Genomic DNA, 576,716 nt, shown 5'->3' with positions numbered 1-576,716 from the left:
AGAAACTTAACCTATTTCCTCACTGTGCCTCACGTAAGGAACAAACTTGCAGAAATAAATGCAGATTGAGTGGGAAATAAATGTAATCATTAATCAGCCATCCCACCATGATGGAAGAGAAGTTATATATTTGCAAAATATATCTTTCTTTCCTCCTCTTCTTCCTCCTATGTTTCTAAGTCAAACAGATATTATTCCCCACTCACAAATAGTGAGACTGACTCTCCGACTTCTCTTGGGGTGGGAACTGCTTCATGGATCATCATGCTCCTGCTCTATTTCCATCCCAGCCATGCTTAGAGGACTCCATACACAGGCAGGGCAGAAGTGCAAACTCCTCATCCTGCCTCAATAATATTGTACGTTTTCTACTACTACAAGTAAAGAACAAATTAAAAAAAAAAAAAAAAACAAAAAACCAACAACCCAAGCAACTAAACAAAAGACATTCCTGTGGAAGAAGCAATTATTTTTTCAGTGGATTTTAGCTAAGAAGGGACTTCATTGTCAAGATCCTGCCATTTCTATTTCAGTTTCTGTTCCTTTTTGTATTGATTTTTTGTGAACTTTGTGAGTAGTAGCAATTAGTGATATCTGCCTGGCAGCAATGAACACTAAAACAGGTATTTTCTGAAATAGAGTGGGTGGGGAGAAATGGTGATCATCATCCATGAAGAACCCAGAACAGGTTTTAACAGAGTATAGAAAGCCGCCTAAAAATCTGTATAAATGAACTGATTTTGATCATAGAAGTGAATTTATTATCTTCTGCCCCACAATATGAAATGCATGAGCAGCCAAGGGCCGCAAGGGGAGAAGCATTCTCCTCAAGCAGTGCTCTGCCAGGTCATGTCCTCTGAGAGACATCTCCAGGAAAAGCTCTGCCTGCAAATTGGCTGTGTGTTACACTGGGCTGGATATCAAGCTCTGTGATTTTCAAAACAGGGAAAGTAATCCGGATATAGCTGTAGGTACAGCAATATAGCTTTAGGTACAGCAAACCTGATATATACCACAGGGAGAAAATCACATGGAACCCCAGTGACAAGTGAGCTGGATTGAGACCAGGATTTAGATGTCTACACGTGACCAGACACCAGTTCAGACCTCTTAATCCATTTAGCAGATCAGAATCCTGATCCACCTCCCTCAGCTCCTACCTCTTGAGACGGACTAAAATTGAGTAGCCAACTCCGCGGAATATAAGAATAAATTTACTTAATATGCTTTGGAGAGCCACAAATGCATTTACCACTGCACAGGAGATTAAGATGAAGTATCCCTTTAAGGTATTTCTGGGAATGGATATGTTAATACTTGAGCACAATTTAGGCTTGTGTTCACTTAAGTTATATGGAAAAGTTAGTTTATGCAGAAGGAAAAGGCTTGTGAAGAAAATGGAGTATCTAGCTGTGGTGAGAGCTAGAAGAAGGAATCTGCAGCACAGCCAATTGCCACCACGCAGTGCAGTAATCTGCTAGCTGATCAGATGGGCAAGGCAGCCATCAGCTGCCTTTTGCTGCACTGTGCCACTGATTGCAAATGGGACAACGCAAAACCTCAAATTTCTCCAAGCTGCCACTGAGCACTTATTACCTGCTGTTAAGAGGGGGTTGAAGGTGGTACTCTTTCAGCGCACTGAAAGAGGCATAAAAACATTAGGTTGATCTGCATATGGCATTTTTCGTGCTGCATCATAGAACCGGTCATAGAAAATCCTGAGTTGGAAGGGACCCACAAGGACCATTAAAGTCCAATTCCTGGCCCTGCACAGGACAGCCCCAAGAGTCACACCAAGAGCCCCAGGAGTGCCTGAGACTGTCCAAACACTTCTTGAACTCTTTCAGTCTTGGTGCCATGACCACCTCCCTGGGGAGCCTGTTCCAGTGCCCAGCCACCTTCTGGGTGAAAAACCGTTTTTCAATATCCAACCTAAACCTCCCCTACACAGCTCCATGCCATTCCCTTGGTCAGTGGTCACAAGAGACAAGAGATGAGTGTCTGTCCCTTCCACTTCCTCTTATGAGGAAGTTATAGACTGCAATGAGGTCTCCCTTTGGTCTCTCCCTCCTCCAGGCTGAACAGACAAAGTGACCTTAGCTGCTCCTCATAAGGCTTCTCCTTTAGACCCTTCACCACATTCACAGACCTCTTTTGGATGCCCTCTAACAGCTTTATATCTTCTTTGTATTATAGCACCGAAAACTGCTTCAGTGCAGAGCAGAGCAGGACAATTCCCTCCCTTGCCTGGCTGGTGGTGCTGTGCGTGATGCTCCCCAGGACATGGTTGGCCCTCCTGGCTACCAGGGCACTGCTGACTCACATTCAACTTGCCATTAACCAGGACACCCAGATCACTTTCTGCAGCTTTACTCTCCAGCTTCTCATTCCCCAGTCTGCCGGTACATCCAGGGTTGCCCCTCCCAGGTGCAGAATTCCTCACTTGTCTTTGCTGAACTTCATACAGTTCATGGTTACTCAGCACTCTAATTTGTCGAAGTCTCTCTGGCTTTGAGGGAGTCAACAGCTTCTCCCAATTTAGTATTGTCAAACTTGCTTAGTATCCCTTCCAGTCCTGCATCCAAGTCATTTATGAAGATGCTGAAGAGCACTGGAGCAATGGTGGAGCCCTGTGGAACCCCACTAGTGACAGGTTGCCAGTCTGATGTCACCCCATTCACTACAATCCCAACCTGTGAGCCAGTTGCTCACCTGAGATTTACCTGTAACCCGCTTTTTAATTCTGCCCCACCAGGAGTCCTGTGCAGCATTAGGAGACACACATGACCCTTCTGTCTGGGAAACCTCACTTTCCAGTTGAGGAAACTTTTCTTGACATCTTTCCACCTGTCTCACTGGAAGACAGATGTAAGCTCAGGAGGTCGATAGGAGAGGAGAGCACAGAAGAACACAGGAGATGGCATCATCAATGCTTGGAGCTTGCAGAGGGTGTTCCAGGACAGGCTGCAGGCTATCCTGAAAGCTTGGCTGCCTTTCAACAGCTTGAGGAAATTCCTGAATATGCAGAGAAAGATCCACAGGATCCACAGAGTACAGATGAACTGGTTATGCCTTTTCATGGCTTGCTGGCTGAAGTAGTTCCACTAAAAGCATTTGTTGGTATCTTTTATATCCAGTCAGGGGGCTTTGAGAAATGCTCAGAACAAAGTACACCCAATGAAATCTCTTAAGTCCCCCTAGCACTAGAGCTTTTGCACCATTTTGCAAAGTGGACCACTAAGCTCTCATAGGTCAAAGATTTCTTTCCCAAATCTCAGATAATCTCATCTCTCTTCATATCTCACAGCTCTTTCTCTTACAGATTTCAGCTACAGACAGCTGTACTGCTGTACTGCTCCATGGGTTGCCATTTGTCCACAGAGCTGCAAAAACCATCCAAATGCTCACTCCTACCTTTGAGCAGAGCCACAAAAGCTTGAGACTTAAAACATCCTTAGGGCCACATGAGGTATTACTTGAGACTGTGGTATGTGAAGCTCAGCTGACAAAGTCAGCCACCTTGTAATTGTCTGTCCACACCCATCAGCTGGGTTACATGGGTACTGTATTTTGGGTGTAATCTTTCATATTCTTTTAAAAATAGCAAATAAAAATGAGTAACTTTTAGCAGTGTCAAGGAGACAGGCTCAAAAGTTTTACAAGTAAGGTCCAGAAGCACAACAGAAAACCTGTCAGATGTGGGTTTTCAAGGTCAGTCTAGAGATTACTGTTCTGTGTTTGACTTCACCTCTGGAATGAGGGAGACAGCTGTTAAGCAAGGGTGGGATGGCATTCAGCCCCAAAAAGTAAAGAATAATTTCTATTTTCACTGGTGAATTGGCTGGGGAAAAAAGGTTGGGCACCTTGTATGAAGCCAGCCGCACTCTTCCTGCCAGCATCACCACTCACTGCGCACGAGTTATTGTGAGCCAACTGTAAAGCACCTCCACATCAGCCACCTTAATCCCCGAGGGCACAGAAAACACCAACTCAGCACACACATATCTTCCACTGTCAGCCAGGAGAGGGAGTTCAGAGAAAGAGGGGAAAGAAAACCCCAAAACCCCCAATAAACCCAGCTTTCAAAACTGTGTCTACAGCAAGCAATCAAAGGCAGCTCTCCTGAAAGGATTCCCAGCAGGGAGCATGGAAGGGAAGCAGCAGTGAATGCAATAATGCAGCAAAGTCAGCCCCCAGTGCTGTAGCTGTGCTAAATGCCTAAAGATGGCAGCTCTGGAGCACCTGCCTGGTAAAGGCACAATCTCTGGTGCTGCTCTTTAATGTTTGACAAAAATGCTGGGAATAAATAGGAAAAAAATTTAAAAACACAGATGCAGTGTGGCCTTCGAAAACACACATGGTACAAACTGGGCTCATGACACTGACAGGCATTCTTCCCTTTGAGAAAGATAGCTAGCAGACCAACAGAAAAGAAACACGTGTGTGTTTCTGCTCGTGTTTATAAATAAAACACACCATATGTAGATGCATAACCTGTAAATACTAGATAGGAACACTTTTTAAAAATGAGCCAAATCCTTTATTTCTGTCAACAATTTACATTTGCCCAACTCAATAAAATGGAGCATCAACCTTGCTTATATGGACCCCTGCAAAATTTGCAGTGGAACTGCTGCCCCCAGAAAATTGGGTTAAGCCCTTCTGAAATTGGTTTCTTTTCCTTCTGTACTTTCTATCACTTCCTTAGAAGTAATTTTTGAACCTTCAAGGGTCAGTAGACCATAGATTAAAAAACTCTGCCCCAGAAAACCTGATCACAATCTAAGGCCTGCAGTGCCAAGCATTTCCAAACACCAGAGGTCATACTCCACCTCAAAGGCTCTGCAATAAATAAATGAGATGGAGAGAGGAAACAGATGGAGCAGGAAAGACTGAGAAGCAACTCCACTTGCCTGGGGCCATATGGGTCACTAGCAGAGCCTCTGTTTGCTTTGATGGTGTGCAACTCTCCTGTGAGTTAGAAAAGGCCATTTCCATCCTGGTGTGGGGCAGCAGCTGAACTGAAGGAAAGTGGGTGAGATCCACCAGGCAGAGGCAGCACTGTGGGTGTCAGGGGATTTCCATCTCTCTCTGCCCAACCCTTCCAGGTTTCACACACACCCAGGCACTGTCCACAACTGCCACCTCCATTTAAAAGCACTTTTGTGTCTTCTGGGGTCTCCTGTCAATCATTTTCTCTTCAGCAGCCCTCCAGGAACAACATCAGACAATGCAGCTTCCCATGAGCATTATCAGAGCACTGCACTGCTGTAAGACATGCCCATGCTGAGAGGAGACACCCAGAGACAGACAGTGAGTTTTCTGCTGCTGCCAGATCTCTGCTATTAGGTACTGCTAATGGGGAAAGGCATTCCAAATACCTAGGACCAACTGGACATGCTGTCTTTTCTCCAGTGCAACAACTCTACAGGAGACAGCAATGCAATTTAGTAGTAACTGAAGTAGATTATGCCATGTCCTGCCAAGTTCTCTTTGCATCTCTTAATGCCATATTTCTGGCTGTAAAATGCTTTCCTCAGTTGCCTCAGAATTACGTATATATGCAAGCTATGTAAATATTTATGTAAATATTTCCATATGTACATAAAAGGCCAAATTATGTGCAAATCATACAAAGATGTCACCTGTGCAAATTCATTTTGGACTACCCCAATGTGGCAAATTCACACAGAATCATCAGCCATGGAAGAGCTGTGCAGAGGGCAGCTTGCTGGGCATCTCTAGAGCAGGGATCCGGTGGAGTTGTAGGAAGAATTAGCTCAAGCAGCAGGAAACAGTACCTGGAAGCAGGCTGAATTCAGGGATGAGATGATCTTCCTCTGGATCTGAGGGGAGATAGCCATCACTTGAAACAAACTGACCATGAGAAATAAAATTTAGAAAGGTTCCTGAAATAGCAGGCAGAAGACACAATGAAAGACAGAAAAGATTTTCCCACTTCCAGTGAAAGGAAGTCAGTTGCCAGGGCTGGAAAAGCCTAGGTGCCAGACCAAGAGTGATGCCCACACAGCCACCCTGAGTCCAAACAAGGAGAGCCACTGCCTTTACTCCTTCCCCCCTGGACAGGTTAATGCTAACAACAATTCTTTTTTACTTTTATTTGATGTGTTTGTGTTTTGGGTGGTTTTTTTCAATGAGACTATGAAAAATTAGATTGTTTTTTCAAGGTACTTACAGAAAAAAATAAAATATTTTACTTGTATTATAAAACATACAGATGTTTTTGTGCATTTTTGAACCTGTGGCATTCAAGTAATGGAGCAACTTTGTTAAAACCTAATGCCAGAAATAATTTTCAAGCTTATTTTTGGTAATAAAATGCAGATTGTTTTAGGAACCCAGAGATTTCTACTTATTTACTGATGATCATGAAGCGTTTTAGCATATACCTTTTAAGTTAAGCAGACAGCTAAAAATTACCTGTTTATCCTGGTCTTCTGTGTAATTTCAAACATCCTCTTTTCCATTCCATTTTCTGGTCCTTTTCTTTGAATAAAATCTTAGAAAACATGCTTAATTTTATAAACCTAGATTCATTGTTAAAGATGTGGTATTAGAGAGGCTTTTATTTTTCAATAAACACTAAAGAGTACATCTAACTAGAAATAAACTGTGAAATTACATACAAAATATCACAAAAGTACAACTTGAATGTATGTTTGTTGACAAAGAAGCAATTTACCATCCAATACCCAGGAACACAAATGTATTTTACTGTAGGAACCCTACCAGAGAGTCCACAAGAGAGTGGGAGCAGCTGAAAGAATCTTACTGGTTGATATCATGGTTATTTTTACAGTTCCCAGTAATTTTTTTGCATTCTACCAATAACTCAAATACAATAAAAATTGCTTTAAATATAATATTAGCTGATGAAGGGAAAACCTGTAGCAGAAATATGTCAAATATCTTACAAATAAATGTCAAAGTAAATTAGCATTTTGCTCACAAGTTGTTATATTAATAAGCCATGAGCATTTTGGCAGAAGAAAGCAGTAAGAGAGGCTTTGCAGGTAATACTGTAAACCTTTTCAGTTATTTTAGAACACTCCTTGAGAAAAAATTGTTTGTTTTGTGGGCTATAATACTGGATGGGCTCTGATTCTGTATTTTCTGCATTCAGGGAGCAACTGCAGCAGAGCTGAATAACAGCACTCAGCACACCCATGGGAGACATAAAATCCTGGGGAATCAAGAGCACACCCATGGGAGACATCAAATCAAACTGTCTCGAGAACAAGTATGTTGCAGATCTATTCAAGCACAGTCATAAACAAGTTTGTTTTTTTTTCTTCTGTAGAGGAATAGTTAAAACTGAAGATTTTGACCATTGTTCCTAGAATTAGCTATGATAATCAATGTACTTTAACAAAATTAAGAGCAGGTTAATATATTCGTGTTACCAAACTTGTTAAATAACAAGTACCCTGGTAACTAAGCCAAATAAAGTCAACTGCTTGTGGGAATAGATCACTGACATTTTTTTGATCCTGCTATCTATTTTATTCACTCTCACATATTAAGATAAATAAATTGTAAGCCTATATATAGATCTATATATAGAGATCTGTTAAAGCTTATTTTCACATATTATTCAAATTCTTTCCTCAGTTGAATTAGTAATCTGATTTAGTTGAATCTGCTACCCTGGTAACACAGAGAAAAATGGTGAAGTTTCTGTCTTTGCATTCTTAAAATAAAAAAGATGTATTCTCACTTAAGTGGGAGATAAAAATACTATTTATGTAAATGTTCAGTCATTGTTCAGATACAATACTGCAAAAGTTTGTACCCTATACTTTACACAGTTTTAATTTCAAATGTTGCATATTAAATACTTACAGTGAATGGTTATTAATATTTGATAAAAAACTGAACTCCAACAAAAAACATTCAAGAATCTTTTTTTTTTCCTTAAACCTGTATTTAAAGTGAGAATGAAGAATTTTGCATAGTCCTCTTGCACATAGATCTTTGCAGCCATGTTAAAGATTGTGCTCCTGCCTGGATTTTAGAGAATGATTTCATACAGCTATGATCACCGTGTATTAAACAGTCAGAAGATATCTCTTAGAGTTCTACTCATATCTTGTGGATATCTTTTGTCCCTTATCCTGTATTTGGATTATATATATTTTGAGAGAGGTTTTAAGTAGGGTCACCCAACCCCACCCCAGATTCTGTATTTAAAAGTTCATGATAATATATTTTAACCTGCCTTTTTACATTTGTACTCTATTCATCCCAGGCATGTGTGAGGTATGATTATTAGTGCTGCATATTTTCCAATATTTCACAAAAAAAAAAAAAAATTTCCAAGTTTTTCCAAAATCTCTCATACCTTCATGCATCTTCCCTATAAGGGACTGATGGTTTTCAACAGTCGCCATGTGAGCATCTGGTGTGGGGAGGGCAACATCTTGTTCTTTTCTGTAAAGCACAGTGAGGTTCCAGTCTCTAACTGACTCTTCTGGATAATGTCTGTGAATAGTTTTGCCAGAAGACTTAAAATATCACCAGTGTATTTTGTATTTTGACAGATAAACAAAATGTGAATCTGACTTGCAGAACTGTACACACATAAAGAGGCAGCTTTAAAACAAGTGAAAAGTTAACTGCAAAACTTTTGCTCCTGTAAAACTATAAAATATACAGTCACCCCTATGTATTGTAATCTTACACAGCCACTAGGATTGCTTCAAACTGCAAAGATGCTCTGTAGCAAGCAGCCAGCTCACTCTAAGGTAGAGAGTAGATCATAAAGCTGCTGGGATTTACCTCATCCCTCATTTAAAAAATACAGAAATTTTGTAATAGGTAGCAAGGATGGTCTCTTGATGTAAGGAAGAGAAGAATTTCTAGGATTTTCCTAATAAAATGAAAACTGCTAATATAAACCTTATCACAGTTTAACTTTTATTTCAGCAATCTGTGAGCCAGATAAACTTCCAAGACCAATGTCAGTGACTGAGAGAGGCCAAAGACTACCTGAGAACGGGCACTGCCCAACTAACTAACAAGTCTACTTGCAAGAATGTGTCATGATTCAGCAAGAGTAAATTGGATTTCAATCTGCCTGTGCAAGATGAGAAGTGCACCCACTACATGAGGCAAAGCACAAACCCATCTAAGGACACATCCTGCAAGTGTAAATGCATTCAAAGACTGCCAGAGGTTAAGTTTTTTTTTATAGGATGCTTTATGGCTGAGAATGTCTTCAGCAGCCAGAAGGAGGCAGATATAAAATCCTCAAAGTCAACACTGGCTATCACCTATCCTAAGTCCAAAGAAATGCAGACAATTGCCCACAATGGAGTCAAATGTATCCTGCTGCATCCCAGATGCCAGAGCTGGGTCTAATGATCATGGAGCCTTGGTTCCAGAAGAACAGCACTTTGTAGGGTATGGTATGAAGCAAACACAGCACAAACAAAGCAACAGGTCCCAAAATTCACTTCTTCTATGAAAAAACATGGAACTACAGAGAGGCCCCACAATTGCAAGCATGATACTTCTTGCCAGTAAGAAAATTTTCACCCTAGTTTTAAGTAAATATAATTAATTCAAATAATTTCCTAATTTAACTTAAGAAGTAGTTAATAGGAGCGGCTCATTTGTTAGTATTTCTAGAAGTAATTTATTCCTGTGGTAATTTTAGGAAAAATTTTATTAAGTTATTAATAAGTTATTAAAAGAGTATATTCCAGAAGTATTGCATAATCAGAAAATTGTTTAAATGTTGTTTTGTAACACAGTATTTCTGGCATCAGTATTGCAATGAAAGGAAGACTGAGAATTCCTATCTGGTTTGGCTATTATACAGAAAAGTAATTTATTCTCTTTTATAGACAGCAACATTCCTGACTTCAGCCAATAGACAAAGCAATTGAAGTATATTACTGAAGTTTTGCTACAACAGTTGATTTTGCCATTACTGCTCTTCGCCCCTGAAAAAAAAAAAACAAAACAAAAACAACAAAACAAAACAAAAACCCTCCACAAACAAACAAAAACAGAAAAACAAACAAAAGCAAAACAAAAAATCCCCACCCCATATGCTGATAATTCAGAAAGCAAAAAACCAAACAAAACTAAACAAAAAAACCCCACATATAAACAAAACCCTCACAACAATGCAGGTCTGCTCTTCCTTTGAGTTAAAATGAAATTACAAGTTATGAAAGCAATGCTTTATGAAATGCAAGTGACATATGAGCCTGATTATCAGATCTTTCCATTAGGGAAGAGAGCAGCATCTTTCTGGAGGTACAGAAACTATATTCTAAATTGATTTGTGAACATGCCTTATTCTCTTCTACTATTTACTTCAGTAGGTGGGAATATTACCAGGTTTACGTGATTTTCTCAGTAGATTTGCAACTTCAAGTATAATATCAAAATACAGCATATTGTAGATCATATCTAACAATGTTCAGAGCTACAGAAGACAACAAGAAATAAGCAACCATGAATAAAAGTTACACCTCTTATTTTACATCTGAGAACATAAGAAGTTCTGAGTAATTGAAGAATTTATTTCATAACCAATTTATAGAGCATTTCAAGGATGGTTTCTTCATTTCACCTTATATGATGCTCTTTTCCAGCATACAATTCTGTAAACCCATTTCACTTTCAATAATCTCTAAGGGTTCCCTGGGGGACCCCATGAAAGAAGATCCAAACTCTTTGAAGTCCCTGGCTAAAAGAAATCCAGCCACTTTAGAACTGGGAGACGACCTGCTGTTTCATATACTAAGTTAGGTTAGTTCTCCAAAAACTGTTATTTCAAGATACCTTGATAAGTCCTGATAGAATCCAAGTATAAATTTCTGTGTAACAGGAGGGAAAATTCTTAGGCATCAAAGCTCAAAATCAAAGAGATACTTTAGCATGTGCTGTGAACTGTGCAAATACTGCCCTATTCCAGAATGCATGTTAATTTCAACACATTTTTCACTATCAATGACACTCTCCCTTCCCACCTTTCAGTGCCTAGAACACTCAAGTCAAATTCCAACAGTGATCTCTCTCACTTTCCTATGAAACATAAGCAGGTTTAAAATACTCATGGTAAGGACAGAAGGCTCATCAAAACTTGCATTCGATATTTTACCACTATTGCTTCTTCTCCAGCTGGGAGAAAATAGGAAGTTTCAAAAAGACAGCAGAACTCCACCACAAGAGCAATATTCCCTCTCAAGAGGAAGGAAGTTTCCTATCAATAAGCATTAAGGATTGTTCAAAAGTTGCAGCAAAGACAGACAAAGAGAATACTGATGCAAAAGTAAATTATGCATTTCAAGCTCCACTTCTTACCTACCTGTGACCAAAAAACACAGACACTGTTTCAGTAAGTTAATGTACTTAATTGCAGTGGGCAAAGTGCCTTCCATGTCAGTGGGAAAAGAACACCAGACAAACCAGTCTTGATTGCCACCTTCTATGAAAGGGATAAATGAGAACTTGAATTATCACCGATGGGGGAAGGCTACATAAAGTGCATGCAGATTTGAAAAACACCAGCAGCTCTACTCAGCCCTGTGGTTACTCGATAGCGCTCAGCAGAGCATGGAAACTTGCTCAGAAGTCCTTTCCCTTGGCAGTAGAGATCCAGCTGAATACAGGACTGCTTTAACTGCCCATCACTACTTTGATGTTGGCTTCTACATAAGCAACAAGGTGTTTTCCCTGCTCAGAGATTTTTGTTATTTGTGGTTGTCTGATCACTTACCTAGGATTCTGGTCACAGAGAGAACACATGACATAATCCCTTTGAGAAAGAGCTCACAGTCCCAGCAGATTTGGGCATCTGTACTTTGATGTATGGAAACTCCTTGGAAGTATCCTGTGACAAGTTGTCAATATCACCATGGCTGAGATTCTAAGCAAGATATAAGGTGAATTAAAAGTTCTCTAGGAACCATCTGTTGAATGTCTATTTCACTCCTTTCGCTCTTCATAAATTTAAAATATGGACATATTGACTTGTCCAGAGTTCACCTCCTTCTGCAGCAAAAAAAGTCTTTGAGGCAACTCAGTGCATCTGGAGAAACCAAGGAATTGGCAGTTCTGCCATATTTCCTTGTGGGCTGCTTGTCTGAGTCTGAGTTCTGCCGCTGGGATTTCTGCTGTGACTACACACTGTTCTCTGCGGATGATGGAAAAGGAGACTAAAACTGCAGATGAAGATAAATTCCCCAGGGGTCCAAGCTTGTTCAGATCTGTCTAATGCATTTTTCACTTTAGCAGTTTTATATGTAAATAAAACCAGGGTGCTATTTAAACACAAATTACTTTGGATTCCTTAAAGCAGATGCATCAAACCAACATGAAAGCAGGAAATAGAAACTGAATAACCCTACTAAGTAGGATCCAAGGGGGATCCAGCAACAAAGAAACACAGACTTACTTTTTATTTCAACACTGCAAAGGGAACTTTTCAATTCATTGACAGCCAGAAACAGCAGGACTCAGGGCCAGTTAAAAAGAAAGTACAGTACTTTCTGGAAACTCACTTTGGTATTCTTCATATGCTGGAGACAGCATGGGCAAGCCTATCTTGTAAATTACAGCAGGCTGTCCTATTCAGACACTGCCTCACAGGACCAGAACAGCAGCTGGAATTTGATGTTCAGGAAGATTGGCGCAGCACTGAGAGCAAAAGGAACTGGCTGTTCAGATTACTTTTATGAAGACTGGGCACTGAAGTTTTATTTCCTTGTAAACAGGAGACAAAACAATAATAGAAATAAGATACCTGAAGTAAACAGCTTCTGGAAACATGTTTAAAAGGCTGGGCTGTGCGATGGGGAATTTCTGTGTACTGGGAACCATGGAACAGTGCACTGCAAGGGATCAGATTGTCACAGCCACTGCAGTCAGAATCAGCACAAGAGGATAAAAATAATACAGGGAGTAGGAAAGTGAGTAGTCTGCAGCTGGAAGAGGCTGACCAAGACACAGCAAGGGGCAAGGAGCAGCAAACAGCTACCTCTCCAGGCCAGAGATGCAAATACTTAGCTGATAGACTGTTACCAAGGCATAGAGTGAAAAACTAGCAATAAAACCAAAGGATCTGTGGAGATGATCCTTCAGGGCCAACCTACCAAAGGAGCACAGATACTTTGGCAGCTCTTTAGCATCTACATCTCTGCACACCAGGTAGCTCTCAGTGAATAATGATTGCTTACTTCTGAATAAGTGGTTTCTGAGTTTCAGATTCTGCCAGAGGCTCCCAGACCAAAGAGCTTGCAGGTGGTAAGCACAGCTGGGCCTGTCATGTTAATGTGATCAGTTTTGCATCTCTCCCTGGATGGAGCCACTTGATGTCTCCAGTTCTGGATGACTTGAGCAGCAGCTCCCTAACCACAGTGGATATTGGTCAGAGGCATCCATCTTGTGTTTGAACCACAACTCCCTCTGTTGAGTGATAAAATGAAGATGTTCCCTGTGCCAAGAGCAAGAGCTTTGGCAGTAGCATTTATATTTCAGCCCCTCGATAGTCCCCCTTGAGGAGGAGTCACCCTTCCAGCACTGGTGCCTCCAGCTGGGCAACTAAAACACATCCCCAGAGCACAAGGCACGCCACACTGGAGATACTGGTCCAAGTCTTTCCATGGATGTCTACATAACAGGGACATTGAGAGAGTTGCATACTATATCAAGTTAATATTCCTGGTAAATGCCCTTACACCCTAGCTAACAAGTGTCCTCATTGCAAGGCTTAATTCAGTTTCACTCTACCTTTAGAGTTCAGCCTGAAAGCCTCCATTAAATTCTTGCTCTCCTAGTTCAATAGCAAGCCAGCAAAACCTAAATAAATTTTTAAGTAAAACGGCATAGAGAGAGCAAGAGCTGTTCTTCTGTAAATTCACATTATAAATTCTAGTGGAAACACAGCATATTAGTCCTTGTCAGGAAAATGGCTGCTGAAGAAATTCTGTGCTGGTCATTTTAAATTGAAGAAGAATCCAAATTCCTCACCAGCCTGTACTTCTGCTCTATCATGTCAAGCTGTATTTATATCCCACTGTTCCAATTATTCAATGTTTTTAAATTGTGTTCTTTGGTGTAGTATCCTATTCTATGTAAATATCAAAATGTTTAATTTTGATTATTGCATTATATCCAACATTTATGTAAAGCAGCAGGTATTTCATGTAAACACACAAGAGACAAAAAAGCAATTAAATACCCCACAACAGCAGTCACAATTAAAGCATCTAATTTCCAGTGAAATTCAGTTAGCTCACCAGCTCTCAGATAGAAATCTACAGCTTTAAGAAATAGGTCAATTTTCCCTGTGCTAAGTTCTCACAGGATACTGAACATTCAGGGATTGAGGTAGCCAGCCAGCTGAGAGATGACCTTTCATCCTTAGGTGAAACCCTTGATCTGTGGCAGGGTTTGCACTAAGGGAATAAGGACTGAGCACATTAAAAAAATGTATGAGCCTCTGTTTATATACTGCTTTTTTTACAGCATCGTTCAACACTGTCACCATCCACAATAACTTCTCCACTGTTTAGCTCAGTAGAATATTTATTTTATTTTCCACTGCATGAAAGACTGTTTGAAGCCTGAATAGCTAATAAAACTTTAGGCCTTTATTAAGCAACACTAAGTTCTTCCCTCAGGTATGTAAGCCCAGGCAAAAAAACACTCCTGTGTTTCAGTACAGAAAGCAAGCTGTTAAGGTACTTATAGCTACCAGCACCCTCTCTTCACCCAGGTTGTAGCAATTTGTATGTACACAGCTAGCAAAATTAAATAGGGCTCAAACCTACTTCCACCCTTGTTTTTTTATACATCAACAAAATTAAGTAATGGACATTAGCTTTCCAAAGTCAAAAGTAAACACAAAAGGGGGAGTTTAAATTTTGGTCTGTGCTCTTACCAGTAATTTTAGGAAAGACAGCACTCTGTTGTCCCACTCCTATTAACTAGCAGAAGGTTATTCATTTGGCATCATTAGCAAAAAAAAAACCCACATGTTTTTTACCACTGAACTACAGTCTTTTCCTTATAGTTCTGGCATCAAAAAGGAAAAAAAATTAAGTAGATTTTATTCATTTTATTCCACAAATATTTTAACTCTGTCATGAAGTTTTGACTCTGCTGTTGAACATTATCCTTTCATTATGTCATTAAGGAACAAGCACGCAATACTTTGGATATTTTTATCCAGAGGTGGCTAGTTTTCCTCCTAGGAAACACACATTATATGATATATAAACACAGGTATAGACTTTACTCAGGACAAAGACAACCAGAAAGGATACAACTTGCATCCTTGGACATACTGCTGTTTTCATCAGAGGGGGTGATAGCCTTGTGTGAGATACGGTAAAGAACACAAAGAATTAACTGGAGCAGTAACCGAAGTCATTTTGTTTTCTATCTCTGCCGCATACTGAGCGCAACATCACTCCCTCAAATGGCTAACTTCTGCACACTGAGTCTAAAGATTGCCACCCCGTGGTCTGACAGCACTGCTTGCCAGCCATGCAAATAGAGACCAAACACTTCTAGGCTGGGCACTGTACATTCCAGTCCCCACATGCTGTTTCTATTCTACATCCAGTTTTGGTTTTTTCACAGACCTCTGCCAGCAAAATAAATTATTCCCTGATGACCCCACTTCCCTCTTTTTACCTTTTTTTCCCAGGTGCAGCAGTCTGATTTATCCCTCCTGCAGCCCAGCATGAAGACAGACTCATGAAGCAGCAGAAGTCAGCAAATAGTACACATCCATAATAAAACTTTCACTGCAACATCACACAGCAAGTGCAAATTCCCTCTTGAGGGGATGGACAGCAGAGGCAGGGAAAATCCTTCCAAGCCTTACTCCTTCTCATGCCAGCAGTATTTCCACCGGACTTTGTGTGCAAAGCAGTTTCTACAACAAACATTGAGCTACGCTTATTTCTTTGTGATGGAGGAGGAAAGAATTAGGCACAGGCTTAAACCTTTAAACATGAGCTCTGACGGTATAGATGGGCAAGGGCAAAACAAGTGCAAATAACAAGTTCAGGACACCTGACCCTGCAAGGGCATGAAATTCAAAGTTACTCTCTTCCTGTAAGTCTTCTGTCCAGTGCTACAGTAAAACACTGTAAATCCAGTAAAACATGTTTCCTGGAGAGGAGATCTGAGATGAAACTCAAAGTCAGATTTTATGTTCTTAGTTCTGTGAAAAAGTCAGAGAGTCAAAGCCGCTGGTAGAGCCCCACACTGGGAGGGACCACCAGGATTGGCTGGTCTGAACCATGTAACACAAAGTACTCAGTTAATGGCTGCAAGGAGAAAACTTCCAATTTCTCTTCAAGGATGAAATCTACCATTTCACAAACTGCTCCAGTGACTGGCTGCTGCTGCTTTCAGAGTTTTGCCCATTTTGATCTCACTGTGTCTAGCAACACGTCCCTACTGAGGAATGTTTTCTATACCTTAGCTTGCTAGACTGGGGAGTAGTACAAAGCCTCCATTTCCCATATATCTACCTACAGATAGTTTAAGCCCCTCTGTAGCTCTCCCTTTTTGGCTAAATTTCGGTGTCCTCCACAGGCTCCTCCCCTATCTCAAAGCCACAGGAGATGTGTGAGGAAGCCCCAGCTGAGCTGCTCCATCAAACCCCATTTGTGCACAGCAGCAGCTGCCCCGAGGAGTCTGTAACCCAAGTTACAGTCAGAAAGTAGTACTGTGCATCTTTCAGGGTTACTGTTTTGTGCTTCAGAGAGCATGGCATAATCTGCCCATTCTAACATTAGGTCATTTCCCAGCCTCTAGGAGATTTTGGGTTAACCACTGAAGTTAATTATCTTTCTGTACTGCTTGACAGTCTTTTCAAAGTTACGGATGTTATTACTGAAAACTCCAGATAGTGTTGCTCTTTATTCAGAGGTCTGATGCCTTAGCTTTGCTTACCCTTGGCAATAAAAGTGTCCTGTGACAGACTAATGTGCCTGTTGTAAAACAGATGTTTTAGCACAGCAATGATACTGCCATATAACTGTATCTCCTAATGGACCACTATATTTGTGGAGGGACTAGGCTGCACTAACAAAGCAATAGTTGTGTTGCTGAGAAAGTGACATGCTAAAGGCTGCTGAGGAAGTCGAGGGAAGGGCAACAGAGACCCCTAAGAGCACAAGAGAACAGAGCTACAGGACACCCCAAGGGTTGAATGCTGGCCACAAAGGGTCAGCCACTGGTCACTGAGTAAATCCACTTTTGAGAGCAGGGTAGAACCAGTTCTAGGACATAACATGCAAACATGGATATTTGTGCTACAACTTATTGCAGTTGCTCAAAATTGGTAGCCTAGGCAGAGCTGTCTCCAGATTATCTATGAGTGCAATGAAAGCAACTGGCTGCGCAGGATGAATCTTTCAGAATAGAGCAATCTGTTATAATGAATTGAGAGAGATGGATGATTTCTTAATAATTAAAGGGAAAAAACATCCCTAATGCTTTTGTTTGTATTTTACTGCTTGTGTTTGGTCTGGTGCCCACCCCTCCCCCTTGATGCTTCTTTGTAATTTGGATGGAATAAGACACCAAAAGATTGGTTTTAAATTATTTTTTCAACTCCTCTCTCTAAATGGTTGTCCCTTGGTCTCCTGACAATGGAAGGGGAGAAGAGGTGAGCCCAGTTATCTAATTTTCTATCTGTTATCGTGGTCAGCCTTTCTTTCCTTTTCAAAGAAAAATTAATTCACAACCAGATGCAGAGATTTCAGAACACTAAAGGACAATCAAGCTGAACAAAATCAAAAGAACCTTTAAGTTCAACCTCTTTATTCCAAATTCTATATCTTTTTTTGATGACACTTCATTCCTTAAATATCCTGTGGAGGTAGAATGGCCTGTCCTATGGAGGTACCATTCCAGAACAACCTGGATGTCCCACCCCTGATTCCTTTGAGAGCATGGGAATGCATATTTATTGCTGACTGCCTTATAGAATGGGATTTCTAGCATTTTATTCATTGTCCTGTCACTCAGAGTTCTCTATATAGATGTCCAAGTTCCTTCTGGGTTGACAGACATGATTTACAGCCCATTAAACGGTTAATAATTTTCTAATAAGGTGGTGTTTTGCCACCCAGTGTTTATTCCTTCACCTCACAGCAGGGGCAGCAAAGGCTGTAGTGGGAGGGAAGGCAAGAGCTGAACTCTTCCATCTTTCCAGAGAGAGTCAGGAAAGCTAAAGCTCAGCAAATAACACGATTTTGACACAGGATTTCTTGTAGCTACAGTGAGCAGGGGGGCTGAAATCACCTGCTCACCGTGGATGAGAAATAGTGACCCAGGAAGCAACTGTTATTAATAACCTAATAGCTAAAGGAAGGCTTCAGAAAAGTTCCCTTGTATTCTCCTCAAGACTTCTTATGGACAAATGGCTTTTCAAAAATCCTCAAGTGGCTTCTCATAAGCAGAACTCATGCTGAAAAGAAATATGGTCTCTTGCTAATCCCGTGCTAATTAAGCCTGTTTATGTTCTGCTTGAATGGATGACAGCGTGTCTTCCTGGGAATCTAGTAAACCTGGGAAGAAACTGCAGATACCTGAGTTTTGGTTTGGCCTCACTGTGCTGCTCTTGATGCTTGGGGAAAAAGCCTGGTAACATTCCTATAACCTTTGCCTGAAAGATGAACACTCCTGTGCCTCTGCTGAAATTTGGCAGAAGCAAGGTGCATTTTTAAAGGTGGGAATGCACCACCATGGTTTCAGTATGGATGTTCCTTGACAACCCAAACCAGGCCTCAGAGATTCAAAAGTATTTGACAAAATGTTTCTGCCCTTCGGGGAATCTTCCGCTGGAGCCATCAAAATGCAGTGAGGCACCTTGGGCAAATCAATGGGAAAGCTCTTGACAGCCTTCCTTCCTGTGATTCCTAGTCCAAATGTGTTCCCTCAGGAGGCTAGGACTCTGTAAATAGACATCTGACTTACAGCTTCAAAGCAAATCTCTTTATCCATCTTCTTATTTCTTAAGAACAGTACAAAGGGGAAAGAAAGGAAGCCTAATTTTGTGCTACTGCCATATAAATACAAATCTGTCAGCTGGTTTTTTAGAGTTCCAAAAGCTAATCCACTACTTCGATAGCTCTGCAAAGATCAGTGTGAAGGTGGAGATTTTGAAAGGAGGTTTCCAGAATTACTTTTTGCCATGACTTCCAAAATCAGAGATATCTTTCTCTGCTTGAATCTCTCAGCCAGGTCACATGAATAACCATTTTATTAACCCTTAATCACTAATAGGAAACCTATTTAGCTTTCTTCATTTTTTCAAATAAGGGTCCAAATTAAACAGTTAAGATGAAAAGGTCTTTGGGTTAAAAGAGCCTTCCTTCTCTCTTCCCCTAGAGCCCAAAAGCTGCAAAACATGTGGGTTTTCAGGCAAATGGCCAGGCTTTTATCCAGGAGAGAGTAATACGGAACATATGCATGGCAAATTACATTACATAGTCTGGCAAAATCCTGAATTTATATTACAGCCTGGCCTATACTTCAACACCAGTATTAACTTCGGCTTAGCAGGTTTTGGTGCTGATCTCACATCTTTTTCAATAAGACAGTCTGCAATGACATAATAGAGGATGAAACAGAATCTTAAACTTGAAAGTCAAAAAGATTTCCCCATGCTGCAAAACCAGACCCTCTGAACTTCAGCTGCTGGCTCATGGGACAATTTCCCTCAACTGCCCCTAGCCCAAACCTTCCCAAAACCTACAACTTGTGGCCTAACTCCCAAACTAAGGTGCTTCTGGTAAGCAATTTTCAATGAGGAAAGCAAAAGTAGGATACATCGTTGTCCCCAAAGTCCACCTCCTCTCTGCAACATTTATGTCCCAGGGGACACCTTGCACAGTGGCTTTCCAGTCTTGACAAGTTTTTTTCCCCAGCCTTCTCTGCAAACTGACTGAGATATAATGGAATATGAACAAGTTGCAGTGCAGTTGGGTAGGTAAGTCCCTGCACAGTCAAACCACACTTATCACTATGGTATCTCAGCTGCAGTCCTAATACTTTTAAAATTTTTGCTCATAAACCAAGAGCTTAGGATGCACATATTTAAAAACAAAACAAACAACCAAACCCAAAAACAAACAAACAAAGCCCCCCAAGCCCACTGGAAGGGAACAAAAATAAATCCCAAGTCTTCTGGTTTTCAGAACAGCCTGTGATTTCACAGTTTAATAAACCCATTTTAAGGTGATACAAAATCTGCTTCAAAAAATATACCCAAACAATTTCCCAGAGTTTAACTTACAGGTTCAAATTAACAGCTAGTGCAAAATACTTGTTAGCAAAGACAGAAGTTAATTTGTGGACACATGATAAACAAGCTTTCAAAACCATTTTAAAAGCAGAGGTGAGCATGCTCTGAGTGCCAAGACGCATGGCCAGTATGGTGTGGTGTCAGAGATTTCACTGGAGTAGTAGTCCATAGAGTCAATACTATTACTTTAAACTAGTGAGAGTACTTATTGCCACTCGTGTTTTGTGAAAAAGTATCCCAGGATGAAGACGATTGTTAGCATTCATCTTGTGCCCACCCAACAATAATTCCAGCCTCTGTTATTGCAAAACCAGAAACCTGGGAGCTGAAACTGAATAAAGACAAGAGATGAAATGTGCATTAAAGGCCCTTCAAGTCCATTTTATTTCTGTGACTCTCAGATATATGATTGTTGCTTGGTTTCTCTGCCCAGGAGGCAGACACTTTATGTATGACTATTTTGTATATGGAAAATTCAGCATGGTATCTTATACCCCTGGATTTAAATTCAGTAAAAATATTCCTGTAATATACACTAGCCAGTAACAAGCACAAAGCCAGATTCTTTCCATGGGCTCTGAGAAAGAGTCTAATACACATTACATTATTTATTAGGGTGGCATTGTATCACTTTTTGTTCCTCCTGCATAAATATAATACAGGGTTTTACAGAGCTGCCTTGTAACTCTTTTTTGCAAAGGAAAAGCAATTCCTGTCTTGGGAATTAAAAAAACAAACAAAAACATTTTATAGACAAAACCCAGACACTGCAGCATGAAGCCATGTCCTGGATAAATGGAGCCTCCATCAGCAAAAAAGGAAATTCTTACTGCAAAAAAAAAAAAAAAAAGAAAAAAAAAAGAAAACCAACTAAGCAATATTAGCTACAGATGAATGCTGCACCCATTTTGCCAAGCAGCTGAAGGTCACAAGTCCAGCCCAGCAGCAGCACTTAACTCTAATGGATACTATTTGTCTCACACAAGGGTGGTGTCATGCCACTGAAGAATGAAACCCATGCTGGGAAAGGCAGCCCATGCAGTGGACTATGCCTAAACCTGTTCCATTTAAATGCACATTGTACACAGGGATGAGTCTGCTCTGCTAGCTGCCTTTAACTGCAGTATCCATGATGTGCAGAGCTGGCATCCAGGATTGTCCCTAGAAGGCAGCAAAAGCAGTGGGATCATCCTCACAAGGCAGCTAAAACTGTTCTCCAACCCAATAGGAATAAAGTTTCGTTTCAGGTTTATCCTCTCAGTGTGGCTCCTAAGCTACCCATGCCCCATGTAAAATCAAACACTGACACTTCTCTCTCCAGCAGCCTGAAATACACATCTTATACTCCAAACTTTCAACATTTCTCTGCCTCTCCCTTTTTGAACATCAGGAAGCCAACAAGGGGTGGGTTAGCTGTGTCTGAAGTAAAGCATGCTCCTAAGTGTTTGCAGCTATATGTTCATGCCTCCCACTACCACTCTTAAAAAGACCAGCTGTTCAGGCATGCAAAAGAAAAAAATAAAGATTACTTTTCATTATGAACAAAGAGATTGCATGTGGGAACTTACAAACCTAGGAGCTAGACACATAGAAAAATTTTGTTTGTAAGTACATTGAACAGCCATGTCAGGGCAAAGAAAAAGTTCTGTCTGGCTTCCAGCAGTGCATTATGATGAAGCCCTAAAAAAAGGCCTTTTCTTCCAAGTTTTCTTGTAAAAGAATTTTTTTATCTCAAGATCTTTTTTAATCTATTTAATTTTCCCCTCAGTAATTATTTTTGCCGTGCTTTAAGATAATATTCTCACCCATAGAAAAAATATCCAAACACTCATGTCCTAACTTTTCCTTACTGTCTTGTGATTTCACCTCCTGAGCTTGCCCACCACTGTCATTACTTAAAACCCAAACATACTTTTGGCAAATGTTTACTAATATTTTATTCGCAGTTTTTCCGTAAGAAGTTTTCCAACTAATACCATCTTTCATTCACATCCTTGTATACAGCCACAAAGAAAACCGCAACTGAAACAAGTAGCAACATCTTACCTGGGTCAACCAACACAAGAAGGATGTGAATGTGCTGGAGTGAGCCCAGAGGAGGGCAACAAGATAATTTGATGGCTAGAGCACTGCTTCTATGAAGACAAGCTGAGTCAGTGGGGGTTGTTCAACGTGGAGAAGAATAGGGCCCACAAAGACTCTATAAAGAGAATCTACAAGAAAGCTGGAGAGGGCATGTAGTGATAGGGGTGACGCCTTTAGATGGAAAGAAGGTGGGTTTAGATTGCATATTAGGAGGAAATTTTTCCAGGTGAAGCTGGCAAGACACTGCAACAGGTTGCCCAGAGAAGTTGTGGAAGCCCCATCCCTGGAAGTGTTCAAGGCCAGGCTGGATGGGTTTAAGAGCAACCTGATCTAGTGGGAAGTGTCCCTGCCCTTGGCAGGTGGGTTGGTTCTAAATGATCATTAAGGTCCTTTCCAACCCAAACCATTCCATGATTCTATGACATTCCATTGTAAGGGAGGAAGAAACTGAGGTCTCCTCTCCACTCCAGTATATGCAAGCAAGCGTTAACTTAGAAATCCACTAATAAGCACAGGAACATGAGCCACCTGAGCACATCTTTGAGAAGGAATCATGGTCTTAACTGATATTTTATTATCTCTGAAGGAAATAAGATGAAGTTCTGGTCGCATCGTGTCCTAGCAACAGAATTTTGCACAGCCAATGCAGTGCAGTAGATGGAAACACTTCCAAAGGAGGTCTTAGGTCCAACAGTTTCATTACTGCAAGATATAAAATTATTTCAAAATAGCTTAGGTTCAACTGTTCACTAATAAGTTGGAATGGTTATATATTCACACTGCTTTCAGAATTGCAGTATCCAGGCTACTCTTAATTACCTACAGTTCACTGCTTTTCTAATTTATGTTAGCATAGATAGTCTTTCTGCAAATTTTTAATTAGAACTTGCACATTTATTTTCGACTGGAGTGAAAATGTGAAATTTGAGTACACAAATTTGTACATTTCTAAATGTCCTTCATTTTGCTGTATTATTGCAGTTCCTGTATGTCACAGAGAATGTATGTTAATTTATAACAGCTTCTTCAGGGGGAAAAAAAAAACCCCACCAAAACTCCATTTCTGACTGTATTTTGAAAGTCAGAAAAAAAAAAAAAAAGTCAAGCTAGAATCCTCTAAACCAGAGAACCAAGAAACCACAGAAATAAGAAGCTTGTTGCACCGCTGCACACTATTCATCTCTGAAAATTGTACCACAGTGAAGAAAGAAAATTCAGAGTATAAAAAGGATAATGAATAGAAAATCCAGCAAAGTATATCAAAGTACTGTGAATGAATAAAAAATTTAAGGTGAGGAAAGGGGGAAAGACACATCTGTATACTTTGAGACAAAGTTTAAAACGTGCAATCTTCTTGGGTCAGCAGCAAAGAAAGATGCTGATGCCTCAGGCCAGAAGCTGCCTGACCTTCTCACCATTTGCTCCCTACAGGCAGTGTGCAGCCCAGGGAATCCCGCCCAGCACAAAGGACTAACCACCGCTGAGGACAGAGCACAGAACCACACTTGCCTCTCCAGAAAAATACCTCAGATACACATTTTTGCCTGTATTCACTTCATAGAATAAAATACTCCCTGTGGATAAAAACTTTTTCAAGATCAATAGGAGATATAGATACACAGATATATATACATATATATATATATAAAATGCACAGCTATACATACATGCTGGGGTCTGTATGCGTACATGTCGAAAAAGAATTTTCACATTTGTTTATCTTTTTCTTTCAGGTAGATTGTTTGGGGGAGGGCATGGTACAATTTTAGGTATCAGAGTAACAAAACTACTTTTATCACAAGATCATCTCTCGGCAGCAGAAAAGGCAAGTGTGCAGATTTTTTTGGAGTTGTTCCACAGCTGCAAAATGTTCAGTTCCTAAAAAATAGCTAGTAATATCTTATAGTTGCTGAAAATTAATTAACTATTTAATTTAGTTAATTAACTGAATGCATCAATGACTATGTAGAGTCTGTTGTAAGAAGAATTCTGAGAAAAATCTCTTGCTTTGAGATTGAGCCATTTTTGCTTAGCCATGTAGATTTAATGTGGTGCAGACCTGAAAAAATATTACATCTAATTATACTTGCAGTGCCACAGAAGCTGTGGGGAACTTGAGAGTATGACTGATAAGAGGCTAGATTGTAGGCTAATAGATACGCATAGCTCTTCAAAGGTCTAACAAGGGCTACACAGTATAAGTCTGCTACTGTAAGAGGAAAATAATCAGAGACTATTTAAAGTTGCATCGCATCTATAGCATGCCTAATGCTGCCAGCTGCAGGAGCCTGAGTTCATGCTCAGAGGATAAGTTAATTAACCAATTGAATATATCATGATGGAGGCATTAGGGAAGATAATAGCAGAGAGGAGGCTGAGGAGAAAGTGTCTGAGGGCTTGGCACAATGCTTGTAAGGAAGGGCTGCAGTGCTGGCTTTGGGATGCCTGGTGAAGCCCTGGGTGAGTTGGTCCTGGGGACACAGCCTGGCATCTCTGACAACACATGACTTGGGTTAGAAATGCCCTGCTGGGCCCTGAGCCTCAGCTAGGCACAGCAGGGCTGATCTCAGAAATGAGGAAAACAGACTGGAAACAGGCAGGAGTGGTGAGTGGTTATCACTGCAAGAAGGAGATACCTCAGCCAGGTGAGGCCTATGGAATCCTGCAGATACAGGGCAACCAGAAGCATCCTGTGAAACAGTGCATGGACACTGCCAGGCACAGTAAACAACCTGTATATGTAACAGTTGTGCAGAAAATCCTCCAAAACTGCCAACCTCCAGAGCATCTACAGTAATTTTAGCTGGTGGAGAAGCCATCAGCAGCCAAAATATTGCACAAGGGGAAAAAAAAAAGCATAAAAACTACATATGAGGTGACAGAACAGCAGCCATAAACTGTCTTCAGAAATCCATGGTTTCTCAGCCCTAACAACCATCATCTGATCTGGTTCAAACCAGATGAAAACTGTGATGCTGACCTGGCTGTAAGGAAAAATATTAGAAGAGGTAACTGACTTGAAGTCACTTGAAAACAACAGATTGAATGCCGACAGAGAGAAGACAATAAATAATGTGGGGAGTGTTACTTTCAATGCAGAAAATAAAGAAGTAGACAATAAAACATTCACACAGCTAATTTTTGAAGAAAGGAGAGTAAGAGGCTGCCAAAGAGAATGGCAAAGGTTAGAATGTTTTAAGGAGAAAGAAATTAGCACATCTATAAGCATGACCTATTGCAAAAACCAGATATTGCAGATGTCATTTTTTTTTGAACCACAGTCAATCTTAAGCAGCAAGTGTAAAGAAACTGCAGACATAAATATTCACACAGCCACGGCACCTGAATTTCTTTCTTATCAGGGAGTAACCCTGCCTTGAACTGCACACATTTAGCAGAGGCATATAACAACTGAACAGCTCTGCAGATCAGTCATGGATTCAGACATATCTTTCTTCCATGGTTCCACAGCTTTAGAAAAAAATTAGTCCCCTGCAGTTGCTTGATAAGGCTTCCTAAACTGTTAAATCTCTGAGACAGAGTAAGCTGTAGGCTTAAACATGCTCCAGAAAAATAATTAAAAGGTTTCTAAAGATTATTTTGTTTTCTCTTTCCCAGATTTTGCAACAGATTTTCTGAAGATTTCTAGATTTCTGGTAAAACAGAATAAAATCTTTTGCCAGCTGGAAGAAATACATAATCTTAAAATATTCAGTAATATTAAGCTCACTTTGGAAAAGCAGATATTCTTTCCAAAAAGCAGACAGAAATCTCTAATTTCATTCATACAAGAGCTCCAAATGGATTATAAAAGGAAACTGAGTACCTTCTAGAAGAAGCCAGGCATGTTCTCTCCTGGAATAGATTAAGTATGTTTTTATTAAAATCAGTGGAATGTGCAATTTGTTTCTCACTTTTGAGGAAGTTTTAACATCTTGTCAATGGAGTGGAGCAATAGACCAAAAGAGCCATGAAAACAAATGACTACTAGTGATGGTGGAAGAGTTAAAGCAATTTCAAAACCTTGACATGCAAGAGATATTTAATACCCAAAAATTATTTCTTCAATGCTGCAGCTGAAACATGTAAGCAGTACTTACACAGAAGCAGAGAATAAATGCTGCAAGATCGTGGTCATAGTCCATGCCTTCTGTGTAAAACCTACACCACTAAGCAGTTTGAACCCCTTCAGGTGTTGGGTTTTATGATATTGATATTTCCCCTGAAACAGACAAGGCAAAGAAAAAAGGATGTGGGAGCTCTTCCATGCCATTTTTATCCATCTGGAATTCTTACTAAACACCAGAAGATGTGTAAGGAAAGCTAGGTCACTGTGTCATGTCCTCCATCATGAGGAAAAGCCTCTCGAAAATGCAAGCACAAAATGAAGCAAGCTCCTTCCAAATTCTTGGTCTGTCCATTCCTGCAATTTGATTTGAGCAAAGCAAGTCTGTCTAAAGCCAGCAGAGATGCAACAGCTATGATAATGATGAGGTACAAAACTTAGGCTGTGTCCAAACCCAGTAGTACAACTTGGAGAGAGCTGAGATCTCTCCCTGCACTGTTCAGCCCTCCCACGAATGAAAACAAAGGCTCTGTTGCAAGCACAGCAGAAGCTTGGCCCTTCCCCACAAAGGTTCCCTCAGCTTTTATTCTCCCTATCAAAAAGTTGGAACAAACTTGAGGAATATTTATTTAGTTCTTCTATTACATATTACAAAAAAAAAAAAAAAAGGAGTTTCTCTGCACAAGCCTACTCAGTGGCACCTTTCTACCCCTCTATACGGTTTCTCAAACAAAAGCCAGTTATTACAACCCAGCCTGTCTCATCAAAGGCAAAATAACATCACAAGACTATTCTTTTTACATGTGAATATACATCAATACAAAAGTGCTCCAACCACCGGGCTGCAGCTGCTACTCTGATACCCTTATTTAACAGTACATAAAAAGGATGGATGGAAATTAGTTAATAAGATCAGAACTAGCTTAAAATAGAAGCAGAAGAAATTGAAGCAGAAGGAATGCTTTCACCTGCTGTCAAGTGTGGCCTGTATGAATCTATTGCGCGACCACATCACCAGGTAGTGTTTACCCTTCCATACACTCCAGTTTAGCTGAAACAGGATGACTGCATTTTTATATATCTATGAGGCTAAAAAACAAATCAATATAAACCTAGCAATTATATTATCCAGAGGCTTATGAATCAAGAACAAAAGCAAATGTAATCTTAGAGGTTTTAAAACCCACATTCCTTACTGAAACAAAGCTAATTTTTCTTCTTATTTTACTTCTCAGCATGAATGTTATTAAAATCATTGACAACAAATTACAATCCAAAAAAAAACCCACAAAAAATCCCAATAAAAATAAGAAAACCTTGCCATAGTTCAATTATTTCAAACTTTAATTTAAATTAAGAATCAAAGTTGCCTCCAAAATTGAAATCAAATCAAGGTTCTAACCCCAGCAAAGAATCAAGAGTCAATTATAGAAAGTATTAAGCCCACAACATTTCTTCAAGAAATAATCTGTTCGCAAATTCTAGAAAGTGACAATCAATTTACTGAATCTCCAGCTGAAGCCAGAGTAATTTAAAGTGCATTCACACAGCAGTGAAGCAGAGTTATCTTATCTGCAATCTCAGGCCACTTGAGCTTCCTTCTGGGAAAGCTGCTTTTTGGTAAGTGTAGGTTTACACTGTGTGGTTCTAAGGCTCCTAGAAGATCCAACATAGAGCCCAAATGTTAAGGTAAATGAGTCCATGCTTTCAGAATTATTTCCATTTGCAAAACTTAAAGATGTCTTTAAAAAAATTATGCTTTCTATTGATGCTATCTTTAGCAATAATCAATCAATATGTGTCTAGCCCATGAAAAAACACTAAAAGTAAAGATGAAAACTTCTGAAAGCTTAGCAGGACCATTCCCTTTTAGAACACAAGTTTTCATTTCAAATAGAACTACAGGTCAAAAAAAAGCTACAATCTGAAGTTTCTTTTTTGCAGTTCTATTCAAAATACTGCAGACTACACCTCAGTAAGGACATGAGCTCTTTTCTTTAGATTCTTTCCATTTCTGTAAGGAGCATCAGGAGAATATTGCATTTGCTGTTGAATGACACAGGAAAGCACAGCCTGTTGGCAGATGGTTGTCTCAGAACAAAAACAAGTCAGTGATTTTAGGCAAACTGCAGATATGAATTTATGGACATGAGGATAGCAGCAACAATGTATCTTTATGAAAGTGAATTACATGCTCAGGTTTATTGTTCCTCATCTTGTCAGAGTAATTTAAAAGTAAATCAATAATGATAAGTGATCCCCAGCTGCCAATTAACAATGCATCATATATGTCTTTTAGGCACTGTAATAAAGATGATTCAGGGAATGGATTTTGAGAGCAAGTGAGGAGTAGCTCAAATATCATTTATCCATTTGGGAAGGGATTTCTGAAATAATACAACTACACTGGAAACATGGAAAACTGCAGGTCAGGGAAATGTGTATTACCTAAGAGGATGAGAAGTGTTTGTGGAAGGAATTCACAGAAACCTCTTGCTTTCAAATGGAGGAAGTGCTCTCTCTTGTTTAATGGCTCAAGGGGATCATTTTTGTAAATGCAGAACAGAAAGAAATGTATGCAGGTTTTATGATCTCTCGGGCTGTTTTAGGGCCTGATCCTGCTTCTCCTCCCAAATCCCCACTGTTGCCAGGGAAATTGGACGGGGTAGTGAGTCACAGAGGGACAACCACTGGTCTTGGGGCTGAGGAGAAGCAAGAAGCTCGGAGACACAGCAGTGTGGGGCAGGCTGAAGGCACTAACCCAGCTGCCCTCAGGCACAGCAAAGCAAAAGAACTGGACTGTGACTTGGCACCATCACCCATAATTAGTAGTTTTAAAGCACACTGGGGCTTGGCCAGGCCTTTAAGCTCAACCACAATGAGCAGATTAATTACAGCCAATTTTCTTTAGGGCTTTGCATTCCCTTTAGAGCTCAGTTGGTTATTTCTTGACATTTGGTATTCAAGCCATTTATTTCATGTGACAACAGTTCACCTATTTTTTAAATCAAAATTCCATCATTGATCTAGCCTTCTTTTAAGTAACATTTCACCAATTGGAAGATTTTTTATCTTTTTTGATCAAGGATTTTTGATCTAGGTTCAGCTCCACCCCATCTTTCTCTTCAACCTAATCAGGATTCATCCCATTCTCCCAGACTCTCCACAAGCACTCCAGGCACAAAAGCATGGGCCTTGAGAAGACATCCTCCTTCCTCCTGGTTGCCACTGCTTCCCGTTGCAGGAGGGAGAAGGAAGAGAAAAAACCAAATTAAAAAAACCCCACAGCTAACCCCCTGATTTTAACTGCATCAGCAACAGAGGAAGAAAATAAGCCCTGAACTTCTGGTCTTTGGCTCTGGCTTCAGTTCCTTCAGAGTACCATGACCAAACTAATGTTGGGCAGGGTCAGAACTTTGGCATGAAGAAGTCCATAAAATTTAACTGGGCAAATTATTTCAGGGGAGGCTGTCAGGTGTGGATGCAGGGTGGGTTTTAGTTCAGATTGAGCAAATGTTGCAGAATCCTTCAGAAGGTGAAGGATGAAGAAAAAAGAACAAGGTTTATACTCAAATGAAACAAGACATCATTGTTTCATCCATAAAATAAGTAAATCTGGATCTGAGTTGGAGATGAAATAATATTATATGTTTATATTTACCACAATTGAATAAAGCCTTTAATATTACCCATTCCAAGGCTGCAATGAACACTGCTGAGGGCCCTTAAGAAAATCATATTATGCCATGGAGAGCAGCACAATGATCATATCCTCAAGTTAATAGAATAAAACCACTGTCTATACATAATAGCATAAATTAACTTTTATAAATGTGTATCCAATAGGCTTATTCATAACATGAAATTTCCAATCCTGATGATGGTGACTAGTATGTCATTCTCTCCTGCATGTGGTCAGCTAACAGAGTGTTTTTCCTGCATCATTCTAACATTATAGCATTTTAGATTTACAGAAAGGGAGGGACAGGGGTGGAAGCAAAGGGCAGTGACTTCACTCAAAATTAATCTCAGCTAACATTCTCCCAGCTCTACTGAACTGAATTAAATTGGTTTACCTAAAACAAGCAGACATCAGTGACATTTTAGGCCAGGAAATTAGATTTCCAAAGTAACCATGAGAGCATTTATTAAATTCATGAAATGTTAATCTCCTAATAGTAATATATAACCTAATTTCATTTGTATGAATTAGCCATGAATCACAATGGTAATAGAACCACTAAATCAGACAGAGGCTATGTTCTGTAGTGCTGGGTAATTTCCTTATTTTTCTTGCTCTGAAAATATATCTTAAACATGCAAATGAGACAACAGTCAAGTACTTGAAAATCTTCCCCGTGCACTGATGGTGAAGGATAACAAGACTCAAATAAGTCTTGTTTTAGGTTCCTTATCCATGAGAAAGGACTAAACCTCAGACACTAGGAGATTCCCTTTGAAACAGAAATTTCACAAATCTGAAAGGAAAGTAGTCTTAAGTACTTCAAGACTGTTATGAATGTTTAGTCAAGAAATCTCATTAAGCAAACTCATGTTGCAACTTTATCCTTGTGATGCCTTCATAGACAAGGTAACAAGATGTTACAGAAAGTAAACACATAACACACAGGTCTAATAAAAGTCAATGTTGCTAAATGTACCTTAAACAAGACATAGTACAGTAAGATAATAAGATCTTGACTGTTCTGCCAAAATTAATGGGCACTGTGTAGCTAAAGCCCTGTGGATCCCTTTATAAATAGGCCTATTACATTGTTTTACAGCCACCTGCAAGAACAAGACTTAGTCACCAAGCCTTCAAACTAACTGAAACCAGAGTAGAAACTCTGTCTTACACTTAACATAATGAGCTGCCAAAATCAGCAATAACAGGCACGTCAAATTGCCCTCCCAGTACACAATGAAAGGCTCTGTCCCTAGTTTGCACACAACCCAGGCGGAGAGGTTGAACCCGGGAGCAACTCTTGAGTTGAAGGGACCACGCTGCTCCTGTGGCAGGGGAAGAGTACACAGTGGTGGCTCCAACAGGCTGATTGTCAAAAGCTGTTTTGTGAGCATGGTGAGAATGAGGAGTGCGAGAGAGTGAAAGTGGTACCGTTGCCATTTTCCAAGACAGATACAAGCCCACCTTGCAGGCTATTTATCAAATTATATACAAAGTTATACATGTTGCTTTTCTGGGTTAAGACAAGCATCTCATTCACCAAAGTAAAGATCAATAATTACTTTCTGGCAGTATGAATGACATGACATGATTCCCAGTCAACAGTTTTCTCTACACACTATCCACACCCTCTGAAGTTCAGCCTTATAAAAGCAAATCATTACCTTGCAGCATGCACAGTGACATAGCTCTTCATTCAACAGATGAAAAGGGATAAGTTTATGTACAATTCATTAATTCATACTATTCATTAAGATCTTAAGCCAGTCCAAGTCTGACTAGCAAACATGTGTACAGTGTCCAGTGAAGTAAAAAGTGCATGATGACAGGAGCAACCTTTTCCTGTCAGGAACTATACAGAGTCCTAGTCTATCTAATAATTAATTGTTTCCTTTATACTTCTGATGTGCTCCTAAAGGAAATACTATAAATTTAATATTAGCAGCCTTGGTCAATTCTTGAACTTTGTTTTTAAGATGTTGATATTTCTTTACTTTTTCTGTTGCACTGTCTTCCAAATATGTTGATTTACTCTCATATCTATCCATGATATCTACTACAAAGGCCTGATTTTCCTTAGCAAATACCCGATCTGGCTTATATAGTTAATTTTATTCACTTTTTAGTATTGCTTCCTGGTGTACTACCCTTTCTCTTTTGGTTTGTTGGTTGTTTGTTTTTGGGTTTTTTAGGTTCATTCACCTAGATATCACATATTTGGTTACATCTCTTCATCTTAGCATCTTTTACCACAGGGCAGTATGCAGTAATATGTGCACAGGTCTTGTTCTCCACCTGTCAATGTCTGAATGATTTAGTTTGAGTCTGTTGCTTATCCTTAATCAGAAACTCTCTGGCTGAGTAGGCATTATCTCTCAGCTGCTCCTCTGCAATGAGCTTCCTATGGGGAATGCCTCTAATGTTCAATCCAGCTGTTACTGATATTGTTCTCCCCAAAGCTGAAAATTTCACAGCCTTAGAATACAAGCTAGGTCCAAATTATGAATTCTTGTTTTTGCCAGTTACAGGGTCTCAGAAAAATTACCTCTGCAGTGGGTATCTCCCATTCCAAGTCTGGCTCCTCACCACATAATTCCTTTGATATAACCATGACTTGTTTTGGGTTTCAAATGCATGGAATTTGAAAATACTTGAAAGATGAAATCTCTATCATGTCCTGCTGCAATGCACAACATTTCAAACTCTTTCTCTATGCCATCCTGCTCAGCAATTGTTCTTGATGTCTCATTCAAAGACAGCACAAGTCTGTGCAATCTTCAAGCTGGCCATCCTAGAGATCAGTCCTGAGATCAGTCTGGTGATACCTTATTGTGATAATGGCTGCAAGTTCCCCACACCCCTTTCTTAACGACTGTACTTGTCACTTATTGTCCTGCTTTCCCTACTCTACATAGTCCTAACTACGCCCCCAGTTTTCTCTATTGGTTCTAGTACCCTAACCCCACGTGGCCCTGGCCACTTCCTCGGGTTTCCCCTATTGGTTCCTGTACTCCTAACTCCGCCCCTGTACCTCCCCTGTGCCCAGAGGTCACTGGGCTTGTGTGCTGTCCCTGCCCCTCTCTGTTTCCCTATAAAACCCCTTACCCTCCACCATCTTGCTGTCTATGCTCCAAGTGTGTTTATGCTCCACATGTGGCTGTGCATGTGAGGCCTTCGCCCTCGAGGCATCTCTGCCTCTGGGAGGTCGTTGGCCTCTGCTGCACCATGCGAATAAACATCTTCCATGGACACAACGCATAGACTCTCCTCGCCTCCTTTATCACCGCCGGGTGTGGAAGCAGGCGAACCAGAGCTAGCCTTATGGCTCCCTGGCTGGTGAGAGCGCAGTGTCCAGCCCTGGGACAGAGGGTTTAGAGCACTGAGGCGCTGAACCGAGCTGGGTAAAGAAGCTCTAGGGTAAAGTCTGCTGTAACATCCTCTAAACCGCAACAAATGGCGCCCAATGTGGGGCCGAAGCCACCCTAGAAAGCGTCCCCCTGCAGCCGCAACTGCGGCAGGGGAGTAGTCGCATTTGGGAAACCATTTCCCCGACGAAAAGCTTGCATTCAGCGAAAAGACCGAAGGGGCGGCCAGTAACCTCTAGAAAAAAATCGCACTTTTCAAAGAGGTCAGCCGAACAGTGGTAGACCATCCCGAGTGCTTTTTTTTTGATTCTCCGTGCGTAGTAAGCCCTCTGAAAAGCCCCTTGGGAGGGGAGCTGGTAAAAGCCTGGTCAGCTTGGTACGGGAGTCCCTTTTTTCTTTTTAGTTTGTTCTTTTTACCTCGGGGTGGGTGGAGGGTTAGAGGTGGTGTCTTGTCGAGGTGAAGGGAGTCGCGCTCCATGTGAAATCTCGACAAGAAAAAACCCACTTCTAACAAAGAGAAACCTAAGTTTTGTACCCCCATTTTGAGAGAAATTTTTCTTATAAAATTAGACATATTTTATAAGGAATGGGGAATCAGTTGTTGTGTGGGAAGTTTTTGCGCGCGAGAGATAAAGTAAACTAATCTGTGTTTTGTTTTATTTAGTTATCTGGCAGTAAAAAACCCTTGTTCTCTCCCTAATAACCACCTTCCCCTGCATGTATCCCCCAACATGGTGCCGACCATGTGTTAGTAGCACCCCCTCCTCCACCAGCTCGTGCTCCCCCTCTGTCCCTCAAGAGACAGCTGATCGTATGCTTTTCAGCCTCTCCTGTCCCTTTCCCGAGTTAAAACTGATCACTCTAACTCGAGATCCCTGCTAACCTCCTTTCCTGTGCCCCAAACCTCAGCCGAGCTGACTCCACGTGTTTTCCAATATGGCGCCGGCCACATGGTCAAGCACGCCATGTTATCTTCTTCCCCTTAAAATTTTCCCGGGCTTGCCGAAGCTCCACCCCCTGCATACCTCGTGTTCCGTTATAGCCCCTCCCCCCGCATCGGTGAGCGCTCCCTTCGGTTACAGATCCTTCCCCATCTGAGTGTTTCTCTTCGGTGCGGGCCCCTCCTCCCATCCTCTCAAGTATTCCCTCTCAGCCAAAAGCAGCTATGGCCTGGCTGGGAGCGGAGCCGCACCTCCAGTTGCCCGCGGCAGGCTCAGAGGAACCGGTAAAACCAAACCTCTAGCTCCCCGCAGCAGACACTGCCCCCGGAGCCCGGTAGAGCTGCGCCAGAGCAGTCCCTAAAGCTGTGCTACCGTCTGGCCGTGCTAGAGCCTAGTAAAACTGTTCCAAACCCAGCAGAGCCACAGCAGAGAAGAGCTGTGTGTCACCCAGTGGAGCTACACTACGTCCAAAGTTTTCTCCCTCTCCTAAGCTGAGAAAAACTTCGGTGACAACCCCGTTGCTGCTGCAAACCCTACCTTCATCTTAGCAGCCCCAGCAAAAAAAAAACAAACTACAAACATGACTGCAGTCCAAAAATTCAGCCTGTACTAAACTCCAACATCAAAATCAACCAGCTGCATCATCGTTTTCCCCATACTCACAGCAAAACTAAGTTTTGTTATTACTTTACATTATGTTGTTTTACCATTTTCCTATTGTTTAAAAATTTGCTATAAAAATTTTTCAGAAAAACCTTTCCCTCTTTAATTTAGTAAAAAATGAGGAAATATTGTGATAATGGCTGCAAGTTCCCCACACCCCTTTCTTAACGACTGTACTTGTCACTTATTGTCCTGCTTTCCCTACTCCACATAGTCCTAACCACGCCCCCAGTTTTCCCTATTGGTTCCAGTACCCTAACCCCACGTGGCCCTGGCCACTCCCTCGGGTTTCCCCTATTGGTTCCTGTGCTCCTAACTCCGCCCCTGTACCTCCCCTGTGCCCAGAGGTCACTGGGCCTGTGTGCTGTCCCTGCCCCTCTCTGTTTCCCTATAAAACCCCTTACCCTCCACCATCTTGCTGTCTATGCTCCAAGTGTGTTTATGCTCCACATGTGGCTGTGCATGTGAGGCCTTCGCCCTCGAGGCATCTCTGCCTCGGGGAGGTCATTGGCCTCTGCTGCACCATGCGAATAAACATCTTCCATGGACACAACGCATAGACCCTCCTCGCCTCCTTTATCACCGCCGGTTGTGGAAGCAGACGAACCAGAGCTAGCCTTATGGCTCCCTGGCTGGTGAGAGCGCAGTGTCCAGCCCTGGGACAGAGGGTTTAGAGCACTGAGGCGCTGAACCGAGCTGGGTAAAGAAGCTCTAGGGTAAAGTCTGCTGTAACATCCTCCAAACCGCAACAATACCTGAACCCCCACATCTCATGCTGTGCTATGACTTGGCAGGTACTCTCCAACAGATGTAAGCATTCCTTGGCAACAGCTCACATTGCAAGTCCAGGGTTTCCAGGAACATGGTTTATGCTTTACCTGGCAGACCAAGCTGATGTAATCACAGAATAGTATATCCTTTCATCATGTCAGCTTTATAAAACCTCTCAAATGGAGCCTTTCCAATCTGTTGCAACCATCCCTTTATTTTTTCCAGTAGTTCTAAGTTTAATATTCCAGTCTACAGGTCAATAAATAGTCTAGGTACTTCCCAGGGCTACCAGGTTCAATCATATTGAGGGGATGCTGTTAACTGCCCATGTAGGACAGTAATTTATCATATGAGTCTTTAGTGGTCTTGATGTAAAAGCTGTCTTCTTTTACGTCTTGAGGCCAGTTAGCTCACAGAAGTCCTCCACAATTTCAGTATTTTTTCCTGCATTCCTTAACATGATCCACTCAATAGAACCAAGTTGTGTGCAAAGATCACTGTTTTTTGTTTTTCAAGCAACGTTTTAAGCCACATCCTTCCTTATCAAACTTACATAGTTACAGGGGGCACAGACAAGTTAAACAAAATTGGAGACATTTGATGACCCTGTTTTGCACCAATCCAAATCCTAGTAGATTCCAAGGTTTGCTCTTAAGGTCAATGTAAGTACTGATGCTAACACAGAGTCTCATATAATTTTATGATTGTCACACCCTTCTGTTCAAGAGCTGTAATGATGAAGAATGGCTTTCACTGTCAAAGGGTTTTGCTAAGTCAACAAAAACTACCCCCAGGGGCCAATATTCCTTAATGTATCAAACTAACAGTTGTAATTGTTTCAAGTTTTCCACATGTCCTGATGATCTCATAAATCCCCTTGGCCTTGGATAACGGGAGATCCCAAGAACCTACCCAGAGGATTCAGTGATCAGCTTTGCACTTCTAAAACAGGACTTTTTACTTTATTAATACACCAATGCCCAAACTTCCTTCAGGAGTTTAGATACTTGGCATATTATAAAATCAGGTATTACATTTATCCTACATCATTCTTTTTCTGGTCATAGCCAGTAGAGCATTCAGGAATATTTTTAGCTTTAAGCACAGCTGTAAAGTGCAATTGCTAAATCAGGAGTCCTGACTTTACATGAATTTCCACATGAGCCTTCTGCAAATGTTAGTAAGCACAGGCTATTTTTGAAAGGCATATGAAGGAAGTTACAGTTAAGGACAAAGAAGAAAGTTTTTTTTTAATCATTTTTACCTAACATACTTTTTTTTCCCCCTGCACAGAAATGCAGAATGTTCGTATTTTAACAGCTTTTAAGAACCGTCTTCATTCTTGGAGCTATTGACAAAAACGTTGGTTGCTGCATCCATCTAATGTGTCTTTTAGATAATACAGTTCTTAAGGCAGTGTTTCAAAAAAATTGCTTGCTCTGTTGAGTTATCAGATTCAATTAGCCCCTTCAGAAATGCAATCAATACCCCACCTGATTTAAGAAAATTGCTATGCAATACTTTTATATAATGGCAGCAATCCTTTTAGCTTTGGGAATCCAGCACTGTCTCCATTGGTGCCATGCTCCAGCTCTTGAATTATATGTCCCTGAGTAAAGACAAGCAGGAAGGGAGGGAAAGAGGAAGGGAAGGAAGGAGTCCAAGCTGTGCCAGACAGAACTGCTTGTGAATAGCCCTGTAAAAATCCATTTCTGATGGATACAGTGGTTCTTGCCTCACTCACTTCTAAGGGTGCATCTGTAGGCAACAGGCATGCACTCTGCCAGTAATCAGGGACCATAGGCAGGTTCAGTCTGGAACTGTGTGACTGCTTGGCACATAATCTGAGCACCAAACAAATCAGGCTGAACAATCCCCTGATCATGGGCATAAAAAAAGCAGAAGGATGAAAAATTTTGATATATCAAAGATTTTGGCCCCAGTCCTGAAGCAGGATATTAATCATTACTTGTTACCCTGGTGTCCCATACTAAACAGCACACATTTGACTTCAGAACTACCATGGTGATTTGAGAACTAAAAAGAACATACATAAAACCTGCAACAAAATAATGGTACAGTTGCTGATTAAGTGTATGAGCCATGAGTGAGAGAGCATTGATAGACAATTGAGAGGTTTGTCATTCAAAGAAGATGTGCTATTGTAGTAAAACTTCTCTAACTTTAGCAGACAGAATGCCATTGTTCTGCAACATTGCATAAATGCTAATCATCTAAATGGACAGGCAGTAATATTAAAGCAATCTGTGTACTAAAATACAAAGTATTCTCTGAATTACTCTGTATGAACAAAAGGTGACTGCTTTTGAATAGGCTAATGCTGGTTTGATGGGTTTTTGTTTCATAGAAGTTATATAGCAACTGCAGTCTTGAAATTCAAATGCAAAAGAGTGTTAGTATTTTGTACTCTGTGGCGTTGAATTTTGATAAACAGAAGGTGTCCTTTACTGTAATTATGGCAGTCATTTTCATAGAAGAAAAATATAGCAAACAGTTCTGCATAGTGTTACAAGTAAAACTGAACATCAAAAAGAGACTGATACAGTGCAGTTTTTCCAAAATATTTTCAGGATTTTTCTTCATTCAGAAATTCACTTGAGAATCCATACAAGATTAAACCACAGTATTTAGTGGTCTCTGGTTTGAAACCCCAAGTGTGATATTCAGTAAAACATTAGGGGTAATGATGTTAAAATCAACTGATATGTGAGAAAGATGCCTCATCACTAGGCTGTGTTTTACAATACTTGTACAGAGAGTGTGCAACAGACTGGTCAGTTGAGCACAGTCCCTGACTGAAAGGCTCAACCTGTCTGTTTCAGTGCCAGAGCTTGGCAGGGGAAAGTGTCAGACAGAAATCAAGAGGTAGTAACTTCTTAAGCCATGCAAGCTCAGTCACAAGAGCACACAGGATTGTGCTCTGAAGTCTAAAATACTTAAGCATGTGAAGTATTATGTTGATTGATGACCACTGTTTCAAAATCATTATTAAAAAGGAGAGACTGATATAACACTGGCAAAAGTAACCTACAAAGGAGCAAGGTGGAGAGAAGGAAGCACATCTTGCAGAAAAGAACTGTGAGAAAAATCAGAGGAACAGCTGGTTTTGACTGCAGTGGTGTCAGGGCAGAGCATGCCTATAGGGATCTTCAATTAGAAAGGACAGCACGCTGTGAGAAAATTTTGGGAGTAAGGGAACTCTTCAAGGAAACATGCTAGTATTGCTGTCTAGTAGCAAGTAAGTTCCCATTTTTATGCAAAACTCTTAAAAAGAAAGGCAATCCATATACATAACTATTTGCCTGCCGTTTCTAGAGAGAGCTCACCAGAACAGAGTACTGCAGATAAGTTGTGCTTCAGTATTCCAGCTGCCAGTATATGCATTTCAACAACAATAACCTGCCTTCAGCACATACATCTCTACCCACTTTGAGAATGGCCAGCTATGGCCCATGAGTATCCACACACACCACATTGCATCTGTTCTCATATCAGACTCTAGTTAAGCACTACACATTTTTTAAAAAGGCAAATATCTCAGCAATAGGCATAGGTTAATAATAATGCCCATCCTGAACATTGGAGATACTAAAATGTGAGAGGCAAGTGATAACATGAATAGAGTATAAAGGAGAAGGTGACAGACTATATCACTTACTTCAATGTCCTAAGGCATGTCTTGGAGGGGTAGGTAGCATGGCAACCTTGAGTCAAAGTTAAAGCTTTATCTGTTTGGGGCTTTAAATAACAATCATTTGTTTTAGTTTCTTTCTACAGAACAACGTAACTATTTTAAAAGCAGGAACAAATGTAATAAAACAACCACTACTTATTCGTGGCTAAATATATTTGACAACATATCAAGGTTCTCCAGTCTTCTTTCCTTATTCCCAGCTTTAAACACCAGACCTGCCATCAATCTGCTATTGAAAACTATAGGTTGTCTTCTATTAAAATTACATACTGCCCTTCCTTCTGGTTTATCAAAGTTGTTTCTAAAATAACTCCAAATAGCCCTGATGCTTCCAAAAACCCTTTGGAGTTATATTTCTCACAAAGTTTTGTCCTTCAAAAACTCCTCCTGCATAACCATTTATCTTCTAATACCATAATCCACCACCATATCTTCAATAACTAGTCCATCTTTGCACCTGGGGATCACCATGTGTTTAATTCCATTTTTACTGCTTTTTAACAACAGAGTCAGCTCTTCTCGAGTAAAATTTGTTTTTTAAAGCATTAGTCTCTTTTCTGATCAGGAGATCCTTGCCAGTGTGGAGGATATTTAAATTCCTCACGTGTTTTAAATGACCATAGTATTCTTTGTATGGAATTGTCAATCTGTAACCATTGTGTCGCGATGTTAAATGTGCTCGTCCCAAAAACTTCCATGCTGTCAAACCTTCCAGGACACTATACAAATGTATAGTGCTGTAAATGAACCAATATGAAGAAAAAAAAAATCAAAAATATATTTAGAAATAATTTGAATGGTCTTCTCCAGAGCCATAAACTCCCATTGAACTTGATTCCAATAGATTCCTCAATGACTGCATGACAAGTATATATTTCTGTATTGCACAGATGAGTGCTTCCAACTACCAAAAATATTTTTACTTCAAAGTAATCTGTCCTGCCAAATTTTTAGGAGCTCAGTTCAACAACAGGTCTTCATTGGATTTGTCTCTGTACTCAATAATATTATAGGCACAGTAAATCCACAATCCTGATGTTCAAGCTCTAGACTTGCTTCATGTTGTAAGCATTAGATTAGATATAAAGACCACTGGTGGAATCCTGTTTGTGTAAAATCTGGGAGTTGGAATAACATTTTGGTAATCCAAATATCTAATGCATGATTATCAGTTCACATAAAACTGGTATGGAATAGATCACAAAAAAGTAAAATTGTTACATATTGAAAAGATATTTGTCTTTTTATATAAGACAGCCATACTTACTTTTCCAGTTTTTTTCCACTGATAATTACCCAAATCTTCAGGCATGCAAACAACTAACAACACAAATCATCTAGTTAGAAGTATGACTATATGGAGTGATTTTGGGTAGTGAAAATGATCAGGTTTTTCTCCAAAAAGAGTGTGCAATTGTGTACAAACTCTCCCCAGACCTGTGAGAGTGTAAAATGAAGGTCTTGGTCTCTCATCTTTAAATATACAGCACTTTTCAAAAGATTAGTGGTTTTGCTCTTCACTTTCTGGTCCATAGTAGCTATGTTTTCTCTGACTAAATTTACCACCCCATTTTACAAAATGTAAACCTTACTACATCTGGCAGAAGCAGGGACATGTTGTACTGCATCCCAGTGGAGGGAGGAGCACTCAGTTGATCTGGTTTGACTCAGAGCCTCTTCAGTCTCCAAAGGAAGAGTTACGTGCATTATTGCAGGAAAAGAGGAATGCAGAAGTAAGCAAGCAACTTCACCAATCCCTATCAAAACCTTAAGTTCAGATAAAAGATAGGTGCAAAACTAATTTCCTTTGATGCCTTAGTGATGGAATGCACAGCCAGGTTTATACAGCCTCACAATATAAATTTTGCAGCCTTTGCTAGGTATTCCTTTCATTGTAAAAAATTATATCAGCTGAAAAGATCAATTGATTTCAAAACTGCTAGGCCACCAGCAATACAGGTTTTCTAGGGGTGATGTAAAGATAAATGTTTTCACATTTGCAGACAGGTACAACAACACTTTTAAAGAATGATTATGCTCACAAGCAGATTAATTTCCAGTGAGCATTTCTAAAGAAAATATCTGACTTAGGAGACTTAAAATGAGTTCTTATGTATCATTAATAAGACTTCATCCATTGCCTGACAGTTAAAGGTTGTGGAGGCTAATGAATCAATTTTTTTATTTTAGAAAGAATCTTTGCCATCTCATCAAGAAATATTCAAGATAGTAATGATACTTGAATTGAAATGCAGGCATCTTTTTATCATGCAGTTCTTCAGACTTCTTTGCAATTCACGGGACCTCAAATAATGATAGTTCATAATGTTAAAGAACACTTCAAGAAAAAGTCTAAACATCATAAAGTGTGGAAACATCACACAAGATACTTAGATCAAGACCAGTGAAATCTGTAAGCCACAGTTACAGATTTTTGAGGGAGAACATAAAATCACACATGGAAAATTGAAATCAGAAAATGATGAATACAAGAAGAGTTTTATGGGTTAAGAAACCTCTTGTTTCTTCAAACAGTCTGAGATATTCCATATTCATATCTTGGAAGCGAGGAAATACTTTCTTCATTCCTGAATTACAAAACAGAAGTCAAGTAACACTAATAACAGTATGTATCAAATAAACTGAATGTTCTTGCCATGGAGACTGGGAAGACATCCAAAAAAACTTTCTCTTTTTGCTTAGAATGAGAAGTAGAAGACCATATTAAATAATTTTTCAGTATATGCTCTACAGTCAGTCCCAAAGGTAAACCCCTAACCTCCACAAGAGTTTTCTCAGGAGCTTTTCACTGTAACCCTATGCAACAATAATTTCATTTTCAAAACCAACATGCAGTCATGAGCATATGAAGTAGGAATTTTAGCACTGAGTTCAGCTTTCATTTTGAGTAAGAATTCTGCAGAAATGGTGCCATGAACACAATTTTTCCTTTCTATTTGTGCACTGGAAAACTCCCTTTTTACTTTATGAAAGTTTCCTAGCAAACAAACAGTGCTACTTGCAGGCACTGACAAAACATTTGCTCAGTATTTCCTGTTAAAAACCTCCCTTTTCCATTGCTTGTGGCTTCCACCACTCAGGATAAAGTCCTCCACTATCTTCCTCAACATGAGTGTTTTCCAGAAGCTTTGGACCAGGCTTAAAACTTCTTGGAGGAAGATTGGAAAAAAAAAATTAAAGCTCAATGTGAGTCAGATATCTGTAAGATGCTCATCAATATTAGAAAAGACTGCCCATGACAAGGGATATAATTTAACTCCCTTATTACTTCTATCCATTAATACAAGCAATCATTTAAGTGGTTCTAACTTCCTTTAGATAGCCAGAACAATGTCTAAAGCTGACATCACCTTCATGCTGGTGGAACTTGTTTCCAAGCATCATGCTGCCCTTCAAGTATCTGCTTCAGAAATGCCTGAGAGCTCTGGAAAAGCCAGAACATTAGGTCTCTAAAGTAGGCAACTTCTGAAAATAGAGAATTTGCAAATTCTTACAGACAGGGGAGAAGTTCCAATTTTGGCTGCAATTTTATTCTTTTGGAGCACTGAAAATGCTTCACATCTGACTTAATTTTACCCTCACAGGCTGACCAAAGTCCCAATACAGTAAATTCCCCTAAATTAGCAAGAAAACTGGAGGTTGGGAGTTAAGTCCTTCCCTTCACTTCCATGCTTCAGGACTTCTCCATGAGAAGATAAGAAAGTTCAGCATCAGTTGTGTGCTTATAACTTTGTTATCAGTACTAAAACCTTTTACATATTAGAATAATACCTTTTACCCTGTAATGTGTTGGTTATTACAGAAAGTGAGACCCAAAAGGTACCATTACTCAGATTTTCAGGGACATCAATAATCTGGGCTGCATGAGTTAGATCTCTCCCACCAAACTGCAAGCATTTTTTCAGGGCTACTATAAACCAAGGGCAATTTTGAAGATGTCTTCCCTGCCAAGCAGAAACACACTGAAAGGGGGTAGAAAAGTAAGATATGACTCTGCATTATCACCAGATTGTCATGACTAGCCTTTTCTTTGTTTGAGTAAAAAAAAAGTTACTAAAGCACATTATTGAAGCTGCAACATCAGATGCTCAGATTCCAGGGAATTGACAAAACTGAAGTTTGCCTTATAAAATGAGGGTTATACCTCAGTATGTCTCAAGGTGGCTATAAGAATAATGTTTGTGAAACACACAGATAAAATAGTGACAAATGCTATAGAAAAGGTCAGAGGAAACTAATACTTCTTTCTTCAGAGCTGGGCTTGAATAGGATGTTACCCAACATGGCAATAAAGCCCAGCACTGCATACTGAACACTGAGGCAGTATAACAACATTGAGTAGCTGCCCATTAAAGGCAGGATAGATCCCACCTAAATTTAGCAGTATAAAAAGTCCACTCTAATGTAGTCACGTAGACTCTGCTCTTGCTGAAGAGATGCAGACATCTCCAGCAGCAACTCATATGATCCCAAGATAGTCTTCTGAGATGAGCAGGAAGAATAACCATCCAGAGCTCCTTCTATTCTTCCTTTGACTCAAGACAAGAGTTAGACATCAGGTTTAAGCTACATGCCTAATTGGTAAGCAGCAAAACTGAGATGAAATTAATCTGTCCTAAATAAGCATCATATATCCCACATATTAAAGGATTAAAATAACAAAACAAACCAACCCAATCTATAACCTTGTAGCTTCAGGCTGTTTTATGATGTGTGTGCAAAGGGCACTTCTAATGCAGTTTAATTCTGAAAATCTTCCCATTTTTAAAGACCGATTTTGCAGACCCCAGTGCAGGTCTTCTTATACAGTGAGCAATTACATTTGCATGCTAATTAATTTGAAATATAAAAACTACATGAATCCTCTCTTTCACAATGTTTGTGTTTCACCAGTTGTGATTTCCTCACATGTCCGGTCTGACAGAAGAGAATCTCACTACATGCATATTTCATTTTCTTTCCACCATCTTCGATGCTACACTAAGATTTTCACATTCTAGTCACCAAATGCCACCATGGTAAGAATTGCACAAGGAAAACCCAGTACCTGACAGATCCTCACCATAGGCTCTGCTGTGTGGAAGTGGTAGTTATTCTTGTTTTTGCTCCAAGAATGTTCATTTGATTATTCCAAACTAGGGCACCATAAGATGGGATGAGAATATTTCCTCACAATAAAGAGTCAAGTTCATTAAAGGCTCTGCTCTGAGAACAAGAAAAGCAAAATTACTCTTTAGCTTTCCAAATGTCCATGTTTTCCTTAAAAAGGGAAATGTTAGTTTCCTACAATAAAACATATTTCTCAGGCAAATAAGATGACTCATCCACCCTCAGATATTTCAGTTTGCCAAGGAAAACTTTTTAAAAGTCATTCCATAATGTAACAAAATTAAAGCAGATTTTGAGTCAGCAGTTTGGCCAGGAAAAAATGGTACTCCAGGCAGGGTTATGCTGTGCAATGTCTGCGCCTAACTACAAAGAAACGACTGAGGCAAACCTCTGGAAAAGGAGACGTCTCTATCACCCTTCTGAGAAAGTATGATTGCTTTGTAATACAGTGAAATCAATCATCTTCAGGAGTATCTGATTCATCCTGACTTGGCATAAGTGTTATTGCTCCAGGGAGCAGACTCACCCACAGCTGCTGGCATTTCACACACTACTACTGCTTTACGTGGCTGCCTACCCACTCAGTGGCAAACGGGGATACTCAGGAGAAAAAGAGCTTGTCTGAAGCACAGTTCTGACATGTTGCCCAGGAAAGCAGGGAGTGGTTAACCTCCTGCCATCACCCTTCTCCGGGAGCTTGGAATGTGACTGTAAAGTTAGTCACCAACTATCTAAACTAGTTGATGTGTAAAAGGCTCTGGTGCTTCAGTTCCTACATAATCAATTTTTTTTTTTTGTTTGGAGCTCCTCTAACTGGAAACTGCCAGACTCGTGCAAACAGCATCTACCTCAAGTGAAATGAGCATTAAAATGCAGTCAGACCCCCAGTGTCTGAAAACCAGACCCTTAATCTCTAACTCCAGTGATTCACAAGACTTTCCAATTCCTATTAGAAATAAAACCAAGTAGCACAGCATGAAGTTGATAAAGCTGATGTGATCTACAAGTCTGATATTTCACAGTTTTCCAAAAATAGAAACAAATTGACAGAGGCAGTACATTTTCCAATCACTGCTCATGAGTCAAAAATTTTCAATCACTGGTTATTTAAGTTTCACACTGACATGCACTGTATTTCTAGGATATACTCCAGAGATTAACTAACCTTTCCCTGAAAGCCAAACTAATGCACATGCACAGCAAAATTTACCCATCAGATAGCAACCAATGGATTTAATTCTGTGGTAATAAGACCACTGTAATATACTCCAGACCTGTCTGCTGAACTTCCTGATGTGTGCAATAGTGCTGTTCAAGGCTAATAGTTTATCTTTACATCCTGCATGAAGGCAGGAACATGAGGAACAGCCTCTTGTGACACCTTTCAAAATTTAAAGACTTATTTCTGTTCTGTTCAAGTCAAAAGCAAAACTCTGAAAGAATTTTTTAAAGGACCTGCCTGAGTCTGCTTTCAGATTAAGGCTCAAAATGCACAGCAGATTTGTCTGGATTAGGATGAGAATCTTTTATAAACACACTGAAGGTGAGGGTCATAGTCTGAATTTCTGAAGATCCAGTCAAGTTTCTGCACTGTCTGATTCAAAGCAGATTCTTGGAGAAGCAGAAGATTAATTCCAGTTCAGAGCTGGGAGATAAACCACATCATCGAATCTCAGTGCAATGTCACAAATATTACAGCTTCTAGAAAAAAGATTTTTTTTCCCTCCAACATTCACCTCCACCCAAAAAATATATCAAATTTTCTTAGAAATTGATGAAAATATCCAGGTTCTATTAAAAAAAAAAAGCATATTCTTCACCCAGATCCTTAAAAACCTCCAACTAGCTCCGTAAAAATCCTACAAAATATATCAGCACAAAATCAAGTGAGTTAAGATGATCAAGGTAAGTGCACCAGTGGAAAAGCTGAACTGAAATTTTCATTTTCTTTAGAGATGTGCAGGAAAGCTGCTCTTTTCTACTTCACAGAAGCCAAAAGAATGAGGAAAAACAACCAAAGTGACCATAATTCTCATAGCTCAAAATTTTGAAAATTCCAGCAAGGCTGGACATGTAACAGAATCCACAAGCACCCAGTCAGCTTGGAATCATGAAGAATCTTTCATCAAGTATATTTTGTCATGTTTATTTGTGAACCAGAAGGAATATCTCAAAAAAGCACAGAGAGCTGGCTAGTAAGTTGTGAGCAAAGTGTGGTAAGGCATTGCTAGGCAAGAGAAGACAGAGCAGGATGGAAGTCATGCAACAAGGTCAAAGCAGCATCTATTGAGCCAGAGACCCAAAGTTAGCTGCAGATACAATCTGTTTATAAGTTAAGAATCAGAAAAGACAAGCAGACAGATTTTCTGAAGTTCTTTGACCAGTGCTTAACCTCAAAAGAGACCAAAGTAGTAACCCAACATTATGTTCATTTGGCTTGCATAAAACCTAACTAGAAATAAACAAATATTGTTTTATTAGTTTGGGGTAAGATCTAGGGCAGACATTATGTCTTAGTTTTAATCCAAAATAAAATTCTTTTTCTTGAGAATATTGTAAAATACTGACTTGATCAGAAATTGGAATTTCTCTTCCATTAGGAACTCTGATCCATGAACATTTGTTTCCATCTCAGGACAGATGTTTCAGTACTTGCAATTTTTACTGATTGTCCCCTCTGTTCCTTCAAATCTCAAGGTGTCAAAGCATGTTGGAGTCCAAGCCTAAAATGCTTCCATTTTATGCAAAGCGTCCAAGGAGATGGAACTAATGATGGATCCCTCACAGCCTGGACCTTTCAACCAGCCTGCCTCCTGTGACTGCTGCAGTCACAACACTCCTGTGATACACAGAACACCTAAACACAAAGCTCTGCCTTGTGTTGCACAGAGAGGCCAGAACACTTCAAATAGTATGGATGTGCCTTTTCATAATGTACTACAGCATTTCAGGCAGACAGACTTACAAATGGATTCAAAATATTTTCTCAGTGAAAAAAAGAAAAAAAAAATCAATATTTCAGCCTACAAACATTTTCCTATTGATTATTTCAGTTTCATAGAAACAAAATGTCAGGCACTAAAATTTACAATCTTTCCCCAATATTAGTATATACTTGCTGCTTTTAATTAACCCAGTGGTTCCAGTTAGTGCATAACACACCAAGAATAATATCACAAATCACAGTATGGAAATGCTGACACATTTTGGATGCAGTGAGAACTTTACCAGGATTTTATGCACAGTTTGAAAAGTCAAATTAAATCCATTTAAAAAATAAGAAGGGAATAGGCACTATTGGAGATGGGGGTAATGATTCATCTGATTCTGTGTCACTTTTATAATCCTAGCTTTTGAGCTTCTGTGGCCTTATATTGATTTTCTCTGTTCTTTCTCTCCTTTTTTCTTTAAGTTATGGAAAGTGAACACATTTAATATAAAACAGATTTTGCTTTATTTTTTCAGGTAAGCCTGTTAAAAGTAGAAAATACTTCATCTACTGCACACAGAAAAAGCGTAACATTAAGCATTTGACATTAAATCTTGGTAGATAAATATCGTCTATATTTAATTATCTGTTAAAAATTGATAGAAGGGTAGCATCAGCTTTTGAACTCCCCAGCAGCAAAACTCCCACTGATATCAGTGGGTCTGGGATCTCACTCAGAACTTTACCTTTTTTTTTTCTTTTTGAACAAGCAGCATGTCTTTGTGCAATAATTGGCAGCTATTAGTGTCAGTTTGGCAGATACAAAGCTGCATGGGTCTGTGGGAAATTTATGCCTCCCAACATGCCGTGCTAAATTTAAACCTGTTGCATAATATGCAGATTCATTGTCATGCATGTAATGCAGCTAAGAATATCTGAAGCTCAAGGGAAGCTGATGCACATGCAGACTAAAAAGGAGGGTTTAAATGCATTTTGGGCTTTACCATGTGGAATAAAAAGCACTGATGACTCCCTTTAGTAAAGCCATACTTTCTCGCAGTCACTTCAGTGAACATACATTTCATTCACATACCACAGTGGTACAAAGCACCACTGACATTAAAAACAGGAAAACAAGAAAAGACAGACTTACTTTTTGATTCCATTAAGCCATCACTTCAGTCCTAGCTCCAGGGGCACACTGTTCTAAAGCACTTCTGAGGAACTCTGAAGCCTGCTTTTTCCTCCAAAATTAACAACTGGAAGATTTATTCTACAATGCCCTCCTATATTACACATTTTTTCCCCACACTACATGTAAGAAAGAGACCTGTTTTCCTGTTTGATCTTGAAGACTGAAAAACCCTTCTTGTAATTCCATTTTTACTTCTAGTCTGAGCCTGAAAGCAAGAAAATACAGCACAAGTAGGTATATCTGCATCTTTTCAAAAAGTTAAATAGCAGCTTAATCCTATACCAATATTCTAGAAATTCCTTATCAACCATTAGAAAGAACGCAGATAAAATAAGGTTTGGTGAAGTTCCAAATCTTTGGTCTTTATTTCTAGTGCATATTCTAAAGTGAGAACTTCTATAAACATTGACAGATTAGAAAGGAGAATGGCTAAAGAACCATTGCCAATATTTTAGCTTTTTGTTGGTTTGAGGGTAGGGGGTTTTTATCACCTGTTATCACCAAACCTTTTCTGAACTAATTCCCTGAGGATGAGATAGGTCCTAACATGTAGCCCAATTCTCAAGTCATTGTTCATGTTCCTATTTCAGCTTAAACCTAGGCCATCAAAATGCCTTTCATACTGGCAGCCAGGACATGTTTTTTATTCACACAAAAATATTCCAGGCCCCCCATGCAAATATTATGCTTCACACAAACCACCTTCCACAGAATACATGCTTAATAATTTAGCCTCCTGATTTTCTATTTCTGATAAATATGTTTCCTTTTGCTCTGTCAGGGCAGCATAGCCACAAACTTTCTGCACATGATGTTTACTCTCACTTCTTATCAAGTACCCCAGCCATACTGGAAACAGCACACTGGAAGATATCCCTAGGCTGCACTAATACAAAAGATCCCCCAGTGACTATGCCAAATTATTTATTGGTATCAAAAGTGCAACACAGCCAGAGAAGATAGGTGCAGTGTGATGCTGATGCAAGGCTAAAAGCCCTCTGATCTTGAGAGGATAGCAGTTGGGGATTAGTACTCTATTACTGGACTTTTTGATACTACATGAGTCTGCTCAGATTAAACATAACACAGAATCACCAAATAAAATGCTCAAGATTACTCAAGAATACCCACACTAGGAAACCTAGGGAAATGGTGACTTTGTCTCATGTAGGTAAGCCCTGAAAGAGACCTCACAGCTGCAGTCCAGGTGTAGAACATCAACTAAGGCATCAACAGGAAGTGGCTTAAGCTTAACATGACATCTCCAGGAAGGCTGCAAAGGTAATTAATACACTGCCTATGTTTTTCATGAGACTAAGGGTTGCAGAAGCCTCCTGAACAGGAACATAGTCCACTCTTTGTCTTTTGCAGTGTTTTCCAGTTCTTGTTCTCAAGAGCTGGAACAATTCAGCATTCCACTTATCTGCTAATATTGTTCTTCACTGACTCCCTTTGCTTTGCCTGAGATACTTGACTTTTGGTGTTCTTCTACGTGTCTGACTCACCTCTTAAAAGGGTCAGTCAAGAAAACTTCTCTTTCAACAAGTCCCTTGTTAAAACACCCCTTCCAGAGGACAATGAAAACCCTTCTGAATCTCATTAAACAAGTGTTTATAAAAACAAAAGACATGCAGCAAAACAGTGGAAACGTGACAAACACAAGTTTTTCTTTAGTACCTGCTGTTGCATTTTTCTCTCAGTAGCCGCCCAGCCATCATAAAGCACAGAATAATTTTAAGAGAAAAACACAAAGACAAAAACCTATCATAAACAAAAAGCAGTTCAAATTATTTTTTTTTTATATGCTACTATTGGGATGCCTATTTAGTCATTACTTTATTCAGTTCTCTACATCTCGGTCTAAATCTCCTTCACTTTCTTTATTTTCCTGGCCTCTTGAATCAGAACAGGCAAGTTAATGCTGTTTACTTCAAGTAAGTATTCCTGACTTGTATAGCTGGCAAGTAATTTATTTAACTGCTTACTAATAAGCAAAGAGAAGAGAATCTATCACTAAAATAATCTTAGAACCCTCCATCTGTTATAGACAGTGTGTTTCTGTTCAAACAAATGCTGGGAATGAACAATTTATTTTTCTGTTTACTTGCTAACCAAACCCTGCATATTTCATAATGATGGAAAAGCCTACAGATGAGTAACTAACCCCAGAGACTCAGAAGAACATATATTTCCAAGCTGTCTATAACTTTAGAGCCAAAGCACCAGCAAAAAACAAAAGGATCACATATCCTAAGGTGCTCTTGGTGAGGAGCAGCCAGTATTTTAAACTTCATACTAACCTGTCAGGGTAGAATACAGAAAATTTGAGGATCCTGTTGACATTTTGTTTGAGTTGGAGAATCAATCACTTAGAAAAGAGTCAATAGCACATTTAGGGTCAACACTACCTCATCTGAATAGCTCCATTATCACTTCACTTATTTAATTTTTGGGAAAAGGAATATGTGTTCAGCACCTAGCACAGTACTCCTGACCTTCTGGGTCCTTTGGCACTATCCTAAAATAAGTTACATTTAAAAAAAAAAAAATGCAGAAATTGGCACAAGTACTAATACTTTCCTTAGATGTAGTCTACCTGAAGAGACTAACAGGTAAGCTTAGACCAGCTCTTCTCATATTTTATCAGGATATTTTGAAATTGCAAACATCAAACTATTGAATTATTATAAATCAGTCTGATTTACCTGTATGGTGAAGTCAGTCCCCTCTTAGCGAGACTTTGCTCATCTCCCAGATTGGATCTGCCATTTTTTATAGACAGCAAGGGAACCCATCAACCATCTGGTGATCTTCAGCCAAAGACTAGGCAATAAGCTGGGGGTCTACCACCAATGCAGGATGTACACACAGCATATCAGAGGGAGCAGGGGATGGAAATGGAGACACACAGGTAACCCACACCACACACAGTGAGCCCAGGTGCTGGAACTGAGCTTAAATAGGCTTCTGTGCAGTGGGCAGAGAGTATGTGGGTGGGGTGGGGGCTCAGCTGAGGGTCCTCAGGGCAATCACAGCCCACAGTGCCCACAGGGTCCTGGCACACACATAAGCATATACACAGATGTGCAAAAGGCTGGTTAGTGCTGAGAGTCAATAAAACGACATCGTTGTGTCCTGGATATATGGCTTCTTGCATTAGCTTAGAGGAGATTGGCTTGGGTTATATGCTCCATAAATCAGGGAGAAAAACCCCACTTAGCTCTCTCAGCTGATTTAATTTTTTTTTCTCTGAGAAATGCAAGTGACTGTGCAAGCACACCTACAGCAACAGGCAGGTTTCTTAGACCACTGGAGCTCTTGAGCACACTGACAGCCTTATTCCTGCTGAAGGCAAGAGCAGTTTTGCAGTTCAGGACAGGCAGGGCTTGAGCAAGAAGGTCAGGAAAGGATCTGACAGCCTTCTGAAGTTGACCTCCCTAACATTCCTAGAGTTGACTGGTTGTTCAAAAAGCACCATCTTAGATAACTGTGAGTCAGCCTGGGGATATTCATAGAATCATAGAATGATTTAGGTTGGAAAAGACCTCTAAGATCATCCAGTCCAACTGTTAACGCAGCACTGCCAAATCCACAACTAAACCACGTCCCTTATGTGCCACATCCACATATTTTCTAAATATCTCCAGGAATGGTGATTCTACCACTTCCCTGGCAGCCTGTTCCTATGCTTGACAACCCTTTCCATGAAAAAAAATATTTCTACTATGCAATCCAAACCTCTGCTAGGGCAACTTGAGGCCATTTCTTACTTGTTACCTGGGAGAAGAGGCTGAGCTCCACCTTGCTGCAACCACCTGTCACATAGCTGTAAAGAGCAATAAAGTCTCCCCTGAGCCTCCTTTTCTCCAGGCTGAACATTCCCAGTTCCCTCAGATGTTCCTCACAGGACTTGTAATTCAGACCCTTCACCAGCTCTGTTGCCTTTCTCTGGCAACTCTGCCACTCCAGCCCCTCAATGCCTTTCTTGCAGTGAGGGCCCCAAAACTGAACACAGGATTTGAGGTGTGCCCTCACCAGTGCTGAGCACAGGGGGACAATCACTGCCCTGGTCCTGCTGGCCACACTATTCCTGACACAGGCCAGGATGCCATTGGCCTTCTTGGCCACCTGGGCACACCACTGGCTCATGTTCAGCTGCTGTCATCCAGCACCCCCAGGTCTTTTTCCACCAGACAGCTTTCCAGGCACTCTTTCCCAAGCCTACAGCACTGCAGGGTGGTGTTGTGGCCCAAGTGCAGGACCTGGCATTTGGCCTTGCACTATGGCCTCAGCCAAAAGCAGCTCCTACAGGCAGGGGTCAGAGATGGAGCCAAAGGAGGAAAGAAAAAAGAGCAGGAGCAATGTCCAAGACACATTCAATATCTAGTAAAATCGAGGGATTCTTAAGCTGTCTCAATTAACTTGCAATTTGTAGTGGGAAATAAGTAGTCCTAAAACACTTATGAAGAAGGTCCAAAACAAGAAGAGTGAGTCACAGCAAATAATGAGTTATCCCCAACATAATTCTCAAACTGTATGGTTCCTTCAGGGCTAAAGGCAGCAGCAACAGGGACCTCTCCCACCCTCTCTGTATCAGCAGAGATATCCATGCACTAAAGCATATATAAGCAATTTCTTTAATCCCATGTTTCCTTCCTTGCAGCAAGTGTATGGGTTTGCTGCTTAGGAAACACAGAATAATTTCCCCTGTTCACTGCTCTGCCTGAGTGAACTTCTAGTGCCTAACGGTGTAACATCACAGCTTTAAAGAGCTTCTGACCCCTTTAAAGTCTGTGCCTTTCAATAAGTCAGTGCAAACTCGAGTTCAATTCACACAGAGGAACTCAGGTGAACTTTATGAAGGAAAAACAAAGGCTGGATGAGATGCGTTTAGACTTTCTTCCTTTCCCTGCTCTGTTCCTTTGCAAGCAGAGGCCCGGTGGTGCCTTGGAAAGGAAAGCAATGACTCTGAGCAATGTGGTGTGGTGGGAGGTGTCCCTGCTCGCTGCAGGGCGTTGCACGAGATGACCTCTAAAGATCCCTTCCCAGCGCAGCCATTCCCTGGCTCCAAGGCTGCCGCCGTGCCCGCGCTCCGGGATAGCCGGGGCTTTGCTGCCACCGTGCGCTCACCGCGCTCCGCCCGACTGCCGCTCTGCTCGGCTCTGCTCGGCTCTGCCCTGCTCGGCTCTGCCCGGCTCTGCTCTGCTCTGCTCTGCTCTGCCCTGCCCTGCCCTGCCCTGCTCTGCTCTGCTCTGCTCTGCTCGGGCGACCCCAACGCGGAATGCCTGGAAAAGGGTCCCTTTCCTGAGGCGGAGAAAAAAGATCTTCCTGCAAAACTGCTCCTCGCATGGACGTGCCCTCGGCCAAACCCTAAGCTTCACCCTAAGGCTGACCGGCCAAGCCCGACTGAGGCTGATGCACATTTGGAGGGCCGCAGTGGCTGCTCTCAGTAGCGGGAGGTCCCCGGTTTTGCCCAGTTTCCGATGCTCCTCTGTGGTTTCTGATCGTTCTGCACTGGTCCCCCAGTGTCACCCATTACAGATGGACAAACAGCACTCAGGGCAGAAATAGCTGCTTTGCAAAGCAGCAAAGGTCTATTAAATTTCCTCCCATAAGATTGACAGTTGATGGTGGTTTAAAATGTTTAATATTCAAACTGCTCTGATGCAATATTTGGCCTCTGTCACAAACATCAAGAGCCTGCTAAGTCCATTTTGAGCATTTGCTAATGGTGGAAATGCCTCTGGAGCTTGTTACACTGAGTATGGCCAGAGGATCTAGCACGTACTGTTTAAACAGGGCATTTTTAAGGTTTCCTCTGGAGACCTACTGGAGCTGAGGGGGAGATATTAAAATTCTTCCCAGAAATCCAAAAGCACACCTCTTCTCAAAGGGGTCCTATAGCATCCATCATGAGGTGCAGACTGATTTCACCCAGTGCAGGAATCTGTAACATTCCAGGACAGACCAGTGTGCTGGCAAATGAACCTGGCTATCAGCCAGTAAACCCTGGCTCACCGTGTGTGACCACAATATTTCCTTTTTAAGCTGTTTCTAAAGAAGACAGTGCTGTACCAGACCAGGAACAAATAATTCAGTAGAGAAATGAGAATGTCCCAGTGGCCTGGTGATCAGGTATAAGTTCTTTCTAGGAGCCCTGAAAAATCAGTGGATTTAAATAGTAAATACAGCTAAGGTTTTCAGTAAGCATGATTATTTCAGGCAAGGTGACCCTTGGGGGTGAGATCTTTTGTGTCAGTCCATTTCCTGACAGAAAGGCACTCACATTCAAAACACAACCATCACAACCAATCATTGCCAGTCAGAGGAGGAACAAAGACTAATTAATTGAATAAAGGCTAAATTATTCGCTCCCATTATAAGCATGACATTGGCAAGAATCCCAAATGCATCCAGCAGTAACTTCACCTAGTTTGGCGGATATTGCAGTTGCCTCTAGGGGAGCATGTTCTATTATTTTCAAGGGCTTCAGCAATTGTTATTCTGAACACTCTCTTCCACACACATTTGAGCTACCTAACACAGAACAAAGGTGTCCTCTACTCTCTTTTTACCTTATATTGCTGAATTGCAAAGAGAATATCTCTGAAACAGATGAGAATAGAGAAATTACCACTCCTTGACTTCCTTGCTCTGTTAGACTCCCAGTCTTGGGAATCTGCTTTTCTTGGAACTTCTGGCTTTTTTTTTTTTTTAATTCTAAATTCATCTGAATCCTCTCTGTGTTATTGAAGAAATTCAGTGAGAGCTATTTCTATAAATTCCACCCCCACATAGGCTGCTAAGAAGGGCATGTGCTATGAATAATTTGCCTACATTAATGTGAAAAAATGCTCTGACAAAAACTGACTTGCACCCATGACAAAGGTTATTATTCTCTTTCTTTTCCAAACGGGAACAGAGGCAACCCCCTTATGTTCTGATACAAAGAGTAAAAATCAGTAACATCCCCCATTTAACACTTAAATTAAAGGTATGCTTAAGACTAATTTTTTTAAACCAAAGATTGACTTACAGGATGTAGACAGGACTCAGTTTTACCTGCTTTTGCACAGCTCTGGCCTTTACTTTCCATCCAAGAGAGAAGTCATTCTGTCCATCAATGTTTCAACAGACAAAGCTGAGACAAGTCTATCATTGGGGTGAGTTAATTGATGTAAGTATATAAATAATTTTTAATGTGTAAGCAATGGATGGCTAAAGGGCAGTGTTGGGACAAGCCTGGCTCCAGAGACTCATTTTGGTGTGTTGCTGCCAGCAGCATTTCTCTTTATCCAGTCTGGGCTGGTTGCAGACAAGGTTTTTAGATCAGAACCAGCAAAGTACAACCTCAGTTTTACTGCCCTGGCCTCCTGCACACATCAAAGGGCTTTAGGATGTTCACCAAGTGTGGAGAATTTGTCTGGTCCCAATAGAAACAATTATGGAGGTGGTTGAACTTGTTGGTTCTGCTATCCAAATGACACCAAATTTTCTACAGAGCCAAGAGTATTGTCACCATTTACTTAAGACGTTCCCTGCACATTTCTAGGTGATTAAAAAAAATTCACAATAAATATAGATAGATGATACCAAGCTGCATGTAAGTCTCTCTAGGTCAGACACCATTCTTGGAAAAACAGTCCTAAGAAAAAACCCAAGAAATTATAATGCTCCAATAGAAATAATTAAATAGCAGATAGAATTATTGGCTTTTGACATCCTTTCAGAACTTATTGTATACAAATATTTCATATCAAGCCCAATGTCAGCAATCCATCTGCCTCTTTCTGGTTTTTCCTTCCTTCCTTCCTTCCTTCCTTCCTTCCTTCCTTCCTTCCTTCCTTCCTTCCTTCCTTCCTTCCTTCCTTCCTTCCTTCCTTCCTTCCTTCCTTCCTTCCTCCATCAGACTCAAAACGTCATAAGAATTGATTCATAAATAAACTCCTAGAATACATTTTATGTCTTGTTTCAGCCCAGAGAATGCTGGATGGTATTCTGAACTCCAGGAAACAGTCCATTAGGAATGAAACAACTGACTGCTGCTTAGAGAAATAACATTTAACGCCAAAATCCTGACAATGACAAAAGAGGGAAACTACAAAATGATAACTATCACATGGATGTCCAGCTATTTAGCATCTGATCTGCTTTGTAGGACTCTAGGAGAACAACAAGACGCACATTAAAAGACATTCATCTAATTCAATTATAGTTCCTCTTTTGCATTTCTTCAGCTCTTCATGGACATAGGTCTTTTTTCAATCCTTCTTATTGCTATTTTATTTTACTTAATTTCTATCATGTTTTGTCAGAAACCTCGGGTTGCAATAGCCTATATGCTACCAGTTTGATATACTTGTATATTAGCTGTCATATTAAAATTATTGTGCCTCCTACACAGAGGTACTGACTAAGCAGTGGATATTGGCATCTTTCTTTACAGTTCAAGAACTGCAGGTATGAAATTGGCTTTCTACCAAGTTAAAATTAATCATTATTGTTACAAAATTTGGAGTGGTGTCTACTGCCCAGCAGAAACTATTGCAGATTTTGTTTGGTTTATAAAACTGCCTTCATCCTAGTTTTTTCCATTACTGTTGCTAGCTGTAGAAATCAAATGGGAGACAATAAAAAAAACCCTCCAAAAAAACCCAAAAAAACCCAAAAAAAATCCTAAATATATATTCCTAAAACTGCAATAGATATAGAATTATTATTACAAATCTACACTGATTAAACTTAAGAGCCTGTATGTTCTTGATAGAAAAATCCAGAAGGAAGAAATATTTTCACTATGGTCTTAGCTATGATAAATGCTAATTCTAGCCTCAATTTCCTATTTGTGAAAGCTAGCTAGTGAGCATGGGCCAACATTACTGCAGAATCCAAATCTTGAGGATAGTTACTCTCTCCACATCGTAAGAGACAGTGAAGTTTGACTGTATCCAGATGATGAGCAGAAGTCCTGGGAGACTTGCCCAAACTCACAGTGCTACTCAAAGGTTAAATGTCTTTTTGTTCCAGGTTAAATGTGATTTACATATTGAAAATGAAGCAAGATAAGAATATTTATCAATTAAGTTGCACAGAGACTCTGACAGAAAAAGGATGTACTCTAGGTATTTCAAGTATCATGCAAGCACATTCATCTGTTTTTGCTGCTATGGCAGAAGCTGAAGTGGTGTATTTTCACCAGCCATTGCTCAAAGACAACCAGGGAAAATCAGAGAGATTAGAATTTTTACATGCCCTCAAAAGCACTAATGATTTCCATTTTGCTGTACACTCCACTGTATCAGCTGAATTTGAAACACTGTGCTTCTCTTCAAAATATGCACTTCTATAAAGCAAGGTTTATACATTCCAAAGTTTGGGATATTGATTTAAAGTCATACTTACCTTCATGATTCAAATTGAAAAAAATATAGCCAAAGTTTAGTGTATACCTATTCCTGATTTTTATTATGATGTTTGAAAACTATGAATCCTATTTTTATTGAAAATAAAAGCTTTTGCTCAGGGCTTCTTTCAAGCTTTAACTGGCTTTAATTTGAAATCATTTAGGAACTGGAAAGACATTATTTTATAAATTTTTTATTAGTAAAAAATGTGCTGAATACCTAAGAAAAATATTTCTTCACACTGAACTAAAGTGATATGAGTAAACTAACATGAGGAATATTTTCTTTCTGCACTTGCAGAACAAGCTACAGAAGTCAAAAATGAAATGAGGTTTATAATTTTAACGAGGTTTATAATTTTAACAAAATGTTTCTGGAGACAGACAGTAATTAACCCTGAGCAGTGGCTTGACCTTTGTAAGCTTTTAGCAAACATATGCTGTTTGCATTTTTTATAACACATCTTTTTATTAGATTCCTTTAAGTAAAAGAGTTCCTGTAAATTACCATAACTCAAATTTTTGTTTCAAATGCATTTATTTTTAAAAATATCAGCTTATGTTGAAACCTAAACAATACTTGAACCAGCTGGAAAGTAGGTTGGCAGAAAAAGACCCAGTACTGATGGACCAGCTGCCTTTGCAGGAAGGAAGACCAAAAGCGTCATGGGCTGCATCAGGAAGAGCAGCAGCAGCAGCTCATAGGAAATGATCCTTCTCCCCTACCTTGCAGTGACATATCTGCAGAGCTGGGAACAGTTCTGGGCTCCTCACTACATGAGAAACATGTTCATCCTGGAATAAGTCCAGCAAAGAGCCACAAAAATGACAAAGGACATGCAGCATCTGACATGGGAGGAGAGGAAGAGAGAACTGGGACTGTTCAGCCTGGGTAAGACAAGATTCCTGTGAGTTCTTATCAACATTTATAAATACCTGATGGGGAATTGAAGAAGAGACAGACTCTTCTCAGCAGTGTCCACTGAAAGGGTAAGAGGCAATGGGCACAAATTTAAATACAGGAAATTCCATTTAAATGTGAGAAACTTCTTATAGTGAGAATGACCAAGCACTGGCACAGGTTGCCTAGAGAGGCTGTGGAGTCTCCATCCTGGGAGATACTCAAAACCCAGCAGGACATAGCTCTGGGCATGGCAACCTGCTCTAGCTGGCCCTGCTTGGAGCAGTGGGGCTGGACTAGGCAATCTCCAGAGGTGCCTTCCAGCCTCAGCCACTCTCTGATCCTGCCTGGAGCCTTTGGCTCTAAGTGTGTTGCACCACTTCAGTAGCAGGCTTCAAAATAAACACTCTACCAGCATCTGCAAGTTTTGTTTATCAGAGAGTAAGTAATTCCAGACTTATAAGTCTAAATATGAAGCTTTTTTAATCCAGACTCTGGATGCTTACCTCTGTCGATTATTGAAGAGGAAAAGAGCATTTTAAGGGAAAGCATTATTTTAATATGTTGGTCAATTTTCCCACTTAATAGTTTCACAGATCTATTTTCCTTTTATGTTTGCAGCTACCATAATAAAGCACTAATTAGCAGTAAGTAGTCCCTGATCAGCTCAGTGGGGTATGTGATAAAAAGAGATTATTCAAAAAAAGTACATAAAAATGAAAACTATATAAACGAAATTCAAATAGATTGGGGTTAAACTTGGGCTCTATTAATTTTTTTTAAAAACTGGAATTCCTACAGGGTACAGTACTACTGCATCTAGGCATATTAAAACGATCCATAATCAAAACACCTGAAATAACTACTGTCACAAAGCTTTCATGGTTTAAAGGTTACTTGCACCAGATGATTGAATTGCAGTGGGCTGAAGAGAGGAGAAATATCCTTTAATCATTTCAGTTTCTGTTTTATATTTCTCTGTGACAGTATCATCCATCTTTTCATGGCTGGCACACTACAGTCTGCACCCAGCACTCCTGGGGCCATGATCTCTGCTATCAGAGGGAAAAGGAGGCATCTCTGTCACAGCATTAATTACAGGTCTGCGGCTATGTAACAGGACTGGGTGAGTTCGGTTAGACTGTACTTCCAGTCCACAATAATGCAGCACTATCCAGCCTTCCCTTACTCCACCCAGAAGAACAACCATCTGAAAAAATACTGTCTCCAGAAGAACCTCGCTGGATTATTTCCTCCACATTCACCACCCTTCTGCTAGCCCACTCCTGGAGTCTGAATTCCTTAAATCAACTTCTTTTTGCCTATAATTTGCAGAGGATATTGTTGAATTTTATATTCTGCCTTTTATATTGCATGCAATCCAGATCCTCATTCATTGTACTGCCACTGTTAATTATCATAAGGTAAGAGGTTTGTTGGTATTTTTCCTGACAGCAAACTCTCATATTCTCTCTTGCTTGTATGCTTTCACATTTTCCCTTCAGTAATATATCATTTTACTTTCAGGCTTATTATTCATTAATCTGCTCTGGACTGCATTGTTCTGAACGAACTCAGCTTCTGAAATAGTCTTAATCATTCTCCAACTGCATTTTTCACATCAGCCTCTTTAACTTTCTATTCAGTAAAGACAGCAAATGCAAAAATTATGCTGTTCAATATCAGCATTCAGACTATTTGTGTAAATAATGAGGTTTCAGGGTACAGCTCAGCCTCATGATAACCCATTAGTAAGCTCATTCCAGAATGAAATTTACTTACAGGGCAGCTACATTTTATGTCGTTTATTTTAAATCTAGTGATTTACTTTTCCTCCACTTACACAGGTCAAAGGCTAAGATTGACAATTTCAAAAAGAACACTGGTGAAAAGTCTTATAATGAACTAACCCACCACTGGGAATATCAAACTTCACTCATATCTGCACTATCAATCAAGCCACTACTTGGCTAAGATGCTGGCCAGTGCCAGAAGGAACAGATGAAGTCCTTTACTTGCTCTTTGCAAAACTAAACTATCATCAATACGTCAGCTTTAGGTATAGTTTGTGGTTTCTGTTCTCTCAGATTTATTTCTTGAATACAATATCTTTTCCCTAAAAGAGGCCTTGTTTGACAAATTTTGCTAGTTCTACTTTTCCATCTTGGCAGAAAAACCAGATGCTTCCCAAGATACTTACTCCCTTCTCTGTAAATATTTTTCAAATATTTTATGCCATATTTGAGTATCTGCCTTACTATGCTTCTACAAAATTTCACACAAAACAGGTCATGACCTGCTAATCCTATCCCTGTGCCATATGGAATACATACAGGCCATGCTTTATGCATCCTTCACTGTTAGCTCATGGCTACATGGGAAACACAACAAATGAAAATTAATAAAGATTAAAAGAAAATGAACCAGTGTCAGAAATCTTATGAATATCTGTCTATCCTATTGTCACCTGATTATCACCTGTGTGGAAGAACGTACATAAATCTATGATACTTAAGACAACTTACCACAAGGAAAACGTCAGAATTCTATATGGAGTGGGTAACAAAGGGGAGCTCAGTCTCAAACCTTGTATCACTATGGTGTTGGTTTTGTGTGGCCTCATCTTTGGTAGTGGGAGGACCACAGAGGTGGCTTCTGTGAGAAGCTGCTAGAAGCTTCACTAGGTCCAGCACAGCCAAGCCCTGATGACTCTGAAGATGATTGACATGCTGCTGGTCAAGGCTGAACCAATTAGAGATGTTGGTTATGCCTCTGTGATAAACCTATTTAAGAAGAAATAAAAACAAAGCGGACACAGTTTTTTTTTTCTAGCCAGAGAAGAGGAGGATGTGAGAACGTGTGAGGGAAAAAACATGGAGACACCATCATCTGTGGGAAAGGAGGAGAAGGAAGAGGAGGTGCTCCAGGCACCGGAGCCAAATTTCCTCTGCAGGCCATGGTGAGGACCATGGTGAATTAATTTTTTCCTCTCCTCTGCCCAGCTGTGGCAGAGGAGAGCGAGAGAGCAGCTGTCGCGGGTGTCTGACCTTTGGCCAGTGTCAAACCATGACAACCATGCAGTTAATTCATCAAGCGTGGAGTCCCAGTCTGTTAGCCAGCCCCTCTTTTGCATAAATGCTTCCAAACAATTTCTCTGTCACGTGTAGAAAAATCTATTCCATGGCTGCTACTCTAGTCAAGAGCAAAAACTTCTTCACCACACAAAGAATAGACCTTTCATTTATTTTTATTAAAATGAGTAAAAGAAGTTCCCTCTTTCTAAAAGAATTACTGGTATAAATGGTAGGGTGAATTAAGTTCTTATGTATCAAATCAGCAACTCTCAAAGCTGAGAAAAGATTACAGTACACATCAGGGATGGTAATACACAAAATCATTGTTGGTGTCATTTTTTCACAACATTCACAACATAAGTTAAACACTTGCAAAGCACAAAGTCGCATTAGTGCCACCAAAGCCAAATGAATTTGTGAGTGCTATACGCCGTTTTTCAGTTTTCCACTCCTGAGCTGTCAATGGAACATAATTGAGATCAAACTCTGCCTCTGTTTTCTGTAAGTTTAGAGTAGGTGGCAAAATTCCATGGTAGCAGGACAGTGCAGTAAAAGCTGCTTCAATAGCTCCTGCAGCCCCCAAGAGATGTCCCGTTGCTCCTTTTGTTGAGGAAACTGCAATATTACGTGAGTGATCCTTAAAAAGTCTCTTGATTGCTTGATTCTCAGCAGCATCTCCTAAAGGTGTAGAAGTTGCATGTGCATTGACATATGTTACATCTTCAGGTTTGATCCCAGAATCTTTTATTGCTGCAGACATACACCTAAGGGAAAAAAGACAACAGAATGCTGATTTGCCCAGTGTATTTTTGTCAAATGTACAAACCAAAAGAAAAAGTATAGGTTGCTTTAAAATGTTTATCAAATGTGAACATGTGCTTTAGTAGAGGTGTAAGTGACAAGAGGTTAACTCATCTAACCAAGCTCATTAGCATCTACATTAAGTACCGGAGGAAGACAATAAAGTAGAGGTCCATTAGAAAAATCAGACTTGCTGTTAAAAGTTCCACAGCTGGGAAAAATACAAAGAAGAAGAAAAGAAGATATGACAATCAATCTCTATTAGACTACATTAATATATCAAAAACCCTTTTAATTGCAAAATTTTGAAACATTTGAGGGAGGTAACTACTGGCATTATTACAAAAATTTCAGTATCCTCTCCCCAACAAAAATATTGGGAAATTAAAGAAAAAATCTGCAGTCATCTTCCATGAGAGTTTCTTTTGCATGCTTTCCAGAGACTAGAAAATGTCAAGGACATAGCACAAATTCCTATATCTCATTTTATAATGAGACTTACTGAAAGTCACTCTCTTCTACTGACATGGTATGTTTCGTTTGACTCCTAATAGCTTGTGCACTGTGACTGCTTCTATAAAACATGCCTTTTCATGAAAACCATGGAAGAATCACAGTTCCATCCTGTGATTTTCTTGCAAATTTCCAACAGAAAGGAGGAGATGAATCAGATATCTCTCCTTGCATATAACAAAGCACCTCTGAGCAAAAGACCACTGAATCTCTTGAAATTTATGAAAAATAAGGAAATAAAAGAAAGCTCAAAAAAAAGATAGCACAGGCTTTTGGACAAATTTAAATGTCTCTGCTACAGCCTTCTACCCTCAGAAGCATCCAGTTTAGCTTAGGGTGGAGGCCACTGACACTGTCACTAGATAGTGAGCCAATATTCAGGCAAAAGAGATTACTGATAACTATGAGATACATTAATTTAGTTAAACACATTATCTGCAACGAACATATTCACTTAAGAAGATACCAGATTACTTGTGTAGGACACTCTTTATATCCACACTTCTGCATCTGGCTTTGCCTCTCCTTTCCTGCTGGTTTGTTCCAACACACATACTAGCCTCCAACAGAAGTAGTTATTAGAAGATGACAAAAAATATATTCCTCTGAATTTTTTTGATGTGGCAAATAAAATTCCTACAGAAAAGTAAGATAAGCACATACATTCCAGATTTAATCCATATACCACTGCAGTAACAAAACAGTAGCTTGAAGACAGTATTAAAATGTATTATCTCATCTCAAGGGTGGAAAAGCTCAACATTTTTGAGATACCCAGATTAACTTTGAACTCTTCCTACTGTGAATTTAATTTATATGCTACTGCAATCATAAAATACACAAAAATTCTATTACAATATATTGCCATATCATCTCAAGGGTAAACAAGTCTGAAAATATGAGATAAGACACTCCTGATTACTCATCTTACACCTAAGTCAGCAGAACAATTAAATATGAATTAAATGGCATAGATGGAAACATGGTATATTTACACTTCTAGAAAAATCTGTTAACCCAATAAAGATGCAAACACAGCTTTACAATACCATGCAGAAGCCTGATCTATTTGAGCGGTGAAATATTGAATTTTGGTACTAAATATTCACATACATTCAGAATAAAGCAAACTAAATCTCTACTAAAGATTCCAATGCCAGCAATAGTACTCAGCCTACACAATGCTCACCAACTTACACATGTAATTTAGCTGACAATTTAATTAGGTCAATGATAATGATTAGATGAGTATCATCTACTTGTGAACTGGCTTTGATGAGATAAACATTGATGAAGTTTAACCACCTCCCTAAACAGTACTAAAGTGTATTTCTGCTATGCCCCTGCACCAATGATTTTTGCTGCATCCAAATGAAGTAATAAATATTCTAACAAATTAGATCCTCTAAGTGCTCTACCGCTTTCATCACCTGAGACTTCTTGCAACAAATAACATACTTCTGCAGGGGGGTCTCTCTTCTCTATGGACAAAGGATGAAGGGGAACCTGAAAAGGTTCTATTCCACCACAAACATCTTAAAAAAGAGGTTTCCATTGATACTTATTTATGTGACCAGCTGTATGCACCAAAGGCAGAGTGTTTTCACATAGAGAAAGTTTTCATACTCTATGGAAAAAGGTTCATTTACCAAGAACTGGCCTCCACCGTCCTAAAGAGGGTGAAGAACTGAAAGAAAAGAGAATTGGCCACAATGTTACCAGAAGCTCTTTTTCAGATTTTTAAACTTTCGGAATAATAATTCAAGCTTGAACAGCCTTTCTCTATGAAAAATACACAATAACAGAAGCAAATGTATCCACTATAATTAACATAAGAAGTAGCCATTATAATCAACATAGAGCTCTTACCTGAATGCACCATCTCCCTCTGGATTAGGTGCTGTTATGTGGCAAGCATCACCAGACAGTCCATAACCTAAAACTTCTGCATAGATCCTAGCACCTCGTTGTACAGCATGTCCATATTCTTCCAAGACCAGCACAGCAGCACCCTCTCCCATTACAAACCCTTCTCTCTGCGCATCAAACGGCCGACATGCCATTTTAGGGCTTGAGTTAAAACTCGTGCTGAGGGCTCGGGCTCTTGCAAATCCAGCCAAAGACAAAGGACTAATGCAAGCCTCAGTCCCTCCAGCCAGCATGACATCAGCATCACCAGCAGCAATGAATCTGAAGGAGTCTCCAACTGCATGTGCACCTGTGGTACAAGCGGTTGACACAGCGTGATTCGGCCCTTTCAGTTGGTATTTAATGCTGATATGGCCTGCTGCCATATTGACTAAAATCTTTGGGACAAAAAACGGGCTGACCTTATTGTAACCCTTTGTTTTAAATAAGGCAGCTGTGTCAGAAATTTCTTCCAGTGGAACCATTCCCATCCCAACTGCCACACCAGCAGCTAAGCGATCCTGTTCAGACTGGGGAGACCAGCCGGAGTCCTTCATTGCGAGCTCTGCCGCACCGATGGCCATCACAGTGGCAGAACTCATGGATTTGATCTCTGACTTCGACACAAAGCTTTCTTCACTGAACTCACCTTCCTTGTTGCCCCTTGGCACACATGCAGCCACTCTGCATGGGATGCCTGCATATTCTTCCCCATCTAGAGATGTAATCCCACTGCCTCCTTCCAGAAGGTGCTTCCATACAAACTGAGTCCCCACACCAAGAGGGGACACTAAGCCAATGCCTGTAACAACTACTTTCCTTCGACATGCAGGCAGTGACTTACTGAAAGCCCTTCTGTGGTTTTGTAAATGTAGATTTAAATTCAGACTCCGGAGATGCAGATTTGCAATCTTTAACAGATCCTGTGAGCACTGTGAGAACATGGTGGCAATTATCAAGCACATTCCTGTAATTGGAGAGGGTGGAGGGGGTGGGGAAAGACACAAACACAACAGTAAAGCAGCCAGTGTGGAAAACATTCCAAGAACATTAAAGTAACAACCCACTTTTTACATGACAGCCTATTTTCAACCCTGAAGAAAGGGATATAGTTTCTGTGTCTGTAATGAGGAATAGTATGAGTTATGTAAATAATGGCACAGAAACACATTCACTTTGGGAATGCCTCTAGTGAGCTCTTCTAGCTTAAGTTGCTGATGAGTATGACTGCACCACTGTGGACTGTGACGCACTCTCTGGTTTTGGTGCAAAATTTCCCCTGGAGTTCTAACCACCAGCTGGCTGGAGGTAGAAAGAATAAGCATTAACAGCTTCATTCTTCTAAGGGGAAAAGTGGGTGCTCACCTGAAAGTGTATGTCCTACCACTACTGCATTGACAGTGTTGTCATGTAAACCTTCTCGTCAGACAGAATGGTCTAGAAACCTGAAACAGGAGTCAATAAACTCATCCTGGTCCTGCTAGCAATGTAAGTACACATCTTGGACAAGAATCCTTATCTTTCCACCTCCACCTACCCTTTATCAGCCTTGGGTTATTACACTGTCAGGGGACAGTATCTCAAGTGGCTTGAGCAACATGTCCCACAGCACCAGCTCTGTTGAAGGCAACACCACCAGACCCCACACAACCAGAGGCACATCAAGTGATGTCAGGAGGCCTCTGCTGAGTGTAAGTACTTGAGGCAGGACCGGAAGACCACGCACTGATGCTGCTGTACTGTGCCGTAGTCCCTTTCCCTTGCCTTGCCTTGGCCACCACCAGGTCCAGAGCTGCTCCAGTTCCACACATCTGACAGGCTGCAGTACAGCCCTGCCAACACCTACAGCAGAGGCTTCCACAGGTCACCTGCTTTTTGCCTTGCACAAAGGGCAGCTTGGCATCCCCAGCTCTTTGGTCAAATACAGGGAGCTGTATGAAGACCACAAGGGGCCACTGGGCTAATGCACTCCTGCTAAAATACCCAGACCTGTGCCAGCACAAGTGCACAGCAGTGTTATTAAAAATGTCATGGAACCATGCAAAGGCCTGGCTTGGAAAGGACCTTAAAGATCATCTCATTTCATCAACACCTGCCATGGGCAGGGACACCTTTCACTAGACCAGGCTGCAGAGAGCTGCATCCAGCCTGGACAAGAACACTTCCTGGGATGGGGAATAAAAAAAACCCCAAAAACAAAAAAACACATATATTTTATGTAATTATTAAAATTAATTGTAATAAAAATATTTTTAAAGAAGCCTGTTTTAAATCCTGACCCAAATTTGCCATTTCATTTTTTAAGCCATTTAGCCTGAACTTTATAAAGAGGCAGTGTGTGTGTGTATAGATGTATATAATATATATACGTAATATTATGTATTACATAATGTATGCTACACATATAAGTATATAGTATTAGTCTATATAGAACATAGAATATAGAATATAAAACAGACCCCTGCAGTCATATTATATGCATACTTAGACAGTATAATGTATGACCGATTATACACGTTTTATAGATTCACTAGATGATGTATATATTGTATAGCATATGTGTATTATAACGTACTATACATATATTATACATACGTATAATAATGTACAGTATAACATATTTTGTGTGTGTATATGTGTATCAATATACACATATAATATGACTGCAGAGCTCTGTGAAAGGCAGCTCGCCCCGCAGCCCATCTGCTGAGATGCCATCACCCGGTGCCGAGCCGTCCTGCCGAGCCAACACCGCCCGATACCTGCTGTGCGGGAAAACCAGGCGCGCGGTAACTTCCCCCCGGAACAAGAGCTACAGAACGCCCCCGGGTGTTTAAAGGGCAACGGCTACTTTTAATGTTTACACCAGAAGTCAAACCCGGGAGCCACACGACAGCCCAGCGCCGCCACTGCCGACCCACCGCGCTCCGCTCGGGGCAGCATCGCCCGCCGGCCCGTGCTAAAAACCCCCGCCCCAGCCCTCAGCCGTACCTCCGCCGGCCGCGCTCCCCCCGCTCTGCGATGGTTCGCTCTGCCTCCCTCGCCCGTTCCGCTGGCGCGAGGCCGCACCACTCTGCAGGCGCGGGGGGAAGGAAGGAAGGAAGGAGGTGCGGCCCAGCGGCGCTTCCTCCCGCCTGACTCCGCCCCGCAGGCCGGTGTAGGCGGGCGGGGAGCGTGGCCGTGTAAAGAGCTCAGAGACCTGGAAAAGGCGGTGAAATAATTTCCTTCCCGAGCCACGTGTTTCAATCACGCAAAGGAAAAGTACAAAAAAAACCCCTTAAAACATTCAATCAAACACCCCGGTGGGGTAACAGGCAAGACCTCATGGCTCTCCACTAGCCCCGGCCAGGACGGTGTAGTGAGGTGGGGGTCAGTCTCTCCTCCCAAGTGAGGAGTGGCAGGACACGAGGAAACAGCCTCAAGTTGTGCCAGAGGACGTTTAGATTAGGCATTAGGAATCATTTGTGCACTGAAAGCATTGTCAAGCGTTGGAACAGGCTGCCCAGGGAGGTGTTGGAGTCGCTGTCGCTGAAGGTATTTAAATGGTGGTGTAGATGTAGCACTTAGGGACACGGTTCTGTAGCGGGCTTGGCAGTGCTGGACTCCATGATCTTCAAGGTCTTTTCCAACCTCAGTGATTCCATGAAAGCGTGTTCTTCCTCATGGATGCTGACGTGCTGCAGTAGGAGCCAGAGGTAAACAAAGACTCAATGATCCCTGGCTTTATAGGAGTGTCTTATAAATATACAAAATGCCAGCAGCACCGACACACAGAGCTAACTATTTGTTGTTGCTATTTCCAGATGCAGGAACTTCAGTGGATGACCCGAATAAGACGAAGCCGCTATCTATGCCTGAGATGACATGCAGGAACAACTAAGTTAACTTAAGACAGTGCTTTCGTACTTAAAATACGTGAAGACCAAGAGCTACCGTGGCAGAGCGTAAAACGTTTGTCTAAGTCTCATCAACAGAGACATGAATTAATTACATTGTGAGTTTACTTGTTGGGTGATACCTGTATATAATTTTAGAATGCAGCAGGAAGAAAACTGAAATAAATTTACACCCACGCAGCACAATGGTATTTATTAGCTGCAATCACAGCTACTTATAAATACAAACTGTACCACAGTAACGAAGCATGTACTGCAGGAAAAAGGGGGGGAAAGCCAAAAAGGACATAAATGCAATATTTGATAAATAAAAAATAAACATTTTTGATCTTTTAAAATAAAGAGTCTGTATTTAATTTAGAAATAAAGTTCTTTGGGCATTTAATGTGTTAGTAATTTGTTGGAAGTTGGCATTTGGTTTTCTAAAATTTTCACACTGCTTGCCTATGAGCACCTCCAAAGGATTGTTTACAAATGCCATACTGATACACATATATTTACATTACATGCATAGCAATATAGTTAATCTTTAAATTTCCTAAGGCAGCCAACATTGAGAGTCACATGCCTAGATGAAAAACATAGGAAGTTAAAAGCTGAAGCAGCAACCAAGGAACATGGCATCATCTTAAACTAAAATTTTATTACTTTGGTACCAGTTCCATGATCCTGAGGGCTGAAAAAGTAACTTTTTAACTATGCTAATAGAAATAATAAATGTAATCTCAGCAAAAGTGAATTGTCATGTGTTTAATCTCAGCTTTTGTAAGGGATATGTACCACTGTATTAAAACGTGATAGAAACTGAGCAGTGACCTGTCAGAAGCAGACAGCAGAGCGATAATGTAATGTCAGCTATGAAATCAGAAGGCAGCTTGAATTTTAAAGACCTCTCTTGCTTGGAACTCTTTAAATCTGCACTCCTAATAAAGCAAAGCTCCACAGGCCTTTGTGTCCAAGGTTCTTCACCACAGTTTTTTCCACTAGTAGCCCAAACCAGACATCTAAAAGAAGATCAGGGTTTTTTCTCTTCTCTTTGCATAGTGCCAGGCAGGTGTCACGGTGGGGGCCAGTCACTGCAGTGACATTCCTGCTCAGGCAACTCAGGTGAGCCTGAAGGTGTGGCACCCTCAGCACTATCAAACCAGGGCAGCACAAAAGGGGATTTTTATCCTCAACGATATTTCTGCCTGCCAAGGGGCTCCTGATGCTGCAAAATGTGGAATAGCTAAACGTTTTCTTAAGAAATTATGTTCTTTCATCTTTGTATACTTTGAAGCCAAATCAACCAGAAAGGAGATTTAATCAAGCTCTAAGGTTTGTCCAGGTGTTAGAAAGAAAAATTGCATGTTAACAGAATTGCCTTGTTTCAAAGATCTCACACCCCCAGGGAGGTTTACAAAGCTTGGGAAAAAGGATGTATCACTGATAGTGGGCGCAAAGAATGCAGAATTTATCGGACATGAGGACATTTGGCAGAACTCCCAAGATAAGGAATATATTAACAAAGCCAGCTCTGCAGCTGTGATGGAATCAGCTCTGACTGGGTAAAATGGAATTCTGGCAGGGAGAGTTTGCAACCATTGAGAAAAACTGAGCATGTGGACTAATCAGTGTCAGAATAGAATCATTTAACCAATAGAAGATAGGACAGTAATTAATAAGAGAACTGTGCGACTTGTAGCCAATGAACATTAAAACCTTTGTTTCCTAAAATGTAAAAATAGCGATAAATTTTGGTAGTCATTGTGCTGGCCTTGAGCACCCCTTTCTGCACAGATCTGTAAATTAATTAAATACCTTGACTCTGCTTGTGGATTGGCCCCTTGCACAGCGGCAGAAAGAACCGACTTTGTGTCACCGAGAGCCCCGTGTGGCCGGGAGGTCCCGCAGCACGGGGGGAGCGGGGTGAGGATTAAACCCGCTCGGTCCCTTTAAGGCCCCCCCATCCCGGCTGTGCGTGCGGGGCCGCGGGCGGAGGCCTCAGCGCTGCACTGCGCATGCGTTCAGTGCCGGGCGGTGCTGCCCGGCTGAGGGCGGTGAGCTGGGCGCTCCCGCCGCACATGCGCACAGCGCAGCGCCGGGGGGCGGGGAGCGATGGCGGCCGCCCTGGGGCTCTCGTCCTCGCCCGGCTCTGCCGCCGTCAGCGAGCTGTGCCAGAACAGGCGGGAGATCTTCCTGGAGGCCTCGCGGCTGCTCCTCACCTACGCGGACAACATCCTCCGGTGAGCGGGGTGGCCGCGCTCGGTGCCGCTGGGTCCCGCCGGCCGCTGCCCGGCTCCGCGCGGCGCCTTCGGTGCTGTTGTGTAATACCCAAGTTCGGAAGCGTCTCGCGCGTTTTTGGCGTTACTTTAAAGTTAGCGTTGCTTACCTAGAGATGTAGTGTTCTGGATTTTTGTTTCTGTATCTATTACTGGATGGTTTGTCGTGGAAGTTTGGGGGTGTGTGTATTAAGTACAAAATCAGGCGTTTTTCATGAATGTGCAAGTATTCAACCACCTAAAAACAAGTGGCATAGCAAGTCATTTAACTTGATTTTAACTTGGTTTTAATTTGTTTTTAACTTAATTTTAAAACTTCTTTCTTTTTCGCTCTGTTTTTCCCTTGCTCTTTGCTTCTGACTTCTCCAGGTTGGTCCCGAGCGTTAATGACAGCAGGATTTGTGCCAGGTGGCTCTGTAGGGTGCACACACACGCCATACGTGTGCCTCACCTTGATGTCTTCCAGCAGCTCGAGGAGTATGAGCTGCTGCTCCCTGTCTATATCTGCCTTGTCATCCGCTTGTAAAAGCTGCTGTGTGACAGAGAATGGCGAGTCCTGGGCTGACTTGTTTTAGAGAAGGTTTTTAAAGGAGTTGAAAGAGGAACTGAGAGAAGGGACTACAGCCGTTTCACTCATGTACCAGGCAGTTTAGCACTGCTTTCATAGTGGGACTAAAGCCACCCGGCATCAAGCTGAGGGGTTCAATTAGGATGTGCCAGGTATAGGGGGATGTGAAGTTGTCTTTAAGTGTCACTACAGACTAAGCCCTGCTGGGTAGGACTACAGAACACAAATTTGTGGACATAAGTTGCAAGCTGAAGTTGAGCGCCAGTTAGTAACTCTCAGTTAAGTGCAAAAGGACATTTATTAAGTCAAAGTTTAATGTAGGTTTTGCCTATGAGATGTAAATGAAACTAAACTTTAAAAAAATCCACCTCTTATAGTGCAGTTACCCAGCTTTTAAGTGTTTACATAATTTACAAACGTAATTACAACTCTCAATTTTTTCAGGAATCCCTATGAAGAAAAATACAGATTAATTCGGATTGGAAATCCAGCATTTTCCACAAGGCTGTTGCCTGTCAGAGGAGCAGTCGAATGTTTGTTTGAGATGGGGTTTCAAGAGGTGAGTATAATTTAGTAATTTCAGGTGTCTTCATCAGTTTACATAGTAAAATTTAAACTGGTTTTTTTTTCTGCTTCTCTAGTCCAAGGCAGTAGATTTTAGGGCAGTTGGTATTTTCTTTCAGTCTTTGTTTGCGAACATCTGCAGATAACCAGCAGAGAGTTTAGATGTGGCTGCTTCTGGAAAAGGGTGGAGCTAAAGCTAACCTTATTCATGACAAGATTGTTTTTCTACTGCTCAGGCACACTGCTAGTTTACTGAATGGCTGGATACATATCCATGCTGGCACAAAGGAAATGGTGGGAAGCAGGGTGAAGCTTCTCTTTGTAGCAATGCACTATTAGGTGAACATTAGAACTCATTATAAGTGAATGATGAAACTGCCATTTGAAAGAGGAAAAAAAAAATCCGGACTCTTCTTGTTCCTGCCATTAGTAGGACCCCGTAGTGATTTAGATAAGGGACACTGAACTGATTAAAATTTAATCTTCCAAAACAAAACCAGAAATGTTTTTCAGCCAATTCACAGTGCAGCTGCACAAGTATTGGTGTTGTCATGACAGCAGTGAAGGGCAACAGACTGACTGTTCAAGTAGTAGTAGGAGGGTGAGTCCTTCAAAACCCATTTTTAAAAGCTATGAAATTTTATCCTGAAATAGTGTTGAGTGAATATTGACTCTGTTGCAGTCAGAAAGATGTATTTCAAAGATTGCTTTGTGTTCTGAAGTGGTCTCTGTCTTGGTGAAACTTAAGCTGCCAAAGCTTGTTAAACTAGAAACAGTTTTTATAATTGCTGTAAAGCTGGGTTGAAAACCCAGCTGTTGTTTAACTATGCAAAGCTCTTGCTTTGCTTTAATTTGTCTGTTTGATGCTACACTTCTGTGTGGGTATGTACATTATGTTACTTGGGTCCAGCTGTCATGAGACCTCTGCCTTCTCTTTGGGTAAAATTAATTACTGTAAATGTTTTAATTTTAAAAAATGCTAAAAGAAATGGTGACTGCAGAGGGAGAAACTGTCTGTGAATTTATTCCCATGCTGGGGCTCAGGAGACTTTTAATGGTGTATTTTAGCCAGGAGGTAGGCAGTGTAGTTAGAGAAGCACTCGGGCAGGTCACTGAGAGTGTGTTGGCTCAGTCTTATGGTTAGTGTGTCAGTCGAAGCTGGAGCTCACAAACTTCTCTTCAGCTGTATAGCTAATATTGTTCCTTCTTTTGTTTCTGCTTGATAATGGATTGATAGATTCAGTTTAGTTTTGTGGTGATTCTAAGTGTTACCACGGAGTCTGAATCTGCAGTGATATGTGACCTGATGTAACTGTAGGTAAACAAATTAGCTTAATAAATAGAAGTGCTGCAGTGGAAACTGAAACTGCTTCAGTAGAAACTGAAACTGTTAAAGGATGAATGCTTCGGGATAGTCATGTTTTTAGTAACCTATTTCTTTATGTTAAATACACAGATATTTGATTCTGTCATAATTGCTGATCTCTTGTTATGCTACCACTAATCATGTTACAGTCAAAAATAAAATCCAGAAATCAACCCAGATACCAGTCTCAATAAGAATAATATTTCCTATCTGAAAACTTAGACTTAAAAGATAACAGTGTGGAAGAGAATTTCCAGCAAATGCCATTCTTGGGCCTTCTTCCCTCAACACTGGATGTCTTCCTGTGTTGCCTAGGATTTCACTGCTGTGCTGTGTGAACAGAGCATTAACGGTTCATTTCTGTTTTTGCTGCTTTCTGTGCCAAACCGTACCCATATGGTCCATGAATGGCTCTGCAAAATAAGTTACTAACAAAAGCATGTTATGAGCCCTCTTTCTCTAGATTGGCTATAGGTTCTTGATCAGGTAGGCTTCTGAATCTGTGAGAGACTTCAGGCTTCTACTGTAAAGAACCTAATCTAAAAAGCTGAATCCTGCCGAGCCTTGGGATGCTAACTTCCAGTAAACTGTTAGGTAATAGCTACAGATCGTTGACTAGCATAGACCTGCATTAACTGCTGAACTCATTTGTTTAAATTCCAGGGAGAAACTCACCTGGTTTTCCCTAAGGAAGCTTCAATTGAGCAACTACGTAAAATCAGAGACTTAATTGCTGGAGAGAGGAGTAGCAGACTGAATGAGTCAAACCAAATCCACAGATCAGGATCCTCTGAAACTGTCAGCAGCACTCAGGCAGCTGCACCACGGCCTCCAAGACCTGTTGACTCTGCTCTTGCCCCTGCCCGTCAGCGACCAGAAGCATTGCTTGTGCAATCTCTTGAAGTGGTAATTATAACTTGAAAACGTCATAGGCTCATTAGTTTTGAATATAAAGATTGAAGAAGAGTTAACTGTTTGGACAGTTTGCTTAGAGAAACTGAGTAATCTCCAAATGAGCACATTTTTAAGCTCTGTCTGAGTAAAGCCTAGAGCAACTTCATGTAATCTCACAGCTAATCCTGCTTTGAGAAGGTTGGAGTAGACATTTTTTTTCCCCCCCAATGGTTTCTGAAGGTTTTTGAGTCTTTTCTTCAGCTTACATGCAACTTAAGCATGAAACACTCTCTAAATAGAATATTAACAAGACATTTTGCTGAAGATGTCCATAAATGTTCTGTTGATTAGGGTGTCATGAAAAAAAGCTGATTTACATTGAAAGGGAACAGCAAGATGGGGAAGAAGGGGAGGGGTGGGAAGGCTAAGGTCTCAGACTAGGGTTATATTTGGTATTTGAGAGCCGACAAAAATAGCCGTAATAATTGTTAGCATCTTGGTTTGTGCATTGTGACCTCTGTGTAGCCTGTGAGGAGGGCTTTCTTTTTTCACATGTGGCTGTCATTAAAGACAGGAATTTAGCCAGAGAAGTTTATAATTATTTAGGCTGAGTTTCCCTTGTGCAGGAGGTTGAGATGAAGTTCCCTGTCAAGATGGAGGCAGAGTCCATTTGTCTGATGTTACCTGGCTTCATGGGAGAAGAAACAGCACCTCATAAATCTTTGAAAAATTGAGTTATGTCTTTTGATAGAAGCTTTTAAGGATGCATTGGTTTAACTTTCTGAGGAGTTTTTCCTCCTAGAACGAGTGTCACTTTGGTCTCAAAGTTGGTGCAAGATGAATCCTAAAAGCTCACTTCTCATGCATGCTTAAACACAGTTTGCATATTTTAAATTATATTATCAGTATATTATTGGAAATGAACTATGACTTACTGTTGCGTTCCAATGCCTTCTCAAGTCATTGAATGAGAAATGGCAAAGCACTGTTTGAAGTGATGGCTTTTGGGGATAGAGAGCCCTCAGTCACCCATGATCACCCAAAATGTCCTTTGGGAAAGGTACTGTTGTATAGGCACTGAATATTGAGATGTTTAATCTAATTACGTTAGCATGGCAGTAGTTGAATCTAAAATATACTGACTAGATTTATTTTAACTTGTTTAGGGGTTCCTGCATTGGTTTTTTTGGCCTGCTTCTAGACTTCTACTGTTTCAGCCACTTCTGCAGTGGGGGTTGGAAGTGATTATGAAACAAGTAGAGTGACTTGATGCTGCTGTACTGCTTAGTAGTGGAAGCTTTACAAGTTGATCTTGCGATGAGAAAAATGTTGTGGATTTCAAGTTGACACAACATATTCTGAGGTTAATCCTTCAATTTCTCATTATTCTGCCCCAACATACACTAGGCCATCAGAGTTGTGGATCCATTTCCCCTTAAGCTATTAACTTTCCATGCTTCCATGCCTGCAAGGTGGGACCAAACTTACTGCTATTTAGGAACATTGGTAATGCAATGTTGGTGCTTTATGAGAATGCTGTATTTTAGCTGATCTCTATGGGGAACGGATAGGTCTGTATAGTCTGAATTGATTGGAAGGAAGTCTGGCAGTGACTTGGCCATTTTGCTTGCACAGCAGTGTGGGTTTTGTTTTTCAGTGAGTACCCTGCAGAGTTATAGTTGTGTTATTGTTGTGTGCACTGCTGACAGATGTCAGAGAGATTTAGAGTTGTTTCTGAAGTGCAAGCATTTTTTCTTTCCTGTGTGTTTCACCTGTCATTCATGGTAGGCCTAGTAAGTGCAAGGAAAAGTGGCTTACTTGAAACAGCAGAGGAATATTCCTAGATGCACAGTTCTAGGGACCTAGCACATCATTATTTTGCTTCACTGATTTCTTCTTCATTTCTTGTCATAAAATATTCTTGAGACTTGGGGAAAGGAGAGCTCTGGCTAGTTGTTAATTCTGGTGGATGGATTCTGATCCCTTCCTGAATGGCAGTGATTACAGGAGGAAAGGTGTATCCAAACTTGGAACTGCAGTGAGGTTCACCACGCTTGTAATATGTTTGCATAACACTTCATACAGTGACTTTCATGAAACCATTTAAGCAGTACTGCAACACTGATGGTGTTTGCCTGTGAGAAAACCTGAGTTGTCAAAGAATCTGGGAGACTTTCTGCTGTGTTGAGCAATATCCCTGAATACCCTTTCAGGAAGCTGATGGAACATGAAGGTCTCTAAGCCTTTGGCAGTGTCTAACGTCCCTTATTTTTTTCAACTTGCATTAAAGTGAATCTGGACACAATGGAGTTGGTGTTGTTAAACCAGTTACCTAGAGCTGGTGAGCTCCAGGACGAGCAAAACCAGCTCTCTCCTGTTTTAGCAGTTATGAAAATTGACTGATCCTGCAGTACTGCACAGCATCAAAACAATCACTTGTAATTTAAGCGCTCCTTTAAAATAAGTTATCTTTTGAAGAGTTCTCACACCTGTGTGTATTATATTGCGTTTACTGCCAGCCTCTCAGGAAAGTGTTGCATTTTTGATTAAATTAAGATGGTAGTTAACAAGGCTAAAGGCTGAAGCATGATGTGGCAATAGAGAAAAGGTAATTTAGCAGTGTCACAGGCTTCCCCCAAAAATATGCCAAACTCTTACTTTCAAAATCCCATTTCACTTTCTGTGTCATTCCCTTTTAAATGGGAATAAATCATTTGCTCAGCTACCAACTTCATTATTATTAACTTCAGCCATTTATTTTAGTATCTGTCGGTGTACCTTATTGGGTGCAACATGCCACTAAGTGACAAAATGACTGACTGAAGAAACCTAGTTCTTGTATCCAATTGCTACTGAAACAGACTATTCAGTGTATGGTCAGTGGGCTGTCTATTCAAATCGCAATCAGAGTTGATCTGTGAAAGAAGGAAGTAGAAACAGACAAGCAGCATTCATGAATAAGAAATAATAAGCAAAATTCGTCAATGATAGAGTTCTACAAACCAGTGTAGCAGTGTCTGGAAAATGAAAGTAATTACAAGGGTTTTTGTGGATTTTGGGTACAAGGTGTCTGAAAGAAAGGTGGAGAGACGAGGTGGGGGAGAGAAATAAGCCAAAAACTTTCCCATCAGAGGTGTATTTAAAAATAGTTTTCTCCCTGAGTTAGTAGACTTTTCAGTCAGGGCACCATTCAGAATGCTCAGAGGTTACAAGACTCTCTTTACAGTTTGGGTGATGGTGTCTTCAATTTTTGTTGTTATCTTTACAAACATACATTTCACCTGGAAATATATAATGTAAATATGAGCAGAGAATTATGACTGACTATTTTAAATAGGAGAGCTTGGTTATTCTGCCTGAAGGTGAAGGTACATAAATCATCTTGTGACTGAAAATCCTTTTGCAGGCTGCACATATCTTGAAAACACTTAAATCAAAATTTGAGGATCTTGTATTGATGTATGAGAATCCTTCGCTTCAGCAGAAAGCACTAGCTGCAATTCCCCTTCAGGAATTGAAAAGCAAGGCTCAGAAAAAGCTAGCTCAAGCTACAAGACTGGACAAAGGTAATGCTGCCAAGTTAAAGTGTATATGAAAGTGGAAATGTTCTTTTAAATGTATTATGCTTTGGGTATGTGTATTTGATCATACATCTGCAGGTTCCAAATGCTGTTTCTAAGTAGGAATTGCTTTCTTCCTAATCTACTATTCTCTCCTTATTTTTATTTTGCTTTTGTCATCCATCTTTTACTGCTTTTATGTGGAAATTCTGGACTCTCATTTCTGAATTAGTGAAAAACAGTGCTGGGGAAACAAATGTTGCATTCCTTGAATCTCAGGTGAAGTGGCTACAGCAAGAGGAGGGGAGCTTCTTGTTCAAGTTGTCATTGTTTTGAAATTGTCAGAGTGCAATTTTCCTGTACATTCTACAGTTCTAAATTCAGAACAAAATTTTTAAATACTGCTTCTCTTTTTTAAAGTGATTTTGGTGAGATTTTGAATGAGACCTTTGCAAGATGTAACCTGATACAAACAAACTTCCTTGCTAATGCTTAAATGAATAGGATTATTCACATGCCATCCTCTTGGAGGTAGATATGAAATGTTGGCATAAATACTTACTACATCAGTGTCTAAAACTCACATTTTCTCCATAAATGCAAATTTGTTTTGAATAGATGAAGTTTTTGTCAGTTAAAATGGCATATTTCTATTTTCAGATGATGGTTTTAGTTTTTTTCAGTGATATAGTGAAATGGCACTTCTATAGGATAAAAATTAAAAAACCACACAATTCCAAGACCATCCTTAAACAAAAAAAAAAATCCTTTTCAGTGTGAATCTTCGATAGAAGACTGTTTCAAGAAATTCTGCTAACTTTATAGAAGTGCTGTTGGTTTGCAAACCAAAAAGAATCTCTTCACATGTTGTTTTTTTTTTTTTTTAAATAATTTACTTTGTGATGTCTCATACAGCCACACAGTAATATATAATTGTGCCTTTGACATTAAGGAAGTTTTTGACAATGGATTTTCTTAGTAATTTTTCTTTTTTTGTAAACTGTACTGGGGAGTAAGAAATTACATGAACAAGTACAAAGCATTCTCATTCAGCAGCATGGACAATACAATGGGGAAAAGAGACTTAGCAGTAATAAATTACAGCTACTAAATTTCTTTATAAAGAAAAATAAAGAACAAGCTACCTCTTAGACTCTGTTCTAATACTACAGTGCACATTGTTTAAAAAGGGGAAGGAAGGGAGAGGATAGTGTTCCGGCTGCTTCTTCCCAGACCATCAGGCTGATGTAGTCAAAATGGCTTCCAGAGCTTATTTTAGATACAAATAAAGGGGAAGGGATGGAATTCCACTGTTGTGGATTGTGACAGCTTGAAAGCATTTTTCAAGAGTTTTATAGAAACATTTGTTTGAGACTGGACAGGGTATGAGATATGAGTAATTGGCTTTCAGCTTCTTTGGTGTATCTGTCCTGTTGCATTAAGACTGCCACCTGTGGGAATAAATACTTTGTGCTAGGGGACACTTAGGATAAGCCTTGCAACACATAATAAACATTTTTGGCTCATAAATACTGTGCTAGAAAGATTACAGTCATTTGATCAGAAGAATCGATTTAATTTCACTATTTCCCTTTGCCACATGTCATTAGAAAGATGGACTGAACAGTAAAAAAATAGCTGTGTATCACAGCCAGTTGTTTTATGTTCAAATAAAACACATTTGTCATTTTTCCATGTGATGTTTTAGTGAAGTATTTATTTTGCAAATCAAGAGAAGAATGTTTATATCATAGCAGTCATATTTTGTCAGATGGGTTCTAGTTTGAAAGTTGTTATCCAGGAGAAAAGAAGATGGCCTGTGCTTGAAATCTTATCATTCAGCTTTTAGCAAAAGGTTTGAATATACAAGCATATCCATTTTGCAAGCAGTAAGGCCTACTCTGAGTGTTCCAGCACTAGAGTTTTTCACATACATGAGTCAAAAATGGAAATTTTACTATAATTAGAAGTCAGGTGCTCTTGCATTGATTAACAGATAATCTCTTCCCATGCACTTCATGGTCTTGGCAATGTGTATTTAAGTGTTAGTGCTCCTACAGAGTCTTTTTTATCAAAGATGGCTACAGCGTCAGAGGAAGATGTGAATTGAGCTTAAATAAGTAAAACACTCATCTTAGTCTTTTTTCGCCTGCCTAAAAAAGGAGCTGGTGCATAAATTTGGTGCAATTGCCTTCAATTTCCTTTAAGCAGCATTTTTGCAAATTTAATTTGTAAGTTAATATTCATTAGTCAAACCTGTCTGCACTGTGACTAGAATAAAGCTGTAGTGCATAAAAATAACCAGGCAGTAATACTTATGATTGCAGTGGGGCCTAGATGATGAAGTTATTAGGAAGAATTATTTGAATGCTTATGTATATGAGAAGGAAGAGTATCTCTCTGGGCATTGGACATGGTATATACATATGTTCTACAATAATTAAGCTGTGTTTGTTGAAAGTCTGTATACCTGCTTGTTAGACTGCTGCCAGTGTCTGGTTCTTTCAGATTTTGAAATCAAAGTGATTGTTATTCCTGGTTTAATAGCTAAGAATAGGGAAGTAATATTTAGGAGCAGCTCTCTCATCTGAAGCCCTGGAGGAGTAGAAGAGGCATCACCAGGCTTAAATGTGTATCTGACTTGGTTTTTGAGCAATTTCTTATTCTCATTCTAGCTGTAATATTTAGGACTACAGTTCTTTGTTCTTAAGTTTGAATTACTCAGTCTTGACAATTTAGATTTTCTTTTTTTATGTTTTCAAGTAATATATGAAGCTTTTAATACAGTTTTTACATTTTAGAAGTACACAGAAATGTATAAAGGCCCAGAGATGCTGATATGTATAGCCACTGTCAAGTTCAACTGAATTACTTTTCCATTTGAACTAACTGTGTATTGTGTAAATTTTACAGGTGCACATGTGAATGAAGAGGACTTCTTATTGTTGGAGCTTTTGGACTGGTTTAAGACTTCCTTTTTTCATTGGGTAAATAGTGTTCCTTGCAGCAGGTGTGGTGGGCAGACAGAGCCTAAAAGTGACAACCTGTTGCCTACTGATGATGATCTGAGGTGGGATGCCAGTCGAGTGGAGAGCCATTACTGCAACAGGTGTCAGCTCTGTAACAGATTCCCAAGGTGAGCATACAGAGATTTGCTGTCTTTTTTTTTTTTTTTCAAGAAAGGGCTTTGAATCTCTGCATTTTGTGAACAGGTGTGAATCTGTTAGTTCAGAGGGTAGAGAAGCTGTTTGAAGTAACATGATAGAATTATGGATAAACCAGCCATTTCTCTACAAGATTAGAGATTTTTTAAAAAAAAATATACTTTCTTTATGTGGACTTGTTCTGAATACTTGTCTGATTTGATTGGATTTTTTTAATTTTAACTTGGTGAAGCTTCTAAATAAAATATGTAAATATTGGCAGCCATATGTAGATAAGGTTCAGTTATTGCAGGCCAAGCGTCACTTCTGTAGAAAATCACAGTAAAATGCACATCTTTTGCTGAATCTATAGCAGAAGAGCAAATATACAATTTATTTATACTTTTACTAACTATTAAAAGGGCCACCATTCAAAAGTCACATTTTAAGATGTCTAAATCAATTTTGAAAACTTAAACCAGATACATTTCAGTGCTGCTATAAACGTATAATGGGGTCATGTGAGTTAAGGCAGCATTCTGCTCAGATGTATTTTGTGCAGTACAGCTATCATTTCCATTATCATCTGTGGACTGATTGGTACTGAAATCTATTCAGATAATCAAAACATGATGCAAAGATTTCTGAAAGGTGAAGTGTATTTTCAGTTGTTTTGTTTTTCTCCTGTAGGTATAACAACCCTGAAAAACTTCTGGAAACCAGACGTGGACGCTGTGGCGAGTGGGCCAACTGTTTTACGCTGTGCTGCAGAGCTGTAGGGTTTGAAGCAAGATATGTCTGGGATTATACAGGTATCAGTATTCTGGAGTATTGTAACATTAATACAAACCTGTGCAATAGGAGGTTATGTATTTTATGTTTCTCAGATTATATTAGCCATTAGGCAGCACAGGCAGGTATGCAAGTCAGCTAACAAAGACAATATACATTCAATTTCCTGTCTTGCCTCATGAGGTGAAATACAGTTCTGCAAGTAAGATGAGATGACTGACTGCATAATGATACAATCTTTAGCTGAATCTAAGGGACTGTGATAACGTTTCTAAATGTAGATGAACAGAAAACATGTTCTTTCACCTGTTTCTTCATCAAAGAAATTGGAAAAAAGTTACAATATTCTGCAAGATTAGAATAGAGGCTCTGTCTCTATAATTCATTGTTTATTCTTGGCCTTTGTTACATAGATCATGTGTGGACTGAAGTGTATTCGTCATCTCAGAAAAGATGGCTTCACTGTGATCCCTGTGAAAATGTCTGTGATAAGCCTCTTCTCTATGAAACTGGCTGGGGAAAGAAACTCTCCTACATAATTGCATTCTCCAAAGATGAGGTAGGAGTAATGATGATATTAATAAACAAACTTGCCCTGAAGCAAGTGTGCAATGTATTCCACCTTGGTGTAATTTCCAGAATTATTGTAGAGAAGCATACTTTGATTGGCTAGCCTCTTTAAATGAAGCAAGATACATGCATGGCAGTTTTAGGTTGCTTTATTTTCTTCCACTTGTGCTCGAGGTTGTTGATGTCACCTGGAGATACAGCTGTAAACATGAAGAAGTACTCTCGAGAAGGACAGCACTCAGCGAGGCGACGCTGCGAGAGACAATTAATGCACTAAATAGAACGGTATGTAGCTTTTCTTCAATGGGTTTCTGAGAGTGAGACACAAGTAGCTGCAGAATGTGAAGTCCTCAAACAAAGGAATGCATTTGGTAACCTCATAGGAATGTTCATACACTATGGTTATAAAAAATGGTGTTAACTACACATTTTACTCTGAATACATGGCAATCAGTCGCACTGTTGAACTTAGGAGAAATAAATAATGGTATGTGAGTGGATTATCATAGTATCTCTTACATACACAGATGTGTGTGTGTATATTCTATTTCTTAGGAACTTTGAAGTAGACTTGTACTTGCTGGGGGTAAACTGCAGCTCCTTAGTAACTGTGTACTCCTTCAGTACCGCTATAACTTGAAAACGGTAGGATTTACAGTGTTAAGAAATGTGGGTTTAGTTTACTTTCAGTGACTTTTTACAAGCTCTAGGAAGTGAATGATTCACAGGCTGGTTCCAAGACTTTCAAAAGGCGTTGATACCACCAGCAGAGCTTTGACTCAGAGCCACATGTTTATACTGTGCATGCTCAACATCCCCAAAATACATGGAGCCATCTGCATCTGCATGTCATAGTTGCTGAACCTCTCTGCTAAGCTTTTTCCATTCCCTACTTGGGACACCATGAACTTGTTTCAGTATACTAGATTCAAGATACTGTAATACCATAAAACATTGAACCACCTTGAGCTTTCCATTTTGTCCTCCGTTCCTTACAGGGCTAATTCCCATGGCTGACTCCCATTCATGGGAACTTTAGTTCCAGTGGTAGTATACAGCCAACGGCCTAATAAACAGATTATGCCTTTTTTGAGTCCTGCTGGCTTGAGAGTTACAGCCATACACCAGGACTGTGAAGAATTGAGCTGGGCTCATATTTGAGACCAGGGCTTGAAATAATTTTAACAGTAAGGAAAAATTAGAGTTTCAGAGCAGAGCACTGGGAAGGGTAACCAGAGCAGCAAAGCAAAAGGAAAGGAGGTAAAGGATCAGAAATTCAAGTTGAGGAATGCATGCTCTTTTTGCAGGGTTGCAGGAATTTAATGGTGTCCCCTCCAAGCCCTGAACCCTTGCGGATTACAAAGCTAATCTGAGGGGGCCTTTCTTCTGACCTACTTTCAATAGAAACTGGTCACCGCATCCTTCTCCACAATTGTCTGTCTGTACAGAAATAACACTGGAAATGGGGCATTAGTAAGTGGAAAAATTTCCCTGACAGTATTGATGGAATCAGGAAACTATGACATCCTTGTCACCTCAGTGATGTCACTGTAAGATCATGCTCTGTCTCACTTAAAGAAGTTTAGGAGACTAAACCAGTAAAAAATATTGCCATCTCCAACAGGTGGTGCTTCATGTTTGTTTTGTTAGCATCATGTTGGAATGTTTCCTGTTTCTTTCCACCTTTACAGGACTGTGCAGCTCTCAAGCTGACGTAAACGCATTTCAGACGGAAAGAGCAGGCATTCTGGTCATTCTTTATATAAAAACTTAAAAACAGTAGGGGGAAGAAAGCTGTAATTGTGTTTCTAGTGCATTCTCTGTATTTCTCCTATCTTCCTTTCCCTACATGTGGAAAATCCTAGCCTTTTCATCTCTATGCTGCATGCTTTCCCTGCTGCTTTCCAGTATTATTAAAGCTGTCTTGTGATTTTATAGGAACATCTTTGTCAGTCTTTTTAATGGTGTCTTACTCTGAGGGGCAGCTTACTCTCCCTTTCTACAAACTGATGATATTCGCACTCCTCCTCCCACATACACTTCTTTTTGTCCAGTAGCTGTTCAGAATGTTTGATTAATTTAATTTATTAAATTAATAAATTTAATCCCTGTAAGTATCTGCTCTTGCTCCTTTTTTCTTTTGTTTTTTATAGCAGCAATTAGATGCCAGGGCTCAGAGGCCATCCAATTGCTAAAAGAACAGGATATTTTTCCTAGTTAGAAGGCCTTTCTTAAAGTTAATACTTCAGGAAATAGGGGACATTAATTAATGAGGGGACATTAAAAAGTTGGTGTCTGAAATTCTCCATGTTGTGTTCAGTCACAGAGGGCTAAGGTAGCTCATCACTGGAGCTATCAAGGTGTCCTGTAGCAGGTTTTCATTACTCAGTTCAGTCACAAGTCTCCACTTCAGCTAGTATGGTTTCCTTCACTGCATCCTATTCAGACAAAAACTGATGTAGAGACCCCTCTAATTTGCCCTTTTCCCATCATCTCCTACAGACTGGCTCCACACTAGGAGGAATTATAGTTTTTGTACTGTTTGATGCACAGCTCCAGCACTGCACCTTTTAAGTCCAGGTCTTCTAAGATGCAACTAAAGAGAAGCAGTATACATTATCACCTGTACTGCAATGTTAGTGAAAATGGAATCTGAGGGTTCATTATTTCTCTTTCCTGCGTAAAGAGCAAACAATGTTGAGTGGCTTGCTGTTAAATGGATAACAAAGATAATTTAATCTCTTCAGTACTTGCTTTACTTCTCAAAAATACTTCATGTGTTTTATCTGGGCTGGGCATTCCTAAATGGGTGTGTAGCCTCTGGACTACTTACCATCTGATATTATTCTGTGTACCATAGCACACTGTGCCTACAAAGTTTCTTCACGTACTTTGTATGGGCATTGCCTTATTCCAGTCTGTTGTATATTATCCCTGTAGAAAGTGTGGAGGGGACCCTGAACTTTCCACTGTTTTCATTGGAAATAGGATGGTGGAACAGGGAAGCAAATTGTTTTTATAATTTGCTCCAGGCTCCAGTTTTTTGGGTAGTGATTGTAAATGGTTATAGTTATAGTCAGGTCAACTCTTAAAAGGAAAACTAGTCATTTAGGTTGATTAGCAAGCATTTCATGCTGATTGATGTGAGACGAACCAGTGTTCCTTGTCAAAGGTTTAAAATTCCATTTCTGCCCTGAAATTATCTGTTGCAGCACCCAGCAGTGGGTTCGCTTAAACTATGGGTTTTTGGTCTCCTGAAAGCACAGAATCCTTCAGGAAGCATCAACAACACAACTTGTACATGATGCAGAACTGATTTTAAAGGTGCAGTTCACCATCCCTCTTCCTTCATATAACCTTTCTCTGCTAAAGAAAGGTGTGGTCTGAGCATGTACGTAGAGGTTAATACCTTAAAAAAAAAAAACAAAAACAAAAAAAAAGCAAATCAAAACCCAAGTAACTCAACAAAAAAAAAAAAAAAAAAGCAGGAAGTTTGGGCTATGGCAGCTGGAGTTTTTGTAATCTATTTCTGATGACAATGTCATTGGTAGGAAATGTAGTTACAGGTTTTCCCAGCCCAGGCTGTCTTGATGTCTGCACAGTCTGAGTGTTTTGTATGACAGGCCTGCTGTATTTCTATGCAACAATCTGCTGGGTGGCAGGAGATGACAAGAATTAGCATACTGATTTATTGTGCATAATGAGGTCTGTTTTCTGAAGCCTTTTCATACTGAAGCACTGCTCTTTAACGGGTTTTTTCAGCTATAAAAACTACACAGCAAAGGCATCCAGTTCTCAGCATGGCATCAGTGATTACAGTGGTGATGACCACTGACAGTAGGTTTCCCCTGGATGAAAGTGCTTGAAGAAAATTGTGAAACCATATCAAACTTCCTCTGAGCTGGAGCAAGATCAGTAGTGCTGTGTAGGGATGTCCAAAGTGTCAGGGCAATTGTTAGACTCAGGAAGGCCTGATATTTCATGGGGAGCTGCTGGACCCACTGGTTGTCATCCATCAACACAAGTAGAGGTGTGTTTCCCTCCTTGCTGTGCTAGAACTGGTATTTGGCATCTGGAATTTGTTCTGCTCAAGCTGTTTCTCATAATTTCTCTGTATCTACTTTCCTTTATCCAATTCCCTATTGTTGTCTGGAACAAAATAAGTCTTCAAATGTTTCTTTTGTGATCTCTAATAGGAAAACTTGCTGGTGTCAGAATTGCTTTTGAGATAATTGAAATGCTTATCAGCCTCAAGTTTTGGGTCTCGGTGGGCTGAGTGTGCATACCTTGGGTGATCACCAAAGCAGAAAAAATGATGTTTATAATAATTTACATACTCAATGTTTAACTTAATTTTTCACCCCATGTAGGTTTATCCACAGTTAAAAAACCCACAGGCCTCACATACCAGATTTGTATATTTGACATGAAAATCATGCAGACAAGATACCAACATCTCAATAAATTTTTTTAGAGTTGTTTACCAAAAAATGCTCATAGTTTTATTAATGTAGGCAAAAAAGACCTTGTAATTTTTTTTTATTTTCCACTAATTTTCCTGGAACTAAGATTTTCTTAGTTTTCTGATACCTGCAAAAATAGAGATGCCATAGTTTGGTTATGACAGAATCAGTGAAATAACTCTTTCAAAGACCAACAAAATCTTTTGTGTGGGTTTAATCACAGAACCAAGACTGTTGCCAAGCAAGTCACTTCACCTTAGAGAAGAAAAATTTGGCCAAAAATTGTGCTTGCCTTCTCTTTCTTCCAAATAATATTGAGAACAGCTACGGTACAGCATACATATGAATAGCTATAAAAAATGTTACGGAAGTGTTCTATGATCATCCAAGAAAATATATTAAAAACAGCACAAACATTATTTTAAAAGAATTCCACATAATGCATGAAGGTTTCTAGAGGCAGCACTGCTGTTGAATAACTGTGCATTTAACGACTGCTTTATATTTGTGTCTGTGGTATAAAATTGATGTTTCTAACAATCAGTCTAGACTTTAAATGTTAATCTGTTTTTTCAATTCTATTTTTCCCTGTTGGTGTCACTCTAGAGCAGAATTATAAATACTTTCTTTTTAACCTTTTTTTTTTTCATAAATTTTTTTTTCAGAGACAGAAGTCTTTGTCAGAAAATAGAAAAAGAGAGCTCCTGGAAAGGACTATTGTGGAGCTTGTTGAGTTTATTTCTCCTAAAACACCTAAACCCGGAGAATACGGTGGAAGGACGTCAGGCTCAGTGGCTTGGCGAGTAGCCAGAGGTGAAATTGGTCCACAGGTATTTACCTTTTGCCCTGATGACCATCTTAGAGGTAGCTATCTAGGGCTTTGGGATTATGGTCTGTAAAGGAATGACACTTCATTGTAGGTAGCCAGATTCAGCTCAAAAAAATGCATCTTGGGAAAGCATTAAGTGAAAGCTTGGTGTAAATTCAGTAGAGGTCCACAAATAATTTTTGAGGATTGATGGTGGTCCATTGATTCTAATAATGTTTGGGAATAGTTCTTAAAAGTTAAAAATACTGGTTTTCATTTTAATTAGTTAGTTTGACAGGACTAGGAAGTTTAAGTCAGTTGAAAACAATTGGGAAAACTGTCAAAAAAGTGTTACTAGATACTTCCAGGTTTTAAACAATAGTAGGTTTTGACCAACTATTTTTTTAACAAGTCAATGTGAGAGCAATTAGAATTCTGTAAATTAATCTCTTAAATAATAAACTTGATTGATTTTCATATCAATCTTTTTTACTGTTTCCAAAAGCAAGGCTTGGTTTTTATTTATATTATGCTAAGATACAGAACCATAGTCATATTTAGCTTGAGTCAGGATGCAAAGGTATGACCTCAGTTTTGTAGCAGTCCCATTGTGTGGAATGGCTGACTATGCTAAATAGAGACAGTTAAATGAAATCAATGAGTTTCCTAGGATTGCCTAAGTTTGAGAAACTAAGAGTTTATTGCAGTTCTCCATAGTTGAGGAGACTTAATTTCTGCTTTGCTGAAACTCATAAGAACAATGACTTTAAAAAACAAAGCAATACTGTGAGGTTACAAAGTTTGTACTTTAAGTTTTTTGAAGTTGATTTGTAAACTGGCATACACAAGCACCTATATATGATAGTCACGGAATATTTGCTGTTCAAAATAACCATTTACTTATTCATTGTACAAGAAATACACTTAACATAAATTTTCTATTCTGAAACTTCGATTTCTTACTTAAATGATCTGATTTTATGTTAGTTTGTTAAAAAATCACTTCTAAAAGTAATTATATGAAAATTTTAAAAATAAAATTACTGCTTCCCTCTGGAAAAGGTGCAGGTCTACTGTAGGACTCTGGTTTAAAACTTTTCTTCTGCAGAAATGCTTTTGTCTGTGACTTCTCTTAAAAAGGACATCTTTTTTTCGCTTGGCAGCAAAACTGACTTGCGAAACCATAACATACTGTTTAATAGTAACATAGTCTTGGGGGGAATTTAGGCATTGGGGAATGAAAGACCTTGTATTTTTTTGCTTTTTCAGAAAAGAAAAGAAGTAGTTTTTATTCCCTCTGAAAAGGAGAAGACATCTAAACTGTTCCATCTCGTGTACAATGTAATAGACGATAGTTATACACGGATTTCAAATAACAATGAAAAAATAAGTGGCTGGGAAGCAGGAGTTTGGAAGGCAGAGTCTATTTGGAGAAAGGTTGAAACAGATTGGAAAATGGTAAGAATAGCAATTAATAAAAGCCTGTAATATACAGTAAAAGTATGATAACTCTAGTAAAACAGACAACCCTTGCCAATGTTTGGAATCGAAACCTCTCTTGGTGCCCATAGAATTTAGGTGATGTTAGTAAATGTTATTGTTAAGATTCAGTAAGATTGCCAGATGATACAAGAAATTGGAAATTTAATTTGTTTTTCTGAAAGGATGATTGAATCCTCTGGAGGTAGGTAAAATCCTTGCCGGAGCACCAAATTTTAAAAAATGTCTTCCTTCTTACACTTTTGGGAAAATGCTGTTTTATGGAAAAGCAGTATTTCTCTCAAAAAATTATATTTGCGGTTATTGAGAATAGCTTTATAGTGTATCATACCTCTTTGATACTCAGCCAAAGGAAGAAATTGTCATCCTAAATAATACAATTCCATCTGCAAGAAGACAAAACCTGTCAGTTGTCCAGATTATTTTATACTCTGCCCAGAACCCTTCCCAAGCATCAGGACGCTGAGCAGCACAAGAGTCATATGCTCTAAATCTAAGAAGAAAACTGATACCTGTGAAGTGGGAAGGGGTTATGTACTAGCAAACAGCTCTTCCCACAACAGCAACCAACTGTGGAACTAAACATTCTTGTCAGGGACTAGAGCATGTTACTTCTTTTTTCCTCTGCCACGGTACTAGTCTGAAGAGTCTCTGACTAAACATTCTTCTAGCTTCCCACTGATGAAAGGGGAGCTAAGTATGTAACTGCCTTTTGAGATTTTCTCTGCTGGGTGTATACATAACTGACTTGCAAAATGCAGTAGGGGAATAACTTGAAGAGGTTATGCTGCATAAAAGAGAAAGACTAAAGAAAGAAATGGGAGAATGGTATAAAAGATGACACAACAGGGTAGACTAATAGTAAAAGAGAAGTAACAAAAACTCAGAGTAAGGGGCAAATGTTCTCTGCTTCCCTAGGATCTGCTAAAAATCTGATAGTACTTTATGTTTTCAATTCTGCAACGATCAGTTATCCTCACTTTTGCAAGAAACATACTGTCCCTGCACTGAAACTAAACTGCAGTTCTGCCCAGCTCTACTAATCAGATAAAACAGGGTGGGACATATCTATAAGACCAGGCAAAAAGACTTTATCCTTGTATTCAATAGTACCTCAAAAGGATGAGATGATGGCCTTGAGAAATTAGGAGCTATGCCTCCAGGTTTCTCTCAGGCTTGTGGGTAAGGCATGTTAGTTCTGCAGGAATTGCATCCTGCAGAAAGTGTGTAAGAATCTAAGAATTTTAAATTACTTTCCATTGGGGGTTGTTTGTATTATGGGAGATGGCAGCAGAGGGAGAGGTTGTTTGGGATTTGCCTTTTCTTTTTATAACTCCTCTAGTAGCTCTGCAAGATGCAGCTTTGGAGTTTGATTCAGCTTCTGTCCAAGAACTTAAAAGCCAGAAGCACCTTTATAAAATACTTCGTTAACATTTATTGTGCAATGAATAGAAAGGCATTTAAATCCAAAAGCCACGGAAAATATATCTATAAGTATTAGACCAGGAGGAACAGAAAATAACCACTGGGTTTTATGGTTCACAGTGCAAACAGGTACAAACCACAAATTCAGTCAAATTACCCAGAGATGACCTGGTACCAGGCCTCAAATGGACAGACCACAGTAGGTGATAAAAATGGTCCATGGATTTGTAAAAGACTTATTTTCCAGAAGAGTTGCTCCAATGGAAGAGAATTTGAATTTGTTGGTTGGTTAGGTTTTTTCCTCTGAATTCATACACTTTTCAAATAGTACTGGAAACCAAACCACCAAGTTTGGAAGTTAGAGGACAGTCAAAAATACACAAAAAGAAACTTTTTTCCTGATTAAATGCTTGAATATTGTAATGAAAGATGAAATAAACTACTGTTTGAGGCTTTTCTAGCGTTCAAAACTATGTTTAGTGCATTTCAACCAAGTAGTGTTTAATGGGTTGTTTTGGCTTCCTTGCTAAAATACAGCAGTTCAGTGGGATTTGATCAAGGGAAGGCTCTTGCTAGAACCAGCTAAAATACTTTTAAAAATCTGTGGAGGTCAGCACCTTCATGAACATTAAGATTACATTCACATGGAAAAAGCTGAAATCATTTCGTTTTCATAGGTGATCTTCAGTGTAACGCCTCACACCTTTCGGGGGTTTGGGCTTTCTTCAACATGAAAATAGTAACACTAAAAAATTCTGTTTTATAATCTGTCAATGACATTTCTATATTAGGATGGGATCTTTAGTAAAACAAACTACTGTGTTTTAGTATCATTTTATTCTGGGATGTTGTTTCACGATTGAAAAATAAAGAGCTGGCTAAATCCACTCAGTATGACAATCAGAATCCTGGATATGACAGGATTTTTATAAGTTTCCTTAATTTAGGATTCCAGGAAGGATCACAGTAGTTTGGACTCTTTTAATCTGTAGTGTCTGTTTTTTAGGTTTGCTGATAATAGATGTTGGACTTGAAAGAACAGTCGGGCACTTGTTATAAAATTCTTATAAGGGTTCATAGTAACTTTAATGACTGTTAATATGTGAGCATGACAGTTCAGCCAGGTAAAGTTCAGAACAGCATTGGGACTAAATTAAATTAGGCAAAGTTGTAACAGTTCAAATAATGTTAATACAAGATTTATAAATGGCTGGCATGTATGATTTGCTTTAACCAAGACACATCAAGTCTTGGGGGAAGCATTGTGCAGCCACAGCTGAAGATCAGCTGATTGCACAGTTTTTCATCAGCAATACTGAACAACTGAAGTATTCTGTGCATTTAAAAAAAACCCTGAATTCTCCTTCTTTAAAAAATAATATACCTAGGTGTTTTTGTGGCTTGAATTTTACTGTGGATGTTGAAGTAGTTTAGTGTTCCCTAGCTGTGAACAGGTACAATTACTTAACTGTGGAATATACTTAGGGATGAAGAAAGATGGTTTTTTATGCAAAATTGTACATTGTACAGTTTTAAAGGTTCAGGGGCTTGACAAAGAATGAAAGTGTGTTATCTTAGTATTTTTATGTCCTTGTTAAAAGGATTAATTTGATGTGTGTGTTGGTCATCTCAGTTTTTGACATGCTAATTATGTCTTCTTTCCATGTAGGTTTACTTAGCCCGAAAAGAAGGGTCACCCTCTGCTTCCATCAGCTGGAAGTTTGAGTGCAAGTCAGTTGGTCTGAAAATAGATAACATTTCAGTTAGGACAAGCAGTCAAACATTTCAGAGTGGAAGAATACAGTGGAGACTTTGCTCTCCTACAGCAGAAAGTGCTCTGATAGGAGGTAAGTGTGGAATTTAAATAATGAATTACATCATGCGGCGGAGGTGTAACTGGAAATAAATAGTTTATGTGGTGTGGATACTGTGCAAATACTAAAAACAGAATATGAATATTATTTACTTTTCCAACAGCATTTCTTAGCAAGGTTAAGAAAATACTGTGCATTTAATTAAAACTGGTACAAAACGAATTTTTATTAATATACACAGCCCTACCTGCAACAAGCAAGACTACAGAGTGAATACAAGATACTTGTATTTTACTGGGAAGGATTGGTGCTTCTTTGTCTGGTAGCATCAATCCTGACTGGGTCCTGTGAACGTGAACATTAAAAGAATAGTAACTAAAAATTTGCAGCTTTTTTTTTTTTTCTGCCACTAAGAGGACAAATGAATCTGAGTAGTTGCAACTGAGATCCTTAAACATCCATTGCAACTTCGCCTTTTTAGCATGCATTCTAGTGTTATATGCTGTCTGGAGCTGTGGCTTACTGAATTATTTATCTCTTCCTTCAATAGATAAAAATCTTTGCTCCTATTCAGATTTTTCTGGAGCAACGGAAGTTATGTTGGAAGCAGTTCTAAATGGAGGGGATGGTGAAGCTGCATGGCAACACACACAGCTGTTTAGAGAGAGCTTAACAGGATGTGGAGAAAATTGCTTGGAGATAATTATAAAACTCAGTGACCTCTGAGAATCTGAACTGCAGAAATGTACTTTGGATTCCTTGAAGATGTTATACCATGGATACGTCATGAAGATTCGGTTGGCAATTCCTCTTCTTCCTGCTGGCAGCTTATTTCCTGTTTCACTGCTTCCATTAAAACAACTTGAAACTGCACGTGTATTGAATAGGTAAACATCACAATGAAAACCTCTTTGCTATAAAAGCAAACACCAAAATTAAGGGATTGAACCATAAAGTACCCTTTTCTTAAACTTTACAATGAAAAGGAAGCAATTTTTAGGAAGCAAAACGTGATAGAAGCACAAAACAGTTGCAATTAATTTTAATTTGGAGTTTTGGAATTGGCTTGCTGGTTTTTGGAGGGTTTGTATAATCTGCTAGGAAAATCAGTTTGAATTCTGTTTCTTGATTACAACAGATGCTTGTGATGATTTTTAAAATACTTTAAAGAATATTAGAAGATTTAGACATTTAAAAAAATGGATTTTGTGTAATATCCAGAAGTTCTAAAATAAAGTTAATTTCAGGATTGCTTCAAAATTTCCTTGTTAAATGTCTAAGTACTAAAGCTCTGTTTAACACATAGAACTATTTGGAAGCATGATGGTTGCTGGGAAAATAACTTAATTTTGAAAGAAGTGTTCACTATGTACCTAAAATTGTCATGGCCTGTGAGATGAAAGTAAGGCATAAAACTGAGTAAGAACATCATATTTTTTTCTATGAAAAAATAGGTTATTCATTATAAATACTTTTTAATGATGCTCAGATTTGCTTTAAAAAAATCTTTTAAAAGGTAGGCATGTAGGTTGAAATCCTTTTAAGCTATTGTCTTGACTTGCTTTAAATACTGTTTCCAAATTTGATGTAAAAGAAACTCCTGTTCATTAAATTTAAATTTATTTTCAGTCAATATAATAAAAAATACTATCCAGAAGATGTCAGATGTTGCAGTGCTATGAATAAAGCATGGAGTGAATGTTCCGATTAGCTAGTCTTTATCAGAATTTGAGTAAGGCTATGCCTGGATTATACAAGCAATTTTCTATTATAGAACTAAAATGCAAAGTTCAAACTATGGTTTTATTTTAAAATAAGTGAGAATTAAGGATGATGTTCTCAAGATCAGTGTTTTTAAAATTTTTCTTCCTTTTTCTGACCTTTCCATCCTGTGTATTGATTTGAAATGTTTGTCAAAAATAATTTACGTTGAAATAAATGTTTGCTGACCTTTCAACAAATCTAAGCAAATATAAAACTATTAGATTTTATTAGAAAACTGCATATGCACAGTGAACATAGGCATCTTAAAAAATAGTAGATTATGGCAGCTCAGGAGTGACAGAACAACATGCGATGGATTATATACTTCAGACTGTAAATGGACAGTTTATGAGGGGGATTAGATGAGTCTCCCTCCCTTAGAAGAGATCAGCAGTGACAGAGTGCTGTATGGAAGGGTGTTTATCAATGCTTGACTAATGCAAAGTGAATTTGCCAATCTCCATTTAAAACTACTTCTGTATCTGGTTTCAGCTAAATGGTTTTTCTGAGATTTTGAGTGGGAACCCAACAGAAAAGTATTTCAGGCTAACGTATGTACACTACACTGGAAGAAAAAAGGAAAAATAAGACAATCCAGGTGCCACCAATCAATAAAAATGTTTCCACTTAATCTCTTGATAGCTGAAAAAGTTTCTGCTTTAAGACAGAAATTATTTTTCCAATATATTACTTAGAGGACTGTGAGGAATTGCAGAATATCTTAACTGCATCTGATAATTTGGAAGCAGAAGGCAAAATAAGTTTAAGAGTAGTAAGATAAAGTAATTTTCTCATAATTTTGGTCAGAATCTCTGGGGGAAGAGTAATAGCTGTAGATAACTTAAAACACTAAAGTAATTGAAGACCATTATTAAAATGTTTGAATGATATAAAAAGATGGAAAAATGCATTGCCAGTCTCATTAATCAAGAAGTACTTCTGTATTTATAAGATCACATGCAATGAATGGAAGTGCTTATTTTGGGAAAGAATTAATAAGTAAAACACTCAGGCTGAATAGAGCTAGTATTAAAATTTTTAATGGAACTCCTTCAGTTGTCTTTTGGAGTATCCTATAAACAGTGAACTTTGAATCTCTTCATACATAAGCTGTTCTGAAGGCACTAATTTTCTCTATTGATCTCCATTTCAGCCCAACTCTTAATACTTTTTTTTTTTTCCAAACCGGAGGTAATTCCTCATCCACAAGTGGTTAATATTAACTTACAGTATCCTGAATTTGCGATATTATATGGTGGAAAGATCTGTGCTGCAGTCTGCCCTAAAAAATTAAGTTTATTAAGTTATGCTGTCAATGGTACAATACTGGATGAGTGGTATGTGTTGATCAGGGCACATGTAGATAGAAGTCAGTTCTTACTCAACTTTTTAGAAGTTTGAGGAGGTGGAGATCAAATGGGGAAATTTAAAATACTGTTGCCTAGGAATGTATGGCTTGATACAGGTGAAATCAGCAATGTTTTCTAGAATCCAGCTCAGTCTGGTACGTTTTAAAGAACAACTGGCTGTCCAGTGTGCTGAGCATGGGTGCCTTCCAAAGTTGCACTGAGGTGTAACAGTGAAATCTTCTCCATTAAAGTTTACATAAATACTGCACTCCCCAGTATACTTGCAAACTAATTTTGGGGTGCATGGTTTCCAACAGAACTTGTGGTAGCATGCGTATAGAATGCCTCCTTTCAAACAAGTATTTGTTGTACTGTTTGTCTAGAGTTGATCATCCAGCTGTTGACTTCTTCATATCCTGTTTTGACAATTGATGCTTAGTAATTTTCTGCACCCCAGGAAGTTGCTGGAAAGATGTATCCTTAAAATACATTAAGGAAGTCCCTTCCAGGCAGTGTAGAAAGCAAGTGCAGGTACAAAGTACAGGTATTCAGGAATCAAAGAAAATTCGGTGTAAATGGTAATATACTTGCATTGAGAAGTAAGCAATGAAAATTACCTCATCGGATCTTGTATGAAAACGTCTCCTTAACTCATCTGCTATCCTTGGAAGATTTTTCACTTATAGTGGCTTGGATGTAAAATATAATCCCTATTATGTGCAACATCAGGAAATGCAGAACTCTAAAAATAAAGTGTGTTTGGCTCCATAGTGCGGTGGAATGAAAACAGATGGTAGGCAGCGCATATGGCTGCCAGAAGCTGGGAACACCCATTTTCAGAGTTCTTGCAGCTCAAAACAAAACAAGCCAAAACAAAGGAGCTCCAAGAGGGGCAGAGATTGTTCCAGGCAGATAGCAGGATATCTGTCCTCCCTGCCCACACTCTTCATTTCTTCACCTTTGGTTGCTCAAGCTAGAAATAGAAGTATACTGCTGGTTAAGAATTTAATGGACCTCTTTAGTATTTGTCAAAACTTTGCATTTCTTAAGTATAGGCATTATTTAAAATAAATCTCTAATTTCCAGTGTGGGTTCAAACCTCTGGGTTTGGACAAAATTTAAACTTTTGCTAGTGTTGTCCAAGAAATTCAACAACATAAAAAAATATGTCAATATTGAAGGGACTTCTGTATCTCAGCTCCATATCATGTGGAAGATGAAGAAGGAACTTCCAGACAGGTGCCTTCCTTAAGCACAGTTGCTAGGTCCTTTCTGTATTTTGAATATTTTTTGGGAATTTATTGGCAGTAGTTCAGCTTACTTTGTGCTAGTTCTGAAGATTCTTTTGTCGGGTACTGTTGTTGCAAGCATTGCGTTATACCTTGTACCTTATGGCCTCTCTAAAGAGTAACCAGTGGAGTATATAGTGCTGTCAACATGAGCAGAAGGGAAGAGTAATAGCACTAACATCTGGGACAGTTTTGTTTATGCTAATCTTGAATATTTAATCCAAGCAGAAGGACAGTAGAATAAGAAAAAAAAAAAAAAAGGACTCTTTAGTAGGTAGAGACAGTTCCTTCTTACCTAAAGTTATTAATTTCAGAAGCAGAATTTTGAGACCTTCCATCCTATATTATCGCACTTAGGAATGACCAAGTAACAAGCCAAGGTCAGTTATCTGTATTTTAGGTGTACAGATGTTATGAAAGGTGTAAGAGCTTGAATGTGACTGTGGGGAAAAAAAGTGGTTTTTTCCATTGTTAAGACTATGGTTCTTATTCTTGTGCTTGGGGTATTTTTCTATGGTAAGCTTTGTAATTAGGCTATTAGGTTTATTTATTATCTTGCTTTGGTTTCTGCAGCTTTATCTTTTTCTACATATTTTCAACTAACTTAAAATACATTTTAATTTGCAGTGCAGCTGTAGGATAAATACAATATGAACAAAAAATAAGTTGGTTTCTTTATTTGGTAACAGGAGATAAAAGAGGGAGATTAAAAATATCCAAACTCAGCAGAAAAAAAAAAAAAGCAATAGTAATTAAAATTGATGATACCCAGAAACCAACAAAATTAGGACTTAATAAAATTTTATGGGAAGAGATAATGTAATAAACAACATAAACTGGTGCTGGCAAAAGTAGCTTCCAATGACTGACCCTATTTTTGAGACATTTTATGGTGTGTTCATTTATATTTAGGTCCCTAAAAGCTTTCAGTACAAGAAAATTGCTCAGAATAATGAAAAGCTTTTTTTAAAAATCTGTCTAAGATTTAAGGAATGTCTGAGTTTAAATATTTTTTTTATTTTTACTAGTTTAAGCTATAAAAATAATTTTAAAATTAAGAGCAGGATCCTACTGCTTGTTATAGATAATGCCTTTCTTTGCTCCAGTGAATAATCTGGATCTTTGATTTTTGAAAAAGTGTGTTTAGTGCATACTATAACCAAGAGCTTGAGGTCCACATTACCTGTAAGGATGTGAGAGTTCAGTGTGGCATTGAGCACCTGCTTAGACTTGAAGCGCCTGCTAGACTCGGTCTTCTGTTAAAGGTCTCATAAACTGGGGGGAAAAAAGATGATTTCACTATGTATTTTGGTTGTTATGTTTCAGTGTATGTTCTGTTAATTTGATCCTTTTATTACATAATTCTCTGTGTTATTTCATATCCTTGGAACTTCAGTAATATAGTGTATTATCCATGAAGTCCCAGGGGAACATATTTTCCCCACTGAAAATTGTCAGCTAGCAGCCTATCTCTGTCACAAACAAGAGGAAATGCTGGACTTATTTTAGATAAGCAGTTTGAATAACAATATACAGACTCCCTTGTGAAACAGTCATAAGGAAACCAGCTGACGTAAGAGAATGAAAGACATCCAAGAGCACTGTTTAAGCAAACTCATACTAAAGTAGGTGGAACAGCTGGTCACAGCCTCTTAGAGCAAATGGAAACAGCAGCAAAGTACAGAACGGAAGGAGAGAGAGACTAGCTTCTCGCCTCTGCATTATTGCCACTGTGATGAGAAGGATGGAAGGTAATGGAATATATGTGTGTCCATGCTTGCGTTGTGTCAGAAGTCAAAATAACTGTTAAGCTGCAGCAGCTTTTACTTTTAGGCAAAGTGCTAGGGAAATGTATGGTATATTAAAATGCAAAGTTCACCACTGGCAAAAAAAGATGTAAAACTTTATTGGCCAAAAGGGAAGTGCCTGCTCGTGGACTGCATTAACAATTACGGAGCTGTTCTGGTTTGGTTTAGTATGAAGCATGCCCAAAACTGGGTTTGATTTGTGTTTCTTTTGTTGGGTTGTGGAGGTTGGAGTTTCTGCTTGAGTATGCTAACTGATTTCCATGATGTTGGCAATAATGGTTTCAAAGAAAATAGTTCCCCCCTCAAAAATTTCAACAAAAGATTCAAAAGAAAAAAAATAAAACCATCTCCACTAAGGATGTAGGAGCACAGATACGAAGTGTTAGAGGCTGCAGTTCCATTTTAACACTTGAGGATAAAAACTAGTTAAGATCAATGCTGATTAATGAATGTCAAGTTTGCATCATATGGTGCGTGGTTTGGAAAAGCTAATTGTTTCATTATTTTTATAAATCAAATATTTTTTGTAAGGAATTTTTATCTTCATGGACCCTTTCAAAAGGGAACAGCACCTTAGGAAGTTGTTGCTCAAGTGTCAGTACTATGATCTGCCTTTATAGGTTCTCTCAGCCCCTGACAACATTATTAGTTGTATCAGTTCTTCCTCTACACTTCAAAGTCTGTCTTTGATAATAATACTTTTTAAATATAAATCCATTTGATTTTTTTTTTTAGTAAGGGTGAAACCCCAGAGTTCATATTCAGTGCAACAGACATGGCAATTTTTCTTGACTATGCACTGTAACTGTATATTCTGCAACTTCATTTTATAGTTTCATTTCACATTTTAAGGCTTGCTAGTAATTAATATTTGTACACCAGCTTATTGATGAAAAATAATTAATGACAGAAAGATATGAAGAAATGGGCATTCAACCAGACACAACATATGAATAACATTCTGAAGACAAAGGGGGACTGATGTGCATTTCTGGCCCACAGAAACAAAATCTGCAATAGGAAACAGACTAAGAAACTCTTGCCAGAATACATTTACCTTTTCTACTTTGTATTTCATTTATTTCACATACAGGACTGATTACCAATTGTGAGGAAATTCAACCTTTTGTAAATATTCAGTGAAAAACACAAAATCCCTCTGTGAGCAGAGCATGGAGGCAACATGTGTGCTAGTGGGAGAGTGGCTGAAAGATTTTGGATGTGAAAAAAAATGAAATAATATAATTAATTTCTAAAGAGCCTGAAATTTATAGGCATGTGATAACCAATTCAGTGGAAATCAGCTAGAACCTCTTCTACTCCATGGATTGAATGTTAAATCTATAGCTGAAGAATATTTTATTGAAAAAGTTGTATGGAAGGGACGTTCCAGTCATGTAATGTTACTTGTGGATGGAGCTGGAGTAACCATGAGCAGAACTGGTCAGTGGATTTTGTGTTTAACACACATTAGGATGAGAAAACCAGCACTAGTGTTACATGTTAGCATTACCTAGTTGAGTAGTGAGATGGAGGTATTCTACAGGGAAGCATAAGCAGATGCTTTGTCCATATTTTAGAAGATTCCTTTGTTTAATGTGTGATATCAGTTTTCTCCTGGGGTAACCATCACTGTTGTCTTCACTCTTAAAAGCCCTTCCAAATTTATCTTTTTCTAAATTAGTGGTTTCATCCTTTGAAGCAGTGTCTGCAGTGGCAATCAAGGCAACTTTCCAGTGATTCCTAGGTAAGATCTGGAGGCTTCTGTGCCTTCCCTGGATTCTGTCCTTTTCTTGCTTCCCTGGTGTATCACAGGCTGGTACCCCAATCCCATACAACCTCCATGTATTCCCTAGCTTAATGGTAGCTGCTATTCCTTATCTGGTGGGTAGTGGGAGAAGCAGGCTGTGAGATTGACAGTAGCATGGTTGGCTGAGGGAGTTCCTTGAAGGTGGTCTTTGGAATCTACCACAGTCTTCATTGTTGGGAGATTTTGTTCACCTCCTTTTATCATTTTAGTTCCTACCTGCTTTTTGTGTCGTGTGTTCTGTGTCCCCCCACTCCCCAGGGCATATTCATAGGACAACTGAATCCTCAGCCCGTCATTCCAGTAATGTCCCTCACTGGTATTCTCTTATGTTCCCAGTATTGTTCCTGTTCCCAGCAATTCTACTGGCCACCAAGAGTAGCCTGCTGCAGGCCTGGTAACATCGGCCTTTCCTCACATCATTTTGAGACCCACTGTCATCCAGGAGCCTGAGAATTGACGGAGGTGGTGTGGGGCCTGCAAAGCAGAGGAAAGTGAAGCAGCAGCCATTTTAAGGGGCGGATTTTAGGACCAACATTAGAACCTAGTGGTTTTCATGTTTATGCATATAGTTCAAAAGGACAATGAGGCTCCTGACCAAATTAAGTAAGCTAACTTCTTGGGAAAATTTTTCTCCACGCCTCATAGAAACATTACAGAAGAACAACTGAAGAAATTGCCATGGAAATTCAAGGAACTGAGTGAAAGATATACATTAAGTTTGCATGCTACAGGTATCTGTTGTAAGGCTATGAATGCTGTTATATATTCAATTTAACTCCAGAGAATAACCCAAAACTAATGCTGAATTGAGAACAATATTTTTATTTCATGTCTTTTAAAAAGATTAACTATTTCTTCTTATAACTATGCAAAAACCTGTATGAGTAGAAATGCAAAGCACAACATTCACCGCATTAACATGCTAATTCATTTAGAGGGAATTAAAAAAAGGAGTTTCACCTATTGTATTTGCATGTTCCTGCTAGTCTGTTACAGAACCTGTTAAGCCACCATGCCCGTGGCATAGTTAGCAACCCTGGAGGGAGCACCAACCTTACGGATCCTGGGATGTCCCACCATGTACAGCATGGGAGTAGCATAGGTCAAGAGTGGGATGACAGGCACAACAATCCTGCTGTTTGTGAAACATAGATAACATAAATCAGCAGGACAGATTAAGCATTAAACAGGAGCTGGAGGGAGGTGTGGGAGTGCTGTGTTCCACATGTACGCTCTGTTGGGAGTATGTCTGTTGTACTGGGCAGCTTGGGAGTGCTGTGTGCTGTGCCTGGCTAAGGAGATGTTTGGCTTTGTGGCTAAAAGCAGTCATGCTGGTTTGGTGAAGCAACTCAGAGCTGAAGTATGTGCCTTGGGTTATGTTTGAGTGCTGCAGCTTATTCTATGGGTTGGTTAATGTGCCTGCCTATATCTCCTGTAACTGTGCTCTGTCTTTATCATAACCAGAGTTGGTGTGGTTCCTGCTTTGCTGTGCTTTAACAACAACTATCAGAAAAGAAAGCATTGTTTGCTCTGAATTCTCTTCAATTCTGCACAGCAACTCAAAATTAGTACATTTAATTATTTGAAAGAATGAATTGTTTGATTAGAAAGCTGAGGAAGGCTTTGTGATTTGAGAATTAAATGTCATGAAGAACCATATGTATGTAATTGTTCTCTTGAACTTTAGCTATTCTGTGACTTCAAGTAATTTCATTGTGTTTTCAGCCTTTATGCCAGTGTGCTCTTTCATCATCATTACTCGTGTCCCAGAGAACTGAGTCCAACATATTTTGGAAGAAATTTTAGAAAATAATGAGCAATTGAAAAAAAAAACAGGTTAGCAAACCAGCAGAATTCTCATGCATGAGAACTAACAAGTGACTTTTCAACAAACTAACTGTAAGATGTAAAAAAGAAGCTTCCATGCTTCCTGTCGTGAGTCACAAGAGAAATGAACTCAGCAGAAAAATGTCATGTTTCAGTAGCATGTCCAACATGTCTCAAAGGGTACAGGAACATAAAAGAATCTGTAATAATATCTGTCTTGTCCCAAAGAACTAACGTTAGTACCAGTTCCAAAGTAAATAGAATTCTGACATGGTTAGTCTCTAATAGTTTCAACTGCTAGAAAATATATTAATACATAAACTGCATTTTCTAATTTAAGATTCATCAGAGGAAGGAAAATGTTGAATGGGACAGAAACTGATACTGTGTTGCTATTTCTGGATATGTGTTGCCTTTTCATGACAACCTGACAAATTCATTGCACATATTACCTGGAAATAGAAGAATGTGAGCCTTGTAAAAGCCAAGGTAAAAGGAACCACACTACTTTCAGATAAATTTCAAGAACTTCAGAGCTTCCCACTCTTCAAAGGCTTTTAGCTATAAAAGCTTCCAGCAGAAGAGCATATGTGGAATAACAAAGCTCAGTAAAAACCAACTAAATGAAAAGGAAGGTGAGTTGTTATTACAGTTCTATAGCATGATGGTACCAACTTTGGCATGAGCTTACTATGAGGCACAGTACAGGAAATGTATTCTCTCTAGCCGTTATCTAGGAACACAGGATGTCACTAAGTTGTTCCTTGCAAAATTATCTTTAAAAGAACAAGGAATGTTATCACAGTATAACAGTTAACAGATTTGTTGCAAAAATAGATATGCTGCCTTTTTTCACGCTTAGGTCTGTCAGTAAGATAAAACATACAGTACCTTTTCTTTGCTTCATAGTTTGCAAGAAATGAAGCAATATTATAAAAGAACTGCATTGATGAAAAACATTTTTCTTTACTGTTCTGCAAGTTAAATCCACTGTAGATTTCAAAAATAAATGTATAAAATAATGAGGACTACAGCCTCCATATTGTTTAGGTTAAAAAGCCCCCACAGGTATATGTATATCAAAGCAAGTTACTTTTAATGCATCCTGTAGAGTAAAAACCTTTTTTTAGAACATTAAAGTGAATTCACAAATTACTAAAGCACGTATATTCAAAGTCATTCAAAAGACTGTTTTCCTTCCTCACAGGTGACAGCCAGGAATCCTAAATCAAAAAAAGAAATGCTGTGATCAGGATATGATCTCAGCTTTCTGAGGTGCTTAGAAGTGGAAAGACACTTTTGGAAACCATGGTGGACTGAAGACCTAGACTGAGATTCACAGATTCTAATCCAAATGTGCCATAGCAAAGTGCTGGCTGAATGATGCCTAAGCAGTCAAACGTTTTGTCTGGCGAGTACTGAAAGCTGTTGCTGTTGTGACTTCTGCTACCTCTCCCAGCAGTGGCTACAGTCACAGTGAGCAAGAGGCATATAAGAACCCCACTGATTTGGATGATCTTAGTTCAGCTCAAGACTGAGGTAATATGTTCTTACTTTTGTCTAAGAAAAACAGGAGCACACTAAGGAGCATGAAGAATCTACAAAGGCGGTTGGAGCAATGTAAGGTACGTAGTGGAAAGCGAATATAAGCAGTGTTAGCTGAGTTAAAATAGAACAGGAGACCATAACATAAAATCATATTTAATGTGTTGCATTTGGTACCTTATTTACCCATTCTCCTAATAAGTACAGCAAGACTAAAATGCTAAGTAGAAATACCGCTATTGAAACAAATAATGGAGGACAGCTGCGTGATATCTGGGAGAGAAACATTAAAGACTCAGAAATACCTTTGTGTTAAAGGATCTAAAGGGGTAACAAAAGATCTTTGATGGATTTCTTATAATCTTTGCTTAATAATAGTACCTAATGAAAATAGAGAAGTGCATGAAGCAGCTAGCAGTGACCATTTCAAAATTCTGCTTGCCCAATCATCCAAGCTGTTGAATTATGTAAGTCCTACTGAAATAAATAGGAACTGCTGCTGCTGAGCTCTGTTACAAGTGAGGCCACCTGAGAAATTGTTGAATAGCTGATCTACAACAAGTAATTTTTAGAGAGTTATAAATTTATGTAATGCTTATGGTTAAGTGGGTGGCTGAGTCTTGTGTACATTTTACCTTTTTTTTTCTTCAAGTATACTTCTTATTTTTGTAATTACTTTCTCAAAGACTTCTGAAAAATTAATTCTCAAAAGCCTGAGAACAGTCTGCTGACATAGGTAATCTGAAATATGCATTTAAGGAAAGAGAATTATTAGTAAACAGGTTACTGGAAAGAATAACAACTTAAGTCAGCTAGAAAAGAAAATTCGCAAAATATTATTGTATAAACCTCCTTTTCTAAACTGCTTTGTAATTGTCAGAAGAACGTGGTGAACACATTCCCTGTGCTGTGGGCTATAAAACAGTAATTCAAATTTTAGGCCATCTAGTACCAAATTAGAAACATCGTGGTCTAGTAATTCAAAGCACTAAACCAATATGAACTCAAGCTGCGAGTACAAATTTGCTCAAAGGGCTTGTTCGTTAATTTGTTGGATAGGTAACTGCAAACTCTCTGACTGTCCGTGATTCTGCTATCCTGTGCCTGACTGGACCCTTCGTAGTTACCCCAGACTTTTCTTTTTGGTAGCTCCTTCTTTTTGTCTTCCCCATATTTCTGTGCTCAGATGTATTGTTAGCTGATGTCCTTGTGTGCCTACCATATCCCCGTTTCAGATGGATGTTCACAAGTCATTCACCAAACTCTTATTTTGTTCTGCTCTTTGCCCCAGATATTCATTTATCCAAGTATTCCAAAAGTTGTGGCCTCCTTCTCTTTTTGCCTTTGACCTCAGTATAAACTACGTGGGTGCATTGGCCACACTTTACTGACGTGCTCTGCCTCAGTGGAGGTTGAGCCATCTGCCTCTCCTGGATCTTTCCTGAGACTTCTCTTCTTGGGTTACCACAAGAACCACACAACTCCCTTCTGAGAAAGAGAATGCAAGTACACATCCTGACCTAGTCATCATTTTTTTCAGTCAAAACTGGTGGTACAGTGAAGCTGTGCAGAAAACCTTGCCCTTTCCATTTCCTCCTTGTAACTACTAATCATAAATCAAAACATAATGTATCAGAGGTGGTTGAATTTTAGCTCAAGAGAGCAAAGTACCATCCCTTTAGATATTTCTCAAAATTGTGGGCTTTTCTGCTGTCTACATCAGTCATCACTTTTCCCTACAGATTCAACATAACCACACATGCCTTGTATAGAAACAACTCCTTCACCTTCCTGTCATTCCAGGAACAAGTAGACATGATCTTCTACTATTAGGAAGCAGTCTTGATACTCACTTGGAATCTTATAATAGATTTCTGTCTGGAAGACTGCAGAAATATACTGGTAATGGGGACCTTCAATGAGCAAGGACAGCCTTGCTGGATAAAAATGTATTGCCGCTCACATTTTCTTGCCCAAACAGTCTGGGGTGGACTACTAGGAACAAAACTGCATGTTTTAGGCAAAAAGAAATTCTGCTTTGGAAGGACAGAGCTCCTTTTCAGAGGGGCTGGGACAAAGAGACAGTAAGAAAGGGGTATGTGGCTAACATCAGAAAAGCTACTGACAGACTTGCCATGGGTACATCAGGCATGTAAGTCCTGGGCACAGTTCAGCTGAGAGTGTCAGGCAGTGCGTTGACAGCGCACACCCACAGCAAACTGCTAGTGTGACCTCTTGCTAATTCAACAAAGGTGTTTGAAACACAGTTGTGTAAGTATACATGACCTGGCTAAATTCATATTGTTAGGTGATCCAGCCATGGGTAGACTTTTCTTAAATACCTTGGAATCATGGCCTGAAGTTCATTCGCAGTCAATGCAGTACATCTATGCTGGTCACTCTCATAGTGTACTGCCACAATCCTACTCAATGATTTGATCAATTATTTCAAAATTATGTTAATGAATTATAATGAAATTTAGAAATGCAGTAGAATATGGAAATTATTGTGAGTGTTAATATTTAATATTAAAATATGCAATGTTTGTTTTTACCTTATTACAGTTACATACAAAGTGGAATGTATAATGTAATGGGCATGAACGTAGTTTCATAAATATTTTAGAACAAAATTATGCTTTTTCCTGTGTAGTTTGAAGAAAAATGAGATCTGTGATTGGTCATTTAAGTAAGTGGTTGTATATGAGTATGTTTACTGAGTAGATAAATGTACACAGTTTCACAAATAGTCATGTTTTTAGGCCCTTTAAGTCTGAGTCCAGAAAAGCCGCAGAGAAAGAAAAGGTTTTATTAGGTAGCAAGTAAAGTAGAAGCAGCAAATAACTTAGAATAGATAGGAAGTTTGTACATACTTGAGTGTAGAAATACTTAAAGTTCATATATACAGCTGTCTTACTGCTAAAATAATTGAACACAAAGTAGTATTACAATAAATATTTTGCTTACTAAAAGCAGTAGTGAAACTGGTTTAAGTAGATTATTGTTTTGAAGGTATGTGGGGTACTTCTAGTTATGTTATGGTCTACAACTATGAGGACAAGTAAATCTCCAATGAATTGAAATAGGACTTTGTGTGTACTATCTCAGGGGGATTATTAATTCAAAATGCCACACAATAAGTGTGAAGTATTTGACATAAACTGGTAGTACACAACTTGGGCAGGTTGCATTCAGTAAAGTAATTCCACTCCTGTCAAAATGTTATGGTGCTTAAATTTGATTCATGGTCAGATCTACTTCTATGTTGTTTAAACAGGGATCACTTAAAGTCTGGTGAGCAATCTCGTTTTACTTCTTCACCTCTGCAGTCCACAGAAGCAGCTGCTTGTAGTCTCATGAGAACTTCTTCCCACAGTCGTACATGACTAGGAATGCAACCTTTCAGCATATACGTATAAGTATTAGGGATGAAACCAACATCAACACTAAGCCAGTAACATACCATGTTGCTAGTGTAGTATAGGCTGAGAATTGAACAAAAACCATCTTGGACAAAGTAATTCCAAAGACTAAAGAAAACGCTTGGGGGAATGTCAGCATTTCATCGTAAATCTGCTCTAGCATGACACAGACTGAACATGTCTGACCATGCACGTTTAAAGATCAGTAACTGCCAAGAAGAAACTCCCTCTGTCTCTCTCTAAATACATATGGAATTGGCTGCCTTCAAGTTAGATTGCTATCTTCTATTTGGCTCATGTTGCAAAAGGCACTCTTCCCACACTAAGAACAGCCTATTTACTGAACAGCTGGAGCTAATGATAACATAGTACACTAATGTTTGTGCCTTGCTCTGTTTCTGCTGAATACAGTAATGGTCCTCTACCAATGCAGAAAGCTTTGAACAGATGCACTCCTTCTGTTTTCTCTGATCCTCACAATATTCATTTCAGCAGTTCACTGTACATTATTCATTTTAACGGATCCTACATATAAATTTGAGTGTAAAAAAAAAAAAACAAAACATGGTTCTAATCAGCAAGCCCAAAATTCTGAAGCACTAGACAGAAACCTGCAAGTGTTACCTTCTTCTAGCTCTGCGAGAAACAATCTTTATCTTGCCCAAAGTAAAAGAAAACACAGCCTACAGCTCAGAGGTACATGCAGCTGCAATAAAACTGGGCTGGAACAGATAACTTACTGTCCCTTCTAGGCAGATGCCATTATTTTCCATAATCCTTGTGCAGCATTTAGATATTAGTTTAATAGGTTCCTTAGAAACTGGCAGAGTAAAATTATGCTAAATAAGCAATATTTACTAGAAATTCTTCTGATCCTTCCCTGGAGGCATAATTGAACATTACAACCAACTCCTCAAAAGTAGCTGCTCCATTTCCAATCCTTTTACTCCTTAGGAAAAGCATTTTGCAAAAGGAAAAATCTTTAAATTATTGCTCTTCCTTTGAAATGGTTCTCTTCGGGTACCAATTTGTCTACCAGCTCAGATGCAGTGCTCCTAATAATCCCTCCTTTTGAGACTTTACATTTGTAATAATTCAAGGAGTGGAACAGGCTGGACTAGGTAGGTCCTTTGCATTTCACAGAGCAGAATGAAAATCACTAATTGAGAAGCTGCATGTGGTGAAGGATTTTTCTAAGCTTGTCAGAAAATCTGATTATTATATTTACGGACATATATATACACACACATACACACTTCTGTACATATTTGTCACGCTCATACATAAATTGACGTGAATTTTGGGCATTGTACACAGTCTTTAAGCCTAGGAAGTAGATGCTAAATTACACCACAGCAGTTTTTTTCAGAAGGGCAAATATTTTAGAACAGGGTTCTGTACTGTGTGCAGAACAGGGTGCTATGCTGAGTGACCCTGTGTGAGGAGTTCACGCGGTGATGCTCAAGTGTAGGATAAAGATGTGTCAGCTGTCCGAGTTAAAGAGCTCCTCGGGCCGATCCCAGGGCCCAGAAGAGGGCAGTGGATTATAAACCCTCTCCTGCCTGGATTGCCGGGGCTTCCATCCTGCTGGTACCGCGGCAGATCGCAGCCGTGGCGCTGGCAGCATCAGTCACGGAGCTGGCGGGAAGGGGGCAGCTGCCCGCCGTACCCCCGAACACCTGTGCAGCCTACCGCATCACCTTTTCTCCACCCTCACATCGCAGCATCATCCACCTGGAAGACCAGGAAAACGGGACAGCCGCGCTCTGCCGGTCTCAAAACCAGTTTCCCTGTGTGGCGGCGGGAAACGAGGCCTCTCTCTCCCTGCCGTAGCAGAGCGGGAAGGTGAGCTCAGGGAGCCCGTAGGTGTCCCGGCCGGTGGGCGCCCCTCAGCCCCGATCCCTATCCCCATCCCGATCCCGCTCCAGCCGCTCCGCCTCCCCTCACACCGCCCCTCGCGAGCGCGGCAGCGCCCCCGTGCGGGCCGTTCCCGCTTTGTTGCCGCCCTCAGTGACGTCACACGCGACCTCTCCGTCTGGCTCCTTGGAGTGGTCGGCGCCCCGCGCAGCCTTCCCGCCTCCAGCGCGCGATTGGCGGTGCGGCCCGTGATTGGCGGGCACAAGGCGCGGGGGGAGAAGAGGCCCGGGCCGGCTGCGTGGGGAGAAGCGGCCGCGGCGCGGACGCCGAGCGGGACCGGCGCGGTTATTTATTGTCTGCCCGCGGCGTCCCGGCGGCTGCAGCGGTTCGGGGGCTGCGCGGGGAGAAGAGAGGGGGAGGTGACGGCGGGGGAGCGGCACGGGGCACCGGGACGCAGGGTGGAAAGAGGAGGGGAAGAAGGAGGGGGCCGGGCTAGCTCCGGGTGTGCGTGTGTGCGGGGGGCGCGGGGCGGGGGGGATCTGCGCGGGAACGCGCGCGCGCGCGGGGCGGGAAGGGAGGGAGGGAGGGGACGAGGGAGGAGGGAGGGAGGGGGAGATTTTTTTATTATTAATCTGTTTTCCGGGCCTTTGTGGCTCCGGGGGGGACGGCCCGGGGGTGAGGAGGAGGGCGGGAGGCAGCAGCGCTACGGCGGCGATAGCGGTGGCTGTTGTTGCCGCCGCTGCCGCCGCAAGGCGAAGGGACCGGCCCGTCGTCCCTTTAAACTAACGAGAGCCGCAGGCCCGGCCGAGCCCGCCCGCCCGCCCTCTCGCTGCCTCTCGCTGCCTCTCGCCCGGCGGAAGGGGCGCTTTGTGCGGGCCCCTCGGCCGCCCTTGCTCGGTGCCGGGGCGCCGGTGAGGGCGGGAGAGGCGCGAAGGGCGGGCGCGGAGCGGCCCCAGGCGCGGTGTCGGTGCCGGCCCTCACGGCCGCCTCCGAGCGCCCTCGCCTCGGCTGAGGAGAGACGGGCAGAAAATGGCAAAGTCTGGAGGAGGAGGAGGCGGCGGCGGCAGCGGGGGACTGACTTGGGTGGTAAGTTGTGGGGCTGCGTTTTGTTTGTCACTCGTGGGTTGTGCCGCTCGTGTTTTATTATTATCCTTTCTGTTTGCGACCCCATCGTGTGTGGAAAGAGCGCGGGTTGGCTTTGAAAGGAGGGAAGAAGCTGAGGAAGGGGAAGCGCTGTAGAGCCGCCGCTCGGTGGAGCGCTCCGGGGTAGAAGGAGAAAGCCTGAGCTTGGAATTGGTGTTACACGAGGAGAGTTTTCATCCCTGGGGGGCTCCTCGTGGTCGTTGGGAAGAGGTCAGACTGTGAGCAAACAGGTGGGAAGCGAGCGGCTGGGTCATCAGGGCTGTCTTGAAGTCGCTGTCCTCCAAAGCGAGATGTGGTCTGTCTGTCGTCCCACCAGAGCTGCAGGTATTGCCTCCTGTTCCTGGAGCAAAGCCTTTGGGGGCTAGCAAAGGGGTTCTGTGTTGATCCCATCTTCTTTTCCAACTGTGTGAAAGGACAATACCCGAAGTTCCCAAGTTTCAGAGTCAGGGAGTAGGAGCTATGTGCTTGCTATTCCATCTTGGAATTCAACTTCTTCATCTTCCCGAAGTTGTAAGTCTGTAACAGACCCAAGAAGGGGGTGTTTTACTGCCTTTCATGGATTGGTCGGAAGTGTTAAGATTAGAGAGGGTGCTGGTGCTAACTGACTCTAGAACTGGTGAATGCTTTTGGGCTTTCTTACAGACCTTTGAGAGTACAAGCCCTGGCTCCCAGTGCAGAGGTGCTCCCCTCGCCTGTAGTAACAGTGGATGCTCTCAGGTTTTGGTGAGACCTGAGAGGAAGGAGGAGCAAGGATGACCTGAAGGGGTCTGGTTCAGCCAATCACTAACTCCCCTGCCTTTCTCTTGCTCAGCATAGAGGGGTAACTTCTTTAATGTTTAAGCAGAAGACGCTATATCTTGATTGATAGGTGGTGGGGTATCTTTAATCAGATACATGTGCTTCAGAGAGGTAGGAGCTTTTAACAAGTCTTGTTAAAGAGAGCAACAGCAAACTTGTTCTTATGTTCCAGCATCTTGGAACTGTTGGAAAAGAAGTGGTATTGGAGTGAACAAATTCCATGTGTTCTGATGGTGGACTATTTCCATGGCTCTAATTACTGTGTTTTATGTTGCTAATTCTCTTTTTAATTTTAAGAACCTGGCAGCATGGAAAGGTATATTAAAAAGAAATGCAAGTTTCTGGGTGTGCCACTTGAAATTATACAGTTTAGACATGTGAAGAGCCCTAAGTTGAGAAGCTAAAATTATTCTTTCTTTCTGCAATACTTTGCAGTCTTTATCAACTTTGGTATTTGGGTGGCTCTTCAGAATTAAGGTTTTTACCATCTAGGTTCAACCAACTAATTTAAAGTTTTACAGCTGATACAGAAAACTGCAGAATGAAGTGTGAAAATTACTGAATAGGCATTTTTAATGAAACATGTTCTTAAATGTAATGGGGTTGAAATTATGGTGAGTCAACAGTTTCCTACAACTGGAAATGATCAAACTTTTCATTCTGTAAAAGCAGTAAAAGTTAAAAGTGTTTTTGTCAACTGAGTAGTTGTAGGGAAATAATCAAGTTTTAGTTAAAGCTGTGTTCATTTATTTTTTCAGAAAACAGTGGGACATTCTTTCTTTCTCTCATGTGCATTTTAAATGGTGAAGGTAGGATTTCTGAGCCAGCTCCTAAAACCAGACCTGTTCTGTGTCAGCTGGAGAACACTGGCATACGAAAGAACAATATTGTTGTAGCACTGAATTGAATTGGGCCATGGCTAGTGTGCCAGGCTGAAAGAAACGTTGGTTTAGGTGGTGGTTCATTTGTAGATGATCATATAATGTCCTTGAGGGTGAGAGGTGCAGAGGTAGTGAGAGAACAGTTTCAGCTGTTTGGCTTTAATCTGCTTGCCATATATCTGCTGGATATGCAACTGCTTGGTTGTAGGTTGTTTTGAAACCACCTTGATTTCTTTAGAATTCTTGCGAATGTGTTAAAACCACTAGGATGCTCCTCTGTCTGAGTAATGTATTCTCTGTAGTCTGTGGTTTCTTAGTAAGACCACGAGTTAAACAATTGAAGGGTAACAGAAGAAAGTCTGGCCCTAAAGATGAGGAAAGATTCAAAACTTGGTGGGATGTTAATTCATGCTTCAAACTAGCAGATCCTGGGTACATAACCTAGTTTCTCACATTTTAGTAAAGAGCTGTGTGTGTAGCTTCAGCTTTGGGTGTAATTCAAAGAGCTTGCTTGTAGGTAGGAAAGAATTACATGCAGTTGTGGAAAAGGAAAGGTGCTTCCTATGATAGAGAACTTACCCTAGAGTGAATTTCATAATGTGACATCATACAGGCATTAGGTGGTATCTACTTTCACTTTTAGAAGCAAGAGGATTTAAATGTTTATGGAAACAAACAGCAAGTTGACTGTGCTTTTAGCTGTAACAGGACTTGAAGAAATGTAAATAGCTGGTAAGCAGGCACAATTGCTGGTGATGGGCACACATGAGAGTATAAAAACTGAAAATGTGTACTGGGAAAATGAGTTAGCATTATTTAACTGAAGATAAACCAAGATAACATCTGATTTGTAAAATGTACTTGTTTGGTTTTTTAATACCATTTTATTTCTTGACCTCATGGATGATTTTTTGGAATCAACTTGGAGCTCTCCACTCTAGTAGTTGGTAGAAGGCAGAGTTTCAACCAACAGTGATAGAAATTACTTTTGGTGGGTGATCTCCAAATGTCACTCACGAAAGTTCTAAGTTTTATTATTTGGAGTTATTTACAAAAGCATAAGATTTGTAACTAGAAGAGTTTTCATTGGTGAAATATAATGGCATTTTCTAATGCTAGAAAAACTTATTTGAACAAAAGAAATAATTCTTCAGCCTCTGTGTGTGTTTAGGAACTACAGAAAATGAATTGTAATGGTACAGTAATATCACCTAATACTTTTTTATAAATGTGCCTTTTATAGTGAAGGTGAAGTCATTGCAAGTAACACTTGGAAGTGCATTGGTTGTGCTACAGTGGTAATGCCCACAAAACTGTGGATGAGTGTTTCAAACAAGCAACACTTAATCACTTACTTCTGTCAAGACTTTCTCCTCAACCCTAAGAGCTACATGAGCCTGATAAATGGAAGCTGAGACTCCTGATAATAATTTAGGACTTTGAACACCACTTTCATTTTCTTGCCCTTGGTGAAAGGGGTAGGTTTTGCCTCTAGGAAATGCTAGCTTAAAGTGCATGTATGCTGAGTGTTAATGTGACTTTTCTTTAAAAAATATAATTAATAGCTGCTCCTCAGATGGAGCAGAATGGAAATAATGTATGTTATTAGTAGATAGAAATCTTGCATATGTTTGAGTTATACTGTTTGAAAGATACAGTAGCTGTGTATTGGTAAGTGAAAACAAACAACCTTTCATATAATCTAAATTCAGATATAGCATCTTTCAGAAGTTTCAGAGTTTACCTTAAAAATAAATTTTAACTTAATATTGTCATTTTTTAAAATGTGAAGAATGTATGTAATTGAGAATAGACTCAAAATAAAATCTAAAAAAAGCACCCACAAATAAAACCCACCCTAGTCCTGTTAAAGGGACCTTGTATGTCTCTTATAATTTCATTTGAAATCAAATAATCTTAACTGAAATAAAGGAATGACTTTCGGTTTGGTTTGGTTTTTATTAATATGTTCTGAGAGGATTAAAAGAGATCTTCCTCTTAAATAATGTCCGATAACTTGCAGTGATGCACCATAATTCACTGGTTATGGCTTCTGCGCTGGGTGGTCTCTAACTTTATGGGTAAGTTTTTTGCGTCTGAAATCTGTACTGGGTCTCTTCTGCCCCAGGGATCTCCCCACCACTGCTGGACACCAAGCTCTGACCATTCCTCTGATTAGAGAGCAGGGACTTTTGGATGGGAGCAACACAGGAGTTCCCTTCTGCCCGGATACTGTTTGGAGGGAGAGTGTTGAGATGATAGTGTGCTCAAGAGTTGTCCTGCGTTACTGCTTTATTGTGAGTTTATTTCTATGAGCTATCATGGTTCTGCCTGCCTGAAATACAAACAGTGGGGAGATATGGTCAGTAATATGACCAAATCCTAATCAAATCTTCTGTTTTTAGAAATAAGCATACTGTCCTAGAGGTAAACCAAGGGTAAATAGTCCTTTAGCCTTTTTATTGCTGTTTATTACTGTGTTATTAATTTCAAAGAAGGAATAGGTGGTTGAAGTTCTTGCTCCTGAGTCTATAGTTGCCTCTCCAGGCCCATGTTAAAGCGCAGAGTTAGCTTTCTGTTCTCTCCATTTCTTTATCTGGATCAGGCCTTGTTTCTCCGCTGGCTAAAGCTGGGCTCGGGCGCAGTTGTCACATATGTAACACTTGTTACATGTGCTGTTAGTTTGTGTTATCTTTCCTCTGCTACACTGTGGCGTCTGCAGAGCAGGGTGGGTGTGGGGAAAGTCTTGTGTTGTTGCCAAGCCTTGTTCCAGTGCTCTTCTCTTGCTTTATTATGAGTGTCTGTCTTTTGCTATTATGGTGACCAGAGAACTGGGAGGTTTTTTGTCCTGTGTGTCCTTCCCCTTCCACCCTCCTTTTTTCACAGTCCTACAATGAGAGGGAGGTCAGACCTGAAATACTTGCCCCAATATATTAATATTACTATTTACTTTTACTAAACATAGTGTGTTTTGTAGGCTTTCAGCTGTATAGGTATATCCAACAGTTGAGTGGAATATCAGCATTCCCTCTTGCTCTTGTTGTATTTCTGATTCTGGTGCCCTTAAGGAAGCAGTGCTGTAAAGAGATATCATGATTCTCCTGGATATTCTAGCAGCAGAGGGAAATGTTTGTGGCTCAGTTGGGTGAGTCAGACACCATAGTTCTGAAGAGGGATTCCTCAGGTATTTTGGTTTGCCAGCCAAAAAAAAAAAAAAAGGCTACCTCTTATCCTCTCCCCTCCACACCACCATTCTTTAAATACTATTGTTGTCCAGTCTTCTCCTTGTCAGAGTGCTGAATAATGCAGGATCAAAGAAGTGATAAAGGTGATATCAAGTGGAGGCTTGGTGCTGGAACAGGATCGGGGCCACCACTTTGATAGCAGCTGAGCCAGCCCACAGCTCAGTACGTGCATCTGCACCCTCTGTATTCTGAGCTGGGAGCAAACCTTGTTCTGGCATAGGTGAAAAAGAGTGATAATGCATAGCAGGGGGAGCTAGATTGTAATCAAGTCTAGGAAGGAATGTATATCTCAGGGTTTGGGGCGGAATTGATTTTAAAAGTTTTGTGGGTGATTACTTTCAGGGTTTGGTGGGGAAAGGTGTGCATTCAAGGATGTGGCCTCTGTTCGTTTTCTACCTGGGCAGATTTGTGTGTGTGTACATTTAATTTCTAAGATGCCTCTGCTGCGTTAAAGAGTAAGTAAGGAATTACTTTATTTGGACAGATAAAGTAACCTTTCCAAATAAAAGAGCATATAAGTAGTCTAAGATAGACAGTTTAGATCTGAAAAAGTTACTGTTTAAATTTAGTATTTCGTTTTCATTGACTTTCTTTTTCCCAGAAGTATGTTTTTACCTTGCATCTAAACTGTCTTATGTGTCTATGTGCAAAGGCAGTCTGCAAATGCATGCCTTTCAATTAATGAAAAGTATCACATGTGTTTCATAGCTGATGGATGAGAGCAATGCCATCCCTGGGAGTGAGTTTTATATATATTATAGATTATACAGGGAAAACTTAAGAGTGAAAACTGTTTCAAAATACTTCATTTTCCTCATTTGAAACAGTACATTGCTTGCAAGCCACCCACAGTGAAAATATTATTTTGCATTAAACAGGTGCTTTGAAAGTTTTCAAAAGGAGATTGAGCAAAAAAAGTATGTAGTTCTAAATGTGTATATCTGTGTGAAGAAATGTGTTTTGAAAATTGCATGCTTGGGAACATAGTGGTGTCTTCTCAAGTATTTGAATTGGAACCCAGGTATTTTGGAAGAATGTATTTTAAGGCTAGCATTCCAGATTTAAGGTAAATACTAAGTTAAGGCAAATAAATGTTGCTACATAACTTTGGAAAAATACTGAAATCTGAAGTATATTTTATATTCTAGCAACAAAAAAAAGTGTCAAGATCAGACATAACAAATATTTATTTGTCTTGCAAATATAGAAGAAAATTGTTTCTCATTGGTGAAGTGATAAACCAGCTCTTTGTAATTTTTGTTCAAAGTGTTTCCTAGACATTTTCTTTGGGTATTTCAGTAATGAGTACTCAAAAATTTGGTGTGAAAAGCAGGGAAATATTCTTTCCCCTCCTTGATGAGTGAGCATCAGATATGCTATTTTTAAAATTTCAGTGTGATTGCAAAGTCTTTTACACTGATGAACTAAGTCCTTTTAAGCTGTGTTTTAGAAGTATGTTGTTAAGTTATTCTATGATACCATCTCATCTAGTTTCATTTAATAAAGCTGTTTTAATATCCTGTCTGTGTCTCAATGCAATTCCAATTTACATAGAAATACAGTTTGCCACTGAAAGTACTACTTGTATTTTTTTTTTGTTAAAGTGACAAATACGTGTATTTGTTACTCTATCCACATCTAGCAATTTTAGTGGTTTTTTTTTGCAAGTAAGAAAAAAGGGTGTTAGCAAAGTTAGTGTAAAATTTGCTTGAGCTAGAACATGTTTGAAAGGTTCACATCTAAACATCAGATTTGTATTTTCTTTTAGACATAATTGAAAAAGCTACCTTGAAGGGGAAAAAAAAAAGAAATATGTAAAAGAGGATTAAAATGCTTAATCTGCAATGTTTTTTTCCCCCCTGATTTGTGAAGTAGAATTGCAGTTGAGATATTAAACAGTCCTTTCATGGACACCACATGTCTTGAGGAGGTACTGATTTCTTTTGCTCTGTTTTAGTCAATGAGTGGGCCTGGTTAGACTTGGGCTTTATGTTCCATCTTTAAGACATTAGAAAGTTGTAAGAAGAGTGAATGTATGAAAAACTGGGCAAATGTCTACCTTAGTGAGGTGCAAAAACTCACACCAGCTTTCTTAATCTGTGAAGGAATCTAGGAGAGAGCAAGAAATAATATTTTCTTGTCATGGCAAAATACAGGAGCTTTAAGATAACACGGAGAAGTTATTTTCCTATAAAAAAAGAGAAGCTGAGATAGAGGGGAAAAAATATTTAAAAAAAGCTCTTGCAAGCAGATAACTTGATATGTCATGTTTTCCTAAGAGCAGTTAGAATTCTGGGGTCATCCTCTAAGTGGAGCATCTTTACTTCTGAGAAATAGATAGCATGAGCTTCACTGGAGGTATTTCCAGCTGTGTAATCCCTGGTAGCTCTGGGTTATTTGGAGGTTTTAGGAAAGGTAGTGTGGTAGTGTGTGAGCATTTCAGTCCTGTGTTTATTCCCTTGGTAGTTGTGTGCCATGATATAAAGGTACAAGAATGGCAAGGTGTCTGGGGAAGAGTAACATTATCTGTCCAGTTGATACAGAGAGAGTTCTACTGCATGAAGTCACTCAGGCTGTTCCTCCATGCATCAGCACAGAGCTTTTTGTTGGCTGAGGTAGTGTTTTTGTCGTACTCTGTTTAGTGATCCCAACTTAGTGTTTTCCACCACTGTTGTATTAGAGCATTGTCATGAAAACTTTGAGGTATCATGTCACAATCTTGGAGTAAAATGGAGGCAAGTTGCTTGGAGGAAAGCAGTTGCAAGAAGTGAGACAGCTATTCTATTTTGTTGTCAAGTAGACCCAGAAGAGGGTTTTTCTTAAAATCATAAATAGGAGACTATAAAAGAATGTGAGAAATTGGCTGGGGGTGGAGGAAGAAGTTCCATACTGGTTTGCTGGTGGAGAGGGAGGGAGGTGATCCAGGCACTTGAGAGAAAACAAACCTAAAGCTGTATCATGTTAACCTGCCCTTCCTGATATTAGTTAAATCTTTCAGAATGTGTCATGTAAACACTTCTTTGCTGGTTGAATGATAAACATACATGTCAGGTAACAGAAAGATGAGGAAAATATGAAACAATGTAAAAATTAATCTCAAAATACATTCGAAGTTATTTTATGAGTCTTTTATATGGTACCTTTCATGGAGAGGTGTATTCTTCTGCCTGCCAAGACACAACTCTTAAATTGCAAATTAAAGGGTAGAGTTTTGATGATCTTCAAGATTGTCAGCACTTTTAGTGAACAATCCTGAAAGGCTTCTCCTAATGACTTTTGTAGTCATTTTTGTGGGAGGATGAGTGGCTGAGGAAGAGAGGGAAGTTTGGGAATAGTGTTAAGTCTTTATTGACTCATTGATGCCTCTGTTTTCCTCCTTCTGAATTGCTGTAAATGTCTGGAACACCAACCCTCTGTTTGTTTCTCATGGAGTTTACTACAGAATTGAGACTAGAAAATGTAGTATATTTATGAGGCTTGTAAAATATTTCAAGACCTGTAAAGTCTCCAGAGGCATAGTAGATGTTGCATAGTAGGAGCTGAGCAATTAAACTCAAGCTACTTTTTTTTTTAAGGAATACAGGATTCATATTTATTTTAATATGGCAGAAAAAAATAGATTTTGAAACTAGAGAGTACCAGAAAATGTGGCTGTGTTACCACAGTTGCTTATAATTATAAAAAAGTAGATTTTAGGGTGGAGAAAACTGTGATATGAATGTGTAGAGTTTGGGACAGTTTTTTAAAAGGCAAAATGCTCATTAATTTTCATTTACGTGGTGCCTTGTGTTAGGTAAATATATTGCTGTTGCTTTTCTGTTGAAAGTTCCAGGGAGCAGGCTTCTAATAGATTCTGCTGATCATATTGCATTCATTTTTAGGGCACCATGTGTATTGAAAGTATGACATATTCCAATGTCATAGTCAAGATGATTTAGACTTTCAGTGCGAGGTAGACAGTCAAATAACTTAAAGGTATGTTATTATAAATAAATCCTAATATACTGATAGGTGTTACATTCATGAGAGTTCAAGAATTTGCTTCTCATGTTCAGCAGAGGATTGCTTCCCACTGAAGAGTGCAATTGGATAAGTAACCTCTAAATGATATTTGGGGTCTCCTCTATTACTAATGTAATGTGACTGGTAGTCCTGAAGCTGACCAGAAACGTCTGGATTTGGGGTGCTGTGTAGAATAAAATTTTCATGTGCGCCAGTTGAAATGAGCCCAAAAACTACCCTGTTGGGTTTGTTCTCTCCATGTGCTGTCTTGCAGCATGAACATCTTGCCTTAGTCCTGCCTGAAGTTTTTTCTACAGTTATTTTGTAAAGTTTGTTTGTTAATAATGAAAATAGGTAAGCAGAGAAAAAATACCTTGCAATATGATTTGTGTTAAGCTGGCCACAGAACCCAGAGCATCTGGAAAGAAGTACCACAGTGCTGTTCAAGGGATGTGATACTTGACATACAGCCTGTATGGGTTTCCAAGATTTTGTTTGTCAGAAACAGAAATCTATCAGGTTGTGGCAAGTAATCCTTGCAATTGGGAAATGGAAATGTGCTGGGAGTCTGGAATACTTTCAGTGCTCAAATTGGTGACTCAGTAAAGCATTAAAAAAAGGTCAAGGATGTGGGAAACACTGACTTACAAAGAGGTGCAGCCAGATAACTGATAACCTGAAGTTCAGCTGTCAGAACCTCTAACTTTCTGATTTCTTGGTTAGTGGAGGGCTTGTGTGTGAGTTAGCTGGTGAAAAAGTGGACCAAACAGATTTGGACCAAACACTAACTTACCATTCTGTGATCAAACAGCTTCAGCCAGTGTTTCCAAGTATCACTGTTCTATGAGTCTGTAAGAAAACCATCCTAAGATGTCTTAAACCTTAACATTAAGAAATTCCTTTTCTGTCAAAGTATTTTTTTCCTTTGTCTATCTCTGAATTTTAGCTGGAAGTAAGAGTTTCTTAGAAGATTAATCTGTTACCAGATCATCCTTAAATGTAATTTTTGATACTGTGTGAGCAGTATAAAAATTTATTATTGAAATAGAACTTGTCAGTGGATAGACAGCAAAGACATTTCAGACCAACAGAAAGATTTAATAAAATACAATTCAGTTGTCACCATGCAAGGGCAGATGTTAGATGCCTGCTTCCATAGAACATAGTAAAGATCAGGACGTAATTGTATTGACGATTGTATACAAACCTGAGCCAAATAAAGCATAACTGTTACTGTACTAACTTAGTAGAAGTGTAAGTGAATTCCCATTTAAAACAACATACGTAATTTTCTGGTCAGAAGTAATTGCAGTGAGCATACATATTTGTACAAAAATGTTACTCTTCAAAGAGAATGAAGAAAGCAAGCCGCTAATTTTTTGTTTAAATCTGATGTGCCTCTACATTGTGTATTAATAATCCTAAAATAAAAATGATGCTACTTTTTATGTTGTTTAGGTATTTATTAAGAAGATGAAGCTCTGTAATTCCAAGAGTGTAATTTCATTGTGCAGCTAAGCAATCTAGCAATACCTGTTGGAAAATGTGGGTTTTTTTAACCATATCCTCCTAGCTGTATGTTTCTGCTCTTTTCCTTGCAGCACTAACTTGTCTGATTCTCTAGCAAGTTTGTTCAGAAAAGTGAGCCAGTGGACAACTGATTGCTTCTGGTTGACAAAAAATGGGGAAAAGGTGTGCTTGCTCCCTGAACCAGTTTGTTGTGTGGTGGATTTGATTCCACTATAAGGAATGGAGGAGGGAAGAAAGAAGAAATTTTTCCCTTTTGGCAGCAATTAACTGTTTTGGTTTTCTATAGCAGGGAAATCTGACCGTTCTGAAGCTATTCCATAACTGAATCTTCATCACAAAACTCTATGTAATGTGATGCTTTCAGAGTTCTGAGCTAAGGGTCAGAATCAGGAGATTAAAAAAAAAAAAAGAAAAGTAGGATTTTAAATTATCAAATGTGTTAGTCTCACTAGTGAGTTTAATTCTGGGTGAATTTACCAGGAACTCCTTTCCGTGATCAGCTTTGGGAAGGATGTGATAGAGAGATTTAGTTATGTCGCTAATGGTATGCAACAGTGAATGGAAATTTGCTGTGCTAAGAGGGAACTGTTACTTTTGTGTGTTTTCATCTTGGCAGGAGAGCCCAACTATTTGTTAAACACAGCAGGAGAGTGGTTTATTTTGAAACTCCCTCCAGTTTTGTTTTCATGGTGGGAGGTATTCTCAGCCAGAGTTTTCTTTGGGAGAATTGCAAAATGTTTAGGTAAAATTTTATTCATTGTCTATTTTTCTTGAGCAAGAAGAGGCCATTAAGATCCCATATATGACACACTACAGCCAAGTGCATGTTAGCTGTAGAATTACCTAGTAATTATCATATTGCACCTCGAAATTTATTTTTTGAGATATAGTGTATCTCTCTCAGAAGAGGTAGTTTTGTTTTGAACTGTAATCCCTGGATTTCATTACTTAATTAACCTCCCAAGGTTTTACAGCTTAATTACACTAAAAATTTACTGTCTTGTCCCACTAAATGTGCTTATCCTACACTTTATTTAAGGAAATGTAGGACACATGGCATGTACTTTTCTAAATTGTTATGTCCCGGGGCTGCGTTTGCCTATTCAGGAGTATATATCAGGGGTATTCATTATATGGAGTAGTTTCATGAGGTTAAGGCAGAAAAGACAAAGCCAAAGGGAAGGAAACTTCTTGTTCACCTACATATTTTCTTCTAGGTTTGTTTATGCTTGTCTGCCGATCTAGAAAATCATCCCTTTTTCTTGTCACGTAATGGGGTAAGAAAGAATGGACAGGTTAAAGAAAAATGGTTTGTTAGTGTTGTTGTATGGAGATATTTTGCAGTGGGGGAGAAGATGACAGTGGCCAATACAAAATTAAGTTTGTGTAAGTGGGGAGAGACATTAATATTAACATTTTTCAATTTTTTCAACTTGCAATGGTGTGGAATTCAACTACTTAAGTAAAAGTAAAAGTACTTAAGTAAAAGTGAAGCTTTTATTTAAATTAAGGAATGAAACCAAAGATGTTTATTCCAGCTATGGCAAAAGTGAAACTGATGATGACACCTGCCTTCTTTGTTCTAGCTTTACATGTTGTTATGTATTTAGATAGGAATAGCTTTTCTCTGGTGCTACCAAACTCTCCAGATCAAGTGTGAATTAAGATTTAGCTGTATTAAGTACAGCTGTTTGCAGCATAAATAACCAAGCTCAGCATGGTGGCTCAAAACGCAAAGAAAGATGACATGACCCAATTTTCATTACAAAAAGGCAATAAAAATCTCTGACTTAATATGGATGTCACACATGCCTTGTTATACACAGAAATGTCAATGGGTGAGAACAAAACATGGGGAAAAAAAAGGCAAAATGTGAAGAAAGAAGATGCCAAAGCAAAATATGTGAGTTCATGGGTTGAAGGTAGACAGTAAAAGCCTTGTTGCCAAACTGTCATTGATCAGAAGCTGCTTGGGTCATGTCTCTGGAGATCACCAAAGGAATGAATGACTGCAGCTTTCACACAGTACTAGATAAATTCATGGCAAAAAAAACTTCAGAAGGAAAGCTCTGCAGACATTGCAATCATCCTGGGGAAAGCAGCTGCCATGATAAGATCTGGTTTTGATGGCATTCACAGTAGTTGTGGTGTGGTAATCTGTGCAGCAATTGCTGTCAACTGAAATTGGGGTTTTCCTATACAGTTATCACTGTGCTGTGTTTAAGAGCATGTAGGAAGTTGGCATCATCAGAGGTCACTGTATGAAGTATGACTGCATGTGTTTGAAGAAGGATGAGCAGTGCAATAGGTTGTAGCTTTCCAAACTACTTAAGCATGGTTGTCTTGCTGACTTATCCATGTGTGGATATTTGTCGTCAGTTTCTGGAGGGTTAGAAAGTCCACAAGATTGGTAAGACTCTGTAAGGTCTTGAATGTCACAAGAACATTGGGAAAGTCATACACTGTCTGAAAAAAAAAAAAAAGAAAAGAAAAATTTGCAACATTTAAATTGCAAAGCAGACCTTGAACATTGGGTAACCTGTAAACAAACAAGCAAAAAGCAGTCTTACTGTGAAGCAAAAGACTTAAGCCCTTTGTGACACTTGGTTAATTCTCTTTAGGCGTTTTCACATGAAACAACAGCTGGTGCTGTTTTGAGAAGTGTTATTGGAGCTTTAACAATATGAAGATCTTTCATACAGGACAGAATACAAAAGGCATTCTTGAGACAATTCCAAAATATACAGCAGAGATTGTCAGTTAAACAACACTGTGGTTAAGTGCTTGCCCAGTTAAAAAAAAAAAAAAAAGTGGAGGGTGGCTTTCCTGCTGCATTTATTTGTATTTTAAATAGTAGAAATTCAGACGTTGAAAACACTTGTGTCCGTAGATCTCTATTCTATGTTTGGTGATAAAGATTTTCTCTTTAAGTTCTCTTAAAACTCTTTGGAATGAGTTCTAAGCATCACTTGAACTCTAAAAATGTCCATTTGAGATGGAGATACAGAGATGCAGAATTGGTTTTCTGGGTACAGCACAGCCCAAAATGCTTGGTCTGGGAAACTGCAGATCTGTGTACTTCTGATCCTTACATACTTGCATAATAACATTCATTTGTGTCATTGAATACTTTGGGTCTTTTGCTTTTGTGCTTGTGTTTCAATAGTGTGTTAAGTAAGTTCTGAAAGTCCGTAACAGGAGGTTTTTTTTCATACTGAATATGTATGATACTTGGAGTGTTGTATGAATAAAATCATACATCATTAATTAAATCTGTCCTTCACTATGACAATGAAATGGACACTAAAGTTGGACATACTTTGTGATGTCTTAATAAAAACTATAGCATTACAGTTCTTTAGGACTATTTTTTTCCTTTTTTAAAAATTAAGTATTCACTGACCAGGAACAAAATATATTATGCTGATTCTTTGTGTATTTTTCTCCCTTTAAAAATCACACATTATCATGTTCCAGTTAGTGTGTTATAAATAATGGACATAGCTGTCCCAGGGAGTACAGTAACAGAAGATCCTTACTAATGCTGGGCTGCAGCAAACCTTAAGTGTCCCCAAGAAGGAACACTCATTATTTTCCTGGTAGTCACTGGTCCTCTTACAACAACATGCTTACAACAAGTTAGCATAGTAAAACAGTGTTAACAGAGCTGTGGGACCAGTAAGTGAGCTAAAGGTAATTCCTATGAGATATGATGCCAAAGATGACCATAAAATAAAAAATATTTATATACATGTACAGTGAAACTCATTGGAAGCTTGGACATCATTCACAGAACTACTTCCATGAAAAAAAATTATGTTGCAACTATAGGCAATGCTTCTTTAGTAACAATTCTCATTCCTCCTCTTCCATGTATCATTTTAATGTGTCTGTTTGCAAAGCCCTGTTCCTTTTCTGCTTGCCTAGTTGATCCATAGCTAATATTTTTGGGGTGATGGTGACAGGGTTGTCACAGTTTGACCAAATAACTATGGAGGCTAAATCAGCTTGGATAACAAAGCCCTCTAATCACACATGTGATTTTGCAGCCTCCCTCTTTGGCAAGAAAATGAGATGGACTCCAGTAGAATAGTCATGAGAGCTTTTGTAGTTCCTACTCTGCTGTGTGTAATCCTGATGCCAGATTGTGAGGTTCCCTGGGTTCTTTTCCCTCTTCTTCTGGATGCTGTCAGATACAGGAGTAGATTAATAGAGAATTTTAATCTCATTTGGCATGTTCAGGTTTACTCATGGCCAAATAATTGGTTGTTGTCATCACTGGTGCACACGATCTGCTTGCCTCAAAGTTCTGGAAGTGTGTTTCCTAGAACTTCCATAAATAAACTAGAAAAATGTGATCTCTAAATCTGGAAGAGAAAGGTAATTTCCCGTGTTATGAATAGAATTAAATGCTTTATTTTTGTGCCTGCTGGGGCCAGACAGGGGGAAGTGTAGAGGCATCAAAGCTTGAGTACTAGAAGCTGGAGAAGATAAATAGGCTTAATATGAGGATGTGTACTGTAGGTTGATGTTTGGCCTTTTTGGTTCTCCTGAAGATTTTAGTGTGAGTTCAGTATCCTTTGCTCCTTTTTCCTCTGGGTTTATATGTTTTCTTACCCTTTGCTTTCAGTGCTACCTGAGGATGCAGCAAAAGCTAGATTGAGGGAGAGGTGATTATACTTCCTTTTGGCCACAAAATATGCATGATGACTCGTTAATTGAGGGTTGGAGTTTAGCCTGTATTTGCTTGATATAGACACATGCTGGAAACACCTAAATGAGAGGGAAAAAAATTTACCTGAGTGGCAAGTGGGTTTTGTCCTCATTATTTGTCTGCTGATGGTTTTTATTGGTCATGTAACACCTGCTTCAGAGTTTATAAACCCCCTCTGAGAGAAGGAGGCTATTTAGGTACTAGGCAGGTGAGGACAGAATTTCTTACGTCTTCTTGCCAGGCAAATAAATCATGTGAGTTAAAGTTATGTTTATTGGCATTTTTAAGATAATTAATATTATTCAAATTTACAGGTAGGAATACATACTGTAAAATATCATACCTAACCTCTTTGTTTAAATGCTTATACTTTCTCAGAATAGGGCTGTTCCGTATTTGGTTGTTCTGTGATTTTAACCTTTTCTTTTATGTGGTTTTTGTTCAATGGCAAGGAGGTATTTATCAGCAAAAAAATTGCTGAAAGTGCACCAAATCTCTGCATCTGACCTCCCTTCCCACCCCAAAGTGGGTTAGTTTACCATAAAACTGTTCTTCAAGGTATTTTTCATAAAGTCCAGATAGATTAGGCTTGAATTCTGTTTGAATTCCAACGTTAGCCAAAGTGATTCTCTCTTTTTACAGTCCTTGGCTTATTTCATAGAATCACAGAATAGCTTGGGTTGGAAGAGACCTTAAAGATCATTGAGTCTCAACCTCCCTGTCATGGGCAGGGACACAGCTTCCACTACACCAAGTTGCTCAGAGCTCCATCCAGCCTGGCCTTGAGCACTCCCAGGGATCCACAACTTCTCTGGGCAGCCTGTGCCAGTGCCTCACCACCCTCAGAGTAAAAATTGTCTTCCAAATATGTAATCTAAACCTATAGGCTCTTTCAGTTTGAAGCTATTCCCCCTTATCATTTCCCTACATGCTCTTGAAAATAGTGTCTCTCATCATAAAGCATTCTGGGATTGCATCAGGTTTAATCACTTCAATGGAGAATGTAAATTACAGTAATTGAGAAGCCAATAGGAGAGGCATTACAATGTTTTTTTTAGTCCTGCTGAATGAATGGTCCAGACTATAATACAAAAGTGTAGTTTTCCTGTTATCATTTAGAACAGTTTTCAGTGGTTTGGATTAAAATGTTTATGCACAAAATGGATGTTATAAATACTTAACCTGAAGAGGTGGGTGCCTTTTGTACTGTTGTTTCCTTATTTTGGTTTATTGTGCTTAGTAAATTGCTGAAGTTTGGATATGCTACAATTTGTTAAGGATCTGTCATGTTATCTGTTGATTTTTCTCTGTTGCAAGGATAGCTTTATCTTAATACATCTGAAAACTTAACATTTAAATTACATGACAAGTTTTGACTGTAATTTAAATCTCTGTCAGATATTGTTTATATCTCAAGAGTGACAGATTGAATGAGGTTGATTGTTGGTTTGGTTTGTTTTCTTAGACATTATTTGATAATCAGATGAATGCTTCAAAAAAGGAAGACTCAGAAAGCATTAATAAAAATGACACTTCAAAGAAGATGTCTGTTGAGAGAGTTTATCAGAAAAAGACTCAGCTTGAGCACATCCTCCTCCGTCCAGATACCTACATTGGCTCAGTTGAGCCCTTAACTCAGGTTAGTGTCACTAAATTTACAGTCTTAATGGTTTTTGTTGTTTTAATGGGGAAATGTCTATTCTGGTTATTAAATAGATGCATCTCTGTTTTTCTCAGTATTCTGAATTATAATGTTAAAAACTGTGGTCTTATTAATGTATGCATGTGTAGGAATGGGATAAGACTTGCTTTAAGGCATTGAGTGCCTGAATATGATCATCTGAAAATGATCATATTATCAAAAAATATTGAAATCCAGTCAAAATACAAACACACACCTATGTGTATAACAGCTGTGTAAGTCTGTGCTCACAAACATGCCTGTATGCACACACACATGTATGCTTATTTAAAAGTAGCATTTGTTGTAGGTCCAAAAATCCTTTGGTCTGTTTGTTTAGGTAAGAACAGAGAATTTAAGCCTCCTGCTGGCACTTCCTTCAGCTGTTTTTGTGAAGTTGCAAATTGCTTTGAACTTCACTGTCTGTACTGTTGGGAGTTCCCTGCCAAGCAGAAAATAATGGATTTTCATTATGGAATTCTTTGTGGGTACATTGTAATTTTTGCAGACTTCTGCTTCTGCTTTGTCTTGTATGGTAGCAGTAATCATACTGTAAGAGGAAAGTTCCTGCAGGAGATAGATCTTAGACAATTATAGACTGGCTGGACAAGACAGTAAATACTTCTATTTTGTTTACATGTAGTTAATGTGGGTTTATGATGAAGATGTGGGAATGAATTGCAGAGAAGTTACCTTTGTTCCAGGCTTGTACAAGATCTTTGATGAAATTCTTGGTAAGTATTTTTAACAATAATACTATACTGCCTTAGCATTATGTAGTACAAGCTTTTCTGAGTGCTCTCAAAGTACATCAGTTGGTATCTAAGTTTAAATCACAGACTTGAGTCCCACTAAACTATAGGGCATAAAAAAATTAGTGCATTCTAAAACTATAGAACAGTTTAAAAGGGAAGAGTTTTCAGCTGAACTTGTAAGAAAATGTAAATATTTGTTAATGAATGTCCAAACTAGATAATGCTTTATGATCAATATTGTTACAAGATTTTTAATACGTGAAGTGTTATTAGGGCTACAATTTTAAGTGACATTTGAAAGAAGGTTATTCCTCTGAAAGAATGTAACTTCTAAATTGTCTGAGTGTTCACTTAGGTCATCCTTTCATCAATCATTAAAACTTCCTCCTTCTGTACAGTGGGATAGTGGTGGTAGTTTTCATGGATCATTTCTAGACTTCAGACAGTTTTAAAATTAATAAATATCATACTGCCATTAAAAAGCACTGTGACTGAGGCACAAAAGAATACTTTTAGAAAATTTTGTCAAAATTCTCTTAGTTACTGTGACTTACTTGTTTATGATATTCTGTTGGTGACAGGCACACTAATCAGCAGGAAAGATGTGGAATATCTGAATACTGTGCTGTCTGCTGAACTGATATTTTGGCCTAATTGATATGAAATCTTGGGCTTATCAGCTTTTATGAAGTTCAGTTGTCAGGATTGGTAGGATTACCTCATAAATTAAATTATGGTCTACTGAGGTTAATTTTGTTGTGACCTGCATTAAGTTCACAACTTCTCCACATCTCTAAAACTCTGCTTTACAGCATTGCTATCTTTGAGGCAATAAGGACTATATCTTTACCAGATGGAAAAGAATGCTTGGCTAATTTTTTTTATATTATTTTTAACTTATTGCTTAATTTGATAAACATGGGAATGAAAACATTTAATCAATTGTGTTTTGAGTGCTGCCTCATAGGTCTAATATTTTTGGTTTTTCATGTTAGGGACACCACTTCCATATCATCCTATTCAAAAGGATGATATGGGAGTATCCTGTCATTATTGTAGTACTTCATGGCTTATTGCTGCTTTATGTAGCACTGATAAGTGCTCCAGAGAGTGTGATTTGAAAGCCAGGGTCAGTGTAATAACATTATGAAAATGGGACATTTTAGCTATGCATGCTTTTGAATGAAACTGCACTTCATGATTTTAGCAAAAGCACCTTGAAATAGCTGATCTTATACTGAGGTCCTTGTCAGCTGTTAAGGTATTCTACTTTGGTGTTCTGGGGTTTTACCTTCATCTGTTTCACAGGTGGTGAGACAGATGCTGAAAATGACCGTAATGTGTTTTCATGTTTAGTGGCCACAGTCGCATTTCTGCTTTCTGTAGTTCATATACATGGAAGTGCAGTTTAATTAAATTCTGATCAAATGTAAATTTCAATTTATCCTTATTTTGATCCTAAACTGTGTAGACTGTTAGTTATAAGTCTCACAGTCTCTTTAGAGATAACTTTTGCTGCAGTCAAAATACTCCTTCATAGATGTCAGTTTTGTGGTGAGTTTCAGTGGCAAAAAATGTGTAAACTGCTCTGGTGATGCATTTAATTTTCTAGGGTTTTTAACATACATGTTGAATAAATATCCAGACAAGAACAACAAGAGAAGAATGAAGTGCTCAGTATGTTAACAACAGTTATGAGCTCACAAAATACACTTCTATATTTATTTCTGAGATAGTCTATCTGCTAGAAATAGAGTCAGTAATTATAAGAAGGTTGAAAAATATCTTCTTGTAGATACTTGGTTATATTTATAGACTCTAGTGCTAAGATACAGAATATATACAAAGAGCTACCAGATTCAGAAGTACCTGGACTATTGTAACTCGCTGTGGATGTGTATAAAATCAGTTTTACTGACCAAGAAATTAATAATTGCCTATGAAGTGTTAATTTGTGCTACTTTGTTTCATAGTAAATGCTGCTGACAATAAGCAGAGGGACAAGAACATGACTTGTATTAAAATATCCATTGATCCGTAAGTAAAAGCTTGTTTTCATTTGCTTTCCCCGCTAGTGCTATTGCAGTTTAGATTTGTACAAAGGATTTTACTAATGAAATTGGACTTCTTGAAAACAGAATATTTTTGGAATTATTTCCATTAGCTTCATATTTTAAGATGAAGAGGTAAAATAAAAGTGGTTAACAGTAAGTGGTACATGCTGAATTTATAATAATTGGTTTCCTAAACTATTTGTTAATGTTTGATTGAATGAAACTTAAAACCAGAAGATCATAAAATTTATGATAAATTGAAAGCTTGGCAGTGCATAACCATAACCAGCCAGGTTACGTACAAATCTTAAATACCAGCTTTGAGGTTTTGTAACACAATTTTGCATCTCTTGAACTTCTATGTTAGCTCCTTTGGCATTAGGGTAAGACTGTGTTTGAATTGGTCATCTGTATCACTCTGAAACTTCATATTACAAATACATCATTACCACTGTTTTCTGCAACTGAGTACTTGAACAGATAATTTCTAGTGAGAAGTACTGTATTTAAATAGATGCTGATTGGGTTCCTTTAGCAGTACCTTTTCAGTGACATTTAACTGAATAATGAATTATTTAGAAACCTAGTTTTCAGTCCTAACCTTTAGGATAAATATGCTGAGAAGTGATTTTTCTACATTCATTATGGAGTGGGAGGGAAATGGTAGATGTGTAAATCTGCCTGACCTGTCATGATTTTGAACTCTCTAATAATTGAACATGAAAATTCTGTGTAAGAGCTAGAAATATTAATGATGCCAGATATTGATGGATTTTGGCACAGATACATATAAGTTACAATGTTTATCATAACTCAGAAATAACAGTTTTAAACAGATGATAACTTGTCTGGATGGACTTCAATGCAACCCTATAAGCTAAATCTCTAACTTGGCTGTAATTTCATCACCAAGCTGCAGGATCCTGTTGCAGATCGTGTTGGTAGTGAAAGCTCTTCAAACAGATTTTTGGGTGTTATTTTTGTGATATGGAGTGCTGTCATGTATGGACAATTAAGCTCCATCTTCCAAGATGTTTAATAAGCAAAAATGAATGGGGTTTTTTGTAACTAAAATTGTTAGAGCTTTAAGTAAGTGTGGTAAGAATATGGTCTTTTGTTGTATTTTTTGTACTTATTTAAGCAGGTATGCAGAAGTCTGTTTCCAAGATTGCATTCTTTTGCTTAATGTCTTCATTATTTTATAGGGAATCGAACATTATCAGCATATGGAATAATGGAAAGGGGATACCAGTTGTGGAACACAAAGTGGAAAAAGTATATGTACCTGCTTTAATCTTCGGGCAGCTACTAACATCCAGCAACTATGATGATGATGAGAAAAAAGTTACAGGCAAGACTATTTAATGTGCTTTGTTTTGTTCAGTTAAGCCATTGTGTGCTTCTTCAGTATGCTTGCCCTTCTTAATTTCTCTATTTTCTGTTCCATAACAGGTGATTATATAGTCATCATTACTGTAGCTCTTTAGTAGAGTAAAAAGACTTAAAGGAAAGATCTTACTTTTCCTTTTTTAATACCAGTATTTACAGAGAACTTTACATTTGCATCTCTAATGTCAGTACTCATTATTGAGTAACAATGTACTTTATATTTTAATTGCAATGTGTGCAAGTTTTTAAAGATTTCTGCTCTTGAAATGAAGGGAAAAAGAAATTGCTAAATTAGGACATGATTAATTATCCTAAATTTAAACTAGCTCTAGCTTGCTATATGTTGTTTTCTTTCAGGTGGACGCAATGGCTATGGTGCAAAACTTTGTAATATATTTAGTACAAAGTTTACAGTTGAAACTGCTTGCAAGGAATACAAACACAGCTTTAAGCAGGTATAGAAATGTTCAAAACTTCTTTCCTTTTCTTTGCTGTAGTTACAAATTTAAAATGTAACACATATATTTCAGGAATATTTAATGAAATGGATCACTGATGGTTTAAATGGGTGTGTAGAGTTTGCAGGCTAGGTTAGTTCAGTCAGTAAAAATTGGTATTTCTGTGTTAGGCTTTTTAGGTAAAGTAATACTTCCTTTGGAGTGTTAGGTGACTAAAAACCCCAAATTTCTGTTAAAACTAAAGTATATTCATGAACACTTGAAAAGGAATATATTCAGTTGAAACATTTTGTAATTGCTGTTTTATAATTTGTCAAAAAATCTTCTGCTTAGCTATGCAGACATGGAAACAATTATCTGTGTAATTATGTATAGTCTTAAGAAACAGATTTTTCAGTGTTTATGTCATGAATTTAATTAGCCCCACGTGGACTTAAGTGCAAACCCCCCATTTGAGCCTATTGTTCATTGTTAGCATACAGACCAAGGGCTGAATGTAGTCAGGTCTACTGTATATAGCTTTGAGTGGGCCACCTTTCTAAAAGTTTAAAGTCCTTTGGCAGAGTATTAAATACCAAAGTTCCTTGGCTTTACAGTCTTTCCCAGTTGGTGGCTTTCTTCTCTTTCTTTCTGGACAATTAATTAGTTTCAGGTCATGCTGTCATATCACTGCATAAATAATACACTTAATCTGTTATGCCTGTCTCTTAAAAAATGTAACATATTCTGCTGACTGCCAAAGGGCAGATTAATATTGGTTTGAGTGTACTTTTTCAAAATGACTAAATGCTTTATGACTTAAAGTGCTATGTTTTCCACTATTTTCAAAATTTGTGGAAATTTATTAGAAATGAACTTTGATATACACTGTGAGCAGACATTCTGCTTGATCATGCAGATGTGCCCACGTTCTTAAACAGGGAACAATACAAGGCTCCTGGGTCAAGTCTGAGCACCTTGGGTTTTTTTTTGGCACACTGCACAGTCACCAAGATGCTGTCTTGGAGACTACTGAGTCTCTGCACGGGGACTAATAAGCCTCCTCTGCACGGGGACTAATAGAGGCATGTAGTAGATTGGGAGTGTTGAAAGGATGGGTAACAAGGACTGTAATCCCAGCTCACTTGTATCTAATTTAGCAAGTTCTGCGGGAGGCTTCATTTGCATTGGAATCATGTCCATCAATGTGATGATACCTGCATGCTTACAGGAACCACAGAAGTGCTGTCACCTGTGCTTGTGCTTATCTTTATTAATCAATTGACTTTGTGTGGTATTTTACCAGAGGAAACTTCTAAAAGAAGTTTGGGAGTTTTTTGTTGTGTAACGGTTGCAATCCTAGCATAGCTGGAAAAGGGAATAAAGGAGGAGGATATCGTGTCGTAAACTAACATCTAAAATGTTTTGTTTCCCAAGACTTGGATGAACAACATGATGAAGACCTCTGAGCCCAAGATTAAGCATTTCGAAGGTGATGACTACACATGCATTACATTCCAGCCAGATCTGTCTAAATTTAAAATGGAAAAGCTTGATAAGGATATTGTGGCCCTCATGACAAGACGAGCGTATGATTTGGCTGGGTCATGCAAAGGAGTCAAAGTCATGTTGAATGGGAAGAAACTACCTGTAAGAGCATCATGTGATATATCTTGAGTGTACTGAGTATTTGATGCAGAGTAGTGACTGTTACTGGTTATTTGCAGGTAAATGGATTTCGCAGCTACGTAGATCTTTACGTTAAGGACAAGCTGGATGAAACTGGAGTTGCGCTCAAAGTCATCCACGAAGTCGTGAATGAACGATGGGATGTGTGCCTCACTCTGAGTGAGAAAGGCTTCCAGCAGATCAGCTTTGTAAATAGTATAGCTACCACAAAGGTGAGTGCTTACATCAAAGGGTGAAAAATGTGATAAATTGTGTGCTGAGGCTATGCCCAGTCATGTGTTTGATAAAAAAAATGAATCTGGGTTGCTACAAATAAATAGGTGAGCTAATCCTTTGCATGAGAGGAGCTGGCAGAGCAATTGGATGCAACCAAAATACATTCATAGCAGTATTTCTACATAAGCACTAGTTTTGAAAACACTAGTAATCAACATCAGTGATACTGGTGTCTTATGTGAGCATACATAGTGTTGAAGAAAATTAATGGAACTAATCTACTTCTTCCTTTTTAACACATTGTATTAAGATAATTCCAAAAGTAAGGTTAAAAAAATGTACAAACCCCTTTAAAGCTACCAGTAGCAAGTTTTGGAGGGCAAAAATGGCTTTTAGTGTTCTTGTTCCAGTTTTCAGATTTACTTTAATAAAATAAATATAATAGAAAACGAATGCAAATGAAAATGGGAATTAAGTTGCATAGCTAATTAAATGAACACTTCAAATTTTATAGTTAGCTTCTGAATTTTTCTACTGTATAAATCATTTATCTGTCCATAGAATTTAAATATGGCTTGCCTCTGAATCGATGGAGACTGGACATAATGATTAGAATAGAATGTGTATAGGAGGCAGTCAAAGCTTCATTCTTAAGATTTTTGTTAGCATTTCATTAGATACCTTCCCATCCTGAAGTTTGCAAGACTGGGATTCCATCATTACCTTCTGGAAAAAGAAGGTAGCGCAGTTCTAACGCTCTTTTCCTGTAACTCAAAAGCTGTAATAATCTTTGGCAGCTCTCTAGATTCAGAGGGTATTTTTGCTTTTGTGTCTTGTATGGAATTGTTCTGACAGCTGGGGCAGTTCCAGGCTGTTCTGGTGCCATACATTTGCCACCTGCTGGTGAGATGGTCGAGAGTCCCAACAGTGAGCTCTGAATATCCCTCACTCATGGCTGCACACTTAAGAATGGACACAGAAATGGGGAGCTGTTGCAATAACTAGTATCTCCTAAGAGCAAGAATTACTGGTAAATTGCTGGTTTTCTTGATATGTCAGATGATAGTTTTAGCAAAATTGAAAAAAAAAAAATTGCTGAAGTTTTAAGTGTAAAAATATACTGAGATGTTCCCCTAAGCATGAGTTTTCAGTAATGTGATGAGTAAAAGTAATGCATTTCAAGATTACCATTCAAGTGTGGAATGATTTTGAAATGTGTAATTTGTTATTTTCCTGTAATAGATTTTCTTTACAGTTTGGAAATGGATTTATTTTTAAGTGGAAGGATATTGATATATCAGCTTTGAACTGAATTCTCCCTATGCTGAAATTTATGTGGATAAAAACAGTTGTGTTTTTGTTTTGGCAGCTATTGGGGTTTGGATGTGAGGTTTTTGTTTGGTTGGTTTTTTCAGAAGAAATGCCTTGAAAAAAGACTTAGTATGGTGCTTCTGAAGGTTTGTGTTGCTGTTTTAGTATTTTAGTAAGTGACTCTAGGAATTGACAGAAACCATATATGGTTTCTTTGAAGCACAAGTACTGGTTTGGTTATGACTAATAATATTTACCAGCTTAACCATTTTGGTTTTATCTCCTGTTTCTCTTTTTTTTTTTTTTTTTAAATCTCTACTTTCTGCATGAAGTTGAGAACACAGCTGCTATCCCATCAATTCACTTTCTTTACATCTTCAGTCTTTTCAGATGCACATTCTGCCTTAAAATCTAGAATCCTAATTTTTGGGGTTGGATTGCTAATTGTTTTCCTCTTTTTGGCTGCTGTTTTTTCTTGGTTTTGTTTTTTGTTACTTATTTCTTATCTATCCTATTCTTCTTCATACACATCCAAAGCTGTTCTTCCTCCTCAGTTCTGTTTTAAAAACAGCTTTAAAGAAGGAGGGGTTTTCTGTTTGTAACTGCATGATGAACATCTGCATAGATATGTGTTCTTTATTTTGTCTGTCCTAATGCAAATCGGTGTCAACAGGAACCAGTGTTTAGTCCGTATTTTTGTAAGGTGCTAACTGATCTAAAGCAAAGGGGATCTGTGTGAAATATGGAGTGTTGAGTTAGGTATGGTTCCATTTTATGGGTTTTCCCCTATCACTCCACTTTTTGTTGTAAGATTTCAGTCAATCAAGTTCATAATACTTCCTATGACAGCCACTAGAATTTAATGTTCTATTAATATTTTGGCCTTTTTGTCTACAAATTTAAAGGAAGGCATTTGAGTAATCAGTCATTTAACTTCTATCATCCTCACTTGAAAGAAGACAGGAAGAGAAACTTTAAAACAGATTTGTCTATCCTATACAGCAACTCAGTGTACATGGGTTTCTATATTTAAGTATGACTAGAGGAACTTTGTTAGTACAGCTAAAAGCTATTAGGAAATTCAATAGTTATTTTGGTTTTTGTTTGGTTTTTTTCTCTTCCCTCATTCAGGGCGGTAGGCATGTTGATTACGTGGTGGATCAGGTTGTGGGCAAACTGATAGAAGTGGTGAAAAAGAAGAATAAGGCTGGAGTTTCAGTCAAACCATTTCAGGCAAGTAACTTTATACAAAAATATTGAAAAATATAAACATGGGAATTTTGATGGAGTAAATTGGTTTCTATGTTTTCAACAGGTGAAGAACCATATATGGGTTTTTGTTAATTGCTTGATTGAAAACCCATCATTTGATTCCCAGACGAAGGAAAACATGACATTGCAGCCTAAAAGTTTTGGGTCCAAGTGCCAGCTATCTGAGAAATTTTTTAAAGCAGTAAGTAATGCTTTTTTCTTTTTTCTTTTTTTTTTTTTTTTTCTTTTCCTCCTGTGAAGCAGGAATTGATACACTGGACCAAGTTCTGTAGCAGACTAGCTCATTATGGTATTCCAGTGACATTTGCTTACTCTGGAAATGGGATGAAGGAACTTCTGTTCATTCTCTGGTCCTAATAATAGATGCATTGACTTTGTTTTGACTGTTGCCCTGGATTTAAGAGTGAGCTTCACCTGATCAACTTGTTTGTTGGAGATTCTGGTATATATATTGGTGAAGTGAATTTGACTCTTAAAACCTAAACGTAGTCCTTGACCAGTGGTTTTTGTGTTCAGATATTTTTCTGAATTTGATATTATTGTCTACCTTATTTGGTATCAGTCCTGTTCTGTTTCACTGGAGTGAAAAGAGAGGAGGGGATATGTCACATTTGCTTGTTATTCCAGTAATCAAGGAAATGCAAAATAATGCCTGTAGCATTCAAAGTGACCATTATTGTCAGGCAACAAGTTTAAAAGTTTGTCTGTAGATGGGCTAAGAATTGCTGTTCTAAATGAATGTATTAGTAGAGGTTTTTCCTCTACTACATTTTCATACAGTGAAGGAGAACTAGAATTCTGTTAGCCAGAACTCATCATACTAAGTCCTATTTAGTGCCAGTAGCAAAAGTGAAACTTCATTAGTGAGGAGAACAGTGCCATTGCTAATACTCCTGGCATCAAAATTTTACTAATTGTATAGTGTTTTATTCTTCTGATTACATGTATGGGTGACATTCCTATAGAATTTAGAGGGAAAAAAACCAACAGTCTTGTATGACAAAATCGGAAGAATGAATACAAGTTGTATTACCATCATCAGGTTTGATTTATGGTGTTTCTAATATTCCCAGAAGTAAACATTGATTTCCAGATGCATTAAATGTGCAGCACAATCTCAACAATGAATACTGTAAGGGGAGATAATCTGTGGGGGTTTTTTTATGTGAAACAAAACCTAAAGCAGTTTTAGTTTAGAAAACATACTGTATGCTGTTTTTGCTGCAGATGTGTTTCTAAAATTGGTATCAGATTCTCAAGTGGTTGGTAGAAAGCTCATTCTCAAATAGTTTTGATTGTCTTTCAGCCATTTTCAGTTATTTCCAAAGAAACTTTAATGGTCATAAATATCCCATAAGACTGCATTTTAGCTGTAAAAATCCAGGAAACAGATGCTTAGTACCTAAAATGTCTCAGCACATCAACTACACAATGTAAGGCAACCTCTTGCTAGGTCTCAGACCTCCTTTGCTCTTTCCACCAGTTATGTAAGTAGTGGAAAAGGAAGCTCTGTGTATGATGTGTTTGGTTGTATGTGCATAGGTCTGTCCTAATTCCTTGACCTTTCGTATGTTGCAGCTTTTAAAATTTAGAGGACTTTGGAAACTGTGTTAGTGACATAAAATTGAGGTGTAATAATCTGCTATGTGAAGCTTTATTTTTTTCATCCACAATTCTGATTTGTTGCTTGTAGGCCTCAAACTGTGGTATCATAGAGAGTATTTTGAATTGGGTGAAATTTAAGGCACAAACTCAACTGAACAAAAAATGTTCATCAGTGAAACACAGTAAAATCAAGGGCATTCCAAAACTGGATGATGCTAATGATGCTGGTAAGAGCACTTGTTTTTAATTTAATGTTTCATAAATTTTTCACACACATGATAATTTGAAACCTGACTTTTATTTTTCGTCCTTATGTGTTTTTTAATAGAAATCTTTCTTATTTTCTAAACTTTCTGGAGCTAGAATTCAAAGCATGATGGTGAGTTTGTCAGGAACACTGTCCTCTTTAGGGTAGAAAATTAATAACACTGAACAAAAGTGGAAGTCTATGTTTGTATCTTCTAATTGTGTGTATCTTCTAGCTGTGGTTTCCCGCTAAATAGTGTGACCAATATTCCATTTTGGAGGTGACTAGTCTTCTTGACCTTTCTAATACAGAAAGATCAGAATCTTTATAGGGTCAGAGGCTATAGGAAGTAAATCATGGTAGTGTGCAGACCTGAGGGAATGGTTCAAGAGACTTTTTTCATTAGACTTTAAATGCCATTAGGTTCCTGTCTGAGAATATTGAGCAAACTGGCAATCTCTGCTGGCTTGCTTCCTTAGCACAGACAGGGATCAGGATCAGCTGCCAGTCTTTGTGCCAATAGCAATGGGATGGGAGTTGTGCTTGAATGATGTGAGGGGCACACATGGCTGAAGAGCTCAAAATGTTGCCAGTCTGTGTTAATGTTAGTTGGTTTTAATCCATCCTCACGTTAAGCAAAGACAGGGAAATCACAGTGAAGTAGGTGGGTGGGCTGAGTAGGTAAAAGCATGTAAGGCTGATACAGAGGCTTGGTTTTGAGTGGGTTTTTTTGGTTGGTTGGTTTGTTTAGTTGGATTTTTTTTTTGTGCTTCAGTGTTTAAGCCAAAGATGATTTGATGAGATGATGGTTCTATTTAATTTTCCTTCCTTTCTTTTTGATTCCTTGGTTATTAATTTTTTAAGTGAGTTTTCTTCAGTATTTAATTACTTTTTCAGTTATTCAGACATCATATTTTGCCTCAAAAGTTGATAATAGTGCCTACTCTAGTATTTTGCCTGTGGAATTTTCACTCCTTACTCAGATATATGTTCCTGATATTTTTCTTGCCAAGAAGATTGTGTGCTTGGAGAAATTTCATGTTTTCATGGATATCAAGCCTAGTGCTCCTAACTCATTTAATGAATGATTTTGGACACACTTTCTTCATAGTTTTTTTTAGCTCTGCTTTGGAGACCAGGCTTCAAAGTCAATTCTTACTCATTTTTTTGAGTGGGGGTGAGGGGAAGGAAGAACCTTTAATAGGGGAGCTAATTAAATATTCTGTTGCTTTTCATCCTGAAACTTCCTCAACTAAGAAGTTATGGAGGGATTCATTTGGGCTGAACACTGATGCCTAAAGCCTTGCATGGCTTGAATGCCTGTTACGTAGGTATTTCTCTGATGCCTAATTACTGTTTGATGGTGAGGGAACTCTGCATCTCCTGAGGAGGCTTAGCCAGGTATTGGTTAATTGAAGATCTGGAAGATACTGGATTTCTCACTTTGAAGGCATTGCACATTCGGGGTGGACACACAGGAAGTGTATCAGGGAGAGAACAGTCTCTGGCCACAGACCCATCTGACTTTAATTATTCCTGTGGTTTTTAGATTTTATCTTTACTTCAGGAGCGAATTGGTAGCTGGGGTCCAGCATTCACAGGTTTCTTGTGTGCTACTTGGTACTACTGAATGTTTTAATCATTGCCAGCTAATGCTTAAAAATAGGAGACAGATGTATCTGTACAGTGATGCACTTGCTGCAGATTTCCTCCCCCTCCTCTGTAAAGAAAGGGTCCTATACCTGGTCATTCTTGCTTTCTTGTGATCTTGAAGAGCTATACATAGTTCTGTGGCTCGTTGGAGGAGAAGAGGTAGAAATGAAAGGAAAAATAAGGAATATAGGATTGTAAGGAAGCAGCTGGTTTGCTGAATCAGGTGAAGCATAAAAGCATTTTTTGAACGTGTCGGTTAATATAGTTCTGAGTTCTTCAGAGCTGTGCTCAAGAAAGTATCTGGCATGTTGTATTTCTGTTAAATTAATTGCTACCAATTGCATCTGTTGCAGAAGAAAGTGCACCTGTATGACATTCAGATGTGTTTTCTGCAGTTCATTTATGAAAAATATTGGCTCTTATATATTCTAAAATAGCAGACTGGTATTTTTCTAGGTATTTGGAGTCCACCTTGCTGGTAGATAGTCGTTGACAGTGTGAATAACTGCCTGACTTAGATTATATTAGAGCCACACATCTTGATTCAGAAAACCAAAGATGCTAAATTCTTTGGAATTATGGGAAGTATGGAAGTGTGGGAAGTATGGGGTGGTATTTGCCTTCAGGTAAAGGCAAATTACAGCACCCATTTTGAATGCCAGTATATTCAAAACTACCTTATTAACAGTAGGTGAGACTCAACCATCTTGAAGGTTTTTTTGAGTCTTTCCTACCATAGGCCTTGATAAAATAGCAAAACTACTTAATGAGCATTTGCACCATTGCAAAAGGGTGGGTTCCTTTTTTCAGCCTGCCTGTTATTTAGAACATCTATTCCACTGCTGCTGTTGCGGTAGGCAGAGCATAAATGTCGTTCCAGTTTTGAGCACACTGGGCACACAGGCACCAAAATGCTGTGTCTCTTGTAGAATCAAAATTACACTGTTAGTAGAGATTTATTTTTCTGTTTGAGAAATTTGTGAGGTATAATAAATGCAAATGTTCTCATTGTTTGAGCTTTTCTGACAAGTTTTTCCTAGAGTTGTCTGGCTTTAGCTGTTAGACAATAAAAAGGGAGACCCACGAAAATGTGATTTAATAAATTACTTTTTAAAATATCTTGTGAGGAAAGGGAAAATGCAGAATGGGAAATAACTCCTGTATGTAACTCAGACATGCATAATGTATGTGTGTAAGAAATTTTCAGCTAGCAAAATGAAATAACAAAGGTAAAGAAGCAATCTGTCTTTTTTGTGCAGGCATGTGGGAACCATTATGTAAAAAGTGCCACCATTGCATCTCATTTTGTCTACTTTGCTCCTTGTCTATAGGAATCCATAGTGCACTGCTAAGGGCAAGGATACTCATTGTTGTGCAGTTTTAGTGGTATGGAAGGCTGTCCTTAAGAAGAAAAATTCAGCTTATTTAAAATATCTGATGTCGAGTAAGAAGAATTCAATTGTATTTCTTTTGAGTTACACTTTCTGTTTTTTTGCCTTCCCTCTACTTCTTCCTGGCCTGCAGGTGGCAAACATTCCTTGGATTGCACGTTGATATTGACAGAAGGAGACTCAGCCAAATCTTTAGCTGTCTCTGGCCTAGGTGTTATTGGGAGAGACAGATATGGAGTCTTCCCACTCAGGGGCAAAATTCTCAATGTTCGAGAAGCTTCTCACAAGCAGGTGTGTAGTTTTGTCCTTTCCTTTTTTTCTGACAAATGGATGTCCTCCTGTTTATTTTTGATTTGTAGATTTACATCTTCATATTTTAATTTTTAATTTTTTCATGGAAGTTTTGTGACTGGTACTTCATAAAGTATTAGCTACTTTAAAACCTGGGATAAACCTGTGAATATTAACTTTAGTAGTGCAGAATGGGATGATAAAGCTCATTTCTTCACAAGTGAAAGGAAATTTTGCTATCACTCATATTCAGGTTTCACATGAGTACTTAAAAACCCTAAAACTTTGTATTCTCTCCATTGCCATGTGATTTTATGGAGTCACAACATGAGGCAGCAGGCAGCAGCATTACCCCATCATGTTACTCCTGCTGCCATCCATAATTTGTGTACAATAAGAGGTGTACTGCAGGTGCCCACAGAAACATGGGAAAGAGAAGCTTTGAGAGATGAGTTTTTGTTACACATGCAGTTTTCTCCCAGCTTTCCCAACCCAAAGTGCTCTGGCTGTAGAGGAAAAAGAGAGTGGTGCAGTTTTGAGAATTTGCATGTACAGATGAAGTATTTACAACTGTGAGGGCTTCAAGGGATGGGAGTAAAAAGCTTATGAAGTTGAAGTCAGGGTGCATTGAAAAAGTCTCTATAAAGCAAGATTTTTGAATCCCTGCTTTTTACATTGACTGCAAAAATAACTTTTTTTGTACAGATTATGGAAAATGCAGAAATCAACAACATTATCAAAATAGTTGGGCTACAATACAAGAAAAGCTATGAAGATCCAGAATCTCTGAAAAGTTTGAGATATGGAAAAATTATGATCATGACAGATCAGGTAAGTCTGAAATTCAGAGTTTTTAATCTACAGAGCTTATTACACTGTGTTTTGCTGCAATTGCCTAGGTTATGAGGTTTCTTTAAGGGATTAGTTTACCTATATGTTGTTTTGTTTGCTCTAAATGCACAACTGAACTTTGCTGCACAAAATAGCAAAAAACCAAAGTAGTAATAAAAGCATGCTATTGATAATTCAGAAATACATTCAAAGTAAGGACAAAAGTGGGCAGTAGATGAAGTGGTATTGCTAGCAAGTCAGAGAGAAGAATGCAGGCAATTGTTTTTGGATAATCTCATGATTGAACTATCAAGCATCTTCTTGCCACCAATGAGAACTGTGAGCCAGGCTTTGCTTTTTTCCACGAAAACTCAACTCTGTGGTGTCTGGAAGACCTGTCTAGCTCTCAGCAAAAACATGCCACAGGCAAAGAAACTTTGAACAGCAATGATGCATTTGGCTTGGAAGAGCTTATTAATAGCTCAGGGACAGGGACATTCACAGGTGGTTATTTCTTACCCAGGTCCAGTTTGGAATCCAAAACTAACTGTTAACTAACTGCTAACTAACTGTTAAAACTGACTGTTCCTTTCTGTGATTTCTGTCATCAGACATTGTTTTGATGTATTCAGGCCAGTGAGTGGATTTTTTAGTAGTTTTGGGAATCTGATATTTTGTAAGACTGCCTCATGTTTTCATGTTCTCATTCAGGATCAGGATGGATCTCACATAAAGGGCTTGTTGATCAATTTTATTCATCACAATTGGCCATCACTGTTGAAACATGGTTTTCTTGAGGAATTCATCACCCCTATTGTGAAGGTATGGGTTCTGTTATTGAGATTTTATGGATTACTTACAGCACAGCAGAAATGTTGACTTTGTTTGTTTGTTTTTCCAAAGGCAAGCAAAAACAAGCAAGAACTTTCATTCTATAGTATTCCTGAATTTGATGAGTGGAAAAAGCATATGGAAAATCATAAAGCATGGAAGATAAAATACTACAAAGGTTTGTTTAAAAACAAATATGTGAATCCTATAAATAAATAATAATAAATGGGTGCAATGAAGTTTTATTTCTAGCTGTTTTCATTATAGTATCTTATGTAATGATTTTATTATATTCCCAGTAAAATAAAAGGGGTAAAATAATAAAACTTAAATTTTGAATGTTGAATAACTATTACTTTTTATTGTACAGGATTGGGTACCAGCACTGCTAAAGAAGCAAAAGAATATTTTGCTGACATGGAAAGACATCGGATCTTGTTTCGATACGCTGGGCCTGAGGATGATGCTGCCATTACACTGGTAAGAGCTTATAAGAGTGCTTCTATATGGTATGTTTCAGTTTTCATTGTGTGCTGAAAATGGCACATCAGGAAGTCCTAAGAGGGTTTGGTTTGGTTTTGCTTGTTTTACGTGAAAAAAAGCACTTTGGGAGGAGAAAGAATATACTGGAAAATGTTTTAAATTTTGGAATAACCTGTATCCACACCTGAGCTCCACCTTCTTCTTTTAGCTTTGGTAATTTTGTGTGATGTGAATATCAAGAAATGTTACAGTCAGAATTGCTTTTAAAGATAGAACATAAGAAATTTGCCTCTGAGTAAATGCAATAGAGGCCAAACAAATTATGTTTCACATCTACTTAGGGGATCTGTATTTTGTTTCTGAGTAAATAAGATCAAATAAATATTGTTTATTCACTGAAGATATATCAGTGTGTCATGTATGTATTCATGCATGTGCTCTACCTTTTTGAGTTTGAAGTCTTGTAGATAGTTTTGTGCAGGAAAATATGTATGTTTCACAGATAGCTTGTGGGAGGACAAAGAAGAAGTGTCTGGAACAAATCTGTTTTCTCAAGAAATATTTCAACTTTTATCTACTTTTATTCACTATTTTAATTCTAGGTGACATTAGAGAGAAAAAAGTGTTGGAGAGAAAAAAAAAAAAGGAAAATGGAAAAATACCTGTCTTGTACAAAACAACATTTTTCTTATACCATGGATAGAGTAAAATGTGTGGGTTTACTAATAGAATTCTGGTATTATTTCTGCAAAGAGACCCCAATACAGAGCCATATATGGGGCCATGTAACCAATTATGGCTGATCCTCACTGTTATCTAAAATAATGTTCTGTCAGTCTGAGAGGAAGCTGTTCGCCTCTGTTACACCTCAGCAACTACCAGCTAGTGCTGGGGCTGTGCACAGGAGCTTCACTTGCACTTCCACCTGCATTTCCTCTGCTGATCGCTCTAATCCCAACCCCAAGTTTACCTCTGGGTGGTGTGTGATTACAGGCCCTGCCAGGCCTCATGATAGCTATAATCTAGGAAAGCAAAAATTATTTCACACAGCAAATTCTTCAGCATTTTGAAGAACTCTTTTGCTAGCAAGTGAAGTATTAGAGTAGCAGTTTTAAGTGGAGAAACCAAAAAAATCCTCTTCTTATTCCATTCAGGTGTAAATATTTGAGAACAGCTCTTAATTCTATTAATTCTATTTTTATTCTGTTGAAATAATTTTTATGCTGATCCAGGTCTTGGTCATTTGTCGCTTCAGTGGTCTAGAAAAGGTATAGATAATTTGAAGGGAGCCTGAAGAAAATTGTAAGAATTAGTCATGTTTTTTACAAACGCCTAATCTTAAATTTTTAGACGTCTGGCATTGTGAGTTATGAAGCTTTGTTCACAAAGGAAGTCAGTCTGATGCAAGACAGGGTGATGTCACTTAGTCTCTTTCTCAGAAACTAAGTTGCATTTAATATTTATTATGCAACATTGTGTCTCCAAGGAACTGGAACTACTTGTTGAGCTCTTTTGGAGGGCTTCAGGTAGAGTCCTTTGAAAAAGATGGTGATAGTGGTGTTTTATTCAGGAGAGTAGTTGAAATCAGGACATGATGGAGTTTCTGTATATTACTTCATGAGAAAAAAAGGCAGTACTTCAGCATCTCACAGAATTTTCCCAAAGTAGTCAAAATCTTGCTTAACATATTCCGTTTTTATGTGTTTTTCTCTTTTTTTGGGACTCGCTGGAGGGGAACTCTGTTTCTGTAACACCAAAAAGTCAGAACATTCTCATGTCCTTTTGTAGTGGTAAGTGGTTGCTGGAAAGTGCTGCCTTGTCATCATGAAGGCTGAGGCCATCAGTCAGCTGGCCCAAACTCTGGCTTAGGCTTTTTGTGCAGTGTCAATTTTGTCAGGCTGTCAGTTTTCCTAAGAGGACTAGGGATGGCCAGTCAGGAACAGCTCCAAGTTATTGACAGAGCAAATAGGGCATGGAGAAGACAAGAACAGAGGCATACTTTTTTTCTGATACCTTCAGTTGGTTTTCTTGATTAGAGTTGGGTTTAGCTCAGTCTAAATGATGATTTAAAGCTGCGTGGGGAAAGATCTTCAAACCTGTGTGTCAAAGGACAACTCTGATGTGAAGAGGGGAAGTGGAATGATAGCATTTGTCTGAATGTGTGCAGATTTCAGGAAAACAATATAAATTTAAATTGCAATCAGTGAGAGATCTGTCATTTCAAAAAAACATGTGCAAAAATGTCTGAAAAGTCATGTACTGGTACTGCTCCTTAAATGTAAATGTAAGTTATATGGATTAGCTTGTCCAAATAAGCTGTATTGAATACTTGATCAGATGGTGCAATATACTTAAAATTCTGACTAAAGTTACATATTTTTGTGCTTTTATATGCTGACACTTTGGTGTACTTGGAATTTTTCCAGGCCTTCAGTAAGAAGAAGATTGATGACCGAAAAGAATGGTTAACAAATTTCATGGAAGATAGGCGACAGCGTCGACTACACGGCCTTCCTGAGGTGAGTCCTAAATAATTGTAATAAATCTGCCAGGTGAGATTTAAATGTAATGTAGTTTTTGTATTGAATGAGTAATGTATGTGTTTTTTTTCAGCAATTTTTATATGGCACAGCAACAAAACATTTGACTTACAATGATTTCATTAACAAGGAGTTGATCCTTTTCTCAAATTCGGACAACGAGAGATCTATTCCTTCCCTTGTTGATGGTAAGCTAATAATTCATTATGATTTGTTGGAATGTTCCTGTTTATTGGGAGTTTTTAAAGCTGTGATTTGTGTTGGAATCAATGCATTCAAGTAGAAAATGTAAGAACTTCTATATATTTGTTTGTTACTATTTCAAATCAGTGGTGTACTGGGGTGCATTAGGAAGAGCTTTGGCAGGGGTCAAGGGAGGTGATTCTGCCCTGGTGAAGCCTCCTCTGGAGTGCTGTGTCCACTTCTGGGCTCCTCAGTACAAAGAAGACATGGAGCTGCTGGATAGGGTCTGGTGGAGGCTTATGAAGATGATTAAGGGACTGGAGCATCTCTCTTATGAGGAACGACTGAGGGAGCTGGGCCTGTTCAGTTTCAAGAGATGATGGAGAGGGGACCTCATCAATGTGTGTAAGTATCTAAAGGGGAGGTGTCGGGAGAATGGAGCCAGGATCGTCTCAGTGGTGCCAACCAGTAGTACAGGAGGCAGTGGACAGACACTGATGCATAGGAAGTTCCATCTGAACATGAGGAAGAACACCTTCAATATGCAGTGACCACGCACTAGAACAGATTGTCCAGAGAGAGTGTGGATTCTCTCTCACTGGAGATATTTGAGAGAGACTATATCCTGTGCAATGTGCTCTAGGATGATCCTGCTTGGGGAGGTTGGACCAGATGAGCTGCTGTGGTCCCTTCCAACCTGTAAAATTCTGTGATTTATGTGCTAAGGAGTTGTCACGTTTCTTCTTGAGGAAGTTTAAACTGTTGCTGTGTAGGTTTTTTGCTTAACCAGACCTAGTCCCTGGGCCCTACAGGCTCTTTGTTTCTGCTCAAACCATCAGAGAAAGCAAGTCTTCTAAGTGCTTATAATAATTCAAATTCAAGCCAGCAGCTAAATGCAGATGAAGATGCAAATGTTTTCTCCCTTCAGTCTTTCACCACAGGCAGTGCTCTAGTGTTTACTGACTTGTAATCTTGCTAGGCTCCTGTCAGTCAGCTTTACTAACCCTCCCCCTTGCAATAGCATGAACATTAAAAGGAGCAGCTTACAACACTCTAGCTTCATTTGTAAAACTGTCTGTAGACAGTGTGAGCAGGAATTTCCACCCATGTCATTGTGTGCATAAGTTTACTAAGATCAGAAAAAAGGCCTTGAGACTTTGGGGAGAGGGGAAGTTCACTTATCTCCACTTCCCAGTGCACTTTGTACTGGAGCTGGCTAGCCTTCTTGACACTAGAGACCTGTACCAAAATATTCATGCAGCAAGAGCTTTTTGTGTTTTGGATGAGAGAGAGGAGTAGTTCAGGGGGTAGGGGCAGTAGCCGCATGGTAGGATGGTTCCCCAGCTTTGATGCAGAATGAAACTGAGTTAGGTATGCAGACACATACCTAGGGAACCAAAGGATGCCAGTCACTGTTTCAGCTTCTCCAGACTTGCTTCCTGCCATACGTGGGTACTTCCAGAGCTGTATGTTTCAAGAGATCATTGCTCCTTATAACATACTGTACATGATCTGCCTTCTCAGAAACAGCAAAATGATTTTGCTGAAACTTAAAGAATGAACTTGCAGTACACTGTTTCTACAGAAATGTAAGAAAATAAGAAGGGAACATATTCATATATTTGTGTGTGTCTATGTCCATATGTAGGTGTATATATAATATTACAAATGTTATATATAATTCCTGTGAGTGTTTCTGCCAAATTTGGCTGCAATTCTGCATTCTGGGCATAGACATTTGAATTGCTCAGCAGGTGTAGCACTCTAGAAATGGATTTTGTCCTTTAGCATCATCAAGTGATGTAATAGGCCAGTCTGGTAGGAAATCTCAGAAAAAAACAGTTGAGTGATAATATTTTGACTGTCTCTTCTCAGATGCTAGTTACAATTCTTGCTACTTGGTGACTCTCCTGTGTGAAAGAAATCCTTTAAGTCTGTTGTATTCAATAGATTTTGGTAGAAAAACATGCTGCAGACCCATTGTAAAAAAGTTTGGATATTACATATTTAAATGAAATGGAAATAGAAGTCAGTTTCTTTTTTGTCTTCCTTCCAGCTTGTGCTCTTGTGTTTGACCCAGTGTAGTAATGGTAACACTTAACAATATTTTAGTGCATTTCAGAAATGTATGTGAATTAAAACACTGAATAGCTCAATAAGCATGATCTAGAACTGGTTATCAAGTTCTAGTTAACGTGAAGGAAATATGATGCAATCCCTTCCACACAGATGTTGTTCCTAAAGTGTGCTTAAGCAATGAAAATAAACCAGAAGATCAGAGCTTATGGCTTCTTTCATAAAACTTTAAAAGATCTAAAGAGGATAACTTTTTTTGTTGAATTTTAATGTGTATTTGAGAATTTCACACAAAAAGTAAAAATTCAGAGTGCTGGGAAATACCTGTTAAGCTACAGTTACAGTTGTCATTGCTGAATTTGTGCTGATATTCTTAGGAAAAAGTTCTTTGCTGAGTAGAGTGGAAAGAACTCTTGTGGAAATTGTACATTTAGTATCGAGTTGCTGTTTATTAGAATGATGTATTGGATGCTGTATAATTGGCTGAAAAAGTTATGTTTCCACTTTTTTGGTAATTTTTTGAGTTTGGCAAAATATTTTTTATTGCTTTTTTAAAAAATTCATATTTATAATTTTGTTAATATTACAGCGTGAATTTGGTTCTATTTAATGTTTAGACTTATTTTGATAAATTAAAAATGATAATAAGGCAAAACAAGTTTATCACTCTAAAACATTTTCTTGTGTATGTGTTGAAAATGGGATGTTCTTCTTCATAGGTTTGAAACCAGGGCAACGCAAGGTTCTATTCACTTGCTTTAAGAGGAATGATAAACGTGAAGTAAAGGTTGCTCAGCTGGCTGGTTCTGTGGCTGAAATGTCAGCTTATCACCATGGGGAGGTGAGTATGGAGGATGCTGAAGCTGTGAGGACTTTTACCCTACGTTAAATATTGGGTAAATGTTTGTGGTATTAAAATTGCAAACTATTGACTGTAAGTCTGCTAATTACAAATGTACTGTTAAAGAAAATGAACCAAACAGTATGTAGCTTAAATAAGAGTGTATTTCCTTTCTTTCCAAGTGTTTGTGCTCAGTGTTGTCTCAAATGCAGTGTGGGTTATGGCAAAATAGCAGATAATTAACTACCTAGGCAACTTCTACATTCTCAAATCATAGGAATACAGGAACTATGAACTAGGACAATTTATGTCTGAAACAAGAAATACAGTATTTTAAGGAAAGAAGCAGAGACACTGTTAAAAAACTTTTTACAGTGTCGGAACAAAGATTATTTCTAGCTCCTTTTTTGTGTATATGTATCTGAAATATTTGCAAGAGTGTCCATATTAACAGTCCCTCCATCCCCTCTCTTCTCCTTTAGAAGAAATGAGTTGAGGTTTATGCATGCAAGTGTGGTCAGTTTGTGCCCCTTTACTTCCCCCAGAGAAGTACTTTAGAAAAAATTGAGAAGCTCTGGGATTTTCATAAGCATAGAATATGTTTTCCCTATATATTATTATTATTTTATTATTATTTCCCTATATATTATTATTATATATATTACAGCAGCCCCTGTAATAGGTTACAACAGTCCTTTCTCAGCAGGGAGGCTGTTTTTAAAAGTTTTAATTCAGGTTAGTCACGCAATTTTGGGGCATTAAAAATAGATTTTACTGGCTGACTAGGATAGACTGTCTCATACCTATTACTATGAATATGTATTTTCTTGCAGCAAGCATTAATGATGACTATTGTCAACTTGGCTCAGAACTTTGTTGGAAGTAACAATGTGAATCTGCTACAACCTATTGGTCAGTTTGGCACCAGGCTTCATGGTGGGAAGGATGCTGCCAGCCCTCGCTATATTTTTACCATGTTAAGGTGAACACAAATGTAAAGCTAAATGTGTATTTTTAAATAGTCTCGTTATGAAACTCATCCTTTCACTACACTTTTTCTTTTTTTTTCTTATTTTTCTTTTTTTTTTTTTTTTGTGTTGGGGGGAGAGAAATGGAGATAGATTGAAATATTTTGATAGAAGCTCATATTTTGCTTTGGATCTCTAAGTGTGGGTTTGAACACCTGTGGCATTTTCAGAGACTGCTACTCCTGTAGTTAAGCAAGGAAATTCTGCAATTATTTGGATGCTGTGTTGCTTTGTTACTGGGTGCCCCAGTGTCACACTGAGCTGTGTGTTCTGAAAGCTTCAAAGAATGATATTTTGTTCATGCTAAATGTCAGCAGTTGCTGGTGTGTCAGGTACATGTGTTATTGTGAAGGAAACAAACGTCATCTGTTATGAACACGCTCTTCCATTGGGAAGAACTTCGTTATCTCAGGATAGATGATGTGCACATTGGATTTTCAGCTTCGGAATGGCAAAGAGAAAGGGAGATGTGAGAAAAATCTACAAACAGATCATATCTGGGCCCAAGGATTGTTAAAGTGAAATGCTCTTTACTTACTGGACTTGGTTAAATGCTTTTCTTTTTTTTTTTTTCTTTTTAAAAGCCCTTTAGCAAGGCTACTTTTTCCATCAGTGGACGACAACTTGCTTAAATTCCTGTATGATGACAACCAACGTGTAGAGCCTGAATGGTATATTCCCATCATTCCCATGGTCTTAGTAAATGGAGCTGAAGGAATTGGTACTGGATGGGCATGCAAACTTCCAAACTATGATACCAGAGAGATTGTAAACAATGTCAGACGAATGCTGGATGGCCTAGATCCCCACCCAATGGTAAAAATAATAGTATATGTTGATATTTTCTATGTTTGTACTTATGAAATTAATTCCCGTCTCTCTGGAACTTCTTGATTATTGGAACATCTGAGTTGGTTAGTCCCAGTAATTTTAAGCAGAAGCTTTACTTGACTGTTGGGATGACACTGGGGAAGTTCACCTTGAAGCAAAAATATTGCAATTTATATTTTTTACAATTATTTTAGAGGACTTTTTGTTTAGTCTGCTGACTGTTACAAGTCTTACAGGGTAGTTGTTACATGGCAGTATAGTAAGAAGTTATATCACTCTTTTTGAAGGTACTACTTATGTGTGTTCAGTTAACAATTCTTCTCTCTTGTCTGAATTGTTTTCTTTTATACATCTGTTAGCAGAGGAGAAAATATTGCTGCTGTTCAAGAAAATCAGCAGCTTCTGAACTGCATTTAGCTTCTGTTTATTCAAAATTTTGGAAGTCCTCCCAGAAATGGTGTGAAAAAAATTGGGCAGGAAGAATACCTGTGTGAACCCATAATGTCTGAGACCAAGAGATGAAATACAGTTGATGTAACCTTAATTTAACAGCTGATGAATACTGCTGCTTGGCTGTGTTTACCAAGTCATAGAAGCAGAAATATTTTTTCTCCTCTGTTTAGATCACAGTTCACTGAGTGTGCACTATCAATTTTCATGACATAGTGACTTTCCTTTGGCAAATTCTTGGGAACAATGAGATTTTTTTTAAATTAATGCAATCCATTGCCCTTCCTTTAGGACTCCTAGGCCTTCTGTGTAGTCTCACAGTCAATTGAAGCTCACTGTGGTTGAAAGAGGCAGTTCTGCCTCCTTTCTGTATGCTGGTATGTGTTTGTGTCCATGTGGTAAGATGGATAAGGAAATCAATCCTGTTAAAAAAATATTCCTCAGCCTGTTAGTTATGATTTAATCTGGATGGGTTCCACTGTCTTTGCCAAACAGCACAACAATGAAAAAAATGATTAGGGGAGGTAGCACCACTTCTGTAAAGTTATTGTGAGGCTGGGGCATTGATCTGCTTTCTGTCATGCCTTGTGCTTAGAGTTTCCTTTAAAATAGGGGAAAAACAGACAAACAAAAGAATCAAAACAAAACCCCATCACCTCACTGGGTTCAGTTGAGTCTTCTGAATTTTTCTACTCTGTGGACAGTAGGGTACTTAGTCCTGTCACTTGCATGTGTGTGTTCTGTTTCTTTTCTGTAGTATTTTTCCCATGACTTCAGATTTTCATAGGCATGAGAGTTTTGTCGATGGTTAGTGCAATGTACAGTGATAACTGTATGGAGTATGGGAAAAAAATGTTTTTCTGACATCTTATTGTAAAGATTATTACCACTTTGCTGGTTTTTCCAATTTCAGCTCCCAAACTACAAAAACTTCAAAGGAACCATTCAGGAACTTGGTCAAAATCAGTATGTAGTGAGTGGTGAAATATTTGTGGTGGACAGGAACACGGTAGAGATTACAGAGCTTCCTGTAAGGACATGGACCCAGGTAAGGAAAAGTGAAATACATTTTAATATAAACAAACAAACAAAAAAAAAATAGAATTCATCATTAAATTATTTAATCCTGCATCTGCATGAACTTCTTATGCAATTTCTGGTTATACATACATGGAAGGGAACTTTGTTTCATTCTTCTGTGTGCTTTTGTAGAAGATGGTTTTCTATTTGTGCCATTACCTGTCGATATGACAAAGAAAACCTGCTTCTCCTGCTGAATTCATAGTTAATAAACTTTACAGTAGCCTTTTCTGTTCTGGCTAGATGCCTCTTATGTTTGTGCTTGTCTTGGCCTGCATTTTGCAGGTTATACTGGTTCTGCAAATTATAACTGGTATCAGATGTAATGAACAGGGCTTTAAAAGTTTATGCTGTTCAGGTGGTTTGCAGTTCTAAGGCATTTCAAGTTTCTGTTTTCTTCTGCCCTATTTTTAACAGGTGTACAAAGAACAGGTTCTAGAACCTATGTTGAATGGGACTGAAAAAACTCCAGCGTTAATTTCTGACTATAAGGAATACCACACTGATACAACTGTGAAATTTGTTGTGAAGATGACTGAAGAAAAACTTGCACAGGCAGAAGCTGCTGGATTGCACAAAGTCTTTAAGCTTCAAACAAGTCTTACTTGTAATTCTATGGTAACTTTTTCATGTTTGGCTATCAGAATCCCTAACGTTGCTTTTTGTAAGCTCAAATGTTTTTGTAGTATAGTGTGGTTCTTGGTATTGAATAATGCACTGTGTATTTGAAATTGTTTGAGTAGTAGAAAATTGTAAAGATGACCAATATGAGTCAATATGAATGAGCAAATCCATTTAAGACCTGATAAGTCTTTCAAGTGAGACAGGCCTGGGGTGGTTGCTTTCCTGTAATTGAAAATTTCCTGTGAAGCTAACCAAAAGTGGTTAATGTAAAGTAGATCATACAAATAACTTTCTGCCATATTATAATTAGATTTGAGTTTTAAACTTGAGACAAGTTACATTTTTAAAATTGCACTTTCTACAGGACTGTTACTCCTCTAATAGGAGTTAAATGATCCAATGTTTCCACCAGCATAAATCCAATTCTAGGTGGTAAGGTATAGCAAACATTGTACTTAAGCTGCTGAAGACATAATAGTGCTTTAAATTGCTAAGAATATGAATAGATATATATGTCTGTCTATTATGAGAGGAATTTGAATGCATGTTAATTTCTGCCAGAAGATTTCCAAACATCCTGTCTTTACAGATACTGAAAAAAGTTATATTTTTTTATGGCAGATGCTACTTTCAGATATTATCACAAAACAAAAATATCATTACTGTTGCTATTGTTGTGTACATCAAAAGCTGTGGGAAAATAGGTTAAAAACAAGTTAAAGACTGTAGAATTGGAAGAGGAAATAGGGCTTGCTCAACTAATTTTGTAGATTGTATTTGAAAAGCAAATCTACCAAATCAGGGTGATGGTGTTTCTCACATATTTAAACAACTGTAGGAACTACCATGAGTATCTGTTGTCAGTTTTACATTTCAGAGATTACAAAATGTTTTGCAGCTGAATCCTGCATTTTCTGCCTGCTGAAATAAATCATAAGGGCTGCTTTCTGTATCTGTGTAGGAATTAATCTGCCCTAGTGTAAGCACCTTAAAAAGTTATGTGAGCTGGCCATTGTCCCCCAACTCCCAAATAGCTATTTTGGATAGATGAATTACCCCCTAGAGGGGTTTATTTCTTTCAGTTGACCATGGAGGGCACTGAGGGTGACTAGTTCACCTATAAATGTCTAAACTGGAGATGTCAGAAGCCAGGCAGGATTGATTCCACCTATCAAGTAAAAATGATTTCCTACTTTGTGCTTGAACTTGAAGGATGGTAGTTTTCACAGCTGAAAAGTGACAGATTTCACAGCTGAATTAAAAGACTATTAAGGATTTTTAAGCTTTTCAACTGTTATATTAAATAGTTGTGAATCATTAGTTGCTACTGAACTTGTGCTTTAATATGTAGATAAAATTAGTCATTCAAGTGAATTCAGGCATATTTCTCTATAATAGCTGTCTTTTTGTTTGAATGTGCTATTGAAAATCTCATCTTAAATCTACTTGTGGATAAAAATAAAGTCCATCCAGCTCTGTGCTGTGTAGCTCCACAGTGAGATTTGAGTTCACACTCCTCAAAATACCACTTTTTGTAGAGTGCATTTATATGTGCAATAGAAATGAACACTTGCACAAAGGCTAGCCAAGTTTGAGTTCTGCAGCCTCTCTCAAGTATTTAATGTATTTTGTAGGTGCTGTTTGATCACATGGGGTGCTTAAAGAAGTACGAAACTGTGCAGGACATCCTGAAGGAGTTCTTTGATCTGCGATTACATTATTATAGTTTGCGCAAGGAGTGGCTCGTGGGAATGTTGGGTGCAGAGTCCACCAAGCTGAACAACCAAGCTCGGTTCATCCTGGAGAAGATACAAGGAAAAATTACCATTGGTGAGTAAATGGAATTTAGAATTGTTAACAGTGGGGGAAAGTCTGGAAATTATTTAAGTATAGTAGAAAATATTTACATGGAAGGCATTTATTTTCATGACACTAATTTTCCTTTTTTTTTTTTTTTCCCTCCTTTGTGTCTGTGTGTGTCTTGTAGAGAACAGATCAAAAAGAGATTTGATTCAGATGTTGGTCCAGAGAGGTTATGAATCTGATCCAGTAAAAGCCTGGAAAGAAGCACAGGAAAAGGTAATAATCTAGATATAGTTGATGTTGTTACTGTTATAATTATATTGCATGTTTTCTAGTAGTCTAACAATTTATAACACACATAGCACTTTAAAAACATTATTCATTACTTCTTATTGGCTTCCATTAAAAAAAAAACACTAAACTTACACAAAAATATAGTCACGTAATATGCGTACTGTATATGGATAATTCTTAGAAGAAAACTAGACAATACAAGCCTGAAAAATGAGATTGCAGAGGACTGAATTTCTTAATGTACCCAAATAAAAACTGGCAACTAGATTTCTGACTAGCTGATACAGAAAGTGCTCCATCAGTTACCCCACACATACAACTAATTATTAATGTAATTATTTCTATGTAACTTATTAATAATTTTTCTGTAAAGAAACATGGGTATTCTGAAGCTATGACTTTTAAATTTATTTCAGCATATTTGACCTTGACCCATATTTATTTCTGCATTTTTTAAAACCAAGCAGTTTTTACTGTTCCAAAAGAGAGATGCAACCAGTTTAACTTCCAAATTACATCCCCGTTGCTATGGGAAGATGGAACTGTGTTGAAAAGCAGCTTCAGATTTCTGTCAGCCATCCCTTTCCTGTGTCTTTGCCACTGCTTTAGCTATTTGTTTTCATTTCACATTTGTTTTGTATTTTTAATACTGTATTTAACTCTATTCCATGAGTTGTATTTTATAACAAGGCTATTATTATGAGAAATTTTTATCTACTTCCAAACCTCAGCTCATACATTTGGGGCTTTGATACCAGCTCTTATCCAAAGGACTGTGCTCATTTTCTAAAGGAACAGTTATCCCTGAATATCCAAAGGGCAAAGGTCTCAGCCCTGTGAGACAAGTGGGACAGCACCAGTAACTGCAGCCAGCAGCATACAAGGCATGTGGCTCCAGCACCAGGATTAATTTGTTTTCTTACATCAAATGATTAAATAATCGAGCTGTAGAAGGTCACAGGAGCATGGCCTTTTGGAAAGGTCCAGAAAATGTTCAGCTTATTGAATCTGTGAAGGCACATGTTACTACTCTGTGAGGGTGCTCTGGAGCAGAGTTACAGTTCATGCACAGAGCTAAGATCACCAAAACTTTTAACTGAATATTTCACTTCAGGCAGCAGAAGAGGAGGACTCACAGAATGCAAATGATGACGCTTCCTCTGCTTCTGGTGCAACCTCTGGCCCTGACTTCAACTACATCTTAAACATGTCTCTGTGGTCACTCACAAAAGAGAAGGTGGAAGAGTTGATTAAGCAGAGAGATTCCAAGGTTGGTGCACCATGGAAGGCTTGTTCTGAAATGATACAGTAATTGCTGATGTGCCTTATGGGAATATCCAGTTTCCAGTGGCATTTGTTGTAGCTGTAACTTACATTCTCTGTACTACTTTGATGTTCTAGGAGAGAGAACTAAATGACCTTAAAAGAAAATCTCCTTCTGATCTCTGGAAAGAAGATCTAGCAGCCTTTGTTGAAGAGCTTGAAGTATGTTCTACTTTACATATATTTCTAAAACATGAAATTCATATTAACTTAATTAAAAGCACTAACAAAATTATTAAAATTTAGGGAAAAGGAATAAAAATACTACATTTGAATCAAAACCAGATACATTTCCAAATACAGTGGTAACTGGGAAATCAATATTGGATATTTGTGTTCCTGGTAGTGTTTCTCAGGGATTGTCTCTTGCATCTATCCAGTTAAATGTTTTTTCCAAGACAGTGGTGTTAAAAGAAAAATAACCAGGAGGAAGTTAGTTTTCAAATGACAAAAACCTGGGAGTAGTAACTGGTAATGGTAATAATTAGTGTGTAGACCATAAATACTATATGAGGGGCCCTTAGTTTCCCTCTCAGTAATTCTGGAAAAAGATAAAGTCCTATTGATGAATAATCTGCTGGACTCAGTTTTCCATGTTGTCTGAAAAGGGTGGGTGCAATAATTTGAAGTGACACACTTCAAAACTAAATGTGTAAGTTAAATGCTGAAATAATGGAAGTTTACAAGAGTACCAGACCCATATTTGCAAAATTGAAACTTGATAAAAGAAAGATATTTTCAGTCTAACAGTGTACAAGCGTTTGTATTTATTTATCCTTGAATAAAAGTGTAGTTTTTAACTCTGCAGGGTAATAAATTTACCAAGATTAAGTGGTCAGTGTCCCAGAACTGAAAAGTGTGTTCCAGTTCAAGTGAGCATTAAGGGGAGCCTTATGTTCCATGTAAAAAAGGAGTTGAATCTTAAATAATCTTTACATTCCACTTTGTCCTCATTAAAAAATAATGTGTTTTCCCCCTCCTGCCTCCTCTTGTTTGTTAGAAAGTAGAAGCACAGGAAAGAGAAGATGTTCTGGCTGGCATGGTTGGCAAACCAATAAAAGGCAAAGTTGGTAAACCCAAGATGAAGAAACTCCAGCTGGAAGAGACCATGCCATCACCATTTGGCAGAAGAATAGTTCCACAGATTACATCTGCCATGAAAGCTGATGCCAGCAGGAAATTGCTGAAAAAGAAAAAGGTAAGCCAAAATGACTGCTACAATTCAATTATTTATTATTTAGCTGAGGTATTTTTCTACTCCATTAGCATAAATCCAAATCACCAGATCATCATTGGTGCTGTATTTGTACTGTTTTGCTGACCTAATGCATAAGAAATTTGGACTGAATTTCTTCTACATTTGCAAGCCTCTTGTGGTTGCTTATTGTTCAGGTGTTTTTATTGAGATAACTTCTTTGCAAAACTATTGAACAAATGTCAATATACTAGTCTACATTCATTTATTATCGTCTACAAAACTATTCCAGTTCAATCTTGAGATGTAAAGGTGTAATTTATTTTATTTTGTAATTTTAGGGTGAAACTGATTCTCTAGCAATAAAAATGGAATTTGATGAAGAGTTTGGTGGTGTGCCAGCTGAGGGTGGTGGGGATGACTCACTGAATGCATCAGCTGCAGCAGCTAAAACCCCTAAACCTAAGAGAGAGAAGAAGGAGCCTGGTAAGATCCTTGCATAGCCATAGTTAACCTTAGTTGTGTACACTTACTGGGCATGAGATGCATTTTTAACACTGACTGAGAAGGGAAGTGCAGCACAATAATCGCTATTTCATCTGATTTTCTCCTCTAAAAGGGGTGTGGAAGTATTTGACAGCACTCTGCTGAAATTTCTTTGTGTAAGCCACTTTCCTGAGGGTGATGTATTTTCTACATTCTAATTTTTTGGAGGGTCTAAATCTTCGAATTCGTGAATAGAAAAATAGATTGCTTTTAATGAGGCTAATTCTGTGCAAACTGAAATGTCTCTCTTTGCATGGTCTCTGACATTGAAGGAAGGGCACTCAACATCAGCCCCTCAGTCTGAGTAATGGTATAGATTGTAGAACTTGATTAAATAAATGTATTTTTCTACTGACATACTCAGTCATTCTAACTTCTAAAAAGTTATGGGTGCTATGGCTTGGCAGACGACCAATGTTCACTTTCCCATTTCCTCTGCTAGTGGGAATTTATTGTTGCTGTTTGAGAAATACATAGTAACAGGGAGGCAGCAACAAAAAGGGAAAGCTAGAGACAGAAGAGAAGGTTTGAGGGGTTTTATTTTTTTAAAAAAAGGAATAAAATGTGGTAATGCAAATAATTCTTCTGAGATAAGGTCTGGTTTTAATTGTTCAGGGGATTATCCAACCTGAATAGATTAACTGAGTGCAGTTATGACTGACTTGTCTACGTGCAGCTCAAATCTCCCATAGCCAGTGTTGAACCAGCGCAAATTAGCCCAGCTTGACCTGAGTTTGCCCTGCAATTGACTGACCACATTTTTGACCCCCACAATAGGATATCCTCTGCTTCCCATGTTTGTTGTGTTTTTCCAATAACTATTTCTGATCATGTTCCCTGAATAATGGAAAACTGCATGTTCTTTTCCTGGAAAACTCTAGCAACCTTTAAAGAAATGCAAGTTTGATGGCAAAGGAGATAAAACTTCAAATTAGACATTTTATGTTTTTCAGTCATAAAAAAAATTCCTTTGGCAGCCTCCAGTCAGGTTCTTTGTGAAATAATTTCATGTTAAATCTTTCTTCAGGGAGAAGAAGGAAATTTACAATATTTAAAGGAAAAGTTTTCAAAAATAAAATTTATGCCAAATTTGTGCATCATAAACAATTAGAAAAGATGAAAATATTTTTTACCTCAACTGTAGTAAATGCTTTTACTTTTGGCAGGTGCTAGGGTAAGAAGAACACCATCATCTACAAAATCCAGTGCAAAAAAAGTGAAGAAACGAAACCCATGGTCAGATGATGAATCCAAGTCTGAAAGTGATTTAGAAGAGAATGAGCCTGTGATTATTCCAAGAGACTCTCTGCTTAGGAGAGCTGCAGGTACCCAAGATTTTGTGAATTGTGTATTGTGACTGAAAATTTCAGCTACAAAACTGCATTTTCCTTTGATCATAGCCTTCTTTTAGGACTTCATTTCCTACAGATAGCTCACATTACATTTTCTTTACTGTGTAGTTATTGAAAATACTCTTAGTGTCAAGATCAGGAACTTAAGGCTTGATGTGAAAGACTTTTTAACTTAAACCAGAAATTTTTCCCCTATTCTAAACTCTTGAATATAAATTACTCACAAAACTAGTGAATTATACAAGAAACAGACAACATAATATTATTACAAACAAAAAAATTACTCTAATGCAATTATACTGCTAAATAAGGCCTAAAAGGCAAGTAAAAATTAACAGAAAAAATCTGAACACTTCATGAACACCAAGACCGAAAGTTTGGAAAATGTATAAATATTTGATGGTTAAAAAGAACACCACAGGATTTCTGGAAAATTAGGAAGAATGTTCAAATGGTGGATTCAAGAAACTTCAATTCTAAGTGATGAATTCTCATTCCCTAAAAGTACTGGTGCCTAATGTCTCCATAATGCCCTTAGCTGAAGGTGTCTGAGCAAGCCACAAGAGGTGCTGGATGTGTGCTAACATCTAAATTATTCTTTATTCTTTTCAGCCCTTTATTCTTTGTTTATTTGCTTTGTTTCAGGCTGAAACAAATTTGTTATCCACCAGTCCTTTTCTTGTGTACTGACTTCCAATTTGATTTATATATGTATCTGTATTAAATAACATAAACAACTATCCTGAAATGTGTACATGTGTGATTTTCTCAGCTGAGAGGCCCAAGTACACTTTTGACTTCTCAGAAGAAGAAGATGATGCCGATGATGATGATGATGCCAACAATAACAACGATTTGGATGAGCTCAAAGTAAAAGCCTCTCCAGTTACAAATGACAGAGAGGATGAGTTTGTTCCCTCAGACAGTTTAGAAAAAGATGAATATGACTTCTCCCCAGCCAAATCAAAGCCATCTCCAGAGTAAGTACTGTGGCTCAGCAGGGTTCCTTTATTAATAATGTCTTCAATGCAGAATTGTCTGAACAAAACTGAGAAATGTCAGCTTGTTATTACTCTACACGTACTGTGAAAATAAAATGTGGAGGAATTAAAGTGTATGTTATCTCAGTCTTGCAACTGACCTATGCAGCGATGACTCATGAGTAAAAAAAACTAATGTAATAATGTATAAAAATAGTTATTATACTTGTCTGTAATATCATCTGTTAAACTACTTTTTTAAAGATTCTCTGTTTTCTGTTTGGTATAGAGAACTAGTGAAAAAAAAGTAATTCTGTTAATTTTAAATGGCTGAAGTTCTTGACTGGATGTCAGTTTTAGGGGTTTGACTTGCTAGCACACACAAGAATACTGGAAATATTAAAACAGGATTTAAATCTTATGGGTATTATGATGTCCACATACTTCAGTATCTACTTAATGTAATCCATGTAATTCCCTTTTTTTTTTTTTTTTTTTGTTTGTAAGTAGAAAAACATCTCAAGCCAAGAAAAATCAAGATTTTGGGAACATCTTCTCTTTTCCGTCTTACTCTCAGAAGACGGATGATGGTGAGCTTGTTTTCACAGTTCTGCTTATTTTTTTAGCAAATATTAATGGAATATGTTAGGGAGTGGTACACACAAACATCACACAGTAGTTATAGGAGAAGGATGTCCACATTTATAGAGGGGAAAAGTGCAGGAGGTTCTGATCTGTAGAGGAATAAAGCTTGTATTATAGATAAGGAAGTCATAGTACATCCATAGCCGTAGTTTCACAAAAACTTATTTCAGATTAGTTTTTACTGTAATTAATATTGATGTAATTCATATATGCAGTGAATGAATCTTATTCTAAACTTACTCTGTGATTATAGATACAACAAAATTGGACAGTGATGATGAGGATTCTACTCCTGTTTTCTCATCATCTTTTGCCCCAAAACAAACAGAGAAAATTCCAAGTAAAACAGTAGCTGCTAAAAAGGGTACGTATAGAATTGGCCTGGAAGCCAATCCTTTTATTTAAGTCATCTTCTTCACCTTTGCATTGTCTCTTTGGGCTTTGAAGTGGGAGCTGCTTTCCTTTATTTTGAACTCAGTAAAATACGGCAATAGGGTGTGAACTTTCTCCAGCTCCTTAATAATATTAATTTGTTTCTTTCCACTGGCTACTTTGTAGTGTCAAAACTTAATAAGTTCCACGTTTGGAGGTGGTGTTTGGCCTTCTGTTAGTTTAACTAATGGGAGGTTTTTAGCTTCAGGGGGTGAGCAAAGTGGAGCATGACAGCAGGAGGTGTGGAATATCCATCCCTTGGGTCAGTGGGAGGCAGCTGTCCTGACTGTGTGCCCTCACAACTCCTTGTGCACCCCCAGCCCCTTGTTGGGGTGAGAAGCAGAAAAGGCTTTGACTCTGTGTCAGCAGCAACAAAATATCCCTGTTTTGTCAACACTGTCTCCAGCCCAAATACAAAACATACTACCTGCTCTGAAGAAAATGAACTCAGTGCCGGCAAAAGCCATCACAGAAGGCCATACATTTTTTCCTCTTTATACAGAGGATGAGAGACTCTCCTCAAGTGTCAGAGGTATAAATTCTTTCAGTTATTAGTCAGCTTTTGGAACTGGCATCTTGCAGCATTTTCTCCCTGTGATACTGTGGCCTTTGGTTTTTAAAACTTCTTTTGACCAACTTGCAGCTGAACTTAATATATTAACTCTTCTGTAAAAAAGGTGCCTCAAGGAAATTGGCAAGAAAGCAGCCAGTTACAATAGTTAACTTACTCTCATAAAAATGAGGAAAAAACCCATCTTGTGCTCTATATTAGGCGCCAGTGAACTGCAGCATCTTTTCACTCTTTCCCCCATTGCCTCCCTATTTCTAATCTTTCTTGATCCACTGTGTCTAATCTAATTTGTTAACAGTTCAAATCTGTGAATGCCTGAATACTTCTCAAACACTTCCAGTTGTTGCAGTAGATAAAGATTGTTTACAGAAATAGCTGATCTCTAATAGAGTCTTTTGTATTATACTTCTGTACTGCAGTAAATGCAAGAGAGAACTGTGTATGCAGTAGCCAGGCATGGATGCAATTTAATATTCAGTCTTTCTCCCTCTCTGTTTTTTGAGGGTCTGGATGTGATGAGTTGTTACTAGCCTAACTTGAAACCTTAAAATACAGCTCTGATCTGTTTCTGAATTTCTGATTAAACTTTACACTCACAAAATAGATACAAACAGGCTCTCTTTCAAGCAAGAGTTAAATTTTTTCCTTCAGAGTAGCCTCAGAGACAGTCTCCCTCTCAGTGCATGGCAAAATGACAGGTTGCTTTCACCAGTCTTCATCTCTTTTCTTCTTTCCTGCCCAGATCAGATACGAGCAGTTTAATGATCACAGTTCAACAGTGCAGCAATAACCCAGCAGGTTTAGTTCATTGGTCATCTGGTATCCTTTTCATAGTCTCTTTGATCCTAAGTCCATCTTCATGGACTTGGCTGCAGCCTCCTCAGAACCCATTTTCTGGTAATGTAATATTCCATCCACTCACCCTCACACTGGGAGTGCTTATTGTGTGTGGCTGAAATGATTGTTCCAGAGTTGTTAGATTTTCTGTGACTGCAGACTCCCATCAATTTGGGATGAAATCTCTTGACCTCTGGTGTTCACTACAGAGGATCAAGAGACAGCTGAACTTTTCCATGACTGTTTGAGCTGCCTGTGGTTCTAGGGCTTTATAGTAAGCCTAAGGGAAATCTGAAAAGCAGCCTCACTCTTGATGAGAAGCAGCTGCTGAGATTCTAGCAGTGAGAGTACTCTCTGCATCACCTGCAGGACTGATACTAAACCTGGACTTTCTACCAAAAATTTGGGCTTCTTGAGAGCCTGTGTACATTGATTGTGCTGCAGACTGTTTCCTGTCATGAAACCTAGTGGAGAGCTTGGCTAATACAGCTGTTATTTCCCAGCTGAGGTATCTAGTGAGACCTATTGCAAGTTGCTTTCAACTGTAGTTCCTGACTTGTATCCTAAGCATTGTTGCTTCCCTCCCAAAGTCTTACCTGAAATGCTGCCATAACCAACACCATTTTATTCTCCATCCATGAAGCCAAAGAAGGCTTTATTTTTTTTCTAATGGCAAGACCTGATACTTGGACTACCCAGTAGGGATTATCACAAAAAGCTGAAAAGATGTAACTGTGTTCTTCCAGTGGTAGCAGTTCAAGGCATCATAGCCAGAAAGGTTGTGGAGACACTCTCCAGTTCTCCAAAAACATTCCCCTAGTGATCCCGTAAAAGAAATTTGAGTTCTCACAAACATCCACATTGCTGGTATCTGGAGTGTTTGCACATGTGTCTGTTTGAGGTGTTTGTGGCTGATAGAGAGTAGGCCAGGAGTGTATCTGAGGTTTCAGCAAGACTCACTCATCTGTAACCCTATAGAACACATAATGCAATGATCTTAAGGGTCTTTTCCAACCTAAATGATTCTGTGATTCTATGCCTTGACACCCACTGTGTGAGCATTCCAATGACCATCTTCTAAAGACAGCCAGACTAGTTGTGCAGCTCTGACTGAAATTCTCTAGGAAATGCAGAATGTCCCCTTGCTCTTCCTTCTGATTTTTCTGACGTTCCTTTTCACTGAGATTGACGGAAAGCAATGTCACAGAGACACATGCACTGCCTTCCAAACTCCTGCAGTCATCCGGGGGAAAGCTGTCCTGCAGTCATACCACCGTGAAGGCAAAGCAAGTGTATTTGTAACACTGTAATGTATCCAGACATCTTCAAAATATCCAACCTGGAGAAACTGTGTTGCTGCTTTAGCTACTAGTAACCTGTTTTGTACTCTAAAAGATGAAACAGATTCATTCATGGACACTGAAATTTACTGGGTGCACCAAGCCATCTCAGAGCACAACAGAGGAAACCTCTTGTTTATTCCACACAGTTCTAGCATAAAAGTGGAAGTATGTTTTCCTCAAGTGCAGAAATCACTCATCTGGTTTTGATGTTCGCCATTTATGCTGTAATTGGAGTATCTAATACAACCTAATATGTCCAACCAGTATGTGAAATTAACATGTTCAGTATCTCTTAACTTCCAACAGCAAAACTAGATGTGCTGCCTAAGCCTAAAAGAGCTCCCAAGGCCAAGAAGGTGGAAACTGTAAACTCTGATTCAGATTCAGAATTCGGCATTCCAAAGAAGACGGCAGCACCCAAAGGTAGGAGTCACACCTGAGCTCTCTGGAGCATAGGGCTCACAGCTATTAGAACCCTAATTAGAATTATTAGAGTTATTAGCACATTAATCCCGGGTAGATAACTCAGCCATGAGCCTTTCCTGTGACAAATACATTGTACTGAATTTTTGGCAATGTGTGAACTTTTTGACTCTCACTGTTGAGAATGCATTAAATAGTTCCACAACCCCCACACCCTCTTCCATTCTACTGGATACTTGTTGTTTTCTTTGATCTCAGCTTTTCCCAAGCCAGTAAAATTCTGGCAGTAATTGTAGTAAGTAGCAATTTCTGTGTTTTTAACCCATTCTTTAATATCCCAGTTTTCTGAGTCCTCACAACACAGCACAGCGAGCAGTGTGATTGGAGGAGTCTGTAAAGGATGTGCCAGTGTTGATGCTTGAGTTAAATTCACTGAACAGTAAAGGTGAATTAATTCTGTGTAATCAGTGCAGAAGGTGACCAAGCACTTGTAGTTCTTCAGCAGTGTAGAAGTTATCTGATCTCATGAAGTTTGTGCCTGTCTTGAACTGACAGCTTGAGCTGTCAGGGTGAATGGTGACTGTGGAAGAAGTAGAAAAGATTTAAAACTGAGAAAATAAAAAATACTGTATTATACTGCTGTTGTGAAGAAACTTGAGTAGTAAACTGGGTTTGCATTTAACATGTAGACATGCTAAAGTAATTTCACTAGGGTTTTTTTTCAGTTTGATGAAGTCTGGAGTTTATTAAAAAAAACCAAAACAAAACAAAGTTAACTTGTAATCTCTCACCTAGGAAAAGGCAGAGGGGCAAAGAAAAGGAAAGCATCTGGCTCAGAAAATGAAGGAGAATACAACCCTGGGAAGAAAACACCCAAGTCCACACCAAGCAAGGTCAGTGCAAGCTGTGCTCTCTTCTCCTTGTAAAAAGAACCTCATATTACTTTACAAAAAAGTTCTTATTATAAGATGTTAAAATGGTAATAGGGGCTGAGGTGTGATTAGAAATCGGATGCTAGAGAGGTTTTCTTCAATTCTGAATATTGAAATATAAAATGTAGAAAGCATCATGACTGATTTGTCTTTTCTTTTCTAAAGAAATCCAAGAAGGCTGCTTTTGACCAGGATTCTGATGTGGAAATCTTCCAGTCAGGCTTTGCCTCTGAAACTGCCCCAAAGCCACGGACAGGCCGGGCTAGGAAAGAAGTTAAATATTTTGCAGAGTCTGATGAAGATGATGATTTTGATATGTTCAATTAAGTGCCCAAAGAGCACAAAAATGTTTTCCAACAAGTATCTTGTGTTGTCCTTTTGTCCCCTCTGTCGCAAACTTTTGTACATTTGACTTATTTTATGTGATAATGTAATTGATGGTTTTTATTATTGTGTGTAGGCATTTTAACATTTTGTTCTTACACCTACAGTTTTATGCTCTTTTTTACTCATTGAAATGTCATGTATTTGTCTGACTGGCTTGTAGAGATGTTCTAGACAGCTGTGCTAAAGCACATTTTAATTGTCATGGTTGCAAACAGCAAACCTGCTTTTTGAAATGAAGTTTAAACATTAAAAAATGGAAAACTACTCTGTGTGTCTGTGTGTGTGTGGAAAATTTGGGCTAGAGGGACTACTTCTACACAATTTTTAAAATAAATATATTTTATTCTTTGCCAGGAGACTCCATGGAAAAAGGTAAACAGTATATGAACATAGAAAGCATTGTTAAACAATCTCAATGTACAAACAGAGCCAGTGAAAGTACATCACAGACTTGCTAGAATATATAAAAAAAAAATTTGCACTAGTGCTTTAAATGAAACCTAAGAAACTGACACTTTAAATCTGTTAACCATTCTACCACAGTTTTCACTCTGCTTCATGGTGATTTAACAAGGCCAAGAAGGCAGATTCTCTCCTTGTGTTTCTGGAAGTCCTAGCTGTACTTCCCTAGCACCTGGAAGGCTGGAAAACCCAGCTGATTCCTGGCAGTTGATTCTTAAGGAAATACTCTGGACTCAGAGATTCAAAAGCTGTAAGTGAGTCTGCTGGTTATCATCCCATGAAGTTTCCCTAATGGCTTGTGAACAAGTAAACAAAAACATGGTAACACTGAAAAGTGTTTCTGCCTTGGAGGCTATAGCATTGCTGTCGAAATGGAGCAGGTAATTGTGGAGCTAGGTCACCAGCCAGCTAAGAAACCACTTCTTTAAAATTTAAAGTGACATTAACAGTGGAACAAATGACATCTGAATAACTGATCTGGCAGTTAATGCTGATACCGATACCTCTTCTGCTGGGGCAGTGACATTTTGTATACTTTTTACAAGGAAGGAGATGCAAACTGAGGGCATCAAAGACAAGTTTTCGTATTTCAACTAAATCAGACGGTCCTTTCAACTTCCTTCTCTGGGTGTGAACCGTAGTCCATGTCCTATGGTTGGTGTCTTGATCGTTTTAGGTATGAGAGACAAAAGGAAAGCACCAAACATCCAGTATGGAGAGTATAGCCATACATTTGTATGTACAAAGTCATCAGAAATGCAACCAGAATTTGAAGACTGAGATCTGTCTTGTCACCATGCAATATTGAGTGTTCAGAGAAGAAAACAGAAGCTTAACTATTTTTTTTGCATGAAATGGCTGATTTAGAGTTTCAAAAGTTTGCATTTTCTAGTTTTAAGAGTTTAAACAGCAAGGAGTATACATCGATACATATGAAAATTTCTTGGTCCTTGTTGAGTTTATCTATATATATATACATATATAGATATATATTAAGTCCAGAAACTAAGCAGCAGTAAAAATGTTTTTCTTGCTTTTCATCCCTGTACATAAGGTATTAGGAATGTCTGAAGTAGCTGGAAAATGTCTTATTCCACCATAGGGGATTGACTGACACTGCTGTTATCCACTGAACTAGGTGAGATACTGGGACTGTGTTCTGCAGTATTTCCATTTGAGGTGGGTGTCAGTGGTTCATGTCCTTCAGAGTTCTCCAGCATTTCCTGAATAAGAGGTGGCATGGATCCAGGAATTTCCATTTTCAATGTAATGACACGTTCTGCACCTTTAAAAAGAAAACACAAAGTCCTTTCCATGAGCATGATTCATACCATTTCCTTTCTGTTAGCATTACAGTAGTAATTCCAGGGTGTATTTTATTAATGGATTTGGTGTCTCCTGTATTTCTTGCATACAAAGGTGTGTGAGTGAACTGCTTCATGAAGTTCAAGAAAACGGAGTTAGGTGAGTGCTCCTTAACAAATTAATTCAAAACTATGACATAGGAACTCATATTTCAATTCAGGTAAATTGGATGAGCTACTTATTTTCAAAGAAGGAACCAAAACAGCATTAAATTATACCGAAAAATTAAATTAGGCTGTGACCATATAGATGTCTTTATAAACTGGAACAACATTTAGTTTTTAATCTGTACTATATCAGCAAAGAATGACAAGAATTCTAAGTTAAATAGGTGAGGTGAATCCTGCAAGAGAACTGCAGTGATCTAAGTCAAAATGTTTCTTTCCCATAGAGAAAACCGCAAAATAAGATGCAGAATTGAACAAACAATTACTTTATAAAAGAACACTTTCAGGCAAAAGGATACTTTTTGGGGGGGAAGCTGCCTTCTGTATTCTTCAGGCATCTTGCCATGTGCTAATGAGCCACCAAAGTGTGCAGGAGCCCCGAGTGCTGCTCAGCTCTGCCTGGGCTGAGCTGTTTGTGCTGGGCTTGTCAGGAGTAGCAGGCATTTGTATGCAGAGGGGGCTCTGCAGGTGAGTGCAGGCAGGGTTAAACAAAATTACTGCATCAATCCTGACCACTCAGCCTGGGAGCCAGCAACAAACTGGTCTGGGGAGGAAAAACACCCAACACAAAGTCTTGGTGTGTGGGAACTGTGCTGAGGGGCTGAGGGAACTGTGCATCGAGGAAATTTATAGCCATAAACCTTAGCATTCCTGTTGCTCAGAATTCCTGATCACCTTAAAATTGGAGTCCAATGGAATAGGAACTTGTGTTCCAAGAAGAACCAAAAAAATTAAAGAGAAAATAGCTTGGTTATTGAACGATTCCAGACGTGTGACCCTTTGGAAATACTCTTCATATCCACGCTGCTGCAGTGGACATGCTGGAGAGAGCACTGGTCACTCCAGATTGGAAGGGAAGCACTCAAATTTATGCCCTACATGAGGAGAATCAAAAAAATCAACTACAATGGCAATGACTGACTTTCTAAGTGAATGCTGATTTAAAAGTCTCTTAAATAACTGTAATGGGACAGGTGTTAATGCAGAATGATGCTGAGAGCTTCTCTGAAAACTAACTGCAGCCAGAGCTGTGCTGATGAACTGAATTGGCCGTGTTAAACATCTTTCTGCTGTTATGTCTGGTGCAGGGAAGTGTTTGTGCAGTCATTCAGTGCAGAGCCAGAGAAATTTTTCAGGTCTTGCAAACCTCCAATTTAATCGGGGGACAAAAGAACTGAGAGATGAGAAGAACTCAGAACTGTCTTGCTTCAGTCCCACAAACACTTCACCTTTTACTTACAATACTTCTAATGCCAAAGGAGACACTCTGAGTGTTTCAGATTCATGTTTTCTTTGGTGATTGCTGTCAGGGATCAGGTACCATCCAAAGTCATTATTGTCTAACGTATATCTTTTCAAATGAAACTCAAGACATCCCCACCCCTCCAGGACATCACCATCCTTTGGTATGATTTAGTTCTACTATAAAACATTAATGATATAATTAAAGTTAAATACTTATGTCAGAATGAAAAGAAGCCTTTCTTATGAATTGAATATAGAGAGACAAGAGTTGTGTTCTTGAGGAGTGGGAAGGCTCTGGTAAAGAAGCAGGTAATGGAAATGGATTTCCCACAAGCACAAAGAGTGGAACGAAAGGGCTCCCCTAAATGCTTTTGTAGCTCAGTACTGCTCCAAGTTTATTTTGTAGATTCAGTTGGATGGAGCTTGCTTTACTTTAGGGTAAACTGCAAGCTTTAGATAACCTGGTAAGTGGTTCCTTTTTAGGATGCTTTTGCTTCCAGGTTTGGTGTTTCCCCTCCAAGCTACTTATTTTGGTTTTAATCAATCCAATTAAATTGCTCATTTCTTTTTATAAACATGGCTATAACTTAATCTTTTAACTGGGATGTATATTGTTTAAAGTGGAGCAGTTTGGGTTTAAATTTAAAACAAGTGTATTTAATTGAGTGAATTAACTACTGGAGTTTTTTCCCCTGAGTCTTCCCCTAAACCATGTCAAATGAAATCCGTAATCTTCCCAAAAGCCTAAATCCAACCTGCACAAGTTCTAAACACAGGAACCTGTACATACAAGCTTGTGTGCTTGCTTAGCTACCAGGGGTAGCAAATCTGTTGCTGAGTAAGCAGGGTAAGAAGGTGGAACTGCATCAGCCACCATAAGAATAAGAATTGTTGCACTTTAGACTCTGTTTTCAGCCTGGTACATTGGGGAACCATTCAGCTACACCTGTGCTTTACAGAACATACAGGACAGTGCTGAAACTCTGTGTATTGCACAGGATCAATCCAGCACATACAAGACTACATAAAATGTTCAAACTGATCTGTGTTTAGGCGTGGCTAGTTTGGATTGCAGGGACTGAATCTCCAAAATGCTGGATCAAATCAGTTCTAAATCCCCAATACCTCAGACCACAGTTCAGGGGAATTTTGGTTGCACAAGTGTTTTCTGCAGTCTGTAACCAGACTGTTTTTTGAAAGCCATCTGAACCCCCTTGTAACCATTAACAAATGTTTCACTCAGGGTTTTATCCTGTCCTAAAATGACTGACAAAGACTTCATGCTAATAATTTACTAAGCTACTTGCACCTACAGCATCTTTCTCACTGTCAGTTGCATGGAGAATGGAGCACCGTGTATGTTTAAAGCAAAACCAATTTCAAGGTGGAAATTATGTAAAGAAGCTGGGAAGAGAAAGGTCACAAGGGCCTCTCTTAGATTATTAACACCATAACAACCCAGGTCTCTAGGCCAGTTCCTCTGAAATGCAACACTGTCACTCCTGCTGAGTTATTGGGAGACACTGTACCTTTTGCACTGATGCTACGAAGATCCGTGATTTTCATTAAGATCTTTGGGAACATATGAGGCTTGTTGGGTCGTCTCTTTCGGATATAAATTTTCAGTGCTTCAAGCAGGGGTTCCTGAAGCTTATCCACTTTCATTGGTTCTTCAAGGTCCTGGCGATCTGTAGAAAAGTATCACATCACTCATATGATTTTGAATATTTATTTTTTAAAATAAAATTTAGATCACAGAACTCCATGAATTTAATTTTACTTTCCGCTAAACAACCCACACTCTGCAGTGAGCGTTCCATAGGAAGAAGATAAACCATGACTTTCTGAAACTTGGATTAATTTTTTCCCTTGGTGACTAGAAAGGTTTGAGTGGTCAAAAATTACCAGTTTGCTCTTGTACCTCCCTCTCCAAGGGGAAAACACCTTGCTGCAAACGATATTTGGGAAATAACTTTATGTATGTCACCGATAGGCTACCCAGGTACCCATAGAGATTACAGCTATTTTTTGTTACACTGCTGCAGTAAATTGAGTTACCATCAGGAATCAGCAGATGGCAGTGCTGGCTTGAGTGACAACAAGTGCCACCCCTCTGCACCGGGCTGCACCAGTCACATCTCAGGGACATCTAGGAGCCCATCAAAGCTTTCAATGGGTTAGGGTTAGAGACATAAAATGGCAATGATTTTGTACTAAAGGGCCACTGCCAACAAAGACTGATTCGTTTTTCAAACATTCACTAGGATTACCTAGTTTGTGTTTCAACAAAAGGGACCAGCTAAACAAGGTTTGTTTCTATTGCTAATCCAGATTTTGCCAAGAAGAAGAACAACCAAGTGATCAAACCAACAGAAATCTACAGAAGATTTTGGAAATTATCTGAGACTTCACTTTTTATATTTTAAACTCACGATTTTACTTGACAATTGCCCTTTTGAATTGCCATCAGCCCCAGTTTGGAAGTATAACACATTTTTTTGCTAAGCAAAGTATCACCAATGACTTCCATGTGACTGTAAACTGTGCACATGCACACAATTACATTTATGAGTAAAAGCTGTGTAATTGAGCATCTTGCTGTAAGAAAGCTCATTCATGCAGGTACCCAGACACTCCTTAGGAAGAAACACAGCAGGACCAGGTGATCTCCAGAGGTCCCTTCCAACTCCAACCATTCTGTGAGGTACCTCTATGTCATTTGTCAGGCAAACAATAAGACTGTTTGCTTGACAGAATGATTCCATTTTTTTTTCAAATTATCTATAGTAAAACCAGTAACTATCACCAGTGGAAAACCAAACTTTAGCATTAAGTAGTTTATATAACATATCTAATATTGTTACAAATATATATATATATATTTTATATGTGTAAGTAAAGGAAAGGAAAACAAGTAAAAAATAAATGAAGATATTATTATGTCTGCTCTTTTGAAATGCATCAGAGTTTGTGCTGTACGATACCTCCACAGATTAAGCAGATGGCACTAAGGAGACCTGTTTCTGTATCATCCATTTCCAAAGGCAGGAGCTGGTTGGCAAATGTGAACACGAGATCAGTCAGTGGGCCAAATCCGGCATTGTGCATCTGAGTTCGGTTTAGGGTAAGGCCATCTGAAAAGGTCATGGTGTCTTGTTCTGGTGTGTATCTTGTGCAAATTCTAAGGATCTGTGGAAAGAAAAGAAAAACAGAATCTGAAGAATTTAATCCATGAGAGGTTTGTTGAATTTTCTCAGTGCGGCAAATGACTCCATGGAACTTCAGTACTTGGCCATGTCAGAACAATCTGAAAACAAACTCCAGTTTGTTCGGTTCTAGGTACAACATAAATATACTCTATTGACTATGTGTATTTCTTGTAACAGAAACCTAAGAACAGAAATTTCCCCCTAGTTATGAAGTAATCAAAACTTTGGCGCACCTCTCACCACTCAGGTCACCAACATTACAGTGATATCCACAAAACCAGGTCTTTAGTTAATCTGCCACCCACACCTAACTATAAAATGTGATTGATCTGATGAACTGCTGATCTGATCCAACAAGATCAAGCATCTCACCTCTTCGAACATAGGCATATCTCAGTGATTTTGGGGATCAGTTTTGTATGGCAGTGCTTCCCTGGGTTGTGTCTTTGGCAAGGACAGTGTTGCTCTGTGGTACCTTGTGGGAGTGAGTGTGGACAGCTGTGAGCTGCCAAAGAGGCAGAATTTCAGGGTACTTTCCCTTCTTCTGCGAGAGCAGACAGGCAAACACTGCTATGGGGACAAAGCCCTCCATCTCCCCGGCAGCTGCAGGTAGGATCTCCCTGGAGCACTGCTCGCCTTGCCAGCCTGGGAGCGGAATATCAAACTCTGCACCTCCAAACGGCAGCACACACGACTACTGGCAGCCTGGCCAGTGGCCTGAGGAGTTGGCCCAGCTTTCCTTCTTTTATGGTGGTTTTTACTTCTGCGTGCTGTAACTCCAAACCTCCTGACCGGCCTGTTGGCTTGCAGCCTCCCTGCAGGCTCTGGCGCTTCCCCCTGCAGAGCCCCAGCGGTGGCATCCCTGCCTGCCTGCCTGGTGCAAAGCTGCTGACAGTGCCGTTCGTTCCTGCGCACGCCCCGGCGCTGTTGGCTTTGGCAAGTTCGCCTGCATGCCGACAGCCACCCAGTGCTGACCCCAGATGAAAGAGCCTTCCAGGGGAGGATGGGGATTCACACCTCTAACTGGACACGGAGGAATGCAAAATACATGAATAAAACACCGAGGATGCTCTACATTTTGTTAGGAAATGCCTCTGGGGTAACAGCAGCGTCAAGAGCGCTGTCACAGCGGAGGTGGCAGCTCAGCCAGAGAGAGGGACTGTGTGCTTGAACGCTGCTGCCTCTTGGAGCAAACCCAGGATGTGTCCTGTGATAGACTCTCTGTGGCACAGGATCATTTGTACAGCTGCAATCAATGAACACGGCCTTAAGGATCAAATAAAAGAGATGTCCATCATGTTGACATATTTCTGTTATATACATCAATGCTTAATGTTTAAAATAATCAGAGGTGGGAGAGGGCTTATCCCTAAACGAAGCTGAACTAAGACCCTGCCGAAGTCAGGCTGATTAGCTGAGCTAAGACTACAGCTGTGTTTTTTCAGGGCTTGACTGTATTTATTTCCCATCCTACTTGGTTTTAAAGATACAACAAAGAAGATTTACATGAATATAAGTGAGCATTGGGAGAATTTAATTGCTCCTATAGCTGCCGAGGCTCTGAGTCAGAGGCCCCAGCACTTGGCAGCTGACCAGTCTGGGCTTGGTTCTCCCACTTTCATCTTTGCCTGGCAACACTGCTCCAAACAAGCAGGGAGGAGAATGAGGAGAACATGGTCTGTAAGATGTCTACAGGGAAGCTTTTATTTATCTTCTTCAGTTCCTTGGTAAGAGACTTAATAGGTTGTATTTCTGCAGAGGGATCTTCAACTATTTTCTATCTCACATTGTGGGTATACATTGAAGCATTGAAACTTTATGTGGTTTGACAGGCATGTTTCACATTGTTCCCTTACCCCCAAATAAGAGTAAGTTCTTGAAATTACTTAAATCAAGACCAAGGGAGGCACAAATACAAACACACAACACACACATTCTTCGATTACCACAAATTCCCCACTAATATACATCATCTCAAAAGGCTGCTGGTTGCTAGGTTTTATGTAGTAGCCAATGTGTTGTTCAGGACTATTAGCAAAAATCATCATTATAAAGCACAGCACCCTAACAGTAAGAGGCAGCATCTTACCACACTCAGAACTGCCAGTAACCACTGGCCGTGCTCTCCCCTGAAGTTCACTGTGGGCTGCTCTTTTAAACCATTAAAAGATTGTATAGAAAGGAAAAGAAACATGGAGAATATCTGGTGTTCAAGAAAACAAAGGTTCAAAAGCTGCATATTTATTTTGACACCCAAGAGCTGCTTGGTTTACTTCTCCAACGACACCAGAGGAACTGAAGTGCAGCTCTTCCCACCTGAGGCCTGCACAGACAGCACTGCCTTCCAGCAAGGATGCATGGCCAGTGATGATCAGGTACTCAGTTTTAGGAGGAACAAGGCTCTGTACTTTTGACTTGGTACTGCTTTTCCCTTAGCTCAGCTGGGGAGAAAAGCAGCCCCTTTGACTCCAGTGCTATTTTCCCCTTGCTGTAAGCTTTAGCAAGGGGAGCTTCTCCCTCCACGCCCTCAGGACTCCCTTCCCAACAAATTAGCAGAGCAGGACTGGGAGCTTAATTGGGCAATGCCATGGTGTTTTCCCCAGGCTGCCTGCAGCTTTCCCAGCAACTGCCCAAGCAGGGCTGGCAGAAATGAATCCCCCAGTTCCTCCCTCAGAGGGCAGGACTGGACACCAGCTGCTGCCCTAGCCAGAGATCCCTGCCCCGAGGGTGCCCTGGGGTGATCATCCCCAACAGCCCAGAGGCTGAACACGCACCTGCCACCACACACCAGCTGGCTGGCTCCCTCGCAGCACAGCTCCCTGTGCTTTTTCCCTGGTGCCATAAACCCCACTGTGTTTGGGGTGCATGTTAGGAGTGCTCAGCAAAGAGGCTCCCAGAGCTACTGCAGAGGAAGAACTTCCAGGCTGGATCCTCATCAGGAACAAATTTGAGGTGAGGTTGCACTCAGCGTCGAGCCAGCCCCTGTGGGCATGCACAGAGAGGGACCTGCAGGGGCCCTGCAAAATTTATGATTAAAACAAAGTTGTGGGATTTAGCTACTTCCAGGCTTAGGCAGCAAGTAGGACAGGTTTTTGTTAAATGCAGCCTTCAGGCCTCTGTACCCTGAATGCTGCACCAGGCAGCAACTGGAGGAGCCTGCAGCAGCTCCACTGGGCACTGTGCACTGGCACAGCTGAAGATCAAGTATGTGTTTTCAGCAATGCACTTAGCTTGACTGCAGCAATCTGCTCTCAGGTTTCCTCTGCATTCCTTTGACATTATCCCACAACACACTGTTATTGAACTCCAAGACAGATCATTTGAAATGGTGTTTTTCTTTTTTTTTTTTTTTTTAATTTCTGTCCTTCATCAAGATCTGTGAAATGCCATGGATATTGCTGATCACTGCTAAACCGTTCTTGGGCAAACTTCCAGTGTCAAAGTGAAGCTGATTTCAAGCTCATATTCACTGAAGAACATATGGGAAACATCAGCACTTCAAAATAAGAAATCACCGTATCTTTCTCCATTTTAAACTGAACTACTAATGTCCTCAGTGTTGTTTAGATTTTGCAACCAAGCCAAGTATTTCAGTTGTCACTCTGCTCTTAAATGCCACTTGCAGCCATAAATACAGTTTTTCCTCATTATTAAAGGGCCCTTTGTCTTTAGGAATATTTATGTATTAAAGCATTAGGGATTCTTATGAGCCCATCACAAAGTGCAAAGCAAAAACCCTACCAGAGGCACAAAACCAAAGTCAGCCAGAAAGTTGCATTTACAACATTGTTGCTACCATAGAATTGTTACTCATTTTGAACAGATTTGGTAGGGAAGCTGGACCTACTTTTTAAGAAATCCTGTTGTTAGACACTAGCTGCCTCAGCTGGCTGGGACAGGTCCCTGAGAGGAGAAACTCAAACAGGTGACAGTGGAACAATGATGTTCCATGGTGCTGCCAAACTCCCTCAGCACAGGTTGTTCCACACACACAAATGTCTTCCTGGCATTAACGCACAGGGGTTACGACAGAAAGCAAAACTTACATCATTAAGGATTAGCATTCAAGGATGTCGCAGATTTTTATCCATTGGACTTAAGACAGACAGGACTCTGGACTCTTTCCACATTTGCCTTGCCAGAGCTTGGTGAGGCTGGGGATGCTTGGCCGCTGCTGGGCCAGTGTACCAGCAGACAGAAGTACTAACTTTTACAAGCGTTATTGACTGAATTTTAGTAATATTTATCATTAAAACTTTTGGCACCAGACAAGATATAAATTCCATGATCCTCAACTGGCACCTCGAGCTGCCTCAGGAAGCTTGATGTTATTTCCCTTCCAGAGTTTGTGTTTGTTTGTACATAAAGCAGTTTTTTGGCCCATACCCATTGGAGTTTACTGAGCTCCTGGCACCATTTCCTTTGTCAGCCTGTTTAAGAGGGGCTTAAGCATCCACAGCCGCAGGAATCAATTGAGCAGAGACCTTGGCAGGGTCTATAAATGCTTAAGACTCCCCATAGCTGGTGCTGAAGGGCAGATGGGCAGGGAAGCTGGGGTCCTGCTGGCAGGGAAGCCTGGCCACCCTACCTGGGAGTCCCACGCTGCTCCTCCTGCATGCCATGGCTCTGGGAACATGTCCAGGGCACGGCAGAGCAGCAGGATCATGAGAGAACACTGCTGAGGCTCCCAGCCCTGATCAGCAGAGCTCCCACAGCCTGCACTGGGTGCTCAGTGCAGCAGGAGGGGGAGCAGCACTCGCTCTGCATCTCAAAGTACAACAAAATGGAACATTTGAAACACTCAGAACTAGGACAACTGGCTTGTTGGGGGGAAATATGCACTATTAAAACTGCTCCAGCACTGATATTCAGCTTAAATAAAGATAGAGAGCCACACTGCAATTCTGATTATGTGCAGGTGATGCGGGTTTAATGGATACAGCATTTCACAGGTGGCGCACACTACGCATTACTGTGTCGTGGTAATTATCCCATTTTCTTTTTAAGCAGCACATAAAATAGTCACATAAAGTTTGTGTAAATGTCACACAGGAAAGTTAGAACTATTTGTGGCAAACATACTGTATCTGTTCCTGGTTTTGGGAAAGCCTCAGCTCCTCCCTGCTGTGAGCTCCTATGATGCTCACTATGCCCTGCTCGCTTGGATGTGTCACCTTCTCTGGCTTTGTGAAAAATAAAAAAGAGAATGAGCAGGTGATCAGGAATGACAGGCCTCAATAAAGTTTATAACTAGGGCTTGAAGGTTGCCAACGGCCACAAAGTAAAAGTGGTGAATCGTATTAAAGAATCAACCTTTTCTATCCATTAATTAGTTAAAATAAAGTCACCATTTACCACCTGCTTCATACTCTTTCTAACATGGCAACTAGGCTTTTATTTAATCATTTTGATCAAAGTGCCTTTATCGAGGCAATTCAGATAAAACCCCTACCAAATGGGCTCCCCTCAGTTTTTTAGCCAGTGCTAGCAATGACAGTACTGAGCAGAGATGCAGCAGGGACCCTGTGCAGTAGGGGCTTGCAGATTCCAGAATTAGGGTATTTGTAATCCAGCAGCTATGGAGCCAGGCAGGGCGCAAACAAATGGGGTGGCAGCAGCTTAAGTGCTGAAGTTTTAGGGGTAAAGAGTCTGGATGTGCAGATTCTTGCCAAATCTTGGCTCCTCCCTGCTTTTTTTTGGGTAGTTGCTATATTAACTGTTACAGCACAAAGCAATTCCCATCCCCTAATGCTGGCAGAACACACTCGAGGCAACACCACAGTTTTTTGATCACCATCTGCCATTCTGTGTAAGGGGAACGTAATGGAGTCTGATCAGGACAGAGCTGGTGATGACAGGCGTGCAATTGGTAACGAATGGCCCTGTCCCACGGAGGGACACTCTCAGCAACAATGAGATGGCTGAGTCTGAATGAGTGCCTGCATTAAGGGAACAACAAGAGGTGACTCTCAAGCATGGCAGGGTAACCTCAGCCTTCCCTTTTTCTATAGGCCGAAGAATGATACCCCTTCCCCTCTCCTACCCCTCTTCCTCCTTCATCAATGTCCTCTTGATGCGATTCTTCCAAACAGCTTTTGACAAAACAAGAGGAAAAGGTCACAGCAGTTAACGTCCTCCTCAACATGATCCTGTTTGAAGCGATGCACTTTTAGAAATTCCAAGATTAATTACTTCAACTTCAAATTCCCTAGTTTAAACTCCTGTATCATGCCAAAAAATATATCTACAGCAGCCATCCTACAAGGCGCTTCTTGACTGGCCATGCTTGGCTCAATGAAGACCTGCAGGTTTGTGCTCAGAATAAAAAATTTAAAATATGTTTACACTGAACATACTGTTTACTGCAAGTTATTGCTACAACCAGTAATACCAAACATATTTGCCACCAAAAGCCTGAAGACCTCTATGGTCTTGATAAAGAAATGCTGAGATCCCAGAGGGCTCCTCTGAAGGTCAGCATGACAGAAACAACCGGAGACGAAGGAAGGGAAGACAGCTTGCCTTGACATAGTAGCAAGGCAAGGTCTGGAGAAAAGCTCCCTACCCACCTGCATAGTTCCCTCCTGCAGGTTGTACATTTGTCTTTTTAAAATTAAATTACATTTAGCTAAAATCTGTACCAAGTCCATTACATCAGCCACTTCCACAGATACTTGCAGCACTGGAGAAAGCAGGGGGATGTGAGTGCCAGAGGCTTGCACCTGACAGGCTTCAGGCACATCAACTTCCCCTCTAAAACCTGGAAAACCCTCACTCTGAAGACTTGTGTCTTGTTCCTTAAATTCCCCCATGATCACAGGAACAGCACATTCCTAAACCATTATACAATGGACTGTCTTTCTAGGTATTGTTTATGCAGAGGATTATATTTTGGAGAGAGGAGGAAGGATGAAGGAGGAAGGAAGGAGAAACAGGTCTCTCTTCAACGTTCACAGTAAAGAAAATTTTCCAGAGTTACACATGCCCCAATACCAAAAGATGCCCTTTTTACTGAAACCCACAAAGTGTAAGAACTTTTCCTGAAAAGGATGCTCATCCCCCCCCACACCTCTGTAGGTGTGCTGGGTTCGTCTTCTGACCACACCAGACTACCCAGTAAGTTCAATTGTACAACAATAAGGTCAGGGCTGTTTTTATCCGCCTCTTCCTGTCAATTACAGTAAAAAGAAGAACAGAAAAAGCATTAGTAGGAGAACAATGATGTTAAAAATACATACCAGTATATCCAGGCAGGCTGCTTTGAGTAGAGTTATTTGGTCTGCAATGGTCAAACTTGTAAAGCCTGGCAATCGCTTTGCAAATTCCACTATTTTAATAATGCACTTTGTTGCAAGTTCACTGAATTTGTCCCAAAGCCCAAGGTCCAGTCGAACCCGATGATCTGCGCTGGAGTTCTGGAAAGACAGACAGAAGACACCATAAATCAACAACGTCCCTTTCAGTAAAAGGTTTTCAAGGGAAGGAAACAACTACCACGTTTTCCTTCCAGAAGTACTTTCTATTAACATTCCAGGCATTTTCTGCAGCTTGCTGTTGGGATGATGCTGGCTTTAAACTTGGATTAATCGCCTGAAAATTCCTTGGATATTTCTCTGTTACTTATGATTGCAGAGGCCATCTGTACGAGGAATACAAATGAACTTAAACATTTCCAAATGCCACCCTCATTATTCTTCCTTGCCATTATATAATAAGTGCATTGAGAAAGACAATTTACAGTTGTACCCCAGAAAATATAAATGAACAGTGGAACAAGGATATCGGGTCCTCATCTGGAAAAAGCAGCACAATATTTGGAACGTAGTTTCACATACTTAAGGTCTTAGAAAATTAGTTCTGCTTAATTTCTCTGCTTTGTGGCTCAGCCGCAGCTTTCTGAAGCTACAGTCTCCCATGACTTACTGAGCATTTATTTACACAATGATAAGGAAAACCCCATGTGCCTTGATGAATGCTGTGTGCTCATTTGATGGAGTATCCAACATACATCCCACTGTTGGAAGTCTAATAAGGATACTCTGGTGACATCTTTCAGAGACTGTTTCCATATATTCACCTATATCAGTCAAAATGTCCATCATTTTCTAGAGTGCATAGGAAACTTGTGTTATGTTTGTGATCAAACTCACATTTTCATACATTTGGAACAACCACTTAACCCTTGAAAAAGCTGAACGTGTCAGCCAAGAACTGTCTGACTCAAAATCTGCTGTGACCCCTTTGATGCCAGCCCACCAACACTGGGTGTCATAAGGAGACATGGAGAGTCCATTCCAATCCACCCAGGATTCCTGTAGAGTGACAAGAAGCAGGTAATGATGGAGCTCTGAAATCCCCAAAGCTCCTCTCCTCCTGCCCTCACATGCTAACATTTGATCCTATGCTATTTAGGATGCAGCCAGTGTGACGATGTCCCCCAGTCCCCTATTTCATAAGTCACCAAATTTAGTGTGCATTGCAGATGCCTTCAGCCTCTGGGTGATCTCCTCTTCATTGCAGGAGGAATTTTACCTGTGAAAATATGCTCAGACAGTGGCTTTCTCCCCAGCTGCAGAGGAAACCAATGTGATCAGCTGCCTCAGTCTTAGCTGGTTGAAGTTAAAATGTTAAATTAACTTTAAAATTAAAGTTAAATGAGCAGAGTCTCAACCTAAAAGTCTAACAGACATGGCAGATTAAATAGCCATCAAAAAGCATTCAAATTACACAGATCACACTTCCTTGGAGGAAACATTTCCAGTGAGCCTGCCACCACCACTGCTGATGTGAGGACATCTGCTTCCTTGAAAACCAGTGAAGCCATTATCTTGTCAGCTTTCTTTGGTTCATGGGAAGGACACAGGGATGAAAGAAACTGACGAGGGAATGTGGAGTGAGCTCAGCTTGGCTGTGATGCTCTGGTCCCCATCCCGATGCTGCCTTTGCAAGACACCACCATGGACCATCTGTCACAAAGGGGAGAGTCCTGATGGGTCCCCAGGGCACCACCAGCCTGACATTCACCCTCACTTGGAACAGGGTGGAGATTTGAGCCAGGAATATTTACAGTAGGCCCTAATTGCAAAAAAAAAACCCCTCTAACTGTGCTGAGCAATCCAAACGAGCATACGTGCTCTTTCCTGCTACCCCTCTCTTTAAGGGATAATTAATTAATTTCATCATTTCTATTTGAATTTCTATTCTGGGAACTTTCTCTATTTTGTTTGGGTATTTTTTAAATTACAGAAGAAAGATAAAATAAAATGTCTTTATAATGCTAAACCTAAAGAATTGCCTTCAAAATGGTCCAAAACTAATGGGTTAACAGTCATTGTAATGCCCTTTGAAACATTTCTTTTGGCTACTGGAGTATGCATCCTTCAGATTTATTTTATTTCATCCTCAAGGACCTTGGTGAAATACAGTACATTGGAGGAAAAATAAGATCAAGATGTGCAGTCATTCAGGCTGTAATTAAATTTAATAGGCAGTTTATCCAGTTCATAGAAAGATGGCATAGCAGAGAGCTACACAAAGCAGAGCCTAAAGCAGGAAATCATTTTACAATAGGGTATCCATCTGGAAAAAAAGACGTTGCATGAAACCAGCAAGTGTGAACGAAATCTTCATCAGTATCATATGAGGTTACTTTATCATGCTGCAGTGCCAGCCACAGGAAGTTTGACGTGTCTTCTATTAGGAGAAATGCACAGCCGTCGTAACAAATGTAAATCTAACTCTCTATTATGCAAACTGAAGAGAAGGGGCAGTTAATAAAATACAAAATAACCAGGTGTTTTGTTATGCTGGGTGCCAGATCCCTCAGCATTGGAGCTAATGTGGTTTACACATTATCTTTGAGATGCTACAAATGGAAAGAGTTTTAACGTTCTGTTAACGAATGTTGACACAAATGTCACAGGAAAAAGAGCTGGATTTTCAGCAGCATTTCTCAGTATCTCAACCCCAAAACTGACTCAATGTCAATATACATATTGAACAATAAAACACAGGGTTAAAACAATGCATAATAGAAACAGAAACTCTGATTAAATTTGCCTGGAGATCTCCTCTACCCATGCTGTGAAAAAGATGCAGACGCTATGACTTTTCCTGAATATTTTACTGAAGCGGGTTTTTGGGTGTCTTTTCCAGGAGCAGTCTTGCATGTTTTTCAGGCCTATGCACCAGTGCACATATGGTGGAACAATACTGTAATACACCCCAGTGGCATCTTTACCAGTGGAAAAGCCCAACCTTGCTATGAAATCCAATTAAACAGCCATTTTTGCCACATAAATTGATCCCATTTTTTCCATCATTTTTGTTTTTTCATTGCAGGCTGCTCTGTCTCCACATTAACAATACGGGATGAGGTACTCATAGAAACATACACAGCAGCAGAATCCCTACTGTCTTTAAAATCCACTTTACAAAGGAAACAAGGCTCACAGGGGCACTCTGCCCTAATCAGGAGCACTCGTGATGCCTCTTTAGTAAAAGCAGCAATGCACTCCAGCTCCAGTGACTTCACTGAGGACCATGCCACATGTCCCTGCTCAGTCCCAGTATCAGGAGATATATATCTGTATATATCTATATATATCCATATATATCTATATATATAAATCTGTCTATATAGATGTAGAGGTATATCTATATACATATATATATGCATATATCTATATCTACACCTATCTATATCTATATCTATCTATATCTATATCTACCTATACATTCCTCTGCAACGGCACAGAACAATAGCTGTGTAACTTCTAAGCCCAGAACTTAAAAAGAACAAAATGCTGCCAAGATGTGGAACCTCTTCACTTCCAGCCAGCCAAGAGCAACCCAGGAGAATCTGCAGCAAGGATCTGCAGAGCCAAAATTGTTTTCTGTTTTATCCTCCCTTTATCACAAGGCTGGATGTAACACAGCTGTAGACTTACAAATAATACCACTCTCGAGGGACAAGCAGTATAGTTACACTCAATTATACTATAAAGTATGACATCTCCAGAGAAATTACTAAGGCACTCTCTCTCTTACCTGGATGACAGTAATAAAACAGATCTGTTTATGATGGACTTTTGGAATCTGTTACATTTAAACAGCTTGCTGATTCTCATCATTGGTAGAACTTGTCACTGCCCACCAATTGCAACTGTTAAGTCAAATGACCCAGGGAATTTAATGCGAGTGCTACTCTCCCATTATTTTTAGTAGACTTCTATTAACTATGGAAAGTATGGGGCCACTTTTTAAAGAGCAGATGGATATAAAAAAACATAATTGAAAATGTTTTTCCAAAACAATTTTTAACAGGTAAAACCACACAATTGGGGGTGGGGGAAATCACCATGTAACCTTTTGCTCAGGGAAATGCAGGCTGCAGTGCTCAGGAGTGAGAGGAGCCAGATGCACAAGCCAAATGCCTGAACAGATTAATTTTTTTACTATGTCTCTGTAAGGTCCTTTTTACTTTACACTCTTAAAATTCTTTGCTCTTCTTAGCAACAAACAAAATCTTCTTTTAACACAGTCTGAATGATCACTTAACCAAAGGTACACAGGGGCTGCCCTTGCAGAAGTTTCTGCCATCCACCATCCCTGTCAGTACTTGAGTGCAAGGCTCACAAAATTCAAGGGAATCCACACTGGTTAAAACACTCACTTCTCACCTCTCACTCAGAGAATTAAATAAAAAACTCTAAGGTTATAAAAGCAATCTGTGTGCTCCGTAGTGTGAGCACGCCATGCTTCACGACTGACAACAAGTAGAACCAGGCATAAAACCAGGACTGGGGGCAATCTGCTACCTGTACTAGATTGTTCCTATCAAGAAAAGCAGAGTGGCATAGGCTTCTAGCTCCCCTTGGACTCAGCACTTAGAAAAAGAGCTGTGAGCTCCTTTGTTTTCTGAGTTCTGGTCTCCAAGTGTCTCAGATTATTGCCAGAGCCCTGCTGTTTGATCAGCAGCTGGTGCTGGTGTCCAAGCACCAGAGCTGTGCTCCTCTGACTAGCACACACAGTTTCCACATCCCAGATCCTCCAGTATCCTCAGCACTGTAGAAAGGCTTCTTCCCTGCCCCTGGGCTGACGGGCAGCTGGAGGGGAAGGTGACCCTTACTCCAGCCCCAGTGCTACTCTATCCTTCCCACATGAGCTCTTGACACTGAAGTCCTACATAAAATGCTGGAGTGGCTGCCAGACCTGACCTGCATGAGAGATTTAAATACTCTGCATTTCCCACAAAGACTATGAGAATGCAGCAAGAAGCCAGCATTTAGCACCACTGCTATTAAGTTTTGATGCAGCTTTTGAAGGAAGCTGCATCGCTCTCAAAGCTTCAAGGTAAGCTAAAAATAACTTCTTTCAGTATCATTTTGTTATTGCAACTTGTATGGTACCAAGCCATGACAAAGTAGGAGGGAGCTCAGCCCTGTGCAGCAGTCCACTGCTGTGGACTTCCAACAGACCCCTGCTAAAAGCAAGAAATCTACTTCCCTGAGCTGTTCCATCGGGCCTGAAATATGAATGAACAACAGCCAGCCTCAGAGAGAGCGTGGTCAGGTCATGGCTACTCATGCTTCATACACAGGCCAGATTAATCTGTTCATTACTGAGATCCAGGTGCTCTCAATAAGGGCTCTAAAATTCCAACAGGACATAAACTCACCACGGGGCTCAGAAGGAACCTAAGGACGAAGGCATCATCACTGGGTGTGATATGCAACAAGACCCTCTCCAATTTCATCCACTTGTATCATTTCAGGAGCTAAAATATTAATGATACTTAAGCATCCAATACCTAATGCAAGCGCAGAGTTACCCAGGTTTATCTTTCAGCCCTCCAGGATCTTTGGCAACTACCAGGATGCAGTACCCTCCCACCAGCTGCAGTGCACCCTGCTAACCCTGAGGTAAAATGGAAGTACATAGCAATGTGCTCCTGCTGGGAAGGACCAGAGAAGCATGTGGAGGACAGGCTCCTTCCCCAGTTTACATGCAGCTCAGAATTAAATGTGAGAAGTGTTTGTGAAAATACATTCAGCAACATGAAAAACATGCCTTCGTCTAACATCACACCATATGTGCTTGCTTTTCTTGCACTTAAATACCAAGTCTTACACTTAGACCTCAGAGTTTTGAGCCTTGCACTTTGTTTTGTAAATAAATTAATATGCCATAAAACAGCACCCTGCTTGCTAAAACAGTGAATATTGATGGCACACAGCAATTTGCCTACATCACTCTGGGAAATTTAATGTTTGTTTCAATAGCAGAAAATTTACTCAAAACAGAGAGCAGTCTAGTGATAGAAATATTACACCTGGCCTCTGGGGATTGGTCCCAGATCTTCAGCTGGGGCTGGAGGGCAAAGACCACAGAGACAGATGTCTCCTTGCCCCAGCCATGTCACTCCTGAACTCCTGCTCTCGGCAATGAGAGCACATGCTTGACTACCTCAGGATGTTTTGTGTGTCCCTCTGAAACAGCCAGTGCTGCTGCAACCAACAGCAAGCCCAGACCCAGCAAAGACATTCTTCTACTGAGAAGGTTCTAAACATTACCAACAGTTTTTTTCTATCACCTCTTTTATTACTACATTTGAAAACTTGAAATTGAGTTTTCTTTAATCAATTGGTATCACTGAGTTTCCCTGTATTTAGCAATGCATATATGTATGGGAGAAAAATTATTTCCCCGACTCACCCCTGCAGAAGTTCCCATAGTACTGAGCTTCTTGATGGGGGCTGAGTTTTCATTTCTAAAAGCAGCAGAAGTTTTTGCTGCTATGTGATATTTTGGTAGACTAGGAAAGGATGTGTAATTTTTGGGGTTGTCATGTGCAGAGCCAGCAGTTGAACTCAATGATCCTTGTGGGTCCCTTCCAACTCAGGATATTCTATGATTCTAGGAGTAAACTGCAAATGAGCATTTTGGAAACCGTTTTACTTAAACATTTCATATTTTCCTTGACCTTGGTAGCTTTGGGACTATCACCAGTAATCCAGCAGCATTTAAGAACTCCCTACACCTGCAAAGCTGTAATCCGCTGACGCACGAGCAGAGATCACGCCTTTGGAAGCCAACAAATTTCTAATGAATGATGGAATGTAACTGACTCATGGTCTTGGAGCTGGTCGTTTGGCTGGATTAATCCTCCAGGAGTCTCTTGCGATACAGCTAAGTAGCGCTCACATCTAAGTGCAGCTTCTCTCCCCAGCAGGCACTGTTTGCACACACACCTCTGGTTTTTCCTGGCTACAGAGGTGCAAAGAGTGCATCTATTGCTCCATCTATTTAAAATATCCAGAGCCTCCAAAACTCCCATCATCCATGCATATCCAGAATGCTACATGCCTCAAAATCATACTCACCGTAGTGTATTTTCCCAGCTGGCAGAGTGAGGGGAAGGTTTCCTGGTGAGCTTTTCGGATCTTCTCAGTGAGATCATCTAACTCTGCTGTCATTTCATAGTTTTCTGTGGACTCCTGCTTTGAAGGTTCCTTCTTCTTTTTGTTCCTGTCATTTCTGACAGCTGTACAAAAAGCAGAGATATAGATCACATGGGGTTATTCAGATCAACCTATGTTGCTTTTACTGCTCTATTTCAGAACACTTTAAAATGCTGTTATTTTAAACATACATTATTTTAGGTGAATAGAAAAATGTTATATGCACAGAGAGCACTAATTCCAGCTTATTTATTTTAAAATAATTTAATAACTAAATGTAATGAGCAGTGATGAAACCAAACTAACACAGAGGTTTGTTGTGGGTGTGCCATCACACTCCCATAGCATCTGCCTTCCAGGAAGGTCTACTGAACTTCATATGCACAGTGTCTTAGTAACTTTGTGAAGTGGGATTTTTTCACTGTAGCACTATAGCTGTGCATAGTGGATGGTGAAGTCTTCTGCAGCAATGCAGTTGCTATTTTATTGGATGTGAACAGCACTAAAAAAAGGCAGCAACCGTCTTTCTTCTTAAGTACCTCAGCATGGAAGATAGCAAAGTCCCATACTAATACAAACTCCACCAAACAAAAGTTATTTAAAAGGGAAGTTAAATGTGAAAACAGTAAATGAAAGAAGATGAAACACGTTAAACTCAAGTTCTGAAGATCAAAGGAGACTCACAAACACTTGAAAGAGTAAAAATGGCAGTGAAGCTATCTAAAGTTGCTTGCCATCTGCTTCTGCACTCAGATCAGCCTTCTACCTTCCCCCGGCCGTGGGGAATTACTGGAAATATGCATCGTGCGCACTCGTGCTGTAATTGATTTCCCACATATTTGTGTTTTGTAATAAAATATGACAGCTGCTCCATCACCATGCTGCTCTTTGTTCTTTTAATGAAAATAGCTTAATTTTACAAAACGTGCCCAGGAGATAAGTCCATGTCCACAGTATTGCCAGTAATTGTGAATTTTATCAGGAGGCTTGCTGTTAGCTAAAGCTAACGTCTTAAGTGTAACCAGATGCATAAGGCTTTACAACAAAGCCAAGCAAAATCAATCCCTCTCCCCAAAGACTCCATGTCAATATTAAACACCCTGAAGACTAAATGTTACTGGATAAATAAAACCAATCCTACCATTGTTAGTATTCAAAACCTCACGATATTTAAAACAAGGCCCTAAACTCGGAGGGTGCGGCTGGTGGGTTTGGCACGTGTGAGCATGGCCAGGGATTTTGGACAGCCAAAGATCTGCTGATTCTTATTTGTATGTCCTGCCCCAGAATGTGCATCTCTCTGTGCCGTAGGGAAGGAAGAACAGAGCCACCTCCGTGCCAGCTCTTTTTCCCTGTGGGTTCCCCAGACCCATCTCCATGTCTTCTGTGGTTGCTTCCTACATGCCAGTGAAGCACAAATCATCACAAAGAGCAGAAAAAATAGTGGGCTGGGAAAGCATCAGAGTCAGGGCCATCTACAGAAATAACATATTGCATGTAATAGAAAACAAGGAGTAAAGACGTGGTGTATTGTTTCTCCTTCATGAGGCCATTAGGCACATACTCCATGCAATCTATGCCTCTGGTTTTCTCACTAAAGGTCTGACTTTTCAACTGAGAGAACTTTGACACTAATCATTCACATTTTAAGCATGAATTTCACTTAACTGTGTGACAGACCCACACTGAAGTCAGTTGTGCTTGGCTGCATCAGGGCTGGGATGCTGAGTACCTCACTGGATTAAAGCCTAACTGTGAACACCATCAATTTTGGTGTTTGGAGAACACAGACCCAAAGGAGGCCAGCAAGAATGGACCAAAAAAGTTCTTTCTTGCAAAGGAACAATGCTACCAGTGAAGTCAGGTTTAAGTGGATGGACTGGATCCCCCCCGCTTCCTTTTAGAAGTTTTCCCTTCAAGCAAATGCTCTGATTTGTTTGCTGGACCCCGGGGCAGAGCACAAGCACCAAGTTTTGCACTGAAAAAACATCCAGGACCCACAGGTACATCTTGAGTGCAGCAAACTGCCACTGAACTTCAGAAACAAATCCTAATCACTGCTGAACTTGGGAGATAAAAGAGATCTTAGAAACTTCTGTAAACTACACAACCACAAAGAGCAATAAACCTCTGTCACAAAGCCCCACTTACTTATGGCTCTATAAGCCAATTGACAAATTTGCCAAGCAGGCAGCCTCAGCAACTGCTTCCCTCAACAGCTTTGAACTCCTCATGGAAGATGAACACGTTATAGGCCAGGCTTCAAAGCAGATGCCAAGGGCTCTCAGAGACTGGGAGATAACTCTGGCAGGAACCCTGCCATGCTCCTGTGCTACTCACCACTGGTCCTTTTGCAGCTGTACCTGAAGTCCCTTTCCCTCCAAAGGCCACCAGAGGGACAGCTGCTGATCAACCCTCAGTGCCAAATTGGCCCAGCTCTGTCCTCTTTTTTGGTGTAAATCAAAGGGTAGAAAGAGGAAAAGTAACACATCCTGAAAACTAAGGACAGTTTTTGTTCCTCATTAGCTTTCTTATATGATTCTGGTAGCTTTTATAATAATGATAAAACCAGAATAATATATCTCTTCTTGCTTTATTCATTAAGGCTGCATCAGACATGTCAGTGTTTCTATATTCCCTGTAAGATAATGGATTAAAGTGCTGACGTATAACACTCAGGTTCCAAAAATATAAAGCATTTCAGTAACACTGAACATTGGGCAGATTTAACTACAGCTATAATTCAAAGCAAAAAAAAAAAAAAGGGAGAGAGAGAGAGAGAGAGAGAGAAAGATTAACACAACACTATGTTTAAAAGAGTTAAATAAAAACATGTAAACACACACACATTTATGCAGTAAATTTAAAAACCATCACTGCACTGGGAACAGGAACTGTCACACCGCATGTGGGAAGGGGTTTGGATTACAGCTTATGCTTATATTACATAAATCACACCTTTTGGTATCTTGATCTTTACATGCATGTGATCACATCAATCCCTGATGCAATTCCACTGCCTTTTAATGATGATATGCCAGTGATGAATCTGTGTCACAGTTAATGCTGCTGTAGAAAACTCAGGTTATGAATTTCATTACTTGTGCACTAAATTCTGACTTGATGGCTGCATTAATTAGGAGCTCCCAACAGGGGACACTATGGAAGCTCTCTTGCCCTATGAGAACTCCTGGAAGTTAAAAAACCTTAGAGAAAAAAAAATAAGGTGGTGGTGTGGGGAAAGAGAACGAAAAAAGGTGTATCTCCATACGTGAAGAAGCCAGGTCTTGGCGCTCTCAGACGGCTGAGCGACACACGCCCATGCCTGTGCACGTCTGCTCCAATCCATCTTCCTGTGACAGCTTTCCTGTCCTCTTGACACACATGCCAGGACTTGCACTTCCACACCCAGAAACCTCCAGGCAGTCACACCAGGGTTTGCAAGCTGGCAAAGGCACTTTCTGTTGCCTTAATAAGCAGCCCCTGCCTTCAAATGTTCAGCCCCCTCCCTGATGGCAGAGGGGCAGAACATCACCTCTTGTCATGTTCAGTCTCACCCCAGGTTTGCCATTGCTTTTTCCTTAGCCTCAAACACATTTTCCCTCTTCTGCTTGAAGTGGTGGACAGGACACAAAAGTTGCATCAGGGTCAGATGTATTTTTCAAGGAAAGCAGAGTCTGCCGTAGATGAAACCAAGAGTAGGGAAGACACAAACAGCTTCCCTTGGAGAACCCCAGTGCTCTCATTTAGTAACCACACAGCAATTCTCCTCTCTGAGCAGGGTCATTTCAAGCATGTCATAATGCAGGGAATCGTCCAATCTTAAACACGAGCCCCTCAGGTCCACCAAACTTAGCCACAGCTTGGCCTAAGAATAGTCTGGGATCCAGCCCATGAGATTTAGACAGTCTCTAGACAATCAGGTAAAATCATGGAATAGTGAGTATTTGTACATTCCTTTGTCAAAGGTGGCACAAACGTGTCCAAGGGAGAAGAACCTGCCACTCACAATGCAATTTTTCCTATTATTTGAACAACCTGTGCTTCTCCAGATATCCAGAAGATACACAGACAGCTCCTTTCATGTATTATAATGATTAATCAGCTATAAATTCATAATTTGAAATGCTACCACTGCAGTTTTGCCTCTTGGAGATCCCCATGACCTTTGAAGAGCTCTGTGTATTAGTTAGCTGTAGCAACAACTACTAGTGCTTCCAGTCAGTTCGCATTCCTGTAAAACCACACTTCTCTTGTCCCCAAATATTTTGGAAGTTACTAGTTAAGTTAACAAACCTCAAAAGCACTATAAAGCACACAGAGCAAGTCAGTAATTGCACAGCGCTGGGCACAAGGTCGGTTTGCAAGAAGACTCCTTTTGTTTGTAAAACCCAATGAGAAATGAAGTGGGAGGTGAACTGAGGTAGGAACGCTGCAGACCTGCCAGTTCTCCCTTCTGGGCAGAGGCTTGCTGTCCTGCCTGTCCTCCTGCTCCTCGGGAAGCCACCTGCCCCTATCTGAAAACCAGGCAGCCTGGGCAGGCTGATGGTGCCACAAGCGGCTGCAGGGCCAATGCTCAGTGCTGCAACCAGGAAATCTAGGAGCACCAAGCTGTTTGTTAGGGTGGAAACCCACAAATCTTGCACAGCTCCTCCACAGTCTTGCTTCTCCAATTCCAGAGGCAGCTGCTAAAAAATTTCTAATTCTGGCAGAAGTCAGCGGCTGTGGACAATTTCAGTCAAATATGCAAATGCTCACCCACTGCCAGTGCCAAGTTTGCTCCATAATGTTAAACCCACAACACATACCACGCAGTACTCTCGAATAAACTGTGCTAATGGTATGGAATGGCAGTCCACAAGGATGTCTTTCCCAACAGTCACCTTGGAATATCTCAAACCAAGGGAGACTTAGCAACCCTGATACTGCCGCTGCTGCACTAGGTTCTCTGACCCCATCATCAAAGGCAGCACCCAGGTGCAAATCCCAGGCTGCTCCCAAGCCCAGGAACTGGTGGAAGCAAGCACAGAGATGAGAGAACTCAAGGAGGTTGAGTTTCTCATCTCCAACATAAGGAACAAAATAATCGTCTCAAAAGCAACACAATTATGCTCGACAAACTGACAAGCCATCAATTCAGGACGGTGAGACTCCTGTTCACGTTAACAGCAGCACAATTGCAAGCCAAACCTACTAAAACATGCAGAACTCCAGGTAGTTATAAATAGACTGGTTTCCTAGGTCATGATTTCCAGATGAAATAATGTTTTCTTTTAGGCAAAACAGCTCAGTCTTAAAAAAAGCCAGGAAACTATTTTAAAACAAATTTCCATGCCAAAACTTGGCTTTGACATATGGGGAATGATTGGACACAAAGCCCATTTCAAACACAAACCTCTCATTTCTAATGGACAAAGCCAATAACAAGTACACAGTTGTGTAAGGGGCTTACAAAACCAAAACACATTGAAACCTGCATATTTTGTCGCTGATTCTGAGAAATCAACCATGTCAGCTGTTGGATAACAATCGCCAGAAGAAAACATCTCAAATTAAGTGAGATAGTATCTCTCTACAGACACATATCAAAATTAACAGGGAGCACAGAGAAACAATCATGGAAGACATTTCATAAGCACCTGGCATGCTATCATTTTTCCCCAGGCAGAGAGCAAGCACATATATTACAGAATTCAAGCCTGTCCTGGGTTTCCTATTGAGAAATAACATTCAGCTATGGCAAACCTGCCCCAGCCAATGCGCCAGGAACCTCAGTTCAAGCGCAGGAAAACACACCACAGATCCAGAGGACATCGTCCTGTCGCCTGCCTTCACGTACACTGGCCCTTCCAGCCACTCATGGTATTTTTTATAATTTTTTTTTTTTTTTGAGGAAGGTGAATCTGAACTCTGCCTTACAGTTTTGTATTATTCATTACATAATTGCTATGTTTTATTAGAAATATGATCTATTATTACCCTGAATACGGTAACTTAAATGACATTGAAAATTAGATTATTCTGATTATTAGAGAAGTGAGAAAGGTACTAAACATTTGTAAGGCTGATAATCAATCAGTGTATCCATGTGAGTGCAATAAAAATCAATCAGGAGCTAGTGCGTTTAAATCTAATTTTTTAAGCATGACATTTTCTTCTGAGTTTCTTTTTTAAATGTCACCCTCTTCTACAACAGTGATTGATTCTATCCCCAGGGATAGTTAACTCCAACTGTTTTATTCATTGCGCTGAGCTCTTGTATCCACAGTCTTTTCTAAATACCAAATTAATGACAACAATAATATTTTCATCAAAATGTGAAATTCAGAAATAGGCGTTCATGGAATCGAAACAGCAAGAAGCAGGGCAGTACATTTAAATGGCTTCGAATACCAGGGACCTCTTAACTAGCAAGCAGTGTACTTTATTTAACACAGAAAATGGTGGAATTTTGTGTCTGTCTTTTTCCTCCCATAAAAGAGAAGGCCAAGGATTTGCTTGTTTAAAACATAATTCATTTAGAAATGTTTCAGTAGTGAACAATGAATCACTGGCTATAGGGAGTCTGTGAGTAATTACCTGTGCCTTCAAAATAACCTTATTAGGCTATTTTAAGTAGAGGGGAGACCTTTGATACCTATAGCCTAAGGGCCTCTCTTTTGCCATTCATGCACAGGGGATTTATATGGTTATATCCTGACGAAAGCAACACATCTCCCATTTATGTATGAGGATAACTGCGGGGTTAATATATCAAGAACTGAGTTATAAGAAAGGGTTTCATTATATGAATGAATGATACAAATGGATGCTCTACAGCTTTATTTAACTGGCCTGAAACTTCATCTGTGGTTTTAGGGATTCCCATCAGCCCAAACAATTTTATTTTTGATGTGAAATTTGGCACCTTCTATTGTCACATCCCTGAAATATTAGTAAGTGGAATGAGCAAAAAAAGGAGTTTCTAGTCCTTTTGAAAAAAAACAATACCATCTGATATCAGATGTATGACTAAAAGTAAAGCCAATGCACAACAGCAGACTGAGAAAAATACCCCTTGAAAATAGCTGAAAGGTATGCCTTTGGAGTAATTTTATCTATTTATTATATATTATTATTTCTATTATTTCACTGTCTTTAAAAATTAATTTTTTATTATTATTTTTTTATTTTAAGACATCCAGAAGCAAAACCAGCAGCTATCACAATTGGGATATCTAAAACTGCCAATCCAAGATCGAAAACCACTGCTGAAGGAAAAACAAATGGTTCTACAGGCACATTTGTCTTGAATGTTGCAGGACAGAACAGAAAAACAACCCAAAAAACCAAACAAAACACCAAAATTCCATAAGCTGATTCCAAGTGTATGAATATACCACTAATGGCTACATTCATATTTACTACAGTATTTCAGGATTGGTTCAAGTTCTGTAGAACATGCCAAACAGAGTAACAACTGCCCAAAAAATAAAAATCAAGACTCCAGAAAAACAAATGGACTCCTCCAACTCCTCAAAGAAGCCCTAAAAACAAATGAGAAATGAAGAATTTGCAAAACCAGAAAGACAGTAAACAAATGTTAAAAAAACCCCAAAACCAGAAGAAAATGTGTTTTGCAGCATGCGGGCGTGGGCAGGTAGAGGATGAGAGGCTGAGGAGCAGCTGAGTCAGAGGCAGGACATACAGGGTGCAGCATCTATACCAGAGGCTGAACTGAAAGCAGACTCCTTGGTCTGCCTTACCACCTCCCTACATGCTGCAATCAAAGTAGTAGGAGAGATGGGATTATACATCTAATGATAAACTGTTTAAATAGCATTTGCCCTGTGATTTCCATTTTCAAAGTGCTTTAATATCATCAACTAATTGCCAGTGTGAAATAGGATAATCCACACACTCTTAGCAGCTGATGCTTAAAGAGCTATTGAAGGTTGTTAGCATTAACAATTGCAGGCAGAATAAATCACTAATATTTCCCATGAAGACCCACCAACTTATCTGTAATGGAAATAGCCCAGCCATACTCATTGACTCAGACAAAATTTACTCACTGGTATGTTTCCATCTGTATTTCACATAGGCATCACCTCAAGTTACTTAATACAGCCAGAAATTCCCATATGTGAGATGGAGTATCTCCACAAGCTGGTCTTGCATGTCCCTGTGCATTTTGAGCAGCTGTTAAATTAAACTACACGTGTCATTCCCTCCTCACTCCTGTCATGCCCCATCTCTCTCAGTATTCTGCATGAAATCAGTCACTTCCTTACTCTCAACATAAAACCTATAATTTCTATTAAGATCTACTATGCCACTTGCAACTAATTGCAACTTGCACTTGCAAGTAATTGCATCACCCCGTGAATATTGCCAGTTTTTCCTTTCCCTGCTCAGTGCAGGAATGGGAAGGAGCTTTGGGAATCAATCACTCCATCTGGGGAGGTTTCCTAAATTTACAGGGCTTCTGCAGGTAACCCACTGTGAAGTGCCAGCCCGTGGCAGAATCCCCATGAAACTAAAATCCTCAGGGAAGTAAAGTGTTGTGCTTACTATCCACTGTTTTGGCTGCCAAGATCCCAGTGGATTTACTAGTAACTTCTGTGGCAGTCTAGATAAAATGCTGCATGCAGCTAGTTAAACCAAAATACTCAGGGGAAATGGAGGACAGCTTTTCTGGAATTGCAGTGTCTTAACACATTAGCTAAAAATACACAAGACCACAAACACAAAGTGATTATTCTTTCTCTTCCTTACAGCTGAAGTGACCAAATGTATACGCAGCAATTGAAAAACTCTTCTAAATACTCAGCCTGAAAATAAATTTCTATTAGGCTCTAGTGCATTTCTTTTACCATAGGCTGGGTGAAGAAAAAATCCCTAAATTTCAAACTCTGAACTTTCAGTCAGAAATCACTAAGAGGCCATTAAATGTCTCATCTGATTTCAGCTGTTGAGGTGCCCTTTCAAGCTACCTTCTCAAAACAACTGCCCTTTTGAACTACAGTCTTGAAGCCTGGTACACTAACTCTTTATGGATAACCGATTATAAGCAAAAATACCCTGAATCTGACCTTTCTCTCCAGGGTCACCAAAAGGTAAATCAGTCTACTTATCTACAGATATTACATTAATTTCTCTTCAGAGACAGTCATGGTAGTATGATGCCTCACAACTGGGAGATGCTGGGGTTATCCAAAGTCCTCATTTCAATTTGCTGGGCATTATCCAGGACCTCTGATGGCCAGGAAAGGGTATGCCTGTAAGCTATGACAAGACACTGCACCCTATTCCTGCCTACCTGGCCAGACTGTAAGCACTTCACACTTCAACCTGCTGCAGGTTGAACACACACCAAGGAAAAGAACATGACTTGCTTTTTACTTAACTGGCAAGCTACCTACCATGACAAATTGCCACCTCTTTCCTGACAATGCCATTAACAAACTCCTTCCACAAAATAACTTTCCATAATCAGCGCATTCATCCAATGCAATGAATGAGTCCAAGCCACAGGACAAATTCTGATTGTGCACGATAAAACTGACTTTATGGGACAGCAAATGGAAAGGCTACTAAAAAAAGGTGACCTGGAAGACCCCTTCCCTTTGCTTGCACATGGACATTCAGGACCCAGGGCAATGGCTCCCCAGAAGAAAGAGCAGAAGTTCAGGAGCAACACCAAGACAGTGTGCCACTGCATCTCTCCCTTTTATTATGGGTGGTTTCGTGCAGTGAACATGGTCTGGCTTTCCCCAAATAGGGCTCACTTCTACATTATTTACCAGAATTAAAAATAACAGCCCCAACTTATCCCCACTGCTGTTTTTGTCTTGCAGTGGTGCTACTCCACCGATCGCAGCAGAGTCCTATTAGTGTAAAACTACAGTAGCGTAGTGGGAGATCAGGTCTAATATATGTATCTGCAGATGGATAACACCGCATTCATACCTAAGTTTCATTTCTTTGTTTTGCCCCCAAGGCTGAATTTCACATTTGTACCTCCTGGTGGCTTGTGCAATTGTGTAAAGGTGCATCTAGCGAGAGAGCTGCCAACTGACAACACGTCTGAAGAGGCTTTGCGTGCGCGGGAGCTTCATCAGGCACAGGGAACACATCGCCTCCCGCAACCGTAAATTGAGCTCATGAAGGCGCAGAACAGTTGTTCCCGGCATGTTTTAAGAAAGGGAGCTGCAGTCTTGAATCACAGCGCTTGCCTGTGTTACAGCCTCGGCAGCTTGCAGCCCCGGCCTCCCACTAGGCCAGGGATAATAAAAGCAAAGAAATAGCTCAGAATCTATTTACCTATTCCTCTGAAAACACACCATTATGAACTTACACACATTCCTTCCTAAATGCAAAAGCTTGTTCATAGTCCTACAACTAAAACAAAATAAACTAGAATGGTGATTGGGAGGTTATTTCCACTTCTCAAGGTGCCAGGATTGGCCCCCTAAGTGGAGGGCAGGGGGAACAGAGTGTGCACCCCACAACCATGCTCAGCCTCCCTGCTCGGGCTTACCCTCCTGGCTGGCTGAAGCACCAGGAGAAGGTAAGAGCTGTATCACTTAGCTAGGTGGACCTAGAAGCACTGCTAGATCAGCCAGAAAAAATTGCCTGTTTAAGCCTCACACTGATGCACAGTCCAACACAGCTGGTGGGCACACATCTGCACTGGCCAGGGGGCTTGGACTGCAGGTGGGTTTGATTTTTTAAAGAACAGTGCCTGTTGTTAAAGCTGTTTTGCCATAATACTACCAAAACAAGCTTAATCAAACAGGAAAATAACATGCCCAAACAATACTGTTGCATCTCACTGCATTTTAGTGTGTTGTTTACATCCTCTCCCTTCTCTTCCCAAAAGCAGAGCAGTTGGAATAAACAATCTGCAGATTTGTTGTTGGGGTGGGGCATTTTGTTTTGAAGATTACATCGTCCTTTTTTTACAAACTGTAAACTAAGGAGAAAGCAAGGAGTGAGGTCAGGGGACTTTTTTTCTTTCCATCTCAGGATTTCAGGAAAACCACGCCAAGCCAGCCAGCAGGCTCCGGGAAAGCCCTGCTGAAGCTGGTTGCTGCCACAGGTAAACAAGTTTATTCACTTTCAGCTTTAGTGTCTCACTTGCCACCCTGACGTGCTACACCCATAAGCTGAGGCACTTGAAAGGCCTTTGCCTGTCAGACTTCTCCTCGGATCCCCTTCTGCCAATGCATGGCCTAACTCGGCTCCGAGCTCCAGCTGGGCTTAACCTGCAGCAGCTGAAGCCTCAGCTCACTTCTGGGATCTCTGTGCCTGGGACAGCAGCAGACTTTAATGTGACTCTTCAAAGCAAGAGGTGCCTGGGAGACAAAGGCTCTTGGTTTTGCTTTTAATAAATACTGCTCCATCCATAATTCACATGCAGAAATACTGCTTGTCGTCTACTAATGCAGGCTCTCCGGACATCTGTACTCCTGTTTTATGTGGAGGCAAAAGCATCATGGCGTTACGGGGTCGAATTCCCTTAACACACCTGCAGCAACCTCAGCTGTTTCAGCACTCACGTTATGACATGAATCACTCCACAAGCCTGCACCTAATTATCAGACTGTCTATTTTGATATATTTTATCTTTTATGAACAATGCCAAAGAAGTTCTTTAAAATACATTCCAAATATTCTTTCATTAAAAAAAAAAGCTTTCTTGTCTGGGACTGAAGTTCTGAAATAGCAGGAGTAAGTAGACAAGATTGTTTTAAAAAGAAGGCATGCTATTTACTACAGGACTGGTTTAAAGAGCTTAATTCTGTCAGCTAGGGTCAAGCAGAATCAAATCCTGATTTCTTTGTAAGATCTTTTAAATATCCCCAGTAAAGCCAGCACATAACCTTTTTATATTAAGTACTTTCACACTACATCAGACCAGCCTGATGTAGTGATCACACAAGAAGCAAAGCAGACAGACACTTGCTTCCAGGAAATAGATTCTAGGAAAAACAGCCTTTAATTTTTTTTTTATTTGAAATCAAAGTGATTACTGAGGGCTCATCAACTTCCAGGGCAAGACTTAGTGCACACAAGGGAGTTCATTTTGAGAAGGCAAACAGGCAGCAGGTCAACACAGAGTTAACTCAATAAAATAATAATTTCTACTTGGATAAACTGACCTAGTTTTCCCAGACTTCTCCATGAAAACAAAGGATGCAATTTGGACATAAGATGATGTCTGAAAGGGAAGCCAAAGGCTGGGCAAGGAGACTGAATTCAAGACACAGCTGGTCTTTAACTAAATGAGGGTGGTGGTCCCCAGTTGGCACTAGAAGCGACTGCCCAGCAAGGATCATCTGGCATTACTGGTGGCTCCTATCCCCATCTTATCTTATTGATGCCGATGACAAATCTTTCATGTCCATCACCAGTGTGGGATTGGGCCCTGAACTCACTGTACACAGGCTGGGTGCCTGCTTCCAGCCAGGACGGTCTCCAAGACTGTGGCAAGTACCAGATGAAAGATGCACTAACAAGGGTTTCTATGAGGTCCTCAGGACACTGTTCTTAGGACTACAACATCCATGGGAAGCATGGGCGGCTAAAAGCTCAAGACTTCCGAAAGGAGAGGTTTATTCAGTTCCAAAAAGAGCTGCTGAACACCCACCTGCCCAGCCAGCTGCAGGACTGCCCCAGAGCACCAAGCTGCATGGCAGACACAGCACAACCAAGTTCCCCAGGGTCTGGGATGCACAACATGGAGGACAGGAACAGACAAGGCTCCTTCCCAGCCCCCCTTGTAACTCAACCCGAGATTTGGCAAATCTGAACACAACAGACAACTCTTCATTTTGGGATTCAACCCAATGTTATTTTCAGCAAAGCTTTGTTGTGCTGGAACACCTCCAACCAGCTCAAGTTAAACAATTTGCCTAGAGAAAATGTTCAATGAAGGGGAAACATAAAAGTATGCACAGAAAGAGGCCTGAGTACCCCTCTCTTCTAATCCATCACAAAGCATTAGGGATTAAATACTCATTAAAAATATATACAATAAACTGTTAGGACAGGATATCTAGAGATTCCTCTTAATTGCCTCGTTTTTCCCACACCCTAATTTCTAGGGAATATTTTAAAATATTCCTCCTTCATTAGTGCAAGGCCCCTTTACCAGAGGGTTCTCTCCCTGCCTCACTCCCCCAGCCAAGAAAGGAGACCCCAAACCTCATGGGTTTATATTACACACCCTGTGAGAGGCAACTGATATGTCTGTACAGTTTATGTATGTTTGCACCTTACAATGCCTAAATGCTAGTAGGAAAAATGTTCCTAATAAACATGTGAAATAGCTGTAGCTGATTTAGAAAACAACAGGAAAAGTTGCCAAGAAAAGGCTTTGACTCTCTTTTGAGGACAAACCGGATTTAAGCCTTCTTCAGAATTAAAGGAATAAAATATTTATGCTTATTCTCCTCTGGCCCTGTTTACTTTTCCCTGTGTTATTGAGAGAGATTGGAACATAATAGGGCTTCTTTTTCTTTGTAACAACTATCCTCTTGCTTTTATTTGTTTTCTTATTTTTATTATTTTCATTCCTTTTCCATTTAAAATTATTTTCTGATGTTCTGCTTTAATAGCAGTGTTCACCTGAAGAGCCATCCAAAGAAGGGGGGAAAAGAAAAGCATGGATAGAGCTTCTCTACCAAATTACTGAAAGAGACAAATCAAACACTTTCTTGTAAAAAGTGCTGTCAAAAGGCTCTTATGAACTAAGAGTCACTTGTTCCAGGGATCTGGATCTCGTGGGTTTGATGCCAGAGCTACTCAATGGGATAACCAGATGGCGCAGCACAGTACAATGTGAATTATAAGACCAAGCACACACTGAGCTCTGGACTTCTTCACCAATCTTCACAAGACAGCTAATTGGAAACACAAGAGGCCCAGCTTGCTCCCTGCCCAACAGAGGCAGACGGGTACTGTCAGAGAGCAACTCAAGCTCCCCTAAATCTAATGCTTCATCTTCCAGCATCAACAACGTTCCTGTATCAGAAAAAAAGCACTTTGATGAAATTTCAGATGTGATGCTTCTTTGAGTGTCTTTCCCCCGTTTTGTCTGCCCTACAATCAAAAAATACCATATCACAGATCACCTAGAAGAAGTGCTATGGAAAGAAAAACAAGGGAAGGATAGTCCTTGCATTAAGCAGCAGCTCACACAGCTACGGTGCAGTGAAGGATGCTGAACACAGGAGGTGCAGCAGTTCAGCACATAAGGACATCTACTTGCTGCTGATTTGTCCTCCTGGGCTGATGCCTCCTCTACTGGTGTCTCCAGGTTACAAAATGGCTAAAACCTAAGCAGTGCCACTATCAGCCTTTCTCAGATACAGAAAAAACTCTCATGTATTAGCCAACTTCTTATACTTAATTTTTTTAACTATAAAAAACAGAACTCAGTCTTTGCCAGTGGAACATTCTGTAGGTGCACACAGTATATAAAATCACTTTGCTTCATAAGAATATATGTAACTTGTGGATTCTTTGAAGTGTAAAACTCCCCATAAACTCCAGGACTTCCTGGCAATTTCCATTTTTTCTGCTTCTCTTACATTGTATTACTATTTCCATGATACAAACTGTAATCAGCTAGTTGGGATCTAAAAACAAGGAGAGATGGGAAGAAGCAAAGAATTTGCAGCAGCACCCATTGCACCAGTGATGACTGACAGCAGAAAACCTCTTAATGATGGAAACAGGAGGAGACAGAGCAGGTGAAAACAGTGTCCCTGGATCAACCAGCATGTCAAGGAATGATGTGCTCTCCCGCTCCTTCAACCGTGCAGTGATGTCTTCACCAAAACCTCCTGCCGAAGGAATGAAACCCAGTATCTCTGCGATGTTTTAATCCATCCTCACTGCTAAGTTTTCCTATTTAATTTAAAGTGTTTTTTTCTCCAAGCTCTCAAGTTTTATGGTATAGAGTTTCCCAGGGTCAAATACATCAAGTTCTGCCTCCAAGAAAATACTGATGGTGGAGCATCAACCTCCTTAACATGGGAAAAAACAAGCTATAGTGCAAAATGCATAACACTTTCTGCCAGTAATCCCTCTTCCCACAAGTTTAACGACAACAAAGGTTTAAAAATATAATGCGCTGAAAATGATACAAATGTAATACAATTTGTTAGTCTGTAATTTTCAATGGTTTGTAAAGTCCTCCCTCAGAGGATTGGACTTAAATCATTCATTAACTTGAAGCTGATTTCTTTGTCCTGGAAAGGGGGAAGAACATGGATTTCTCAGATGTAACCCAATTTCCTAACAGAAACAAAAACAACCTGATGAAATTCAGTTACCAAAAAAATCTTTCATACCCTAAGCAGAAGTGTAAATAAATTAAATTACAAAATGAGCTCCTTCACCAAAATCTAACTTTACAGATAGTTTTAAAATTAACATTTCAGTTGCTTCAAAGTTTGAAAAAAGAAAGAAAGAAAGAAAAGTAGGTCAGCATGTTTCCCCAGCATGTCTTTCTGACTCCATTAAAACTGTCTGTCAGATGACTAACCATGCCTATAATCCAACTAAAAGCATGTTTGCTTTCTGTTGCACTTTTTGCCAGGGGAAAGGAAGAATTCCACTTAGCTTTAACTCTGAAATTCAGGTAAATGTCTCCAAAGTCAGACAATTTCCTCCCATTTACTTACCAAATCTGTTTATATCAACAACAAGCAACTGGTTATGGATGCACGGCACTGAGAAACGATCCCACAGCTCATTAAATGCCTATCAGCCACAGGCACCGCCTGTAGGGCTTTAAGCTACAACTTGTAGAAGTCAGGTTTCAGAGCTTCTGTCTGACTGACAGACTTTTCATGAGACCTAGATTTAAACATTTAAGAGCTTTCAGAAACAGGCAAGTATGCAAACAAGTACTGGAGTAAAATAAGATGGGGCAAAACTGTTTCTGTTCATTTTGGGCTAGAGGACATTAAAAATTCTAACGCCTTATGATCTTTCTTTTTCCTTTTATAGAATTGACAGCTGAGTGTTTAAGTTTGGATAGAAAGGGTGTTATTTCTACTGCTTATACACCATCTACTTTAAAAAATCTTTTACACTTTCCACATGAGTGCTGAAGAACTGGAGATTAACTGTTCTGATGTATTTTAAAATGAGCATGTGATACAAAGTCAAACTAAAAACAAATCGAGGCTATTTTTAGAGCACAGTCCTAGGGCCAGCATCCCAGCAGGAGGAGCTGCAACGTGTCAGCCGGCTTATCACAGGCACAGCAATGGAAAACTCCCTCTGCTCTAACAATTCATCCAGCGGATGAAAGCAAGCCATGAGAGTCTGACAGCAGCAGAGGGAAATCCATGGCCTCATCTACTTATGGAGAGATCTTCCTAAACCGTCTTTGAGAGCTTACTGGTTTCTGAGCGCCTGCTTTCCATCTTCCACACCATCAGCACAGGAGCTGCTCTCTGCCTTTTGCAGAGGCACCTATCCTGTGCGAAACCATCTCCAGTGAAGTGATCACCAGAAAAACAAAAGTTTGCAGATGTAAACCATCAGGAAGACGAACCCATTTTCACATATGTTTCTTCTAAGAGGAAGCACCAAATAAGCCTCTCCTCTGATAGAGAGTCCTTCAGGAACATTAGGGTTGCTGCAGTTCCGACTTCCCAGAACTCTTGGGAACAATTTACTGCATTTCTCATGAACCTTGGCTACTGTAGATAACATTTTCAGGTTGGCCTGACAACCAAATAAGCCATGTTTAGCTTCAAGGCCCAGGACACTGGCAATTTGCTCGTTCCCAGACTGATATTTATCTCATTGACATTTCTCCATCCTTTGGATTCAACATCCCAAAATAAAAAAAATTAAAATTAAAAAAAAAAGAAAAGAGCAGTCAAAGGGAGAAAAAAATTAGCAGAGAAACCACAAGGTGCCAGTATAGAAAGCACAAGCCACATGGCACAATGGCAATTAGAAAGAGAGATGTAAAGATGCCCTGCATCCCCGAACAAGAAGATGATCCGAATGAGGAATACGAAGCAGTGAACTGAGTGCATAAAGGAAGAATGGAAGCTCTGAAACAAAGCTTTTGAGGTCATGGGATTGAGGTCTCTGCAGTTATGTCCGCATGACAAAGCAAATGTGGCCTCAGCATCTTTCTTAGGAGTGCAGGGACTGGGTAGGGACTGGCTACCTCCAGATTTCCCATCTGCTCTTACAGCAGCATTGCCCAGCACAGGGCAAGGCAGAAAGGATTTTCCTTGCCATGAAAGCAGCTGGGATACTAAACTCAAGAAGAGGCAAAGGTGATCTGCAATCACAACATCAATGCATAGAGCCCGTCTCTTTACATGTACAATTTGGAATAATGCTATAAACCAAAGTGGGGGATGAGAAATAACAGAAAAATACCAGGGAAAGAATGAGATCTATGTCAAGAAGTGATTTTGTAAGAGATATCTGCCAAAAACACCTTTTACTTTGGAACTGACAGAAGAAAGAATCTGATGACCCCTAAGACACCCCAAAGGTGTAAAATGAAAAATATGAAAAGTTAGACCTGTGTCAACGCCAACTGCTCTCGAGGAAGAGCCCAATCTCCAGAGAAGGATCTCCACAGAAGGTGGCACATGGCAGGACTGCCACAGAAACCTGAGCTGCAAGCACCAACAGACACACCATGGGCTCTGACAACATGTGCTACTTTAAAATAAGGATGGGTTCAACAAGGTCTGAGGACTTTGCTAGAGCACTGAACAGTAGCAAGCACTTCTCTGGAGTATGCTGCAGGTCTAAGCAGAAATTAGACTGTGTGTGCATTTCACTTTTCCCTGCCTCTAGTTATCTCAAATTTCACCTGTAATGAAAGAAAAGTTATTTGTACAAGGACTCTGTGCCACTCTCAGCTGAATATCTTCCACAGGACAATATTGAGAGCCATTCAGAAAGTCCTTTCCTAAAGCACATCTCTTTCAGAGCATGGTTGGGTACTGCAGTACAAATGATTAACATAATAACTTTAGAAGTGCCACAAATTTAATAAAACACCTTGTTAAGCAAAAATGTAAGAAAGGAACACATTTACAGTCATCGAGGACTAGGATTGATGGATGCAGACAAAGGCTGCAGAGAGCACACGAGCCCTGGTAACTTCTGCCAGGATCTGTGTTGTCATAGAGACAGCAAAGAGCGTTGAAAAGTTCACCACGGTAGCTATACCTTAGTGAATAAGTCTTAATGTAACTTCCAGCTGAGGACACGTAATCAATCTCTGTATGAGCTTATTGAAGGAATTCCCTTTATGCTTACTCAGTCCTCAAGAGCCCAAAATGAGGGGAAATATTTTAAAATATATATTTTACGACTTTCAAAGACAAGCCAAGCACTTCTTTTGGATTGGGAAAGTAGGGGTGGTAGTGGCAGGAAGATAACTTTCTTTTGAAGAAGAAATTATGTAAAACATTACCAACTTGATAAAGACATTCAATTAAAAAAAACCCCAAAACACTAACACCAACCAAAAGAAAAAGCATGGAAACAGCAAGTCTAGAGCAGTCTGGCAATTTTGGCCACATGCAACAGTGTCTCCCCCTTTCCCCAGACACCTTCCCTTACAAAGGTGGTTGCAGCCCTGGCATTTCACTGCTGCTCTTCTCCTATTGGGTTCAATCACCTCATCCCCTTTCACACTGCAAAACACAGGACCTTCCCTGTTCTCTCTTTCCTCTCCATGCCTTTCTCCTGGCATCTCCCTCCCAGTGGCATTTGACCCCTGCTTTACCTTCCTCAGGGCAGCAGCACCCTGTGACCTTTCTCGGGTCCCTGCTTCTGGCTCTGTCTCACCACTTGGGAGGTATGGGACACTGCAGCCCACAACAAGCAGTGCAGAAACAGTGCCAGGGGTTGTTTATTGGCTGAGGTCTTCAATTCTTAGCTTACACAATTATGGGGTTTCTATGCAAGGAAGGGGGAAAAAAAAAACTTGCAGCACTAGCATGTTGCAGTTTAAAGTTACAGCTATCTGCATAATGCCTGAAAGGCAAGGAATAGAAGAAAAAAGAGAACCTTAGGACACTATTCTTACTTTTCCCTAACATTTCAGGATATAAAGATCAGACTAATTACCAGACAGTCTTGAGTTGAGCAGGGTTCACTAATCACGCTCTGCTTGAGAAATTAGGAGAGAATTTACTTAGCCACATCATGAAAGGTGCCAATAAATTGTTCAGCTGGAGAGTTAACATAATAAAAAAAATCATTTTTTATGTTATTTTCTTTAGCAGTTTATTAATTGCTGCCTGAAATACTTTTCTGAAACACAACGAGCTGCAAATGAATTCATGGGCTATTAATCTGCTGTACATGGCACTGGAGGGAAAGCTCATTAGGTGAGTTGATGCAATTACTGCTATTACATAACCATCTTCACAGAACATAGAGTAAATTATGGATAATAACATTCAATCTAAGTTGCTCCTTTAAACATTAAAGCTGGCAAGTGAAAGCTATGCAAAATCAGGGGTAAAGGCTATAACACAGTAGAGGCAGACCCCAAAAGGAGAAAGGAAAAGCAGATCTGCTTATTTGAAGACAAAAAAAATGATGTGAAAAGCAAGAGATGTTTGTTTAACCATGGGAAACAATGGACAACAAGTAGAACCCAATTCTGCTACAAGAGAATTTTAATTGTATGTAGATCATTTTCAGCCACCCAGCATAACAAAGTGTGCATTATCTCTGGCAGAGCACAGGCTGACACTGGAGCACTGTGGTTCTTGTTGCAGGAAGACCCTTCCCCACTGGCTTTACTCTCATCGTAAAAAAATCTCCCCATCGGTGATATTGAGAGTTTCGCATTAACTTTTAAAAGTCTCAATTTCTCAGCCTGGAAATAATAAATACAAGCTTTCCTATCTCATCACAAACTGAAAAAGATCTCCAAAACAATCTATCCTTTAAAAACAAAATGAAAAAAATGTAATCTCTATGGCTTGAGCATAGCTTTGCCATTATCTATATACTCCAATTCTTAATTTAATTGGTATTTTCACAGTTTACATCTTTCTACTTTCAAAGCACTTACAGCACAAGGTCTCCCAGCCCCTGTGAAAAAAACGCAATTTTCAGCTCTCAAGATAGGAAAGATAGTCTAATCAGCTTGTAGGGTTTAGAGAGAGGAGTTAGTCCCAGAACAGAATTCAGGGGTTTGTGATTTTCACTCTGATATTTAGCTCCTGCCTCTCGAGAAAGCAAGTTAACAGGCAAAGCAACTACTCTGGAATTTTTGAAAAAGCCCCCAGCCACTGTGTGGTATTTAGGCATCCAGTTAAAAATCTAGCCTGTAGCAAAGCAGAAACAATTCCTAAATCCAGTGCTTCCTGCTGGCTAAAAAGAATAAAATAACTCCAGTTCAGTTCTGACTAACATCTAAATAAAGATTTCATGCATTCTAATTAATTCACTTTAAAATTACATCAGTGGAATCTGCATGAACTGCTCAAATGCAACTCTGCAGACCAGCCCTCCACTTAGCCACTCACTGCGGATAGAATCACGCTTCACTAAGGAGTCTGAAAAAAATTAAAGAGAAATAAAAAATACAAACATGACAGTTCTTCAAGTTGATGTTTTCTGCTTGCCAATTCTAAGCAGAATGAAAATAAGTAAATCCATTCATTCTATTGTTCAGTAGCAGAATGTAATCATACGTCCCAAGAAGCATGAACATTTAAATATTATAAGACTCAAGACACATTCTAAGTCTGTGACAAAGAGTAACAGACGTTTCTGTGTGAGTTAAAAAAACCCCAATACAGAGCACAGAAACTGGATTTTCTCCTCTTCATAAAAATTTCCCTGCATTCCCTCCCTTCCTCCTTTCCTCTCTCCAGAGAGGTTAATTGTAAGCAGATTTACAAATCTGAACATTGCTTCAGTGCACTGAAGTAATCTGGAACAATTCCGTGCCTTTATAAACACAATTTTGATCTATTACAGCTCACTGCAGACAAGGTTTATGCCAGTATAAAGAGGGCTTCTCTGCCTCACACCCTGGTACATGGGCTAGGATGTGCCTGAGGGGATCCCAAAGATCATCAAATACAGTGACAGTCCCTGCAGCCTGCACATTTTATGATGAAGGATGGAAGTTGAAGAGCTGCTGGGATAAGCTGGGCAGTTGTGGCAGAAGGAAGCTCCATTCTCTTCCCCATTATACCCTACAAAAAAATCCAGTTTAGGTTTTCTTTAGGGGCAAATTCTTCACCGCAAAGGTTCTATTCACCTTACAAAGCGTTAGTTGCAGCATCCTGCTTGAAAGAGTCCATTCTTGCTAGAGAGCTTCGCCCAGCTTCCTGCGTGCTCCCTTAATTGCAGGAGGCAGTGCCATCCGCATGACCCCTCGCCAGCTCCTGAGCACCGAGGTCCTGCAGCCAGGCAACAGAGAGCTGCTTGCTGACACCTGGGGTCACACCAAGGATGGGCCTTCAACAGCAGCGTAGAGATCATGTAATAGAAGGGCAAAGGTTAGTTTCCTAAGGCTCTCCATCACATAATGAGCCACTGTCAACCTTAGTAGCCTTCTCACTTCAGCAGCAGTAAAATAAGAATCCTGTGTGTTCACCGTTTGTCTCCACATGACAATTAAAAAAACCAAACAGGCTAGGAGGATATGAAGGACAAAAGTGGTTGGGAGTGGAGTTCAGAGCTTCAGCTGCACCTACATTCCCCTAAGCACCCCTACATGAGCCATGGTGGGACAGCCATACAGCAATCCCCAAATCTGATGCGGTGCTGGGGGAGGGACTGGCTCCAGGCCCCAAACTGGGAGTTGCAGCTCAGGTTTCAGGGACAAAGCTCTGGAGTTTCTGAAGGAAGGGCATCTGATTAAAGAGAGCAGGGCTTTATTTCAAGCTGTGTTTTGTCCTGCTGTAGGATGATAAGGCAGTCATCACTAAGTCGTTTCCCTTCACACTCTTTGTCTTGCCTATCTGGAGCACAAACTTTTTGCAACAGGGACTACACAATGAAAGACAGTCCCTACACTAGTGGGATCCAGTTTCAGCAGGTCTTGCAGATATTATCACAAGGCAAATAGCTCCACTCCTGCCCTGGAGGTAGTGTAGTTACTGACCTCTCTTGATCAGATCTGGGGAAGAAAATGGGGTCGAAGACAGCTTTTCTTCCCTATGAGAACAAAACAACCTATAAAGAAATGCAAATTTGGTGCATTCCTTCATCATCTCACTTCATTCTCTGAAACAAGATAAAAGCATACAAGAAATGCTCAGTATCTCTTCTCATTCAAACACTGTACCCCCATTCTTAAACCCCTACTTATCACACTGGCTATGCACTCAGTTCCCATCTCTTCTCTGATGTTTGTGAAGAATGCTCATTAAGCTCAAAGGGAGCTGCATATGCAGGTACTTTTGCATGCCCTTTAAAGGCAGAACAAATAAACACAGGACTGTAGCTTTTAAGCACAGATTACTCTGTATACTGAAAATCAGCATCTACTCCTCCTAAGCTCCTGGGAGCAGACCTTGCGGTTCCTATTTGCAGGTGCCACCATGATTACTTTTCCCATTTGGGAATGGTTTGAGCATTGCAGGCTTGTTTCCCTGTGAGATTTCTCTGATACTTTTTTTCTGTCCTTTGTTCATGGCTTTCACATTACAAGGTAACAGAACTGTAAGAAGACAGAAAAATAAAATGTGAATAATGCACTGGGGGAAAAAGAAAAACCTCTATCTGGTACGAAAAAGCCGACTGACAGATGTGCCTTTGTTTACATAAACTTCTAAAGAAATGGAGTTGAAACCTAGAGATATGTATGAAAGAAGGTCAGATAAGAAAATAGATTTTCAAATCTCTTAAGAGATGAAAAGCTCCTGTTTATGAAGGGATAACACAGAATCATTTCAGACTTAGTTCTTAAACCCAGAAGACTAGACACACTGCATTCAAACTGATGACATTTAAAGTAATTTCTCTGTTCCTTTGCAAATGCCTTCTACAGAAATGCAGCCAGAGGACATCCCTCACTTCTCCCCAGGATTCTCTGTTCCCCCTCCAACCTGTTATCCCCCTTTGGTGCCTGTAGTAGTTTGAGATAAAGGCAACTGCCAAAGGCCAATTCCACTCAGTTCACCCCAGGAAACAGGCAGAGCAAAACCTTAATTCTTGCTGGCAAAGCTCCAGCTACCCTATGGGAGAAAACAATCCACCACCTAAAAGGCAGTAAGTCTTTATAGTTTATACAAAGTTGCTTTGGTTAACACGTTAGAAATACTGCTGATACTTCCAAAACCTACTCCGATGTGACGTTACAGCATTTAATAAGATTACTATTTCACGTCAGCAATAAAGTCCTTAAGAACTCAAGACCAACAAGCCCTCAGGTGAGAAAAGTGCTCTTTCTTCTCTTCCAAACTGCATCATACTGTTTTTATCAAAGAAAAAAAAGCTTCACGTGCACAGGTACATATGCAGTGAAATAGCTATCAATAAAATCTTCCCCATTCAATCCTACATCTTCCTATTTAGCCTACTTTCTCCTTTACTCTCATTGTGGTCTCCACTCCAGCAGATCTATACCTAAGTACAGAAAGTGCACTTCAGGCACACCAGAAAACTAGATAAGCCATCAAGGACAGTGAAATGACGGAAATCCTAAGACCTCCTCCCCCGGTAGCTTGACAGTTTTCAATAACCACAATATCAGATTTCCATGAAAAGGAGCTGGAAACTCAGCACAATGGTCCTAAGGATGTATCTGGTTCTTTCTTCACTTCTCACCACTCTTTCTCTGAAAGAGCTGGTGGGAGAGAGGAGTGGGATGCAACGAGAAGGTACAAATGTGACTTTTGGACCTCTTTAGCTCCTGATCAAGTACAAAGAAGGGAACTACTGGGATGTCCCATACAATTCAGGGACGTAAAATACTGAAGATGAGAACCAGTTTAAATCACAGTTCAGATATAAATGCCTCATTGTTGTCAATTTTTCTTTTCCCCTAGTCTTAAAATCTCTCCAAGAAATTCTTGTGGGTGAATTAAAGTTAAGAACTGGTGCTGGGCAATTTTCTCTTATGCACACGCTGCAAATTTCTGTAGTGGTTATTACTGGAATTGACCTACTGACACCAGGAACATCGCTGATAAAAGTAAAAACAACCCTCAACAATCGAACAGCTCACTACACCAAAGACTTTGTTGCTACTGCAATCAATCCAATCAAAAATGAGAAAGTTTCAGAAGCATTACCCCATGCGGATTTGAGAAAGGCTTTTTTAGCTATATTTTCAGGCTTGATGGGGATATCAATAAACTGGAAAAAGAGAAAATAACATATTTCTACACAAATATTTTAAAATGTTGATTTAAAGGACAAACCAGAGATTTCTAGAAAAGAAGGGAGAAGAAAATTCTATGGGGTTTTGGTGTGCTTGGCAGCACTTTTGCATAGTCAGGTTTACCAGCTTTGCAGGTTTAGAGAAGAGCGTTTGCCAGGTCCTTCCACCTTTCAGAGAGCATCCAGGCAGTCAGAACACACAGCTTATAGGCTGCAGGGTTAAGGACTCAGAATAAAGTACAGGCCTAAAGTTGTGTACCAAATCCATACTCCTCTCCCTCTACAGGTATGCAGATACTGGCTTTAATCATATAATTGCATAATAATTTTTTCCCTTAGGACTGCCACATATATGTAGGATATGACAAACAATAAATTGTTTCTGAGGCAACTTACATTCTTTGGACATTCCCACTTCAAAGCACTTCTGTAGTCTGCAGTACTGGCAGCGATTTCTGGTAACTTTATTGATAACACAGTTTTTATCTCTGTGACATGTGTAAACCATGTTCTTCTGGATACTCCTGCGGAAAAAGCCCTGGAATCAAGAAACAAAGAAATCAAGTAAGCTTCTGAGCTTTCCATAAACCTTAGAGACAGGCACAAATGTTGCTTTAAAATAACAAAGTAAATTCAAAGTTATGGCTGGAGTATGGCATCTTTAAAGACTCAGTCTTACTATAATTTAGTACTGTTTCTTGCAACATAAGACTCATCTCTTAAATAAAAACTAATTATCTAATGCAACCTAAGGCCAAAATAAACAAAGCTAGAACTAGTAAGAGCATTCAGGAAATTAGGTCCTAGAATTTACAAAAAAGCTCAAATAAAAATGGTTTGAGCTTATGAATGTAAGTAATGAGTTGGGTAAACAACAGACCTCCTAACAGATTCACTTGGAAGTCAAACATTTATCCAATAACAAACAGACTCTCTCAGCCTGAAGGTCCCATCTATTTTTGTTACTGCAGAGATTTTCTAGTTTGAAGGCTGTACCTCAAAAGAGAAATAATTTGAAACCCAGGTCTCTTAACTGCTGAGACTCCTACAGCAATTAATGAGGCTTCTGCAGGTGGAAGAGCTCCAGTATCAGGTTATTGAGTTGTGAACTTGTAAAAGTTGCCAATTACAGCACTTTTTTCTTACTTAGATACAGCTGTGAAAATAATCAAGTAATTACAATGATCTTGAACAGAAATTAAAGAAACCTAGAGGTCTGGTTTGTACTTAAGGAACACCATTTGACTGAACTCCTCCTTTGACAAGTAAAAAGGAGAAAAATAGCTGTAAATGGTAAGGTTAGGTGGCACAGAAAAAAGGCAAACCTCAAGTTAATTTCTTTATCTGCACTAAACCCCAAGCTTTAGATAATATCATGTAATAATGAAGAAAAAAAAAGAGGATTACTTTAAGCATTTTAGAGCTCAACCCACAGATATTCAGCGAAAGTATTTCTGCAACAGACATTTGGAAATTTGACAGCACTATTTAACCTTCTCACTCAGATTTTGAAAATCGTTTCAGCAAGCACCAGGGTCAAATTTCAGTCAACATCTCAGCATTATGGAAGAATAGTTAGCAATTTAATATTTGTTGGAGGGCTTGAGAGGTTAAAACTCTTCAACCAGCCACATGTTTACACCCTACAGGGAAGCTGTAAACTTGATGCCGCAGACGATAGCTCTGTGCCCACAATGCATTTGTCTAAAGATGCAATCATGGCAAACTATAAAATTGGCTCTCCCCAAAGCGCTCACTGAGATACGTGAGCAGTTCAAAAGCCAAAACCCCCATCGTTCGGAGCTAACTGGGAGACTTTCTGGCTATATGATCAGGGAGTGGTAGGGCAAGCAGCAAGGGCTGGTCATAAATTCCTTGCACAACCAACGTGCTACAGATGCTAATGTTATGAAAATACCTCAGATTCACTCAGAACTGAAAAATGCCTCCTTAATCACGTAACCCCTGGCAAAAGCTTTCTGCAGCTCTTGCACAGGCAAGCCTCATCCTGAGGTTAGCTCCTCTGATTTAGGAGATATTTAATGCTACCATCAAAGAGGTAAATAAAAACTCTCCACATCTTTTCCTTAAGCTACTGGACACAGAAGAAGAATTTATAGCTATTTGTTTGGATAATTAAAGCCTTTCAAGTTATCAATAAACACTGCAATTTTATATTCTACACTTCTGATCATTAACACTGCTTGAATTGTTGCAATGGCAAGTATGGCAAGCTTGTGTACATTTGTTTACTTGCTGAAAAGAAAATTTATGGTAATATTCACTCCTTTCTTGCTTTGATATTCTCATAACAGTGATGCCTGGCTCTGGGGTAATTGCTGATGTGGCTAACAACAGCAGTGAGGCATCTATGGCATCTATTTTTGTTTAATTCAACAGGCAGAAAGTGTGAGCTGTGCTGGTTCAAGGGTCTCTCTGCAGCTTATTTCTAGATGGAAAGATGCACCCAAGACTGGTAATTTCCATGGCACCCACCCCACCCTAATCCAGTGCTGTAGGTGATTTAACACCCAGAGCCACCGATGGCATTACTCTCCTACCATCAGCCTGACAGGGCAAGAAACAAAACAGCCCAAATGAACAAGCCACCCAATACCAGGAAAAGAAGAAACAGCTTTCTCCAAATGTATCTGTACTTTACCAAAATACAACCAGGAGCTAATGGCACCTACTGATTGATTGGTTGTGCTGATAAACAGCTGCAGGGGGTGCGTCCTTATAAGCCAGGGTTTAATTACAGCCCATCAGGAAGGAAAGCAGAGGAGGCTGCCTCAGTCCTTACCAGGCAAAGTTGACCACACAGCCCAACTGAAAAATGTGATCCATCTGCAGACAGTAAGTATAAAGCATTCATGAACTCATTACTAATAAAAAAGGCTTAAGAAGAACAAATTTTGGAAAAAGCAGATCTCCAGGTTGAAATGAAGACAGTTTCCTCAACAGCCTAACCTCCCTAGCCAGTGTCCTCCACAGAGTGAAAGATCTAGTGGAGGAAACTAATTGTGGAAGCTTCAACTGCTGTTTTGCAAACTCCTTTTTAACACCTGTATTTGATTTTATTCCTAGAGTTACCCATGGAACATAAATAAAAATGAACTTGTTTACATAAAATATTCAGGTGAAAAAAAGGTGTAATGTGGTCCTGGTCAAAACTAAGGACATGGTTCTCAACAGTACATTCCCAAGAATTCTTCCCCAAGGCAGCACTGGGATACCACTCCTTGTAAGATTTATGGCAAACTCATTTTAGATGCTCAGCAATATGTCATCAAAAAGATTTGATTTTCACACTTTCCTCTGGACAAGCACTAAGATTACAACTATCTTTGCACACAAACCCCAATCCAAGCCATCCTAGGGGGAGGGCTAGGCACTGGTTCAGGCACTGGTGGGTGAGGAGCACCACTTGCTGGGTGCTGGCGCTCAGTTTCCCCACCCGCTTCCATAAGCCTGGTGCTGTGCAGCTACAAGTTATAGGTGACACTGCAAGCAGGGTTATGCACAGAAACATTTCCTGAATCTGGGCTGAAAAAATAGAGTGTCCTGTCTTTCCTTCTGGAGGGGTTTGGACCCTGACTGCAACTCTGCAGTGAAAGAAAGCCCTGCAGGACACAGGGATGGCAGAGCAGGTGCTTGCAGCCCAGTTGAACAGAAAAGCACCTTTAAACCCTTTCAAGGCTGGGTTCCAAATAGCACAGGTATAATAACACTGGCCTTTTCACAAAAAAATACTGAAGTTAGAAGCAAGCCTTAGTTTTCTTCCAAGTGCTTTTTGTCAAATGACTCCCATCTGATCTCACAACCTCAACAGTTTCTTTAGAAACCAAGAAAATCCAAATGTGACCTGACCTTAAGAAGTTGTCAGAACCTTCAGACTGCAAACCACTAATGCTTATAAATTAATCAACTTCTAGTGCCTATTGGCTCTTGGAAAACAATTTACTATATACTCTAATACAGTCATCTCAAAATGAATCTGTTTGGCTGAATATTTTCATGAGCCATTTTTTATGCAAATATTTTAGTATCCTCTCCAAATTAACACCCTGTGATGGGAGATGAGACACTCCAGTGCCAAAACCAATTACAAATGATTCTTTCTTTGTAATTTAAAATGCCTTATGAATAAAAAAAAAAAAATCCCATTCTGTGAGACATAAAGCATTACTGTCATACATAATTGTTTTTGATAGCACCTACAAAGTACTTGAATTTAAAGTAAAGGAAGCAACTGAAGGCCTATCAGGAACAGTGATTTACTCCGATATTCCTTTTATCCACAACTTTTTGAAAGAAACATGGATCTTGTGTTTTTATTTTAGAGAAGACAAAGCTTTGTGGAAAACACAGTTTTGAATTAATTCTGTTTTTCTGAGCTGCTTTTATCAGCATCCTTTACATAGAACATTTTGGACAAACATTTCAATTTTTAATCTCATATTTTCTGTGTATCATGCCACGCTCCTCCCAGGCCCACCAATCTTGTTATCTTAATGGATGACAGATAGAGTATCACTCTGACCATGCCACATTAGGCATCCTCATTTACCGAGTGCAAGGAAAAAATGCTGAGTATAAATTATTCAGAAATCTATTGTATCAGCGTGTGTTCCCTGAGCATCCACCAGTGGCACAGCAGACAGATTATTTTTCACTTTTAATTGTGTTGATATCTTATCTGCCACCCTGAAAGCAAAGAGTGATATGTGAAACCGTATGTATCAAGCAGCAAACAAACCTGGCTTCCTAAGTCTATTGCATAGAAGTAAATAATCTATTTAGTCAATCCAATCTCAACACAATGCTGAAGAAACCACCTCATCCCATTCACCACTTACTTGTGTAGCATTTGCCTGTGAATGAGTGACACCTTGAGAGCTCAGTACAGAACAGAGTATCCACAGAGAATATTAACTATTTCAGTAATATTTTGTATGCCATTATGCCACTGACTATCTGAATACAAAGGACATCATTAAGGATGAGCCCTCAAGATAAGGTTAAGTATTCAGACTCATGAAGTCTTATGGATTTGTTAGCAGGAACTGCTACCCTTACATATCTGATAGGCAATCTATACAACTCCCTCTCCTTCACTGTCCAGCTGATTTTGGCAAGGCAGATGATTTAGAGCTCAAGTTATGCACATGCATGAGGAGATGGATCATTTGACCTCTACAATGTCTTAAAAATATTTTGCCAGCACAGGGCATGCCAAGTCTTATTTGCAGGCATAGTGGGCTTACAAGCTGAAAACTTGCACTGCAAGCCAGGGACAGGGTAATCAGCAGAGAAGGGCTATTGCAAGCTCAATCTGTTTGAACAGCCTGCTCAGTTCATCTGGTTCAGCTTTGATTACCCCCAAATACAGGCAGCCAACTATGACTCCTGCAGATTTAGAGGCCATTCTTTGGTAAATTTGCAAAATAAGCTTCTGGGTGAAGCATATTGCTACTTTATTGTAAAAGAAACAAAGGAGTAGAAAGGACTTTTCTGTGGTACAGTTTATCAGTCATTTATAAACTCCGACTGAGCTCTGAGAGCAAAAATAAATACCAGTCACAACTGAAAAGAAAATCCAGCCTACCACATACCTGAAACCTCTGTGCTCAGCTTTATTCTGAAATAGGGGGTGGGCAAATATGTGCACTTTTTATGGAAGAAATGTTTGTGATACATGGCCTCTTTTCACTCTCTATTTTAATCATTTAAGTTACCCGCTATCCTTGCTAACCCTGTAAAATGTACTGAGAGAAGGAAAAGCCCCCATTCCTGCTCAATGGAGCATCAAGAGACATTTAAGATATCTCTCAGTGATGGGATCTGCACAAAACTACTTTGTTCTGTGACCAGGGAATTGCCCAGGTACCTTCTTGAACTAAATGTAGTTTGCAGTATTTTTATTAACAAGTGGCAGCAGTCAGGGAACAAAAAAACCCTTCTTCACCAAATCCTAATAGGATGAGCAGTCAAGCTAGGGCAAAGACACACAATTTTTAGTTGTTAACCAGGAATATTTGCTCTGGAAGGCCTTGGTAACACACAAACCCACAACTGGAGTTGCATAGAAAGGCTTACAAAAGACCTACAACCCAGCATATGCTGTTCAGTGTTACATACAGTCAATTATATACAGACAAAACACACTGTAAAATGGCTGCAGCCAGAACACGAAACCCCACAAGTAATGAAATCTACCAAAGCAGCTATCTAAAAGGAAGCTCAAATGAGTTTATTCCCAGTTGCACAGCACTTTTCTGGGATGTCTGCACTGTCTATCACGCTTTGGAAGTCATAGCTTGCAGAATAAACAAATTAATTATCTGACATTGTGGCTGGAAACCACTGCTGGCACAAAATGGAAGCAGCTACAACAAAAAGTAAAGGAAGGCTCACTGCCAGAAAGCAGGGAAATTGTGCTGATGATGTACATCAGAGCAGGACAGGCAGATCTTTGCAAAAGCAAACGAATGAACACTGTTAAATGCCAATATCTGGTAGAGAGCACCTAGAGATGCCAGCCAGCCAGCAGTGGAGGAGCTCAGCACCAGCCTGCCCTGGGAAGGGCTCTGGGTTTGTCTGTCATTGCTGGTATTTCTAGCTTGCCATCCACACTTCTGCTTGTCTAACCATTTATTCTGTAGATGAAGAGCAGTCATAAGATTCAACGGCCAAAGAAACATAAATTTGCTCTTGAAACCGGTGTGGAAGTGATTTTTGTTCTTTTTAATCGACAGAACTCAGAACACTTCATAAAAATAAGCAGCTGTCATCCCACATCTTGCATATGGAAATACAGACCTGTGGACCTAAGAGCAACCCACTATGGGGAAATAAGGTCTATTATCTTTTCATTGTTGTTAGACAAATGGAAAACTTTGAAATATTTCAGTGTTTTCTCATTTCTTAAAAAGAGAAAAAGGCCCAAAGGATATAGACAGGCAGATGAGGAACATGTTCCCCCTCTCTAAGCCACCACAGTGGGGATAATCATCTGCAACTGCAAAAATTTGCTAGCAAAGACAGAGCAGGCCATGCTTGATAAATGCTAATAGTTTCTAAGGTGAAAAAGACCTCATGGGCTTTGGAAGGCAAGGAAAAAAATTTCTGATGACAGAGCTTGAAAAAAAGTTAGTAGTAGTTAGGGGCTAGTAATGCCAATTAACCATTAGCCACCAGTGAGGCTGGAAAGAACCACCATTTTTTATTGTGCCCCATGCCAAAACGTCTTCTGATTCCACAAATCTTGGTCTTATGTTAAAAACATGCCCCAAACCATCAAAACACTGAGTACTTTCCTTTCCTGGGGAGTCTGAAACACTTCTGCTGGCCAGCTGGCAGAGAGGCAGCTACCAACAAAACGGGGGAGATTTGTTCCATCGGCTGCAAATCTGCAACAACCAGATCTTTCTAGCAAGGGTACCACGGCATCCCTAGGACTACGCACGTATTTTTCCGCAATTTCGATTTTCACTGAACTCCTGACCTTTATAGCAAACATGTCAAAGTCTCCAGACAGAACAGTCATCACCTTGAAACAATATGTGAGGAGAAAGAACGGCTGAGATTTTCTGCTTCTCCACTTCAGTGATTTAAACGGAGAGGAAGGCGCTGGTATGCGCTTCCATCTGCTTTCTTCAAATTAAGAAAAAAAAGGAGATGGAATGTATATAATTAAAAAGTTACAGTTAACTTCCTTTCAGTCATGTCTGTAGGATGATTTTTGGCCTGCTATGAAACTCCAGATGGGAAGAGTAATGAATATAATTTAATACAAATAACAGGAGATCAAAGAAGTGCTTTTCTGAGTTATTTCACACAGTTTAATGGAGAACTCAGGAATGAATTATTACATTTTGCTGTTGTTTTGTATTTTTGTTTATGCAAATCAATTCCCTTTAACCTAATTTGTGAAGGATCAGACCTATAACCCAATAAAACTATAAAATGTCACTAGGATGGTTGTACAACTGGCTAGCACTTATCCAAAAGGCTGCATGTTGCTAACTGCTCATCGTTTTTTCCTCTCTTCCCCTCCAGTGCCTCAGGATTTATACCACCAATTAAGACAATAATGAGTGCCCCAGGTTGACCTCCCAGGAGCAAGAATTAATTAAGCGCAGTATTTCTTCGTAAAGAATGACACTTTTCCAAACCATTTATGTAGCTGCTCTCCTGCATGGAAGCACAGTATCACAGAAGACTTTTCAAACTGCTATCCCTCAATTGTATAACTGATTTTGGTTTATGCTCATAATTCGTGTCTTTGTTTTGATCCACTGGGTTTTCGGATGGTTGGAGCAGGGGGACTATCTTCTGTGGACAATGTCACAATTTCACCAGGACCCACATGGGGTTTTTCTGCACAGAGCTACAATGGAAAGACACTCTAACAAAATAGTGGACCTCCTAGTAAAAATAAACAAAAAATCCTCACCAAGCTATGCCCATGGAGTTACATGCAGATTCCTGCAGCAGGCAGGACAAGGAAAAGACTCATGTTAGCAATGCAATTACCATGCTGCAATTACTTGTAGCAGTCTCTCAAATTAACTTCTCCATTTAGCTGCTTGGCAGAGATGGAAACATGTGAAGAGGAAAGGGCAAGCTTAAACACAAACCTACATGGGAGAAAGAAGGTGTGTTCGTGCTCCAAGGAAATTCCCCGCACAGGCAGGCTTTGTATCCTCCTCCTCCTCCTCTTCCCCTCCCAGCCTTCCCCACAAAGGCTTGCAGAATTCCCGCACATATTTGGCAGCAGAGTTATTTATCAGAAGAGGCACAGGGACTTTATTTAATTGTCAGCCAATAGAAAAATCTCTGCATTTCTGCACCATCTGAAATTTATAGACGCGCTAGTTTCTTTCCCGCTATCAGCAACCGAATGTTTACAGCTCAGCTGAAATAATAATGCAAACTATGCCACAAATATTTATATATGCCTGCAAGCTGGCTGAGGCGCAATTCCCCTCGCGCTAGCAGAGAAATCCACACAGATTGCGTGCACAGCCAGCTGTTCCCTGCTCTCGCCCCAGCTGACCTGGAGCCAATGCAGCAGCCCAGCCTGAGCCTGCCTGGCTGGATGGGTGCCTGTGGGTGCTGGAAAAGAGCTGGCTCTGGCCATGCCACAGTATGGCCCCCACTTGCCTTCAACACCCAGCATGTTTCTATTCTCTTTGTCTGACCTGGGAGGAGTTTTAAAATGTGCCCGATCCACAGAAGCAAAGAAGTTTCTGAGAAGGACTTAAGTGCCATATGAAAACAATGCAGAATGCAACCTAAAAATACTCAGAAGAAATAATATGGACATAAACATGCCAAAATAAACCAGATGTCTTGAGCATTATGCTTCCTGGTACAGTTTTCAGGCATCTATCTGAATGACTCATCAACACACGTTCGTTATCTCCCCATAAATTTTTTTTGCTCTTAGTTTTGACAGTTGACATCTAAACAAATATGTCGTACCAGATCTCTTGAAATCTGGCAAGTAATATCTTGTACTTACTACTTTATGCTGCACTCTCATTCCCATGTGTTCGGCAACAAAGAAACTCTGCTAATATAGAACTATTCACTAAAATCCTCTAAAGCCTAGAGTTTAGTGAAACTTGGATGCCTGGAGACTAGAAAACAGAGTTCAAGTAAACACCCAGAAATATGCAAGTCTGGCTCTCTAGTACTGGCAGTAGTCAAGGAAAATTACCTTTCCACTCTGCAGCTGAAACTCATTACTGAAGGCGACAGCAGAGGGATGAGTTGGAGCTGAACCAGCTTGGAAAACCCACCATTTTTAAGAGTGAGATGGTGGCCATATCCCCCTGCCCAGTAACTGTACACAGTCAAAGCACTCACGGTCAAAATGGTCAGGACAACATGGGAAAGCAGGCTGAGAAAAGTGGATGAAATGCCAGTACAAGAAGGGATTAGCAACTGCAGAAACAGCCAGACGAATCAACTGACTAGTTCCTCCAAGCAATAAAGACTTTCAGGGTAACACTAATTGGAGAGATATATCTTGTTGCAAACACCAACACAAATCACCCTGAGATGCTGAAAAAGCATCACAGCTTTCAGGATGAATGAAGTGCTGCATCCACCTTGCCCAGTGGATCATTCAGCAAAGTCATAGGGAAGCAAGGGAGAGTCTCAGACTGGTCAACTTTGACTACAAGAAAACATGACCTTTCAGAGATGAGTGAATGAACTGGAGCTGATTAATCTAACACAGGAAAATCTTAGCAAGACGTTTTCCTGTTTTCTCCCTCCCCTGCCAGACTTCAATCAATGGCCAGATTCAAGCACGGAGCTCACATAATCACAGGATGATCATTCTTTCGGAAAATCACATGGACTTTGGGTTAGATGAAAGGTCTTTTTAGTTGGTTCACCCATTTGGCTCCTGGAGGCTGTGCTTGCATCTCTCCTGTTCACCTAACACTCCCTTTTCTTTCCTTTAAAAAAATATATTGTTTTCACTTCTTTTTCTGTACACATTTCAGTCACTGTGCATTACAATCAACAAATGTGGACTGGGTAAGGCCATTTGCAGTGGCATCTGAGAAATGCCTTGATCCCCTGATCAAAAAAAAAAAGGTAAAAAATGGTAGTGCTCATTCATTTAAAAAAACGATGGGTTGCAGAGCTCTCTCGCTTACATACTCTGCTTAAATCTTGCTAAATCTGGAGCAGTGCCACTCTTTTGGACCAGCAGAAAGCATGTAAGGATCACAGTGCATACTGAAGCAAGGACCTAATAATTTGCATATATATTTATCACAGGTGCACAGGGCTCCAAGCAAGCCAAGCACTCCAGAGACAGGGAAGACCTCTCCTCTGTTTGGAAGATTCATCTGGAGAGCAGCCAGACAGGACACTCACAGGAGGAGTGAACAGTAGCCCATCGGAGTGGTTACACCACGGCTATAAATCTCTGCTTTCCCTGCTAAGCACCTGGGAGGAGGGAGAGGGAACTGGCCACAGCTGACAGTAATGGGTCCCATTAAATTGTCGCTTTTAAAGAGACTCTAAAACGAGAACACACTTGCTTCATAAGCATTTGATCAGTTTCCCTGACACTAGGCAATGGCAGACCCTGCTCATGTGCACTGGCTGGGGGCTGCTGGCTCTCCCCTCCAGCACTGGGCTCTGAATAGCTGGAGTGAAATCACTGACTGCATTTACAGCCAACCAAATCTACATTTTTTGGCACTACTTGCAACTGTGTCTCACCTTGTAATTTATGTATCCATTATTCTAGACAGAAGATCCAGAAACAATATTCTTTTTCCCTCTAAAATCTAAGTATTATAATCCAGTTTTTATTGCACAGTAAATTTCCCCACTAAAATATATTAAATGAGAAATTTTAAGCATGGCCACATGAAATCATAAGGGACTTTACATACAAAAATGTTTTTCTACTTCTCAGCTGTCTCCTGAATTGAGCTGTGGAAATTGTGGGGACTCCTGCTTATTATCAAAAGGAAGAACAATTTATGAGTAGGGACTCAATATTTGGAAAACCAGCTGAAGCAGCACACCAGTTTGAGAGTTTCTTTGCCAATACACCAAAACTACCAATTATAGAATTGGGTGGATGACTTCTTTAACACTACAAGTTTCCATAACTGGAGTTCTGAGATGCACAGGTGTCACACCTAGAGGAGTCCCCTGTGTAAGGGAAGTTCCTCTAAAATAATCAGAATAATATAAAAAAGAAAGAAGGACAGGACATGTATGTAATTTACATGATTCTCAGAAGACAAGATATCCGTACCTCAAGACTACAGCAAAATACAGATACAAAGAGCGAAAGATAGGCGCACAGCTGTAATCTCAACTTTGGCAATTTCTGCTCTTTTGAAAGGGTACTCAAAAGTGGAAAAAAAAATTTTTAGTAAGGCATTTGTTTTATTTTACAGGGTGAAGAAAAAGAAGAATATATGTAATAAACAAATTGGATAAAGAAGCTCTAAAGCTGATTTCATTGGAAATACTGAAATCTTGGAAAATTACATCCAGTTGTCTTTTCTGCTACAGCACAGACGAAAACCAACTCTGCAAATCTGAACAGCTCTGGGATCCATGCTGCAAATTCAACTGCACTCCATTTCCAGAAGAATCTAGAACAAATACCCCTTTAGAAAATTTTCTCAAAGGAACATTTGACTCAGGATTAGAAAGAACCTGTTTCCATCATCGGGTCGGTCAGTAAGTGCAGATGGCAATGGAAGGCCACTTTCCAAGGCCAAAGTATTTCTGCAAAGTGGGAAGATGACCATTTACAAACTGGGTGATGGTTTACAATAACCAAAAAATATCAGGCGTATATACAAGAAAAAAACAGGTGTACCTTTCAAAATAAATTCCAAAATTGTAGCAAACAATGAGCATCTGAATATTCACTTAGTACATAAGTATGAACAGAAGTAAATAATGGCTAATTCCATTTTCTACCATTATGAAACCCCTTAATTTTGGATTTACTTCTCTTAAGATGTGCCAATCAAAAATCTTTAAGTACTTGCTAAGAAAAAAACTCAAACTACAATTTGAAAAGATGCCTAAGGCAAGCACAGCAGTGACCTCAACTATCTCACCAGCACCAAAATCACACTCAGCCAAAACTAGACTTGGCAAACTTTTCTACTCTTTATTCTTCCAGGAAAAATTGTGCTTTCTTGTGAGGTGCAGCAAGCTATCTTAAATCTAAATCCAACAAATCAATTGTATATCATTCTCTCTCAACTTCTCATTAACCAGATTTTTTTTTTAAAGTTCCAGAGTTAGAAAATGAAAGCTGGTTCATTGTAATTTTACACATTCATAATTGCATAAACATGGCACAGTATAAAAAAAATAGGCTAGTACTGTTATCAAAAAATCTCAGAGTATTTAATTTCTGAGATGTTTGGTCTGATATCCCTATTTCCTTATTTGCTGGATTACCTCTGCAAACAGTAATTTTAAAGACCATATTATAAAATCTCTTGTTAAATATGGTGGAAAGCTACATTTTTTGCAACACTTACACAATTTGCTGGGTGTGCGCAGGACAGCCTGTACTCCACAACTATAATTAAAGGCCACATATGGTCCTTAAACTAACAGAGAGGTATGAAATAGATTGACAAGATGAGAACAAAATTAAAGGTTCTTCCCTCTTTCTAGTGATGAAAATTGAAAAAGTAAAATCCATTAGAACCTAGTGACAGGAAAACACAAACACACTCCACATTCCCTGCATGCAAACCAGAGGACTTCTCAGCAGGCAACTGTGCCAGCTGGAATTGCAGCCCACCTGCTTCTGGCATCTCTGGTCAGTACCTCATGGCGTGATTTGCATAGACAGCACTTTTACACGTGCATATAATTTACTTAATTCTGCTGAAGGTGTTGCAAACCACACGCACATTACTGATCTGGTGTGAGCCTCAGCTCTCTCAGCCATTTGCTAATAGGCCACAACAGCTATAGGCAGGCGAAATTTGGATAGAAATGTGACAAACGCATCTACAAGGACTCTTCATCATCCACCTTGGTGCAAGAAACCATGATCCAACTCCAATAACAACATGTACACACACAAATAAATTTGAAGTTTCTTTTTCTCCAATGTATATTCCCAGGTAGAGAAAGGCATAGACACTGCCAAAAGAGTAAGACTCAACAATTTTAGTTTATGAATAGTAACAACAAAAAACCTGTAATTGTTATGGACTGGTTAGTAGCCAAAGACCCTGTAAAAATATGCAAGGTCAGCAGGCATGAAGGTTATACTTATATTAGGACATGTTCTTGGGAACAGTCACAGGCACTATAGCTTGCTGACATATGATGGAAAAATCCACATCTACCTTAGTTAAACCCTTTGGCCTCTGAAACGGGACAGTTGTACCCAAACTGCATCCAGGAGATGCCTGCCTGCATGAGAACACTGCTTGGTATCAGAAACCTTCCAGGTACACAGCATGGCAAAGCCATGCCCCAAAACATGGCTGGTCACCAACACACCAAAGTTCAATAGTCAGACACTGCTGTTCTTTTTTGAGAAATCCTTCTCTGATGTTATCAGAAATTTTACGAGAGAAGGGAGTACAAGATTTAAGCCAAACAATTATACATCGTTATTCGACAGTTCATGGAAAATAAGAAAGTATTTTCCAGTTCTTTTTTCCACAGGACATTAGCCCTTGTGCTCACAAATAAGTGGAACAGTGGAGTTAGCACACTTAGAAAGTTAATTTGGGATAATCTCTGTCCTTTTATAGCACCAGCATGGTTGCCAGAAAAAAAATACAGTAATTCGTAAAAAACAACTATTCTCACAACTTAAGAAGAACCTCTGGTCTATGACAAGGCAACAGGCAGGATAAGAGGAAGACTGGCTGTGGGTGTATGTGCTGTACCTTCCTAGAAACACTGCTGCTCTTTGTCCATCTCTGCTCTAGAAGCCCAGTGCAGGGAAGCAGATGAGCTATAACCCACAACCTGGGTCCAAAGTACTGGAAAGCATATATAGCACACAAAAATATTTACATTCTTGTTATATGTTAATTTTTTTCTTCATTCATGGCATTCATACAATCCAGAGAGAGATTTTAATAAACCTGGTAAGAAAAAATTTTTGTTCCTGATCCCATCTATTTCATCATGTGTGCTTGCTCTCAGAGTGCTTCCAATTAATACATGCTTCCCCATCTTAAAATTCTTGAAACAAATTCAGGATCTGTCAAAAGTTTTATCTTACAAACAAAACAAACCAAAACAAAAATTGAGAAAATTAAGAGCTTACTGAAATAGATATCACCTTTTTCACAGGGCCTCTGGCCTTCCTGGGTTTGTTATTTGAAAAGCTAAAATTTCGAAGATTGCATTAGAACTATCAAGTCTCCTCTGACAGCAGAAAATGAATAAAATTTCCAGGTTTTCAGTACTACATTTAAAGCAGTTGCAACTCATTTAGTGTCTTTCTGCATATGGCACTGCTTTCTGCAAATGAATGGCTTGAAATGTTGCTATGCTGCAAAGTGCTTACAGTTTAAGATCAGATCATATTAATAGTATGCAGAAACGTATTGCAAAATACGTTTTTCACCTTCCAAAAATATTGTTGATTTAACTGAAACTAGGAGCAATTTTCCGTGATTTGAGGAATTTTTCATAGCTGTGCGTGGATGACAGCATGCATCTCTACTGCTGGCACTGTCACTAATACAGCCTAAATGGAGACAAATACGGCTTGATCGTTCAAGCTGATCTCTATTTTTCTTTGAACCAGCAGAAGCTTTTCCAACTGCATTGCTGCAAACAATGTTACTTCTTTCCGTGATACAAATCATACCATGCACATATTTTCAAGTTTACATTTCTTACTTTCTGTTTCAGTTGTACATGATTAAAACGTGCCAAGAAAACAAAACCAAACAAATACATGGAATGTTAGTTAGCTAGTTTTATGAAGTGTGCTTTTATATTTTATGGCTAAGTAGCTGACAAAATTCTATGTCTGGATTCTTAATTCCCTGTAAAAGCACATAAATATAGGCTCAAATATAATTATAATATAGCTAGAAGCTCACATGTGCAAGAGTGGTGTTATCAAAAAAACTGCTGCTTAAGATCCCTCCACAATCCCAGAACTGCCTAAGAAAATGCAAATCTGCTCTCACATGATGTAGGAGACATTATTAAAAGGAAAAGGAATCTGTCCCAAAGGACACTGTTCCATAAAGGGAACTTTTTTATAACAATCCATGAAATATTTTAGGTCTTTCAGCAACATTTCTCATAGACCAAAGCATAATATCATAGAATCATGATATCATTTAGGCTGGAAATAATATACTTGCCATCAAACTTCAAACAAACAAATAAAATGAAAGCCAGTTCCTCCCTCTCTCTCTCTCTCTCTCTATCATTTTGTAAACCAGTTGTTGACCAGTGCTGATCAGGGATTCATGGCCTTCAACAGGGAAACTCCAACCTTCTCAGCATCCAGAAGGCCATAATCATGGGGAACATAATCTCAGAGAACATTAACATAGTTGTGCTTGGGCACCTAACCCAAATGCTCATGGGGGCAGCCTGTTCTGCAGGGTGACCCAGAGGAGATCTGGTTTAGATGCTTTGAATCAGCAATCAGAGGAGATTCTGTCTCTCAACAGACTGCAGAAAGTCAAAGTTAGGCAACTGATTTGGGGCCTCAAGTTGAGTGGGGGGACTGCCTCACACTGCATCTGTAAGTGATTAAGTTAAAACTGTAACAAAATGACAGCTTTTCTTCTAAGCTTAACATCTCAAGCTTAACAGCAAATGTGGATAAAGCAAAAACTGCTTCATTTTCTCCCTTTTATTTTTTTCTCCTACGTGTATTTTATCTTTTTTGGGGAGTCAGTCCTACAAAATGAGACCTAAATGTCAAAGTTTATATCAATGCCAATTTTTCAATACTGCTTCAAGTCTTTGCCATAATAAAAATATATACTCAACTCAGGAAGATGTCAAACAAATAGACATATTTTCATAGTTGAAGACCTTTGAAAATATATTAAATGTGGCTACCCTTTTAATTTAATGATCCCACATTAGATGTGATTCTATATGAAAACTCTAATGGATGGAAAGCTATCCTTATTTTACAATAAAAGCCAACTTGGGATCACTCAGTATTGAAGCAGATTTATCTACATTTTTGTCTGTTAGCATCAATAACAGGCAGAGAGGCATCTTCATCGTTCAGACAAAACTGCTGGACCGTAAACCTACCCTCTTATATGCTGCGCTGTCTTCTCCCATGAAACTGCTCTAGGCATCTTTGCTGCCCACCGAATTCAAGCCAGTAATCCGGGCAGGACTGTTGGCAGAGGAATGCCGTCTTTTAAATGCCCAGAACAAGAGACAAGGCTTTCAGAGACAGCTGAAGCTGCCAGAACACCAGCTTCTCCTCCTCACCCACACAATGATGGCATTGTGTGGGGAATCCAGCCCACTACTCTCAGTCCCCCTTTCTGCAACCCCAGCTACAACAACGACTCAAGTCAGGACCAAAGAGCTGAGCTTTTGGTGACAGCCAGTCCTATAAGTACTTGCACCAGCTGGATAAATCCAAATTGCTCATTTTCTATGGAATTTGTTTGCGTGCTATCTAGCAACACCCAGAGACTGGGGGGAAAAAAAAGAAAGACCTCAGAAGTCTGGAACTGAGGTCATGAAACAACAAAAGTAGATTCCAAAACCCACCTCTGAAATACCACGCAGTTTACAAAATGGAAAAGTTGTAAATAAGCTGAATATTGTCAGTGTACTGTTTTACACATAAAAAGATGGACTGTCTCTGGAATTTTTCTTACAAAATACAAGTACACTGGGAAGATTGGTTTGATTTTGAAACTATAACACATACACAAAGCCAATGACTGGCTATGAGGCACATACACTTCTGTGTTTTGTGTATCATCCAGAAATAAATACAAAGACACCTTATTTTTTTTTTTTGGGGGGGGGGGATGGGTTGCTTAACCACTTTGAAACTCTCAGTGTGGTTCACAAATGCCTATTATGAAACACTTCATCCTCTAAAAACCTTAAATGATAAGTATATCAACATAAGCCACAGAACAGTCTTCCTACTACAGTACAGTACTGAAGACTCAGGTAATGAATGAGACCACGAGATCTCTAAAGTATTTGGCAAAGGAGGTTAGGAGGTTGTTCCCAGGTACCTGAAAAAATAATAATTAAGGATGACAGTGAGTGGGACAAGAGGAAGGGAGGACAGAAGAAGGCACCAATCTAATCCCATATGAGAAGACCACAGCAATTGTTTGACAAGTAAGGCAATTGAAGCCAGATTCTCAAATTCTCGAGGAAAAATGACAACGGATCAGGTAAATTAAAATGGTGCAGAATAGAAATGATGTCATCATGACATGACATTTGAAAGAACAGAGATTATACTTGGTGATGACAGAAAGAGAAGATGGAAAGTTGTGTCCTCGTGAACTCTGTGTACAGGGTAGCAGTGAGGTGAACAAGATGACACACTGGGTGGGAGGGGAGAGGTCAGAGATAGGAGTACTTCAGAAATCATGCATGGGTTGGTGGCAGAAGGAAGATAAAATTTACAGCACAGTGTTTCCCAAACTGAATATCACAAGGTCATAGTCACTTTCCACAGCTCTCCAAGGGCTTCTGGCTGGAAGGGTCTCAGTTAAGAATACACCTGTTATGAGTAGAGTATTGCCATGACACTCCCTATTGGTCTACCATAAAAGAGATCAGTAATTTACTCTTTTTAAAATAGAAAACCAAAGAACTGAGCCTTGGGGAGCAGCATCAGGGAGTGGATAAAGAATCATTTACAGAGATATTGAAAAATCAGTAAGTAAAACAGGATAAGAATCTGAAGGGTCCTGAAAGTCAGGAAAAAGAAAGCCTGATGAATCAAAGACAGCTATCAGCCCAAAACCTGGAGGACAGAAAACTGTTCCTTGCATTAGATGATGACTGCTAAAGATCACTGTGACAGCAGCTTCACTAGAGCTCAAAGGAGAAAGGCAAAAGAGAAGGAAACAGAGAGAAAACTAGTAGAAAACCAATGGAAAGCCAGCACAGGAAAACAAAAGATCAGGGCCCTAATTAGATAAATATGATGTGAGCAGAGTTTTCCATTTGTGTTTCCCTAGGGAAAAAAGATTGCCAGGAGTTCAAAGTAAAAGGTTAGTCAAAAGGGAAAAAAGCAAAAGACTTGAGAAAATGACCTCAGAATAGAGGAAGGTGCAAATACAGGAGGAAAAATGAGTGAATTGAAGGTTTACCATTACAGAATGGAGATTGCAAATTGAGTGAAGAAAGAAGCAGGGAAAATAGAAGTGAAAGAAGAGAAAATTGCAACATGGTCAGATGAAAAGAAAGAGATTGGCTGATATTTTAGTCAAGATTCTTATGAGGCTTGCCTCTCCCCATCCCAATAGCTTCTGAACATGCTAGTCAGCTTCAGTGACAAATCTTGAAGAAAACAGAGCACTTTGAAATAGCATGGAAATGTGTCTGCAAGGTAAAGGGGGAAAAATTTGAGTTTCGTAGCCACAGAAAAGGCTGTAACACGAATTCTTCCCTATTATTGATTCACCAGAGAATCAACATGAAACTGAAGCTCCATACCAAGAAGACTTCAGTGAAACTCAGGCTCTCTAACAAACTTAGGTTAATCAACTGAAAGGCAGAGATCCACAGGAGAAAAGGCCTCCTCAAGCAGCAGCACTCAATTCTCAGTGCTTATTGAAACTTGCAAAGCAACTGGCTATTTTTTGTATGAAGGGGGCTGGAGATAAAAAGAGGTGCATGAAAAACTGATATTGAGAACAGAGAGTGAAAGTAGTCTTGAGAACAGGCAGGAACCTGTACGGATAGAAATCAGAAGTTCAAGGTGGCAGTTTTATTGGGGTAAAGGACCAACAGCTGATGACAGTGTGAAAGTAAGTGTAGAGTAGAGGTGACAGAAAAAAAAATAAACCAACAGCCAAAATGGGGTCAAGAGAAAAGAGTAACATACTTCAGAGAAAGAGTGGAAACTGGCAATAGGTTTCTGAGGTGGCCTCTGATGTTGCAGTCTGCTGTCTGCTCTCCACTCACATCCAGCTCACCACTTCTGTTGACCTGAAAGCTCAGACAACTTTCACCAGCAAAGGCAGTACCTGACTGTCCACCAAAGGGATCACTGATTGATTTAGCAGCCACATCATGTTCTTGCCATTTTCTGGCATTCATTTAGGAATTTGATTCAATCCATGGAAGAGATTCCATAAAACCCTAGCTAAACCCATTGAATAGCTAGCATTAACAAACCCAAATATTACCAGTCTCAAGCAGCCAAGTTACTGCTTTGGAATCTTGTTATTTCTCATAGACTGACAGGTTTTCTATGTAACTAATCTTTTTTTCTTCTTCTTTTAACAGCAGCTATCTTTAAGTGCTGAATTACCCCATCTTGCAAATGAGCAAAGAAGTGAAGATGATTTTTTGTTATTGTTGAGCAATGGTTAACACATTACAAGATGGATTTCCTCATGTATTTCGACAAGTGTGATCTTTCTTTAATTATTTATGAAAATGCTTTGCAGTAGGTCAGCAAAAGTCCTACAGAGTATTTTTGGTTATTTTTCAAAAATAATGAACTCATAGGGACATGTGACCTTTCTGCCACAGTCTGTAATTATATCTGCGCTTAGAGGTAACATGGGTGAGCAAGTGACATCACCATTTGCATGTTAGAATCTGAGTATGATGAGATTTCCTACTAAGGAAATCAGCTACAGCGTATTCTTTCCATAGTTCTCCCTAACTAACACTTACATTTTGATAGTTTCGTGGCAACTAAAGGAAAAAAATACAGACAGGACATCCAAGAAAAGCCCCAATACCAGAAGGAGGTTCTAAAACTGAGGTGAGATTTAGAAGTTACTTTCAATAATTCAGTATCTACAGTTATAAAATAGGGGGGGAAACAGATTTCAATCCTTTAGTTTTTTGTCTAATGACACAAACCCAGGACTATGATATTTTATGTAAGTACAAAAGGCCACTAGCATGGAAGAAGCTGAAGGTTCAAAGGATAAAGCAAAAATGGCTAGCTACACACTATCTGAAAAATATAACATTTCACAAAAATAGAGCAGCAAAAAGCCTTTTGTTAATTTATTCTAAGAACTTTATTTATATGGATATAGCACCTGTCACATTTTCAGAATGCATTAGTACTGTACTAAACACTACACCTCTATTTAAAGCTGAGGATGAAAATCATAGGTTTTTTACTGTTAAGAAACATCATTGCACTAGGGTATGCTAACAAATTTAATCATGAGAGCATCTGCCCTATGATATCTTTCTTTAGCATTTTTCACTCCACCTTCTTCCTTGCATGCATGGGAAATGCACACTGTTCACTGGGCACACACCTCCAATTATTGCCACACAAACATAGTGTAGCTGATATTGCTTCTCTGCTGGACATCTCCTCTTCAGACACTCTCTTCAGTGGTATATTTTATTACTGCATCCTATGGACAGTCATCAATTCATGCTCTGACAATCACAGCACTGGAAGGCAGCTAGCAGATGTGCCAGCAATGAAGTCTGAAAGATTAAATTTTGCAAATACAAACCTGCTAATCCTCAAATTCCCAATTTGATTTTAGTTACATAGCTAGAGACTACACCAAAAATTTCCAGATGATCAGATCCTGCTCCCAAATTCCACCCTCTGGATACAGAGAGGTAGCAGCACACAGAAAAAGGCCAAGAGCAGCCAAGGGTCTTGTGAGATCTCAGGGAATATCTGACCTACAGATGTACAGTGAAGAGTCTCAAAAAGTTTTCAGTTTATTCTTTGATTATGTCTACATCTATGACCACATTCTCATGCAAGTCAGTACTCAAGGAAGTCCCTGAAAGACATATTTGGCAGAAGTTATGAAGGGAATTAATTCCAAGAATGATGGTAATTTACTTGTCTTTAGTCATGAATCAGAATTAATTCACGCAAGAAAGTTACAGCTGTCTTTGAAGACAATCAAGTCACACCAAACTGCATTGCTTTATCCCTCTCCTAAGATGAAATGCAGTCCTATAAAAGGCAAGGGAGATGATGGCACTCACCTTACATCCCTCACAAGCACTGACACCATAGTGATATCCGGATGACTTGTCTTGACAAACAAAACAGGGCTTGTAAACACGAGGGGGTGGAAGTGGTGAAGGAGGGCTCGGAACAAGTTCCTCAGAACTGGTGCTCTGAGTTTCAACTGCTACAAAAGAAAAAAAAAAAAATTAAATGATTCATAATAATTTTGAATAAATTTCTACATATAACCATATTAAAAGTATCAAACTGACCCATATCTTTCTTTGCATAATAAACATTAATTTGTCTTTCCCAGTAAAATTTAAGGGGAACTAAGTAAGGCAAATGATGGCAGGACTGCATCCAACAGCCTCAAAACTGTATTTTAAAGTACCAAATAACTTAGATGTAACACATTAATCTTACCAGGCTCCAAAAAAGGACAACTTTGAGCTCATGTTCTGGTTTTAGCCTATTGAATTGTATTGCATCTTCGTGTGCAGGTTGGATATCAGCCTTAAAAGGGAACCTGTGGCATGTACCCTTCTAATTGGTACCTAATATTGGGAGAGCTTTTTAATCTCTTGCTTTTTGCTACAAAAGGTAACACCTCCAGTATGCAATTCTGACCTAGCAGCACAGCAGCACGTATCAGGAAACATGTACAGAGTAAGAGCTGACGTAAAAATTACCTAAACAAGTTGCCTTTTTTTTTTTTAATCTGCAAAACTAGCACAACCCAGCAACACTTCATTACCTACCTTAGGACTTGTACCATCAGGAAACCTCGCTGGGGAAAAGCTACTTATACATTATGACCCCATATCCCTTTATTGCCTTAATATTTCTTGATGGTCATTTGTTTTAAACCTGTTGAAAAGCCAGTTACCCTTTTCAGGGAAAGGACGTGAAAGCCCTATGATGCAAGATAAGACATGTGAACTACATCTTTCCAAAACATCTGCATTAGTTTTCTGTGATATGCTGTCATCATTCCTCACATTTATTGTGGATGTGCAATACATTTTCATGTTTCACCTAGCCGTCTGCTGCTTCTCAGATAAATCCCTCTAACTTTTCAACAGATATACAGGAATGACAGGATCTGTGAACTCAGATCTATCCAGAAATATTAGGCACTATCAGCAGAGCTAAATCTCCAGAGTATTAACAGCAGGCCCTAAAGAATATTACTCAGTGGAAAAATCTTAGACAAGATTTACTGTACATGATATTTTTCAGATTACAAAGATGATACATTTGTATTAAATTCATGATTCATTGTCATCTCATATGTTGCAGAATTCACAGAGGGCATCACAGCGCATGAGGCAACCTCTAATTACTGGTGAGAGAAAGGCCCCTCTGCCATTTTTTCTTGGGTTAAGCTAGTATCAACTTCAAGGACAGACACTTCTTGAGAAGAAAATAAATGCCAGAGTAAAATATTAAAGGCTCTGATCTAAGCAAAGAAATATCTTTCCAATGGGACCAATTTATTTATATATCTAACAATAAGGAGGCTGTGAAAAAAGAGAAAAGTAAAATAAGCAAAATAACCCAGCTCCATAAATTGTGACATTAAGACAATGTCCAGAACTATACCCCTCTTTTTCAGTATTAAATAAACTGAACTTGGCAAACATCTATGTATTCCTACTGAACCAAGAAAACTGTAATGAAGCTTTTTCCTAATGAAAACTCATATAAGAATGATCATTTCTTTTCAGCAGTAATTTTTGGTATTTAAGAGAGATAGAGAGTGCTCTGTTATTGATCTTTGCACAGCCACCCTGCTTGAATCAATAATCTATTAGTACTTCTAAATTAAAGTTAGATTCATCAAATGCCCTTGAGAAGCCTCAAACATTCCTTGCCTTATTTCATGTTTGTACATGAATTATGGTGGCTTCCAATGAGTCTATGGAATGATAAAATTTTAGCTTTAAAACTCCAATACCAGCAGACAATGTGTTTTGTATTAGCTCATTCAACTCTCCTGGTCCATCTAAAAGGCAGTTTTTAGGCTCCCCATGGGAAAACAAGGTTGTGTCATTCAATAAAACAACTGCACTCCTGCAATCCTTCTGTGATTTCAGTTTGGGGAAAGCAGCCTTTGAGGAATAATACTGATACTCTTCTGTTTATTCATAATTTCATCCTAAACAAGCACCAGCATCCAATAGTAGTGTTCCAACAACAAACAGTATTGTACACCAGAGAGGTCTGTCAAGCACTGCAGAAACAACAGCAGCCCGTGATACCCAGAAGAGATTATGCAACCAACTCAGTTCATAAATACACAACATAGTCAGCAAGTGAAGTGTTGAATGTACTGCTAGAGAATATTTTTCAGGACAATTTGAAAAGGTACACGATAAGCAAAGAGCCAATGGAAAGCAGAAGGTCATCCCTAAAACACCCATATACATGAGCCACTAAAAGGACTTAATCTACTAAATATAGTATTTGCATCAGGTGAACAACTGGTTTTTTAGTTGTTTTTTTTTTTGTTGATAAATTTGGGGGTGTTTATTCTTTGTTGTTTTTTTTTTTTGGCGGGGGGGGTTAATTGGTATTTTTTTTGTATAAGAATACCTAGTTTGGGCACACTCACTTTTGATCACAGGCAAAGCATGCAGTTTTCAGGAGAAGGCTTGAACCCAGGTTATACATGCCTGGCTCTTACTCCAGTTTCTGGCTTACTATTCTTCCTTGGATTTAGCTTTTTAAACTCTTTATTTGAAAACGTATGCAGTGCCTGTGCAGAATTCCTGTGCAGGCATCTGTAGCAATTCATGCTCAGCAAAGTGTTATTTTTGTAACACGTTGACAGCTAATGGATGCATGACAGCAGAAGCTGCTTTCTTCTATGCATGTCTACACATGTAAAAAGGAAAAAAAGAAAGGAGGGGGGGTGGAGAGTTGACTTTTCCAGAAGAAGCGTTTTTAAAGCAGTCTTACAATTTTAGGAAGAATTCAAGGGGAAAAAAAGAGAATTAAAAAAATGCAACTTCTTTCCACGTCCTGCTTTCTTGTCCTGTGGGATGTGACACATCAGGATTCCTACTCACCTGAGACAACAGAGCCTCGGTGCTGTCACCCAACACCTGAATGCAGCTTAAAGCACACAGGGACTCTCAAACAATCGGTCACTTCACAATTCCTAAGATGTCTGAAATTTTTCTAAAGGTTAGATAAAGTAGCAGATATGATCTTTAAAAGCACAGCGTGCTTTCTGAGAGCTAATTTACTGCCAGCTAAACCGTGTTGACAGATGGAGAAGGTATTTTATTTTGAGACCAACTAGAAGCAGGCAGGCACTGCAAAATGCCTCATGTTCTGCAAGAAACTTAGATTATTAAGCTTGCATGTTAATGCACACTTTGGACAGTTGAGTTTTAAAAGAATAAGAAGTTGTAAAGCAAATGGCATTTCCTGGATAGCCTCAAGGGAATTTTGAATACTGAGCTCAGGGTCCCTGGTGGGAAGCAGCAATTTCAGCTAATTAGGGTGAATAGCAAAGTGTTGCATTTGGTCAAAACATTCTGTTAACCCTCATTTTTGTTGGCACCAACAAGAGTCTGGATTTTTTGCCTTTTCTTTCTTTTTTTTTCTTTTGTGAATTCACTGCAGGAGTGCAAGGCACTCAGCTCACATACATTAGGCAGAAAGTCAAAGGAAACGCCAAAGTTCAACTAAAGTACAAGTAATTAGAACCAGATTCTCTGCTGCTTGTATGTGTGCATTTGATTGTAGAAGTTATTTATAAGCCTCCAAACATTTGAAAAAATAACTATATACTGTAGATCATTTAATTTTTACGTCTCGTCTGGAAAAAAAAGTCTGCTTTTAATCATCTTCCAGGAAAGAGCCAGGAACTGGGAAAGTGGGTCTCAATTGTTTCAATACAAATTTCTCTCTTTCATGTGCCACATAAAACTATACTATAAAATTAAATCCAAAATATCATTGACTTTTCCCCCCCTCCAATTTTTTTTTTTTAAATAAGAAACCTCTTTGAATTTGTCATGCTTAAATAGTTTGCATTGTTATGAGGGTTAGGGTTTTTTTAAACTCTTGTTTGGAAGACAGACAAGGGGAGAAGAAAAAAAAAAAAGAGTGAGAGAGAAAGAAAACATTATCGTGGAGACTTGCCAGCCTTGACTTAGTAACCTGGCCATGACCCTCCAGCGAGTGTGTGTTTGACCCGGTCACACATGACTCTAGCTGCGTACTGTTGCTGGGTTATAAGTCCCAGATATTTTTACCATATATACAACAGGTGGGGATCACAGACAACAGAAAGAGGAAAACAAAGTCTCCCCTTGTGGGAAGACTCCCATTTTCTCCCTTGCAAAGAAAAAAGCACAAAGCAAAGAAGTTGTGCTACTACTTCAGTGCTGGCACTTGCTGTGCTGGATGGTTGTTTTTCCCGGGGGGTGGATGCACCGAGGTGGAGTGGGCTGAGGGCAGGAGGACAGAGGAAAAGGCTCAGGGGAAGCCATGTGCAAATGTTAATCAGCACAGAACGAATTACCACAGTCAAAAATCTTTCCTTATAGAGCTGGGTATGCATTGAAGTGCAGGAAGGAATGCTTTTTATTGCAAATGAACACAACATACGTGGATTAAAACATACGGAAAACTTCAGATTGAGACATTATTACCAGGATTTTCAGAAGTACTTAAGAAAGTTTGTTTTCCATATTTGAGGGCTTCTTTTTCATTTGTGTCTTGGTAGCTGCACACATCTGCCTTAAAGCTATGATGTTAAATATATTTATTCTATTTTAATTCTTGGTCACAATATTTCCAGCATTAATTTTAATCAAGTCATGCATCTCTACAAGACTGACCTTAAGAAAAGGAACATTTTGGATGAAAGTCAAAGAAACTCTCTAAAGTTTATGGTTTGCATTTAATCTGAAAAGGGTTATTCTACTTTCAACAGGGATATCAGAGATGAAACTCCACAACCTTGTTTCTTTTTGAGAGTGCCCAATCAAAAACGATCCTTTTCTGTTATTTTAAAAGCTAAAAGAGTATCTAAGAGGTTTTCACTTTGTGCTGCTCAGGATTCATACAGTATGTTTAAAATAACAACACAACTAGAAAGAGGTAAAGGTTACGGAGCTCAGAAGCTCAATCTGCAAGGACCGGACTAATGGATAAAACTGCATGCAAGGTCACCTAAAAGGAGTCTCAGACCCAGGTCACTCCAAGGGCCATGCAAAGGGCACAAGCTGCTGCTGCCAAAACTATCTCAGACAAGGTGCGAGGCCCGATAGGCGCAGCAGAGTTGGCAGGAGTTCTCTAAAGCTGAAGTACTTTTGCTGCTACAACTCTTGTCAGTTAAAGAGCGATAGGGACAGCTGGCTTCTGTCCCGAAGCATCTGGGAGAAGAGGGGTCCTGCTGAACTCTGCCCTCTGCCTTGGAGTACAAGAAGCAGTGAAGCCCACTCTCTGCTCTGATATCCTCACCCTAATGAAGTTACAAGCACAAATTTGGCCATTGCTCCACTGCAGCCAGACATACCACCAGTATTTTCTTCCCCCACCCTTCTGCATCTCATGCATTTAGACAGTGCACTATTTTGGGCAGGGCCTCAGAATGTGCTGTACAATTACTGGCGCTGCAGGACCTTCAAGTGCTACTCCAATGCAAATAATGGTAATGATCGTGATCCTGCCAAGTCAAAAGATATTTGGAAGAATGAACCCTGAAGGGCTTCCACAGCCTTGAGGGGAGACATTGCTCGCAAAGCAGGTCCTCAGAGCACTTTAATTTTAACTACTGCAGCATTTCAATGTTAAAACACAGACCAAATTCAATGTACGATAAAAATAAAAAAAAAGAAAGTGGCTTCTTCATATTCACCAAATGCCTTTGCTGTATATACACTAAGTTGTATTTGTCGACTGAAATGACAGAAAAAAAGTGTTTGCAGTCATCTGCCGCATCTTCCCCAATTTAGAACTGGGAGAGAGTAAGCTGCATCATATTCCTTCATGCCTTTCATCAACAAAATTGCCAAGTTTCAATTGCAAATCTGTAATGCTAACCGGCAGCGTCATGTAACATAAGTCAGTGGATACTGATCTTGGCCATACAACAGGAGTATAGCCCTTTGAAACCTGTATTCATATCAGGTGATTAGGGCCAAGAAATAGTTTAGTATCCTACTACCAGCATAGCAGAACTATCCAGAATTTTTTTTGCTGCAAGTGAGATGACAACAGCATCTATCTTCTGGTTATTTTTCTGTTCTACTCTCATAATACAATTTCTGCGACTTATCAGATAACTTCATCACAGATTTTATTATTCCCCCAAATAATCTCTATCAGTTGTCCAGTGAAGAGCAGGATTCTTTTGTAACAAACTCCTCTGCTGTGACACAGTCTAGCCTCTTTATTAATCCATTAGTTAAACATGCCACTTCGGTCACCTGACTTTACACTGGCATTTCATAAGGCACTGCAGGAGCCCCATCTGCCAGCGCATCTTCCGGACTGACATTCCTGCACAGATTCCCTGAGTGACTCTCCTCAGGCCCTGCTGTCCCTGGCCACACAGCAACACCAGCACCGCTACCGCTTCTGCCATATTTAGCAGTGTGAAAGATCCTGCTCTCTTCTACCTATCTGATCTACAAGTATGGTCCCTGCCATTCCAGTACGTGAATGAGCATTCATGTTTTTACCTTTGTAACACCCAAGGAGATAAGGGAAAAGCTATTCTTACTTTACAGATGGGAAACAGAAGCACCAACAGAGAAAGCTTTATTTGCTTCCATCTTAAATTCCTAGAAAAATGCAAGCAGTACCCAACTGGGATTTTCAACAGTAACTGAGAACCCAGCTGTCTACAGCACTAAGCACTGTCCTCAAAATACAGCCTTACATGTCTTGCCCTAGGTTTCACATGGGATACATGACAAAGCAAGGAGCTCTGTTAAGTCTGTGCTTGGTCCCTCTATTGCAGGGGATCTGAAGCACCCCCAAGTCTACATGTGCACCCTACTCACCTGCCTGCTGTGAGGCAGGACAGGGCTGGGTACCTCCTGCCTCTAAGAACCGCCACTGCTGCCAGCAGGGAACTTGGGAGAGATTACGAAAGCCTTGCCTTCATTTTGTGATCTCCACAGCCAGCTGAGAATCAACTTTCTGTAAGACTACCATCACATATACAATTACACAGGAATGCCCTGGCAGGCAACTGACTTGCCTGAGAGAAATCCTGAATCCTCTCCTGAAGGCAACTCAGCAGCACCAGTGCATGTGGATGCTGTGTACCACACAGGCATAAGCAACATCAGAAAGTGCCAAAAAACCCTCTGTTCTTGACTGTACTGTCCAAGCCTCACATACCGCCAAGATATAAGTCTGAATCTAACAGGTTAGTCTTATAAATTGAGTACATATGACCTGAAAATCACTGACAAACAATTATGTATTTCTGAATGAAAATACCCCAAAAAACCTTTTTCTGAAACTGCTGCATCTTTTTGTTGTGTCCCACAGATACACAGGGGAAGCTGTCACTGCAACCATTTTTGGTGCTTCTCCCAGCAGAACCAGGCCTTTCGGCAACTACTGCACTCATATTTACTAGAGCTAGCAGTAAAGGACAATGAGAAGGCTGCAGCTGCTCCACAGGTTTGCAATTCCTGGTTCTCAAGCACCAGCTCCACTAAACCCTGGGGTAGTATGTATAACTAACATCACCTTTTCAAAGAAAATTATACTGGTTTTCGGGCTGATTTTTTTTTTTAACAGTTATGTCAGCAAAGCAGTTCTGCATTTGGGTTTATGTGTCTGTGTAGCCAGAGAGATGCATTCACACCTGAGCAAAAGCAGAAAGCAGAAAGCTTGTCAGGATTAATTATATCAGGGCCAAGAACTGCATCTGGTTATACCTGTGTTACTCTCAAGACAGCGAGACTTAATGACGTGCTAGTAACTGAGAACAGGAGCGTCTTTCGCTAAATAAATGGCCAGGCAGACATCATGAGTGAGCCAGGGTGAAAGTAAGAGTAGAGACAGGATGGCCGCAGGGTTTGGCAGGCAGAGTTTACAGGGCAGCAGCTCATCACTTTGTATTAGGAGTCTACCTTCAAAATGAAAAAGAAAACATGTTAAATGAAAAAAATAAATCGTATGGAAAACTGAAGAAAAACATCCGAAAGATGCTAGCTCTGTAGTTTTTTCAGGTCGATGATTTTCTGCCTGTCCACTACCATGCAAAACCACATCAGTCTCAAGTGAAAATTCTGCATTACTGCAAAAGTGAAAAATAGGATCTTCTTTAAAAAAAAATACATAATTGTGCCATTATCTGGATGAAGTTAAATTTTCCTTTGAAAATGAACTTTTCTTACACTTCAGGCACTGACTGCTTTACCTGTAAATTCCTATGGTCAGATCCTTATGTGGAATAAAGTGGCATAGGAAAAGAAGAGACACAAATGTAGAGACGATGAGAACTCTGACCTCTTTATTTATGAAACTGAAGCCTATTTCTGTGGCCTATTGATACAAATGTGGTGTAACAAATTCAGTGTTTTCCATACAGGACCAAAAATTAGAAAAAAGGCCCATTGTAAGGAATGAAGCACTTACTTAAAAATAAAAGGGATCTGATTCTCTTTTTCAGCTATGTTTTATGGTGTTGCTACTCCATTGATTCCAAAAAAGACTCTTGACTTGTAAACATAAATGAGAGAAAACCCAGATCCACTATCTTCAGTATGAAATGAAAATTGCAAGGGCAATGAAATAGTTGATATAATCTCTACACACATCTAGATATTTTACTAAGTCATAAAGTCTCCATTTATAGTTATTAAATGTTTTATAGTGTTTTGAGGATTTTTATTTTCAAGTCTTTTCAAGCATTGAGACAGAATAATTCGGAGTATTATTCTATAGGAATGGTTTTAGTCTTCAAAACTCACCTCCTATCCAAGTTGGTGTTAGTTTTTGGTATTACTATACCTGCCAAATAAATTTTTTATTTTCTATATATTCAACATATCTTATGACACTATTCATGACTTTTTTTCTGTGGCTTGAATCCATCAAGAAAAGGAGTGTTTTAATGTCTTTAATCATGTAATACTATTACACAGTCATTCAGTACCACAGGGACAAAATTAAACTATTGTGCTCTCTTTGGAAATGGAGTAAAACTGACTTGCTGTGTAATATTTTACATATCATTTCATTTCTCAAATTTTAGGACCATTAGTTCAGAACATTTTGATCTTTAAGTGTTTTCAAACCTTAAAATTAATAGAGTGACTCAACAAGAGCCAATTCAGTGATCAAAACTACTTCAAGTTAGTGGAGTCGCAGTTAAAATGCTTATCATTACAATTAATTTGTATTACAGCCACACTGCTGGATATCACTAATTGATTTATATACCCTCCTTTCTATACCCATTTACAAGGGCAATTATGAACTCCATCACATATGTTTAAATGGGTTACATTAGAACATTATCTAGAAACTAGACTGCTGAGCTTAAAATCCTTAAGAACAGGTAAATTCTTCATTAATGGGTATGTTATCAACTCACTACAAATGGCCTATAACCTTTCAAGGCAGCACATGGTACTAATATTTTACTTTTCATGGGTAGTTGGAGGTTGGCTCCAATGATGAGCTCCACCACTATCTTTAATTGTTTTTAAAATTGCATATTATAGGCAGCAATAAACACAAATTAGTATTATACCATCCACAGCTTTCTGCAAGGCACGGTTTCTATAAACAAGTTAAAACGCATACATCTGTAAATAATAAGTATAAGTATGCTGAATTTAATGAATAAGGGCACTAAAAGAAATTGAACAGTAGGGGTTCAGCAATTAGAGTAACTGCCCATTTTATTAAAAATGTATTGTTTCCAGCTTTCACTTTAGAAGGCTTTTATTGCTCTGCTAATTCTAAGTTTTGATTTCCTTTGAAAAGCATGTCTAACTCCTTATTTTTCTCTGACAGCCCTGTCACACAGCACTCGCCTTTTTTACAAGGCAATGGACAACTGTGAAGCTTTAGATCTCCTTGCTCAGGATCTCACACTCAGGCCTTCGCTGCAGACCTTTGCTTGGCATTATGCCACTCAGAGGTATGACTTCTTATCGAGTAAGGTTTCATGCCACAACAAAGCTGGGATGAAACCTGCCGAACCAGCACACCCCAGACAGCCACCCTCCAGCCCCTTCCCAGAGGTTACCAACACTCTGGCAGAGTGGGGAGGGGAAGAGCACCCTGCCAGCTTCCCAGCCCTCCCCCTGCAAAACACAGCCATTTGCTGAAGCCATGAAATGGAGCCACCAAGTTCCTGCTGCTGTTCAGCAGCAGCCTCCTGCAAGAGGACAGGGCAGTAGACCAGGAGAAGGAGAGGTGGCTTCTCAAACCAGGCAGATATCCCAGTACATGTCTCCCATGCCCCAGCATTACTGCACTGAACCCCTGGGCTATCTTTGCTTGCATAGAGATGTTTTACATCCATGTAGCTCACTTTCCAAGTGCTAAGACTATTCCTTACACTAGCCTAATTGCACCCACGTTGCTGCGCTGCTGCAGCTGTGGGGGTATAATTAAAACAATCCATTATTTCCATTTAGGCATGACACAATAACAGTAAAAAACGGCTTTCATCACTTGAGCTTATCTGCAAATAGAAGGACAGTCAGACCAAAACTTAACCTTTCTGACATCCTAGAGCACACATACATTTGCAGCATCTGAGACCAAAACAGGCACACACTGTACTACTTCATGCCCTCAGCATGCCAGACCAGGACAGTGCAGTACTAAGAGCAGCTCACCCCAGTATTTCTGATGCTAATGTAAGTAATTCCAGCTTATGGAATATTTAAGAAGTTTGCCACTATCTTTTGAGGGACCAAATACAATATAGAGTTTACCAAGCTGTAATGCTTGCCTGAGTAGAATTTGACTATTTCTGAATTGAATACCTGCCAGACAAAAAATGGTAACACAATGGGGAAGGTAACATGAAAACTAAGACACTACCAGATTTCCTTTCCTCTAATTCACAGCACCTTGACATTGAGTTTATAAAATATGTTGTTCTGGGTTTTTTTTTTTTTTCCCCTTTCAACTTTCCATCAGTGCAGTTAACATGGCAAACATCCCTCTGCCCCTCTCACAGTAGGTTCAGCAGAAGCTGAAACCTGGGAAGGAGCATGATGTCCAAGAGCCAAGTAGTAGCAGTGCTCTGACTTTGGCTCAGAGCACACTTCCACACTCTGCCTAGAAGATCTGAGATCATTAAAATAAGACATTCACAAGAGCCTGGAGACAACATGAGTACCATGACTGGAGGGCACATTTTCCAATATTCTGTTTTCCTATTCTCTACCTGCAGTGGATTTCCTATTAAATCCTTGGAGTGAGCAATGCTCATAATTTTACCTGTATGTTCTCTGTCATTACCATTCTCACTTAGAAGGGAAAAAATATGCATAAACTGTACTGCAGGCAAACACATATGTGCTAACAGTATTTCCTAGTCACCTGGTCTTTTTCAATTTCTACCTTCAAGACTGATCTTTTTTTCCCCCAGATAAGCTGCTCACAATTGACCACAATATTCCAGCCTTGAAAACAGGAAAAATGTCAGTCATACTTTATATAGAATATGACAAAAAGAAAGTACTCTGTTTCCAAAGAACTGAAAAAGCAATATTCAGTCCTAGTAGCTGATGTCCCAAGAAACTTAAGGCAACACATGCTCTGAAAAAGGGAAATTACTTTTTTCCTATGAGATTAAAATCCAGAAGATCTCTGGTTACCGTGCTCTAATAATTTTAAAATGTCTATATTATGAATATCCACTATTATACTATGCATATAATTATATTTCATAAAACAAACTCTTTTTTAGGGGAAAAAAACCCTTTTCCTGCCATGTTTGAGAGACTTGGGCCATTATTTTCTGAGAATTTAAGCTAATTTTTACAAATGCTTTTCCAGTTGTCATTGTTCATTCAATGTAATTTTCCCAAACTTTCTGAAGGACTGCTTTAGTGCATCTGCCAATACCAAAAGGATTCTGAAGCCACAGCAAAATATTAATGACAACACTCCAAGGCTATTAGAAAAAATGTAGATAGCTGTGAAATAGTCTGTAAGACTACCCATTTCACTTGAAGGTCCAGAAAACCTCCAACCTGTGGCATTAGTATTTCACTGAGTCACTGTGAAAAGGCAGAGCAGCCATTTTAGGAATAAGTAAAATCAGCGTGGAGGGTTGTTGCTTAGAAGTCATTCCTTTTAATTTCTTTGTATTTGCACAAGTCTGACAACTGCACAGCTGCGCAGAGTTGCCTCAAACTGTAAAATAGACTAGATAAGCTTTCCAGAGAGTAAGTTTAGTATGCTTTCCATTACTTCCCATTCTAAGGTTTGATCCCGTTTTGCTTTTCATGACGTGGACCTATTGGAAATTTTGGGAAGTCTTCTTAGTTATTTTCCCACAGTTTAACCACCAGACAAGTTTGTCACCCAAAGATGTAAACCTATAGAAAAAGTAATTAAAAAGAAGTGTAACCTGTGAGCTTAATGGTTGCTCTCTGACAAAACTGACCTCTGACCAACTTAGCCTGGGACCAGACAATCCCAGTGGGACAGAGGCACATTTTGGGAAACTCTCACACCACCCAGGAACAGGGAGACCCTGCTGTTTCATGGCACCCCCGGCATTTGCAAACCAGTTTGCCTGATCACTGCCTTCTATTGTTTCCTGAGATAAGCAGGGCCCCAGTGAACAATTAGAGCTTTCAATAAATAATCTGTAAGCACATTCATTTGATTTACTGTTATTTGATACAGCAGTTAGTTTCAATGGGGCAGTTACTATTGATCACTTAAAGTACTACAGACAAACATGAAACACTTCCAGAACTCCATGGATTATTACTCTTTATCTGCCACTCATCTGGGTTACTTGTAATGGTTGTGAAATTTAAAATCAATAACAACAATTAGCGTTTGTTATACTCTGAGGAATGAATCATGTGAAATATGTTTTGTTACAAAAATGAAAGGCTGGAGAGCTTGCAAACATGAAAGACTCCTGCAATTAGCAAAACTCTAAAATAATTTCTCCTGGTGCTAGAGTGTCCAATAAAGGACACCCTAATAAAGAAAATTAAAACCACATATTTTTAATGCACATGGAAGTATGCACACAATTATCAAAAGATATTGGTAGGATTTTCAAAGGAATAAAACTTTCAATTAAACTGGTGAGGAAGATGCACCCAAGTTTTCCTTCAAAATTCCACTACAAGTCCTACAATTTCATACTTCTTCACCTCTACAGGAGTTTTGGGTTGTTAACCATGACAGGGCTTTCTCCTATATAGATAACTGAAGATATAGAAAAAGGTCTGACTATTCTTCCCACAAGCTTTTACTGGAGATTATAAAAAAAAAAAAATAGTTATCTAAAGGTACGAAATGAATTAAAATGAAATTAATAAAGCTGGAAATGGATTTTAAGGTATATATGTTGAAAAACACCTTCTATTTTCAGATTCATATAATTAAGTTGTGAATCTAATGAAATGGATGGAAATAACAGTATTTTGAGATCTCTGCTAAAGTAGTAATTCTAGATAATTAAAATGCAAAACAATAAGAGAAATATTTTATCATTAAACTGTAACCAGAGTTCTGTGTGAAATCATCCATTCAGGAGACTTGTTTTTCATCAATTATTTGTTATTTATCTGATGTAAATATAAGAAGGTCTAATTAAAATGTATGACTCCTTATGCAGCTTCTTGTCATTAAGACCAATGAAAGCATTTTGAAGACCATAATGAAATAATTATGTTTGCCTTTAAGAATCTTCTTCAACAACACATGGCAGTAGCACACTAAATTAAAACATCAGGAACTAAATTTCTCTTGCATCTATTTCCATTTTCACTAATTATACCCCCAAGCTTTCCAATAGACCAGGCCCTAAAATTCTTTTGAAGCTGAAAAAGCCTAAGGAACAGCAACCTTTTCATAGTAATGGACTTTGATGAAGAAACTAAGGTAATGCAGCCCTGGAAGGATTAATATTTCAAATAGAGTTATCATGTGAAAATATGTGTTTATTTGAAAAATGGGGAAAAGATTGTTGATAAAACCAAATATGTGTTCCAAGGAAACCAATACTCTGATTTAATCTCATTTAATTGCGTCATTCCTTCCTAACCTCTTTTTGTCAGAGTATTTTCTTGTTCTGCACAGAAATTCAAGTTAGGAAAAGCATAACAAACACAGTACTACTGGGCAGTGCCAGTGTACCATGCTGTAACTGAGCTCTGCTTTCACATTTTGGTGAAGGTGAAAATAGCCCCTGTGAACAACTGCAGTGTTCATAATGGACTCCATTTCAGGGAGCAGGGAACAGCTATTTTCCCAAACTGCCTCCAGACATGCAGTGCTTCCTAAAACATAGCTTGTTTTAGCTTTAACCACAGAAGTCTTGCAGGACCTCTCCAAAACGCAGAGAAAGGAAAGGATTCGGATAAGGAAGAGAAAAAAAAACCCAGAAGGATATGAGTCAGCTCTGACTTCTTGCAGGCAGCTGAAGGCTTCTTTTCAAAAATTCAAGGAGATAATGGGTCCTTCTTGGTGTGGTCTCAGAGAAGTGAATGTGGCAATACGTGCAAAGCATAGAAAGATGAGCAGTTCACATACCTAACCTGCATAGCATGTGACTATATGTGCAACTAGAAAAACACAGCTGGAATGTGCTCTCCAAACTGAGAGAGGAAGGCAGAGGTTTACTAGGGGATGAAGACCTGGGAAAAGCAGCTTCCCCTTTTAGCCCCCCTGATCAAAGACACTGAAAGACATAGGTGATTTGCCATTTGTTCTGCATTTTACACCTTAGTGCTTGAAGTGTGGAGTGAAATCAGAAAGATCTTTAGAAAGTCCAAGACTTTCCAGATAACCTCTAAGGAGGATTTGACATATACCCTGATCCAGTAATTAATAAAATTTCTTCCTCAACTGAATGAGAAGAGGAAACTCAAACAACAAAGCAATACAAAGGATTACTTTACGAAATGAGGGGAAAAAGAAAAAACCTCCTCAGACCAAAAGTTGAGAAGCAGTAGTATGAACAATGGCTTAAAAACAAAGAAAGAGCCCCCAAGCTCAGGACCTGATCTTAACAATAAAAAAGTTCACCGATGTGTGACACTTTAGCCAGTCCTTTGACTTGTGCCCTAAGCCAAAAAACGCAGACTGGTGGATCAGTGAGGGTGGATCTCTGTGAAGGAGGGAAGGTTTGTAGAGAAGTTAGGATCTTTGATTAGAGCAACCCAGAGGCAAGTGCAAAATCCCCAGAGAGAGTCAAGCTTTGAGGGGTACAGGCGCTTCCCTGCGCCTAAACCAAGGTCCTGGGAGAGGCATCTGCCTGCAGATCCACAGCCCTTGCCCAGGGGGAGGTCCTGGTGTCAGGTATCGCCAGATGGCACTGTGACACAGTTTTCCAGCTCCTTTTTCTTCATGTGCGAGTGAATGTTCAGTCTTGGAAAGACAGGCAACCTTGGTCTTCTTGTGAGTTTTTGAGTAGAAGATGAGGAATTAAAGTGGCAGAGGAGCCTGTTTCCTGCCCCGGGCTCTGCCCACGGCCGGTCCCTGAGCAACACTGCTGGAGGCTCCGAGACTCCCAAAAGCCACGGCACAGCTGCATCGTGCCTGAACACCTCTGTCCCAGATTGGTATTTGTGAACAAGTGAAATACTTAAATCAACTCAGATGCTGTTACATTCACTTATCATGCAAGAGCCTAGAAATCCTCTTGGTATCAGTCACCAGCTGGCAGAGGAGTGATTCTGGTACAAGACTAGAAGATGAAGAAAGTCTCATAGGAGATGAGATACACACCACTATATGATGTGCTGCTGTGTCATCAGCTAGCTTGGCAGAGAGGACCACCAGAGTGGCTTAATGGCCACTTCAGGAATTACCTCAAAGTGCATTCAGATTAAAAAAAAAAATAAAAATGCAGGATTCGAGAGACATTTGTGTTCTTTAAGTGTTTTGGCATGGTGGGGTTTCTTTGGGGGTTTTTTGGGTTGATTTTGATTTGTTTTGGGCAGTTTTTTGTGGGGGGTTGTTTTGGTTTGGTTCTGGGGGTGGTAATTGAACCACTTCTTTCCCTGTTTCTATCTTTCATGCACAAATGGCTTTCTATAACCAAAGCGCTCGCTGAAGGAAATCGGTGTTAAATAAACCGTGGTTTTTGTCTGCACTTGGTGCAACACTGGTCAACCTGTTTAATTGTTCCACACCTCTGCTACTTATCTTTAGAAGAAGAATGAGCCTTCTTTTTTTTTAAGAAGAGATGTTGGATGTTCATTGTGCTGAACATCCAGCACAGTGACACGAACTTTTACTGGTATTTCCTAAAAGTACTGGTACATAAATACATGAAAGGTTCACTCATACAACCACTCTGTGTCTGAAACTCTTATTAAAATCAAGGTTGGAGGGTTGAGTGCATTTAAGTGCTCCACTAGATAAGGCTGTAAAAGACAAAGACATTCTTAATTTGTCATTTTATTGTTCAAAGATCCTTGCTAAAAATACAATGTGAGCCTAGAGAAAAATAATATGGTTCAATGGAAAGAGATCTTCCAAACCATTAAAAGAAACTAAGCAGTGCTAAAAAACCTTTTTGTTGCGAGACATTTCTCTGCTTTTTTTCTTAGGGGATGCACTTAGAGGGTAAAATGTAAGTCACTGAAAGTGCATAAAATGGAAATCCTTCCAAAATATGGATGGACTTTAACATCATGTCCTTAGTGGTGAAGATCCAGACCACTCTGTGAATTTATAAATACTCATTCAAGCTTTAACCTATTAAACCTATGCAAGTGTCGCCTGCATGTGTATATTTAACTTACATAGTTTTATAATATTCAGTTTATATATGGTATAAGCAGGGGAAAGAAAAATCACCTTGTCCAAGGGCAACAGAAGGTATATTATATACTTTGTGTCTAGGATTCTTTGACACAGACTGGCTGGATTATATTTCCATCTCTCTGAACAAAAGTATTTGAAGAAGCTGCAAGGCTCAAACAGAACACTAAAAGAAAGTGGGGTCAGTTATATAAGGGCTAGCACTAGTTTGTTAAAAGTTTTTTCCTACTCACTCCCAAATAAAGGGACAAAGAAGTGAACATTGTGAGAATGTGTTTCTAAACCACATGATATCCTTATCAGATTGTCATGTACAAGGGAGGTTCTCACACAAGGACCCCATGCTGGTGAGCTGCCTTGTCACATGATGCAAGTTCTACGCTCCTATTCAGATTACTAAAATGAGCTGAAGAAAGCTAGATTTCCCTTCATCCCTCCCCCCAAATAAGCAAAATGCACAGTGACCAAAGTCATTCTAATTTGCTGCAAATGATAAGTGAGTATATGAAGAAGATAATCTAGCTATTAAAATCTATACCACAATTAATATTTGCTGAGCAGACTTTATTGCAGAGAAGCAAACAGAATCGGAGAAACCTGTGAGTCAGACAAAATACAGGGAAAAAACTCACTTGATTTGTAAATTTATGGAAAGAGAGTAATATATTTTTATAAGTAAGTCCTACTTTGTCATATGAGTGTCTCTATTTTCACTGTTGATGTTGTGAACACTGTCATTGAATTACTTTTTCATATAGTCTGGGGGAAGTGGAGTAGTCCTGTAAACATTTTTAATATTAAATGAAGGTTTTAAATAGTATTTGATCATTCATATATATGACCTATTTTAAAAAATGCTGAGGGAGCTCCTAGATGCTTAGCATATTTGGAAATGAAGCCATGAAATGTGGATTTAAGATGCTAACTTTAGGCTACTGTTTCTGACATTCTTAACTCTGGAAACACATTTTCTCATGCAACAACAAATTAATAAAATCCCAGTCCTTAGATTATTTTTAAAAAGATGGTTTAAAATCCATGGGTTTGGATGCAAGTTGTTTACAGATTACAGTTAGGAGGAAAAGCTAAGATTACTGTGACCAAAAAGCTGGACAGAATCATTTCCACATTGTATCAGTTTGTTTATTTTATACCTGGAATGTGGTTCTCATAAAAAGGTGGCAGCAGTAAGACCTTACTCCTGGTTTGCCTGCTAACAAAAATCCAGTTTTGTTACCCTCCTGTCCATACCTTTTCCTGAAGCACAGAAAAAAATGATTATTCTGTTGCTTTAGAATAGTTTTGAGCATTTTGCGGCCTGTATTTTCGTGGTTCCATTTGGTTTGAAAGGGCTTGGATTTCAGCAAGAAGTGGCATGGGTCACAGTGCATGGGGACAGACTTCATGCACATGAGCAAAGGTCAAAATCAATCATAGCTTTGTATTTCCAGGCCTATTACTTTTGGCAGTTTACCCTGCCAGAAGGGGCTAAAATATTTGCCTCCCAAAAGGAGTAAACATCAATAGGGGGCAGGAATATAATCAGCTTCTCAGCCACTCGGCAATGAGAAATGAGGGTAAAGGATCCCCTCCTCGCCACAGCCACTAAGCCATCGAAATGTTAGATGCAACGTTTTCAGCAAAAAGTTGAAAGATTTTACAGCACAGTGACTTGAAAAGGACAATAGGCCTATTTAGGCAATTATATTATGCAGGCTTTGTTATTAGGCAGCCCTGCTCAGCCCCAGAAAGTCTGGATAATCAAAAGTGTCCAAGTACAGGAAGGGGAAAAGTACAACCCCACCCTCCCGCAAAGCCGCTGCCAGGACCTCTGGATTTGAAGGGTAAAGTCTATTTACCGAAGTTCCTTGGCCATTTTATACATCAACTGATATCCTTCCTCACGGGGCTGCGTGCTACAGCCCAGCAAAGCTCTGGAAAGCCCTCTGAAACCACAACTAATTTGGCCCCGGCCGCCCGCCCCTGTAAATTCAGTGCTCAGAAGCTGCTGCCAGCCCCCCAGGCAGAAAGTGTGCGGGGAGAGGGATGCTCCCCCCCGGCTCGCACGCATACCACGGCCGGTCCCCACGGCCAAACAGAGCTGGAAACTCATCACAGCCGTGCTCTGCTTTTGAGGTCTCAGTAGGACGGGGCATAGCGTGGCCGACCGCGGCAGACAGCAGTCCTTGCGAGCACAATGTCCCTTTCACGGCCCCGCTCCCAAATCTAAATGCTGGCTGTGTAACACAGCCGCACTTCATCGGCCACGTAAAGGGCGGTATATAAATTAGACCTGTGCAAAAGCAGTCTCCTGGCGTGTTTCGGGGAGGTGGGACCGTAATGGGCCAAGAAGGGCGCCTCGCTCCCCGGGCAAAGCCCCCGAGCAAAGCCCCTCGGCTCGGCCGGGCTGCGGGGCTGGCGTGACGCACGCATGGTGCACAAGAACGACTCAGCGCTAAGTGGGGATTTAACTGGATGTGAGGATGACTAACTTCGCTCTCTGAAACACTATCTCCCTCTTTCAACTCCTTAACTTCACCGTAACCCTCTTCAAGGCATCGCCTCAGCAGCCTGGCTTTGTTCTGACAAGTTGCACCTTTGCTGCACACTCATTAGGCAAGCAGGGAGTCACCCAAAGATACATTGCTTTTCCTCCAAGCTTATCCCACCCTGACTTCACCAGCGAACGCCTCTCATCATTTTTGTCTGCAGGAGTTTTTGACAGTGGTGTGTGTCCATTAGAGTTTTCCTGTGCCAGCAGCCAAATCAGACTAACTGCATCACAGTCTACGTAGAGATTAGTTTTTCCCTTTCAGTTATTTTGGAAGAAAAATATCCCCACTCAACTTTTTTTTTTTAATTAAGTGGATCAGAAACAAACATTTTTTCATCACATATTTCAGCGTATTAAGCTAGACGTATAAAAATTCAAAGACTCTATCCCTAAGCAAATCAGTCCTAGAGATTTAGCTGTAAAGTTTATAGATGAACTTAAAAGAAAATAACCTGGTTCCAACAGATCTTGCCTTCTGGGCACTAGCAAACACACCTGCAGCAATTTGATACTTGGGAATGCGATTACAAGTCCTTCACTTCAAAATGTTTGTTTTTTAATTCAGAAAGATGAAAGAAAATAAAGTAGTGAGCTTTTTTTTTGTTGAGCACAGATGTTTCCAGTGCTTGCAGGGAATGGGAACCTGACCCAAACATTGCAATAATCCAGAATTTTGAAAAAAACACAAGCTTTCTGGAGTCTCATCTTCATGAACTTTCTGAAAGTTAATACCCGCTAGCTCCTCTCTAGGCAAACACTTCCTACCAAACTAAAATAAGAACTGTATACCACACAAGCCTCAATATCCCACTGTGTTCTGCTGCCATGTCCATAACTTTTGCCTTCATCAAATTTTTTTATGCTTCTAACCCTAAGGAAATGCAGTAGGCAATAGTCATCTACTTGATATAATTAGCTGAAACACTACATAATGACAAACAAACTTACTCTTGTTTTGGGCCTGCTCATTTGGATTTTTTTTTTTGCCTGTTTAATTAATGAAGACTAATGAAGACTTTTTTTAATAGGCTTTTCCAAGGTCAGATCTCCATTCTTTGCAGCTCCTCTCTCAGGACCTGTCCTGTTCCCACTTCCACAGTATTTAGTTAGCTCACAGTTCACCAAAAGTTACTGGTTTTCTCTCAGTATTTGTTGCCACTGCACTACGAGGGAGCACAAGATTCTAACTCACTTAGAAAACTATAAATTACTCATTCTTGCCATCTTAACTCTTTTGTCCTCTTAAGAACTACCCTTGTCTAATTTGATTATGCCGACCTGATTTTTATCTTATGATAAAAGGAGTGAGAATGAATTACGATTAAAAGTGCAGTCGGTTCTAGTCTCATTTCTGAGTCCACAATTTTCTTTGCAAACAAATAATTTCACTTTAAAGCGACAACAATATAACTAGTATCACATTAAACATTAACTCATATGAGCACAAAATTGGGGGTTTTTGCATGCTTGTAACACACCGCGCAATGCTCAGTGGCTAACAGTTGCGTTGCAAACACAGGGCAGGTTTTTCCTCCCACAGGGGAGAGGCAAAAAATACCACACAAGTTAAGGTCATGTTTGGGTTGTGTCTTATCCTCTATTTTTACTTTGAAGACCCTTGTGGACTAGAAAATTCATGATGCTGCAGGAGTGCACTAGCTTAGTGAATTGTAACAGGATTAACGTACGGAAGATGTGCTGAAGTTGGAGACCTACAGCATTCTGCCCTAAACCCTGCAATGGCCAATTTTGCCAGCATTTCAGTTGAAACCCTGATGCTGTCTGGGATTGTTACTGGCCTGCTCTGAGTTTGCACCATCCATGTACTATTCCCTCAACAACCATTTACCTTTTACTCTACAATCACTTCTCTATCAAAGCAATATTTCTAAGGCCTAAGGCGATGGCTGCAGGTGTACTGCTTTTTTTTGCAGAGCCAAAATAAAACAACAGATTAGACCAGAAAACGCTATCACATTTCTAACAATTACAAAATTTGATTATTATTATTATTATTATTATTATTACATTACATTAAATCGCAGAGATCTTCTTAAAAATGGAGAACCAGGAAATGCTAGAGTTAGAATTAAATATTGCTATATTTTATTTATAAGCACTGGAACAACCCTTCAACTATTGAAAGCTTTCTGGACCACAAAAATTCTAGTTTTGTCTTATTTTCATGAAATACAAGATAAAAATCTCACACTTTGAGAGAATTTTAGTATTTCACAATCTGTTTATATATTTACTCATGCATAAACTGCTTACACCCTCTTCAAAACTCAAAATTCACTCCAAGATTTCAAACAAAAATCTTAATTTGGATTCTAATTAAATTGTTTTTCCACATTTCTATACCATTAACTTTCACAGTTCAAATTACAGCCACTGTATTATGATTCAAGTTTCGGCCCGATTTTAAATTCCCATGCAGTGAAGATTAATCCTACTGCTTACAAAGTTACAAGACTGGATTCCTGAATGCATTTTCCTGTATTTTTATTTACTCTTGTTAATATGAGTTTCTTTGATTAGCTAAACTTTCCTGTTATCAACACTTGTCTCTTATCACAGGCCCTAGGCAAATGACATATTTACCACTCATTCCATTCTGATAAGGGTAATCCTGTGTTTAACTTGCCCAAGAACAAACACCATATATTTTGTTTTTAAGAATCCTGCTTCTAGGTATTAACAACACACAAGAGAAAGAGCAGGATATTTTAAAGCCAGAAGTTATTTAAAGAATATTGTGCGAGTGTAAGCTTTTAACAACAGTATATATGCCTCCTACTCCAGGAAAGTTTATTTAATTCCAAGTTTCCGCAATATCACCACTAAAGTTATACTAAAGTTTAAACCATGAAAGGAGGAAAATGCATTTTTAGTAAAACATCTGGTTTGGATTTTTGCTTTTGCTAACTGAAGCTCTTCCATAGCCAGAAACACTATTTTGAAGTAAAAGCTTTGTTTCATATTTTGTTTGAAGCACTTTGAAAAGAGCGCGAAGAAAATAAATATCCCATGCTGAACTTCACAGTCTCCTTTTAATTGTAAAGACATCAAAACATTTGCAGTGTTGTAGGCTGGTAGTCACTGATTTTTACAATTCTGTTTTCATTACTCAACCCACACAAACATCATATGATGTCTGAAAACTTTTGAGCCGAGTGAAACACACTATTTCACCAAACATTGTTAAATTTATTTTTCAGTTACCCACTCTGCTTTGAAACATCGAAGGGAGAACTCTTCTAATTCCTAGTTAACTTTTTAACATACTGCAAAACAGAAATTTCCAGCAGCATTATACGGTTAATGGTGTACTGAAGTGCCTGAGAGCATGCTAAAAACATTTTGATAGATGGCCAAGTCATTTATCTAAATCACCGTCAGAGCAGTGAAGCATCCTGCAAGCTTTTAAGCATAGTATAAGGTGATGTTTTCTGGCACTTTTTGTCATTTCTCAAACTTGAAACTGGGGTGTTAAAATACTGCTATTTTTCATCATCTATATATTTCAGCAACAAATCAAGACCCTATAGCATAACAACACATTTTCAGAAGTGTCCTACCACTGCCTCTTACTCCTCTGTTAACAGTGCATCGCTGTCTGAATCTCAAGGCATAGAAATAATTGATGGTTAAACTCAAAGGGTGTTCACAGTAAGTAGTTTTCTAGCAAAACAGCAACTTCTTAGAGCAACAAAGTGAAGAAGAAAGGTGGCAGCAAGGTCAGTACAAAGAAATATTGCCTTTTCTTCGGAAACTTAGAACTACTGTCTGATTTTTGGAATGGCACCTACCCACTGCAATTCCACATCTTTGCAAGAACTGTAGAGATCAACATTTTAATTGCTTGGCTGATCTGCTAAAATGCACTTCAAGACAACATGCATCCTGATTATAAAATGTGCTACAAAATTAGATTGGGGGGGGGGGAAGCTACCACGGAGATGTTATGTAAATTCGTCCTTCACTGGTTGGAGTTTTGCAAGTATTTGCTGCATTACATTACAATTTTATGTGCTCCTGTTTGGCTCCACAACTGTTAGGATCAATATGCCACACGAGAAGGGATAAACAGAAAGAAGTCCGGTGCTTCTTTCCATTTTCCTTTCTTGCCAAAAGGAGGAAAAAAAGCTTGCAAACCACATTTTGCACAAAAACTCACCCCACCCCTCATTACCTCAGAGGTTAATTACAAGTCTTTCTTTTTTAAACACATGCAAGTAAATAAATAAATTAAATAACAACAACAATAATAATTATAATAATAGTAATTGCTTTAAAGTGGAAAAATAACAGTTGGGACCTACATTGAGCACTGTGCCGGTGTTGCCACTCTGTTTGTGCCAATCCACTGAAGCATGCTTTGAGAGCCTTCTCCTGGAGCATGCAGGAAGACGGACTCGCAGTGTAGAAATCCAGCATCTGAGCAGGGCTCACTGCTAGAACGTCCATACAGTCAAACATGATTCCCCCTGTACAGAATGCCTGCAAAAGTGCTTTCCTCTAGGTGTGGAGGAAAATGGCACATAAAAGTACACCCAACTCCATCAAACTCTGCCCCTTTTTTGGCACGTAGGCTGTTGGTCTTTTTCCCAGACCAGAATCATGAATTATGACAGACAACACAGCTAAAAGCCTGTAATTGATCCAAATGATCATTTACCATTTTCCAGGCTGCCCAGCCAATCCAGCAAGATGGGGGGATGCGAGCCGCCTTCCAAGTTTTAGCTACCATCAATTTCCCCCCAAAATTTCTTGAGAGTCAGTCCAGCTCGTGGGGCGCCCGCCGGGTGTGTGCCGCGTCCCACGCCGTGCCAATCGCCCACCTCCCCGGGATAAAACAGCTCCGGTGGAGGCTCGGGATCCCCCTCGGCCGTGAATAGATGCTTCTGCCTCTGAACAGCTCACTTCCTACTACTTGTGTCACAGGGAATGAAAGATTGAATTGCCTAATATATGCGAGTGAACTTTCCGTGAACCCTTCCCAGGCTGCTAACCTTCAAATGACCCAAGCGGTCTGACATCACCAGCTCCCAGGATTCTCACACGCCTTCACAACTCCCAGCAGCCCTGCAAAAAAGCCAGGCAGGCGGGCGGGCGGGCAGGCAAAGGCGAGCCCCAGCCCTGCCGGAGTCGCCCCGCGGCCGCCGAGCGGGAGGGTGCGGACGGGGAGCGCAACTTACAAAAAGATCCAAAATAATAAAGTAATTAAAAAAAAACAAAACCCAAACCAGCGGCAACCAAAAAAACCCACAACAACGAGGAGGAGGGGAAGGGGGTGGGAAGTAAAGCAGCGGCGTTTTCAGCGGTTGTAGGGAACGGAGAATTTGAAAATTGCAGCTCAATTTGCTGAAAGTTCTGTGCCCCCTCCCTCACACACACACATTCCTTTCCTCTCCGGAGAGGCCGCGAGAGAGGCGCAGGCGCTGCCGCTGTTCCGCAGCCAGCGACACGGGCTGCGCCCCAGCTGCGGGGCTGGCGGGCTGGGCTGCGAGCAGCCCCGTCCTGGCGCTGCCCCGGCACACGCCAGCAGGGACCCCGCTCAATGCCACCCGCGGGGACCCCGCTCAATACCACTCGCAGAGAGCAGGGCCGGTGCCAGCGCCGCTCCCAGCGGGGAATCGCAGCGGCCCGTCCCTCCTGGGCGGCGGGGCGGATGGCGGGGGGGCGGTCAGGCCCCATCTCTCCGCACCATCCACCCCTCACCCCGGCTCCTGTCCCCCAGCGCTCCCTGGCTTCTCCGATGGGTCAGCTATGGCACTGCCCGGGAGGGGCTGTCCCCAGCGCTGAGCTCGGGGCAGGAAGCAGCCACGCAGCCCCTCTTCGCCCTCGCCAGCCCCGCTGCCGCCGGGCCCTGCCTGTCTCTGATTAGCAGAGAGGGGCTGGGGCCGCTCGTGTGGGCCCGGAGGGGCTGTATCAGCTTTCAGAGGGCTAATGAGCCCCAGCTCCCCGGGAGGGGAGAAAGGCCACGAGCTAATCCATGGGGAACAGGACCCAGCCCATAGCGACCTCCCTGGGGCGGGCAGCCCCAGCCAAGCCTTCACAGCCACTCTGAAGGCAAGGGGCTGCTTCCACCCGCTAAGGTCTGTGCTAAACCACATTGCCGACAGTCCTCCCCCATGGCTGGAGTAGGTGTCAAAGCCTTCCCAAGTCTGTGGCCGCGATGCCACAGCCAGCCCGGTGTGGGCCCACGATGGCACAAGCGGCCCTGCAGGCCCACCACCTGCATGAAGGCAGCAGAGAGCTCGGTGTTTTTTAGGTAGGTAACTACCTTCTCCAAAATCTTGCTCACTGAGAAAGACTCCAGGGAGGCTTCCACCAGTCCTTATTCCTATGGACAATTTAAAAATTAAAAACATCAACCTGGAAATACTCCCTCCGCCCCAATGGAAAGGACACGAGCTCAATAACCACATGCATGGTTTCATTTTAAATGAATAAGCCAAGCCACCTCAGCCCCAGCAGAGTGAGCATCATCCAGGAGCAAGGCACACAGGAGCCTTGCTTCCCTGCTCCAAAGCAAGCTCGGGTGCAGAAACTAGAGAATGGAACACTTGATTATTGCCCATTTCTTGCAAAGCCCAAGATGGGAATTGGGCAGAGAGAGGCACGCTGAGCAGGCATGGCACACCACTGGCGACTGCAAAGAAATGCTGGAGAGAGACTCACCCTGGGACCTGCGCAGCCACTTTAATGGATGTGGTGTCCCCTCTCCACAAAAAGTCCTTTGATGAACCGAAAGCTCTCTGACAATGCCTGCAGATTGTATTAACAAAACTTTTCACACAGATTCAAGAATTTTAAAAAAACCCCAAACCACAAAACAAATCCCCCACACAGCACACGCACTTGTTCCCTGAAACTGATATACCCACATTGAAAACCAGAGGCAAACAAAAAGACCTGCTGCAATCTGGAAGCGAATCCTTTTGAAGAGATTAAAACAAAAGCTTTTCTTAGCTTCCTTCCCCTCAACGGGAGAGCTATAGTTGTCCCTGCAGCAGGCAGCCTCTCTTTCCCTCTTCCCTTCAGGCAAAAGAGTTACAAATGCTGGAGTTTAACAGTGTCTTTTTAAAGGACTTTTTAAGGACTTTCTCAGCCCTTTGGGGTGTCCTCCCCCAGCCTGAACTCCTGCAGCTGAAGAAGCCCCTGACACTCTCTAATCCAAAATTTATGCACAGCATACGCATACTGAAAAAGCCATCCTTCAGGGAAGGCTTGTTTAAACTATTTCAGCACGGCAAAACAGTGTTTGTTGCATTAAAATAGCCAAGTGGAAAAGTGGCTAAACTTTTTTTTTTTTTTTAATCTTGGCTGGCTACATTGCTACAATTTTGTTTGGAGTAGCAAAGCTGAATTAAAAGATAGTTATTTTCTAACCAGACAACACAGGACGCATGAGAAATTTGGAATACGTAATGTGTCGCCACAAAAATAACTGGAAAGGATGACACAAAACATAGTATGTCTTTTTCAGTCTCCAATTTAGGGAGAAAACAGCTTTTTGTGGAGACCGGGGCTCTTGAAACAGTTTAAGCTTATGCCAAGAAAAACATGTTGCCCATGTGAGTTAAAAGTAAACAAAATCAGACAAACAGAAATACAGTTATGTTTACCCCATTAGCAGTCTTATAATACCATATTAAAAAATAATACCTCTCTGTTGTACCTCAAAATGTAGAGTAGCAACTTCTGAAAGTAAATGTCAGGAACTGATGCTTAAGTGTGTATGAATTGAAAAAAGACTTCTTTTTTCTCACTGTATCAAAATGAGCCAGGTTGCTCATCATCATTTATTACAAATAATAGTTGCACTAATGCTTATATTTATTACTAAATGCACATGTAATTTAAAAATTCCTCAAATAGCCCAATGGTTTGCTCACACACTATTCTACAATACAGTAATCTATGCATCTCTTATTTCACTTTGAAGAAGCACAATACATGTTTTTCTTCAACAGAGTATCAGGAAAAGCTACATTCATAAAATGGGGGGTATTTTCTAATTTAGATCTGGACTAATCATAATTATTGTATAACTAATAGTCCTCTAGTTCAAATGTAATGAAATTTTAAGTATTGCCACATATTTTAAATGCTTACCCAGCACCCATAGAGGTGTGAGGAGGCAACAACTCTACAATATCTTTTACTTTGTCCATGCAAAGAAATTATGATTTCACATCAGTGCTTTAATCTGTTTTCTCTCAGACTGTGATAACAGAAACTTTATAATAAACATATTCTTAGCTATAAGTGAAATAGAAAGCACAAATTCAAGTCAGAAATCTATTTCCTCTGGTATTACTGTATATTTGTCAGTGTGACATAGCACATTTGAAACCCATAATCATAAAACAAAAATTTACAGCCAAGGTTTAGGGTCTACATCTGTTTCTCTGGTTTTTGTACTGCAATTACCCACTGGACAATTCAGAAAGCAGCATTATGAATCATGTACTGAACACATGGTTGTGCTGGTCACTTTTTCGTTAGTACAAGAGGCTGAGGATGTCATAATGTGCTTCACTGAGAGAGAGAGCATTAACTAGAATTAGGATGAGTGCACCAGGCTCTCTAATAAAAATGACTTTAGTAGAAGCAACAGAGTACTTCTGGAACACTACAGGCATATTTATAGCATGGAAAAATTAAGAAGTACATGCAAAAATTCTCCCAAACTAAGTACCTCAGGGGAAGCAGACTTTTTTTTTTCTTTTGCATTCATTTTACTATTAATCAAATGTAGCACTCTCTTGAAACAGTTTTGACAGCAGAGTAAATGGTTACTAGTGAATGATGTGTGTGTTTAAGCAGTGAAAGCAGAGACAAAGTGATGTTTTCTTCTACTCCCTAGGCAAGAGCTGACACTAAGCTTGCTGCCTCAGCTTTGATACTCACAGATTCCTTTGTGTCAGTTGCTGGGAGAATCACTGGCAGTTCACTAACCCTGCCTCACACACAGGGGCTTTGATTTTTACCTCTTCATTGACGATAGATGTTAATATGAAACAGTACTTGCCTGCCTTGGCAGGTTTTTTTTCCCCCAGTTTTCTTTTTCCCTCCCCCCAACTGGTGATACAAATCTGAAAAATCTGAAAACCTGAATTCCCCCTTCACTACCTGTAGTTTTTAGTGTTGAAGGATGTTTTCCTCATGTCTCAAGCACATGAATGATGTCAAAAGATTAGGAGGAAGAAACTCACTAGGTCACAAGAGAACGGCTGAATATTTAAAACTCTAAGGTAGTCCTAGGAAATGGTTATCAATTGTGAGCAAGAATTGCCCTGAAGAAAATAAAACAGTAAAATTACTGGCATGAAATGGCAAAAATGACATGGAAAAATATGAAATAAAGTGAAATTAAGTAAAAAAGGGGTTTCTTCAGTCTGCTATACACTACTATGCGCAGCTTGCAATGACCGAAACAGGAATTTGCACTAACAGGAAGAATTATTTCAGGCCTGAAATATAACAGCAACTGGCGAAAGACAATTCAGTGCAGAGCAGTATTTTATTTTAGATGGGAAAAACAGAGTTAGTCATCTCCAGACCCAGAACTCAGGCATGCAACCAGTCTGCGAATCACTTACTGATAAAGGCTTTTTGTCTGTTTTAATCAGTGGGTATGTATTTGTAAAGATGCCTTTAAAGCTGATTGCTTAACTTAAAGGCTATAAAAATAATTCATCTCCACAAACTTGAGCATACAACCATGTTTCTTAGAATCTGTACAATCCTTTGGCCTGGAGCCAGCGGAAGAGAACTGCCCTACATGATAAAACTGGAAGTGTATCTGGCTCAGCAATCCATTTCTAAGAGTGACTGCTACTAGATCTTTCTAAGGAAAATACAGGAACCCCTAGTGACTGGCGAAGTATAACTCACCCATAGGTCCTCTAGTAGCTTATTCTCTAACAGCAAATCACTTATGCATTAAAGCATGAGATTTAATATCCCTTCCAAATTTGGTTTTGGTAATAGCCCTGATATCCTAGATATTCATATATAGTCAACGTCTTTTTGGATTGTGATAAATTTGTAGCTCTGTGAGACAGAAGTAGATAGTAAGTTATTAGGCTTTGAGACAAAGAAGGATAACTTTAAAACAAACAAACAAGCACTGTAAAACTTATCTACGTTGCAAAAAAAGGAGAGACTGCACCTTTTTGAGGCCCCAAAGGCTGATGGCTACAAGCTCCTGAAAAATTGGCAAAGAGGCAATGACATCATATGCATGAAGAGGGGGTGACATGCATTTTTGGAGGATATAAAAAGAAAAAAACATTATTAGATTAAAAACTGGCTACATACTGAATCTATACTTGCTGTTTATGAGGATCCTGTGGTGCAAACACCACTGCTAAATGGCTGCCAGAAAAAAACAGAAGTGAGGAAAAAAAGGTTTGTTTCATTTTGTTTTCTTTTTAAATGACTAGAAACTGCTGTTTCAAGGTTTAGCCAAGAAAGAGATTTTTACTGCTAGCCTATAAATCCCTCAAAACATAGAATTATAATGGAAATGTTGAGGTAACTGGAGTGCCATGCATGGCACTGACACATTGCATTATATAATCCAGGGAGAATGAAGGTTGGGAGATCTATAAAATCTAAGTAGAATCAAGATGTATGAAAGAGCAGAAGAGCAAGTAGAAATGTTGAATATTAAACTGCAGAGAATACTACTTCTAACAGTAAAGTTTCCTATAGGCTGAATATGCTTATGGTTGGCTGAAGGTGAAAGAACACAGAGCTCCATTAAAACTAAAACAGAAATTCAAAGAGGCTGTTCAAATAACTACTTTTTTTCTGCCTTTTTTAAGGAGGTAGAAAAAAGAAAGTTACCTAACAAAAGGATAGTATTTCCTGATTTTCTGATATCTTGAAAGGTATCTTAGAAAGTATAAATAAATAATGCTAGGACATGCAGAATAAATGGGAGTTCCAAACATAGGCAACTTATAACTAATAACCCTAGTTGTAACCAGAATCAGAACATAAATTGGTACAACTGTACTTCTACAGGTACACTAATACCAGCTTAAACTCTTGGTGAAGTTAGCCCTGATGGCTTTCTTCCAGGAAAAGACCAAAGTTAGCAAGCAGTAAATGGAACTCCAGCTCAATACATATATATATATATCTTAACAAAGACTAAACCTTACCTAAGCCCTTTTAATTTGAGACAAACTTGAGCAGCATTTAAGGATTGTGTTCTTGCACTGCTGACAAGGACAACCCATACAGAGGGATCCCAGAGGCCTGAGATAGCTGAAACACACTTGAGCGGAGCTCTGGTCACATGAAGCCCAATGCAGGTTGGACTGCATTATGCCATAAGTGTAAACTACAATAGATCTATGCACGGCAGCTTGACATGTATTCGTGACAATCCAGTTGCCACTTAGCTAGTTCCCAAACCTACATCAAACACTGAAAGAACACTCCAGTATCCTATCTGTGGGCATCTTAGAAAGCAAACTGAAGGGGTGACTAGAAAACGTGTTGGCATAGCTACCTGGCTAGCAGGGGTAATGACAACAATGACAATGTGGTGACATTGCCTGAAATCTGCTGGTAATGATGGTCATCATGCCAACACCTCCGCTCTGCCTGCTGCCCTAATGCACTTTACATTCACACGTTTGTTTCTGTCATGTAGATGTGCTTTCTGTTTCAGCAAGCATAGATTCTTGCTACAAATGAGATAGAATTACCCAGAAACTGAGGTATATATTTTGCAAATTGTTGTCTGGTTTCTTTTGTAGAACATGTGCCATCAATAATGTGTGAATTAACTGAGGGCACATGTCCTCTGAGGGGCATTGTTATCACTGTAACTTTATTGATGTAACCTGAAAAGTAAACTTTACTAATGGGGTCAGTTTTACAAGCACACCGGTTATCATAGTGTAACTACTGTTGAGCAGGTAAGGGATTCTGTATATTCCTTTTATACTACAGTAACTGTCCATGACTGGGCTGTTACAGGTAGCACTCTCTCAAAAAGGAACAATTGCCTTCTCACCATACATTGGTATACCACTGTAACATTCAAACATAAATGAGAACTCAGGAAAGGTCAGGCTGGCCTGAACCTCATTTGCATTCAAAACAACCAGTGGCACCATCAATGACGTTCAGTCTGAAATGCTCACAAGATGTTTCCTGGTTTTCAAACTCTATTAGAATATACTTATCAAATTGTTCTCTGGTGCATTCCTCAAATTCTACTTGACTTCTGCAATTTAAGCCAACAAAGAAAAATTTGCATGGTCTCAAGCTGCTTCACTATGCTAGTCCCACATGATTGCAGAGATGTGCAAATTCCCATAGCCCTGGTCTGCAAGACTCCCATATTGAGCCACAGAAGGGATCAAATGTCTACACATATTATGTCCATGTCAGGGAATCACAACTGACATGCATGCTTTAATCCAAGAGGATTTACAGAGCTGGGGTGTGGTTAGAAATAGTGGTGGTGAACAGCCCCAGGGTTTGGGCACTATCATGGATTTTTTTTCTCTTTTGGACCTTTAGTGCCAAATGTAGTGGAGGACATGTAAGATGGTCTCTAAGCATGTGGTGGTCCCTCAGCATATCAGACTTGACAGATCTATAAAACTATCAATTTGATTTTGCAAAAACCAGACCAAAACTCTTCATCTGGGTTCATTTGAGCCTTCTTCTGACTGAACAATTCTGCACAAATCGTGTCACCACACTGAAAAAATATGTCTTTCAATCCATTCCCAGTTTTGGGCAAGCATCCTCAAGAATAGGCTTCTCATTCATAGGACACTAATCTTCCATGTATTGTTATCAGACTGTTAGAAAAACAGACTTAGTCAACTTCATTTGGAGACATGGGAAGAATGTGTGCAAGGATATTCTATCCTTTGACAAATGGCTTTGAGATCTCACCCCTACTGCATCCATCCATTCTGTCTTTGGCATGAAATATGCCAAAGGATACACCTTTGAAGAAAACAGTTGCAACCAAGCTCTTTCAAGGAATTATTAAGATCGATGGATGGGTAAAGCAAGCCTGAATCTATAGAAAGTTTAGTAACAAGAACAAGGCATGTGCATATTCTCCTTAAAAAGTACAGCAAGTTATTATCTACAATCAGATCTTAAATAACATGTTGGTGAATATATGTTAAGTAAAGCCTTAAAAAAGTTAAAGGTCCACCTGCTGGACTGTTAAATTTTTCTAAAAATTCTTAGGTTTTTTTTTCTTTTTTAAAAACAGACTTTCTAAGAGTAGAAGTGCACACTACTGATACTAAAGCCTATTATGCTAGCTGAACAATGCAGGAACATTATGTCACTCAGAGGTAGGACTTCACAAGTATGCAAGAAAGGCTAAGAGCTTTGCCAACACAAATTATCAGACAGAACCTCACTGGAAAAAATGAGGCACAAAGATCTAAGTGAAGTGTAAAACTTACTGAGACTTGAATGACATGTTGACAGATACCACTCCACTCTCTTGCTTCCTATCAGAACCCAACAGCCAAAGCAGAGATTCCTAGGCAGTGTTTTTACAGGCTAGGCTTAGTCTCTCCCTCATCTTATCAGTAGCCTTCAAAGGGACTGTGGGTGGATCTCCTCCAGGAAAAAAAGAAAAAAAAACCCCAAACCAACAGAAAAATCCTCAGAAGTGCCACCTCTTCTACACAAATACATTGGCGCAACCACAGAGGCTTTACTTGAGCTGAGAAAACACACCTGGCTCTTCTAAAGGAGAAATAAAAGAATTTGTGCTTCAGCCCTCAAGCCTTGAGTGGCCTTAGAGAAGAGGAATAGCTAAGAAGAGAGTCTAATCAGGATGCAGCAAAAATCAATACTAGCTTCTTGAAATGCCTTAGGTGGGAAGGAACAGTTTAAGGTTGAGACATTTTTCTAGTCTTTCTGCACAAGAAAATGTGCTGAAGACTGAGTGCACAGGTGAGAACACAAAGGTAAGAGAAGGCTTTCAGGAGGACTACAAGCAATCCAAAGAGGAGGACTAAAAGCAATCCAAAGCATGTTCTACCCTGAAGTTCTTTGGGAAATCTTATCTTTTAAAAGTTTCCTAATTTTGGTGCATGAGAGATCTTTCTACACACCACTCAAAGTTGTCCAAAGGAACATTTTCAGGGATAAAAGTACACCATTGTACTGTTATTTTCTGACTTTGGTGTGGAATACAATTATTTAAGACTCAGTGGGAGAGTATGAAAGGAGCAGGAGTGTAATTCCAGTTCAGGAAAAACTCCAATAACTGACAACAAGTAAGAAACACAAGATAGATGCATTGTATTGTAGGGTTGAGTCCCATTGGCTGGAAACCCTGACTCTCCCAGCAGGACTCAGTTACATAGCAACTCCTGAGGGCAGATTAACCCTTTCCCAGTTAACATACCTGAAATTGTTTAAGAGACCTTTTCCTTCGCCTGCTACAGAATAATTTCATATGTTTGCAAAAATGGTTTGGAAAAAATGAGTCAAATGCTACCAGGGTAAAAGCAAAGCTATCTGACTCACCACAGGATATTGATGGTACAAGGAACAGAGAAGGCAGAGAGTTCACATGAGTTTAAATTATATTTTGCATCATCTGGTGTTGTGACATATGTAAAACACAAAATGTATTTCTCATAAAATAGTTCATGCTTAGTCTGTAGGGATTCTATCCAGACTGCATTTATCAAGTACCAATGGTCCCTTTCACCCAGATTCTGCCCACCCACTGACTTCTGTCCAGATAATTACTGGAGCATCAGAGTCCTCAGCTGGCATAGATAGTACTTAATTAATCTAAAAGAGAATTTTTCACAATCAGAGAATAAGTTGCTTTTATTCAAAATTGTACAGGTTGATTATTATAAATTCTTAAATAACTCCTGCAAATCTTCTAATTGCTGGCATCAAGTAATTTGATGAATTTGGGAATCTCTATTTATTTCATCACAGCAATTTCCCTATTTTGTTTTTAGAACTGCATTACACTTCTGTGTATACACATCAAATGTAAGCACAAATACTATATACAATTAGCATAGTATTGTTCATGTTCTTCTGGTTATCAGAAATAACAAAGATCGAATAGAAAAAAGCTAAATCTAAGACAAAGACTCCTAAAGTTCTCTATTTTTAAAATGTTAGAATTCAGTTAGTTTTCTCCCTTGTAAGAGAGCGAGATGGTCCCTGGGGACCAGGAAGGGCACATGTCCTCACTCAGGGCGTCCCTGCCATGGTGACACTTCACTGCTGTGAGCCACGGCTGCGCACTGTTAGGAAAAAGGAGCTCCTAAGTTTCCAGAGGAGAAAATAAGAGATCAGGCTGATGTGATATTACACTTACTTTTGACTGTCTTCTGGTCACACTAAGTGAGATCTGTCTATTTCCTCTTTTCCTTCTTTTTACAGGCAAAATTGGACTCATGGTAGAACAGGCATTAAACAGTGCTTGGAAAGGCTTGAAAAGGCATCACCAGTGATGCTGCCAATTTCAGACAAGCAGAGCAAGACTATACCTTTCCTTTCCTCTGTAAGACCCAAGGACACTCTCAGCTGAAAGTGCAGAGGAGAAAAGCCTTGAACCACGTAATTTTCTGCTCCTCTTCCCCCACCCACCATTCTCAGACATGGACACAGCAGGTCCTGTAACACACACCTCCCACCAACACCTCTTCTTGAAGTAAAATCACTGCTCAGTAGCAGCTCCTCAGTTCCCATTCACACCAGTCAGAAGAAGCCACAATCTTGTTAAAGTTTCCTTTTTTTCTTAGTTGCTTAAAAAAACAGGTAATCTTTGTGTCTTACTGAAAGTACTATCTACATGTTTAAGATATACCTTGCTTTTCTAAACATTTCACACTCTAAAAGTTCATCTGCATTTTATTTCTACTGTTCTCATAAATCACTTGCAAATCCAGATGGGATAGAAACATATAATTTAAAATTCTATTTATTATTTAATTTGGCTTCTTGTATGGTATCTTGAAAACTCATCTTGAATTATTTAGCTGCTGACTTTCATAAAACTAGGAGTATCAATATAGTGGGTGGGAGATTAGTACAAGCAGAGGTACTTCAGAAATATTTTGTGATCTGAAAATTAATTAGGAAGAATCAATTTAATTTCTTATTATGGAATTTTTTAAAAAGTTCATATTTTGCTATCATTACTCACCTAAAACTATCACTGACGCCAGTGCAAATGTAGCCTCTAAAAGGGTAAAACCTGAAGGACCAAGTTCAATACACTTATGTTTTGTTGAAAGTACCTTTTCATATAAACGCCAACACACACCTATCAAATATTTGTGTTCTTCATTAAACTAATGCCTTCCTGCACCATAAACAAGATGGTGCAAACTATAGGTGTATTCCCATGTCCTCCTACTAAGGTAGGCGATATCAAAATAAATTTGCAACCATATCATTATATCAATCTCCAGTATTACTGCATCAGTACTATAACCATAATTAACTAGCTGCAGGTCAAATTTCTAATAAATCTTTAGAAATTAAATGTATAATTTGTCAAAACCACATGTCTTCATAAATTGATTATTCAGAATTTAGAAGCTTTTTAATTAGGAAGAAATTTATGCAATACCATGTGTAATAATTACGAATCAGCTCTTCTGTGATATTTTTGTACATCAGCAAAAATTAAAACATTGGAAAACATTACCAGGTCATTGCAGTATTTCAATGTCAAAAGAAACACATAGTTTAAATGTAGAGGTTAAAGACATTTTCCCGTATCTTTTACATCTTATATAGCTTTATGATCTCAGAACTGGAATCATTAACCGAATACAAAATCAATGAGAAAAAGATCTAATCTGACCATTTTCAAGCACAGAGTCACTAAAAATGATTTATGCCACTGCAACACTTTTTTCCATGGTTCTACAGTTTTACAAAACAGCATATATTCTAAGTCAAACTTCCATTTTATGCTACACTAAACAGTATTTTGCCTCTCTCATCCTTTGCAGTTAAAATTCTGAAAGAGTTTAAAAACATCACCTTTGTAACAAGCGTCAAGATGAGGAGTACGACCCTGGCTGCCAAACAGAAAACTAGAGAAAAAGAAAGTTAAGTGATATTCGTTCATGGCACACAAGAAGCAAAAATTGTACCCCAGCTCCCCTGCTCTCCCCTCCCATGCTTTCACCATGGGTCTATTCAAACTCTGCACCCCCACAAGGGCTCTGGGTACTTCTATCAACATTTCATAGGAGAAGATTTTTTTTGACAGAGAACACAAAAGCTGCTTTGTGTGAAGTCTGGACACTTTTTTTCTACCTAATAAAAACATGAATAGAAGTGGGACCTCAGCAAGCATATGGCAGAAAGTCTGGACTAACTGAAAAAAAGGGGCCTAGAAGAGTTTGCTCTCTGTCATTCCCCACCATGTTTACTGTTGAATGTATATGGTGTAAATAAGGAATATGCAGAGGGGGCTATAATGGAACATTGTTTATGTGCACATCCTGGCAAATGCATATACAGGACGGAGACTATTTCCAAGCAGAACATAAACACAAAAGGGGAGTGATGACAAACAAGTATTCCAAGGCAAGAAAAATGTTATTCCATATACAAACCAAACAAACTAAAGTGGTTTCTCCCCTGCTAGGATCCAACTGGCAGCTCTCAGCTGCACACACTATGTAGCTGTTAAAGAAATGAGAGACATTCCAGGCTTACTGGTTGGCTTTCTTTTTCTTAAGAGACCTTATTATGCTCCCAATATTAAGAAGAAAAACACAGTTAATATTTTATTTTACTCTCTTGCAAAAACACAACAAAACAAAACGGCCCTTTCTTTCGGCCTGAATAAGAGCTGGGGAGATAGAGCTGATGCCAAGAAAACACCGTAGGGAATTAAGTCACAGCTTTTCTATTTCGAGTTCCCCTTGAAAGATACAGAGATGGTTCTTTCTTCTGCAGGTCTCTCTGACAAACCTATTACACGGCTTTAGCAAGTGACACCAGTGTGACAATAACTTAGAGGTTTCATGCTCCTGGCAGAATTTTTTTTTTCCTTTTAATCATTATTCATAAAAAGGAAAAGGGTTTAGAAAACCTGAGTTCCTGCAATTTCGAGATAGCAAACCAGGGGATGAACCTTTTTTTTGTGTGCTTACTTCTGGAGAGCAGAGTATCGTGCTTTGACAGCTGCTGTGTAAATAAATGGGTGTAATTTTATTCCTTTAAAACTAACTTCAAACCATATCCAACTAAAGGAGGAAGAAAAGATGACAAGTACGAAAACAGAAAGTAGAGTGACAAGAAGAACCACAGAAAGCCAACTGATAAAGCAGGGCCTTTTAAATAATTAATAGGCTTTTTTAGGATATTAGACACTAGAAGCTAGCAGCTTTAGTAGGGGATCATAGGAAGTCCGGAACAAAAATATTTTGTGATGTCCTTCACAGAAATGAAGAGCCAGCCTGTGATAGACTATTCTAAGATACTCAGAGCGTGGCTCACTTTCTCCAAAGCTCTTGATACAGACTCAACAAAAATGAAATACAAGTGCAGAACAGGGACCTGCACCTCACCAAATTTCTGCTAGTCTGTCAAAACCTGGATGTAAATGTCCCATGAAGTCTTGGATGAAGACTGCCTTTATGAAGTCTTGGAACTTGGGTGCATCACTCATTGGGAAGTGATAGAGCCTGCACTGGGAATACTTGCAGCACCTTTACAATATATAGACAGTCCTTTATGGAATCACATTATTCATTGATTTTCCTTTTTTCATGGATCCCTTCCATTATAGAAGACCAAAAGAGCCCTCACAAAGCCTCTTGCTGGTGACTAGTTTAACATTAATAATTTTCAATTAACACCATACTTTAGAATCCAAAGGAGGCTTATTTAATTGTATTTTTTTAAATTACCCTTGAACACACATGCACCTCATCCCAACATGACCTCACACACTCCCACTGCTTGGGTTTCTGTTCAGCCACTTGCAGACTTGTACAGAGCCTTCGCTGTGCTTCATGAAATAACACATTTCTCATAATTACTCTTGGCTGCACGGACCACTTACACGGTGACAGGGAGGGTGCACACCAATGCCAAGCACAAGCTCACATGCTCTTTCCTCATTACAGAAGGTATTTCTGATGGCTGAATACCTTCTGCGTATTAGAGCTGTTGGCTGTATGAAGAGAAGTTTTTTGGGATGTATGTTACACTGGGCAACCATACGGCAGAGAGGAGGATCTGTGATGGCTGCTGTAAAGCTGAGTCACAGTGGATGCTCTGATGATTTTAAATAAAATGGGTTTTAGTAAGACTCCACATCTTACCTCATACTCTTAAAGAAAGGTATTAAACGATAGGAAGAATATTAAAAAAATTGTGCCAAATGTATAAAATTCATAGTGAGATTTAAGGAATCTTTTTATCCTCTTCATCTAAGTTGCACCAGTTAAGCGAGCCACTCCATTTTCACCTGAGAGGTTTTCAGCTTTAAGGACTCAGAAGAATGGCCTACAAACATGACCAGACTGGCAGATTGAAAGGCTAGGAAACAAGGACAAGGAAGAAGTACTCTAAATTACTATCACTAAGCTTTTCAATTTGTATGTCAGTATTGTGATTTATTTTACATTTGTGGCTAGCAACACTGAGTAATTCAGATATGCTAAGGTGAATTCAGGACCTACAAAAGAGGCAACAAAGGTACTGAAAAGGTGTTGTGAAAACAGTCGGAGACCAGCTTTGTATTCCTTACTAACTGTTGTCCAAGCTGCGCAATCTTATACATCGTTGTTTTCTAGACAACTACATAAAAACTAGTATTCTTTATATACTCCTCCCATCCTCCCTTTAAATTAAAATTGAGTTGTTATTTTAACCCTACTCAAGTATGTAATATAGTGATGATTGTAAATCTTTATGATCACAAAATCCCTTTGATCTATCCCTCAGTTTACTAGCTTTAACAAACATAATCCTAAAAACAATACAGAGGAAGATCTCCCAGGCCTTCAAATAGTGAAGAGGGAGCAGGGAATAACTATGTAAGTAAAGCTACAGCTTCAGGGCTCATGACTTTCCTGTTGGGAGGCTTTCTGAATGCTGTTAATAAGGTCCTGCCAGTGGAACCAGAAGAATATCTTCATAAAAAAAGGCCTTCAGTGTGGGAAGATAAAATTTTCCAGAAAATTTTTAATAAAAAGCTAATAGATGTGGGACCTGATCTTTTAACAATAGACATCAGTATGTCTAAATACATAGAAAAACATTAATATTATTAAAGGTGGCAAGTCCATCCTGCCTACCCCCCACCTCCAGATCTGTAGTCACGCACATGAGCACGTTCAAAGCTTGTGAAGATACCAGACCTAGCTCTCCACTATTAGTGACCATGTGGCAACAGCCAGTTAAACACACAAAAAAATTATTTCTTTTTCAGCTCAGGATTCCATGCTGTGACAGCCAGAAGAAAATACATGGATATTTATGTCTGCAAAGCAAAGCAACGTATACCTGCCTCATCCATCAGCCTTGGCCTTAGCCAAGATGCAGCTACCACCTTGCATCACAACTGACCCTCTGAACATTTTGGGAATCTGTATTACACCAACATTTTAGCACTTACTCTCCCACATGAATTCCAGGGGGTCTATGCACAGGCATAGCAATTCCTTTTGACTGTTCCTACACTCATAAAAACAACGGGCCAGAGCTCAGATCCAGCCCTGAAGCTCAGTTTGCATTCAAATCATCTCCCACTACATTACAGCATTGGCTTAGGGATAACTATGGAGATAGTTTCTTGCTCAGCTGCCCCCAGTCCATGCCTGGCATTGCTGGGGAGAGGAGCCTGTGTGCTACCTGTCACAATGGACAACTCACAGGACACAACCTCAGCCCATGCCCCAACCCTGCTTGTTTTTCTGATAGCCTTTGAACCCCTGAAATTCACTCTATCCACCAACATGGGCAGGAACTAAGGAAGTCTAAGAGCTTCCTATGGCTTTTGCTTTCAGGGCAGCTCACCACACTCTAGTGGAGAAAGAGCCCATGTGAGTATGTGTGAGACTTTAAGCCCATGAGAAGTTCCTGAAAACAGGAACTGCAACAGGCACTGTCTTTTCAAGCGTCATTGCTAGCAGCAGGCTGGAGTCCTGCCATGAATGCTCTTTGCTGTCTCTCAAGCTGCCTGGTTTGGGGAAGAGCTGCCTCCACTTAGCTAGCAATACTTATGCAATGCTTTTATACTCTCACTGGACTCACACAAGAAATCTGATCAAGTACCTTCAGGACCCATCCAAAAACTTTGGAAGCTTCCAGTTGGCTCACTTACCTGCCCACCTTGGGTACTAACAAGTCTTATATAACATGTCCTCACTAAAAACCACAGAATTTTTACAGGTTTTGTACTGCCTAATATTTAAGCATATATAAGTCAGCGTCTTCAGTGACATCAGCCTCCTCTTGAGCTGAGATATGGAGATGTACCTGATGAAAGAAGGAATAGAGATCTTTATGTTTTTGTCTCCTGCATCTGCCTCTCAAATGGGCTTGGCTTAGGTAGGAGTGATGTAATGCTTCTTTTGAAGACATTCTTAAAGGGTCAAAAATTATGAAAATATCTCTTGAACACACCAAGAGGACCATTTATCACATTGGAATTCTGGTCACCTATTTGGAGCTTAACTGCAACCACAACATGTCTCTTAATGCCCCCATCGGCACATGAAAATGGAGGTGAGCTTACTGGTCACTTACATTTCATGAGTACAATGAAGTTTTCATTGGTTTCTTACTAGTGAGAAGAAGTGCCATCCTGGTGAGTAAAAATTGCTATGCTTCCCCTAAGTGTAAAATTTGGTGTTGAGACAACCCAGCTGCCCAAGCTTATCATACCACCAACAAATTCCCTTCTGGGAGGAACCCACCCTACCTTCTCTCATTAGTTTGGTCCCAATTCTGTCTAATTATTAGGTAGTCATCATAGCCATCATTACCCTTGCCCCTGTCTAGCTGAAAGGACTTTTGCCAAAAAGTCAACCGTTTATTGCACTCCTTACCCACCCCAGATGTCCTCTGTTAACATGAAGACAGGACTACTTCCAGGATGAGGGTGTTGGTCACCTAGCCGAGATGCCAGGAGGGAAGGGATACACTCCTTAGCAGGTATCATGAAAACCGACCTCCTAGCCAAGGAGCCAAGGAGCCAAGGTGAGCCACTCCTTGTCCTGTAACTCCAAGGGACAAGGCAGGGTACAGTGCTGCACGATGGACTGACGTAGGGCTGAGCACTATGGCCAAGGGATAGAAATCCTTTCTGCAATCTCACCCAAAAGCAGGAACCACTCAAAAGCCAACTTCAGTGCACACCTGCTATAAAGCATTTTCCATAGCTATTTATGTTTTAAATTCATGCTTTCAAAGCCAAGTGCATGCCACAGGAGTGAAGAATTTAACAGTTTTGGGTTTCTGTTGTTGTTTTTAAGAGCTAGGGATACTGAGATTGCTCAGTCTATAGAGAAGTCAGTGTAGTTGGAAAAGTGGATGAATACACATCTTCACTGCCACATGAAACAAAACCTGATACTGATTTTTCTTGTCCATACTGTAGATGTCACAAAAAGCTACATAGATGCAAATCTACTGGAAATAATAGTTACTCCAAATTGTTACTGGTCAAATACAGCAGAATTTGGCCTGACATGAAGGCAGAAGAAGAACTCTGAAATTGCATTTGTGAAAGAAAATAGTAACATAATATATTCTTTACTGAAGAACCCTATGAAATATTTAAACACTGACTTAAACTAGTTTTCCTTTGAAAAATTTGTTGCTGAACTTTCAGGGCCACAGTCATTCTGAGAGTAGGCTTTCAGATAGTATAATGTAGTATTAGTATGAATTTAGGCCAGCATTTTCAAACCAAACATTTAAAGCCAAGATAAATATCTTTTTTTGTGCTAAGTATTCATGGTTCACGGACACTCTGATAATGACTGAGTTGGGCAGGACAGATCCACTCAAGCAGTGAATTTCAGGGATGCAACCCTTGCTTGCATCAAATTAAGCTAACTATGCTGCTGATCCACAATCACAAGAAAAGCCAGAGTTCTCTAGAAATACTCAGTCTCATATAGGTGGAAGCAGAGTAGCGAAGTTTGGTTAGTAACTTGGGGACTAGACTGATCCCATCATTAGCATAACTTTTTTCATGAGACCTTAACGATTAAAAAAAGTGGTATCAACTCAAAAAATACATGGCAGCCTTAGAAATTTAGAAAAGGGGCATACATCACATTTGAGCCGGAGGAAAATAAGTACCATAAGAAGTAGTGCTTTGTGTTGTTTTTTTGGACAGCTTTATTTATACACAGGATGAAAAAACACTGCAGAAAGTTCTAACACAAACGGGTTTCTAAGGTGATCTGTATCTACTACAAAAGTAATTTACATTTCCATTATCAGTCTTAAATCTTTCCTGAGAGTCTGAAGGGCAAAGTAAGTTTCTAATCTCGGCCACTGTCTACACCACCCATTCAAAAAGAAACCCTCAAAGCTCAGACTCCTTAAATCAACTCCATTTGGTGCAAGACTGGGTTTCCTGCTTGTTTGCTTTTGGCCTTCCTGCATATTGGTTCAGGACTTAGGGCAAGCTCAGCTGCAGAGATAATGCAAAATCAGAACGATTCTTTTCCTCTGGCTGCCAAGGAAATCCCTGCTTTAGATTAGAAAATAACTAATGATTGTGTGTCCCTGTATGCTTTGGAGTAGGGCCCCTTATTTTATCTACATGGCAGCTACCTGTCAACGTGTGGTGCTTGGAGTAGCGCACTGGGAGTTCATACACACCAAGACTATCTAAACAGACCATTAAGTGCTAGTAAAGTAACACATGTGAACGACAGGTCAATAAATTTTAAACAACTTATGTTCACTGCAAAGACCTGGCTGTTTTAGAACAAGCTGTGTTTACATAAAATCAATTTTTACAAGCATCTAAATAATTAGGGAATATACTGCAATAATAATTATATTTGAAGTTCAATATAATAGTTCCAAACAAATTCAACAAATACCTTGCTTGTTTACACAATTCCTCCCCCCTCCCTTCCCAGGTCTGGCTTCTTCAATAACTCTTCCTCTTTACAGAAGATGTTCAAATTCCAACTTCTGTCCAAATGAGTAAGAGCTGTTACTTTTTATACTAATGTGCCCTGGTGCTCATCTCACTGCATGTGTATGTACAAAATGACTGAGAGGCCAGTAATTCACAATTCTAACCTATGTTGTTATTTTACCCCTTCTAACAACATTTGCCAATATTTGTTCTAAATCAGATGATTTACCCAGAGAAATCTATGCATTAACAGAAAATCAGAATTATCTGAATTCAATTTTGGATCAAAAATTCAAAAGCTTTGGATTAAATGATGGTTAAATGAGATCTCAACTTCCTTTTCTTTACACAATATCAGTCTATTAATTGAAAAGCTGCATATGTGCACTCAGATAAACATACACACATGCCACATGCGCTCACACCCAATTGCAAGTAGATGGCAAATAAAAGAACCCAAATTTCACAATAAAGACTAAACTAAATGTTATCCATAGCTACAATGGCAAAGACACTGGCAAACTGATTTACAGGGCTGAGTTTCCACTGCATTTTTGTTGCTTTTCAGCTACAGGCAAAATAATTTAGCATGTTGTGAGTGCTATAAATTCACATTTGCCACAAGAACCCATGATGCCATCTGTTCCCTAGAGCGTTTACATAAAGTATGCCAATGCAAACCATCTGCAAACTGTTCTTGCATGCGAATTCTTGTGATAATGCAATGTGGTACATTAGCAATTTCAAGCAAAGACCACTTGAGCTTCTTTGTAATTGCCATGCTTAACTCAGATGTTCTACAGAAACCTCTTTAGAGCAGGATTGTGGGGTATTTTGTCAGTGGTTTTGCTGAAGTCCTTGATGTTAACTCTTTACCATTGTTTTCAGATTTCATTACTGCAAGATAATGGTGCACCTTAAGGTAAGGGCGAAAGGAAGGAACACAGGAAAGTGGGGCATTCTCCATCCCTTTGAGCTAAGGACTTTTAAACAAACTCAGCTTTCTGGAAACAAGAAAACAAGACCTTTGCTACTTATACTAAACACTCGATTGTATGAACTGTGGGTTAGCAAAGCACTGTAATTCTTTCTATGCACTGTAGAAGTGTATCTCAGTTTCTCCTTTTCACAGTTCATTTTCTTCTTCTTGCTATTTTAAAAAATTGCTGGGAAAAAAAATCGTTATGAATGACATGCACTGATATTGTGAGCAGCAGTGGAAATTTTCCGAAATAGTAATGGAAAATGGAAAAGGTACACACACACACACATGCACACACCACTCCTCCCAACAGCAGAAATCCCTGCAGATTCCCCAGCAGCTGGGGCCCTGGTTAACTCTGCTAAACAGTTAGCAAAACCTCTAAACCATGTTCCAGTTGGTATTTAAATTTTAAATAACCATTTCTCTCCCCACACAGTGAATTCAAATGTAGAATTCCCTATCTTGGATCGAACTGGCTGCTATGAGTAATCTGTTTGCATGTGTGTTCTGCTTCCCTTTCTGATTTGCCGTAAAAAGGAGTGTCCAGTATCACCACTTAGTCATATTTCTTTACGTAGCACAATTTCACACTTCTGCTGCTACCATATATAACTTTGCTCTTCCCTACTACTCAAACATGCTTTTAGCAAAAGCCACTCAGGAAAACAAAGATCTGGTGGAGCACTTGGGTGACACCCCTCAATTAGCCAGCCTGACACACGCGACACAGCCGGGCTGCCGCTGCTCTCCAGCTACGAGCGCAGCTGACTCCAGTGCATTAGCTGATGGTTGGAGAGTGTATTATAGACTGACTGCAGAAACGATTAGCAATACTTAAAAGATTTAATCAGCTTGTAATTTGGTTCAGTGTGCACTTGTGCTCTATGAACATTTCAGTGTGAATCTTCCCCACTCTGTGAGTGTTACTACTGGGAAGTTTTTATTGACAGCTATCCCCATACACCAGCCTCGAACTAAATGCTAGTAAAACTAGTTCTGAGATTTTAATTTCTATCACTCATTAATTCCAGACAGTGTTAAACATTGTGAGGGGTGACATATATGATATCATTAACTATGACTGAGAGTTTTCATTTGTTTACATGCAGAGGCTTTATTTTCCATTACCTTGGTTTTAGTAAAGAAAGAAGCAAGCAAGTGCTGACATATAAGGTGCACGTCACATGCCTCCCAACATTTCTACAGCCAGTGAATGCCAATTTTTAGTGCTAAATCTGCCTTTCTTCAGCAAACCTGCTTCCTAGCTCCCTCCTGAGCCTCTGGGACTAGTATTTACCCCAGGCTGTTTTCCAGAGTGGGTTATGTCATGCTTTGTTGGGAGTTTTCAGCACGCTCAAAATTTATGCAAAAGGAAAAGATTATCAAAGTAGCAGGAATACCTGAGCTTCTCTGCCTGTGGTAGCTCACTTTCACTGAGCAAGCCCCAACAGCATCTGTCACTAATGCAGTGGATTGTTTTGCTCAGACATCTGTGGGTCACATTATTTCACAAGAAGGCTGCAGCAAGAGGGGAAAGTAAAACTGAGGCAGGTTATTAATCACTTACCGTTTCCTGAACGACATAGAGGAAATAATCAAGCAGTATAGTGGGTTATAAAGGGAGATTCCTGAGAAACAAAAATACGCACTTCATTTAAAGCATTGCAGGAGGCCATGTGATAGAGGCAGATTCAGTTTGCGGAAATTTGGCTTTATTTTATTTATGAGATTAAGTAACTGACAACAGCTGCCACATCTAAATGAGGGTATGATGGCATTCACCCAGCAACTGAAAAGAGCAGCGCTTCGGATTTACAAGTCTTCTCCATTCATATCCAAAAAGCACAGGGCTTGCAGGGTGGAACAAGCACAAACTACTCTCGGTGATATTACACGACAAGATCTGGAGGGAACTTGCCCCATATAAATTAATGCCAGCCTTAACAAGAGTAACTTTGATTCATCGATATATGCAGCTGTGTCCTCACTAGGGAGTTTTCTGGCTACATATGATTTTATACATCTGTCAGCTTTAAATCAGGGATCCAAATATAGACTGCAGCATGCCAGAACACTCTGTCAATTTGTGCCTTTCCCTTGGGCCTATAAAGCATTAAATGGGCAGAGACTCATCAGTGAGGGATCAAGTCCTGATCCTACCCGCACTCCACAGTCCTGTGAACCTCAGCAGTGCAAAATGGGAGTCAAAAAAACAAAGCTGCACCCAATTTTTAAAGTATCTCTTCCAACCCCCTGCCCCAAATTATCAATCTGCAGCAGACTGAATTTTTTTCCCATTTTTCCTCCTGCCATACAAATGTGCAGGCAGCTTCCTGCCAGCTAGCAGCGTGATAAGCCAAAGGGTACACAGCATCAGCAACGATGAACACCAAACCGAATTAGACCATTTTCTGAATCATCATTTCTGTGATGAATAAGGGAGATAAAACTCCCTTTGAAGAATTTTGTGAAGCTACACTGAAGTCATCACCCAAAATACAGCAGTGGTGGATCACACAGAAGATAGGTTATAGGGGCAGTGTACTGCATTTTTGTGTGGATTTTAGCTACATTAAGAGAACAAGGCTTAGGACTGCTACCTTTGATAATTTATTTGAGACATTTCTAATACTGACCTATTCTTCTGTTCAATTGCAGGACAACAAAGGATAGTCCCCGTTTCTGCTCCTCCCATGAATTTCCAAACAGAAAAGACAGTATTCAAAATCAGAACTAGCCATGCTGGCAGATGAAGATGCTGCTATAGCAGCTTGGCAGTTCAATACCAAACTAGTTAAATAAAAATAAAATTAAAAATTAGCCAGTTTAAGCAGTATCCACTGCAGGTAATGGTGATATTCACAGGGAAAAAAAGCCTCACATTTCATCAATACTATTATTATTAGTATTGATGGACCAAATTTCTAGTAAATGCTAAAACCTCTAACATGGAACACTGCAATGCACAAAAAGCAACCCCTACACCATTTCCCCCCTTTTTTTTTGTATTACTGAGCTTTATATTTCAGTCTTTAGAAATAGCTCAGTCATCAAAGTCTGTGACCCCCATGAGGGCACTAATTGAGGCATGGATAGAGTTTCCCAGAGACTAACGGCCCAGGGTAGTGAGGCTGTGCTGCCCTGCTAGGGCACTGCTGCAAGGAATACATATATGACAAGACCTTTGGTCTGTAACTGTGATGGATACCAAGTTGCTACAGCAAATATTGCCCTGGATGACTGCCAAGGATTAATCTTTCGACAATTAGGAACTTGTTTCATTTTGCAGCACAAGTGAGGGTATGCCTTCGCTAACCTAATCTCAGTTTGAGAGATGTCAAGCATATTCTTCAATATGAAATTAAAAGGCAGGCTGTTTTATCTTCAAAAGAAGTGACTGGAACACAGAAAATCACTCTTAAATCTATCACTGGATATGGGATTAGACAAAGACTGACTGTGTTTCACTGATACATACAGCTTTCAATACCCTCTTTAAAATCACAGTTCTAAAAAAATCAAATGACAGAATCTGGTAGAAATTGTATTACTTTGTAGTGATCAAATTGTGTCCTTAGATGTACATGCATGGGGCTTCAATTTGACAGCAAGCCTGCATAACCAGAAAGCCTTCATCTGAGCACAGAATCTGACCCACAGATGCAGGAAAACATCTATGTTTGATGTAGCAGATTTCTATCCTTTTAGAAGAGTAGCATCTGGACCTGAAAGTATTTTAACACACTGAGACTGATGTATTTGACGTATTGTAGTCTTGCTGAGTTCCTTCCTTTATTTGGAGATGATGAACTTGATAGCAGTCCACGTTACCAAGTGATTAATCAGTCACTTTCGTAAAGGTTATCTGTTAAAAATACATCTGATTAATTTGGTCCAATGACAGAAGAGGAGCTATAGATCCCTTGCAGCTGACCCAGAGGCCATCACTGTATAACAATGGACAGGTTTCATTTATAACATGGTGAACACACCTGGAAATCTGCTTGTAATTAGAAAGTGATAATGAATCCATCTATCAAAAGGAAGCTGGTTTGTCAGCAGTTCTGGATGCAAACCCTGATATTTACTGTAAATCCCTCTGGCTTTCCCTGGGGAGTATAATTGTAAATATGAGTCTTCGGCACCTCAAACAAGGGTCTTTCCAGGTTCTGGTTTTAAGGAAGAGATTTTTCTTTTTGGTCAATTCATGTTCTTGCTCTAACGTTGAGTAAAAGTGGCAAGTGATGAGTTACAGACATCAATCTTTTTCTTCAAACATTATTGTGCCTGTTTCAGCAGAGGAGGAAGATGCTTAGAGACTCAGATGATCTGAAAGACAAATGAGACCTGTATAGATGGAAAATGCTTGAGTGAAGCAGACGTACAACTGCCTGCAGGTAACAGGGGATAATTCAAGAGAGTTGTGTACCTAGTGTAAATTCCTGACAAAGGGTACAGGTCATTCAATACCTATAAAGATTATTGGGGTGATACTAAGGCTGTTTCACAAATAATCTGATTAACACGAGCTTCTGAAGAAGGCTCAGGCTGCGAAAGGACTTTGAGATTATGAGCTTTGGAAACTGGAAAAATAGAATTACCATCAAAGGAAATGATCAGGAAAGATGAAAGGGAATGGAAGGCACTGGGAAGAGCCCTGACAACAGCTGCTAGTCTTTTGCCTTTCTATCAGCATTCACGTGGAAATATCTGCAGATACCAGAACTACAGTTCCAAACAGCAACTGTTACAGGAACAGAGCCATTACTCAAGGTACCTGAACACCTCCATCACCCTGGGCAACTGATAATCAAATGTAAGTAACATCCCTGAAGGAAAGCCACAGTAAAAGAGTTCAATACATTTCTGAATATTGATTCCTTCCAGAAACCAGAGCAATCCAGATAGGACTAAAAGAAAACGGCACATCAGTCTTTAGTGTAAAATCAGTTACAATCCAATTAAGCATCTACCAGAAAGCCAACATAAACACTCACATGCAGCAACAAAAGAGAAAACAAAACCATGTAGTAATAGTCCTCTAAAATCTAACACCAGAAGATGAAGAGATCTGGCCTGTTTCACAGCCAGACAGATGATTAAAACATAAAACACATATGTCAGAATAAAACTGTTAAATAAATCATTTTACAAGGAGGAATTCTAAGGTTTATTTCCACTATTTTCTTGGCAACTAGCTAATTACCTGCTTATATCTTCTTAAGATGAGGAGGAAGCTGAAAAGAGGCCATTAATAAATCAGCTGTTCCCCAGCAGCCCCAAACCTTTAAACACAGTGGACAGCAGTTTTTACTACGGGAAAGTATAGCCAAGCTCATAACAACATTACTCAAAAAGTCCAAACAGCCCTTCAGCCACCAGTCTTTTCAAGTGTTTGTGGGGAAAAAGTCCATTAAGAAAACTCTAGAATATACATACATGGAAGAAAGTGAAGAAATGAAGCATAGCAGAGCACAAAGGCTAATGTCAGGCAACCACAGCAAGGATTCTGCAGCAGAGACATGGAGTCAGAGCAGCAGGACCATCCAGAATAGCTCATGATTGTAGAGAGGTAGTGTTCCCCATGGCCCCATGGATACCACTGACTATTCCTAGGGGCATGATCACGGCTTTGCCATGAGCACCAAATACCTGCAGGGTACAGCCAGGCTGGGGTGGTTGGAGTCAGAGCTGTGTGAGATCTTCCCCGGAACCCCTCCACTGGCCAGACATGGCAACATGGAGAAAGACAAGCATAGCAAGGAGAGGAAATGACCAAGAACAGTCTTCAAACAATACTCTAAAATGTGAAGACTCATGTCTTCACCAGACAGAATCACCTGGTCAAAGCAAAACATCTGAAGTAAAAATTGAGCTTTCAACCATAATATCTAACTAAAATTAAAACAACATGAGGAAGCAAAAAAAATCCAAACACAGCCCTTCCCCCAGTGTAATGGGAACAGGCAACAACCTAGATTAACACCAAGTCCAGCAGGAATATAGACTGTCACTCAGTCAGCCACAGGTAAATGAACCAATTCAGAAAATTTGACTAATTTTAACACAGTTGACAAATGATTAGGAGTGTTTGCAGAAAAGCATGACCAGAGAAAAGAAAGTGGCAGAAGAAACACACTGCCTCCTCCAGCCAAGGCAAAGGACAATCCCCACCACACCCTTCTCAGCACTCCAGAGAAATAGTCCAAAACAGCTGCAGTTGGAAGGACAGACAAGTGCCCTAACAGCCATCTCATGATAGGACTCATATGCCCACAGCCCTTGGGATAACTACCAGCGAGGTTTCAAAAGGGAGTTTATTTATGGGAGACAATAATTCAGATCACAAGCTCTCACACAGTTGCAGCCCCAGCAGGACCAGGCAGAACTAGAGCATTACAAGACAGTGCTTGTCCTGTGTAATTCCAACTGTTACTATGGAAATAGAAGGAATTTTTCTGGCACTTGCCAAATGCAACCAAGAGCTGCTGCAAAGGCAGCTGTGCCGCTGTAGTGACCTAAGGTGGACAGACCCAACCACCTGTGCCAGGAGAGCTGTCACTGGGAGGCAAGAGGCCCTGGAAAAATGAGGCTACTGAAGGCAGTGCAGTAGGAAAGAACAGGCAACAGAAAGGCTTGAATGGGTAAAGGATCACAGAGTGGAGAAGCATAGGGAAGAGGGGGGAGGGCAGTGAGAAAGTGTGATTGGGGAGGAGATGGAAGAGAAGGATGGTGTGGGAAGAGGCACATCAGCGTGTGTCACCAAAAAAGGTCCAGAATTCAATGACTGCCACAGCAAATACTACCCAACCAGTAACACCAGCCCCCTCTCAGCACACCATCCAGCAACCTGCAGAAGGCAGCCTTCATGTTACTGTAGTGGTGCCAAGGAGTTGACTGCAACACAGTTGTTTGGCAAGCACTGAGCCTTCAAATTCTACATGATTGAATGTGTTTTCCCTAATAAAACACATTTATTAATTCACTGCTATTTTTAAATGTGATTTTTAGAAACTGTGTCATCCAAGAGGTACACTGCAGGGTGGAAGAATGGAGAGGCAGAGAGGGGGAATAGATGCCTTCTGAGTCTTGCTCACTGAAACAAAGCTATTGGGAAAGCAGCACTAGGAGAGCAAAAGATACAGAGCAGAGCGATAATGTTAGTGAGAATGCTGTATACACAGGCATGTGCAACAGGGCCACACGGTTCTATTAGATACCAAGAGGTTCTGAAACACAGCTGGATCAAGCCTGAGTTATGTGCCAGGTGAAGGCAAAACCCAACACTAAAATTCCTGCAAAGCTGGGTATGGTCAGTGTTAATGTTTCTGAAGTGCCACAGAAGCTCTACATTTTTCAGACACCTAATGATATTGAGGCACAGAAAGAAAGCTAAACAAAGAGCTTCATTCACTCCAGCTCCATTAAAAACACGGAGAACAAAATCAGTTCCAGACATGTGGGAAGGAACCAACAATTGCTAGCAAAAACAGTAATACCAGTATTAGTTTTCCAAGAAAATGAAAAAAATCATGATGGAATAAAAAAATAATCACATGAATCACAGAAGATGTTTTCAACAATCTGAGTACAATTTAAAAATAATTACTAAAAGAAATCAAAACTAGCATACTGAATTTAAAATGTACATGTCTGAAAGATTAACATTGCTTCAAAGATATTCTTGTATAAATGGTCAGCAATAACAGCCTATATAATGAGTTCACAGTAATTAAGAAATATAGATAGCAATAACTTAATGAGGACATCGTATTTTCCCCTAAGGAAGGACATTAGCACTGATATATTCATCTGCTCTCTTCATACCTAGAGTCTTGTCCTGGTGGCAGTCCTCACACACTTCAGTCCATGCTATTTTGTGAGAAGCATTGGTCAATGCAGTAAATGTCCTTACACTGTTATGCTGACTTACAAATAATAAAAGAGTAGTTCACTGACATCTGATCTAGTAGAAAGAGGTTTGTACCTAGCCATCATACTTATTTCATCCTTGTCTGGCAAAGCTAACTGAGAATCTCTTCTCTACTGTTAAGTGATCTTACTGCCCTGTCAAACTGCTCACTGCCCACTCTCCCCCACACTTGGGAAAAGTCTTGCTCATAGCCAGAAAAAGCAGTAATAATCCATCATCACATACACAGAGCAGCTCCTCAGTTCCCTGTTTTCTTTTATTTTACTTTCTCAACAACCACTTACTTTCCCTTCTTAGAGAAACTTGTCTCATTCCTCTTGCTGAAATGGCACCCTAAACTTCAAACACAACTGCCTATACTGCCAATGGTTTTTTTTTTGGCATCTCCTAAAGCGATCAGGGCTTTTGAGGGCACAGCACTTCCCAAGTCATCCTCTTGCACAGATTTGATGCCCAATATTTGTTCCTGTCAAATGTATCATACAAATACTGCACTGACAGTGTTTTTACAAGTAGCACAGGAACATATTTGGAAACAAACAAATCTTATCCTTGGGACCAGAGACAAGGATATTAAGGAAAGAACATTTTGGTGTATGTGAGTGTATGTTTTCCTACTTACTGCCCAGCAGGGAGGAAGGTGAATTGCTACTTACTTTCACAGACTGCAGTAAGATTTCTGATTCACCCTGCCAGGCTCAGACAGTATTATCACCTGCATCAATTAAGGTACCTTAGCAAGGAGTTTTGCAAAAAAATTACAGTGATGGCTTTATCAAAGCATGAAAACATAAACGTGTCTTCATTTATGAGATGGAAAAAAATGATTAGAGTATGAATGCATTGTTTAGGGTAATTTGCAAAACAAGAGGACATGTGCTGTAGGCACTTTTGTTGGAAGGTAAAAAGTAGTCACAAGAGAACAAAAAAAGCCCCACTGAATTTCCTCCCTCCTGGCCATTGTCCTCCTTCCCTTTTCTTATTTGGCATTTAACTGATACTTTTCTTTTTTCCAATAAAAATCTGGACACTATTTCTATGAATCTCAAGTGTTTGTATAAAGTTCCTTACAGCAGCTGAGATCTCAGTCTGGGTTCTCCCAGCCTGCTCTCCAAATCACTTCAAACCAGCTCCACAAAGACTGTCTCAAAGCCTCTCAAATAAGCACAACTGCAACAAGGATTTTCATAAGAGTAGTCCTTTCGCTAGGTATGTCTCTCTGCTGTGGCACAGTTTTGCCCATTATCCTCCCCACTTAAAGACAGAGTCAGGACATATAACCTGCATGAATACACCTGGTCAGTCTGCCTTTTCCTGCTGATAGAGAAATAATAAGTTACATACTTTCGTAATGTGTTTTCAACATTTTTCACCTGTTTCTACTTTTCCAGGTGTCCTAGGCCAACCAGCCCCTGAGACTTCTACCCCTGGCCTTTATTCTTCATTACTGGAGATTTAAGACAGCAGTGCTGTCCTCTCCAACTGCAAAGCAAAGAGAGCAAAATCTGACTATGAATTTCTAGTTGAGGATACTGCTCAACAGGGTCAATGTCCCCAGAAAGCCAAGACATAGGCACTGTGTTACAGACTATTTTCATGGAATAGTAGAGAAAGTGGTTTCAGAGGGAAGTAGGATACTGCAGGGAAGCAGTTCCATGCCCTGTAGGAGAGATCCCATGTACTAGTTGAGCTTCTTCAGAAAGGATAAACACTGAGAAGCAGTAGCTTCATTACAAAGCGAGTCTGACCACCAAAGTTTTCACTGAAAGAAACTTCGGACAAGGGTTCAGGAAAAGGGCTGGTTATGATGTAAATGGACAGACTAACCATGCTGACTGTCCATCCATTTGGTTTGATGTCAAAGTCAACCTCATCCCACAGGAGAAAGTAAGGAATTCTGAAATAGCTCCTCCCTATAGAATCAAGATCTCATGGAGTTCACATGGCACAGAATCATAGACTCACAGAATGGTTTGGGTTGGAAGGGACCATAAAGATCATCTAGTTCCAACTGTCCTGTCATGGGCAGGGAACCTTTCACTAAACCAAAGCCCCATCAAGCCTAGTCTTGAAGGAGAATTATAAAACTGTTTCAAATCGTTTGCTGGTGGTTCTCATGCTGAAAATAATTCTTAGTTCAAAGAGAATCAAAACAAATCTTTAGCATCACACCCTTTGTACAAAGGATTTGCATACTTTTTGATTTTTCCATTTTCAGTTGTCCAAGTGAAGAACTAGGCGGATAGGGGATGTATTTATGGCAAGATTGTTTCAGGAGTCAAGTGCCTATTTCTCTCCTTTGGGCACTGAAAGACATTAAGAAATAATTCCCATTTTGGTACAGCTAATTGATAGTCCCAAAAAACTGCTAAGTATCTAACTGGTATTTCCTGAAGCAGAAGAGACAAACTCTTTATGCCCTTTTGGGGCAGTTACTGCACAGCAGGATGGGTGAGGCTTAAAAACAGAGTATTATGTGTGCCTATTTCACAAGGGTGCTTTGCCAGTCTGCCCAGCCATTACTTCAGAGTTATTGGCATTCAAACCAGAAGTGAGGACTGTAAATGAATCTATGGATTGTACAGTACTTGAAGATTTCAAAGGAATTCAGCATCAGCTAAAAGCTGGCAAATTGGAAACCATTTAGACATCTCACTTAGATGGTCAGTAAGAGGAAACCAAGTTTAAGACTACCTCCTGCCTTAAGTAAACAAGATACATGTGTACCTCTGTCAGAATCAACTAGTCAAGAAGAAGTTTCAAGCCCATTTAAAACTGAATCTATGCTGGTATTGACTTGAAAGAGAAGCATATTGTTGGTAAGCATATATAAAATTCATTTTTCATTTACAGAAAGGAAAAAGAAAGACCAATTGTGATACAAGCTTGTGGGTCGTCTTAGTACTTGAGCTTTCTAGATGTAGAAAAGGGTTTGCTAAGAAAGGAAAACATGCAGGGGATTTGATCTATATTCCAAGAGGTCTTTGCAGTCATATAAAATGACCCAGACTTATTACAACTTCAAAAGACACACATAGTTAATACTGATTTTATCAAATATCATAATACTACACAGGCTAGCATTGCTTTTGAAAGTATTTGCATAATGAATAACATATCAAGCTGTGTAAAGCTTTACATTTTTGGTTTCTCATCTAGATAGCTTTTAAACAAGGTCAGAAACAAAGCTATATGTTTATTTTGCCTTTTTTTAAACTTTTAAGCAGAAATAAGATTTGCTATTTTTCAAACATTTGTGGTCCCTCTTTCATTTTGAGCAAGGAGAAACGGTCCTGACATATTACATATGACATGTGACATAATGGATTTTTGGAGGAATCTTTTGCTGATTAACCATGCAGTGAAATGAAATGCTTAATAGAAAACACTTGGCACAAGCTCCCTGATCAAAATGTCACCTTGAAAATGGCTCATAAGTCATTTGTCACTGTAGATTTTACCCACACTGAACAATACTGGCATCCCATACTAACACACTGCAACTATGAGTAGACAGCCTGGGGTGATAAGGAAATTACAGGTATTACCTTTCTGGTTATCCACAGATAATTAGCAGCTCCCATAGGTTGCAATGATCTAGGAAATACCATGTCAAAGGCAATCCTTGTGCTAGCACTGACTCTGACAGTGCTTTACTCTCCTTGGCCAAGGTTAAATGTGGGTCACCGTACATGTGAACGTATGGAATCACGCATATGATGCCAAACAGGCTTCGTCCAGTGTTTGACCTTTACAGAGAATGTTTTTCTTGCAGTATCTAGAAATTATTTGTAAAAGCTGGCAACCAAAGTGTGAATACAGTTGAGAAGTTATAAACAGAACTAGGTATTTTCATTTGCACTGCTGCTATAAAGTTGTCTGGGCCCTGATATTTTAGACAGAACCAGCTTCAGCTGAGAAATGACATCAACATTAGTCCACACAGTGGCCCTTCTGATTGCAGGCAAAATGAAGATTCCTCAGACAGGCAACTCAATGCTCTTCTAAAGGGTAAAAGTCAAATTCTGCCCTTTTGAAGAAAAATGTTGGTAGCTGTCTGCCTGCTTTGAAAATTGCCATACACTCTCTGCAGATATGGCTGAGAACAAATACAGTTAGTGTTTTACCTCTACACATCTTTGCTTATTATTTTTATGTCATTCAGATTACCTCAGCATTATTGTGCATTTGAGAAGCACTTTGTTTCCCCCGCCTTTTAGGAAATTATGTAAATACCTGGAACTCATGAAACATTTGGGTAGAAATGCCACAGTCTGATTTTTTTACCCAGTATTTGTGTCATATGCAATCAAAATGAATCCACCACGATGTTCCTTAATTCCCATATTATCATTCCAAATTCTGTAAATGCAGCCCCCACCATAAAACACTGCACTGCAAGTGCAGTGGTACCTGGCATGCTCTTTCCATTCTGCCTTTCTTTCTGTCTCTGCTCTTTGTAGCCCATCTCTAGATGTCTACCTTATGCCTGTATGATGTAGCTCCAGTTCCCTCTAAAAACTCAGTGTTATTTGACCAGTCAATGGAACAGAGACACTTCTTAGCCCATGGGGGACAAAGCCAAATGTTCTGCAACACTTTCTGCTGACAGAAACACGCACCAAAACTGGGATTTACTGCACAGCCTGAACAGTACACCACATTGCATCACAGCAGGATCCTTGGATGGCTGCTTGCAGTAAAAACAAAGACCATATTTCTATTTGTATGAGTGGCCTGGTTCCCTAACCAATATTACTGAGCATACTTTTTATTTTTTGAAGTAAGATTTTCATCCCTTAAAACTGAGAACCTCTAGTGCTACCACGTCTGTCAAAACGCTTCTTTACTCTTTCACGCATCCCCTCATTTGCAGTTTGTGCCAGACCACTTGGATGATACTTTATGGTGTTTTCTCCTACCTATAGCCCTGGCAACACTGCAATGCAAAGCAGTGAGACACACTAACATCAGGTCCATGAGTGATTTAATGAGGCCTGAGTGGTTTTTTCTCTCTGCCTGAACACTTCATGGTACAGAAGGGAAAAAATAAAATACTTCCATCATCACAGTACTAAAATTAACCTTTAGGTAATGAGTAACATAATTCAGGCCATTCAGTTCAGTTCAGAAAAATAACATGGAAACAGGAATAGAAGGCTAATAATGAATATGCCTGGGTGTATCTATATGTCACTGGGAAACAAGGGCATGCTTTGGTGGACCGTTCACCTCTCCATGAATGGCACTTGTGCTACACAAAAGGTCAGGAGAATCCTCCACTTTTACCAGTGCTATGAATGTTTCTGTGTTGTGTGCAACCCACCAAAGGACAAACCAATCCCAAGCCCTAAAGGGGCACAGTCTCTCAGAAGATATGTGGTAGCAACAGGAAATGTCCATCACTGGCACATAAACGTGGATATATCACACAGATGCCCTCACCTACGCTGCCTTGTTAGTGGCAATGAGCAGAAGGCATCTCCCCCCACCATCTGTGCCTCCTCCTCCTCCTATTTGTGGAGGAAAGACTAGCATATTCCTCAAAAACAGTACATATCAATGACTTTGCTTCTTTCAGTGAACTTACAGTCTTAAGTGGAAAAAAACCTTTTGCATGTGCCATAATCCAGTGAATCTTCAAAGGACGGATGGGTTTGCAGTAAGATAGAGGACATGCCAGATTATAGATTCTAATCAGCACCTTTGCAAGAAAACTGTGCTATTGAAGTGCACTCACAAAACACAAGCGACATCACCTTATGTCCCTGCAGCTGATTTCAGGAGGCTGCTCTGGAACCTCTCTCCTCTGCTGGTCAGCAAAGCCTCCTTTCCTCTACCAACTGCATTCATTTTCAGACCCGTGCATTTCCAGAATACTTTTGTGCTAACAGTGTCCTCTAGGTGTAACTAATCACTTTCCCCTGTAGCAGCTTTCCCCTCTGGGGTACTCAGCATACACTGTGTCACTGCTCAGCCTGCACTGTGCTAGACTAAACACACAGGGCTCTTTCAATCTCCCCTCTCCATATCTGCTTCGAGCTGACACTCATTCTCCTGTTGCACAACACACTTCCAGTCCTCTACTGCATAAAATTTCAATTGTTCCAGTTTTGACATGTGGGAAGTGCTGAGCCCACTTCTTGGCTTTGCTGAAAAAAAACACACTACCTCTAGACAGTGCATTTATGAAACAGGCTGTTATCTAGTTATGCATATAAAATAACCTGAACTAGTGAAAATAAAGCATTATAAAAAATAACTTCTAAGGATGATTTGATTCTATGAAGCATTTGTAAAGCACTTGCTACTCTGGAATAGAAGCTAATATTCACCATAAGCTTTTTGATTAAGGTTTCTGATTAAGACTGTGTTTTAATGTCTAATACAGCAAAATCCAGTGTTCATATTATGTTGCCTCTGTACATCAAAGCTTGTCTAACATAACGTGTGCAATTAATTAATTTTATTTTTGTGTATCTAGGATAGGTCATGTCATGTTCTGGATGCAAAAACTAAAAAAAGGGGTAGCTTACAACTTCACTTTTTCTGCTATTGCCTTGAACTACATATCAGGTTTAATGTGGAAGAGATGATGATACAGAATATAGCTCACTTTTTCTGTCAATGTAAGCAGCATATTGGTCTGCTTAAAAAGACAGCACAGAAGTCCTTTGCTGCAGCACAGCAGTGAAATACACGGGATAACACCATATGTGATACACAAATCCCTAAAGAACTATTTCCTGAATTCCTTTTTAAGTTTATTTAAGCTTATTTCCTTCAATGATTTTTCTTCTTTCAGAAGGTCAAGACAGCTCTCCTAGACTTCTTCCTGAGCAGAAAATGAGATGGAACATCTACAGAGTGCCTGTATTGCTTAGGTGAGCTCAGAATCTGGTTCTGTGGACCAGAGCTGTCACCTTTGCCATCCCTGACAGAGGACAGCACACCATTTCTTACACAAGTTCAGAGTAGTCCCTGGCTCACACATATTGCTGCTGTTTCTTTGTGTCTTACTCTTCTGTCCTACTCTTCCCATTTCCCAGTTGCCTGGTAATTGTGTCTGAAAGGAGAAAGTCCTCCTGGGGGTGATCCAGGCCACCTGAACTGGAGGTGGTGCCACTAACACCTTACCAGCTTCCTTCACCAATTGGACTTGAGGTCTTTCTGAGTGACCACTCATCCCCAAGACATCAGTGGCCTGCATCAGATTAATGTCATCTCTGAGAATGTGTCAACCCAAACAGAACCTCAGCGTGACTACATAAACCTTTTACCTGTGACAAAAGGTTATTTCTTATCAGCTGCATTTTGGTATCTGTGTGTACCCTGTGGTAGAGATGAGGCTGATTAATTCCTCTGCAAAAGATGCTGTGAGATAAGGCCAGTCCTCATGGCTCAAGTGAGGCTCCTCACAGGAGCATGTCTGTGTGTGGAAACTCCAAAGCTGTAAATGATTTCTGCCCATGGATGAGCACACAAACCTCCTGCTGAGACCCTCAGGGAGCCTAGAGAACTTGTCTGAGGGCAAAACTCAATCCTACCCTTACAGCTCAAATTAAATGGTAATAAAAATTCCCTCCACACATAGTCACATGACATGCAGCTAATGTTGCATGATAGAATAATACAACTCCCTCTGTTTCCTTCACCTTCTTGCCAGAAAAGCAACAAAATTAATATTTAGCTTCATGTAGTGATTTTTGTCCTATTTCTAAACTGAAATAAACCCTGCTTAGAAAAAGCATTTCAGGAACCTCAATGACACAGAATCTCTTCACTGGCCGAGCTTCAGTAACAGGCATGTTTGGTCAGAGATGTGCCCCATGCAGCATCATCGCTCCTCGCTCTCCAGGAAATACTGATGGGAAATATCTGGCAGCAACCAACGCACGGCACAACTGTGTGAGTTTACCATAGCTAATCCTGCACACAGAAATGAGAAGTAGAAAACACTGCAACATGTTTCTTCCTGTCCCTCCTCAACAGCACATGGACTTTTTAACCCAAATTTTCCCAATCAAGCCTTAATAACAACACCATTAGTTACTACAGTAGATATTTTCATAGCATATCATCTCCTCTTTAAAAAAACAAGCAAACAAAAAAACTGTCCAAGAAGTTCATCCTGAAAAAATAAACTCCTGTAATTCACACAGAGCAAATTCCACTGTGAAAACATTCTTGTTCTCTTCAGGAATGTGAAACTGTTTAACTCCATCTACACACTGGGCTCCACAGCCTGGAAAAGACTCGGCTGGGTTTTCTATTTGTAAACCAAGCTGAACATCCCACCAGCCTCAAATAAAGCCACATAAAAGAGAAAAGCACTATGGACAGATGAAGCTTTCCTCTGCCTTCTGAACCTGCAAGGGATCTTCAGCCATGCATGCTGCATTATGTAGGTTTTACTTGCCCGGTCTGAGCATGGTGGGAAATGCACTGGTCTGAAAGGAAACCTCTTCAAATGCAAAGGCAAAAACGTGCAGCAAATGCTGAGTGGAAGAATCTGGGAAATTGCTGTGTGTAACTGTACAAAATCATATTGATATTGTGAAGTTGTCATTTAAATAATTAAAGTACCAGCAAGTGCCTCTACGGAAGCAGAAAGCAAGGGGGGGAAGCTGAGTTCAGACCAGCAACACTCACTGCCACTTTGTCCCTCTGCAGCTGACAGGTGCAGGAGCAGGGCTGCTACCAGGACAAGGTACCAGAAGAGCTGTGACCCCTTTCCATAGAAAGTAGAGAGCGACGGTAGTTTTTTGCAGCACATAGCCAGTGCAATCCCCGCTCAGTGACCATTTCATGTTGCAAAAAAAGATAGTTTCTACACATTGAGAGGAAAAAGCCAGCCTGGAAATAAGACAGTAATCCTCACCTTTCTATATGTTGTGCACACACAGAGAGGTGTGCACGTGTGTGTGTGTGTGTACATATATAAAAAAATATATATATATATGGTTCTAAATAACAAAGAGTGAATAACTTGCACATTATCATTGGACATACACACTTAAACCATGCAAGTATGTGAAGAAAAACTACATACTTGGCAGGAATATTCTATATCATCAGAGGCAATCAAATGCATGTTTTGTAACAAAAAGTTTCTGTAAAACACCATGGAAATCCACGGAAATATCTCACTCAATTTCAGAAAGTCTGTATGTACAGAAATGATCTAATGTTTAATGCAAACAATAAGTCACTAAATTTATTTTCATTATTCTATGCTGATTCCACACTGTACAAAAGTCTTTCTCTTACGAGAAATTCTACATCTAAATAGTGTATCCACATTCAGATACAGGAGGATGCTCCTCATCCTTTGACTAATCTTGGGGCGCTAAAATTTCTCTTGCATCAGAAAAAAAAAGTCTATTCTATTTCTTTATGTCTATTTATTTTTCATTGTACTCAATCAGAAGAAAAAATGTAGAATGCATTCAATGAATCATGCTAACAGGCAAATTTTCTTACAAAAGTATAAAGACATGGGGTTTTTTATAGATAGATATGCATATATATGTGTCTGGAGACATATGTGCTTAGGCTGTCACTGATCTTCACTAAGCAGGGATTTAACAAAATTTTCCTATGGCAGGACCTTGTTACTATTTAAAATCATAAATACGTGCAGAGGCAGTTACAGACCCTTTAATTTATTCTGCACACACTTACTGAGACTTGTAAGACACACACAAAGAAGCACAAGGAGAGCTAAAAGAAGAAACTGTATCTGGCTTAATTTCAGCATCTAGAAGTTAGATGTCTAGTTCTCAGTTAGTCAATCAATGCTCTTTCTACATTAAGTGGATATTTATAAGCATACCTCAGTATCATCCTGTCTAGACAGTCACTCTGGAAGTGCTCATTCACTGCCTGTCAAGGGGGCTTACAGAATTGAGTTAGTGGATAAGTTTTAGAGATGTCTAAAACTGGCTGAGGTAAATCCAGACATCCACATATGCCTTTGCAGAGGTGCAGGAAAGACTCTTTTTAACCCACGAGACCTGCAGAGGTGCAGGAAAGACTCTTTTTAACCCACAAGACCTGCCTGCCATGCCTGAGGGCCACCACCACCTTCCTGCAATGTGATGCCCACAACTCCCAGGCCATCCCTTGGCCCATCTCCTGCTCCTGCAACGCTACAGCCAAGGCCTGAATACACATCAGATGTGCACCATTAGCAATGATGTTTTCCTGCATTTGCAGCACATAAACTTGTTCCTATAACAGCTCTCGCTATTTTCCGCCATTTGGCTGGCGCTCAGTGATGTAACCCAGTGTGAATGAAAGAACCCCCTTTTTCTCCAGTCTCAACAATGTGCCTATTTGTGAGCAAAGCCACTGCTTTCCCCCACGGATCTGGTTAGTAGTGATATTTTATTTAAAATTCTTGTGGAAGCTTATGGGCTGAAGTAACTGTGATGTGAAAACCAGATGTCCATGGCAGAGAAAAGACTCAAAGGGCTTTCAGAAACAGGGAGAGTCATAATTCGACTTCAGAGACTGAGTTATTCTTCTCCATGATGGGTCCTGGTGATGGGCAGGGGGGTCGCACGCAGAGATAGGTGATAAAACACATCTGCACTCTCGCTGCAGGATGGGCCTGTGCTCCAACCCAGGGGGAAATGGGGTGAGGTGGGGCCCTACTCTGCCTCAGTCAGCCACATCCCAGCAGTGCCACCTCACTCATGCTCACACACCTCATCCCAGGAATGAGTAGGGGCACAGCCAGCACAGCAGCAGCTCTGGGCATCATCCTGTGTTAGCTTATGTGGCCTTAGCCACAACGTTGCAGATGTCCCCACATGGTGATAGCAGCTGTAGCAGGCCATGAGGCCAGCAAGAGGCTACTTCATCACCCACAGGGGATCGGAGCTGCAACACAACCACTCACAGACAGGCAATGGGATGCTGCTCCAACATGCTTAGCCTTAGCAGCACTTTAGGTACCTCTGCTCAAGCCTACCTAGGCCACTAAAATAGAGGCTCACACGTTATCACACTGCAATGACACTGAGAAGAAACTTGAGCTTGGAGTCAACAAAGAGCCAACATGCTCTTCAACTAATTTTCTTGTTCAAAATATACACCTTGTCATCTGGAAGTTTAAGGCAGCAAGGAAACTTTGACAGCAGGCTTCAGCAAAGCAGTATCACTAACTGTGCTACCACCAAAACTATATATATCTGTAGAATAATTAAGACTAGACGAAGCCAAGTCCTTGGAATCATCCTGCACTAAAGTAGATCAGCTCACCACAGCTATTGGTGCAATTTGTGCCTCCATTAGAAGCACAGCTGCAGCTAGTTTAGGATTTTCTGAGTGTGCTGTATGACTGATCTACTTAAAACACTAAAATGTAAGAAATTAAAAACTTGAAATGGCTTGACTATAAAACAAGATACATTACATGTCAAAGCTAGCCTGAACTTTTTTGGATACATAAAAATTTTGAAGATGTGTTTTTGCAACCGTAGGTGCTTTGGTTTTTGCCAAAATAATTTTGAATTGTTTTAAAACTCTCCCTGCATGTTTTAAAACTCTGCCAAAGGATGTGCTCACTGACAGGAAAAGCTAGTAAGAGATGACAAAATAGCAACAAACTCCTTCCCACTCAAAATGCTGTCTTGTTTAAATGAGGAGATGACTTGTCTGCAAGTGCTATAACAAAACTACTATTCTTTGATCATGTTTATTTTGATTGTTTAAGCTGTAATTATATCAAGAGGAGTTCTTAATTCATTTTTCCAATGGGTATAATGAATGCAAATATGCCTTTTTAATAGTTTGCGTCTTTCAGCTTTATCCAAGCACTATTAAGAAAATGGATGTGGAGTTATTCCAGGATAACATCCCCAAAACATGTTATTTTTTTCCCTCTCTCTAATACATAACAAAATGTGATTTTTACTACAAAGTATTATAAATGCACTCCTGGAAGCTAGTCTTCTACAACCTGATATCCTATTTTGATTGTAGGAAAATGTAAAAATAAAGTGCACAATCATCTACATTCCTCTAACAGTTACCTTTGAATATGTATTTTAAAATGCCATCTCTGTTCTTTGTATTTTTTAAATAATTTTAGCTTTGTTTCCTTAATTTTAAAGGCATGCTTTAATAGACAGATAAAATTTCAAGCATTCTGTCTGTGTTATGACTCCTATTAATTTTCCCTCTTACTAATAAAAACTTCTTCCTTTTTGAGGTCAGAGTTAAAGAGTTGAGGCTAAACCCCAGGAAGTCAAGGGTTTAAGTTGGGACATTGCTGGCTGTGATTGTCCAAAAGCAAGCATTGCTGGTGGCACTGAGGCAAGCTGTCCCAGCAATACTCCCAGTGGTATCACCCTTTGTGACATTCATCAATCTTCTTGACATTTAGTAGGAGACAATACTGCCAGAGCTCGATGTAAACAGAAGTAAGGTGCCTGCAAAGGTGTAATTTATATTGGCCTTCAAGTGAGATAAAATTGAAAAGCTGAAAAATGCAACTTATAGGTACAAACAGGAAACCCTCAGCATGAGCTCATGCAAACCAGAGCCTACCGTCATTGCTTTCCACCTTTATTACCAGCCCTCCAAACCTGAAATTTTTAAATTCAACATCACTAAAGACTGCCTTAACGACTTTAACAAAATCAGAAACAGACAGACACATGACACAGCTTCCCGCAGGCAGGGAAGTGCTCTGTATTTCCCTGTAAGGAGGGCCCTTCTTTAATAAGAGCTTCATCTGATCACTGTCATTGTTCTGGATAATGGATTACCTACACATACATTTTCAAGTGTAATGACACTCTTGCTTATTAAAGACCTCTCAGCTGAAGGGGCAGAATATTATGAACTGGCCAATCCATTCATTTCCTTGAATATGTTATTCAGTATTTTATGCTAAACCAGCAATACACCATCCATTTTAGTACAATGATCCTTATGTTCAATAAAACTGAAGTGCTGGATCATAAATCATTATAGTCATTTATTTTACATTAGACACATTAGCCACTATATTCCATAATCTATTACAATAAGGTGGATTTAAATGTACCCCAAGGAACTACAATAATAACTTGAGAACCAAATATAGCAATTATGGATAAAATATGCTTAACCTAAAACTGCACTAGCTGCATAGACTGCTGTGAACTTTAAATAAAATTTAGGGAGGATGATAACTGTCCTGGAATAAACAAGTAACAGAGGAAAATCAGAACCTCCTCTCTATACTCCAGACAGTTTAACATGCCTTATCTATGGAGGAGGGGATGTTATGCTTATAAACCAGTGTCTACTAAAATATTATTATTCCATTATTACTGGTTATATTATCTTCCCATCATGTGATAATTTCCCACATTTTTCTGGCGTATTACATCCTACTTATGTTTTTTAAATAGTGCTCTTCCTTCCTAGCTCTCTGGTTAACCTGTTTGGATCCCTTGTATGTTCTTCAGACTCCCTCCAACCATTTTTAACCATTTTGGTAAATTTTCCATAACTTGTCCAGACCTTACTGGTGCTCTTTCAGCTTCGGGGAGAGGGACAATAAAGGGCAAAGTCTGTTTGTCTCCTCCAGATGCAATGTCTCTGCACAGTCCCACAAAAGGGGCCATTGGTAACTTTCTGGCCCCAGACCAAGAAGCAATCTCAAATGCTTGTGAACACAGTTTAAAATTTTTCAGTTAGTGCTCTGCCAAGTATTAAAAACAACTACATGCGAAAGAAAGTGATTTTTTTTTGCAAGGAGGTCCCACACCTCAGACCACTGGGATTCCTGAAGATGCCTGCCACCAGCTTGGTGTGAGGAGAAAGAGGATTGATTGCTTTCAGGCATTGCCTGCATGAAGAGCAGATTTATATCATGCTCAAACTTCACATGTGCTGCTTTGTATTTATAAAATCATGTTGCTTTCTGCATAAATTCCGTTATCCTTGAGATATTTTTCTCAGTTTACTGCCTGTTTTCTTTTCTTCTCAGGAACAGAAATTACATTTAAGAACTAAATGCTCACTGCTACCAGAGTAGCTGCTCTTACTTATTACTATTAGTTCTCTATTATTTTCTGTGATTTTTCCAAAATAACTCCTATTTACTTACATTTCTTAAATAATTTCCTAGAGGCTTATTAGCTAGATCTGCAGATACGTACACTGGAAATTCCCTTTTCCAGTTGTTCTAGAACTTTTGTTAGAGATCTATTTACACCACTTTCTTTCCCTCTTTCTTTCTTCCCCCCATGGAGGCCAAATATTTACACTGGATATTAAGTGCAGTTTCTTGTTGAGTTTCTTAGTGAGTGCAATTTCCTTGTGCAGTTTCTCGAAGTAATTGTGCAGGTCCAGCTGGAGGCTGACAGGCAAACCACTGCTACCCTAGATGCACTTTTGCTGCCTGCCCTGCACCTACACACACTTCAGTCTCTAGCTGCCATGCCAGCACCTTTCATGAGACTTCACATAAGCAAGTGAAAATGTACACATTATTCACTACAAATTCAAAACAAAATTCTGCTTTCACTCCAAATGGTTAGATATATTCAGGCAAATAAGGGCATCCTAACCAACGTAAGGCAGAAGCTTGCTTTTCCAACCCTGTGTTCATATTTTACTTCATAGAACGAGAGCCATAGCAGTGAAGAGTGTGCTGAATGCAAGAAACCATAGCTCTGGCTTAAATATTCTGCCTAATTCCTGTCGAATGTGAGCTGACCTGTTTATTTTTATTCCAGGGTTTCTGACTGAGGAGAGCTGCTGTGGAGCCACCAAGAAGGGAACAATGCACCCAGCTCTGTATGTTTTGGGAGAGAAAGTAAATATTTTGTACGACATCCATTGTTGAACAAATAACTTTCTTTTTGATAAACAAGCACCAAAAATCTGTATATATCATGAGAAGAATTCAAACCTCTGTGATAACCTTACACCACAGGCATCTAGCAGAGCTGTGTAACAAGCAGCTGAGAAAGGCAGCTGCTCTCCCATCCCATTTTGGCCTCTCATTGCTCCCTACGACTTTCACCACACGTGATACAGGAACAGAAAGGAGACACAAGAGGTGTGTATCTAACCAAGTCACTGTTAAGTTTTGTCTGAAGCAGGACAGAGCCTCGGAAGAGGCAAGCTGCAGATGAACCTCAATTACTGCTTTCTTTACATCCTGGGCTGTGCTCTGCCCCTCCACCAGCACTACAGCCAGTAAGTTACCTCTATCTGACATCTCCAAAGGGGAAACTATTTTCCAAATACAATGCCAAAATGGAAAGTGGTGCACACTGGGGACATCTGATCACTCAGGAATTATGGCAGCCACTGGAGTCCTGCCAAGAAAAGCCTTGCTCTGTTACCGGGTATATTTACAGAGAATAAACTGATCAAGTGGGGCTCTCCTTCCTCCTTGGTCTTCCCCGAGAGAACAAATGGAAGAGTGAGATGAAAGCAATAGTGGCAAAACCAGGTGGCATGATATGCTTTGACCGAAGGCAGACAAAGTGTGAGCCATTCTCGGGGATGATGGCTGCCCACACTGACTGGGGCCAGGACAGCTCGGCGAGCTGGTGGCCACCATGGCACGCTAGATCAGAGCATGCCACCCAGTCAAGGCCAGTCCCATGCCCCACCAGCCACACCTCATGCCAGGCAGGCACTGTCCCACTGCTGCCATGGATCTCCAGCACAGTGCTGACTGCAAACAGGAGAGGAGCCTGCCCACAGCAAGGCCTGCCAAGGCAGCCATGCTCTCCCTGAGGCAGGATGGCATAGGGGGTAGCAGGAAAGAGCTCACAGTTTCAAGTGCATAAAGTCATTTATATATGTTTAGTGAGCCAGAATGCTCTAGAATGGTCAAGTACTGATCTTGCCTAGGCACAAGATGCTGTATATTTTAAAACAGAGACAGAAGCTCTTAAGGTATTTATTAAGTTCTCTCTAAATTCAGCCGTGGAAGTTACAACACCCAAAGAGCCCTGCCCAATCCCAGGGCACTGGGGAGTGCCCCTTCCCTGCACAGGGAGAAGGTCTCCCTGCTGGAGTGAATGACCCACAGCCAACGGGCCAGTCTTCCCATCCCCAGCGGAGCCCTCTCTCCACAGCCTGTGCTGGAGGCTGGGGCGAGCCAGCTCTCCCAGAGGACACCCCTGCCAGAGCCAGGGGCGCCGAGGCCCTTCCCGCTGCCTCCCCAGCAAAGCAGCTGGCTGCCTGAATTCCAACAGCCACTTCCTGCCAGTGCTGCTGGCAAACAAACCTGTGGAAAAGTAAATACGTTTATCACGCAGATTTCCTCTGCCCCTTTTTAAATAAGGAAGGGCTCGATTGCTTTCCTGAGTCAGACTCATACCACGCTGAAGCCATATCATCGATAACTGTGTGCTCCCATGCTCATTCCAATGACTACAGCCATGGGTGATATGGGGTTCTGTGGTTTTAGGATAAAATACAAAAAAGTCCCTCTGTGAAGGCACATTCCCAGAAGCCAGCATTAGGTATAACATGGACCAGCCTGCATGAGCCAAAATGCCAGGGCAGCACAATGAGATGAACGTGTCCCTCACCCGCTCTCGCTGAAGCCAACCGATACACAGCAGCTTCCTAATGCAACGCCTTCCCCTCACAAATAGGAAGGCCTCTTGAAAGAAACTGCAAGTGAAGTTTAGCCCTGTTAACAGCAGGAAATAGCCAGCAGTTTGAAATCACCTGAGCCTGGGATTTGGCCTTAAATTTTCCAATCTGACGCTAGCAAGGCATCAGTACCTTTAAAGTCTCTATTAAGAAGGGGCAAAAACAGTTGGAGAAGTCAGGGTCATCTCTGGGAATTTATACGAGAAATGTTTGCTGTACTGCAGATCAAAATAGCATTTTGACTCATTGATCCCCTGAATGCCATAAAATCTGAAGCAAGATCCTAGTGCTTAGCAGTGGGAAAAATGAGTTTCTTTGGCCTCCTATCGTAACATAAAGAATGAGTAAAATAAAGAAAAACAAAGGAAAAGAAATGAGATATAAAGCTTGAAATGAGGGCAAAGACAAGCAAGCAATTAAAAAAGATATATGGACTTCAATTTACAAAAAACACCCTAAACCTCCGCCTCAGTAGCATGTTTTAGCTCTTAATCAAGTCTTATTACAATCGCATGCAAATGCCGGGATGGCAGGACATTCCTTCAAACTATGTTTTCATTAAAGATTCTGCTTTTTCCAGAATAATAGTAAATGACACGTGAACTTCATATGAACTATAGGTCATGAAAGGATTTAGTATTGGCATTTTTAATCTAAAAAGTCTGTGCCAGAAAATCAATATGTTTCAGTCGCAGCATTCGAATGCAATTTTCTTCACGTAACAGGGTTCTTTCTTTCACTCCTCCTTCCTCTCCCTCTCTCTTTCTCTCTCCCTCTTCTTTAAAAATAATGAATAATTCCCAGTTTTTCTATGAAACAAGCAGGCACATTAGAAGGCAACGACATCAATAACGCGTTACATGTAAACAGAAAATGAACAAAAAAATCATTCAAGGCCCCTTTCAAACTGGCGTGCTTTTCATCAGCGCTATTACAGGTTCCATTCACATTATCGGATTGAACCACGCTGCATAACCAAGGTGCTGACAAGCCTTGATTACCCAATAACTCCTGTATTCCTTTCAGGCAGGTTCACCGAGAGGACAGGAATGCACGGCCTTCCTGTGGGGCAGGCTGCTTTCCAGCCAGACCAAGTCAATGAAACCCAACGCCCTCTCGCTCCTGCGCGCTGAAACAGCCCCTGCATTTCCTGAGAGGCAATTATGACTTTTCCCTTCTTTATTCTCAATTGTTTCGGATAACAATTTATTGTACATCGGAGGGGCCAATATAAACATTTTAAACTCTTTTCATAACACTTAGAGGGGGCTGCTAAGTCATCTCTGTAGTAAATCTGTTGTCGGCTCTTTCCCATGCTGCAGAGTCAACAAATCCGTCTCTCACCCAGGGCAGGGCCAGCCAGGCACCGCAAAAACAGGGGAAAATGAATGCAGTGCCTCGTACGTCGCGTCTCTACTTGCTCCGACTTCCCCTGCGCGCTTTTTAGCCGCCCACTTTTAGGTTTTCCCTTTGCACGGCACACCTCTCGAAAGACAGATTGCTCAAAAATGAAAAAAGAGGGAAAAAAAGCAGTTTCAGGCCATTAGCGTTTTTCACATTTGGATTAAACCCTGCTCCATCCCGAGAAAAGGCAGAGGATGCATTACACACTCACTCTTTCTAGCAACTTAGGCTGGAGCACTAATGAAAAGCAGGAGATGGAGTTGGCAGCCAGATGTGGGGCGAGGGCTTTTACCAAGAGGGAGCTGGAGCCATTAGGGCTGGGATCTAACAGAGGCTAATTCCCTCGCTATGTCACTTGCCTAATTCCTTGCAGACAACTCCTTCTCCGTTCCCTAAAAAGTATGCCCATATCAAAGGCAATCAAGCAAAATAAACATTTGCAATAAATTTATTTTTGGTAGCAATTTATACTGAACTTACTGTTATTTATCCCTAAATAAGCAGTTCTTACTCCTCTTCTATGTGTCCCCTGAGTGAAACAGCTGCTTTAGTATCACTTCGCATCCAGAGCTGTGGGTGTAATATTACTCACATTTCTCTAATTAACTTCTAATGACAAGAGTTATCTGCACTTTTTTTTATTATTTTTTATTGTTTTAAAGTCAAGCAGAATTCAGCTTTTACCTGTGCCTGCTGCACATGCAGCAAGACTTGTAGCGCTGCATACGGAGCTCCTGCCCAGCTCTGGCTCCCAGCAGCCCCAGCCGCCCACCAGCTGCAGGGCCACTGGGATCTCCTGCTCCCTGGCTGGTTTGGTTTTCTTACCAATGCCTGTGGGATCAAAGGAAGGACTCTGTGTGTTCCTCCTCCCACCTCTGTCCAATGCACAAGGCCGTCCCTCCTCCCAGTAGGGACTTCAGAGGGAGCAGAAGGAAGACATGGCTTTTGCAGGCCCTGGGGATTCTAGAGCAGTGGGCAAAGGAAGGGAGAGTTGTGGGATAGGGACAGGGGAGCAAATCCTTGCTGAAGGTGTGAGGCTTGGCCGAGCCAGCTCATAGCACAAACCTCTGACAAGGCACTGCCACACAGGCCATGCACCCATATTATATTCTTCTTTAAGGCCTTAGTATTCTGTTCCCCCGGACAAAGCCGTGGAGTCCACAAAGCCATATTTCAGAATTTGTGTCCCAATATCAGGTCTCTGAAGCAGCTGACACTGAAGCAATCTTGCACAGGCATGCAGAAACACACACACGAGTCTGCAAATACAAGCAGAGAAATCTCCGTGCTGCAACTAAGTGCTGCCTAGTTCTCAGCTTTTTTATTTTGTCTCTTTTCCCATTCTCCACACATGGCTGTTACACTCAGCTCATCACCATGGTCTATTTGTTGTCACAAGACTTTTAAATGGCAAATATTTTGAGCTATCTGTGGTTCTGTCAGTTTACTTTTCAACACAGCAAACTAAAGGCTTTTTACTTGTTATCTCCTAGAACTGGAACAAAAAGCGATTTCGTACGCAAGTACAAACAAACAAAAGCTAGACCATTTTCCTTCCAAGCAGCAGAGTTAGTCTTGCCCAAGAACTGTGCTTGATATCTTTCAGCAGAAAACACACTGTATTGGAGATCTTTTCTCACACTTACAATACCAAGCTTTAAACTTTTCTGCATCCACCATCAAGGAAACAGTGTCAGACAGGAGAAATAAAAAAACTACAAATCTCACCTCAGTTTTTACCTTGGCTGACCATGGCTCTAACAATTCAATGACTGGAAATACCCATGTATTTTTAAAGCCAGTATTAGAGTAACATAGATTATAGAAACACTTTAAAATAGGAGGATGAACAAGACAGATACACAACCTTAAAAAAAATTATTGTATTTTCCAAGATATTCTTGTATTTTCCAAGATAGAGAATTTACAAAAAGATTTCTATTTTACCCGTATCTACAGTAATTTCCTACATTAAAAAAAAAAGGGAAGGGGATTAACTCCAGGAAAACATAATAGCAATGGCAGTGGATTATTTGCTTATTCAGTACTTGAATCTGTGTTATGGATGTGCTGATATTTGGCTGAATGAATAACCTATAGGAATCTTACAATCTAAATGCATAAGTCATCACTTCATTTTTAATTTAGTAATGGATTTTTTTTTATTTTACTAACTCCCAATTTTTATGAAGAAATCAAAATTGCAAGTTGTTGCATTTGTCTAGTATCTCTCTCCCAGCTTAAGGACAACTGTTACTAAGCAAATGCTCCAAGGAATATTTACTAAACATGACTCTAAATTGCAGTCAGTCTCCAAACAAAATCACAATCATGAACTGCAGCTTTACAAAATCTCAGCATATGACAAAAAGAGACAAAAACTGGACTGCAGGATTTTTGGAGTTTAGTCTCAGTTCTCTCAGGCTGGGATATAACTACCATGTCTTCAACTTATATACATTTTAGAATCTTCCCTTCAAAATTATCTGTATTTTTCAGCTTCTGTTTCAATGCCTATCAGAATGGAGACTCCATATAGCAATTTTCTTCAATAAATCTAAATGAAAAGACATGTCATCATCCCTCTCCATCCATCACATTGTTTGTTGCATGTTGAATTGTAACTGCTGTGGCCTTACAGGATATTTTTTTAATTTTCTGAGAAAGCTTCTTCCTTAATGGTGCTGAACAAATCATAATGATGTTTTTTAATAGACGCTCGGGGACAGTTCATAAAAACTCTATGCACCATTCAAATAAAGGTTTTATAGAGCTTAACCAGATAAAGGTGAAATTAATCTATTTTCAAAAAACTATTATCCTATACACTGAGATATCCTTTCTGCAGTCTGGCTAACCATCCCTAATCTGTTATATCACCTCCTGGGACAATAAATCATAGGAAAAGGAGAAAAAGCAGGATGGAGTGTGAAGACAGTGCTGGACCACATAAGCATAAATCATCATCAACCCATATTCAAACTTCAGAATAAAGCCCATGAACACTGCAATCCCAGGAACTTTAATGGGACAGGTAGGAGTGATGACTTTGTTTTCCAATTTATGTGTTATTTTTATTGCCACTGTATGATAATAAGAACTTTCATTTGGGAAAGTGTTTAATCAGATGATTTTATTGTGAAGTTTTGCTGCTCTGTTAGGTCTTGAGTGGCCTTTCAGTCAATGCAATGCCTTTGTCACTCTCTGCCATACAAGTAGTAGATATAACATCAGCCAACCTGCTGTCTTCTCAGTAAATGTTGGCATCACATGTCAGTGATACCAATGACTGGATGGCACAACATCCCCCTGCATCCCAGGGTGTAAAGCAGCACCCTGAAAAAGCTCTTCTGACACACAAACTCATGCCCCTTGAATCCCTGTTACTCAAAAAACCCAACTCCAAACCATCAAACTGTATGGAGAAACCCACCCCAAAACAAATTTTGAAGGAAAAAGTTCAGAATCAGCCCAAGACAGAAAAAATTTTGGTCTGAGACACCAAAGAGACTCCCCATTAAGTTAAGACAGGACTGCTGTCGCCAGCAGAGCAGGTGACTGCTCTCTCTAAGCTCTCTCCCCATCCATCCATCCATCCATCTGGATTCTGACCGATTTTGCTATGGAACTGTTTCTAAATCTGTATCTCTTTCTCAAGTGCCACTGAAGGTCCAGTGAGCCACATTACCAGCTAGACAGACAGCCTGTCCCCAGACGCAAGGAGCAGCCATCGGGCCAGCACTGCCTTCTGAAGTAACAGCAATGTGTGCACCACGCAGCTGTCCACAGGACCAAACAGGGCTGCAAAAGGAGCTTTTTTCATTTATTAGTCCCTTAGGAAAGCATTTACCCCAAAGCAAACTGCTGGCAGCATGAGATGGATGAAACCTGTAATATTCACCATGCAACAGGACGTGGAGGGCAGCAACACTGGAACTGTGCGCTGAAATTCTTTGTCACCGCACAGCAAACTTTTCATTTTAAACACAGGAATAAAAGATTTAGTAGACTGTGTGACAAACAAAATCAAGCAACTGTTTACATAGGAAAACCAGCCCTCTTGTAGCTGCACAAATAAATAATATTCTTTTTTCTTTGAAGAAAGAGCATATGCTCAACATTCCTTTGTCCTGTATCACAATAGAAAAACCCTTTGCACTGGAATATCTGAATCACTTCTTGGCAGTCCCTCAAGGTAAACAGAGTAAATTAAAAATGAATGTTTATTGTAGGCACACACATACACACACACACACTGCAAAGTGGAGTGCTGTATTTGCCTATCAAACATAAGAAGCCTTTGAGTCCATCAGTCATTCAAACAAGCAACTGAAAAGTGGAAATAATGGGATGACAACATCAGAAAACAACCTCCCAGAAAGAGATGGGTTTCCTCATAGCCATTTGTCTTGTCTAATTAATCCCACATGTGGGACTAGGCTAGAACATTAAAAAAAATTAGGCACAAAATATTACTTTCAGTGGAAGCTTCAGAAGTACAAAAGCAACAGAAATGTTTTATGGTTGCACTTTGCTTTCAAACTCCCTTTTTCATATCATCTTAACGCAGGACTCTGCCCCTGTGCCTGGATGAGACTATGATAGTGTTAACAGCACAGAAGAAAGCAGTTGGAAAAGCTGGGCAAAATTATGTCGTTGCCACTAATAAAACAACTTGTCAGTTCCTAATAGATTTAAAATCTGTGTATTAGGTTGCAGACTATTCCTGGGCACCCATGGAGCGGTCATGCCCAAGAGCACTTCCCTCTGCTCAAGACCGGTGAAAAGGGCACGACCTATTCCCTTCCACGCAAACCTTGTCACAGTTTATCCGTATTTTTGTCAACTTGGAATTGGACTGCTGTAACACACTCTCCACAGGGCAAAACAAAATGCAGAAACAAATGCAGAATGTGTCAACTGCTGATTTAATGGAGTTTCATGCCAGGAGCTTGTTGCCCTAATGCGCGTGGGTCTGTGATATCTGTCCTCACAGGAGACTGCGTAGGTAGAGCGAGGTGGTGGGTTTAATATGCAAACCCAAGAATTTTTGAAAGGTATCTCTGATCCTGAGTATACAGACAGACACACCTGCCAAGGTTCTGAAAATTGTGGCCACTCCTGAAAGCTGTGTTGGGGGGGGTTTGTTGGTTAGGGGTTTGTTTGTTTGTTTTGGGTGTTCGTCAGTTTTGTGGGGTTTGAGGGGTTTTTAAAGTATGCAGCAGACACCTCCCTCACCACTCTGTGTACCAGGCAGGCTACCAGGGCTGAAGTGAAAGCAGAGCTGAACTGAAAGCCCCCTCAACATACCAAGAAACAGCCTCCACATGACTACTACTCTGAAGCAGACTACCTATCTCCCCATTATGAACGTGACACAATGTGAGCAGAGCTAATCTATTTCTACAGGCTTTTGGAAGGAGAAGGGACTTCAGGCTGCAGCGTTTCACCAGCTGCAGTCTGAGGGGTGACAGATGTCTAACAAATGTTTGCTACAATATTACTGATGCAGTTAATAACATCAGGACATCCAGGACATACACTGTATACCACTGGAGAGATGGGAGCTCCTGGCCTCAAGATGAAACAAATGAGAATAAACCGTATCAATTTTAACCTGTGTCTGCATGGAAAGTGTAAAGAGGATGGAGCCAGGCTCTCCTCAGTGCTGTGAAGCAATAGGACAGGAGGCAGTGGGAAGAAACTGATGCACAGGAAGTTCCACCTGAATATGAGGAAGAACTACTTTACTGTGTGAGTGACCATGCACTGGAAAAGGTTGCCCAGAGAAATTGTAGAGTCTCCCTCAGTGGAGATACTCAAGAACCACCAGGACACAATCCTGTGCCATGTGCTCTGGGATGGCCCTGCTCGAGCAGGGAGGTTGGACCACATGACCTGCTGTGATCCCTTCCAACCTGACCCATCCTGTAATTCTGTGATTTTTTTAATGCCATGAAATAACATATACTAGCCTTTTGCACATTAACAAAAGGGGTGAAAACTGTTCTGGCACTTGGCGCAGTGACAATACTGTGCCTGGTGGCATCAGTTGCCAAAGAATCCCCCCCAAGTAACATCCCCCACTAAGTCCAAAAGGGAAAGTGACACAGAACAAAGTGCTAACGAGCTAACAGCTTCATACGCAACTTTGCACATTTTGGCAACTTTTTAACAGAAAAGTAAAATGAGGATTCAAATTACCTGTTGTGCCTCCATCTAAAACAGGCAGAAGCGAGCCTACTTTAGGCATGCAAACATCCATGTGTGCTCTGTGTGTGCATATGCATCTGTGTATATATATGTATGTATACAGATCTCTTGGCATCCATATGTGGATCACTGGAACACTTCTGAGGCAAAGAATATTTTTACATCTTCTTGTTTCTCAGGAGAACCATAAGGGGAGTTTTCAGGATTTCGCTGAAGACAGTCCCTAGATTGCTCTTGCAGAGTGCTTTTTCCCCACCTCCACCTCCCAAACTCTCTACAGTTTGCTTTCAGAATAAGGAGACTCCACTTGATCCCTCCCACTTTGGCCAGGGATGAGGTGCCTGAAGTGCTCTGCTCCACTCCCCTCTCTGCCTCCATCCAGGGAAAATGCCCCCCATGCTTGGGGACATGCAACAGCCCACGCCAAGCTAAATGCATTTAGTTTATCTGCTCCCTGAAAACCACTTCTCTCATGCTTAGTTGAAAGCGGGTTAATTCCTGTTGCAATATATTTGAACCAGATGTGCTTTTATTTTTCCCCCACAGCCAGAAATAAAGGGGGAATTGCAAAGTTTTCCTTCTCCTTTGAAGGAAAATCTACAATTTGGTTATTGAGTCAGCTCCAGAGCTCACATAAAAGCACCTTGGCATCCAATTCCTCCTCTACGCTTTGTACTTGCATGTTTTCCTTTGGCATTTACGGGGGCCTGAACACAATATATCTGTTAAAAATATTCCCAGCGCATAACTCCCTAAATAAAGTAGGAAGAAGATTACACCCTGGTTATCACAGCAGAATTTTCTGTCAGAAACACCAGTAGCCAAAATGCCTGCCTTTGCCATCGGAAACCTCTTCAGGAGAAGAGTCAGCTCACAGTACTAGCGGAAAAGCCTAAGGAATATATCAATACACATCAAGATTTAGGAAAAACAACAGCAGTGAGATCTGTTCTCCCAGCACGGCTAATAAATAAGGTATTAAATCGTTAAGATTTCAATTACAAGGGAAGAATGTGGCTAACCAAATAAAAGCAGGAGGAGTTGAAATAAGTAGTAGGTTAAAGATTAATATTCTGGGTTCAGAACAAAAGGATGCTCTTTTGTGGCACTGTGCTTATGCCTCTGAATGTAAACATTGTTCCGAGAACCATTTTTTCTTTGCCCAATCTTTAAAGGGTAATAAATTAGGCCTTGGACAGCCATACAAGCTGCTACTAGATGTGAATGTGAATGTGTCTGTAGAAAAGGCTGACTTTCAATCAAAGTCTATTGAAAGAATAGTTGGATTTTCTAAAGAAGCATGTTGTGCCTATTAACCAACTTACAAAAGGGGCCATTTTCTTGATTTATGTTTGGTTGCTATAGAGATCTTGCAGTACAGACTGGCAGGTGAAGCTCCCATTTAACAATCTCACAGGTTTTTCTTAGCTGTACTCAGAGGACACAGAGCTACAGTAGGTAAAAACCACCACACAAATATACCATATCTGTCAAACTTAAAGATCAGATTTAAGGCTTTTCAAGAATTTATTGGGAATACGTTAGAGTTATTACACAATCTTTGCCCACAAACGTTTTACACACTGAAATACCTTATTGCAGCGAGCTGCTTCAGCTCTGCTGGGTTTTGTCACCAATCCACTTCTTATTCAGCAGGTAATTACGGGTGAGCAGGATTCCAGCACATCGCAGGGTTGTCATTTATTTGTGGGGTTTTTTGCAAAACATACAACACATTCACGAGAAAGAACCTCTGCTCTGCAACAACAGCTGATGCCAATGTGTGCAGGGAGGTGTCAACTAAAATCGTAGTAGTAGTAGTAGTAGTAATAATAATAATAATAATAATCATCCCCTTGTCATGAAACACAGAAAACCCAGACAACATGCTACTGAGAAACAACATGTCATCTGGAAGTCACATCAAATACTTTTGCATGTCAATAGGTCACAGGCTATTCAAGACCTGGACTTTAAATGTTATTTTATAAGACCAGGTCCTCTGCATAATCTCTGACAATAGGTAGCTGTGCAGAAACAAGAGTCCTGGAAGAGGAAATTATCAAGCTATGTGATGCTCCAAACAGCAACCCCAAAGGAAAAATTGCAAATCTGCATGGTAGTATACGCTTCAAGTCAAAACCAAACAAAACCAGGATGCCAGTCTTTCCTTAGTTACATCTTGGCATTGATAGATACAATATCAAATACACAGAACAGAAAAAATGTTTTAAAAAAGAAAATAAGAAGCAGAAATATTATTCTTACTGTATTTAACATGAGAAAAAAACCCCACAACAATTATTTCTATGTGACTCCTTGATTCAATACAGAGTTTCCACTGGCTGTCCTTATCAAAAAGGAGTCTGTAATTCATAAGCCATTTAGTTCAATTAACAAATTTTGAATAAGGCAGTGCCCCAAATCTGCTTTACTTATCAGTATCTTCTACGTTATTACCACCATGTCATTAAAAGTTTTATATAAATAGACGGGGACAAGTAAAACAAGAAATGAAAGCATAATGGCTCCCCATCATTTTACAGAAGTAGTAAGAGGTGACGGGGGTGCTTTGGAAAAGCCAGTCCCACAGGTCCCCTAAGGGAAAGGCTCTACATATCTGTCTTACTAGGATCTCTCTATTCGCAGCCCATGCTCCTTCAGCAGCAACTCCACCTCTTGCCAGGAGAAGTGACCAGTTTTGCTTTTCTATCTTGCACAAACCCATCATGTTCACCAGGCTCGCCCAGGCAAAGTCAAACTGCACTCATCACCAATGAAAAATACCAAAACTGCAATTTTTTTTGAGTTGCTGCACAAAGTTGGTCCCAAGGAGGCCTGACTTCACTTCCTGATGTGCATTTAGTGTCTGCAGAAAGAGGATGACTTGGGGGGGGGGGCACCAAACATCTAGAACCACCAATGCCTGGGAAGGCAGCAGCACAGCATATGATGGATGCAGGCGGAGTAACTTCCACGTGCAAAGGCAGCTTAATCCAATGCTTATCAACACACAGAGGGGAGAGTCGCAGATGCCATTAAAATGTGTAAGAGAATAAATAGTTACCTCTTGCTAAGGCCAGCACAGATGTCTCTCCAGAGGCAGATGACTTGGGGGTTGAGGTTGGTCTGACCTTGTACAGCTGAAGCTAATGAAAAGGACCTTTGCCACCAAGCTCAAGGGGGCAGGACAGAGACATGGGCAGGAGGAGCTCTGACATCAGGCACCCAAAATTCAGCCTCATCAGGCAACCCAAAATGAACTTCCCTTTCTAACCCTCCATCAGAGCAGAAGTTGAAAGGGGGAGGGGGAGGATAATTGCGGTAATCTTCAAAGGATTTGTTTTAATTTTTGCTGAAAGGACAACAAGTCTTTCGTTGTTTGAACATATGGCTTTTGGGGAGAGGGCTCTGAGTTATTTCATTACTGCTCTTTTGAAATTTTGCTGATTATCAAGAACAAATACGGCCTTAACACCAGAGCTGTGATGAAGAGAGATGACTTCCTTGTAAAGCTCTCCGTTGTTTGCATCCTAGTAATTATTCAGCAAATGGATTCCACCTGTTGTACTTCACCCAGCACATACAGATGGGACTGAAATATATCCTGGATTTATATTTTATTTGGACTAACAAAGCCAGGATTTGAATTCAAGGGGCAGCGAAGGAACTAAGAATGTTCTGCATCAGAGACTTGGAAAAAGAAATACAAGGCTTTGGCTGTGGCCCTTCTGCTCAGATTATCTCCAAATACTGTACACAGTGACTCCTCCTAAGGAAAGCAGGAGTGATCAAATCCATTACACTCTGCTGCTGAACCCTGTCTCAGGCCTCCTTCTTGACACATTTCTTGAACTTCCTGTAATTTATTTTTTACATTAAAATCACTGGCAATATTTTGACCATCTCCTCCCTTAACTCCAAACCATGATGAAGGCTTTGACTGCTAAAAACAGTATTACACAATATCTGTCATCCAGATTGGACAGTAACTTATTAGACTCTGTTTTACTGAAAGTCTGCATGTCGGCATTTTGTTTTTATACCTTGCATGTGTTTTTAGTGTTGAACTTGGCTTTTCTATGAATCTTATAAACATAAAAAGCACAAAGACTGAAATACAGCCCCTGCTGAATTAATAGGATTTTTGTCACTGATGTCCACAGGGTAGGATTTCAACCCAGATTACTAACAGATTTGGGTTTTTAACAAAAATTTCAATTTGCGTCTCTCCAATGTACACCTTTTGACTGGAGAGGTCAGTAGGGAGGAAAAAAAATCAGGAAGAAATACTACTATTAAAATCACATTCCAGACAACATCCCTGTGCGTGTGCACGCACACCCACATCTGGAGGAGCTGCTGAGAGCACATGGAGTCACACAAGGTCTGACACCCCAGCTAAGAGAACACCAGTTTTTGTCCTGGACTCTAAATCCCTGAGGATATGTCCAATATCTTAGAAGGTCTAAACAGTGAAGACAAAGAACACTTAATGCCGCTCCCCTAACCATATAAAAAAATACATTTTCCACCTTCTGTCATTCTACAGGAACCGGCATTCTAGATTTTGGTCTTCAATATACATACACATGGTATGCATAGGCAAACACAAAAGGGTGGTAATATCTATGTGGAAAGGTGCTGCATTATATAGTAAATTAATTTATTGAACACATCCCCTCCCTTCTGCCTGGTAACTTTCAATCCTTTTCAGTTTCAATGCAGCTAAGATCCTTTCTACAGCTGTACATTGTAATTCCATGAAAAGCAATGAGGGTAGGGAAAGAAGCCATCTCTCTGCTCTATGTGAGCACCAAAGGTTTGGTGTGCCCACCAGTTAAAACTTGAAGGTTATAACAACCAACCCTTGTAAGAGAAAAGTTCTTAGGTCATTTCTAAAGGTGTTTTGCTGTTTAATAAGCATACCTCCTCACTTTGCAGGAACCAGATTTGGAAAAAAAGTCACAATAAAACTTAAACCCCTCCAAAAGATTCTTAAATAGCTTTTCTATAACCCATATGGCATATAAATGAATATAGGATAGTGTTGTGTAACAAGTTTATTGGCATACAGTTGGTATGGCCAGATTACTTGTCCTTTCAGTGTGTAACCTTAGACTGTAGCCATCTTAAATGCATGCTGATAAATCTTAAACATACCAGTCCACTGTGTGCCATTTGTTCTTCATACATACACTTCTCTTGGAGCATGTAAGTAGATATTTACATATAAAATTCTGATGGCGCACAAAGGATCTGATTAATGCATTCCTTTGTAAACCCACCAAACCCACTATGTTTTCCATCACTGATAAAACCTCCAGGCTTTTAAACTCACAAATGTATTTTAACAATTGTTAAGCTGCTGTTATGGCCTGTGAAGGTTCCTGGTCTGGTAACAATGGAAACTGGAGTCTAATGTTTATCTTCAGGCCGGAACGGATGGAGGCAGCAACAGTATATGCTTTCCTAAACTGACCTGCTAATGACCTGAATCCTGCCCTGAGGGGTTAGTATCCCTTGGAGTAAGAGGATATTTAGCTCTGATGCCTGTTCAACCTACTACTCATTTAAGAGAAATTGCCTCATCCAAGCTAAGGGGTTTAGAACCTATTCTCCAAAATTAATCATTCATGCAGCATGTGTTATTTCAGAAACATAGATGTTAGTTATGAAAGATATATGCACTAAAACCCGAGCAGTCTTGTGCTGCAAAAATTAATATGGCCGGTGCCAAATGTCAAAGAAAACTTCAGCATCACAAAGGCTTGATAATGGGTTTGACTGCTTATTCCTTTCAATAGTCCAACTTCAGTGCATCTGTTTTGTGCATCAGCCATTCTTGTGTCTCTGCCGAACCGAGGCCATCCAGGGATACCAAATTCTTTACTGACTACCTTCCTTCCTTAGAAGCATGGAGCAAGCAGTTTGGATTAGAGTGACTTCATTCACTCTTTAGAAAAAACTCATCCGTCCTGAAGTTATAATAAATTCAGCTGCATGAAATAATATTTTTCTTTATCATATGCATGTGCATTTGACATGTTTCTGATCAAGAATGGAGATGGAAAAGGGCATGGGGTCGCTATTTCCGTGATATCCTCTTGCACCTCTAGAGATTAATGACACAGTGTCCCAGAAGGATTGTATAGTTTGGGAAACCCCAAGATGTTTTGAGCACTTACTCACAAACCCGTGCAGCCTCACCAAGTACTACCAAAATACCACGCTCTCTAATTTTCTTCATTATGACAGAATAGTGATATGACCAGGACTCCTGCTTCCTGGAATCTTTGCTCTCGTCTTTATGTACATCTGACACACAGTGTTGACAAAATTCAGAGCAGCACTTGCTATTATTCTGTTACAGGTTTTCCTTGAATGCTAATCCCCTGGGAACCTGGCATCCCAATTCCGAGCAAATTCTGTTCATGCACACATTCAAAACAAGAACCCAGTTTACCATTTTACAGAAGCATCAACAACAAGAATTAAAGCTACAATAAAATTACACGTTTAAGTTTCTCGGTACAATTCCCATCCAGATAAAACCATGAGTCTGAAAAAGTCACTTAAAAAGTTTGGTGAAACTTTGCACCTAAGTCATTTCAATGTCTTGGAAAATGTTCTCCCTTTCCAATTCCTTCCCCACTCCCTCATCCCCCTCCAATGGAAGAAAATATTTTTGTATTTTAAACATTAACTTTCAGGTAAATTTTGCTCAGGAGGTCCAAATATTACTGCCTTGGGAGATTCCACACCTCAACAGGCAACATTTGCCTTCTGCAGCTTGTGGAAAAAAAAAAAAATTAGCACCACACACATGGCTATGAGTAAATCTACCTGCCACCATATTTATCAAACAAATGTATTTAAGATTATTTAACGGTCAAGCCTTTCTTGAAGATTTTGCAGTAATTTCTTTGCTCCTAGAAAACTTTTTAAACTTACAGCCTCAATTGCCTTTGAAACCAAACTCAATGACTCCTAGAAAGTTCATTAAAAAAATTATTGCTACTGCACATGAAAAGCACACTACATACCAGTACGTATGTATGCTCTATGCCAGTATGGACAATGAGTGCTAATAAATTATAGTATTGAGGAGATCAAAGCTTGTTCTTTGTAACTTTGCTCACTTGAACATACACCAGGCATGGAGCTAGGTTATCCCAACAGCTGGGATGAAGGTCAAACCAGAGCATCTGAAGCTTTCCAACAGGATGAGCCTAATGCTCCTGGCACCAGTGGAGGAAACACCTCCTCATCTCCCAACAGCCTGACAAGGTTTCTGCCTTGCTCACTTCTACCAGCCACTACCTACTCCTATCTATCTGCTCTTATCCTATCTGCTCTGACTGATGCAGAAATGGGTGTAGCCTGGGCCCACCAGGGCTGTCCAGAGCCATGACCTGAAGCCTCAGGTGCTGAGCAGAAATGGAAATGGAAACATACCTATAGCACTGCAGACAACAAAAACTCGCAACCTGTTACTCAAAGCCCCCACCAGCCAAAGGCCTGCAGGCAGCACTGCTGGAAATCTGCCCAGGCAGGTGGCCTGCACCTCATGGTATGAGGCTGGAGATCCCAAGGTGATCAGTGACCTTTGTGCTGGCAGCTCCAGCCCAGGGGTGCTGCAGGGCATGATCGGCACTGGTGCATACCTACCCCTGGATCCAGGTGCACTGTTAACAAAACTGTGCTTCCCACAGAGCCTGCAGAACAATACATTTTATATTCTAATGAAGTAATTATTAAAATAGGTAATTATTGAAATAACCGCATCAACTCCCAGTCATTAAAATCCTCCTAAACAGAACGGCATGATGGCTTAGGCTATTAGAAAGCTTGGCAGCCACCCAACGCCTACAATAGCTTCTAATTAATTGATCTCACCTCTAATCTGCTATTGTTAGCCTAGTGCTGATCATTTGTTTGGCCTACAGATCCTATTGCCCCTTTCATTTGATTGTATTTGTTACTGTACCCTCTCTATCTCTTTCAATTAAGCACAGGTTAAGTGGTTCAACCGCAAGAGAATAGGAGATAATGGCACCAATCAAAGTAATCTCTTTAATTTGCTAAATGGATTACAGGGAAACCCCAGCCAAAGTGAAGTCATAGCTGGTGGCCTTCACTTGAACTATACACAAAGAGTATCTAATTATTAACCCACCACATGCCAAACTTTACAGATATCTAACAAAATAACACAGCAGTCCCCTACTAGTGGGGTTGCTCTCATTACAGGGTTTTCCACTGTAAAATTACTTTGACTGCAAAATCCGTGTATCAGTGTCTTTCCAAGCACACCATATGCTGCACTTTCAAGTGCAACATATCTGGATATAACAATCAAAACACTGCACTGAATACCAGTCAAGGGAGTGGATTTATAATCTCTTTAAGGACATGCTTGTGGTAGAGTTCATTTTTCATATTTGTACTATAAATGCAAATGCAGCTTTGCAGCTAGTATTGCTTCTGCTGACTGGAGAAGTTTTAATAGTAAATAAGCTTTGTCCTTAAACCGGCAAGTGGGTTTCTTCCCCCTCTCCTCTTTCTTCTGAAGTGTTTTTGAGAAAGCTGTCTGGCAAGAGAGCTTCACGCCCAGTACTTTGGCTGTGCATGTCCTTGGCTAATCAGTCAGGCAGTGAATTCAAGAATGTGAGCTGCATGAGACAGAGGGTCATTTCCTTGCAATGGCAGGGAGACTGGGGCATCAGAAAGAAAAAAGGTAGGAGGGGACAACAAGATTTCTTGCTGAAGGAAACTCAGCTTGTTGGAGAAGCAGAATTTCTTAGGAGCAGCTGGATCTCTGCCTTTTCACAATAAAATGTTTTTATTAGTGACAAAACAGAGATTACCAAGTACAAATCTACTGCTCCTGGCAGAATTCAACTTGCATCAGATGATGGACCAGTGAAACAGAATACAGTATCGTTTTGCACTTCCATTTTGCCTGTGGTTGGTTGATTTCAAACAGAATGATTACATTAGCCTCAAGCAGAACATCTAAGAAGTGAAATCTCCATACTAACTTAAAGGAAAGTGAGGTATATGGAGAAATAATAACCTATATTCCAGCCTGGATGACTTCAGATCCTAGAAAAAGTCCATTAAAAATGGAACAGAGCTTGTACTTCCCAAACCTGACACCTGACCCACAAGAGAGAACTTATTTCTAGCATTCACTACAGTTGTCTTGTAAAGCCAAGAACTACAGTTTTGATTTCTGACCTAGCTTTTTGCATTCCCACTTGTTTGGGCACCAGAGTTTCTTTACTGGGATTGTCAACTTTACACAGTTACTTTTGTGATGGTGTGGTTCCAGGTCGTTTCCATGCAATACAGGCACGAACAAAGAAATTACATATATATATCTCCACATTTCCAGCAACACTCCCCAACACAGCATGCCTCCGTTCCAACGAGATGTCATATTTCATAACATGTTTTTGTTTGCATGGTTACTGGCCAGTAACTTGGCATTCTTCTGCCGTTCTGTGTTTCGACACCAGTTCAAGCACTAACTGCTTAAAGCTGAGCACATACTTCCTGCATTATTGAATTAGCAACTACATATACACACTATAAACTTCAGCAAAGTCCTTGAAGCAACTTCTTGAATAGCAGGTATGGCTCCACAGCAAAATCATAGCTCACCCCAGGTTTGTCACCCACAGTCACCTAAAAGTACACACAAAGAACCTGCTTACTCTGAACTTGTTGAGCATTTTGAAAAAGTTCTTTATGGGTAAAGTTTGGGTAACAGGGTGAGATGCTCTTCTTTTCCCACTCCCCAGACCTCAGCCTCACTATACACTGTCCTGCTTACTATGCCCTGGCCTGAGGCACCCAGGACATCTCCCTAGCCAGACTCCACTCATCCAGCCAGCAAAATACAGGATGTTTTCCCACAGGATGTGGGACCTGATCTGGCTCACTGGAGAAGTGCTGCATCACCAGCAGCTGCAACCTGCAGGGACTGAGAACCAGCCTGGGGGACAGGATCTCTCAGCCACCCTGTCATCTGCTAGGTAAAACTTGTCCTCCTCCTCTTTTACATACAGCATGCAAACAGATCAAAAAGATCTGGAGCATGACCTGCAGCTCATTCCCATTTTTACTTCTAACAAGTCCTTATGGAGATGCACTTTCTCCCCGCAGCAACCCATTGTGCCTGTGGATGCACACCTGACCTAAAAATACATGGCTGGCTGACACCTTCAGGCATGGAGGAAATCAAATGCCTAAATTTCCAAATGCCTTTGCCATTTGAGAGCATACGTAAGGCTATATTCTTCTTTCCAGCTGTCGCAGCTCTAACAACCTTAATGGATTTAACAGCACAGATAAAAAACAGCTTTCCAGACTCTACCAAGAAAAAAATATTTTGCTATTTTAAATTATCCTATTTTTCAGGTAATTCATAAAGATTAAACTGGGCAAAAGGGAAGGTGGAAGCTTACCCAGTAGTATTGTCAGGTTGGATCTTATTCAGAAAGCTCAAGCTTTGGGGATCTGTGGTGCTGATTCAGCCCATTCACAGAGCCAGGGGTCAACCCACAGCTCTGCTTCTCTGGAATGCAGAAATATTTATTCACATCTGGAAACGGCCCATCTGCACTGGAAACTTTTCTAGCATTTTCTCTTCTATTATTTTACAAAAGGTATCAAACAATCCTTTTTTTTTTTTTTATTGTTCTATTTATCCAACAATCTCCCCTTCCATTTATATACCTACATTAAATAAGCAAGTCATGCCTGTTAGGAAGTAAATCAAAATGCTCTGAAATCTGCCAGAGCGGGTACCAATAACACAAATTGGTACATAAATATTGAGGCCCTAGTCATCCTCCCTCAACAAGTGAGCCAAATAAGAAACCAGGTGAAGCCCTCCCTTTTTAATTCTGCTGAACTACTGCTATTAGCGTGGAGGCACCCCAACACACACGAGTCCCTGGCTCCAGTGACGCTTTTCAACACCACCTTAATTAAACCTGCTCCCAGCAAATTTAATCAGCGTGGTGAACAAAATGGCTTCTGAAAGCAGGGAGCACTTTACATCAGGGTTTCCAGCACAACTGTCAACAGTGCTGTGAAAACATTTTGCTAAGCATCAGTGGCGACTTCTGGTTACAAAGAAAATAATTCTGATTGCAACTCTTTGAACAAACCACTTTAGAAAGATCCTGAGGAAAGTGAACACAGGGAAGACACTTTCCCATCTGCATCCCATCCCTTTCAGTTTCAAGAGGAACTTCTCTGAGCATCTGAAATCCGCCCCTACGTTTAATGTCAGTGGTAATATTCCAGGAGTTAAATTCGGATCACAGACAAATCTATTCCTCTTTTTCCTGTTCTTTCCTAAGTGTCTGCTTACGGTTGGGGCAGAAGACAGATTGCTGGGCCAGACAGACCCTGGGTCTGAGCCGGCACAGCCTTTCTTACACTCATTGCAATATGTTTCCTACACTACCCTGTCACAGGCAGTGCAGAAACTATTTGCTCTTTCTTTCTTCTGGCTGTATGAAGTCTATTATTTAGGTAATTACACTAGGAACTGTACCAAGCAAATGGTTTCCTCCCCTATTGATGCAAGACAAGTCTCAAGACTGACGATAATTCCATTGCCTCGCTATACAAATAACATAAATCTCACTGATGGATATTTTGCATGATCTCTGATTGAAAACAGCCCTGTAAAAATACAACTGTCTTTATGTTCTTTCTTCCCTAAACCCAAACCACTGTGGAAGCAAACAAAAAGCAACTCTTTTGTTGAGCAAACTATGACAGCGCTGTTGAGCTAAGCCCCAAGGTAGATATTTCTAATAATTTCTGTGTCCAGCAGCACAGGCAGATCTGCTCAAGAGCTACCCTCCCTCCTCCATGCCATCAGCAAAGGTATGCTGGGCAAAGGCACAGGACTCCCCTTGCAACCCATTTGCTGTGAAAAATGTCTGGTATTGGCAACAAGGGCAGGAGAACGAAGAGAATATATAAGGCAGTGATACAGACTCTCATCTCCTGCTCCCAGGGACCATAAGGAGAATGGGGACATCAACCTACTACAAACTGTCCTTTAATTTCTGTTGATAAGTCAAATATACCATCTCTCTGTCAATAGCACAGGCTTCTTCACAGGCCCTATACTAATTCCTATGCTTTTCAGGCAGTGCATATGTAAAAATTTAATACTACTTCAGTAGGAGTTGAACACAAAGGAAAATACCTTATGTCTAGAGCACTCTGCCAGAAACCATCTGCTAAAAATCCCCAATTTAAACTTAGGTCTATGACATGCCTGGTTACTACTGCAATCCCAAAGTAATGGGAAATACAGGAGAAAATGGCAAGCTTTGGTGCCTTTCCTACTAAACCTCCCAAAAATCTCTCCTTCTTGAAAAGTATCTCCTTCTTGAGGGGTGTAGTCTTCCCTCTTAATATTCCATTTTAATCTGCAGAGGAAAAATAGTTCTCTCAGCTCAGAAAAAACAGGTTTTTCTCTTTTTCCAAGTAAAAATGTTCTCTACATATGATCCAAATTATCAGGTAATTTTGCTTCAACCAAAACTGAATTGTCTCAGCAATCAACCCTTTGCAATTTGCAGTCATCTTAATGCCACCATGCTGTCTGAAGCACCAGGTTTGCACATATTATTTACACAGTAGCAAACACAGTGCAGTTAGAACCTGCTCAGAGTTTTTAGACTGAAGACACACAGAAAAGCATTGCTGCTGCACAGTCCCACAGGGCTCTCGGGGCTGCCTGGTTTGGCTGGAAGTGAAGAAGCATCTGGTGCTAGCCAAGGAAATACTATCACTCAAAGACACCGAAATAGCCATGGAAAGAAGACACCATGCAACAGCACAGCACTCCTATAATCCTGCTGTAGAAAAGAGCCTCTCTTCAAAGCTCTTAAAGAAAAATTAGAATTGCTCAATAAAATATCATGTATTACTAATCAGAGAGGAAAACAAACAAACACCAAACCTTTTACAGCTTCAGCAGGGAATGTAATATAACTTAAAAAAAAAAGCTAAGCAGTTTCAATCCTCAGGCTTTAAACACAGTATTCACGTGATTTCCTAGACAAAATTTAAATCCACCAGTATTTCAACAGTTCCCTAAATTAATAAGCTATACTATTTTAGCAAAATCTGTTCAAACAATAAAAAAACAGAAAGTGAGTGGTATCAATTAGATACTAGCTGAAAGTACTGATGTATATTAAAATCTAAAAAGTATCTAGAAGTTAAGACTTTAGAAAAATATTAATATAAAATACCTATGAGTACAATCTTTGAGGAAAAATAATGTGTTAAGCCAAGTACATATGGAAGCATCTAAAATTACAAGCTCTTATTCCAACTCCTGGTTATTCAGTAGCTAATCTGCACTGGAAGAAGGTAACTAAATACAAATGAATTGTTAAGAAAAACACCCAGTATTTGCTTGAATATTTAACAGCTGGAACAGCTGGACTGGATTACTGAACAATGAAATTCAGTGTGCAGTCAGGTAGCAAGGAAAGAAAGCTCCCTGAACAAAGCCATAGCAGAAGGAAATAAAATAATCAGCATTTATAACAATAATTTTTTTCTTCTTCTTAACCAGCTATTAAATCTCACACAGAATGTCCCATTTCATAAATACATGTGAATCAAATCAACACATCTAGAAGCCAGTTTTAAAGCTTTTTAAAGGCTTCTTAATTTCATTTTATAGTAACAAGATAAAATGGGATTTTTTTTTTAATTGAACATGTTGGATTCCCAGCACTGGAAGGATGATCAATTTCATTTATTTATTTATTTATTTACTTGAAAGTATATGAAATCTCAGGAACTTTTTCAATCACCCCTTATCTATACTGGCTGCCATTGCTGAAAGCAAGAGGCTTATCTGAGATATTGACCCAGGACAGTTTTATTGAAATTGCGTGAAGCTGCTCTGATGCTCTCTGAAATATATGAAAGTGCAGCATAAGCACAGAGGCCCTGAACAATTCCCAAGGGACCCAGGACTGCAACATGCAAAGGTGTCTCTGGATGAGGAGTTGTAGCTCAGCAATGGAGATCAGTGGGATAAAGGAAACCATTTTTCATCTTCCTGCTTCCGCCCCAAGAGCTCATGGATCATCTCCTCATCAGATAACAGCAAGTGAGATCCAGTCCACCTAATTCGGGTGGACTCTCTTGCATGGGTACATTACACACAAGTATTATTCTTTAAACCTTGCTTAAGTGCTAGCTGTCTAATGGCAATTCCATTTGCAAATTTTCAAAAGCATCCTTTTCTTTCCAGCACTAGGAAGTTGAGTGCTTCTTTTACAAGGACTGCAGCAGTGGTGTCTAAAACCTGGATTCTCTTCCAATCTGCTGGGCTATTCTGACTTGAACCTTCTGCTCCCTGGAGATGGACTCGATGATCCTTCCGCTGCCAACTTCTGCCTCCAGCTGCTTCATTTTCCCGATTCAGTGAAACATCTGCTGTCAAGTGGCTCTTCTGGTATCAATATCACTGGCAACAGTCAACATCAGGGCCATGAGTTGGGTAGATATCCCAAAAGACCAATCACCAATCAGTGAGGGTGACCAAGTTCAATCTCAACAAACTTTTCTTAGAGGGAGCCAACACCTCATAGGGATGACCAAAATCTTGGAAAACACAGCGATATGGAAGACACTGTCAAGTTCAGTCAGTTGATGCTTTGCCAAAAGACCCATCAGAGCTGCTTCAGATCCTCAAGTGGAATTCCTTTATGTTCAGGCACTGACTTGCCTTGCCAAATATTTCTAATGCGATTTGCATACCTCAGAAAAGATCCCAAACTTTGCAAGTTAAGCCAAAACACAAGCCCAGCCAAAGCCTCCACCTGCGCAAAATGTTTATTTTTAGCAGCTGCAGACTTAGGGGAGCCTGGCAATGAATTTGACCTGCAGCTGCTCATCATGCCAACGCTGTGTCAACAAATGGCAGGCTGGCAACGAACAGATTAAACACAGCACTATCCTATTTAGTGACTGCATTCCTAATCAGAGGGGAGACAAATGGTGGAACCTGCAGGAGACCCAGATTTTGAGGAGGTTCCTGTTCATCCATTTGAGAAGGATCTGGCTTGAACTACCTTATTTTCTTGTTGGCCAGCTCCATCCATGTCCATTCGTGGATTATGTTGTTTGTTTACTATTTTGAAAATGAAGCAGGTGCTTAACAACAGATGTTTGATCACAAATTTTTCATTGGAGTTCACTGTGAGCAGGGGAAAACAAAATAAAACGCTGCAAAAGTGTAGATGCAACTCACATCCACAGATCTCTCTTCTTACTCCAGTCTTGGTGGGAGGCAATTACCCTGGGTGCACTGGTGAGATGCTGCATCCAGGCAGCATGTGCAGCTGAACAGCTGTGCACTGTCCAAGCTGGAAGAAAGGAGGCAAGGACCAAGCACGCTGGGGAACTGAGGAGCCCACAGCATTCCTCTGTGCCTTCCTTGGCCATGCAATGGCCTGGAAAGAGACCGGGGAGGGCTCTGGTGGAGTGGGGCAAGGCAGGAGGGAGGGGTCAGCGTTTCTCAGTGGGAATGTAGCAGTGACAATCAAGGAGGGAAAAGACAGGGAGTAGGACAGTCTTTGTGCTCAGGTCTGCGGGAAAGGGGTGAGGGAAGACAAAAGCCCATGGCTGTGATCCATTCAGTTTCTGTATGGCTGAGACATCCTGAGTCAGAACTAGTTCTGCCTCTTCTTGGGCCAGAAGCTGGGAGACACAAATATGTGTGAGAGCAAGACCTTCGGTCAGACCCATCTCACATGCAGGACCTTGCACTATGCCTGACCCACACAGCATTACTGGCTCAGCCCAAACCCCAGGAGGGTGTGGAAAGCACCATTGATCCCATGGGCTGACTCAGCCATTGCAGCACTCACAGCAGCTCCGCTCGTGGAGAGCTCAGGGACTGTCACCTCCTGTTCCCAGAGCCAGAGTGTGATGGAGAGGTGAAATATTTGATTTCAGGTAATGGAGAGGTTGTCAGCTGCTCTCTTTTTTTTCCAACATCCTTGCCAGATTACTCACAGCTAAGTTTAAACGGAGAACAGTTTCACAGGTGAAACAAATACGAGGCCAGGCTGCCTGTCACCCTGTTACCTTTGCTGCCTTGGCTAAGTCAGGTAGGTTTTTTAATTCTGCTGTGCTCAGTGATGAATGTGCAGCCCTGGAAACTTGTAGCCACTCATGGCACCTGCGTCAGGCACGGGCTTGCCCAAATGGCAAGGGGACTCATGGTCTGAGGGTTAAATGCCAGATCTTCTCCCAGCTGAGAAAAATTTCACTGCACAGAAAGCAGGGATGACACACAACCTTCACATAACCCAGCCCCTCTGGGCACATACCTTCAACAGACAGCTAAAAAAAATATTAAAGCTCTTTATCTGATAGACAAGTTATTATTATACCAAAAGAAGGGAAACATCAGAGACAAAATCCCGAACAGTGCTGACTACCCACAAATCCCATTAAATTAATAAAAAAAAAGACCAAGACAACAATGAAACTCTTCACCCTTAATCCTGGATTTAAACATGTGTTGTAATTAAATATAAATTGAATTTCAAAGCCATTCCAAATAAAAGGGCAGCTCAAGAGGCAGAATGATAGAGAGATCTATATATAAACATCAGTTATACAAATACCTGCTCTACTTAATGCCAACATAAAACAAACACCAACAGCTGAATACCCTGTTACACAACAACACTGGCCAAGTTTTTGTAAATTTTGTAAAGAAATGGTACTTCAGAGGAAACATAAGAATACAATGGCCTGGCAGGGGGAAAGCGCATTCTTATCACAACTGTTAGCTCAAAAAAGAAATTGGGAAGAATTTTCCTTCCTCAAAATCCACCGTTGTGTTCTGTTTTCCAAATACCTGGTGAAGGTATTTTTGGTCCCCAGATCACTGGTCTGATTTTGGCCATCCACTGTTAGCCTATGAAATAATTGCTATTTTTTATCATCCTTTCTTTGCAGGATTACAGGAGGGGGAGGTGGCAAGAAGAGAAGCCTCTGGCGGAACACAGCGATTGTGGATACTTTCAGCAAGAGGCCAGGCAGGTCTCCAGACAGGAGCCATGCTAAACCTCCCCCCAGACAGATCCCGACTGGAAAAAGCTGGGAGTGGGCTGGGCTAATCTTGGAGCTGCCCCTCCTTCCAGCAGAGCACCTAACTGGAGCCCCCATGGGGTTCCATCCCACATGACATACAGGAGATGCCACGTCCTCCATGGGGTTGGCAGCATCAGAGCAGAGCTAGGAACACCCAGGTTTAGTTTCCAGCTCTGCCACAAATTCCACGTGTTACCCTGGGCAGGGAAACCTTATCCCCCATGCTTCCTTCTCCATTACCTCCGCTCTTCCTGTTTGTCCGTCTCCTCTGATTAAATGTTGAACTCTAAAAGCAGGGGCTGTGTGTTCATATGGTGTTTCAAGCAGTGTGGCTTGATAGGATTTGGCACATTCATGTGCAGTGAAATAAATCAATCAATAGTCAGGAGAGTTACATTACAGCATAGCGTGGGCAGAGACATCTACTACGGGGTCTACCTTTAGTTTCCTGATTTGTTTCCAAGAATCTTAAGGATAATTTTGCTTAAGTATGTAATGAAAGATTAGGGCTAAATCTGTAATAAACATAAAATGAAGTTATGCCTGCAATGAATAGTCATTATTGTCCTCCTCCTAGTAAAAGTTTATTACACAAAAAAGCCTTCTGCAGACATGGATAGCTATTCAAATGCCTCCACACCTAATTCTGGTTTCACTGCTGCACAAAGCAGTGGCTTCGTGCATCCCTCTGCAAGATCCCAAAAATAAATGGCAGTTGTTTACTGAAAAAAAAAAAAAAAAAAGGAAATGTAGGAATGTATTTATGCACCAAAACAACTGCTCTCATTTGTTTCAGCAGAGCTGCTGTACAGCAAGAATGAACTGTAACTGCTGCCTTTTCCAGCCATCAGTGGTTCACCAACATCACACCTTCCCTGTCTGCCTGCTGCCAAACCCTACTCCTTGGGTCCTTCTAAGTAACCACTGGCATTTTTTGGTGCCAACCCTCTGCCCCCATGTTGGTAGAGGACACCAGCATGGTAGGAAACCTGCTGGAAATGACAGTGACAAATGTTCCAGCACTGAACAGCAAAGTCATAGACTCTCTTAAACCAGCCGTTACAGCGCCTATATTTTAATTTTAATGGCGAATCTTACGGAAGAGCTATGTTGGAAGAGCAATAAATAATAGGTTATTGTACCCGGTCTTTCATTTTTGAATAGTTAAGGAGATTAATGTACTCGTCTGCATTACTACTCTGAGCTATTCTGAAACGAAACCCCAGGCAGAGCAACTTCTCCAAGGCCATGGATGTACCCAACCGTGGGCATGCTTTGCCACATGCCTCCACAGTACACACTCAAGCATCTTGTTTGGATTGTCTTCTCTAAATAAAAGGTAGATCAATAAATAAATTTAATTAGCACATTAGAATAGCCATTATTTGCTCTGACACGTAATGAGGGAAATGAAACAACTTCAAAAGAGATTTGCTCAATTAACACAAGACTTTATAATGGCACTAGAATAAAATCTTATCACAGATCTAAATAGCCTGGATTGTAATTTCTCTCTGACACATACTGGTATGCTCCTGACAGTCATACTATCATTAGAGGGATCTGTCTGCACTTCCATGATATCCCTAATCCCCTGTTTTGAATATTTAATAACTACAGCAAATGGAAATCAGTGCACCATACTTCAGAGATAATTCCTGTAACAAGGACGGACGGGCTGTATCACTGCAGCCTATCCTTCTAGCTGTTCCCACTCAAACTTCTCAGCATTTCCCTGTGGAAAAGTCAGAAGACCTGGCTTTGTTGGGGGTGATCTGGCTCTGTCATGCAGTTATCCATAGGTGCAGACCCTGAAAAACAATTCATCAACACAGAGCAAACATAATGCTGGATTATGCACTTCTCCTTTGTGCGTACAGCTGAATCAGCAGATTGCCCACGTGGTACATACAGGTACAGCATGGATAACAACTCTAAAATTAAGGAAATTCTGCACAAAAAGATTATTCTCTTCAGTATAATTCTGTTGTTAAAATCTCTAACAGAATATTTTATAAGCTAAAAATCACAAAAGTTGTTCTTTAGAGCAGTCACCTCCACTGGGTCTCAAACCAAATTGCAGAACAATATTTCAATAAAACCATGAAACAATTTTACTCCAGGCAAAAACACTGAGATTTTCCTTAAAAGACAAGCAAAATCACCTACACATGACCAAGATGCTGCAAGCCTTTCTTGTTAGGGTACAAGCTGAAAAACAGTCAATAAAGATTTCTCACATCTTCAATTTGTCTTGTCTTTTTTTTTTTAAGAAAGAAAACCTTTCTTGCAAAAAGGAGGAAAAATCCCTCAAAATAGCATTTTCCCAGGCTTGCAACAAAGTGCAATTATAAAACTGTTTGATAAAAAAAAGCTTTACTGGAGTTTTCAACACCTATGACCTCATCCATAGGCAAAGGCAGAAGTCTGCAAAGACAGCAATTCTGTGCAACACACAAGTTCTTCTTTTAATGTACAAATCAAATGCCTAATGCCAGTGCTCACTAGGGGTTGTGTTCAGCAAAAAAACTGAGGCAGCTCTACTTGCTGCTAATTTTCAAGATCCATAGATATTTATGAAAAAAATGGTGTAACTGTAAGAAAAACAACAGGCATCTTTCATCTTAACTTACTGTTAATTAAGCTGCTCATATAATTTATTTCTTGGTAATTTTACAAAGAACCAAAGCAACTGTGAACTCAGTTCAAAAGCAGAAAAAAAAACCCCTTTCTTTGAAGGTTTCTGTGAAATTCTACTGCATGTGCATGGAAAAAATAACCTTGTCAGTACAAAATGCCTTAAAGGAATCTCCCATCAAAACCCCAGTGAGGATGTAGACTCTTGACTGAAAAGAAGAGATCAGTGCAGTCTCTGGAGACAGTATCAAAGGCAGAGACGCTAAGCAACAGCAGATTTAGCAGATCTCTCACTTCCATCTCTTCACTCCAGGATGCCAGCCACCTCAAGAGACTAGCTCACATCAAACAGAGAAAACGATCAGCTATAGGCTCGAAATTAAGCTTACACGGTTTCACAAAAGACCTGAGTGTTTCTGAGAGATAAATACACAGCTGAATTTTGAGCAAGGAGCACGCCGACTGCTGACGGCATCCTGCTCGTCTCCATCAGCAGCTTTGAAGGGAGCCATGGCACAGTTCCATGCATGCAGCACTGAGGATGCTCACTGGCACCAACAGACTCCCACTTGCACTGACACCCTTGCCTTTTAATTCTCCAGGTAAATATGCAAACCACGAGGGTTTGACATCATTTATATAAAGAATGGGTAAAATGGGTGAAATACAAGGTCAGAGACACTGCTGAGAAAGACCTGGGCGGCTGGACAGAAAACACTACAGTGCTTGGGATAGTGAAGGAAGAGATGTCAAGAGATCACACAAATGCTAAAACAGGGAGCTGCAGTTTGTTCTGAACATGGATCATGCCATAACAGCAACTTGAAACTCATGGAAGACGCAGATTCTTGATAACATTAAAGAAAATTTCCTATTTCTACAAGCCAGTCTATACGCCATCACTTGGCAGACGTTAAACTAAAAATCTTTACAGTTACAAATTAGTGGTTTTAAACACTTGCACAAAATACTGCTTGTTTTAAGGCAAAATCTGCTCCAGCATAAGGTAGAGGTGCTGTGCTCCAGCAACTGAAAATTTGCTGATATTTAGGTTTTTGGGTTTGGGGCTTTTTGTTGGGTTATTTTTTTCCTGTAGGACTAGCAGCCTTGTCCTAGCTGTAGATCACAACCAGCACTACATATTTTCTAAGATAAAAATGTTAGCTTTCCTCTTCCATGATTGCATGATGCAGACTGATTAAACATTTGTCCTCTAAAATTGGAAATGCTATTTTACATCAGGAAATCATAGAGGTTTTGATTTGTTTTGGCTTTCATTTGCAGTTTGCCTCTGAAAAATGATACAGGAAGTACCAAAACGTACTGTACTTGCACTCTACACAGAGATAAGGTCTATCAAAAATCTCTTCACTAGTGATGGATAACCTTTCCAGGAACAAATACATAAATAAAAATACTCTGAAACTGCCTTCTATTCACATATTCAAATCTTTTCAAATTAGACATGTTTATGATGTCTGGAACAGCACAGAATGAAAATGACAACAGATCCTACCCCAGTTTCACTGGGAAATTCTGGGTTAGCTGCTAGAGAACCGTCCTGTGTCATGGGGCAGTGCTTGGCAATGTTTGCTCCCACACAGGAGTTCTAGTTTATCAGCTGGCAGGTTGAGCAATTATCAAGTGGGGAACAAAAAAAGAAAAAGAAAGCAAAAAGAGGGGAAAAAAGAAGGAGAAAGTCTACTCCTTCACAAGACTTTAAATCTCAAAATTGTTGGCAGACCCTCATGAAGCTCCCAACTTCTCTCACAGTGAGAAATCCCACACAAGCAGGAAAGACTTCCAAACACAACTTGAATGGCAATGTTTTTTAAATATAAGTTTCTCCATGCCTCAGTTACCCAGCTGTAACATGGAGACAATTATACGCCTTGCCACAGTGAAGTTTTCTGAAAATAAAAACATATGTATTTGAGGCTATCAGACAAGATATGGTAGGATTGATTGTCCCACAAATATTTTTGAAATACTAATTTCAAAAAAATTAGTATTATCTCAGAGAAATTTTTTAATTACATGTAATAAATATTCTCCAGCCATGACACAGTGAGTTAATTCCTAATTATTCACTGTGCTCAGAAATATTTTTTATCGCTTCTTTGATTCCTGGCTTTTCAAATATGCTTCTTTTCTCAGTCATTCCTCCAGGCAAAAATACTCCCCAGGTAAAGTGAAAACACAACATCAAATAGAAACCAAAATAGCAGGGAATGCTGGTGTACAGAGTGGTTATTGTGCTCGCTGTAATAGCCTGATGCAAGAGCTGCACAAAAGTCCTGTGATAATACAAATATAAAATCCTCGTGCAGACAAAGATACACGCCGAGGCATGAAATAAATGAATGCCTACTACTGAGTTACATCAAGGCTGAATTTTCCCCTGGAGTCCATGATTGATTAATTCCTGTAACTTTGGTACCTGAAAGACAGGAGATTTTTCTTGGTAGTAAAGAGCCTTATAAGATATACTTAAACGGATTATGTTGATACCTTTCATGATGTAACCCTAATGATAATTTAATTGAAAAAGTGCTTTAAGCCATAATAGCAGAGAAGACAGGATTTCCTTTTTTCACTTTGACAATTATGGGCCAGTTCAGAACTGCTATCAAAATAAGGAGGAAGATGAATCTCCAATCAACTTAAAAGAATGTGTCAAATTCTGCATTAGTTTTCCTCAAGCCAAATACAGAAATGTACTGGCATCAAAGCCCACAGATTTTTCTCATCTCTATTCCCAGATCTTTCCTCTTCCATCATGGAAATCACTCTGTGAACATCCATGTGCAAGCGTGCTCATTACTGTACCACCTCATACATACTACTTTTGCTATCTGCCCCTCAGCAAACTGCAACTGAGGAGCCAGTGGGCAAGGCTTCCTGACTTTTTCCTGTTGTTCTCTGTACTTTCTTCAATCTTACATCTTTTAGTCCTTCACCTGCATTTTTATGAGATGCCATCAGGTTTATAAGACTGAGAGCATCATGCCACTCATATGTGTATGGATCATTATCCTCATGTGCATTGGCACCACCACTTCACAGACCTACCCACAGTAGAGACAGAGTAAAATAATTTTTTATTTTTACATGATCAATTTCCTTTCCATAGCTTCCTGTTGTAGCCAGCCTGCAGGGTGCACATGGACCAGGACTTATGCTAAAACTTCATTGATGGGGACAGTGCAGCAGGACTTGGTAGGAGTTTGTCCATGGTCCCATCATGTCTCCCAGGCTAGGGGAGAGATGTTGCAGCCAGCTGAAAAAGCTGATTTTCTGCCAGTATTTTAAGAGGGCAGTCAGGATGAGCTAGGTGTTTATAGTTCAGCTAACCTGGTATTGATTTCAGGCAAAACAACATAAAAGCTGTTATAAATGCAATCAGTAAAGAATTAAGGGTTGGTAGCATAACTAATGAAAATCAACAAAGTATGGAAAAGCAGTCTTATTGCATAAGCTCGGTCTCATGACATATATGGTTGGAAATACTTATGGGGAAATAACACACTTAAAACTACTGTCAGGCATTTGAATTAGTTTTACATAACATTCCAATTAAAAATTATCAGTGGACATAATCAATAGAGAAGAAAATAGATTAAAAAGCTGGCTGATCTATCCTAAAAAGTAATTGTAGATGGAAGCTATGAGCAATTACAGATATTTCTATTGCAATTTTACATGGATTTAGTCTCAATACAATGTTGCTCAAATTCTGTCAGTAACAGGGGGATAAAGTGAGTAATATTAACAATATCCCTGACAAATGTTTCTGGAAGGACAGTACTAGGTAAGTGAACATTGGACATGATCAGTTCCAGAGAGTAAAGCACCATAATTGATAAAGGAGGCTCAGTCTCAAATAACCAGCCTCTCAGTGTCATCTCATTTCAAGTTCACATATGTACAAATAAAAAATATAGGTTACCAACAAAGGGCACAGGATGCACTTAAAAAGCTGTGACTTAAAGGAATTTATGATCCCATGGCTGACCAGTCAAACGTATAATTACCACACAAACTAGTCACAGAAAAAAACTATCTCTCACATATGGAAACTGGAGAAGGAAGTTGATACTTGTGACTGTAAATGATGCTAATGAAGCATTTATGGCACACCAAAACTTCTGGCACCCACTTTTTCCAAGAGGATGTTGACCAGTAGAAAATTACTCAGAAAAAGGCAAACAGAATGATCTGTCCCCTGGGCACTTTGCCATATTCTGAAAAGAAGAAACAAAAGAGAAAACACACACAAAAAATACTCGAGACCCAAGTCTAGGTCTCAATTTGTCAAGGAGAAGGAGAAATTGGAAACACCTCGCATCATCTGTAGAAAGAATCCCAGATGTGCACAGCAATAAAAACTTGAGTGGATGAACTCACAATGAAGGAAAAGGAACCACAAATAGATAAACTGTACTTTTCACCCCTTCTCCTCTAACATCAGCCTTATTATCCAGCTACACTCCATGGCCCAGAACCTGAAGGACAGAAGGAATGAAGAGGAGGAGGCAGCAGCACTGGATAGTACAAAGCAATGTTCACTAAGATACGAAGCAGCTAACGAGGCATAAGTGCTGATGCTACAAACAGCGGGGCATTGACGGTGTCCCTCCGATAAGTGGGAAAGCTTTCTTTTCCAGCTATTCAACAATCCTCTGCCTAAGGCATAAACATACTGTTCAGCCATAGAATTCCATCCCTATCTATAATGACGACAAGAACTATGTATGTGCGTGCACTGACTGGTGAGGAAGCTCAGAGCAATTTCTACCCTCAACTTGCTTTTCCAGAAAATTTATTTGTATCATTGAGCAATCCTTTTGATGAAAACCCTGCAATTAATTTTGCCTTCCAAAGCAGACACCAGCATTCCCTAGGCAGGAAGGATCCAGAGATTCAGAAGATTTATCACCTAGCCACAGACACAGTCAGGTTTTGGTCACCCAGTGGGCTTTCCACACCTGATTCAACCACAAGAACCTTGGCCACCTTTCATGATGTTGCTCAAATCCATGTCTAATCACCTACTACCCTCAACCACCACAGCAGCGGTGCTTCTCCATTCATTTAACAAATATTCTGAGAAAAAAAATGCATAGCAAAAATATTAGAAAATATTATTTCATCATGGAAAAACTAGATAGCTCCAAAAGATATCCAAAAGGATAGACATCCTTTTCAGTCCATCATCCAAACATTAATGGGTACCATTGACTTGTTCAGATAACTGTTCAATTTTTCCTTGTAGTCCCTTGCAGGTGTTCTACTTCTGGTTTTGTGAGATGAGGGAGGAAAGGATTAGTTAAGCCCAAGAGAGTCAGAACTGGCATTACAAAGCCATAATATGAATGGGCTGGCCCAGTTTCAGCTTTTCAAACAGTCCTACATTCCTAGAGACATCCTAAGGTCATGAACATTATACGACTCTTCTGTTTGTTGTATGCACCCAGAACATTTTCATATGGCAGGAATTTAATACTTGCATTCTCAGGCATTTCCATTCACCAGTGCTCCATGCATTCCCCGCCTGTACATTCTCAGTTTTCATTGCTGCATGTCCCCTTCGTGGATATGCAGCACTCTTACACAGATATGTAAAAACAAGTTATTTCATCTCTAACATACTGCTGATCTGCTTATCACCCACACTTCTGACAGGGAAATCATGGAGGCACAGAAATCAACATAAAGACTAGCACATTAAGGAATGAAAGAGAAGCATTTAGAAAAACTTAACACAAGAAAAGGCGACAGAAAAAGACAAGGTTAGATCTAGACATGATGTGAACAGAATGAATACGCCCACGGGGCATCAGAGGATGCAAACAGTAGGTGGTCTTTAAAGCTCTCATCTTCATTCCCAATAAACTAGAGGTGGCAGCTGGAGAATGCAGAAAGCCTTCAGATAACCTCACCACCATTACCTTTGCTGTTAGCATGTCCCACCACCATACTCTGGAATTCAGCTTGCACATCCACTGGCCATTTACCACTGAACAGTATGTCCTACCTTGCTCATCCCTGAGCTCACAGCTGCAAGATCCCAACCCCTTCATGCCAGCCTCAGTGCTCATCTGACCTGGGCCACTGATATGGCAATTTAGGGATCTAAACCAGCAAAAAAAAAAAAAAAAAATCACTTTTAATCTTCCTCATATCTGATAGCAGTTTGTTTCTCTGAACTGGCTCCCCAGTGATGAGAGGGGCACCCAAGGACAGGAGTCCACAGCCACCATGGTGCAGGAGGCTGGAGCAGCACCAGCACTCCCAGCAGCCACCAGCCTGGCCACGAGCAGAGCCTCAGCACGAAACTGCGCCCTTGCTTAGCGTGAGACCCTGTTTTCTAACAGTATCACATTCATTACCTTACTGAGCACCTTCTGAATAAGGATACGCTACATTTTTGAGTGATCAGTCAAACCCAAACAATCAATTACACCTTTTGTCAAAACTGTTTACGCTTTCACACTGTGCTGGAGTCATTAAGAATGAACACGGAGCAGGACTGGTTATTTATCCTCCTCCTCTTGCCCTGAAAGGGAATTAATCTTAAACTTTCCGTTTAATGATCTCAATAAAGGCTCACTGTAAATGACAGCAGGCTGCACTGAGAAATATTTAAAAACAGAAGGGCCTCTGAATGACAGAGTTTAGTAACACACAACTGTTCCTCCACACGTACGCCAAGGGAAGCCAAACCTCTGTGGAAGGCGAGGTTAAAAATGTGCTGCGTGCCACTCCAGTGCTACAGAAAACATGCTGTAATTAGCAACCTCTAGAGATTTATTCAAGCTGAGAAAGATAAAAGTGAAAGGAGTGATTCAAAAGTAATTCTTAAAACTGCTGGCCGACCCACTTAACATTCTCTCAGTGTCTACACAGAAAATGCAATTCTTCTGTCAAAGAAAGGTAATTAATGAACCTGCCCTACCCATCCATCGCCCCTCTCGGGATGCTGGCCACCAGCGTGCTCCAGCCCGCACAGCGAGGTGGGACAAGCACTGCAGCCCTGCATGGGTGTCAGTCACATACAGCACCCTCACAGTGAGGAACGATGCTTCAGCAGAGCAGCTCAGGCTTATCATTAAAACGTGGTCCAGGGTGAGACCCTTGGCTTGGCCTGGCTGTGGTCCTCAGCAAATCCCTCCCTCTCACTGCCCTGCACCACTGTGACCTTTCCATATGCACCAAAACCAGCAATATGTTTTGCCAGAGCAGAATAAACCAGAATGTTTCAAATTTGGTCTGAGTGATTTTCACTGATATGCAGGAGGGACATTGATTTGTTGCATGGCAATCTCCTCCCCACCACCATATTTAGCAGACTTAATCTGTGATGCTTGTCTAGGTGGGGTGTTTATCTTATTTCCTTCCCCTCCAGAGGAAAAAGAGAGTCCACTTTTACATACTTTAAGAATTTTTTAATCCCATTTTAAAACCAATTTAATTTTTATCATTATTTTCCCATCATTCTCACTGCTCTCCTCCACGGATCGCCTTCTACCCGAGCAAAGCTGACAGTTCCCCACAGCAGCAAGCCACATTGACGGCCATCATCTCATTCATATGCACACTCAGAGCACGATAAATCTGCTCAAATATCATCCCTCCCCCGGGGCAATGTTTTTTTTTTTTTCCCCAGAATATCTACATTGCTAGCTGCAGAAATCTTTCCTTCTAATTAACTTACAGCTTCCAAATATCACCAGCTGGACCCACAGCGCAAAGCTTGGGCACTGAACACAAGGGAACCCAGCTGAGGGATGAGGGTCTTTGCTATCCTTTCTTTGCTTTGGTGCTTTTTGGTTTTGTTGTTTTCCCTTTCATTTAAGAGCCACCAAACTGAAAACTACTGCAGCCTTTATCAACACATGAATGGACAAGGAAAAAGCCATGAACTGAATGAATTGAAAGTATCCACAGAAGTCTTAACTGATATTTTTGTTGGCCGTGTCACATCACGTTATATTTCTGACGTGAAGTGTTCATGCCTGAGTCACGGTGCAGCCTGATGGAAGAACAAAGCACAGTGTGATGCAACAGGACATACCGGTGAGGTCAAAAACCCCATCTGACTGTTGATTGACTGCCCACCACTAATTTGGATTTAGTTAATTCCTTCTAACAGACAAGAACAAAGTTCACAGAAGGTTAAAGGGCACATGCAGAGTTTAATAATCTATTAACACAATAACCTGCCATATATGACTATGCAATAAGCTGAGGGAATTTGCCAGAAACACTTCACTCTGCAAACATTATTTACAGCAACTCTTGATTCATTACACTCTTTGTATACACAGAGAAGGGTAGTGTTTCTCTAACAAGAAGGTTCCAAGACATCAGCTGAGTAGTTCTAAGGTAAAAAAAAAAACCCTAAGCAGCAGCCAAATCACAAAATTAGGTTTATCATATTTTTAATTTTTGTTGATGAAAACTTTTTACAGTTGGGGCTGAATTCAGGCAGGCTGGGGAAGAAAACCTTACTTCAAACAACACCAGGGAAACAAAGAAGTAATTTTAATCTTAAAACCTTAAAAACCATAAAGATCAACTCATTAAATGATCTCTGACTTTCAACTCCTGCTTTTCGTGGATAGTTTCTGCTTTTATTGGATTTTCTTTATTTAATGAAGCCAACAAGGCTGATCTTCATTTTTATTCAAAACCAAAGGCAATTATCAGACAAACATGGTGCTGACCCTGAGAAGAATCACCAGACTTGAACTCCTCTGCCCATGCCTGATGTACAGCCAAAGGTTTATTCTTTCTGCTGCTTCTGTACCAGCACAAAAGAGTTGTGCTGCACTGGCACCCTCCCCATCCTCCTGGAGAGAGTACTGGGACCTCTGGGATCCTAAACCAGTCTCAGGCAGGAGCTTGAAAAGAACAGGTTTGCATTCCTTACTGCAGTGAGGGAGACCCTGATGTTGAGGACAGTGTGATTTGTGATGATGATATTAACCTAGCACCACCTCAAGAAATAAACTAGTTACCATCTTTTAAAGCCATTCATACTTTGCCCAAATAAGGCTTACAGAAAGTTACTGAAGTTCTTTTGGCTTGTAATACTGTTTTTGCTGCCTAAATAAGCCCATAGAAACTTAACCAGTAAAAGAATGACACCAGCAAAGTCTTCCTTGTGTTACACCCACATGTGCATACTTTGGACTGGGACAGCAACATCCTGAATGAATGAAACAAGGTATAGCATTAAAAAATCCAGATTTTCCTACAGTAACAGAAGGCTCAGTAGGTGCTCCTGCAAAAACAGTCATGCTGTCATAGTATCTTATTGACATGGGTATGCAGAGAGAAGCAGTTGGCAAAGAACTTACGGGAGCATGACAGGAAAAAAAAAGGGTGACTGACAAATCCCAAGAAGGGCACAATCATACTCCTCAGTCCAGTTATATGGTAATACAAGAAAATTAGAAGCAAAGCAAATGGAAACCAAATTTTGCTCAACCTACTCTAGAACCATCCCTTGGTTTTGATTAAGTTCTTCTGTGAGTAGGAAGATTTATTTTAAAAAACAACTTGTGTGCAGCATTTCAGCATTGAAAATATGCAATGCAGCTTCAAAAGCACACACACTGAAGTTCAGAATCCCTTAAGGTTTCCTTGTCTTGCACCTGTTAACTTGATGCATCCAAAAATCATTCTAGGAAACACTGGCCATGTATAAAAGCACGTTTCAGAACTGTCCGTTTTGTAGTTAATATTCCCTTCAATCCTACCACATATTTCTCATTTGGAGTAGTGCAGTCCTTGTGTTATATTAGGTAGACCATTGGCAATTATGTTCCTCCCTGGCACTGCTGCAATCCCATGGAGCACCTCACAGCACCACAACTGTGATTCAAAAGCATAAAGTGAAACCACCTGATTACCTCTCCCCCTGAAGTAAATCTTGCCATTGAGAAAACTCCCATGTGAAGGATTGTTTTGCTACAGGATCTTGCAGACCAAAGAAAATCAGTGGGTTGACACATGAAACAGAGGGGTTTAATTTTTGCGAGATGTGTTTTTTAAATGTATTTATCTTAGCCCGTGTGACTGAAACAGGAAGCTGTATCAGAGTGACACTAGAAAAATCCCTAAAATTGCAAATTTTGGCACCAAGTTTTCATAAGACCTCTCCCTATCCTCAGGAACTATATAACAGGCACTCAGGCAGCAGATTTACAGCTTCCTGTTGAAGCCCTCCAGCCATCCATCTAAAGAATCAATTCCTGCTCCTTCCAAAGAGCAATGCAACCAAAGACAGACTGAACACACCTCTTTGAAAACACAATCACAAACTCAGAGCACACAGAAGGTACCCCCACCATTAACATAGGTATGAAATTGGGAAGCTGCATCAATTTTAAGCAACATATTTTGCTTCCATTCATGCTGTTCTGAAACAACACAAGGACTGTGAGATGATTTTCTTACTGAGTAGCACCATACTTGGAGTAATACATTACTGGTGGGACTCCCCTGATGATGTATTACACTAATGCATCATTAGGATGATGTTTCACACTGATGATATATTGCAGTGCAACATAATGAGAGCAATAGCTCACTGGGTGCATAATCCTGCCAGGAGCTGTGTGCCTGCAGCTCTCTGACTTCATTTGTAGTTCAGGGTGTCCAGAAGCTTAGATGGATTAGATCCTCAGACACACACATCTTAAAGGATGGCAAGAGTCAGAAAAATGCCAGCATACAGGTGGGTGCAGTTAATTACAGGCTTCAATGTACAGTATGCTAATATCAAGATGTACTTTGGCATTGCATTTTAACACCTGTGCAAAACATCTTCTACAAACCAATAAGTGGCTGTAAGCAGAGCTGCTGAAGCTCCTTATTCTTATGCTTCCCTGCAGTAGCCATCATAGCAGACTCTGGGTGCTTGCAGCCTTGATAAAAATACTTAGCTTACATTTTCCATGCCAGATGTCTGCTAGAAAGAGGAGGAAGGCTGGGGAAAGGGGGTGGTTGCTTGTTTTTAATCAATAAATTCAGTGAAAGCAGTTCTGTTCAGCTATTTTTATGACCCAGACTAAGAAAAAAAATATGTAGTTTTGCCAACAATGAAAGATTCTAGTGACCTTTTTTCTGACCTTTTTTAACAAACAGAGCTATTTGATCTGTATGAAATTCTAAAAAGACCTTTGCAGTATGATCAGTGTCACTGACAAGAAGGCAACATTTTAAGATTTGTGAACTCTTCACCGCGAAATCATATAAAATGTTCAAAAAGAGGGCAAAGTGATAAATAAACAAGGAAGGAACAAGCCAATTTGAATAATAAAAGAACTTCTTCAGAAAGGTTTCTTTCACAGAAACCTTAACATTTACAATTGAAGCACAACTTCATTATTTATTTAGTTTTTGCTTCAATACCTTTGGGGTTCTCAAATAAGTCTAAATGTGTACACACACGCACACACACACTCACGAATATAACACAGATCCTGCATGCAATTTCCATCTTCTTGTACTTATTTAGTTCTGAAAAACCTAACAGTATTTTAGACAACCAACTAACGTGCTTTGCATCTTCATCTTCAGGTTCTCTGAAATGGACAGACCAGACTCCTCTCCAGGGAGCATCAGCCTCTCTGGTCACAGATTTAAAAAACGTAGCTTTCATACCTTTCTTCTGACAACTATAATTGAGAAACCACAGGGTAACTCATGAACTGGAAAAGAGTATAGACACCTCACCTAGCTAAATGATGAGTTAATATCTCCTCCTTTCTCTTTTTTTACCCCCTCATGTGTAGCCTTTCAGATTGCCTGAGCCATAGGGCTCTGCCTTGCAGATGCTATCTCCAGCCAGTAGAGCAGAGGTTGGAAATAGACAACAAAGAGCTGATCTTTCCAAGATTTGCCTGCACCAGAAAAAGTAAAAAAAGCCCCAAAACAAAACAAAAAATGCCCAATACCCAAAAGCACTCAAACAAAAAACAAACAAAACAACCCCCCTACACTTCCCTCACTTTTAGGGGACCATGGCTGATCAGCCATCCAGCACATCCTGCAATAAATTAAATTCTAAGGAGATAATGCCACTTGAGCATCACTCTGACTGACAGTAGCTTGAATCCACCGGTCAGGGTACTGTGTGTTTTCCAAGCAGGGCTATCCCCTCCCTGTTTCTCAGGGAGAGAACAAAGTCCATAGCAGAGAGAAGGGGCTGGCACAAACCCCACCCTGTAGCTTGCAGCACACAGCTGTGCTGTCCCCAGGCTTGGGGATGGCAATGAAAACTCGCTTCTTAAACAAGCTGTGAGACAACAACCAAAAGAAAAGACCAGAATGACTTCATGTATTTCCCCCACCAGTCGCCCATGCAAGGACCAACCACGTCCTGGCCATAAATTCTCTGGCACGAGAACATTATACCAAAGGAAAGGAATGCCTTTCCATCTGTGTATTTCCCCTCAGGCACTCACTTGATAATGAAACCAGTTAAGGTCTTTGGGTTCACAATGTTATTATAGTCGGATAATATTTTGTTTGCAGCCGAGCCTGAAGAACTCCTAAGTAGAGCAGTACAGGCACCACACACCTGTTAAGTCACGGCGTTCCTCCTCTAAGTGGACAATTCTGTTTTAGCCATCTCCCGAGATTTTCCCCTCACAGTTAATTACAAAGTGATGACTGTACTCATTTCCTGATCTTAGAGGGAATCCATAACAAATGTCTGCCACGGGTGAAGGCCGTTCCCTCTGTCCCTCAGAAACACCAGCAATCCTTCCAGCAGCCCTGGCTGCCCTCCTTCACCCTTTTCCCCCAGTCGTCCCAGACCTTCTGCTCCAACACAAACACTTCACAGAAAATAATAACCTTTCACTAAGAAAGAAACTGCACGGGTTGACCGAGACTAACATTTTCTAAAGTAATTGAACAATGCACCTCCTGAACACAGAAACACTGGCACTGTCCAGACCAAGGTCATTCTGCAAAGATCTACAATGAATATTGAGATGGACAGACATGATCTGTAAGTGATGTTCATGCAGAGAGCCACCCAGCAAGGCAGCAGGATTTTATTCACTTCCTGCATTGGCATACATGGCTACAGAGAGGAGCACATGATTCCCAGTGACTTGGAGAGCGATTTTGTTAAAAGTGATTAACAGGCTTACAAAAAAATTGCATCTGTTGGATCTGAAACTCATTGGAGTCATTTTTGCCCTGTAAAATCTATCCTAGTATAAAATTTGACCCAAAGTATTGTTGTGCCTTGTAAAACACAAGATATTCTGAAATCAGGTCAGCCACAATAAGCATTCTGGGGAAAAAAATAAGGGATAAGTAGTCCATCCTAAGAAGAAAGGATACTTCATTGTGACAGCAACCTTTCTTCATGCTCCTCCTAGCAGGCTGATGTCTGATCCTGGGCACAAATCCTTAGAAATAGGTCTCCCTGACCTTAGAGACATACGTTAGGTCAACGGTTCTCAACTTTCCGGACCGATAGCCAATTGAAAAGGATCAGCATTTTTTGCAAATCGTCACACACGCTTACCACCAACCTTGCAATTGGAAGCTCAAAGGTGATGTGACTCAGCAGCATGGCTCCAATACCTTCTTCATTACCCTTGTGGGATGACCAGTGCTCAGCAGACACAGGAGAAGAGCACCCCTTGGCTGGAGTAATCTCAGAGAAACTTAGAAACTGAATTTGTTCACTGTCTCCCATGTTTTCACAAGTTGTTTCACGCCATATCCCAGAAGCCAGCTCCTGTCACAGACTGTGCTCCCCCTTTTCTCAGCTGCCAAGAACCAGCCTAACCTTCTAAAAAACCACTTCTGAATCCCTCTCACTGTAAACACAAGATCTCACTGAAGATGCCACCCTTCCACTTTGAGGACAAATACAAAGCAATTCCTTTATCAAGGAAAGAAGGAACAGAAACACTTTCTGTAATTAAATGTATAGAATTAAAAGCACAGAAGCACACAAACACCACATAAATCAATTAAATAAAACCAGACACAAACTGACAACTTTCAGAGACAAGAAATTAAAGGAAAGGATTAAAGGGAGAGCTCCTGGGTCACGGGCAGATGGACTGTGACTTGGAGCTCAGGTAAGGAAAGGGACCTTGGGCATTGGATTTCTGTTGTGATATTATAGCTCCACTTTGCCAGCCTCAAACAACAGATATGACTCCAAAATTACTCTTTTCCTCCAAAGAGAAAAAATCTGCTAGACCCCAGGATGTGCGCAATACCTCTGATGACAAAGGAGAGGCACCAGCTCCAGTGTCCTTGCAGCTGTAGGATAGTAGCTTTACCAATTTTATTAACACCTTCTGACACACTTTTACTTCCCACCCCTCTTGCCCAAAGGAGACAAAGTTTACCAAACAGGACCACATATTCCTTATTACTTCATTGCTTTCTTACTGGAACTGTAACTGTGGAGTCTTCTGGGCAAAGAATTTTCACAGACACAGAACTGATTAAAAAATGGATTACCAAACAATATCTCAGGAGAAAAAAAATGCACATGTCTCACTCTGGGTTTAGTGTTAATGCTCTTCCTTTGCACACTTCATCAGGTTTTTAAATTCTGGGTTGTCCATTGCATAAAATTCTCAGCACTATTAGAAACCCCTGGCACTCATGCAGAGTGCTTCAGAATTATGACAAAGGTTTGGCAGAAACCCCATTTGAACTGCCCATGTCAGTGACTCTCAATATCCTTGCATTCCAACTAGTCCAACTAGTGTTGGACTGCCTCAATTAAGCTTCACTTTGGGTATGAAGGTTCCAGCTTCATCTTGGACAACAAGACAAAAAATTCTTTGGTTATTAAAGAAAGTGAAATGGATATTATATCCAATACAGTATTTTGGTACCCATAGAATAAAACTGGGCATTTTCTGTGACCTATGTTATATGTTTTAATTCACTTTCCTAAATAATTTACAATTATTCTAATTTTTTACTACAATTAAATACCATTACCTATTTAAAAATCAAAGCTCTTGCAACATGTTTTCACCAAGTTTGTGTGAGTAATTACTTACTAAAATGGCAAACATCACTTCCAATAACACCCTGGCAGAGTTCGCTTCTTCTGCAAGTAATAAAAGTGAAAGAGAGCAAACTGTGCTTCAAGATATTTGGCTGCTGCACCATGAGGCAGCTGATGCATTCCAAATGTCTGTCAGGTCACTTTGCCACGCCAACCACTGCTAATCAATAGTGAAAACGTTCTCTCTCTGGCTTAAATATACTTCTGGTTTCATTAAACAGAAGAAAATTGCAAATTAGTTGGACTCTGCTGGACCACGCAGTTTGGAGAACCATGCTGTCATCCTAACTGGTGAAGAGTTAAGAGAGTGCAGTTCAATTAGGATATTGAATTGACTGTCGACCATACACACAGGTTTGTGAAATACACTGCAGTATCTTATTGCTGGTCTTCACAAGAGGCAGGTCAGTCTCCACAGGCTGTCTTTTTTCTAAGCATACAAACATTTTTTACAGCCCCAAACTTAGCTTTCCCTTTCTAGGATGTGAGCCTTTCTTCACCTCCTTCACTTGGCCCAGAAGCCATGTCCTTTTCTCTTACTCTTCATATATCTTCTTTTTCTTGATTCCAAGCTACTTGGAACAGAGATCATATCCGTCTTTGTTTGAAGACTCTATAGCAGTCTGCATGTTGCAGTGGTACCATAAATAAAAAGTAATAAAAATGTTAGGAAAGTCTTTAGAAAAGTCCATGTTATTTTTACTATTACTCATGCTGTCGCTATTTAAGAAACAATGCCAGGAAGATCTAGGACTTGAAGGGGACTTATAACAATTTTTGTAAGAATACACTATTGAAACTATGATGTTACTGACAGTAAAGCATTTTGCAAGGTGTACAGGTTCTCCTGCTGCTTTTTTGAGTGCTTCTAACAGATGTTCAATTTCAAGTGGTCTGCAGATACCAATAGGCTGATGGTTCTGCAGGAATTGGAGCAGCAGATGTGCCCTGCATTATGTTTTGCTATTCCCTTTATGAATCGACATGTCACCCTGTGGGTTTATAGCCAGTTAATTTTGTAATGACATCACTATTTCTGTACTTTTAACGATTCTCGCAGGATTTAATTTCTCAAATAACAGGACTCTTGATCCTGGAATTGCTATGCGAAAGTAATATATAATAAACAGATTTCTTTACAAGTTACAGTTCCACTTCCCACCAAATGTCTCTGCTGATAGCTTTTAGGTAGTGCTGGTATGCACATGGATTCTTCTAGAGACCGCAGATTTACAACGTGGCCTCGTTTCAGGGCTCTAGACGAACGTCTGTGCATCTCTCTACAGGATCATTATCCTCAAACAAGTATCACTTGATGGCTGGGAGGAATGAGGGTGAGAAGGGAATAAGGATAAAAAGAATGGGGATTTCCACTGGCTCAGCTGTAGAGGGTAGGTATTACCCTCTATGGTAGGTATTGACAGGTGCTGCATTCCACAGTGGCCATGGTACCCAACTAAATTCAGAGTGCACCAGAAATTGCGTTGCGTTTTCCACTGACAGGGACCTGATTGTGAGGACAGCACTCTGGCTTTTGGCTTGGATGCTTTCACTCTTAAAAAGGAGCCAAGTTTTTCTCTCTCAAATATAGCTGCAGACGTTAGAGCCTGGAGGTTTTTGGGCAGAACCTCTGGTAACAGCTGCAGGCTGCACAGAGCAGCCATAGGACACCACCTTTCTTCCCTGGAGTACTCAGTACTGGTAAAGAATGTCTTTCTTCTTATTTTTAAATACGGAGAGGAAAAAGTGATGATATTACAGCTGCATTTAAAGGATTTTTGGCATTTCCTTCATTGAAACTAACTTCTAGGTATTTAAAAAGATTGACTGGAAAAAACATCATGGGTTGTAAAAGGTCCTAGTTAGGTATGTTATGGTATTTTATGAAGCCTTGAAACACACCTGAATTCAAAAAACTTTTGAATTTGAGAAATGAGAAGTGCATAAGCATACATTTTGCCCCCCCCCATTATTTCAGAAATTATATTCCCCACGTTACAGCAAATGCCAGAATACATCTTTAGTAAAAGCCAGCTTTTGAAAAGCATCTCAGGTCTTAAATTTACAGATTGAATGCTATCTGCTCTTACTCATTTAGCTGCAAGATCAAGGCCTTAATTTCTAAGAAGCAATTTCATAATTTTTGCATGCATACAGGAAAAATCATCTCCAGTTGTGACCACAGGCAGAGTCTTCACAGCACTCGCAGTAGCTGTGCAGTCATGCTGGGGTCTGAATCCATCCCTAGAAAAGATGAGGAAATCCATCCTAAAAGGATGAGGTAAGTATTTTTCTGAGTTTTACACATTATTTCTCATCTTTTTTCTGTCCATCTTAATTCCTTGCAGTTCACATGTCTTTAAAAAAATTGAGTATCAGCCCTAGTGCAAGTCTCAGATTGAAACACATGAAGATCAGGAAAACTACTGCTGAGGTTAAATCAAATTTGACTGGCCTTCAGCACTGAAAACCCGCAAAGATAAAGCTCTACCTGAAGGTCCACACCTACTGAGTGCATGAATTACACGACTTCCATCTTAACCTAAGCTGTAAGCAAGTGCGTGGTCTAATGGCACATTGAGCCCACGGATATCTCTGAAAGCAGCAGCATATTCCCCAGCGACATGACACATGAAAAGCCTCTAGACCCACCTCTCCTCTTCTGCTCTGGCCTCCCAGAAAATGCTGAACCAAACTCTTCCACCACCTGAACTCAGCATTTCTGCCCCCAAAGCTCCCAGCAGTCAGTCATGACTTTCAGCCCCTCTCCCAAACACCTTGAACTATGGGATGAAACTCATGTTCAAAACCTTTTGCTCCTCTGGCATAACTGAAGTACTTATACCTGAAAAGTTTGTTTTTGCAGGCACCTAAACATCCTTGGGGGCTTTCCTAAGAAGTAAGGACCACCACAAAACTGCAGAGCTAAGCCAAGGTGCCATTGCCTTTGTCCAGCCTTCTCCAGTATGGAGGCATGGCCACACAGGGACTTCCAGTGCCTCTTCAGCTCCAATGCCTCTTCAGCGCTTCCCCTCCTTCAAAACCTGAACTCCTGGCCAAAACACACACCTTGCTACCACCATGCTTTCCCTGACTCAGACCATGAAGAATCAAACACACACTCAGGGAAGATGCTGGGCATGTTGCTCACTGCACAGCCTCAGGGTACTCAGATACAGCTCAGCAGCCGAGCCCTGGTGAGACCCACTATATTTAGGGTATGCCTGCTTTCTAAAAATGCACTATCTAGACAAAACAGTTGAGTATCTTAGGGATGCAGGTTCTGGTTTTCCGAATATTTCTGATATTTACTCTGACATTTCCTCTGAGTGCGCGTGGTGTTTTGAAAGGAAAAGAGTTTTCTGTTGCTTAAGGCCAGTCCTTCCTGTTTGTTGGTTTATACCAAACCTAAGTTTTGACATGAATAAAACTGTTGCTTTAAGTCTGATTTCAAACATGTGGTAAAGGCAAATTGAACAATTTTATGAGATATAGTTACTTTTGTAGAGGGTGAGTCTGCCCTGGGGAATTTTCCCTGACTAGATTTATCACAAGTTTTTTGAACCAGATAATTTTGTTTGATAGCACATCTGGCAGCATCATAAAATCTTGACGTCCCAAGCTATTACACAGGAATTACTTTTGTAAATCATTTATGAATATTACTGATGTAGGCCTATTCTGGGCAGTAAGAAAGGAAACGGAGCGCTGAAGGACAAAGGAAGGGAAAAAGGATTCCCTGCCCTTTTGGGGCTCATCAGATAGGGTGGGTATTTATCATTTTAAATGGGAAACATGTTGTCATTGATACAGCTGAAAATTCCACATAACACAACTTGTTCCCCATATTCCCTAAATAGGCAAAAGGTGAAGATATTCTATCAGAGGAAAACCATAAATTGATCTCTCCGGAAGAAAATCTGTCCCAGTCCAAATCTTAAATAAGGCTTCCCAATTAAACATCACATATTGCTAAAACCATAGTAAACACAAACTAACAACTCAAGTAGACTAAAGGAGGAATATCTTATTGAGGCCAGGACTGAGGCAAAATAAAAAACCCATTTTAGCTCACAAAAGAAAAAAAAATGTATTTACAAAATCCCCTTCATTGCACATGATATCCTGCCTTTTGAACACGGCAGCATGACTGGAGACTCTCCAGATAGTTGAAATGACATGATTAGCTGTTAAATAGATGCCTTCAGACAGAAAGGTGACAAAAAGAAAGCTTATGTTCACTTTTAGTATCATGAACTATGATTAGCATGACTAGCAATTCCAGAAGATTGTACCTATCAGTTTCGACTGGAAACACATCAGACATTGAAATAGCTCTGGGTGCTGCCACCTTGCCAAACCCAAAGCCTGGCGTTGCATTCCTTTTGAATATGTTCTGGGTGCTTCATATGTGATGCATGGATCAACACCAAATGCACCATCACTGGGTGGAGGGACAACAGAGGAGTTACCCTGAGTGAGCCAACAATGGGAGACTGGAACAAGCCCTTCACTCTTCATTCCTGATGTCCCGAATACTGGGAGCTACTGGGTGTTATTCTTGTTGAGCCAGAGCAGAGGAAAAAGTCACCTGCAATACTCCTCAGAAATGTATTTCCAGCCTTAGGTAAGAAGGCATTTTGTTGGGGAATTTCCTTACTTTGAGGCCCATAAGGAGGGAAGGAGCAATTCTCTGACAGCTCCTATTTGACTTCCAAACACCAGGCTCCTTCAGACTACGAGGGATGCACAGAGCCATTATGGAGCACATGCCAGTATTGCACCACACGCTTCCCCTGACAGAGCAGACAATTTCTAAATTTGGCTTCTTCCCAGGAAGCAAATTCCTGTCCATACACACCCAGACTGATTTCTCACAGATGAGCATGCTGCCTGCTAAAATCTGAAGTGGGCTGCATCCACAGGGTGCTGAGGACCCACCCTGGCAGGGCAGGGGTGTGGCAAGAGTTGCCAGCTGCACCAAACAGAGAAGAGCTCTTGGTTTATTTGAAAGTGGCAATACTGAAAAAGAAGCTCTAACATGAAAAAGTAAGTTTAAATTTTTGATAGTTTCAGATCAACTAGAATCCGAAAATGACAATGTAACATAGTTTAAATAATCGAAGCGGGGACACTTTCAAGGAGCACAAAGAGCTCCACCAGGAAAAAAACCACAACATGACAAAATAGAAGAACTGAAAAGAAATGGTGGTTTCCAAGGTCATGAATGGTGTCTGCAGTGGTATCATCTGAACATTGCTCCTCAGACTTGCCAGCATGAGGCAACATTGGCTGTGGCTAAGAAATCTGAGATTCATGTTCTGTTTATCCCCCTCCTGCTGAATGCAAACACATGTTCTGTCTTTCCAATAAAGATGGACAACACATGCACTGAATAGATACATTGAAAGTTAATTGTAGATACATGTAAATGACCACACAGCAAGCTTTCCCAGGGAGACAGGACTGGAAAAAAAGGCACACAGCTACACTAAGATTAGAAGGTATGAAAAAAACTCGAACAACATAATCAAACAAGGTTGATTCATACACTTTTTCTCCTAATTCAATACAACTATTATAATACTATTTTAGACAATTCCAGAGCACCAAAGAGTGATGAGGTTTTTTTTTCTTCAGTCCATTACAGATAGCACTTGCCTCAGTACCTATGCCAATGGAAGAAAATCCATCATGTACTAACCATCCTCCAATCTCCAACAGGAATATTCCCCATTTTGTGAAGTAAAGTGAGATGTGGGAGTCCTTGACCTTCTGAGTAATTAAGGGAAACAGAGACATTCTTGTTTTTATTAGAGACACACTAAACTATTTGAAAATAATTTGAATAGCTGGAGAATTAGTGTATTTGCCTGCTCTTGAGTAGTGCAGATAGTTTAGAGTTCTCTTGGGGGCAACACATCGTAATGAATATCTGCTATTCATATTTAATGCAATCTGCCAAAGAGTGCTTTTGGGAGGACTTTCTGTGTCAATATAATGATTAACAACAGGACTGGAAAAGTAAATGAATTCCTGCAGCGGGTGGGGCTGGCAAGAATATTTTGCAGTACTATACCAGTTACACTGGATTTAACTGTACTTTTTTAATGATACCAATGGAAAATTCATTTCCCAGGGAGGGGGGAAAAAACAAGTAAGCAATCTTTAAGTTCAAGTAGCAAATAATTGCATTAATGGAAGGAAAAACAATTACAGCAGAAAACAATACCCAAAACAACAATCTGCCTGTCCTGAACATGTCTGTAAAACCTGAGATGTAATACTGACTACTAAATAAAATAATTAGTATTTACATAGCACAATTCAGAATTAATGTTGTAGGTACTTCTTTGTCTATCTCTTCGAGTTCCTCAGATGATCTTACTTTCCATACATTGTCTCATATTTCGAAGACTTACATAAAACAGAACATAAAGTCCTTTATTCTTTACAATACACTTTTTAAAACACCCTAGACAGAAAAGCTTGGCTAAAATACAATGAGTGATCTTAATATGGAATTTTCTCCATGGTATCCCAATAGTCCTCTAAATAGCACATTTAGATTACTTTTTTCCAAGCTATCCGGTTGAAGCAACCTTACTCAGTTTATATAAATTCCAGGACATTCTTGTATCAGACTGACTGCTCTTCCCTGTCCCCTTACCAAGCTACTCCTGGCAGCCTGGGGACCAAAATGTGGGGCAGGGTTCAGAGGTAGAATAAGGGGTTGCTCCCATTGAATGCCATGGGCTACACATATCACCTCGTTCAAGCAGATGCTCAATCCAAGCAGAAAAGGAACAATTGCCAAACAAAGTGTTTTATTATTTAGTGGCTCCCACTGTGGTTATTGTCCAGACCCTTTTTTAATTTGATCTAGGATACACTCAGGGATTCCTTTCATCACAGCATTAGCTCAGATTAAGCTTTTTCCTCCAGCTCACACCAACTGGCTTTGTTATGTAGTGGCCTCTACCCATGTTAAACTAATTCTGTAAAACTCATTCTGGTGAAGCAATGTTTCAGGAACCAGTCTTGCAAAGATACTCGACAGACAACCAGCAGGGCTTCATCTTCCCCATGCTGAGATTTGCTTGTGAAACTGCAGCATCACTCTGTGCCTTGCAGTTCCATCAGCCATAACATAAAAGCAGCACTTTCCTCAACAGTTTTCAACTCCCTGGATATACTACAATGATGTGTGTGGCTTTTACACCTTCCTTCTGAAATTTCCAGCGGTGATTCACTTGGTTAGGGTTGGGGTGTTTTTTGTAGTTTGAGGTTTTTTCTAAAACTAATTTTTATAACTAATCTTTTTCTAGAAATTAAAATGCACCTTTACAGTCATAACAGATGTTTTATAAAGAAGGTAAACTCCTCTAAAGCTGGTATCCTCACATTGTTGCCTTACTGATCTCTGGCAGCAGTGTTACGTCTTGTGATGGCTAGATGGGTCCTGGCCCTTCTTCAAGAGCTGATGAGAGTGATGCCACTCAGATAACAGAATTGCTTGGGTGACTGCTACTCACCTGAAGCTACAGTGCTTTTACTTTAATAAAATGTCAAGTTACAATATTTGCCCATATTTATTTATTCCTCCCCCAGATATTTCACAAATATTCTGTTATTCTCCTATGGCAAACATGTCAGGCTCTGCAGGACTTTTGCCCATAGCTGCTCCCAGTCTGGCAAGGAACAGAACCCTCTTGGTCTAGGACAGGCTGGTGCATCACCCAAAAAGGCACAGGAATACCCCCAGCTTTGCCTTCTCTTACCATTTCTAAATTAGCTTAGCAGTAACCTCCTGAAACAATCTCTGCTATGTAGAAGAAATTCCTCATTCATTAATGTGGCCAGGGAAGCCTGCATGCCACCTGATCTCAGGAGTGAAGATGTCTGCTCTGTGCTCCACGGGGTAATAGAGCTGTAGGTAAATCAATCGGACTTCACAAAAGTAACGATCTCCTTGACCGTGCTCTCGGCTGGTGCTAATGCATCGTTCATGTACACATAAAAGTGGGGTTTTTTCATCTTCTGACCTCTCTAGCACTGCGACCAGACCTCCAATTATTAAGTATTTTGCACTATGTATCTCAGTATAAAAACAGAAGCCAAGTCACAGGTCACAGAGGCAACAGCATTATTAACATCAATGAAACTAAATCACTCCATCCTGAGCATTTATGGTAAGCCCCTTGTGCTCACACAATTCATACCTCTAAGATATATTATTCTCTGTGTAATGGGACTGGAGATTCCTGCCCCAACTGTAGATTACGGTAACTTAATGTAACTTGATGTAAGGTTATTCTACTACCATTAAAACTGTAAAACCAAGAAGAACAAAATAAAACAAGACACTAATGTGAAAGCTCAAATGGCACTCGCTTTGAACAAAAGATGTTGAACTGTGTTGTTTTAAAAACGTTAAAGACATCTTTATAACATTCCTGTTATGTAAAATCATTTCTATTGGATTTTACATGAATGAAAAGAATCTGGAACATAAATAATACTATAGCTTCAAGCATGTAAAGAGCACTGGTTTGGCCAAACTTTAATATTTTTCAGGTCTTTGCAAGAGATCTTTATATTATTCTACCACACAGTATAAATTCTAACTTTAATAGAGATCATCAATCATACTGACTTTGGCCTATGGGTGGCTTCATTGGGAAAACAAACAAATAAACAAACAAAATATACAATGAAGAACAGAATCCTGAAATACAACCTAAAGCTCAACCTGCAAGCTTTCCTCTATAAATCCAGCTTATAAACCTCAAGCTCCAGAATCAGAAGTCTACAGACAGAGTGTTGACACTAAAGGTATGAAAACAGAGTAGTACAAACCAAGAAGAGTCATCCTGCAGTGGACTGTGTCTGAAAAGAAATTCTCATGCAAGTCATCCTCCTTCCTATCTTGCCAATTTTAGCTGCTCTTTGCAAACACTATTGCCTTGAGCTGTGCACAACAGCTGCCAGGCTTTTGTGCTCAGTCACAGCGAGCCTGGGACCAGGGCATAAAGACACAAATCCCAAGATTCAGAAGTAGCCACTTATTTTGCATATTAACGGAAATTCATACTAAGCGCTACCTTTCTGTGCGGCTGAGCACTGACTGGTTTATTGATCATTAATAATGCATCAGCAACACAGTCTTAATTTCACAGGAATAATTCATAGAAAAGAAAAACTCTGCATTGCTGATCATATAATTTTGGTATTTAGCAATGTATGCCTCAGAAAAAGTTCCCATTTACTAATAAAACTATATCTTCAACAGGTGAGTATTCCTGAAGTAGTGCAGCATAAATTCAGGATGGTAATCTGATAATCAACCAGGACAATTTCTGACAGGATTGGAAAATTGAAGTTACTTGTTACTTCTGGCTGGTTTTCATTTCCAAGAATGATAAACACTGCAATAGAACAGGGCAAATAACAACCTGACCTGATTATACTTCTTCCCATGTGTGACTGGATGAAAACTGTCCACACAAATGGAAAAAAAAAAATCAATTTACTTCAAGACAGCCCAGCATTCCAGTATGTGTATGTGAGACGTGAAGCCAGAATTAATATCAAGCAGCACAAAACCTACAACTTTACGCTACAGAAGTTTTGTCTTCACTGTGATTTCCCATTTACGTTTGGAGCTGAAACTGTGAGATTTCTGTTGCAAGATGTATCAAGGACACTGCTGTAACAAGTCTGCTTTTCCTTTAGTAGAAAATCCATTGTTCCACATGTTTGCTGTTTAGTCAAGACTTCTCATATCCAACAGTCACAATAATGTATTTAGAAAAGCACCTTCAACAACAAACTGATCTGCAAAGCTGTACATATCTGGTTTTCCTGAGTGATAAATAGATCAGTTACCCACTGCAAAGACCCCCAGAGATGTATGTTTTCTAAGTGATGCTACTTAAAAAGTTTATATCTGGGACAGCTTTGTTTGGAGCCACTTAAACATATATAAAACTAAGACCAACAAAAAGCATACATTTGTCATAAGGCAATGAAAAACCCTTGCCCAGTTAATACACTCATCAGTGCTGCATCTAGAACTGCCCTGGGAGAGTTCATTTTCTTCCTAGAAGAAGATAGAGTGCTGTGGTTTTGGGATTTAGTATGAGAATAATGTTGATAGGAACGACTAAATCATCACTTTGTTAAGTAGTGTTTACTCTGAGCCAAGGGCTTTTCAGTTTTCCATGCTCTGCCAGTGAAGAGGTGCACAAGGAGCTGGGAGGGAGCACTGCCAAGACAGCTGACCCAAAGTAGCCCAAGGGATATTCCATGTGGTAAAATGCCATCCCCAGTATATAAAGCAGGGGGAGTTGGCCAGGAGCTGCCAGTGGCTGCTCATGGATTGGCTGGGCATCAGTCAGCACACGGTGAGCAACTGTAGTGTGCATTGCTCATCTCTCCAGGGCTTTCTTTCTCTGTTTTTTTGTTGTCTCCCTTTCCATTACAATTATTCTTATATTTTATTTCAATTATTAACTTGTTCTTATCTCAAACCATGGGTTTTACCTTCTTTCCCCCAATACTCTTCCTCATCCCACTGTGGAGGAAAGGGGATCTGAGCAAGCAGCTGTGCAATAGTTGGTTGCTATCTGGGGTTAAACCACAACAGAAATTCAGCCATAGACTCAAGGGCTTGTTTTGCAGCCACAGGCAGCTCACAGCTACCAGCTGTCCACTGGGCTGCTCTTCACAAGCTGCACAGGAAGAAAGCAGCTACTTACGGAAGAAAACTGAAGCAGTATTAATTACTGTGCAACTTAAGAGAATCTATATTGAGGAATCATTCCCATTCATGAATACAAAAAGGTCAATTTTTCTTTAAAAGCACCATTGGATTCTGCAGCTAGTATAATAACACAGAGTATACCAAAATGCATAGCAGGTTTTGTCACTCGTAGTTTCCATAGCTTTGCTATGCCATACAGTTGCCTGTTTAGTTTTATAAAAACTAGGTAAAGTGAAAATGGTATTTCAAAACAAATGCATGCTCTTTGCCCAAGTAAAATACATCACAGATGAACAACTGCAATTTCTCTTGATATAACTTCAGAATGAACATGATCAGTCTTTATTAGAGGAGAGGAGGTCAATAAAAGGTATTAATACCAAGCACTTACTTGCAGGTGATGGGGTGCTGCATCCACTAGTTGGTGGGTGACTCTGGAGTCCATGGAGGGAAGGTAGTGACAGTCCACCAATGACTGGAGGAAAAAGTAAGGGATATGGTGCTGCTGGATAGTGAGTCATATGTCCATTCACGGCCGGTACAGGACATGTGCGGCTACTGGTTGTCATGTTAACACCTCACAGTGGACAAATATTGTGTTGCATAACTCCAGGCCAGCAAATTAGATACCTCAAATTGTGAATGAAGCGAGCTGTCAAGCCTGAAAGGTACGGCTTGAGCTGGATTGCGTGATGACGAGAAGGTAATTCACTAGATCAGGTCCATCCTCTATTTCATCACTGCTTCCTACTGTTCTCTGTTTTAGGACATTCTTGCTCTGCAGACTGTGGATAGAAAGACTTCTTACTCTGGTATCAGGATGAAGTTCAGTTGCTTATGCAAATGTTTCTCTGGGAGCACCGTTGCTCTCTACAGATGCATGCTGACACAGTCTGAGGGAAGAAAACAATATATTGATTATAGTATACATATTTTTAAAACATACACATAGAAAAATCTTTTTTCCTCCTTGCTACTCTTGTTAAGTTACAATTTATTTATTAGTATCCCATGAGATCAGCTAGATATTTACCTAGGGGTAAAACTCTCACGCTATTATTGAAGCTAACAGCAGAATACCCATTAATTTCATTTCCCTGCCTGATTCCTGGTCTCATCTTTTTGTGAAAGCTGCCAGATTTAAAACCAATGCATCAATAATTACCTGAAATATTGATACTGGGGGAGAAAAAAAAATCACCTTCTGAAAAATTTCCCTGTATATGAAAGCTTTCAGTGTCCCCCTCAAAGCTACAGAACAAATGGCACTGAAGAGGTTCTCAACTTCCTTCAGGGCCACAGCTCAGGCAGGGCACTGAGGCATGTGTCTGAGGGTGATTTTGGATTGGGCTGTTAAAGCGCTAATTGGTTTAACAATGACTGTTTTCACAAAGAATAGTTAGTTTATCTTACTATTACTTAGGAGACACCTCTTGTTCTTGACAATATGCTCTTGACACATACTGTTCTCTTCTCCTTTTTCTTTTTCTTTTTTTCTGAGGGGTAGAGGGAACTGCTCAAACAAACACCCATTATTTCATAATCTGGGTGAGTGAGTGACATGTCTCAATACGATGAAATACACTGCTACTGTGCTCTGCTAGGGAACTTCCTTGCTCTCATGATCACCATCTTCAAAGTCATCCAGAGCTACACACACATTCCTCTGTTTCACCCAAATAGCTGACACCTTTCAAAGGGTCTCCATTTTTTCTGGCTCTGTACTGAAAGCCTCAGGCTGAGAACAGGGCACTTCTTGTAATATTCTCACCCATGAAATTTGCTATTGGTGTCTTGAGAGATACAGTGCTGGGAAGGCTGCAACTGCTCCATATTGCAAACCTCTCATGTAGGTACTCATGCAGTGCTCCAAGCAAAAGCTGGGGAGTGCTACAGCCAACTCCTGAGCATCACCCTGCACGAGAAGTTTACTCATCTCCTCCAACACATGCTGTAGAAGGAGGACAGTAGGAGCCACAGAGCAAACTCAGCCACCCAAAAGTCAGGCAGTCCACAGTTGGCTAAATGCTTTGTTTCCTAAGACAAAATACTGTACTCTTGCATCTGCCACAGTCAGTGATCAGTAACTGCCTCCACCGCTATACAGCACTTTTATCTGTAATTCTCTGAAATTATGGCCTGAAACCAAAGGCAAGAGGAATTTTGGGTGGGAAAATAAAGGATCGGGGAAATGATGTGTCAAGGTTGCAAAGCAAAACTCATGCTAGAGGAGGAAAACTGTGACAACGCAACACTGACTATCACTACTGCTACTCAGTGCACCAGTTGTCGGTAAGAATTCAAATGAGCAAGGAGAAAAAAGGGAAAAACCCAACTCGGATGCATATGTTTGCCTGTCAGAGAGCAGTGGAGTGTTTCTGCTCTGTGTGGAATACCAGCAAAGGTTACCAGCTGTGCATGTTTTCAGACAGCAGCTTCTGCCGAGAGCAGCCTGCTTGGGGATAACTGAAACGTAGCTTGTAAGTATTTGATAACTGTGTAAATTATGCACAAAATGCCTTTAATGGTAATGGAGGCAAACATGTGCAGAGATGAGGCTGTAAGAAGAGGGTATAGCAAGGTAAGGCACAGCTGCTGGCCAAGCTGAGCTCAAGGACCGCATGCCTGGAGACCAGGGAAATCAGGCAGATCTTTTGAGGGAGCCTCAACAGCTAAAATACATCAACTCACTAACAACACAAAATGAGATGACCCATTGCTGGTGCCTGTTTTACCTAGCTAAGGCTTTATGAAGCTTATGAGACAAGGAAAGTCAAGTATCAAAGGAACACGAGAAGTTTTACAAAGCAATTCCGCAAGAGCCGGGAAAAATACCACACTTCTAAGTGTTCGCAAAAAAAAGGAGAGGAGAGGGATGCTGATGAATACCAGCCCTAAAAAAGTGTGCATTAAATTAAACACAGAACAAGATCATCTATTTTTACATTATGTAGGGCTTTGGAAACAAAATTCACCTTATAAAACTATCTAATACCTTCAATTATATTTCTATTAGCCAGAAAAATGCAGAGCTCATCATAAAACATTCCTAGAACCACATCGGATGTATTTGCATACTTAAGTGAAAAGTATTCAGGAAAAAAAAGCAACTCCTTCAGGACAGAGGGGAAAACGGGGCACTCAGGGAAACTGGTCACTTTTTCATTACTGGAGGAACATGATCTGTGGTGGGAGCCAGTGATGACAGAACACAGCGGTGTTACAGCCCCTCAGTACACAAATGCATATATGTAAAAGTGCCAAAACTAGGTTATAATCCCATAGTTTTACATGCTTATCATTTTACATGAGATATAATTATAAACTGAAATTACTACGTGAAAGCAAGTTTTTCTTGTCTTACTCAAAAAATCACGTTCCTTTCACCATTCATGGCCAGGAATTTCCTGCAGATTGCTGTACTGGAGATACACCTTCAGAACTTGCCCCTTTTCAGAGTTCTACAGAGCTTTACTCTCCATAGGCAGAGAGGGAAGACAGTGTGAAAGGCATGATACTCTTAACAGAGTATCATTTGACTCCAAGTAGTGTCCCTTGGGAGCACCAGGTTATTCACAAGGCTGAACATCTATCTGTGCCATGGTCAAGGAGCAAACTGTAGGCAGATGTCTACATATGAGCAACTCCAGCTTCTTGTAAAGAAGCTAATGTCATTCATGTTCTGTGGTTACCAAGGAACTTCATGTCACCAGCTCTGCTGACAGAGATTACAGACCCATCACCTTCATCACTGCACAGCAGAGGACATCCCAAAGTAAAAAACTGCTTCAGAACAGAAAACAGTTGTTCCCATTCATACCAGTTCTGTGGCACAACTCCCAAGACACATTTGACCCATCTATCACCAGACAGACACATTCATGTCCCTGAACTAACTGACAAGGACCTAGCACTGGACATCAGCCACAGATGTCTAGGCTGCACATGATTCCAAGGCAAAAACATATCCTTTGCCTAACTAAACCTGTACCACAGCTCAAAACACTTTACAGGTGTCAGCTTTGTGAAGGAGATTTTCTCCCAAGTAGCTCAAGGAGTATGTCCTCTCTGGACTATGGCAGCTGCCCAGAAGCAAGTCCCATCCTTTCTGCATCATATGGGCCTCAAACATACCCCTCCACTGGCCTATACCTGGCTTCCTCCTTGAGGAGGGAGATAATGAGCTTAGCCTGAGTAGGACAGGAAGAGCCAGTGACCACAGCTGAGGACTAACCAAGAAGGAGCAAGCCAAACTGCCTGCAGAGTCACCTTGATGGTGGATGACCACCCATTCATGCGATGCAACAGCATGGATTTCTGCCCTGGAGGCAGAAGGCAAGATTTTCAGAAAATGGCTGTCACCAAGGCACTTCAGAGGATCCCCTCAGCATATGATGAAAATCCTCTTCCATTAGACCTCTCCTTAGTGACTGTTCATGAGTACAAGGCCCTTAGTACAAGCAGTATGGAAAAGGATCATACAGAAAAGTTCCTTTGAAGGTTCACCAAGAGATGATCACACTCTGCACTACTTTGCATTGAACAGCAGCCAATTACTCTTCTTTGACAGAACATATGCCTCCTCCTTTTTGGGTTTTACAGGCCTTTCATTGATTTGAGTTCAGTGATAAAGCAGATGGCCACAGGGGAAGGAGACTACAGTAGCTCTAGTGTAGAGTAGAATATTTATCAGGTGCAGTTAATGCAGCAGGTGTACCTGTCTCTTCCACATTTCTTCTCAGTATTTGTGCAGTTGAGCAGAAATTCAAAACTACAAATTTTCACATACAAACTTCAAATTTTACTGCATAAACAGTAACCCAGCTTTTTTTATTGTCTCTTAACTTCCCATGCATTTTGCACAGGCCTGTCTACAGAAAACAGCTTTGTTTCTCAGACATCTGTCAGTTCTCCTAAAATCTATGTATTGAGTCTCATTCATTATATTGCTATTTAGCTTCCATTTGGTACCAATATTTAGTATTCCTGTAACATAACTCATCCTTCTGAATTTTTCACTTGTATAAGATTTATTTGAATTCCTAAAATCCCTTTGCTGTTACAGGTGACTTTGATGCACATCAACAGCTGGACAGGCAAGAAGCCAAGGCAGGAGGCTTGGCCAATCGTTCTGTGTCAGTAGGAAGGTTACGCTCTGTCCTCCCTTTTGCCAACACCACCCCAATTCCACATCCCTCTTACTCCCCTCTCACTATCCATAGCAGGGAATTAAGTTGTCAGCACTGCAAATAAAGCAGGAGTTTTGCCTTTTTTCTTCTTCCCTCACTTCTGAAAAGGTCAGTGGGGAGTTCTGCCATACGCATGGCAATGCTTGAAATTCAGCAGTCATTTAAAATATCCATGACTATAACGCACAGAAAACTTCTAAGTTAACCTGCCATCCCTACACCCTTCTGCCATAACAAACTGCTGTTGCTCTTCCTTTACAACCGGGGGACAAACTCAGGAATACAGGAGAGGCACCCTGACACAAGGACACAATCTGCACAGAGCCAGGCGCTTGGGAATTTGCTTCCCCAGCCCTCGGTCTGCAGCATAGCTGTCCCCGAAGTTTCCAGGGTCACGGAGGAAGTCTCTTCTAAGTTCATTTCCCATTTTCCTGCCAACGCAACCCCCCGCCCCCCCCTTAAATCTTGGGCTAAAACAGGAACCTCTGGACTGGGAGGGCAGCCTGGGCTATATGACAGGAGAGGCAAGTTGGTCCTCTCAGAGCAACAAAAACAATTCAAGAGAAATTTTGCATACAAAACCTTTCAACAATACATTACATGTTTTTCCCAAGGGACAGAGTCAGTGGAGTTCTTATTTATTAGGTGGCTTCAAGACATATTCTAATGCTGTTTGCAAAACAAGTCAAGTTTTGAGAACCCTTACTGTATTTAATGTATAGTTTGTATTGAAATCCCTGATTATGCATATGCTTTCTATTATGCTGCCTGATGGTGTTGCATTCAGCAGTACTGAATAATTCAGCAGATTTAGCACGACTCAAGTGTAAATCAGTCAGATCCAGTAACACGATAACCACATTGCCTTCAAACTCTTAAAAATGCATGGAAACTTTTATTTCATAAAGAGGCGTACTCCATTCTGCACCAGTTCTCACTGACTGTGAGATGTTGCATTTTTGTTTTCATGGCTATCCAACGAGATTTAATTAAACAATAAACTAGTTACCGCGGCAGAAGTAAAAAAAAAAAAAAAGCCTTTGGAGTGTTATGTTTCCTTTATTAGCATAGTGATGTGAAACTAAACAGAAAAAGCAATCTAATAACAAACATTCCTTTGAGAAGGGCTCTGGGAGCAAAAGGACATCCACTTATTGTTCAGCCCATCCCATTGGTCCATATACGGCAATAAAGGTACAATAGAAGGAAACAGGAAACAGACTGGCACATCTGCATTATCTTATTAGAGGCTAATGGATATCTGAGAGGAACATGCATCTGATGCTGAATAGTCTGTACCAATCTCCGAAGCAATTACTCTTAATTAGTGGATTCTGTTTATAGATGGAACTTAGTGTACCCTTTTGTATCAAAGAGATGCAGGCATCTGGAGAGAGATATGGTTTTCTTAAAGGGAAAGCACTGCAGCACAATGTGAGGGTTGGGCTGGTTTTTGGTTGGGGGTTTTTTTGGTGGGTTTTTTTTTTTTTCTTTTGCAAATAAAAGCTCTCTGAAGCATAATATATTCTACTGTATTATTAATCAAAAGAGCATGCTGGTTTTAAAAAAAAGCAAAGGGGAAAAAAAGACCATACTCTTAATCTCAAATTCTGAAAGTAAACACAGAAAGCTAATACTCGCATATGAATTATATGACAAAAATCACTTTGATGATAAGCAAATAAACAACTGAACCTAAAATTTCCAACTGCTGGCCAAATAGCTTAAAATAGCAGCTTAAGTCAGAAGAACAACATCTGCATTTTGTATCTGCCAAGTCTGCAGCCAAAAAAAGTAAACCACTCTATATGACCAGATGCATGAATAAAAAAGAAAATGCATGAAACAGAACTTCAAAGTCAGTTTATTGAAAAGCAGATCTGCAGCTCTTACATCCCATAACCACAATTGTCATGTAGTTTCAACTATAGGTGCAAGACTTATGGAAAGAGGGAAGATAAATTGTTGTAACAGAATTAAGACACTCTTACTACGACCCTTTTCCTACATCTTGGTATGCAAGATAGCTGTCTGCTGGGAGACTCTGAATTCCTTTTTGTCATAAAGCTGACACTTGCAAAATGGGCTTCTGTTTTATTTGGGGATTTTTTCCCCTGACATTTTAAAGAAGTAATTAATATAATTAATGCAATCATTGTTTATTTAAAAATTCTGTTGGGAAGTATAAAAAAGAGGGGGGAAAAAGCTTCCTTCTCCCTAAGCAGCTATGCTTCGAATTGCCTGCATTGCAAACACATGCTGATATATGCCTGAAAAAGAGCAAATCTAAATCTGAAAGGGGAAAAGGGAAAAAAAAGTGAGACACAATGACACCCATTTATTTACACACCATACAACAGTACCCTGCTGTGCCAACTATTGATTTTAGTGGAACTGAGAGTCCATGTTGGAAAGCAGCAGCTGTGAGTACATAGCTTGAATCCTCATATGGGAACAATACTCCATAAGCAGAATAACCTATTTCAGCCAACCTTCATGTATAACATCTAACATTAAAAACACACAGAGCTTACATTTCAAAACCTGAAAGGCGCTATGCTTATTTGTTCCGCAAAGGTTCAGGGGAGTTATTAATTTATTTGTGTTAACACAACCAAGAGGTGTGAAGGATTGAAAACCCATGCTTCACATGTCTGTTATTCTACGGAGATGTTAATTCTGTTCTATGCTAAACTGCATTTAAGTTCCTGCCACTGCATCAGGCAATTTCTCATCTTCTCCTGTTGTTTGCTCTTTTAAAGGGCTGTTTGTAACTGAGGTGAGGGGTGGCTGGGTTTCTGGTGGATTTTTTTGAGAGGGGAGACAGGGGGTTGGTTGTTGCCTCTTTTTTTTCTTTTTTTTTTTTTCAGCTATCTTCATTCCATATTTCTTTCATTACTCAGCAGTTGCCAAAACTATACTGAGAAGTAAAGATAAATGGTTAGGTCAGGTGATGGGGTTAACAATTTACTGTGTGTACTGCCCCGAGAGCCAGATATAGTAGAATTGGCTCATGTTTATGTACAGGATGAGAAGTTGATTTCCTGTGCAGTGGCTTTCAATCACCTCTGTAAGGGACTCTCTTGCAGTTTTCTGCAGAGAATTCTAAGGGCTTTGAATACATTTTGTGTTGGTATATAGGACACTTTGCTTTGTAACTAAATGCATTCCTTACTTACTCTGTCACATTCAAAAAATCCTGAAGGACAGTCAAGCAAAATAGTTCTCTTTCATCTATGGAAACCAAACGAAAGATAACTGAGCTTTCTGCTCTCCAAAGTGAACTTCTGCACTCATTACACTCCCCAAATTTGAAAGCTATTTCTTAATACTTAGAATTGCTCTTTCAGTGGAATCAACACTTCTGTTCTTGCATTGTCATCTCTGTTATTCCTTATCACTGTTTCCAAAAATGTAAAACAGTAACTCCATACTGAGAATATCCTACATGGGAAACCATCCCATGTGCTAAAGAGGTTTAGGAAATCAGAGATTTGCCAGATCAAAGCTGCAGGGGTTTTCTGCAGACCAAACCTGTCTCCCTGTTTCTGCCCATCCCCAAAGCTCAAAGGGAAAAACACATCCCTTCTCTCAAACACAATTCAGATAATCCACAATTTAAACAGCACAGGGTAGTTAGCAAAAAACAGCTCTTAAAAAGCAGGTTGGTCCCTCAAGTCAAATACAACCAGAAACTCCAGTACAAAGCTTTTCCTACTCAAGGTGCTGTGCCTGTTACTTTAGTTTTCTGACCACATGTTTTCAACATACTCACAGCATACTCAACTATCTGTAAAGGAAAGGCAGCATCTCTGATTTAGTTCAGAATGGGACATGCGTCCTGTCCAGCAAAAAGATCTTCCACTGAAGTCTTCTCCTTAACTGGTAATTAATTGGTCTTGCCTACAAGGCACCATAAGATAGCATCACATGGATTCCCAGCCAAAGCAAGCTTTTGTGAGAAGAGCTCTTGGAAAGAGACGGGAGGCCAAGGGAAGGGAGACTGAGTAAGCAAGAAAAACCACATCCTGCTGTCTATGTTCAGTAATGTCATCTAATATTTTGCGATGTGCAGATATTTACAAGTATGACAATCACTTCCCAAGTGGCGTTATAGCAAGAAGGAGTGAGAAATCTATCTGAAGCCTCCCCAGCATGCTCTCAGAATGCTCATCCTTAACCTTCTAGGTGATGAGAATCATGTCATGGTGACCAACAGCAAATACAGCACTTACCATCACTGCAACTACTAAAAAGGTCTTATACTGACTGTTTATAACTTTTAAGAGGCCTCCGAGATCAGTAAGAGGGGGTCAAGTGATGTTATTGTTCTGGTGACAGACGGAAGATCCCTAGTAAATGATCATGGCCTGGGAGCTATTAAAAGAATGGAGTGTTTCATCTGCTCAGAAGCTGAAGAGGGAAGCAGCTTTGGAGGGTGGCTCCTTGACAGAAAAGTACATTTCTTTGGGAGGCCAACACTCTATGGTTACAACATGCACTGCAGAAACAGGATGACAAGAAATACTTCCTTAAAAGAGAGCACAAAGCAACAGCAGTGATAACTTTTACTGTTACTCATTGCAAAACCCCAATCAATGAAGCCAGGAGTCAAGGAAAATGATTTATCAAACATTCTGTGAGTGGCAGGTGCAGAAAACATTCATTTGGATGGCTATGCTTTATCTGAACATAAGTGATGTAAAATCACCACAGGGCTATGTTGGGAGGGATCAGGGCAATTTAGACCTGCACCCTTTGCTGTTATTTTTTTTAATTGCTAGAGATTACTGTCCCAGCACAGAACAAGTCTCACCTCCCTGTTCAGCCTTAGAGGTATCTTCCTGAGAGGTCCTCATCCTAGCAGAACCACCACAATAAAGCAAAGCAGCACATCATTTCCCTGCCTGAGGTCACTTGGGTAATCTTGCTCTGCATGCACCTATAGAGGATAACTTTAGTGCCACCAAGGATAGAACCTAGTAGTCAGATTCATCCAGCCTGGATGTCTAGCCACAGCTGCAAATATTGTCATTAGACTTGCTTTCATCACCAAATTAAGGTAGAAAATGCTCTACATCTTTAATTTCCTTGTGCAGTATTTGGACAACCAGTAAATACAGATCCTTTTGTGCCCCATTATGGCACAGATGTGCTGCCTGGAAATGCACTGAAGAATCAGTGCAGTATGTGATCTTCACACACTGTGCAAAGAAGCAAAAAGACTTCAACACTCACTGAGATAAAAAAAGATGAGAATAAAATTCTGTTTAATTTGGAAAACATGCATTGCAGCAGAAGGTTTTGCCTCAACCCAGCATACTTCACTTTATAAGCCACACAAAGAAGGATCCTGCAAGAAGACACTAATATGCAAAGAAAAATTCTGCTATCTGGAATAATCTGAACTCATTTTAGGATGAGAATGTGGATTCACTCAAAAAATGAATAATGTTTATTCAGGAGGCTGTCTGAGAAACCTGAAAGAGGATTTTGTAGGGGTTGTGCCGGAATTGTGAAATAATGCAGGCTTCCCAGTCCCCCAAGAGCTGGGAGGCAAGACACTGTGCTCAGGAGGTAGGTTCAATCTGTTAGCAGTCCAGTTTTTTGCACTACCAGCCTGGAAGTTCCACTTCCTCTGAGATAGAGGAGTTTGCATCCTTGCTGAGCCCATTTATCAAGTGAGGACGGTGATTCAAGTGGAACAGGGGGAAAAAGAGGGTTCAAGCACTGGTTGTGAACTTTGTTTCTGAAGCCTAGTCTTCTGGACTAGAGGTGCATCTATCATCTTAATATCATGGAGGTGTGGATGCTGTGCTAACACAAAATAACTTAACACACATAATTTATCACCTTTTGTTATATACGTCAAGTCTAGTAGTCTGTCTGCTGAAAGGTTCTGCAATTCCTCTGAGTTATTAGAGTCTTCTGTCCCACTTTACCCAGAAGACGACATTTCTGCTGTCTACGTCAGGCTCCTGAACCTTCACTTATTACATATCACAAGTTTCAATATATTCCCAGTAAGACTCCCTGAGGGTCAGCAGAATATGCCAGAGGGCTGGTGGAGATTATGAACATCTATTTTAAAACCTCTGTTCTCTGTGGCTCCCTGTCAAAGGAACAATAGGGTAGCAAAATTAGGAACAAGCACAGCCATTAACTAGGAGGGGACAAAGCCATAGCATGGATCACAGAACAAAAATAGCATTTTATTGTCAATATTTTGCTTAACAGGGAGCCAATAAAGCAATTGCAAAATGCTAATAATACGCTGAGATAACATTGCACATGTAAGCACCTTCAGAGCCATCCTCTGAATCATCTGAAAATGTTGCAAAAACCTTGTCAGGTCACAAGGACAGAGGTGCAATAATCAATCACAATAGCCACAAAACCAGCACATCTTTTCCACATTCTAACATTCAGAAGATCTGTATCCCAGAATTGTCTGCCAGAGGTGCCGGACAGATGGATTACATTGTCAGGAAGACCAACGTGAACTATGACCTTACATTTCACTTCCAAAAGCAACCTAAGAGGAACCTAAGCACTGACAAAATTCAAGGAGACTTGTGTCATGCCTGCCAGTCTGCAGGGCAGGACTTCTGATCCAACACAAAGGTATTCTTGCAGAGTAAGCAAGGGTGTGAATTAACTGCACAGCAATCATTCCCAACAAGCCCTTTTCTGAAAGGATCTTTCCATTGATAAATTCAAGACAACTTTCCCAGTTCCGTGGGCAGAGAAACCAGCCTGAATTACTTCATGTTCTCTGTGCAGAAAGAAGCTGCATTCAGACTCTTAGGGATGGGGACAGGTAATACACCACCATGCAGCCCTTAGACCTGCCCAAACCTGCCATCACATTTAAGCATCTCAGACATAACACAGACCAAACACTTATCAGGGCAGCATTTAGCTTCTGAATGCATTGGATCACTAATCTTTCAGCTTCACTGGCAAAGTAATGTATTAAAACAATGAATTTTGAAAACATTCAAGAAAGTAACAGTGAGCATTTTCATAATTAGGTCATGAGAAACGGGTAAAGAGCAAAGTCCTCCAAAACATATGGAATCCCCCAGGAGCTGCTAAACTTGGCTAACAGTGCCAAAGGACTCCTCCTGTGGAAAGACAGTGTGGTTCAGGCAAGGCTTCTTCCAACAAGCCTCCAACCAATTCTGAATCACCACAAGCAGAACAACAGCAAGGATCCTCAGCCTTGGCAACAAGATGCTCATTTCTGTGACCTCCAAACCACATACACATCAATAAATGTAAGCCAGTAACAGAAGCAATGCTCTCAAAGCTTCCAGCAGCATCTTTACTCCCATGCCAGCAGTCAATCCCAGTGCACTCTTCAGTGTAAGCCTGCACAGACCCATTTGCTGCTACTGACAGCATCATCTCTGCTTCAGTAACACATCCTTCATCTGTGCTTACCAGGCTGTGCAGTCTGAGTCACTTTGCCAGGTACTCTGTATTTATTGTCTAAAAACAATGTATCCAGAGCCAGACAGCTGGGCAGGTGTGCATTCCATACCACAAGTTACATGTCTGGTAAATGCCTTTCCCCACTGCAGCAGAATGATCTTACCAAGGCTCTTCCTGCATGATTTTCAGGGCAGCACTTCACAAGTGAGGGTCCAGCAGACCAATGGACTGAAAAGAACCCAGAGGAATGAGAAGCATGAAAGCCCAGCTGGGTGCCCAAGGCTGATAAGACAATCTGATTTAACCATGCAAATACCAGCGGCCAAGTAGAGCATATCTTGGAATTGGGAACATCAAACCAGACATGTCAGAACAGAGAGCGCTTTTCTAACAGCACCTGAAGTTCCTTCAACCAATGCACATTAGGTGAGCAAATGAATTAATCCCCAAGGAAAAAAAAAAGAAAAAAAAACCAAACAAAACAGGATCTCAGTTACTAAGATAAAGCCGTTGAAATCCACTAACATCTTTTGTAGTGACAATCAGGCCAAAAAATCACTAAGCGGAATAGTCCACTCAGAGACGGCTGAAAAGTACATGTTGATTCCAGCACACCCCTCAGTATTATCCCAACTGTATCCTCTTTCCAGCTAGTGGTGTGTATGCCAACTGAGGCTCAGACAGCTGTCCACTGTACAGGGTGTCACAGAGCACCACATGCTAAAGCAAATCCGAAGTAAGCAGAAAAAAACAATTTCTTTCCTCAAAACGATGCGTAAGGAAGAGGATGCAATAAAGACACTAGCTAATGGAAATAATCTCTCAAAATAAGTGACATCTGTAAAGGCTGTCACTTCCTTTATATATAAGCCACAGTTCTTGAAGATATTCTACCCATAGGGCTCTCCTATTCCCAATGTGGAGTCCATCACTACAGGGACTGTGAGATGATGAGAATCATGTTGCTCCACACTGCACATCCAAGTTTATGAGGGAGAAGGGAAGGAAGCAGAAGTGGGAAGAAAAATTACCATATTGGGTACAGTCACTGTTGCTTAATTTGATGACAGATGTGAAGATCCCCCTTTCAGGAATGCCAAGCCTGTGTGCACTGGCAGAGCTCCATGGTGACAACAGTCTGAAAAAACACACCCCAGCCTATATAAATAATTATTTAAAGTGAAAAGTGACTAAATTGTGTGGAATACTTAGATATTCAAGGACGTATTTCAAGCAACATATCTAACTGAATGACACACACAAGAGAATATTGCAAGAAAAATGATGCAGACCTCTAATACAGCAAGAGATGGAAGAGATACTGAAGATCATCAAGAAAAAGCTATGGAACATTATTTTATATAAATAGCTGAATTTACAACATGCACTAGGTCTCATATTCACGCAACCAATCTGCCTCTGTTTTTGCCGGACAAAAACATGTGGGAATTTTTTAATAATATACATCAGAAATCAGGAGATATACTCCTACAGTAATAATGGGAGTCCAGGTGTTAAAGAAAACCATAAGATCTCCTCCATTCTAACCCACTTTATAACCACAGTAATATGCCTAGACTGCAGTTTTACCATGTGTGAGCTCTGACAACTTTTTCCTGCGTGTGTTTGAACAGTAATGATGGGCCTTAATAACAATAAAAAGAAAATAATGTTATTGTCTTTATGATGAGAGTATAAGGGGTTTGAAACAGAAAGAAATATCTATTCTCTTGTACAAAGAGGAATGTAAAAATGTAGCCTCTGCATGTCAGATCTAAGCATCAAAGACTAAATGCCTAAAAGCAGAATAATACGAAAATTTGAGAAATGCTAGAGTGAGAACATAAATTCCACTCTAGCATTTGATTTAGTGATAATCCTCCAAAAGCAGTTCTGCATCTGATAAATACAGGTTTAAGATCCAGTTGTTGACACGTGGTAAGGAAATGAAACACATTCTCCCTATATGAAGTTCACATTTTTCTGGGTGAAACAAAGCACACTTGTACCTCTCGTCTCCAAGGCTCCTTTTAAAGCAATCAGGAGAACTGAAAGGCATCTACATGAAGCAGTATCATCTGACATGCTAAAAGGATCTGAGTTAAATAGCCTGACTGTCACATCCACTCTTAAGCCTTTGAAAAATAAGGAAATCCAATTTAAGATTTACAAAACAAACCCAAGGCACACAGTTCCTTGGCATTACAACTCTGCCTCACATACCTCAGTGCAGAGGTAGGTGGGTTGCTCACTGAACCTCTTCAGCTCAAGCAAAATAGAAAGACCTTTAACAAAAAATAAGTGAAGGTAGAAAGTTTGGTTCACTAGAACATCACTGACCCTGACTAATAATTACCACAACAATAATATACAGCCCTTTAAGAAATTCTCCACTTTTAAAGAAGAAACAGAAACATTAACAGGTCTGGCAAGTGACAGTGAAGGCACCCAGTCCTTATCCTTCTGAATGGAACCCATAATTTAGCCATGTACCAGCCAACTAAGACTTTGTCCCTCAATTTTTAAAAGCACATAATTCTAAATAATTATGTTGCTCAATGGTCCTGAGTACTACTGACTAGAAAACACATCAAATGGGAAGCTAAATTTTATAATTTAAAACATGCATACACATAAAATGGGAGAGGGGTAGAAAAAAAGACACAGTTTTTCAAAACAACACACAAAATTACATAGCAACAGTGTAAAAGCTTCTGAACAATTTCCTTTCCCTTCCCTCCACTGGAGGGTTTATTCCAGAGAGACAACCCTCAGCAGACAAAGCCTGCTTTTAAACATAGGAACACAGGAATTGCTATACTGGGTCAGATTAATAGTACATTTAGTTCAGTAACCTCTTATTTGACAGCAGCCAGAATCAGATGCTTTAGGGAAAGGATGAAGAAATCTCTAGGAGAGCAATTACAGAAAAAAACTTTCCCATAAAATTTCTTTCCAACTCACATCATCTACTGGATGGCTTATGCCCTGTAACAGGAGATTTTCTTCTCGTCTTTTTGTTTGTTTTTGCTAGCCTGAATAATACAAATAGCACTAAACAATACCCCAAGCACTGTGGATATCTTCTATATCTATGGCCCATATGTTTTTAATCCTCAAAATTGTTGGCCGTAGCAGAATTGAGAGTCACAGAGTTTCAACATCACCAGCTTGCTGTTTAAAAGAATATTGTGCTCTGCTTTTAAAAAACTCTCACATTTTCCCTGAATGATCCTGTGTAGTTATAGTACCTAGTATAGCACAGTGAAAGAAAATTTAAGTGGATCTAACCTTCTTCAAGAATCCCTTCTGGTCTGCTTTTCTCAACACAGTTTACTGCAGTTACTCTTCAGAAAATAAAGAGAAGCCAGGAGCTTGGAGAAGACAGAAATGTCTCCAAAATTCCTTCCCCCACACCAAATGTTTCAGGTTTCCTTCTGGACAAATATTGGTTCCTTTGTCAAATTTACTTATTCATCTTAATTGCTAGTATACACTTCTTCAAATGTCACCCTTCTAGTTAACAACTTCCTTAGATCTCAGGGCAAACACTTTTCAGGGCAGAAAAAAAAAATCAATTCTGGAATAAGTCAAGTAGCAAGTCATTTTTCTAATTAAGGCATTGACTTTCTACTAAGATTGTACCAGAATCATCCATATAGTCACTTCCATGTTAAAACCCTCGGTAAATATTAGTAAAGAAACAATTATATCAATTAATAGTAGCAGCTGACAGATAAACACGACCAAGAGGACTCCATTCTCTCCTGAGGCAAACAATGCCAGATTCCAAATGAAGGCAGAAGGGGAATAATAGTGACCCAAGCTGTCCAAAACCTGTGTTTGCATCTGCAAGTAAACGCTTAAACTTTGTAAACACCAAGCCATTACCAGTCTGCTTGCCATGCTCTCATCTGTGCCACGGCAAACAGCTAGCGGGGAAGCTCCAGACGAGCAGGGACACTCTGGCTCTCTGGCAGTGTGCCCCATCCATCGACCTCTGGTTGGCTTTAGGGTCACTTGGGATTCATCCATGCTGGCTGAAGTCTGCTGGCTGTCTCCAGGATTTCTGGAGAAGGTTGAACATTTGCAATTTTTCTTAATATATTCAGATTGTCCGTGTCCATATGTCTTCATCTGCAAGTCAGCTCAAGCATGGAAACGACTAGAGCATGAGCAAGTATTAGACTAAATTATTTCAGCAATCACATTACTTTCAGCAGGCTGCCTTTTGCCAAACCAAAGCATCTGCAGCTCAGAAATGTAACTTTCAAATTTAAAAACTTTTCCAAAAAGTGCATCAGTTCACATAGATCTGGACAATGACAATCCTCCAAAAGTTATTGCTGCAGAAACCACCAGCATAAGGAAATCATCCCTCTGAAATCAGTTCTGACAGAACACTTGAACAAGGAAAGGCTACACGGGGTATTTTTCTTAATTTTCATTTTTGAAAAAGTTTTTAAACATTCATTTAAATAAAAATTAAACAAACATTAAGCAAAAATTCACACACAGTGTGAGTATCATACTTCAAGGCTTCCCAATCTCATTTAAAATTACATTCTCCCATTCAGTTCCACCTATCTCTACTCAAAGGGCACAGCAGAAATGCTGAGTCTGGTCACTGCCTGAGATTCAGGGTGAAAGAGGAATTGAATGCACAGAAACAGCCACTGATGGAGAGCTGGGAAGTTTCTCACTTGTATCCCACTCATCTCTTACTGCAGGCCTTCCAAACAAACTCAGTGAAAAGAAGCCATAGCACAGGCAGATGAAGAACAGAACCAGGTTTGTATCCAAGGACCAGCTCACACCCCCATGTGCTCTGCTCCTCACAACTCCTCATGGGTATAAAAAGCAAATACCATCACCCCACAGACAGAACAGGGGGAACAATGTTCCTGATCTCAACACAGCTGCTCAAAGTGTCTTACGTACAAAGCAAGATGGAATAAAATGGATGTGTTCAGGATTTTACGACTGTCACTATAATGTTTTTCTTTATCATTCACAGGATTTAGGAGATGCTTACCCTGCCATCAAGGAGAGTCAGAGGCTCAAAATAACAGTGTTGCACTATCATCAAAGTGCAAAAAAGAAACTATAAATCAAGCAGCTTAACTGGTATGTCTCTAAAAGGGACAACATGTAAGAAGTAAGTTCAAAAATATTAGAAACCACTTCTGAGCACTGTCAAGCTGACTGAAATCTTAAGAGTTTGGAAAAAAAAAAAAAGTGTTGTGACAAGTAATCTAAACAAATGTTAAAAGTGAAGTTTGACAAAGATGAAATATCTGCCAAACACCCAAAACATAAATGAAACTGCCATTCAGCCAGGGCCAAATAAAACAAGATGTAGCCAGGCAGTTTCTGACAGAACAGTAAGGGCATTGTTAGGTCTTCTTATAGACCTCCTTTCTTCACACAGAAAAAAAAACAGGAGGGGAAAAAAAAGGCACACCACTATGTGGCAAAGTGTGCCTCCACTTCAGTGCACACCTCAGGCTCTCTGTTTATCTGCGAGAGAAAGGGAATGAGGGGTTCACCCATGGTTTCTGCTGAGCACCGGGGTGCCACACATGCTGGAGGTTTCCAAGGACCAGAGAAGGAGGAAATGTTGAAAGACAACAGGGAAAGTCCAGCAGGAGGAATGACAGTGTTTGGGGGGGTGGTAAGCTCATCTGAAACATTTAGCAAGATTTTACGCTTACTTGGTTTCAAAGGCTAATTAGCATTTTGAATAAAGGACCTCTTCACTAAACATGTAAACACCTCATCCTTCCAGTGACTGTCAAAAATCAAGGGCTACCAAATGAATATATACAAGGTCTTTAAACTTCTAGCAAATAATAAAACAATTTTTCCCATAAATTTCCAAATAAAGAAGCAAAATACAGCACAGAGAGTACAATGCCAAAAAAACCCAACCCTGAAAAACCCAGCTCATAAACTCTGCAGGTTTTCTGAACAGTATTTTGATCTTTCCAGAAAGGAACAGTAAAAGCAGCATATTCCCCATTACAAGCTTCATTTTAGGATCAAAAGGATAGCAAAGTACATACATTTAATTAGCAGGGAGAATACAAAAGCCCATTAATGGAAAACAAAACACATTCTGGAAACAAAAATATACTATAAACGCTACAGACAGACACTGGTGTGTGTTCTTCTGTTCATGGCAACAGTTCAGGAGGAGTAACTTCTGAAAGCAGCGCACTGATTTCCAACTCACAGCTTTTCAGGATATTCACCCTTCTGTGACTGCTTAACATGATCTCCTCTATTTATAGTGACTTCTTTTGCAACTGTTATCGTACAGTTATTAAAATGAACAGGCAGAATCACAGAAACACCACAGCAACCAACACCACCAACTGAATAAAAGACACTACTTCAGCACACGCTTTTGCTTGTAACTTGGGCAGCTTTGTGATTTTTCTTGGCAGCATCTGCTGTGCAGGTTAGGATGTTAGGATAGCCCAGGAGCAATGCTGGAAGTGTGGGATGTGGCTGACCCAGGGCTGTAAGCCATAATATGGCCCTACTTAAAGCTGCAGAGATGTTAGTGAAGAGCACCCATTTGCATGTCTGGCCTCCAGACCACCCAAACCAGCGCAGTCGTAGGGTGGAGAGAGCTCACACGGACCAGGGCTGCTCCTGGGAACAATGACAATTCTGCCCCAATCCAGCTGCAGCCCTCAAGCAGCAGAGTCCCTACAATACACCAGAGCCTCCCTCCCCCAAAGCACCCACCCAGCCAGAGGAACTCTGCTGAGAAGATGTCTCATGGCCATCTCCTGTGAGAGCAGCCCTGTGAACCCGTTCCACCTGGCCTCACTAACCACGGCCAAGACACAGCATACAGATTTCCAAGAGGTCTCTAAATGCATACATATACACAGCCATGCTGTTTTGTGAGAGGGTTTATGTCCTCAGACACAAAGAAGACATCACTTGAGCCTTGGCCTGCATCACAGCAATTCCCTCACAAGTATCCCATGTGTTTCTATATAAGCTGTCTGTAGTTGCAATACATTTCAATTAATTGTACACATGAGAACTGGATTTTATACAAATTCATTTTTACAGTTTCCAGTTCAGTGGAGCCTTTAGTCAGAATTAAGAAGTTCAGCTTTGTCCTATTATAAATACAGGTCACAAAAAACTGAGGAAAGCTGAAGTGTTTTCTGCTTTGTTTGCAGGGTGGAAATACTTTTTATATTTCATTATGACAAAGATTATTATGGGCAAAACAAGTATAATTTTTTTAATTTAATTGTTGGTTTAAACTTTACTTTAAGCCTGCTAGAAAAAAAACCAAAAAAACCAACTTCATTTGACTCCATTAATTAAAGAATTAACATTTTAAACCATCATATGACATCTATCACTAGTTTTACTACTTTCAAAACTAATCCAATGGGACTGCCAGGGCCTGGAGTCTCAGATAGGAGGGGATGGCCAGTGCTGATCCATGGGATGAGCATATGCTCCTGCTACTGCCTACCCATTCTGGTCCCAAGCAGCTGGAATGAAGCTGGTATGAGCCAAGGTTATAAACACCAAGTGAAATAATCCCTGCAACTGCAGCTTGAAAAAGCTCAAGAAAGGAATCCTAAGAAAAACTGAAAGAAAAAAATTGTATACACAGCTCCCAACCTTAAGTTTTCCATACCTCCAGACCAGTTCTCACCAGAGGGCTTTCTATATTCCACTTGCATCTAACAGCCTCCAAGATTCAAGGGACAAAAATCCTAGCTGCAGAACATGCAATTCCTCACGCAGCTCCTTTCTTCCCTTGTAGCCAGAAAATGCCAACTAAGAGAGGTTTACTCAGGGCTGGAAGCAAACCTCACTGAGGCACCATCCAGAGTGGGAGACCTGGGCACAATGAGATCACCACAGCTCATGGGGTCAGTCAGGTGGAAAACTGTGACTCAGAGCCAGAAATGGGAGGGTTACAAACCATGACTTCTCCAGAAAAGAACATTTCAGAAGCACCAGGAAACAACTCTAATTTTTCTTCAGGTGTTAGTGAGGAAGGAGATGAGTATATTGCATGAGGTGTCCCCAAGGCTGCATCTCACCTCAATGAGACTTGAAAAGAAACACCAGCAAACCAACAAACTTCAAGGCTTACTATTCCCATTAGGATTTAAGGGTTACCTGAGGTAGGCATTCCCACCTGGAATTAGGAAAACATATGCCTCTCAACATCTTAAAGCTGGGACTGGATTACATTCATCTCAGAGAAAAAGCAGCTCAAAGGTCCAGATAAGAAGGTGCAAGTGTACCTTTTTTGTTCTGCAATCTCAGCTTATTGCTTATAGTCTACATGGGAAAAATAAATCCAGAGACCATACTGCCTGTTTTGTATTTTAATTAAGTAAGTGCCTGGAAATAAGTTATAGGTGTTTTCCATTGCTTTCTCTTGCTAACTGCCCAAACACAGGCTTTTCCATAACCTTGTCATGGATCAAGTTATTAATAAAATACAAACAAAAACCATACTGGCACATAAGCTAATTAAAATGCCTCTACCAATTTCACCTTTGCTTCTCTTCTCAGAAATGAATATATCATCCTTTGACACAACCCCCCCCTATTCTGTAATCCCAATCTCTCCCCAGCTATTTGTGGTTATTTTGCCATTACAGCATATGGTGTTTCAGAGAGGCTCTGAAGGTGCCATTTTCTTACCCCACTCCCAGAGACACATAGACTGAATTCCATTCATTGTGGGATATTTGTTCATGTCCAATTTACCCAATGCTCTCTGCAAGAATTTTGTGTTATGAATGGCTATTGTTAGCCTGCTGCTGTTCACTCCTTAAAAAAGGGGGCTTGGGGGCTTTATTTTTTTGGTTGGTTGGTTTTCGTGGCTTTTTTTTTCAATAGTCTATCAAAGTAAAACACTTTTTCAACGCTTCAGTGTTGTAAATCCATGTTTATTTGCTGTATTGCTCTCGCTGGTACAGCAGTCCATACAGTGCCATGCTTTGGACCTTTGGCTGGAACAGAGTTGATAACCCACTGACATTTTTGTTATTGCTGAGCAGGGCTTGCACAGCAGCAAGACCTCCTCTTGTGCCCACTCTGCCCTGCACCATCCCACTCCAGCATACAGGCTGGGAGTGGGCATGGGACTGGGAGGGGACACGGCTGGGACAGCCAACCTGCACTGACCAAAGGGATACTCCAGGCTTACACAGCTTACGTTGTGCTCAGCAATGAACGCTCAAGGAATAGAGGACAAAGGAGGAATGTTCATGGTCATGGTGTTTGCCTTCCCAACAAACCGCCATGTGTGCTGAGGTCATGCTTCCCAGGAAGCAGCTGGACAGCTGCCTGCTGATTTGAAGTAGTGAATGAATTACTCTTTTTGCTTTGCTTCCGTGTACAGCTCTTGCTGTCACGATTAAAATGTCATTATCTTGAGCCACAAATCTTCTCACCTTCCTTCTATTTTCTCTCCGTCCCATGGGAGAATGCAGGAGTAAGCAGCCATGTGGGTAACTGGCTGTTAGCCAAGGCTAACCCAACACAAGGCTACAACTGCCAGTAATTTTCTTCTTGACCTCCTTCTTCATCCCTAGTTATCTTCTGTTTAATTAATCTAATTAACCCACATTAATTTAGCAGATCAAAGAAATTCTTGACATAACAGCTGACTCAGTTAGCATCACTGCATGCTTGGAATCACAACAGATTTACACAAAGCCACTGGCTGAAGTTGGATGTCCTCCTTAGGCCAACCTCATTCTCCCTAATCCACAAAATAAATGTAATGTTTTGATTTCTAAGAATTATTTCAGGCAGTCCTTCGGAAAAGGGGATACAAAATGGTGGAAATGTGACATAACCACCTATACTTATATGTACCCACCTCCATTTTCACCCATGACAACAGGAAGAATACCATAACCGCAAGACCCCGATTGATCCAGGTGGTAGTAACTCAATTAAGTTGTGCTGGATGTGTTTGATGGACAGGGCACTGGCAGATGCCAGAGGAATGACCCTGAAAAGCTGTAAAGTTGCTCATATCTTTGTCAAATGAGCATAAAGACATTATTGAACCAAAATTACTTACTCAGGCACTTCAGAGTTGTACATAACCACATAGGGCACAGGGGAGAGGGTGGCTGGATTGTATCTTCAGATCTGAAAGTGATTTGCTAGTGACTTCAGAAAAGTCATTTGAACTCCATCTGACTCAATTTTTCCATTTGTGAAATGGAAATCAACATGCACTTCCATTTCAAGATAAGTGAAATACTCAAGGCTGGCAACATCATTAACTCTAAGTAACTAATAGCTATTAGTACCTGGCGTACGCGATTGCCCCTCTAAGCGGCTTTCCTGGGGGTACAGCGAAACATGACTTACAGCTCAGCACAGATAACAACTTCATTTCAATAGCCATTCTGAAAAGGGAAATGTACATGCTCCTAAATGAATTCCATGCCCCAAATCAATTCAGTGCCTAAGAAGAAAAAAAGTATCCACTGGAAAATAAGACAACAGATTCCAAGAAGGCTGTTTTATCTATCTGATATGTTTCCTGCATCTCGTGGTGATTTACCGTAATAGGTAATAACTAGTGTACATTATATCTAGTTTTTAATAACCACACTTCCATTATATTTCATTTCCCAAAGGGACTATTTGTGTTTTTTCATATCTTTTAACTGTAAAACTGTAAACTGCTGTAATCAAATACTGCTTTCTCTTGTATTCTGGACATCCTCAGTTGATTATAATCACTGCCTGCTGAACTTACCTTCAAAATATTAATCAGGAATTGAAATAAAAATTGATATTATTACATTATGTACTGCTCCATTTATTCACTCTTTTCTTCTTAATACAGGAGACCCAGAATACAAAGAACTGTACAACAGAAAAGAAAAAAGAAAAGAAAAAAAAGAAAAGAAAAGAAAAGAAAAGACCCAACAGAAGAGTTAAAAAAAAATAAAAACAAAACGAACAAAAAAGTACAAAAAAGGCAGAATAAAAAGGAAAAAAAAGGCGGGGGGGGGGGAACCCAACTCCAAAAACTGGCTTTGCAGACAATGATAACTAGAATAACTAGAGAAGACAGTTAAAAAAAGTGAAAGTGCATGCTGTTGAACCTGGTGTCTGTAGAAGAGATGTACGATCTGAAAGTATGTTTTGAGGTACTTTTACAACATCCATTGTAACTGGATAAAATATGTAAAAAACTCATTTTAAACTATATTTTAAGATAGCACATCTGTGTGGTACACTACTTTTTTGGGAACTAGTGATTTGGTCCCACAATCATTTATGGCAAGACTACATGAGGAGAATATATTTTAGAAGGTGCCAACAAAAACAAGCATGTAGGTGTGTAAATCAAGTTGTAAAGTGAGCTGGATTTTCCAAAATGAATCCACATTTAGGGGAACTGATACGTTCAGAAGGATGCCATGACTGAAACAGCCACTGGATACTACCTGATAAGATCCACAGTGACATTTTCAGCAGCCTCATAAACAGCATTTTGGAGATTTCTAGGTTTCCAGCACCAAAACGATGCCATGTTGGAAAGATCTAAAATCCTTTGTTTAACTTACACCCAGCACAAAGGATGCACACACATACACGGTGTTTTGCCTTGCTCTGCTCTAACACAGAAAGCTAATACTACAAACTAACAGAACAAACTTCAGCGTGGTCCATCACTTTGTCTTGACCAGTGCAACATATAGGCTGGCTGTAACTGCATGCAGAAGAGCAAGACACAACCATGGCCTTCTTGCTAGCAAAGATCTCCTGAGGAGAGAGTTTTAGTGGAACACATAGAACTTAACTCTCTCCAAACCTCTCTTTCCTTTAACTTGACACTATCACCAGAAGTAACTAACTTTTCTTAGCTTCCTCTCAGAAGAAGAAAGGGATGAGCATTTGCAAGGAAGATTTGGGAAAACTGCAAATGCAAAGTTGGACAGATAAATTCAGCCAGCTGGAAAATAAAATCAATGAGCTAAAAGCATTATTAATTGAGACAAGTGAATATGGACAGAGTCAAAGCTACTGACAGAGCGGAGGAGATAAAGCAGACAAACCATTATCACCAAAAGTAAATAACATTGAAGCAAACAGATATGATCAAAGGACCATGGTCATAAGTACTGGTGATATTACTTCTGAATTTGATTTATTTTATCTTAAGTCACAGTGTATATCACTTAGACAAGCCAGTTCCTTCCAGGTATCTTGCTAATATCCCTTAACAGAAAAAAGACTGAATGCCCAGACAGTAACAGATTAAATGAAAAGGCAAAAAACCCCCTAACTAGATGGAAAGACATTATAAACTCAATACAGCTAACACATCTCCTATATACGGTAAAGCAAGAAGCCACTATCATCATACAGTCTGGTCTACCATAAACACAGGGCATGAAGTGCAATTCCCTACACATATAAAAGACTTCAAATGGTGGCACATTCCTCACTTCTCCCATTAAAATCTCCTCCCTTGTCCTCTCCAAATTTTGTTTACAGTGTGCATACTGAAGGAACAGTGGTAGAACTGATGCCCATGGAGCAGGGACCAGACCCCACGAAGTGCCTGCCTGTGTAGCAGCATTGACTTTCTCCTGGTCTGATGTGTCCAATACAAACAATACTGGTTTAGGTCCCTGCTTCAAAAGGAGAGGCCTGTAAAAATTTTTTTTCTGATGGAAACAAAATATCCATGATGTGGTAAGTGGCATCCCTCACTTTAAGTATGTATGAATCCAGACACCTATCAGAGAGGACTATGGTTCTGATTTCAGGATGACAGGAGTTCCCAACCGCTGTTGAGGATTTATACTCAATACCATTTATCATCTGCAAATGAGGACCACACCCAAGGCTTTAGCCAAATTTCTCTTCTGGTTTAAGAGTTTTCAAAGTCAATCTGCAGTTGCAGCTCCATGTGCTACTTGCCCCTGTGCTTCCATCCCAGGCCGCAGTGCGCTTTGGTAACTGTAGCCATGCAGAGCACATACAAACAGGTCAAGGAGTACAACTCCTTAACTCCACATCACGAGTACAACTATACACACCAAGTGCTCTTTAGGCTCAAAACTGAAAATGTATGGAAGCATGCTAAATGCACTTTTAATTGCAACTGATTTGATCACAGCTCAGTCCAGCTTGTCCTTTATGGACTGCACCCACAGATAATTTGTGTCCAGTAGCTGTCATAGAGAGACTAACATACCTCAAGAAGGCAGAATACATTCTCACCTGGCCTGTGTAAGTTAATATCCAACACCATCAAACTGCACACTTGCATAATACTCTTGGTTTACCATTGTATTATAAAGTCAGTTGTGACACTTTTACCAAAGCTGACCAAAACTGACTGAAAGAAGCTCATTTACTGTCACCTTAATAGCTCTGAATAGCCTACAAGACCACTGGCAGTGTGCTCCCCACCTGGGAGCCAGATGCACTCTACTGTAACACAATCATTTGTCTTTTATTTCTTTGATTATAGATGTTAAAATTCTAAATTAAAAAAAAAAAAAGTAAAACTCCCCATAAAGTACCGCACAGAAACAAGGCACTGATAATAAGGTATTTATTGGATATGGTAATTATCTAATTTTATTTTTACTACTCAATAATGTTTTCATGGCAATTAGAAAGGATACATATTCCTGTCAGACCTGAAATGATTTGTAAAAATGTACAATATTCCACTAACATTTCTACAAGTATGAGACTATAACTGGCAAACAATCTGCCCTGGCTTTGTGGCTTTTCTAACCAAAAAAAGATCATTAAAAAATGAGTGCTGCGAACTTCATAACTATGCTGTGTTTCTTGTCATGCTGGGATTAGTAATAGCAGTGCTATCAAATATTACTGTGCAATAAAACCTGTGGTTTGCATTTAGATTACATTTGATTTCTTCATGTGGAAAATGCATGCTCTAATTTTCCTCTTACAGTAAAATTGATAATACATAGAATACAACATCACAGCAGATGACACAGTCTACAAGGTAGGCATGACTTGTTTTATAGTCATAAAGCTTGTACTTCTGGCTGTGATTTTATGAGCCAGGCATACAAAAAAAGGCACAAAAAAGATATTTATAAATAAAGGCATACAACAGTAAATAGGAAAGAGACCAAGTTACAGAACAGATTGAACTGGATATAATCAGAACCAAACAGCTTTCACAAAAACTGCAAACTTAGCACTTGGATACCTCACCAGTCAATAACGTAGGTACAGCAGCCTCCTATAACAAAAGAAAGCAATTCTAGGCTGGAAGAAAAGGAATGTAAATAGGACAGGCAGCATCCTCAACAGGCAAAAAAGGATTCTTTGAATATATTCTTTTAAAGCTCACAATATCATAAATTTGCCCCTCACCTCCCCCCAGCTCCCAAAAAGAAGAAATCATCTATCACTATTTTCTTTGTAATAAGTATTAATTTCAGTAGTATCTTTCACAATATATTTCCGAGAAGCTCCTATAAGCATCTAGGAACTTATTAGATAAAGAAGGGGAGGTGTATGTCAGACATGGTCTCCATGGGGACATTGCACATGGCAGAAGCTGTGAACAGAGCACTTCCATCACAGAAAGGCAATGGGGATGAATTATACAATAACGAACAGAGAGCTCATTAGCATGTAAAAACCATAGCCCTATATATACTGCCATATTTTTGTACGTCACCACATTAACAAATTGCTGTTTATTAGCCATGATTTACTGAGTGGAGCACAACAGAACTGGGCACTAGCTGAGGCAAAGCAGCTGGATGCAAAACTAATGCAAACAGCTAAGAGGAGAGTGATGTCTTAACTGCTTCTCTGCATAGCTTTATACATCAGCCAACAGATGAACTGATTACAGATTGTAGCAAAAATTTCACCTTTTGCTACTCTGCAATAATTCCTGAATAAATACAAAACATGGTCAAGCTTGACAAACTGAAAAATGAAGAGTTGCAGAATGACTCCCCAATTCCACCAAAGATGGTGCTGTCAGAATTTAAAGAAATTATCTTTTTACAATGCATTAGTGTTCTTGCATTCAGGCCAACCATGAAAAATCATGAACTGCAAACGTATTAATTTTTAAATGTTTACATCGACTTCAAAGTACACATTTTTCTTACTACTACCACCACGCTCTCATTGCATTACTTTACTCTTCTAAACTCACAGCTCTTTCCACTGCAGTCTCACTGTGGATGTACACCTCAGTCCAAAGAAACAAAATCCGGACTGCACAAAGCCAACGATAACGCCATGCTCAAAGCTCAGGAATTCAGTAGAAGCATAAATTCCCAACAGAGACCATCACAAGTTAGTCTCCCCACAAAGCTCAAGCCCAGACCTGCACCCACTTGCTTGCTCGGGCTTTGCATCTGCCTCAAGAAGTGCCACTGCCAGGAGAAACACACTCTAACTACATGTTATAAACAACATGCAATAATGGTTTATGGACTGTTACACTTCCTTGCTTTTTCCTTTTTATACTAAAGGGATTTTGCTCAGGGAGAAAAGAAAAAGAGGAATCAAAGCTTTGGACTTGCTTTTTTCTTGGAAGAACCAAAAACCCCGCAAACTTACAGAAAAAGCTTGTGCAAAATGCAGCAGTTCCTAGAGACAGCAGCAGATTAAGCTTCTTTACTGTTTCAGTATAGTTCTGAGACCCTAAATTTCAAGTTCACACTAACCAATATTAAAACTCACTGCAGATTATCGAGTTTCATGTATTTTTTCACTACCCTTATGCAAAATTTACTTTGGCACAGTACAGGAGTGCATTATTAATCAGCATAGGTTTGTTTGAAAAGCAAGCTCTATTTATTCAGAAGTAGGACGGACTCCAAATCCAGGCTTTCTTTTCCACATGGAATGCAAGTGTATCAGATTTGGTATTTGATTTTTCAGTTCAGCTGTGAGGGATGAGCTGAACTTTGGAAAAAAACAGAGGTACATTCTACATGGTAACAGAAAAAGAAAGCACAGTATTTTACTTTTTTTTGTGGTGGTTTCAGGTATCAAAGTGAAAATGTCAAATGTCTCTCACCACACCCATTACAGCAAAATCTCAGACCAGTTGAAGACAATGACGCTTTGCTATTGGCATTAAATGAATCCGGTCTCACCCACCCATGACCAAAAAAGACACAGCGTCATTTCAAAATCACAGTCACTTTCCTTTCAACTTTCTGCAGCATTTTCAGATTTATACATCCTCTTTTTATTCTCATATAGCAGTCAATTAGCAGCTATAACTAAGCAGATCTGTGCAGTTTTAGCATGAAGTCTTTAAAATCACTGATCTTTACAAGCTACTTTGATGAAAAGAGAGAATATTTACCAGCAACTATTAAGCATGAAGTTTGAGGAAACAGAAGAAGCTTGTAGGAGGATTTGCTAATGTAGTTTATTGCTGTTACTTTTCATATATGAAAAGATACTGCCTCTGAAGTCTCTGACGAAAATGCAAATAGTTATTCTTGGGAGACAGTACAAGCCAAATGCAAGTTACAAAATCAGATGACTTGGTCTTAAGGATTTCATCACATAAATCCACCAATATCTCAACAGTGTCACACTGATATACATATAAAATCAGAGTCTAAGTGTCCAGTGCTTCTGGAAAAAGAGAAGGTGGAGACACACAAGGCATTTAACAACAGGAGTCCTCCCCATGTATATGTGCAGGAAACCCAGAGATGAAATCTCCCACAAGAAGACACAATACTACCTACCAGGCAGTGATAATCTCTCAGTGGTCACAATAGGCACGTTGTTGAAACAACCAGATGGAAAAAAAAAGGCATCCATGCTTGAGTGATTCTGCAGAGCAATGTGCCTACACCTAACACAATGGAAAACCTATTCAAGAATAGCTAATCTGTGTGAAACTATGACTGCAGAATGTTGTTAGAAGCAGTGAAAACTGAAAATCCTCTGAATTAAGTGTTCACTGAGCAAGCTTAAGCTCTAGGTAGGCATCTCTCAACCCATCCACCCACATAGCTGAGGATGGCATCCATGTGATAAATTGCATTTAACATGCACCTGCACTCTACCTCCTAATCCATCCTCACCTTTGCTACTTCTAGCATTACAAATCTCCAAGGTACTTTGAACAACTGCCTCCTGCAAGGAAGAATTGCTCCTCAAAAGTGCACTGTCAAGAAGCCAGGAAAGATTTAGGTTCAAGTATACTGCTGTTCACCATGGATAGAAATAGGATCTTTAAATACTTATGAAACTAGGTTTCTATGGGTTTTCAGGATTTTTACTATTTCTAGGAGACAGAAATACAGGATTTCTAAAAGGAAAACTCATAGTTTAGTCACTAAGCAATAAGCAACTCGGAGATGCCTATCCATAGCTGAGGATGGGGTCAGGTGGTGAAGCCCTCTAGATACTGACTCTAGAGAGATAACATGCACAGCTACTCTTGGATCACCTTCAGGTAAAACCAACATTCCTTAAGCCACACAGAACCATCACACGCCTGCTCCCCTGAGAGCTAGGAGTCCATACAGGGCCAACTATCAGATGCATGGAAAACTAAGGACTCGACAAGGGGAACAGCCTCATCTATTGTTGAACTTCAAGAAAACCTAGAGTGTTTTGAAGGTGCAAATGAAAGGTGCAATACATGCATTGGGGAAATGCTCAACTTTTCCTCAAAATACTGCAGCCACTCTCTCTTTCATGGCATGGCAATATAGCAAGAAGCAAATACTCACTTCTTGTCTCCAAACTGTGCTCTGTGGCAGCTTGAAGATGTGCCTGGAGAAGTACCAGAGGTCTACATAAACCTCTGTCCATGCCCACAATACTCAGAGTACACCTCCTTCAGCAAACGAGAAAAATCTCTGCCTGAAGATGAGAGAAAGAAGGATGAAAGTGTGAAGGCCTGTTTATTATTATTTCAACTCTGGCTGGGCACCAGGACTGGACTCTGAATAAATTAAGCCAGGATATATGCTCAAAGTTAGCTTCCCTTGCAGTTCTGCACAAACAGAAATCAGCAGGAGTCCAGCATGCCGAATAGCTTCTGAATCGGGTCATTAATCTGTACAAGCAGAAAAACCTACCCAAAAAACACATTAGCAGCCACCGCACTCCAGGTTACAAGGCTGAACTATCATGCAAATTGATACACATCTCTTGCCTCCTCAAGCCACAGAGGAAGGCACAAGCAACCTACAGGGAAAGAGCACAGAAACTATGGATGTGCGCTCCTGGTGAGGAGCAATGGAACAGGACAGATTTATTCAGTGATGATGACATGGTATTATTTTTTCTGCAAGAGCAATGCAAATTATTCAGAGATGGTCACATCCTGAAATGACTTGGCTCTAGAAATATGTTTGTTGCCACAAAAATATTGCCACCTTGAATGAGCACACAAAACCGCGAGGGCAGAAAACAATTCAATGTTTTAAGAACAGAGAGACACACATATTAGTCACGAATATTTTTTTCCATCTACTTGTTTGATGATTTATCAATAAACTAAGCAATCTCCACATGCTGTCCAGTCAATAGGTGATTAGTTAGATGATTCCCTCCAAGTCCTTCAGGAAGACAGAGTCTTGAGGTCTTGCTTTCAAGGACAGACCAGTAGGTTTTTCATAGTTTTACAGGATGCTATTCCTTAATAAGAGTGTAAATAGAGCAGAGTGAAGAGACCTTTCCATTTGAAGCTACTGTAAAATGTAGAAGGGACTTTATTTTGGGCTCAAACCAGAAATCTTTTCTTTTTCTTCTTTTTTTTAAATACCGATAATATTACAGACATAAAAAGATTTCACTCTTCTAGTCCCGAGACAAAACCTAACACTCTTTAAAGCAACCCCAAAGCGGACAGACCTAAGTGGGACAGAAAGGCATATCTCTCAGACACTGCTTCTATCATAAAAATACCCATTATTTACATCAGCCCAGGAAAGAACCACATATGAGGCAAGTCACGAAACAAGAACAGCCCTATGTTAATCATCTAAATTCATGACTATATAACCCACAAACATGGTCTGAGTTAACACTGGCTGGCACCTCTTCAGGGGGCTTCAGGAAACAACAGGGACTAAGGAGACTAAGAGGGGAAAAGGACTGGCTGAGTGATGCACCTGCTCCCTTGCTTCCCCTTCCCATTTTGCATAGAGAAATTTGCACAGTTACAATTCTTAAGCGCACATTAAACTTACGCCCTTTTACATTGGCATGACTGTGAAGACATTATGGTGGGTATAAAATACTATACTACTATTTAGAAGCATTTCTGCACTACCAGGCTGGTATAAAAGCGCCCTTGTACAGTTAGGAATTTTTGTTTCTCTATATATGATAAAAACACAATGATGAATCTTGTTCAGAAAGCATGCTTAAATAAAAAGAAAAACACACACTAATTCATATATATATATGTGTAAGTATATAAAATATAAAATATATGTATATAAAATATAAAAAGTATTTATAAATACAAATACTTCTATGCATGGATACATATACAATTGGTACACTTAGAGATATAAATAGTATAAGTATATATATATATATATAAGCTCTCTTGAGAACACAAATTGCCAAGCGTGTGTAATGGGATGGCTCCTACTCTCACCAGAAGCCCAGAATCAATTCTTGAGATAATAGTAGTATAAGTTCTGCTTCACACCAGAGACAAGTCAGTGAACAAAAGTTTGAACTGTTTCAAGTGAGCCTGAAAGATGCTTATTCACCAGAGTTTGAATCTGTTGCAAACGGCTCATTTAATTCAACCTCAGAGGCATTTGCTTTCCACTTTTCAACCTCAGAAAGCAGAAACCTAGCTAAGGAGGTTAGATGCAGTATCACCAGTTCAGATCAAAAAGATGCCAATGAACAGCTGAGACTTAAATTTATGCCTAGCATGGTTACATGGACATGAAAATGAATAGTGGATGTAATCGTTTTCAGCTACATCATGTATTCTTGCCTGTTCTTAAATAATTTCAGGATGAAAAATATTAAACAAAATCCTGAAATTAAAATCAACCAGGGAAATATTAATCTAGCTGCCAAGAAGAACTGACTCAGGCTCCATGACAAGCACAGATACATATTCAAAATTAACTTTAAAAAAGATTCTAAATTCAACTAATGTGCTATAAAATGACAAATATACACATTATACGAACCAATTATAAAACATTGCAGCAAGCATTAACTACATGCACAGATCTTATGAGCACCCTGGGAGCAGGACAGTGGACTAAATAAAGTCAAGCAATCTTGAAATCCACAGGCATTACATTTTCCCTGTATCAAAAGGGTGAGAGAGGGTTTCGGGGGGTTCTGACTTTTTGCATTGAATGACAGAGTAGAAAATACAGCAGATACTTAGAGTATCCGTAGGTTTAGTCTAGATGCAGAATATTTACCAGAAAATTAGAACTACTGAAATCCTGCAATATCTGCTTTTATCAGAGACTCACCTATTTCCAGAAAGATGACAACCATTTTTAAATCCATTTACACGAGGAAATTTTAAAAATCCATTGGATATGCAATGTTCGGTATTCAGTATTTGCCACCAACAGACACTGTTGTTAAACAAAAAGGGAAGCAGCCTTCAAAGCATCCAGACAGAAAAGCGAATCGTAGCCTCCCTGTAAATCCTGCAAAACTACATCTCGTTCACTTGCGTGGATCTCTTTATTGCAGTTGACATGGGCTTGCCCAGGGGACTAACTTGTTGTTCCATAAAGATCCTTAAATAGGCACTACTGATGAAACATTTAATCCAAGCCCTGGTATCAAATGGCTGCTATTGCCAGTGACAGTGATAGAAAAATCTATTTGCCAATTAAATAACTGCATGCAAAGCTATGACTGTTTATTATACCTTTTAACATAGTTCAGCTGGTTTGGATCATATCCAGTGAGCTTCATATTTTACAAAAACTGCATTCCATATAACTCATAAGTAACATGCTTTAAGCCTTCGTTTTTTTAAGTACACCTTTTCACTCATGCTGTTATGAAGTGTTTACTTGGGCAAGGGAATACATTTTACACAGAAATGCCACTTATATCATTCAACTATACATATATATTGCATTGGACCTCTCTCTGTTGATAATGAAATTATGATTTATGTTTAGAACATATGACCATGTTTTAGTTGTTTGAAAAAAAAAAGCACTTTAAAAACTCACTGTGTTTACTTTAAATGCTAAGAATGTACAAAAGCTATTCATTTTTTGTAAGACTAAGGGAATACATTTTGATCCCATGAGTCTAATAAAACTCTGCATAAACATAACAATAGGGAAAGCTAAGACGAATAGTTGAGACGAACACTTAAGCCTGGACTTCATTCCAGTTGGACTTCCACCATGCCAGGAAACAAGAAAACAAATGGAGGGGCAGTAATTAAAAGGGATTTAAGATTAGTGGCAGCTCTACACCCATGGGTGGAAAACCACTAAAACAGGACACACTAAGTTTGACAAGGCTGTAATTTAATAAAGTAGATAAGTAAGTCGCAGCTCAGAGAAGTCATCTTTGCTGAGAGCAGCTTAAGCTTATGTTTAATTTGAAATAACCACATCTTAACATGTGCTTTGTGTCAAGCACGAATATACATCTTTGGGACATAGACTGTATTTTCATTTTGACTTAGTATAAGAAAAAAGAAATTAAGTCATGCTAATATATAAAGCAGTATTGAATAAAAATGGGATACAAATACCAGAAATGGCAATACACACATCTGAAATAAATCCCTTTCCATAACTAGGGGAAAATACAGACTAAGGTGAGGTTCTTTTCTCTCTTAGTCATAGGAAATTTAGGGTTTTTTCCCTTGATCTTAAAAAAATTACCAAGTGTAAGTTAGTATCTTCTATTCCACAAAGCCATAAATTTAGTATAAACTAAGAAAAAAGCATACTTAATGTTTCAGAATGAACACTGATTCTTCCATGTTTTGTACTAAGATGCAAGCTACTGCTTGTGACACCATTTTTAACTTTGTAACTACTTTGTCAGCATAAGTTGTAGCTTTTACTGTATCAATTTCTAGAGAAAATGTTTCTATCTTGCTTTATCAGATTATTGAAACAATGTATTTTAATTTATGGAAAGCACTACTTCCATTTTCACATTTAAGCATTATTCAATGAAATTATTTATGACTTTTAGTAACTCTTTCAAAGCACATAGGCTGAAATCGTTAGGAATCAGTAGGAAGATTCATTGAAGACTTGTGAGGTAAATCAACTGATTTAAGTAGGCGGCTCTACCACAGCTTCATCAGAACACAAACTGTAGCATTATCTTTGACTGCACTAAATTTAGCCTCTAAAGTAAAAAAAAAAAAAACCCAACTGTTTGTCTAGTAAATAAAGTTAATGTTGTTATTTCATATTACAATACCTCTCTTCCTATACTTTATGGCTATTTATATGGGAAAAAGTTCAGAGTGTCAGTGCTTAAAAAGTGCATTAGAGCCTCTTTACTTCCTTGATTTCTCCCTGCTGGGCAGAAATTTTTAATCACAAAAATACATCCTGGAATTCCATCTCATATCCATCTTTTTTATACTCAAATTCAAGCACAATCACTCTGTGGCACAATACATTCAAAGGAGTCACAACTGGAACCCATCAGGGTTGCATCTGAGCAGCACATTCTTGTGAAGGATATGAGAAGACAGCAGGACCTGCAGAAGCACTGAGACCCCAGTCCTGAAAACATGGGGGTTTGGGCTTCACAGTATGCAGGTGACTGCCACCTCTGAGAGCTTGCAGGTGCTCTCAGGTGCTTCCTCACCTGCACTGGACCACAGCCAGCATGCATGAGCTGCAGGGACAGAACTATTCCTAAAAAACTGTAAATTTCACTTTTTAAAAAGTTTTTTACTTTTTTTTTTTTTTGTAGTTCTGAACAAGACATTTTTGTGACAAATATTCACCAAAATCTCACCTGACATTTTAGACTTTATAGCACATTTCTTAAACCAGCCCAGCTCTGACACACATTCAGAAAATGCTTTGGGCATTTCTTATCTGGTGCTTTCAAAGTTTCTCTCAGATCCACAGTAGTAACCTTCAACACTTTTATTTCATTTTCCTAGGATTCTGATCTTTAACATCTCCAATTACAGTTATTTACTAGAGTAAAAAATACCTTTAAATGTGCCAAATCTATCTGCATAAATATACTTCAATGCATAAACTATTCTTTTTTTTTTTTGATGTATCACAATGAATACATCGGCTTTAACATCTATTCTCTTGATCAGTCATTTTGAGGTGGTCCACTTTTGTTTTCCTGACTTTCACAAACATGCTTGCAGCCAGTAAGAGACTCTTCACTATGATTAATGGCCTCCCATTGGGTATACAGAAAATTTCCCAGCCTGGTTCCCTTGAGAATGCTCCACTACATGGATTTCTACGCAAAGCTAGATTAAAAGAGGAGGAGCAATAGCTATAGTCCACCTACCCCACAGCCATCAATTATATACAGTTATAAATCAAAGTTTTCAGCCAGAACAAAGCCCAGTGTGGCAAACAAACAAGGGCGTTCACAGCAAATTGTTTTGAAGCAGAATAAAACTCTTGATAGAAACAATGGGGCAAGCGAAGCCACTGTCAATATCACTATAAAGTTCCGTTGATTTATTAAGAATTAGACGCAGTGTATCCAATTACTGCTGAATTAACTTAAACAGAAAGAAGCAAGTGGAAAAATAAGCAAGGAGATGGATTTCTCTTTTGAAAGGAAAAAATCGTGCAATTCTATATCATAGTTAATTGAAGACAGTAACGTGAATCATAAAGTATCTGCACTTTAACTCCCTGTATTTGTGTTTCTTGGCTTTTGGTTTTATGCTCTCTCTTTCATGAAACACTGGTATGTCTATCTCATCCATATTTCATCTCCGGTCTGTTTGTTTTCCCGGCTATTTCTGCCTCCATGCCATAGATGATTTTGATCAGTTTGGATATTTTTAAATACCCTTCACACACAATCTGCTTTCAAACAAGACAGTAGAAAAAAACACTAGGGGACATGGAGACAAAAGACTGTTAGGATCGCTCCTCACATGTCTCTTCCATTCTGGACAACGTGAATTATCTGCAGGGGGTTGGGTCCTCTTTTTTTTCAGACATTTAAAATTTTTTGATACACAGCAGTTTTTAGAAAGCCAAAGAATATAGTCAAAACCAGTCAAGATTAAAGCAAGATCCAGCCAAAAAAATTAGTTGATATTTGCTATTGCACCCAGTCCTCACTGTAGAACATTTTTCACATAGACTTTGCCTCTCTCTGAAGAAACAGATGCTTGTGAAGAGTGCTCAGTAATTTTCAGCAAGTGAAAAATTAATTTTTTACAACTCTGACTCAAGCTGTGCAGCCAAAGGCAAGAGCCTTTAGCTCCACATTCCTGAGAGACAAACCTTGTCTGTCCTACCCCACATTTTCCCCAGTTCTTCCTTGCGTTACAGTACTCCAGCTTGCTGCAGGCACCAGCACCCCAAGTTTGGAGTAAGATGCAGTTTCGGCACCTCTGACCAGTAGTGTTGCACAAGAAACACAGAATCGTAGAATGGAATCCTGAAAGTTGGAAAAGACCTTTAATATCATTGGGTCCATCACTGCCTGGCACTGCCAAGCCTGCCACTACGTCATGTCCCCAAGCGCCAAAACTGCACAAGATGTCCAGAACTACATTAATGCACACATAAGCTCCTCTCTTCTCTGCAAAGCTCTCTTCAAAGAGGCCCCATGCACCCAGAATGGTGTACAGACACCATCCACTACAGGTTAAAGGATTCCTATGGGCCATGCAGAAACAGAAACTGCCAAGACACCCAGCCCCATGGCTGATTGACAGCAAGCAGTGCCAGAGTATGTCTGTCAAACCACTCCTTCTTCACAGGAAAAGAGCTTTCCAAGGCAGAATTCCTGAAAACTTCAGAAAAACGCTGTGGGATCCTTATTCTGTGTGTTGGGAGATGGGGAGGGCTGATGACTATGGAGAGGCAGATATTTCTAGGTTACTCATGCAACACACAACATATCAGAGAGCATAACACAGCACCGTGCAGAAGGGTGAGACTGGACTTCAAGAGTTCATCCCATCCCAGGACAGGATAAACTACATCAGCATTGTTCCTGACAGACATGTTTTTAAAAACTTCTAGTGATGGGAAGTTTATAATCTCCTACAGCAGTCTTCTCCAGAGAACCTATATATTACCTATACCATTTGAAGGGTTTTCTGGTCCTTCTGCCTTTACTTTCTTTTCTTCAAATTATTTCAGCTCAAGTTATTCCTGTCTTTGCAGCACTGAATCCATAATGCTGGTAACTCTCACAGAAGCAGCCCAAAGGGATGATAAGTAAGGCAAATATCCTGCCTAAGTAAAGCTGTGGTGAGAAACATGGACTTTCACCTCAAGTGCCGCTGAGAAATTTCCAGTAAAAATCTAGAACAGCTAAGTGTGCTCAGTGTCTTGCAGGTTTGTAACATACATATCAACAATATTGGTCATTGCTAATTTTGTCTTTTTTTTTTTCCTCTTTATGGGGATAAATGACTGGCAAATAGAGTGCAGAAATGGCATTGATGTCTGGAGCTCTAACCCCAGCTGTGCTGCTGGCTCTATACCACCTAATTCAAAACACCTAATAATGAAAGTCTACATCCTTCAGCAATCAAATAAAACTGCAGATCAGTTTCTACAAAAACAGGACCAATCAGTACATACTTTAATTTTTTTTTTCTGTCTCCTAAGCTGGACAGACCTTCTCAGTTTTCTTATCTGATCATAACTTTTCCATCAGAGTCCCATGCTTGCAGGTATGCACTGCTTAACATTTGTAAGCATGAAAAAATATCACCTTTCATCCTTAGGTTTTCTCCCAGATTTCTGAATCTGGAGAAGAGGAAAAAGATGCTCATGCAAGCATTTTTTCAATGGTACTCTTCCAGTGTTATCACATATTTTCCTTCTGGAAACCTACATTAATTTCCCAACAAGACTATATTCAAGTAAGAATAATAAAATTTGGTATCCACAGGTTCATGGTCCATACATCCATGTTTGTGGACCTCTCTTCCTATGTATTTACACAGTAATAAAAGAGACATATGCCAAAATACATAAAAGCACACAAGAATTCCACAGTCAGGAGTCACAGCCACTCACAAAAGACCTCTACAATGACAATTAAGAGGTGCATAAGTATATGCTCCATTTAGGTTAAAAATGCCCAGTAAGGAAGTAGATTTCAAATGTTCAAGGAATCATGAGCTAGAAAGTGAAAAATGCAAACAAAAATGCTAATGTATCAACTTTTAAGATGATATGCTATGCACATCCAACTCCCTTTAAAATCAATTTTGTCTAAATTACACAATGGTATTGGTAGAGGTAAAATTATGCTGTTGAAGAAGACATCAGTAACAGATTGTGATTTAACACACTTTAAAGTAGCTTCAGAACTACATGTAATGATGCTGAATTTCTCCCTTTCTCACAAATTTCTCCATCCCTGTATCGTTTGACACACACACATACCTATTATATCTTGTACTTTGGAAAATATGCCCCTTAAGGGAAAGGGCAATACAGAATTTTGCATGTTAACAATCTAGTTCAACTCGAACAAGGTCCAAGCTGGCAGAAGCTCATAGCTGCTTCTGATACATGCTAAATATTAAGAATAGAATCTCACACTGCTTTCACAGCTCAGTGATGGAATTTGTGTGTCTAAAATTAAACACAAGGTCTGTTGATCCACAGCTAGCTCTCAGTGTTGGGCAAATTCAAAGTGGAAGAAGAGAATGATGACCTTGACACAAATGTGATTGGAAAAATGGACTGCATGGGAGGATAATCTGTGTTTTTCTAAAAAGCTGAATGCGTAATCCTCTGAATAGACTCGTGGTTTGGTGCAAGAACATCAACTGAAGTGTGACATCAGCCAATTACCTTGTTTCTTTAAGATTCATCCTGCAGCCCCTCCAACAGGAGGGAAACCCTTAATTTTTCTGGTTATATATTTAGTGCAGGAGCTCCAGGAAGAAGCCTGACACAGCACATACAGAAAGTTTAAATTTACTCCTTTCATTGAATAAAGATACAACAGGATTTGTCTTGTAAAGACAGAAAGCGGACAGACATACTTAATCTGTTATTGAAAATTACAGTCATATTTTGGTTTTTTTTTAATTTGCAAATTATTCTGAAAAAGAAACAAAAGCACATACCTAATTCTAGCAACAACAGGCTCAAGGTCATGCAGAAGAATATAATTATCTTCATAAAAAATGGAGGCAATATTAAAGATACAGTTCTCTGTATGAACTTTGTGAATGGATGAGTATATCTTAAAAGAGCAGATGGAGAGAAACCTTCCTTTCATTCACTATATGAAGTTATGCCTGAACCATACAATATTAAGGTAAGCACTACTTGTAGATGTAAAATTATTTTTTGAAGGGGTCACAAATTCAAACACAGCACCTCAGCCTAGCCCGAAAGCGTTCCTTTTTTTATTACTCCTTTTAAAATGTTTTTTTCATACACATTTACCACAGCTCATTTCAGCTGAACAGAACCCCCATGTTTGTGATTTTTGCCTACAAGAATATTAAATTTCTGCACATCTGTCTTCTCTCCAGGGGTTTCTCCAGGGAATATAATAGTCTATTTGTTTTTCTATTGATCTTGTATCTAAATACTGTTTTCTCCTTTCAGAAAAAAAGAGAGCTGCCAAAGAATCAGTAGTGTCACTGTGAAAATGTTTTTCTTAGCTGGATGAAATGATGGCAGAGCAAGATTGGGAAAAAATATTTTTCAAATCTGTTTTAATAAGCGTACTTCCAGATAGGGATATGCTAGATATTGGTCTAGGCATGCCCCAGGCCTATGATCCATCTTTCATCCTTTTTACCAATTTCAGACTGACAGCTAAATTAGCTCATGGAAAAGGCTCCCGTAGGCAGTAACCAATAACCTGCCATCCAAGGTAAGTTGCAACAGTGAGAGGCATCAGGGAAAAAATGGAGATAGAAAGCTGAATTTACATCAGTCAATAAGAAAAAAAAATGAGGATACAAAAAGGATCAAATTCTAAAAAAAAAAAAATTAAATAAGTCATGCTGGAAAGAAATAGAAATTGTGATTTAATGTTATGTTAAGCAATAGGCATAGACTGACCTCTTAAGACATCACTAGCCAGTCTTTGAGTTTCTGTAGTTAGTAAAAACAGTAAGTTAACAAATATACACTTGCAAATGGAAGAGCTTTCTCTCCCTACAAAATTTAGGCTTACTACCACCTAGTTACTGAGATGTGTTCGTTGGGAGACAATGGCTGGTCATAAAAGGCAAAATATCAACAACCTTTTGAAAGACAAAGCTCATTTTCTTCTCAGGCAAAATAAAATCCTCAGCATGGGAGTGTTCACATTACAGTGCTAATAGTGCACATGTGCTGAATTATTTAAAAAATAATAAAGATAGGAGGAATGACACATCCGCCAGTTCACTGACAAAGCAGGCAGTTTAATATTAGCACAGTATCTATCTGACCATGTTACTTGAGCCTATTGCTCAACATAGATCTCTGCATGAAACATAACTGCTGCAAACAATTAGAATAAACTCTTTCTGAAATGGGCTTAGATATATCTGAACTTGCATTTTATACTTGCATTTTTGTAATTTTTTCCCATCAGGCTCTATGATAGGCAAATTGCAGTTTAAAACCAATGACTTTGGTACAGTTAGTGATTTTTTTCACGGTAGCAATTTCCCCTAATGTTATTTATGGTAAAATATAAGATTAGAAATTATATTTAATATTATGTTTTCAAAATAAGGTGCAGTACTCTGTTAAGCATCGTTAACAAACTTTCTTCTCTTTCATTCATATATACATATATATATATATAGATAGGTTAGAATTTCAACAGACAATCCCAAAATGTTAACACAGATACTTGCAAAAAATCCCTTTTTGTTTAGTGGGATGCCACAAAACATGACAAACCCATTTTTTTGCTCACTGCAGCTGTGTGTCTGCGTTTGAAAAGCATGCTTAAATTAAAGATACAAAGAAATGCCTGGGGTTTCATTGCATTGCAAATGTAAAGAAAGACTGATTTTCTTCAAAGGAGGTTGATAATAACCTACAAACAGCAGGTATTTTCTGCTACCAGCATGTAGCTGGCATGTCATGGCTAGTACATCTTTAATCATAATAATGAGTTCTGTGGTAATCATGATAAAATATGTTTTAACTGACAATGTTTTTACCTGCCATTGCTACCCTCTACTGAGAATTAGCCAACTTCTTTTCTTTTTGAGCTTCTCTAGCTTTAGCAGTGAATATCATTGAGGCAGCTGTACCATTAGCTGGGTTACTACTTTAAAAGGTTTGCTAGTTGTCAACATTTAAATATCAGTTTAAGTACTGTGAAATTCAACTAACTGCTAGGAATAAGAAACACACATAAAAAGATCAGAATGATCTGGAAAAATAAAGGAAATTGCCATTTCTTTTCCTGCAACAGGCAAGCAGTTTTCTAACTTCTTTCTCTAAGCAAATAATTTTTTTTCTGCCACAATTAATTCATAGAACCATGGAAGTATTTGGATTGGAAGGGACCTTAAGGATCATCTAGTTCCAACAGCCCTGCCACAGACAGGGGCACCTTTACTAGACCAGGTTGCTCAAAGCCACATCCAGCCTGGCCTTGAACACTTCCAGGCAAGCACAACTTCTATGGGCAACCTGCTCCAGAGCCTCACCACCCTCACAGTAAATATTGCTTCCTAATATTTGATTTAAACTTAGCCTCTCAGTTTAAAGTCACCACCCCTCATCCTGTCACATGTCCTTGCAAAAAACCCTTCTCTAGTTCTCTTGCAGCTCCCTTTAGGTCCTAAAAGGTCACAACGAGGTTACCCCAGAAATTCCCCTCTAAGTTCCCATTTTATCTAATCTGCATTTTTTCTGAGATATTTCCCACGTAAAACATATTTCTCTTGTCTGTTGGGGAAAAAGAAAAAAAAAATCAGACCCTTAGCAGGACTCACTCTTGTCCTGGACCATAAATATCACAAAAGGGCAAGTTACCATCCCATCCCTCTCAACCCAGCTATTGAGAGCACTCAACTTTTGCAGCTCCTAACTGCAAGTAGGAACACAGTAGTCTACTATGAGGTGACACCAGCTTCCAGCCTTCTCCAGAAAACCTGATTCTCCTTGAAATGGTGTTGATGTCCCACCCCTGGAAGCGTTCAAGGCCAGGTTGGATGGGGTCCTGAGCAACCTGATGTAGTGAGTGAAATCCCTATCCATAGTGGAAGGTTTGGAACTAGATGATCTCTAAGGTTCCTTCCAACCCAAACTGTTCTATGAAGTGTCACCTTTTTCTTTTAAGACAAAAAATGAACACATTAAAGAAACCTTTTACCTTTCTTAATTAAAGAAAAAAATTAATAGAATAATTGGAAAAACATCACTAAAATGCCACCAAAAAAAAAAGGGAAGGGAAGGGAAGCTAGAGAGAAGTAATTAAAGCTTTTTTTTAAAGCACAACAAAAGCTGTCCAATGAAACATCCCGAACTGCAGAACATCCAGCATTAAAAGTTAAAATCAAAAATAAACTTGATGTCTAATAAGTCCAATAAACTTCCCCCAGGCCCACTATAAACAAACAAACAGGTGGCTATGAATAAAAGCAACCTCTTCCACCAGGCTTGTAGAGGATCATTTGGAAGGGAAATAAGTAGAGCTCTTCTGTGCAAACCTAAAATGGTTTTGAGTGCTGCTGATGAGCCCAGCATGGGCACTGAGCCTCATGCAGCACAAATATCTGCTCCACAGCCCACTTCAAAGCTTGTGCCAGACCTCAGGTACTGGGTTTGGCCGAGACAGAGTAAATTTTCTGGGACAGGGTTAATTTTTTAAACCATAACAGCTCATCACAGAAAAGCCCCTGATGTGTGGTTTCGTTTTGCCTTCTGCCACTGTCCTCACAGTGGTGCTGGCAAGACTGTTCCTACCACTACACCAAAACAATTTATCTAACAGTTGCACCTTGGCACAGCACTTCCAGGGACACGGAAGTGTCCATCCCAAACCTTTTCATAGATGCAAACCAACTTGAGCAGTAACGGTGAAAGATGAGGTGGGGGCAAATTATCAGAGGTTATGACTAGAGCTCCATCATCAGCCATTTACCTGAGCTTTTTCAAGCCTCAGTGGGCTGCAAAACATTAAAAAACCTTCCTCTGCACAGTGGCAATATGACCACAGCTAGAGACAACACTGTTGAGTTATTCAGATTTGGGAGTAGCACAGCTTTATACAATACCTCAGGTATTTTGTACAATGTGAGCAATACAAATGCACCCTAGCAGGTAAAGACTTCTGCAAAAAAAAAGTACTTAAAGTATGAAGAAATAAGCATTCTAAATGTGTGCCCATTTCAAAAGCATTTTTCTTTCACCACTTATTAAGGTTTGCAGAAACCTGCTGAAAGGATGTTTCTCTGTTACAACCTTTAACTCCGACTTCTTAACCATACCATAGATCATAATATTGTCATTCTTCACTGTCACCACTGCGTCAGCAGCTGTTTTTGGTCTCACAAAAAAAGGATTTGACCTTTGGGATGGACAGGAAGCTGAAGGAGCAACTTTCTGAAAAAATAGCCTCCTGTTTACATTTGCCTTGTTTAGCGAACAATTATCTTGGGAGACATAAGTAATAAGCATGTAAGTTTACATAAGCAGAAGTGTCATTTTGATAGCACTAAATATGAGTGCATGTCAAGCTGTCGTAATGGTTCTAGCTATAAAATGCTGATCTGTATTTTACCGATAAAACCCACAAAAATGCAAATGACAAGACCAACAGCACTGTCCGTCAGAGTCTAACCCCTATCTATCACAATGAGGCTCTTCCACAGCTACAGAGAAAAGAGCAGCTGCCATTAGTTTAGGAGGCACAATTTTTAGTAGTATTTGTTTACAATTTTATCTTTAATGCTGGTAAATCCAGACCACCTATTCTACGATTCTATCATCTACATTGAGAGTACCAGCAAGCCTCAAATGATTCCTTACATATGTCCTAAGTGTTCTCAAGTACTTTAATTCTACTGTAGTCAGCATTAAGTTCTCCCTATATATTTGTGTGCTGAAAATAAGCATTTCACATGAATGTGAGAAGCAGTAGCGCAAATCATATGCAAGTATAACATCTTATGAGTGTTAAATGTTATGTTATAGATAACTCATAAAGGCAGAGACAAAGCAACCCAGTTCTTCTTTAAATCTTGTATTCTGCTAAAGTTAAGATGCTATTTAAACATATTGCAAGTATTTACACTCATTGTCTAGATAATCTTCATTTTAATGAAGCATTGCTTCATTTTCTGAGGTTTGAAAATATGCAAAAAATCAAACATGAAGTATAGTCGTTTTTTCCAACTTTGTACTTTACACTGTCGTCACAGTGATACTTACTTTAAATATTTTAAAGGAACAGACTGTAAAGGTGGAATGCACAATATCCAATCAGGAAACCAACCTCAAGAGCACCCCTGAGAGTGTACTTTAATAGTACAACAGAATATCATTTTATCCGCTTGGAAGAAACCACTACTGTTTAGAGTCCTTATATTCACAGTTTTATATGAGACCTAGAGAAAAGCTACATACATTACTGAACAGATTTACTGCTATATACATGTATACCTCTTACATTTGCATGCATTTAATATTCAGCAGGTTCTGTAGACCACCTCTATGCTGCTACTCAGTTCACTACAGGATAGTAATGACACTGACAACAAACTCATCCCCTGAGAGTACTCAGGCAACTTCTCTTAGTTACTGTAAAAGTCCCTTGAAATACCATCCTGGCTCAAGGGAAAATTTAGCTCTTTATTTACTTAAATTTTAACAAACAACTGGAACAAAGAGCGCAATGCCAAATAACCACAACTGTCACCACACCTCCCGGGACAGCATGTTCTCTTCTATTTCATCTCTAACGTTACCAAATGTAAATGGAAGAAAACACCCAAATCCTCACTAGACTATTTCACAATCCCGAAATGCAGGAAGAATAATTTTAGGCTTGCCATCTAAGGTGGGGAGAATATCTCATCGACCAACATACTCAAGGTGCTATGGAGCAACATCATATGCAATGTTCAGAAGTACCACAATGAGAAAAGAACATGCCTACCTGCTTTTAAACAGCTAATGATAACTTGAGTTACAGAGAGCCCTATCTGAAGACAGGCATTCAAGTCATCTGCCACAGCTCAGCAGAATCCTGTGTGCAGCCTCTGTGGTCAGCTTTTTTTTTTTTTTTTTGATCCATTTCCAGCAAAAGATGGATTATGAAACATAACCCCTACATTTAAAAGGTCCAATGGGACGGCTGTGATAACACTACCTGACTTACTGCTTAACACAGACCATTGTGTTTTAGTTTCCTCTGCCTGGGCTTCTTTTTGCAGCACAGATGTCAGGAATATTTCTATTTAACATTTGGCATGCTTTTTTCACTGAGGAAAATTAAAGGCCTCCACAGAGTTAACCAATGTACGCTTTTTTACTTATAGAACTTGACTTCAACTTTCCATCTGTCTCAAGTTCATCACCAACCGTTGTGCTGAGACAGCAAAAGCCTATGGATTAACCATCCGTCTGAAGAAAGCTGAGATAATGTGCCATCCTACACTTGGGAGAGGATAAAGATCCAGCATGACAATCAATGCAGATGTACTCTCATAATGGATTTCACTTACTGGGATGAGTTTTGTTTAAGCACTAGCCTTAGTGATCACTAAATCATTATTTAAAAGTAAAAAGTTGTACCTTGCCTTCAGCAAAGTACCCCACTGAAGCTGACACCAGCACAGTGTGAGATCAAACAGTCCATCCCCACTCCACTTCTACTCAAGACTCAAGCCAATCCTCTTTTTCTCTTCCTTCTGCTCCCCAGTGGCCCTCAGGACCATCTCAGGGCAGCCAGCTCACCCTGAAGATAGTTCTCCTGCCCTTCTCTTCACCCCAACACGGTCACCACCATCATTTCAGTCATGTCCATTGCCTTCCTCAACACCTTCCTGTCCCTCTGCTCCTGCCCTCTGTTCTCCCCAAACTTCTCAGCATGTCACTCTAGGCTTTCTCCTGCCTTGTTACATCCTTACATCTGCTTCTCCAAGTTTCACTTACTCTTTTTTCTCTCCCCTGAGCTCAGCTCTTGTAGTCCTCTTGTAGTGTAACTCACTCCCTTTCATCATAAAACAGAAAAAAAAAATCCCCAAAAACACAAACAAAGCAATAAATAACCCTGTTCCTGGCAAGGCACTTGCTGCCATCCTGTGTTTATTTGGTCTGAGCTCTTTCTCCCAATGCATGCCTTGTCTACTGACACCACAGTCCCTCTGAGCACAAGGACTATTTGCTGTGGGGTATTTGCACACTGCCTAGCAGAGAAAGGTCCTCCAGTAACAGCATAATTTCTTTACTCCAAAGAGCCACTGTCAGGACACTACTATTTTTAATGCAGCTCATCCAAGGCAAACCTACATACTTCCTCTTTTTTTCTTTTTTTTTTTTTTTTTTAAATATGCTTTCTAAACAACAAAACAAGCTGTTGTAACTGTTTGTAGGCACAACTGAGCATGTAAGGACATATGACATCCACACAACTGCTGGATGCAAGGGGTATTAGTTAGCATATAAACAGACTGGTCGAGCAGAGGCTTCTTGAACCATTCCCAGCATCGTTCCAAGGGAGGTGAAGTAGAAAGCCAGCTTGTGTTTTCAGCCTTAGGTAACAGACAGCCAAGACATTTAACTGCCAATCACAGGTTTATTTGTCTGATCCTATGAAAATGTGAGCCCAACTCATTCCAGATGGGTGCACACCCAGGAGCCCAAATTTACATATGCAAGCACACAAACATGCTCCTGCACAGACCCACGCTGCCCACCCAGCAAGGAGCAGAGCAGACACTTTAAGTGTCTTTTCCACTTCTGTCCCACCCCATGCACTGTTAAAAGCTTGCAACCTAATTTTAATTCACGCACATTGCTCTGCAGAGTAGTTTGTGGCAAATGACAACTGCTAGACAAAACCATTTCTCCTGTATTACTGTTCAACAAGTTCCCATTTGTATTCATCTCCTCTGTCCAGAAGAAATGACGCTGCAAGTCAGACACACCTGTTTGACAAGAAGTGAGGTCATCTGGGACACAAATTTGTCCTCTTATATAAGAAAAGGCCTAGTCACAGAATAAAAAATAAGAAAATAAAAATAATAATAATACACATCCAAAAGGCAGTATGACAGCAGAATTGTGTGAGAGTAGTGGTTACTTATCCCCCATGGAAAATACAATAAAGTGAACATTTCAAAAAAAGTAAAAGAAATAAGTAAAAAAATAAAAGCTTGAACGGCAAAGGGAGACAGACAGATGAAGGAAAGAAAACATCCTGGCCACTGACACCAGCCTCAACATCTGCAGTTGGTGAGGAACAGAATTTATTAAGTCCAAGTGAATCCTCAGGGTGAAAACAAGTTCGAAACATACTTCAACCTAAAGAAAACAGGATGCTTCTCAAGCAAGGAAAGCAGTTTATACTTCAGAGAACAAAAACAACTGTATTCATTTGTCTTGGTTGCCAAGTGCCTTAAATTGAGCCCCTCCAACTTTAATTAGCAGTTAAAACTATTCACATTTAAAACAGTTTTATCTCTACTTAAATATTATGTCACCTATAGCCCTTTGTTTTCTCCCTTATGAACCTGAAACAAGCACTAATATGTTTTTATTTACTTAATAGAATGAAAGGAGGAATAGATGCTCAGAAGGTGGGTGTTTCCCCATCCTCTCAGGCTTATCATTCAGACCCACTAAAAAGAATTCCCTGCTATGGCTGAGCCCTTGGCTTAAAAGACTTTAGAAGCTATATTGTCACAGCTTTATAAAACACATGTGCTATTACCAGCTAGTTAGCAAAAAAAACATGGTAATACTTCTAACAGGCACACACTATATACATTTGAGGACTGGCTGATGACAGATTTGGACCAAGACAGTAAAATATTGGCTGGGAAGAAGAATCTTTCCAGCACCACCACTCTGTAGCCACTTCATGCATGACAAGAACATTCAGGTGGGATGTTGCTTCTCCAGTCTGTCCAAGAAGTACCTCCACCACCTTTTTTCCATGTGACCATCTCTGCACCGCTCCCTTTCCCACACAAACTCCACAGTGGCTGTTTCTCACCAGCAAGGTTCCAGATTGCTGCAACACACCTGCACAGAGACAGCAGCCCCAAGAGCAGATGGCTGCTGCTTGGAGAGTGGGTGGCTTGTGTGAAATGCCAGAGGCATCGATGATCAAGCTCTGCTGGCTCCCAGCAAATTTCCAAGCAAAATGTCACGCTATTGGTCTACCCTGCCTGGTGCTGAACATCTGCAGCACTATTTTTCTCTATTTCCTTTTCTTCTCTTCTCCTTCATGCTCTTACCACCTGCCGTCCCCTGCAATCAATCAGTAGTCACAACCTGGAAACCCCTTGCTGTGAATTGGATGGAGCTGCTGGTGGGGTGTGTTCCCATCCAGAGTCTCAACTTTGTGATTCCTTGGATGCTTTGGCTACTAAACTCCCCATTTGTGAGTACTCAAAGCATGCTGCAAGGCCAGTCTCACTTTCTGCGCTGAAGACTGGGAATGTTTCAAGCTCATTGTGTTGCCACTGACTTATCTGTCATAGTGAGATGAGCAGTCCTTTCTATTCCACTGTTCTCTGTATTATGTATTAATTACAGGAAGAGCATACAGAACATAGCTTAGGTCTCCTTAATGGCTTTTAGAAATCTAAACACATGAAAACAAACATTGGATTTTGTTCTGTACATAATCCTTACCAGCTGTGACTGAGCTTTATATAAACCAGGCTATTTGATCGACTTCCTTATTGAGAATTGCCTCGTAGTGTAAATCATCTGAGGAGGTAGGACAAAAACCAAATTTTACTTACCCCCATGCTGTTGTGTCATCACTTAGAAAATGAATCAACACAGCAATTAATTATTTTTACACACACACTCTCATTTGAAGGATTGACATGATCTAGCACCATACAGGTAACTGTACAAGTCTGGTAATTCACAGATGTGCAGCATATTTATGGAAACAATCCAAAGACATTTGGCTTGGGGGAGGTGGAAGAAGGAAGACCACCAAAACACTTTGGTCTTCTTTCTGAAGATTTGCTATGTGCCAGCCAGACCACATGTTAAAGCAGCATTTCTTTAATAAAAACAGAACCTTAACTTTGAAAAATTACAAGCTTTGATACAGAAAGCGTCAGCTACAAAAGTTGCAGCTGCACACACCAAAAGCAAAATATAAATCAAAAGCAAAACACTCACCATGTCAGGCAACAAGCTATCCGTGCAAGATGCCCAAAGACTGAAAGGCTGATGCTTTCTCATTAATATCAAAGCAATATTTACCCCATCCTGATCCAACTCTAAAATCAAACACGACATGCCACACTCTGGGCACATACCAGAGTTTCATTCTCCAAACATAAAGAATATCACCCATATCACTTCACTGACATGGTCAGGAATATGTTCTCTTGACCTAGTGGGTGGCAAGAGGTGGAAGCCACATAAAATCTACATTCACTGGACCAGTATCTGCTCCTTGAGTGAGGAAGAACGTGGCTCTACCTTCAGGGTGGATATCATGGGTGTCACTGTGAGACTGAGCAAGCCTCCAGAGGGGTTGGATCTGCAAGCAATGGCAGCTTGATGGAAGCACAGTGAGCGAAATACAGTTATACCAGGAAAGATCACCAGCAAATGAGGGGGCAGTGCTGACTTTGAATGAAGAGTGATGGAGCTTTATTTCCTTCACTGTGTGTAGAAGGTGGAGGGAAAAAAGAAAAGGAAAACAAATGCCAAATCCTCCCATATACCTTCCAGTCCTAAAAAGTCAGGTGAAAAGGAAGTAAAATCAGTTTCTAGAAAATTCAGATGTGTCTTTGCATGATTACTAAATGTGGAATGGTGGAAACCTTGGAAGATTATTTGTCTCTCATCTACTGCTCTGCTAGTGTAAGATGGCAGGGGTGCTAGAACTAGGTGGTCTTTAAGGTTCCTTCCAACCCAAACCATTCTAAGATTGTATTTGACAGGTGTTTTTAAAGTTATGTTTTACTTAAACTTATTAAACAGAGATCTAGAATCCCTAAATTAAAAGAAACCACTTTACCTAGCAGTAGCACCATATGACTCCTTCTTCCAAGTTCTAATGCCAACTACAACATGGAGGGCAAAAATGGCCAAGCCATGAAAAACAACTTATTTTTCCAGCCTACCAATGGCTTTTGTGCCTTTTTCCACAGTACAGAGGCTTGAACAGACAAGTCTCATTCTCAAAGACCTTCTCAGCCATGCTACAGATGAAAAAAGATTTTCCAGTAGGTTATTTAATCCATGGCCCACCTATAATTACTCATGCACAGGAAGAGAAACTTCTTGTTTCAGGCTTCTGAAAGTAGATTAATGAAAGTGCCTTTGTTTGCAGGGAAAGAGGGAGAAGGGTAACTTGCTTAAAACGGTACATTTTTGCCATATGTAGGTAGAAAATAAACCCATCCATCAAGGATATATTAAAAATAGATGAAAACTGGCTCCAGACTTAAGATTACTTGGTGAAAATGCCAGGATAATGGACACAGAATTTTTATTCGATCAACTCTGAACAACAGGGGAGATTAGTTTATGCAAACTCCACAGAACAAGGCTTTATTTCAGAAAGTAATCCTTCAATTTAGCCAAGATTTTGTTTGCACAGAGATACAATGGAACAGAAAAAAAAATAGAATATTTCTGGCATACAGAAAGACAAGCCTGTGTACTGCACTTAGAAACAATTAAAGATGTGCTTTGCACCAGAGTAAAGCTTTTAACTATTGGAATAGGCAGAGCCAAATCTCGTATTTTGTGCATACAGTTTAAACTGCCAAACAGGGTTTATGTACCGATTAGCGGAGATTATGTAGAGTGGTACAGCTATTTTTTAAAAATACAATATTATTGCAAAGAACCCCCAGAGGTTCATATGAAGATGGTCTCTATTTCATAGACAGTAAAACCACTGAGGCATATCATCACAGCAATGACTTACTACTCCTGAAGGAGCCAAGGGAGTCGAGCTCAGGGCTGTTAATGCAGGGAACAGCCCTCCCCTGCAACTGAACATGCAAAAACCAGTTTACAGCTCATACCAGGTTTTTACTGGACTTTGACCGAGGTCTTAACACATCTGCATCACTTGTGAGCTTCATCCAGCTTTTCTAAGGAATTAGGACAAATTAAAAACACCTAAAATATTTAATTTAGGAAGTCTCTACTTCTTGTCACTCTAGTAACACCACTGATGGCTGTAAATCTTCACCAAGCTTTCAGGAAAAGTCACTTTCACAGCCCTACCAGGTGCATGGGACAATATTACACACTGGATCATACCATTCTGACATTCAAGTTGGGCTGTCTCAGGTCTTATTTCAGTGTATGTCCAGCGTTCTAATCAGCATAAGGTTATTTATCTTCATTACAAACACAAATACTTGCACTACTTAAAAGCCCTAAAAATGCTTTTTTGGATAATCTTTGTCTTGTAACACACATTTAACATGATTAATAGTTATCAGCAGCACAAGAGCACTATAATATAAATACAACTGGATTTTAGCTGTTCATCCAAAGTGGATAACACAGCCTGCTTATGAGAAAACAAACACATTTTTCAGTAACAGCCCTTCTCTACAGTTTGACACCAATAGGGAAAACTGTGTTTACTGTGGACATCAGTAGCAATTCCAGCATTATCCACTACTTTGCCAACTACTATCACACTTGGATGTTACCTGAGTCATGTCCCATTTCACCTAAACCAGGCAGGACACTGCTGTGTGTACTCTAAGTGTCCTTGGTACATTACTCTGTGCAATATAAAGGCACAGGTACACATCCTATCAATAACCCTGTGCTGTACCTGCAGTATACTCATCAGTGCCATGTTTTCTCCCACCCCCCATGCACCCCAGGAATTCTCCTTGGAATATCCTGCTCTCCTGCTTCTCACATGATCTTACTAACACCCACTAACCACCCAGGCAAATCTGCAACAGAAACAAGACCAAACTGCACTTTATGAAATAAACACCAAAGGCAGTTGCTCATCACCACTTCATACCTACTTTTGGGCGCAAACTCCACAGGTTCTCCAGACTCTGCTCACACACCCAGAGGGCATCTCAGACCCACAGAAGGAGGAGCAGTACCCTCACCTTAGCACAGAAGATGCAGGTAATGCTTTCAGTTGGCACAACAGCTTAACTACACTATGTTTAAGTATGTCCAAGACATACCTGTGTCTCTGTTCTACCTCAAAGCTGAAGAAGAAATTTATCATCAAGGAAAGTACATATGATTTATGTAGCTGATTGTACAATGCACACCAAAGTCTTCATGTGCATTATCAAGGAAAGAACTCTCTTTGACCTGGAGATTGCACGGCTTATAAATGAAAAACACAACTGCAGTTCTACCATTTCTGCTACCATCTCACTGCAAAAGCAAAACAAGATAGAAAAGGTTCATTTGGGAGGGGTACAACATACAGAAAGGACAAGTCTAGACCTCAGAGTAATCCCATAGAAGACCAATGATGGATTGAAGAAATATCTCTGGACTACAGACTGAGAAAGTCTCCTTGAGTGAAGCAGCCCTGGGGGAAAAAACATCCCTGAGAAAAGGGACAACAGGCAGAAGTGAGAGATGCAACAAGCCAATGACAAAGACTGTTTGCCACTGACTTTTTTTTTAGGGCTGGCTGCAAAGGAAAGCGGCCCAAGCCAGCCACACTGTCTTGGCAGAGATCTCTTCCCAGCCTAGGTAGCAGGTAATAATACGATTTTCAGTAACTCCTTATTTCTTTGGTGCATCCAAAGGAGGACTAAAAGTAAAATTTTGTTTTGTCCTCTCTTCTTCTAGTTATTAATATTATTCTAATGCAGAAGATTTTACATCACTGTCAAAGAGAAAAATTCAATTATGTCTATCATTCTCATGACAGGAACATATCATGCTGCCATTGCCAAGAAATAAAGTACACAATAAAATCATCCTGAAGATAAGCAAATGTTTAAGCCCAGCCCTGTCCCAGAAGGAACAAGTAGGACACCCCTGGAGAGCTGCTGTCACCTTCCCTCTCCTGGCTGGCAGGACCACTGTCACAGGTGCTTGCAGCACTTGGCACCAAGAAAGCTGGCCCACCTCTAGACACAATCAGCTCAAGATGCAGAAATAATTTCAAGGAAGATTTTCGTAACTCACAATTTTAGAAAAGCCGTTCCCAAACCTGAAGGACTTCTCCATTTGAAGCACACCTTTAGGCCCACACTTTTTCTATAATAATGAGTTCAAAGGGAATTAGAGCTCAAGCAACAAAACACTGAAGGCACTTTAGACAGTGGAAAATTAAGAAAAATAGATATCACACGAAATAAACTGCTGGGCTTTGTGTTATAGAGGACTGTAAGGCAAGGGAAAGAAACGCTGTCAAACTTGAAGGGAAAAGGGCATCAGGCAGGTAATAGCACTATTTATAGAAAAACTCCATTTATGGAGATGCTAGCAAAAAAAGGGAGCAAGTGCCTAAAACAAACAGTCCTTTATTGGTCTGATGAAAAGCATGCTCACATCAATGTCAGCCACCAAATGGACTGGCAAGGACTTTGTGTCAGGCCCTATTGAAGACTCCACGGGGAAAGAACAAGGAAAGGGGCTGTTCTTCCTCTTCAGCTGAAGTTTTTCCCCTGGTCACATCAACACCCAGCTTTATCCAGTCTGCAGATCAAATGTTTGCTAAATAAAGTTAATTGAAAAACTAAAATATGCACATATATCACCAAAAAAAATTTAACAGGACAAATACTCGGGCAATTTAACACATGAAAAACGAATTTTCATGCAAATGTATGAAGAACAGAAGCAGGTTCAGTTTCAAATTTCCAGGAGTTCTTTGTATGTGTTTAAGAAAATGCCTAAAAAATAAAATATAAATATTTTATGCACTGTTAGCAAAGGCAGTTGTGACAGGCATTACAACTACTTAGCTTCTTATCCTGCAAAATACCTGAAATATTACTTATCAAGTCACTGACCTATGAAAATACCAGAAGAAAGCAAAAGCAATGTTTTCAACTACAATTCAGAATTTGGATGATGAAATTAGAAACAGACAATATGCCTTTTAAAAGTGAATTATACTGATTTACAGCTATTTCATAAGCCTGTTCGGAACTCTTCAACGGTTTGTCTTCTAGTGTTTCTTTCCTTAGATGCAGAGTCAAACTTTTTTTCCTTTCTATTCTGATTTCAAGCAATTAAATCTGCTTCACACATCAATATTAGCATTCCTGTGAAAAATCTTTCTCACTGAGAAACCTGCTATGGATAAAACAGTGATGAGACAAATCCAGATTTCCCTCTGAGCAAAAAGGTTTCAGGGCAACATTCCCATTAAATGATGATGAATTATAGAAAAATGTTGTGTATGAACACTGGGATGAATATGGAATGAGATCAGCTTTGTTAAAGTCACCACAATAAATATAAGAATCAATGAATAACAGGCAATTACTGCTGAGCCTTTCAAAGCCATCCCACTACAAATCCACTGCAGGCACTAGAAAGATACCTAGACTTGCTATGGCTGCAAACAGGCACTGCCAATACTGACTGCAGAGAAGAATGCTCTGCTAATCACTTACAACTTGGAAAGGGAAACCAGTGGTGGTCACAAAAATGCTTAGGACAATGAAAGCACAGCCACCATTGCATCACAGTAGTCATCTATCCAGGCAGCAGAAATGGCATGGAGCTCGATTTCTCCAAAAAGTGAGCTTGAAGACAATCTACTACTGAACTTACGGCTTAGGCTTGAGCTTATGCAGAGGTCAAAACCAGAGATACTGAGCCCTGGAGAGCACACTCACCACTAAAAAGAACACAAACCATGATAACTATCTTTCTTGAAGTTCAGCCATGGAGGGAATCACCTTTGCTGCTCTCATCCCAAGAAGGTACCCTGCTCTGTTCTTCATTTTGGTATGGCTAAAATGGGTTTCCCCCAAAGACTCCTCTTGTCACATAAGTAGCTCACTACTTTCAACTCTGTAAAAAAAAGTTTTTTAGGCAATCATGATCCCCCTAAAGCTTTGCTGTGGAGCAGTTCAATGCCATACCTTAACATGTGAGGCATGCACTGATAAGATTGTTCGGGTGAAATTACTACTATGACAACCAGGCAGAAATGAAGAGCAAGAAAATACCTAAGTAATATTTGGCTGCAAGCAGAGAGAGAACAAAAAAAAAAAAAGAAAGGGCTGTGGTAAACCAGATGAAAATCAACACTGTGAGCTACTGGCTTGAAAATAAACCAGTTTTCCACCCGCCAGCAGCAGCAGCAGTGTACTTGTAAGTCACCGAGACCTCAGTAAGGCTGAAGATTTGTTCCTTGCGGTGCTATGACCCATCATCCCATAGTTCACCGAGGAACCAAGGAGCTGGGTCATGCGATGGGCAGATGCACGTGGGAGAGAAACCCTCCGGCTGCCAGAGCTGCTCTGGCTCCTGGAGTCCCCTCTGTGACCAGTGAAGCACATCAGCTCTCCCGCCCCGAGCTTCTGCAGCCCGGGGAGCAGGGACAAGCTGAAACCTGGGCTTATAACCTCGTTTGCATGGATACCTGACACACTGAAAAAGTCAGGTCCTTCCTCTTTTAAAAATAAAAAACAACACCCCTTTAAAATGTTACATTTACACACACATCACACAAACAATGCAGAGAGACAGAACCACATTCTTTCTCCCTTCAAACTAAACGTCACATAACTTGTTTTCTTAAAGCCATGCCCTAATTTGATAGATGTGGAAACTGACTCCCTCTGTCCTGTAAAAAAAATGAAAAAGACAAAAAAGAAAAAGAAATTAATACTAATAATCCAGAGGATTAGGGATCAGAGGTCAGTGCACAACCTTTTAATGAGCGAGGTATTTAAAGACTGATGACACAGTATATTTTTATTCTTCAGTAATTCAGTACAGAAGTTTACATTGATTGCTTAAAAGGCCATTCAATTTTATTTCCCATATTTAATTGTTCTTAGTGCCCAATAAATGGGTGGCTGAAGAAAGTAAAGGATTATTTTATTCTTCTTGTATCATTAAAAATACTGTCAGCCCAACTCATTCATTCACACGCCCTCTACATGCCCTTCATGTTTGCACAAAACCATGTGGATTATCTGTTTTTCATTACCACCAAACTCAAAACCCCCACAGTGCTCAGGCTTTCTAACCTGAATTAAACCTCACGCAGGTGCATGAACAAAAAGGAGGTATTTTACCATTCCCAAGTAGATCTTTATTAATATGACAAAGCAAAACCATACGGCTTGCACAATGGAATTTTGTTTTACCTTAGAACTTACATCTTCAATGAAAAAGGGCTGCCTGCTAAGTTCTTATGTCTTATAATGGCTTGGATGTCTTAGTATCCTGCTCACTGAGCAAGAGCTGCAGGTCCTCAGACCAGGAAAACATGCATTTAAACACATGGCTTAGTTATATGCCTAAAGTTCAGCATGCACTTAAATTAGCTCATCATCTGCTCATCTTTCTCCTTGTCAGCAGAGAACAAATGTGAAAGACATAGGAAAGGTTCTCTCGCCTATCCAGTATTTGTTGTATCTCACAACACAGTTAAATTATGCCACTCGGTGAACCTTGTGACAACTTTCTAGGTACAGAGTTATTTTTGTGCTTTCCATGAATTACGGACTTATCTGGACAACACACACAATTCCTAGGTTGCTATTTATGCAACACCCAGACATAGTGGGTACTTATTGAACCCACCTACATACTTGCATGATTCCAAACCCACCAAGAACTGAAAAAAAAACCAAACCGAAAAACCCAAACCTGTCAGCTTTTAGTTTCTCTCTTTAGCATTTCTATGATGCAAGAAATGATTACTGACATTTTCCATCTAGGCAGCTGAGGTACAAAGAAATATGGTTTGGATTTGCAGAAGGTTCTGAGGAAGTTTAATGCCCAGATCACCTTATCTTAATTCCTAACATGTTAGCCTTACTTTCAACAAACTCAGAAGGTGAAACTGTTAATGCCATTGAACTCAACAGGATATTTTACAATGATTTCAACAGTGTCAGGATTTCATCTTCTAAGGCCAGAAGGATTTTAATCTAAATAAAATCTGGGACTTTTCCTTTATAGCTATTCACAATATTTTGTCACACACCAGTGAATCACTGAAAAGTTAACTTGATTCACTACTTCATTTAAAGGGAATCTCTTTCAGTGGAAAATACAGATTCTTAACAAAAAAAAGAAATACATACCATACAACAAATTTCACCAAAATACATACATGCATAAGAAAGGCAATTTTTAAAAGTAATTTTCATGTACCATTTAACACTGATGATCGCAAAGATCATCACTGTAGAAAGGAATATTGAAACATTAACAAAAAAGGAAATGGCATAAAATATCTTTTGAAAGATAACCATGTCGAGTTTTTGAAATGCAATCACATAGTTGAACTAGTACAATTTATATTGGATCTGTAATCTACTTAAGTATTTATTGATTGACACCCATGACAAAATAACTGTTGCCCTAATAGGATTCACATCCAACATTTTTTAGGTTTCCCAAATAGTTCTCCTGGTACATTTACATATAAATCAATTAATATTGACTGATTGATCAATATATGCACAGTATGAAAAAGAGTTTTGGCGGCTTTATGTTCTCCGCAGAACAGCTTTACCTACTGATGATTAATTTTAATTTACTTTAAAGGATTCTATTGCACTGAAACTTTAATTAAAAACGAAATGAGAAAGTCTATAAAGTCTGCATAGCATCAATTACCCAGACTTGATATCCTGCACTTCGCCTACCCTCTGTACATATGGTTTCTGTTAAAATAATTGGAAAGCACTTCTGAACAATGTCACCCACACATCTATTCTAAGAGTGAGAGGATATATTACCATTAAATGTCACTAATATTAATAAAGAAACAATTAATTCTTCATTACCTATTTCTAAAATACACCATCAGACTCCTTCAGTTCAAACACAAATAAAATGTTACACATGCCTGTCAGTGAAATGGGTAATCATCATCGTTGTTGTAATTTATAATGCTTTCTGTTGTAAGTCTAATGCCTCATTTATTTATAAAGCTTTTTGGCTGGCATTATAAATAGCCTCTTTGAAATATTAAAAAAAAAAAAATCTAGCTCTTATTAAGCAAACTCACATACCTCCTGTCAACTCTTTTCTTGTAAAACGTTGGTTTTAATTTGCATGGCACCTTTCTTGGTGAACAGGCAACATTTATGTTTAGAAATGTTACTGTTTCATTAAACACACAAAATAATACTTTCTATTGATTCATGTATGTATATTAAAAATATGTGCTCAGCAGACTAATCTCAATCCCAAATTAAGTAAATCCACACAGAAAATTATTTGAAAATGGCTGGTAAGCTTATACTAGGAGTAAGTCTGCTTAGAAGTCATATAGTATCTGATTTAAAGATTGACCCTACCAATGCTGTTTTGGATCAGGGACAAGAACAGTTCAATGTTTTAATTATTAAAAAAGCATGGAATTGTCACAGTCCTCATCCACTGCAGCCAGCATCAGGTTACAAGCCTCCATGGTGTCTCTGGCACACTGCCTGGACTATTTACTGCTATTTGTAAATTAGACACTTGTGTAGCAATGTCCATTTAAAATATCTTTGTTTAAATGAGACTGATAAGAGATGACCAGATATACATTTTATACGACCGCTAAATAATTGCATCACACGAAGCCAGCTTGTGAATTTTACAGGACAGCTAACAACAGCTTGTGAATTCAGCATTAAAAAGAATAAAGCCATCAAAAACAATAAAAAGTGTACTCTATAAAGCTGTAACAACAAAAACACAAAAAAAGTCAACTGCTATCCATAACGAGAGCAATCTCTGAGCTCTCCATTTCTGAGAGTAATGGACAGTCTAAGGTGCCCCTATCAATCCTGCTAATACAGCTCCAGCAATTATTTTCCATACTCAACATCAGTAAGTTAAAATATGTTTCCAATGCCTAACACAGCAGTCATTAAAGTTTCCCCTGCCTCAATCAGCATAACTAATGAGGCCGCATAATAACAGAATGCAATCTCTAATGAAAAGCCCAACAAAGTCTCCCTGCTACAATACTGCTCATGATTTAGTATTCTCAACTTGTCCATCCTCCATCTTTTACTCTGTGGATATTATCACCACTCAGAAAATTACATTTCAATGAACTTGTCAGGAAATAAGTAATAAATTAATCATGCAGCATAAACCAATTACACTCATTTTCTGTGTGTTTTCTTCCAGGGCCCACGCACGAATGCAGTACTGGCTGCACTGGTTATTCCTGCTGACTGCTCAGAAATGCTGCAGGCTGTGAGCAGGAACGCTGCTGGAAGGAGGAGGAAAAGCATCTTTGCTCCACTGAAGCCGTCACAAGTACTGTTGATGCCAGAGGAGATCCAGCACCAAAACACTGCTATTTTTTAATTTCTTTCTTTTTTTTTTAAAGTATATACAGATCTTTATACAAAACTGAACCAGTTCAAGAACTTTGAAAAGTATCACAACATACCCAATGTGAAAACTTCCAGCACCGCAGCAGGCTTGCAAGTGTGGCCCTGTCTATTTCTAGTTGTCAGTAGTGACAAAGGAAGGTGCCTCACAAGACTTAAGTTGTTGTTATGAGTATTTCAGTGTCACATTTGGGAGTACCCAAAGCAATTTATGCCAATGGCTATGGCTAAACTGAGGGAACTGGAGGGTATTCAATGGATCCCAACACTGTTTAGGCAGCACGCAGGTGTAAGGCAATTCCACTCTTCCCTCTCACTGCTAGAAAAACCTTTAATATTGATGATGTTACTTCTAAACATGGGAAATGAGCAACAGTACCATGTGAAGTAGCAGTCAAGAGCTCCCATGCTAACACAGACTGAACGATTCAAATTGAATGCCTCTTGCTCCAGGCTGTGTGAAAATTTGGGAAGAGCAGTGCACTGATTTAGCGCCTCTTGTTTAAGGCATGATGTCCATCTTCACAAGCAAGAGAACCAGAAAGGGTTTTTTTTTTTAACAAATAAAGCTTAGATGCTGAAGCGCCAGACACACCCTGTCATGGCACAAAATTTCACAGCAAATTATTCAGATGCAAAATCTGAACAACACAGACTTCTGGTACTATTAAAGTGAGCCCAGGTAACACACAGAAAGGCACAGAAACTCCCTGTTCAACAAGGAAAGTGAGTCCACCCATTCAGTGCCTTCAAAAGGATTTAACCAGACTCCAAAAAGATGTACATTCAAATAAAAACTTTCTACCAACTGTTTTTGTTGAGATATAATGAAGATTTTACGTATGCAAACACACCCTTTCCATGCATGAAATATTTCAACGAACACTTAAACTGAGTCCTGCAAGAGTAATGATATCATCATCATGCACCTGCCAGACTCCAGACCCTTGTAGAGCACCAACATCCTTTTCATACATATTGTCTGTGCTCTGTCTTGGCTGGGAAAAGATCCAAGTGGGTTAAGCTCTGGGAGCTCATTGTCACTGCCACTTCTTGAAGGCTGAATATTGTTTAACCTTTCCCCTGCAGTCTGCATAAAATTCCTAGAGGGCAGTTTCAGACTCATATGGACAAATTAAAAGTGGGATTTATTAAGACTGGAATAAAATAAATTGAAATAAAATGTCATGATACATGTAACCTCGTATTTGGCATGAGGGAGGCCACAAGTGCAGTAAAAAATTAAGTTACAGCATTTAAAAAAAAATTATCTACCAAGCACTTTTGCCACCAAACTAGCTGCCAAAGTAATATCCCGCCTTCATGACTTTTACAATTCTTTTCTTTATTTATCCTCACAGCAGACAGCTCCTACCAAGAAGTCATGTGCTCTCATACTCTTCCCTATATTAATTTCAAACTGCATTTATCTACCTTAATAGTTTCAGACCTTTTTTTTTCATGCTTGCCCATTTTGTGTTATCATCCTAAATACTTTTTTAACAGTAGAACCAAAAATGCTCATACTTTCACAGCACTGGTCAAGGACATGAGAAACTGAACCAGACTTTGTACTTTCCACCTCCACTTCCAACAGCATGGAATAGTGCATACAAGAGAGGATTATTTGAGCTTATTCAGTACTGATAGCAGTAAAACTGGAGCAACACAGTCAGTGGCTGGCTTGGAGATAGGCTCTCCTGCATTCAAGTTGATGCCCATGCTGCACTTTCTCCATAGCTCAGGCAAACCACACAGGCTAAAGGTCATCCTTTGCCTGCTTTTGTTGAAGCCGCATCTCTGACCACAGTCCAGCTATCTCTGCAGACAGAACATTTGACATGTGTATTCTGCTGCCAGAAAAACACCATGAAGAAAATGGAATAGGTGGTCCCGTTCGGTTAATAGAAACAAAAATGGATCAGCAACAGGCACATATCCCTACAAAGACTGGAGGAGACACCCTCACCAGCCAGACCCAATGAACTGCAGTGACAGTGTCAGCAGCAGCATTTTCAGCTTTTTGCTGCTTTGCAGTAGGTTTTCCCCAACATATTCCCACAGCAGCCTGTCCTGCAGCCCCAGCAGCATTCAGAGAAACTGTGCTGCTCAAACCTTTAGCCCAGTTCACCATAACCACAAGCAGGGAAGCTTTAGCAAGCCAGTGGGTCTACTGCAGAGATACAAACTGCTCACCAAGAAGTACACTCTTGCAGCATCAGCTCATTTTGCTTCCCTGGTTCATCTCCATGCCACAGTGCAACAGCCCTTTTAGATAAACCTCTTTTCCAGCCAGCTTCAATTTTCACATGTTTAATTTCCTCATATTATACCAACTACATGACAGTGGGTCATGCTAAATGGTTTCTCTTTATTTTTTAGTTCTGTACATTTTCATATACTTCAAAAACAGTGAGGTGGTTCTTGTGCCCCATCCTTTCAGCCTTCATTAGCAAATATTTAAGTCCTTCAAATTTGTGCCTTGAGTCCATACTTCCAGCACCTCAAGTTTGTTTAATTCACCGGCTTTCACTGTGTAAGCATCCTGGTGTCAAATGCTGTATCTTACCTTCCAAAGGAGAATATAGGTCCAGTTACACTCACTTCAGGGTTTTTCTATTCTGGGAAACAAAGCAAAACAAACAAAAACAAACAAATGCACCATTTTCTCCAGTTGCCCTTAATTTGACTTCACTATGGTCCACATTAACAGAAACAGCAGCTAAACTGTCTTTGAAACTTTATTCACCATAGCCAGAAAAAAAGAAAGAAAAAAAGACTGGTGAAATGCCTTTAAAACATGCTTTAATCTAGCTGGAATGCCATAAATTGCTTCCAGATGTGCTCCATACAAAAGTCAATCATAGCTATTTATACTGACACTCTGCAGTCCAAACAATCTGAATCCAAATGCCATGTCTCTGCTACAATAAAGCTATAAATGTCAGTCTTGTTGAATCTGGAGAGGTGTTGAAGAGTTCATGCTAGTTTGCTTTCTGGGCTATTTGTTAGCCAGCAATTATTTTTAAAAAAGGAGAAAAAAAAAGAGGGGAAAAAAAAAAAAGAAAGGAAGAAAGGAAAAAAAAGAAACTTTTAAAATGGGTCCTTTCCTTGCTGAGCTATTCTTAAAGCACACCTGACACCTTCCAATCATGACCTTGAAAGTGCCACAGGTTACAAGTTGAAATTCATTTCATAAGTTAGAAAAATGTAGTGCTTAGGCTCTGAGCCAAGAATAACTGAAGGGCTTGGCAAGGCTCCCATGCCCTCCCCTAGACCGAACACACACGTAGTACACCTGGGACTAAATGAACTGAAGTACAGTAAAATGACACACTGACTGCAATAATACTTCTATTCAAAAATCTTCCAGGGTATTGGGGGAAAAAATAATTCTTGCTGTAGGGGAAAAAAAAAGTTTGGAAACTGTACCCTCATCAGTTGTTTTGCATGCGACACACAGCCATTGGAATCAAAGTAGCCTTCAATTGGGAAAGCTGAATAACCAGCATTTAGATGAAGAGATGACCTATGGAGTTATCCCACACTGTTTCAAGAAAATATATTATTTTTGTGTAGTCTCCACAGAATTTTCTCGTTGATTTTTATAGACTTCATTAAGATCCTTTCCCCTCCCTTGCAAAAGTGCACCTGCAGTTCAATTTATGTATAAATGTTCAGAGTTTTAATTCTGGCTTTTTCTAAGTGAAAGACAACAGGGAATTTTCTTATCACTGCTAGCAGTTTGGGGAATTAAAACATTTCAGAAAAATCACAACATGTAATGACTTTATTCTTCAGTTCCCTGCCTTTTTATTTCCCTTGATGTTTGCCTCCTACTCCAAAGATTTCCTCTGCCTTCCCTTGGTTCCTTACCTTCTTCCAAGTCCAGAAGACCATCCCTACAATGGAGCTGAAGAACATTCCTCCCTCCCAGGCTAAGCTGTAGCACAGACTGTCATTTTTAACCACACAGGTTGAGAGAAGAAGGCAGAAAATGCACACTGAAGTGATTAAATTTTGGTCTAAAGAGAAGCAAATTGTACAAGGCACAGTATTTCAAGATTCATACTGTATATATATATACACACATAGAAAAAAAATGGAATGCTTTAGAACAAGATTTGTGCTCTCAGTTCAACTTACTGGAAAAATTCAGTTTTTAATAAATCTTTTCAGTCAGAGGTTATACAAATGACTACAGAAGCAAGCAAACATAATACCTGCATTTAAGAATGGGGGAGGAACCTATCTAGTGAACCACTGAGCTCTCAGTCTGGCCCAAACATTAAGCAAGGTTTTGTAACCTATTTTGAAGGAATGTAATTTCTGTGTAATTGCAGGGGGTTGGAGGAGAGATAAGCAACAGAGAGGCAGAGAGACTATTCAAGTTAAAAGACAATTCTGGCATAAGAAGAAATGATTGAGGCTTGGCTGCGAATACACTAAGAATGGGATACACAAGCACGTGCCTAACCATGAGGAGGGCAAGATGCTCCAACCACTATCCCATAGGAATGAGATGGAAGAAAACCCTACCACATGGGAGGCTGGGAAATGTACATGACTTCAGTATCCTGCAATGGCAGGGATAAAATTTGGTGATGCACAAGCTGCCTTCCTCTCCTGTATCAGCCCACATTCATGCATGTATCTTTACTCCTAGCTCCTAGCAGACAGTGAGGAGTTGGTTCTCCAGGTAAAGGCATTTATCTCATGCAAGAAAAGTCTGGGAGTTGCTAAGGCCATAAATAGAGGGCAACAACACTGTTTTTCAGCCATATCTCTCTATCATCAGTGCATTTCTTCCTTTTCTTCCACCCCAGCAGTGACACCAACCTTCAAAAACTTTCTCCTTACATGAACTTTACTACACGTCAATCCATGTTATTGTACATCCTCATACTACCAAAATTTATATAGAAAGTCCTTCTCACATTCTACCTCAGTCTAAAGACCCTGCCTCTGAATATGCCATGCTCTCTCTGAAAAGCCTACCCACACATATTTAACATTTAAAGACAAAATGCACACCCAAAGGCAGCAACTAATTTACTCTGTGTCCATAATCCCTACTTTCCACCAAAGCACAGTGTATTCTTTCCACCAAAGCACAGTTTTCTCCCCTCAATTGTGCATTAAGTTTTCCATTTAGATCCCAAACCTTCTGAATCTAGGACATAAGAATCTTCTCCGGAAGCACCAGCCCCACTCTGGGATGCAATAAAGTAAAATAACTATGACAACAGTAATAACTAACACTAATCACTATCACTGGCTTTAAACTCTATGAATCTGTTCTGCTTTTGCAGCTGTGCTGTTTCTTCTGAGGCACCAATGGTGCTGCCAGCAGCCTAAATGTTAGTATTAATTCAACCCATCCTTCCCATCCAACAAAAAGTACCATATCTCCAGATCTGCATAGCTTCTGCATTTGTGATGGCTGACCCCCAAAAAGAGACAGAAGGAGAACAAAATTCAGTAAAGTTACCAAAATATACAACATAGCTACTGTTTCAAACAAACAGGTTTGAAGCCAATATAATTTCTAACAATATCATCCAGTGTTTTATTTGCTTTAGATTTGTCCCCTTTATTGGAAACAGTAAGTCTTGCAAAACAAAACGAGAGAGGAAAACCTCTCACTTTGTGTTTAAAATTATTTACTATAGCTTTAAAAGTAACAAATGAAGCACTTGAGTCTCAGATGTGTAACCAGTAGGGAGTTGGCTCGATGTATCAGTTTTTACACCTCTTGCAGTTAAATCAGAGATCCAAATGCAAAATCTAGCACTCAGTGGTGAACTTATAACACTCCCTGGAGGAGTGTGTCCATAAACCATTCACTGGATTACACTCATCCATACAATACTTTATTTTATAAATCCACTCCTCACAAAAAAAAAAAAAAAAGTAAAAAGGGAAGAAAAGAAAAAAAAAGCTTAACTAAGGTGAAGTTAAGGTTGCATAAACTATAGATCATTTTTGTCATCACATGTCCAAGTCTCTGCTTTCCTTTTTGAGATTTCATTAGTACAACTTTCCGGTGTTTTTATCTCAAATGGATTTGTTTCTCCAAATTTGCGTCTTGGCCAGGAAAGGGATCCAAAAACACCCAATGACATATGTGGCATAGCCACGCGTGGCGCAGGAGCACTCCCAGGCCTTTGGAGTATGCTCAGCAGAGCTAAGACACTTTCAAAAACTGCTGTGCTGACTTTTCTGTGGAATGTCCTTAGTGACAGTTTTTTGGGAGTTTCACATTACGCCTCATGTTCTTATGAGTCTTCCGGACATTAAGTCTTTCGCAATGTATTTCATAGAGTCATGGAATCATTACGGTTGGAAAAGACCTCTAAGATCATCGAGTCCAACTATTAACCCAGCACTGCCAAGCCCACCACTAAACCATGTCCCTTAGTACCACATCTACACATCTCTTAAATACCTCCAGGCTTAGTGACTCAGCCACCACACTAGGCAGCCTGTTCCAAGGCTTGACAACCCTTTCTATAAAGAAATTTTTCTTAATATTCAATCTAAACCTCTCATGGTGCAACTTAAGGCCATTTCCTCTTATCCCATTGCTTGTTACTTGGGAGAAGAGACTAACCCCCACCTGGCTAAAACCTCCTTTCAAGTAGTAAGAGAGAGCAATAAGGTTTCTCCTGACCCTCTTTTTCTCCAGGCGAAACAACCCCAGTTCTCCTTCAGCTGTTCCTCATAGGACTTATGCTCTAGAGCCTTCATCAGCTTCCATCTCTTCTCTGAATGTGGTCCAGCACCTAGAGCACATATGTAAACATGGGCACAGAGTGTGTATGCATGCTCACATGCATGTACACGTGCACACACACACACGTACAAACACATTGTTTGGGGCTAACACTAGAATGGAGGAAGATCAGCGTAACTTCACTGCATTCAATGGAATCTCCACCAGATGAGAAAACCTGAGGACAGTGAACCTGCCTAAATGGCCTACTGACTATTTCAAAGTTCACAGAACATAATAAATGTGAAGATTTCCATGGTCTTTCACAATTGAGAAAAAGAAAGCACACTCACTAATAACAGGAAGAGTGAGAGTTTTATTCCTTCACTGGAATAAAACTCACTAATAACAGGTAAAGTGAGAGTTTTATTCCATTCTCTTCACTGACTGTCCAGCGCTCAGCTCCCACTGTCAGATACTTCCATATCTCTTGTTTTATTAAAACTGCAGAATGGGTGGCTTCTGAGACTTAATAGTAGTGTTTGATTAGACAGCTTTCACTGACCACAACTTTTTTATCTTTTGGAATATGACAGTTATCCAGATTTCTACATTTACTATAATTTCTCAGCTATGCCTGCATGGATTTATTATGCTCCAGGAAAGCTTCCATTGATTCTCTACCAGTTGTGCACCATGGTTTAAAAAAAAATAAAATCTTAAGAACAGTTTTTAAAATGTGCATTAAGTTATTGGGATTTTTTTTTAGTTGTCTTATAAAGCGGCATTATTGAAAGAAATATTTCAAACTTTCAAATTTTGAAAACTTGGCATAATGCTCACCTCCCCCAATTCCATTCAAACACAAAATGGAGTTCCTCTTCCAGTGGTTCGAGTTCATGAAAAATTTAAATAAACAAAAAACTCAATTCCACTATGAGTTCATTAAACTTTGATCAAGGCAGAGATCATTTTTCACACTATTATCTAACACTGCACTTGCAGTTTACGCTCAAGCCCCCTGCCTGCAGCCATGAAGATACAAGCTTAGAACACACTGGATTTGCCACTGAAATGTCCAGCTATCACAGATCCACATCTCTCTGCAATGGGGATGGGACCAACAGCAAGTCCAGCTCATCTGCAGCTTTGCCTTCTGCTCCAGCTTTGCCAAACCCCAAAAGGTGGGTCAAACCAACAGTACAATCAATGTCAAGGTGATCCATTTCATGATCCCACACGAAGGAAGGATGTGCTCTAAAAATATGCAAAAGTGGCTAACAACTCAATTAGTCAGCAGACGTAATTATGCCCTCAAGTGTTAGGAAACCAAAAAGCCATTTTGGCCATAAAATACATTGGGAATCTTAATGTTATGGTCAGCAAGACAACAGAACATTACTTATGTAGCATTTTATCTAGTCCTCGAATGCAGCTCTCCCACTCCTTATGTAAGATTTTCATTAGCCATTATACAGCTGAATGTGAAAGCCAAGCCAGAGAACCAAACCCATTCAAAGACACAGCCTCATTAATAAGTTGACAGCACATGCTATAAAATATAACTGTGGGCCTCTTACATGAGTCACAACCAATAACTTTTGCAGCACGACAGTCAATAAAGAATAATCACTACCCCAAAAAATTAAGAGTGTCTTGGTGAGCAATAACAGGTAATGGTTTGTTCCTCTGTTTATCGGGCAAGATCCAGAGAATAATCTTCTCCAATTACACCGTTCTCACACATCGTGCCATAGTTCAGTGACCACATCTCCCTGTCAGTGTTTTTTAATTCTTTTATCTCCCCTAATCTTCTGCTTTAAAGAGCTACCCTAAGTCTTTGCTTACATCATTCTGCTGAATTTCCATTACCACGGAAAAATATCCACCCCTATTAATTTTTTCAGTGTATTTAGTGGTATGTTATTGCTTTTTTTAAAGTCAACTAATAAAATCATATCAGAGAGTTTTTCAGTGAAGCCTAAGCAAACATTGGCGTGTGAGTACAATGAGGTATAGTACAATATGCAAGAGAAGTCAGAGGCTGAAATGAGAATACAATTTCCCATGAGAGAGTTCTATGTTCGAGCCATTTAACTTTAAAACTAGTTCAATATTTGAACAAGACACTATTTTATTCCCATTCAAAGTTTAAACACAGATCACTTCGAAATCAATCATAAATTCAAACCTCTTTATTTTAGAAACTGTTTCAATATTTAAAAGCTTTTTTTCTCTCTTTAATGTAACTGCACCTTCAAGGCTGCAGAAGCAGAACTGACTTTGAGATTCTTAAGAGAAATGCTATTTTCCTGCCAATACATACAAAAGGCAGTTCTAGGAAAAAGAAAAAACCCACAAAGGCGAGGCTGTGCTTTGCTTCAGAGTTTAATAACAAAGTCTGGACAAAGAACACACAGCCTAGTCTTCAGCCCAAACTAAAGTAAATGGAATTGGTGTGGGTGCTTTTCAGGGCACACCACCATAATTCCTTGTTACTGCACTGCTTTTGTCCTCACCTAGGTGTAAGCAAAAACCAGATGAATGGGATCAGTGTAGACAAAAAACAACTCTCCGTTAGGATAGTGATTACAGAGTGAGAGATCTGCAGTTCAGAAGAAGGATGCAGAGCCCATTCGTGGACCACACGTACTGGGGTCCCTGTCCCCTCCCAGCACAGCAGTGCTTGTCCTGCTGCCTCAGAAACCTCACAGCCCTGCTGACAGTGCAGAGCTGGACTGCTCTAGCTCTGTGACACAGAAAAAACATTTCAGCCTGGTGAAATAGCAACATTTCACGCTCGTATTTCATTTCAATATCATGAACTTAGGAGTTCTTGGGGGTGGGAGTCACATTTGCTTGTTTTTAAACCTTAGAAATCATTCTTCAGATGGGCAACTTACCACAGAGAGTCAGTGACAGAGAGGTGAAACCAGGCGAATTCTTGAACTCTGTCAGTGCCAGCTCTTTGGCACATGCCACTATCATCCAACTGATTTCAATGCCAATTTGTTTCTAAAAATTATCTTTTGTGCCTTCGTCTTTGTACAGAGCTCTTTTTCACAAGCACAGAGCATACAGCTCAATGCAAATGTAACACTACAAAAATACTCTTACCAAGTAGAAAAGACAAACTGACTGTTCTAAAGCAAACAATTAACCTCAGGGCTACCCTGTTCTGGTTTCTGGTCAACTACAGTCTTTACAATCAAGTTAAAAGACCATTTTAAAAAGTATTAAGCATCTGTATTATAAAGAGACCCCAGAACAGGAGCAAGAATTAGGCTGTGTCTTTGTGATATCAATGCATTTAACAACCTATGGCTTTGCATGAACCCACAAAGTATTATTTGGCTGTATATATAGCAAAGTCATAAACCTGGCTGCATGGGTAGTCATGCTGCTGCACTAGCATCTGAATGTCACCTTTCCCAGGAGAGGGCAGCTGTCATTCATAACCATCTTTCCTTAATTGAAAAATGAGGGGTCCCTATTTCCAGGAAGCCATAGGCCATGAGCATTAGGCAATAAATGAGCTTTACTTTTTACGTACCTCCAAATAAAACGAAATCAGTTGTAATCAACACAGCATTAACATACTGTCTTGTAATATTTCACATATAACATGTCACTGAAAACTCAGTATTGAGCAGGAAGGAATTTGATGAATCAAGTAGATGAAGCCAAGATGTAGTTATTAGATGCATTACATCTTTAGCACATCATCTGTAAAAATGTCCAGGGTAAACTAACGCTCCAGGGGGAAACCTGACCTTTAAGAGGCTCCCTAATACTACATCTAAATTAATGTCAGTGACAGGCACTTCAATCTAAAATAGCAGGGTTCTTTCTTTCTATATACACTATCTATTCATCCATTTATTTGTGTGTAAATGTGTGTGTGCATAAATGGATTTGTGTCATTCTGGCACTGGGGGAGTGGGTGGGGAACAAAAAGAGCTCATAGATTTTTTTATTATTTCTATTCCTTACTATTCCTATGCACATTGTTAGTTTTGCAGGATTCATTCAGAATCTTTTCAGCATTAAAAAAAGGTAGGGAAATTATTTTTCATAGTAACTAAATCTACTTCTCCATGTAGATATCAACCTTGCAAACTAAACATGCTTGAACTAGAGCAGGATGGAACTCTTGCAGCAATCAATATAACAAGCAACTCTGAATTTGTTTTAAAAAGCTGGGCTGGGCTCTGACATGACTGGTGGTCAAGATAAAAATCATAATTGAGATCAGTTTTGCTGTTTCAAAACAAAACACTGAAAATAAATTCAGTAGAAGATGCATTTCTGCCTTGGAGGAAAAGAAATAAATAAACAATACACTGCAAAATACTGATAATAGAATAATTTCACGGCTGTTAGTCAAATCAGTGCCAACTGTGGTGGCCAAACCTTCACTCACTCACACTTCTGTTTTTCATTCCATTTTGGAGGTTTTATGATCAAGGGGTGGGGCAACCACAAAGCAGCCACTCTGACAACCTTCCTCCAGGCCTCTCACAGTGCTCTTCCTCCCTTGCCAACACCTCAGAGAGGACAAAACCCACCTAGACCTGTGGTCCTCTGTCCCTCCACTCCTCAGAGACAACTGCATAATGGTGTTTTCAAGAGATATGTGTTCATGCAATGGACGCTGAATTCTGTTCCTTGAAACAAAAGATTTACACCTTGCTCTGAAATGAGGATAATCACATTAGCTAAATCCTAGTGAACTAAAATTGTTACGTCCTTTCACATTTTCTTAATCAAGAACCCTTTTATTGGAACATTTTTCTTTTCAAACCTCAGTTCACTAATAAACTATCCTCTAATTGGTCTTTATGCTACGAAGAGCTACCTTGCATTTTAGTTACTTTATGTGTGGTTATATTTTCTCACAAAGACACAATTGATCAGGAATTACCATAATCCCACACAGAGAAGCGGTCCTAGAAGCACTGAGTGCATAAAACATTAATGTCAGTAATGCAGACATGACAAGTTTCAACTCTCCTTTCAGCTAAACAATCTGCCTCTTTCATACTAACATCACCGTTCAGCCCATGGGCTACATAAACATTGTCAAACCTGGTTTCAATATAAAGTGAGCACATTAATGTTCCCACTAATATACATTTCCCAGTAACCACTCTATTAGATTGCTTAGTTCAAACTGCATGACATATCCCATAACATATTAGACAGTTCACATTCACAAGCTCAGAAGATATAGATATTGTAAGTATTAAAAAAAAACTTTCTTATGTGTGTACTAAAGAGCCCTGCTAATACAAAAACTCCCATGAGGTTCTCAAAAAAATATTCCTCTGTGGAATACAGCCCTCCTCTGTTCAGTGAGGTTTTTTTGGTTTTTGCTTTTTTAATTTTTGGATGATGGACTTTCACGTACTTCTTCACAGAGACTAAGTAAATGGATACAAAAATGAAGAAATGCTGTTCAGAGCAGATAATCCTTTCTGTAACCTCAGATAATGTATCCAAGACCAGTGGATCCAGTGATGACTCCTTAACTTTTCCCAAAAGCAAGCCAGTTGAGTGGCTAAAAAGTTTAATGCATATGATGTAGAAATTCCCTGGTTTATTTCATTACAGACCCTCTGTTATAAAGCAAGACCCTATTCCAGATACAGGAACTTTGTCTTTTCCCTCACACTCGGTAACAGCGCAGCAGCATCAGTCTCAGGGTAAATGGAGATGAGAAGCACCCCCACCACTGCAAGGCAGCCTCATGTGAGCCTCCTTAACAAGCCCATGGTCCCACAAAGCACAGTGCACATGCTGTACAAGCAGCGTGCTACAGACAACATTACTGTGGCCTCCCATGTCAGTCTGGGTTATAGGGTGGTTTATTATGGGCTGGGGACCAATATCCTAGGAGCTCACACTTCCAATGTTCACGTTCAGCAGCTGGAAAGGCAAATATCCTCAGCCAGAAAGTTCATTAACCTGGAGATTTTCCATGGCCAGACTTCTTCAGTATTGCAGTAAGATGCAATTTTACATTTGGGTTATGGTATTTTGAAGTATTTAATGTAGCTGGAAGCCAACAAATACCAGCTAACCTAACTCCTGAGCTTGATAGTGTGTTGTGCAAAATATAGCCACTTTGAAATAGCATGACTTTAAAACTGTTTATGCTTAACACAGTGAAATTAAACACACTGAGTCAAACATGCTAACTTCTACGTTGTTGAGTAACATTTAATACCTTAAAGAAGTGAGAAACAGGAAAGAGACTTAGGGATTTAGAGAGCAGCAGGGAATTTCCATAAAGCCATCTGATTTCTCAGAAGGAAAAGAATAGAAGTTTAAAGTGAAATTGAATTAATCCTAGAAATATGTCATGCATGCCCCCCACTAATCAGACTATGGGGAGCACTCAGCACAGATAGAGGAAAGCCCAATCAACCTTTAAACAAAACGATGCCCACACTGAAGTCCTCTGACTCTTCCAGGTTCACTAAACTTGACCCAGAATACGTAACTCTGGACTGGCACTGATCTCACAGGGCAGATCCTCAGAAGGTGTAAATCTGAGCAACTCCACTGACTTCAAAAGTCTGCCAATCCTCTAGCTCCAGTCTGTGTGCAGTCTTGAATTCCTGATTTCAGAATACTTTAACACAGCTAAAAGAGTAGCAACGGCTAAAGATTTTGTACTTGTTGTTAAGAAAAAAATTACTTAATATGTTAAATAAAATTAATAGCTGAAAATATTCTACATATTCTGATTAGCAGTTGAGATTTATCCCATACATTCAGGTTCAAAGTAATTTTGCTTTGGGCTTCAAAGCTCACTTTTAACTTCAGCCAGCTTCCACTGTCAAGGTTCCAGGATAAAGTTCAGTAAGGTTTACTGTCTGTTAAGAGTTAAGCCATTAACCTATACCACACACTTTTTCATGTACAGTGTGCCTACCAAAATGCAAGTCTTCAGAATATTGTATTATGTCAGTCAAAAGAAGGTCTGGCACAAATATCCCAGTCAGGGCTGTTTCAACCATTCAACAGTCCAATTACTTATACTATGTTAGACCTTCCAGCTCCATGAATGTAAATCTGTTTACACTCAGGCAGCCAGGGTTGCACTGATAGGGTTGTACATCGTAAATTATTTTGTCAAAATACAGCGTTTCAAATATAATTGCCAGAAGAGATGTAACGTGTAGGCTTGCAGCCTCAAGTGCAATTTCCTGGCAACTACAATGGTGCAGGCTACAGATTAACACATGAGCAATTCCAATTAAAAGTGATGCAAGTCCATTAACATTGGGTCTAAGTAATATCCCCTCATACACAGGATTCCCCAAAACTGGAAATAGAATAAACTAACATGGAATAAATTTACTTGAAACATTTAGCATACAAGAGAGGATACTACCAATTAGCTGTCTGTATAACTGATTTTGGAAGATGATATCTACTTTTTCTTTCCTTCTCACATTAGATAAATAACAATGTCCAACAAGGCCTTCTAAATATTCTGGAGAAATATGCACTCTAAAAGATCCCCAGAAATAGTATTGAAACGTGCTTATCATGGCTCCACTATTTCTGCAGAGTTATGGAAAGAGAACACCAACCTGAAAGAAAAGTGTCAGAAATTGTTCATCCTACAAATTCCTGCATCTCAGCAGAGGTAGCATTTCAGGTGCTTTCTGCCTGTACAATGAAGAACGAATCCTTCACTGCCACCATCAACTGATTTTTCTGAAATTTGGGTTCAATTCACCTTGCATTATACACTCTATTCTTTTGAGAATTGCAGCTGCATCCTATGATAAAAATACCAAAAGAATTATACATACATGCCCCAACAACAGCCCAGCACACCTTATGTTCTAGATGGTGAATCACACCAAGCTTTCACATAATCACCTCCAAGGTTGTGGCTCTCCTACTAACCAAGGGCACAGTAAGCTGGTGGGGCCTAAAATCATCCTGGACTTTGATTAAAAGATAAAGCAAAGTGCTGGATATACTATTTTTCACAAAGTCAGGAAATAAGACTTATGCAAGAGGAATTAAAATTAGATACTACATCTTGACACTTCACTGAGTGGGATACAGAGTCAGATGCTGGGAAATTTGGGAGGTCTTGCCCAAGAACTGTTGTGCTACTTATAGGAACCTGATTCTCCCAGAAAGGTACAGAAAAAAACTGAAATGCACAAGTGTAAACAGGTATGAGGATTTAAACCCTGCTACTAGACATGATCCACTAATAAATGAGCAATGCTATTGCCTTCTTAATATTTTATTGGAGACCATTTCCTTAAAATGATAGCGCTACAACACAGCAATTCACTATTTCAACAGCCAATTTTTAAGACACCTACTGTCATCTTTTCTCTGTATTTGGCTATTTAAATCTAGCATTGTGGGTTTCCCTCCCAAACGTGCCATTCATTCTAAGCAGCACCATACAATCTTCTTCTGCCACACTGCTTGGAGACTTAGGGGGTTCACAGGAAGGAGTAATCTGGCTTACCTAACCCATAGTGCAATTGATTCCACTTGGGTGGCTGACAGAGAGCTCACTTTCAATTTGCATCACGATTTCTTCCCTGCCAAAATGCCACCGCTGAGGAGCCACCAGCAATGCGTGTTGTGCAATGGAGACCACCGTGCTCGGGGCAGGCAGAAAACTGAAGGCTCCTCTGTGCCATGCAGACATGTCTACACTTGGAGAGGCAAAGCTGACTGTAAGCTGCTTGAGCCACTTCCCTGTGAACTATTTTAACTTCTGCAGCTTGACTTCTTAATTTCCTTTCTCTCTCTTTTCAAGTTGATGCTGTAATATGGTCACACTGTAGAAATCTCAGTTGGTACAATATTCTGCAGAGCCATACAGCCCTCTGATATTTAGGTGACTACTCCTGATTCATCAAGGCTTCTTTGATGCCTTACAAAGTCTTGGCGAGGTCAGAGGGTGCAGGCTGCAATTTCCTTCGCCTTTTTATTTGTATGAATCAGGAGTTTGGGGACTGCGTGTCCCTGTGTTTCCTGGCCGGCTCCAGGCATCACTGCATCACAGCGGCACCTGGTGGGATGGGGCAGGGCTGGAACACGCCGCTGCCCACCCTGCGGCCCCGGCAGCGCCCAGACATCCACAACAAAACCGAAATTAGCCTTGGTTTGCTCTGGCAGGTCTTTCTAACATCTGTTGCTGTGAAAAGTTCAAAATTAATATCACTGAACCCTACCCTGGTATTTGCTAAAGAGATGCAAAATGCTGGATGGGGAACAGACTGAACAGCAAGCCACATCTTAGAAACAGCCTGCAACCCGAGGGATCCTGGAGATGCTGCACACAGCACCAAAAGGAAAAAATAATCTGATAAATAACTCATCTTCAAGGCCTCTCAACTTTTGATTCATTAGCCTTCATTAAAAATTTATAAAAGTATATTAAAGTAAAGCTCAGTTCAACCAGCCACATGTGTTCTAGCAACAGTGTGACACATTGAGCCCTTTTCTTTTGATTACTGCCTTCAATCTCATCATTTTTATTTTATGGGACGCAAAGCATCAAATTCAGCTTCAGAAATACAATGTTCAAAATATAGTGGCCAATAAATGTTTCATCTTTTTCACAAACTAGACCTTAAAGAGCTTCAGTTATTTATTTTTATAGCAGCAGCATACATAAGTGTATGACACAGTAAAGGATACTGATCTCTGAAGACCTCAGATTATCTTAAACTCCAGAAAATCAATATCAAATCCTGTGTTTACGGTACTTTTCATTATTTATTTTAGAGCCTAAGGAAGTGGACAGTGGAGGCTGCCAGTTTTGTAGAAAAAGGACCTAGCAAAGTTGCAGTCAGATTTATAGGTCAAACACTACATTACAAAAGAAACCATTTACACCCAACAGCTGAAATCACTGCTGTTCACCATAAGAAGAACACTTTTATTAAAAGTCCACAGATTGTTGCTACACCTCAATCTAATTTACTTCAGTCTTTATACCCAATGCAGAGGCTGTGCAAGGCATGTAAAAGCTCCCACACAGGTACAGCTGCCTTCGAGGGGCACTGCAATTTGCAGAGTGCAGCTGGAGCTGAGGGCGTTGCTGCGATCTCCAGATGCTCACACACCTCAGCATCGATGCAAATGAACACCAGGCATGTCAGACTGTGCCCGCTGCTTTCGGGAGTACCAAGTTCTTGATTAATTTTTCAGAAGTGCAAGTTCATGACACACATGAGAAGAGGGGGGAAAAGGAAGGAAAAGGGAATGAAAGAAAAGGTTTAGAGAGCTTTAATCCCTAAAAACACTTGGATGGAGGGAATATCCAAAGACAGAAATAAGGACTTCTATCTCCTAAAAAAATCCACTCTTTGCATTATGGTTACTGAGTTAACTGAAGAAGTAAACTACCACGTTAGATCTACATTAAGTATAACTTGAAATCTCAAATTAACTTAAGGAGGTTGATTAAAAACAGGAAGAAATAAAGTCTTAAGGAGTGCACAAATTAACCGACAGAAGTGCTAGCTTAAAATGCAAAAAAAAGGCCATTAAAGTGAAAGGGGCTCTTACTATCACTGACTGTGCTCAACATACATTTAGAACCAATTTCTCGCTGCTGTAATGATTCTGGCACCATTTTCACATATCTGAAATTAAACATGTGAAAGGTAATTCTGATTGCAAGCATCTCTCTTTGCCCCTTCCTTGATTCTTCACACCAACATTAAAATGTACAGAAAAACAGTGCTGCTGCTATATAAAATAATTGCATACTCTTTACATTAAATACTGGGATCTGTTCTTGTGATAAGCACAAGGTACAGATATGAAGAATTGTTAGAATAATTACAGGCACTGGAAGAGACCTGCAGGGTAGGGACTAGAAACACTAATGGGAATCCTTTTTAGCTTAAAGATGAGATATCTAATAGAAGGCATGTTTGAGGTTTGAGAAACAAGACAAGATACATTAGACATTCCTATTTATAACATACAATTAATTTGTGGAATGCACTTCTACCACAGCACACTGACATCAAAAGCACAGAAAAATTCAGATAGGGTTTAGATAGATAACATGAAAATGAAGTGTTACACCAGAGCAGATTTAGGAAACATGAGGGATTTAAGCCTTTTTGCTACACAGCACAGACCAAAGTCTAACTGATAGGATTAAAAAAATGCCACAACATAATGTGAAAGACATTTGAAAGTTTATTGTAGGGTTTTATGCACTTTTGTCTGAAATACCCAGCTCCAGCCTGTCTCAAGAGAAAGGGCAGTTTCTTAGACGGACCACTGGTTTGATCTGGTATGGCAAGTCCTATATTCTTATGTTCCTACCAGATAATCTGCAGTAATTTGAGTGACAATGGATGGGTACCCATCCTAGGGAAAAAAATATTCTATCATTCTATTTCTCAGTGCACTGAACTGAATTATGTTAGGTTAAGTGTTGTCACACTGAATAATCTCAGGCTGTATCACATGTCCAAAGACACAACTCAGTGTAATGTGTAGGACAGTGCACTCAATTTTGTTACAGATCTGAACAGGGGAAGGATGAAGGCGGGGGGCCGAGAATATAAACTTGAAGCCTAGTGAAACTTACAGCACTTAAAACAGTAGCAAAAACCATGTAAAATATTTTAATTCAAAATGCTGTCCAATTCCAGAAACAGAAAATGCTTGAAGATACAAAACACTTGTCTCTCCTCTTTCTGCCTCTCCTCAGCCTATCTAATTTCATTTAATCACAAACTGTATTTAACGTCAAGGAAATTCAAAGGCATCTCTGATTAAAACAGTTGTGAGGGTAAAAGAAAGCTGAAGACCCCTTAACTTCTTGGGAAAAACGAATCATGATAGATCAATGTTAAAAATTTCTTACACTGAATTAAAGTATTCTTAAAGTATGCTTTTCAAATTACACATTCAAAACAAGAACTTGAGGACTCCATAAAAGAAAGGCTTTTTACCAGCCCATACATCTCAAAAGGTACCAAGCCTCAGCAATGAGATTTCTCATTTGGCTTTTCATATGTTTACACAGAGATTCTCCAAAAAACATCATGAGATTTGATGTCTGACAGCTCCACTTGCTTGGAGAATCCTCATATCATCCACAAGAAGGTTTGATTTTGAAATTATAGTTCCTTATTATTATAGCATTCTGGAAGATTTTATTGCAGAATTAATGATGTTTATATGGTTCTTTCATTACCTTCTAAGAACAACAGGTCAATACTAGTTCATAAATGCCAAGAATTTCTTTCAAGGTGTAATTCAGCAGCCACCACAACCCATCCCATTTTCTGCCACAACAGTACTGCCATTTTGACCAGCCCTACCCTGCCTTTGCTCTGCAATGATGCAAGTAGTTCACAAACAAACAAAATGTTGCTGGCACCATCTGCTCTTTGGAAACCTGCCAGTCAGCATCCAAACCACTGAGAGGAGCTTGTGTTGGGATTTACTTCGTATCCATCCTTTCTGGAGGTTTGGCTTTTGCTGCTGTCCCCAGTAGCCTTACCAGCAGCTGTAGAGAGAGCTTTGATCCCTTTCTGGGGAAAAATCTGAAATCTAGTAACAATTTCCATTGAGATGACCTTGTCTGCTCAGTTGCAGCACATGCACATCGCTGGGTCTGCAATGACCCAAAGTCAAAGAACATTTTGTCCTCAGTAAACATAGCTAACCCAAACATTGTGAAAACAAGGAAGAGGTGTATTTTGCCAGTAACTGAAATTCAGGCACTTTTGAAAAGGGCAGAGCAGATCTTAAACACACAGCATCATTCATTACTGTTTCAGAGATGAAGTGGGGGCTACAGTGTATGACTTTCATAGTTGACAGTAAATAGACAGCCAGTTCACAAGGACAATTTGGTCCACACACTAGAGATAACAAACCTCCATATAATATGTTACAGGATCTTTTTGGTCACATGTTAAGATATCTCAGTATTGGAGGGGGGAAAAAAGCAAGGAAAAGAAAAGAAAAAGGGAGCAGTGCCTCACAATGCTACTGGGAAAGAAAATCCATCATAAATTCCATGTTGATGCTGCTAACATTTATCTGAAATGCAATTTATTAATTTTTCATAACCAATAATAACTGGTTTATAATATCACAAATGCACAGCTCAACTTGCTCATACTTATTTGTAATTAACGCACACAAAGTATCATTTTGTTCTACTATTTTTCAAACCACAGCTTGTTTGGGTTTTTTTTACTACAATTGGTATGGCATTGCTAATGCTTCTGTGAGTCTCTATTTACTGTAGTTGTTGGCTGCCTGTGTACAATGGCAGCAGGCACTGGCTTCAGTGCTGTGACATATCTATTTAATTAACCCAGCTGTTCTATCTACAGTGTGAAGTACCAAGCAACAGTGCCATACTGGAAAGCAGGACTCATAAAATCAAAAAAAATTACAGTGCCACTTGGAAAATGAAACACAAATAAAGTCTGCTCAAAAAAAATACAGATAAACACATCCCTGTCTGCCTTGACAGGCCTCTACTATTCTGTTAGATACTGCACAATATCACTGAAGACTTTTAGAAGTACCATTTTTCATTTTAAATCCACCTCCTTCATCTTGAGTAAAATTAGCAATTGATCTGCATGTGAACAAAAATGGACCATTTTCTTAACATAAAAAAAATTCAACAACAGGCCTTTCCTGGTGGCAGTGTTCTTTCACCTATGCTTCTACAGTGTCCGTTCTTAAAAGCGTGTCTGCATAATACATAGGAACATCTCCCAGAGCAAGCTGATACTGCCTTTTCCTTGAAAGCTCATAATATCAAAATCAAACAAATTAGTCTGTTTATCAAGCTGTCACTTTGCAGCATGCTGAAGGGAAGGAAGAAAAATAAAGGATTCACTGAAGTTGAAGATTATGCAGCCGTTGCACATAAACACTACAATAAATATAATTTAGAAAACATCTCCTGCCCTCGTGAGCTGGGCCTCAAAATGAGTCAGTTGTACCAATTAAAAAAAAAAAAAAAACCCAACAAAAAAGAACGACATCATACCCAGTTTCTTTGAGATTTGCTGTCTACACAGACACACTGGATGCAAAAATTAGTTAATTACTTTGGAAGAACAGCATCCACTGGAGCTACATCCATATTCAAGGAGCCCTCCTGACCACAGCAGCTGGAACAAATGAGACATGGCAGCTTCAACTGGTCTCTCCAGTCCTTCACCAGCCTAGACAATCTCAGCTCCTACCCAGATGGAAATTAACTCAGTTACATCAAGTGAGAGACTGCTTGCCCTCCTTAAGTGCTGTCAGACCCCTCCTAGGTTTTCAGCTGAGAACTGAGGAGGCTGTCAATGGTTCCTGGACTGGGGGCATTTGAGTCACCCATGCAAAGACACTCAGCACATGCCATGCAGGGTTTTTTTCACCCTGCAGATGATGAGTGCAGAGGAGAGCTCTTCTAGTGGTGTGCCTACCTTGTGGGCACGACTGTGCTGTGGAATGAAACCTGGACAGTTCATTTCAAACCACTTCTAGCCACTGGTCCAGGGAAAAGCTACTATGAAAAAGCTTCCCAAATGCTCTGGAATACAAACACTTGAAACAGATACTGGTACAGTAATACAGTCTGAATACAATTTATTGAAGTTTAAAAAAAATTATTTCATTTGTTGATGAAAAGATCTAAACCTTGCAGGGTTGCTGTTCTCACAGTAATGACCAGTAACAAGAGAAGAAAAAGCTAACATCACCTGGCCTCTTATACTCTTGGCTACTGCAGCTACAAGAGTACCCAGGATTTAAGTACAGCCTTGCTGTCTACTCTCATTAAAACTATGTAACACAAACACATATCTGGCATACTGTTATATATACACACTCATGTCTATAGGTAGACAGACAGGCACACAGTAAGTTGCCTGTAAACTGAGAGTGGAACAAAAATGGCAAATCTCTACCTGCCATATGATCTTGTTTCACCTGTTAAAGTCAAGATCCAGGTGAAGAAGTCCTTTGATAGTATTTTATTTTCAGAAGTATCTGAACGATGGAAGTTTCTTAAAATACCTCACCCAGGGTACCTATCCAGAAACCTGCAAATTAAGAGAGCACTGTACCTATTTCTGGTGTAAGATGGAACATGAACCTGGAAGCCAATTAACTGAAAGGAAAACATTTCAATTGATGTCGACATTCAAGGCACTCAAGAGACTGCATTCCCTGCAAGTTAAGAGCAGAGAGAAAGATACAAACAGAAGAATTCTCTATTAGAAGACCATCCTACAGATGTAGACCTGGAAATGTACTGACCTTTCTTGTGACCCTTTTAGAAAAGTGATTTTTGCAGAGTCTTTGGTTTTGTAAGCACAGCATTTTAGCACATTTCCCAAACCTACAATATGCTTTGTAGCTCTTCTCTGAAACAAACCAATCTACACAAATATTTGAAGCTTATTTTTTTTTAATTCTCCCAGTTTTACTTCACTACCGTTCACCTTTAGCAGTACCTTCTTATAAGATAATGCTGCATGTCCTGATGTCCCTCTCAACTTCCTTGGGACTACCACTACACAACACATCAGTCCACTGAATAATGCAATTCACAATCTCCAGAAAAGTCATCTGTGACCTTTATTTTACCCCAACTGACTGACTGGAGTAAAATCTCACTCAGCTGTTCAGACTGGCTGCTAACAATGGATTTCCCAACTGTTAAATACTTGAGTTGATCTAGTAGGAAAAATCCTACTTGACCAGTGGGGTGAAGTAGGATCATGTTCAACAACACTACTAATTCATTGCCTTATTCCTACTATTTTGTAGGACGATATAAAGGAGATCCCCAAACCAGGAAATAGGGCAAAGAGCAGCTCCTCAGAGCTTTCTCCTTTGCCTCCACCAACTATTGTTTACCATTTTTCACCACTTGAGAACTTTCTCTTCTCAATGGCAGAAACAGTACCTTGCCCAAGACTCCAACCTGGCAGCAAATAATTAGTTTACATAAAGAAAATGGAATGCTTGATTTATGTCACCACCCAAAATCTGCAGCCAAACCAAACCTCTGATTTGTGTCTGCAGTATTTGTCTGCCATTGCTAGGCTGGAAAAAAAAATTAAAAACTTGTAAAAATTACATAACTATGTACTCTATACAGGACAGTCTGTGACACATACTTCAGCATGAATCATGAAAAACAAACATGAAAACAAAAATGAAAACCAGGTTAACAAAACATTTTCATTACTATGACTAAAAAATCTGAATCTCTACTTCTTTTTTCCTAAACAAGTTCACCTACTTTAGTTGAAAATGGAAAAATCAAAAGAAAAAAACTACTGCTGTAAGTGCCAGGAAAAAATTAATGAAGAAAATATTCAAAAGAAAATAAATCAGAAAAGGAATATTAAAGATTCTTACATGCATTCAGAAATTTGCAAGGACAAGCAAAACACTAGCACTGAACTGAAATACTCTAGCTTTCTTATTAAGGCATCTCTAACAGGGTGGCAACCAGTTAAAGACCAGTTGGTCATTCAAGGTAAGCAACTACACTGACTCCAAATTAATTTCCCCTTAATTTTAACCTTTTCATCCCACCATTTTCTTGCCTAGTTATTTCAAACATGTTTACCTTCTGCAGCATTGCAGGGAGGTAAAACTTTCCTTTCTTGTTATCTTTTGTATTTGTCCCACTTAGCTGCAAACCAAGCACTAAAGGTTCAACTCCAGAGCAAACTCAGGTTACTCTTTGCTCCCTGACCCCCATTCAAGCCAAACCAACAAGAGTATCCTGAATTTTTCTGCTGATGGAAGATTTCGCCAGTGAAGAGCCAGGCACCATAGAACATCATTCTTCCTTGCCTGCTCCATATTTCATCACCCTGATGGAATCAGTAGCAGAAGGGAACTATCAGTGATCACAGTAATTCCTAAGTAGGTCATCACCACATTTCAGAAGGGAGTGAATCTTTACAGAACATAACGCCTTTGCATTCTGTAGTGGTAGGAAAAGGTACTTCCCAGAGCCCCAAGCCAGGCCAACTGGCTCATCCCATAACTACGGTATTGTTATGCAATAACCGACCCCAATTTCACTAGGGTGCCATAAAATAGCCCTCACATTCGGGGAGGCTGTAAAACCATCAGTGGCAGATAGCCTGCGTCCAGCTAAGGCCTAGTGAGAGTGCTCTGAAAAAACCGACAGCAGGAAACGTTACCGCTGTCATCTGCTGCACAAGGGAGCACAATGTTTGTGAGACAAGGGGCTGATGTCTACCAGACACCCAGGAGGAAGCTGAGGTGCAGCCTTCTGGTACAGAGGTCTCTCTTGGCATTCACTTTTATCAGCTCCACTGCAATATTTTCAAAACCTCCCCCTGGGTGATGTCCTTCAAGCCTTTTCTAGGTATCCAGTCTCAAATTTGATTTTCCTCCTTTTATTCTCCCGATTCTTCAAAGATCATTCCAGAAACTTGATTTGATTAGAAGTCTCTTTTAACGTAAGCAATTCATCCTCACACACACAGAGCTGTTGATTCACCTTTTCTTTAATTTCATTTTGCCTGACTTTCATTTGAGCTATCTCAATTTTAACCTCTGTTAAAGGTCCATCTACCTTGTTTACTGTTTCTTTGATTTGAAAGATTTCCTCCATTAAGTCCTTAAGCGACAACTCCGTGGCCATTTTTGGCTCCAGCTGTTTGTCAGGAGAGGTCAGCCACTGCCTCGGTCTTTTATTTGTCTGGAGCAACATTCAAATTGTTTTCAGAGCAATTGTTTTCTTCTCATTTCCTGCCATTGCTGTTCGAAAATAATAACAAATTACCTCAATTCTAAGGAAGGTTTCATCCCTTTACTTCATTATCAAGGGCAGGGAGAAAGACTGTTTCAGAGGCTGGCACCCTGCACAAATTTCCCCAAGTCTTGCTTGAGGAGTGATAGCGCAGGAACAGTTAAAAGTTACCTTCCACATGTATACACCTTCCTAAAATCCTGCCTTAAAAGGTAAGTATTCAATCTTCTGAACAAGACGACCAGTAGCAAAACCACTCCATTTAAAACTTGCATGCTAAAACAAAGTTCTTGGGGTTTTTTCTTCCTTTTTTTTTTTTTTTGTTCCCCCTCGCCCAGCTCTGGTTAGCAGGATCAGCTCCTTAGCCGGACAGGAAGCCTAAGGCAGCTCTGGAAATAGGTTTCCTGCCTCAATACAGAGTTGCCAGACTATCTTTTCTCCTCTAAACATACACAAAATGTGCTCAAAGGAAAGCACCCAACACACAGAACTGATGAAAGAGTAGTTTTAGATGAGAAAAGAGCCTTTCTCAAATAAACCTTTTTACTTTGGTCTATTATTTCATGTCAATAAGGAAGATACAGAGACTTAAGATGTGTATTTAGGTGGGAGTTTTGTTTGTTTTTAAGTATCTTTACTTTAAATCATATCCCAGCTGTTACTAGGCCCACCTGAGAATTAGCATGCTGTAGATTAATATTTTATTTTAAAAATAAAATAGACATATTTTAAAATAAAATAGACATATGTCTAGACATATTTTCATTTTGAGCACACTCTTCCCTTCCTTCTCACATACGCAAAAAATGCCACACTGAGATTCATGCACTGCCCTAAAAGACACAAAAAAATGCAGTCCCTGAGGCTCCTATCCTTTTAGAATGGGATTCAGCCAATTCAGCACCATCTAAGTTACTCAAGAAGTGTAGACTCCTTCCCCAGCAAACACAGCCAGCCTGCCCCCCCAGGGGAAACATATCCCACCTTTAGTGGATATTTCGCTTTAAACTATATGACTCCTTTATCTATAGGGACCCTTCCCTTCCATGACTGAGCTGAAAGCCTGGATAACTAGCTTATATGCGATGCCTTATCTTTAAGGCAGCTAATTTGAAGTGAAAATTAATCTCACACTTGCACACTTGTATCCAAGTGGATTAATTTCTAGTTTTATCACCAAATTTCTGCTCCATTAAGGAGTGAAGCTGTATTTTTATTACAAGCTGCTTTTCTAAAACTACAAAATCTTTACCATATCAAAGAAATATTTCAGCATTACCTATAAAATACTTCTGCAGTAATTTTATTACTGTATTGTGACTTTCTTACACTACAAACCTGAGCTTCTTACAAACGAGAAATGCAAAGTTAGATTCCTAACCTACTAAAGGACACCTAGCCATACAGATTTAGAAATACTTAAGTGATTTACAGAACTCCCCAGAATTACCCTGACAGGCAGTTTAGATTTTTGACCTTTGACTTAACGGAGGCAAATATTTGCAGAGCGAAGATGGGTTATCAGATTGTTTCATATACAAACTCAGGCCAGTTTCTTTATAAGAATGAAACTCCAAATTTGTCTTTTCCCATCACCAACAAGCATTTTAAAACCTCCTACCAGAAAGAACATTTTGATGTAAAGTTTTGATATATACTCTTAATGAGAATACTATAAAATCTTTCAGTAGTAATTAAAAATCTCTATAGAGGGAATGGAGCAGGGGAAAAAAGAAAAGGAACATCAGTGTACATAAAAAAAGCTCACCACTTTGGCTTTAGAGATTTAATCTATAAATAAACAGACAAACAAAGACATTTTAATACTTTCTTCTCTCATTAAAAAATGAACACACAACTGTTTTCTCTCCTGGTGCAATCTATTTGGTGTGTCATAAAACAGAAGACAAGCCAGCTGGGTCTTGAGCCCCATTCTCACTGGGGCCCCTTTTCATTGCCAGAACAGTGTAAAGCAGCCTCTGTGTCAAAGAAACAGAGCCCAGATGAATGCACAGCCCAGCACAGTGACTCCACAGCCATAGCTATTAGGAGAAATCCAGAACAGGATGTAGGAAAACTGTACAAGCTGAGTACAGAGGAGACAGAGGCCACATCTGGATAAAAGATTAAATGTAAGTGTGCTATGCACATACAGGACAGAAAAATAAAATTGCTTGGACCTAAACGGAGACATATCCCAGTGACAACACAAAGAATAAACAGCAGCACTATGAGCTATGTTTGCTTACCAAGCAAGGAATGAAACTTCATGAAAAATTATCATTTAAAATGATCATAATGCTGGGATACAAAACCAGCACATTTGCAGACTGATATTTCTAATCCTTACTTAATGTCCACAGTAGTGATTGTATAAAATAAACCACTAAAAATTCCTAGCCAAGCAAAAAGCCTGATAATTTAACTTCCTGGCTTGGCTTCCAGAGACTAATGCAAAGTTTAGTAGCTGTGCAGTCAAATAAATCTTTCAACTACAGCTTTTTTTTTTTAAGAAAATGGTAAATATGGTATTTTCCATATTATATACCAGAACTACAGTCACAACCCAAGAATGTAGATCTTTCAACCATTCATTACAGAAAATATTGCTTGAGGGAAACTGCTTTAAACTGATTTATGTGGTAGACACCCCAGTCAAATTGGACAATGTGGCAGATGGTAATGGATTTATGCATATTTATGTAGCATGTATTTACTTGTCGACTTTGTTATCCATCTTTTGCCCCTTCCAAAAGTAGATAGCAATTTATAACAACCGTGATGCTGTGACTGGCTGACACTCCCTTTGCAGCCCTTTCCTCTGGACAGGCTAAAAAGCAGCATCCTTTGTGCAGCTATTTTAATTGTTTTACAGTTTTATTACAAAACATCCTGTCTGTTACACTTGCTTCCTGAGGCTATCATAACAATGTTAGTTGCCACTGCTTAAATCTGCCTCAGGGTATCTGTTTTTACAGTTACAATTAAAGTCACTAAGTAGTTCACCAACATGTTAACATTAATTTGTCTTTTAATTTATTTGACCTTTTAAACTAAGCAAGTAACTCACTGAGGTAAGGGATGCTCAAAGTTCAATTGCTACACATTTTTGCAATAAGGTGGGTTGAGGTTCTTCTCCACCAAAACATTCAAGTGCTCAGTTGCAAGTGCTTTTATTTATTCTAAATCTCTTCAGAAAAGGCAAAATATATTCACATTGCACTTAATATTCATGTCTTATATAACACTAATGCATACACAGCCAGAATAATCTTTAAAATTTCTAACAGAGTAACTCAGTAATCTGAGAAGAGTTTCTAAAACCTTGATGCACTAAAACTGCTACAACCCTTACGAATCCTTATATTACCAAGTATTGTTTACAGAACACATCAGAACTGATGCCAAAACAAAGAACACAAGGAACCACATAATCAGAATGCAACAAACTGCTTTGGTTTTGGTACCATTTACTCCTGCAGATATGGAAAATGGACCAAAAAAAGAAAAAAAAAAGTGTTCAATAACTTCTGATGTCCTTTGCTCTTTTTTAAAAATACAGCCCTGTATCAGCATGCTTTATAGTGGTCTCTAGGATCTGATGCAAAAACACCCAAGGACGCATTCCAATATGTAAGAGAACTTAAATATGCAAATACATTTTAAAAACTTGTTATAAATAAATGCAGTTTTATATTGATCACCTGTTAATCAAAAGTAGACTTCAGTAAATCTCCTGAGCTGCAGGAAGAACCCTCTAGACAAAATTTTAGGACTACTTTAACTAAGTCACTTTTAAGCTAACCAAACTATACTGGCACAACTTCCCCACACTTTTGATAACATGCCCATCGCCTATGGGCATCATTGTGAGCTGCTGAGTCTATCTAAAACCCTGATGAGAGGGGTACCACCCACATCAAGAGCACTCCCTGGTAAATTAGACGAGGGGGGATGGTGAGGAAAGACTCATCAAATGGTCACTTAGTGTCAGAGCCATTCAAGCTCAAGCAAGAGGCAGTAGAGAGGGAGGGAAGCTTGGGAAAAAAGGGCTAGAAAGGGGAAAAGATCAAATGAAAGCAGGCACTACCATCTAATAAAAAATTAATCCTCATAAAAAAAGATAAGGATTCATTCACTCCCTCCTGGTTGATTGAAGCATTTGACTCCTTCCCTCACAAACCTTCCCCATGACAGCCAAAGCTTTAAACCGTTACTGCCATCTTTCTCCCAAATTCCCAAATTTCTCTCAGCTGCAAAAGCCCTTACTCAGCTGTGCTCTTGAGCATCTACAAGCTCCAGCCTTCATCCTTCTGCAGTCCAGTCATCACCAATTAACACAAATGTTTGTGCCAGAAGGACAATAAAAAGCAAAAAAATGGGTTCTTTTTGGATGAGGAGGGGAAAAAAGGGATATATTAAAATACAAGGGATTTTGAAAATATTTAATTTTGGCATCAACAACAGAAATCTATTTTGCACCTATCTGGTTCAATTTTAACATCTGAATAGTACATACTATTCTTATAGATACACAATGCAATTAAAACAAACACCTATATTTAAAAAACAACCAACCAACCAAACCAACCCAGGCCAGTTATGTATCCTTCTGTTTCCCCTGCGCTGCCAGCAGAACAACCAAGCTGCCACGGGATTTAGTGCAGCGAGCTGTGGAAATAAGAAATCAGGCTGTGCCTCACCTAAGCACTGAGGCCACACAATATGAAGAAAAATGCTACGGCTAGAAGTGGTTGTCGGTCAATTACTCACCCTTTAAAATCCTATTATCTTCCAATTCTGCCGAGGAAAAAAAGGCACTGCTGAACACAGAAAGGCAGAACAAACATTATCTTTTTAACCAAATGTGTCCAAAAGAGTTTGTCTCTCCATATGCTGCCAGTCACCCAGCTGAAAAGCTTGGTTCTGACTGGGTGGCTCACAGCACCAAGCGAAGTTAATGGCATTTTAAGAAGAGAGGTGTATGTGGCAATATTTGACTTAAGGCTGTTTAGCACACCGTGGCTACAGAGTAAGCAACAGAGACGAGTTCTAGATAAAGCAGATAAAAGGAATGCAAAACCTAGCCAAAAGAAAGACTAATGCCTGCCAGGTAAAACGCAAAACTATGTGTCAAGAAGAATATTCAGTAATGAGGCAGCAAGACAGATTCAAAATATATTTCTAGCAGAGTGGAGGATCAGTGCTCTTGCCATTACAGAAACCCGCTTGAGTGCCGGCACATCGGTGTGCCCCCTTCACACTGCTAAAGGCATAAGTTACAATACAGCGAGATTTATCAGATGCCATTCTGTGCTGGAATAGGATGGAAAGAATAAAGCTTTGCTCTGGGTTAAAATGTGATAGACTCTTTTATAAGTTGACCACCAACAGGATATTTATCCCACAGTCTGAACTCCAAAAATTTTCATAGCATCCCTCCCTGTCCTCGTACTTGTATGTCAACAACAAAAACATTTAACATAATTAAAATGGGGCCACTACAGAGGGACTGAATTTCCTCCTGCCCTATAAAGATGAGACCACATCTTGTACAACCTGAGGGGTAGCCTCTCCTGAAAGGAGACTACAGGATCTTGCACAGCTCTCCACAGCTTGGTGGTCCACAGGACCATGAGAGAAGGAAAACCACTGTGGAAAGGTGTGTGCTTAAAACTCCTCTTCCCTGGCAATAGCGGTGTGAGGGATTATTTCCCAGGGACAGAAGCCCTCTGCTGGTCAATGCTTTTTGTAAGATGATTTACAGCAACTAAATGCACACAGGTTTTAATTTATCCCTGGTTTTCTTACAAAAGTAGAGCTGCGAATGAGAAATGCAAGAACATATTTTGCTTTCCTTTTGAGGAAAAATTGACTAAGCAGAATACAGCAATCAAATATTTTTTATTCTTACTAACTGGGTAACTTCTGTTTTGTTATTTCAAAAAATGCTGTCCACCCAATAGTTAAATATGTAATCACTTTTTAAAATCTCCATGACTTGAACAGTGCTGACATCACATATGCACTCAACACCTCTTTCACTGTTCACACAAAAATGACAAGAACTATTCAAATAAAACATGTTACTGACATAAGTACTCAATCCTGCAATTTGTTCTTCAGCACATATATTTAATATTTAAATGCATTAAATTTTTCAAAATTTTAAATATTTAATATTGCTATTACACATCTGAATTGTACTTTAGGTTTCCAAAGTTATGTATAAGCATAAAAAAATGCATTACCTCACCTTCCCATGAAACGAGAACATCGGTTCTTAAAGCAAATCAAACCTATTTTTGGTTTTGACTGTGAGCAGGCCTCCTAGCTGTAGTATTGAAACTGGTTAATTGTATTTTTGCGGCTAATTATATTTTTGGTACCTGTCCATAAGTGGAATTATTTTCCTGAGAGGGATAGGTAAATAACAGTCTTTTTAGACACATCCCTCAAGTTCAACAGAAATAATTAATTCTTGATTTCTTAAAAAAGTCAAGGGTTTGTTCCAGCCAGAAAAAGAGCCTCTCTAGACAAGTCAATCTTCAGATACACAGATTTTATCATGCAAACAAATACACAAACACACACAGGATTCCTTGTCTCAACACCATCCTACAGTTCTTATTATTTATTTATTGTTATTACTGATTCAGTCAAGAATCAGACTTTACAGTCTAGTGCTTTGCTCATGCACCACAAATAAAGGTTGATCCTGAATCTGTATCATTTTCACTGCAAGTTCAGCATCTAGCATTTAACAAAACTCTGAAAAAAAAAAAAAAAAACAACATCATCTTCGCACTCTTTAGTCCAAACCTTAGTCCACGATTTTGCAGTTCAGTGCATTTATGCTTGGCATCTTTAAATATATCCAGAATAAAGAAATCAAGGAAAATATATACATAAAAGACACCAAATCAGGTGCAAATTTTGTTATGTGGTGGAAGCAGTATATTTCTAAATCTATACCAACAACCAAGCAGTAAATCAAAGCAATGCAGCCCATCTGCAAAAGAGACCCCTGCTGCTAAGATATCCCTAAAAATTATTTTAAAATTCAATACGGTAGGATTCTTAAAAACTAAACTAATGCTATTATAAATTAATTACAGAATCATCCTTCTGTCAAGATATGCAGTGACCAACATGGCAGAGCAAACCACTTCTGCTCATGTGTAACCCTAAGCAGCTGGTCAATACCAGACAAGTTACTGCTTGGCTGCCAATGTATATTTTGTATGTCAGTTTAAAACCCACATTTATCTACTATGAGTCAGCAAAATGGAATGTTTATCTAACCAGCTGAAAAATTCTGGCTCACCGGCACCAAAATTTGCCCATTTATCCAAGTTTAGCTAGCAGCTGAATTCTTTTTCCATGGAAGAAACATGCGAATGAAAACACAATGGGGTTCTCCTACAGAAGATGCAGTTGTCTGTCCTCAAGATCTGAATGACCGACAACAAAACTCCCAGTTCATCACTCTCTTTAACAAATTATTACAGTTGCAACCAACAGCCTCCTTCATGTGCACTGAATTCAAGTTGCTGATACCTTAAATCTGTTATTTTCTTATTTCTTAGCATCTAACTCTATAACCCCAGGCAATAATACCCTCCTATGTATTTCCTGAGTGGTTGTCCAGAATTTTTTTCAATGATAAAGAGAATTTCTAATAAATTATATTACACTGAGAACTACTCAGGTCAGCAGGAGCACTGATTCTTCAGGCTGAACACACAGCCTTCTATGAGGTGATCACAGTGAGTAACCACCACATGTCCTCCAGACTCCAACCAGATGAGAGGGAAACTGCTTTGTCTCCTTGCAGGACAGAAACAGAAGTTATGGGTGCCAGCCTAAGAACCAGGCAGGAATTTGCTTCAGTAGACACAAACTCTTTCTGCCTATTCAGTCCGAGCTTGCCGTTCCTCCTTTCCCCCAATGCCCTTGGGTGCTACTGTCCTTCATGTTCCAGAGAGGGAAATGGGCAGAAAAAGCCTATTAAATAAAAGGCATCGCACCCACACAGGGTGTGGTTTTACAGAAAAGGGCATTCTCAGCCAGTCTGTAAAAGGACATAATTTTAAAACACCATTTTTGAAGGGAAAAAAAAGATTATAATAATTATAGGACAAATCACATCCTGTGGAAAGTAACTAACTTGTACCACATCATATTCTCTCAAGAATACTCTACATAGCTAACAAAAGAGCTCATAACTGAAATTGCAATTACAACAACATGTTAATACTTACAACGCTTTTAACATAGCTCATCATTTGATATTTCTGACAAAGTACTTTCTGGACATATTACAAACATCTTGTGCTGGCTTAAAAAAAGCCAAGCACCATCTCAAAGATTCAAGTTTATGAAAACCAACAGATAACATTTAAACTTAATTTTGAAGATTTAAGACAAAACTGATGTTTCCACTTACATTATAACCACTATTACGGGAACAAAAATTAAGATTTTAAGGCTTGGAGAAGACTGGACATCCATAAGCCAAGCTCTTGGCAGGACAGTTACAAAGGGTGGAAGTTATTAAAAATAAATTGCTTTAGTCCTAAATGTATTATGAAGCAAGTGTACAGAGTTTTACCCGTATTTCAGCAAAGCAAGCCTCCCTGAAAGATGGAAGCTGAGAGCAGCATGCCAAACATGTAGCATTAATCCAACCAACCCCAGGCCAGGTTCTTCAGCCCAACTTATTCCTCATGCAGTTGCATTAACCCCAAGAAGACTTTTAAAGAAGTGAGATGTCCTTCCAAGGCAGTATGAGAGGCACAATCCGTCTCTGCAAAGCGCTGGCCCAAAGCCCCACCGTGTTTAAGGATGCGTGATGTGTTACCAGTATTAAATTGTTATGGTATTAACATTTAACTGTGTTTAAGCAGTAGATGTCAAAGAGAAAGCATCAGCCTTGGGCATGGGGGAACCTGGAGGAAGGCTCTGATTTGTGGTGACCCTACAGAGCTGCAGTGAGAGCTCTAAACCACAGGGACCAGGATCAGCCTCAGTGAGCTTCACAACAGGCACCGGGGGCAAGGCTGGGGAAAGCGGACATAAACATGCACAGACACAGGGGGAAATAAAGGATTTCATTCAATGGAGTGACTCACATTGAACAGACTGAAGACAGAAGGAGGAATTATGCATAGATCCATTCTGAAACAAATCAAAGTGAACACTATTCTCCCTAATGCAAAACGTGTGCCACCTGAATAAAACAAAATATAAATACCCATTAACAAAAAGGGAAGTGTAGTTAAAAAGAAAATCAGGCCAAGCATCATAAACAAATCAGTGTAATTGACAGCAGAAGACAGTATTTCTAATTGCAATAATTAAATGAATTGTAATTGCGGGAGCCTAGGTACACCACAGCACCTGTGGCACAGGTCAGGCAGGGTGCCTCACTATGGGTTGTGACAAAACACAGCTGAGCCTTGTCCTGCACAGCAGCTCTGATGCCACCTCTTAAACACAGACTTCATTTCAGCTTACTTCTGCTCCTAATGAAAGCTTCATTCATGCCGCCAAGAAGTATAGAGTCTTTACATTAAATAGGAATAAAAACCACAACTATTAATGAGACTAGCAGGACTTAACAGTGCCAGAGCATCAAAGGTGTCCTATCATTCCACCAAACTCATTAAGGAATGAGAATTTCTGATTGCTTTAAGTCCCCCTTATATCTGATAGAGCATTGTACAGTCTGATTGAAATCTATACTACTGCATTCAGAGTAACTGGAGGGCAAGTCATGTGGATTAAAAAAGATCAAGTAACTGCAATTCTAAAATTAATAAATGATACCTTGGAGATTTTGCTCATATCTCCAATACAGCACTGGGAAATTGTGGTTTTATTTGTAGTAAAACTAATGATAAACTCATGAACACTGATAATATTGTATTGCATCTTTTTTTGAGCCACAACTTAGCAATGTGCTGCACTTTATTTATCCCTCTGGAGTCTGGCTCTGTCCCTACAAAATTTGGTTTAGGTCAGGTGGCAAAGGTCAGTACTTGCTTGGGCCAGTATTTCAAAGCCTGACATCAATGCCACAGGAATGGTGAAAAGGTTGAAAAAAAAAAGTGAAGTAAGAATGGTGTGTGGCAACCCAGTTATGGGGCTATCATGCATCAGGTTTCTCTATTTTCACACACAGATATTTGAAGCAGGTAAAAAAAAAAGGAGGAGTGCTCTGTTGAGGCTCCAGTGATGCTTTAACTTAGCATAAAGTTGGAAGATAGTAATAAAATAGCTAAATCCGTGTGATTCTCCTTGGGAACTTAAGTAAGTATATACTAGCGAGTCAACTTAAAGATGTTAAGACACCTCTGACAGTACCACTCAGTCCTGTTGTGGTCTCAGTCTAACAAACTACTTTTTCAGTGTAGGTGAAAGGAAAAGAGGGGAAAAGGAGAAGGAAAAAAGTGAAGACAAGCAGGACAGTATTAAAAAAATCAATATGTTTAGGCACCTGATTTGACCGTTCACAACTCATTTTGTTCTGTAGTCTGATAATTCCCCTATCTTTCTTTCTTTCCTTCATATGTGGTCCTAAGATCACCTGAATTCATTTTCTCCCTCTACTTTCTCAGTTTCTTTGCCTGCATATCCATCAATATCTCTTTTACGTCTCTACTTAGGTTTCTCTCTTATTCCCTCCCTTTGTGAACTTTTCCAAATCAGTGGTATTTCGTATTTTTCTTTTAAAAATTAGATTTTCATTTCATGGTTGCTCTCTCCACCCCCCCAAAAAAACCTCCACCACAATATATTCAATAAGTTGCTGTACTGAACCAAATATTTTCTTCATGCAAGAAGCCGCTTTGAGGGCACCAGCAGTCCTGCTGGAGACGGGACAGCAGTATTACAGCACAGCTAATTAAGTACCTTTTTCTTCAAATTCCATATGGAGTCTGCTTTTACCATGCTTAAGTAAGACTCATCACAACAATTATCTTCTGGACTGTGAACAATATTGAAGCGTAGCACATAATATTTATATAAAAGCATGTTACAAATTGATCCTGAGGGCGGGAGCAGTAATTTTACTGTCTACACAAACTATCTTTAAGTGCAGTTAAGAAATCATTTCACAGGCTCAAACTATATAATAAAATGAAGGTAATAAGCATGACTGAGACACAGAGGGAACAAATTATCTTCTGGCAATATACCCTACAATTGTGACTGGATAAAATTGTTAATCTGCAGCTGAGCAGAAAATGTATAATCTGAAGGGATTTCTTCATTTAAAATAAAACAATCTGCTATCCTTCAATAAAACAGCAAGAACTTTTAGTATGACACAAATTACAGTCAACAGCACAATAGGACACAAATCCAACAGAAAAAGAAGTTAAAAAGTAGTTACTCAGCATCTCCGGCATTACAAAGTTTCTTTAGTTGACTAGAGAATACAAGCTAATAAACATCTGGTATCATGAAGATTCCTGCTCTACTCACACATACCTTTCTACTGATACAAAAACCCAAAGCTGTTTTTCTTTTGCTCACTCCTGTCTTACTTGTACTAACCATCTGAGCTGTTACATTGAATTAATGTAGAACCAAAAAAAGATTTCGTAGGAAACAGCTACTCAAACTTCAATTACAAACCATGGGTGCTTTTTCATGTGAAGTTAAATGATACTCATCTTTCACAGACAAAGCATCTGAGATTTAACTATGCAGAATAATCTTTCAACACAATTATTACTAATTGCTTCTTGTGATTCCATTTACCAAACGTGTTCTGACAAGAAATACAGGAACTAGTGTAAGTGACGTCTTAAAAGTGAAAGCCAAAAGTAATATTATAATTTAAAAACCTATTCAATACATTAATTAGACAAAACTTTCTGTGTTTAAGTAGACAAGCAACATAAAACAATTTTGTTCATGCTGAAGAAGATCTCTGCACACAAGAGGAAAAAAGAGTGTATCTGTTTCCAGCATAGAAATTACAGACACAGCCATTAAAATTGTAAATTTCTCCATTTACAGTCCCACAGGGAAGCCCTCCACAGAAAGACCCCTCTAAAGGCAGAGTGGATTTTTTGGTTTTCCCCCAGACTACATCAACCTGCTACTACGTCGCAGATGCGGACGCTGCACTTCACAGGCAAAGTACAAACATCAAACTGCGCTGCTGCAGACTTCAGGCGCTGACTACAGTGGAAGACAGCCACGTCTTGCTGTGGGGAAAACAGGCCAAGCAATTAAATATGCATCAGCATTAAAGCTAAATATACAGAAATAGCTTACAGACATAATTCTGGCTTACCAGCTCGGCATGCATAACCTGCATACATATTTCATTTTTAACTACGAAGACAAAACTTTTGTGCAATATACTTTCTGTGACACTATCTTTGCCATTCTATGCATCACTTAGTCTTGGAGCAATAAAAAATAATATGACAGCCTTAATAGAAACTAGGCCTTTGTTTTTTTTTAACTAGAAACTTGTTCAAGGTACAATTGACTTTAGAGAAAGTACCTGTCCAATTAACATTAATGACAAGTTTCTCAAAAAATTCCTTCCTTAGTGCTTAAGCCTCCAGTGCACAGCTCTGACCTTCCAACTCTTTTTTTCCTTTACCTTTTTTCTTTCACAGTTAATTCCCAATAATATAATTCATAACAACATAAATTCATAATAAAAGGCAGGCCTGTGAGCATTCTGCCTCAGAACAACATCCAAAGCACACACAGAAAAAAAAAAAGGCAGAAACACTCAGCTACAGCCGCACATTTAATGCTTACTTCCAACAGCAAAATGAGGCTATCTGCATCCCACATTTCTTATGACTTAATATATAATGAATCTCTGGCACATCCATAGGTACAAAAAGGAAATTCTTTCTTTCCTGCACTACGGCAGCTCAAAATAGTCTGCCAAATCCTTCAAAGTGTCAGCAACCTCTTATAGAGAGATAAAGACAATGGATAGCCCTACCAAGCTGCTAACATCTGCTCAAAAGCTGCAGCTTCTCTTTTCTTCTTCCAGCACTTACCCAAGCTAGCATGCACTTGCATAAGTCTTTAAAGCACCGAACATTTAAGCATGTCACAATTCTATGATGTCTCATTTATATAATTAGTACTAACGTATGGCCCACAATCAGTGTGGGAAATCTAAAATATTCTTTGGGAAGCTGTCAAACCTAAAGGGATATATTTTTCACTAAATGAAAAGAATTAAATATGCAAATTCTGCTTACAATAGAGATAGGAAGGAAATAGAAATCTAGCCCAAAAGGCATGCTTGCTCATTGCATCAAACGCCAGTTATTATGCTCTGTACCTGTCAGTGCCAGTTCAAATCAGAATATACAGTGACATGCAGAGAAACTTTGCAGCCACCAGGATTTTAGCAGTGCTGTGGAAAACCATACAGTAGATAAAACCAAAACCCACTGTGAAAATGCCAGCTATAATTAACACACTGGGCTGACTATGGATTCATGGCAGACTGTATTAATCCATATCCCTTTCAGAACTTCAGCTGTCCTCTGGAAAGGAACACGTCTGTAACACCTGCAGCAAGTAACACACCACATGCTAGCAGGGACCACTTTCATGCAAGCTCACCCCAATTCTCCCTTCACAAGCCCAACAACCCTAAAAACCTCTGGGCTAAGATTTAATTCTCCTTCGCTTGTTTCTGACTTGAAAATCTCCATCTGCTTCCAACATGGCACTACTGTGAGCAGTGGCAGTAGATAGCCCCCTCCCACCACTGGGAAGGACCAGCGTGGAGAGAACCAGAGGCAGCATCCACGTACTGGCAATAGCTTAACTCACTCCCCTGAGATCCCTTCAGAATCAACAGTTGCACCTGTTACGTATTAATGAATTGTTAATTAATCAGTTGTACAGATATAGGTGAAACACTATTAGAAATGCACAGAAGAGCTCCCACTGTCAGTAACAAACTGAACACCAGGAGAGTTTCCACAGCATCCAACTTCCCTGGGAAGTTTAACTGGCTTTCCCACAAATCAAAGGAAGCGGAATAAACTGTCATGTGTGTAACAGCAAAAATAGACAGCTTATACATGCAGCTAATAACTTTGCTCTTTGGTACAGCATTATTTGGAGTGGAAAAAGGAAAATCTGAAATCATCAATGATCCCACACTAAGGAAATAACATGCCCCAAAATAATTTCATCATCATTCACTTTCAGAATAAGCACTGAAATATAGAACCAGCTATACATTTCTCAAAACTGTTAGTAAAGTCAAATCTCTTCAGTAAAACCCTTTCCTAAAGGCAACTTCAGCAATGTAAAAGCTCAGTAATTTGTCTGAATAAAATCCTGCACCCTGTGGTTAAGAACCTGCCAAGCAAGCCAAATACACTAAACAAGCAGAGCTGGCATTTGACATGTCTCTTAAGATTGAGCTGTGACAAGTTACTAATGATCTCAGTTAGAAAGCAACTAATAGTGTGCTGTAAAAGGTATAAAGACATTCAGAAATCTAGTAATAAGGACCAAATGCTGACTTGAGATAAACAGCTAAAACCATTTTCAGTGAATGACACTGCTTACTTCAGCTCTAAACCTGTCCCTCCAAACGTTCTGCACCTTTTGTTGTTAGGTGGATTCATCCCAAACAACACTGTAGCCTAAAACGTGCTCTGAATGTGTGAAGAGCAGTATGTTGACATAAAATTTGTTTTAAATCTTAGAATGAGCTCTAAACATGCCACATTTACCTTACAGTAAGAGCTTCACAAAGCTGGAAAACTGGCAGTTGTGAAAAGGTATTAGAAGTGTTAACAAGTACAGAAGAAAAAACTTAACCATTGCATGCCATGTAATGCCAAAGAAAATGCCAGTGAGTAGGGAGATCATTGAGAGAGAAACCACTTGGACTGGAGACAAGTTTGTAAAGCCATCATCAGTGAGTTTCACAGCAGGCATTTCCACTGTCTAGGGAAAAAAACAAAACAACCCAAACAAATAGAAATAAGCCATCTAGAGATGAGGAAAAAAGATCCATGCAATGCAAAGAGTTATCCCCCTGCAGCAAAGTATATGGGGCCTTCCTTAGTTTTTTAACAAAATTCAAGTTACTCTTTTTATTTAAATTTTCTTTGCAGTTGTTGAAAATGGTGCCTGAACTATCTCTTGCAATTCAAAGGTGAAAGGAGAAATGTATTAAACTGATGTCTAAACTTGTTCAGATAACTCTATTTTTTCTAAAATTACTGCCACTGTTAGTTATCTAAGTGTTACATAACAACCAAAGATGGAAGCTGGTTTGCTGTAACAGGAAGTGAAACAGACCTAAAGTGCTCATATTTGCACTCAATTACTGAATGAGAGCAACTGTATGATAAGGTGATAGAACCTGACATAGTACTTTCAACCTTGCTTTTTACCTGTGTGTGCCTGTAAGAAAGGCTTGGGGTTTTTTTCTCCTCAGTCCCTTCCCTCCCCCAGTTTCAGTTCTTGACTTTTATGTTTAAGGTTGCTTGGCATTAATTAGCTTTATTAAAAGAAATAGTACATAAGAACCAAACATACAAGATTTCATATTTTTGATACCTATTTTAGTTCTATTAGGCATTTTCCCCAATATTCATGCAGTAAAGATTGCCTCTGCTTGAAGATGAGCGTTAATGGACAATCAGGAATGCATGGTGAACTGAGGTCACAGAATTAAATATTATTTAAGAGCACAATATGCAGTGACACAAATGACATTTTTGCAGGGAAACAGCAATATTAGCCTCAGAGCAAATGAATGATATGCATCCTTCCCACAGTTAAACTGTTCTTTAATAGAGACAAAGCATGAAAAAGGATGCAAAGACTTTTAAACACAAAGGAGATTACAACCTAAAACCTTAAGCCAAATCTTTACTAGTATTAATAAGGCTGCTTTACATCACTGCAGTAAAAGAAAGGGATCCTTAAGACCTTTACACTGTCAAGGCATCAAGAGTAGAAAAAAGCACCTTTAACACAAATGAGTTAACCAGATCTAGCAAGATTCAAATCTAGGGAAAATAACTTACATTATTTACATAGTATTATAATATTATACAATATGTTATAGATATTTTATTTAGAAATAGGGCATGCAGGATGTGTACAGGTAATTACTCTCTTGGTTCCTCCCCTAACACATGAAGAGGAAACAATTTTTTCAGATTTCTCTAAAATCTGAAGTCCAGAACTACCAGTAGCCAGGGATTCTGATGCCTTAAGCAGTTTAAGAGAAACATGTAAAATTAAGTTCCTATGCATTCAAATATAGCACTAAAAGCTAAAGGAACTTACTTGTTCAGTTGAGTTTGCTTGCTCCTTCCAATCTTAGCAGCCTTTCAATTCCTTCTATTGATCATTATTTTCCAGGTAAAGACATTCAAATACTTGACATGCAAGTTTCAAGTTGCTTTGGCATGGCCCAGCCAGCATGACTGTGTTACTTATTTCAAAATGCACAAGGTAACTCCTCCAATGACATTAATTGTTATACAAATTCTTTCCATTTAGAGAAGCACAAATCACCCTGAAGAAATCTTCAAATTTGCTTCAAAAATACCTCACTAAATACGGCAAAAAAAAAGTTTCCCTTAATAGTTTCAAGGAATAGTACAGATAACTGTAGTGAGATTATGACAATTCAAAGATACCAGTAAGTGTAACAGAAGTGTAGTTTTCATATTAGCAATAGCAACAAAAATGAAAAAAAGCATTTTTCAATGACAAACGATGATGTTGACATTCTCAGGAAATTTGGGGCATTCTTTGTAACTGAAAATTATTTTGGACCCTCATTTCCAGACGTGTATTTCACTCCTACCACATTACAAAGGCTTACAAACTTGATCTTACATTGATGACTTCAGGTATCTGGACAAGAAACTAAAGCCAACTAAAAATGTGCCTGAAAATAACCAAATGGTTTTCTGGCCGAAATCAAAATACTTTTTGAAAGGTCTTCCATTTTCAGTAAGGTAAGTTATTAATACTGAGAAAGAAAGAAAGAAAATTCTATGGACATTTTATGCAACACAAAGTTTCCAATGAGTGAAAGGAAATCTCCAAACGTAACGTCAGCAAAATATGCAACAAAAATATTCATGGGCTCCCCAAATGAAACCAAACCTCACACAACTATCACTTTGTCTTCAGATGGACACTTTCCTCCTCTTCTTCATGCTTCCATTGTACTCTAGTCAGAGAAGCTGCATTAAGGAGGCTGACTTTTTAGTCTTGGAGTACTCTACCATGAAAAATCACTTTAATATGGCCAAAACCAGTAGAGCACTTAAACAATCTTAGCTAAGTCCTTGATTAGTTCTGTTGAAACCAATGAGGAATGCATGAGCTTAAAATTAGTTTCCTGTGTAAATGCTCTGGAACAGGGCTGCAATTTCATTTCTTTCCAGTTTATCAGGCAATTTCTGCTTCTGGCATAAGATAACCAATTCCTTCACCAAACAGTGTAAGTAGTTATATCCTTTACTATAATTTCCTAAAGAAAGAGAGGAAAAAGTGCTCTCCCCCATCCCCACAGTAATTTTATCTTTGAGAAAAATTTAAGTTGTTGAAGGGGAAATTTTCAGCAATTTGCCTGACTTTTTTTGAAAAAATTAAATAAAACCCAGTTACTTAAAATTAATTTTTGTCTATTCACAAAAAGAAGTATTTTTAAAGAGTATTAAATACCTGGAGCTTTTTCTAACAGTTTTGTAGAAAAAGATGAAATCTCATTACAATTCAAAGACAAAACAGAATATCAAAACAAAACATCTGCCACAGCACTTTCAGCAAATGCACAGTAAGCAAAAGAAATTATAATCCTTACACACAGCCTGAAGATGAGGTAGGAATTACAGCACTTATCAGGAAGATGTGTCAAGCACCCCTTCATGCCCTGCTATATTTGCAATCCCTCTGAAGCCCAACCCTCGCTACTCTTCCAGTTTGGCAGCTGGAGGGGCAGGTCAGAGTAACATAGGCTGGAGAACTACCCAGGTAAAGCATCCAATGCTTGAGCCCGTAAAGAATCAGTCCACCACATCATCTTTCCCAGATTTACTGGCCCTTCTAATCAAACACAGCTCAATTTCACAAGTCTTACTTAAATGAAGCAGTACAAAACAGTATCCCTTGGAAATACATTGATGGAAGAAGTAAGATTATTTATCATTCTGCTTTGCAAAAGGGAGTTTTATGGGTAGCAGCAGGAGACTTTCTGTAAAAAAAAAATGTTTCTTGATTGGCTCTTTGATATTAACAAAGGGCTCTATTTCATCCTCAGTGTGAGCACATAGCTTCCCTTTAACCTAAAGGAAGTTACACATGCACACAGGAGAGTTTACAGTATTGTCTCATGCAATAGCATCCTTCAGTTTTCACAGCACTCCACTATGGTCACACTCTGAAGGGAAAAACACCTGACATGTTTGAAGTTAAAGGTAGATATTGTATCTGAAGGATGGAAGCTCACAAAGCTGCTAAAGCTGATCAGCCCCAGGGTCTGGGTCCAGCCAAACCCTCTCTGCAGTAAGGCACATTTTCTATTTATTCATGAGCACCTGCAAAGGAAACAGAAGCTTGCAACTGGAGTCAGACTTTGATTTCATACACGAGCTGAAAACCCATTCCTCGCATTGAATAAGCACAGGAATTCAGTATCAGCTAATTTCTACTGATTTTCAAGATGAAAATGATAAATGTGTTTAAGTAGGGCTGGCTGTGCAGCAATAATTTCACCTTGTATAAATGTGAGATCCTCCAACACTAAAAAAGCTACAACCATGCTACAGTGATAAAAATCTACAAAGAAATCATGGGGAACATTACGCTCAGGGAGGCCATACACCTCCACTTCCATCCTGCACAAATATCCAAACCAGTTTTAGTATAATCATGTGTTTGTGACTACCCTGCTTTTCCCTCATGAAAAAAAAAGAAAAAAAGAAATCACATGCTCCTGTACTAGGATTGCATTTTCCAAATAAAGTGAGTTGTGGCTGAAATGCTGATTACCCAGAAGAAATCCTAACAAAAGCAAATGTCATAAACTATAACTATACACAACACAATATATGCAGTTTCTCTGCAAATGCAGCCCTGGCCACGGGAACAAGAATGTCTTCGGAGTCCCATTACATATAGGAAAAATAAGATATTTATGAATGGGCAGTAGCTGCTTGTGCTCATTGTCCTGGGAGAAGCATATATATTCATAACAGCTAGTGGACTTGAATAAGTTCCATGTATTTACTTTGTTTCAGAAGAATACATAAGCTACACCACAATCCAGGATTTAAGGCTCATCCAAATCACTGTCAGTTTTCATGTGAAGGAAAAAAAATAATCCACAGTCAGTTAATACATAAAAGTACACACTCCATCCTGGAACACACTTTTGACAGCCATGTAGGGAATCGTTGATTGAACATACTATTTGGTATGACTCAAAATCTGTTTTTCTTGAGGGCACTTCTATGAATACACTCTCAATTACATAAATAATGTATCACTAGATATTTGAGAGACTTTCGATATGCAGAAATGTCTTCTTCTGTGAATGAGCACTTCAAAAAAATAACCTTTTTTTTGCCATTTCTTCCCTTTTGAATTACTAGAAGCTTGAGACTTCAGTATTCACAGAAGAGTTACCTAGTTTCTCTGCACTGCAGTTGCATAAAACCTAAGAATTCTAAATAAGAAAGAAAGAAAAAAAGTGAAAACAATCAAAATGGAAAGTCAGACTCAGGAGAGCTGTGGTGTATCTCATTTTTGGCCCTAACAGTGCCTACAGGACCACAGAAAAGAAGAGTATACTATAAGGCACAAGTACATAATAACCTGCCCATAGTACACTTGAGGTTTTTTTCCTGTAACTATGCCTTGAAACGCTGTGGTGGGATATTCACCCTAACTTCTGTTACTGTATCTATTCTAATCAGACATGTAACTGTCGGTTTTTCTTTTTGAATTCATTAATTTAGACCAACATATCTAGTTTGCCACAAGTTCCCAAAGTTAATTATGCATTGTATAAAAAACGCCCACTCTGTTTAAATCAGTTATCTCCATTTACTGCCTTTCAACGTAGTTCTTTGTTCTTGCTGCAAGTTAAAGTGCATGATTTATTTATACACACACCCCCCACTGACTGCTCATCCTCTAACTTAACTATGCTGATTTTATTTCTTTCAGTACCTTGACACAAGGAATTCTTTCCAATGCCACAAAGCTCTTATGACACTCCTGCAGTCCTTCTCTATTTTTACTGTATGTTAAGAGTGATGCAGAACAAAATAACCAATACCTGTTATAAAACAACGATATAAACAAGCAATAAATACTAACCAGGAAATACTGTTGTTGTTTTATAAATTTTTTTGTTAATTTCACCTTCTTTTTGTTTGTTTTTTCTTTTCTAGAGAGACAGACAAAAGCCTAACTTGCCAGCTTTTCAATTGCAGCAAATGTAGTTAATTTAATATTCAGCAACATGCAATTAGGTCAAATTATGTATTCAGAAGATTTTACTCGGATTTTTTAGCTGCAAAATTTCATCTGCCACCATAGTGCCTGTTCCTTAAGATTTGCTAGATTACCCCCCAGCACTCCTCAGCCTTCCTCCAACTCATTTTCTATCACCCACAAATTATACCATCCTTTATTCATCTTTTGAATTGCTACACAAAAGTAGCATTACTAACATTCACTCTACTATTCATATTCCTACATCTTCCCATTAATCTTCTGTGATGTCCAAGTTGCAGGTGTCCACGTGGCTCTGAGCATGGCACACACCCTAGAAGACAGCACAACTTTGAGATGCACTGTGCCACAACTCCTGCAGAAGGAAGAGTTCCAGTAAATCTGCTTCATGCTTCTCCATTCCATATTTTGAAATGTTTCTTACAGGAGAGAAGTTTCAGGCAAGAACTTTTCCAAAGTCTAGAGGGGAAAAAAAGTATCCTTTAATGTCTTCTAACACAAAATAACAGTCTGGGTTACCTTTACTTGTACCTGTACCTTCTTCATCAGACCTAGTTGTAGAAACACTCATAACAAGATACAGTCTATTAAAGTCTATCATCTTATGTACCTTTCTTTGCCATTCTTCCCAGGAGAATCCTTTTCTGAACTGAGGAAAGGGCCACAGACATCCTGTGATCCAACAAACTGAGAATAGGCAGCAATACAGCCAAGGAAAGGAGAGGTTATACTTTGATATGAAACATCAAATTCTTATAAGATTTCACTAAGCCTGTGTGGATGCTGCTTCCACCACCAACTGATATATTTTCTTTCTTCTCAGTCCTTAGCTGGGCAATCCAAAAGTGGGGCAACAAGCCAGCTTGAAATACTACATACAAATGAAGTTCACTCCTTTTGTTGAAAAGGCATTTGTCCCAAAAGGCACTCTTCTAACCTCAAAAGCCTGCAAACAGCTATGCTTCTGAGAGCTCACATGCATCCCACACAAACATGTATCCATTTAAATGTCAGCTCACAAATGCACCTAAGATGTACAAAGAAAGCACTTCCATTTCCGGGATTTTAGCCAGTTCTTTGGTACGCTAAGTTGTAGTCAGCCTACAATCAGATATTGCTCCATTGGGTCAGGCACAATTTTATAGCAGCAAGTGCTACATTTAGACTCCACTCACACTGCTTTTCTTTGTCTCTTTTTGAGGAAGCAATTTCTGCCACGTTTTCACAAAAGTTTGCCCTTGATTATTTTAGCTACTGCATTTCTAGCTAAAATCATCAGAATAAATGATTCAGAAATAGTCCTATAGGAATCTTTTTCTTCTAAAAGCACAGTATCAGACGTTCATTTCTATCTTACAGCCTTGGAAATCAAAAATAGCTTTAAGCTATAAGCACAGCCATAAGCCCAGCTTCTGAATACATCCAAGGAGGCAATACATTTCACCTTTCTAGTACTTGTTATCAGCAAAAGCTTTAAAGCATCACAAGTGTAGGTAACAAACCACAAACATTACTGAAACTGGAAAGCAAAGCCATCCAGTAACTTAAAATGCAGACTGTGCAATCATTAAATGCTTAAGAGAAGCAATTCTGAATTGAGTATTTTACAAAAAGAATGGTACATTATTTCTGAAGTGGATCAATATACTAAAAACTGGATGTAAAAGTCAGATTGGCTGCAAATATGTAACTTCTTTTCTTCCTTGAACTGTCACTTTGCAACCACAGATTGGTCCTTCAGACTTTATTTAGTGAAATGCCAACTCTCTGCCAATCTCAGTCCGCAGTTTTAATTGTACTGCTACAACTTAATGCTCACATCCTTAAATACTAAGTTTCTCAGCCCTGTAACTGCAAAGTAAAAATTTAAAATGCATAACCCTTATGAGCTAATAAGATTTAGAAAACAAATAACAGAACAAATACAGCCTTTTAATTTAATCTCAGTATTTGGACACCAAAAGAACTGTATTTTTAATTCCCTAGAGAGTAAAAAGATGATTAACAGATAACTGAGAATAAGGAAGTCTCTGTGCATTTGATTCTTGAACATCGTTGTTAGAATTTCTGCAGAAAAATAATGGTTCCTTTTTCCTACTATCTGCTAAATACAAAATGTGAATTATCTAAGCATACATGAATCTTCTAAAAGATTGACCTTAACCAAAAGTCTTCCTAAGTCTTCTTAATAACACTAAATGACAAATCGTTCACAAGGATGTGCATTAGGCTTTCCAGCTGCTCTCCCAGGAAGCTGTTGTATCACGGGTTTGAAAGTGCTCAGGACAGAAATACTGACTCTTTACAGTCTGTTTTCTGAGGACCTACTGTAATATGGTTCTGATCAGATGGAGACAAGCAAACAGTTCCTTTCAGCAGTAACAGTGGTTAAAAACTCATCCCCAAGTTCTCTGAAGAGTGTACAATATGGCATTGAACAGATAATTTCATTCTTCATTACTCAAAGGCATTTCAGCATGAACCCATTCCTACTCATGGAAAGCCTCAACTAAATACACATTCAGTCCCACTGACATGAGCTGAGGCTTGGATCTCATCAGCAACCACACACATTAAGTTCCCCCACTGAACATACGCATTCTGAATGGGGCTTCAGTCAATTCATATATTGAGATACTGGAAACAGAAGGGCATGTTTGTTGCATGAATGATGAGATCATGAAGATGCTGAAACATTACAAAAATACCATAAGCTGAGTTTATGTCTTGAAGCAGGCAATGGTCAGTGTCCCAGCACAGGTTCTGCTGCACACTTCTTGAGACTCCTCCAGGTACAATCATGCTCTGTAAGACTAAGCTCTTGCCTTGGCAGAAGTCTCACTCCTTTGCAAGCAATACCAACTACAGAAAGAATTGGCAAAAATTAGATGAATTAAATTGATCAACCATCTAGACCACAATTTCCCAGATAACAAAAATGGCAACTTGTTAGCAAAGGTTTTCTTTCTTAAATTTAAAAGAAAAACAAAACACTCCCACCACCTCTAATTTTCAGCTAAAGCCTAATATTACAGATGAACTTCTATCACAATGAAACATCCTGACACCGTACTGCAGGCTCCTTTTATGAAACAAACAACTGCAACAAAAGGATATAGTGTTTCCAAGTTTTCCATTAAAAGAAAGGAAAAAGCTGATTCCACCTCCATGGAGTCAGCTACACTAATTCAGAGTACCTAAAAATCAACTAGGTCCACAGTACTGTATATCAGGTTTAAGGAAAAGAGACAAGTGAAAAAGCAACCACTAAAGTGTTTGCAAAAAATTTGGATCATACTGCTCAGAAACATCAGTTTCACCAAAAGTGAAAGATTATTTGAAAAGGAGAGGTTTTATTACTTCAGAAGGAAAAAACACTTGCATATGTAATAAACAAACTTTTAATAGGCCTAGTGAAATCCAAAACTTAAGGGTTTCCTCTGTCTTATGTTTTATAAAAATAAGATTAGTTTTACTTATTTCTTGTCTCTGGTCCAGTGCAACAGCTCACAGCCAGAACAGGTCTGTTCCTCAAGGCAGTTTTCACACCTTAGGACAATGACTTTGGTCTAATCAAAAGGAAATGCTACTTTCTGACATGAGGAATTATCTTTTTTGACATAACAGACATGACTGTTGCTTCTCTCTGAGCTCAATCTCTATTTCATCATCACTTTTATCAGATCAGTGCTGGTGGCAATACATCCAATGCTTAGAATTTCAATGAAATTTTCATTACAAAGATTCTCAGGGGTCTGCAAATTTTCTCTGGTTTATTCTGCTTGTGGTTTTGTCTCTATGTTTTTCCATAAGGTTTTGCCAACTCTTGTCGGTAGTTCCCAGTAAGGCTCAGCCTTCTTGTCAGCTCTGTGCCCAGAGAGAGACTGGGGCATGCAGGAGTCTGTCCCACATTCCCTGCTCTCCTGATTTCCCAGTGGTGAACACAGCAGGCTCTATGCTTGCCATCTCATCCTGGGTGCCACCCAGATTACTTAGTATGTTTGAGTATCACCCAGTATGTGACTTCATCTTTTGCAGCAACATAGGTCAACAGCCTAAGAATGAAGTTCTAAGAATGAAACCCCTATGGGTTGGCAGTAAAACTATACAAACACACATACAAACTTCAGCCATCTATAAAGAGTTTCTATGTTAGTCATGGTTATATAAAATTAGTTAACAGATATATAAACAATCTACGTTTATACTAAAAGTATATCCAAAAATACATGTAAAGACACACAAACTAAACATATAAGTAACAGTATTTTCTTACTACATGTAATCACATTGACAGTCAAAAGAAGCCAACAGGTAGAAAAGTCACATACTAGGTGTTTGATCCTTCAAAAATTACATCCTGATGGTGCCTCTAGTAATTCTCTAGATAACTTTACCCATTTTTCCTCTTCTCAAAAAGCCCTTCCTCTCTTCCTTTAACACAATACTACCGTTTATCCAAATTCAGTACCTGGTACCAGCAAGCTGATCTTCCAGGAGGACCTTACTGATAGCTCATCTCTTATATATATGCACTGTTTTGCAAAGAAATAGAGCCAGATGACGCTGAACCAGTTTTCTGAAGCTACCATTTCAGAAACACTACGAATATCTAAGAAAAATATGGCTGCATAATTTTTAACAAAACAATATGGAACCTAATCCAATGCATTAATGGTCCATAATGTTATTGAACAAGACTACAAGAGAGACACTTTACTTGCACTTGCTTGTCAGACAATTACTCTCTGCTACCATAATACTTCATGTGCATACTTCCAAGGAAGACTCATGAACGCACAGGTTCATTAACGGAATGAGAGAATCGATTGTAAAATGGAAAAGGCCGAGTGAGGTCATATTTCAAAGAGATGAATATGGTACACTCCATTATGTTGTAATCAGCCTCTCTCTTTCATCCTAAGAACTGTAATAGTCTATCCTAATTTTCAAGGAAAAAAAAATTCTCACTGCCTGCATCGTACCTTCATCCCAAATACAGTGAGGAATTCAAATGTGCTGCAGGCAGTTTCCATTTACCATGGTCTTTGGAGCAGATGGTATTGATGTTGCTGACCATTTTTCTCCTTAATAAGAAAAACATTCAAATGCTACTAATATTGCTGCCTTGGCAAACCACATTTTATAGATGGGACTTGCCCTGTACATGACACACAGAACATCAATCAAGGCTGAATTTTATTTCAATTTATTATGGTTGCTGTCTAAATGAAAAAATGCTTATATCGTTAAAATGTCTTACAATATAAATGTGCAAATGATGTAATCACCCATTTTGTGAGAAAATTCTGATTTTGATTAAAAATATCTACAGTTGAACTTCTAAATATTTAATAAATGTGAAACAAAAAAAACACAAGCACATTAAGAAACCACAGTAATTGGTATCTGGTGTAATATCATGGCCTTATGCTTGATAGCTTTTATCTTTAGAAGATGAGTTTATAAGGTATTCTTTTTATATGGTAAGAGCTGCCTTTTTGTTCAAATCATCCAGAATAAATTACTTCAATCTTGACTTCATTCAAGACCTCACATGTGTGGTTTTTTCAAGTTATCATTTATCACAGTTCTTTGCTTGCTATAGTCAGCTGTCTCCAGACTGAACCTGGTGGCCTGCAAAAGCCCTGCAAGCTTTCCTGGATATGCAACTCTGAACACCACACAATTACCAAGGGGCAGAAAGCAGCACCTCATAAGAACAGAGACAGTACTCAATTTTGTAATTGATTGGAATTCACAAACCTGTCCCAGCTATTGAGACAGAATTGAACTCTTGGCAGAGTCCCACTGGCACATGCCAATGCCCCCAGGAGCTGGCTGGGATGCTGGCTCTCCCAGCTGCTGCCTCCAGCATGGCACAAAGCAACACACCCACCATAATGTCCCTGCTGCAGAGAGCACTGCAGATCATCAGGTCAACCCAATGGCATTGAGAACTCATTAAACTATCATATTCTCTCTGTATTATTAGCATGTGGTTATTATATAAATACAATACTTCCGCACTTATGAACAGCCAGCTCTTTCTGCTGTCATTTATTTGACAATACTCTAAAGTCCAGAGCATAAATATACTGCAATGCATCAAAGAATGAGAAATGGCTACAGAGGTCCACAAGCACATAGCAGACCAGAAGCAAATAGAAAATGAGAGTTAGCACAGATCTGCAAGCAACTGGTTCTCCCCCACTACTCAGCATTTGTAAGACCCCACCTGCAGTACTGTGGGCAGCTCCAGGGCCCCCAACAGGAGGAGGACAAGAAGAGGACTGGAGCACCTCTCCTGTAATGACAGGCTGAGACAGTTGAGGTTGTCCAGCCTGGAGAAAACAAGGCTCCACATCCACCTTTATGTACCTTCCAGTACATAGATGTGGCCTACAAGAGAGATGGAGAGGGACTTTTTACAGGGACATGTGACAGGACAAAGGGTGATGACTTCAAACTGAAAGAAGGCAGATTTAGATTACAGGAAGAAATTTTTTACTGTGAGGGTGGTGAGGCACTGGCACAGGTTGCCCAGAGAGGTTGTGGATGCCCCATCCTTGGCAGTGTTCAAGAGCAGGTTGGACAGGGCTTTGAGCAATGTGTTCTAGTGGAAGGCATCCCTGCCCATGGGAGGGGAGTTGGGACCAAATGATCTTTCAGGTCCCTTCCAATCCAAACCATTCTATGATTCCATGTTTTCCTTACTTGGACAAAATGTATCTAGACCAGAATTTGGATCCAACGAGCAAAAGACTGAGCTGCAAAAGCAGTATTGGAAGCATGTATTGGAAACCATGACAAGATGTGAAGAACAAATGGGCAGTACAGCTACACACTGCTGCTCTTTTTTCAAGTCATGCACAGGTTGCTCATGCAGCTGCTCACACCACTGCTCATGCACAAGCCCCAGCGTCTTTCATGAGGGGGAAGTTTCTTGAAGATTTTTGCCTTACACTGAATTTTATCATAGCCAAGAAGTGAGGAGCGATTTCAATTTGGCCTTTAAAGAAAAAAAAAAAAAAAAGATAAATAACTGCGAATTAAGGACTTGTATGAAAGCTGCATGACAGATAAGTGAGCTTTTATGACATTGCCTATTGTGAAGTTTGCCAGAATGCAATGAAAGAAGAGTCAGTGTCCTGGTGAAATCACATCCTGCTGCAGCTATCCAACTTTATAGCTAAAATATTCATATTAATTCCATTAAAAAATTACAGAAGGAAATCCAAAATATTATTAAAAGTATGTTGGCTTTGTACTATCTTTTTTCCAGATTTAATAATAGATAAAATACTCTCAACTTCAAAGAATGGGGATTTTTTGTGGGTATTCACACCCTGGAGGCCACAAAGCAGTTATCCTATGGAAATCCTACAAAACCTAAACTTTACTATACATTTCTGACAGACATTTTAGACAAGAAAGGAAGGATATTTTAGCAGTTATGGAGCTGGCCTGACATTTAGGGATCTCAATTTAATTTCCTTGTCTGCCAGACTTCCTTCATAATCCCAGACAAAGTAAATCATTTTCCTTTCCCTAGTTTCTCATCTTCAAAATAGAGAAGACCATTAAAGTATTTGAATCGTGAAAGTTTTGAGAGACAAAAAAATACCTTTTTCTTCTCCATTTTTATTTTTCCATGGTTACCTGAAAGCTCAATCTTTCAAAGGCTTCAACTGTGTGCTATTTTGTTCTTGAAATCAACAAAAGACACTATTTATAAGTAACATACTTTGTGTGTTGCAGATCTTTATGTCACTGGAGAGCCTTCCATTTTAAAACTCCTTCTCTGTGATAAGAAAAGGTATTAAAGAATGAGCATTGGGAAAGTTAATAAACAAAATGCATTCATGGCCCATTACTTCAAATAACTTTACTATATAAATAGCCACTCATCAAATAATGGCCTCAATTAACATTTAATTCTCAGACAATGCATTTGTAATGTACTTCAGGGATTAAAAGTTCTGCATGAATATCACTACTCTAGAAGTGCCACTACTTACAAGAGAAGTACTGGCATATTTTCCACTTGATTAAAAACAGTTTCTAGTCTTTCCTCACCCTGCTTCTCCACTAGGCCTCCTTGTCCTGAAAGGATCAAAAGAAAAGATACTCTTCTATATGTAGGAGCTCCCAATTTGCTGATGATGACCATCAGCCTTGCTTTTAAAATCCATAAGCACACTAATGCAGCATTATTACAGAGGCGAAAACTAAGCAGACCCTGTGATTATGTTAAGAAAGCAAGTGATGAGAATTCCCCCATGTAAGTGCATGCTTCGATCCTTTTTACAACAAGATAGAACTAAGCAAGTTTTTCACAGAATCACAGAATATTCTGAGTTGGAAAGGACCCACAAGGATCATCGAGTCCAACTCCTGGCCCTGCACATGACAGACCCAAGAGTCACACCATGTGCCTTAGTATATCATCTAAATGCTTCTTGAACTCTGTCAGGCTGGTGCTGTGACCTGGGGAGCCTGCTCCAGTGTGCAACCACCCTCTGGGTGAAAAACTGTTTTCTAATACCCAGCCTAAACCTCTCCTGATACAACTTCAGGACATTCCCATAGGTCCTGTCACTGGTCACCACAGAGAAGAGATCAGTATCAAAATAACCTGGCCCACATTAGCTAAAAAAAAAACCAAAAAACCACAAAACCAAAAAACTAACACTACTACTGTGAGGAATAAACATGAGGACAAGACCAAGGCAACAATGGAAGAGCCTGACTTTATGTGGACATTCTGACAGTGACAAGCACTACAAGAGCTGCTGCAATGCTTGCTGTTTGGTATATCTGAATGTCCTGTGAAAGACCTCCCCTTACTCAGCCATCTTGCTGTGAACTGTGAAAGAGAGTATCTTTGCAATATGCAGTTGCTTTTATCCTGCAGCACAATGACTGAGCATTGATGAGATGATAACTAAGTCAATTACTCAAACACCAACAAAACACATTTTAACAATGACTGCTGCAATCATGGTGTCATTTTAGAAACTGACTCCAGTGCATTCAGATTTTTTTTTTGTCCTGTGGGTTTGACCTGAATCCTAATGAAATTAACTGCTAGAAGAAACCAAGCCAGTACAAGCTACCAGCTTTCAAGGCATGATGCAAAATCTGGTGAAAAAGTCAACAGATGCTTCTCCTAGAAGCCGGAAAGATGGACGGTCAGAAAGCTCCTGGAAATCTAAAATGGACCTCATTTGATGGTGATGTGATGGAATAAATTAAAAAGTAGTTATTATTAAGATTTAGCCTAAGACAGAGATCTAAATATAAAATATAAAATCCTGCCAAAACCCATTATCCTCAAAACATATTTCAGGTCATGTTAGGACTTCTGCCCGTGGGTTCATCTATGGCATGAAAAAAACATAATTCAATGAAAATGAAATCTCAAAAAAATAAAACTGCTTCTCAGCTATTATTTTCCACACAAGTATTGTCTTATTTGAAATTTATTGCTAATACAGTATGTTAGCAGTTGTCCTTAATAAGCTCTGCATACATCCAAGAAAACTGCATACACTGACAAAGATACTTCTAGTTTTGCACAACACATGGCTTTTTTTATACGGTTCTCTCTTGAAAACTACTCCCTCACAAAATGAAAATTCAGCAGAAACTCTAATAGCTTTCATATTTCAGTCTAATAGGTAGCATGGCATTGCACTGCCACCCACCTTTGCTACAATATTGCACAGCACATTTAACAGACATTTGCCTCCTTCACTCAGTCCTTATGTGCAGCTTCTGCAGGACCTTAGTATTAACATTTAACAGAGTCTATGAGCATAAAGCACATTTATGAACACCTGCTAGAACATTTTATTTGCCTTAAGAGTTTTATTATAACTGTTAAATTTTCTTGCTATGCTTTATGGGCCAAATCCTGGTCCAGTTTTAGCCTCAACTCCCATTGACTTCAACAGCAAGTAGATTTGATTGTATGTGGGTTTCCATACCAATTCAATACAGCTTTAAACAAAATTGAATTGCTGGTAAGCACAGTACTGGAGAGAAAAAGCCAGCACTTAGCAGCTCTAAATATCCACTGAACCCAGCCTTCAAATGCAATTAAAACCAATAAACAAATAAACATCATACCCACAAGCCTGTAACCTCCACATTGCATTACAAAACCCGACTGACTCTGAGGCTAGAAGTACAAGACATGCAGGTATCCCATCCACAAATGGCTTGCTGGGATGTACTACCACCAGCTACTCCCTCTCAGATCACTCACTGATGCTCAAAATTTGGTTCTCTGCATTAAAGCCATCAAAGGCCAGAATTTGGCCATGCCAGCATTGGTGTCCTCCTCTGATACATCCAGATAGTCCAAGCCCTCTTCAACAACACAAGATAGAATGGATCAAACCATGCAGAACCACAAGCTGTAGCTGATGAACAACAGTCCAAGGAAGATGTTGCAGAGGAAACCATGCCAGGAGTCTGACTGCTCTGAAGACATTCTCTACAATTGTTCTTCTTTGACAGAGTTTTACCATCTTACTGGAGATATTCGCAACACCTCTGTGAGACTGAATGTGCCTATATAAAAGCAACACAGCTCCTCATAGCTTAGAGAGAGAGAATACCAGAGGACTCCAGGAAGTCTACACGGAACTCCTCTAAGAAAATTTAACCTCATTTGAAAATACATAAGAGTTTACTTCAGCCGTCGCTATTAAAAGTCCAAAAATAGTAAGACAGACAGCTAGCAAAGAATAGAAATATGGCAACACCACATCTGTTTCACAAAGGCTTGACAGTAAATGCTTGATTCAATGCATACTATTAAGCCCCCCAAAATTCAAGCAATTATAAAAATGAAATTATAGACACAATGATGAATGACGACAAATGAAATGTTAACAGATCTAGCACCATACAAAAAAAATATTGATTTTCTCTGATTACTACTTAGGTGATCAGAGTGTATGAGGTCCTAGTTGCCTGCTTGCTCTAGATTTTATTAATGCTCCAATATCAGACACCCAATTTGGAAATCAATGCTTACTTCATCATTTTTCTCTGAAGGATCCTATTATTCACAATTGATTTAACAGAAATGAAAGGCTTACCATTAACAAGACCCAGCTGCTGACACTTCTTAGATGAATTATTGAACTTCTAAAAGTGAATTAACTTAACCATCACCAAGACTTATTGTCTGATGTTTCTCATACCAAAGTCAGTGTATTTATAATTACAGAACCAAGTAGTAGAAAGTAGCTCCTTTGTCACCTCCTCCAACACCACATACACCAAGTAAAATTTAAGCTTTGTAAAGACAAAAATATGAGTTATGCACCAAATTCAGTCAGCTGGAGCTTAGTCTCTAACTGCCTTTTGACACCCTGAATCTTCATTTAGTTCTCAAACTCATAGGTCATTTCAGGCTTCAGAAAGAGGAAATCCAATTTGTGGCAAGTTACATCTTCTGTCAATGAGATTACTACAGACAAAGATCCCTAGGGCTGACCATGCCCTGCCAGAAAGCCTACAGAAGACTATTATTAATTCCCTTTAGGTACAAAATGAAGATCCACCTTATGAATTGAGATAAAAGTAACAAATATTACACCATTGCAAGTAGAAGCAGTACTACAAGTCCATCACAAAAGCAGTGTAAATGTACAAAGCAGAAGGCCTATGTTTAAAACTTGCCATCTGAGAGAAGGGGCTATCTCTGCTCAGAACATAAATCCATCATGCCCATTTTCCAGTCCAAGAAGGACCGTGTATCATCCAAGGTTAATTCAGTTCCTCAAATAAGAGCTTTTGTTCTGCAGGATCAAAAGCTGAGTACCAAAAAAGAGCAGGTTTGAAAGGGCAGATGATCACACCAGCCTCTGTCGTAATCCTATGAATGACTAACTTCACCCACAAAGAGTGTACAATTCTCAAGCAGGTACACAGCTATAATGCTCTTCACAAATCAACCTTGAGAAGTGGCAATAAAAACCCTAAGTGCCAGAGTATAGCACTGCCCATCTGCACTGATCTACAAACACATTACTGTCAAGAGCACAGAGCAGTGCTGGGCAATATGCTACCCTTCAGCCACAGACAGTAGGACCACAGCTGGTGGCGCAGCCAGAACAACTGCTCAGCTGTCAAAACTAGTGAACATTTCAGGTCTTACTAGACTTTTTGCTAATCGGTACTACCTGGATGAATATGCCTTCAAAATGCTAGAATGGCAACTGCTTTCTTCTTCAGCCCTCATTGTACTTGCAGAGGTCAGCTGGATTATGCTTCCCTCTGCAACTGCTCTGGAGACTTCAGCACAAGACCAAGTTCAGACTCCAGATGCAAAACATTCTGGATTAATAACACAATTTTTTGCTTCCTTTTTATTGTGGAATGGTGAGATAACAGACCTGTTCTATCCTTTTCACACAAGCTGAAAGTCAACAACTGTCCAAAATCACTAGAGCCTCTTCTCAAAGCCCTCAATGGATTTGAGTGCTTTCACGCTTCTGGAGGAAAAACACCTGGGCCTTTTTTTATCAGGGTTAGTATCTGAGGAAGATACTCTTGGAGCAAACCAATCACTTCTTGAATACTGCATTTCCCCTTCCCAACCCCCTCCATCTATTTTAACCCCTATCTTACTGGAACTAACCTAAAAATTCTGCTTTGGACATTGGACAAACACTTTAAAAATTAAGAAAAATAGGAAGGAAAAAAGCCTGACAGATAGAGCCTCCAAGCTCTTATGTCTAACTATATTAGGAAAACAGACCAAAATCATTAAATTATTACTATTTTTAAAATACTTAGGTACCAAAAATTTTTGATCTGCCTCTTGTCTACAAAATAACAATTTTGAAATGAAGGCTAGCTGGCCATAACTGAAATCTCGTTAAATTTGATATCTGCATAAAACATATCTATGCAAGTAGATTATAACAACTTTTTTTAAAAAGACATGGACCTTGGCAGATTTCCTGCTTTTCTTACACTCATTTCTTCCAGTACTTCCCACATTGTGAAATAACTCTCAATGCTATAAAGACAGTGCAGACTGCAAAATTGGTCCTAGTGGTTCCAATGGGAGTAACGTGGTCAGAATTTGGCATTCAACAAAGTTTCCATTTCTACATAGGTTTCATTTATTTTTCAGTTTAAAAATAAGACCATATTTTGGCATGTAACTGGAGCTGCTCCTGCAATTCAAAAGAAATAACACTCCTGGCAAGCCTCAAAGCTGTTCCAAGACAAAAAACTGTGTTGGCAGAACTTTTTCTAAAAGTTCTTTTTGACTGGAGGCAGAATTCAACACCAGCATAAATGGAGAAACTTCAGTGAAAACAGTTATGTTACACATTAAGTTTATATAATGCAAATATATTTAGCTGACATGGAATTTAAATTCTGTTGAACCAATTCGGTTTATCTTCTACATGTACATAATAACTTAGCACCAAATTCTAAAATCATTCTTCTGTGAATACTGTTTTTCCTCCTACATAAATGGTAGCGTGCTATTTACAAAGTACCACAACCATGCCACACATTTTTTTAACATAGGAGTTATCCAATTAGGATGTGGTGAAATTAAAGCTGCAAGATCTATATTCCTGCATCAATTACAGGCACAGAAGAAAATAACATAAATCTGACATTTCACAACTTCTGAGGGTTTGATTTTGCAACCTACTTTCTAAAATACCTTTTTTGCGCGTCATACCCAAGGGTTTTTTTAGAGCATGAATACAGTTAACCAGTGTGCAGCGGTGCTTCATCAACACAGATCACAGCAAGGCTTGACTACCAACTCTACTACAGCAGACAACAATGAAAGCATTCAAGTACCTGGACAAAGATGCCCATGCCCTTGGATATCCAGGATATAGCTGGACGAAGGATGGAACAAAGTACTCACAAGGAAACCTGCACTATTTTAGATCAACTGTTGGAAACAACCTAGTTGAGTTGTTCTTGCCACAGAGAGGGAGAAAGTTACATGACAGTGGTATCAGGCTGCTGAGGTAAGATATGGGTGTGAGGAAAGGGTCACAGTAAGGCCCTCTTTTTTACCTCCTGCCTGGGAGATGCAGATTTTTCTTTCTGTGACCACAGAGTGGGCAAGAGGAGCATTAAATCATCTACAGCAGGCAGACTTCAACAGCTAAGTGGAAGCATGGTAACTAAAACCTAGCACTTTGCAAAGGCTACTCTTCCTTCCCTCTTCAGTGGTTGTATGATCCCAGCTTTACAAAAGTTGCAATTTTGTCAAGGTGACCCCTTTTTCCTAGGAACACAGGTTGAAAAAGATATGGGAATTTAAAAATCCAGATATCTTAACAGATTTCAACACAATTTCATTCATTTAGAAAAGGTAGTTTTCATTGTTTGAGAATTATCATCTTCACAAATATTGAGATCTGCTACAAAGCAAGTGAGAGATCCTCTTGAAGAAAAAGCAATACAAAGCTTAAAAACATAGGTATTTCTAAAGCCAAGTTCCAAGCACAGCTTGCTTACCCTACCCTAAAGACAGTTGACTTAACTCTAAATACAGTTGAGTATTGCATTGAAAATTTTTGGTGTTTTGCCTCTTCTTGTCAAACTGTGCTTTTTTTACATTTTGTTATACTGTCACTGAAGGAAAAAATGACAAAAAAATATATACTGGACTTATCTACCTTCAGATTCATAAGAACTTGTACCAAATGTATCACAACTCATGAACTTCTTCAAAGAATTCAAACAAGCACATGGAGTAGATGACCTTTAAAGGTCCCTTCCAACCCAAACTATCATATGATTTGCAACACTTGATTGTAAAAATCAGTCTGCCCACATGTAAGCTATCTTTTCAATAAAATATACCCATTTGAATGTCTATTGACTTAAAACAATTCAACAAATAAAAAGAAAGATAAGAGGTGATGCTTATGTTCAGACCACAAATTAATGCAGTTAATTTGACCACCAGTATAATTAATACAATGACCAGATAAGTAGAGTTAGAACTTCAAATAAACTTAATATGTAGTCACGTCAGGTCTAAAATTCCAACCAGCGCTCTCATTGAGAATAAATTACACAAAATGTTCAACACTGTATGCCTAAAAATTGGTGTCACAAAAATCATCAGATCTTCAGAAATTTAAGGCCAACTTACCACCAAGTATAGGAAAACACATTAATCATCTCTTTATTTCCACTGTAGAAATAATGTACTACAGGTGTGTCAGAAAGACCTTGATTTTAGAAAATAAGTGGTCTCTTTCCATACATTACCAAGTCTAACAGAGGCACATTTTTATTTAGGCTACATCATGCCTTATGGGACACACTTAGGAAGAGGAAAGGAGGACATGCAACTGGCATTTGAGACATATTGCCAGTGCAAAGCTGCCAAAAGCACACAGCAGGGAGCATGTTTTGGCTATCATGAGCAGAATAAGCATGCACTCTCTAACCAATGCCAGCTGGCATTTGTTTCCAAATACAGAATGCTCACTAGGCAGTTTAGAGACTGGACATACTCCTAACCTTAACCATGCTCCCATAAAAATGCGATGCTGAGATACCTCATTAACCATGCCTATCTCCTAGCTGACTGCCAAATGAGAAAGACTGAATGACACAGAAAAAGGATACATTTCTCCCTATGCACAAAAAAGTACTTAAAGTATATCCTAACATACTCTAGTGCTTACAGCAAAGGAGAGATTTTAAGAGTGTTGGAAGAAAATTCTGCCAGCATCTCAAAAAGCAGAAACACTGTCACTCTCTATTGTACATAGACAGAAAAAGTGAAATCCAGAGACACAGAGTACCAAGAAAACATAGCAATGTCTAGAAAGAGTGGCTGGCACTGTGATTATAAACTATACTATCATGTTTAATACAACCTCTAGCACTCCTCACAACAGACGCTCCCTGCTTTATGTGCTGGGACAGATTTGTGGGTAGAAGATTAATGTCCCCCTCCATCTGTTAATGACTATATAGGTCCCCTGGGCTTTGCACCAAGGGTACTTTGCCCTTAGGATGAAACAAGAAATGGGAATTTGTGTTCGTTACTACAAGTGCTTACTATTTCCAGCAACACTACCAATTGCTAAATGTGTATTATTTCAACTTTATCTACCAAAAACATATTTTATCACGGTAGTTCAACTGTGATTCCAAGTAGATTTTGAAAGAGATCAGTTAAAAGGAGAACAAACCAACAGGGGGGCACTTTTCACTTTCAAAGTGCTTTCCTGACACACACAGCCTGCATCGGCATTTGCCCTGTAAGTGCTCTATTCATTAACTTTTCACTAGAGTTTCAAAGAGACTCCATTTTTTGGATTTCCCTTTCTCTGTCACTGATAGCCTGCTGTCATGGGCCAAGCAACTCGAAAGGAAGAAATGTACCAGAGACTGCCATGCAAAAGAGAGGGCACTAATTAAAGTCTTCATTTCCTTCAGGGGATTCTGTGAGTGGATTTTAACTTACCCTTGTTAACTCTACCTTTGCTCCTGAGAACTGAAGGCAAATCAGAGGGAGCTTGACACCAGCATAGTCTTCATGGACCTAAGCTAGTTTGATATCCTGGAAGAATAAAGGGAAAGAACAGTTACAAAGTGAAGTCCTGAAGGAATGAGGCAAACATAGTCATCACCAGAACAATAATACTCAGGGCAAAATCACAAAAGATCCTAATGATATCTCCAATATCCACAAATGAGAAATGGAAACCAGAGCTTTGCTTCACTAAAGTCTCTGAATGTGGTGTCTCAGGTTCATTATATGCTTCCTTTCTTCCTTTTCACACCCCTATCAATTGCAACACTGACCTCAATTCCATCTCAAGGAACAAACAGTTGTCCCTGCCAAAATTCCCTGTAAGCACCCAAGGGAATTTCAGGGCCAGTCAACCATGTTTACATTAACACCACGCATATTCAATTAACTTCCCCCAGTTTAGTCTGCTTAACTTTGGAAAAAGCTGGAACACCTTTGCAGCTGAACCATCAACACAAGAAAATTCTACCCTCTTTTTAAAAAACGGAAATGTGATTTCAGTACATGACCTCTACCAATCCTTTTGATCCAACTGGGCACTGTTTCCGTCAACCCATTCCTGCCCAACAGGAAAAACAGGACAAGACAGTAGCCAAGATGGGAAAGAAAAATGAAAAAGTAACTGGTCTGTACCGTCCTTCATCTTCAGCAGAGAATCTCCTGGTCTCAAACACTACCACAGTGAACAAACTGCAGCCACAAAAGACATTTTTTTCCCCTTTATATCAGCAGCATTACAAAACAATGAGTCTTGACCCAACAAAGTGCTCTGCAGGTCTAGGCCTTAGTAGTCATTACTGTGAAAACACTTCTCTACTGGCTTCTCAAATAAGGAAATACTCTAAATCAATGATACACACAATATTGTTAAAATTAATTGTAAAACCCAACCAAAAAAACCCAGCCTGATTTGTACATGTTTTTTTTCCGTATCACAATCTTGTTAGAATCAACAGAGCTGCTCCCAGATTTCTCATCTGAATTTAGTGATATTTGGCCTTCTTCTTATGCTTCTTCAATAAGGCATGGATTCCACCTTTCACTTGAAAATTAAAGGAATCACTTTTCCTTTAATCTGTGTACAATGCAGGAAAACACATCCTGAGTATGATTTAAACACCCAGAGCAGGTCAAAGGGATTCAAACGTGCTAATGCTTCCTGATTAAGTCACTCTACAGTCCTTTTGGAAGTCTCACTTAGAGCTGAAAAGCTTGAAATTCAGTGCTAAAAAAATAGTGAAAAACATACAGTTAAGAATATTAAAGACAAAAGCAGGACTCAAGGAAGCAAAGGGACACAGCAAAGCACTGCAGTGTCCCTTCTCCATAGGGAGTACAAGATAGCACAAAATAGTGTATCGCCTCATGACACTCCTTTAAGCAACAGTTTGCTATCCTTAATGTTCCTCCCCAATTGCCATCCTGTAGCCTGCACAGGTAGGCAGGCCCGGGAGAGAAAAGCCACTGAAGTCTGTGCATCCTACAGAGCACTGACAGCAATCATTCAAGCTTTTATATAAGCCCCTTGTACCTCTGCAGAAAGGCCACACTCAATCTGGCCTCCAGAGAAAATACAGCAGCCTAGATTGATAACATCTACTTACACTGCTGCTGATTAGACCTGTACTGTCTCCAACAGTCTTTCTGAAAAGCTGAACAAGAGTCTTAACTTTTAAGCCTGAACCACAGCTAGCATATCTAACTCCAGTACTGATAAAATACATTTTATGTCAATTGCAAAAAAAAAAACCAACAACCCCAAACATATGTGTCTGGGGGAAGAGCAGGGCAGTTACTGTTGCTTATTTGCAGAGAAGGAAAGAGGAATGTATCATGTCTGCACACATACATACATAGATACATATGTCTTGAACAGGGGTACAGGATAATAAATACAAATTTTTGTCCACTACAGAATTTTCCACTCTGAATATAGAGACATCAACATATAAAGTTCATGTTATTTCAGAGAATTGTTTGAATGAATAACACTGGCAGGATTACAATTCATGTAACATAGGTCATGACTTTGGCCATCACTAATTCAAGGACAAAATGTAGTCTGAAGGCCAAGTCTATGGGGATTTCTGGTGACATCACCAAGACCTCACACAGATGCCCAAGACAAGTGCTGGTATTTTGCCCACCTTAGCACCAAGTTAGTTCTGAGAAATACAAAATTACTCTTTGATAAAGATACATTCAAGCTGTATGTTACAAAAAACAAATGGTCAAATGATGCCACAACTAACAACAGTGAGCAGCTCCATCAACAGAGAGTACTCTCATCACATCAGGCACAAAGGATGTGTCAACAATCAATCTCAGAGAGCTTCAGTATCCACTCTGTCAACAAAACCAAAAACCAAAAAACCACTTATTTTTTATTGAAGTATAAGAGTAATTTCAAATTAAGTATGTCTTATATACCTTCCCAGACTTGTGAAGAGCTCACCAACAGTACCCACAGCCAAGTCCAGCAAAGACTACCACTTGACATGTATTATATTTATTTGTCAGAGCTATCCTCAACACACAGCAGCAACACTGATTACTCAAGGCAGTAACACTGAAGTTGAAGCACTTTGCCCGACAGTTTAAATTTGTTCCTTTGCACGCGCTCTTTATCTATTTTTATTCTAAATTATCTTGGCCATGAGTACTGCACAAAGGATTCCTCTGATCCCACAAACAAACAGCTCTTTCCTCCTAAGAATGTAATTTAAAAGACTATTTAGCATAACTCTTAAAATGCTTAGTTTCTCTGTGGGAAATCTTCTTACAGAATCAGAATAATTTAGGCTAAAAAGGACCTCTAGAGGCCACGTCCTCCAATTCCCAGTCAAAGCAGTGCTGATTTCAAAGTTGGAACAAGTTGTTCACAGTCCTTGTCCAGTCAAGTTTCTAAATCTCCAAGGCCAAATCTTGGAACCTCCACAGACCTCAGGTCAGAGTTTAACCATTCTGGTTGTTAATTTTTTTCCTCATGCCCAGTCAGAATTTCTCCATTTTTATGTGACAACTGCGCCTCATCCCTCCTCTGTACACCTCAGAGAAGAACACTGCTTTCTGTTCCACAACAGCTGATTAGGAAACGGGAGGCAACCATTCACCTTCATCTTCTAATCTCCAGGCCGGGCAAACCCAGACCCCTCAGCACCTCCCTGCATGCCGTGTACTCCAGACAAGAACTGAAACAAGGTGGCGGCTCCAAGTTAAAACTCTTTAAATGATTCATGAAAATGCAAAAAAGCTTTTCACATACTTCGCCTTGATCATACAACATTGCTTTACAGGTCCCCTGACACAGAGAGGACCATCATTGGTACCTTACTTTCTGATCTCAAAGAAAGGTCTGAAGACAACCTCAGAACAGCAGCATAAAGGATTCAGCAAGATAATGCACTGAGTGGCATCTCAGATCACCTAAACACTCTGGAACAGCACTCTTTCCAGAGTACAAACAAAAAAATATCAACATTTAAAGCCAAGTTTAATGTGGTTTAGAATGTAGCTATACAGCTTCCTGCAGTCAACCCCAGAAAATAAAAGACATGTGATGCGTAACTTCTTTTGACTTTTCTTTGAACTCTAGATAGAAAGCTTTAAAGAATAGGATTTTTTAAATTAGTTACTTTTACAGTTTTTGTTAAAATATCCAAATAGTACCTAATGTTAAAATATTTACATGTACCAATTCCATGGGTCAGAACACCCTCTCTTAAAGAAAACCATTTTCTAATCGTTATTTTGAGATAGGGTGCACTTCATTACTTTGATGAAATGAGCAGTACCTGCCACTTGACAGTATTTATTCCAAAGCATTTGCAGACAATCTAGGCATAGGTCAAAACAGACACAAGAAGAAGGATATGTAAGAAAAAGAAGATCTGTTATCCTCACGGAGCTAGTGAGAGCACACTTACTTGCCTGGCAGCACAAAGCACGCCCTCACAGGGAGTGAATCAGGTTTCATTCAGAGATCCAAGGAAGTTAGCTTTCTATACAACTTCATAGGATGTTCCCCATATGCAAGAATGGGTTTAATAAAGATTTTATTTATTATTTACTTAAAGCTTGTCTTCTATTACTTTGCTACATATTGCTGCCATGGGGAGAAGGTTTTCGTATCTGCCTAGATAAGACCTAAAACCTCTGAATCATGACTGTCAAATATTCCAAACAATCAGCAGCCCCAGACCTTAGGATTAAGCTGTGCAAGTTCAAAACCTGTCCCCTAAGTGGACACTGCAGTTCCACCCAAGAACACAATATGTATTAACACTGAAAAATAGACACGGAATTATTTATCACACAAACACACCTGTATAGTCATTTGTGCATACTGTAAGCAAAATTGTGCATATTACACACATACCCCATACTACACACATAACCTTCAGCAATTTAAGAACAGTAGCAAACACCATTATCTGCAATATTCTGCATTCATGAGACAAAAGCCATGGCAAACACGCCAGAGCTGTTGCATGTTAACGGTGCCTCTTCAGTGAGCCCACTGCAACTCTGGAACTGCATGAGCACCCAGTCCCAAAGTGCCCTCCTCCAACTGCCCACACCAGCCTATGAACCAGGGGACAAGTTGTAGCACTGCATGACAAGTAAAAGAGGAATTAGTGCCCCTCCAGAGAGACACCCCTCTCTTGCACCCAGCACAAACCCGGGTCTGAAGTTTTACACATGACCTGGAAAGGTTTTGCCATCACTTGTCTAACAAAAAGAACAAAACCCACTCTATGTGCAAAGCTTTTTAATGCGTCCAAGACTGGCACTTTTATGTCTCCAGGTTGGGGTTTTTTCCCCCCTTCGTCCTATCCTCTCCATTTAGCTTACATAGAGACCACCTCCAGAGTGCCATGCTAATTAGCAACAGCTTGCACTCCGTATTAAAACTAAAAATAACCCCAAAAAACTCTAGTGAAAAGAAAAACTGAATGAGCTCATATGCATTTCATAATTTCAGTAATACTGGTGTATTTTAATTATACTTAAATAATTTTAACTCTGATCTGAGCAGCAGACTAGCTATAATTGCTGAAAAATAGTTATAAATGAGATGTGAGATGTGGTAGAGTCTATTGCCCTACAGACTTCCTATAAAGTGGTGCAAAAATATATATGGCTGTAACCAAAACTAATAATAATAAGCTCACTGTGTGAGGATAAAACAAAGAGTTGAACAGTGGAGAAATGTTTCGCTGGTGTAGCAAATAAATCCAAAACCTACAAAGTATTACTTCAACAAACTAAATAAGTATTTAATTAAATGAAGATATTTTCACTTTCACTAACATGAGTAGCTCCAAAAAATAAGAAAAAAACCCCACATTCCTTATTTGTGTATTTTGTTTGGCTATTTCACAATGGGCCTAATTCTGGTTTTTTATGTCTGTACTTCCTATATGTTCAGCATTTACCAACCTATCTACCTTGAATACAAACTAAACTATAGATTACAGAAAAGGAGAAGTTTAATGCCTCTTCCAGTCTTAAAGACTTCCCAGTACTGTAGCAAACAGAATAGTGTACACTGCTTTGAGGGAGAGAAATATGATTTAACTGACATTTCATCAGTGTCTTCGGAGTCAAAGATTGTCTCCTGTAATATTGAATATTTAATTAGAACACAACCTACAAATAAGAAAATATTGGACATAACTTTTCCCCAGTATCTTGCCTAAGCTTTAACAACAGTTTGCATTTGCAATATTCATTGCAGTAGACTCCATTATTATAATTAAGATCAGCTAAGCTGTTTTAAGGAATTTCAATAGCTACTGTCTCCTCCTAATAGATAAACAAGAGAGAGTCAATGATATTGAAAGACAACAGATTTAATGCAGATAACTTACAGAGTTCAATACTACAAAATATTACTGAAACAACAGGTTATTGGTTATTAAACAAGGCAAGATATTAAAGCCTCACGCATAAAGTAACTCTTAGATGAGAAGGGTTAGAAAAACTTCCACCATAGCAAAATGCACTCTGTAACCACTCATAAAAGCTGGATGACAATGGCTGGACTTTGTATTGTATCCCACTGAGGAGTGGCATCTTTTTTAATCATTGCTTGTATCATCTACTAGGAGGATCCCACCCTGGGTTGCAAAGTAATGGAAAATTAATCTTTGTCTTGAAAATACCTGTATTTCTTGTGTGAAACACCAGTAACAGCACAGATCTGGCTGAACCTACTTGCAACTCTGATTTTACATGTGTAAACCCACAGAAGTCAGCAGGGACTTAGTTTATGCTACCTACCCACCATATCCATATCGACAGAAGTGCGAAAATGGATGATCCCTTTCAGGCACACCTGGCTCAAACTCCTACTGTACACACCTACAGACACTCATAGTTAGGAATTTGCTGCGGTAATTCATTTATTTCTGCAGAAATGCGGATATGTGAGAACACTGAGCCTTCTACACCTCGCCCACACTAGAGACCCACTACCCCTAAAACAAGCTCTATCAATAAATCCCTTTTACTACTGACATAGACAAAATTACCTCAGAAGAAAATGATAAAGGAGTTCTTGGTGGTGTCACTCTTTCTACCTGGAGAGAACCCTATTTTCATGTGTAACAGAGACACTTTACCATACTGCTACTAGGGTGAATTAGCCTGAAAATGCAAGAGGACCACAAGACCTCTGCAAGAAGGTGCAAAAGACATGCAAGGTACCCCAAAGTGCAACCATCTGCAGTGCAACCACTTTGCATTCTTCACAAGCACACTTAGTCACAACATAATGACAACCCAGGTTGAGGCATTCTCATTTACTAACAATGTGACACTACTACACAAGGACAAATCCTGCAACCCTTCATCTAGCAAAGCATATTTTGCTGGAAGCTGACCCACATAAAAAGCTGAGGATCAACCTTCTCTGATCATTAAAACAGACACAGACAGATGCTGACACATCAAGCTCTTACCCAGAGCTGGGTTCATAAAGGAATGATTTAATTAATATTTTAAATCAAAACCAACTTTCTTGGTTAAAAAACAAAGCACACACTAACTCCTGATGCTCTTATTTTAAGAGCAATATTTTTCTGTTCAGTTTTGCTTCCAACTCTTCCCAAATGACATAACCAGAACTACAAACAAATGATGTCCACCTAGCAACTTCTACCACAATGACACAACTGATCTAAATTTACATTGACACCACTTTACCTTAAATCAGCCTCTCCCACATGCACAGGCTTTTGCACTAAGTATCCAATTCCTTCAGTCAGCTATAGCATCATATATAATTAACCTATGCTTGCTAAACTTCCTCACAAGAACTCTTCCAAGAGAAAGAGATGAAGAGCAGTCTCAGTGAATTTCCTCTCCTTGGACTGTTACTGTATTGTCCTGGTGGGCATCTTTTGGATCCAGGACAGTCCTTGGACAATAATATTTTGTGTTGCTCCATTAACTACTTTGTTTTCAGAATCCATGTTATTGTTCCCCCTCTCTCTTCAAAACACAAAGTTAGACCGTGTTTACTGCCAGTAATTTAGCCCTTCATATTTGGTTACACATAGCTTGCTTAATGCTATTAAAAGCACGTCTCAGCCAAAGGCAAAATATCAACATTATCCAAACCAGCAAAATTCTGCCACAGATTCAAACGACCAAACTGTCACTCTACATACAAACAACAATGTGCCACTAGAAACCATCAGAAATGCATAAAGAGCATCCCCCTTACCTCCTTGCACCAACGCCCGTGACACGCACACACACCACCGAGTCTTCTGCATTCGCTAAGCACGGATCACTCCCTGCCAGGCAGCAGAAGGGATCCCGCAGATCCCCACACCGCCAGCCTCACTCACCCAGAAGTAATCCCTGCTCCAGCCGCACAGCTCACTACCACCACGTCCCAACAATATTCTCCGGCGAGGAACGGAGCCGCAAAACTGAACTTTCACTCGCAAAAGGCGCAGGAGAGCCGCCCTGCACGCCTGCCCGGCCGCTGCCCGAGTTGCTGGGGCACAGGACTAGCGGGAGGTGAAGCGAGCAGCCGGCTGAAGGAAGGGCACCGCGGCTCTCCCTGCGCAGGAATCTCACCCGCAAGGCGCACATCGCTGGGGCTCTGCTCTCTCTCACCGAGCCGCTCTGCACAGCAACCGCTGGCGAGCCCCATCGCTTCGTTTTAACCACATCTGTAAACATCAAGTTTTTTGGGGTTTGGGTTGTTTTTTTTTAATTTTCCGCCTAAACAGCCGCTCATTCAGGCCAACGCCGGCCAGCAGGAGAGCAGCCGCAGCGGCGGAGGGGGTGCCGGGCTGACAGGGTCCCGAGCACAGCCCGGCGCTCCACGTTTCCAAACCAGCCCCCGACGCGCCTCGGGCGCGCTTTTGTCTGCGCAGGAGAAGGCACGGAGCGCCCGGGCGCTGCCGCCACATCACCGCGCTCCCGGGCTGCAGCCCAAAATAGCGCCCGTGCCGCCGCGCGTCCCGCCGGGCAGCGGGAGGACGCGCCCGGTGCCCCGCGCCGGCCCGCTCCGAGTTGCTGCGGGGGCAGCACGGACACCGCCGCGCCGGCCGGGACCGCGAGGGTGCAGCCGGCAGCGCGCCCCGCTCCCCTCCCCGTGTCTCCCCGCGCCGGACGCGGCTCGGCGAGCGAGGACACGACTCCCCCCCCCAGCCGCCGGCGACCCCGCTTTACCTCGGCAGCCTCCCGCTCCCGCCGCCGCCCCGCCAGTGCCGCCGACAGCGGCGGCGGCAGCCCCGGACCCCCCGCCCCGCCCCGCCCCGCCCCCTGGCGGGGCCGCGGGGGCTCGCGCGCCCCCTTGCCGCGCGCGGGTCCTGAGGGGCGCGGGGCGCTTCCCGCCCGCGCGGGGCCGTGAGGCGGGAGCGAGCCGAGGGGATCCCTGCGGCGCCTTTCGCGCTCGGCAGCTCCGCGGGGGCTCTGCGCGCCGGGCAGGTGCGGGGCGGGACAGGGCACGGAAGGTCCCCCGGGCTCGCCCCGCTGGTCTCCGGACGCTGCCGGGCGCTTCCCAGATCTTGCGCGGCGCCGCCCGGTCAGAGAAGTCGTGCGGCTGTCCCTCTTTCCACCCATCGCAAGGGACCGGGCTGCGGGACGGGTTTACCCCTTCCCGCCGACCCCTCACCTCAAGACTGCTCTGCGTTTTGACTGCTCTGCCCGCAGCCTCTGGATAAAGTTTTTCTTCCCTCAGACTCAGCCCGGCACCCTCTTGTGACACTTTCAGTGCCGATGTACCTCCTCTTTCCTTGGCGGCTGCAGCGACTCTCCATACCTTCTGCAGGTGTGTGGGCCCGACGGGGAGCGCAGCATGCAGTGAGAAATGTTAAGAATTCCTGCTAGGGAAGATATCCCAAAAGAGGAGAAAAGGTGTGATGATGTTCATGTGGACAACGGGCTCCAAGCCTTCCATCCCAGCAGCAGAGGAACTGACTGGGCCTTCAACATCCCCTCGGCTGCTGTTCATCTCAGCTTAGATACTGCAGTCTTCAAGAGTTAAAACAGGCAAAAGCACCCTCTATTCAGATTTTTGACAGCTGTAATGAGTGCAAGGAAGAATTATGTAAACATTATTAAGTGTTAATAAACACATGTCAGCATTAGGCACTCTTGTGTAGAAATGTTGGTAAAAGCCACGGCGAAAGCTTTATTCATAATGTCTTTTTAACTTTATGTAGCTGGTGTAATAGGGCCTGTGCATTGCTGTTGCCTCGACGGAAAATCATTACCCAGTAATGGATGAGCCAGTTCGGAAGGAGTGCCACTGGGATACTGCACACTTTCATTCAAAGATGCTACATATTAGAGGAAGTAGCAGGAGGCCTGCCAACTTTCCCAATTTAATTATTAAACTGTCAGTTCCTGACTCCTTGTTTCAACTTCCTGAGGCAACATCTGGCTGTAATAAGAAAAATAAATAAATAAAATAAAATTTGATCATTCACTCAGCAGCATTCTCTTTGCAATGTCCTTTTTACTGCAACTTTTATGAAAAGCTCAATATGGGGGATCCAGACCCGGCATCTCTCTGAACTATCCGAAAGCAAAGACAAGAACAGTTTCAGCTGTGATCCTCAAGGCAAGGCTGTGCAGAAGGCTATATCATATACTTGAGCCTTTTTTCAACGACTCTGGTGGTGTGCGTTTTAATCTTCCTAATCCTTCTTTTATTCATAAGAACATCAGCAGGTTTTTTTTTTTCACTGCATGAATCTGCATGATATGACTTTGGGAGATAAAAAAAAATCTTTTGCTAGCCAAGAATTTTTGCATTTTCATCAAACATTGCTTCAAAAGGATAATGTTGATTTCAGGGGGAAAAAAAAGCTATAAAGGATATCAGATTTAAATGCTACCAAATGTGAGCAAAACACGGAAGAGAAGTTTTAAAATATCTGGGACTGCGTCTTCACGTGTTCTCTGGATCTGTTTCATACGATGTGACAGCTTCAGCTTGCAATTTGTTATTGCAATGGCTTTTGGAACTGAATGCCTCTTTTTTTCGTATCCTCACTCAAACACACGCACACGCTTACAAAAATATGTATCTATATATGTACACATGCACACAGAGAGACAAATACAGAGTGACTCAGCTCTGCGTTCTACTTGCTTGATCAGTTTTCAAAGCTTCAGTACTGTTCCCTTGCCTTATTTAAAATGCCTAAAACCACCTTTCCCACATTGCTTATTTCAGTGCTGGGGTACAGAGCCTTTGACAAAGCTGGACCATCTATGCTGCTTTCTGTGGATCACCCTCTCCTAAAAGCTCTTCTGCAGGTCAGGAGGTCAGCCCTTCCATTAATCACCCGGCAGCTTGGGATTCAGCATTCACCCTGCACACAAGTCCTAGGGAATCCTAGGAGACCTTTTTCCTGGTGGTCACTTGGAGCTAAGGAAGGAAATCAAGATCTGGAGGCTGAGGTCCTGCAAGCCCAAACCACAGTGAGATGGTATCAGGAATGATGTGGGGTGAACACCATCGCCCACACACTGCACAGCACTTTGGTCTGCCCCATGCTATGGACCGATAGTTGTAACAACTCTGCTGGTAAGTACTAGTAGCTCCAATTCAGTAGCTCCAAGTATGTCTCTTTCCCTAGTGCTCCCAGAGAAAGCACTCCTGATTTTCTCCCTTCCATCAAGAAGTCAGGTATAAAGATCAGAAGAGTCTGAAGTAAGTGTTGCTGTCTTTTGGGCTTCTGTCAGAAATTTGACATTAGATCCTTGGTTTTCTTCCTCAGAAGTTTCCTTCTTCTTGTGGCTTGGAGGAACTTTTGGAACATTTTATTGATTTCTTAGCTGCTCTCCACTGGAACTCCTCATAATTCCTTGCTTCCTAAGGCTTCCTCGGGTACTTTTTCTTTTGTATCCCCAAGTTCAAGCAGCAGCAAATCTAACTATCCTGTTAAGTAGGGCAGCCTTTCTTAAATCGTCAAAAGAACTCTGGATAATCCTTTCATACCTGTCTCCCATCTTCAAGTGAAATGACTATGCCTCTTAAGTTGTCATAAGATGGAATTGAATACTTTATATAAATTCTATTCAAGATTCTCCTGTTTTCCCTACAGTTCATGACAGATCAGTCAGACTCTTCCTTTAGACTGTAAAGAAGAAAGAAAATAGCGAGAGGGGAGAGTGTTCAAAGTGGATTTTCTGGTCAAATTCTATTTCTACTATTTGCCAATTCCCAGGCCTATGGCTCAGATTTATTTTTAGAAAAGCCACCTGAGATTAAAAAAAAAAAAAAAGAAAGAAACAAATCCTCAAAACAAAACATTTCAAAATGCTCTAGAGCAAAGCAATGTTTCCAAGACAGCTAAGACTACCCTGTGACCAGATGCAGCTTTGAAAACTTCCATAGTAAGTAGAATTTGAACTATAGGAAGGGAAATTTGTACTTGTGTACATTAAGGAATCTATCATCAATTTCCCTGCTTTTTGCTCAGGAGATTCCTTTGAAAATTTCTGTACTGAATATGAATTCAGAAGTTAAGGAGAAGCTATGCAAAAAATGAGCAAATCCTTTATGAAAAGAAGGTCAAAGAACAGTTTAACATGGAGAATTTCACAATCTGTTGGAGAAGGTCAATTACATGATGTATAAGACTACAGCAGATGTATTTGTATATTTACAAAAGTGAAAGCAGAAATTAGGGTCTTATTAAAAGTAGCAGCTGTTAATTGCCAGCCTCACATACAGACACATTCTTGGAGAGGCTGTTAATTAACTGAGTGAAAAACTAGAAGACTTTCAGTTCTGAGTTACTTGCCATGGCCTTTAGAGGTTTGGTGAGAGACTCTGATTCCCAGGTGGATCCCAAGCTGGATAATATTTGTTGGCTATATGGAGGCAATGAAGTCTATCAGAAACAGAATTGCCTATGCATAAGGATGTGCTGATCCACTAGGGTCAGCATCAGCGGCTATTAAAACAAGCTGACATAAAGAGCCTCCCAGATATCTGTTTTCATATAGTCTGGAGACATCAGCTCATATAAAACTGCAGAATACTTGAGACTCAGAATCTAAAATTGCTTTCCTTAATGAAAAGCTTCCTTTACTGAAAGCAAGCAAAAATATCCTGCAGGATTTGAAACATCAGCCAGCAGACAAGAAATCCAGAATCCCACTAAGCTTGGGGCACACTTACATGAACATTTGCTGCAACAGCCAGCACTTACCTAAGGACATGATAAAAATACAAAGGTGTTAATAACAGTTCAGTCCCTTGCAATATTCATAGGTTGTTGGTTTATTCTTTTTCTGCAAGACAGTGGTGAGAAAGAACATGGAGTCTGTGCACAGAATTTAGAGCATTAATTTTGTGTCTGCCATGCTTACTAGGTAACAGAGATTATATTTTACCTTTAGAGATGAAAAATAAAGCTGTGGTGCACTCAGACCATCATGCAATAATAACTGATGGTGGCAGCTGAGATTATAGGAGCATCTGCAGCTACAAATACTCAGCTGGGACTCCTTTAGGCTTCTGTGTATCATCTGGTCTTCTATTATCTCCTTGGGAATTGAACTAAGCAACACATGGGTGCCATGATTTCTGAATGCTTGATAAAGGAAGTAAAAAACAAAGCTAATGAAAAATCCAGGCAGTATAACTGATACTGTAAAGCCTCCTTTACTGAGCTTGGTAATGACTTAAAAAGGGCATGCATAAAAGACAAAGAGGAAAGGCGTTAGAACAGCTAACCCATTTGTTACCTGAGAGTTCTCTTCAATGGTAATGAGAAGATTGCGAGAGATAATTTGGTGCATTGTGTTTAATGAACAGCTCCTCGAGGTTGTCCCCGGGATGGATTGTCAGGGAGTATCAGGTTGCAAGTGTACTGATAAGACAATATAAAGAACATGGGAGGAGCCTTTGGTGGGCGTTTAAAAGGTTGTAAAGGTCTCTAAGGAGTTAGGATGTAAAATTCTAGAAAGCAATGTCCATTTGTAAGAAATTGTGCCGTCTTGGCATGTAATCAGTGACAATGAGCTGGAACCCTGATTACAGGGAAGAAGTATAGGGCAGAAAAATTGTTACAAATACGGAGGTAAATAAAGAGGTCTGGCTAAAGTATTTAGTGGACTTAGCTAATAAGGACAAACTCAGATAGAGAAAGAACAAAAATATAAGTTACGGAAAGACAGAGGTCTAAATCAAGCTGTGTTTGTATTTCTGGATTTCTCCCATACAGTTATGATAATGTGTAATTCCTCTAGCATTTCTGCTAGACTTTGTCTTGAGGGAAATTATGCATCTAGTACAGATCAGTGTTATTTAGGGTCTGAAATTAACAGCAAACCCAAGTATTTGACTGTAGAAGTGAAGAATTTCAGTCCTGCAAAGGTCCTTGAGGCTCATTACAGTCGGTATGGAATTCACAGAGCACATGTATTACTCTGCCTGCTACTTTACAAAGCACAACCAGAAAGATGTTACCAGAAATAAAGAGTAGAAATGAGATTTGCTGATAGTATGTAACAACAAAGTGAGCTTCATGAGGGGGTTTGGAATTCAGCCACCAAGGGATGAAAGAGCAGGGACAGTTGCACGTATGCTGGTGAGGCATGGCATCGCAGTTTGGTCCTGCAGGCTGTGTGTTGCAGCAGAGGAATCCGAATGGATGCTATAAGTCAAAGCTTTAGACATCTTCAGACAAGTATGAGCTAGTGTCTGTCCTGCAAGTAATGGAAGGGATGTACAGTGTAAATCACATCAGTGATCCAAGCTTAGAGTTCTGATCAGAGAACAACAACAAATCTGTGTTACAAAGGTCCCTGTGTCATCTTTTTAAGTAATACCACTCAGCCCTCAACAATCCAATACTGTTCTGATAAAATTATTTTTGGATTCATGCTTCCTGAGATACTTTCCTATTTGTCAAAAACTGGCAAAGACTTTTGCACCTGCACAGGTGTGAGATGCAAAAGACTTTTATCTCAGGGACCTGGGGCAATATTTCAAAAAACAGACCAGTATACGAATCAAATTCAAGCATGCCAAACACAGGATTAAAAAAAGAAAAAAAAAGAAGAAGAAGAAGAAGGACAATAATAAGAGTTAAAATGCTGCAGCCAAATAGGGGACGACTAAATCTAGAGGAGAACTTAAAAAAATTGAAGTTTGCAGCATAGTACATGCCCAGCTACTGGGCCTGCCCCATAAGTTACATACTCTCTATTACTCTATAGTTTTACACTGGGAATAACTACAACATTCAAAATCTTGGTAGATGGTGGGTTTCTTGGTTTTCTCCGAGTTTTTACAATATTTAAATTTGGGTTGCTGGTTAGAATTCTTGTACAATTAAACAGATAAAAAGCTGTAATAATCAGTGCAGGCAGTCATAGGGATATATGTGTCTCAATAAATATATAATTTTTAAGTACAGATATATATATATATATGCTATAATAATAGTATTAATTCCTACCAGCACATGTAGAAGTTCTTGTTTGCAGTGTTTTAACATACTTCTCCCTGGCTCTGCTTTCAGCCTCTAAGGTAGATGTTGAGTCCTACAATTTTAGAATTACATTACTATAGTCTAACACCTAAACAAATAGTGTGGAGTACAGTATGGAAGAGTAGTTTTAGGCAACTTTTTCTAGCAGTTGCTTCTTACAGTCTTTTACGGCAGCTGATTGCTGAATAGATGCCTATATTGCACCTACCTTCCCCAGGACCTTACATGTCAGCAACAAATATTTCATGTAAAAGGCAATCAAGAGTGGCAGTTGAACCCACATTCAGTTGTTCTCCAATGTATCCTTGGACATGTTGCCAGTAGGTAGCATGGCTGAACAAAAGATTAACTAGTACTTGACTGGTAAAGATACTGCAGGTCCATTGCTGCTGTAAGTTGTTGGTTTGTCACAGGATCTGCTCCAGGTTTGTAAGCAGTCCCGCAGACACTGCTGAGCCATGGGGCACGATTCAAGGACTGAAACATAGGATTCTGCTCTCCTACTGGAGAGGTATCTGAGGATTAGGAAAGGTACCTAGGGCATCTCACACTGTCACTCAACACTGACACCACAGCAAGTCTTTGGAATCTCTAACTTGGAGTCAATTTTTACACAAAATATCTAGATGTATTCTGGCCTTTTTTTTTTTTTTTTTCAGAGGGTCACATTGAATCTTAAGTATTTCATTCTTTTCTGCTTATCTGGAAATAATTATCTCCAAAACAATACAAACAAGCTAGCAAACAAACAAGAATACCACTCGGGTGTCTTTAATTGAGACCTTAGGCATAATTGTTTATCTGTGGAGGATAAAACACAGCTATTTATCTATGTTAACCTTTGACTACTTTCTTAGTCACATGGAACAGCTTATTAAACAAGAAAGGGTGATGTATAGAGGTAACAGCTACTCTGAGGAGGTTTTCAAAATCATGCTGTCACTGTTTCATTCAGCCCAATGAGGTCAGAGCCTTCTAATTAAATTCAGTGAGTTCAGCCTTCAGTCTGCATTCTCAGTTGTCATAAACACAGTTGATATTTGTTATTATTTATGCTGTAGTACTTTTCCCAGCGTGTTTGGGTTTTGTGCATTTACAGGAAGAAACAGAATTATTGCTATGGGGATAATATGTGCCTTCCTAACTCAGGAAAATATCCCTCTGACCACTAGACTTGGTAAGCATTACTGAGTTTCATCCATTGCTCATATCTGACTGTAATTTGCTATGGAGCGTTCTGCTATAGCTTTCTATAAGGACTAATATGAAAATTGCATTGAATCATATTCAGAAATGAAAGTAAAGGGGGAAGGAATAGGTACCACCAGCTCCACAGGCTCAGCTGGAAGAGGCGCCCCACCCCACCTCTCCTGGCTGGCAGGGCCAGTGCAGTGAGAGCTCCCTCTTCCGTTGCAGATAACTTTCATCGTCGGGCATGCTGTCATTTTAACCCCAACATCTGGTTACCTGCTAGATTTTGTCATTGCCCTTACATTTCCATTTTAAATGAACATTATTCTGTTCTGTTCTTTTACTGTTTGTTCTTGTTTTGCTGCGTGCTATTGCTTGGGCTTTTCGTTGACTAACACAAAAATCAATACCTCTCTACAGAAAAGAATCTGAACAAGCTGAGTGCAATAAATAATACAATCATCAAGGCTCCATTTTAATTTAGTAAAAAACAAAAGAAAAAAGGAATGTACAACATACTCAGACCAGTCCTCTCTATGGCCAGTAGTAAGAAGGCATCTTTGGCATTTATGATCTTAGTGAAGGTTTGTTTAAAATGTCATCAGTTTTTGTAAACATGAACTATACTTCTTGGCATAATTAATAATACATATGAGATTGTTTTTTAGTTAAGAAATTTATTTACTTTCTTCATCTCAAATATGTTCACGAGGTGAGTGTGAAACTTGTTTCTCTGACAAGGCCCAAGCACAAGAATGGATTTGTAACACTTGGCTTTTAAATGCAATAAAGAATAATTTCAATAAGAAATATTTATGTTAGACATTGTGTTACCATCTCCCATTAATCTACCTTCTTCTGTGGCATTATGGCCTCCTTTTCCCCCAGCTGACTGGTTCATCAACTTAAGTCTTTAGGGAAAGAAGAGTCATGTGCTAAATGCTTTCACAGCCCATAGCACAGAAGGGCCCTGACCTGACTGGTCTTTGGCCTCAGAATATTTTACAGGAATTTGTTTCTTATTGTTCTTTTTTGTAATGTATCATGGAAGATTTCCATTGTTCTCTTGTTTTATTGAAGGTTATTTTTCATTCCAGTTAAACGTCTTGGTTGCCCTCAGAGTGCCAGGTTTATGATATGTCACATTCTGCAATACAAGCATATCAAAGATTGCACAAAGATAATGGATGTTCCAGTAAGGCACAAGGAAATAGTACAATACTTTGAAGTCTTACAGTGACAGCACAAATGACACACTATGATGACATTTTGCTTCTGTTTGGACTCTGCTGGGTAGCAAATGTCTGAACCAAAAATCCTGTGTTTGTCTATAGGCAGTTACAGTACTACCATCAGCACATACTCCTGTGTCTTTGCCTTCCTTCAACTCTGACCAAGGATGAGTGAGCACCATTTTGAATACAAAGGCACTTCAATTTTCATGCTTATTCAATCCTGGGCCTCTGCTGCGACTATGCTAGTAAAAGTGCCACATATGGCAAAAAAAAAATGGTTTTATGATGCATGTTTGTCCTCAAAAAGTCCAGCTGCAATAGTAACTGATGTGTTTGATGACAAAGCATATTTGTGTGTGAGAGTGAGAGAGTGTATGTATTTTCAGGAAGACTCAAAATAATGGGGACAGACACATTATTTAAGTGTTTGTCCTTTTACATTTGAAAATTCTGGACTGTGCAACCAGCAATTTCTCTGCCTTGCCACAGTGTGTTTTAAGTCTAAGCAGCCACAAAATTCTCTGAACACTCAGCCAACCAAATTCCTTCCTGAGTGTAGGAGTTCAAGTCAACTCCACTCTCTTGTATTTTTACATCCACAAATTAATGAAATATGTGTATTTTTCATTTAATACTATTGCCTTCTCCATTTGGTTTTATTCTACACCAGAGAAAATGTCTTTGGAATTTCTTACAAGTGATGTGCTGAGAAAAACAATGGTAAGATTTCAGAAGTTTATATCCTAAATTTCCAGGCAGGGAGGTAGGCAATATTATAGTCATGAGTCTTTCGGGAAACAGATCTTGACCACACTGGATGTTTAAGGTTTCATTGCATCTGAAAAAACTACAGAACTGAAAAGAACTCCTCCTTTTCAAGTTTCACATTTCAATTTACAACTATGAAAGTCAAATTTAGTACAGTTTCCTCCACAAATAAAGCTGGCACAGCTGCACTATCCTTTTTGACAGTTTTCCTTCCACATTAACTTTTTAATCCAGTGCCTATAGTCAATTAAATTTGTGAAGACTCTCAAGGATGTAAGTTTTTACAAGTTCTGTGAATTTCATTACTAAGTAGAGGACAGAGACTTTGCTGTTGCTGTTGCTGGGGGAAGGAAAATCCGTTCATGTGGGACTTGGTGTTTGGTAGCACATGTGCTCATGACCTGACTAGCCACTTAGCAATTGCCAGCCAGTCCTTGCAGACTTTACTTCACCTGGAAGCAAAAATAAAGTATAAAAGGGGGACACAGGAGTGAGCTGATGGTCTGGTGGATACATCAGGGAGGTTTGGCAGGAGGTGAGCTAATGATCTGAAAATAATAGAGGGACGTTATGGTAGAAGGCAGTAAGATAAGGGAGAGGCAACTGCAGGTACAACAGCAGAGGGATTTATGAAAGAGGAAAGCCAGCTAGCACAGGTGATTTTGGAGAAGATGTAGGACACTAGTTTATAGGAAACAAGGCTGTCTTAGTACTGTTGTTACAACCTGGTTACTGTAAATGTAATTGCTTGTAAACAATAGAAGACAATAATTGTAAATTACAAAATTTAGTGCATAAACTGTAGTTTATATATGATATGAGACAATATCCTCCCTGTTAACAGGCTTGAAGTTTAATGTCTTACCAGATTATCATGCCAATAACGAAGTTTCGTTATTTAAAAGAGATACATTATGGGAGAAGCAATCATAGCAGCAGTATTCAACTACTTATCCACTCTGCAGTTTTCCCATGTTTCCAAGCTGTTAGTTGTTTTAAAAGGAACTATAATTACACTAAATACTTCCCTGTGTTCAAAAACTGAAATTGCTTGGCTTTCCACAAGATTATTAACCTGCAGTAAACATGGTTGGGTGTTCAGTGTAAACACAATTAAAAAAGAATACAGCCTAGTCAACATTATCTCATTAAAATGATGACTGCACAGCACAAAACACTGGAAGATATTTCTTTTTTATATAAACTATTGAAGAATATCCATTTATCCATAGCTCTTTACCAATTATATAAATTTAGTTAGAGTACCTGGATTTCCCTTTCTCTATCTCAAGATAAATATTTTGTCTCCTCAAAACTAACTAATTTTTACTAGTGGGATTAGATCCCTTTACCAGCAACGTGCTGGCAGCTCTAAGGAACAATACACTATATTCAGACCTAAGGGGCCCTATACAGTGCTGTCACAGAAGAATATCTGACTCTCAATTCCCTCCACCCCATCTTGCTTGTTAGTTTCTTATCTAAACAACATCATATTAAGGCTAGATTTTAGAAAAATATTCTTTATGCAGAGGGTGGTCAGGCACTGAAACAGGCTCCCCAGGGAAGGGGTCACAGCACCAAACCTGACAGAGTTCAAGAAACATTTGGACAACACTCTTGAGCACATGGCGTGACTCTTGGGGCTGTTCTGTGCACGGCTGGGAGTTAGACTTTGGTGATCCTTGTGGGTCCTTTCCAACTCAGGATGTTCTGTGATTCTGTGATATTTGCTGAAGGAACCCAGGAGAAAAATGGAGGAAAGCTATGGTCAGCAGCAACTAAATTTTACAAGCACTGGAAATCCAAGATGCACAGGTCCAGACTAAAATGAAGAACTTCCACTCCAGTGTAATTTCCAAGGCAATATGGTCCAACCAAAGCTGGCCATTTACCAGGATGTTAGGAAGAAAAGTTAGACAAGTGGGTGAGCACCTGATAAGGAGTCTAGATATATGACAGTTTTCCCCATCAAGAGGGATCCAAGAAGTTACAACAAAGCAGGTAATTTTTTTCTTGTTCAGAAGACAGTGGTGAATATTTAGGGATATTCTTGCTGAATGCTAGTCCACAGACTCCCTCCGGAAACCTGTAGCTGTTAGAAAATAAGGGTATTCATAAAAATAGCTAAGGAGAGAACAGGAAGACATGGGCAGTCAATCTCATCAACACAGAAACAGAAGTAAATGGTGGAATGGAAAATATTTTTCTCCCTGAACAATGGTGCTAGCAAGAGAAAAGTTATGTGAACAAAATATATATGTAAGATAGTGATAAAACCAAAGATATTTGGGAGAAAGAAACACTTCCATTAAACCTTGTACTAATTTTTTCTTATGTATTTTTAATACGGGAACAATACAAATTACATTGCCCAGACAATGCAAGGCAACATTTTCCTATAATAGTGTAGAATTTGTGTTCATATCTGTAAATCTGATTACAAACAATTCTTTCCTCTGTCTTCAAAAAAAGCTGGTTTAAGTTGAGGAACATGCTGCATAATAAAGAAATTTACTTTATGATTAAACAGAAAATATTATTTTGTACAGGGACATCTTATATTACCTATACCATTTTGGTTCTCAAAATAAAGTCTTGCACTGGACCTCATGCAAAAGAATAAATTCAGAACATTTTCTAGTCATCACAATAAGGATGTATTTTAAATGTAGGCAAAAATTAATGCATTTTGATGTATGTCTGTGGAGCCAAAGTGAGGTAGGCTTACAGCAATATTCAGTAAAGCTCACTTTAAATGCCCCTTTTTATCAGTGACCTTTCCTTTAGAATTTCTGTGATAACACTTGGGGATATCACATTAAGTTTCTTAGTATAAAATTGAGCACTGAACAGACTTTTAGAAAGATTATGGTGCTAGAGGGATATTTAATGGTGAAATTACTTACTGTAGTACTCATTTCTGAGAGCAAAGGTCTGAAGTGAAATGAATTTAGTGATCTTTGATTAGTCCTCGTTGGGCAGAGGTCCATGTCTGAAGTCAGTTACATGTATAATTAGGTATAATTTTTACATCTGTTCAATAGAGGTTAATTGAACTATCATAATAATTGAATTCCAGTACTTCTGATTTTTTCTATTCCAAGTGTTCCTGTGAGATCAAAGCCAAGTATTCAGCATCCAACACATTTGTAGGAAATTCCTGTTGCATTCGGTATTTGGTTCGTGGGTTAAGTCAGGGCATTGGCATTTTTCAAATGTCTGAGCACAAATATGGATTCAAGGTTTCAAAATAAACAAGCAAAAGAAAGACCAAAATACATGCTACATGTACATTGATTCTATACTGAAAAAATCCTCATAACTTAAAGAAACCATCAAAAGCAGATAGGTTACCAACTGACAAAGCTGTAAAGAACTAATAATCCTACCCATTTTGCAAGAATTTCACTCTTCTTGTGGTGGTATTTTAGATTCAGTTTTTATTACACATAATTAGTAAGTAAACACTGTACATTAATGCTGAGTCTGAAATAATACAGCTTTATTTTCTTCCTGCAATCACAGGTGTGCAAACACATGACAAAAACGTATGCATGAATGCTATGTGTATTTAGTTTTCTGTGTATGCAAGCAGTTACACACATTTTACAAGGTTACTGTTCACCCATTCAGAAAACTAACAGGGTTTTCTTTTATGGCTTTCTTATGAGAAACAAAAAATAAAAACAGAGAGGCACCGTGATGAACTACATCCAATTACACATTCACCTGGGATACAACATTATTGGATTATTTTTGGCTCACTACACTTGTCAGACCTACTCCTTAATTTTTTAAAGAAATATTTTCTTTTCATTTACTGACTTAAGCATTTATGAAGAATATAGACTTTTGGTATTGAAGTTCTCTGCCCATTCAAATAGGCAAGGTACTGAATAAGTGTTCTTTCACAGAAGAGGAAGGAAAGGCATTCTCCATACCCATATAACTATAGGCTTCTCAGAGAGGACTGTCCATGGAGATGGTCAAGGAGTGCAATTTCTCTAGAACTACTTAAGAAATTTGGATAGTTTATGAAAAATAATAAAACTTAAAAGTATTCCATCTGAATTTTTTTTCTTTTAAAATGGAAATACTGCCATATTGTCTCAAGGGCTTTATGAACATTCAGCTTGAGTGACCCTGATCTGTCAGCTCACTGGATTACTCTCATGGTACACAGGTTTGATATTAGCAGTGTCTCGCTTTGACGTAGCATGGGAGTTATGGGAGTTACTGTCTCTCTGGGGAGTCCAGATGTAGTGGAAAATAGAGGCAAGGCACAAATATATCACAATTACTGAATTACAAATTCAATTTTTTTATTTCATTAGTCCCCTCCAACTATTGAACTTTTTGCTTATAAATTATTTATTTTTTAACTAAAAGTATAAGTTTCGGAAGAAGGTTTGGTTATCAATCCATTTTACTTTCAACTGCCAAATAATTTTCTGAAGAAAGTTTCATTAATGACCATTAATTATACAAAGGACTGGTGTTACTTCCCAAATTAATCCGAGCCTGTAACTAGTCATGTCATAGACTTTTAGACTCAGTCAGGCTGGTAGACTGATTGCAGTGGTGCTTCTGTTTGAACAACTGGAGTCAAGAGCAGTGCAGAATTTCAACAGTGCAGAGAATGCAGGACTGATCCCTACAAACACACTTAACCTTTTTTGCAACTAAATCCCATAAACCAACTTTAGTGGTGCAATGAAGTTCATTGTCTCCAAAGCCATTGTGAATCATAAAGTCCCCATTTGTGTGGTATAAATCAACATAACTATTCAACAATTAAATCTACAATGAATATATTTTTTAAATTGCCAAGCATTATGTTTCATTTTACAAGCTTGCACATGCATTCTTTATAGCTTACTGTCGTGTAATGCTTTATAAATGATACTTGATAAACAACAGCTGTATAATCTTAGAAATATTCATCAAGAGGCACATATATCCATGGTAAATCACTTTTGACTTGTACAATGCTGGTGGCTGGCATATATTCTCCTAACTGCTTGCATGTGGAACATAATAGGACATGGCACTATGCTTGTGTGAGACAAAAATACATTCAGAAAACATACTAGGGTATCAATTGCAAGCAAGAATGAAAAACGTTTGTCAAGTGCACAGTTGCAAAGTGCAAATTTCATAGTAGATGCTATATTTATGCAACACCACTATGCATATTTTGCATAATAATGCAAAATAATGTTTATTTTTAAATTGGACTTCATTGCACTAATTTTCACAGTTTATTGGCACTGAAAACGAAAGCTTAGGGAAGATGTGGTATCAGGGATTGGCTTTGCTCTCCCATAAATTAAACCAAGCTGCAGCTCCTGTATTTCTCTCAGCTGCTAGAGTTCTACTAATTCCCTAGATTATGTCATAGTTTATTTCCTATTTGTTATACCCATTTCAGCTTCCAGAAGAGTCCTTGTGAGGCAGAATATAGAATAAAAGAGTTCAGGTATTCTTTCAGATGCTTCTCCGTGACTTCTGCAGAGCCAGATACCACAGTTCATATGTCACAGTAAGTTTTGGGGAAGAAGAGATAAGGAGGTAAGAACATCATTCACATGCTGATGGCAACTCAGAACTGATGCTGTTACATAGCAGTGGGACTAAAGAATTGAAGTGCACTGTGATTGCTACCTTTGGGCTCTGTGCTGAATTGAATTGCTCATTATAGCAGTCTTACCTCTGGCTTTATTGAGACCATGCAGTTTATACTTAACATTTACGCTATATGGTTACAAGTATTGTTCAAGAATTTTCACCATTTTTCTTTTATTTAGTATCCTCTGAGGAAGCCAGAGTCTGAGGTACAAACTGTATCTACTCCACTCACACAGCAATTTCCATTACACAAGTTATGCTTGTTTTTAAAAAATCATGGATAGGATTCTCCTCACTTAATCAAGCAAAACACACCCAATGTAAACCCCTCAGCTAGGCATCCTCTAATACCCAATGGAGAAAAACAGACCAATTAATCTCATCCTAAATACTACCTGAGAAAACAGGATGAACCTCCCTGTGGAGAGTGTGCAGACTCTAGAGGCAGCCTAAAAGGCTTCCTTAGAGTAGAAATACCTTTTTTCATAGAGTAGTGTGAAGTGAGATGAGTGCAGCCAGCTGTGCCCCTTTCAGTCTCTGTGCAGCAGCCATACCCCTAACACAGCTGCCCTTAACTACAAAGCACATGGGGGTTGTGTGCATGTGGCACAATTTACCCCAGCTGTGCAAATGAGATTTCATTCAGGGAAGTAGCTTAGTTGAACTGGTCTGTTGTGACTGCCTAAATTAAGAACTTGGGTAAATAGCTTTCATATGAGTTACATGAAGTGGTAGAAAACCCTTTTTTCCAGCATAACCAGCATAAGGAGCTGTTTGAGGAAGATATTGCTTGAACACGCTTTCTACTGTTTGAATCCATGATACACACTTAGAGGAATCTGCTGTCTCTACAGTTCTTCATTTGTGTCTGTGTTGTGCCAAAATATCTCAGGTTTTTGACAGAAGTTGAGAGATTCTCTTTATATCCTCTTATCTCCACTATGGGTAGACAAAAAGCTGGAGAATATATTTTACTCTCTTATAGAGGTAGAACTTATTCAGTAGCTCTCAAGAAAGTGTTGCAGAGAAAGTCTCCTGGCAGTCTAATTAAGAGACGAGCTTTGGGCTGAGGGGAAAATTGCATACTTCTGTGACAAATGGTGGAAAATTAAGGAGTTTTTCTCATTTCTCAAGTCAATTTGGAAATATGACTCACACAGGACCACAAATTTGTCAGCTTCATTTCTTGCTCATTAGAAGTTCTTATTTGGAAGTGTAGGAGGTATGTTTTCTTTGTCTCTTTTTTTTTCAGACTTGAGGAATTCCAATAAATTTATTGGCCCTCTATCTGTTGTATTGGTATCTTTGGTTTTATCTGTGCATCTGTTTGCACAAACAAATAGAAGTCCTGCCATGTATTTACCCCTCCAACCTGTTTTAGGCCTTATTAAACCTTTTAAAACAGTGTGCTCATCAATAGCTCCTCTTTTAATTTCAGTAGAAACAAAGACTGGATCTGCCAAACCAAATCCAAGAGCAGGAGTGATCTTATTGGTCTACACTTTTGCAGAAATGAGAGCAAGTAAAAAAGTTTAAAAAGTTTAAAAGTTTCTTCTGTTAGGCAAAGGTTAAATTTACGTTTCCAAAGCAGCAGAGCAAGTAGTTGTGACTTAAAGTTGTATATCTCAGCTCACTATTAATGTCACACTGCTAACAGCATCGGATGAAAAAGCTTTACAGTATATACTACCAGTGATTAATTCTTAACTATACAAGACCTTGCCTTCCTGGTGACATGAAGGTTTCCAACAGAAGGCAACGACAGGTACTTAAGAAACAAAGCATGTAGAGGCATCTTTTCCCCTTCTATTCTATTCCAGCTTTTGTTCGTTGCTTGGATTTCCTGAAACAGAGTCAACATCTGTAGAATTGTGTTTAAATTCATTAATGAACCTCTTCCCCAGGGACTCATCTAATCCTTTTCTTGATTCATTTTAATTTTGGTCTCCACCCTGAAGCAATGAGTTCTACAATTATATGGTGTATAAAAGCATTTTCTTTTGTTTGCTTTAAAACTGCTGCAATCTGAATGTGCTCCATTTCTTCACATGGTGAAAAACAGTGAATAACAATTCACTACCTACACTCTGGAAATAATTTTTTGCTTTATAAATCTCTGTCATGTTTTTAACCTAAGATGTGCTGTAGCTTTTTTTGCCAAGATTATTGCCATCTTCACCTCTGTTTAGTTCTATTGAAAGGCTTTTGAAACAGGGTAACTAGAGCTGTTGCTGTAACTCAGCATTAAATGTGTTGCACATATGAGTTTTATTAAGTTATTTGCTGCTTTGCTCTCAGTTCCTTTCCTAAGAAATCCTAATACTGTCGTTGATACCGGTTATTCCATCAACTTGCAGACTACCTTATAGAATGAACCCCAGTAAACTGGGATGCTCTGTCCCGGACAGAAATACTTAATTCAGAGCCCATTCTTTTTAGTAATCTTGACTGATTTACTCCAAATGCACTTATTGATAATGAACTTTATTTGCCATTTTATTTCACTGTCCTTTCCAGCGAGCTCTGGAAGTACCTGCTGTCTCACATCTCATGAAATCCCTCTGCCTGGTAGCATAGGAGAATGATGAACCATACAGATCCAACTACTGGTATTTAGGGAACTAGTTGGTTGAGGAAGTTGACCGCTTACAGCTATTCTTTATCATCTGCCTGTAAGTAATTACTTATCCATGGCAACAGCTTCCCATTAGTCCCATGGTAAAGTATTTTGTAGAAACCTTTAATGAGGGAATACATCAAAAGCCTTTTACAAGTACTCTATAGTATTAAGGCACTGTAATCCACATGCTTGTTGAGACTTTAAAAAAATTCAAATATGTTTGTAAGGAATATCTTCCCTCAATAGAAATGGTGTACTATGCAATATACTGTGTTTGTCCAGATGTCTATAAATCGCATCTTATATTACAGTTTTACCATTTTGCCTGTACAGACCACAGTGTATAGATCCAAGATCTCTCTGGAGTCCTTCATAAAGATTGGTGTCACATTTCCCACCTTCTGTTCCTCTGGCAATAGGTTAGACACCACTGCTGGTAGTTTAGTGATTTTATATTTGGGCTCTGTTATAAATCTTCAGTGAATACCATCTGTTCCTGGAGATTTCTTACTGCTCAGTGTGTCAATTTGCTCTAAAGCCTTTTCTATTGACACTTGAATTTGAGCCAGTTCCTCAGCCTTATCTCCCATAAGGAATGACTGATATCAGGACCTCATTCTCTTCTGTAATGAACACTGATGCAATAAATTAATATAGCTTTCCAGCAATAGCCTCATCTTCCTTGAACATTCCTTTCATACCTTGATTGCCTATTGGTCCCATCTGACTCTCTGTCAGGCTTTCTGGTAATGGTATGTTTGAAAAAAGTTTTATTAATAGGTTACCTGTCCTAACTGTTACTCCTTCAAATCCCTTCTGGCCTGTCATATGGCATCTCTGTATTCAGCTTTCTACCATTTACACTCCTTTCTGTTCTGTTTGTTTAGATGCAGCTCCCAATCTTCACTTCTGATAGCTTTCTTTGATTTAGTATTTAAAACAGTTGATTTTTTGTTTCTAATTTATATTTTTAATGATAGCATATATTTTCTCTGTATGTCTGATATAGAGCCTCTCTAAATTGTGTTCCTGCAAGTGTTTTACCCCACTGATGGCTGCTTTTCATTTTTATTTCACTATTTCACCATTTTATATTGTTTCTATTTTTAACTATTTTGGTATTGTGACACATTTGGGACCTTTCCTCTTCCAGTAACGAGGATAATGAATGTGGTCACTATTAGGGGACTCTGTATGGGTAGATATCCTTTCCCTGGGTAGCTGCTCCATAAACCAGTCATCTCTGATACTTAAAAATGTTCTCTCAGAAATAAATGTGCCTAGCAATAACATTTTTTAGATAAATAAATGTATTTTTGAAAAGTCTACTTTCACTTGCAATAAAAAAACCAGTTACTGGGGAAAAAAGCTACCTAGATTTAGACCTTTTCTACCTAAAATTGCAGTAAATTTATATGATGTGGATCATACTATCTACTATGTAAATATCAACATTTCAATTCTTAGCTTTATATTACTCTGCAAATTTAATTTTTTCCTTAACCCAGTGTAACTTTGATAATTTCAGTGGATCTATTTTTCTGATTTATACTGAAGCAGAAGTAAGGTAAGTCTTAAATCGGCAGATGCACCTAAAAGAGATACTATAATTTGTAACAGTTGCAGACACATGCACTGTGTGGTCATTTTCAATCAGGTTTTTATTCCATCTGCTTTTTTTTCATAATTGTTTTAAATTTATGCCTTACATGATTTATTTTCCAATGAAATTACCACTGAGACTCAAGAACTCTACAAATCTTCTGACTAGCTAACTTTCACCTTCCCTGCTAATCTGTGTACTTATGAAGGAATTTAGCCATAAATCACCAATAACACAGCTATTTTAGCAAAACCAAATATCATCCATTCATCTGACTTCCGGTCTCAATGCAGCCAAAATGCCATGGGTGACCAGGAGATGAGTGTAAGTGCTACACAACAGTGCATTTAGTTTTTCCATTTGTCATTTCATGTCAACTCATACTCTTCAACTTCTTGCCACTTAAGATGTAAGCAGGAATAGCTGTCAATATAATCTTCAGAACATCTACAAACAAATTTAATCAGCTGAACACAAGAGTGACTAACAAATTCCAAGGAGATTCAAGAGTCTTCTCTGGAAGCAGAAGAGATCTCAGTGCTTTGCTTTGGAGTTTATCTGTGTCGCTGCCCTCTAGTCTTGTACTAAGTGCTTCCTTCTGATATTTTGCACCAGGAGACATGAATCTCCACCTGCATGTTTCACCAGGAATCCCATTCATAACAGTCATAACAGGTACCACAGTACCATGGACTTCTGCACAATTAAGATTTTGAACCTTGCAGATTTACCAGAGAAATTTCAAATTAAAAGAGTTTTAAGGAGTGGTTATAATAATAAATATTAATAAAAATTAGTAAAAATAATTAAAAATAATAATAATAATAAAAAATTCTGTGGAGTGAGAAGTTGAGACTGGTAGTACAAATGGAACTTTTTTCCAAATTAAATGCGTATTTAATCCTGGTACTGTTCCTGTCATTTAGTTTCTTGTGTAATGTGAAAGTGCTTTTCTTATAGAGTTAGGAATATTTAGTTAGCTGACATCTAAAAACCTAAGAAGAAGTTGCTGTGGAACCTTGTTTCTGTACTAGAATTGATCTTGTTCAGAGTCACAGGGCAACTCTTATATTTCTGTGCCAAGTCAGCTTCTCCCTTTACACCAGTCTTAAATGTTCAGGAGCTGGAAGGCAAGAAGATGCTTTTCTTACTGAATATTTTATTGCAATTCTTTCTGATCTGTGACAGGTACTGGCACAAAGTTCTGGCAAGCCAAAGCTGATAAAATCCAGCTCTGATTATGCCTGTTTCTTGCCATCAAATGCTGCATGCTTCTGTCATTCCAAGTAAATCCATCCCACTCATGAATCATAATCTATCAGAGATTGTTTTTATCTTTCAGATTCCAGTGATATCTATTCTGTACCTCTGGTTCCTGTTCTTACACCTAGTAGAAATCTTATGTGCAATTCATACTGAATTATTTGACTGCTCGCTTTGTTTTCACACATGTAATTCAATTTAAATGACTAACAAATAAAAATGTTCCTGAAATTTCATTTTCATTTCTGTAAAGAAGAGTTAATTACTTTTATTATCTTATTTTGTTATCTTTAACAACAGTTTTGTCCAATGTCAGAAAATTCTGTAACTATTTTTACCTCTTTCTTGCACGAGGGTGCATTTCTTGGACTGTATTGTGTCCCATTTTTTTCCCTCAATTTTATAATGAAGAGGAGATTTTTGTTCAACTTAGATCATTACATGACATTACATTAATGTAATGTAGCCCTGGCAGCTAGTAAAATTAGACAAAAGAAGGATAAAAATGTCATACTGTTTTTTTTAAAATTTCCATAGACCCCGTTATTGCTGTTTCTCTTTTCAAGAGAGGGGAGTTGAGGACTTTGGCTCCATTTAGTCCTTGTTCATTTGTTTATGCTCCTTATCAAGAAGAGCCCTTTCCTGACTTTGCTTTATAAGTGCTATTGACAAGAAATTGACATATTTGAAATCGACATATTTGAAATTTGACATCTTTGAAATTGACAAGAAAGGGACATCTTTGCTTTATAAGTGCTATTGACAAGAAATTGTCGAATTTCGTACCTTCATTACAGCCCTCCTTTCTTTGGCCCACTATGAGTGACGCAGTTTCTCTCCAGTGTTGCACTCTCATCTAGTTCTAAAATATTAGGTTTGTGTCCAGCAGTTTTAACAGTATGTTCAAGTATTATGACTACTGTATTTTATCAGGGGTAGGATATTATGTGAGGAAGGGGCTGCTTGTAAGAGAAATTATAGTGCATAGTGCTTTGGCTCTATATCCTGCAGGTAAACTGACTGATATTTTAATTTCCTTGGACTCTTTTGAAAGCTCTCTAAATGAAGGTTCTGAAGAAAATACATAACTTTGGTTACCATATTTTATGGTTATTACTGTGTACACATTAAATGTGAATTAATGCAATAAAACAGTACATTTCACATAAAAAATACTATGAATTTCACTGCTGTTGCTGACATGGCACATGTATCAATGTAATTATGGGTTACAAATCCTTGGTAAGAGAGGCAGTGTTACAGTTTTTGAAATTCCCCCATTATGTGAACTCAGAAAGAATGCTGCAGCTTGTATTTAATTTATCTTGTCTGTAGGCCTTTCAAAAAAGCAATATTGATGCCGGATTTATCTTTAGTTTGATGACAGTCAGAGTAAATAAGCATGTGGAATGTACTGGTGCCAATGAAAATGTTGGGGCTTGCTCCTCCCTGAATTAGTTTGATGGTGTGAAACCATCACAGACAAGTGAACAGAAGAGCTCTGAGGCATTTTCCTCTCCAGGGCACTTACAGTCCTGACATATCAGGGAGCTCTTTGTTTAGGACTCACTACATTTCCTTCAGCTCCACATATTTTCTGGAAATGTCTGGACTATGTTTGTGTTTCAGTAAATCACCGATCAAAAATGTGTCTTTTTAAGCATTTATGCAGAAGAGCAGTGAATCTGCAAGCACCCATATTCTGAAGATAGCAAGTAGCAAAATTTGGTGTGCCCATACCTGTGTATCTAAGAACTTGGCCGAACAACTGAGTTATGATGGCTTAAACCACTGCCAAATACTCTGACCATATGCCTCTCCTGAGCCTGCTGAAAATCTCTGGCAGTGGTGAAGCCAGCTCATTTTACTTCATGCTTCCCATAAGTGAAAACTTTGTGCATAGTCAGTTGCCATGGCTCAACTGAGATATAATATCCCAAACAGCTGGGATAATTCAGCTGTACATCTGAGCCCATGAACAGAATATTTATTTTATTACCACATTGTTTGTTCTGGGTCATTCATTCATTGCCAATTGAGAATCAATATAGTCTTCCTACCTTTATGCTTCACAGATCTGTCTAAATACCACCTTTATACTCTTTTACAACATCCCTAACCATACTTTATTTGTCTTGCTGATACATGTAAGTGTGGAATTTCCTTCCAGTTCTGATACTCTGGTCTTTCAAATCCCTCCTTCAGTACAAAGTCTTCCAAAAAGCTTACCTTTGTTAATCCCTTAAGATGTGTTGTCATGACCCTAGCGTTTAGAAAGATACATGAACCCTAGTACCTGAGGAGTACCCAAAATGGGGGTGAGGCCAGTAAATTTATTAGATGTACCTCTAGTTTCCAATAAATAAAGGGCAGTTTCTTACACATCAGTGCTAGAGGTGAGTTACAGCACAGCAACAATAAAAATCCTGAGCAAGCAAATGGGTAGTGAATTGAAAGGGACTGTGGAAAAGGAGCAAGATTGGAAGCGGAGGGAACAAGAATCAGTAGAGCCCAGAGAAAAGAAGCAAACTGGACTGAAACTATTAAAATGGTGGGGAGCTGGGTTTAAACCTTAGATATCTCATTCCTTTCAATCATAGAACCATTTAGGTTGGAAGAGTCCTTTATAATTAGCAACTCCAACCATTAACCTAACACTGCCAAGTCCACCAGTAAACCATGTCCCTAAGTGCCACATCTGCATGTCTTTAAATATCTCCAGGCAGAGGTGGTAACCCAGCCACTTCCCTGGGCCGCCTGTTCCAATGCTTGACAACCCTTTAGATCAAGACGTTTTTCCTTATATCCAAACTAAATCTTCCGTGGTGCAACTTGAGGCCATTCTCTCTTGTCCTATCACTTGTTGCCTGAGAGAAGAGACCAACCCCCACCTTGCTACAACCTTGTTTCAGAGAGTTGCAGAGAGCAAAAAACCCCAGCTCCTTCAGCCACTTCTCATCAGACTTCTGCTCCAGACCCTTCACCAGGGTCTTCATTGCCCTCCTCTGGACATACTCCAGCAACTTACTGTCTTTTTTGTAGTGAAGGGCCCAGAACTGAAGAGGATTCGAGGTGCAGCCTTGCCACTGCTGAGTATAGGGCAATGATCATGCCCTAGTCATGCAAATCCCAGTGTCCCATTTATTAATACAGCTATTATTTGCTGCTTCTTTGTAAGAGTAAATGATATAGAAAGCATTCAAACATTTTAACAGTTAGGTATTATAACAATATAAGTATTTCAAGAGATTAACATCTTCTACAAGTATATGAATAGTTTCCTTTTCAGCTTAGAGTCCCTTGTCAACACTTTCAGTATCCACCAAAGACACAAGATGCAGATGGTCAGCACCTGCTTGCTTCAGGCATCGGTTTGGCTGTATATAGTCCTAAGTGCACTGTCACTGCTTAACATACATCATAAATAATTACTGTAATTAATAATGAAGTTACTTCCTTGGACTACTCATGCTTTCTGTGTCAGTTCTGCTGCATGTAATAGTGCTAATCTTTTAGGCTAAGTAGCTATTAAATTCTTTGAGTTTGGTGACTTATTTTCAGCAGCAGAAAAAATTAAATATCATTAGAAATTTGCCTCATATTTCTATTTATCCTCAGAGAATTTACCATCAGTTCTTGCTTGTCTGAACACATTAGGAATCTGTCAAAAGGAGACTGCTCATAATCCCTAATCATGATTTCAAATTTTTCTACCCACTACCTAGTCCAGAAACACTGTCCCTTAGCACACTACCATGACTCCTTTGCTATCTTTTGAGCTTTTCTGCTGCCTTTATGGTGGACTCTGACTCAAGTATATTTACAAATAGGTCAGAACAACACTGAGTCTCTGTATGTCCATTCAGACTCCAGGGAAAACTAATAAGTGTGTCATTCTACAGACCTTTTCTGCAGCAACAAATTTAGATTTAAAGGATCCTTCCACTATCTGCACCTTTTACTTGTTTCTATCCCCTGTTTTAGCCCCTCTACACTACATTTAGTCCTCTCTGAAGTACCAATGCAAATATTTATGGGATTATAATGTATGCTTGGTCACTGACATACTCTGAGGCAATCATGCCTTTTCTTATTTTTGAAAACCTTTAAAAAAATTTAAAAGCACCCAAGTGGATTGTTTCACAGATTTGTCTTAGCATACAACCTTACTGCCCAACTTGGGATGGCAAAAGATGAGGAAGAGAAGAAACAAACAGGAGCAAAGGGTTATTTTGTCTGCTGAAAAAAAAAGCAAAAAGAAAAAAAAAGCAATACCAAAACATGCCCGCAGCCCTCACAGCTCAGTTTTTATCCCAGCCTTGTGTACCGGTTTTGGGACACAGTCTGATATTGTTCCAAAATAAAGAGGAACAAGACTGTTACCTGATTTAACCTGACTTGAAAGTAGCAATTATACTTACAGGTTCCACAAGGCTTGTGATGGCCAAAAGATGAAAGCGGTTCTCTGGGAACCAGAGAATTTCCAACAGAGCTGTATCTTGCTGCATTGGACTGTGTCTCAGTTTTTACTTGCACCTAAAACTAGTTGCTATCAATTAGCTAACCTGCCTTTCTTCTTAGTTTCTGTGGGCAATCTGAAAATATGAAGGCAGAGGCTCAGAAAATGAAAGAGGACAATTGTCTTTGATGATATGCTATGTGTTTTGTTACTTTAAGAGCTCTTTTTTGCTGGCACACAGCCTTAGGGATGTTTTGTTATTATCACTGTTGTCAGTTCTGAACACTAAAATTTACTGTACTTGATGTTAAAATCTCAACTCAAGGTTGTAATATCTATAAAGAAAATATTGCTATAAAGATTAAACTCTGAAGGGGTTGTTCACATCCATGAGCAGACAGTAGAATAAATACTGAAAATCTTATAATTTTCTGTTTCTCTGAGAAGCAGGAAACAATATGAAAAACATTTATTTCTATTTGACAGAAAATACTTTTAACAATACATAATCATTATCAGTCAATACTCAGATGTTGATAGTAGTTGTTTGGAAGATGCTTTTCATGATGACCTTTAAATGCCACAGTCCTAAGTGATGATGTACAAAGAATATTCCTTCATTTCAATATCTACTTGAAAAAAAATTAAATTTCTTTTGGGTGTAAGCAATATGTATGATAGTGGGACATATCTACACATTGGCTCACCCTGCACAGTGAGAAATTAACAGGACAACATTCTGAATTTGAAATCACCACCTTTGGGCATAGCCTTTTCTGCTGCAAACAATCTCAATTCATTACCCTTTAAATACTATGTCAGTAGTATAAAAGTCAGGCTTTTTCTATGATTGATCTCACTTTTTCCTCACTAGCACATCAAACATACTGTACAAAAATATTTTTCCAAATGCAGCCCTAGCATATTAGTGTTTGTCTAATTGTCAGCAGCACAATTTTGCATGAATTTTGCACTTTTACCCAGCTGTGCACCTAACAGGATTATTCAGAATCACATTAACAATATATATTCTCAAATTTAGAGCTGCAAAATTCTTATGTTGTGTCACATTATTCAACACAAGGAGCTGAGATTAAACTTTTTGTATGGGGAAGGTGCTCAGTAATTGCCATTTAGAGTTTTTTGTGTCTTCTTTTGAATTATTTCAAATTACATGATCAATATTTGATGCTGGCCATAATTCATTGAAGAGATTAATGTGGGGTCAGTAAGTCTTACTACTGTTGAGACGATCCTGTGTGTATTGGCCATACCTTGCATGAAAATGTTGATTTTTTTCATGCCAAGATCTAGGAAGTAATTGCAGTAAATGATTAATTTTAAAATAAAGAGCAAATGTGAACTTAGACAAATACAAGCTGCATATTTAGTCTTGTTGGAGCATTTATATTTGTTGAAATACGGCATTTCAGCAGCAGAAATACTGCTTAGGAAGCAGATAATTACTCCTATAAATCAGATATCGTCAGGATAAAATGACATTCATAAATGAGAAGAGTGTCCCCAAACTCTAGCTTCTTACTAAAAGAAAAAGAAAATATCTATAATATTCTATATTGTGGAATGTAGCACATTAGGAGTGGGAAAAACAAATTTTGTGAAAGTGTGCAGAACTGACACAGTTTTTTTTCTTTTTTCTTTTTCTTTCAAATCTCTCTTTTGAATTTAACTTCCCTTTTATGCCCCCTTACACCCAGTAATCTCCAAGCTCTTTTAAATCATTAATGAATGAACCAGGCTGAACCAGGCCTCCCACTGATTTTATAAAGCAGGAACATATAATTAGGCTAATTTACAGGAGAAAGAGCTGATGTACTGGAAGGGTGAGTGACAAATCCAAGATCCCAAAGGACATCCAAACCAGAATCAGTTATAAAACCTATGCCTTTTAACAGCAAATCTTTTTTTTTTTTACCTGATCCACCTTTGCAGTAGCTGTAGAGGAATGGGTGCTAATGTGAAATAGCATCTCTTCTTACAAAGGGACTTGTGCTAAAGCACTGGCCACCTACATGCACTCATCAGATTGATAGGGTGATCAAGTTTATGCCTTTATCCCTCACCACAAGTTCAGGTGTGCAGGATCCAGGCCTCAGGTCTGGATCCACAGCTGGCAGAAGGAGATGCCCCAGTGCCTCTGCAAATCCAGGCCTGCTTAATGAGAAAAAGAAATCAGCTGCCAGGAGTACTGAAAAAGGTTTTACTTGATGGGTATCGAGGAAAATGAAACAAACTAACCAAAGTACAACTTAACACTTATCTTTAAGTCCACTGTGAAACCTGCATTGAAGCGATAAAGTGGTCTCTGTGACTCAGTAAAGGCTTCAGTTTTCGTCAATCCTTTATTTAAAGCTCTGCTGATCTGACCACATAAAGGAAAATAATCTTCAACCTATTTTTGTGCGATGATTAAGTCTGCATGAGCTCCAAAAGCAGCCACGACTGACAGTAGAGAAGAGGGTCCTGGGATATTCAGCTGTGATATGTTGCTTCTGTGAAGGTCATCTCTTCTTTCAATCACAGTGAATGATTGACTCAACATGAAGTTCATATTGCACGACGTACTTTCAGAAATGATTCATGTTAATGGTGTATCTCAAGGGATTGATGTTGAACAGAAGCTACATCTCAAGCTTAAAAAATGATTTAGCAATATGAAAGCCTACAAACCAAAGCTCACATAGAGACATTTGATGGTAAACATCAGAGAATAAATACAACTAAGAGTCATAAAATTGGATAGACAATAAATCTGACTGTTTAAGACATTTTGGGGCTCAAATGATAGAATTCAACATCACTTACTCAGCCGTTCCTTGATTCAGCTGTGCATCTTTTCCTGAGATGCAAACAGAAGACATTTTCAGCATTCTGACAGGTTGGAGCAGCTCAAGGAGGCAGCTATGTCAAAAAACAGAAGAAGGTACAAATCTGAGGACATACTACTCCCCCCCCAACATTACTCTCTCTCCCCCCATCACAGTATTCCTGGGACATGCCTTCAGCAGAGTGGCACTGAAAGTCTTCATCCCAACTTGAAACCGTAGCAGTGGCACACACAGACCGTGGCTGGGGGGAGAGGTGACACCCTGCACCTTTCTCCCCAAGAGCCACTGCTCCTCTGCCTCCCCCAAGGCCAACACACACATGGAAGTGTTAATTGGTTAGTGCTGAGCATATGAGACCCTGTTAAAGGCAAGACCACATTATGCCAGGGTTTCTCCATCAGTGTTTCTCTCTGAACCAGCTGTAAGTTTTGTGAGAAGACCTCGTGCCTGGCAGCCTGCTGGAAGTATTGCTGAGTGCTTAAGGAGGAGGTAATGAGGCTGGAAGTCATGTAAATCTATTCAGATCAGTAAAGGGTTATACAGGGGATAGGAGTTTTCATTACTATTAAAGAGCACTTTTTTGGATTTTGTCAAATGTTGGCATTGATGGGGGAGAAGGGTCCTTGACCAAAAAAATAAATATAGAAAACATGAAATCTGAAAAGAAAACATTACATGTCTTATCTTCCAACTGAAACTGACACCTGAGGGGGATTTCTGCTAAAGAAAGGTGGTGTTCTTTTTGTAATTGTCTGAGTTTAGATCAGCATAAGCAAATAAGTGGATTTTTAAAGATCATGTCAGTAATTTTAAAGGCTATCTTGGCATACACTTGCTGTCTTTATTAATATGTTATGGTAGGGCTATAAATGTTTTTTCTGTATTGGGCTCAAAAATGTAAGTTACCTTCAACTTCTGCTGTCCAAATCTAGCACCCTAAGCTTCAGAGGAAGTTGTAAAAACCTCACAGCCAGTGAGTGCTAAATGATAGCTATTTACCATTTTTTAAAATAATGAATTATGGTAGGTCTATATAGTCTAGATATCTATAAGATTATTCAATTCTTTTTTACCTTATTGAATTCTTAGTCTCAATGATTTCTAATGGCAGTGAATTTCACACCTGAAATGAATTTCACACCTGAAATACTGAAAAAGTGTTGAGTTTTCTGCTGCTTACTTGTACCAAATGGCTTCTTTACTTTACAAACAAGGTCAAGCTGTGGGTCCCTGACTGCCTGCTCTGGAACATGCAGTATCATACAGACTCGAGTGTTTAGAGGAAACAACTTCTATCATCTCTAGAAAAATTCATTTCTTTCCCCCTCAACATCCCTGTGGATGCTGGGTGACGCATAGCCCACTGTGTTATGTCTCTGTTCCTGCAGTGCTCCTCCACTGCCCTCCACACTTGGGATTGCCACAACCCATTGCACAGTTCAGTAGCTGACTTGCTTTCTCAACTGCCGTTGGGCATTGATCTGTGTACAGTGAAGTCCCAGGTCTCCCTTAGATGATATAATCAGCTTAGAGCTTTCCAGGTTAAACAGATTATTTTTCTTTGCAGCCGGATTTTGAAGCTCTTTGTTATCACTCTGACTTTTCACCTATCTTACTTGTTTCTTTAATATTCTCTAGAGTCACCTCCAGTCCTTGTAAAGGTGTAAAACTTAGTCTCCTCAACAGACTTTGTTGCAGTGCTATCCTTTCACCTTTCCAAGTCATTAATGAACTCATTAAACATCATGGCACATCATAAGGAACACCTGGGGCAATTAATCCACCACCATGATGGGATTTGGTTATTTAATCTTACTTATTTTTCATGTCTAATCAGGTCTAGACTGCAGCAATCTTAAAATCTTGTATTTAAAAGGTTCAAACTGTGTCCTGACCTATCTGTTAATGTACATTTATTTAATATTTATAATTAATTCCCCTAGGACTAAGTATAATTGAAAGCCAAAATTCAAATTCTGTCTAAAATTCTAAAGCCCACTTTGAAAAAAAAGCCCCACCAAATGGCCAGCCTGCTGTGTTGTTACCTGGTTAAGCCTTTTACACTGGTGTGTTAGGAATTATACAAGAAATACTTTCTGATGCTTAACGTGTTCCTTTACCAGATGCATGGTGTTATGTTGCCTTGTCCATCTACTGCTCTGATTTCTGCATATTTTTTAATCTCTTAGCATTTCATTTACTCTAGCTGACTATATGGAATGCTCAAAATATAAAGTAGAACTGAAAGTTGGATAACATGAGAACATAAATAATTCGTGAAGCAGAGACAGAAATCCAAGATTCCCCTATCTCAAGAGATCAACAACACCTATATCTCTTGATTAATGATCAGAGGAACAGAAAATTTATCATAATTCCCCAGTGATCTCTGCCCTGATGTTTATCTGTCATTTTCTAATTACTTTCTTCATGTGAATATACTCAGTTCTACGAGGGCAATCTCATATTTCTGAAACTCTTATCTATAGTCAGACTGTCTTGCACTGTAATTTTTCATACAATTTTCCCATCTAATTTTTTTTGTTGTACATTATAGCATACAAATGAAACTGCAGGTTTTGCCTACTTTGTGAACAATGGCATTTCTGATTTTTAATTTTTTTTTTAATGTAGACTGATACCAACTTTTCAACTATGGGCAGACAAAAGGCAAAACAGCATCTCAGCATGGATGCATATTCTAGTTATTCTTCTACCCCCTGAGAAACTGCTCTCAGGGACAAGGGAACCTAGGAAGGCAGGCCGAGAGAGTTGGGGTTGACCAGCCTGGAGGAGAGAAGGCTCCAGGCAGACCTTACTGCAGCCTTTCAGTACCTAAAGGGGTCCTATATGGAAGGTGGGTGACAAACTTTTTAGCAGGGCCTGTTAAAATAGGACAAGGGGCAATGGCTTTGAACTGAATGAAGGTATATTTAGATGGGATACAAGGAAGGAGTTTTTTACAATGAGGGTGGTAAAACCCTGGAACAGGTTGCCCAGAGAGGTGGTGGATGCCCCGTCTGTGCAAACCTGCAGGGTCTGGTTGGGTGGGCCTCTGAGCAACCTGATCTAGTTGAAGAAGATCCTGTTCATTGCAGGAGTGCTGGACTAGATGATCTTTAAAAGATCCTTTCCAATCCAAATTGTTCTGGGATTTTTTGAATATCAGGATATGAATCAATAAAAAGGGAAGGAAAAGAAGAAAACTAATCTTCCTAGAAATCTTGAAATTACCTTCTCTTAATCAGTTCTTCATCAGAATTCTTTAAATTTTCCAGTTTATTGCTAACATGGAGATTCAGTTTTTCCTAACTTGACCGCAAAAGCCCCTGCTTGGCCTCTCTGAAATCAGAAACTTTACTTCATCTACTAGAACCTGCTTTTTAACAAAGAGTAATATGATTTTAGTTGTATTAATCACCTCTGCTGAGCTTCAGTAGCTTTAACAAAGTTAACAAATGTGTAGATGTAATGGGCCTGTAAAAACATTCCCTGTTACTTTGAGACTTGGTTATTATTTTTCTTTGTCTGTTGAATTAACCAAGTAATGATTAATGTAGGCCTGATAAGGCTTACATAAAAGTGAGGCATTAATTTTATCTTTATCATCATAAATCTGTCTAATGTCAGGAATGGCTGCAAGAGGTCTGAAAAGACTAAATAATTTTGAGAGAAAGCTAACCTTTCTGATCTTAGGAAAAAAAAAAGAGGAAGTCAGGACTATTTTAATTATTTCCTCTTCTTCTAGCAGATATGTGAACTGCAGCTGAGATTGATGTAGTTTACATTTTTTCTGAATTGCAATGGCCTAAAGGGGGCTGCTTTCCTTCTCAAATAGTTAAAGCATAACTTTCATCAATCTTTTTCTCTTTCTGCCATTCCAGGGCACCTCTGCGTGTTGTCCAATTTACACATTTCAAGGTGAGGCAGGGCAAATATATACCAAGAAGTCCCTTGCTTGAGAATACTCCGGAGTTTGTGCTACTCTGTTTACCTGGAAAGCCTAAGAACACCCCATTATCACAGTCTCTCTTAAATAAAGTCACTTTCTTTGGCTGGATGTTTTATAAACACTGTAATACATGCATCCTGCTACTGCTAATTGCAGGATGGTTAATTCAATAGAAGAGTGACCCCATATTTCGATCTTATTTACAGGCAACCATTCAAACTCACAGTGGAAATATTCAAAAGCACAAATGGAGGGTAAGCCTCACTCTCTTTGACTTCCAGCAGGACTGAGATTCTTTTTGGCTCAGAACATCTCCCATAACCAATAAAATGCCAAGCTAGAAACATTGCACTGTAGTGAGGCTGACTTATGCTGAAGATAAGAAGATGACTCTGAGTTTATTGAAGCTATTGTTTTGGGTAGTTTTATAGCTTAACCTTCAGTAAGTGTTATGAACACCATATCCTTTAAGATTACAGGGAGAAGAAATTTATCTAAAAGATAAAATGCCTGATAAGAAATGAAAAGAAAATGCTGGTTTTGTATCAAGTTCAAGATTTAATGCATACAAATGTGAACTGCCTTGACTGCCTTGATATGCATATTGTGGTGTCTGCACCAGGATATGCTGCCAGAGGAGAGGGTGCAAAGGCAGAGGTGGTTTCCCCCGAGAAATTCTCTGTGAGGTACCTGACCCAGACACATAGTGGGGAACTAACTGTGCAGTTCCCCCTGCTTCTAAGTACACTGAAGCTGTATCCAGTCTTAGCATCCCTTCACACATGTTTAATCGTGGTATTTCAGTTTATTGTACACTAATTAGATAGACCTGTTGGTTGAAGGAGAAGAATCAACACCCCATAATTACTTCATTGTAAAATGTAATGAGCTCTGGAACCTGACTTACTGTAAAAATTGCAGCATAATAAATAGAACACAGTTTTTCAACAATAAACCAGCAGTGAATTCTGTTAGTGTATTTCTTCATGAAACATGTTTATGTGATAGTCTTCCAATTTTATGGCTGAAGTTTATCACCATAAGGTGCATTTCATGACAGCCAAATAACTACATTCAGTTAGACTTGTCACCATGTGCCTTCAGTATCAAGACACATGCTGATTGTATCAAATAATGTTGACTGTCTTTGGCTGCAAATAGAAAAGATGATTGCACTGTTCTCTTTAGATGGGATGTAATATTATTCACCTCACTAAAAACTGAAGGTCAAGGTTGTCTAAGAACATGAGAAAGATCATCAATTGAAAGCTTCATAATGTGATGATAATGCACTAAGAGAGACAGCAGTAGTTTTACAAATATTTCTGTGATTCCTTATGCAAGAGGCAGTGCACAGCCTACAAACTAAGCAACTACTGGTACATTTATACAGAAAATAGGAAAATTCCAGGAATTCTGCTCCTACCATATTTTGCAGTCATTTATGTATCTCACAAAAGTCAGTAAAAACAGTTTACACTCTTGTGTGAAATTCCAGCAAAGGATTAATAGATTATCAATGTATTTATGCCAGAATGTTATTATCATCTCCCTAAGCCTGCGAGAAAGCTTGAGTAAAATCATGGATAGTGATGGAATCTACTGAAGTAGTTTTAAGTAAAAAAAGTTTGCTCAGGATCTTAGCCAGGCCTTGTAAAACTTCGCTGGCAACACAATTTGTATTGAATGTGGGTAAGTCCTGGGAGTAAATACTGAATATATCACACACCATGGTACATATTGTGGAATTTGAATGGGAATATAAGACCCACAGAAGCTTTAAGGGGAGACTGATTTCTGGCAGTTGCACCTCAAGCCATCACTGCATCGCTGGATGAGGGGCAAGTGGCAGGCAGGGAGGGTGGAATCATGGTGTGCCCATTACTGAAGCATGGTGTGGGGATGGCTCTGGCTGCCATGGCAACCATGAGAGGAGCTCCCGCTCTTTGCCCTCAGCTGGAGACACTTGGTTCCCTGCTGCCTTGTCGCCTGTGGCCCTGTGGCAGCCAGACCCTCACCTCACCTCTCTGAAAAGAGCGGAGATCCGGGAGGGAGAAACTGATGTCTGGTGGGTTTTCAGCTCCCCCACTAGCACAGGAGAATAGAAAAATTCCGGACATAAACCCAGCTTTTAATATTGACATAATAATCATAAAGAATTAGAGTGTAATCTGCTTGGAAAAGACAGTTTAGTCTAATTTAGGACTGCATACAGAAGTATTTTTATGGCAGACAGTGAATGGCTTTGTGCAAGCAAAGGAGGACAGAAATAAGGTTTTTTTAAATGCCCTATTCAGGCATTTTCATCCTTAAAATGTATCACTGTAATCCTTAACCTTAATTTCTATCATTTAGGACCCTCAGTACGAGGATAACATATAATCTACCTAAATAATCTTAATCTAATAATACTGATCTATATTCTTAACGTCAACCACACTTTAGTGTATTTTAGTCTGGGAAAACATAGAGCCTGTAATAATGACAAATGTTAAAATTATCTTATATTGAAAATATTGTATTCAGGGATTAATTTTAATGAGGTTTCAGTATATATTTTATTGCTTTAATTTTAATTTTTGCATTTTGTTAAATGAGAGTTGTCCCCTGAAGAACACATTTACAAATAGAAACAAATCAGCTTACTAAATAATTTTGATAAAATGTCACCCATGACAGTGCTGAAATTTTGTTGAATGTTTCAAAAGATCAAATAATACACTAGCATGATCATCCATGGTTTTCTTTCAATAAGCAAAGGGAAGTATAATGAGACATCACAAAAGTTTTAAAAGAGAGTGAGGGAAAGAGAGAGGGAGAGAGAGAAAGCAAATGATACAGAGAGAAAAGTGAAATTGAAGTCATTAGCAGAAGTGAAGTAAGAAGTAGAGGGGCTGCCAAATGAGTAATGAGCTAAAGCCACAGAGACATGGGTGGGTGGCTCTCAGCTAGCAGCTATTGATGCTGCTCAGAGCACCTCTTGCCCCATCCCCACGCCAGGGAATCTCTGCCTGGTGCCTGTTGTTTCTCCCCCTTAAATTCTTAACAAGGAGGTATTCTGGCAGAGATCCCTTCTTCAGATCAGCCGACACCAGGATCTGCACCATGGCATCAGTTTTCCTGGCACAGTGGTTGTAGAAATATGAGCTCATACAACTGCAGCTTAAGGCAGTGACTGTTGCAGGTGCTCAGCTGTCTCATCCCCTATCCTTTTCCTTTTCTGTGTACTTGCCCCTGTGAAGTGCTCTGAGAGTTCAGCCTGAGGCAAAGAAAAGAGAACTAGAAAGCTCTAAACACGTTGTGGCTTCCATATCTCCTGTCCTGCTGCATTCCTGCCCCTGGAATGGTGTTTGTCCTGTGTGTGATGAGGGGACTGTGCTGTACCTGTCTATGTCTGGGCACTAGGACATGGTCAGGGACATATTCTGTCCTTGGCATCCCTTCAGAGAGATGCAAGCTGGATTACTTGTGGATAGAAAAGCAATATCTGTCCTTTAAATAGTTACATGCGGGAGTATGAGTTATATTTGGATATAAAACATCTCTTTCTAATAGCAAAAGTGCTCCATGCAGGCTTTGTTTTTTCCCGCAAATGGGTCAGAGTTCAATTTTGTGTAAAAATATCTGGTGATCAGAAAGTGTTTGTTTTATCTTTTTTAACTGAAGATAAAAGAAGACTGCAAGGAAATTAAAAAACAAACCAAAAAACCCACTACTATTAAGCTTTATTGCTAATAGCCCTATGCATAATAATCAGTATTTTGTCCTCCTGATTGTCTTTTCCTATCATTCAATTTTCAAAGGTCCTAGGTCAGACCTTATTACTGAACATGCATAACATTGTCTTCTAAATTCCCTGTAACTATTCAAATAGCATCTCGAAAAGACAAATTGTCTATCACTCCGAAGTCTTAAAACAAAACAAAAGGCACCATATTGCCACATTAGGGACACATTTGTTGCCTGCTGCTGCTATTATATATGTCATTTCAGTCCTGCAGTTAGCTATAAACTACATCTTTTCTTTTTCCAGTGAGAAATAAGAGATGCCTGAAGGGAAGCAAGAATGGAAAGCATCCTTAAAATGACTGATTTACAATTGGTAAGGAGATACAATATGAAAATTATAGCTTTCTGAGTGTGTCACATGCCAAGTTTGTGCAACGCTCTTGCTTTAAAAGCTGCCCCACAGGCCAGTGTGATGCTCAGAGGACAGCATGGGATATGTAGAGCTGTGTGACAGGGAGAGAGTCCAGATCATGGTCCCAGGACAGGCAAGGAGCTCCTCTCAGGGAATGAGCTCGTGGAACACATCTACTGCAGAGACTGCTGCATACAACCCCCTACACAACAAAGAGCATGCAGCAACCTACCTTTCTGCAGTGCATCTGCAAGTGGAATGGAAATAATAATGGAGGCCCCAAAAACATCAACTAAGAGAAAGAAAAAGGGCCCTGATTCAGACCAGAGGCTGTTTCAGGAGGTAAGCAGCCTCTTAGCATAAAATCCTACTGAAGTTCTAGTGAATAAATGAAAACCAATGCGTATTTTATGTGGCTGTGAAAAGCAAACATACAGAATGTTATTTTTAGGCTCCTAGGGTTTAGGAGTCTGATGTGAGTTAATCCCCTTTAGCTGCTGTGCAGCTTGGTCTCTAACCTAGGATGTTAAATAGGATCTGTTGCTGCAGCCTCTACATTTCAGTGTGGTGTTGCATTGCAGCCTCTATATTACAGGTAGAGCATCTACCTTTGCTTTATCTACAAGGTGTAAGAGGAATGTGGGCATTTTGGGGTGTAGGAGATGCATCGCTGCTCTTTGCCTTTTTACAGTCTGGGACGATAATGACTAGGAGAAGTGCTGATTCAGTTTGCATTTTAAGCAAAAGCATGTCCATCATATAATTTTGTGGAGAATTTGGCCCAGTCCCAAGGTAGGTGTTGTGCCTGGGTCAAACACCTTCAGCAAAGTAGAGATGGATGCCTTGAGTCTGCATCTGAGGTTTACTCCATTTATTTCATAATCTAGTGTCTCATAAAACTCCTGCTGCTTCCTACTAGCATAAACAATTCAGGGTTGTGTTGGACCATCACATCTATTATTTACTACAGTGCTTGTCCTCTATAATTTAAAAAACTCCTCTTCAATATCTTTTGTATTTTTGCTCTCTGGATTTTACTGTAGCATGGGATTCCATATATTTCTTTCACCCTTTGTGAAAAAGCACTTCACTTTGTTTTCTGTTTGTTACCTGATAATTTCATTCCATGCCTGCTTGTTCTGATCTTGTCAAAACCAGAAATTATTCTTTGGTCGTGTTGTTCTCCAGTCACTCTGGACTGCAAAGCATTTTCTATAACTTTCATGCTCACCTTGAGGATTAGCTACTTTGAATAAACTAGTATCAGCTGCAAGTTTATTCATTCCAGATTTACAATGGTTTGCAAATAATTTATGTATAGTACAGATCTCACATGTAGACTTCTTCCACTGGGCATCTGTAATGTATTCCTGGTATTTTTAAGATATTAATATTTTATTTGACATTAATCCATGAGAGGATCTTCCCTATTATTGAGTAATAAACTGTAATACCCCAAATACATATAGATTTTCTTTATTTAAAAATCTGTTATTCTATTGGGAATTCCTGAAATATGGTGCTAGTTGCACCAGTGTCTTTGAGAAGCAAATTTGGCTTATTCTAGCTATAAGTGAGCTATTCCACAGAGCTTTACTAATAAGTTGCACAGTGATTATCACTCTGGTGTTCTTATTTCCCCATCACATGCTGGGATAGTTGTTTAAAAGTCTTGTGAACTTGTTTTGAAAAATGATCCTTGATGCAGTAACCCAAGGATATAAAATAGGGTGACATTACAGTTCATGTGTCTCCAGCTTTAATTTGTATTTAATAACCTAGTTTTTGTTAAGTATATTAAATTTGGTTGACTTTTAAAAGAGCACCCACTGAGTTTTATGCACATGGAAATTGTATGTCTGTTTGCTATAGAATTAAACCCTCAGTTATAATGACAGTAAAGATGTAGTTATAGTTTTAATAATCAATTATCAAATAAGTATCCTGATTAGTACTTGAGATTAAGTTACTGATTAAATACTCCCTTATATGGGAGCTTCGGGAACTGGTTTTCTTAAGGAGATTGAACCTCAAACCCAAAGAAAGAATAGCTGGATGCAGATCTATACTTAAAAAAAAGGTGAAGGAATTTGCTCCAATATTTGTCCTTGTTGACACAATAAAAAATTGCAGGTCTGTGCCATGATTCCTACCTGCATCAATGATCATTTAATCTGCACCTGGTAGGAAACTGTAAATGGGGATTCAGTGTTACTTTTTGAACTGTTCATGAGCAGTTCTATTGTTTGAGACAAATATCTTCAATTTCTCCATGGGCAAAGTGGAAATAGCAGACAGGTACTACCTATAGATACTGTAAAAATGCTTGAAGGCATGAAATTGGAAGAGACAACCACAAAATACCACTAGGCTGAGACGTAACTGATTGAACAAATAGCTTGGGGGATATGAAATCAGAACAGCTAATCTATTTTTCTGGCCTTATTGCTAATTGGCTGGTGATCTTGGGTAATGTCAGGTAGGAATTACACATGAGACCTTCTTAATAGGGTGTTAAACTGCATTGCTCACTGCTCTGCACTCTTCTCGTCCTGTATCTAAGCCTACAGCATGTTTTAGTGAAATGCTTAAAAGTGAAGTTTGTTCACCATTTGACATTTCAAGCTAGTTTATTTTCAGTACATTGTCAGAATTAAACCTCCAATGTTTTCTCATTTTTGTGTGCTGTTCAGAGCATCAATGTTTGCCTTGTTGTTTTCCCCCCAGGAAGATTGCCTTGTCTACTAATTTGAATGTTTTAGCCTTTTAATCTACATGGATTTTAATGAAAACTCTTTTGACTGTTAGTTCACAGATTTTCCTTGCATTAAAAAGAGCCTGAGGTTTTTTCCATTGAAGTTATTTTCCTAATATGGTGAGAAAATGCCAGCATCTAGAAGTAGTGACTTAAAAGGAATGAATTACTATTTGAATGAAAATAAGACTGGATACTAATTCTGATTTTACAGAACTTTTTGAAACAGAAGTGCATAAACACAGTAAATATAAGAAGTCACATCAAATCTTAGACTATAGAGTATATAGAAATCAAGAATACATGTAGAGATTTCCAGTTCCTGGAAGAGCAGTAATTTAGAGGGCAAAACCTAGCACCTGGATTTGGGAGAGGATGGTTTGGAAGTGGGGAGATAGAGTTACTGATTTTGGAGAGCAACAGCAGGAAGTAGTGAACAAGCATTTCTTGTAGGTTCCTCTCATTTTAAAAAATTCATATCTGGCAAAGAGAATTGACCTTGCCTGTATTCTGGAGCCTTCTGTTTAACAGCTCCTTCTAGACCTTACACACCTTGGCGCGTAATTTAAATTGTACAGTCCAAAGAGGTCCCTAAAAGTCTTTCTTTCTCCTCACCAGTCCATTGTTATCATTCTCTGCATATAATAGTGTATGAAACACTTATATTGAGAAGATAATAGGTTAAAAGATATTAGATGTGTACAGTGCCTGCTTCCCAGAAAGGGACAGACTTAGTCATTCAAGCATTTGAATCTCTGCAAGAAAAACCTCACAGGTCTCAAGGTATTCCTGAAGGACTTACTTATGGTTCCTTTTCTCCTCCTGATAGCACTTAGCAAGAATTGTATTTTCCAAAATCTTCTGACCTGCCCATCACCTTCTGTTTTACTGGAAGCTCTTGCCAGTATGCAGGACATATGCAAGCAAACAGGGACATCATTAATTCCTGTAGATTCACTTCAGGTTTCACAGATGCTGATGTCCTGGAACTTCTCCCCCACTGCTAACTCAGAGTTGTCCAGACACAGGCAATTTGTCCTAGTTTACCAATAAAATTTCTGTCTCAAAGCTTAAGGATATCCTGAACATTTGTATAAAATTGGTGTTAAGGTGGGAATGTTTTTATGAAGAGCCACAATCACCACCAGCCATAATTGAATGTATGGGCAGAGAAAGATACATTCTAGAGAATCCCCCACTTCTTCCTTTTGTGTGACTGAGAGATAAAGCAAATAGTGCCCCTGTTTCTGACATTTTTTATAATTTCCATCTCCTTCTGTCACTATGATTGCTATGAAGCAATAAATGCTTCAAAATTCTACAGAGAAGGTGAAAACTAAAGATTTTCTGTCTTATAAAATGAACAAAAAGAGAATGAAAGAGGAAAAGGCAAAATCCTGATATTTAAGAATTCAAAGTTTCAGTTTTAAATAAACCACCTGCTTTACCTAAGAAGGCAAAATATTCCTGTTGAAGGTTTTGGTGTTGAGAACACCTCCTTTCAGTTTGTGGGAAAGGGGATGCAAACATAAAATTTTAAGTGGAACCATGTCAATTCTGAATAATCATGGGTTAGAGGAAATGATAGTCCTGTAATACACACTTACTGTGCAAAAAACAGTGTTTTTTCTTGTGATTTTATTTAAGATTGAGGTTACATTCCATTTCATTGAAGTAACTGAGTGTCATTATATAACAAATATATCCCACAGTGTCTAGACCCTGGAACACAGAGTGGGTGAAATCAATTATGTATCTATTTTCTTCTAGAACAGCCTGTACATCTTTGTTGTTTCGGCAGCATCAAATATGTATAGCAGATGCCATCTCCTGGCAATATCGTTTTTGGAAAGTAGGACTTATCTTACACCGCTTACATGCAGGAACTGATTTTTAACTATTTTTGAAATATACTTAATGTGAAAGAAAGCTGTTATGTCCTTGGAGTTTCATAAAAAGCATTAACAGTTCAGGGACATTAGTTACATGTTCTGATTTTCACTTGACAGTTCCTAATAGTCTTGTAGTAAAGAATCCTATGTTAAAAGTGTAAACACATATGAAATACATTTAAATACATATTTAAAATATTTTAGAATTCTTAAAATTACAAAGTTTACAGGTAGGGGTTATTTCTTTTCTTGGACTACCTGATACTTTTGGAAAGAGAACAAGCTTTCGGACTCAAGAGGAGGTTTGGAAACTTATCTTCACATTCTAGTCTAATCATATACAGAAGAAACAGGAGCAAAGTGTAATGATTTTCAAGAGACATGTCTTGAGTAGCAGACAAATCTAGTACACTAACATGATAAAAGAACAGAATTCAAGTGGATAAAATGCAAACCAGTTTTATTTGACTTGGATGTATTTAGAAAATTTTATTGCATTTCGTGAATAATTATTGAATTTCAGTAGCATCCCTAAGTGGCAAACAAGTATGATAAGGCCACACAACAAGCTCATGGAAATGAGGCTTTCACATGCAGTGATCTGCTTTATTACACCACCAGATTGCCTGGCGCTCCACAGAGCATCTCCATGGGGTCTGTGGCACTGCTACTTTCACAAAGCTGAAGCAAAAACAATAGTGGTGATTCTTCCAGCTAACTGTTATGTCTGCTCATTTTGTATTTCCAAGGCCTTTTGGACTTATTGATGTTTAAGTAAGGAACTAAGAGCAGGTGTCTCTACAGTCTATCCCTCTGTTTGAAGCACCCTGTGTTTTGTGATTTCTAATACAGCCAGATTCACGCAAGACACCAAACTGGTAAGAGTAAGGAGGTCAGAAATAGGCTGCAAAGTTGTCTTAAGATGTCAGGGCCACTGGGGCTTCAGGAAGAAAATGGAACTGGTAGAAAAAAGCTGACATTGTGCACCAGATCAACGTTACTACAGTTTCGACAAGGAGAAAACTAAAAGCTACACATATTTTAGGACAGTGAATTTAATCTTGCTGAAGCTTCTCCAGTGTATTTAATGCAACACATTGCCATTGTTTTTTCTGGTAAATGATGAGAAAGTAGGTTACCAAAAAATGGTGATGCTGAAAGAGCATCCTACTTCATTTGCAGTCCATGAATTCCATGGTCTAGAAAAGGAACTTTTTCCATGGTCAGCTACAGAAACGGCAGTCAAATACTGAAGCAGTAGTGGTTAAAGGGCTACATCTAATTGCTCCCTGGAGTAGAGTGCATTTCTGGATAGGAAAGCTGTCATCTCTGACTGCTAGGCACTCATACCCCCCTGTGCTTCGTTACAGGGCAGAACCAAACCCTGGTGATCCATTTGTGAAGCAGGGTGAGCCTCTTCCTTGGAGAATCATATTAACAATTGTGACAGGCCCAAATCATGACATGAAAACCTTGGGGGTCTTTGGAGCAGATCCATCCTTTTGAAATATCATATTCATGTATGGTGAATATATCTGTGAGATGCTTCTAGACCCAGGCAATCCTGTGCATCCATGTTTGCAGCAAGCAGAAAGCTGTGCCTCAGCTGCTGCAGCTGGAAATGCTTAAATTACATTTCAGAAATAAAGCCAACAAAGTGCTGCTTACCAAAATTGTACATTTTGCAATGATTTTAGAAATTCTCAAAAATTTAGAGCGCCTTTTTGTAGGACTTTGTTTTGCTTGATTTTTATATAATTCTGCTCAGCCATTTTTTGGCAACGTTTTGCTGATGCAGCTGTAGAGGGAACCGAGTCCCAGTCAAGGGGCTGGTTTTGCCATTGTCGCCTATCTGGGAGCTGAGAGCCCATCTCTCTGGAACATCCCAGCTTAGCTGAGCGCTTCCCACCTCTCACTAAGCTTGTGATCTTGGTAGGGCAGAGACTGTTTCCATAGCCCTAATTGCTCTCTTTGCAAGGCTCCTTGTTACAAGTGTTTTTGCGCTTACTGAGGCATGTGAATCAAACTTGTCTGTGTTTGCTTCAGCCCCATAAACAGTGCTTGTTACAATGTGGGCTGTTTGCCTGATTATTCAGAAGTCTAATCATTGTAGGCTTCATTCTAGCAGCACTCACACTGAGCTTGTTTTGCAAAGCCCTCTCACGACTTCCATTATCGTTTTAGTACTAAGAAATTCTTTCACATCATACAGTTTTCAGAAAAGGAGTGGAACAAACAAACAAAAAAAAAGTGGGAAAAAGCCAACACCAGAGAAACAGCTTCTTTGCACAGTACAATAGTGTTTTCCAAGTCCTGCCCAGAGGTAGTACTACTTATTTTGCTCTGTGGGAAACAGGACTGTTTCCCATTGGTAGTTCTCATCTGCCCAGTCCAAAGCCTCATTATAATCTCTTTTTTCCCTGCTTAAGTAATTATTCCCTGGCTCTTAATTCCAAAAGTAGAATCAAATAATAAAACCTGGAAATTGCTGTCATTGATGTAGGGAAAATATAAACCAGCCATGTTTTCTTCCTGGAGGGTTTAACTTGAAAAACTGGAGCGTAACTGTTGTCATTGTCTGAAACTTCTGTAGCGGCTGGTAATTTACATTAATTAAGTATGCAAATAGATGACATAAACAACAAATTGGCCTCAGCGTTAACAGTTTTCCTCCCACATTTTGAGACAAGCAAAATGGTATAATGGTATGGAAGGGATCTAATTCATCCTAATTCTGATCTTCCTCTGGGAGCAGAAGGAATCCAGCTGGGCTGCTGGTGGTGTTAGTAATTTTGACACATGGAAGATTTTGTTTTTAATATAATTTCACATAAAGACAGCTTGATTTTTGTCTTTTTTTTTAGCAACATTTGCAGCAAAACAAAATGTGATGAGAATTAGGGTATTGCTGGTCAATCACTCTGCTTCAAACATGCACAATTCCTGTTTTGTAAGTGGAAACAGAGCTTAATGATTTTTAGGAGGTATCAAACTAGTACAAACTATTTCTAGGCATTGTGCAAGAATCCAGGTTTTTTTACTGCTGTGAAAGGACTGTGTTGTTGGAGGTCCGGAAATTAGTACTTAAGGTTATTGATCCATTTTCTCTCTGGCCATGGTAGAGAACGTGTGTCAGAAAAAATTTATAGCAACAATACTCATTTCTCTTTAGACGTACTCTGCTTTTACAGCTAAACAAAATGAAGAAAGGATGTATTCATATTTAGATAGCTATGTGTATTCATCACAGCTCCCCTGTAGATCACTCTTTCCTTTATGTGTTGTCCATTTTTCCCTCCTGGAAGCAGGGATGTCACAACCTGCCTCAGCCCTGAAGTCCTGGCTTACTTCCCCACAGCTGCCCCATATTGTCCCACAGGCCATTTGTTCTGGTCTCATGCGTTGCTCATCTTTCAGTCATGTCATGCATGCTGTTTGTTAATTGCATGGTGGCTAACTAATCTGGGTCTCTCACTCATTTGGGGTGGGGGGGGGGGAACTTCTGCTCTGCTCCTGGGCCTCTGCAACATCCCTGGCAGTATAACTGTGGGTAAAGGACTGAGCTGTGTTTCATCACAAGCTTAACCTTTTTGACTAATGCATTTTCTTTGCAGATCTATTTCTACAACTGTACAATGCTGAACATTGCTCTTGTTTTCATCCTCATACACATTTGCTGCATATAAATTAATGGCTGTGGAGCAGAACCATGTACTGGTGCTCTCATTGCTTCCTCATCTGGAGTCCACTCCAAGTTTTATGTATTTGAAGTGAGATTTGCGTATTTTGACTGGCAGCATCATTCATGTGGTTTTATATTGTTTCTTTTAAGTGGAAGTGAGATACAAGTGCAAATTCTTCATTCTGAGGTCAGAATGCTCCTCTGTGCTTTACCAGTACCTTTGTTCATCAGGGCACTGGCAGAAGACAACAGAAAGCAAACCCAGATAAAAGCATATTCAGTAGTTAAAAAATCATCTCAGGTATTAGCTTGGCTCCTTTCACAGCCTTTTAACTTCCAATAGAAGATGGAAAAGTATCATATTTAATATAGAATGAAAAACAAAAACAAACACAGCTGTGTTCCACAGTCTTTATTTGACCAAATTATTTACAGTTGCAAATACCCTAAACCTTTTATTATTAAACTTTGCTATTTTGGAGGCTGATAATTTTCCTTACATAGCTTTCTGCTCAACAAAAACACTACAGAATCCTTTGATCCCATATGCTATAAGCACAAAATAAGAACTTCCCCAGTAATAATTCAAGATTGTTCTTCAGAGTTTTCATGTTTCAAGATGTGAAGACAAATGTAAGTAAGTTATTTTAATGCTACTTTGATTTTGTGTAGTTTTTGATAACTTATGTATGAGATCTACAGACTCCAGCAATCCTGGCACAGACTAGAATTTTTGAAGATCAGTCCTAGGGAACTTCTGTATGACCACTGCACAAAAATAATTGTATTCTGAAGAAATCAGCTGTGTTATAATTTCATGTCAAAACTGCCGACACTGTGAATTTGCTATGATTGCACTGCAGCAAGAACTACTGGAAGAGACAGGCAGCAGCCTGGATTTCAAGGAATTAAATTTAAGCAGAGTGTCATACTCTGATTTTCTTGCTCTAATCTAGGCCTGTTTGAAGTGATGCTATCTGGAGAGAAAGGCCTTGACTTCACCTTATACTGAGGAAAAATCAGTGTCGGTGAAGTGCAGACTCAAGTGGTAGGGCAGGCATGAGCTTCTTCAGAGAGGGAAGAGCCAAGGAATGCCTGCTGTTTGGGACAGGCAATTCCTCAGGCTTGCAGGCTGATCTATTTGTGGTTGTCCAGTAAGTGTATAAGGGCAGCTATGCTCTATGAAAGATGGAAGGAACATGGCCATGGACTTACTTTTCCTTTGGTTAGATTAGGAAAATAGTTGTGCGTAAACTTGGAAGGCTCTATACATATGGAGATGTCATTTCTTTTTAAGCTCAGACTCCCACTGCTTGGACCTTAGTTAATTGTGTTGTGGTCTGTTTGGACCATCTCTATAGGCAGTGTCCATGGGGAGCACTGCTGGAACATATTTTATTGTTTGTACAGAAGGTACTGAAATACAATTTTGATCCAAAGTGATCTGATCCAAATCCTACTTCTTACAAATACTGTGTGGTGGTGACCACAAAGGCTTTGAATCATCTGGTTCTCCAAAAGGGAAGCTGACTCTGTGCCCAGTGAATCACAATGACCTCCTAAATAAACGATGCAGTAGAAAACTCAGTGTGGAACTGCACCGTGCATAATGGCCTTACAGGTTTTACACCATGCCAGGACATTTTTATAAAGAAAATAGGCTGTGTTAAAAAAAAAAAAAAATGGCATGCATGTCCATTGACAGCCATCTTCACAGGAATAATATCTTTGTATCAAAAAAAAAGGAAAGAAAATATTCTTTAAAGAGATCCTGTGCTTTAATCGATCTTGGCCTTGTGAAATCTTTGAGATTGCAGTGGAGTATCTGAAGTCTTTGGTGAGGTGTAATGAAATCTTCATGCTGAGGTAACTTTCTTCCTTAATAGCATAGTGGGAGAGAATCCATTATGTTTTAAATCTGTCTTTGTCTCTGTGGAGACATTTATTTTAAAGTAACATTTTAATCATGGCTTCAGCCTGCAGGGGAAAAAGAAGATACCCAGAGCTGAATAATGCATGTCCAACTACCAAAGGGGATGCTCTATTAACTCTGATTTACATATGACTGATTGTTTAAATTTGTAAAATCACCATTCAGATGGCATTTTAGAAAGGTGAAGACCTGGTTTAGGGCCACCATAATTCAAGGAGTAAATGAACATAGTTTAATAAACATTATTTGAAAGCATGCATTGTCAAAATAAGTCTGACTACCACCATGACCACTTTTATAATAAATCACCTTCCAGGGTCCTTTTCCTAGCACTTTGGCTTAGAAATTTTTTGCCTGAGTGTTATTTACTGTGCCTATTTTTATGGACCCTTGGCAATTTTAGGGTCAGAAATAATATATATAAATATGTATTAGCAGAGAATGTGAATTTAACCAATGTCATTATAGATGCCCATTTCTCTTACCAATTTCCTTTCCAACATCAAATACTTCTGCTCAGTTCAGCTTGGCCACTTGTCTTCAGTTAATGGCTCTATGAGGAGCATTCCTCAGCTTATTTTTCACTGGTCTCTCCTGGCTTCTCAGGGCTGTGTGCATAGTGGGAGACATTTTGCCATTCTGGGAGTGGTTTTGCATCACTAGTGGGGTGTGCTGTAGTTGGGGAATGCCTGGCTAAAGGCTTCCCACTCGCTGGATTGGCTCTGCCTTCAGTGACAGCCGTTCAGCTCAGAGCACCAACCTGCTCACTCCTGCCTTTGAGAGTAATTGTGCCATCCAGGGCCACTTGTGCTGGGCAGAGGCACTAACGGTGCCATAGACACACATAACCTAATTTCTTATTCAGAAAGCTTGCACGGTAATCTCGAGGAGAATACTTTAAGGATTTTTTTTTATGAGCTAGAAGCAGTGAACACTGTTATAAATGCTAGCATATAACACTCTGAGAGGAATAATTGCAGCACATAGTTACTTATGTTAATACTATCACATTATCTTGTGATAGCTGTGCAATTAAATGAGTCACCACTACGCCAAAATCTCATTTGTCTCCAAGCACTCCACAAATATGCTGCATTCACTGTCTGTGCTTCGGTCTGATAGCTTTTTAGTCACTGCATTCTCTTTGTGTTTTGAGAACAACAGAGCTGTGGAGCCTTTGAAAAGATGGAGCATACTGTTTGAAATTTAGTAATAGAAGGATATTAATCTAATGAGTGGTTGTCCCAAAATGTATTTAAGAAGATACTTTTCTGAATGATGTTTATACAACAATGTCTGAACCTTTAAAGAGTATTTTAAGAACAAAACCAATGTTGTGATACAGCAGTGTGTGTTCTATTTACTCTCCACTCTGACTACAGCCTGTGTGCTCCATATTCCACTGAAACAAATCCCATTGGCACTGTTTATCATTTTCAGATATACCCAGAAATATATACAGAACTTTTGTGCTGAGAAATACTGGAACATCCCAAAAGTGAGTGCATATTCGCTTGAAGAATGGTCAGCTCTTGGTTTCTGGTAGGAAAAGAAAAGGAGCCTAGATAGGAAAAACTCATTGATGCTCGGGGAAGTGCATTTTAGAGAAAAAATAGGATTTGTCCCTTTTGTGTTACAGTGCTGGAGGTCTTTGCTGAAGAAATTATGTAGTGAATGTGGAAGAAAATTGATAGAAAAGCATTCCTTTTCCTTGCATAGGGTCTCTTCTGTTTCTTTTCCTTATTACAGTCTGCAGTCTGATTTTTGTGTGCAGTCTGATTTTTCCTCTCTGGCCTGGAAACACAGCTAGGTCTAAATGTGGGTAGAAATTACACAGCTTCCACCTAAATCATTGTGGAACTAGAACATTGCCTCAATGCAAGCGAGGGCTAAGTACAGGTACAACAGCTCCTCTCCTGGTTGCTGTAGCAGCTCAGAAAACAGCTGAGGAAAACAAAGAAAAACAGAGTTAAGCAGAGCTTGAGAAAATGTTCCCTGTGGCCTCAGGACACTGCTCTGTTATGGTCAGATGCTGTTAAGGTTTAAGAAAACAGAGAAATCGGGAGTGGTACATTTATACCACAGAGTTTAATTGTGACCTTTCGTATTTAGGCAATATTTTTTCCCAGCCCAGGAAATAAATATAGTACAGAGAGACACTCCTCAATGTGACATCAAGTATCATTCTTCCCCTGAAGAAATAAATGTGAATGATGAAAGCAGGAATGTGGAAATAAAAGTGTTACTTCCACACTTATAATGCCAGCTAGCACTTGTTACCAAACTTGTGAAAATAACACGATTTACTGTAATAGTTTACACTTGACTAGTGAGGTATAAAATATCTTTCTCTTATAGCCATATAAACTATGGTTAAATTAGGCTGAAGAGACACACAGAGCAGTGCCCACAAAAGGATTAGGAGTACGAAAGTGCTAAAATACAAGAGGCAGAAGCAGAACATCCTGTTCAGAGTATATGTTGAATGGAATGGAAATGAAAGGAATTAAACTAAAAAGAGGATGAAGCAGCTCAACTCTTGGGTAATTCTTAATCTGAAAAAGAAGTTGATTTAGGTTGAGGCTATACAAACCCCTTACTTCTCTACAGCATTTTGACTGATAATAAAACAGGGACTCTAAATGTGAGAACGGAAAGAGATAACATGATTAGTCTGATCACACAGATTTTCCCAAAAATGACAAAAACTTTAAGTAGAGTCACGGTATTTCTATGCTCTCACCTATCTAATTATTTTAATTGAATACCAGAAATTTCAAGATTTGTTTTGCTTTATTTTCACCTCAGGATTACTCAGAAATCTGAGGTGAGAATATTCTCTGTTCTTGTGTTTGAGAGAGATAGGGATATCAAACTTTCCTTTCCAGGTATAGGAATTAGTTGTTCAAAAATAAAGCAACAAACCAAACAGCTGAAAACAGCCTGAGCTGGAAAAACATCTCAACTGACTTACATTTTTCCCATTTCCCTGATGTGATAAAACTTACACTCTTAACAGATCTGTCTTTTAAATGGAAAATCAAATGGAAAACCTCAGTGCTTTGGGTTTTTTTATACGTCATGAAATATTGAACAAAAATAGAGGTCATAAGCCATTTTGTTGACTTTATAGGTCTCATGAGGCTTCTTCAGGCTCTCTTCTTGTTTGCTGCTGTACATCTGGAGTGAGAGTCAGCAAGAGACAAGATGGCAGGTGTAAGTTGCTCTTACATCTCCAAGCATTTTCCTCCACAGCATGCAAGACAAACACTTTCTTTCCTGTTTCCACCAGAAGGATAAAAAGAACTCTGGGCCACGTTCTTGCCCCGCAAAACCAAATTATTTTTTCTAGAAGTTCCAGCATGACTGGAATTTCCTCCTAAACATTGAAATATGTAAAATTCCTTTTGTTGGATTAAAAAAAAAATAGTTACTACTAGGAGAAAAAAAAAAAAGAGGTTTCACTTATTCTCCTAAAATAATTGCTTAATACTGAAATTGCGCTTGTCTAAAGACTAAGCCATGGGAAAACAAACACAGGTAAGACTTTGTGCTCACTAAAATTAAAAAATCTATGTCTATAAAAAACATATAGCAACAGCAACCAAATTACTCAGGCAATGTGGCCACGGTGAGCTTGTGAGAGGCAGAACAAAGTTAAAATCCTTCATGACATGAGAGCAGCTCACATGGCCCTGGCCAGCCCCGGCTCTTCCCAAATTGTGCCACCGGGTGCCGCTGCAGGAGAGAAAAACGAAATGCTTTCCCGGGCCTTGGCGAAGCACGAGAAACATTCATTTTCATGATTCCGCACTCGTGCGTTGCTGAAATAATCTTTTCCCTCCTAGTATACATGCAGCTTTCTTGTATTCAACTTCTATATCATGAGTTATTAATTTTACTTCTCTTGAAAGTTATTGGAGAGAGAAAATAATGGCATAAAATCAGTGTGTGACTCACATTCAGCAGAAGGGCAGTGCAAGAGTTGATGGACTGAAATTATTTCATTTTGCTTAGAAAATCCCCAAGACTTCACTATGCAATTCTGTCACAGTTACATCTCTGTGGTCAGTTCTGATTTTGCATTCTTTTGATTTGTTATTTTTCAAAATAAACCTCTCTAAATTGCATCTCTCTGCACTACAGATTCTCCTAAAATTTTTATATTTTTCCACATATTCACCAAATAGTTTGCAGCTAAAATCCTGTGTTAACCCTGAAAGCAAGCCCAGACTAGGAGGGGAAGCCCATCAGTTCATCAGTCCTAGCACAGCTGACCTACTCAGTACCATTCAGAGCAGCTGCAGAGAGATTCACTCACTCTGTGCTGTCTTACCTGAGATCTGATTGATTGTCATTTCATTGACAAGTCGGTCAAATTCCCCAAGAAACAAAGCAGGATTCTGGCAGAAACTAACAATGCACAGATGTTATTAGAAATTGTAATGAAAAAGAAATTCCTGTGTTATGAGGATTTGCCTAGGAAGCAAAAGGCGGTATCAAAGCATATATCTTTGCTGTATATTATTAGACTACTATGTATTATTGAAATATGCAAATCATGGCTATTAAGGAGAAATTCAAAGAAAGAGCCAAAGGAGTAAAAAGTTTGCAGGTGGCATGCTGATTGTTTAAAGATGCTATACCAGAGACTAACAGCAAACATTTACTGCTTATCAAAAAAGACTTTAAAAGGACCACACGCACACAGAAAGCTGGCATAACAAAACAGAAATGTGAAAGTAGTTGTTAGAAATAACAGCCAGTCTTCAAAAAGTGGAAACTGTGCTGAAATGAGGAAAACAGAAAGGAACATAAACTCTTATATGTTTAATATAAGCCCTTTATAAAGTGGGCCAAAAATATTTTGAGGAATAACTTTTGATAAGAGTATGAGTGAATAATAAAACTTGCTCTAAACACATCAGAAGCATGAATTGTGCCAGACAGTTTATAGGCATTCTATAATGTTTGGGCTATAAAAGAAGTATATAAGGAGATAAGCCCAGAGCTGAAATGCTAAATGAGTTTTTCACATTGATGTTCTCCATGGACAAGCTTAGGCAGGTTTTGACAACAGAACCTTTTTTGGGTCCAAGTCAAAGAAATTATCTTAATTTGAAGTGTCAGAGAAGAAGTTTCAGATTAGATAGAACCAGATGGTAAAAAATCAACTAGATTATATCAGGTTTTCAAAACATTTCTGAAGGGAGCCTGATGTATGTGACAAATTATTAACTGCAAGGTAATTCGACATGTGGATTGACCTCTTTTCCAAAGGAATGAAATGTGGCAGATGTGATGTTCCTTTTGTTCCTAAATTCAGTGGGAGCTCAAGAATTACAGACCAAGAAGCCTGACCTCCTGTACCAAGTTAATAAAGCTTTTTCAAAAGAAGGGTATAAGGCACATATTATTAGAGTTTATTGAAGGGTTCAGCATGCAAGAGAATGAGAATGATTTGGATGATATATTATGGATGATATATCACAGATGGATTTCCTAAACCTTTGAGCAAAGATCCTTCCTTAAAGCATGCTGAAGAAAGCGAGTATGGGATTAAGCAAGTTTTCTCAGGTGTTCATACACAATTGAAAGAAAATATTCAGAAATCAGGATAGGGAATGAAGGGGTTGCATTCCATTTTCACAATGATGGGGGTTTACTCGTAGATGTTCTCCAAGATTTGATGCTCACTCCTGGGCTACTTTACATTTTGAGTGTTTAGAAAAGAAGTAAATAGTGAGGTCAAGATCAGATGATGCAAACCAAACGCCACTTGTGATGGGATGCAGAATGTTCTCTCAAGACAGAGCAATTTGGCAATAAATTGTTGAAGAAATTAAATGTTGAATACATAGTAACACCCATGGGGAGAAAAAAGCCTCATTATACTTATGCAAGTGCAGCTTTAAATAGGTTATAACAACTACAGAAAGAGTTCTTCAGGAGATACTGTATGCAAAGGTCAGATTAATATTCAGCAATGGCAAACAAACAAAACCCCCAAGTATTAGCAGAAGGAAATGGTGAATACAACAGAAATCAGGATGCATTAATAAGTATGATGCAATTTGCAGATCCAGAGCTATAAATCTGACCCATATTTTGCAGACAGTGCATTGTTCTTGTGCTTGTTAAAAAAAAAGTAGAACTAGAAAATATAGTAATGATGGCAATAAGTGTGACCAAAGTTAAGGACGGAACTTAATAGAGAAAGGCATACTTTTTCTTGGATGAGAAATATCTACTTGGGATATGAAATAACAGAGGTTATAAAATCATTAGTGGCAAGGAAAAAAATATTAGGAAGGGATTCTCCTCTTTCTACCACAGTGTAAGAACTGGGCTCTCTGAAATGCCTCTGTCAGATAGTAGGTATGAAATCAAAAGAAGGGAGTAGGTTTTTCACTTTTAGTTGCCATGGAACAGTAGCTGCTCTCTCAGCAGCAACTCCTGCTCTACAGAGATTTGAAAAAGCCCTCAGAGACAAAAGCACAGTAGATAAAGAGCTAAACTGTACCTCAGTCAAGTATAAACAAATGTGGTTGTCAACTGTTTATGCAAGATAGACACTAGCTCAGGGACACTAGTCCTCTCTCTATTATGAGAGAGGACTGAAATCCGTAGGCCTGAGGAAATGGTGTGTTGTATTCATCTAAGGAAGGAGTCTGTTGGTTGTCCTGTTCAGTTGTACCCCTCATTTACAGTAGTCAAATCTCAGTCAAAATTTGCCATTATCCTAAGAAAACATGGAGAATTTTCCCACTAAGATCATGACCGTCACTACTGAATGTGATAAGTCCCAACAAAGTTTTGTGATTTGTAAGTCAGTAAATCTGGCCTAAAGTAGCTTCAACACCCAACAGAGAGAACAGCATTCCTCCTGTAGGCACAAATAGGTCCTGCAACAAGATTTCTCTCATCCTGAACTACAAGCCAGATGTGTGACATGATACTGTCATGATACTCCAATGACATTGACATGATACTCCAATGATACTGTCTCCTTGCATGGGAGTCCCACTAGAGACACTCTGGGGAGCATTCAGGTCTTATCAGCACTACAGTCCTGTTGTCTTTGCTACAGTTAACTTGAGTTAAAGTGATATATCTGCATTTTTTGTGTAGATGCTTTAGTTCAAGACAGCATGAAAGGAATTAATGTGGATTACAGTTTAACTCTTCAGTGAAAACAGGCAACCTAAGCATCAGTGTTTTCCCAATGTGTATTTCTGCATAACATTTCCTCTGTTTTGGAGTGAACATCTACTGTGGTAAAAAGAAATGCTAGGAACTATGAGATACAGCTTGCAATGACTAATTAAGATAAACGTGTGCACAATCAGTGCAGGTGATCATGAAGTTCTAGGCAATCCAGAAACCGTTTTAGATACAGTAGTTCAGAACTATGTCCAAGATAAGTCCTGGGGGTTGATTACATTTTTACAGATATTTAGCAATTTACAAAGATTAGTAAGTTATTGCTGAGACTTCTAGCAAATTAAGTACTTAGTTATGATAGCACAAGTAGGAGTAGGATGGTATATGAAATGGCTTACTTCTGACACAGAGAGGTCATCTGGTTTTGTTAATGACATAGCAAAGCCATAAACCTTGTTACATTCAAGTCTGTTAAACACTAGTGTGTGTAGAATGGGAAATAGAAGTGCAATATCATCAAATTCTCTGAAAATACTTTTATAAGGTCATGATACGTCGACACCAAGCATTTTAATTTGGGGTTAAGATCTAATAATATATTTGATAGCCATAATGAGACTTTCAATGGAAAAACTATTTAATTGTAATATTTAACTTTAAAAATTATAAAGCTTAAATCTATTGTGGCATATATTAACACTATAAATTAAAATTATTGTATAGATTATGTAGGTACAAGGGAAAAAGGGGCATTTTTTGATTAATAGAATGATAGTAGCTCTGTTTCCTGTCACTTGTTCCTACAGAGTGAAAGATGCTATGAATTTGAAAGAGAAACAAACCATTAAGAGGTTTAGCCTCTTAACTTCTCCTTTACTTCTGACATGCAAACATAATATATCCTATACTAGTTTCCTGGGAACTTCAGAAGGATGAACATGAAAAAGAAAAGCTGTCTTTCTAAGCAGCCTTTGCCTAGAAACCAACATCCATATTAAAGGCTGAACTGTGTTATTTCAAGCTTTAGCATATATACCTCACCAAATAAGGGACCAGCCAACTTATGTAAAAGAATAACCTGCCTCTGAGCAGAACTTATTAGCTTGGGCACAGTTCCACAACAGCGTGTCCAAACAGCTTTTGGATTGAATGTATCTTCCATTTTGCACCTTAGAAAATGAGCTAAGCTGTTCCACAACTGTCTCCACCTGACTACAGAGACATGCCTTCATAATATAGCTTGGACCAAGGCCCTTCCTCAGCTTGCTGACACAAGTTGGCTGTCAACTGCTCTTACTTCCCAGCTGATGTGAGGCAGCTGTAGCAAGATGAATTCAATATCTATATTTACAGGAAAGTCGTTCGATGGGCATTAGATGGGCACTCAGGAACACACAGTTTCTGAATTTTGTAGGTTCCTTTAAAAAGTGTTATGTGAAAGTAAATAGCTCTCTCTGCTTGATTGCTGCCTTAAAATAAGGATAGTCTGGAAAACAATTGCAGTTAAAACTGAAGACACAAAAAAGGTAGAAGTTCCTGGCATTAGTCCTAGAAATCAGTCAATCTCCAGTGAAACATAAACTGTGCTTGAACAAAATTTAGGAGCTCTTCTCTGAAGTATACATCTTTGTCTGAGGAGCTCCTATAGTTCAGAAGAGAAGGACAAATCCAGCAGGAACTGTGCTCTGGTGAGTGTCTGTGTTGCACTCAGTAAGTATTGTGTTACTGGAAGGCATTACAGGGAATGTGCACCTTCCCGAATCCCCCATTCTCGAGTGCATATGCTACAGAATGTTCTGCTCCTCCCTTGTCTCTCTTCTCAAAACCCAGAGCATTTTGGATTTGACATCTGGCGTGTATGTAACAATTTCAGCATTATGGGGACATTGTATAACTGTGTGATTGCATGCTACAGAGGAACTTGATGAAAGCCCAAAGCAAAGAAGGCCACATAAACAAGGGAAACATTAGAAAGAAAAGTAAAGATAGGGTTCAGCAGCCAGAAAAAGAGGAAAAGGTACACATCTCAAAAACATAGGAAAAGAGAAGGGGTAAGGAGGAGAAAGAAACAATAAATAGTTTAAATATGACATTGATTACAAAGTTGCTTCATTGTTCATGTTTGGCAGTGGAGGAGGAAGGGGAAAATAGCTTTTTGGAATGCTGCATGAACATTAATATTGATGGCCTCATAAAAGTAAATTTGGGTTTCTCAAGGGAGAAGAGTGCAGACACTCCTTTGCCATTTAAAGCTGAAGTTCATGTGGAGGAGAGTCACAAAAGTCTTCAGTCTGTGTACCACAAGTATTCAACAGACCAAATATTTTTGGCAATGTGCCTGCTTAGATGAGTGTGTTAGTGCTGCCTGCTGGGTTATGTAAGGGGTATGCTGCAGCAGAGACAGTGAAGCAGGAAGCCTGAAATATTCTAGAAGACCAACTGGGATTTCCCCTGCTGCTATTGTCACAGCAGAGCCACTATTTTTAATTTAACTAGTAAAAATGAATATGCTTGTCTTATTCTAAAAGTAGTCTGCTACCAAAAACCAAAAAAACCAATAACAACAAAAAAAAAAAAAAAAAAAGATTCAGGCAATGCTAGTGGGATTTTAAACATGTTAGATTTTAAACACATTAATTTCCTGCCCGGAGGGGAGAAAGCTGGAAGACCAAGCCATGTCTGCTTCATGCAGTACTGTGATGCTTGGTGATGGGGGGAAATATTTGGCTGTGGTGCAAAGGTGATAGAAAGCCAAGTGAAGCTGGCAACTCTGCTAACATCAACCAGAAATTAGTTTAGCCAAAACTCTAAAGGGGATGCATAGTAAAGAAAAATGGAGAGGACAATGTGATGTAATGAGTTATTAAAGAAGAGGAATGGGACCCAGAAAATCTTGATTTCCAGTGTTGTCCAAGTTACACACTGAGAACATAGTCGAGCCAGGTACTAAATATCTTCTCACTTAGGCTCTTGTCTATTCAGGATATTGCTGCATAGCCTTTCCATATTCACGTGCTTTAGCCAAACATTGGGACTACAAATACAGTTCAAAATGCTCCTGTCTTGCAAGCTAGAGGTTTCACCGTGTCATTGTTTCTAGGTTAAAATCATTATGTATGCAGACAAAAAGTTTTAAAAATAATTATTTGAGAATCTGGTTCCAATGAGATGCATTTTCATATTGCCTTTTTTGAGTGGTAATATATGCCGCAGTAACATAAATCCTGTGACACATCTCTGCAGGGTGTATTTGCACATGATAAATATTAGCTCTACCATGGCTGAGTTGCTGATGAAAGGACAGAGTTACAAAGACAGTGAAGTGTAAAAAGTCATGTATTAGTCACATATGAAGCTAGAACTAGCAGTTCCTTGACTCTGACACAGTGTACTTTTCCTTTGGCCAAAGGGTAAATTTGAGCATTAAACAGAAATAAAAAGTTTAAACCTGTCCATGGTTACCTGAATTTCAGATTTGAGTACATGACCTAGCAAAGACATGACTCCAGAGATGCAGAGGAATGTGGGAGAATGTGATGAGTACTGATACATTCTGGAAAATTAGGAAGTGGCTAACAAGTACTGCTATGCACTTACAAATAATTGCTTTCCAGAGATTTATAATTTGTTCAGTGATTTCCATGGCACATTCCCTCACAATCCCTGGCTCCAGTCCTGATACCTCCACTAAGTTCCTTGTCTACTCATTCCTTCTTCCATCTCTCCTCCCTGACCTCTAAATCCTACAGTCTTCCCATTATAAATTCTTGACCCAGTTTTTCTTTCTTTTCACAAGCTTACAGTTTCTAAAAGGTTTTCTTACAGTTTCTACCAGGTTTTCTAATCATTTACCTTATGCTTTAGCTTCACACCCATTTTTACCTTACATTTCTATCAGGCAGCTTTGTCTTCTATCTGTAACAAAAAGGAAAAAAAAGATGATCAATCCCCAGGAAAAACAATCTCTTGGTCCTGATAGGTAAAATTCCAAAGCATCAACTGTACTTATGAAAAGCTGAGAGTATCACTGCACCATTTGGAATTTCAGGTGCAATGTGCAAGTGAGCCTATTTTGAGCAGTGATGAAGATATTTTCCAAAGACTTGGACCCTAGTCAAGCTTGGTGTGCTTTTCACTGAGAATGGACATATTCACTGCCCAGAAATTACCCCCTTACAATTTTCAGATCACTTTTCCAATATGTAAAGTGCTGCAGCTATTCAGAGAAAAGGTTGTGAACAGACACAAAGCCATGGTAATGGTAAAAAAGCAAACGGTTAAAGCCCTGTGGAGTTATAGCAAGACAATATAGGGTATTATCCCAGAAAGTGCCAGACAAACTTACTCATAGCTGATGCTACCAGCACCACCTCTTACTGCAATTCACACACAGTAAACTCATACTTTTTCTGTCATAGTTAGAATTTATGTTTCTGAAACACATCGTAGGGTGATATTTTTCTTGAATGCTCATGGCCAAAAAAATCCGGCAGTTGATCCTTGTGATTTACATATCAGTACACCATTTTTAAATAAATGCTCTGTAAACAACAGAGGGATTAATATAATGTTGGGGGAAATTCTAACCCGTTCATGTGCCAGGGTTTCACCAGATTACTAAAGGCAGGAGTTTCAGCTACATCTTTAAAATCATTGACACTTTTTTCTCTGGAGGCCTGAGTCTGCAAAGTATCAATTACCTCCTATGGATCCCTGAAATCTGTCAAAACATTTTGAATCAGGTACTCAGTTCTCAGAGCACTGAACTTCAATATATCAACTTTATCTGGATGCTGTATTTGGTCTCTTAAAACTCCTGCCTTTTGTCAATATAATTTACGCTCTTGTATATTCAGTTTGCAGGCACTGTTTCTGTGGATCACTTAAAACTTTGGCATGACTCTGAATAAAACATGCAGCATTTTGTATTGCATACCAGATGTGGGTTAACTAAATGGAGCTTGTGTTCCTAGAAATCAAGATCCGAAAATGTTCATAATCATTAAATATCTATTTAATCAACCATTGAACCATTTAACCATGGCATCTATTTAAACAGCCATTTTTTAGACCAGAGAAACATGGTTTTTATATGGTAAATTAGTCTGTGTGAGATAATCTGTATCTTTCAGATTTCCCAAGGTGCTTATTTTAAATGGCATAAGGTTACTATTTTTTTTCCTTTCATCTGGAGTATCACAAAGTGCTAGACAAACTATAGCATTGAGCAGTAGAATATTTCTGTGATGAAATGGGGCAAAAAGTGACAAAGGGGAAATCTGTGTGCCATTTAAAGACAGATTTAAAAAACAACAACAAAAATCCCCCGCACTCCCACCCAGGATCAGGTTGAAACTTTTTGGATGGTTATTTCCTAGATGTTAATCTTTGACTCACATCATACCAATCTAATATTTTAATGAGGTATTAAGTTTGATTACAAAAAGAAAAGGTTTGCACTAGGGAGTGGAGGTTCTGTATAAACTCTGCTTGTGCTCCTTGTTCCTGACTTTATTTATGGCAGAGGCTGCTAGGTGATCTCAGTTCTGAGTAGTTTTGCAATGTACACAATCACCCTGCAGAAAACAGAATTATTCCCTTTGATTAATAATTATTCTTGGTTTAATGGAGCTTTGCAAAATACACATTGAAATGAATTCATTTCCGTGCAGGCTCTCAAAATCAAATGGATCTAACTGTGATGAAGACAGTTAGTCTGCACTGTCCCTTTATGGGGCTGTCATCCATTTCTCATTCACTTTGAGAAAGGTTTTCAGGGAGGCAATAGTGGTGCTCTGGACAAGACATGGAGTGGCTCTTAGCACAACAGTGCAGCAGGTCTGTCACGTTTCTGGTGGCACCTGCCAGTTTTGCTGCAGACAACCTTGTGCCTCTCTCTGCTTCTGAACTAGGAGCCTGTGTAGGTGAGCTCCCAGGGGACAATGCTGATGGCAATTTCTTTGCTCCCTGACCAAGACTCCTGAGCTTCCCATTCCTCTGGATCCCATTGCCAAAGTCTACAAATACCTACAAATACTACAAAACCCTCCGCTCTTTTCATCCAAATGTTTTTACACCCAGCTTTTTTTTCCACTGGAAAGTCTCCCATTCCTTCTTGCTTCCCAACTCTCATCCTGCAGCTCTGCTATAGCCACAGGGCCCCCAGTGAGGAGCCCCCAGCTCTGTTTAGCCTTTGACCTGTTCCTTCCTAACTACCCTGCCAGAACTCCCACCCTAACCTGCTGCTCCTCCTGCTCTGCCCACTCAGCTGCTGCTAGTCCTCCCCCTACTACACTCCCTTGCCATCTTCTTGACTGCCATGGCCACGGGTGGATGGTGTCTATCTATGCCATGCCCACCTATTCCCTCCTTCTTACCCACCAAGCAATATTTAGCCCTTCTTCTGATAGCATTTCAGAAGAGCAGGTTCCAGATGTGCTTCCTGGGAATCCTCCCTGAGAGCAGTATTAGAAGAAATTCTAAAAGAAAAGGAAGAAATTCCAGAAGTATTCTGGAAACAAAAAGGGCGTATAAGTATTCCTACTGCAACCCTAAAGAAGGCAGGAGGAATTGTGAAAAAGAACAGTATGGAATAAAAAACCCAAACCAACACAAAGAACATGGGTCTAATCAGCATGGGAAGGGGAGATATGGAGCTTCAGGACCTGAGAGAAGATAGTGGTGATATGAAAGACTGAGAGTTCAGGTGATTTTGATGAGGGCAGAGTTGAAGGAATGGAGAGAAGGAAACAAATGTCCTAATGTACATCAGGAAAATTGTTTCATTCTTGTAATTGTGCAAAACTGTGAGGGAAGGGTAGTAGGAGTCATTTTTTATTTACTTTCACCAAAAATAGACTAATCAGCCTTATCCTGTGCTGCAAGGGGAATGTTCGGCCAAGAACAAAAGTTGCAGTCTGTGTCATCCAGCAGATCTTGTGCTGGACACCCTCACAAGAGTGTGGTGGATGTGATGCCACTGCATTTCAAACAAAAAAACATTTCCTTTTCGAAATTGTCGTTAGGAGCCACTGACAAGCGTCGGCAGAGAGATTTGACAGACACTTTGCGGGGTGCCTCAGCCACTCGCACTTGGCAGCAGCACATCCGCGTTGTGACACAGCTGCACAAAGGCTTGAAGCTCCGTCCCTGTGGCCTCGCTGGGGACAGATGATTATCGCCTGCTAATCCACACCAACAGCTGACTCTCGGTTCTTTGTTATGCATCGTGCAACCGCATGACTGCACTCGCTGCATCCATTGTCTGTATCCTGGTTGTCTCTGTAACCCTCGCTCTGTGTGGAGAGCTTGCTGATGCTCTAGACGCTGTAACTCGCCTTTTTTGCTTATGGCTTCCATTGTCGTGACACTAGAGGGTGACAAAGATTCAAACGAGAGCCACAATGAGACCATTAAAACTGGAAACTTGAAATTCAGAGGAATTTTTTTTTAGCTGACAAGTCTTCCAGTGGAACAGGCATGAAGACTCAGCACTGCTAATGGCATTTTTATAGAAGCTGGTGCCATTTAATGGAAGCTTGTTTGATTTAGATCAACCCTGAAACAGGTTGTTTAAAATTAAGAAGGTGCTAACAATTTTTCTGGGACTTTTCCAAAACAGAATTGAAAAAAATTGAGTGTTTTGTTGGGGTTTTTTGGAGTGCTCCAAAACATGGTCCAAAATAAAGCAAATTTGAAGTAGTGATGGGATATCTGTGTTTGTGGAAAGTGTGAATATAGAGAAGAGAAAAAACGCATAATCAAATTTAGGGACAAAAAAGTCCTGTTGCTAATAGGAACAGCAGCTTTCAGTTATAGAATTATATAGAGAAACAACACTTTTCTGTATATAATGCTGTTTACAAATATGAATACATTGGCTAGGAAGTGAAAAATTGTTGCCTTCACAACACTGAGGGAACCAACCTAATTTTCTGAAAGTCTCATGATTTGCTACTGCATGTTTATGAGCATAAAATTTATGTTTCACGTGAAAACAGGGTTTGGGTATCTATTATTGTGTTATCTTGATAACACACACATGGCAAGAGATTCGGGATCAAATCAACCATGTTTTCACTTTCAGACACTGTGGCAATCATGTTAAGCCTTGCATCACTTAAAACATGGCCTATTATGTATGTAAAATACTTAAATAATTTAAAAATAGTGAGAAATGCTCTGCTGAGTTAATTACCTTAGCTTTATTTGCAAACTTCAAGTAATTTTTTGAGTGAAATTTCCATGATGTTACCAGCTCCCAGGGCTTTATCATGAAATTTGGTAGAAACTGCAATGTATTGGCACTAAGAAATGCGTAAATCTCAGTTTTCATGTCTACAAAATATTTCCAGGCTGCAAGACAGTGGAAAAGGAGTGGAAAAGAAATGAATCTAAATTTCCAGCATCTGAGCTGCAATGAAAAGAACTTCCCTTTGTTATTTTAAAAAGTTATTTTAAATTTTATTGTTACTTTAAAAATGTTTAGGCAGAGTTGCGATGTTTGGGCTCTTATTCATCACTCTCAGGGCTTGCTGCTGGCAGTACAGCATGCAAATGGCACCAGTCTGTGCTAGCAGGATCGCTGACTGCAGTGAGGAATTTACCCCACCCTTTAAAATGAGCAAAAGATATGTAAACCCTTTCCATAGAAACTTTGGGAAGAAATCAGAGATTTGGTTAAAGATTCTGGCTGTTTTAAGCACTTGCCTAGAAGCAATGAAGTTTAGTGGTCAGAATAAGACACAGACTGTAACATCTGCTGCAGAACTAAGCCAGCCTTTCACCTAACACCTCCTTTGTGGTCCCATGTGCTTGTTGAGTGAAGCAAAGAGGGCAGGACATTAGTGTAGGACATGGGACTGGGAGAGAGATCCTTCACTTTAGTAGTCCACCTTTTGCTCCAGTTTTCTCTCTAAAATAGTATTCCCCCTATAAAAACTTTTGTAATGTGTTTTGAGATCTCTGTGGTCCAACAGAAACACTGTTAAAAGCTGCAGATCAAGAAGTTGCTGTAGTAGGCATGTGTAGGCTGAGCAGCAAGGCCTGAAGTCATCCAGTCTGACTGCAGGTGCTCAGCCACCATGGTTGTGTTGGGGCTGCAGCTGCCTTTGGCCCCCAGGTAAGCAGTGACTGCAGAGATGCTGGAATCTTTAGGCTTGAACTGGCCCTTCTGCCCAAGTCTGTCATTTGCCTCAGTACCATGTTTTTCACTAAAAGAGACACCAGAAAGCATTCCAAAGAAAATATGTTTTATAACAGTTGCTTTATGCAATCTTTTCAGTGTACTAGCAGCCCTGACTGATCCTCCGTGGTAGAAAATGAGGGGGGAGACACCCAGCAGTTAGTTGGTCTAAGAGGAAGAGAGGGAGTTGCTTCCACACAATGCAAGGACTCAGCCCTGGCAAAAGCAGGCAATAGCAATTAGATCACCACACAGATGGTTCACATAGCCACTGCTGGTTTTGGTGCAGAAAAGTGGAATAACATTAATGTGCTCAAGATGCTGTCCAGGGAGAACAATATCCATTGGTGTGTTCAAGAATGTGTCCAAGGGAATATAAATGGAAGTCAGTGAAAAGGGAACTAACCCAAAGCACTGGACAGGTGGAGAGTATCTGATTTTGCTGTGAGATCTGGGCCCCTGGCTTGTATACGCAGGACACTAAAATGAACTGTAGGTGAGACATACCCAAAATCCCCATGGCTAAAGTAATGCTGTTGCGTATAATAGAAAGGCATTTGTATTTGTTCAGCTTGCAACCTTTTTGTTATTCTAGTTGTTTATTTTATTAAGCCACTAAGGCTATGGTAGGTATGTGGGCAGCCATGCGGCATCTGAGCTATCTGTTGTGGGTTTGGCAGCCCCACAGGCTGGGAAGTGATGCCTGTGAGGCTGCAATGCCCACTGCCAGAAGGACAGACATTTGCATCTTGCTTTCTCTCCCCCAATATTTCACTACTTTCCTGCCAAAAAGTAACTGATGGCATATTTTTTCTGTGACCAGTTTGTGAGAGATTAAAATGAATTATCTGTGTCTTGGAAAGAAGAAATCTAGACTAATCCCCACCTTCCTCTAAGTGACATGATGCTTTGGCATGGGTTGCATATTGTTTATAGCATTATTAATGTCAGTACTTAAAAAGTTTACCTAATCATGTGCTTTGCACAGAAACTATGCAGACACAGCATATTCCTCCATAAATATACAAAATATGGTTCTAAACATATTTAATAAAGATGCAAAATATATATAATACAGAAAAACAATAAGGACCTTGTAAGTTCTGACTAATCTGTGTTTTAGAATCTAAAATTATACACTTACTGATTTTGGTTTCTACAATTATTTTAAGATTCCATCTATTTTATAAACTATCTGAATAAGTATTGTGCTAAACTGCACATAATCTCACAGTGATAAATTTCTTGAATTCATCATTGTCATCCAGTCCTGTGCCACTAGCTTGAAAACTTTGATCTTGAGCTTGTGAGTCAGAGACAAAGTCATTAAGAAGAAGTTGTTTCATAAACGCCTCATGAATTGATGGTTGGAGTCATGATTCTTTGCTGACATTTACCACTTGTCACCACTGCAGCCTTTGTGACTTGGATCTTCTGTGGTCCAAAGTCTTCATGTTACTTCAGAAGCATAGAGCTTGTAATGCAATGGTAGTGGGGACTTGGCTTGATATGAGAGAGATCCATAGTGGAACAGAGCAGCTTAGTGGGTTTGCGGCATCTCTTCTACCTCCTTGCTTTGGAACATGGGGCAAACAGATCAAGCTGGAGCATTACTGGGCTCTGCATATGCTTTGGCTGCATGAGAGATCTGGGAATTGCTGCAGTCAAAACACATTGGAAGTCTGTAACAGTTCTGGCTTTGGGGAGAGAGCCTTCAACAGAGAGGAAAAAGAAAAGGACCAAATTCGTTGCATATCTATTTTCTCCCTTCCTTTCTGCATAAGCATTAAGTGTGGGTTGTTAAGAGTGGAGGGTGCTCTTCCACAAAGTTGTCTGTTGAACCTTTTCATGTTTCTTAAGTTTGTGATCCTGTTAGATCTAGGGGTAATGTCCCTAGCTTATTACAGATCTTTCTCTCAAGTAAAGCCAAAGGAGCAAGCAAATTCAAATAGACCAAACAAAGCCAATTGCAGAGGTCTCGTGGATTGACAGAAACATTTGGGGAAGTTTCAGAAAATGGATGACAAGTTAATGTACAAAATTCCATGAGCCAAATCCTCATCTGGTTAATATAACTTTTTCCCTATGAAACTGAAACCTCTAGATTCATTAACACCAGATGAAGATCTGGTCCTTGTCTGAATTTTTCCAGGCAGACAGCTATTACTTTTGCCCTCAAATACTAGCCCTATTCCTTCAATAAAACTAAGCAGCCAAAAATTCAAAAATTAGGGAGAGGGATACAGGGGGGAAATTCAAATTCAAGACAGTAATATAAAGTTTTTTCAGTCTAGTCTGGAGGAATAACTTGCATGCTTCTCCATAATGGTCACATTGAGATGGTAAATTAATTCAATCATAAGTGTAAGTGATAGCAATTGATATGATTGACTGCTTTCAATCTATAGGTTTTGTTCAAAGTCTCATGTTTTCAAAAGGATATAAAATCTTCCTTAAAACTACACAAAATAGTTGATACTAATAAGAAAATACAATTTCTTGTCTGAAAGCAATGAAAAAATCCTGCTGGTTTTCCAAAAACAGTTGAGAAATCTGATTAGGGTCTGAAAGGTCCCCTTTTTGTGAAAAAAAACCAACATGGGGAGAAATCAGCTTTATTTTTTTTCCTGGTGACACTCTGCTGAGACTCTCTGAGCAAAACTAAAAAGTTACTGTGGTAACTGTGCAGGGTTCAAGACACCATTCCCCAGAAAATTACTTTCTTAGCATTCAATTGACATTTCTAATGCCTATATGCCAACATCTTGTTTGTTGTAATGAATGCCTTGTGGCTTTTAAAATTGATCTTTTGTGATTGTTCTTAATGCAGCTCTAAACCCATGTATTTCCTCTGGTTCATATAAGCTTGTCACTGTTCCACAGACTCTCTTTTGTCTGGGTGTCTGTGTGAGAAATATTGTGTATACTGGATTTTATCACTAAGTGACACCCACTGTACTTCCTGTGTTTTGTGCTGACACATATTCATCAGTATTTACATTTGTTTAGACTAATATACACATTTACAAGTGAATAACAAACTTTAAAATAATGAGTTCCTTCAGAAAGTCTCAGTACTCTTAGAGATTTGGACTGAATAGGTAAGAACCAATAATTCAAGAGTCAGAATAGAAACTTTGAGCTCTGGATCATCCAAATGCCCGGAAATGTGTGAGAAACTAAGTATCTCATGAGTCTTCTTTGTAAAGTGTAGAGCCAAGTAAGGTCACAATTTTTTTTTTCTCAACTTCAGTGGTACCAAGAAAAAGATGACAGACAGAATCCTTGTATTTTATAGCCTTGGAATTACCCAAGGAATTAACTTCTCAGTAAAAATTTAACTGTTGAATGTCATCAGACACATCGAGTCATGTTCTTATCTCAAGCCTACACTATGTACAACTTTGTCAGATACCAGTTTTTTATAATTATTTTAAAATAATCAAATAAAAGGACATTGTCTGGAACTCTGAGTCTGTTAGCAGAAGGTCTTAGAGCACAGCAGCTGCTTGGAGGGGTTTCCTGAAAGTCTTTGTTTAAAGAGAATTACAGCCAAACAAAACATTACTAAGACTGAATTAGTACTAGCTACAAAAGATGATGTTAAAGAAACCACACATACATATCAGACACTTGAGAGCTGATCATGGGCAAGATAAAAGACATGCAAAAGCAGACAGCTTGTGTGAAATACTCTTACCCTCCCTGCCTGCCTGCTTTCCCAGGGTAATATCACCCAGGCTACCCATGTTACAGGTCAATATGAGTCACAGTGATGAGTAATGGTGACCCCTCTGGGCAGAGTCACTCCTTTGGTCACCTCTCATCCAAGCAACCATTTCCTCCTTCAGATCATAGCAGTAGAAAATCTGGATGGACTTTCTCACACTCAATTCTTTGCCTTTCTTTGATGTGCATAGCTACAAGAGTTTTTTTTTTTGTTTGTTTTCTTTTGGTTTTTTTTGTTTCCTCTGATTTCTGTGCCAAAAAGCCTGAGTGTGGTTTCAGTGCTGTCCTCTTGAAATAAGTGCAGTTCTTAGGCCAATACAGATGAAATTTCCATCTGACACTCCAGCCCATTCCTTTCTTCATCAGAGAAACGAATGTCCATACTCAAGTAAAACCCCAATAAATTGTCATGAGGCTGCATAAAGAACTTAAGTATTATTTTATAACTAGTAAGATCAAAAAGCTTTTGAATATGTTTAGTTGGTAATTTGTTATTAGCAAATGGTAAGATATCAACAGCATCTGGTAAGACATCAATAGCTTCTCAAGGCCAGCTTAGGGGCAGAGTCAGAAAACTAATCATGAAAGATAGGGGGTCTTCATAGCCTCAAAGTATTAACAGCTCAGAAGTAAAATTTGAAACCAAACAAACAAAAAACCAAGACCTGAGTCTTCCAATTTATGAGGTATTTTGCGACTTCTGCAAGTGAACTATGATATCACTTTTGTTTTCTGCTGCTATAGTTGTTGCATCGCTGTGCTCAACAAAATTGCTTTTACTAAGACCCAACCCTATTTCTAAATGAGTAAGTACCAGTTAAGGTATGTTGATGGAAGTGATGAATGGGATGTAGTAATTCCCAAACAGAGTTCCTTCGGCTTTGTTTCATGCAGTGAACACTTGCTGTAGTCAGGGAATATTAATTAAAAAAAAAAAAAAAAAAAGAGGCTGAAAGTAAAAGTACATGTTGCACATTCTTTTGGAATGTTACATATACCATTTGGAATTGTTACATGTTCCTTACAAATAATATCTGCATATGATTAATAGAATTACTCACTGTTGCCACAGGTCTCTCTAGAACTCATGCAAAAGTGCCTCCAGCTGAACTATATAATTAATGGCACCATAAAATCTTATTCTCTAATATCAGATAATGATTTATTACCGCAGATATATATGCATTCATTCAGAAAACAAAAAAAATTCTTGCATTGATGCACAATCTGTTAGATGAAGTAATGTGGCAAAATTATTCTTAATGCTCTTTAGATATTTCTCTGAGAACCCTGATGAAAGTTACATTAAATCACCTTTTAATGCAATTGCTTTTTAATATAATTTTTATTATCTGGGGATACTAAATGCAAAGAAATGAAAACTAAAAATGTACAAACTTTGCAAAATTGCTGTCCATTTAAAGAGAGCTAGGTTTCAACCTTAAAAGATTTGAACTGATAATCAAATATATAGACCAGTTATGTTTTTGATTTCATCAATATGGAAAAATACTGTAATATGTTCATTATATTCTGTGCTTTTCCCAAAAATACTTAATAATTTATCATTGCCAATAGTTTCAGTGTGGAAACAGATGTATCTCTCCGTGTCCCTGTGGTATATATGAGTTCACCCTGAAAGAAAATCAACACCAGAAGATAAGCAGTTCTACGTGCAGCTCCACAAAGCAATGAAACTTCACTGTGCCTTTTCTCATTAAAAAAGTAACCAAAAAAGAAAAATCTTGATTTTTAAGTCTATCTCAGTTACTTCACAAAAAGAAAGATTAGGTTTCTGAATATCATGTGCAATAGTCTGTGCTGGAGTTTAAAATAGTTCAGACATAGTTACAAAAATGTCATGTACTTACTGTCTGAAAACATGGAATAGCAGACTACTACTTTTTGTGATATTCCTTTTTCCGAGCTTCACTGAAGTACGTGGAAATGTTTCCACTGATTACATGAGTTTTGGAGCAGATTGTGTTCAAGCCAGTTAAGGTTCTGCCTAAGGAAAGATTACAGGAATATGATTCTATTTTGAGAATTTAAGAAAATGCTTATTTTAAGAGATTTCCACTTAACCTTTTTTTGCTGGACAATGGAGTACTTAAAACTGAAAAAAAAATGGAGCTAAAGGAAGAGTAATCTGCTTACTGGATGGCAATCTTTTCTGCTCTATCTTCTTATTTTATTCTAAGTGAAACTTTATAAATATTTAACATCTAAAAATATTCAAATTTCAAGGAAGAAAACGGATGGTATTATTTGACTAATATTTCAATATTGCTGATATTTTTCAAATTATTAATTTAATTAAAGATATTCAGTAAGCTTTAATTAAGTATAAGTAAATTCTGGAATTTGCATTGCAAGATTTAATTAACTCCTTTGACTAATAAATACTTCCCTTTTCTCTCATACAGTAGATTAGAAAAATGTTGGAGGTAAACTTTTGAAGTATGGAGAATTGTCTGAGCTTCATGACATCAATTATAGGCTAATTATTTTTAACTATTTAATTTCTGTTGGTTCCCCCAGTATTGCAATGTCTATGTTTTGCAATTATATCAATAAATACATTAACACTAAAGCATCAAATTTATGGCAGATCCCTTCCAGTGAAATAGATATAAACGAAATAAACCTCTTCATGTCTTATGACTAGTAAGATATTATATAAAGTGAAATTTTTCATTAGAAAATGACACATTTTTCATGTGTCAAGTAAATAGCAAGGTTGCAATACAGAAAATCCACATATGGAGAGCAATCTGTCATGATGATCTTTTTCACTAATGAGTACATATGTTTTTTCCTCATGTTTTCTCTGAACACTTGTACCTAGCCCACAGTATTCCAGAGCAATCAGATATTGTGGCAACAAGCCCACACACAAAAAATAGAACTTTGCTTATGCGGGGAAATCAAACTTTGCTATCATAAGTATATATATCTATGAAGGGCTTTTTTCCAAGGAGGAAAAGGAGCAAAAACTTCAAACTGTTTTGAACAATGAAGACTGACTGACCATGCCAAATGTAGTTGCCTATGATAACAGAGAACTGGACAAGATGACTCAGTCCTGTATTCCTGTTTAGGACAAATCTGATTTGGTGTATAGAAAATATTGTAGGAAATCTTGAGGAGGCAGCTGAAATGGAATTGAATAAAGCTAACTACATTTTATTCATTATTTATATGTAGGCAGGAACTAGTATGTTTGGTATATGTTACAACTTGTATTTCTTCTCATGAATCTCAATAAAGTATGTATTTTTTAATTACGTATGCTCGAGTTAGCAAGTCATGAACATCCTAAAGAGGAAGGTATTTTCTTCTTTTTACTTGGATGCTAATGTAAATTGTATTATGTGAATGGAGCCCAGGTTTTGGCACTATTGCTTTGGCTGCTGCTATGGTTGTGACACTTCTTTGACACTTGGTGATGCCACCAGCACACAAGGTCGGCCCTGAAGAGCCTCTCAGACTGAGTGTGCAGGTCCCTATGGCAACCTCAAGAAAAAGAAGGCCCTTAAAAATATCTAACATGGCAAGGATATAAAAGTGTAGAGATCAGCTCTGTGATACAGAGCCCACCTCCCAGTGAGACTGGGTAGGTGTGAAGAAAATCTCCGTGGGCTTACCTGCACCTAGGCTCCCAATCAGTTAAACTGGCTCTGCTCTTCCTTGTAACACAGGAGGAATTGCTGAAGCCCTGTTGCATTTCAGTCCCTTTCTTCAGGGTTACCACAGAACCTCAAACTGAGTGAAACCCAAAACTGAGTGAAACCCAAAAAGGAACAGCATTTTTTCCAGCCAGAAAGTTTATGCTAGCTCATCTGGCATTGAACCATCAGCTGCCTGTGCTTTGGAAGTAGACACCTGTAGATAGACACTTTATACCAAAGGTCTGGGATGAAAGGAAAGAGGGGAAAGAGGAGGTTACCAATCTTGCTGAAATGCTAACTGGAACTGAGAGGTCTGGGACATAGATGAGAATTGCTGCCTCAGTGGACATTCTTCTGGGTAGCACCTAGAAAATATTTTGGTAAGCTCTGAAGATGAACTCAGGCAAGGAAAAGGAGATAAGGCTTCCATACTCACATCCTTGCATCATTCAGAAAGAGGATCTTTAGGAAAAATGCTATCACCACTGGGGAAAGAAATTATAATGTGTACTGTTGCAGCATCTGTATCACTTTATTTCCTGTTGCTTTTATGTAATCACAAGAGTTTTTTGATGATTCTAAAAGTTTGATGATTTCTAAAAGATGATTCTAAAAGTTCACTCTTTCTCACATATTTACATAGCAATACACAGCACAGTCAAAACAAAGTACTAACAAACATAAGTCCAAACTGAGCACTTTTAAAAGCCATCGCAGACTTTGTCTGCCAGCTGAAGAGCGAATCAGGGCATAGAGACGGCTGCTGATGCCACATGAAATCAGCCTCTGCTGACTAGCTCTGCATTATCCCAGACTATATCTGGTACCTAGTCTATTTTGTGTAAAGCTTGAGTATCTCAACTGAACTCTCCAACCTGCAGGATAGATCATGGCAAATCACAACACTCAGCAGAGCTGGGCTTGGAGCAGGGTGTTTTCCAGCCCATTCCTTGAAGTGGCTGTGTCTAAGGCCACCACAGGGTGGGTTAAAATCAAAGTGCTGTTTGTGAAACTGGCTCTTTCCAAGTATTTGTAATCTGAACAACACAAACATTATTTTTCCCCTGGATTGATGAATTTGTGGGGATAAAAGATAGATTTTGCCTTGTTCCCATTTTCTCTTGTGGATGATAGCATACATGGCTGACTAAGGCATCATTTCTCTAAAATCTGAGCTCTTCTTCAGTTTTGCAACACTGCTTGTATGGAGGAGTTCAGATTCCCTTTTCACACCACAAGCACGTGGAGTAGAATTAAACTACAAGAAAATGGGCTGTTTTTCAAGGGTCATTATAGTAATTTTTTCTAAGCTGTGCCAGCACTGTTCTGAAACTACCAAAGGACTTCATAATGAAGTACTTCACTACCAACTCAGGCAAACTTGACTGTAATACTAATCCATACATTTTCAGAGACTAAATAAATGCTGTGAAGATTATATTCATTTGTTATGTTTAATTTGAAGTCATATCAAGAAATTGAATTGAATGTGACACAAGATCAAGAAAGCACAGACTACCAAAGCTTTTTCATCATCAAGTTTTGTCTAAAGTTTGTTACCAGGGATCCAGGCTTTAGTGCTTGGGTGATAGATGTTTTTATCAGCACCAGGGGAAAAGTCAAAGTAGAAAAAATTGTGAGGTTTATGTCTGTAGCATTTAATGGATTGACATGAGGTTTATTATTGTTTAGCAATATTAATGGGTTGACACACAGAGAGAGATTTATTGGAACTGTTCTAATATCAAGATGCTTCTGCAAACACAAAAATAGATTTGAGACCCAAAGAGTACTCAAGCTCATTTCAGTGTCATGTACAAGTTTGGCAGTCCTCTTTGCTTTGATTTATCTGCTCTCTTGCTGAGTCCATAGTCTCTAAGACTGGCTCCTTGCTGATTATCATAGCATTATGGATTTCACTTGCTAAAAATGGGAGAACTATTTATATAAAATTTTCATAAAACATTATTTTATTATCAAATTATTGTTTATATGATAAAACTATAGCAGTAGTTATTATTAATTATTTCTTTTAAATTACATACAATCTTTACTTTCTTTTTTTAAATTAGCTTTTGTAGAGATTTCTTAACTGCGCCAACTACAAAAGGACAAAACAAAATAATGAAAATACAAAAAAATCTCAGCTGACAAAACAACATATAGCTTCAGGTGTTATTTCTCTTCCTGTAAATATCAAACAGATTTCTCATACCTTTCCTGTGTTTATCTAGACTTCTCTTTATCTAGACTTTCTCTTTCTTATTACCACAAGGGCTTGCAGACCTCATGCAAGAATTATTTTTGATCAAAAATTTCACAAACATCCAGTGATTATTTTGTTAGCTGCATGGAGACTGTGAAATCAATGGACATTTCAGAAAATTGTTGCCTGTCAAAGATAATGTTTATCTAGCATAGTTCTGGTATTTTCTGCCTTTAACTGTTTTCCCACTATCTGATTTTCGCTTCCACTTGAAATATTTTTTAACGTTCTCTTCCTACACTTGTTGTGCATTGTCTTCAATAAAACTGTGTCTAAAGAGAAAATAAACATTTTTCAGCTTTCTGCTCTGAACATTCAGCAGCACCTTCACACTGCTTTCACTGTGTCAGTATAAAGCCCAATTTCTATTCCCTTGTACACAGCAGCAAGGGGAAGCAAAACAGTTTTAAAAGCCTAAATATATGTTTAAAATGGCAAGAATGGAAGGAAAAGCAGGGAGTGTGGGAATACATATGTGATATATTTAATCTCTGATCTACTGACCCAAGATAGAACATTCCCATTTCATGACTTGTCTCTTGTGCTGATGATCTAAGTGAATTTATTGTCCGTAAATCCTTCCGTAAAACTCACCTCCACCCTGATGTATATCCTGACCTTTGCAAGGCAGTTGGGTTGGGTTCTCTTACCTAATTTAGTCACCTAAAAGGCATTTAAGCACTAAATATAGACCAGTTACCTAGGTGCCTACTGCAGTCAATGGACACAACCACATGCAGAAAGTGATTCATCACATCCTAAAATATGTTGGATGAATGGCCCATTTCACGGTTCTGTCACTCTCCACGGACTATGACAACAGCTCAGGTGTCTAAGAATGCCTCACTTTTATACAGCTGAAGCTGGACGAGCTAAATCCCACTTCTGGCATTCACTTTGGATTTCCTGTCTTGATTGAAACAGTCCTATTGTTTTGTTGTCTATCTTGCCTGTGGTAACTATACATAATCTTGTTTATTGTAGACATATGTTCTGGTTTTGATTATTTTTTCTCCTACACATAAATTTTAAGCCCTTTAGAGAAGGGACATGGAGAAGCACACCCCTTCCCCACTATTAACCTCCTCCCTCTCCCCAGAAAAAAAGAACAATAAGAAACAATTCTGGTGCTAATAAAATAGTAATTTAACACATGCCCTTTAAGCAATCTATAACTGCTGATTTAGTCAGTAGAATTTATGACATCTGTTCATGAATACAACCCCCACAAATAATTTAAAAACTGGCGCTGGAAACTCTTACTCTCCCAGTTAGTACTACTGAGGGCAGTGGAAAGATTTATATAAATAAGGGTTTGGAATTAGTGAGAAGACATGAAAAAATAAAAATTGCTTTCATGAGTAAGATTTGCTGAATGCAGCCTTTAATTTATCATCTGCAAATGCAGCCCAATGAAGATGTAGTAAGATTTTCTACCCAGTAGTTACATCTCCAGATTGTGTTATGTGATAGCCCATGATGGAATAAATGCATGGTATTTCTGAAAGACTGTGAAGGGGTATAGAAAGATTACTTTCTTTACCACTCTTCTAGTGAAATTTCACGTATTTGAACAGTGTATTATTGCAAGCTACACTTTTTGCCATTTCCCTTTTGAAATTAAAACTTACAAAGGTGGAAGCCAGAAACAGTATCTCTGGGTGCATTATATAGGAAATTCTTGGCATGTAATAGGATTAAATCTTCAAAAGTGAAAAATGAGTGTCATTTTTGGAATCATTAAGTCTTTAACAGCTTTTGAAGTTGGTTTAGAAAAAATTCACAATGACACTGTCATACACTAAACTTAGTTGATTCTAACAGTTCCCATTCAAGCCTGTTAAATTTATACATATTGTGCCAATTCCTGAGAAGATCCTTCTAATACCATTACATCTAGCTTAGTCTTTTCTCAAGCTTTCTCATTATGATTTAGAATTTCATCATTTTAGTTGGTCGCAGTAAATGCTTTGGACAATTGGGATAAAAAGAGGCTTTGTTTCACAAAATCATTTAGGTCATTTCATGTGTTTGAAAGAGAGTTATGCTGGAAGGAGTTTGAAACAGACTTAGAAATTGCAGCTCCTTCAACCAAATCACATGTGAAGAAATAACCCAGATAGAATTCCCTTTGCTTAGCGTGAGGCCAGACTTCATGGAGCACTGAATCACTGCCAGGTCTCAAAATTTCTCAGCAGTTGCTGTTCATCCTCAGCTTTAAACATGTAGCTGCAAGTGTAGTTCTGTGGAATAATTTCTGCCAATTCCTATGAGGACCAGATATTACCCATAGTCAAGTAGAAATAATAACCCCCTCTACTATTTATGCAGGAAGTATTTTAAATACCATATTACTCAGTTTTGCAAGAGGAGTTTGTAAATACTGAAACGAGAGTTTCCTATCTGTGTGACTGAACCATCTACTAATACAGCTGTCTGTGTATTTAAAATCCCTAAACCAAACTGGTATTTTCTCACAAGAAAGAAACTTTGTACTTACCTCCACAGGAACACCTGAAATGAAATCTCACAAATTTCATGCTGGTGGTGGTTTGATGCTAGTTTTTACAAAACAATCTAAGACTATGTTTTTGGGGAAATCCCTTAGAATAGAATCATAGAATGATAGAATCATTTAGGTTGAAGAAGACCCTTAAGATCATCAAATCCATCTGAATCCAAATTTGGACATCAAGTCTGAAATTGTCTGTTTTTCTAGAGTTTAACTTTACTTCTCCTGTTATGTGGAGAGCTGAATCAGGCATTGACATCCATGGAGGATGATTCACAGTAGTCAATGAATCAAAAAAGAATTTTAGGACCTTCTCCTCTGGCTACTTACTGGTTGAAAATTTCCAGTCTCCTGGAGTTGGGTTAGATGAATCCATGACCAGATTTCAGAAAAGTTACCAATATGTAGCCACATGATTCCTGGCCTAAGGGCCCAGGTTTCTGTGGAAACAGAATGGGGGCTCATAAAATGGAAAAGTGCTACAGTGCTCCTGAGTACCACCTCTGTTTTGGGTGACTGAAGAATCCAAATTCTGGGTTTCAGGCACAGTGTTTTGTGAGAAAAGCATCTCTTTCCTTTCCCCAGCTTCTTTAAATTCTTATGCTGCTGCCAAGTCACGTTGTATAAAATATGGTCTTTGGTGCTCAAGTATTCCTTGCAGGATTTTCTTATGTAATAATTTGATTGCCTTATATTTACTTTTGCATTTATAAGTGATCCATCTATTTTTAATTTAGGTAATGAGTTCCTTCTACTCAGAAACATCTCATTTTATTCATAGGTACATATTTCAACAGAAATGTTAAAATATTTATAAGATTCTCTAGTTGTTTTTTTCCTAGGCTGTGAATCAGTCCCTGATAAAAAGGACCTGATCCTGCTTCTGTTTAAATCAACAGAATAACCTTTAATTCCCCTTGGACAGAGCTGAGCTCATGATGATACTGAGAAAAGTTTGTTTTACTTTTTTGCCCTAGCAAAGTATGTTTTGCTATCCTTCTGTAAGACCGAAGTACTTGCCAATATTTAAACTTTATTTAGGCTAAGCTCCCATGAATATGGGCGTCAGTATAAGACCTACTGGCTCTTTTAATAAAGGAAGAAAAAAAGCCATAATCAAGCAAAGCCCTGACATATTTTTCTTTTCCGTTAGAGAAAAGCAGTAAGTGCTTTTCCTCAGCTCCTCGTACTTTAGCATCCATGGATTATCCCTTAGGGCAGTAGGATAGGTGTGAAGATGTTGCCTGTGAGATTTTGGTTGAGGTTGGCTGCAATCCAGCCCATGGGGAAGCTGCGAAGGCTGGTCCCTCTGTAAACCATCCAAGATGGATTTTTGTGTGAGGCAGTACAAAGAAGGCTATAAACCCCCTGACAAATCCACCATGGTCTTCCCTGGTTAATGCCTTGATTTGCACTTTTTCCTCAAAACTTCTTTTATTTCTCCTCTGTCATATTAGGACTTAATTATTAAAGTGGAATAACTGATACACTCCAAATTCAACGCATGAAGCTTCCCTGCCAAGTCCCACAAACAAAATTACAAGGTCTGGTGAAATCCTACACTTCTTGGTTATTAGATCTGTCAAATGAATCATGCTTCTGGGGAATCAGGTGTTCTTAGGATTTAAACACTCATAGCTGTAAATACAGAAAAATATCAGAATAAAAGTTGTCTGTTTAATGAATTGGAGCACATGATTTCTGCAACCTGTCCTATTATAAAATGAAAGAATAACACAAATGTAGCATGACATAGATAACAACTATCATAGCCCTTGCTAAGTCATTGTATGACAAATGTAGTTTATAATTAATAGTGATCCATCTCTTATGGAATGAGGTCCTGTTTTGGATAGTTTCCAAATCATTCTTTGTGTCCCTAGGCACAGACTCACTGCAGAGTGTCACAAAGATTTCTTGCTTCAGAAGCAGGAAGGATAAAATATTGTAAAAAACAATTTTAAAGCACTTGATACAGTTAAGCTTAGGACAGATTCATTTTGTAAAATTCACAAAGGAAAAAGGCACGTATTGAAATATTTTACTGCAGTTCCTTTGATTGTTGGTTCATTCATGGGTTTTCTTTTCATCTGCTCTGATGTGTAAAACATAAATAAATATATTACTGAGCAAATATAAACAGTGTAACTAAATTAAAAGAATTGTCAGCAATTACCATTGTATTTATCTTAATCTGCAAATTTAGTACTAGCTCTGAAAAAGACAGAGGCAAATCCTATTTGTACTATTTTTTAGGAGATAAAGCCCATTGCAAGAATCCCTAGTACAGCAAAGCTTCAGATGGAAGTGAGGAACACAGCCTGACTCTAATCCAATTTTGACGCCTTCTCGTGGGAATAACTGGGGAGACCTGGAAGTGTTCAGCCCTTTGGTGGTACCTAGTGTCAAGTTCTACAGCCACATTGCAATTCAAGCATGTGAGAGCTCTCATTTCTTATAGTATGTGTCATATAGAATAGGCTGTCCAAACCTTCCCTATATTATTGAGGGAAGGGACAGATGTCCATAATCTACTACTTTTGCTAAATTTAAGTGGTAGCTTAATTTAGAGCCATCTCTCTGGAGCCAATGTTTTTATGCACATCCCTGCTGGAAGCTGTGTGCCCATACTGTCTCTGCATAGAGCAGACAGGTCTGTGTTCCAAGGATAAGCATGGAACTGCCCACAGTCCTGATGCAATGGCACCATGCCAGTTAATCTGCTAAGGAGATGACATCAAGCAAACAGGGAATCTTTCATCCCTTCTCTGTGCTGTCTGACACATACAGGAACAGAATTTAGTAGTCATCCTGGCTACCAGCCTGCTGAAATCAGTGCAGGTATGGCCATCGTGTTCAGACATCAGTCTGCTCCTGGAGGGAAAACGCCAATCTGCCCCCAAATTTTCCAAAGTTTTTAAAGCAAAAGAAAGAAACCCCACAAACCCCTACAAATTAAAAAGTAAAACAATGAAAAGCCCTCCTAAAGCATTTAACAGGCAACTGAAATAGTTTTTCCTAAACACCCAGTACTGGATGCACAACAGTTTTGAAGGAGGACATGCAATACACTGTAGTATTTTGTCTCTTTAATCATATTCCCATTACGGAACAGAAACTGACTTGGATTTTGTCTGAGGGTTTTTTTGAGCTTGACTCTGACCAGTAAATTTATTTCTGCTACAAAATGTCCTCTGATGTTTCCTACCGTAATAACTACCCTTACATGGTCTGTTTCTGAGTCTGTTACATTTTAGAATTCATTTAAAGAATGACCATCCTTCTTCACTTTTAAATTCATTAAACCCAAGAGACATAATCTGTATAGGAAATTGTAGTTTCAAAGAAATTTAAAGTTCTGAAGTTTTAATTTACGTTTTGTTTTTCTCCCATCTGATATCATTCTGATATCTTCTTATTGGAAAATTACTGTCAGGAGGCCTGGACGGTTTAGTTTGTATTTCCATTAATTCATTCTTGCCAGATAACTTATTGCCAGAATGTCTCAGTCACTGTCTTTCTTAACTCAGTTAAGTTTCTCCTTTGGGTCATTGTCCAGTAGTTTGTCCAGCTCACTGATCTGCTGGCAGACTGAAGGATACAGTGTCCGGAAGAGTATTCTAGCAGGGAAGATGATGAAATCATAACATTTTTGGAATTACTTTTTTTTTTCAGTGAGAGACAGTTTTATGAAAACCAGTCACTGTGGATGCATTTCCCTCAGAATACAAAGGACAAAACAACTCAGTTTACTAAAATAATTTATTTGGGTCTGACTAGTTTTTCTTTGGGCACAAACTTCTATTCACAAGAACAACCATAGCTTGCTCTGTTTTTGAGGGGTGGTGCAGCATCCCTCCCACTCAGCAGGACCCATTGAGAGGCTTAATGTTATCTTCTTATTTGTATTTACTACACAGATAAAAGCTTCCTCCCCATCTAAATCTTCTCCCACCATGTTCTCACAAGTCTGCATAATGAGATCAATAAATAAAGCTTCAAAAGGTAACCCGATCAACAAGACTTTTTATTGCTCAGCTTTTGGTTGTGGTGAAGCAACCTGATGGTGAACTATGGTGAACTGGCAAGCTCCTGGTGCTCCCAGACACTACACAGCACCTTAAATTCAAATCTATTTTCCTAAAGATGATGTTAGAAAAATGATACAACAAAGTTATATTTTTATATTGTTCTAATTTATTCCAGACAAAACATATCAAATTTACAAGTGGAAAGGAAAGCGATCTCCCTTCTCAGTCCTAATGTATTAACTTGCCAGTACTTGGCTCTATCAACTTGCTAAGAAGCTGAATGTCTTTTTGGATACTTTCTCTTGTTTTTCCAGTGTGTCGCAATGAGCAGGCCAGTTCCGCCACCAGAAACACTTGGCAATCAGGTTGTCTTCAGTAGTTTTGCACACATACAATGGATTCTGACACTGTTCAAGAGAAATAACAGAAACATTTTCACTTCCTCTGGTCTATGCAGAGCTACCAGGAGTCAAAAATAAACTGCCAAACCTCCAGGCAAAGGAATAACATGAACACACATGGACCAAGGCTGCAGAAATAATGGCCAAACTTTTGCAGGATCTTATAGGAAGCTGCCCTGCCTCTGAAAGGAATGGGAAGCTCTGCCTAAGGCATAGGAAGTCTCCCCCTTCACCCCCATGCTGCTCCTTGAATTGCACTGCTGAATGTCTGGTCCACTCAGGGAGGTTGGAGCAGACTTTTCCTGGAGAACTGGCCCACATTATACATCCATCTTGGCACTCATTCAGCCTGTAGTCTTTCTTCCCTGGTTGCCAAAAAGCATGCTAGTAATTCAGATACACTGGTGGGTCTGGGATATGAATAGCTGGCCACTGGGAACAGTATGAAAACTTTATTGTCATCCATAGCCCATCATAAACCAGAAATGATTCGCCACATGTAACTGAGCTGGTTTTGCATTTTAAACCCTAAGACATCAAGCCTTCCGCTCTATTTCAATTACCTTTTTTTTTTCTTTCCATTGCTCTGGGAAAGAAAGAAAAAAAGCTTCACTCCAACACAATAAAAAAATCCAGGGGTTATCAAGAGGCAGTTCAGGAACTATTTGTGGTTTGTCAGGCAAACTTATGCAGTCCTTAAGTACACAGTTGGCACACCACTGAAAATAGGTCATTTCTGTATGTCTTTTGGGACAAGGAATTTAGCAGGTTAGTCAGATGGAGAGTAATGCAAACATGGTTAAAAAAGCCATGCTTTTGTAGACTGTTTCAAAAAACAGATTCAAAATTGGCAATTCATCAAAGGCTGACCAGAGAGAGATGGGGAAATAACACAGCTAAAAATTAAAACCTTGGAAGACAGATGGGATTTTCTTCAACAGTGTGATGAAGAACTGACAGTGAAAGTTGACTCTTTGTAGATTCTGCTGTATTATGCTCTCAAAGCCATTAAAAGAACTGTTGAAAAATTAACCACCATACAGGAGTTCAAGAAATCTCTCAACCATGTGTTTATTTTTCCGTCATGACACAGCTTTATGCATGCAAGAGAAAGAAGCAATCTACCATTTGTTTAAAATGACAGACTCCCAAGAAGCCCTAGCTTTTACATATTCTAAAAATAGCATTATTAAAAAACTATATACCCATTTCTCTAACTGGACTTCTCATAGCATATTTGTGTGTCTTACAAGCCTCCAGAAGAAGAAGAGGCTGCTTCTCTCTTAACTGCCGAAGCTGTGGGCAGGTTTGTGGATAATGCCATTGCTGCAGTAGGCAGATACAGCAACATGGAAATCAGCTGAGCTTTGTCATTCTGAGTTTATCTCATTCCAGGCAGGAACCTCTCTGGTTTTCTCCACCTCACCTTCTTATGGTCTCTCACAGCCTTCAGTACATGCTTGAGCATCCTTCAGCTGTTCCAACTCCTTATTCTCTTGACATGTTGGCAGCTAGTAATTCCTAAGTCTGTTAGGTACAAACCACTGCTTTTTGTGGAAGAAACAATATCTCTTCCAATCCATCAGAAAATTACAATGGAAACCTGCATGGACAAAGTTGGCTGCTGCCCACCCACTCTGCTTTCAGTCAGTGACAGCATTTCCTCTGTTCCTCCTTATTTTCCTCTGTTCCTAATTCAGCCATATGTTTGTGTTTTGTACATGTAAGTGGAGCTAGCAGGAGGCTTGCTTCTAACTTCAGTGGGAATTGAAATTTAACCCGCTATCTACATTTCTGCTTATAATATTAAGTGAAGGAGCTGGAATTTCAGCAGTGCTTTTACAGTCAGAGATACGCACACTCAGGTTAAGATCACTCGGGTGAAATTCAAGCCTGTTGCAGTCAATGTGGTAGCTATTTTTTTCACTATGCCTCTGTTTAGCCCACACTTGAGAAGAAAACATACGCAGACACCAAAGAATTTTTTATTTAGAATAAACATCAGTTGAAGGAATTGAATGGTGGAAACTGCTAAATTGTTTGTGTCCTTAGTCACAATTATAAAAGCTGCCTCCAAAATGGCACAACATAGAAATAATATTATTTCGTTGGTCTTTTTGTTTTTTTCTATAGCAGTCTTCTCAGTAATACTCTTCATGATTTGGAAGTACAGCAACAATATATTGTAATACTAATTTGAGTATGGAGGTAAAGCATCTGCTGTCAGTATTAGCCTTTGTTTATTACTGTGAAAAAACCACAGTAGCATGTCATGCAGATCTAATTTGAGAATTATGCATTGAAATTATTATGTAATTTCTTTTGTTTCCACCCTGTTCAGATGTTCTATGACTATTTCTGTGTATTTTGTTTTAAAGGGTTTATAAGATTGTTTACAAGGCTTTGTTTGTTTATTGTCTGATAAAGGAATAGATGCCAGAGTTGCCTTTACCTTGGTTCCTCACCATCCTACAGTATTATAAGTAGGTTTGAACTTCCAAAAGTTCAAATTGCTTCAGTAGTCTTTGCTGTGCAAATAATGCAGTGCATTCACTTGTTCTTCAAATTCACTGATTTATCTGCTAATTAGATTCAAGCACCAGGCCAAAAATGCACCTTAATTTATTGAATTGGTCATATTTATTGGGTTTTGTATGTTGCTTTTACACAGTTTCCCTTTCTTTCTCAGGGAAAACAAGAACCAGAGTGAATTAAAAGCCTGTGTAAGAACACAGAGGAGGGTGGTGGCAGTCCTAGCAATATTACTGCAGTTCCTTGGTGCTCAGTCTCCTGCCACTGCCTTTCACTGTGTTGCCATTTGGCATCACCTCAAGAGAGCCACAGGTACCTCCTACTATAAACTGGGCTGGCACTGATGCAGGTTTGAAGGCTCATCTTTCAAGGGAAACTTTCCAGTACACACATGGGAGGATGCTGGACAGTAGATACACAGTTTTACTGTAAGATGCTGGTAGAGGGTTAATATTCTGCTCCACAGTAAATTTCCTGCAACATCCATTCATTTCTGTTTCTAGAACATTTAGTCCCTCTCAATATAGAGGTTCACCTGTAAACTATGTAAATTGCTTTGGGAAGATGATGGAACATATTTGCTTTTCATGAAAAACACACACATATATATATATATTTAGTGTATTTTAGGGAGTTTTACATGCTTTTTCGAAGGAGTATAAATAGATATATACATGTATAAAAAGACTTATTTCTAATACTCAGTCCTGAGTAAGAAAACAAGCTGGTCTAAGAAGCCAAACAACCTGTGCAACCAAATTTAGGACACTTCAGTTTTTTTGTTGTAAATCTTCAGGTGGGTGCTCATGATTACACAGCAGTGTGTGCACTGCAGCAGCTCCTGTAAGAAGAAGCAGTTTCACCAGTTTTGCAACCCTAATAAAAAGTCATTCTGTCACAGAGAAAAATAAATCCTATTGCTAAAAAGCGTGGCATGATTCACCAGTGTTTAAGTTGCTTTTAAGGATAAACAAAATTTGTGTTTTTAGAACACCAGTCTCTGCCATGTGTCTGCTGGTAAGATACATTGCACTGCTGTGCTTCAGCTTCCCTGAGCAGCAAACACTGGGGCCTATGGAACCAGCATGATCCGATCTTACATGAAGGTTTAACTCACCCATGACACCAGAGACAAAATAACTCTCCTGCATGTTTGCAGAGCCTGCTGAATCGTAAAAAATGCAGTACTTCTGGAAAACACGCCATACCACGAGTTCAGAAATAATTTATGTTTCCCTTCTGATTATATACTGAATATTGGCAGAGCAGTCAAGGAGGACTATTTATAATATAGAGTAGTTGCAAAAAGTTATCTCTTATTTATAAGAAATGGAAAAAAGAAAACTAAGTTAATAGTATGGTTAGAAAGGTAAGTTGATAAACAAACCATATACTTTTAGACATAAATAGTCAAATGATTTATGACTATGCTTGACACTTCAGTAAAAATTTGGGATGGCTTATTATGGTTAGGCAGTCAGAATTTCACCTTGCAGTGAGCGTCAGCAATTCCTCCTTTTCTCCTCCTCACAAAGGGATGCTCTTATCAAGTGACTTTCCTGTGGAAGAGGAATGATCAGGCTTTTTCTTTTTGACACTTGTTAAGTGACTTGACATGCTTTTCCTTTGTTTGTTTCTTTCTGAGGTTCTCATTTCCAAGACATATGCTGTGGACTGTTCAAGTGCACTTCAAAAGTGAGAACTAAGTGTATCTGCACAACGTCTCACTGCATTTTGTCTGTCTGAAACTAACTAAACAAATAAATTAAATAACTGACTCTTACAATAATTGAGCCCATCCATAACAGTACTAGGGTTCACACTGTTAGTCCTCTTGAAGCTCCTAAATGTAACCCTATTTTGGAGGGCAGAAGTGAGTTTTTTCCACGAACCAGATCTCTATCTCAGTAGAGCACTGATCTGGCACAGACAGAAAATACTACCTGTGAGGTTTTAGTTTTTCTTGTTAGACCAGTGTCAGCCCTTCTATCCCAGAACATGAACAGTTCATGTTTTTTTCTAGAACAACTGAGCCAGTTAAATTTATAGTTTCACAGTGTCCTTGACCCTAAGATAATTTGCTGGTGAAGCTTTTCCCCCTGATTAGGTTATGTTTTCATAGATTTTATTTGGGTTCAGTGAGAATTGGGTGCTCTACAAGGGCAGAAGAGCCTTGACTTTATTCTGGTTGCAGCTTCAGTTGAGGAAAGAATTACATTTCCCTCTCTACAGCAGAAAACCCAGTGATTTGCATACACTCTGATCTCATCTGAATGTGGTTTTACCATGGATGCTTAAGATATTAATAGACTCCTTTTAACTTGGACCTCCCTAAATATCCTCAGAGTGGTATTGTTACCGTAACAGAGCACACTCCTACATGAACCTTTTTGGTTAGCCTTAAAAATACATTAAGCCAGAAAGGAAGAATGGAGTCTTTGTCTATGAATGCTAAAATCTATCTTCAGCCATGAGAAGCTGTTGATGATTGCCATGGAAACATTTACTAATTGTCCATGGAGCCCATAAAAAGAGTAACAAAAAAAGGTAAGATTTGTCAAGAAATAACACTTTGTGAGAGGTGACCTGAACCAGAAGATTCTGAAAAGACATAGTGTGGTACAGCAAAGCCTTTTCTTCTCCTGATTCTCTCTTGCACACTGAGACCACCTTGGTGTCCTACCTAAAGTGACCACATTCCCCTTGAAGAAGCATAGTGTCACCATGTCCCCTGATGTCTCTTCACAAAACATATTTTAAAACACAGGGGTTGCTGGACTGTGACTGCAATCAGAAGTCAGGATAGCCATCCATCCATTCTGTATCATAGTTTGAAAGATTTGATTAGTCACTTTTTTTCTTTTAATTATTTTTCATTCTCTGTAAAAATGCCATTTTCCAGTTCTAAGTGCATGCTTCTGGGCTAGGTGTGATGCAAACCCAGTCTCACCCTGTGGAATCTGCAAGGTAATTTAAAACTCACAGCAAATTAGTGCAGTAAGTAGGAGAGGCAGGACAAAAGAATACACTCATGTAAAACCAGGTTGGTCAAAAGTACAACTCGAGAAGCCTCAGTAGTTGGTTGTTTTTGTTTCTGTTTTTCTAAAAATAATCTTGAAGTGCTACTGCTAGAATCTTATATTTGCCATCAGTGCTCCTTTGGGCTCTTAAAAAAACACACTAAGCCTCTTTGGATCTTTAAGGTGTTAATCATCATGTAGCAAAGGAATTCATCTGTTCTAGGAAGTATTTTTGTTTTTAAAAAGTTGTGAAATGACAGCACCAATTTTGTTCATCACCAGTTCAGACTGCCAGCTATCAGTGAAGTAGTTATTGACTTAATCTGCTCGTGTACTACTCAATTTAAACAATTCTTTACTCATTACATAGGTCATTTAACATGGGCTGAAAATAGAATCAAACACAAGGAGTGGCTATGCTTTCCCTCTGTCTTCCCATTACAGAGGACTCTCTTCCCTACTGGGTCCCAGTGTGACTGAATGAATGGTGTCTTCTCTTAAGGGAAATTGATTCCTTACCCACTAGCAGAACTGTGGAGCTTAGAATTAGTTTCTGCTGAAAGGCTTTACTCCCTTACTCTTCATGCAGGGTTTTATAAGAAGAAATATATCTATATATAATTTGCTTAAAAGGAGATGCCATATGGACTTCTGCCATGTGGGCACTCAGAACCTGTATGACAGCATATTACTACGGAAGAAATCTTGAATAAAATTGCGATTTCAACCACCACATGCCTAATATTGATTTAAAACCAATGAGGCCCCCTAACAGAATGATAGCAGTGGAAATTTTCAGTGTGCTTTGGATCAGAAAGTACTAATGAAATTGCTTTTTATGTTCCTACTGGAAACATCACAAACTCTCATTTCTTTACTTTCTGAAGTCCATATTTTGACACATGAATAGCTGTGCTTTCCTACAGGTGCAAAAAACCAGATCACTTAGGGGTTTAGTTAGTCTCTCAATATCAATTAATGCAGATTTCATTGAGTATCACATGAAGAGAAAGAAGTAACTGGAAAGGTGAGATGTAGACACTAGGCTGGAGACAGAAGCCATGGCCAAGGCAGAGCTCGGTGAGGACAGGAGCTGTCCAGGCAGCTCACGTTTCCTTCACTGGATGAGAACCACTGCACAGCTGAGGGCTTTTCCCTTTCCAATTTTTTTCAACTCTTAAGCCAATATTCTTTGAGTAACAATACCAGAAGAGTCCATTAAGTGGCCTGCACAAAATTTGACTGTTCCTTTATTTCTTCTTTGAGGATAAATCTTTTCATATAGTGAGTTGGCTGAGGCAAAGCTCATGGCAGAAACTTTGGCCCAGGTGAACTTTATTAGATATTTCCCTCACAGTATCATTGCTGACTTAGAGACAACTAGTTTACTCCTAGCTCCAGTATACACTGTGTGGTGATCCCACCAGTGACTGGTCAGCACACGACCTAGCAAGCTAGAGTGCATCTTTTTCCAAATAAACACTGGCTTAATTTTTTTGCTAGTGTAAAAAGGGAATTTGCCCGTGTTCATGCATATTTTTTCTGTCATGCATAATTTTTCTATTATTTGTTGTTACTTTAATTTTCTAGAGTGTGTATCTGCATACTCTAAAAACAATCATTAGAGGAAAACTGAGTAGCAAAAAAATACTAATATAAACCACACATTTCACAGAAGCATTTGATATTCTCTATTCTGATATATTTTGTGGCACCTTGATGCAATGTGATACATCAAGGAAAGAAATTAATATCAACACGGCTTTATATCCAGGTGGAGCATGCACAGATAAATCATAAGTGAAATGAGATAAAATATTCTGCTTGATGATTAACATTGGTTGTATTGAACAAGGTTGTATTGAATGAAGAGATGCCAGAATTTTTAATATGAATTTGCATCAACAAAAACGACAGTGCAAAGTATTAAATAATTTGGGCTTGCTACTGATTCACTGTCAGAAAGGTTTAGGCAGCCAGACTACTAGACATTAAATGGCTCAATAGCAATATGCTGAAATTTTATTCAACTAGTGACTTAGATCTCGGTGTCAACTCAGACATGTAAAATCATCTGGAAAGGTGAGCTTAAAGACTACTGAGAATGACAGTAAACAGAGGGCTAACAACAATAATATGCAAAAAGTAATTCCAGCAAGAAACTGAAATTTCAAGCATTGCTTTAGAATGCAAAGGAGTGCAAGAGATGAGTCAGTCTCAATACCTTGGCAGTAACATGCAAGCCAGTGGGGATATCCAGAATGAAATCATGTCACAAATTGGCAAGGCAGCAGCTGCATTTATCTGCTTAAATAAGATTCAGTCCTTGAAAATCTAAAACTTAAAGAACAAGCTGAATATTCAATTCATGTTATTTTCAACTGAACAGATGGATGGGAAAGCTGGAAATCTACCAGAAATATAGGCAGTCATCTAAGAAGCCTGATAAAACACTCAGAGAACTTAAACTTAGAAAAATAGTAATTTTTAAAATAAGTGAATTTCTAACAAATTTTCCAAAATTTAACAGTATCTATTAGCAGATTAAAAAAAAAAAAAAAAAAAAAGAAAAAGAAAAAAAAAAGATAGCTGTACCTGGGATATGTGTTGGTAATAAACATGAAGATGTTTATTGTATGTACTGGGTAAAAGTACATACAGAAATGTAAGCAAAAAGGGAGAGCTAAATGGGCACCTTCATCTGAACACTCTGAAGAACTCCCTGCCATGAAGGGCATAAAAGTTGCTGTGTGTGGAGCCCACCTGGCCCCTAACAGGAGGCTCCTGTCAGCCTCCACCAAGGACAGCTCTGCCCAAACTCCCTGTGCCCCCCTCCCACAGCAGGGGCTATCAGAGCAGGAGGAAGCTGTGGGTGGCTGTTTCCAAACTGAGGAACAACCACCATCCCAGAAAAGAAGTATCTGTCTTTTACATGGACTTCCATGAAATTCGAGTCATGAAAACTGAGGGTGTTTGTGAATTTCTTTGAGTTTGTACAACGCAGCAAAACAGGTGCTGCTGAGCACTGGATGGAAGGGTAAAAGCACTGCAACAGCTCAAACAAATTGAAACAGTGCCTGTGTGCATCAAGCAGTTTCTTCATCTGGTTGCAGTGTCTGCTTGGGAGTTTTCCAGTAGATTCACCCTACTCAAAATTACAAGGGCAAAAGCTGTGGGAGAAGATATGCCTTTTTTGTAAGCAAATACAGAGAGACAATTCTGGTAATTTTTATTTCTATACTTAAAAAAAAAATCATCATTATAGAAAATAGCGTGACAATCAAGGAGGAAGCATGAATAGCAAAACTACAGACCTTATTCCAGGCATTGTTTTTCATTACCTTGGGCCTTTTCTACTCTAACATACTTCCCAGTTATTCTCAGCTCCAGCCAATTGTGTCTTCCTATCTAGTCTTTGAGCAAAGAGAAAAATAAAACTACATCAGTAATAAATCCTGTATCATTTAGATCCATTCTTTTGCTGCTGGATAAAACTACAGAGATTCCATGTTAAAACCCAGAAACATAAAATATAGCTTGGGAAAGGTCTTGAGGACACTCTTCTTTCCTGATGGTCACTGTCCCTGCTTGTGCTTCTGTCTACCATTCCCCTATCAAACATTCAGCTTTCTTCCCTTGACCTGCTATGTTAAGGTGAAATTTATATCCTCACTTGCCTTCACCTTTGTCATTGATTTTTTGATTTTATTGTCAACACTCCCTTCATCTTCTCTTATTAACGAAGCATGTAACAGCATATTTTGTTGGCTTATTACAGTTCTAGCCTACAGACCTCCTTCTATACAGAGCAACTGGGCTTATGGTACATGTTATGTATCCTTGCTAGCTGAAAATCTCTAAGTTCGTAAAAAATGAATAAAGGTAAATCAGTCCATCCCCCCTAGATATTTTAAAGTACATGCTTTTTTCCCCCCCTTCTAGAGTAAGAATAGTCCTTCTTTGAGTCTCTAGAATACATTGAAACTTTTCTAGACAGCTGATAATTACAATGAGTTCTGAATTTGATAGATCCACAAACATGATGTGGTAGACCCTCTAGCAGTGTGCTGCCAGGACTCAGGGTCAAATTATTAGGCAATCTGAATAGGGAAGCTTGTTTGCCCACCACCATGATTTCCTGTCCAGAACAATTCGTGTTTGTTGAGTTTTGCTGTCATTTGTTAAGCTATGCGACCAAATATATTTAAATAGCATGCTTCACCTGGATTATGAGGAATTATTCTTTTTTTTAAATAAAAAGTACACTTCTTATTTAGTGAAGACTTGAATATATTGAACTATATAGAAGACACATTTTAATGTATTTCTGTACACTTAAAATAATTATTACAGTTAAATAATTATTCTATTATTTGAAAAGAAAATCCCAGCTGGCTTTGCAGGATTGCAATTCACCTGCAACACCTTCTCCATGTAAACTGAGCAAAAACAAGATGCAGAAAGCAGTCAGCACCTGCTATCCCATTTTCAGAGCAGAATCACGTTACAGAGTACCTGTGTTCAAGAAGCTTAAATACTAACTAGGATGGAGCTTTAATCCTTTTACTGCCTTTGAACCGCTCTCCTGTCTCAACTGTGATATTATGAGGCTGTCTAGTCAAATTAATTCCATCCCCTAGTAGGAGTCATGTAGGTGCTTATCTTACTTCTACATTTCTAATGCAGGCAGCACTGTGATAGCTAAACTATGTCCTTGTGTCTTTTGCTTTCCTTTTATACCTGATCGCATGTAAAAATTGGCAGTAGAGAAATGAAAAACAGAAAGAAGCACCACATTTAAAACCTGCAGACCAAATGGGCGCCTGTTTTGGCAGCTCCGTAGGTTTGCCTCCACAACTGGCCACTGA

General features: G+C 39.5%; 4 protein-coding genes and 2 long non-coding RNA genes across 16 annotated transcripts; 4 read left to right on the top strand and 2 right to left on the bottom strand.

Annotated features, from left to right (window-relative positions):
- Positions 1 to 62,389: 62,389 nt before the first annotated feature.
- OXSM (3-oxoacyl-ACP synthase, mitochondrial) lies at positions 62,390 to 68,561 on the bottom strand. Of its 2 annotated transcripts, none has more exons than XM_085051137.1 (3): positions 68,448 to 68,561; positions 65,418 to 66,423; positions 62,390 to 62,998 (listed from the first exon to the last, which is right to left on the bottom strand). In XM_085051137.1, the coding sequence occupies exons 2-3, from the start codon at positions 66,419 to 66,421 to the stop codon at positions 62,596 to 62,598; spliced, it is 1,407 nt and encodes a 468-aa protein (XP_084907263.1). In that variant the 5' UTR covers positions 66,422 to 66,423; positions 68,448 to 68,561; the 3' UTR covers positions 62,390 to 62,595. The 2 variants fall into 2 exon arrangements, with proteins under 2 accessions (XP_084907263.1, XP_084907262.1); XM_085051136.1 differs by lacking the exon at positions 68,448 to 68,561 and adding an exon at positions 68,219 to 68,366.
- Positions 68,562 to 71,376: 2,815 nt separating this feature from the next.
- NGLY1 (N-glycanase 1) lies at positions 71,377 to 95,041 on the top strand. Of its 2 annotated transcripts, XM_085051131.1 has the most exons (12): positions 71,379 to 71,577; positions 72,626 to 72,740; positions 74,775 to 75,017; positions 78,412 to 78,571; positions 81,479 to 81,701; positions 82,399 to 82,520; positions 82,914 to 83,059; positions 83,245 to 83,355; positions 88,199 to 88,363; positions 89,611 to 89,799; positions 92,936 to 93,113; positions 93,631 to 95,041. In XM_085051131.1, the coding sequence occupies exons 1-12, from the start codon at positions 71,450 to 71,452 to the stop codon at positions 93,804 to 93,806; spliced, it is 1,956 nt and encodes a 651-aa protein (XP_084907257.1). In that variant the 5' UTR covers positions 71,379 to 71,449; the 3' UTR covers positions 93,807 to 95,041. The 2 variants fall into 2 exon arrangements, with proteins under 2 accessions (XP_084907258.1, XP_084907257.1); XM_085051132.1 differs by lacking the exon at positions 89,611 to 89,799 and having other exon boundaries at positions 71,377 to 71,577.
- A 3,507-nt stretch (positions 95,042 to 98,548) lies between these two features.
- Positions 98,549 to 167,180, top strand: TOP2B (DNA topoisomerase II beta). Of its 8 annotated transcripts, XM_085051125.1 has the most exons (39): positions 98,549 to 99,233; positions 100,975 to 101,037; positions 101,437 to 103,562; positions 104,135 to 104,552; positions 127,530 to 127,703; positions 128,389 to 128,479; positions 130,474 to 130,537; positions 131,760 to 131,905; positions 132,301 to 132,398; positions 133,818 to 134,030; positions 134,108 to 134,281; positions 136,728 to 136,829; positions 136,912 to 137,049; positions 138,562 to 138,700; positions 141,898 to 142,055; positions 142,761 to 142,886; positions 143,598 to 143,708; positions 143,790 to 143,895; positions 144,088 to 144,197; positions 146,627 to 146,719; positions 146,814 to 146,928; positions 149,719 to 149,840; positions 150,674 to 150,822; positions 151,453 to 151,684; positions 153,063 to 153,197; positions 153,647 to 153,847; positions 155,488 to 155,683; positions 155,841 to 155,932; positions 157,065 to 157,220; positions 157,352 to 157,435; positions 158,274 to 158,471; positions 158,810 to 158,954; positions 160,181 to 160,339; positions 161,139 to 161,346; positions 161,854 to 161,936; positions 162,245 to 162,355; positions 165,481 to 165,597; positions 166,393 to 166,490; positions 166,695 to 167,180. In XM_085051125.1, exons 4-39 carry the CDS (start codon positions 104,472 to 104,474, stop codon positions 166,854 to 166,856), a joined length of 4,887 nt encoding a protein of 1,628 aa, XP_084907251.1. In that variant the 5' UTR covers positions 98,549 to 99,233; positions 100,975 to 101,037; positions 101,437 to 103,562; positions 104,135 to 104,471; the 3' UTR covers positions 166,857 to 167,180. The 8 variants fall into 8 exon arrangements, with proteins under 8 accessions (XP_084907251.1, XP_084907249.1, XP_084907248.1 ...); XM_085051123.1 differs by lacking the exon at positions 98,549 to 99,233 and having other exon boundaries at positions 100,564 to 101,037; XM_085051122.1 differs by lacking the exon at positions 98,549 to 99,233 and having other exon boundaries at positions 100,564 to 103,562.
- A 57-nt stretch (positions 167,181 to 167,237) lies between these two features.
- On the bottom strand, positions 167,238 to 487,115 carry RARB (retinoic acid receptor beta). 2 transcript variants are annotated; one of them, XM_085051133.1, is made up of 10 exons: positions 487,075 to 487,115; positions 478,312 to 478,407; positions 356,705 to 357,206; positions 233,859 to 234,007; positions 212,571 to 212,712; positions 187,749 to 187,909; positions 180,603 to 180,779; positions 173,140 to 173,344; positions 171,685 to 171,843; positions 167,238 to 168,663 (listed from the first exon to the last, which is right to left on the bottom strand). In XM_085051133.1, the coding sequence occupies exons 3-10, from the start codon at positions 356,880 to 356,882 to the stop codon at positions 168,467 to 168,469; spliced, it is 1,368 nt and encodes a 455-aa protein (XP_084907259.1). In that variant the 5' UTR covers positions 356,883 to 357,206; positions 478,312 to 478,407; positions 487,075 to 487,115; the 3' UTR covers positions 167,238 to 168,466. The 2 variants fall into 2 exon arrangements, with proteins under 2 accessions (XP_084907259.1, XP_084907261.1); XM_085051135.1 differs by lacking the exons at positions 356,705 to 357,206; positions 478,312 to 478,407; positions 487,075 to 487,115 and adding an exon at positions 257,683 to 258,419.
- On the top strand, positions 206,078 to 209,374 carry LOC146441174 (uncharacterized). Its single transcript, XR_014850412.1, has 3 exons — positions 206,078 to 206,093; positions 207,101 to 207,208; positions 209,196 to 209,374. It is a non-coding gene; the product is annotated as an uncharacterized LOC146441174 (long non-coding RNA).
- LOC146441173 (uncharacterized) lies at positions 258,437 to 271,941 on the top strand. Its single transcript, XR_014849810.1, has 3 exons — positions 258,437 to 259,634; positions 268,796 to 268,972; positions 270,379 to 271,941. It is a non-coding gene; the product is annotated as an uncharacterized LOC146441173 (long non-coding RNA).
- Positions 487,116 to 576,716: the final 89,601 nt, after the last annotated feature.

The sequence above is a fragment of the Lichenostomus cassidix genome, chromosome 2, assembly GCF_008360975.1.
Source record: "Lichenostomus cassidix isolate B80296 chromosome 2, HeHo_3.0, whole genome shotgun sequence".
Lineage (NCBI taxonomy): Eukaryota > Metazoa > Chordata > Aves > Passeriformes > Meliphagidae > Lichenostomus > Lichenostomus cassidix.
The sequence above is the reverse complement of the archived record's forward strand: the minus strand, read 5'-3'. Positions and strand labels throughout refer to the sequence as shown.

What these genes read in the sequence shown, in the direction of transcription:
- OXSM (XM_085051137.1), bottom strand. Translation starts at nt 66,421, where the DNA reads ATGTGCTTGATAATTGCCACCATGTTCTCACAGTGCTCACAGGATCTG. An exon ending in GAGGGAGATGGTGCATTCAG is followed by an intron (nt 62,999 to 65,417) that starts GTAAGAGCTCTA and finishes TTTTTCCCTTAG; the next exon opens with GTGTATGTCTGCAGCAATAA.
- NGLY1 (XM_085051131.1), top strand. Translation starts at nt 71,450, where the DNA reads ATGGCGGCCGCCCTGGGGCTCTCGTCCTCGCCCGGCTCTGCCGCCGTC. An exon ending in TTGTGCAATCTCTTGAAGTG is followed by an intron (nt 75,018 to 78,411) that starts GTAATTATAACT and finishes ATCCTTTTGCAG; the next exon opens with GCTGCACATATCTTGAAAAC. An exon ending in CTCTGTAACAGATTCCCAAG is followed by an intron (nt 81,702 to 82,398) that starts GTGAGCATACAG and finishes TTTCTCCTGTAG; the next exon opens with GTATAACAACCCTGAAAAAC.
- RARB (XM_085051133.1), bottom strand. Translation starts at nt 356,882, where the DNA reads ATGACAACCAGTAGCCGCACATGTCCTGTACCGGCCGTGAATGGACAT. An exon ending in CAGCACCCCATCACCTGCAA is followed by an intron (nt 234,008 to 356,704) that starts GTAAGTGCTTGG and finishes TTTCTTTTGTAG; the next exon opens with CAGTTGAAACTCAGAGCACC. An exon ending in TCGTAGCATCAGTGCAAAAG is followed by an intron (nt 168,664 to 171,684) that starts GTACAGTGTCTC and finishes TTCTTTTTAAAG; the next exon opens with GTGCAGAACGTGTCATTACA.
- TOP2B (XM_085051125.1), top strand. Translation starts at nt 104,472, where the DNA reads ATGTTCTTACTTTTGTCTAAGAAAAACAGGAGCACACTAAGGAGCATG. An exon ending in TTAAGCAGAGAGATTCCAAG is followed by an intron (nt 157,221 to 157,351) that starts GTTGGTGCACCA and finishes TTGATGTTCTAG; the next exon opens with GAGAGAGAACTAAATGACCT. An exon ending in AATTGCTGAAAAAGAAAAAG is followed by an intron (nt 158,472 to 158,809) that starts GTAAGCCAAAAT and finishes TTGTAATTTTAG; the next exon opens with GGTGAAACTGATTCTCTAGC.